The sequence below is a fragment of the Diceros bicornis genome, chromosome 26 (assembly GCF_020826845.1).
Source record: "Diceros bicornis minor isolate mBicDic1 chromosome 26, mDicBic1.mat.cur, whole genome shotgun sequence".
Taxonomy (NCBI): Eukaryota; Metazoa; Chordata; class Mammalia; order Perissodactyla; family Rhinocerotidae; genus Diceros; species Diceros bicornis.
Genome location: NC_080765.1, coordinates 3,793,301 through 4,365,221, shown reverse-complemented (window position 1 = coordinate 4,365,221; position 571,921 = coordinate 3,793,301). Strand labels below are relative to the sequence as shown.

The 571,921-nt window shown below is 50.6% G+C and overlaps 3 protein-coding genes across 15 annotated transcripts; 2 read left to right on the top strand and 1 right to left on the bottom strand.

The window, feature by feature from the left end:
- Nucleotides 1-4,605: 4,605 nt before the first annotated feature.
- MYL10 (myosin light chain 10) lies at nt 4,606-23,340 on the bottom strand. The gene is given in 9 exon segments (XM_058570527.1): nt 4,606-4,817; nt 5,115-5,163; nt 7,376-7,454; nt 11,290-11,394; nt 12,305-12,431; nt 12,520-12,559; nt 12,630-12,655; nt 12,816-12,908; nt 23,095-23,340. Coding segments are annotated over 9 exon segments (864 nt in total). The 3' UTR covers nt 4,606-4,718.
- Nucleotides 23,341-156,127: 132,787 nt separating this feature from the next.
- CUX1 (cut like homeobox 1) lies at nt 156,128-531,844 on the top strand. Of its 11 annotated transcripts, none has more exons than XM_058569065.1 (24): nt 156,128-156,305; nt 233,514-233,624; nt 327,272-327,319; nt 356,074-356,152; nt 383,302-383,439; nt 387,448-387,571; nt 391,938-392,014; nt 393,409-393,475; nt 426,554-426,602; nt 436,583-436,687; nt 443,028-443,216; nt 452,460-452,518; nt 455,832-455,880; nt 456,926-457,022; nt 458,329-458,694; nt 459,829-459,894; nt 461,214-461,315; nt 463,490-464,319; nt 466,188-466,353; nt 466,898-466,954; nt 487,389-487,691; nt 491,179-491,367; nt 497,594-497,858; nt 503,517-504,242. In XM_058569065.1, the coding sequence occupies exons 1-24, from the start codon at nt 156,243-156,245 to the stop codon at nt 504,172-504,174; spliced, it is 4,257 nt and encodes a 1,418-aa protein (XP_058425048.1). In that variant the 5' UTR covers nt 156,128-156,242; the 3' UTR covers nt 504,175-504,242. The 11 variants fall into 11 exon arrangements, with proteins under 11 accessions (XP_058425048.1, XP_058425045.1, XP_058425052.1 ...); XM_058569062.1 differs by having other exon boundaries at nt 458,023-458,694; XM_058569064.1 differs by lacking the exon at nt 156,128-156,305 and adding an exon at nt 157,089-157,832 and having other exon boundaries at nt 443,034-443,216.
- Nucleotides 531,845-532,697: 853 nt separating this feature from the next.
- On the top strand, nt 532,698-557,308 carry SH2B2 (SH2B adaptor protein 2). Of its 3 annotated transcripts, none has more exons than XM_058569071.1 (9): nt 532,698-532,902; nt 544,588-545,321; nt 548,589-548,690; nt 550,731-550,822; nt 552,212-552,303; nt 552,414-552,575; nt 553,039-553,247; nt 556,130-556,301; nt 556,784-557,308. In XM_058569071.1, the coding sequence occupies exons 1-9, from the start codon at nt 532,860-532,862 to the stop codon at nt 557,128-557,130; spliced, it is 1,953 nt and encodes a 650-aa protein (XP_058425054.1). In that variant the 5' UTR covers nt 532,698-532,859; the 3' UTR covers nt 557,131-557,308. The 3 variants fall into 3 exon arrangements, with proteins under 3 accessions (XP_058425054.1, XP_058425053.1, XP_058425055.1); XM_058569070.1 differs by having other exon boundaries at nt 532,699-532,902; nt 552,411-552,575; XM_058569072.1 differs by lacking the exon at nt 532,698-532,902 and adding an exon at nt 534,590-534,806 and having other exon boundaries at nt 552,411-552,575.
- Nucleotides 557,309-571,921: the final 14,613 nt, after the last annotated feature.

The window sequence follows — 571,921 nt, the reverse complement described above, 5'->3', positions numbered from 1 at the left end:
TTCAGGAGCTTCAGTCCCCACCCCTGGAAGGGGCAGCTCTGTAGACCACCCAACAGCCTGGACCAGAGGAGGACCCGGGGAACCCATATGAGGGTCGTGTGGAGCCAACTCAGGTGTCCCTTGAGAAGTGGAGGGAGAGTCATGGAGATTGAAGGTAGCTGGTGGTGGGCCTGGGTCAGGTGTAGCCAAGACCACCAGTGAACCACAGCTGGAGGAGAGGGGCCATGAGCAAGCAGTGCTGGGGAGACGCCAAGAGACGCAGAGGTCAGGGCCTAGGACCCACCAGCAGCCTCATAACTGGGCCACCACTCACCTCCCGCCTTCTTTTTCCCAGGTCACTGGAGCCAGGTCACTCTCGTGCCTGTGCTCCTCCCCCACAGCCCTCACCCAGAGCCCCTTGACGACCGAGGTGGCTGTTACTGGCGTTATTGATCGTCTCTGGGCCCTGGAACAAAGGAGGTGTAAGTAGATGGATGACTGAAGGACGAAGGAATGAATGAGCCAAGAAATGGTCCCAGTCTCCTCTCCTGAGCCACACGGAGCCCCTCTGGCCTTCCCCACTGGCCGCCGTGTCCTCATGGAGCCAGGCCACTGCAGGGCAGGCAGACCCGGGTGTCGTGGAGCAGGGCAGCCTGAAGCTGCCACGTAGCGAGCAGGTGCCTGTGGTGCCCACTCCCTCCAGTTTGGCTCTGACCTGGTTCCTGGGGACACAAACAGGTCTGACAAGTTCCTCGGCAGCTGAGTCCTTGATTTCCAGGAAGGCCAGACTCTTAAAGAGCAGAGAAAGCAGGGCCCGGCAGGCAGACGGAGGGCTCCTTCGGAATACTCTCCCCCTGCCACCACCCGGCCTCCGGCCTCCCCCAGCCCCTGCTCGCTGATCTTGCGCCCTGTGTCCTGAGCCAGGGCTCCAGGCTGAGGCGACACCTCTCTCCCCACCTCCCCCAAAGGGAGCAAGGAGCTCAGGAGCACAAGGGACAAGGAAAGGGAACTCCTTGTGATGACCCTAAACTCAGTGCCAGCCCCCAGGTCCCGCTGCACTGGGTGGCCGTGTGGGGTAGGGCTTACGGGTGCAGGCTCAGAGCCAGGCTGCCTGGATTCCACTCCCAGCTCCCCAGTGACCTTGGGCAAGCTCTGTGCCTCAGTCTCCTCTCTGTACTCACAGGGATGGGATGAATAAGAGCACACACAGCCCTAGCCTGGGCCTGGAGCTTGGGATGCCGTGTTGTCGACATTGCTCCACCTGATCTCCAGCCTCCTCACATCCTCCAGCCCTCATTTCCTACCTCCCGGCCTGGCGGCCCACCCATCTCTGCCTGCTACCCCTCCTCCAGTGCTCGGGGCTGGCTCACCGCCTCTTCTTGTCCCACTGCGTGCTCGCCCTGCGCAGGCTCACCCACGCCTGGCTCTCCATCCCGCAATGGCCGCTGCCCCCCAGAGCCATAGACACAGCATCCACTGCCTCCTGGACTGCGCCACCTCATGCTCAACAGACCCCAAACCAAACTCGGCCTCTCTCCCCAGAGGCTCTTCTCCGAGTTCTCCACCTCAGGGCGCTGTGCCATCAGTCACCAAAGCAGAGTCCCCACAACTCTCCTCCACACCCACCAATCTCCACCCTCCTACCTCCTGACTGTGCCATCTTTTCTCTATCTCTTTCCTTCTTTCTTTTTCTTCCTCCCTTCCTTTCTATTGGGCTATAACATAAATATAGTAAAGTGCATAAAGTGCATGAATCCTGATGGTGCAGCTCGATCATCTCTCATATACGTTCACACCTGAATACCACCACCCAGATCAAGACACAGGGCCTTTCCAGCTCCCATGTTTCTCTCATGGCCCTTCCCCACCCCAGAAGTAACCATTATTCTGCCTTCTAACTTCATAAATTAGTTTTGCCTGGTTTTGAACTCCACATAACTGGAATCAAAAAGCATGCACTCTTAGACATAGAGATCAATGGACTAGAAATGAAAGTCTGGAAATAAACCCATACATCTACAATCAATGGACTTTCAACAAAGATGCCAAGACCATCCAATGGGAGGAAAATAGTCTTATCAACAAATGGTACTGGGAGACCTGGATATCTACAGCAAAGAATGAAGTTCGATCCCTACCCCACACCATATACAGAAAAATAACTCAAGGTGGCTCAAAGTCCTAAGTGTGAAAGCTAAAACTATGAAACTCTCAGAAGAAAATGTAGGCATAAAAGAACACTATCAAGAAAGTGAAAAGAGAACCCACAGAATGGGAGAAAATATTTACAAATGATATAACTAAAAAGAGTCCAGTATCTAGATTATATAAAGAACTCTTATGACTCAACAACAAAAAGACAAAAAACCCAATTTAAAAATGGGCAAAGAACCTGAATAAACATTTCTCTGAAGAAGATATACAAATGGCCAATAATAACATGATAAGATGCTCAATATCGCTAATCCTTAGGGAAATGCAAATCATATCCAAAATGAGATACCACTTCACACCCACTAGGATGGCTATAATAAAGAAAAATAAAACCCAGAAAATAACCAGTGTTAGTGAGGATAGGAAGATATTAAACCCTTGAACATTGCTGGTGGAAATGTAAAAAGTTGCAGTCGCTTTGAAAAAATGCTTTGTGGGGGCCGGGCCCATACGTAGTTGTTAAGTTTGGTGCCTTCCACTTCAGCAGCCTGAGTTCACAGGTTTGGATCCCAGGCACAGATCTACTCAACTCATCAGCCATGCTGTGGCGGTGTCCCACAGACAACATAGAGGAAGACTGGCACAGATGTTAGTTCAGGGCGAATCTTCCTCAGCAAAAAATTAAAAAAGAAAGAAAGAAAAAATGCTTTGAAAAGCAGTTTGCTAATTCCTCAAAAAGTTCAACATAGAGTTACCGTATGACCCAGTAATTACACTCTTAGGTATATGCTCAAGAGAATCAAAAACATGTTCTCACAAAAACTTGTGCATGAATGTTCATAGCAGCATTATTCATAATAGCCAAAAAGGGGGAGCATCCCGAATGTCCATCAAGAGAGGAATGGATAAACAAAATGTGGCATAGCCATACAATGGAATATTATTCAGCTATAAAAAGAAATAAAGTACTATGACACAGACCAATGGTGAAACATTGTACTAGGAAGCCAGACACAAAAGGCCGTATATTGTATGATTCCATGTTTATGAAATGTCTGCAATACACAAATCCATAGGGATGGAAAGTAGATTAATGGTTGCCTAGGGCTGAGGAGAGAAGGGTGGGGACTGACTGCTGATGGATTTCTTTTTGGGTTGATAAAAATGTTCTGGATATAGATAGTGGTGATGGTTGCATAACTGTGAATGTACTAAAAGCCACTGAATTGTATTCTTTAAAATGGTGAATTTTATGGTCTGTGAATTATATCTCAATAAAAAGTTTTTTGAAAGTATGCTCTCTTGTGTGTCTGTCTTCCATGCAATGTAATATACGTGAGCGTCACCATGTGTGGTGTGTATCAGTAGTTTATTGTTATTGCTGTGTAGCGTCCCAGTGCAGGAGTGTATTATCCTCTATTTATCAATTCTCTTCTTGATGGACTTTTGTCTTGTTTCCAATTTGGGACTCATAAATCTGTCAATTCTTACACAAATCTTTGGAAGGATAGATGATGGACATCTCTGGTGGTGTATACCTAGGAGTGGAATGGCTGGGTCAACTTATTTTAACTTGATATTTAACTTAATATTTGAACAGGTATTTTAACTTTAGTAGATACTGCCAAACAGTTTTCCAAAGTGGATGACAAGTTTACACTCCTGCTACCAAAATCTAAGAGTTCTCTTTGTTCCACATCCTCGCTGACACTTGGTATTGTCAATCTTCTCTACTTTAGCCATCCTGGGGGCAGGTGTGCACCTTATGGCAGTTTCCGTTTGCATTTTCCTTATGAAGCATGAGGTTGGGCATCTTTTCAGGTCTTTATTGGCCACGTGGATATCCTTTTTGTCACTTACCTGATTTTTTTTTTTTTTGGTTGTTATCTTTCCTTTATTGATATGTAGGGTTTTTAAAAACTATATTCTGGATATAAAATCTTCATCAAGATCTAGTGTTGCCAATATCTTTTCCAGCCCTGCACATTGCCTTGATGAAGTCCAATTTATTCACTTTTTATGTTTGGTGCTATGTGTGTCCTGTTTGAGAAATCTTCACCTGCTCCTTAAACATCCCTTGAAGCCGCCCCTCCTCTCCACCTTCTTTGCCTCTGCCCAGCTCCTAGCTGCCAGGTGTCTCCTGGCTGCTCCTCCCTCCTCCCCAGGTCTTGTCCTTCTCACTGCATGATCTTCCCACCCAGGGGCCAGGCTGGCTCGTCTCCGTGTCCCTGGGCCTGGCACCAGGTCTGGCACGCATTAGATGCTCAATAAAACCTTAATAAATGAAGGCCGTGTCCTGGGGCCCAGCTGGGGATCATTAAAACTGTCAATTAGTTCTAAACACCAGCTCATCAGGAACATTTGAGCAAAGCCAGGGAAGTAAAAAGTTTCGGAAAAACCAACAACATAGGAATGTTTAGCTTTCTCCCCAGCCAGAGCATTCATCACCAAGACTCAGACCTCGTTAGCATTATTTATTCTTGTTTCGCCCCCAACACACAGGGCGAGGGGAGCAGAGCTCCCCGACAGTTGCCCCCACCCCCTTGTTTGCTGGCTCTGAATGTGGGGGGATCTGTGGTCTCCTCCTAGTCCTTCTCTTCGCCATGTGTGATGACGTAGCACAGGTTCCTGTAGTCCAGGTTGCCACTCACATCTGGCGGGAAAGCAGCAAACATCTGCTTGACCTGGGGAAGGAGCAGGGAGTCAGCCCGGACCTGGGCCGAGTGGAGGCCGGAGCAGGGGTCACCCAAGGCTGTCAGGCAGAACGTTTTCCCCCTCTTTGCAGATGAAGGCATCAGGAGGGAGGGCACAGAGGCCAGGCCAGCAGGCCAGGGTCCCACAGCCACTCCCCATCCATGTTCCCATCCAAGGAGTCAAGGTGGACGTCATCTAAAGAAGAGTGATGGGGGCTGAGAAGGGCAGGCCTGCGCCTCCCGGGAGGACTGTCAGCGCTGGCCATACCCCGAAAAGCCGGCCCTCACCTCCTCCTCGCTGAACCGGTCAGCCTGCGTCATGAGCTTCTCTTTGATGCTGCGCAAGGGAGAGAAACGGTCGTGTTCAGGGGAAGGGCTACCCCATGTGGACACGCAGATCCTAGGGGTGATGAGCGCAGGTGGAGGTTGAGGGCCTGGCCCAGGAGAACAGCACCTGGAGACTGGCCCTCCGGCCCCGGGAGGCCGCTTCAGCACTCAGCCTCAGTTTCCTCCTTTGTGACATGGACTCTCCTCCCAGCATCAGGCGGGGTCCAAATGAAACGACCTTGGGGGACTCTGATTTCCCAGCATGCACTAATAATCGGCCTCCTGGTCAGTGAGGGGAGGTCACTGCCTCAGTTCTAGAAGCACTGCTGTCTTAGCTTGTGGTTTTCTGACGTCTGCACAGTGCTTTACAGGGAGCAAGCTGCTTGCACTCAGCCACAGGACGGGAAGTCCCCTACTCAGGTCCGTGTCCTCCTGGGCCTGCAGGTCTTACTGGCTCTCCACGGCCCCGGGAAGTGAGTACTATTACCCTCTTTACAGAGAGGGAAACTGAGGTTCAGGAAGGGTAATGATTTGCAGTGGCAGGGTGGGGTCTGCCCCCTGGGTGGTCCAGGAGAGCAGATGCCCACAGGGGCCAGAGCTGCCTGGGACCGGAGAAGCGGCCAGAGGTGGGGCGTGGATGCTGCATTCGAGACTTCGTGGGAGGGACCAACACCCCCAGGAGCTCCGAGGGCCCCGAAGGGCTCTCAGGGGGCGCAGTGGGCCGGGATGGGATCTGAGGGCTGAGCAGGGCCCTGAGCACCCAGAGTGTCCCGTGGCGCCAGCAGCAGCTGGCCCCGCTGAGGACCGACGCGTATTTTCCATTATTTACGTTACTGCAGGACAGTCACAGTTTCCAACTCTCCAAGCTGGGGACTTTTCACAAGACTCTGTTTCAACCAGAGCCTGCTCTGTGGCCTGCCTGGCGGGCAGCCGTGTCTTCCAGGTCCCACATCCCGGGAGCGGCACCCTCGGTTCCCAAACTGGGTCCCCAAAGAGTTCCTCCCAGCCGTTGCCTTACACTAGTGGGCGAGAAGGTGGGTGGCAGAAGAGGGCTTGGTTCAGGCCATTCCAGGGGGTGCCCCCCGGGTCCCCAAGATAGAGGTGGGAGCCATGGACCCCGAGGGAGGGGTGAAGTGGGAGAGGGCTGCAGCCAGGAGAAACTCTCAGCAGCCCCTCCCTACCCCTGGGGAGAGTGTGACTGACAACTTTGAGGGTGGGAGACGGTGAGGACATCGGAGAGACAAGACAGACCCTCCCCACTCCCCCTGCCTGCCGGCCCTCTTGCGCCCACCTCCACTGCACCATGATTTTAACAGGCAGCAAAAGCTGGCCTCAAAGCCGAGGCCTGAAGCATCAGAGTTACTGGGTCCGGGCCCCTGGGCAGGCTGCCACCGCCCTGCCCATCCCTGCCTGCACCCCGTGGCCCTCTGCCCAGTGCTCTCGCTGGGCCAAGACTCTCAGGCATAGCAGGCCTAGGTGGCCATAGTGCCAGCCCAGCGGCCTGCCAGACAGCTGCCCACAGCCACCTCACTCTCTATGCATCCCCAGCTGAGCCGCTCACTTCCCGGGGCCCCGCCTCCATCCCGGTATCCACTCAGGCTCTGGCTAACATCTGGCCCATCTCTCTCCCCCAAACCCTGGATCCACGGGCGCTGGCCCCTGGGGTTTCACGTATCCATCCACTCCCCTCCATCCTGATGGTCATCCCCTCATGGAGGCTGCAAGCCTCTCTTCTCCTCCTCCTTCAGCCTTCGTGCTGCCCCTGCCTAACTCTTTCTCGGGTTCTCCCATGCCCCCAGGGCACACCCTGCCTACTCTCTGTGCTCACCCCACCCATATCCGCCCACACCCTCCAGCCAAAGCCCACTCCTCCTCACCAACACCACGCACTCCAAGCCCTGGCCCTTCACTCGCTAAGTTCCTGAATCTAGAATGTTCCCTGCCCCAGCCCAGGCAACACTTAGTCATCCTTCAAGGCCCACCTTTACCTCACCCCACCCCCACCACTGGGAAGCCCGGCCCTGGTGACCGCACTCTCCTGGTACACTTCCACACAGAGACGGGGACTCCGAGGTCCAGAGAGGGGAAGGGATGTCAAGCGATGGCTGAGTTCTGGGTGGGAGAGGAGGCTGGGCTGCCACCCAGCCTGACCCCACCCCCACTCGTTATTCCCTGAGACTTTGTGGAAAGAAAAACCAAAATGAGGGGCAGGGGGCACTTACAAATCAGCCTTGACGAAACCTTTCCCTTCAGTGTCAAACACCTTGAAGGCATGGAGAATGGTCTCCTCCGGGTCTGTGCCTAGAAGCAGCACACAGGGCAGGGAGAGTGCCAGGATGAAGAGGACAGACAGGAGCGGGTCCCAGGGCCCTGCGGAGGGCAATGGCTTGGGGAGCTTCCTCCTCAACTTCCACTCCACGGTGAGGGCCGAACCCACTTGGAGGTTTCAGAGAAACAAGGAAGAGCAGTGATAGCCAAGGGTGCTGTGTATAGTTATGAACAACCTGCACAACTGTCCATGGAGACCCCGACTAAGCACTTACTATGTGCTTAAGCCTCCTGATGATCGGCTCGAGTTTACAGACAAAGAAACTGAGGCTCAGAGAGGTTGACTTGTCCAAGTTCTTGCAGCTGCTGCTGCTGTATGATTAGTGAGGTTGGGGGGCAACTCTGGGGCTCTTGTCACCCAAGATGTGCATGAGAGGCTGTGGGTGGAGGACAAAGAGCGTCGCACACAGGGGCTGAAGACCGGGGCTCGGGTAGTGGCGTTGGAGGGGTGTGCAAGGTTGTCCAGGCCAGAGGCAGGGCAGGTGGGCCAACAGGCTGCGGGGTGGGGGCAGTGGTGGGGGCAGCGCAGCCAGAGCCTTTCTGGTTTTATCACTTTCATAGCGTGAGCTGTGGGAAAGCTGTCATGAGAAGAAATGGTTCTACTCCCACAACAGGGTTGAATACCCAGCCCCCAGGTTGTACAGACGGGGAAAATGAGGCCCAGAGAGAGGAAAGGTCTCACCCACGGCTGCACAGACTGTGCGAATGACAGCAGGTGACCTGGTGCTCTTGCCCCTCTGTCACACTGCCCCTGCTCACTGTGGACCAGGGTGTCCCCTTCCTGCTTCAGGGCCAGCGGTGTCATCGGTGAAATGGAGACAACGGTGCTGATGGCTGCCCGCCTCCCGGATCAGTAAAGATAGCAGGTCGTTAATGGTGAGGGTCTCAATCAACGTTAATCCGTCACAGCCGCAAACACAGCTGCATGATCTGTGCGAGGCTCCAGCCTGCAGCTTCACTGTTGTATCCCATGGAACCCCCAGAACATCCCATGTGTGGATACTGATGTCCCCAGTTTGTCAAAGAGGAAACTGAGGCTCAGAGAGGCTCTCCACTAATAAGGGGAGGAAGGATTTGAAGCCAACTCTTTGGACCTCCAGAGTCCCCTGCTTGTTCTGTTACTCTGTGCTCCTGCCCATCAGACTGGGTCAGGGCCAGCTGTGTCTCCCCCATCAGACTGGGTCAGGGCCAGCTGTGTCTGCCCCATCAGACTGGGTCAGGGCCAGCTGTGTCTCCCCCATCAGACTGGGTCAGGGCCAGCTGTGTCTCCCCCATCAGACTGGGTCAGGGCCAGCTGTGTCTCCCCCATCAGACTGGGTCAGGGCCAGCTGTGTCTCCCCCATCAGACTGGGTCAAGGCCAGCTGTGTCTCCCTCATCAGACTGAGTCAAGGCCACCTGTGTCTCCCCCATCAGACTGGGAGCTCATCCAGACAGGATAGTGTCTGAGTCACCCGGCATCTCTGAGGCCCAGAGTGACCAAGCCTGGCACAGTACTGGCCCCACCGGCCTGGGAGCTGGAGGGCAGAGCCATGGGCTTCCTCTGGGCAGAGCACCAGGGAGCCCAGAGGCTCAGCCCAGGGTCCAGCCGGGGCAGAGCTCTGGCCCTCACAGCTGGCCTTGCAGGCAGAGAAGATGGCCAAGGGATTATGGTGGGGAGGCTGGTGCGTGGTCTCAGCCTCCCAGGGTCTTTGAAGAGGCCTCACTGCTGGGGCAGGCTGGCTCCAGCCACCTTCCTGAGGACCGGCTGCACGTGGACCAGCAGCCCTGGGCTCAGGCCCAGGGTAGGACATTCACCACAGCCCAGCCCTCCCCTCCCTCCTCCCAGAGAGTGCCTCTGCTCTGCGGGCAGCGAACCTCATCACGTGGGCTACTGAGCGGCTGCTCCTCCACACCCCCATTGGGAATCTCATGACAAAGTGTCCTCATCCCAATAGAGGGTGAGGCGGTGCCTGCCCCAGCCCTGGGTCCTATCCCCACCGCAGGCCGAGCATACAGGCTCAACCAAGTTCTCATGACAGGCTCAGCTGGAGACCCAGTCCCCGAAAAAATGAGAAAAAGCTGCAGCCCTGTGGGCCTCGCCTGGTCCTGGGTCATGCACTTAGCTCAGCCACAGACTTGGGCCTCCCCTTAAAGTCACTGGCTGAAGCACACGTGTCTGTCCCCGGGGGTGCACCCCCTGAGCTTCTGAGCTCTTTGAGGAGGTGGCCAGGGTCCCGGGAAGAACCCCTAACAGCTGCCCGGAGGGGGCCCAATGGCACTGCTGAGTCAGCCTGACAGCCTCCGGCTGCCAGCCTGCCCCCTCTCAGGCCCTCGGTTTCCTCCTCTCTAATGCGGAGGGCGGGGCTATTTGGTCATAGGTCAGTCATTGGCCTCCCTCTGGCTCTGGGATCGGCCAGGACAGTGTACGTGAGGCTATTGTACTTTCCAGCAGGTCACGACCCATGAGAGGATTATGATTTCTCACCAAATAAACTCTGTAACGTCAGGTAGGATCATGCTTGTCGTAGGTGGAATGGTGGCCCCCTAAAGATAGGCCCATGTCCTCATCCCCAGAACCTGGAAATGCCACCTCAGTCGGAGAAAGGCCTTTGTAGATGTAAGGAAAGGATCTGGAGACAGGGAGAGCCTCCTGACTATCCAAGTAGCCCCTAAATCCAATGACAAGTGTCCTCATACGAGTGAGGCGGGGGAGAGAGACAGACAGAAGGGGGGCCAGTGGACCACAGTGGTGGAGACAGGAGCGACGCGGCACCAGAAGCTGGAAGAGGCAGAGAACAGGTTCTCCTTCGGAGCCTCTGAGAGAGCACGACCTGCCAAATTTGGGACTTCTAGACTCCAGAACTGAGAGAACACATTGCTGGTTGTTTGAGCCAAGTCTGTGGTCATTTGTTACAGTAGCCTTGGGAAACTAACACAACCCTCCTTTGACAGATGAAAAAGCTGAGGTGTAGGGAGCAGGCAAGCCTCGCCCAAGGTCACCCTGGGGGTCAGTGGGAGGCCAAGCCTTGAACCCAGATCTAGCCGAGGCCAAGGGAGGGCATCAGGCCGGGGCAGCTTCAGGGCAGGGTGACAAGGAGGCCCACCTCCCAGGGCAGTCGCAGCCCAGGCTGGCCCTTCCCTCTGACCATGGAAACCTCGAGCCCAGGGGGAGGGGAGAGCTCCTCAGGGCTCAGAGAGAACTGGACAGAGTTACCCTAAGCCCCGCCCACTCCCGTGCCCAGGCCTGATGCTGGGTCTCAGGAGGCACAATGGTTAGAGCCAGGAGTCTGGGTTAGGGTTCCATCCCTGTCACTTTGTTGATGGGGCACCTGGGGCAGGTGTGGGGATCCCTCTGAGCCCAAGTCTCCTCACTCATGAACGAGGCCCCTCCATGCTTTCCCTGGAGGCTGTGTGAGTAAGCCGGCCTGCACTGGGGCCAGCCACAGTAGCTTCTAGAACCCCCTTCCCGGTACCACCTCCTCCCATCAGCAGTGGGCAGTAAGGCAGAGCAGGGAAGATAAGCCAAGAGGCAGGAAGGTGGGGCTGGGGCATCATCCTGATGGTGCACAAAGGGCTTTCACACAAATCGTCCCACCGGGCCCCTCACAGCCCTGCAAGGAGGAAGTTCTCACAGTTACTCCCCCTCTGTGGTGTAGAGGGAAACTAAAGCAAGGCCCGGGAAGGTGTGTGCACCTGGGGGCTGGTGTCTGGGGGAGAAGCCACACTCCCAGCTGTGGTGTGCATCGGTGGGGGGCACGTCTGCACATGGGGCGCAGCCTGCGCACTCGCACTCCCGCTCGCCCATCTGCTCCCCAGGGCCTCACTCACCCTTCAGCTTCTCCCCAAACATGGTCAGGAAGACGGTGAAGTTGATGGGCCCGGGGGCCTCCTTCACCATGGCCTCCAGCTCCTCGTTCTTCACATTGATGCGGCCTGGGGGAGGAGAGAGGCGGGGACACCAGGGATCGAGATGAGGGTCAGAGGGGACCCTGCCGCCAGGGCCCAGGAGAGCAGAGCTCGGACCACAAAGCGTCCTGCCATGGCCCAGCTCCACTGCTGCACCTGCCCTCACGTGGCCCTGAGGCCCTGCCCACCTGCTGGGGACCTCGGGAGAGGCAAATGCAGTCAGCATGGGGCTACCCCAGCCTCCCCGCCCCAGCCACCACCTCCGCCTCCCTGGGAGGGAGAGCAAGTTGGTTGTTGTCCTAGTTCTACAGATGAGGAAATGGGCTCAAAGAATAGCAGCTGAGGTGCAGAGCCTGGAGGACCTGGGCCTTGGGGCTCACACGCCCCAGGAGGGGTCAGCTGGCTGCCTGGAGGGGGCACTCCGGGACTCCGCATGGTCCCAGTGGACAACAGGTTTCCAGAGGCTCAAAGCTCAGTCCAGACATGACTTGCTTATGCCCCCTTCCCCCGACCTCACCCCTACCCCTACCCCGTGCCTTAAGGCCCCTCCCTGGGCCTTAGAGAACGCACAAGCCTCCCCCTGCAGCCAAAGCCTTCTACCCTCGAGACATCTCCAGCCTCCTCCCCTCACCAAACCCGGCATCGCCCCCCGCTCTCTCGACCCCTCACCCCAGCCTGGCCCTCCACACCTTTGCAAAGGCCATTCCTGCTCCTAAAATGCCCTCTCGCCTTCCCTGGTGAGTCCTCCTCTAACACCCAGGAGCCTTCCCCTGATCTTCCTGGCAGTGGCCGCCCCTTTCCTGCCCCCCACAGCACACAAGCCCCTCACAGCCACTGCGTCTACTGCCCTGGCCTGCCCCAACCGCCTGCTCTGTCTGGATGGCCTGGGCTCGACTCTGCCCCAAGCCCCAAGCCTCCCCAGCTGCTCGTCACCCACCCAGGGCAGCAAAGGTGTCCCTCAGGTCCTCCTTGTCGATGAAGCCATCTCGATTCTGGTCCATGATGGTGAAGGCCTGGCAGAGACACAGGCTCTGAGCGGCCACCCACCTGCTCAAGCCCAGCCCCTGTCCCAAGGGGCTGTCCTCCTGCGAACCGCTGCCTGCACAACAGTGCAGGCCCCTCTGGCCACCCGGGTACTCCACCCAGCATGACAGCAGCATGAGAGTGATGGCTGACCCTCCCTGAGCGCCTACTGTGCACCAGTACACTGCTGGGGCTTCACAGTTGTCCCCCATTTCATGCTCACAGCAGCCCCATTTTACAGAGAGGGTCACACAGCTAGCAAAGTCTCCGGTAGAGAGGGGTGGGGCTGCCCAGGCAGGTCCTGAGGAGCACGGGTGACAGCACCGCCCCCCGGGGCTGAGGGCTGACCCCACGCCTTGCGGGCTCCTGAGTGCTTTCCGTGCATGACATTAATCCCCCCAGGGGTCCCGGGGACACTGACGAACCTCTTTAAACTCCTGGATCTGGGACTGATCGAACATGGAGAAGACGTTGGAGCTGGCTCCACCTTCTGCTCTTTTCCGGGCTCTTCTCGGCGCCTGTGAGGGGCCAGGTGAGGCCTTGCAGAAGCCCTGTCCTCGGGAGGTCAGCCATCCCACCGCCCCAACCCTCATGCCTCACCTCCCACAGCGTCACCGTCCTGAGTGACACTGCCCTCCCTCAGTGCCCGCAGCAGACAGACAGGCTCCTAACGAAGCCTTGCAGATAAGCAGAGGGGTTTCCCAGCCCACCCCACAGGGCCAGACAGCTGCTTCCTGACCTGGGCCCCGGGGCTCCGGAAGGCGGGTGGTCTGCGCCCAGGCTGTGGAGCAGAGAGGGGCATCTTTTCTAGCATCAGACCCCGCGTGGGGCCCCTTCCTCTCCTACCACCCTCCCCAGTGTTCTCAGGATAACTTCTGGGCCCCTCAGCCTGCGAGCTCTGTCCTTTGTCCCTCTCCCAGAGCTCCCACCCCCACCCGCCTGGGTCCCCCACTCTGCCCCAAACCTGAGCTTCCTTCTCTCCCAACATCTGCTCCTGCCCTTCCCACTACCTGGAATGCCTTCCCTGCCTTCCTTCTGGAAGAATCCTCATCCTTCAGGCTCAACTCCTCTGCCACCTCCTCTGAGAAGCCTTCCCTGACCCCCAGGCCAGCTTAGGGCTCCTCCCCACTCCCCCCTCCCCACCGGTCTTGGGCAGCCACACCCCCTAGCACTCCCTGTACTGCCCTCCATATCTCCCTGTGTCCGTCCCACCCTTGGGCTCCCCTGCCCGACCTCCCTGCCCCCCGACCTGGGCCTGGCTCAGACTGGGGGTCAGTCTGAACATAGCTGCCCAGAGCTCGGGGCACTCCTCAGCAGGTGAAGCAGGCGACCACCCACGGGGACTGACTCTGGGGCCTCTGGCCAGCCTGCCTGCCTCACAAGTTTCTTTGACGATGTCATGGTGCCCAGGAGTCCACTGTTGGGCCTTCGCTGAAAGCTCTGGGTCCCCGAGACCCCCCAAGGGATCTTTTCCTCAGTGGCCATCACTAGGGACCCCATGTGCAGGGAGTCCCAGAATTGGCTGAGAGAGGTGGAGGGGTGGAACAGACGCGGACAGGCTCCTCACTGCCGAACCCCCACCCCAGCTCCGCCTCCATTTCTGCCTGCACCACCCTCTTTGCCAAGCCCCCGTCTACCCCACCCCAGAGAATGGGCTTCCCCTGCCCCCCACACAGTGCCTGTGTGGTCTCCCCTCCCCGCAGCTCACCTCTGTCCCCCACCCCAGCTTCCCCCACCCCCGCACTCGCCCCACTGCCCTCCGGCTCCGGCTCATTTCAGGAGCAACAGCACCCGGCCAACTTATGATTAGCTTTTCCTGAGTGCTTTGTCTCCACTAACCCTTTGAAAGGGGCTGGCAGGGCAGCCGGGACGCTATGATGCTGTAAAACCTCTGTAATATTTATAAATCCCTCCAGACATCATAAAGAAAAGAACCTCCCCGCAGAGTTCATCTCACATAATGACATACGCATTTCCCTCCGATTAGCAAAAACAATCGCTTCTGTCTGTGGGATATTCTGCCCTTTCTCTCCTCAGACCTGCCCTCGGCCTCGGTGTCCCTATCCCTGCCTCGACCCAGCCTTTCACGTCCATCTGGTGAATCATCGCCTACGGTGTGCCGGGCCCTGTTCCAGAAACCTGCAAGGGAGGAAAGACTGTTTTCTCTGACTACGCAGGGGACCCTGATGCCCAGGGTCCTGGCCAGGCGTCTGATCTCCCAGTCAGTACTCTTTCCAGCCCAGCTGTCTTGGAAATTCCCTTTTATAACGTGCCCCTAAAAAATAAAAATCCCCCAAAAAGAACACCTCAGGGCAGAAGGGGGTGACCCAGACCCGAGCGCTCACGGCCTCTGTGATGTTAAGAAAATCAGTTGCCTGCTCTGAGCCTCAGTTTCCCCATTTATAAACCAAGAGAATGCCTACCTCAAAGCATCAGGACATTTATTAGGGACCTGCTGACCTCCAGCCAGGCCCTATGCCCAGTCCCGGGGACCCAGGGCTGAATCAAGCCCCATCCTTGTCGCCAAGGAGCTCACGGTCCAGCTGGGAGACAGACAGTCAGTAGAGAGTGATGGGGGAGGGATGGGCGCTGAGAACACAGAGAAGCCCCTCTGCCATTGGGGCACTCAGGGCAGACCTCCCGGAGGAGGCGGCTTCTGAGCTGAGGCTTGACACTGAGTCCGGGCTCTCAGGCCAGGAGGCACTGGCGAGGGCGTGTGAGACAGGCATAAACTAGCAGCGCAGCGCCGCCGCCATTGAGAGCCTGCAGGGAGAGCCACGGAGCCCAGGCGCAAGGGGAGGGAGCAGGGCAGGCCCCAAGCCCGGTGCCACAGGAACACGCTGCCCTGGAATACCGACCCCACCCCCGCCCCGCTCAGCAGCCTCCACCGAGTCCAGGAAAGCAGAGACCCAAATCAGGACCCACACGGACGGACTGGCCACCCATAAGGTTAGCCCAGGGGGCCCAGGTGCAGGGACGACACCAAGGGGGAAGAAAAGATCGGGACCAGAAGATCGGGACCAGGGACATCAGGTCAAGGTCAAGGATGTCAGTGAGAGGAGCGAGGTCAAGGTCAGGGTGAGTTCAGGCAATGAGGTGAAGGTCAGAGTCACAAACGAAGTCAAGGCCGCGGGATGAGGTCAGGGGCAGGAGGCAGGGCAGCCCCAGCCTACCATGGTCTGGATGCTCCCTCGCGCTGCAGCAGGGCTGAGGGAGCTGAGGGACAGCTCTTTAAATAGTGCTCCAGGTCCGGACAAGAGTTCGGAAGGTGTCAAAGGACGGGATGGAGGCATCCCTGCCAGGCACCTGTCTGGGGCCCTTCAGCGTGGGTGGGGTTGTGGGATTCAGATCCTGTCTGAGCCACAAGCATCTCCCCCGGTCCCGGGCCAACCGGATCTCTGTAGCCAAGGGACCGCGGCACAGGCTGGGGCTCCTGGCTGAGGATGCAGCAAGTTGAGGCCTGGAACCAGCTGGGAAGACTTGGCCTTGGGCCATGCAAGGTCAGAAAAGCTCCCAAGGCAGGGCCACCCCGCCAATTAGGGAAACTCAGGGCGGCAACGTGGCCCGACCCCTCGAGTTGGGTGACTCTGGGTGGGACACCATCCTCCAGAAGGCTCAGTCCTCTCCTATAAAAATGGGGAGCACGTGATACCCCCGGTCAGCTCGTGGACAGGGTTTCTGCACCAGCCTGGGCCCCCAGGGCCCCTCAACCAATACTTCTACTGCTCTGTGGTTATCAACACCACCATTACCCACCCAGCCTGGGGCCCGCAGGCCGTTGGAAATGCCCAGGGAGTTGAAAAAGCAAAGAGACAAACAAGAGAACGATGGAGGTGACTCTGCTGAGGGAGAACTGAAGACTCAGAGCCCCATCCCACTCCGGCCACACACACACCCGGACGTGGCCCGTCCCCACCAGGCCCAGCCTAGCCCCAGAATTCTCCAGGACATGTGCCAAGCCGGGCCCGCACCTGCCCCTGGCAGGCCTCTCGTGTGTCCAGTGCAGCCCGGCTGCCCTGTCCATCCAGCCAAGTCGCCCCCGCCCGGGGCCCACCACGTCTGATCGGCTGCCAGGGCCGGCAGTGCTGGGCTCAGGCAGTGAGTCCACCCGTCCCCAGGCGCAGGACAGCTTAACTGTCCCCGGAGCTGGCCTCAGGCCTCCGGGCCCCGGAACGGCTGATCCCTGCCTGGGGGAGGGAATGTGATGATGATAACAAGAAGAAGAGTAGCTAACATTTGTAAAACGTAGAAAGTCAGGCTGTGTTCTAAGACGTGTGTCCTCACGGTCAATCCTGACCCCATTTTCCAGGTAGGGAAACTAAGGCACATGTGGGTTAAGTCACTCGCTCAAGGCTGATAAGTGATGGTGCCAGGATGAGAGCCCCTCTTGCTAGTGATTCAAGAAGGAAGCTTCCAGAAGGTTCTGCCAATCCAAATGCTCCCCTCCCGTAGTACTCCGCGCCCCCACCGCCCAGCCATCACTGACTAGCTGACTCCCACCCCTCTGAGACCTGTGATAGAACCCTCCGCCCTGAGGTGGGGCCAGGCCCTACCATGCTGTAGCCCCAGCAGGGACCAGCCACATGCTCCGTAGGTCTTCAGCAGGCCAGGGTGAAGGGGAACTGGCTTGGGGGGCAGGAGCCCTGGGTTCCAGTCCCAGCACCCCCTCGACTTGCTGCGGGAGACAGGCTGTGCGGGTGTGGCAGGTACCTGCCCCTTTCTGGGCCCGTGTGGAAGGGCAGGTGGCCACTGTGCACCAGCCCCGGGGAGCAGGCTTTCCTGGCCCAGTCCACGAGCCTGGCCCTGGGGCCTCCTGGCTCTGGGCTTGCTGAGCAGGGAGACGTATACCATCTGGGACTTTAGCACCTCCTTCCTGCTGGCCGGGGGCCTCCTCCTGCAAGGACTGGGTGGCCCTAAGCTTCTGCCTTGGGGGATCACCGCCCAGGACCACGGAAGGGCTCCTGAGGGCCAGGAGAGCCTCCCAGCCTGCCCGGAGGAGGGGGGTGTGAGGGGGATTCGGGGAGAGAGCCGGGTGAGTCACAACAGAGCTTACAAGGGCTTAGCAAATGAGTCCCGCCGGTTTCCTTCCCTGGCTCCTTCTCCTTGGGATGACGAAGGCAGGAAGGGCTAGTCAGAAATCTGGTGGAGACCATGGAAACCCCCAGGAAAGAGGGTTGGGAAAGCTTTGTTTCCCTGGGGGGCAGGCTGTGCGGGTGTGGGGAGGCTGCAATGGCCCTGAGCGGGGGAAGCTCTGAGTTCTGCCCTTGCTGTGGGACCCTCGCTCAGCAACGCACAGACTCGCAGTTTCCCCTCTGAGACGTGGTGCCAGCAGCCCAGCCCCCTGGAAGCTGCCATCGAGCAGCCCAGTGCCGTGGGAAAGAGCCGTGGTGGTCACCAGCCTGGGTTTGGAGGGCAGACGCCCAACGTGGATGGGGTCCTTAACAAAACTCACAGCCTCTATAAGCTACGATCCCTTATCAGCCAGAAGGGGCTGCTGTGAGTCTGGGTCAACTGACCACAGGCGAGGCCAGTCCTTAGGGTCAGAGAGAGCCCTGAGGGGTCTGTGCTCCCAGTCAGGGGTCCTGGGAGCAAGTAGCCTCAGAACTGGAATTCCAGGTCAGCCAGGGTGATTCAGAGGAGTACCTAGCCCCTTGTGAACAGCACCCACTGTCCAGAGGGCAACCTGAGGTCTCGGGGTGACCAAGCCAGGAAGGGAGCTTGAAAGAGACCAATTGCCTTAGGACGTGGCCACACTCCCCAGCCTCACCCCTAACCTCGGCCTCTAACCCCTCATGGTCAGCAGGTAGTCACCTGCCTCCCAGACCCACAGCCCACCGGCCTCCACCTTGACCACCACTGTTGTCCACTGTCCTTCCTCCAAGCCTTTGCCCACATCACATGCTCCCTCCCTCCTCACGCCCCATCCGCCCACCTTCCGTCACCTCTCACCTCCTCCCAGAAGCCTTCCCTGGCGTCCCTCTCCCACTGGAATCGCCACCTCCCTCCGACCTCCACTCTGCAGAGCAAAGACCACGTGCCTTTCTCTTGGCCTTGGGGTCTCACCACCTTTGCCCCTCGGCCTCCACCCATCTGGCCTCCGGGACCACAGAGGGGCCTCAGAAATGCAGGCTCCCAGGGACTTGTTCATACACGCCCTCCATATGCGGAATCGTTGTTGCAGACTTTCTGGCCAGAGGGATCTCAGAAGCCCAGTGGAATCCATCAGCCCTCTGAGTCCAGCCCTGCTAGATGCTGAGTGTCCTTTTCAGCCTCTCCATCAAGTGGCCCTGGCTTACATACCACCTGTGATGGGGAGCTCATCCCTTCTCCAGCAAAGGCAACTCACATTGGCAAATGTTCATTGATTGTCTGCTGTGGCCCTGCACTGGGTGTTCTGGGGACTAAGAATTCGTCTTGACAATGCCTGGGTTTGGACCATTTTAGAAATTTAGACAACATGTGCTGAGTTCGTTCACTCGTCAGATGTTTATGGAGTCCTGCTGAGCCCTGGGCACTGCAGACACAGTGGTGTGCAAAACAAGTGTGGCTGCAAGAGGGAGGGGACCCACACGGAAAGCGCCACCACCTGCTCAGAGGGGGCCTTGTGGGCTGCGTCCAACAGACCCGGCCTTGAAGGAGGAAGAAGATGTCCCGGGGCACCCGCAGAGCGGCTCAGATACGAAGTCACACAGTGTGAGGGACCAGGGTCAGGCAGGAGAGGGGAGCAGAAGGGACAGGATGCGGCATCCGAACCATCGAGAGGTGACCTTGAAGACCTCAAAGGTGACCAAGCGGAACCCAGCACAGAGTTCCCAGACCCGGCTTGGGGGCTCCCTCTTCTCCTGGTTCAGGGCTACTCTTGGCCCGCTGAGCAGACGAATCCTGCCCTTTGTCCTCCTCCAGCCGTCAAACCCGCAGCTATTTTTATAGCAGGATGCTGCGGCCACAGGCCCCTTGAACAGGCGTGTCTCTCGTGCTCCTGCAGAGCGAGCACGTCCGCCAGCTCTGTCGGCAGCGCAGCTATAAAACAGGCAGGAGACATTCTTCTCAGCTTTAAAGGTTTCCTCTTCTTTTCTAAGTGGCTCCAAATTAGAGGAAGTCTCCAGACAGGGCGGGCTTGTGGAGGAGGGGACACTGGGGAGTTTGGGAAAAGACAGACCTCCCGTAATTGTCCTCAAAATCTCGGTCGTCCCATCTGGTGCTTAGAGACTTGGACGCAAAAGGCAATTTCCTTTGGGGTAAGAGGGAGAAAAAGGCTAGCTGGGTCTAGTCTGGGCTCTGCCTGATATTAACCGCAGGGTGGGGGCTGCTCTGGCTGACCCGCACTCTGGACCCTGGTCCCTTGGGAGTGGGGGACCTCTCACCACGAGCACGGGGGACACTGTGCCAGTGGCACACATTGGATGTCCCTCGGCTCAATGCCAGATTTATTGGTCTGCATTCTGAGTGGGCAGGGTGGTCCTCAGGGAGCAGGCATCTCCCTGGTATTAGGGCCCCGTCTCCCAGGGCTTATTTGGGGAGCCTCCTGGGGGAGGGGACCTGCCCCTTGGCCCAGTCTCTGATCTCATTACTGAGAAAGCAATGGGGAGTTGGGGGATGGTGAGAACCAGCATCAGAACCCAGACTTCCTGACCCCTGGCTTAACTTCCCTCTCCAGACCCCCGGGGAGAGCCTTCCCACATGTTCACATCACCCTCCTCAGAGCCTAGTGGCTGCAGAGGTGGACAGGGCTGGCTTGGTGACCAGGCCACAGCCAGGAGGGTCCAGGGGTCTGGGGGTGGAAGTGGGGGTGGGGGCGTCACAGTGCAGCATCACTCCCCAGAGAGTGATGGTGACTTGTCTTCCCAGCCACAGTAGCCACAAGCCAGATAGGACCCAGCACCAGCTTGTGCTGAGGACTTGCAAGGGCTCAGCAGCACAGGAGCAGCCAGGGATTGACCTCAACTCAGACACGTAGTTGCAAAAGTGAATGTATTCTTGGGTTACATTAATAGAGGTCTAGGTCCTCAATCCAGGGAGGTGACAAGTCTATCTTCTGCTGACCTACACAAACAACAGAAGACTTATGCTTGGTCCTAGTACTGTGCTCTGTGCAGAAGGCGTTTTGGAGGATAGCAGCATTTAGTCCCATGAATTGTGGCTAAGGGGTTGGAAGCTGTCAGCTAGAGAGGAGCAGCCTTGTTGGGGAGCATAATTGTGGCAGCTGTGGCAGCTGGGCCAGGGCCTGTATCTCTACCCAACTGGGACCAGCACTGAGCTCTGTAGCCACCATCTTCCTTTCTCTTGGTGTTGGCAGCCAGGCTCACGGCCCCTCTCCAAGCTCGGCCCCTTGGGAAAAGCTTTCCCTCTGTTGCCCCATTTAAATCCCACTGTTTGGGTTATTAGCGTTGTTTTGTAAAGAATCACCCCAAACGTCGCAGTGCGCTGGCGAGTTCTATGGTCAGCAATCCCGGAAGGGCACATCAAGGATGGCTCGTCTCCACTCAGTAACGTCTGGGACCTCAGCTGGGAAGACTGGACGCTGGGGGTCGCTGGACAGCTGGTGCCGGAGTCACCGGAAGGCTCGACCACCCGCGTGTTTGGGGTCCCGGCTGGGAAGACTCACAGTCGAGGACGGCTGACCAGACGCCCACACGCGGCCTCTCCCTGTGACCCGGGCTCCTCCCAGCACGGCGGTGCCATGGCAGTCAGGCCTCTACCGTGGCGGCTCGCAGCCCCGGCGCAAACGGCCCAGCACGTAAGGTGGGAGCTCCACGGCTTCTCGTGACCAGGCTCAGGAGTCACGTAGGAACACTTCTACCCCACTCTCCTGGTCAGAAGTGTCACCGAGGCCTGCCCGGTGGCCAGGAGAGATGACACAGACCCTGCCTCTCGACAGGGTGTGGCAAAGAATTCACTGACACATCTTACAGCCGCCACTCCCACCCAGCCTGCGCTCTGGGAGCTCGGAAAGTGGCCTCAGGTCACAGACCTGGTGGGTAGAGGAGCCAGAATTCAGATCCAGGCCCGAGGGACTCTGTCCCACAGGCAGGTGCGTGAGCCCAGGAGGCCGGGAAGCTCCCCTGGGGCCGGGCAGCGTGGCAGGTGGTCACTCTCTCTCCGCAGCCAGGGAGGCCTGAGTTGGGAAAGGGGCCAGAGCAGAGACGGAGGTCAGGCCCCTTCGGGGTGGGCCCAGCCTTCATCCTCTGCCAGCCCCCCACTCGGCCTGGACCTGGACTTCACTCTCTGCATCTTGGTGTCCCCATCTGCCCTTCCCCGAGCACCTGGATGCTGCCTCCTCTCACCCCACTGTCCTCGACGGTTGGGAAACTGAGCTCAGAGAGGTTAAGGAGTGTTGGGCTGGCAGTGCACCAACCTCCAGCTGCCCCCAGCCCCTTGCTCTTTCTGTGTGTCAGACCCCTGCTGCCCACAAACAGGGCGACGGGAGAGGAATGTGGAGCTCAGGTACACGCAGCCCCCCAGGCCTCAGGGAGCGTTTCAGTGGGGCCCTGGAGCAGAAGAGAAGCCTGCAGTGGGAAGAGTCCAGGAGGTCAGCCTGACGGAGGCGACAGGGAACAAGCAGGGCCATGGTGGATGGTGGGGGCCATGCTCCCTAGCTCACAAAGCACATCCCTTTCTTTCCCCCAAGAGACAGGCAACCCTCATCCCACTGGACAGATGTGGAAACTGAGGCCCAGAGTCGGGAAGGGCTGGCTCCAGGTGCCACTGTAAGAGTTACACCCCTTCCCAAAGGGACACCTGGGAGCCGAGCAGCAGGGAGGTCCCGACGGGCCTCCCCAGAGACGCGGGGCGTCCTGGCAGCAGAGGGTGGCTAAGGCAGCCTCTAGACTCGGGGCGCCCAGGGGCCTGGAGGATGCTGAACAAGCTCAATTTGCTGTGCTATTGGGCGCTTTCTGCGCCCGGAGCTGCCTCACCCTCCCCTCGTGAGCCGGGCCAGCGGTGACAGAACAAGCCGTAATTACGTCAAGCCACACCCTGCCACCCTGGCTTAGCAATTAGCCAGGTTGCTCAGCATCCAGCAGCTTCCACCCCAGCCTGGCTAGGGGTCGGGTCAATCAGAAGCTGGGATGGGGGGGGACACTTTTTAAACCCGCCACAACCCTTCCCCCTGAAATGAGCCTGCCGACGGGGCTTCTTCCCCAGCTAGTCGCCCCGGGCCCCAGCCGAACCTCAACCACGCTCGGAGGGAGATCTCGGAGCCAGAACCCCACCCGCCCCACAGGCCAGGGCACCCGCAGCGGAGGGGACAAAGGACGGCCCTCCCTGGAAGGCATCCCTCCCTGGTGCCCAGATCCGTGGGCTTATCTGCAGCGAGGCCACAGTCTGCGTCCCACAGCTCTGGGGCTGTGGAAAGACTAGAGAAGGAACTCGGAATCGGACAGACCTGGGTTCGAGTCCCACAGGCCTGCCTGCTCCGTGACCTTGCAAATCCCCTGTTCTCCCCAAGGTCTCTGATTCTCCACCCGTACCACGGAGCTGGTCGTGTCGCCTTCAAACATTTGTTATGAGGATCAGAGGCTAGTGCCTGGAAAGCGATTGGTGCTTATAATTGTGGCTACAAACCCTGTCTGGTCATTGGCAGGGGACATGGCTGTCAGCGACAAGGTCGCTCCCAGTTTCCAGACCGCATGACCCAACCATCCCAGCGGGGGGTGCCCAGCGCCCATACGGGCCACGTCGCTGCACTTCCAGATGGGGCGTTACGGGAACGCTGACTGGGCCTGCTTCCCCCCAGGACGGCCCCCTCCCGAGCACAGCACGGAACAGCAGCCGCTCCACCACCGACCTGTGTGGACTGTGTTTCCAGTTGCTTCCTTCCACAAGCACCGGCTCACCCGCAGAGGCCAGGCCCACGCGGCCTCTGTTCAAGAATCCGATGAGCTCCAGCTCGACGCAGTTGTGGGAAGCTGTTCGTTGATGCCTGCTGGTGAGATGAGGCAGTGCCGCCATCTTCGACTGAACGGAGCGCGGGGACATCGGGGGATGGCGGGCGGGAAATGCAGGTCGGGGCGCGTGGGGGCTCAAGGCCACCCCCGTCGTGGGAAATCCACGGAAAACGCCGGCACGGAGAGGCCGACTAACAGCAGTGCCAGCCTGTTATGTAGTGCTATGGAGGGAGCCACGGAAAGGACCGGCGAGAACCGAGTCGTTGCCTCTGAGGCAGGGGAGAAATGGGGCGGGAGGAGGGACAAGCCCTGTGTCACTGTAACCACGCAGCTCTCACTACAGACTCGAACCGCGGTGCGTGCTGAAGTCTGACAAATTCAAGTTAAACAAGAAGTATGTACTGTTGAGTCTGCCTCCGTCTCCCTTCTCTCGGGGGCCCTGCGGGGGATGGGGGCAGGCCGCCCTCGGCCTGCGACAGCCCTGGTTGGGAAGGGCAGCAGGGCCCGGCCTCACTCCGGGGCCTGTCCACTCACCCGTCTGAGCACCGAAGGCTGGACCTTTGGCCCGCCTGGCCCCAAGGGCTGTTCCGGGGGCCAGGGGCCACCGCAGCCCTCCAAACCCTCCGCTCCGCGGCTCCACAGGGGAGACCGGGCCTCACGCCTCGCTCTCCCACACGGCAGTCCACACGGCTCCTGGGTAGATGGGGCCCGCAGTGCCAGGGGGCCCCTGAAAGCTGGGGGCTCTGCTTGATGTCCCCAGAAAGGCCCCCACCGCACCCCCCACTACTGGGCCAGCCTGGGGCGAAGCCCAGCTTAGGGAGTTGGGCCGCCTGGCTCCCCTCAGTGGGGCCTCCAGTCCAGCGAGGAGCTGCTTCTTTACGCCTGATTCTCTCCCTCTCTGTCCCTACCACTTTCAAGGGATGAGGGGTGTTGCGTTTGTGCAGAGCTCCAGCTGTGGGAAGGGGGCAGGAGAGGAGGCCAAGGGGCTTGTCGGGCCTTGTTTCTGCCAGGCTCCGGCCCTTTACCTCTCTCCTCCCTCCTGTCTTGGCTGGAGCCCTGGCTTCCCCTCTTGGCCTCTGTCTGGCTCCATGCCTCCGTCTGGCCAGTCCTCTTGATCTAGACTCCCAGGTGTCCAGTGATTCTGAATGTTGCCTTGCTGCAGGAGACTGGGGTTCCTCAGACACGGCCCACAGGGACCCTCATGTTTCAGTTTTGAATCCCACAACTCCAGAGCCGGTCACTGAGGCAGGGCCGCCAGGCATAGCTCCAGGGGGGCCACTCACAAACACTGTGATGACCTAGAGCCTGGCCAAAATGGAAATGGTAGCCTCATCACTGCAGTTGAGCAGTGCACAACCTGAATAGCTGTCCCTGGCAACCCTTCTCCAAGGCACAGATTCTCAATTTCTTCCCTCAACTAAATATGATACATGTCCTGGAGCACAAGACCAGGCACCCAGCTGCCCTCTCCTGTGAGACTATAATCCCGGAAGGAAGATGTGCTCTGTAAAGCAGGGGAGGACCCCCTCTTCTCCTCTCTTCTGGCTGGGTGCTATCCTCGAGTTGTGAGTACAGTTCTGGGCCTGCTTGGAGAGGAACAGATACGCTGAAGGAGAGATTCCAGGAACTCGGGAGATGGTGAGGACCCAGACCCACACTGTCCAGGTCTGGCTGCGGCCTGTGGTCAGCAGATGGCCCAGCAGAACTGCTTGGACCTCAAGTTTAGAGAATTGGATTAATCGTGAACTTTGGTTGACTGGATCCCCTCATCTCTGGCCCATGCTTGGCCTTTTCCTTTTCTCCATTTGCTTGATTGGCTGGTACAATGAACACCCGTGAACACACCCTACAACCAATAACTAGACCATCACCAATAACTCACATCACTTCTACCTTGCTATACCCCGTCCTCCTCCAAGCCAGGAAACAACCAGCCTGAATTTGGTGTTTATCATTCTCTTGTTTATTTTTATTGTATTACACGTTCATGTGTGCTTAGATAATATTTTGTTTGGCTTTGCTTATTTTTAAACTTTAATACAAAGGGGCAGCCAAGGTCTCTGAGCCTGCCTTTCTCACTCGACATTATGTTAGTAAGCACAGGAAACAGAATGACCGGCTCCAGTCCTTCCCGCCCCCAGGACGGCACCCTCGCCACGGCCTCGTCACAGGCAGACTGGGCCCCTTCCCCAGACTTGGAGCTTGGCGATGTCATTGTAAGGCCTAAAAATCCAAGTATCTCCTGATGTCTTGGAGCAGAGCAGCTGAGGCAGGGGCACCGGCCAAGCGCAGTCTGGATCAGTCGAGCCACAGCCAGGCTGAAGATCCCTGAGAATTAACATTGTTGCTTTCCCCACAGGAGACCTGGGGTAATTCGTTCTGCCCCATCACCGCGCAATAGCTAACGGTTACACCCAAGTTCACCTATGTTGACACACAAGGCTATGCGTGGTTTATTCTCGACCGTGCGACTACAGCATCACTCACGTGTCAGGTTCTCTGTTGATGGGTGCCCTTTTGCTTTCAGGAGCAGTGCTGCCTTGCACACTCTTATAAATGTCTCTTAGAACGTGTGTGCAAGAATACCTGCTGGGAACATAACTTGAAGTAGAAATGCACGTATTCAACCTCACAAGATAGTGTCAAGTTGCTTTTCCAAGTGGCTGGATGAATTTTCCCTCTCAGCTGTATACGAGACCCCGTTGATCACATCTTCTCCGACACCCGCCCTCAGACTCGTCCATTCTTGCCCATTCAGGGGTTCTAACTGGTATCTCATGGTGTGTGGGGGAATTGTGTTCCTCCCAGAAAGGTATGTTGGAGTCCCAACCCCCAGGACCTCAGACTGTGGCCTTAAGTGGAGATGGGTCTTCACAGAGGTGAGCAAGTTAACAGGAGGTCATTAGGGTGGACTCTAATCTGATATGACTGATGTCCTTATGAAAGGGGGAATTTGGCACAGAGACGTGCACAGAGGGAGGACAGGTGAAGACACAGAGAGAATGCCATCTACAAGCCGAGGGACGCCCGCGGCTACCAGGAGTTGGGAGAAACGTCTGGAACAGATTCTCCCTCACGGCCTCAGAAGGAACCAGCCCTGCCCACACCTTGATCTCGGACTTCCAGCCTCCAGAACCGTGAGTCCACCAATTCCAGTTGTTGAAGACCCCCAGTGCTGGCGCTGGTACGGCAGCCCCTGGGAACCAGCACACACAAGGGTCTTGATTCGCACTTCCCTGATTATGTAGTGAGGTCCAACTTATGCTCTTAGGTGTATTGGTCTTCTTTTTTCTTCTTGTGTGAAATGCCTGTTCTGGTGTTTGGCTGTTTTTCTATCGGATTTTTTCTCATTGACTTAGAGGAATTCCTTATTTATTCTTGATTCTGAGCCTTTGTTGGCATTATCTCCCAGTTTGTACCTTGTCTTTTTATTGTCTTTAGTATGTCTTTTGATTGGTAAATTTCTCAATTTTAATGTAGCCAAATTTCTCCATCTTTTCTTTGAGGTTTGGTGTTTCTTGGGGCTTCTTTATTAATAGCAAATGACACCAATACCAACTGAGTACTAAATGTTCTATAACAGGGAGAAGTTGAATATGTCAAATTCCCACGATGAAACGCTATACTGCAGTTAAAAACCGTATTTCAGGTGGATACGATGATATAAAAAGATATTCACATTATAATAAGTAAAAATAGCAAGTGGCAAAATATTCTGCATGGTTCTATTTTTGTACGTATTGGATGAACTGAAACCTCCCTACCTTTTATTAGGCCCAGACTTGGAATAAAAATTAAGTAATTCAAGCTGGGTCCATTCCTTGCCAGGAAAAGAAGACAGCCCTTGACTGCTAGAGCAGGTTCTATTGTGATCAAGCCGGGCTCTCACCTGCAGATTCGCCCTTCGTAAGGGAGCCAGGCCAAGGGCGTACTGCCAAGAGAAGTATTTCACCTTGATGTGAAATTGGCCTGTGTTACTCTGAGAAAGAAATCATGAAAACAGTGCTCACCTTGGTGAGATGTGCGGAGCTCTTGTCTTATGAGGGTGGTCCCCTAGGCCTCTCTGGGAGGGTCTTGAGCTGGGTCTGGGCGCCCATCTTCATTCCGAGCAAGGCACCAGAACAGGGTGGGGGTGGGGGGCAAATGAAGAGGGTTGGAATTTCTCTATCAGAGAAGCTTAGGAGCAACGATCTAGTGGAAGGAAGGACTTGGGGATTTGCACTGAAGTTACAGCCGTATAAAAAATGCCCTGATTTATTTGTACTGTCTCTTTCAGGTGGTTGAGGTGGGGCCAGGAGGGAAGGCACCTGTAGAGATTGGTGGGGGAGCTAAGGACCCTCTAGGCCATCACTTGCTCCATGTCAGGTCTAGAATCAAGAGGATGGGCATTTCTTTCTCCAGAGGGGCGAAGAGGAGTGTCCAAGACAGGGAGGCAGGGGCCAGGATGTATGAGACACCCCGATGAGGGGGTAGGGAGGCTGCCGAGGACAGGGGAGCAGGGCCCTCCCCACGGAGGAAACGTCTCTACCTATGACAAACCGTGCAGGGTTTCCTGTGTTTTCTGTTTCTTCCCTCCACACTGCCCTGCATCCAGAGTCCGTGGCCTCAGCGGGGGTCTCTGGCCTGCTTGTCCCCATCTCGCCAGCCACCTGCCTGGGGACTGTGATAGTTAATTCTATGTGTCAACTTGGCTAGACCTGCCCAGATATTTGGTGAAACATTATTCTAGATGTTTCTGTGAATGTGTATTTTGGATGAGATTAACATTTAAATCAGTAGACTTTGAGTAAAGCAGATCGCTCTCCATAAGTTGGGTGGGCCTCATCCAATCAGTTGAAGGCCTTCATAGAACAAAGCCTGACCTCCCTCCAGCAAGAGGAAATTCTGCCAGCAGATGGCCTTTGGACCTGGGCTGCAGCCCTTCCCTGGGTCTCCAGCTGCTGGCCTGCCCTGCAGATTTTGGACTTGTACCTCCACAATCGCGTGAGTCAGTTCTTTAAAATCTCTCTCTCTCCCTGGAGAACCTTGACCAATACAGGGACTGACGGGGGAGCTGGCCAGGCATTGTAGGAGGAAAAATTACAGGAATCAGGTGAGCCTGGGCTGGCCTGGGGCAGAGGGAGCAGTCAGACTTCCATCCCACCTAGGAAGGAATGCAAGATAGTGAGCTCCCCATCGCTTCCACAAGCACCCAGTAAGTGCTCAATAAATATCATCAGATGAATGGTGAGTGAATGAGGGTTGCAGAGGGGTCTCCAGCTCTGCGGGAGGAACAAGAACTGAACTCTCCAAGGACAGAGAGGAGAAAAGGGTCTCCCTCCCTCTGCCCCACCTCAGACACCCCCGCAGTGCTGAGCAGAGTGGGATTCTCAGGGAAGCTCCTGAGGTCACGCTCCTGCTCCCACCTGATCCTGGGGTGCAGAGGTGCAGCAGATGCCCTGAGCTGACCTCAGGGTGCTCACACTGTGGGGAGCCTGCAAGGCGCCCCAGTGGACCGGGGCCCTGTTTGAAGTCCCAGCACCTTCTAAGGATTCCGTTTAACAAGCTGGGTGCTGCGGGCAACTGGATGAAAGACGCGATATAAAGACATGAGATAATTACCAATTAAAGCCATTTTCTTAGAAACAGGAAGGTCTCATCTGCCAAGAGTAAACTGTGGGGGCAGGCCCTGGCCTGGCGCAGGACCCGACGGTTGGGAAGTCGTTCTGGGTGGGCTCAGAAGCTGGTGTGAGTCAGGAGCACAGGGTCAAGCGGGGCCACAGCTTCCCTCCCCAAAGCCCAACGGTGAGAAGTCGGCAGAGATCCAGAGGCACGGCCCCCCAGGGGGCAGGAGGGGCCCCGCCCCACAGCCCTCCACCCTGCCTGGCAAGAATGGAGGGATTACTGGACTGGCCCAGACGAGGGAGCCACTCCCTCTAACTCAGGGGCACCCCAACATCCTCTGCAGGATGTAACCTCAATGGAGAGACAGGGGAAGCTGGCCTGTGGCTCCCTTTTCGTTAACTTCACAAATATCTGTTGAGCGCCTCCTAGGGCACGCTGGGTGCTTGGGGTGCGGCAGTGGACAAGAGACAAGCACACCCCCTCCCAGGCCTTACCTTCTGGTGGCCCAGCCTCACCGGGGCTTGGGATGGACCGGGCACTGTGTTGAGTGCTTTCCCGGGGCTGGGTCCCTTCACCTCCCCCCCGACCCTAGGAAGTGGTCTATTGGGGTCCTGATTTACAGAGGCGGCTAAGTGACTTCCTGAGGTCACCCAGCCGGTAAGGGAGACGCTCCAGGCCCTGGGCAAGTGACCACTGCGCTGCACTGCTGCTCCCCCAGCTCCGTGGCGTCTGCCCTGCCTGCAGCTTGGAGGTTGGTAAACGAGGCCCTCAGAGGCCTCCCCGGCATCCATCCCTTGAGGGGCAGCCTCACCTTGCAGACTCTCCGCCTCCAGATGGACCCCAGACCACTCCCCAGCCCACACCTCTCTCCTGGAAGCCCTCAAAGCCAGACTGGGGAGTCAGGGGCTCCCACCTCATCTTCAACACTGAGAACCGTCTTTCCAACCTTCCGAGCCAGCGAGCTGGGACCAGCCCCAACTCCTCCCGCTCCCCGCTCTCCACATTCCATCAGCACATGGAGCATAGAGGCCCCTATCTCCAGTGGGCCAGTTGGAACCTGCAGCCAGGACCCAGCAGCCCAGAGCAGGTCCAAGAGGAGGCTCATCTCTGTTCACCACCTGCCCTGTCCCCTGGCTACCACCAGTCACTGGTCAATTCCTGCTCCCCTGTCCACTGGGAAAGTTCCTGGTAAACCATAAGGTCGCTAATAGTGGAAGCAAGTCTTATAACACTCAAGTCAAATGTACGGGCAGAGCCCGGTTTCTCAAAACCACCTGGAGCTTGGAGATCACTGTGTTCGACATTTTAGAGAGGAAGTGACCTACTGTGTGCCAGCTGCCACGCTGAGCAGATCTCAGGTCCTGGCTGCCCCAGGGTAGCTCCGATAACTCTCTCCTTACAGATGAGGAACTTGACCTTCAAGGAACATAAGTACTGTCAGAGGTGAGGGACTGCCACATCAGAAGTCAGTTCTTCCCCGATGCCTCCTGAATTAGTTTTCTATTGCTGCGTAAAACGTAACCATAGATTTACTCACTTAAAGCAACATGCACATTTCTTATCTGACAGTTTCCGTGGGACAGGGACCTGGGCAGAGCTGTTGAGTCACCTGCTCAGAGTCTCGCAATGAAGCTGTTGGCTGGGCTGTGTTCTCATCTGGGGACTCGACTGGGGAAGAATCCACTCCCAGGCTTATCCAGGTGGCTGCAGAATCCACTCCGTTTCTTTGTGCCTGTATGACTGAGGGCTTTCTGCTGGCTGTCAGCAGGAGGCTGCTTCAGGTCCTACACACGACCTTCTCCATCATAACTATTTACTTTGTCAAGCCAGCAGTGAGGGTCTCTCTTCAGTCTGCTAAGTCAGTCTTACGTAACGTAACATAACCATGGGAGTGACACGCCATCACTTTTGCCATATTTTTTTGGTTAGAAGCAAGTCACAGGTCCCACCCACACTCAAGGGGAAGGGGTTACACAAAAGCATGAATAGGTGGTGGAAATCACTTAGGGTCTGAGTCCTATATGGCCCAGGAAGGATGAGGGGCACTCCTGAGCCCAGTGGGGTCATCAGAGGTCAGAAGCGCACACACACTCACACACACACACACCATGCATCCTTCTGCTGGGAGTTTCACACCAAAGGCCTGACGACAGGCTCTCACTTTCTTGGATTCTCGTCTCAGGAGCTGCCTCTGAGTCAAGGGGCCAAGCTTCAGGCTGAATCCTGCGCCACAGCGAGAGCTAGAAGGGCCTCGGTGACTCTGACCCACCCCAGAGGCCCGAGGAGGGAAGGACTTGCCTGTGGTCACAAGGAGGGCAGGGGTAGAGCCTTCCACAACTGACTCTCCAGCTCCTACCCACCCCCCTGCCCTCCTGGCTGCCTCCACAGGTCCCCTCGCTGCCTTCAGCCCTGTCACAACCAAGTGCCACCTGGCCTCAGACCTGTGTCTCTCCCCAGCCCTCTCCAGCGGGTGGTCTCATCGGGGCCTCTCGGGGCTAGCCATCACCAGAACTAAGGGCCACGTCCTGCTCAGACTCCAGGAGACGGGGCTGAGGGCCTCCAAACACCGTCACACTGGGGGCCGGGATCTCTACAGACGAATCTGGGGGAGACACAGTTTAGTCACTAACAGGTCCCCAGCCTGCCATGAACCCCTCTCGAGGAAAGACACACCCTCTCCTGGCCACTCCAGTTGAGGTCTCAGAGACATCTGCTCCACCTTCTCCCTCCCCTCCTGCGCCCGATCCCCACAGCACCCACACCCACACCACCCCCACAACCCCCCTCTGGCCCCCGCGTGCCATCTCAGGGCCCCTGCCCAGGTCCAGTAAGTGCCCAGACAGCCCCCTGGTCTGCAGCCACCCCAGGAAACCCAGTCGACCTCTCAAGTCACTTTGCCCCAATGCACTTCAACCATCCCCACCTCCAGACATACAGGCGCCTCCCTCTCCAAGCCCTCCCCGTCTTCCAGGACCCACACACTCCCCCAGGAAGCCCTCTATGATTGTAGTGCCCTATGCTGACATAATCAGAGTAGCCACTTGGGACTGAGGACCTGCCGTACGTCAGGACTTGCAGAAGTATCACTGAGAACAAAAGTCAAGGAAGGGGTTACTTTTCCTGTTTTGCAGGTGGGGCAACTGAGGCTCAGAGAAGCTAAGTAATTTGTCCAAGTCTGCACACTCAGTAAGTGAGGGACCCAGTATGTGGACTCAGGTCTGTCCTAACTTGGAATGAATGAGTGAGTGAGTGAATGAACAAATGAGAAAAGACAAATCTGTGCAACAAATTCCAAATAGTTTATGTAGCTACTCCATCCTTAAAGAGCGGGAGCATAACCCGACTCCTTAAGTAGGGGCTGCACATAGGGACTTCTTTCGAGAGGACAGAGGATAAAGAGTAGCTTTACAGCAGAGAAACTGGACAAACACCACCTCGGCTGGGCGTCAAGGTCAACATCGACGGTCGTGTTGATGCTATGTGCCCTTGATGCGGTGAGATGAGAAGGGTGCTTACCTGTGGTCTTCTCCCCAAACCCATAAGCCCATCTCATCATGAGAAGAATATCAGAGAAACTCCAGTGGTGGGACAGCCTACAATACACTTGGCCCGTATTCCTCAAAACCGTCAAGGTCACCCAAAACAGGGTGGGTCTGAGAAACTGTCACAGCCACGAGTTGTCTAAGGAGACAGGATGACTGAACGTAACGTGGTGTCCTGGATCCTGGAACAGACAGGGATATTGGGTGGAAACTAAGGAAATATGAATAAAGTACGGACTTTAGTTAATAATCATGTACCAATATTGGTTCATTAATTGTGACAAATTTACGATATTAATGTAAGATGTTAATAATAGGGGGAAGTAGGCATGTGGCATATGGGAAACTTCTGTACTATCTTTGCACCTTTTCTGTAAATTTAAAACTATTCTAAAATTAAGAGTTCATTTTAAAAAACAGTGCATATTGTATAATTCCATTTATGTAAAATTCTAGAAACTACAAACTAATCTATAGTGACAGAAAGCACATCAGAGGTGGCCTGGGACTGGGGGAAGGGGCAGGGCAGGAAGGAGGGATCCCCAAGGAGCAAGAGGAAAATCTGGGGGTGATGGATGTGTTCATTATGTAGGATCTACATTCTAGATTGGGTTGATGCTTTTAACGGATATATACGCCTGTCAAACTTATCAAATTGTGTGCTTTAAATATATGTACTTTATTAGATGTCAATTATAAAAACAAATCCTAGCGGAGGAAGAGTGGTCTCCCCTGCGTTGGGCCCGCAGGGGCCGGGCCTGAAGACTTGCCCAGGTATCCGGATTCCCTCTCCCGCTGCCTTGCTGGCGTCTCCCGGTCAGCGAGACCGGGCGTGGCTCCCCGAGCCGCAGGGGAGCCAGCAGAGGAGAGTGTGGGGAGGGTGACCAGCTCCAGCTCCCCCAGACTCAGGGGTTTCCGAGAGACGTGGGAGTTGAGGGGCTGGTCGCCGATGGGGCCGCGGCCTGGCGGATGGGAGCAGCCGGCGGAGGCTGCAGGGCAGGCACGGGGCGGCGGCTGGAGTCCGCCGGCCGCCGCAGCCGCAGGGGCCCGGGGCTCAGGGAGTGGCCTTCCCGTGGGGGAGGGCAGAGTCCCCACCGAGGTTGTCCCCTGAGCCCCGTACCAGGTCACCCCTTGGAGAGGCTCCCTCTCATCCCAACCCTCTCCCTCCTCATGCTGCCCAACGGGGCCAGAGCCATGGGAACCGGCTGAGAAATGGCGGGGCCGGGATTCAGACCCAGGCAGCCCGGCTCTGCGCGCACAGTGCCGAGCGCCGCGCCCTCCGCCTCTGTCCTACTGTGACGGAGACTAGGAAGTGGGCAGCTCCCCCTCCCTCCCTCATCACCTGCCGCCCCGTTAGGGACCAGGTTTTGCTGGGCATTCCAGGGGAACCAGACGCAGCTCCCACCCCAGGGAGCCCCACGCCAAAGGGCAAGAACTCAGCCCTCCCAGCAGCTGTGAGAGGCCAGCCCAGGGGGCCCTGGCCCAATGTAGGCTTAGTGGGGGTGGGCTGGACACTGTGGGTGGCCCACCCAATACCCATTCTCCTCTCTTTCCTTCCTAACAGAACCCTGACGCTGTCAGGGGCATTGACGTACCCAGTCAAGACACGACATTTCTCACTCTTCCTTGAAAACAAAGGTAACCATGTGACTAAATTCTTGCCCATGACATGCGAAAGGTGTTGACAAGTGCTGTTTCAAGTGCCTCAGAGGGAGGCACAGACTTAGAGGTCTTGCACCCTTTTCACTTCCTCTTCCCTCTTTGTGCTGCGAGGACATGGATGTGATGGCTGGAGCTGTAACAGCTACCTCAAGGTCAAGAGGGCACTCTGAAGATGGAAGGCACGTGCTAAGGGCTGATTAAGAGGAGAAAAGGAACCAGGGACATTGAGAACATCATGGCGTTCCAGCAGCAGCCACGAACCTCCTGTTCATTGCACGCGAACCCCTAGTTTGTTTGAGCCTCCTCTGGGGGAGAAGGTCTGTAACTCGCAGCAAAATACAGTCCCTGAGTGACACAAAATACTTTTTGGAAGAGGTGATGCCTGAGCTTCCGACAAGGACAAGGAGTTCATTGGCAGACTGGGCAGCAGGGAACACCAGCATCTTTCTTGCCAGAAAGCGGCTTCTCACTTAGTGCCCCTGGACGTCCTCACCCGGTCCCCGGAGCGGAAGCAGGACAGGGGTTACCCTCCCTTCTTGAGCAGGAGGAACCAAGGCTCCCGGGCGTCTGTGACCACGCCCTCCCCGGCCTCCTGCCGGCCACCCCAGGGCTCCAGGCCAGCATGCACCCTCCGCGCAGGCGCTGAGGCTGTGCCACCTCTCCCCCTAGGAGACCCCCCCAGTGTCTGCGCAGCCTCAAGCCGCCCTCTCTGAGCCCGGAGGAGCCGGCGCCGCACCCCGGCAAGCGTGTTTCCTTGTTTACTGTTGTTGAACTATTTTCGTCAAATTAATTAAATACATGCCAAATCCTCTCCAATTTGTTGTGCGATAAACTAAAGATGCTAAGATTGTGCAACGCACAACAAAACCTGTCTGTTCTGATAAAGCCCGCATGACAGCCCCGAGCCGGGCACCAGCCAGTCCAGAAGCTGCTTCCACCGGCCAGCCTCATCAGCGCAGGGCCGCAAAGCCCCTCGGTGGCTGGGGTCCCAGTGAGTGCTCAGGGCTCCCCAAAATGGTGACTCGAGGCTCAGAGGGAGGGGACAGGCCCTGCGTCACCAGGGAAGACGATGCACGGAGGCCAGGGCTGCAGAACGCAGAGTCCTTCCCAGAATCTCCTGCAGGGCTTCCTGCCGCCCCCAGGTCAGCAGCCTGTAGGACTAACAACAGCTATTATTAATAATGATAGCACGGATCTGGTGTTGTAGTACAGAAACACAAGCAATCCTCGTGCAACTCTGAGGGAGGTACTGCTATTGCCCCACTGTGCAGAGGAGTGAGTAGAGGCACAGCAAGTCACTGGCCAAGTGCACCCAGCCACGACGCAGAGCAGCCTGGGTGGGGCCGAGCCGTCCAGCTGCAGAGTCTGTGCTGGTCACCACTATGCACACGGGATCCTCCACCACCTCTGGCCGCCTGTCCCAGGCACCCCAGGCCAGGCCACACCCCGAGAATCCCACTGGGCTCCAGGACACATACCACCACCACCACCCACCCCACAGTGTGCCTGCCTCACTCCATTCCTTCTCTGGGCGAAGTGTGCCCCATGGGCCCACAGGAGCACGGCGGTCACCTGCGGGAGCCCCCTCCACCCTACAGGGACCTCCCACAGCTGCCTGGGAGGAAGAGGCACGGGCATTCCAGCCAGAGAAGCTGAGACACAGAGAGGCCTGCATCGTCAGCCCGGGGCCCAAACCCCCTTCTCTGAGCACGTCCATATAAAGATTCAAAGCAGTCCCCAGCCATCGCCCATGTGGGCCCCTCAGCAAACCCCAGAGCTGTGTTTTGTTACTCCCACTTTGTGGATGAGGAGACTGAGGCCCAGAGAAGAGAAGTGACCTGCCCAGCTCCCATAGAAAGGCGGTGGGAGAAGTTGGCTCAGACCCGGACAACCCAATGCCCAGCTCCCCACTCCAGCGCACCCCGGTCATCGCCGTCTCTCTGCCCCCACAGCCTCAGCAGGCGCTCTGGGCATCCGGGGGCTCAGAGCACACGAACAGAGGTCCAGGTGCAGGCCTCGCTCTGCCCCGAGCCAGCTTCCGCCCGGGTGTGGGCGCTGCAGGCCCCCCTCGCTGAGCCCCTGAGCCCTCAGAGCCCCAGGGACTCAGAGCAGCCTGTGAGCGCCGGATCCCAGAAGGGTAGGTCACTGTTGGGGTGCTGCTGCTGCTCCTGCTGATGGTGGCAAAGAGGGTGAGGACACAGTGAGGGAGCTCCAGGCCGGGCCTCCTGCTGAGGCGGGCACCCCCAACAGGCCTCGGCCCTGTGCGTCCACCCAGGTGGGCAGCGGATAACACTGCCCAGAGCCCGGCCTGCCCACGCGCTTCCTGGGAAGGGAGGCAGGGCGCGCACCCTCGGTGATCTCTCCCAGAGCCCTCTTGCCCCTTCAGTGTCCCCAAGTGTGGCCTCGGCTCCCTCACAGGCTCCTCGATGACGGGTTGACTGCGTGGCTCCCGCCACAAGATTCCACTCTGCTCCTCAGCGGTTTCCTCCCATTACCCTGGCACACAGCAGGTCCCCAAGGCTTTCCGGGCACCTCCTCCTGGCCTGTGCCGGGCCACACCGGGATAGGAGGGGATCAGACCCAGTGCCTGCTGCCTGGTCCTCATAGGCAGAGGGAGACAGAGAGCAAAGAGGCCACTGCCATCCAGTGGGACAGGGCTGTGACATGGGGAAGCTCAAGGAACCGTAGGAGAACCAAAAAGAAGTGGGGCTGGTGGGGAGGGTATGGCCAAGGGAACGAGTGAGTGGAGATGGACACTGAAGCTGAGGTTTTGAAGGATGAGTAGAAGTTTTCCAGACAGAGATGGGAGGCTGGGGGTGGAGTAGGGAGTGGGATTCAGACAGCCTGTCTGCAGGTCACTGCCGTTCTCTCTTGTTTTTCCCAGGATGATAACTGGAGACACTGATTCAGTGTGGGGGCATTTGGAGTGGCTGACACGGGGCACAGGATGAGAAAATGGTGGGACTTGTTTGTGAAAGTGGCAAGTGCCAGGCCCCGCAGGGTGCCCTGAATCCCTGGTAGGGCGCTTGGTCCTTGTGCAGGACTGGGAGCCCCTGAGAGGTTTAGAGCAGAGAGAAATATGAAGCAATCACGGCCACAGACACAGAGCTGGACCAGAGCTAGAAAACCAGAAAAGACTGACGAAATAGTGCAGGGAAGAGGAGAGAGGGGCCTGGCTGGGGGGAGTCTGAGGGGGCAAGGTGTCGATTAGAGGGACACTAAAGGGCTAGAGCTGACAGGCGGTGGGGAACGATCCACTGTGAGCTGAGGAGGACAGAGCCTGCCCCACTGCTCCGATGTGGGTGGGGCAGGGGTATCGTCAGGCTCATGCAGGGGAGCAGACCACGAGCATGGCAGCGTGGGAGTTAGCCTACCCCCTGGGGAGGGTCTGGGAAGCACAGGTCCAAAGGAGGGAGCTCTCCAGGGACCAGGGGAGATTCACCGCCAGCCCTCTCAAGGCGGGGGTGCGAGTGGATCTCTCAGAGAAATCTGGAAGCCAGGCAGGTCCAGCTGCTGGACGGGGAGGCCGGGCCGCTGCAGACGCCGAGGGGAGTCTAGGGAGGGCCTCCTCTGCGAGATCACAGCTGAGTGTCGAGATCTCGCACTCACCGTGAGCCAGCGGGGCCCGCGGTCTGGACGAGGAGCCAGCCGGGGCCGAAGGAGGACACGCAGAGGGAAGAGCGAGCACAACCCGGAGCCTGCCGGCCCCTCGGCGTCTGTCTCTCCCACCTCTAGCCATGACAGCCCTCCCAGCACAAATTTCTCTTTAGACCAGCTCTGACTCAGACCGATAGAAGGGGGCTTCTAGGAGACACGGTTCCAGCCAACTCCACCCAGCACGGACCCCCACAAGGGGAAGATGGAGCCATTTGCTAAGACCAGGCACCCGGAGAGGGGGCGGTGCAGGGCCACCTGGTATGGTCGTGTATGTCGTTCACTGCTCAAGGGCACTTGGCTAAGGAATCAGTGGGGGCTGAACCCCTGACCCTGGCATAAAGCTGCATCCAGCTGGGGGTGGGGGGTGTCTTTTTCTAACTTATATAAGTCACCCTTTGAGCTTGGGCAGGGTCGGGGGAAAGAGGATGTGCTCCAGCTGGGACGGGCCTACCTGGGTGTCTGTGGGGCTGAGCTTCTCCAGGGTCTGTCTTCCCCATCTGTGGCCAACACTGAGGAAGGACCATCCCCTCTGAAGAACCGGGCACACAGCTTCCCTGTTAACAGCCAGACTAACCAATGACAGGCTCGGGGCATATGGGGATGGTCCCACAACCCCCAGAGGGCAGAGCTAGACCCAAGGGAGGGGTGCAAAGGGGACAGTGGCCCTAGGCAAAGCTCTTTCAGATACAAGCTGCCTTTGGAGGTGATGAGCTTCCCGTCACTGGAGGTGTGCAAGCAGGGCTGGACAGATGCTTGGAGGGTTTGGTGCAGCGGATGTTACGAAGCATCAGGTGGCAGTTCAGCTACCTGCCCTTCTCGGGCTGTGAGTCAAACACGAGAAAAACCTCTGAGGATGGGAGGGAGGGGCTCCCCCAAGCCCTCCCCCACCCTCTCTCCTGCTCTCTTCTTTCTGGAACCAGCTTGGGTATTTAGAAGATTAATTTCATGTTTGTGCAAAGCAGGGGATTAGGAGGGGAGGGGACTGAAGTTCTCTCTAGGTTGTTAAGAAAACATCATCTAAAAAAAGACTCCGGCAAAATCACTCTAGATACAAGTTATGGCTGAATGCACGCTTACCGCCAACAACCCAGGGCTTTCAGCCTGTAATTTGCTTTCATTCTCGGCTGTCTTAGAACCCAAACCCTGGGGCTTGGGGATGCTAGAAGACAGAGCATGGCGGGGTTGGCTCCATCCCTCAGAGCAGGGGGTGGGGACATCCTACCCACCCGCATCCTGCTGGAGTCCAGGCTACAGACCTCAGATAGATTCTGCCATGGGAACCACTGGCTCCTCTGTCCTCTCTCATTACTTCTCATACTCCCAGGGGAGAATGAGGCTCAGAGAGGGCGCAGGCTCACCCCAGCACACACAGCGAGTTGCTGACTCCAGTTCAGAGCTCGTCCTCCGAGCTGTCACTTGTACTGGCAGGTGCAGGCAGTGGGAACCGCCGGACCACAGCAGACCGTTCTGAGGGCCTCAGGAGAGAGAGCGCACATCGTCCAGTGTCCTACCCTTTTTTTTTTTGTAACAGCTTTATTGAGATATAATTCATATACCACACAATTCACCCATTTAAAAAGCACAATCCAAGGGCTTTTAGTGTATTCACAGAGTTGTATAACCATTGCCACAATCGATTCTAGAACATTCCCATCACCCCAAAAAGAACCCTTAGCAGCCACCCTCCAACCTCTCCTCCTCCCAGCCCCCAGCAACTGTTAATCTACTTTCTGTCTCTGTGGATTTGCTTATTCTGGACATTTCATGTAAGTGAAATCATACAGTACATCGTCCTTTGTGTCTGGCTTCTTTCACTTAGCATAATTTTCGAGGTTCGTCCATGTCATGGCATGTGTCAATACTTCATTCCTTTTTATGGCTGAGTCATACCCCATGGTATGGGTACAGCACATTTTGTTTATCCGTGCATCCATCGATGGGCGTTGCGGTGTCTCTACTTGTTGGCTATTGTGGACACTGTTGCTGTGAACGTGTATGTACAGGTTTTTGTGTGGACGTACGTTTCCATTTCTCTTGGGTGCTTCCATCCATTTGAAGAGAAGAAATGAGCAGACTGGAAGTGTTCGAAACAAACCCAAGGGTGGGTGATAAGAAGGGCAGGCAGGAAAGATGACGGGGGTGGGCGGGTGGCATTGGTAGGCTTCCTTGAGGAGGGAGCACCGTACTGGAGCCTGAAGGACAGACACGAATTAGAGAGACCATGGGCTGGGAAAGGCATTCCTGGTGGGAGAACCGGCCTGAGCAAAGACCTGAAGAGGAGGTGTGAGGGCCCCATCCTGGAATCTCGAGGTCCTCTGCGTCTCTGCGTGGACCATGGACCCAGAACTGTGGGAGGTGTGGGGCCCTACCCGCTCTGTAGAGCAGCGGGTCTCAAAGTGTGGACCCTGGACCAGCAGCATCCACATTACCTGGGAAGTTGTTAGAAATGCAGATTCTTGGGCCCAGCCCGCCCTGTTGAATCAGAAACGCTGGGGAGTGGGCCCAGCAACCCATGTTTTAACAAGCCCTCCAGCGGACTGATGTTCTCTCAGTGTGAGACCCCCTGCTGTAGAGGCTTCAGGCTAAGGCCACCGCCCAGGTGTGAACCGCGTGAAAGGAGAGAGGAGAAGGAGAACCAAGAACCCGTCGCTCAGGCTCGGCCACTGTCCGGGCACCCCTCAGCCGCCCCTGCCCACCCCCCCTCCCCGAATCGCATTGCAGGTCCCGAGCCCTATCTTTGCCCATGTGGCTCCCTCCCCTGGGGACTGTGTCCCATGTTGTAGGACCAGGCCTAAGGCTCACCTCCTCCCAGTCCTGTACACACCTGCCAGCTGACCACTAGCTCTTTCCCTGCGTTCTAACCCCCACCACACGCCTTCTTTAGACCCTCTTCAGGGGCCGTCACGGGCGGTGCATGCAGCGGGTGCATCATACAGACTGGAGAGCAGAGAACAGTCAGTGAATGAATGACCCCTGGAGGCACCCGTGATGCTCCCTCCGTCTGCATCTGGGTGCTGGGGCCTTGGCTGTTCAAGCTGGCTGAGAACTCCCTGTATGTCCAGACTCGAGAGTACCACCAGCAATTCCCACAAGGACACGACAGATCTCACAGTCATCACCGTGACCAGAAGGAGCCAGCACCAAAGGTGCGTACTGCGGGATTCGTTTACCCGAAGTTCAAAAGCAGCACAACCAATCTTAGGTGAGAGAAGTCAGACCCGTGGCTGCCGGAGGGAGGAAGGGACTGGCTGCAGACAGCACCGGGAACCTTCTAGGGTGAAGGAAATGTTCTATATCTTGACTGTGGTGGTGGTCACTCCAATATGCATTTGTCAAAACCATTTCACTGTACACTTAAAATGGGTGCATTTTATTGTATGTAAATTATACCTTAACAAAATGATTTCGCTTTTTAAAAAGTATCCCCCAAGGGGGGCCGGCCCCATGGTATAGTGGTTAAGTCCGTGCGCTCCACTGCTGGCGGCCCGGATTCAGATCCTGGGCGCGCACCGACTCACTGCTTGTCAGGCCGTGCTGTGGCGGCGTCCCATATAACGTGGAGGAAGATGGGCATGGACGTTAGCTCAGGGCCAGTCTTCCTCAGCGAAAAGAGGAGGATTGGCATGGACGTTAGCTCGGGGCTGATCTTCCTCACCAAAAAAAGAAAAATATCCCCCAAGATGGGAGGCTCCTCTCTTGGGAAGGGCAGAGACCTCAAAGATCCTCCAGGGTAAGTGCCTCCTGCAGCCTCCCATGGCCTGCTGTGAGGGCCAAGCCCTCCCCCAGGCCCTGCCAAGCTGCTGTTTCTACCTGAAGCTCCTAGGTCCCTAAAGTGCCCTTTTTGCCATATTGTCAGATCCAGAGAACAGCTAATTGACAATAAACTGGGTTCTGGGCCAGCCCTGCCCCACCTAGGACCTCTTCTGTCTCCCCAGGCACTGGGCTACCCCCTCCCGACCCTCAGGCAGCACCCTAGCAGGTCAGATCCAGGTCTGAGCAGAAGCCAGGCAGAGGGGTGAAGAGGCAGGGAAACCTCTAGAAGGAAGTGACTGGATGACTTGGTGATCTCCATACAAGCAGGAACAAGGGATGCTTCAGGCTGCCGTCCCCTCCCGCAGCACCTTCAGCATCCTCGGCGCCCAGGCAGCCAGCCTTCCCCTCTCTCCCTTTGGCTCCTGCACGCACTGTCCCAGCTCTCAGACCCTGCAGCTTGACTTGGGAATTGTGTTCCTTCATTCACTCAACAAACCTCCACTGGGCAACCGGCTGGTGCTGGGCACAGCACAGTACAAGCCCAGGCTCCAGCGTGAGCACAGCCACAGGTCATCGTCCCGCATGAGCACGACATGCTGGTGGACATGCAGGAGGGGCAACCGCCCATCTTATGGGGTTGGGGTGGGGGACCCCCTGCAGGAAGAAATGCCTCCTCAGAGGACAGAAGGACAAGCAGAACTTGACCAAGCAAAGGAGGAGGAAGAGAATTCTTGGTCCAAGGATGAAAACCCCTGGCATATTCTGCATGGGCACATGGCTCGTTATTGCTGGAAGAGCGTGCACAAAGGGTGGGGAGGTGGCCCCGGGGTTGGAGGGCCTGAGCTGCGGAGCCCTGGGGACAGACCATGGCAAGGAAAACAGTCATTGTCCTGGAGGTGGTGAGAGGCCACAGCGGTCTTCAAGCTGGAGCCGATGTGGCTCCATTTGCACTTGTAAAAACTCACGCTGGCTGCAGCGTGGGGAAGGAGTAGGGGGTGGGGGGAGAAGGCTGCAGGCAGGGAGCGAGGACGGTGCTCGGGCGGGGCGGGAACAGTGGACATCGCCAAGATTGCTAGTTGTTCACCGAAACCACTTCCTCTTCCTCCTGCGTGCACAGCTAAACTCGGTTTCCCAGCTTCCTTCAATTAGGAGTGGTCTTGTGCCTGAGTTCTGGCAAACACATGTGGCAGGAGGCGATACGCACGCTTCAAGGCTTGGTCCATAAACTCGCCCATTTTCAGGTCTCTGTGCTCTTTCTCTTTCTGCCAGCCAAAGGTTGACACCCAGGCTGACCTGGGAAGCCTCCAGTGGAAGATGGCGGAGCTGCCAGGAACCCGGGAACGAGGCTTCGGGCGTGGGGCACGTGGAAGGAATGACAGCTTGGCGCAGACGCCCACACAGACATATATGGGAAAACTCGCACTGACTGTGCACGAAGGAACAATAAACGTCTATGGGATTAAGCCATTTCAGGGGTTTGCTAGTTCCGCAGCAGGCATCACACCAACTAGTACAGAAAAGAAATGGAGAAGTACTGTGATAAAAACTGAAAACATGCAACGGTGGCTTAGAGATCGGGTGGCAGATGGCCAGGAAACAGACTTATCTGCTTGTAAGGCTGGGGACCTCTGTGAAACCATGGCAAAACTTTGGGTAATCCTGCAAAGGTTTGGGCTGCAATAACTCAGAAGGCAGGGCTGTGCCCACGGCACCAGTAGCTTTGGGGAAAGTGGCTGGAAGGAGGCAGTGGGCTGTGTGTGCCACTAAGGCTGGCTTCAGTCAGCTGCTCCAGGAAGAGACGAGCTCAGGAAGGTCTGGGCCGGTTCGTAACACAAATAGAAGGGAATAGAGAGAGTCCAGAAACGTGAGGCTTCTCCAGGTTTGAAGAGTCAACTCTTCCTGGCTTCTAACTTTATGTGTGTTATTGTCAATAAAATTTACCCTGAAAAAATTGCCCTCCAAGGGAAGAAACTCGATTCAGAAGTTAAAGGATCATTTCAACAAAGACCCCAGTGGACATCCCCAGAGGGAGTCAATAAGTAAATGAAAAAGAACTACAGGAAATTTTAAATATGTTTGCTAGAATTTTTAAAATATCATAAAACAGTTAATGATCCAAGTGGAGGAGGAATCTCCCAGAAAGTAGAAAAAAAAGAGAAAGATGGAAGATAAAAGACAAAATGAAGTGAAGAGGATCAAGTAAGGAAATCCGGTGTCTAACATTGGGAGCTGCAGAAAAAGAGAACAGAGAACAGAGAAGGAATAAATTATCAAAGACACTTGGAGGAGAAGTTTCCAGAACAGAAAGACCGTGAGGCTATAGGTCGGACCTGGCTAAGCAGCCAGCGGAGTGAATGAAACTAAGGGAAAGATGCCTGGAAACGCCACAGGGAGCCTCAATCAGTGGACAGAAGCAGTAGGACGGTCCTAAGCATTTCTGGCGGGCAGAGGGGGAAACGAGTGACCTACAAGGAGCTGCAGACCAGCTGGCCACAGCACTCTCACCACAGCGCCGGCTGCCAGCAGATAACGGAGCAATGCCCTCCACAGTCTGAGGGGCAAGTATTTCCAACCTCAAATTCTAGACCCGTTCAAACTGGCAATCAAACTGGAGGACCGGATGACTTTTAGACCTGCAAAATCTCGGCAAGGGTATCACCTATCCACCCTACCCCTACTCATGAGGGAAAACGTAAACCGAGAAAGAGGTCGAATGGGCTGCAGACAACCGCGGCTCCAGCCCAGAAGAATGACGACGGAAAGACGAGGATGGCAGGGTCCCCATCAGCAGAGAGGACAGGTGAGCAGCAAGCAGCAGATAGAAGGGGCCCAGGAGAAACGGGAGACTCTGGAGATTTGATAGCATCCCTGCCCCAGAGCATCAAAAGAACAGCACTGAGAAACTTCCAGAGAAGTAAAAGCTGGACTCCAAAGAAGACACACGCAGAGCCCGCCTGAGTTTTGGGGAACACTGTTTACATGATCATAACAATGGAAGCCCTTCAGTGATTTTCAACTGTCATTATCAGCCTGTAGACAAGACAGAAAAGACTGAATTAAGGTTCAAGAAAGCGAATATTTTTAACCACGACAATGGAGAAGGACAAATGAGGGCTGTAAGGAGGGCAGAGTGAAGAAGAGAGTTGACATAAGTGGGAGAGGCATCGATGGCCTTATCCTCTGTGGCAGGTTGTCAATAATTGATGAAACAAAGTTCTGAAGATAAATAATAGAGCAACTAAAAATGAGGGGGGTAACCATGTTGGGAGGAGAGGTGGGGCTGGAGGGGGCATAAATCAGTTACGTCTTCAGGTCTCAGAGCAAGAAGTCATCAGGTATCTAAAATTGATGAATCAAGAAATGCCAACACAGTAGATATATGTCATCCTTATTGGCCACTCCGAGTCTGGGTTCCTTTACATTGTTTGGGAAATCCTCCTCCCCCATCGAAGGGGAAAATGCCAAGCACTCTTTCCCAGCCTCCCTCGCAGCCAGAGTCAGGTTCACACCCGGCTCAGCCAATCAGATGCACTCGCTCAGACTGCGATCCAGAGGCCGGGAGACGGAGGAGCAGACGCTGCGCAGATTCCGTTCTGGCGAGGCTGCAGGCTGCGAGGCGCAGCCACGTTCAGCTTCCAGAAGTGGGAGGGACCACAGAGCAGTGTCCAGCATCGGGGTGCTGGACCACCAGCTACAGCATCTTAGGGGTCTTCACCAGGCCAGTCCTGGGACGTGAACTAGGGTGTCGTTCCCATGGGATCTCCAGCCTCCCACTGATCTGGTGACTCTCCTGATACACTTCTAATAAATGGCCTTTCTACATCAGTTACCCAGAGTTGGTTTTATTGCCTCCAACTCAAAATGCTGACAGATCCAAGCAATATGAGCATGTTGGGTTCCTTTCCATTGTTTGGGAAATCCTCCTCCCCCCATGGAAGGGGAAAATGCCAAGCACCTTAGAGACAGGAAGGTGATCTCCAGGAAGAAGTGGAAACAAATAGTTGCGAGTGGTTGTCGCTGAAGAAGGGGACATGAGCCTCTCTGTTTGATCTTTTTTTAACCCATGTGTATTTATTAATTAGATTAACATTTAATTTATATAATTTTTTTTTAATTTCAGAGGTCAAGTTCTAGTTGATGACAAGGCCAAGGTGTGACAGTCAGGGGAAGTGGCTGAGTGGCATGGAGAGGAAGTCACTGGCCACAAGGCACAGACGCCAGCGGGGTGGTGATGTGAGGGGAAGCCTGTGAGAGGGGGCTAACGTCTTCCCTGAATGAGGGGCAATGGGGGTAGATGAATCGGGCCTCCACGGCCTCCACGGATCCTCAGAGCAGTTTCTGCTGTAAGCCAGGCTGGGGCGCTGCAGCCCCGGGAGACCAGGCTCTACACTTGGTCCATTGCCCCCAGCTACCTCCAGGCCCCCAGGCTCATCTTCCTGCCCACTCACTGGCCCCTCCCACCCAGCGTCCTAGCCCACCCAAATTCCGACAAAAGCCTGTAGGAAACATTCCCCAGGCCCTCATAAAGTTTCGCACTGCTATGTGCACAGGAGGGAGTGGATTAGGTTTTCAGACTGGTCAGCAGGGAACGATGTGGGGAACGAACAGAGACACTAAAGAAGCTTTCCCAGAAGGAGAAGATGGGGGTGGAGGGAAGGGAGGACCGAGCTGCTGTCGAACGTCTGCAGAATATCCAAGAAAAAGAGGTGCAATGACTGTGGTCTGGGATCTCAGATTGCTGAGCCATCAGCAGTGAGTAGATGCTACAGGCAGTTAGAGTTGGGTTCAATTAGGGAAGCCCAGGTGGAGGAGTGAGTTCCCTGTCAGGGGGGGTGTGTAAGCAGAGGCTGCCACCTCCACCCAGCTGGGATGGTGTTGGCAGGATTGGCGCACAGGATGAGAATCTGCTCCAGCCCTGAAACTCTAAGGAAAGGAGATGAAGAAGAAGGACAGGGGGAGGGAGGGTAGAGCAAAAGGGGGCCCAAGGCAAGAAAGTAGATGCCACAATAGCAGCTGCTGAAACAGCAGCTCAAGATGGAAACCTGCCCTTATGTGTGGGGAATTTGTTTCAGCAAATGAGAGACAGTGATGATGCTCAGGCTGTCTCCTGAAATGAATACCATCTGGAAAAAAATACCACATTCAACAGGACCAATTTTTTTTCCCCACTAGTGAACTAAGCCAAGTTTTGTGCCCGTCCTGATTTATCTGTTTAGAAAGAAGCTCTTTATTCCCAAGAGCTGGGTCGCCCTTCTGGCCAGATGAGGGTTCGTGACCACAGAGAAGTTCCATGTCTGAGCTTTTGGGTAAAACAGTGTTTACTATGAAATATATCAGCTATATACCAAGTGGATTAAATGTATAGGTACAGTTTATATGATAATCATTAACACCCTAGTACCGGTATCCTGGTTTAAGAACTAGAATACATTTAGAAGTCCCCTGTGTACCTCTGAAAGTAACTACTGTTCCAAATTTCAGGTTAATCATGCTCTTGTTTTTCTTTGAGACCACCCACATACCTACCCCTAAATAATACATTGTTTCATTTCACGTGTTTGTGACCTTAAGATAAACGGACTCATACTGCATACATTAGTCTATGACATGGTTCTTTTGCTACATATTGTTTAGAGATTCATTTACATTGATGTGTATAGCTGTATTTACTTTGTTTTTATTCTGTATTCCACTCAGTGAATATGGATTTTTTTCCACCAACTTGTGAATTGAGAAATTTTTCTTTTTTAATTTCCAAATTTATACTGTTTTTCTAGTTACCTATTTATCATTGATTTCTGAGTTAATTTCATTGTGGTCCTATATAGTCCTATGTTATACATCCTTTGAAATTTGTTGAAGTTAGCTTTCTGAACTAACATGGTCATTTTTCATAAATGTTCATGTGCCCTTGAAAAAAATAACTATTCTCCTATTGTTGGGTTTTCTGTATATGCACTTGATCAAGTTTGTGATATGCACTACTAAATCTTTTTTGTGTGTGTGAGGAAGATCAGCTCTCAGCTAACATCCAACACCAATCCTCCTCTTTTTGCTGAGGAAGACTGGCCCTGGGCTAACATCCGTGCCCATCTTCCTCCACTTTGTATGGGATGCCACCACAGCATGGCTTGATAAGCCATGCGTCGGTGCCTGCCCGGGATCCGAACCTGCGAACCCTGGGCCACAGAAGCGGAGCACGCGCCCTTAACCGCTGCACCAGTGGGCCGGCCCCACTGCTGAATCTTTTAAGTACTTTCTTATTTTTATCTACTTGACTTGTAAGTTATTGGAAGCAGTAAATTTAACTGTCTCATTATAATTTTGGACTTCCGTATTTCCTTTTTTGTCAGTCAAGTCTTACTTTAAATATTTTAGGCTATGTTATTAATCTATAAAAGATTAGAATTTTTCTATTTTCCTGGTGAATTAACTCTTGTTTATTCCTCATTGACCCTTTTCTCTCTAGTAACGCTTTTGGCCTTAAAGTCTATTTTTTCTGACATTAATAGAGCCATCCCATTTTTCTTTTTCTTTTTTATTTGCGTAGAACATATTTTTTCATCCTTTGGTTTTCAATCTTTCTGTGTCCTTATGTTTTTTGTGTGTCCCTTGTAAACAGCACATGGTTAAATTTTATTTTAATGTGGTTTGACAGTCTTTGTCTTTTAACTAGAGAGTTTAGTCCATTTATATTTTAGTGATTGGTGATCAATTTGGGTTTGTTTCTACCCACTTATTATTTTTTCTTATTTGACCTGCATTTTCTGCTTCTCTTCTCCCCCTCTTTTCTTGTCCTCTTTGGATCTGTGTATTAATTAGATATTACTGCAATGCTACTGTAGAATAGACAATTCAAAATCTCAGTGACCTACAACAACAAAAATATATTTCTCACTCTTGGGTCTGAGGTTGGCTACAGCTCAGTTGGCCTAGTCTTCTTATTACGTATCGTGAGTCTGCTCCAAGAATATTCTCACAGGGACCAGGCTGAAGCAGCAGAGGCTATCAGGGGCAGGTGGCAGTGGCAGAAGCACATGGCACAAAGCCAAATCACACGAGGACATTTAAAGCCCCTGAGCTATTTCTATTCCCTTTCCATTGGCTAACGCAAGTCACGTGGTCAAGTTCAGCCTCAATGGAGTGGGGAAATATACTCCTGTACGGAGAGGTCAGTAGGCAGAGGGAATATTTAATGAACAATAATAAATCCCAACATGAGTGACTGAGGTTTTTAGATGTTTTTTCCTCTCTTGTTTTAAATTTCATTTTCCTCCCTTGCCCTCGCTTGTTTGTGTTATACATTATATGTCTATTCTTTTAGCTATTATGCTAGCTATTTTAACATGCATACTTAATGAACTCTAAAGTTAATTTATTTCCTCCTCCTGACAACTATGAGAACCCTAGAACTCCTTAACTTAAATCATTCTCCTTCCCAGTTACATGCTATTTTTGACCAGCATTTTTGTATTAAACGGTGTCCCCACACACGTCAGACAGTATTATTTTATACAATCAGTGTTTATTCGTTTCCCTTACATTTACCCTAAGTTTTCTTCCTCATTCCTTTTGCATATCACTCTTTGCACTGGAGATCATATTCATTCCTCAAGTACAACCAAATTTCATCTTATAAAGGTCTGGCTGAATTTTTGTTTGTCTGAAATGTCTTTATTTCCCACTCATGCTGAGTATAGAATTGATCCATTCATTCATTATGTATATATGTGGGGACCGACTACGTGCCAGGACACATTCTGGACACTTGGGACGCCTCAGTGAACAAAACTCAAAAACTTCCTGTCTATGTGGATCTTACATTCTAGAAGAGAGGGCAGAAAGAATAACCAAAGTCAAGGATCTTGGGTACGCTACAAAGTGAAAACACACATCAAAAGAGAAAGTAGAGGATAAGGGAGATCGGAAATGCCTGCGAGAGAGGGCATATGACAGCATTAAATACGGGGGTCAGAGTAGACTCTGAGAAGGTGACACGTGGGCAAACACCTGTGACTGTCTGAGGAGTGAGTATTCTAGGTGGAGCAAAGAGCTGGTGCAAAAGCCCTAACATGAGAGTGTGCTTGGCACGTTCAAGGAACAGCAAGGAGGCCAGAGTGGATGGAACAGAGTGTGCAAGGGAGAGTGTATGCCAGGTCAGAGATAACAGAGGAACCAAATCTCATGGGGCTTGTAGCCATTGTAAAGACTTTGAGCAAAATGAGGAGCTACTGCAAAGTTTCAAGCAGAAGGACATTTATCTGGGTTTTTGTAATGATCATCTGGCTGCTGTGTAGGTAGTTGAAAGTTATTTTATTTCAGCACATTGAAAATATTGTAGTATCCACCGTCTTCTGGCTTCCACTGTTGCCTCTGCGAAGTCAGCTGTCAACCTAGTTGCCATTCTTTCTAGATGATCTGACTTTGCTCTTTTTCTTTGGAGTTCTGCAGTTTCCCAGTGATGTGTCTGAATTCATATTTCCTTGTATTTTTCTTCCTTACAATTCATTGGAATTTCTGTATCTACAGATTAGTCTTTCAACAATTCTAGAAAATTCCTAGCCACTATCATTTGAAATGTTGACTTTCCCCATTCTCCCTATTACGTCCTTCTAGAACTCTGATTAGATACATAATTAGACCTTCTCACACTATCCTTTATGTATCTTCACTTCTCATATATTTTTCATCTCTTTTTAACCCTTTGCATTATGTTTTGAATAATTTCTTTAGATCTCTCTTCCAGTTTATTGATTTTTCTCTTCAGCTGTGTCTGATTTTCCTCTTCATTTGTAAACACAGATTTATTTTATTTTCAATTATTGTAATTTCTGTTGGCAGAAATCCTACTTGGTTCTTTGGTTCTTTTTTCAAATGTGTTTATTTCGAGTTCATATTGTCAAGCTTATCTCACTTTTCTTTAAACATATAAACATAGTTATTTTACATTCTGTTTAATAATTTCGGTATTAATATCTTTGTGGATCCATTTTTGATATCTTTTTTTCCTGTTCTCACTCATGGTGATTTTATCCTCTACAATTTTGGTGATTTTTTTTTTTTTTTTGGTGAGGAAGATTAGCCCTAAGCTAACATCTGTTGCCAATCCTCCTCTTTTGCTGAGGAAGCTTGGCCCTGGGCTAAAATCTGTGCCCATCTTCCTCTATTTCATGTGTGGGACATCTGCCACAGCATGACTTGATAAGTGGTGTGTAGATCCACACCTGGGATCCGAAACTGCAGCAAACCCCAGGCTGCCAAAGCAGAGTGCACGAACTTAACCACTATGCCACCAGGCCCACCCCCTGATTTTTGTGATTTTTGCCTATGAGCTGCTCATTTTCCTTGGAAATTTGTGAGGATTGTTCAAGGATAAAAGTTGTTAATCTGAGATTCTCTAGTGGCACAAGCCAACAATGCTCTACTGGCCTCCTAGCTCCAACCTGCTCTTGCTCTCCATCTCTTAGTATCTCTTTCAAAATTCCTTTGTCTTCTTTCTTGCATAAAAATGAGAATAGTACAGTCAATTTTCATTTTTCACAGTTCTTAAGTTCTATAAAGTTGCGACAAACACTGAGTGAATACTGAAACATTGCTCCTAGAAAAAATATGTATGAGCCCATGCTCATACACACACACATCTCTCGCATAGATTATAACCTTAAATCCTAAAAACAACTCATCCTGGTAGATTCCATTTTCTTTCTTTTAAAAAAGATAAAATAAAGTTCAGAAGTGTTAAGTGACTTTCCTGGGGCCTCCCCTCTAACAGGTGCCAGAATTGGGATTCAAACCCCGTCCACTTGGTCCCAGAGCTAGAGCTTCTTGACTGCACTGCACCTGCCATCTCCATCTTCTGGGCACCTCTGGATGAGAGCTGAAACAAGAGGGCAGAGCAGGGCCTTGTCCAACCTCAGCTGGGACCATGTCCATCAGGCAAATAAGATTTGTCACTAGTCAACAAATGTCCATGAATGACAGCAAAAGCATCATGAGTATTGACTTTGGGATTACAAGTAAATTTTAGTGAGCAGGTGAATTTGTAAATATGGAATCGCAAATAATGAGGATTGACTGTGTCTAATTTTCTTTATCCTCTGCCACAAATATCCACTCAATAATTATATTTCTGGTTCTTTAAGTACATTTCTGGGTGAGGTGGTGCTTGAGCAAAATGGTCTATGTCTCTTTCCTTCAGAGTCTTCATCTACAAAATAGATGAATAATACCAGTTCAGAGGGCCAAATGGAATAATGTAAAAGTGCTTAGCAAACAATAGCACATGTGAAAGTGCTTAGCAAACAATAGCACATGTGAAAGTGCTTAGCAAACAACAGCACATGTGAAAGCGCTTAGCAAACAACAGCACATGTGAAAGCGCTTAGCAAACAACAGCACATGTGAAAGTGCTTAGCAAACAATAGCACATGTGAAAGTGCTTAGCAAACAATAGCACATGTGAAAGTGCTTAGCAAACAGTGTTACTGCTGCTCGTGTTCTTGTAACAGTGCTGAACCACGACGCACTGACAGCCCGGCTCCAGGCACTGGCTCCAGTTGCTCCCGCGGAACTGGAGTTTGTGTAGCCAGTACATGTCCTCGGAGCGGTCTGACCCCACTCCACTTCTCCTGTTAGTTATTTAACAAACTTGTATTAAACATTGATTAGAAGTCCAACCCAGAGAGCGGCTTGATGGCAGGCATGTCAAAGCTGAACCAAAGAGACAATAAGTACCATATCCAGCCTCAGAGGACTGGCCAAAGGAAAGATCCATCCACAGTTGAGAAACTAAGAGAATGATCTGTCCCCACAGACTGCCCAGGAAGAGCTGAAGGAACAGTCTGCCCCCTCAGACCACACCCTCCAGGAAAGCCTGTGCGTCCTGCCCACACAGGAGCCGCTGAGGAGTGGCCAGTGGAGAGGAGAAGAGGGCAGGGACACAGGGACACAGAGGCCGAGTGCAGAACACGCTTCCAGGAGAGAGCTCAGTGGTGTCACGTGCTGCTGAGAAGTCCAGCGAGGCAGACCGGGAATGGCCCCCTGGATTTGGCCCATCATCTCCTCTCATCCCCAGGCATCCCTCCAGAGGTGGGCTCTGGGATGGGTCAAGTGTCTTGCTGCAGGCCACATGGGTGGGAGGTGCCAGAGGCAGGATTTAGATGCCTCCAGCTGGGGAATCCTCTCCTGACCCCGCGCAGCCCCTGGGCAAGAGCCACATGTGCTCTGTCAAATGACAATGAGCTGGTCTGTCCTAGGAGGACACCCTACCTCCTGGGCAGTCACAGGGAACATTTCCCGACCACTTACCACCCAACAAGCCTGGTTCTAAAGCCTTGGCCCATGTGGACTCTTGCTCTTCACAGGAGTTCCAGAACATTCTATAAGGTGACAGACTGGGTGGGGTGTTGACATTGCCTTTTGAGGAGAGTTCTCAGAGTCCTGTCTCACACCCTTTTCACAGCTGAGGAAACTGAGGCATGCAAAGAGTAACCTGCCGGGCATCACCCAGCAAGTCCACGGCAGAGCTGGGACCTGGATGTGGGCAGTCTGGCTCCGAAGCCCACCCTCCTTACCCCGAGTGTCAGCCAGGAAACTCTTTTCAGTCTGTCCTTCCTGGGTTAAAATCTTGAATAGCAGAAATTCCTGCCTTGTCCAGTGCAGTCCTGAAGGCCTCGAGCCACCATCTGAACCGCCCAGACACTGGATGGAAGAGAGGAAGGTGCCGGAGATGGGAAGAAATTGCACTTGTCTGACCTAATCTTAGAGGCTGTTAGCTGCCCTGGGTTCAGACCCCCCACCTTGGCCTGGACGGAGTTCTCTGGTGTTGATCTGTTGGGTTAATTTACCTTCCTGGTGAGATTTCATTTGAAGCAAGAGTTGCCAAGGCAAGAAAAGAAAAAAAAAAAGGTTTGAAAACAAACGGCCTCGGGGCCGGCCCCGTGGCATAGTGGTTAAGTGCACACACTTCACTGCTGGCGGCCTGGGTTCGCATCCCAGGCGCGCACTGACGCACCACTTATCAGGCCATGCTGTGGCGGCGTCCCACATAAAGTGGGGGCACAGATGTTAGCTCGGGGCCAGTCTTCCTCACAAAAAAACAAAAACAAACCAATGGCCTCAAATTCAATGGTTTTGAAACTTGAACATGATCAGGGTGTTCCTTACCTCACACACGGTATGGGATCTGTTGTACAACAAGAGGCCCCGGGAGATTCTGGGGGGCTGCTGGGAGACCCAAGCAGGTGGCACAGCCTCCTTCCCAATGGGCCTTGTAGCAGGGTCCCTGGGCTCTGCTGGGCTCCCCTGGCCCTGCCTGCAAACACCCATATCTGAGCCAGTCATCTCCCTAGGGTGCAGGGTGCACTCTAGGAGCACACACGGCCCTCCACTCCAGCCAGCCTGGCCCTGAGCATTAGCAACTGGAAAGCTGGCCCCACCACCTCCCTGGGCCTAGCAGGGGCTGAGAGAGGCTGAAATGACAGCCCAGCCTGACCGCCTTCCAGCAATCCGCCATTATCCCTTCCCTCGCCCATCCCACCACCAGGTCATTTCACTGTTAATTGAAATCCTGCAGCCTTTAATAACACAGCTCGTGATTGCTGTTTTCGCCAGCCCTGGGTTGGCTATGTGGCCTTGGGGGACCCAGGGTATTGTTTCCCAGGCTTGGCTTTGACAAAGCTCTCGGGCTGTATATCCACCCGCTTGCCCTCAGCCAAGAGTCCTCCATGGGCTTCCACAGTGGGGTGACGGGGACCAGTGTCCTCCACCCTGGGAGCCACCCCAGCGCCCCCTCGACCTCTCCAAGGAAGGAGGCAGGCTCTCCACCCCCCCGAGACAGGGCTCCAAGGTGCAACCTCCAGCAACACAGCCTGGGCAAAGGCTGGCTCCCGCACCCGCACGGTGGGGAGACCCGCAGAGGCCTCCCGCCGGCCTTGTCCACACGTGGCCAGGTTCTTTCGCCTCCACGTCTCCTCTGACGATCCCTACAGCCCCAAGCCCCTATTCTCACTCAATCACTCAGTCACTCATTCTCTCACTCACTCATTCACTCACTCACTCATTCACTCACTCACTCATTCACTCAATTACTCACTTATTCACTCACTCATTCACTCACTCATTCACTCACTCATTCTCTCACTCATTCAATCACTCAGTCTCTCACTCAGTCACTCATTCACTCAGTCACTCACTCATCCTCTCACTCAATCACTCACTCACTCATTCTCTCACTCAGTCATTCACTCATTCACTCACTCACTCATTCACTCACACTCACTCATTCACTCACACTCACTCACTCACTCACTCATTCACTCACTCACTCACTCATTCGTTCTCTCACTCATTCATTCTCTCAGTCACTCAACAAGTATGTTTTCACCACCCACCTTGTACTGGGCACTGTGTTTGGCACTGGGGACACCTCAGTGAAGATGGACAAAGTCTGTCCTCATGGGGCTTATATTCTCTGGAGGGAGACACACAATAAACAAGACAAGTAAATAAATAGGTTAGATGGTGGCAGGTGCTAACAAGAAAACGGAACATGGGATGTCCAGGGTGGGACAAGGGTGAACGTCAGGACAGGGTGGCCAGGGAAGGCCCCACTGGGAAGGTGACCTTTGACTAAAGGGTCCAGGGTCCTGCCTGAATGACAGGGCACCTGGAGCCTTTTTCCCGGCCCTCGGTGGGGTGGGGAAGCCCCTCATGCTGAGTCTGAGCAGATGAGCAGAGTGGACGGCCGCTGTGCCGGCCTGCTTCCCTGCCTGGTGTCCTGGCAGCCAGCAGCGTGCACAGCCCCACCAGGGGAAGCAGCCGTGAGCAGGCAGAGGCCCCCTTGACCCTGGGCTCCAGTCAGGGCACCGAGCTCTGAAGCCTGCCCAGACCCAGCTCACCTCTCTGGGTGGCCTTCCTAACACCCAGGACCTCGGGTGCATCCTCGTACAGAAACGCCTGCAGGCTAAAAGATTACTGCATGTTGGCAGGGCACCCGAGATCCCGATGAAGGGGATCACTTACCCAGAGGTGTCGTATGTTCCCCGAGCAGATTCCAGTGGGCCCCAACTACTCAGCTTCAACCAGGGCCCCAGCCCCTGTGGGGAGTTTACCTGGCACTGCCCTCCTGGGCATGGTTCCTGGGAGCCCCCGAGCACGTCAGCACACTTGCAGATCTCATTAGCCAGCGCCCATGTCTCCATCTCAGTCAGTGACAAGGCCCAGTCCTGGGCTAGAGCCCTGTGGCATGCCACCAGAGACCTTTAGTGAACCTGTGCCCGCCGCCCTCTGTGCCTGCTCACAAACCTTCTTTCTCAGGGATCAGGGACAATCCCCAAGCCCTCCCCACAGTGGGAGCAGAATGTCTCTCTGTGGCTCTCATGTGTGGAGGAAAGGATGGAAAGTCACGTGTCAGTGCGAAAGCAGGACAAACACAAGACAAACTGCTCAGGGTCCTCTGGGACTATCCTGGCCCTGGGAGGTGTCCGAAGATACAAGAAAGAGTCAGTGGGAGTTAAGAAGAAGTACTCTGCTCAAGACTGGAGGGCAGCTGGGCTGAGGGTAAGTAGCAATGGGTGACAGCTCCAAATTCACAAGAAGCGGAACCGCCGTGGGCCAGGCGGCCGGGCGCCCGCGTCAGGGTCACGATGGGACGTGGGCGTCGTCACCCAGTTTATTCATGGGGAAGCTGAGCTCAGAGGTCAGCTCCTGTCCCGGGGTGCCGCACAGATTCACACCGCACCTCTCCGCCTCTCTAGAGGCATCTTCTCTCCAAGAGACAACTGCCCCCGGACGCACACCCCGCCGCGGGTGGGCCCCAGGTCTCTGACCTGGCCCTGCAGCACGCCTTCCTGGTGCGGCGTCAGGGGTGAGCTGCCTGAAGACCAGAGGAAGCGCTCTGTTCAGAGCAATGGCCGGGACAGAAGCGCCACCTATGGCTGAGAGGGTCACAGCTTCCTCTCCACTCCATCTGTGTTTCTCGGCTCCAGTCCTGGGCGCCCAGGGCCCCAGAGGTTGCCCTTCTCCCACCCCTCACAGCAGCCCACCTAGAGTGCCCGCAGGAGGCAGTGTGGAGCAGAGGGCAAGAGCAGGGGCGCTGAAACCAAACTGACCTGGGACGGGATCTCAACGGTGCGTCATCTGGGGCCAGTTACTAAACCTCTCTGAACCATTGTATTAGTTTCCTCTCGCTGCTGTAACAAGTTTCCACACATTTAGTGGCTTAAAACAACACAAATTTACCATCTTATAGTTGTGGAGTCAGAAGTCTGAAATGGGTTTCGTTAAAATCAAGGTGTCAGCAGGACTGCATTCCTTTCTAGAGGTCCTGGGGAGAACCCGTTTATTTACCTTCTCCTCCTTCCACAGATCACCCACATGCCTTGCCCCATGGCCCCTCCATCTGCAAAGCCACCAGGGTAGCATCTTCACGTCTCTCTCCTGCTCTGACCTCCTCTTCTGCCTTCCTCTTCTGCTTTAAAGGGCCCTGTGATTACAAGGGGGCCACTTGGTAACGCAGGAGAATCTCTTGTCTTAATGTCAGCTGGTTAGCGACCTTAATTCTCCCTCGCCACATAAGGTGACATGGTGACCGGCTCTGGGGATTAGGATGTAAACATCTCTGCGGGGATGGGGGTGGGGGGCATTATTCTGCCCACCTCACCCACCCTCCCTACTGAGTGGTTATGGAATTGTGTAAGAGACCCAAACACGGAAGCTATCACAAGGAGATGTTTAATACTTGGTCCCTATGAGGATGTATTTTTATACTAAGTTAGGTAAAAAACAGTTTAGAAAGCGATTTCCTCACCAAAGGATCAAGAGCCTTGAAGGAGCCATGAGAAGGTCCTCCCTGCGGCCCCCAAAGGCCCCCGGGGTCAGCGGCAGGCCTGCCAGCTGACCTCCTCCCAGGGGGAGGGCTCCCCTAGCTGAAGACCCGCGCCCTGGCTGTTAGGATGCCCTCCCGGAGGTGGGCTGGCCAGAGTTGTGTCAGGACTTCATGGACCCTCGTGCAACCACGTCTCCAAGACCACCCTCTGGAGCTGCCGAGAATGACCCACTCAGACCTGGCATCCCCCAGACAAGCCCAGATGCAACGGGCTGGGGGCCACCCCCAGTCAGCCAAAGCCAGCAGCCTCCAGGCCTCTGAGGCGCTAGGACTTGGGGTCCACTGAGCTTTCTGACTCTTCCTCAGATAGTTCAAAAAACTGTGGCCTAAGTGAATTTGTTCCTTGAGGTCTCATGCATTTAAGTGAAATTCAAGCCATTGATTCTGGAGTCTGATGTCACTGGCTTGTTTTACAAAAAGACATGCAAAGTCCTAGTATCCTTTAGCTCTTTTCCTTAAGGGACAGGAAGTCAGATTTCCCTTGTGAGGCAAGCCCTGAACTTCCAAAGGTCTAGCTCCGGGGAGGAAGGATAGATTTAGGCTGCTTAAGTACTGACTGCTGGGACAAGCATCCACCCACAGATATCATGGACAGTTGTGCAGTCTGTGCGCTGCACAAATGTACCCAGCTGGGGTGTGGGGAGAGTGAGCATGGGGGCTGAGATCCAGCCCACACCACACTGACCAATGGCATGTGTGCCCCAGGGTTGGCTCCTCCCAGAGGGGATACACAAAGGCACAGGACAGGCTTAAACTCTGCTCCTCAAACTAGATGTCCCTCATGGACGATATGTGGTCCCTCTGCACACGCTCAGGATGCTGCTCAGGTCAAATGTGACACTCCACACAAGCTGACAATACTCAAACTGTCCATTCCCTTGTCAAGGAGACTGGTCACGGGTCAAAGCTTAGCTGACGTGGCAATGTCCCACCTCTCTCCATGCTCGGTTTCTGTGCTCATCTTGTCTCTGCCGGTTGACTGCTTGCATGCCCGGGGCCATGCATCCTTGTGCCTTCCCACCGTGGAGCCCCCAGGGACATCTGGGACCCCCTGCACTCACTTTTTGGGAGATGGGCAGAAACCACAGGCAGGGGTGAAGTCTGAGAGTGACCTACGGGGAGGGAGGTCTGTCCAGAGGGAAGGGCAGCGAGGCCCTCCTTCCACAAGGCCCCGGCCTTCCACTCTGCCTGCACGTGCTCCCCTCGGCCACTCTGCTGAGCAGACAGGCCATCTCAGGGGACACGCTGACTCTCTGGGCTCCGAGAGGCTGCCTGGCTTGTGTCCTGTCTGTGAGAAGGCTGGCGTTGAGACCTCTACATCACCCTGGAGTCCTGGGCCAGGCCCGGGTGACGTCAGCAGCACAAAGTGTTCTGGTTATCTATTGACACATAACAAGCGACCCCAAAACATAAAGGCTTTGAAAGTGTTTATTATTATCCCTCTCGTGGTTCTACAGAGCTGACCAGGTGTGGCTGGGGGTGTGGTTCCGGCCTAGAGTTGCTCACGTGGTTGGAGTTAGGTGGTGGCTGGAGTCATCTGAAGGCTCAGCTGGGCTGGAAGTCCAGGAAGGTGTCTTCCCTCACATGTCTGGTGCCTCCACTGGAACGGCTAGACTAGCCGGGGCCTGGCCAGGTCTCTCTCTCCCACCAGGCTTCTCTATGAGCTAACATGGGCTTCCCCACAACATGGCGGTCTCAGAGTGATCCGACTTCTGACACGGTGATTGGCTTCACCCAGAGAGCCAGCTGGGAGATGCAAAGGTTTCTTCTTGGCCTTGGAAGTCACGTGGTCACGTCCACTACATTCCATCAGTGCACACAGGGCCAGTCCACGTTCAAGGAGAGCGGGGTATACGAGGGCACGAATACCAGGAGGCACAGCTCACAGTGAGGGCCGTCTCTGGCGACTCTACCACAAGGGCGGCTTCCTACGGTGTGGCTGGGGGGGCGGGCCAGCCCGACTGTTCCTTCCAGCTCATGATTGAGCTGACTTTCTCAGAAACGTTGTCATGCGCTGGTTTCCCAATCTCTGTCGCCTGCCAGCGATGACTCAGAGCCAGCTCTGCCCTCAGGGGGCCCAGAGTCATCAACTGTTGGGAACACAGTGCCTCTTCCTACAGGAAACCGTCCTTCCAGGTGGAGAAGTATGAGATAGTTCTGTCCTCACTAGGCAATCCGAATCACGATTAAATACCTATATTTTATTAACCACAGCCCACTCCATGGTCCAGCTGGGTTAGAAATGCGCAGGAATTTTTTCCTCAAGCACAGTCTCAAAATTATTTAACTCACTAGTGGATTGACAGGCGGATGAGGGAAGTACACAGCTCTATACCCATCCACCCCTGAGATTCTGGTCAAGCTCCTCCCTTCCCAGTCTCAGTTTTCTCCTGCAAGAAATGGGGTTATGGGAGGGAGATGAGGTTGACCAGATGATGGATGCAAAGAGATACCACCATGACCAATGGGCTCCAGCTACCTCTGTGGCCTTGGGAAAGTTCCTACACCTGTCAGGCTCTAATCTCCCACCTGTAACATGGGAAGTCGGAGAAGATGACTCTAGGGTCCTTCCAGTACCATCATTTTTCAAGTCAGACTCCCATCTGCAATACAAGAATGCATCCATCATGTTAGGACTGGGACTCAAGCCCGGCTGCTCAACCCAGATGGTTATTCCCAGATCCAAGCCCCCCAGTAGTTCAGACCACAGCAGACAGGTGGACGCTGCCAGCAACACTGATCTGGAATCCACTCACTGGCCCCCAGCTACAGGTGAGTGATGGGCCAGGCTAGAAGAGATTACGATGAGGGGTCAGCCAGGCTGGGTAAAAATCCAGGCTCCTACTTGGTCATGGCGTGACCTTGAGAAATTCCTTAACCTTTCTGAGCCTCAGTTTCCCCACCTTTAAAATGAGGGTTGTAATGCACACCACCCAGGAAAGGCCCCAGGATTAAAGATCGTATCCGAGAAAGCCTGCTGCAGTGTCTGTTATTACACCGCACGCTGGAAAGCAGCGTCTGTTTCGAAGGCAGTGGTGCTAAGTCTTGTCACTGGTGCTGAGCCTTCCCCGAGAAAATGGAGGCGTTCTGGGCTGGGAGCGCTCCCTGGGCAGAGCAGCCATCTCCCCTGTGGGCCGCCCGCAGGATGGATAGGCCCGCAGCCAGGCAGGAAGGGCTGTCCGCGCTGCCGCCTCGCAAGATGCTCCGGGCTGTCACGCTCTCGGGCAGGGCGTGCTAAAAAATGACTCCAAAGAAAAGTAAGCAGACACTCCAGGCCATAAATATTTCAGAGCAGAATGAACGTCCTCTCTCCAGCACCGACTTACCATATATATTATTTATAAAACCATAACTTGAGTTGAAAGGTAGTCATCAAAAGAACAGAGTCTCACTCAGATTCACTCCGTGATGGGAAAAACAATCTAGAAGGGGAGAAAATAGGATCTGGGTGAGATGAGATCACGGCACGTCACCTGGCCCCGCCCCTGGCCCCAACTAGGCCCAGAGGGAGTCTGCCCAGAGTGACAGGAGCTATAGCTGGGAGCTTGTCAGGAGAGAAGAGGCTGAGAAACGCAGCTGGAGGCGACTGAGTGAGACGGAGCCCTGGACCAGGGACTGGGAGAGCTGGGCTCTGTCCTGGTCCTGCTCGTCCACGGCGTGACGGCCGGCAGCTCCCTGTGCCTTCCTGGACTCAGTTTCCCCTCTGTGAAACGGAGGGCTCGGTGGTCCTCAGTCCACCAGACCCAGCATCCCCGACCCATAACAAATACTCCACAGCATCTCCTTTTCTCTCCAGAAATAAGGTTCATCAATAACACAATCTACCACATACATAATTTAAAAATCACCATAGTCACACCTCAACCTGTGATATAAAGGAGAAAAAAAAGGAAAGTGATTTATAATCAAATAATATTTTGACATTAAATGTTGGGTCTGTCTACACTAAGGACAGAATGAAGCACTTCATACATACTCACCTGCCGCGGCCTCTCCAGACGCAGGCCAACGTCGTGCTGCTGCGTCGGCCACTCAAGTACCATGAGCAGCCTTGCATTCGAGATGCGACTGTCTGACGCGGTGAACGCTCTTGGTAAAATCCTGTGACAAAATCAAGGACAATCTGCCTTCAATTTTCATTGCAGTTGCGTGTCTTGGAGCCCCGTGTATGGTAAAACGGTGCAAAACAAGGCCACGTGTTAATATGTAAAGCAGAGTTCCGTTCTAGGTGCAAATCATTTTCAAGAGGTTTTTCATCCAGAGGAGCGTCTTTTGGGACATTTGCAATTTGCATGGCACCCAGTAGCCATTCTTCACGGAGCAGGGCCCCTGGGCATGTTACAGGGTCCCAGGCAACCCTGCCTGCCAGGTGCCAGTCCGCCCCCCAGCATGGTGATGACTGTCAAATGCCCCCACACACGGCCAAAACCCCACCAGGGTGGAATGAGCCCACAGAGAGCCGCCAGACAAGCTGTGCCCGAGGCCCTTCTGCACTGCTCTGACCCCCTGACCCACCTACCACCATCGAACGGCTCGATGACAAAGACGAACCTACAGGCCACAACGGCCATGTGGTGACGCTTCAGCGCCTGCCCTGCTGTCACGCCTTGGTTGCAGCGGTGGCCGGACTTTCCAGACACAGGCAACACTGCTTGAATGGAGCCTGGCCCCAGGGTACGAGGGAGGGATTCCTGATCATCCCCTGCCCCCACTCGCCCACTCGGGAAGTCTGACAGCACAGAGGGGTAGCACCCCACAAGCCGGGACTCCAAGCCGTCCCAAGAGCAGGGCCCACGAGCACCCCGGAGGAGGTAAGCAGCCCAGCCAGCCTCCTGGGTCTGTGACACCCACACCGCCCACCCCTCATCACCTCCGACTGTCAGCATCCAGCCAGCGGGAAAGGAGCAGAAACACGGCAGCTGCCACTGAGGAGCGACAGAGGGAGCGTGGGTTTCCCCTGAGCTGGCAATGGGGCCGGCTTGTTGCCCGACTGAATATACACACGGGAATCCTAACTCTTGCACCCCGGCTGGGGCGCCACGGGGAGGTAGACGATGAGCTGCAGTTAAGTCTAAGAGTCAAGGGGTCGTGAAGACAACAGTAGACACACTCCAGAAGGTCCAGGAAGCTCCTGGGTCCTTCCTGTGAGTAAACATCTCCCCCACAACCCCCACATCCCGTCCACAGCCCCCAGCCACCCACCCTCCTCCAGACCGGACCAGATACGCAGAGCCCTAGGGGCCCGTTGTCCAAGCCCAAGAGAGGCTTCCATCACAACTGCCTCAGATGGTCGGTGAGCTGGGTTTGTTTCTAATTTTTCTATTATGTGCTCATGATAGGAAATTTAGAAAGTGCAAAAAAGCATAAAGATAGAAATAAAAGTCACAGGTAATTCCAATTACCCAGAGGTAATTCCATAACATTTGGTGTGTGTGCGCGCGCACGCATACATATGTGTTACATACATATACATACGTATGCAAATACGCATATATACATATACACATGCATACATATATATACATACACGTAGATATGCCTACAGGATAGTAAGAATGAACTTCAATTAATCTAAACTGCTCCCTAATTTTGTTCCCACCTAAGGGGTAGGATTTCCAGCTCCTAGCCATGGAGAGACGGTCACCCAGGGCAGCCCCGTGGAGCCAGTGAGATCAGCGGGTCGCAGCAGAAGTGAGGGCCTCCTGGAGGAAGGAAGAGGGCTCAGGAGACCCAGAAGACACTCCTGGCATCAATGACCCCCCAGCTGCCCCATGGCTGCGGTACCTGGGGGTGACCCAGGAAGGACTGCGCTCCCGTGCAGCTCCTCCCTGGTGGGTCCCGTTAAAGTGAACACGGCACCATTCCCAGCTTCCCGGCCAGAGAGGCCACCCCGTCTCCTGCCCTCTGCCACGATCAGTGAGCATCTGGGGACACAGGCACCCCATCAGAGAAGATCCGGGGCTCCACGAGCCACTTTGGAGCGGCCTGGCCTGTGCCAGGCACCACGAGGGTCCCAGAGCTCTGAGGGGCGTGCCCAGCCCCGGGGCTCACAGCTGCACTAGGGAGGGAAACCCACCCACGAAACCACAATGACAACGCATGGCCATGTGCCACCACGCAGCAGCCTGTGCAGGGCCTAAGGGCAGCCTGCTGTCACACTGCTCCACCACACACCAGTTGCCTTCTAAGTCTCAGTTTGTTCAACTTTAAAATGGGCATAAAACCTGTACCCACATTATAAGTTTATTGGGAGGACCAATGAGATAATGCACATAAATGGTCAATAAATGGTCCCCCTTATAATCAGTATATCCAGAATTTCCCCAGGCCTCATCAGCCAGTTTCTTGTACTATTTCTCTGACTCTCGCCTCCCTCCCAAATCCTCACCCAGCAGCTGGAAGTGCTTGGGGATCTCATGGGAGCTCACGGACCAATATGTTGCTTCCTCCCTCCTGACGGAGACCACCGCCTGTATAGAAGCCCCTTCCTCCCTGCCAGAAAGAAGGCTCTGCCTCCCAGGGGACACTGTGGTCTTGTGGGCTCCCAGGGCCCCCCCACCTGCAGTCCTCGGCCAAGGTTGGGTGGCGGTGCCTCCCCCTTCTGAGCTGGGACCCTCTGTCCTCCAGGCTCTGGGCAGAGGGCCTGGTACCTCGGGATCCCACAGCTGCTCAGGCCCCGTGTCCCCGCTCTTGCCTGCAGGCACCTCCCCAGGGACCAGACCCGGGCCAGGTGCCAGGCGGGGGCAGCCTTCACCTCCACCCCCCGCTCAGATTGACGACTCCAGGAGGTGGCCTCCCTACATGCCACGCACACTGGCACGTTTCTCCACTCCCACAGTCCCACAGTGGACACAAATCTGGCGCCCAAGGCCAGCACATCACGGTACAGAGCAGTGGGCAATGGGAGGTCAGAGAAGGGTGGGGGAGGGTACGTGGGCTGGGAACAGTCTGGAAGGCTTCAGGGAGAAAGCAGAACCTGAGCTGGGAAGGCCTGCGCAATGATGGGGCCTGACGCTGAGAGAGGGGTGGACCTCCCAGCAGAGGAAGGATGTGCACCCAGGCCCCATCCAGAGACAGATGTCACCCGGCCGGCTGGGAGCCCACAAGACCACAGCGTCCCCAGGGAGACCCCCAGAGTCTGGACCGTCGGGCGCACTCAGGCACTTTAAGATCAAATACCTTCTGTATCCTCCAAGAGTGAAGGGAAGGAGCACGTGCCTGCTGAGAGGTGAGGGAGCAGGGTCTGGAGTCGCTGTGTCACTTCTCGGAGGGCAAAGTCTCCTCACCTGTGGAACAGGGTTTGCGATCCCTGCCTCAGGGGTACACGTGAGAATGAATGGCAAGAGTGACCTCGAAAAGACTAGAACTGCAGCCTGGGCCTCATTGAGCCTGTGCAAGTGACCAAACTGTGACCATTCACACACAAGCAGGCCTAGTGGAATCTTCCAGCATGGTGTCTTCAGCTATAAGACAATATGTCCCAGGAGGCCTGCTCAGGCCCCAGGAACCCTCCCCCGCTTGCTCACAGCAGGGCTATTACGTTCTTCTAGTCAGTGGACTCAGAAAAAAGTGTCCAGGAAACGTGCATTGTGGGCAGCGAAGTTCTTCCTCAAATGTGCGTTTCCACCCCCAGGTCCCAGCAGGCCCCAAGGCCACACTGGCATCCTGCAGCTTCAGCCCAAGCCCGCCTTCTCTCAAAGTCTGTTCCCAGCGCTGCCTCGGCTCCAGCTCAGCCTGCACCAACCTCCCCCCATCCGCACCCACCCACCCCCCAAATTAAAAAAATAGAAATAAAAGACTGGACAAGTTAATTTGCTAAGATGGAATGGAGTGCAATAACTGATGATATTTTTCCCCAAAGGAAACTTGAGTTAATTTGGCCGGTGACTCATATGCCAGGCTGCCAGTTACAACACAGCACCCCAGACCAGCTCCTCACAGGGCCCAGCTGGCAGCGCCCGCCCCGCTCAGCGCTGCAGGCCCTGCTTTCCCTCCTCCCAGGGGGGCCGGGGGAGCAGAGGCCCGCTGGATAGAGAGCTGTTTGTGGCACTTCTGAAAGCGCGGGGCACACACACGTGTGTGCACAGAAGCATGTGAGTCCACACTGACACCAGGCACACACGGGCACACGAGTGCCCACACACACGGACGGGCATGCACGCACGCACACTTGGGACACCACAGCAAGACTCTGGCATGTGCCACTCAAAAATCATTCAGTGATAGCCTCTCCATACCAATATGGGGGAAACCGCATTAAAGGAACGCATCACTAAGTCGGCTCTATTTTCTCAGCCTCTTAAAGCTCCCAGAGAGAGAAGGGAAGGAAGGCACGTGCTAACGTGAGCTCTGGTGAGCTCTGGCGAGCTCTGGCTGGAAATCCTGGCCCAGCACCCCGTGGGTGGAGGTCCCAGATGGGCTTCTCCATCTGCTCCGGTGAAGGGGACATCGGCACCCCACCTCCCCCTCCAGTACTCCTCACATGGCCACGTTTCCAATGAAAGCAGCACCTAGCGCAGGCAGATCCCCGAAAGGCAAGCCCTAGAGTCAGAAGATCCACGAGGCCCAATCTTGTCACTCACACGCTGTGTGGTGTTGAGCAACACACTTACTCTCTCTGAGCCTCCACTTTTTCTATAAAATATCTTCAGCATCTGGTCACACAACAATATGAATATACTTAATAGCACTGAAATTAAGATGGTAAATTTTATGTTATGTATGTTTTAACACAATTTTAAAAATTGAAAAAAAAAGTCATAAGATTTTCCCTTTCTCTTTCTCCCTTGCCACGTGGCTGGAATATAGAAATGGTGGCAGGAGCTGGGGGAGCCTTTTTGAACTCAAAGATGGAAGTCAACTGTTGAGCAAGGCGGAACAGCAAGATAAAAGGACAATGGTTCCTGTGACATTGTGGAACTGCCATATAACCCTGGATTGCTTGTGCTCGGACTGTTATATGAGAGGGAAGTAAACTTCTACGTTGTTTTAAATACATGTATGCTCATACATGGAGAAAGCTGAAACCATTTGTAGGAGTTCACCGGGACAAGGACAAGAGAACTTCCTAGGACCCCTCACCCAGTTATCCCCAGCAAGGGAACATGGCCCAGGGTTCTAGGTTCTGGCCCAACTTCTGTGCAACCTCAGGCAAATCATTTTCCTCCCTAAGCCTCAGTTTCCCTATCTGTCTTTTGACACTAATGCCATCAGCCTCAATTTTTCAAATCTGGTTAATGAGAGGCCCAAGCAGGGAAACTGCAAAGAGCAGGGAGGAGCAAGATCAGGTCTGAGGGGATCAGATGGAGGCCGGAGCAGAGAGAGCTGAGGCGGCAGCAGGACCAGCACTTGGTCCTCTGACTGCACTCGTCTTACAGGAGAGGAGGCTGAGAGAGAGCAAGGAGGCTGAGGGGCCGGCCAGGAAGAGCAAAAGGCCGGAGCTCCGCAACCCAAGCCCTACCACACAGGTACAGACGGTCAGAGCACAGGTACAGGCGGTCAGAGCACAGGTACAGGCGGTCAGAGCACAGGTACAGGGGGTCAGAGCACAGGTACAGGCGGTCAGAGCACAGGTACAGGGGGTCAGAGCACAGGTACAGGGGGTCAGAGCACAGGTACAGGGGGTCAGAGCACAAGTACAGAGGGTCAGACCTTTCCAGAGCCGACGGCCCTCACTCCCAGAGCAGAAAATGGAGGCCAAGTGCACCCCTGAGTTCAGGGCTCCGTGTGGCCTCCTGGCCCCTACTGTGCCCCGGGGTCGCTCCATGAGCACTCACTCTGTGCGTCTCCCGGGGGCCCTGCAGAGGGGCTGGCCAAGCTCGTGGAGGAAGACAGCAAGGACCAAGGACCCTAGCGGCCAGTCCCAGCACTTGGAGCGGGGGAGGGGGAGGAGGTGGAGAGAGAGGGCGTGCGGGGAACGGGGAGAGGCGGGGAAAACGTCTGCTGGTTGCCAGGAGGGCCCCTTGCCACCCTGGGAAACCTGGGAGGTGTTCTGAGGAATGAAGGACAGAGACCCCTGTCCTGGGATAAACTCGGAGAACACGCCTGCCAGGGGCCTGACACGGGGCCAGCGCCCTGCCCCCGACTCCTGCCTGAACTCGCCGAGCGCAGAATCACCGTCCGCCCGTGACATCACAGCCCGGCAGCAGGCACCAGCTGAGCCCACTCTCAGGCCCCACCGGGCCTTGACGTTGGTCGTGCTCCACCTTTAGGCCTCTGCACGGCCTTGGGGTTGGAGCCCAGCTCAAATCCTCCCTCTGTCCCTTACAGAGGACCTCAGGCGGGGAGGTTTACAACCTGCCTCTGTGAAGGGGATACCAGACCTGAGGCTGCGTGAGCTGCGCCCTCAGCCAACGGGAGCCCCTCGCCCTCTGCTGTGGACACGGGGCTGACGGCTCCCGGGAAGGGCGTTACGAAAGGACAAACAACGCTGGTCAAATCTGTGCTCCGCATCCTCCAATTTCCACAACCATTGTCGTCTCAAGATATAAAACACGTGCTGACGTGTCCCTTCCTCTGCCAAAAACTAAACAGGCACGTAACCGCCGGGGTCTGAGAGCCCCCGCTGAGCATCCTCGCTCTGGGCCCAGAGCAGCCGGTTCTGGACTTTTCCAGGTCCCAGACACAGCACAAGAAACTCACGTCCTCGTGCACCTGGCTTGGTAAAGCATTGAGCAAATGACTGCTGAATGTCCTCGTGTTTCCACCTGAATATCCTCAGATAGGACCCTCGGACTCCCGCCGCACAGCTGGGTGGCCCCGACGTCCAGCTCTAAGGACAAATTTGCCTAGGGCCATGGCCCCAGTGAGCATCTGCTGCGAGCGGACTGTGGGCGGGGGCGGGGGCATGGGGATGGGGATGGGCGGGGAGCGCAGGGGCCCCACCTGGGAGGACGGAGGTGGGCCCCCAGGTGCCCCAGGAAGGGGCGCAGGGCATGGAGGGCAGGTTGTCCCAGAATGCACAACTCCCAGCTGTGCCAGGGCTCTACTCACACACAGAGGTGCACTGACACACACATAAATGTGCATTCACACACAGATACACCCTCACACACACAGACGCCACCACCACACCAATGCCCACAACGTCATAGAGCAGGTGTGTATGGCCCCACCTTCCACTGAGGTTCCGGTCATGATGGGTTCCCGCCCCCCCAGGCCCATGGACCACGGACACCCCCAGCTTCACCAGCGGAATCACCCATCGCCACAGGGACTGCTGGTGAGGAAACGGTGGCCCCAGATCGCTAGCAAATTCGGGGCAGAGCCAGAACTACTCCCCCAAGCTCTGGAGACAGAGCACACGGCTCCCCCCACAACCCCCAGTATCCGGCTGCTCAGGAAAGAGGTGTCCCTTGTACTTGACTTAACACCAGGTGTTCCTTGCCCAGGAGAGAGGAGGAGCCAACGCCGGGCAGGAGGGTCCAGAGAGGGGACGTGTTCGGGGGGGGGGCTTCTGTGGGAGGGGAAGCCCTTCAGCCACACACACACACACACACACAGCCTCTAGCAGCCCCAGGCAGGTCCTTGACGTTCCCACCTCAGGGATCCTCTGCCTCAGCCCCCACCCCGCAGCCTGCCCCTCCCTCTCAACTCCCAACCCACTCCGAGCCCCAGGCTTGTACCCAGACCCCCCACCCCTGCTGAACCCTCGGGGCCTTTCTTCCTCCCCGCCCTGTCCGGACATCTCCTCCTTCCTCTTGTCTGCTCCTTCTGCCCAAAGGCTGGAGCCGAGAAGGGGCCAACTACAGGCACTGGGGTCAAGGTCAGAGCCTGGTGTGCCCGCCTGCCTCCCTCCATTCAGCCTCTTAGGTGTCAGGTGTCACCTCCCGCTCCTCTGGGCGAGGTCGGGGACAGCCCCTCCCTCCTCGTCTCCCCATCTCTGCCTCTGTCCCCGGGGGCGCATAGGCCGGAGGAAGCGGACCCGCCAGCCGGCAGGGACGAGGTCTCGCCGCCGCTTCTCCCGGGCGCCGCTAGGTGGCGCCGCGCTAACGAGGATCGGGACGGAAGGGCCGGGCGCGCGGCGACGGCCAGAGCCCCGCCGACCCCTCCCACGCGGCGGCAACCGCCTGGGTCCTCCTGCCCCCGGCCCCCATGCCCCGACCCCGGCCCCAGCTCCCCTCCAGGCCCCAGGCTCAGCTCTGGGGCTCCGGGCACGCACTCGGGGCCCCCTCCAGCACCCCTGCACTTGGTCCCGGGACAGCTGCCTTGGCCCTGTGGGCCTGGCCAGCTGCCCCAGCGCCAGGCCTGGATGCCGACCCTCTCTGCGCCGCCCCCACGAGGCGGCCCTGCTTCTGGGGCGCAGTGCAGAGGAAGTTAACCAGGAAACTCGCTGAGGGAGGGAGGAGAGCCTGGGAGACTGGGTTGGGGGGGGCACCCCCAGGAGGCTCCTTTCCTCTCTCTGAGCCTTAGTTTCTTTATCCATAAAATGGGATTCATCTGGGTCCGCAGAGTAGACGAAGACAGCATGCATGGCTCCTGGCACAAGGCATGGCACAGACTGGGGGCTCCATCAGCGACTGCGCTTCAGTTTCCCCTTTACGGTATCTCACCTCTGCCTTCGCCCCTCGGTTTCGGGGTGCTGGTGCCCCCAGGCATCCTCACCGCAGCACGGGCTGCAGCTCAGAAGCAGCTAATGGACAGCCACCTGCACCCCACCCCTGCACCCCCAGCACAGGAAAACCGCCGTCCCCTCCTTGGCAAAACTGGGCCAATCCCACCCCTTTCAGAATCCAGAGAGACAGAGGAGGGCTTTAAGACACCCCCAAACTCCTCCTGGCCTCTGAGTCTGTCCTGTGGGCCCACCCCACCCCCATTGCCAGGCCATGGGCCCCTGGGACCCAGCTATCCTGTCTGCTCAGGGTGGCCTGGCCCAGGGAGGGGGACACGGTAAATGCTGGTTAACTGGACTCACGTGAGAAAGAGACAGGGCACTAACAACACATAGTGACCCTACTCTGGGCCAGGCCCTCGCAAGGGCTTCTTTAATATCTTCCCCCCAAGAATCCCACGAGTGGCTTCCCGACAAGGAAGCTGGGGCTCAGAGAGCCCAAGGTCACACAGGGGTCGCTGACAGCCGGGTTGGAGCCCAGGTCCGCTGACCTCAATTCCTCCCTGCCGTGCTCTGAGAAGTACCCCCTTCCCAGCCCGAGACTAAGCCTGAGGTGTGGCGACTGGCCACTCTCCGACTTCCCGACTCTGCGTCCACCTCTGTCTCTCTGGGGCTCCTGCTGTCTTCACAGCCACCTCCCGGCCTTTGCAGGGGCTCACCAACCTGCCAGGAAAGGTATCTTCCTAGCCTTACCCCTTAGCGGCCACCCCAGCATCACCTCCTGCAGGAAGCCTTCCATCATTAGCCCTAAGTGGAGGCTCCAGTGGACCCTCCAGGGCAGGGGTCCCTGGCTCAGACACATTGTGGACTCAACCAGCTGTCAGGGACCAGCTGAAAACACAGCACCACCATGACGCTGTTCCATGGGGAGCCTGCAGCACCCCCAAACCCAGTTTACAGAGAGAAGCTCTTAGAAGGGCATTTAGGGAACATTATAGACAGAATGTTTGTGCCCCACCCCAAGTTCATATGCTGAAGCCCTAACCCCCACTGTGATGGTATTAGGAGGTGGGGCCTTTGGGAGGTGATTAGGTTTAGATGAGGTCATGAGAGTGGGGCCCCAGTGATGAGATTAGTGCCCTTAGAAGAAGGGAGAAGACAAAGCTCTCTCTCTGTGTGCAAACAAGAAGAGGTCGTGTGAGGACCCAGCCAGCAGATGGGCATCTGCAAGCAGGCGTGCTCTCGCCAAGAACTGACCTGCTGGCACCTCGATCTTGGATTTCTCAGCCTCCAGAACCATGAGAAATAAATGTCTGTTGTTTAAGCCCCCCAGTCTATGGCATTTTGTTACAGCAGCCCACACTGACTAAGACAGGGTAGATGCTGAAACCAGGGCCCCGAGGGGCTGAGTGACCAGTGGCACAGTCACACAGCACACCAGAGCAGAGACTAGACACAAACCAAGTTCTGTCACTACATTTAGTGAAAGAAAAAGTAAAAAAGGTTGAATTTGAAACACACGCACTCACAAGGAGGGTGCAAAGGGAAGCTGTAGAATGCACCTCAGCCATGGCGGGAGAATTTACACCACCACACGCAGCAAACACTCCTGCTTCCTCTTGCCTCTCTTGCTTTCCTTCTTGCTCTCTCTCTCTGTCTCCGTCTCTCTTTTTTTAGAGCCAGTGGTTAATCATTTACCTTCAGAGGGCAGCACGTTCCTCCTCCCCCGACAGGACAGGCCAGCCCAGGGAGCAAGCGAGCCCTTCCCGGCAGTGGGCCCGGCCCCTCCGGTGCCCCTGCTGCCCGCTCGGCTGTGCAGAGGGAGGCTGCAACATCTGGTCTTCCACTTGCTCCATTTTTTCCTTCCCTTGCAGGAGCACGGGAAACCGTGCTGATCTGCCTCGAGAGTGTCTGGTCCCGGAGTGTCCCTGGAGGAGATAATATTTTAACAGTCACCTCTGGGCCTCACGGGGACCATCAATAACAAAGGGGGATGTTTTCTGAGGTTCAGTGCAGAGGGACGCCGCAGCCAACCCAAGCCACAGAGAATCCGTTCACAACGCCCGGGTGATTGCAAAGCTGATCAATCAGTGAGGTTGGCAGGCAGGGCCGCCGTGAATTCGGGCAGCACTGGCAGAGAGCTGGCCTAATTTGGACATGGGCTCAGCTAAAGCTGGCCTTCGAACACTCTAAGGAAATAAAGGCTTTGCTAAACTGTAAGCAGGACCGAAACGGAGAAGCTTAACCTACTTAAAGAAAGCGATCACTTTCAAACACTTTTTTTTTTTAAACAGGTTTATTTTATTTATTTATTTTTTGTGAGGAAGATCAGCCCTGAGCTAACATCCGTGCTAATCCTCCTCTTTTTGCTGAGGAAGACCAGCTCTGAGCTAACATCTATTGCCAATCCTCCTCCTTTTTTTTTCCCCCCAAAGCCCCAGTAGATAGTTGTATGTCATAGTTGCACATCCTTCTAGTTGCTGTGTGTGGGACGCGGCCTCAGCATGGCCAGAGAAGCGGTGCATCAGTGTGCGCCCAGGATCCAAACCTGGGGCACCGGTAGCGGAGCGCCTGCACTTAGCCGCTAAGCCACGGGGCCAGCCCCTCAAACACTTTTAATGCATGCATCTGTAAGCACACCAAAACTGACACCCTGATTATGGTCTGCCCCTTGCTTCTAGAGGTTAACACCCTCCTTAGCACGACCCAGAAGTCACCGCACTAGCACGGACGCTGGGGCTGGCGGCCTGCCCGGCCTGACTGCACCGTGTCGCGGCTCGGTCAGTGTTCCCCTGATGAACGCTGACCAGACCTGCTCACACCCCAGCAAGTGGCTGGCGGGGAGGCTAGGGGAAGAAAGCCAGAAACTGCCTGCTCTGGACTAGATCAGCGGCTTCTCGCGAGGTTCCAGCCGTCGAACTCGCTGCACAAGTGGAATCAGAGGCAGAGCCCCAGGGGGCCAGACAGACAAGAACAGAGTCGCTCCAGCAGAAGCGCATCCGGCCCGCCACCGCCTCCTCTTGGACCTTCCCTGGACCCTCCGGCTCTGGTGTCCATGGAGGCCTGATCTTCCCTTCATCTGGGAACCCAGTTTAGAGGTCACGCCAACCTGGGGAAGTAAAAAAAATACAAGAAACAAAAACTGGACGTGACAATCACAATCCCAAAACACTGCTTCCTAGGTCCCACCCTCATCTGCTTCCCCCTTATTTACTCCACGGATATGCTGGCTCCTGGGAACCCCAGACAGAAGAATCCTCTTATTTCCCTCCCAATGGAGGCCCTCTCCCCTCTACTGCTCCAGTTGTTCATTCATTCAACAAAACCTCTATGCCAGGCCCTGCGCTGGGCACCAGGGACACAGTGGGGCCCAGGTGAAGCAAAGCTACTGCCCTCAAGGAATTTGAAACGGGTGCTGGAAGGGATGCAGGCAATTCCAGCCTGGAGCCATATGTGCACCTCTGAGGGCAGGAGGGAGCTTTGGGACACATGGGAGGAGCCTGACTCAATCTGGGGGTCAGGGAAAGCTTCCTAGAGGAAGTAGCCTCTGAGATGATACCTGGAGAGTTAGCCAGATGAAGAGAGTGCGAGTGAAATGGGTTTTGCCAAAGAGAAGAGCATGTGCAAAGGCCCAGGGGCAAGCAAGAGTTGGAGAAACCTTGGGAGGAGTGTGGGAGCTGGAGTTTTGTGTGGCCTGGAGTGAGAGGGCAGAACAAAGGGCCAAGCCAGGTATGGCTAGAGACGGCCTGCAGGCAGCATGGGCACATGGCCTGGGGAGGGCGGCAGCCAGCCCTGACGGCGCCAGCCTTGCAGTCAAGGTTGCCCTCTCAGGGCTCAAGCCAGGGTGGCTGTGGGGCAGCCAACGGCTGCGCTGGTCCAGGTGCCTCGAGGAAGGACAAAGAAAGGCAGCTGGGGATCTGCAGGGGGTGCTTGGTGCTCACCCTTTGTGCTCCGGCATCCCAGAGCCCTCGGGAAACGGGTCTCAGAGCTCTACTGCTCTCCCCCACAGCCCTCCCCGGGCCTGGGGCACTGGTTCCTGGGCTGGGCTCCTGGGCCTGCACGCCCACAAACAAGGCGGGCCCTCTGCTGCTCCAGGACTCCAGACACGCTGGCCCGAGGGACTGGGGACCAGGGCCGTGGGTTTGGGCCCTCACAGAATGCCTTCTCCCAGGCTGCCCTGGGCAGTGGGCTGCCGACGTGAATGGGGATATTGTCCGCAATGCTGCCCTCCACCTGCCCCGGTGCCGGCCTATAGAAGTGCATGGGAGGCCTGTCCCCCAGGCCTCAGCCCTGGAAAGATCATCCCTCTCTCTGCAGCCGTTGGGTCCCTGTGGATCTGTGGATGTGATAACTGGTCCAGTTTCCCTCTTTGCTTGGCCTCCTCGAACCTTAGGAGTCCAATCGTCAGGCCCAGCCAGGGGCCCCCGGGCATGCGGCAATCATCACAACAGTATTGATTCACGATTGATTGGTGATAGGTTATGTATCGAGTCTCCATATCAAATCGCTGTGTTGACAGCTTTGTGGGTCTCCTCTCACTTCCTCCTCAAAGCAGCCTGAGGCTCTGTGTCGCCCTTTCCGGAGGGGAGGAGACGGGAGCCCAAACTTTGTAGACCTGCGATTCCAGCCAGACCCTCCACCCTCTGCCTCTCGCTTCCTTCCCCACTGCGGGACCCTCTCATTTCCCCTTTGTGTTCATTTTCTTCTTTGTTTTTATCCTGTTGTCTACATGCATCTCGCTACGCCTCGTGAAATCCTTTTCCGGACAAGGTAGATACAAGCAGCCAAAAACACCAAGTAAATTTAAAATAACCCCACCCAGCTCTGAGCCATCGTCCGCCACCCGAAGGTGCATCTCGAGGCTCAGGTGACTATTCCGAGGAATTTCCAGACTTCTCATGCAAACAAACCCGGGGCAGTCCTGTCCTCCGGTTCTCCCCGAGACCCAACATCTCAGGGGGATTAGGCCTGGGATCAAGCGAGGACCTCCCGCCCTGAGTCAGTCATTCATCGTGCAGCACGTGGTTGGTCCGAGGCTCCACTGGGATCACTGCTCGGGCTAACGTGTGTCCGGGGGAGCTGGGTCTCAGAGGTTGGCTGATGGGGCCAGTGAGGGCGACACTGCAGTCAGAGACGAGAAGAGCTGCCGCGTGATCCAGGGCCAGGGTCTGTCCAGGCTGCACCCTGGAGCAGAGCAGGCCCCCAGGCCAGGCCCCAGCATCGCTAGCCCTGCTCGTTGCATGAACCTCCCTCACCTGCTCAGGTAGCCCCGGGCCTCCCTGCAGACAGAGCACCAACCTCCCTGAGCACCACACCAAGGTTCCCTGAAGAATGGCTGCCACCCCAGCGGGCACCCTGCCCCTTCCTCTTCAAAGCTGCCCCAGGCGCACCGCGACCTCGAACCCAGGCACTGGGTCTTGGAGAGGATTTGAGACACCCCACCTTGCCCCCTCCTCCTACCTCAGCCTGGCCCTCCCTCGCCAGGATGAGAGGCAGGGGAGAAGGGAAGCTGCCATTTCTCCTTTGTGCCGACAGACAGACAGACTGGCTTGTTGGCACTGCGGGCCTCCCAGCCTGGCAGGGACTCGGACAAAACAGGGTGGTGGGTTTCCTGGGACCCCCTCGACTGTGGTGATGAGGGATGGGGGAGCGGCCTCTGGAGGTGCAGAACTAGGCAGGACGAGGGGCTGCCCGGTTCCCACCCTGGGCCAGCAGGCATCACCCCACAGACTCTGCTAGCCTGTGAACTCTCCATGGCTCCCCGAGGCCCTCATCTTCCAGAAGGACGCCTTGCGGGGCCGAGTGGTGGGGAGAGAGTGGTGCAGTATTGTGCACTTTTTCTGAAGTCTGTGATAAGCTCCTTCTATTAGACTATAGATCTCGTCACATAAAATAGATTTGTGGACTCACAGCCAGGGAGAGCCACGTTCCTGAGCCGCGGAAATGGCTCATTTTTCCCCCTCTTCCTTGAGTAACTGATGGTCATGAATTTTTCACCCAAATGTCGCCACTAAAGATGTCACCAGCCTCCCACCGCTGGAGATTTTATGATCTGGCTCTAATGGGGTGGGGGTGGGGGGCATGGGGAGAAGGGATGGCTGTGTCCTGGAGCCAGAAAGAGAACTCTGAATGGAGGGGAGGGGCACGGGGGCAGAGGCTGGGGTTTCAGTTCTGACGACAGCAGAGCCCTGTTTACTGAGCGGTTACTGTGTGGCAGACCCGGAGCCAAGGGCTTGACTCCCACTGTCTCGTTTCATCTTCGCAACAACCTGGTGAGGGAGGTGGCAGATGGGCTGGGACTCAGAGAGGCTGAGTAACTTGCCCAAGGTCACAAAGCTTATTAAAGCAGCAGACTCACAGGCAAACCCAGCTCTGAAGACTTCCGAAGCCTGGCCATTGATCGCAGTGTTTCACTGCCTCGTCGCAGACTCAGGACCTGGGGCAGGTCGTGTCTCCTCGCTCTGGCTCAGGATCTCAATGAGTGAACAAGACAACCTAGGGAACAGCAGGGCCAAGAGGTAAGACACACGCTTGCCTTCTCGCCTCAGTGGAGGGATGCACTCTGCAAGGATCAGAGTCAGAGTCATGTTCAATGGAGAAATAGCCTTTTCCCCTCAGGGCTAAACTCTGAGAAATTGAGATGCTCCTGTGGCAAGGTGTGTTTCCTTTTACGTAACTAGTTGGGGTGCCATCCATAGCTGTTGTGGGAGAGGGGACAGGATCGCGACTGGAAACACCTACTGTCTCCCGGCTTGGGGGGAAACGGGCAGACTCCCTCTCGCCAGGGGGCCCTTCATGGCTCCTGGCCAATGCCCACAGCGCCAGGAAGGGATGGGACCATGACCCTCACCCTCTGGGGAGGGCTAGTTGCTAGATCGATAGAGGATTCTGGGAAGTAGAAGGGGGAGAGAGCCAGATGTGTGTGGGAGAATGTCCTTAGGGTACAGCCCCTCAAGGGTCCCAGAGCATCCTCGTGTCCACTGTCTACTCGATACACAATCCTTTGAGGTAGGAAGCGCAGGCCAGGGTCACTGTCCCGATTTCTCAAATGAGGACATTGGGGCCACATGTGGAGGAGGTGGAGGAGGGGGCCAGAAGAGCAGGGCTCTGTCCTCTCCACTGGGTAGCCTCGCCCAGTTCCTGCCACTTCTTCTCTCCCCGGTTTCATGGGACCTGCTCAGAACCAGCTCCAGCTGGTCTCTGGCCCTGCTGTGGGTCCAGCCCTGATGTGCTGAGCCCTCTGGTCATTCTCTCCCGGGCCCCAGACCACTGGCTGGGAAATCAGGGTCCCCCAAGGAGGCCCCCAAATCCCTCCACAGCCTGCCCAGCCTGAAAAGCAGGAGGCCTGGCTCTAGTCCCCTCTGTCCCTCTCCAGCTCACCTCAGCTTCCTCTTCTGAAAGATGAAGGAAGGGGCTTCTCCAACGAGGAGACCCCTCACCTGCACCCTCTCTGTCTCAGGAGCAGCCAGGGAAGCAGCCCTTTGTGGCCTGTTGCCCTTGAAGCTGCCAGGGCTTGGGGCTGGGGGATGGCCATGTGTCAGCTGGGCCCACCGAATCTGGGGTGGACCTAGTGAGCCACAGCCAGGCGTCCAGGAAGGAAAGATGCTGGCCCCTCAGCTCTCTGGAACAAGTGGAGGTCCGGGCCCACAGCCACTTTGCCAAGCCCTCTCCCCACGGGTGAGCAGGCCCATCTGGGGATCTGCATGGAGCCTGGGGGAGGGGGCAGCAAGGCAGAGGGGTGGGGGCAATGGGAAGAGGAGACAAATCCAGCACCGAGCCCCTAGAAGGAATTAGAAAATGTCCACAGATTGACCGACACCTTACAAGAATCAAACACGTTGCACGTGGCACTCAGGCTGCAGCCAGGTTATTGACCTATAAATGAGTACAGGGCATGCTGACTGACTCATGACCAGGAGGAATCGAGCCCGAGACGAGTAAACAGGTGATCACAATGCTGCCCAATAACTCTAGGCGCTGCGAGAGGAGGCAGCCCAGGGTGCTCACTGAGCGCGTTGCTAACTCTGCCCAGGGGCAAGGAGAGGGCCAGGGAAACTTCCTGAAAGAAGGGGCGACTCAGCCAGTAACCATTAGGGACACTGGGGCTGCACTTCCCCTGGTGGCAGAGAGCGATTCACACCCTGAGGTGGGCAGGTTGTGGGCAGGAGGGAGGGGCTGGGCCAGTAGGGAAGGGAGGGGGCCGGGGCAAGCTCAGAACTGCTTTGAAGCTTACAGTTTTATCTTGAAAATACAGGCAAATTTTACTTTCTGCTCCATAGTACAGGCTTAGTTTTCATAGCAAAACAAATTTTCCAATTACTTACCACACATGAGTAGACAGACGGACAGGACAGAAAGAAAGCCCAGAAACACACCCCAAACTCACTGGAATTTAGTGGACAGTCCAGGTGGCCTCTGACATCAGGGAGGCAAAGACGAGAGTTTGAATAAATGGTGTCGGCACCCCGGGAACATCTGGAGACAAATACAGCTGGATCTATTCCTCCCCAGGACAAACTCCAAGTGGATCCAAGATTCAGGTGAAGAAATGAAAACCAGAAGAGAACCAGAGGAAAACACGAGCAAATCACTTTATAACTGCAGCAACAATGACTCGAAATCCAAAAGCCAGAAAAGAAATGATGAATTAAATTAATAACAACAAACTGCTACATGATAAAGAGCACCATAAGCAAAGTCAAAAGACAAACAGGGAGAAAAGATCTGCAACTCACATCATAGCCAAGGGGCTAATCTCCTTAATATGTAAAGAGTTCCTAGAAAACAAAAAGAAAAAGACCAACGACTCAATAGAAAAGAAGCCCAAAGATTTGAACAGAGCATTCAAAGGAAAAGAAATATAAGTGGCCCTTAAACCTATGAAAAGATACTGCACCTCATTCATGTTAAGAGAAATATGAATTAAAACTCCACCAGGATGCCATTTCTTACCTATCAGATAGGCAAAAATCCAGAAGTATGACAACACAGCCTGTTGGCAAGGCTGTTGTGCTGGGAAACAGAGGCTCATATGCTGCTTGTGGGAATGCAAAATGGTCCAACCCCGATGAAAGATGATTTAGTCATTGCCTATCACAGTTACAGATGCATTTACCCAGTGACCCAAGAATCCCACTTCTGGGAATTTACTCCAGAGGTACACCTTGGACACCTGAGAAATGATGTATGTACAGGCTTATTCATCACAGCTTTGCGTGATAGTAACAACCTGGCAACACCTCATCCAAAAGGACTCGTGAAATAACGCAATGGTATGTCCCCACAGTGGAGGACTATGCAGCTGTTGGAGGAGGAGGGCGAGGAGGTGGAGGATGGAGAGGAAGAGAAGGGGCACGGGGAAGAGGAAGGAGAATGAGGCAGCTCTCCATGTGCTGATATGCAAAAGTCTCCTGTACATATTATTAGATAAAAACACAAGGAGAGGAACAGCATACACATATGCAAATTCATATCGCTTTATGCATTTACATGAAGAAATACTGGAAAGACACACAAGAAACTAATTAAGTGTTTCTCTCAGGAGCAGGGGGCTGGGACGGCGGGACACACGTGGAAATGGGACTTCTGATGGATCTTTTTATAGCAATTTGGATTTTGAAGCATGTGAATGCACTGCACGGTCAAACTTTGATAGTGATATTAAAATAAATAACCTGCCAGGTAAGTAAAAATCAGTGTTCACCAGGTATTTGTCTGGTGGTGTGCTTATCCCTAAATACCAGGTCCTAGACCCATAGGAATCTGCCCCCAGTTTGGGGAAAAGGGCTGTAGGCAGTGGGCAGCCACTGAAGGGTTCTGAGCAGGGTGGGCAAGGGCGGGCAAGAAATCTCACAGACCTGCGGCCAGGGTCAAGCCAACAGACACCAAGGAGACCTATGGCTGGAGCGAGGGCAGCCCTGGTCAGGGCGGGACCTCCCCAGGCCCTAGGCCCCACACCCCCCATGTCCAAGGTCCACACTCCCCGCAAGCAGAGCGGCATCCAGCTCCTGGCTTCTCTGCAGGCTGCTTTCTGCTAAAGAGGAGGAGTCTCTGATTTGGGGAGAGAGAGGCCACCTCAGTGGGCTCAAGTAAGCCCACGAGAGCCAGTTTCTAAGCCCAGGGTCCAGGTGCTGGGCTGGCTGGACCTGGGCCCGTCAGCCCATAAGACAGCAGGTGGCCAGGAAAGCAGCTCTGGCGCTCCATGGGGACCTAGTGGGTGTCCCTCGCCTCCCTTTCAAAGTCAAGACTTCCTTCCAGCTGCAGACGAGGGGTAGGTGGGGAAGAAGGGAGTCCAGTCGGCTCTCCACGTCCCATCTCCTTCAGGAAGCCTTCCTGGGTCCATTGGGATGGCGGGACGTCTCTTTGGGCCCCCTCTGCTGGGCCGCAGGCTGTCCAGGGCTGGGACCCTCAGTCCTGATGGCACGCCATCCCACAATGCTGTCCCTCAGTGCAGCATGTGGGTCCCCTGACTGGGAGCACCCAGCTCCCCACCGTCCCGGCCCGTGTGGGTGGGGCTCTGTCCATGTAAACACACCAGCAGGAGCACTTTGCAAACTCTAAAGGGCTGTGCACCAACAATGTCTCCCTGGGGTGGGGACGGAGGGCGGGGAGGAGGCCGTCTGGCGGCGGGTCCACCGCAGGCCTGGGTTTCACTGCCCGCCTTACATGCCATGCTCGCTCGCACCCGCCCGACAGCTTGTACGCGCCTGTACTCGGAGGCTGTAATTTTCCTGCATGAATCACAGGTAGGATCACACCCTAATTACTGGCACCCCGTTCCTTAGCATGGGCTGGCCAGGCAGTCGCCTTTGTCTTCCAATTATGCTGTTTTTTATTGCTCTTTTAACTATAACAGAAACACCCAAAGAGGCAGGGTCGGGAGAGCAATTAATGACATACAGAAAAGCCATGCACGGCACCAGATTTGGGGCCCTGAGAGGCTCTGCGTCTCGTCTGGATCAGCACTGGCCCTCCAGTTGGGTGTGGGGCAGGGGCTAGTGCGTGCCCTCTGGCATCCGCAGGCCCAGGTTCAGATCTTGGCTCTGGTACTATCCAGCTGTGTGACCTCGGACGAGTCACTTCACTTCTCTGAGTCTCCATTTCCTGTCCTACAGAATGGCATTGCTGGGGGATAACTGAGGTGATGTGTGCAGCGCCTGCTTCTTAGCAGACATTCCACCAAAGCTGAGTCCTCCGCAGGCCCTCCCACAGTTAGCACTCTGTTTTACAGGCGTATTTCTTCCCCTCCACCTTCCATCATTTTCTACAGTCCTCACGCACTGCTGCACACACAGTGGGTGCCCGGCTTGGCAGAAAGAGAAAGAATGGGCTTTGGAGTCCGTTTTTCATCCATTCCATAAGTATTAACCAAATACCTCAATGCGCCCAGTGCTGGGAATTCGGAGACCCAGTCCCTGCCCCCGAGGGCCTCACAGTCCCTGCCAGAGAGGAGACCAGAGCAGTAACAGGCGGGACAAGGCAGGTGGCAAGTACCACCAGCGAGGGAAGCCCAAGGGATGTCCCCCCACTCCCGAGCAGACCTCAACGGGCCTGAGGGTGCGGGAAGGCATCCCCAGGGTGATGCGGGCCTGACTCCGCACCCTGGAGGGAGAACCGGAGCGAACCAGGGCAGGAGGAGAGCGGAGTCTCAGGCAGAACATGTGCAAAGTTCCAGAGGCGAGACACAGCTGGTGGAGGTCTGGGAACAGCTGGAGTGTGGAAGGGAGGACGGGGAGAGATGAGGCCCGAGGAGTCGCCCCAGGTGAGATCCAAAAGGGCCTTTTCACCCAGGCTAAGGAGTTTGAGCTCCACCTAGAGACCTTGAGGAGCCCCTGGAAGGATTTCAAGAGTGATGCTCTGAGGTTGAGGGTGGGGAGAAATGTGAAGGACGAGGCCGAGGGGGGAGGCAGGGCCAATTCAGAGGCCGCGGCAGGGATCCAGGCAAAAGATGGATGGGGACTGAATCTGGGGTAACTTTGAGTCCCTCCTCAGCCGCTTACCAGCCGGGAGAACTTAGGCGAGTGATTGTCATCCTCCTGGCCACAGTTCCTGGTTCCTAAATCGCAACAGTGATGCCTAGTTCCCAAGGGAGCAGGATTTACTAGGCCTTAAAAGAGGGTCTATACCATGCTGACATAAATAAGAAATTGGGTAAATAGACAAACAGAGGAGAAAGGACAGCTCTTCCGTACACTAAAATGCCAATTAGTACCGTGGAAGGAAAGAAGGCACGGGAAAAGCTGTCATTAGACACACAGCACGGTGATAATCGTTGCAAGTGATAATCCTCCGATGGATGCTAACATTAATGGACAAAGTTTAAAGAGAAACGAGATGTGCCTAGTGTCGAAGTATCACTCCCCAGATACTTATTAACTAATAAGAGAACTTTACAGGGAGAAACCTGGCCAACACACTGTAGCCAGTGAACAGGCTAATGCAGTAAGATGTGTCCTTACGATGCACCGAGAAGGACACAATGCCGTACACAACACTGTTTTTGTGATATTCTCCCTCAAAACGCATAACCCCACTCCAATCGAGGGAAAACAGTGGACAAATCCAACTGAGGGAAATTCCACAAAATAACTGACCAGTACTCTTCCGAAGTGTCAAGGTTAGGAAAGGAAGAAAGACCGAGGAACTGTCAGCTCCTGGAGAAGAGCGAGGAAAACCAACAGCTGCAGGCAGCGTGGGGTCCTGGACCGGATCCTGGACCGGAAGACGACGGTAGGGAAAATCAAGTGAAATTCGAGCAAGATCTGTAGTTTACTTAATAGTATTGTAGCAAGTGCGTTTCCTGCTTTTGATAATTGTGCCGTGGTTATATATGATGCCAACTTTAGGGGATGCTAGGTGAGGGATAGGCAGGAACTCCACAACTATTTTTACAAATTTTCAGGAAGTCTAAAATTAGCTTAAAATAAAAAGTTTTAGTTTAAAATAAAAAGTTTGGTTTTTTCTTTTTTAAATCAGTGGTTCTTAAGCTTGGAGACACATTTGAATCACCTAGAGATTTTTAATGCCGATGCCCAGGGTCCTTTTAGACCAACTGGATCAGCATCTCCAGGGGAGGGGCCAGGCAGGGGCCTTTAAAAGTCCCCAGGCGATGCCAATGGTAGCCCTGGGTGAAGGGTAATCTATCTGTAAATCGCTTGGCCCATGGTAGGCCTTTAATAAATCATCATTTCCCCACCTAAATGTGTTGGTTCATCAGTTGACACCCTCATGCATTCAACAAATATTATTAAGTACCTACTATGTGTAAGACACAACAGAGATGCAGCAGTGGGCAGGAAAGACAAGATCCTTATATTCTAGTCAGGGAGAGAAACAATGAGTGAGATTATTATACATGCACAGGGACTTTAAAGGAAAGAAGTGCATATGACAGAGAGTAACTGGAAGGGTGGGGCTCCAGCCCTGAGGAGGTGACATTTAAGCTGACATTTACACTGGAATGATGAGCAGCATGGAGCCTGGAGAAAAGATGGGGATGAGGGAGCACTTGATACAAAGAGAACAGCATGTGCCAGAGTCCTGAGGCAGCCCTGCAGCCACAGGAAGGGACGGAGCATGGGAGAGGGGTCACGATGAGGAGTTTGGATTTCATTTTATGTGCAATGGAAAGACTTCCATAAGAGTTTAAGCAGGGTGGGGTTGGGGGGATGTTCCTTCATCTGATTTAGGATTTTTAAATATCTCTGGAAAACAAAAAGACCACTCTGGTTGCCAGGTGGAGATTGACTAGTGGGGGACTCGTCAGGAGGCTCCCAGCTCTGTCCGGAGAGAGATGATGGTGGCCTGCACCAGGAAGGGGACGACAGAGGAGGTGAGATGCCAACCCATGGAAACCGGCCGCTGTGTTGAGCCGAGGTTTGAGGTAAGCAGCCCCCTGGCTACCCAGCTCTCCCCACCAGCTGCCTTGCTGGGCAGCAGAGCCGAATGTCCCTTTCGGATTCAGCCAGCACGTACTGTTAGAGACCTACTGTCCCCCAGCCCAGCTGTCATGGCCACGAGACCCCCTCCTACAGAGGCACCAACATGCCTTAACACATCCTGCATCAACCTGCTAAGTCGCATGCCCGCAAGTCCCTAATACTGACGGGGAAACTGAAGCTCAGAGAGGTGAAGGCATTCACTCAGCATCACACAGCAAGTGAGACCCAGGACAGACTGTCCAACTGCCCCAGGCGGGGCCCTGATTGGGGCCCACCTCTTCTTCTGAGCTAGGAGGATGATGGGAGGTATTGGCAGAAAGCTACCTGGGAGCTCTTGACAAACAGGGGCGGGACTGACAGCCCGAGCCAGGCTGGGTCCACGCGGCCTGAAGATGGCAGCACCATCATCTCCAGGGGCCAGGGCCTCAGCCCAGAGAGATGGCTCCAGCCTGGTCCCTGGATTCCTTGACACCCCAACACAGAGAGGCCAGGCTCCCAGGAAAGTTATTCTCACTAAACTGTGAATGACTGATAGCTAGTCCTATCCTGAAAGGAGAGAGCGCATGGGAGCATGCACTGGGTTCCAGAAGCAAGAGGAAGAGGAAAGCACTAAAGATAAAAACTTTGTCCCCTTCCAGTTGCACCCTTTTGGCAGCTGTAGCCCCTTGGGGCTCAGTTATTAGCTGCAAACTCCTCCATGTAATTCCCCAAATGAACCCCAGATGTGGGAACTCAGCCTCGAGTCCACCTCCACTAACGCTGCAGTCCCTCCGCAGCTGGTGGCTGTCCCTCCCCTGGGTCTATTAATTTCCCTTTTACAGATGAGGAAACTGAGGCAGGGGGAGGTGAAGGATTGCCCCGCGTCACACAGGAAAGAATGGAGCTGGGATGCAAACCCCGGCCAGGAGCCTAATTCTGGAAACCTCTGTAGCAGGCGGCCAAAGGGGTCCAGCCTGGCCCGCCTGCCCCACCATCAGCAGCCCCTTTGGCTGCAGTATGGTCTCCTAAAGGCCGTTGCAGGGCAGGGGCGTAGGAGGCGGCATGGTGGGGGCTCGTGGTCATGGGCCAGATTCAAGACGAGGCTTCGTCCTTTCCTGACCAGAGTAGGGGGTGCTCAGGAAGTCCCTTCGCCTGTCTGAGCCACACTCTGAGCAAAGTAGGGCGCATGTGCCCGGCTCCCCGTGGGCCCTGAAGGAGATCCCCTCCCCAAACCGTCCCAGCGTGCAGAGCACACACAGGCTTCTCCCGCAGTGACTGTGGGACTCGGATGCAGGGACAATGCAGGCAGCCTCTCCCCCTCTAGGAGGCCCGACACCCCCTCTGCCTGTTCCCACCTTCCTCCCAGGCTGACCTACCCCCTGCCCTGTTCTCCCCAGGACTCCAGGCCCCCGGCCACATGCTCCCACCCAGGCCTCGCCGCCCCCATCCAGGCCCCCTCCCTCCCGGCAAAGGCTGCGAACGCTTCTGAGGGCTGGAACATCTGGCTAATGACGGGGAAAGTGCTGAGACGACAGGTTATTTCAACACTGTCATCATCCGTTGGGTATTTCAACACTGTGCTTGTGCAAGAGACATAATGGGACCTGTCATAAACTCACGCCGGCTCAGAGCTCGGCACGTCGCGGCGCGGCTGGCGGGAGCTGTTGGGGTTTAGCAATAGGCGCTGTCTTGGGGCCTGCAGCCTCCTTAGGGTTATTTTGGTTCCACCGCGGAAGGCCCCGGAGAGAAATCTCAAGGTGTCAGAGAAAACCCAGAGCAATTACCTCTCGGGGTAATTAGATGGTGGTGGAGATAGATAGACCGCCTTCCTGCCTTCCCACCTTCCCTACCGCCTGCCAGGGAGAGGGGAGGGGAGGATCAGCCCACCCCATCCCACCAGGCCTGCCCCCACCTAGCTCAGCCCGTGCGATGACCTCATGGAAGCAGCAGCTGTGAATCACGGTCCTGACCACGTTCCCACTTCCCTGGGGGTGGGCGAGCGTGTAGGTCCTCAGAGGCACAGCTCAACACCCACAGCTGGCCACCCTCCCATCATGGCGGCGTCTCCACAGAGCCATGGGGGAGGCTCCCGGAGCCCACCAGGCTCCCTCTCCCAGAGTCAGGACTTGGACTAGAAATCCTCGATCCAGCTCCGCCTTGATCCCAGATTGTCTGAACCCCGACCACCCCTTTGGAAGGCCAAGTGGGGGTGGAGGTAGTGTAGCATCAGCTGCAGCCGTGAGGTCCAGAGGAGGGTGGTTGTCCCCAGACGGGGACAGCTATGGTTGGGAGCCATGCTGAGCTCCCCACCACTAGCTCTCACGGGGCAAGTCAGAGCCACTGCCCCGAGCTGGTGAAGCCAGGGGGATGAGTGATCAGAGACCCCAAAGCCAGCTGGAGCCCATGCTGAGCCCATCCAGGCCAAGAACCAGCCCTCGCCCTGGTGCTGGCCCTCCACGCCCAACACACACCACTCCAAAGTGTTCTCGGAGACAGTTCTGGCTGCGGATCCTCGAGAGATTGGAGAAGGCGAGCTGGAAGGGAGATGAGGATTCCGCCCCCTGGAGAGGAGGGGCAGGAGGCACGGGAAGAGGATGCCCAGAGAGAGGGAAGACTGCGGGACTGGGGTCCAGGACAACTTGACACAGGCCGTGTGGGTGACACACAGACCGGCCGCGGGGGGCCTGAGGCTGGGGGGCCTGGGAGTGTGGATTCCTTTGAGTAGGCACTGGGGACCCACAGACGGTCTTTGACCCTGGGAGTTCCAAGCGCACCACGGCGCCCTGAGCCCCATCTTAGGCTTCGTCCGGCAGCAAAAGCAGGTGAAGTGTTCTGGGGTGGCGAGGGCAGGAGGCACAGAGCGCAACCAGGAGGCCGAGCAACAGCCCGATGAGGACGTCAGCCGGGACGCCTGAGGACATTTGGGAGCAGACTCCCCGGGATTGGGTTCCACACTGGGAGGACTGGGAGGAGGAGGGACACTTCTCAGAAATGGGCTGCACAGGAGGGAAGGGTTCACGTGGGACCTCGGGGGCTTTGTGGAAATCGGCCCCCACAGGACCCCAGCTGGTCCTCTGCCCCTCCACCAGCAGGGACGCTGATCCTCTGCTTGATCAGACCTTTCAGAGCCAGCCTCTCAACCCCCTTCTCCCAAGGGAACACATCATTCAAGAAAATAGTTTCATGCACTTACTGGTTCCTGCTCCAGGACTCGACTCCTCCTCCCACGAAGTCTTCTCTCCCCCACTCCCGCCTCCCGGCCATCTCCTCCTGCTCTGGATTCGTCTCCCTTGGCCTCTCCTGGGCTTCATTCGAGGTCCCCCATAGGGTCACCAGGGAAGCCTCCCCAGCCTGCCAGGCCTCTCCACTGGCCCCACTGAGTCCGCAACACAGCCCACACCTGTCGCTCCACTTTCTGACCACAGCTTAGCCCCCACACCAGGCCCCACCCCCTACCTGGGCTCGGGCTGCAGCCTCCCCTTTGGCCCACCTGCCAGGGCTGCAGCCAAATCCCCTCCCTCCAGGCTCCAAGCCTCTGGCCCCACCCAGCTCCCCCGCAGGAAGTGTAGCCTCCTGTCCTCCCACAGGCATCCATTGCCTGTCCTGGGGCAGGGACCTGTCAGCAGGACGGTCACATCCCCTCTGCCAGAGGCCATTTTCCAAGTACTGTTTTTACAGGAAAGCTCACCACCTCCTGACATACAAAGGCTGAGAGGGGGACCGTTTCCTCTGACTGGTGCCTGGGTCTCACACCTGTCCTAGGTGGCAGGCACTGTCATTGCCCCATTTTACAGGGGAGGGGACACGCCTCTCCCACATGGCAGGGCCCGGTCCAGCTGTCCCTGCATTCACCCAGCCCCTGCCCTCCCCAACGCCTCAGCCTGGCTTCCTCTCATGCACCTGCCTCCCCTCCGATGCCCAGGACCACCCTTGCCCGCGTCATGCAACCACGATGAAGAGGCAGTGAGGTGACCGGGACCCTGGGCTTGGGGTTGGCAGACGTGGAGGCGGTCCCAGCTCTGCCCTTCATTTCTGCTCCATCATCTTGGGGAAGTTATTAACCATCACCAGGTTTCTGTTTCCTGCCTGCAAAAGGAGGCAGTGGCCTCTCAGCTTCTCCGGTCAGGTGACAATGTCGTGGCATGGCCGAGAGACCCCTCTGAGCAGAGTGTGGCCACTGGGGTGGGGTTTTAGCTCTGCCACTTGGAGTGGGCCCCTCACTGCTCTGGGTCTTGTTTTTCATCTGTAAATGGGCTATAATAACATCTTTCTCATACTTAGCCCAGGGCAGGTGCAACAGGGCTTCTGCGTGTTTTAAGTGTGATGGTCAAGGTTCCACCCGGCTCTAGAACCATCTATTGTGCCTTGCCAGACCATCTCCCTGGGGACATCTCAGCAGCTCTGAGGCCGGACCACCAACCCCTCACCAAAAACAGGTCTGTGGTCTCAGTAAAGCCACAGCTGCAAACCCAGAAAAGAGCCCATTTCCCAGAAGCCCTCAGAGACCTGCCAGAGCCAAGCCAAAGGGGTTTCTGTGGAGGCTTGACACCCCTGGGACTGGGCAATGATTCAAGAGGCCCCACAGCCCCTGCCCACCCGGCGAGGGCAGTCCAGCTGGAGCACGCTCTCTCACTTGCTCGAGCTCTCTCCTGCTCATCCCGTCTGGCTCCCGCGCCCACCATGGACGCCCTGCCCAGGCAGGAAGCCTTCTTTGCACTTGACCATCCCTCCCGATGTAAGGCACATTCAGGGATTTGAGGTTCATTCACACGACAGGGTAACCAAATGCACAGCGAGGTAATGCACGAGGAACTCAGGATGGCGAGCAGAGAAGGGGGTCCCAGGCCCCACACCAGGGCTGGGACGGCAGGACAGGGATGCCCAAATCCCCTCACACCTCGATGCCAGGCCACACACCAGGCCCTGGGGCCAGAGGTCCCGCTCCCCTGACTCTAGGAGACACTCTCAGCCACAGGGGGCTGCACACAGCATGAGGCTCCCAAGCCCCATCAGAACGGGGCCTGCAGGGTGGCCGTGGTGCCCTGGGAGGGCGCCCAAGGAGGGCGTCCAGCCTGACCTGATTCCCTGGGCATCCAAGTGGCCTCGCTGCCCAGCCTCCTGCCTGGCAAGTGGCAGTCCAGGCTGCGGGCCTCACGTTGTGGCCTCCCCCACTGCCGGATGGCACCGACTCCTAATGCATCTGCCTGTTTACATTCCCCCAACGAAAAGCAGCTTTGTTTATGGAAAAGAGCTATTTTGGTTCCACGTTTTCTCTCTCAACTCCTCCGACTCACAGGCTGAATGGCTGCTGCTCTCTTGGGGAGCTGAGAGGAGCGAGTGAGCCCATCTCCCCCTCCTTGGGGAGGGTGCCTCTGGGATCCCACAGGTGGAGACCCAGGACAGGGCACCAGGGCACAGTGCCATCTCCTCCCACAAAGGCTCTAGGAAGAGGACCCATGTGAGAGCCAACGTTCCACACAGGTCGGCAAGTCTCACCCAAGGGCAGAAGGATGGAGGTCCTCAGAGCTGGTCACTCAGGACATGGCCCCCTCAGGGCACCCCACCCACCTGGGCTCATCAACCCAGCCCTTCTCCTGCCCTGCTGGGTGAGTAATATCATTCCCATTACACAGATGAGAAACTGAGGCTACCAGAGAGGAAAGGGCCCCTCCGAAGTCACAAAGCTGGTGAGACCCAGGGCTTTTACTTAGATCTCATGCCTGTCCCCACCAGGCCGCCCTGGGATGGAAGGACGTATGCATATGTAATGGGGGGAGTTGAGTGGGAGTCCATGGTTATAGCTATTTCTATAAACAGCCATGCCAAACATTTCATTCCAGTCTCAGGAAACAGAGGACAAGTCGTGAGCAGGAATAGCCAAGTTCCACAACAGGGGCGCTTCTCCAAAGGGAAGCTGCCATTTTCCAGATGGAAACCCCAAAGCTCGAGGGGTAGGAGGAAACAAGCCATGACATCCCTCTGAGAAAACACAAGAGGCAGTTCCCTCTGCCCAGTGTACCTGCCTCCCCGGGCGGGAGAAGGTGTGGGGTAAGCAGCAGAGGGGTCTACGGAATGCTCAGGTGGCTTCCTGTGGAGCACCTCTCTCACCCCCTTCCTCCGTGGAATTTGTGATTTCTGGTGCACGCAAGTTACCTGGACTGCGAGACAGGTCAACAGCTGTCACCATGACAACAAAGAAAAAGAAAAGAAAGGCTGACGGAGGTGGAACACCTCCTAGAGAGACCACAAGACATCTTCCCCAGCCCTAATTGCCCTGCCCCACTATGGGGAACACTCATGCGGGCAGGGCCAGCCCACTGGGGCCCCCACACTGGGGATGCCAATAAGAGCATGATTAGAGAAGAGCTTAAAAGTTCTCAAACAAGAAGCTGGCCGTGCTCGTAGCTGTGCGCTGGGCTTCCCCTGGTCCGCGGATGGACGCAGCCTGCGGCCCCTGGTGTCTGGGCCCTCCCGCATGGCCAGAGCAGCGAGGAGGGCCTGGGGCCATCGGCTCTAAGCCTTGGGGAGACTCTGCTTCCCTCGGGGCCTCTCACCATAGGCTCCTCTCCCCGCTTTCGCCTGCCCTGCCAAGTTCACAACCCCAAAGGAAACTTTCAGACCCCAGGGGAGGGACGTGCCAGGTGGCCTTGTTCCTTGGGCGGATAGGTGTCCCCGTCACAAAAGTGCCTGGAAGCCGTCCTGGCACCAAAGCATCACTGCCTGGATGCTTTCTCTCCGTCTCTTGGTTTAATCCCTGGAGAGAGAGGAGTCCCAGAACGAGGCCAACCCTAGACAGGCGTGAAGGGGAAGCACCGTGCTGTCCGCTCGGCCTGGCCCGAGGGTCGGCGGGCGGGGCTTTTCCGGCCGGAGCTCTGGAGGCCACTGTGACGGAGTCAGCACCCAGGGCCCTTCTTGGAGTGTTTCCCGTCCAGCTGTCCCCAGAAGAGGGAAATGTGGCTGCTTGGCCTCGTGGCCTCCTGCCCCCTGCCCCCAGCGTGCTCCCCGACAGCGATGTCTTCAGTCTATTAATAGGAGCGGCGACTGGAGGCAGCCTCTCTTGCTCCCGGGAAGAGCCGTGGTTGGCTGACGGCAGGAGTTTATAAAATACAGTCACAGGCTCAGCCCACCCCTCCCACGTCACCACGAGAGGAGGGACTGCCGTGACCTGGGAGGTGCCGGGGCTCACTGGGCCCAGCCACATCCCGTGGGCCCAGGGCCCAGATTCCAAGGACCCCTCACACACGAGCGCAGCCCTTCCCGGTTTACAGGGGGCTTTCCCCTGCCTCGATCCGAGTCACCCTTTAAGGTAGAAAAGGAAACAGAGAGGGAACCCCAAACACCCAGAAAGCATGGTGCCCAGACCGAGCCCCGCTCTTCCTCCACCTCAGCTCACAAGCGCTGCCCCAGCGCCCACTCTGGGCCCAGCGGTGGGTGGCAGAGGCCTGGGGGGTGGGCCTGGCTCTGCCATCCAGCCCCGCTTGCAGCAGCGGATCTTGCCCAGATCGAATCCCACCCCTGGGTGGCCCAGACCCTGCGATGGCTCCCGCTGGCCAGACAATCAACTGATTCCTCGGCCTGGATTTGAGGTCCAACACGAGATCCCTATCTGCCCCCTCCTGATTCCCTCTTCATCACTGCACACTCTCTTTGCTGTGGCCAGATAGACCCAATTCTTCCTTACTAAGAACTGTTGACATATGGAAAGCACACCCTATTTCCTGTCCACCAGGACTGTATTAAGCTGCCAGAATGTTCCACATACACATGCAGTGTGCCCCCCTTCCAGGCCTTTGCCCACACCGTTCCTGCTGCCTGGAGTTTCATGTTCCCCCATCCATCCATTCATCTCTCCATCCATCCATCCATCTGTCCACCTTTAAATCCCACCACGCTTCAATGCCCAGTTCAAATTTCACCCTCCACAAGGTCCCCCGTATCACAGCTGAAGCGCATCACTGTCCACCTGGCATCAGATTTGCAGGCCCACCTCTTGTTCCTCCCACCAGTGAGCTCCTGGAGGCGTGGGTGGGGTAGGGTATGCAATGAAGGATATGGCTCATCTCAGGGACCCCAATACCTGGCACAGGGCCCCCCAGAATACAAGATCCATCATTGGTGCTTGGCTGAATGCATGAATGAGCACAAGGACAAGTGAAAGAAGAGGAAGCAGAGAGGCCTGTGGCAGGCCTGCGGAGTGCCCATAAGGGCAGTGCTCAGACCATGCTGGACAGCGGGGCTCCCTCTCCAGGTAGAGCCCTCACTCTCTTCTTCATGGAGCGCCCACACGTCATTCTTTTGCCTGCCCAACGCCCCGGATGCTCCTCCTGCGTCTGGAGAATTCCCCACCATATCTCCATCTCCCCTCAGAAAGCCAGCCAGCCACCCTTCAGCCTCCCTTGCAGCTAGCGTTTAATCATGTGACCTGGGCTCCACCAGTCACACAGCCAGCAGACTCAGGACGGGAAGGGGCGGCCCGTGAAGCAGATGCTCTGTGGAATCCATTCTGGCTGGTGAGAGGTCAGCTCCCATATCCAGTTTCTGCAGGCTGGTGTGGGAGCCCAGGGGGCCAGCCCGGGCGGCCCGCCACAGCAGTCCTGCAGCGGGATTCGTGGCCCGCTCCTGGTTCTGGTACTCCAGATTCCCCGGAGATTCTGTGCTACGGAGTATCCTCATCTGCCTAACCCGGCCAGAGTTGGCTTTTGAGTCTGAGATCCTCGAGCCTGAGGGCTTCACCTCCCAGTGATACAAGTGCCCTGGGAGCCTCGGCTGAGCCGGCCACAGAGGCATTGTGCGTGAGCAAGATGTCAGGGGGGGAGGGAACCGAGGTGCCCGCGTGGGGCCCTCTCTGGCCTGTGACATGCCCATCTACCAAAGTGGGACCAGGACAGGGGTCTGAGCAGGGGCTGCCTTCAGTTCCTGAGGTCTGCCCCACGGCTACAGAGCGTGGCTCTCCCCTCCGTGCCTTCGGCCCTGCTGTGCCTCTGCCTATCGACACCCCTCAACCTCCCCTAACTCCTCATCATCTTTGAAGTCTCAGCTTCTCATCCTCTGTTTCAAGAAGTTTCCAGCCCCACCCCTTCTGGGCTAGATGCCTCCTCTGTGCTCCCAGAGCCACATCTGCCAACACCCTTCCACGCTGTATGGTAACTGTCCATTGCCACATCCATCTGTCTCCCCGGATGGCTACTCCCTGAGGACAGGCAGGGGTCATATCTGGTCCACTCTGAGCAGTCTGTGCCGAGCGCAGTCCTGGCACACAGGAGAGGCTCAGGGAACATTTGCTGAGTGACTGAGTGAGTGAGTGAACATGCTGACCCATGAGAGAGCTCGGTGATGCTGGGAGAGAGAAGGGCAGTTGCCGCATGGCCCTGGGGCTTGCTGGGCATGCCCACCCCTATCTGAGCCCCCAAGGCCAGCGAAAACCTGCTCAGCTTGTGTCTGTGTGAAGGGAATGTGTCGGGTGGTCGATACTTGCCGCTCTGGCTATGGTGGGTTTCCTAGCAAAGCCAACAGAAAAATATTCCCCAGGAAACAAATCTGAAGCTACTGACTGGCTTCAAGGCCCCCTTCCCCCACACTGACTTGTATCTCGGAGATCTCAACCTCTCCCCTCATTGGCCAGGGACACACATGGAGTGGACGTCAAGGCCCGAGGCAGACGCGGCGGCTTCCTGGGCAGCACTGAGTAGAAGCCAGGCCCAGCCCTCTGGACTCACTCCCTCCCCCGACATGGGCAGGCAGGGGAGGTTTCTGAGCTGCTCCTTGGAGGGAGCTGGGCCACCCCACCCCACCAGCCCCGCTGCCATGGGCAGCACAAGAGGAAGTTCCACATGTCTCTGCTCCTCCAGGCCACGGCCACCGGAGACTCATGCTCTGGTGTTGAAAGCCCGGGTCGGCAGGGTCGTGCTGGCCTTGCAAGGCTGCACCAGGGTGATTCACAGCCCACCCCAGCCCATGGATGGTAGAAGAATGTGAACTCCTTTCCCAAGATGTCTGCAGAGTCCTGTGGTGGGGGCAAGGCTGGCCACATCCCATGGTTGCTGTGACCCGGAGCCCTGTGTCCATGAAATTTCAGTTTGAGGATGGTCTCATCTTCTTGCCCAAGATGCCTCAGCCCCCACCACAGCCACGCAGATGCCAAAATCCTCCTCCTTAGTTTCCATCCCCAAACCCACTCACACCAGGAATTTGTGTGGGCAGAAGGTTTACTGACGGTTGGAGAGGCAGAGGGATCTGCTTTGCAATTATAGGAACCTATTAAAATCCTTCTCCCTAGGTGTCTTTCTGCCATCTCTGCCCTGGCATACCCCCTTCTCCTTCCTCCTCCCGCCCCTCGAATCCTGCCTGCTGTCAAAGCAGAACAGCCCTGCCCCCATGGGCCTGCTTCCTCCCTAGAGAGTCCAATCAATTTTCCTGAACAAAGACGATTTGCCTCTAAGGGGAATTTGGTGCCAGTTCTTAAAACGATGGATTTTTATCCTACTACACCGGGACCGGATCACCCTCACAGCAGACACAGCTCCCAGCACTTGTTTGCATTCCGGGGACCCAGAACTGAATGGATCGCAGATCCAGACCTCATGGAGTCCGGGGGCGGTGGGGGGTGGCAAGCCCTAAGGAGACCACAGAGCAGGCGGGAGATGCTGGGAGGAGGGAACACAACACAGACCCAGTGAGGACAGAGGAGAGGCAGCTCCCTGTACTTGGAGGAGCCGGAAAGGGCTTCACTAAAGAGATGTGGGGAGAGACGGCCTTGAGAGGGCTTCCGTGAAGGGAAGGAGCAGCTGGAACAGAATCCGCCATCAATGTCTCTCCAGGATGCACCACTCACACTGGGCTGTAATTGTTGGTTTTTGTGTCTGCCTCCCCCACCAGACTGGGAGCTCTGGAAGGTGATCTTCCTTCAAGGGCCAAGTTCAATCACTCTCAGCCCAGGGAGGAAAGCGAGTAGGGGTGGGAGCTGCGGCAGCAGCAGAGTCCCTGGGCACCCGGAAGCCACGGGACCCCTGACGCTGCAGCGGAAACAAGAGGCAGAACGGCTGGATTTGCATCCCACACGAGGCAGTGGACACGACTTCAGGCTGAGGGTGGACGGGATGGGGGGCTGCAGGCCCTCAGGCTGCTCCTGTGGAAAGGTTTTTCCAGCCAGCATTTGTGACCCACCCACAAGCCCATCACCAGCTCTCTGCTCTGACAAGGGCCATGAGCCCACCTCTGTGCGGCACGCTACAGTTACGAAGCTGTTTTAATGCCCACGAGCTCAGTGGAATCAAGGTGTGGGCCCTACACTCCACCCAGGACCCCACAGGATCGAGTGAGAGGGTGGGCAGGACTCGCACTGGAGCCCTGGGTCTGTGCACTGTGCGGGGTCATCAGTCAGTAGGCTCTCCCGTCCACTCGGTCTCCCTGTTCCAGGAACTTCCAGAGCAGCAAAAGGGCCGCACGCAGTGTCGCAGTTAACGACCGGCTGCCTTGCATTGTTCTCTAATGACTCTTTCAGGCTTGGGAGGCTCTTCACTTGCACTGGATCCTCCAGCGCAGAGGATGTGCCTTCCGCCTCTTCCCTGTGGCCTCCCGCCCCCTGCAGTGCCAACCCCAACCACGCCCACAGCACACACGCCCCCAAAACCAGCAGGGTCAGCTGAGTCCTCTGCACACTGGCTACACGTCAGCATCATCTGGGAGCTTTGATAAAATACTGATGCCCAGGCCCCACCTCCAAGGAGACTGATTTAACTGGTCGCAGGTGGGGCGCGGGGCATCAGTATTTTATTAAACTAAAGTGATCATTCTCATATGCAGGGAGGGCTGAGTACCTCTGCTGTAGCATCTCCTGCAGCAAATGCAGCAAATGCTCCTGGGAAATGTGCACCTGGAGGACTGGCTCTTTGTTCTAAGTGTTGTCCCTTTTCAGCTCTTGCCCACCTCAGTAGCTTCAATGCCTCAGTGCATCAGCCTACTCCTAAGTCTCAACGTCCAGCCCAGAGAGACTTTAGGGTCCAAAACATAACCACAACGGGACAGATGCATACTGCATGGAGCGCCGTCTGTACCAGGACCTCAGTGAATGGTGCCATCATTGTGGGGAACAGCTGTATTAGTCATAGGCTTTAGGCTCTCAGTGACGGAAAACCAGCTTGAACTAGCCTAGGCAACGGAAGGATTTGGAGTATCATCTGTAGCTATGTGGGCAGAGTATAGGTGGGCCCAAGGGGCATTCAACTCTGAGGCTTACTAACATCACCAAGAACCACATCTCTTCACGCCGCAATCTCCTAGGGAAAGACTCTGACTGGCCTGGTCAAGCGCCCATCCTACACCAATCAGCTGGGGCCAGGGGCATGGGGTCGCGTAGCACAGACAGGGCTGCAAGGCCCAGTCTAGGAGAGACAGCAAGTCCATTTAAGACAGTGGAGTAAAGCCACGTCTCAACCATCTCTCTCCCCCAAAGGCTAACCATTCACAGTGTTAGAAGACTGACAACAATAACGCCAAGATTCCGACGAGGTGTTGTTAACTGGCTGTGTTAGTTAGGGACCTGGTAAGAAACAGATTTCACATCAAAGGGGTAATTGGAGAATTTAATAGGGAGACTAATTATGAAGGTGAGAGCTAAGAGAGTCAACAAGGGATGGTGAGGCACCAAGGATGAACTGTTCCACCCCCTTCTCCAGGCACGAAAGGGCACGGAGAGGCCAGCAAGAGCAGGGGCACAGGAGAAGGTTGCCCAACTGGTGGCTGACTTAGTTGGAGGAGTGCAGCCACTGCCCAACCTCCTCTCTGCCCATCCTCTAGTCTCCTGTTGGTGTCTCATTGGTTGGTCATAACTAGAAGTCAGAGAAAGCCCAAGTGATGCAATCCATAGCAGTCAGCCTTTCAGGCGCAGAGCAGGTGGGGAAGCACGGAGAATACATCAGAAGGAACAAATGTGAAACACTCTGCGCGTCAGGCAGCCACCCAAATGGAATCTACTTTTTCAGCTTCAGTTACCCAGTGGCAGTAACTTTAAAGTCACCCTTGCTTCCCCCAGTTGTTCTTCCCCCAAATTCCATCACCAAGTCCTACTAATGTCACCTCCCAAACATTTCCGGAGTCTGTCCCCTCCTGTCTTCATTATCTCTCCCTTGGACTGTTGCAAATTATTTCTCAACTGGCATCTCTAGGTCTAATCAGATCTGACCACCAAGATGCAGTTGACTTGACCATGACCCTTCCCAGCTGACACCCTTCCAGGGCCCCCCACTGCCTTCAGGATAACAGGCAGCCTCACCCTGCATGCTCCAGAGCCACAGACCTGCTTCAGGTAGGTTGAAGCAAGATCATCAAGGTTGGTGACGGTCTGGCTAGGGAATTAGGCCTCCTTCCTTTGGCAATGGGAAACTAAAGGAGCTTTGAAAGCAAGATTTTGTTGTTCTCGTTAATTTTTCATTTTAAAATAATTTCAGACTTTCCAAAAAGTTGCAAAAATAGTACAAAGAATCCCCATAAACTCTTTATCCAGATTCTCCAAATGTTAATCTCTTACACAGTGCAATTATCAACATTAGGAAATACTACTACCTAACCTACAAACCTTATCTGAATTTCCCCAGTGGTCCCACTAATGTCCTTTTTTGGTCCAGGATTCAATCTAGGATCACCTCACTTTTAGCTGTCCTGAGTCTTTTGTCTCCTTTGATCTGGAACAGTTCCTAGTCTTTGTCTTTCACGACCTTAACACTTTGAACAGTACTGGTCAGTTGTTTTCCAGAACGCCCTTCCCTCTGGCTTTGTCTGATGTTTCTCACCATTAAATTCAGGGTATGCATTTTTGGTAAGCATGCCACAAAAGTGAAGTTGTATCTTTCTCAGTGCATTGTGCCAGGAAGCACGTGTTGTCAATTTTTCCCAATATCGTTGATAGTAATTTTGACTACTTGAGATGTTGTCTGCCAAGTTTCTCTAGTGTAAAATTGCTATTTTCCCCTTTGTTATTAATAAGTATCCTGTGGAGAGAATACTTTAAGACCATAAATATCCTGTTTCTCACATACTTTTTGCCCACTAACTTTAACATCCATTAGTGATTCTTGCCTGAAACAATTCTTCCTATGGTATTCGCCAAATGGTGATTTTCAAGTCCATCATTGCTTCTACAGTTATTAGTTGGAATTCCACTGTAAGGAAAAGAAAAGAAGAATATCAACCTAGCCAGAAGATGATCTGCCAAACAGCCTGCAAATCATCTACCTGATAAGGGACTTGTATCTAGCATATATAAAGAACACTTACAACTCAATAATAAAAAGACAACCCAATGTAAAAACAGGCAAAAGATCTGAATAGACATTTCTCCAAAAAACTATTTACAAATGTCCAATAAGCACATGAAAAGATGTCAAACATCATTAATCATTAGGGAAATACAAATCAGAGCCACAGTGAGGTGTCGCTGCATACCCACTTGGATGGCTATACTGAAAAAAACAAAAAAAGAACAAGTATTGGCGAGGATATGGAGAAATTGGAACCCTCACGTGCTGTTGGTGGGAATGTAAAATGGTGCAGCTGCTTTGGAAAACTGTGTAGCCTTTCCTCAAAAGACTAAACTGTAACCATATGACTAAGCAATTCCACTCCTAGGTATATACCCAAGAGAAATAAAGGCACATGTCCACACAGACACCTGTACACTAATGTTCATAGGAGCATTCTTCACGCCAAAAAGTGAACAAATCCAATGCCATCAAGTGATAAATGGATAAAGAAGATGTGGTCCCTCCATACAGTGGAATATGATTCAGCCATGAAAGGAACGAAGCACTGACACACACTACACCATGGGTGAACCTTAAAAACATGACGCTAAGTGAAAGAAGCCAGTCACAAAGAACCACATACCGTATAATTCCATTGATGAAATGTCCAGAATAAGCAAATTTATGGAGACAGAAAGTAGATTAGTGGTTTCCAGGAGCTGGGGCAGGGAGTGACTGCTAATAGATACAAGGTTTCTTTTGGGGGTGATGGACATGTTCTAAAATTGTGGTGATGGTTGCACAACTCTGTGAATATACTAAAAATTATTAAATTGTACACCTTAAATGGGTGGATTGTATGGTGAATTATATCTCAATAAAGCTGCTATTTTTAAAAGCACACACAACAGCAACAAGCCTCCCAGAGCCTCGCGGGAGTTGGAGGCCTCCACCTGCCTGCCCAGCCCGGCCAGCCTGAGCTCCTGCCTTCAGCTGCTCTTGGCACGCAAAGGTGTTTGCACCCAACAAGCCAGGCAGAAAAACAGCACCCTCTCAAGCCAGGAAAACCTCGTGCCAACTTGACCGAGTTTCCCGTGATTAAGACCGGGAAGAATCCCGGCTGCATTTTTGACCAGCTATGCCTTTATTCCCCAGTGAAGTATCCGGAGCCAGACTGTGGTTTTGTGACTTGAAGTCCAAGGCCGTGAATCAACATAGTCTATTTATCAAGACCAAAGGCTGCCGTCCCTGTGCGTGTAGAAGGAACAACTCACATTTCTTGGCGCCTTCCTGCCAGAGGGCTGGGCCGCACCCTGGAGCCCACTGGGGGCCGTGCCCAGGGATCCCGCTGGACTCACCACACACCGCACAGGCCATACTTTTCCCACAGCCGTCACGGCTCTGCCGCTCAGAGCCCGGCAGTCTGATGCCCCACTTGCCGGTCAGTGACTCCTGGTGGGTCACCAGGCCCGGCCGGGCCCACGCTGGCTTCTCTCTCTTCGCTCTCTTGCTTTCATTCACATTATGTTGTAAAACACAACTCCATGGGGGGTGGGCAAAGTGGGAGAAGGGGGTTAAAAAGTACAGACTTCTAGCTATAAAACAAAAAGTACTGGGATGTAATGCACAGCATGGGGACTAGAGTTAATAATATGCACGGTCACGAGTCGCATAACAACAACAGCGGTGCCATAAGACCAGTGCTGTGTAGGCCAGGTGTGTGGTAGGCTGTACCACCTATGTCTGTGTAAGTGCACGCTGTGATGTTCGCACAACGACACATTTCTCAGAATGCAACCCCACTCTTAAGCGGCACACGACTGTATTGTATACCTGAAATTAATATAATGTTATAGGTCAATTATCTCTAAAAAAAAACCCCCCAAAACCCCACAACTCCAATCAGGGCCCCTTCCTTTGGTTGCAAGCCCTTCGATGCCTTCCCAGGATGAGGACGGAGCTCCTGAGCCTGGCCTGGTGTGGCTTCTGGGAGTCCCGCCCCCTGGGGCCTCAGCAGCTCATGGCACCTCACCAGCTCAGGCCCCAGGACAGCCCTCCCGCCCTGCTGTACTCTTAAACCTCACCAGTTAGTCCACTTTGTCTTGAGAGCTCTGCTGAAACCCATCCCCCAGGGAAGCCTCCCCTGGTACTCCAGCACTCGCCATCTCTCCCCAGCACTGTTCAACCTGTCGATGTCAGTGAGATTATTGAATTAACGTCTGTCTCCCCCTCCAGGCCGAGCACTCTCTGAGGGCAGGAGCCTGTCTGCTCCACTCAAGCTGACATCCCCCCATAGCTGGCCCAGAGCCTGGCACAGAGCAGACATTCAAAAAGCCTTGTAGATAGAACCAAAGAAAGTCATTCTGAAGTCTCACCAGAGCCTGTTCCTGTGTTCAGCCTCCTGAATTATCCTATTCTTCCCAAACATAAACCAGATCACACCCCTCCCTGCCTAGAACACTCAAAGAGCTTCTCACTGTGATTCTAATAAAGTACAAACTCCTCGCCTCAGTCGACAAGGTCCTGCAGGGCTTGTCCCTGTGTCTCTCTCTTACATCCTCAGGGGGAAGCCCCGAGGAGGTTATACGCAGAGAAAGGCCCCTTTGTGCCCCTTGACCTCTCCAAGTTCATTTCTGTCTCAACCTTGTGTGAGGCCAAACCAACCAGAAGGGAGGCCCAGCACCGAGCGCTGAGCACATGCAGAAGAATCACCTGCCAGCTGCCCAGAGGCCTTCACCCCCTGGCACAGCAAGAGCAGGGATGGTGTGCGCCCACTGCCCCGGTGCGGAGCAGGGGTTTATCACCGACATTGTGGAGAACTGCCAGCACACGGTGATGATAACGAGCGGCCAACTCTGAGTCAATTTTATTATTGTTATTAACTTCTCTACAGACGAGGCACCTCCTACACCCAGGAAGGACCACTCACACACCACCCCCCACTTGGCACGACACGGCTCTGTGGGACGATGTGCAGCATCCTTCCCCTCATGGTCAGGTGTAGGAAGAGGAAGGATACAACCTCACCTTCACCCCTTAGGGGTTACCTGAGAGGGCCTGCGACAGGCTCAGGTGTGAACTTTGTGTCACCCCACACCGCTGGGCAGGACAGTTGTTTCCCGCCAGGGAGGGGAGTGGGGACTCACATGGTCACACTGCAGGAATTCAAGTAGTCTTCACGTGACAGGCTTTCTGGATGGGGGCTTGGGAAGGGTTATGCGTCCACATCCACCCTCTGATAAGCCTGGGCATTCTCGAAGTCAGTGGGCCTCTGGGACCCATCCTCAGAGCCCTTGTGGAGGCTGGGCTGCTGGGGGTGGGGGGACACGGGAGACGCTGCTGACAGTGGGGGTGGGGCAAACAGGAAAAACCTCTGAACAGTCTTCCTGGCTGTCCCCTCACTCCCGACCTACACACATCTCACCCACCGTGTCAGGGAGGCCAAGGTCTCGCCGTTATTTTGGATAAGAAAACTGAGGCCAAGCCAGCCCTGGTGGTCTATGGTTACGATTCTGCGCTCTCACCACTGCGGCCTGGGCTCCTGTCCTGGTCAGGGAACACACCACCTGTCTGTCGGTTGTCATCTGTGGCGGCTGCGTGTGGCTGTGATGCTGGAAGCTGTGCCACTGGGATTTCACATACCAGCAGGGTCACCCGTGGTGGACAGGTTTCAGCGCAGCTTCCAGACTCAGATAGACCAGGAAGAAGGACCTGGCCACCCAATGCTGAAAAAATTGGCCCCGAAAACCCTGTGAACAGTGGCGGAGCATGGTCTGATACCGCCGTGGAAGGTGAGAGGATGAAACAAAAAGACGGGGCAGGGTTCCACTCTGCTGTCCACAGGGGCGCTAGGAGTCAGAATTGCCTCGATGGCACTAACAATAAAAAACTGGGGCAAAGTTATAGCCAATGGGAAGCCAGCTGGTCAGACTCCAGTGGGGGTCTGTACAGTTTGCCTTGCTCCTCCAATGGGCCCTTCCTATGCCTCTGCCCCCAACAGCAGAGAGGGAATAAATGACCACGGGGACAAGGGGCAGGATGGGGGCCCTGTTCTCACGAAGGATCAGACAAGGTCCTGCTTAACGACTGGTCGGGCAGTGGAAACCCTTGTGAGTTGTAACATTTCAACAGAATCACCAGGGAAGGAAACACTGGCCAAGTGGGCACAGAAACCTTGGCCAGGAAAACAGCCTCCTGTTCCAGTTTCCAGAGGGGGATTCAAGACAGATTCAGCCACTCACATCCAGCCCTTGTTGGGGGCCCGCCACTGAGCCAGGCATCAGCACTCGCATTATGATTCATCTCGTCCTCACCACCCTTGGGGGAGGACGGACTATGCCCATTTTATAGGTGACGGAACTGAGTCTTGGATAAAGGCAGTAACTGGTGTAAGGAAGCCAGGCTCTCTGCCTTCTAGCCCAGGGCTATTTTCAGGAAAACGGGAACCCTGACCTCCCTAGCCCACCCCCATCCCCACCCTGGCTCCCGCACAGGCCTGTGGGCTTCCATGTCTCACCCACCTGCTTTGCAGGTCTGTGGCTGGCTGCTGCCAGAGGCATTCCAGGCACCCCCTAGCTACCATCCCTGAATATTTTGTAACAAGGGAGTGGTCCGGGACTTTGGGACCAACATCAAGGACTTTAGTAGGTGTTAGAAAAAACAGTCAAGTGTGAAATGGATTCCTGCAACCTCCCAGGCAGGCCAGGATCCTTTGTTTCACCGTCTGACAGTCCCACAGCTAATAAATCAAAGATGACGGCCAGGGCTGGAAGGACCAAAACAGAGCTGCGGCCCAAAGGGACTGTGCTGGCTGCCGGCCTCTCCTCTGTATCTCCAGCTTCCTGAGGCTTCTGAGTTGGAGGCCTTGACCTCCCAGGTAAACCTAGAATTTGGGAGGGCCCCAGGAAGGGACAGCCCACAGTCAGGGCTGGGGGCCCCCACCATGGTAGGGCGCCAGGGCTTCTGGACAGACAGGCCAGCTTAAGGTCTGAGACCTCAGCTCCCCTGAATCGCATTCCAGCTGACCAAGCCCACCCCGTCCCTTCTCACTCTAAGCCCCTCTAAGTCCACGAGGCAGAGATTTTGGCCCAGGGAGAAGGGCTCAGAGCCTACCTTGAGTTCTCTCCCTCTCGGAGTCCCAGCGTGCTGGGTCTGTTCCTCAATGGTACATTTACAATCTGACTTCCGTCCTACTGGCCCACCCAGAATCCAGGCTCTGGGAAGGCAAGGCCTGGGTCTGGCCTAATTTCTGCAGGCTCGAATGCTGGCTCCGGGCCAGACTGCAGAAGGAAAGGACAGGTGGGAAAGGGAGGAGAGGCAGGAGAGGAAACAAGGCAGGCACATCCTTCAGGCCCTGGGATTTTACTCCCATAGGGCCACTGTAACAATGGGAACCTTCCATTCAGCAAATATTCACTGAGCACTCCTGCAAGCCCAGTATTGTAGACGCTGAAGTGACAGCAGGGGACAAAGCGAAGGCCCCTTCCCATGGCACTTACATTCCAGTAGAACTTCCCAAGGGGCAGCAGTTAGGACTCTTTGGATCCAAGTGAGAAAAACCTAAGTGGAATAAGCTTAAGCAAAAATGGGGAATGTGTTGACTCCAGTGGCCCACATGTAAGTCAGGCGGGGAGGTGCTGGTCTCCAGGGCTGGTGGAGGCAGGGCCCTGCGGGCCTCAGGCCCTGCCTCTTGTTTCTGCATCTCTCGGTGGGCCAGCCTCGTTCACTGCCACTGCAGACCCCTCTCGCCATGATGCAGGGGATGTGACTGCTGGCAGCTTCAGACTTACTTCTGCAAGCTCCATGACCAGGACACAAGAGGGGTTTTGCTCTCCTCACTCCAGATTCTAAAGTCTCAGGGAAGGACTGTGATAGGCCCAGACAGTGCCATGTGACCACTCCTTGGACCAATCAGAAGGCCAGAGAATTGGGTCTGTTAGAAGAAGGAAGGAAGCAGCAAAGGGCAGACAGACTAACAGATGTCCTCTACCCATGGATATGATTTAGTTTGCTCCTCATATCAGAAAGGAGCATATCTTAGTCCATTCAGGTGCTATAACAAAAATACAAAGATTGAACAGCTTATAAAGAACACACATTTATTTCTCATAGTCTGGAGGCTGGAAGTCCAAGATCAAGGCGCCAGCAGATTTGGTGTCTGGTGAGGGCCTGCTTCCTGGTGCATAGACGGCCCTCTTCTCACTGTGTGTACTCCCAGGGCAGAAGGGACAAGGGAGCTCTCTGGGGTCCTTTTATAAGGGCACTAATCCCATTCATGAGGGCTCCACCCTCACAACCTAATCACCTCCCAAAGGCCCCGCCTCCTAACACCATCACACTGGGAGTTAGGATGCACCATATGAATTTAGCGGGCATGCAAACATTCAGACCACAGCAGAGGGCAAGAAGAAAGGGTAAGTACCGGGGACCCCATTTTCTGGCTGAGAAACTGTGGTCTTGAGAGCTTTTTCCCATCATAACACTGCTAAGTGGAGCCTGGGCCTGCCTCAAACTCAGCCCCTGAAGACCAGGCCACACTGCCCCCACACCAAAGGGAAACTCAGTTGGGACTTAATTCCTGCTGCAATTGAAGTAAGAAAAGAGAAAATAGATTTTGAATATGTTTTGAGAAATTTCACCAAGATCAAAAAGGCATTTTCTAGCACATATCTCAGCGCAAATCCATGCAGAGAGAGGGAGGAGGCCTCGTTCACATCAGCATCTCAGAGCCATGCATGTTAGAATCGGAGGGGGTTTTTGGAGTAATATCATCCACCCAGTGATCAGAGTCCATGCGAAGCTGGAAATAGGATAATAACGGCCAGTATTTATTGAGTGTTGGACACTCTGCACATATTGGGGGAGTACTTGTTCCCCATTCCTGAAGTTTCCATTGAGGGTGGGGGCCCCCCTTCACTTCCTGCTCCCCGTCCCACTTCCTTCTCCCCAGAGAGAAGGACGGACTCATCGGATTGGCGGATTTGGGAGAAGGAAGTGACCAGGCCCAGCTTAGTCCTTTCTGGGCACACTCCCTTCCAATCTGCTGCCCACAGAGAGGGTCCAACTCCTGCAAGTCTCTCTGTAAATTGGGTTCTGAACTTGGGAAGAGAGGAAGTTGTATTTATTGGCCCCCCTACAAAGTCCCCAACAACATGTACTGTTATAATGACCCAACAACACAGTAGGGGGTTATCATTATTATTCGCATTTTAAGGACAGGGACACTGAGGCTAAGTGACCTAAGACCACCCCACTGGTCAGGGATGGAGCCAGGCCCCAGAAGCGGGTGTGTCAGGCCTACTAGAGCCTCGCTCCGCGCCTCTCCAGAACTCAGCCTTCGGTTCTCTCTCCGTGGCACCTGGTCGTCTCCTCTCACAGGAGACCTTGGGGAAGGCCGTGGGACGTCGTCACCGCCTTCCAGAAACACACAATGGAAAACAGACACACCAGAGGTATCATCAGAAAAGACCACATGAGATGCTGTGTTCAACCTTGTATAAAGCAGGTGCCAGCTAACCACTGAGAGAACACTCCTTACCTCCCAGGGCTGGTATGTGAGCATTCAGGGCACAAGTGCACGATGGGTGATTAGAACAAGGCACGCCACATAGTAGACGCTTGCCACCGTCTGGCTTCTGCCGTTATTACCTGTGTGACCTTGGACAAGTAACCTGCCCCCTCTGAACCTCAGCTTCTTCACCGGCATGATGAGTGCAATGATAGCACCCAGTGAGCGGTCATATGAGGGTCCTATGGGAAAAGGTATGGAGAAGCTCTTTGCAATGTGTCCCGCTCAGGTCAACGGCAAGTGGTTGGGATTCTTTTCTACGCCTGACAGGAGCCCCAGTGAGCTCTCCAGGATTCCTGACCCCAAACCAGTACTGATCTGCCTCACAGAGAGCCAGACGGCCACAGCCTGGCAGGAAAGGGCCACTCTGGCAGGCAGAGCGCTGTCATTGGGCTGGGTGCTCTGTGTCACTCTCCTCTCCAGCCTGGGAACACCCACAAGACAAGGATGGCCCTCTGATTCACCTCGGTTTTCCCAAACCAGTGCAGGACGAGGCCTCGAGGAGGGGCTGGGGGACTAGCTGGCGGGTGAGCGAGAGCACCAGTAGGCGGGTCAGTAACTGAGTCAGATATGTACTGACCGCCTGCTGCGTGCCAGACGTGACACAGTGAGACGTGAGTGACAGCGGCCCTATCCTTGCTCTCATGAAGCTTACAGTCTGCTGGGGAAACAACACAAATAGACATCAGGGAGGGACTCGTTGGCTGTGGTGAGGAATTTGGATTTTATCTTAAGTCTAATTGAAAGCCATTAAGAAGTTCTAAGCAGGCACAAATGTGAGCTGATGAGCCCCATTTTGAATTCCTCTGGCTGCCGTGTGAAGAATGGACGGAAGGCGGAGCCAATGCGGAGGCCACTCCGGGGGTCCAGACTGCAGGCGATGGCAGCAGAGACCAGGAAGGCGGCCCTGGGGCTGGAGTGGCAGTTGGACGGGGGTGTATTTTGGAGCTGTCATCTACACAGTGCGATGTGGAATTGGGAGAGGGAGAGAGGGAGGGGAGGGGACAAGGATTCCCAGGTCTCCAGCCTGAGCAAATGGCTGAAGGGTGGTGACGTTTCCCAAGAGGAGAAAGTACGAGTTGAGTGGGGCCGTGGGAGTGGGTGTGCCCTGGGGACAGCCAGGTGGACGTGCTGGGGCAGCAGGAGCAGGTGTCCGGTGCTCAGGGGAGAGAGGACGGCTGAATGACGGGAGGAACTGAATGAGGGGACAGATGGGTGAGTGGATCTGCCGCTAGAGCCCGAGGAGGGGCCTGCTGTCCTTGGAGGCGGCTCTTCAGGGGACCTAGGACTCTCCTCTAGGGAGACCTGGATGGCCCGACCCCTCCTCCCACCTCCCCCCTCTCACAGGCCTAGGAGAACTCGGGGCGCTGAGGACTTCTGCTAACATCGCCGCTGACATCCTGCAGTTTCAGGGAGAGAAGAAGCCTAGGCAGAAGGATGAAGGCAGCGTGGGGCAGACCCCAGGGAGGGAGGGGGAGAGAGGGGCACGGAGGCATGGCCTGGAAGCCCCTGTTTGCACAGCCCAGGCTGAGCTGGGCAGACTGAGTCACAGGCTGGCACTTCACCTCCTCCACCTCCAGGGGAGGGCAACTTGGTGACCCCCGCCCTGGGAACCCCCTCCTCTCTCCCTCCTCCCCTGCCTCTCTCAGCCCTCATCCTGTGCCCCTGTGTCCTCTCCTCCCTGCTCCCTCCCGGCCACCTCCCAAGGCCTAGACCTGTCTCCCCTGGTTCCCCTCCTCTCTTTCACTTTCCCCCTGGATGCACGGCCCTCTTCTCTTCTCCATGCCCCATCCCAGCTCTGCTAGAGTCACTCGTTTCCAGTCCCCCCACCAGAGGGTGAGCAGGTGAGGACACACCCTGGGCAGCTCTGGACACATCTTTTCAACTTCTCATCCCGCACACACTCGGTGCTTAGTTAATATTCAGTGCATTGAATTAAAAGTGCTTGATTCATATTTCTCAAGTTAGGATTAAGATAGATCTCACTCTCTCTCTGATGTGATGGTGTTCTCACCATCACAAGAGGCTGGGGGCCTCTTCTCTGGGAGGCCTGCCCCAGCTCTGGATGATCAGGAAGTTTTTTCTCACCAGGTATCTGTTCTGCAAAATGGCCCAGCCGGCCTGTCTCCAGCCCCCAGCCTCACTGGGCCATGGCCGAAAAGGCGAGCAGCCACACTTTCGGGGCGCTCACCATACGGTGGGCGCTGTGCTGCCCTTCCCCTGCATTATCTCGGTGGACCCTCTCGGCACCCGCAGGACGTGGGCTCCCTTATCCCCGTGGCGTGTGGTTCAGGAGGTACATTCCGAAGAGTCAGGGGGCTCCGGAAGGTCGGCTGCCTTCCCAAGGGCACTCAGTGGCTTCACAGTGGCCTGTCGGACCTCAGACCCCAGGGTCTCTGCTCCTGCTCACCTCGCCTCCTGACTGCCTGCCCCTCAGGAGGCCCCGCAGGTGTGGCCACGTAGAGGGACCTCTACCAGGGCATCGCCACGACTCGTCACTCCGCCCCCAGCCCCTCCCCAGGTGCACAGGGGTCTCCCCTCTGTGTCTCCCGCTGTGCCAGACGGGGGGGCGCAAGGCAGGCTCTCCTGCCTGGGAAAGAGAGACCAGCCCTCACATGAGTGCAGTAACGGTTTACCCACTCGGCTTCCTGTTAGGCTTTTTCTTCCTTCTCTGCGGGGGAATCTCTAATCTTAAGCTTCTTAGGGGGTTTCTGCTGGGCTGTTTACCATTTGGTGACAGTTGCTGCCAGAACCAGCCTCTTGGGAAAAGTGAGGTGGCAAAAAGCAAGACCAGCGGGCCTCAGTCATCTGCACGGCCACAGCGTCCAGATGGGAGGGGACAAGCAGGCCCCACGCACTCAAGGCCAAAGCCGTGTCCAGCTGTCCCACCAGCATCAGAGGCCGGCTTCCACGGGGGCTGACTCAGGCAGGGGGAAGTGTGGTGGCTCGCCACCGGTAGCTCCCTCTGACGGTGGGGAAGAGGCAGGGAACTGTGAATAATCCACCCCGCAGAAAACCGAGGGCCGGCTGGCTCTGCTGGGCGAAGGGGCTGGCTTTGGTCCTTGAATTAGGAGCTCCGGGTTATTCACGACTAATGCAAAGAGATCAAATCTGCTATAGAAACTGGCCCTTCCTCACCTCCCCCTCCTAGTGCTCCTCAGGTGAAGACCTCCTGATGCCCCTCAGTGTGAGCGCTGTCTGACCCCGTGGCCCAGGTCTAATCAGTGTCCTGCATCCCCCTGGGGTCTGTACAGTATAGCCCAGCCCCCGGCCCTGGACTCCAATCACTCTGGGCCACACCTTGCTCTTGTCAGTCTGCCCAGAACCCTTGGCAGTCTGGGGTGCCGTGTGCACCTGGTCATGCCCCCCAACCCCAGACACCAGAGCCCCAACCTCAGCTTCACTCAGTGTTGTCAGGCTGCTTGTCCCTCCTCCTCGCTGCTCCTGCCCCCAGATGCCCACCCACCTGAGGGACCACCTCCTGACCAAGTATTACTCTCACCCTGGGAGGGCTAAGGTCTGGTCACCAATCACCTGTAGGCCAGCCAGCTCTCAAGCCCCCAGGCCTGTCCAGGGTCCAAGTTCAAGGCTGACCCAGATCTGACGCAGATCTGCAGTGTCTGGGCCACGTAAGGAACGGATGCAATGAATGAACAGAGAGGCATACAGCTGACTTGGGTTCAATCCGGAGAAATTCTCCTACAGCAACCATGGATGGAGGCATGGGAGGGCTGGGTTGGCCAAACTCTGACCAGAGATGAAAAAAGAGATTCTCTTGCCTGTTACCCAGAAACAGAGTCCCACAGCCAGGTGGGGCTCAGAGAGCCAGACCCTTGGATCCCCATCTTGAGTCGAGGTGTAACAAAACCCAGGAGAATGGCCCTTACGGAGCCCCACTGGCTGGCTCTCCAGGATCTCAGAAAGAAGGCACTGCAGAGAGTCGCAGAATCCCTCAGACGCTGCCTCAGATCACGGTCACGTAGAAGACGAGGAGTACGTGAAAAAGCAACATTTGAAGGGGTGGCCGTGCCCAGTGCCTCAGCTGTCTGGCTGCCTCCACCCACAACCACGCAGGGCAGCGCTGGCCAGGAGGTGCCAGAGGACGCCAACGGAAAGGGAGATACAGCTGAAAATGCAGAGACTGGTGTTCACACCACCACTGTGGAGACACCCATGGGGACCACAGGCGCCCAGAGCTGTGGGTAAGATGGGACACCCGGGTGCCAGGGAGTGGAAGCAGACTGACGTGTGTGAAGGCCTCTGAAGTCACTCATTCATTTTCCCATTCATTTCTTCAACAACTATTTATTGAGCCTCTTCTGGGTCTACAGTATAGTGCAGAGATGAGAGCACAGACTCTGGAGCCAAAAGGCCTGAGTTCAAACCCTTGCTCTGGTTTTTGTTTTTTTTTAATTGTGGTAAAATACGCATAACATAAAACTTACCATCTTAACCATTTTTAAGTGAGCACTTGACTCTGGTCTGTGCAAAGGGACAGTCTGTGCTTCTGGCTCCACCTAACAATATCTTTCCAGTGCTTTCTGTCTCCTGGCGGGCAAAGACTAGGAGGGCTGTATTATGGGTAGAAATCCGGGCCTTGGAGTGGCTTCAGCTGTGCCTCTCCTGGGCAAAGCAGGGTAGTGCGTGTGTGTGTGCGCGCGCGTGTGTGTGCATGTGTGCGCGTATGTATGCGTGTGTGTGCGTGCACATGTGTGTGTGCGTGTGTGTGTGTGTGTGTGTGTAGAGGGGTCCAAGGGGAGAGGGTCCTGCAGTCCACTCCTGCATCTCTGCAGTCCCCTCAGCCCGCCTCCCCTCTCTAACTTGAGAGCGCCCTATGGAAGCCAGCAATCTGCTTTAGCCCTGGAGGCAGGACCGGCCCCTGGGACGTGAGGGTGTAGAAACTTGGGCCACCTTCAAAGTGACTGGGGGAGGGGGATGAGCAGGGCTGGACCACACACTGACCACCCTGGGAAGGAAATCCCCAGGGGGCAGGTGGACAGTGGTGGGTACCAAGGCAAAGGGGCTTGAGGGGAGACAGGGATGTTTGGGGCCTGAGGGAGGGAGGGACGTGTTGAAGACCTGAGAGGTGAGCTTGAATAGAAATGAGACGGTTGGAAGGGCACCTCTTCCCCTGAGAAGTGAGGGCCCCTTGCACTCCTCCGCATGGACTGAGCAGAGACTGTCCAGGAAGGTGGACTTGACTCACTCAGGAGACACACGCTCACCCGGAAGACGTCATTGGCTCTGGAATGTAGAGAGAGGGCTGGGAATGCAATGACGGGCCTGGCAACCGGCAGGACATGAGGAGGGCTCCTCCCGTTCCCCACCCAAAGGCTGGTCCCTCTCCTTCCATCAGAGGCACATAAGAATCACAAGCGACAAGAAGGGACTCTTAAAATGTCCCCACTGGAAGGACCCTCAAAATCCAGCCACCTCATTGGACAGACTGGGAAACTGAGGCTCAGAGAGGCGGCCCCCACCCCAGCCCGGAGGGGCCCCGCTGCGCCCGCGCCCCGCAGGGGGCGCCCTTCCCCGCTGCCGGGCCGCGCCGCCCGCGCCCGGCAGGTCCCCGAAGGAAAGCCCTCTTAAAGAGTTTTTCCTTTCGCGCGAACTCAGCGCCTGCATCCAGCCGCGCGGTCTCAAAGGTGAACATCACATAAATGCGTTACAGATGTGCTTCCTTCCATTTTTGGCTACCGCGGCGCGGCGCGCCCGGAGCGGCGGCGGCCTCGGCGCGATCCAGGCCGCGTTTTCCGTCCCGCCCGCCAACTTTTTCAAGCTGTAGTTATTTGATAATGATTTTTTTTTTTAAACCTCTCCCAATAATTGTTATCCTCCCCGCCCAGTGCAGCTCAGGTGATGGGCACAGACTGCAAACGCCTCCTCCGAGTGTACGGCTGCTGCCCGGGGATGAGAAGCCACAGCCCAGGCTCCTGCTGCAAAGCCGAGGTTGAGGGTCACTCTCTGGGACAGCCCAGCCCGGCAGGATTACCCCCCAGCTGACCCCCCTGAGGCCTCTGCACGACCCCCGCGCGCGCACACACACGCACACATACACACACACCAGGCCACCTCCCCAAAGCCCCTCTCCAGGGGCCATGGGCTGTCTGATGGATAACTGAACAGAGAGGGTGTGCTGGGCATAGAGTTCCACACTGCAGACATTTATTGGGCACCTACTGTATTCCTGGGCCCTGAGCAAAGCACTGGCCTCAAAAACAAGGGAGATCAGCCCCTGTCCTCAGTGTTCCCAGTCGGGAGGAGACTGGGGCCACGCCCCTTATCTGGGAAGAGGAGAGGGGCTTCCAGGGTAGAATTCCTGACAGAAGCTGCTCCAAGTGGCAGGGCTGGACGAGGAGGGCTTGGCCCACGACAGAACAGTCCCTCACTCCCATAACCTTCATCTCGTTGTCTGGCCCCTGTGAAGGCCCCTTGGAGCCTCTTCTAAGAACCTACAGGGCTCAGAAAATTGAGTCCTACAGGTGAGAGTAGATAGGGCCGGAGCCCAGGCTGCTGGGGTCCCTGAAGCTAAGAGGCAAGCCCAGGACAGAAGGCCCAAATCCCTTTACAGTTCACACCCCGCCAGGGGAGGGCAGGCTGAGGCGCAGCCAGGAGCAGCCAGGTGATCTCCTGCTTCCCCACCTGATGGTCTCATGTGTTTATTTTGTTTTGTTTTGCTTTTTGGTGAGGAAGACTAGCCCTGAGCTAACATAGATGCCACTCTTCCTCTATTTTGTATGTGGGTCACCGCCACAACATGGCTGACAAGGGGTGTAGGACCATGCCTGGGATCCAAACCCGAGAACCCCAAGAGTGCAGGGAACTTAACCGCTACACCAGGGGGCTGGCTCCAGGTCTCATGTGTTTTGATGTTCAAACGCCAGTGGTTTGAGAGTTGCGCTTTGCTAGGAGCAGTAAGTCCAGCCTCAGCATGGTCACACCCCAGCAAGCCCAAGTTCTTCAGTTCCACCTGAATTAATTTCAAGTTTTTAGATTAATACATTCGAGGTAGCATTTGGGCAGCCAGCAGCAGAGGATGAAGGAGAAGTGAAAGGTTAAGAAGGCAGGGGGCAGGGTTGGGGTGCTGGGAAGAAAGGGGCACTGGCTGGGGGGCTGCCCTCTCCAGAAAGGAGCATCCTCGGGCAAAATTAGATTGTTCTGCTCCTCCACTCCCTTCACCCCTGGCCCTTGCGAACCCCCCCAACCTCTCGAAGCACGCACCCACCTCTTCCCCCGCCCGATGGACCAGCTCAGAGACACAATGTGCTCAAGAGATACCAGCCAGTCGCAGCGAATCCAAGGATAGGCGAGGAGCAGGGCGGGAGGTGAGGCTGCAGACCCAGTGGTCAAGGAGGATTTCCAGGAAGGTCTGGGAGGACCTGACTTGCTAACTGATGGTGGCTCCTCATCCTTCTCTAGATGAAACCAGACCTCCAAGTGTGGCCTCATGGGCCCCTCTTCCGTCTGTCCCTTAGACCTGTCCCAGCTCCTGCCTCGGCCCAGTCAGTGCAGTAAAATGAATACATTCCCTGCCCATTGGTTGGGGGAAAGCCATACAATTACAAGAGTCGGTTACCGCCCGAGGGGCCCCTCCTGCCTGGGTGCACCTCCACCACCACCCGCCTCCAGGCACCCAGAACTCCAGCCACACGGAGCCATTGCCAGCCCTAACAGCCCCTGCATTGCATTCTCTCAGACCATCTGTGGGATGCCCCCATACACGCGCACACACACACGCACATACCCATTCTTGTCCGCCCGGAGTCTCCACTCAGCCAGTGCTGGACAATACTCAAGCGTTTGCATGTGGCACCAGCAGATCCAAAGAAACTAGTATAGAAAGGTTCATTGATGAGCGAATCCAAATTTCCAGTCAGAACATCCAGAGAGAGCTTTTATTTTGGGTATATGTATAAGTTTTATGATTTAAGGTTTAGTATCCTTTTCTATTTTTAATTGTCTATGCACGGGGCACATCATCTGTGCAGTGTGGAGCCTGCACAAGGCCTAGATCAGGGCTGCCTCCTCCAGGAAGCCTTCCACGCTCCCCAGGCAGGGTCAGGTCCTCTCTGCCATGCTCTCATAGCTCCCAGGCTTCTACCATTGCCACCCCAGCACACAGTATTTCTGTCGTCTGTTGCCCATCCTTCTCCCTTACTGTGAGCCCCTGGGAGCGGAAGTAAGTCCCATTCATCCCTGTGTCCCCAGCGGTGCAAGGAAGCTGTCAGGGGCTGTTCGTGGCACTGATCCTGATGAACAGGCTACTCTGAGTGGTTTCCCTCCTGCTGCAGCTTGGACCCCAGAGTCTTGCTGGGATAAGGCATGCCCAGCTGGCCCTTTCACAAGCCTGCCGACTCCCCCCACCGAGTGGCAGGACTCTCTTCGGAGCCTTGGAGAAATCCCTCTCTTCCTGTCTCCCTGGGTCCAGCGGGGCCCTCACAGCCCTCCAGGAGGGGGCTCCCAGAGACACCTCCCGTCCCAGTGCAGGGGGAGGGGAGGATCAGACGCAGGGCTGGAGGCCCCTTGTCTGTGCAGAGACAGGATTTATCTCAGTTTGGGGAGGTCCAGGGCCCCGGAGCCCTAGATCATCATTAGTTCCATCAAAGAGGCGGCTATGATCTGAAGGGGCGAGATGCATGGCGTCCAAATTGGAAACAGCCTGGTGGGCTACAGGGCAGGAGCCGGGCAGGGAGAGGGCTCAGGCGGCCCCGGGGGAGCCCGGGACACTGGAGGAGTCCCACAGACAGTGCACAGGAAGAGGAGGAGGAGGAGGAGAGAAGGGAAAACATTCCACTGGGGCTCCAGGGAAGAGAGCCATGCGAGATGGAGCATAGCCAAGTCTGCGAGTCAGTGCATCTCCCCAAGGAGTCCGGAGAGAGAAGGTGGCAAATCCTGCTCTCGACACAAAGTGCCTACCGTGTGTCACCTTGTGCGGCACACCTGCGTGTGCCCTATCTCATTGTCCATGGAAATAGAAATCAGTGCTTTTGCTTTACTGATGGGGAAACTGAGGCCGAGGGGAGCAAACTGATGTGCCCGAGGTCACCAAGGGCACCTGGCAGAGCTGGGGTTCCAGCCAAGATGACTTGGTCTCCAGAGCATCACCACCTTCCTGAAAAGGCAGAGCAGAAGGAGTATTGGGCCCATAGGTTCTCCATCCTGGTATCTCCCTGTTAGCGCCCAGCATGGAGGAAGTGGTCCGATTTAACACAGAGGTAGAGAAATAAGACAGAAATATCTTGTCAATACTGGGAAGCGGCGATACTTGCAGAGAGAAGTGGAGTGTAAATGACACATTCAACTATAAAAACAAGTTTAAAAGATTTCTCCCGTCCTACTGCTCATTGCTGATGACCACACTCTTTCTAGACTGCCCCCTACTCCAGAGGATGTCCTCCAAGCCCTGCAGGCCCACGGGCCCAGACATCTGACCCCCACACTCCCCAACAAGCCCCTCTTTCAGGGGATGGGGAGAACCTCGAGCCACAGTCCCTGACGCTAACCAGCTGTGGGCTTCCTGGGTCCAGTCCTGCCCCTCCCTGGGCTTCAGTGCCCCGCTTGGGAGGGAGGGGCTCTGTTAGTGAGCATGGCCTCTAGCCCCAAAGGGGCCCCAAGAGGTAGCCCAGAAAGGGCATTAAAATGTCTGTAATGGGAGACAGAGCCAGAGAAATGCTCAGGCTAGGAAGTCATCCTGAGGGAAGGGGGACAGGGATGAGCGACAAGACATCTGCCCAAGAATGTTCTAGAGGCTTTATTCATAATGGTGGAAAATGGGAAACAATCTGAACTTCCAATAATAGCTAAATAATTCCATGTAATGGAATATCATGTAGCCATTACAAACGAGGCTCGTGGACTCAGGTCATTGACACAGGAAATCCTGTCACTACAACGTGAGGATTAAATAGGGTACCTTTCATAAAGGACCCATTGCAGCACCTGCACATCATAAGCAGGAATGGAAAAAATATATACAGAGTGATCCAGATTTTATAAAACAACAACAAATGCATAGAAAAAGCAGAAAGGAAATACCACAGAATATTGCTGAGTTGTGAAATTGAAGATTTGGAAGTTTTCTGTATTTTCCAATTTTTCTATAATGAGTGGATTTTTTAAATTCATTTTAATGAGTTAAATTTTTTCCAACATTTTAGTATGAAAAGTGGCAAACATACAACAAAGTGGCGATGATGTCACCGTGGACATGCATGCACCCCTTCCCAGGTTCCGGCTCTAACATTTGGTTATGCTTTCTCACATGTCCCTCCATCTCTCTCCATCCGTAACTCCTCCTCACTCTTTTTCCCTATGCATTTTAAAGTAGATTGCAGACAACAGCACACTTCCCTCTAAATGCTTCAGCATGCACGTCAGGAAGAGCTGTGTCTAATAGTTGTCCAGAGGACAGGGGACTCTGGGAACAGAGCCCAGCCCACCTCCTTACAGCAGGCCGGCCAGGAGGGGCTGGGGCTGGGGTGGGCCAGGGCCCAGTCCTCCTGCCTTCCTCTCTGGGCCACCCGGCCAATCACTGCAGCCCTGTGGTTTCTCCTCCACTGAGGCAGGGGTAATAAATCTCTCCTCTCCCAGTCACCGGAGGGAGTGGCAAAGGTGACCTCAGATAAGGCCTCACTCACTCTGGGCCTCTTGCTGGGATGGAGTTGTTCAGATTTAGCAAATAAAAATACAGGACACCCAGTTACTTTTGAATTTCAGATCAACAACGTGTTTTTAGGATAAGTATGTCTCGGGCAACATTTGGGACATACTTAGGCTAAAAAATTATCCAGTCTGTATTTTATCTGGCAACCTGATGCAAGACAGGGAAACAGGCCAGCCCCGTGGCCTAGGGGTTAAGTTTGGTGCACTCTGCTTCAGCGGCCTGGGTTCGGTTCCCAGGTGCAGACCTACACCACTCATCAGTGGCCATGCTATGGCAGTGACCCACATATGAAACTGAGGAAAAGAGACAGATGTTTGCTCAGGGTGAATCTTCCTCAGCAAAAAAAAAAAAAAAAAAAAGACAGGAAAATGGAAGCCCTAGGAAGGGAGGCAGGCCAGGAGTTAAGAACCAGGCTGGGATCTTTGGTAGTGAAGTCTCACATTTGTCCACATAGTGTTTTTCTGTCTGTCATCTCACGTGATGCTCATTGTCATCCTCCAGGAGAGGATTATTTTATTCCCATTTTAGAGTTGGGGAAACTGAGGCTCAGGGAAGTCCAGGGTCCCCACCCAGCTGACACAGGGCAGAGTTAGAGCTCCGCCTCAGCACCTGGTCTTCAGGGGAGCCTCTGCCTGCCACAGTCCCTCTCTTTGAGACCTCAGAAGACCACACAGTACGCCCTGAAACCGGCCCGTGGGGCTCCAGAACGGGGCCTGCAGCCCGCAGCTCAGCGCTCAGGGCCCACCGCTCTGTGATGGTGAATCTTATGTGTCCATGTGACCAGCACATGGGCTGCCCGGACATTTGGCTGAACGTTATTTCTGGGTGTGCCTGAGAGGGTGTTTCTGGATGAGAGTAGCGTTTGAATCGGTGGGCTGAGGAAAGCAGATGGCCCTCCCAATGTAAGTGGGCACCATCCGATCTGGGAGGGCTTGAATGGAATTAAAAGGCGGGGGAGGAGGAATGGGCTCTCCCCTGATTACTTGAGCTGGGACGTTGCTCTTCTCTTGCACTCAGATTGGGACTTAGCCTCCTGGTTCTCAGGGCTTCAGGCTTGAACTAGAATTTACACCATTGGTTCTCCTGGTTCTTGGCCCTTTGGACTCAGACTGAAACTACATCACCAGCTTTCCTGGGCCTCCAGCTTGTGGATCATGGGACTTCTCAGCCTCTATAATCACATGAGCCAATTCCTTATAATAAATCCCTTTGTCTCTCTATGTATCCTATTGGTTCTGTTTCTCTGGAGAGCCCTGACTAATACAGTCTCCCTCCGAGGGTCATGTAGGTCTCTGGGGGCCAGCTGCTGGCTCATCCTGGGGAGCTGGGAGGAACAGATCTGAGTTGACACCATCCAGCAGAGGCCTTGGCAGGTCACATGTCACATGGTGGGGCTGAGGCTCCCAGAGGTCACGAGGCAAGGCTACAGCAGGACAGAGGGAACATCGAGGCTTCCCACCTCAACCGTTTCCTCGGGGCATCTTCAGGCCCAACATGTGGATTCTGGAGGCAGACACAACTGGATGGTGGCAGTGTGGAGTGACAGGAGCTCCATGCCAAGTCATGCAAGTGGGCACTGCAAACAGAAAAGTAGACGTCCCTGAGATGGTAGACCCGCCCGGTCGTCCTTTGGACTCCCCAAACCTGCTCTGTCCCATCAAGGGGCAGCTGCTACCTGGAGCTTGGTGCAGCATCCCTGAAGGAGTCAGACCCGAAACTTTGAGTCCGTGGAAAGGAGGCTGGGCCAGTCCCTCCTGCCACCCTGACTCTCCTCCTGGGCCCAGACTCTTTGGTCTCCAGCTCACCAGCCCTTCCTGCCTGCATGAAGCCAGACTAGAGGCTCGCCCATTCACTCATTCATTCATTCATTTAGCAGAATTTGATCCACATGTTTGACAGGTGGAGGATGATCATTTACTTGCACACAGTGATAACTACCCTCTCCACCAGTGGACTTCAGCAAGAAGTCGACAAGATGTCTCCAGTTAACTATTTTCCGAAGGCTTATTTATTTTTTAATAACCTGTGGACGTTTTCACAAAATAACATGGTAATTTCTATTATGTCATTCCCACAACCACACCTCATTCAGCTGAAACTGTGGCAGCCAGTGGGACCTGTGAGTTAAGATTTGGAGGGTAGCATACAGAAACTGGGCCCAGCCAGGGCCAGCTTCTTAGAGGTGAGATCGAATTTGTAAAGCCCACCTACCTCTCAGACAGGGCTATAGCGTTCTCTGAGGCACCACCCAGCTCCTTCATTTCCCTTGTTTTGGTACCAGCCCCTGCCCAGCTGTTCTCAATGTCAGCCACCAAGTTATGTCATGTCAGCCACACAGCATCAAAAATGGGCCTCCTCACCTGCCACAGGGCTTGGCCACACTGCAGCCAAGTGCAGAGCCAAGATGTAGGCACTAACTGGGTGGCAGTGTTGATCCCCAGCCCAGACCAGCCGCCACGGCAAAGGCTGAGCTCCGTACAGCTCTGGTGAGACTCCAGTTCTCGGGGCTTTCTTACATCAGGTCTGCAAATCTATCCCATATGTCTGCCCATCGCGTCACATATCGGTTCGTTGCATTCAAACAGTTATTTAAAAATATAATTTGTTTTGCTGTAATCATTTGCTGAAAAGCGTGCGTTTAAATTTAATAATACAGTAACCAAACCTTTAAGGGTTGAATGTTGTTGGACGCTGTTCTGACAAAGTAGAGAAAAATTCAGTGTCTGAACTTAGATGATCCCCCACCCCTACACACACCCACCCTGCCCTTGCCAGAATTGGTCTTCTCTAAGGGAAGGTTTTCTTGTTTTGTTTTGTTTTTATTTTGAACCCCTGAGATGAATGTCTGGCAAGTTTCTTTCGCTCTCTACCAAATGGTTTGAAATAGTCATCATTTCTCTGAGATGACAAACAGTGAAAGGTGGCTTTGACTTCGGAAGGCAAGGAAAACATGTCTGTGGGTTCCCTTTGAAGCTCATCAGGAAGAAAGTCCTCTAACATTTCGCACGTGTAAAGGAATGCTCAATTCATGGGCCACCTGTGTGTCTGATCATCGTTTAATGCCGCTTCCCGAGTTCCCATAATCCCTAGAAGCCGCTCCATCAAGTAAAGCCTGGCGGTGGACGACCCAGTGTGACTTCAGGACACCACCCGGCGTCCTGCGTGCTGCCTCGTCACTCCTGTGACATGTGTTTTGGGTAATCGCCAATCTTTTCACGGATGAATGGAGAGCGTAGAACAAAGAATCGAACGCAGTGAAAGCATGTTGCAGCTTTTTCATTTTACTGTAAAGGCCTCAGCATCGCCAAGTCCGACCGATGGGTGCGACAATGTGCATGGACAGCTTCGTTTCTTCCTCCTCACGCCAGACATCAGTGCGGCCAAATTGTCCTCACGTTTGTCCAGCCTTCCATTGTGCATTTGACCACCTGTGTTATGAATCCCACTTTGATTTGCCGCAGAGAAGTCTTTATGACCGTATATGTGTTGATCTTACTCATCTTTTCAATACTAGCAAAATCCACGTGTCTCTCTAATTGAGATAGTGATGGAGATTTTTCTTACATAAACTACTTTCACTGCCCAACCAGTGGCCTTATCACATACATTACTGAATGAGGAAACATCGATTTCATCTGCCATGCCCAGTAATGTTTCAGGTTTTATTTTTCTGGTGATTTCATTTTGAATTTGCTAACTTCTGTCGGCGTCAACGGATTCATGTTAGAATACCTTGCTTTATCTCTTCCAGCAACTCCCTCCAAATTGCCTTTATTCACAGATGAAATATACTTGTCATGACTTCTTAATGATAAACACTGTTTTCCAAGGAATAAAATATGTTTAACTCTGAATATCAGGTAGGTTCTAGTTTCCTCAAGCTGTTCTGAGTGAGCAGATAATAATTTGTGTGTGACAGTTTCACCAGGAAATCAATATCCTCTCCCCCGAAATTGCAATGATTTCAGGTGCATTTTATGTCTCTGTGTTTCCAGAATTTTTACAGAGATTTTTTTTCCCCAAAACAAAAACTCCTCATTCGATGTGAATGAGTCCCCTTTGCAGGTGTATTTTGTTGGCAAAACATTGGCACAAGTAATGAGGGAGCACGCTTTATCATCGTTTCCTACCCCTGCACATCTGAAGACCAGGAGTCCCACCATTCCCAGATCAGCCTTAAATTCCTCTTCTGTTAAAAATCAATTTGAGCTTATCCATCACAAATTTCAAACTATGTGTAGTATCCGGGCTTGAAGGCATATTATTTTCTATATCTATATTGGCATCATTTGTACACAGATTAATTATTGGTGATTAAAAAATACTTCAAGCACTGGATCCCGCCATTTTGACTCCATCATTAAAGAATAAGAAACTAATAATACGTTGCTGGTCTTCCTAAGCATGGAGTCAATACCCTCAGTGTCCGATTGTCCTGTACTGGGAATACTCACTGGAGCCACATTGTGACCATGCACATGATTTCTTAGATTGGCCGAGCTGAAATTCTTGGAAACATGAACACAGACTTCGATTTTCACATCTTTTTCCGATAATCGCACTCACCAAGAAAGAAACCATAGCTGACCGTGACCAATATATCCAATAATTGAAGGAGAGTAAGAGATTTGTCTTCCTGGCTACACAAGGCTATGCAGTTGTCAACATGAACATGGGGTTTGGTTGGGCGAGCGGCAGAGTGTTTGTGGAGAGAGAGGGCATCATTGATGGATTCTGCTGCTGGGCATGCGGTAGTGGTAGCTTTCATCCTCTCTCGATGAGAAGATGACTGTTTTTTGATACTACCAAAGCAGAAAGAGGAGTATGAATTGTGTTTCACATGTACGTAGCTAATTCCACGTCTTTTTGACTCTTCTCTGTCACGTTTCTGACAGTTCAAGCGGTTGTTTTCTTCTCTCTCTTTGGGAAGTCGGGGGCCTCCGTTCATCCTCTTTCTCCTTGGGCTTTCATGAAGCACCTCCAGGCCAGGTCCACAGCTGGGCCCTGGGCACACAGACAAACCACCCGTCTCATGTCCTGCGAAGCTCACAGGGCAAGGCACATGTTGATGATTCTAAGCTCTTTTTACCCACAACCCTTTTGATATCAAATGTGGGGGGGTTTTCTCACACCAACCAATTTTCCCACTTTCTAGACACCAGCTGGGTGTCTGCAATTGAATTCAATTCTGTCACTAACCAGCTGGAGTCAGTGCAGACCCCACAGGATAAGGGCTCAGCCCCACAACACTGCCCCCACCTCAGATGCCACCTGCAAGTATTGGGGGCCTGAGGTACCCACACTTCTGTCCGACTTGACTACAAAGTCAGGGGTTCCCATGACCCCCTCCTCAGGTTCGAAAACTTGTTAGAACGGCTCACAGACTCGGGAAAACTCTTTACTCACTGTTAGCACTTTCTTATAAAGGATGTTAAAAGGGCACAAATGCACGGCCAGATGAAGAGGTATACAGGGCGAGGCATCGGGTGGAGCGTCCATCCCTCTCCAGGTGCACCACCTCCCAGCACCTGGACGTGGTCCCCAACTCGGAAGCCGCAGTTAGTGGGGTTCATGGAGGTTCTACTACAGAGGCGTGGTTGATTAAATCATTGGCCATTACTGATTAACTCAGTCTCCAGCCCCTCTCCCTTCCCGGTCAGGGGATGGGGCTCAAAGTTCTAGCCCTGTAATCACCTGGTTGGTCCTCCCGTGACCAGCCGCCATCCTGAAGCCTGGGGGGCCCACTAAGCATCACCTCATCAGCATAAACTCAGGTGTGGTTGAAAGGGGCTTGTGATGAATAACAAAAGATGTTCCTATCTGCCTTCCCACTCTGGAAATCCCAAAGGTTTTAGAAGCCTTGCGTCAGGAACTGGGGACAGAGACCGAATATGTATTTCTTACTGCATCACACGATACAATGCCATAACTGCAGAAGACAGGTGCGTCGTGTCTTCCCCGGCTGGGGTGAGGGGGGAGGGAGGAGAAGGTTTCACAGAAGAAGTGACTGGCAGTGGCAGGGATGAGGGGTGCCTGTGGCCACCATAATCCCCACCAACACCCCCAAAAATATACAACCTAAGTAAAAGGAGCGTGCAATTCAGCTTCAAGACAAATTCCCGGTCCCTTACCCAGCCTGATTTTGGCCCTCAAAAATTCTCCCAAACAGAAATGGGTGGGGGCTTTCTCAAGATTGTCTTCCCACCTTTGAGGAGAGACAAGCCCCTCTGCTGGTACTAGGAGGATGTGGGGTCAGCTAACTCCATCCTCCACATCCAGAGACGACCGCCCGACCAGCGCTCAAGAGAGGCCTTGTTTGAGCTGTGATGGGTACGTGCAGCAAACACCGGCCTGGGCCCCGGCTGAAGACACTGCAGCAGGGTCTCTGGACCGGGAGCTCAGTGTCTGAGCTGTGAACAACTGCCCACTTACAGGTTGTCCAGACCACAGTGTTGGAACCACCGCACCATCAATTGTCTTGAAAAGAGGGGTGGGGCTCCTGGGAAGCCACATCCCCTGGACTGCCATTGGGATCTGTGTTGCCCCTTTGAGGGATGGTGGCTGCTCTGGAATGGAGAAGCCTGCCTGGCTGTTACCTTGGGCTCTGTCCAGTGGCCTCACCAGGGAGCATGTCCTCCGTCAGGTCAGCCTGACTCCCACCCAAGTCGATCCGCAGGGAGGGAGGAAACAAAACACCGTGTCTGGATCTGGCTGGCGGCTGGGCCCTGGAGAATCGCACTCACTCACTGATCCGTTCACTGTGCTCCCAGCCGCCCCCTTCCCGTCCCCCTCACGGTGCCTGGGATCAGGCCTCAGAGTCCCCTCGGCCCCTGTCTCTCTAGCCTCTGCCCCTCCCACCCATAGCCATGCCGCTGCCTGGGCAATCATCCATAATGCAAAGTGATCTCATTTCTGCCCCATCTACATCCTTAAATGGCTCCCCGTCGTCTACAGGGAGATGCCCAAACCCATCAGCCCAGCATTCGAGAACTTTCAGGATTCTGACAGGCCTTCCTGGTCTCCGAATAACCCCGTTTATGCCCCGCCCCCACCCCTAGCTCCCTCGACGTGGCGTGTTTGGGCATCATCCGTGTAACAGCGCAGGACAGGGCTCAGGAATTCAGCTCTGAAGCCAGACCGCTGGGGCCAGGTCCTGGCAATGCCGCGGACAAGGTTTGGGGCACGAGGATTTGAGCAAGTCGCTTAAACTCAGTCTGCCTCAGTTGCCACGTCTGTACAATGAGGATCAGATCCCCACCTCCTGGGCTGCAGTGAGAACCAAGAGATATAACGCTTGTACAGCCTCAGGAGTGCCCAGCACCAGGCGAGCCTCTCACACGTCCTTGCTGTTCTCCTGGTGTCTTTGCTCACACCGCTCCTTCCACTTGCGTGCCCAGCCACTCTCACTTTGTGAACTCCTATTCATCCTTCAAAACAAAACATGAAGTCCAGCTGTGGAGCCCTCTGTGACCCTTCTGGGATATCTATTCCCTCCTCTGTGTTCCCTCCATCTCCTGGGCTCCCCTCCGTTCTAGCATATATCACCTTGAACCTTACATCCACTTGCTTATCCGCCTCCTCAGTTAGACTGTGTCCTATTTGCCCTTCCCCAATGCCCACAGGGCCAGTTTGGTGAATAAATAAAAATTTCAGAAATAGCGAGAGTAGGAGATTTTTACCTAGTATCATCTTTGAGAATAAACACTAAAGACCACGTAAAGGAGAAAACTGATTTCTATTTATGCAATCTTTCTTAAAGCCATGAAAGACTATTAATGCTTCCCAAAAGAAGAAAAATGTGAACAACTGAATAAAAGGTTGGACTTTTCTTTTTTATATATCAGAGAGATAATAAAATAGAAAACCTTTTTTAATTTGTCATTATGATCAGGTATCTATGGAAACAACTGGATGTTCACGCTCAAAATAGACAGTCATCTATTCGTTGAACAATGCATAATCAACACAAAAGTTGGAGCCTCGAGCATCAACATTTGTTCCTCCAGCCAGTGCTTCTTGGCCGTGAACGATATGATGAGAAAACGAAGCCCAATTCCTGCCTTCAGAGGCATCGCCAGTCAACAGGCAACTTCAGCCCACCCTGTTCTGATGGGAAAGTGTGTCGGGGCAAGGGAGGGGGGCCAGGGTGTGTTTGCACACCGAGGGAAAGACCTAGCAGCAAAGGAGAGGAGGTGGAAGATACAGGAGAGAAAGGTAAAGTCCTTGAGAAGGTTGGCTGGGGGTAGGGGAGATCAGTAGCAAAACGGCAAGAGGGAATTTTTGGGGGTCATGGAAAGTTCTAGAACTTGATGGGGAAAGTTCTAGAACTTCATGGGGGTGATGGTTACATGAGTGGATACAATTGTCAAAATGCACTTTAAATGGGTATATTTTTATTGTATATAAATTATACCTCAATAAAGTTGATTTTCTTGGAAAAGTCCTTGAGAGGAAGAGAATGGTGGGGAATATAGAATAAGGGCAGGAGCGGGTATGGAAAGGAAGATACTGAACTCCATTTCTACCATGTTGAGTTTCAGGTGTCCATGGTCTTCTGCTAAAAGAGTGGTCCCTGGACCCGCAGCATCAGTGTCGCCTGGTGACAAAGATTCTCTCCTGGACCAAGGTCTACACAGGCTCCCCTGAACTCTTTCTCAACCAGGCCCTGACTCTTGACTTCCAAGCCCATTTCTGCATTGTCCGGTTTTAGCAAGAATCCTGCTGGGTGAGTTGAACCAGAATCTCCCATCCTCCATATCTGATCACCCTCCATATCTAACCAAATTCCTCGTCCTCCACCATCCCTCAGTGATGTCCGATCACCTGGCCTGCCTTCAGCAAGAATCCTGTTAGGTTGGTTTAGCCAGAACCCTCTTCCCTCTGATGTTTCCTCTTAGCAATTTTCCATCCACTGACCCCCGCCCTGCTCCTTGGCTAGAAATTCCAACTTTTCCTTGTTGTATTTGGAATTGAGCCCAATCTCTCTCCCTGGCTGCAAATCCCATTGCAGTGATCCCTCACCCGGCCTGAGAGACCCCACTTGAATGGAGTCTTCCTTAGCACTTTAACAAGCGTGGTTGAATAGTTTTCTTCTTTAGTATCGGGAGCTTGCTAGAAATGGCTAGATCTCAGGTGCCACCCCAGGCCTATGGAACCAGAGTGCTCACATCAGTAAGATCCCCAGGTAATGCATGCACGTGTTCAAGTTCAAGAAGCTCTGATTTAAGGGGCCCGGAATGGCTCCCTGCAGCGAAACGCACACAGCTGCGAAAACTTAAGGCCGCAAGAAAAGCGAAAGGGACAGACGGGGTGCAGGCCTGCACAGGATGCCCCTGCCCCGAGGTGGCAGCCTGGTCAAACGGAGAGGGCAGAGTGGGGAGGCTGGGGCCCTGATCTGGGTCCTGGTCATTTTCGCAGTGGAAACCAATCGGATCATAGGACCATCACATTCACTGAGGGCTTGCACATGCCTGGCGTCATTTCAGTCTGGCTTAACCCGACAGGAGTGAGCCTTTTTTCAGCCTTACAGATGAAGACGCTTCAGCTGGGAGACAGGGGGACTTCCTCAAGGGTGGCCTGGCACTTCGCTGCACAAGCTGAGAGGCGGGGCCGGTGGTCTTCATTGGCAGCTGCAAGTGCACCCTGGGAGGAGGGCCCAGCCCGGCATCCCCGGGACAAGTTCTTGCTGGCCCCAGGGCCTTGCTCCCGGCTGGCTGGATTTCCAGGAAGACCGGGCAGCTCTCTGCAGCACCCACACAGACTAAAGAGGCTTTCAGGCATCAGGCCTGATCCGAGCATACTGCACAGATGGCCATGCCTGTCACCTGGACGTGCAGGGGGACCCGGGGGAGCTTCACCTCAGCCACCAGTGCCTGCCTGGATGCTTGTTCCTGCAGCAGCTGAAACCAGGGAGAGTGAGGGGCCGGAGTCGGGCCGGCCCAGGGGCATCACTCTGCTGCTCCTGAACAGCGAGAGTTCATTTCTGTCCTCCACGAGGGCTGCTTCCCACCCTCCATTCCACGCCTCCCCACACCACAGGCCTGTTTGCTGGTCTCCAGATATCAAGCTTACACATGTTAGAGCCCACCCTTAGAGCTTAGGCCAATCTTTCAATGTGCAGAGAGAGAACTAGAGCCCAGAGGGGGAAAAGAAGCTGTCTTTGTCACACAGTGAGCCAGTGGCAGAGCCAGCCCAGCACTCAAGCTTTCCCTTTCCAGGGCTTCAGTCTGTGTGTGCGCCCCAACCCAGGCACAGCCAGAGCCTGGCTCACAGGAAACACTTCATGAGTGGCCTCAGTGACAGCAATGCTAGCCCTAAACACCTGCCTCAGGGCCTTTGCACCTGCTGTTCCCTCTGTCTGGGAGACTCTTCTTCTCAACATCCCAGGGGCTTATTTTCTCAGGACACACAGGTCTCTGCTCATCAGTCAGCTGATCTGAGAGGCCCTCCCTGAACCCCCTTTGTAGAACAGCCCCCCTCACTCTGCTTTGTTGTTTTTGCACCTCTGAACATGCCCTGATGTTATGTCCTATATTAGTTGTTTTATTTTGTTTACTTTCTGTCTTCCCTGACCTGCATAGAAAAGCCAGAGTGGCAGGCATTTTGTGTGTTAATTGCTATATTCCAAGTGCTGAAAGAGTATTTGACATTTAAAAGGTGCTTACTAAGTGTTTGTCGAATGAATGAATGAACTCAACCCACGCTGTCGGGTCTGAGGGGAGCGAGGCATTCCCCCACCATGTGGCTGGAGATCTGTGAACACATCTCTGTTCCCACCATCCCTCTCCTCCGTGGTTTGTAGATTCAGCCTCTCACACCTTGCTGTTCCCCAGGAATTGCATGAGGGAGACGGAGCCTCATTTTCACCTTGCCCTTGGATGGCTGGTCTTGCCCTTCCCCATGCAGCCCTGACCACGACACTACCACCAACACCTGGGTCCTTCTAATTACTCATCTGAAGTGGCAGACAGCTTGTCATTCTGTCTCATTGCCTGTGGAAACCTCACAACCACTCTTGGAGGCAGAGAGTTACACTCAGAATCCGAGGCTCAGAAAGGTTAAGTAACTTCCCTGAGGCCACACAGCTAGAAAAGGAGCAGAGTAGAGACTCAAACCTAAGCCCCTCAATGCAGAGTTCTGTTGTCTGTGCTCATCTGTGCCAGCTCTGGGGTCTGGCATCAGAGGGAAGAATGCTAACCCTGAATCACCACTGGGGTGATCAACATGAAGTGCTTAGCAAGTATTCGGCGCTCGGCGAGAGGCTGAGAACCCAGACAGGGCTCTGCTGCTGGAGTCTGTTCTCTTGGAATGTTGTCTGACAGGTTGGGCAACCCTCTTTGGCCCCTTCTTTTAGAACACCCACCAGGAGAGTGTGGGTCACAGGGAAGCCCTCCGCGGGAGGCGGGGGGTTCATACCACTCAGGGTGCTGCTCTCCTGGTCCGGTAGCTGATTCCACCTGTCAGGAGCAGAGGGGGGTGGGTCACGCTGCCGTCCTCAACATCCTACCTCCCTGGTCCTGATGCTGTGACGAGGAGGTCCTGCCATACCTCCATGACCAGCAGGCCCTCGGCCTCACGCCGAGCAGTGACAGACGACTCAGCACCTCATCACATTTCCCAACAGCTCCAGTGAAAAAAAATGTTCTTCCTCATGTTGAACTGAAGTCCTCCCTCCTGGAAGCTGTGACCGTGGGCCCTGTGTGGCCTCACACAACAATCTTTCTTCAGGGAAGGGAGGGTCTCCTGCCGCACCAGTAAAATGACTATTCCACACATGACAGAGTTCCCTCGTCACCCCGCTCCTTCTCTAAAAACTCTGAAATATTTCAGAGAACAAGACTCTCACCTTCCTTTTTATGGATACTAGGCCTCTAGTAATGCAGCTTAAAGTCACATTTGCCCTTTAGGCAGCCATCTCCTGGACCATGAAAGGTGTGAGCTGAGCCTTGGGGAATGACAGGGTCTTCATCCAGCATCCAACATGGTGGCGAGCAGGTAGTTGGCCTCAAAAGTCACGGAAAATAGGCAGAGAGGAGAACGGTATGGCCAATGCCGTGCCGTTGGGGATGACCAGGGCCTGTCTGGAGGAGCAGTAGGCCTGGCCAAGCCAACGGCTCATGTTGGGAGCTGATCAGAGGAGTTGGGACAGGTCACGCAAAGCCTTGAATGACGGGTTCAGGGGTTTGGACTCCTGGCAGGCCTAGGGAAGTGACTGAAGATTTGTTAGCACAGTGACACACTGGCCCTGATTCAGAGAGTTTATGATAGACCGCGGGGGTAGGTAGAGGAGGAGGGGAGCCTACGTCAAGAGGGTGCCCTGTCATGCAAGGGGGAGGTGAGGAATTACAGAGCGTCACCCTGGGAGGATAATGAATGACAATCCAAGTCTCCCTTCATGCATAGCTGAGACAATCAGGGCCAGAGAGGGAAAGTGACTTGCCCGACTCTACACAGCTATAAAGTAACGGAACCTGGACCAGAAATGATTTCTTTTTTTTAATTTGTAGCCCCGATGTCTTCGCGTTACATTGGCCCTTCGAGGGGGTTACTCAGACCTTGGCACCCAGCAGGTGTTGAAAAAATAAATGTGGGCTTGGTTCAGTGTGTCGCCTGGCCTGCGTTGGTGGCGATAGGGAGGCATTACAGGATGGGTAGCAATGAGAAGAGGTCGCGCAGGGTTCTCCTCGTCCGATATAAGGGTGAACTCATTCCAGAGGGTCTCCTCCAGGGATCAAGCTGCTCGGAGCCCCTACGGATCCAAACTGCTTCAGAGACCTCTCTGGTCCATGAGGCCAGGGTGTGGGCCCACCGGGGACATCCACTTGAGCTCTGGAGGGAGGCAATGCACACAAATCCCTAGGGGGTCTGCAGAGGGACACCCCGGGGCCCTTGCAATCCTCCCTCCAGGGTGGGGGACCCAGCCTCGGAGAAGAGACTCCACGGCGTCCTGACAGCTGAACCAGTGGGCTCTCCATGTGACCTGGAGCTAATCAGTTACCATCGTTGTGTCTTGGCTTTCTCATCCGTAAAATGGGGATGATGATACTGACCTACCTCATCGCGGAATTATGAGAATTAATTAATGTTTATAAAGGACTTGGAGATCCACAGATGAAAGGCGCTCTGGAACTACAAAGTATCATTACCATAATTACATTACACCATTATATCTCAGGCCAAGGGCTTTCTGTAGCTTCACTTATTACTGAGAATGGGTGATGGGGTGCAGATAAGACCCAATCTCCCCCAACCATCACTCCAAACTCCAACCAAACTCCATCCAGATGTAAACTCCTGAGATTCCATCAGGTTTGGAAGACATGACAAGCGTCTCCAGCCCCAGAACTCCCCCAGGGGCAGAGATGGAACGAGAAAGGCTGTTTTCTGAGTCTCCCCCAAAAGCAATAGTTCTGGGGAGGTCTTAGGAGATCAGGGGCTTTTCTGAATTCATCCAGAGGCTGCGCCCCACAGGCTGGCCTGACCCTGGGTCATCTGGCCAGGCTCGCTTGTTTTGGAGGCCTCTCTTTGTGTTAAACTGGGGCTCTTGGGGGGTCCCTTCTTACAGTTTCCCTGGCCCCAGTTCAGACCCTACTTCCAGACCAAGAAGAAGAAGGCCGCTTGGCCTCAGATGTCAAGCTCCCCCGCATTTATTGAACTGAACCGCCAACAATTCCTGCTCTCGCCCATCATCCCTCATTGCACAATATCCCAACCCGACTGGGTAGGCGAGAGCTGGATCAGAGAGAAATATAATTACCTTTTTACAAGCTTATGACATGGTTGCATCCTCCTTGCCTGCCAGCTTGTCCAGTCACTCACAAATGATGATATACATACTGTAAATTATATCATTATCAACCCGTAATTACAGGCAACATATATCTGAATCCCCCTGAAGGAGACTGAGACTCCCAGATTACGGACCCTCGGCCCTCAGTCCCTCGGGAAAGAGCCCGCCGCTGGGAGAGGTTACCTATTTCCAAGTATCACAGATGCGCAGCTAAAGAAACAGGGAGGCCCCCTCCCACCTTCGTGCACACACCTCCGGCCCCCAGAAGGTAACAGCTCTCCCCACAGCAGGCACAGAGCCTGGGACATCGGCATGAACAGATCAGGACGTGTGAGGGCAAACTCAGCGGCGGACCGGGAGCCCTGGGGGGGAAGGGCTGGTGTCCAGACAGCAGGCGACCCTAGGACACCCCAGCTGGTGGCCGGCAGCCCGGTGGCTCCCTTTGGGCCTTGGAGGACACTGTCAAGTACACTTGTCTCTCCCAGGACTAGCTGAGTGTTGGTGCCCTCACAGTGTTCTCACTCCACTGGGGCAGTTCCCAGGGCCTGGCAGTGGTCTGGACACACTCATGCCCCGCACCATCCCACAGGATGGCCTGGGGGGCTGGACCTGGCTGAGGGGGGCTGTGGACCCTCCCAGCCCCTCAGTTCCTCACAGGACTCCTGGGCAGGAGGGAGATGGTAAGCAGGGTGTGAGAACAGGACAAGGACTGCTCCTCTAGGCCGCACCCCCAGCTACCCACCGGGCGCAGAAGCCAGCCACAGCCACCCACTCCCCTTTTCCTTCCCTCCTTCTGTGGGCCTCCTCGCAGCTCTGGCCAGGCTCTGGGGGCAGACATGAAAAGGGCACAGGCTCATCGATAGGGAGCTCAGAGGGCCTCAGAGGGAGAGGCCCACGGCCAGAGGAGCACCACACTGAGGTAAAGGTGACCCCAGAGTGCCGGACAGCACTCAGGGAGGTGGAGTCAGGCAAGGCAGAAGCTGGGATCTGAGAGCAGATCAGCAGGCATTTTCCAGGTGGGCGAATGGGGAAGGAGATTTTGAACAGAGAGAATACCCGCAACAAAGCCTGGAGGGAGGAAGAAGGGTGTGATATGTTTAGGCAGCGGGGAGCCAGCCTTCCTGCAGCACGCAGAGGGTGAGCAGGAGAGTGGTGCAGGGGGTGGCCGGAGCCCCGGGGGGCTGGGCCCCTTCCTATACTGCCTGATCTTCCTCATGCAAAGCCCCACTCAACCCCCCAGCCCCTTGGCATCCGTCCCCTCAGTTCCCCTTGCACTCCATGGTTGTTCTTCCTTCCTCCTCCTGCCAACCCAGTCTTGGCCCCTTCGGGCCCCAGCTCAAGGACCCCTCCTCTGTGACATCCCCTCCTCCAGGTCCCACCAGCACGTCTGGTCACACTTGGTGTGTGTGGGCCTGGATGGTTCTCTACCCTGAGCCCCAAATGGCCTGGTCCCGATCAGTTCCTAGAACCAGCCCCCGGCCCTGCACCCCACAGCAAGGAGCCAGAGACAGCAGGGCCTTGCCCGCAGTCACAAGTGGCAGGCTCAGAGCAACCAAGAGCCTCTTCCATCTGGATGGCAGGCGACCCCAACTGTGGTTCATCCTTGAATCACATCTTGTAAAAAATCATTTGCACATTTAAATTCAAAGCCCCTCAAAACAGTATAAACACCACCATTCCAAGTACCATAAAAACCACGTTGAGCATTTATAGAAACTAAAACATGTGTATTAACATATGGCAAAAATTTCACTTACTGCATCTTTTTAGCATTGGACTGATGCACGAGGCATCTGTGCTGAAAGCGTTTGAATGGAAGCTTCAGAAAAGAGCAGAACGAGAAAAAGGCTGTCGCAAAGGCTGGGCTGGTTGGCAGGGCTGCAGGGAAGCCCGAGGATTGGTTCCCGGCGAGGGCGGGGGGCCTTGGCAGGGAGCAGAGGGGTGCTCACCAAGGGGCAGGACTGGGGGACACATGCAGCACGACTCATTCACCCCAAACCCCCCGAGGCAGGCTCCCTCTCTCCTGCCCACCCCCCGCCTCTCTCATCTCTTATTCTCCTCTCCTCTCCCCTCGGGAGCGGATGGCTTTCAGGGGAGAGGGTGGTCAGAGGTGGGAACAGGAGAAGGAAGCTCTTCCGGTTCTTCTCTCCCACCTCAGGTCCCAGCAGGAGAGAGCTGAGTCTTCTTCCAGAGCCCCACAGCCCACGGATCCACCTCTGCTGGGGGTCCCCGAGCAGGACTCTCATCGGCTTCTCCCCGGAGCCCGCAGTCCCCGTGGCTCTTCCAGGTCGCTGCAGCCTCTCTGGTTACCCTGTCTAAAAGGCCAGTCAGGGGCATGCCTTTTGTTGCTTCAAGGAGTGTTCAGGGCTCCAGGACACTTGGTGTCCATAGACCAGGCCCAACTCCTCATGCCTGGCTTTCTTTCCAGGGATGGCGGGTCCAGGCTGGAGTGCCAAGGCCCTTACAAAACCCAACACTCTGTTGGCCAGTGGGTCCTTGAGCACCCCTCAACACCAGCCTCAGCCCCAACCTGGCAACCGAAGGGCACCACCAGGCCTACACGTGGAGCTCTGACCTGATTCCCGGGTCAGCACGCGGGCAGGGACGCTGTGGTCGGGGATGTGCTGGTCCCTCTGAACTGCTTTGGAGGAAGAAGACAGCCTTGTAACTTGCTACTGGCCCAGGGTGTGTTTTGGCTTCGATAAGACAATAAAATTTACTTTGATTTCTTTTGTTACTATGTGTCTTTGAGAAGAGTGGGCTTCCCACATCCCTCTAAGGGAGAGCCCCCCCAAAGGGAGATGCAAAGAGCGTTACTGTGCGGCTGTGGATCGTGTGGGCTGAGGGCTTTGCAGCAAATTCATTCTTCTAATGACATGGACATCAAGCACAGTGGTATTGGAACCTGGACACCTCAGTACCTTGCAGGTTTAGGCTTGGGCTAGTCCTCTGCCGTCTGATTGGGGTCTCCCCTAATTGGGGGGAGGGGCGGGGAATGAGTGAAAAGCCGTGTTCCTGGTAGCAAGATGGATCTCCATCACCATTTCACAGTCACGCTAGCCGCCAAGAAAGGCCCCTCCGAGGCGGATGCCGATGGGCCCTTGGGTTTTCCTGTCAGGACTGAGCAAATCTGTCTCTCTCAGGCAGCAAGATCACAGCCTAAGACCGGCAGCGTGGGGTAACCAAGCCAGCCTGGAACTGGGAGCCTCCGTTGATTCTTCCTGATGGCTGCTTTCCAGGTCCTCCCTGACGATGTGCTCTGCCCCGTGTCCTGTTTGTCAGATGATGGTGGGGCTAGACTGAAGCCTGCTGGCGAGGTCCCCACGGTGCCTGTCAGACACCATGGAGGCCCAGCTGCACAGGGAAAGGAGAAAGTTAATCCTCCACTCTCCTCCCCTGAGAAAGCTCCTAGCTGCGCCTAGACACACAGTTTGCAAAGTGCTTTCCTACACGTTGTCCCAGTCGGGATGTGCACCCACCCTACGAGGGACACGTCGTGATGCTCATCTCTTTCTTACAGATGAGGAAACTAAGAATCGGAGAACTGAGCGAGCAGCCTGAGGCCACATGGCAGGTGGTAGGGGTAGCACCCAGCACTGGGGACATCATGACCCGAACCCCGGCCACTGAGCCCCTCCTTCCCCAGATGACCCCCATTTGGGAAATCTTGACTCTCATATTGCAAGTCTGTTTCCAGAGAGTGGATCCCAACTCCTTCCTTGCACGGGGGGTGCTAGCTGGGTGCTGGCTAACTCCCCACCAGAAAGTGGCCTCTTATAGTCAACCTAATTGCCTGGCACTCTGTCATTTTAACCATCAGAACCTGACATTGAGACAAAATAATATCTAGTTTTCCTTCCGTGCTTTGATAAAGACCAAAGCCCCAAAGGTAATGTCAAAGATCACCAACCCTTGCCCCAAGCCAGCATCCTGATTTAGGGTTTATCCCAGCCCTACGCAGTCTCTGGCCAAATAGACACAGGGCTTTCCAGCTCACTTTCTCTTTCTTTCCTGTTCCTCTAAAAAAAAAACAGAGAGCGAGCCCGGGGCACAAACAAGCTGTAAGGAGATAAGATGATAGCCTCTTGTCACCCTCCTGGTATTTAGACGTCCAGAGATGGCAGCCCAGTGCTTGTATTGGCAAAGAACGTGGGGTAATTGATCTTCCTTACAACATCTTTCAGAATGTGCTCCTCCCTGCTTTAATTTCAGCCTCAAGGTGTGGAGAAGCAGGCTGCTCTCTGAAAAACAAGAAAAACACATCCTCCCGTTAACCGGTGTGCAAAATGGCTGCTGGCCGTTCTCACGCCTGCAATCCAGGAGGGCCCCGGAGGCTCCCTGGGCTGTCCAGTAGCCTTTTCAACTGGATCTGTCCCAGCTTCTTCCTGCTGGGTGACCTTCCAGAGTGTTCTGTCCTGAGAGGCCATGGGAAGCCATGCTGTGGCCTCTGGAACGAAAGTCCAGGGACAAACGCTTGGAAAGGGAAGGACAATGGTGGGATGGGGCGAGGTGGGGGGTTGCTGTGTCTCTGGCATTCAATGCTCCCTCTGATGGGAGGAACAAGTCCCTCCTGACTTCCAAGGGGAACTCGGGTGGCCTCATTGGAAGCAGGCAGGCAGGTGTCCAATGGGTGTTTGCCAAGAGAACTGCATGGGGCAGAGGCTGGAGTTGGGTACAGGAGTGCTTCCTGGGACATTCGTGCTGGAAAGGGACACTTTGCAGTGGCTAGGAGGGCCGGAGCATCTACTAGAACATCTAGCCCACACTGTCCCACTCCATGGACATAATGTGGTGGGGAAAAGACCACATTGAGATCCTGACCACGCTGGGTGACCTCGTGCCATCAGTTCAGGTCTCCTGTCTCCGTGTCGCATGCTCTGTAATGAGAGTCCCTAGAAGGCCGAGTGTGGTGACAGACACGCAGGAGACTTGCACAATGTAAAGCCCTCTTCAAAAGTCAGCAGGCAGCCCAGCAAGTGGACGTTGGTCTAGCCTGGAGTGACATTTCTGCAGGTGCCCTGAGAATCCTCCACCATCAGCTTTCCTTTGGGAAGAGCTTGTGTCTTAGAACAGCCATTGAGAAGTGGACGGGAGTGGGCACATTGATAATTTTCAGAGAAAGAAGGAGGCAGCGTCTGCACTGGCTGGCTGGCGGTCACACAAAATTTCTGGGTCCTTCCCAAGCAGGCAACGACATCTGGTAACCCCATTGTCTGCTATCTGCAGGGAAGAAAGTGTTAGACACGAGGGGCAGATGGAGTTTGCCTAACGTGTCTGTTCTCTTCTTTGCTGCCTTTTCAACTCTTCTTGGGAATGCAGCAAAATAGCAGCTGTTTATAATTTCATGAATAAAGAACTATGTAAATTTCAACTATGAAAATGTGTTGCATCTCTGGTGGGCAAAGTGTGGTATATGCTCCTGTTCCGTCTCTATTTCTATCCCGTGTGCATCTTGGAGTTTATCTAAACTACATTCTCTGGGCAACTGCTCAGTTTCAGAATCAGTCTTGGCTGACCGATGACAAAGGATCACCACCTATTCCTACCGGCCAGAGCGAGAGGCTTGCAGGCCAGTCTCCCAGACTCCAATTCAAGCTCCGTCGCCTCTGAGGAGGGTGTCAGTCTCTATGTGTTTCTTTTTACTGATCTGTAAAATGGGTGTAATGACATTTCTCTCTTTCACAGAACACTTGCATGATAATTATATATTTGTGAACTAACTTCCAGCAGCATTTGGATGGGGAGGCCAAGTGTGCTTACAGTTTCTTCTAAACATCTGCATGAGACCAAACTTGCCGGCAAAGGATTCCACCTTGACTGGGTCTAAACAGGTACATGCAGCTCTGCCGCTGTCTCCCACCCCACTTCCTCTACTCCTGGAGGCTTCCAGGCGGCCTCCAGACGCTGTGTTGATGCTATGTTTCTCAGAAGCACGCTGTACTCTTCAGTAACAATCTTACCAGCTCAGCTCAAAAAAGGCAGGAGGGTCCCGCCCTGTTTGATGGGTGTCATATGGGAGAGACATCTAGCCTGTTGTGAATGGATCCAAGGAAGTGGGAGTGAATCCAGTTTTAGCTCCTTAGACAGGGCAGTTCTCTGGCAGTGCCCTAAGAGAGGGCCCAGGCTACTCTGCAGGGCTGAGGGCTGTGGCCTGGCAGCAGCTGGTCAGGGGGCTGCAGGGAAGCACTGCTCATCCTTCCGTGCTCACACGAATTACCCAGGGATCTTGTTCAAATGCAGATTTGGCTCAGCAGGTCCAAGGTGGGGCCTGAGACTCTGCATTTCTACCCAGCTCCCAGGTGATGCCCATGCTGCTTGTCCCAGGACAACTCTTAGGACTAGCTGATCTGTGACATCTCTTCCTGCCCCAAGTTCCTATATTTCTGTGATTCTATGATCAGGTGACCACTGAGTTAATTCCCCGGGGAGTCCTGGTCGGCTTGGGCAAGGGAAGGCAGAAACAGGAGTTGGAGAGCCACCCTCCACAGGGTGTTCCTCCCGGCACCTCCCACTGCATCCTCTTAGACAAGTGGCTTTCTGTTTGGTGATTAACAGAGGGACACCTGTTGCTTCTGACCCTCCTCGCTGGGGCCCTTTGGGAACTCTTGGAGTCAGGCCACTTTGGAAGCTCAGCCCCAAAAGGCTTCCACCGAGGCTGGGGCTGGTGTGGCCAGTCGGCTTCAGGGAACACAGACAAAGATCCTTTCCACAGTCAAGGTGAACAAAAGAGCAAGTTACAAGAATGTCTTTGTGCCCACGGGTCACTGGCTGATCGGGCCAGGAGAATTTGTGAACAAGACCTTGTTTCTGCCCCGCTGTCCTCTGTTGCCTGAGGCTCCCTCCCATTCTCCAAGCCCTGCGTGTTCCTGCCCACTCCCTGTCACATTGAATCAAGCTAGCATTTTTCAAAAGTTTCCCTTCTCTTCCCAGGTACCAGGTCTTGTGCAGGGAGCACAGAGGTAGGCCCAGTACAGGCTCTTCTCATCTTGTACCACAAAGACAAAGCAACCAGTACACGGAGACAGGGAGGACTGGGATGATCAGGAAGGACTTCCTAGAGGAAGTGAGATTTCAGGTGGGCCCCAAGGATAGTAAAGAAAAAGATCATTGGAAATGGGTCAGAGGTGAGTATGGGGAGGGGGTGAAGAAGTCACATCCCAGAAAGATCCCCACAGGAAAAGCCTATTCAAGAAGCATGAGGATTACACTGCTGGTAGGAGCATCAAATGGTGCAGCCACTTTGGAAAACAGTCTGCAGTTCCTCAAAAGTTTGAACACAGAGTTACCCTATGACCCAGCAATTCCACTCCTAGGTGTGTACCCAAGAGAAAAGAAAACATATGGTCTCACAGAAACCTGTACACAAATGTTCATAGCAGCATTATCCACAATAGCCAAACAGTGGAAAGAACCCAATTGTCCATCACCTAACGAATGGATAAACAAAAGGTGGTATCCATACAATGGAATATTATTCAGCCATAAAAAGGAATGAAGTACTGATACACGCTACAACATGGGTGACATTGAAAACATTATGCCAAGTGAAAGAAGACAGTCACAAGGGACTAGGTATTGTATGATGCCATTTATACGAAATGTCCAAAAGAGGCAACTCCATAGAGACGGAAAGTAGGTTAGTGGTTGCCAGGGACTGAGGCAAGGGACTGGGTTGGCGAGGAACAGCGAGTGACTGCTAATTGGTACGGGGTTTCTTTTTGGGGTGATGAAAATGTTCTAAAACCAATGGAGGTAATGGTTGTACAATTCAGTGAGTATGCCAAACACTGCTGAATAGTACAGTCTAAATGGGTAGATTGTATGGCATGCAAATTGTATCTCAATAAAGCTGTGAAAAAAGAAAAGAAGCATAAGGGGAATTCTTGGCCCAAGATCCATCAGTCGTGTGCTTAGAGCTTAGAAACGAGAACCCCTGGTCCCTTCAGCAGCCCATTCCCAGCCCCATCCCCTCTCACCTCCCCGCTTGTCTGAGGTCAGGGTCCCCAGGAAGCAGACTCTGAGGCAGACTCATGTGCAGGAGGTCTATTGGGAACAGATGAATACTTCTGGATCAATATTTGTAAGGGAAGCAGGCTTGAGCAGGGGGAAGGGTTGAGCTGTGATGGAGTCACAAAAAGGCCTCAGCCAATCCCACAGGGTCCTCTGGAACTGGGATGACCCATCGGAGTTGTCCCCCCTTGAGGCAAGAAGGCTGGGCATTGACCAGGCATGGGGTGGGGTTGCCCCCAGGGAAGGGGTATGACCTGAGCAAGGTGGCTGTTGTTGAGGAGGGGCAGTCCCTCGGACAGGAGTCAGGTGAGCCCTGTCAGCACTCCCAGCAGCAGGGTACGGAGGGCGCCAGCGCTGGAGGGAAGACCCGGGCAGCGTCCGCAGCATTCGCTATGGTTCTCTTCCTACAGGCTGGCAGATCCACTCTCCACCTGCTTAGAGCGAGAGCCTCACCTCCAGGGAGCAAACCCGGCCCCTTGGCCTCACAGCACAGATGAAACAAAAGAAGGCAAACTTGTTTTGAAAGGACCATAATAGGAATATTCTTGAAAATAGCTGCATTATAAGACATTTCTGGAACCCAATCCTTGAATTCTCTCCCGTTTCTTCCTTGTTTTATTTTTTTCAGTTTTTTAAAATGAGATAAAATCCACATAATGTAAAATTCATTCCTCCTTGTTTTTAAATGTTTTTTTCTCCCCTTCTGCTATTCAAAGGCATTTCTGCACAAGGCGCTCACCCTTGAAACAGCAGTAACTCTGACAGCAGAGAAACAAAGGTCAATGGCGAGTTTTTAAATGGCCATAACGATGACAGTAACAAGTGGTCTTGCTGCTTATTGGAGAATTGGTGAAGTCACTCTCTAGTCAAAGAGGCGGGGTTCTCAGCAAAGTTACAATATGTCCCTTATCGGTTATACAGATAAGCCACTGGAAAACATCAACGTAAAATAAAAAGAGACGAGCTATTCCTTTGAATATGTTTTCAGCAGAAAAGAGGGAAACTGACTTTAGGGTATTGCTGTAGCTTTTTTTTTTTTAAATAATACATGATGTTCTGTCCAGCAAATGAAAGCAAATTGGATCATCAAATTGCCTGAGTCACCTGAGAAGCCACAATTTAATGCCACCTTCCAATAGACAGAGTTCCTATCTCCAAATCAAATTAAGTAGAAAAACAAGTAAAAAAAAATCTTAAATAATTATGGAAGTGGACAGAGGTTTTTTTTGTGATCAAAATGGTTGATAACGCTTGCATAAGGAGCAAAAAACATCTCATATAAAAATTTAATCTGAGTGTTTTTGTTGTTAAAAATCTCATGTGAATCATGAATTATGAAAAACATGACTGGGAAAAGTTGTGAACAAGTTGATTCAAGCATCTCAGGCATCTGATGATCTCACGCCCAGTCCAGCGCGGCTTCTGGGACGTGAGGGTTTTATCAGGTTCAGAGCTCGAGGATGGCCTGACGCTGGCTCCAGGCCTCACCCGTCCCTTTCACAGGCGCCGACGCTTGCAAAGCGCTGAGGAAATGGTGGAGAACCGGGGCTCGGGCTGCTCGCCAGTGGGCAGTGGCTGGTGTTGCCCTCCCAATCTTCAAGACAAAGAAAAAAAGACTCTGAAAATGAAGGGCACAGTGAGATGGATTAGACCTCATGACCCTTGACCTTTGACTCTTAACTGAAGAGTGCCCCTGGTTCCTTCTTTCCTTCCTCCCTTCCTTCATCAAACATTTATGCAGCACCTACTATGTGCCAGGCCTGTAGGTGATGGGAATGCAAAGAGGAAGAGACAAGGTCCCTATCCTCAAACAGCTCAGCCCAGTGGGAGAAACCGAAAAATAACTGAAATATGATTTGATTCTGGGATGGAATCTGTGTGACATGCATGGGGGGCGGGGGCCAAAAGATGGCCTTGACCTGGAGAGTCAGGGCCGCCCGCTTGCCCCAGAGAGTGGCTGGCTGAAGTGCCTTGTGAGGGGGTGGGAAGACTTGCCTGGCTCTTGCATGAAGTGGTTAAACTCCAGCAAAGACAGAGGGCAGTGACAAATCTTGTGCCTGGTGTTAGAAAACTCTAGCAACTAGCCAATCAGAATAGATGGGTCTTGACCAACCAGAGTGGACGCTGGCCATTATGGGACCATCGGGGATATACTGGTGTGTATGTTCGGGAAGCAAGGAAGAGTCTGGTGTGGCTGGAGCGTTGACTACAGGACAGGGAGAGGCAGGACAGAGGCTGAGATGGCAGGTGGGGGCTGAGAGAAAACTCTGGAGAAAATGTGGGAGAGCCTGCCAGAGCAGCAGGAGAGAGGCCGGATGACAGCACTTTGGGGTGCTCACCCAGGTGGCCCTGTAGAGTGTCAAGTGGATGATTTGGCCCCTATGTCTTGTGTACTTGAGAATACAGAAGCCGAGATTGAGGGAATGAAGGCATGTGAAAAGCAGAGGGGCCTGGGGCCACTGGTCCCCATCTTCCTCTCTTTCTGAACGCAAAGCCAGCGTCCAGTCGCTTGATGTCCACTTCCATCTTGTTGCTCTTGCCAAAAGTATGAACTAGGCCATGCAGACTTGATTTCTTAATCACCTTCTAATTTTCTTTTTTCCAGCCCCACCTCAGACCTGGTGCAGCGCAGCCCAGCCTGGAGAAGTTCACACTCACCATGCTCTCTACAGGGTGCTGCTTTTACCAAGGCGTGGGCCCATGGAGCCCGGCGTCCTTTAAGAGTTTGGCCAGAAGGCTTGAGATGTCCCCAGCACACCAGGGGCAGACTAAGGACATCAAAGTGGGACTGCAATGAGAAGTCCCAGCTCCTGAGAATTTGAACTTCTACTACGGCACCAAACAGAGTACCAAGCACTTTACATGTATACTACTTAATTTATCCCCCACCACACATTTTAAGTATTCCCTCTTTCAAATCACAAAGTCACAAAATATACTGTAGCGTAGGTCTACCCCTAAAAATGGGTACACAGTGGTGAGTGGAACCCCATAAGGAAGCTGGACCATATGCTAGATAACTCTGGCAAAATGACCAGCTCCTGTGCCCTTACCTACTGGCAGCAGGTAAAACTGCAAATTTGCACAGATCCCAGACCTTCAGGGTTGGTCCCAAATCCTGAAAGCCACAAACATTTAGTCCACCAGTGCTGAGGGTCTACGGAATTATCACCACTTATGGATGAGGATGCTACAGCCTTATTTGCAGAAGAATCGTTCCCAGTGGCCACCCAGGCTCAGAAACCACAAGTCTCCCTGGAGAGCAGAAGTCTCCTGTAAGACTTCCCAGGGTACCTTGTGAGCCGTTTGCAAGGGAGTGTATAATCCTTAACTGCCCTTTTCTTGTCTCTGTGCTGCAGGAAACAGGGGTCAAACTGTCCTGTCATTTGAGTGCATTGCCTTAGTGGCTTCTCCCTCAATCCTCCAAGCTCAATGCCCTCAGATCAGGACTGCAAAGGACCATTGCCTCAGCCCTAGCAAGAGATGCTCTTGTTGAATAAGACTGGCCGTTGATGCCTTCATTCATTCAATACATCATTGTTGACAGAGCCAGGCCCTGGAGACAAAACAACGAGAAGGAGGAAGACAGACCTGGTCCCCGCCTCACCACTCTTAGTGGTTAGCAGGAAAGGTAAGCAACCCAGGGATGCTTTCAAAGCTTAGTATGATGCATCCTGACAACAGGGAAAAAACCAAACTGAATTCCAATTTGCTGAGTTGCATATGTGTTTTCTTTATTCATTTTAATTCACTTACATATAAATTAAATACATATTTTGAAATTCCTGCTGTATCAGTCAGGGGCCCAGGAGGAAACAGAATCTAATGTAGATGATTCAAGAGAAGTTAAGAAGAGACTAGGTACAAGGTGTGGGCAAAATTGAGGGAGCCAACACGGGGTGATGAGGCCCCCCAAGATTAGCAACAGCAGGAAGCTGTTACCTCCTGTTGGCTGGAAGCGACAGGAGAGGTTAGAGACAGAGGAGAGATGGAGCCACAGTGCAGGGAGGGACGGCTTGGTGAAGGGATAGCCTGGGGGAAGCCACAGCTGCAGGACGATACAGTTACTGCCCAAGCTCCAGAGGCAAAGCAGGAGGGAGTGGGGAAGCAGAGTCCCATCCTCACCCCCCTCCTACCCTACAATCTCCCACAAAGCAGGGAACTCCATCAGCCAAACCCAGGGGGAAACCAGAGAGCAAGGAAACCTGGCAATGTGGCCTTCGTGGGGCACAAGGCAGGGGATTAAAGGGCAGAGAGTGGCAGTAGGTGTCTGGGAGGTAAATGAGAATAACTGTGCGCTGTGTAAGGGGTGGGGGAGAGATTCCTGGGGCAAGTAGGCTCAGGTGTCCAGGTGCTAATGTGCCCAGGTGAAGTCATTCCTCCGAGGTGAATGCTGCTGAGAAGGTGGAGCTGTTGAAGAAGGACGAGTCTTAGCACCGAAGAAAAAGGCAAGTTAGGATAGTTGCTTTATCCGTGTTGTTTAGGTAGTCAGAGTGCATAATTCAGTCTCAAAGTGGGACAGATGGGAGGGCCGGGGCAGTGATGGTGGTGGTTTCTCCGTATTCTGTCTATACCGATCAACTAAACCGATACCCGCCAGCTGTCCCTTCCTCAGTGCTGTGAATCCACAACCATAATGTGTGTGCATCTGGCCCATAACGGGAGTTCATGGGGGCTGAGAAACGTTTGGACGGAGAAAAAAATGATTGCATTCAGCAATATGATCTTCAGCGATCGACAGCTGGTGACAGAGGAGCTTTCAATCTTCTATTTTGTCTCAGGCTGAGCTGCTAAGTCTGGTGTTTCGCTGTATTTTGTATTGATTTCCAAAATGACAAAGAAAATTTCCAAAGCTGTCAAAAACACGAATCATTTACGAAATGAAGTTATGTTTCGTTGCAATTTATGCTTTCTTCCTCATTTCTTATGGATATTTCATTAGCGATTCATCAGAAACTTTTGAAGACAGCTCTGGAGTTTGTCATGTAGAGCTTTCATATCAATTTCCTCAAAACACAAGAAATAACGTCCCTATAAATAAAGCAGAAGGCTAAGTATGTAGATAGATAATGCAGTGCAGAAAGGAAAACATAATTTCCAAACATATGCAATTATGAAAAATAGAATAACAAAGAAGGCAATGTTTCAAATTAATTTCCTAAATGTACATTTCATTTAAGCTTAATAAAATATCACTTATATTGCAATAATACCATTTAATTATTAAAAATCCTATCCAACCAGATTAATAACTATGTAAAAGATGCCTGTCTAAATTCTAAATTTTTCTTCCACTCAGCAGTCCCTCATCATGAAGACGATCCCTCATTTGAGAAAGAATTTTCTTCTGTCCCTCAAAGACCTGCTGTTAACTCATTTCTAACACTGTAAATTATTCACATTAGGAGCTTGGAAATGCAAAACAAAACAGATACGTTGTCACTGATGCATCATTTTATGCTTATTTTTCACCTACTAGATCTATTTGGGCTCACGCAAATTTTAAAGAAACATCATTTATAAAGATTTACAGTTATGTTTTAAGGAAGAAAACCAGCCTGTGCTGGCACACGTGCTGGGTCCCTCCCAGATATCAGGCGCGTTTTATCTTAAATACTCTTTGCAACAAGTGCGGGAGGCCAGTCTTGTTGCCCCTATTTTACAGATGAGAAAGCAGAGGCTTGAGGAAGTCACACAGCCAGTAAGCAGCAGGGCCTGATCCGATTTCTTGTGTTCTGCTTCCCCATTTTGTGCTTTCTCTGCTAAATCACGCTGCTAAAGCAACTTTTAATAATTACCTACTATAATTCCCAACATTGCTGTTCACATCAAATTCCACCGCCTTATGATTTGGCTTTTGATGGATCATTAGCAACCTTAACGCCTAACAGCAATGGGCAACCCTCTTCCGTGACACACCTTGTGACGGTATCCACACTGGTGGTTTTATTCATCAGTGACGTGCCATGGAAATGCAGTCTCACAGGATAGAAGTTCGGGAACTTGGCAGCCAAATAGGATGTGCTGGGGAAGTTTCCGTCTGTGTTTAAAACAGGTTTTTGAAGTTTCTGCTGTCCTTTTGTGGTTGCTTTTCGCTCCTTGGTTATTGTGATCTTTGCCTCGGGACACTAAACAATCAGACCTCAGTTGCCCCAGTGGGATTGGCACTGGGTGGGAAGGCTGTTTTTCTTTCGTGGAATCCATTGCTTCTTTCCTTGAGTTGGGCTTTGGAGCCTTTGGACTCAGAGAGAAGCTTCAGGGATTCACTCGACCACTGCATCATGTCTTACAAGGCAGAATGATGAGGCCAGTGGCTCAAGGGTAGAGGCTCAGGGTCTGGGAAAGACAAGTCCATCACCATGGTTACGGCAGAGCCCAGGACTCAAAAGGGTGTATTTGTGTGTATGGTGGGGATGGGAAATGGTAGTTGGTCCCTCCTGCTCTGTGAACTTGGGGACACAAAGGTAAGGGCCATCCACTCCCAACAGTATTTACTCTAGAACCTATGAGACATTGAGGGGACCTTGATCCAGAGACCCCCTGGCCAGGCCTGAGAATGCCCCCTGTCTGTTTCACTATGTCCAGGGACAAAGCTGGCTCACTGTGGGCCATTAGCATATGCCCCCGGGACAGGATGACCGTTATTCATTTCAGGTCACCCATGAAGGGATGCTGTCACTTCCCGCCTGCTGGTCATTATTTGTGAGTGTGTTAGGAGGGGCAGAGGCGTGCTAGAGCACCTGCTTTACCTGTTGTTGTTTTTTTAATTAATATGCTTTATTTTTTAGAACAGTTTTAGAGGTGCAGAAAAATTGAGCAGATAGTACAGAGAACTCCTCCCCTCCCTATACACAGTTTCCCCCTCATGAACATCTCTCATGAGTATGGTACATTGTTTACAATTAATGACCCAATTAATGATGCGTTATTATTAACCGAAGTCCACAGTTTACATTAGAGTTCACTCTCTGTGTTGTGTTTTCTGTGGATTTGGAGAAGCACCTCATGTCATGGACTACCACTGCAGTGTCATACAGAACAGTTTCCCGCCCTAAAACTGCTGGCTGTGGATCCCTTCCTTAGGTATTTTCAACATCCTGAAGTTAAGCAAAAACCATACTCCTGGAACAAGAAAGTAGGAACAAATATTACACTTTGATTGGCTATGAACATTCTATGACACGGATCTGGGCTGGGGAACAAGAACTGTGACAGCTGTGAAAAGAGTTCGAGACGGAAGAGTGTAGAACAGTCATCGAGGAAGAGTGGGGCCAAAGGTCCCTTCTGGCACGAGGCTAGGAGGAGGAAGAAGAAAATCTGCCCTGAGTGATGTCCGAGCCCAAATCTAATGCTTTCTGTGTATTAACACTTTACTCCTACAGGTAGGTGCGATCATTATTCTATTTTACAGACAAAGCAGTGCAGGCACAGAGTTGAAACAATTTAAATCCAAGGACACAGAGAAAGAACATGTTGGAGCTAGGGTTTGAATCCAGGCAGCCTGGCTCCAAGGAACGTGCCCTGCACTTCCGTCGTTGGGCAGGAGTTTGCTATATCAGTTCTTCTCATTTCACTACAGTCCTATGGGACAGGTTAGTTGTGGTTCAGATATTACAGGTGAGGACAGAGAGGCTCAGAGAGGTTAAGTAACCAGCTCAAAGTCGCCCACATACGTAGCTGCAGAGCCTAGAGTTTGCACACGGGACGGTCCCGTCTGACATCCATGCCTGTGACCTTCTCTGCCCAGTGGGCCTGTCTTCTCGGAGACGAAGGGCACGTGAGTATTTAGCTCTTTTCTTCATCTGTAGAGTGGCCACTACGATTGTTCCAGGGGGCGCAAGGGAGGCGGTTTTTAAGAGAAGCGGGGACAGGAAATTTGGTCTATTGTTTGAAACAAGAGGTGCTAACAAGTCTCCACTTTGAAGCGCTGAATAACAAATTCCGCTGGGAATGGAAAGGCGAGAAGCTACAAGATTCTTGAGCTGGTGTCAACTGAGCGCGGAGCGCGGCAGAGGGCTGGAGGGAAAGAGGCTGCCCCGGGAGAAACTGGGACAAGATTTGTTTGAAGAGAACGTGTCTTAAATAGATCAGGCTACAGACGACAGGAGGGCGGCCCGGGGGTCAGTCCTTTTTCTTTCCCTAGGGGAGCTCGAATTTGAAGGAAAACATCGCATCCGAAGATGGGGGCAGGAAGCAACCGGCTCAGCAGTAAAACACAGAGCCTTCCAGAAGAAAAAACCAAACCCCACCACCTGGTCCAACTCGGTAATAAAATGCTATCGGATAAACAGAGCTTGTGTAAACCAATCCCACCTCCCACTCACAAGTCAGCATTACATTTAGGAATGAAAGAGGGTAAGATACCGAACTCGGAGTTCCTTGCAATTGCTTTCCTAAGCTGCCGCCTCAGACTCTGATAGCGTATCCATGACCCCACCCTCCCGGGCAGACTTGTAGCCAGAATGGGATTGTTAATCAGATACTTCCCCAGACAGTCCATTAGACCAGACTCCCCTAATGTGAAGAAGCAAGAACCTTGGGCAATTAGCAAGGCGATTCCCAATGACGCCTAGAAAAACTCAGCCTTCTCCAGCTGCTTAGATTGCAAACCTCTCGTCTTCCTGTCCTTAAGGGCGACTTTTGACTCTCCCCATTGTCTCTCAATTGCAATCGATGTCTCATTCCAGACCAAGATCAGGTTGTCAATCTTTACCATAGATGCCCCGGACCAGAGTGTCTGGAGCCTCCACCGCTGCAGAGAAATGTCTGGAGATAACAGCTGCCCCGGGAAGGAGTGCTGGCGAGCAGGCTGCTGCAAGGTAAGCGGAGGGAGCCCTCCTGGGCGGGCAATACCCAGGGCTTCCTGAAGGGGTGAAAGAGAGGCTACCCGTCCAGCATCCCAGGTAGCTTCTGACCAGCTTGGAGCCCAGGTGGGATGGAGCAGCTGCAGGTAGTTCTAGGGTGGGGCAGACAGCCCAGACTTGGGCTCCCCAGTGAGCACGTCACATTGGAGAAGTCTCTACCCCTCTGGGCCTCAGTTTTCTTATATGTAAAAGGGCAATAATGCTTCCTGCCTTGCAGACCTGCCACGAGGATGAGAGATCAAGCTGTATAAAGTGCAGGCCAGATGGCAGGTGCTCAATGGATAACAATTGTTGTTATTAGGTGGTTTTACAGACAAGGTGACTCTTCCAGGCTTATGACTTTCAATCTGGCCTTTCGACCCTCAGGATGTCAGGAGATAATAGGGTGTCCTGCATGGCTCCCAATCCCCTTCTAAGAGTTGCCACGGATGTGTTGTATCTGGGGGAAGCCTGACCTCAAAAGTCCCCAGAGGGGAAAGAAGTCTAAGGGAGGCGCATGGCTGACTCAGAATGGGGCTGAGTGCCTCGGACCCTGACTCTCAAGAGCATGATCTACGAGCTGCAGCAGTGGACCTGCGTGCAGTTATGGGGTGCGGGGTCCTACCTCCATCAGGTATATTTTCTTGTGCGCATCAAATAACCTATAGGATGGAACCAATGACGCGCTCCCAATGTCACCTCAGCCAGATTTTAAACTCACTCCAGGGCAGGAGCTGCTGCATTTTATTTGGCTCTATATACACCCCCACCTGCCTTCTCGCCTGCCCCCAGTGCGCACGCATACACACGCCCAACACCAGCCTGACACTGGGAGCAGTTGTAGATTTGAGTTGACTTTATTTCACACCACTTTCGAGAAAGCAGGAAACTTTGCTTCTCTGTCTGTGGTTGTGGTCTTAGCCCTGATTTCTGAAATAAAAGGTCCAGGGTGACCAGGCCTTGAAGCTGAATGTGAAAATAGCCCCGGCCAAGGTCAGACCTACCAGAGACTTCATTCTAGTACTAAGTGCTTACGTTGCCAAAGCAAAGAGGCTGAAGGATTACAACGCTCTGCAGCACGGAGAGAGTGTGTCGGGGAAGGGAAAGGCATTTAATAGCCAGCGACGACATGGCACGGGATGAGATGGCTGTGCAGGGTGATGTTCTCTCATTCTGGGAAATCTTCCCACAGTGCTCAGCCCTCCAATGGAGGAGGAGCAGAGAACTCCCTCAGGCTCCAAACCTGGAGCACGGTAGGCCTTCAACAAATATATGTTGGAGGAATAAATAAATAAAAGCATCAATTGTTTTGGAAAGGCATTTGTGAGGGGGCAGCTGAGATCAGGTCATTAAAAGGTAGTCAGAAAATTGAGCAGGTGCTTGGCAGCTTGGTTGAGAAATCCAATCTCTCTTTCAAACAACAACTTTCTGGGGCTCTGAACCTCAGTCTGCTTGTCTATAAAATGGTATTAAAATATCAGTGGGAATGCAGGGAAGCAAAGTTAGGGTGTGTGGATGTAATGCAGTTGAATGAGATTAAATAATAACAGCTGACTTTTATTGGGCACTTACTGTATGCGGGTAGAGCTCGAAGCATTGTACGTGGATTTTCTCGTTTATTCCTCACTGCATTCAATGAGGTGTGCAGCTCTGCTGTGGAAACAGATTCGGTGAGGTTAGATGACATGGTCAAGGTCAAATCATTCTTCAGCAGCATTTGAACCCCCCTCTGACCCCAGGGATGTGTGATTCAATGCGAACCACCTCTCCTCAGCTCTGCTGTTTAAATGCTGACTGGGGGCCGGCCCTGTGGCGTAGCGGTGAAGTGCGCGCGCTCTGCTGCTGGCGGCTCAGGGTTCGGATCCCTGGCACGCACCGACCTGCTTGTCAGGCCATGCTGTGGCGGTGTCCCATAGAAAGTCAAGGAAGATGGGCACAGATGTTAGCCCAGGGCCAGTCCTCCTCAGCAAAAAGAGGAGGGTTGGCAGATGTTAGCTCAGGGCTGATCTTCCTCACAAAAAATAAAATAAAATAGAAAAATGCTGATTGGACTGTTAAGACAAGGGTCCTTTTTGACACAGTGAATTGGAAAAAGACGCTCATGTGGGAATGGGTCATTCGCAGGAATGGCATGTCACTTGCTGTGGGACATTGTCAAAAATGGCAGTCCCCCACTTTCGCCTTCAGACATGCCACCAGCATCTTGCCATCTAGCTGGCCTTTAAGATGCCAGCCTGCTCTCTGCCTCCTGGGCTCCCAGCTGAACAGCCCACTCACCATATCCCTTCTTCATATGGGTTTATTCTGCGCTGTGCTATGCATGCTTTCCTGACCCAAATACCCTCCACCTTTCTTTCCACCCCTTATATCCTGCCCTGTTGGAGACCCCATCATTTCTGGAATCTTTTGCTCGTCTAAACTGAAAATGAATCTCAGTTAATTGCTCGGATCCATGCTCCCGCTACGGCGCGTGTTAACATTTCACCAGCTCCTTTCCTGGCTGCGGTGCTCAGGTTGCAGCATTAGGCTTCCTCCCGTTATTGCCCTGTCCCTCACGAAAGCTTCTAAGGGCGGGGGCGTTGCCACTGCTTCTGGGTTTCTTTATAGTGTGTGACACAGCGCTTTGCTCAACAGATAGCACTTGTGATTGGACAGTGGACATTCCAGCGTTATTGGTGATATCTTATCTGCCCCAAAAAACCTTTTGAAAGAACACAAGGATCCCGCGAAGCCACAGCTTGGCCTTTGGTGTCGTGTCTGTTGTATTTTCCTCCACTGAACCGTAATGACTTCAGTTTCTCTCAAATGCCTTTGTATTTTATATTTACTTCAATTAGCATTAATAGAACTATACTTTGCACCTTTATAGGATCTTTCATTGGAGAGCTCAAAAGCGTTTTATAAGACAGCATTAATTATTTCCATTTTACAGGCGAGAAACCTGAGGCAAAGTCAAATAGTGACGCAGTGGCAAAATTAGGATATGATTTTCCCTTTCTGTTTTCAATTGTCTATTATAATCATCAGATCACATGATCCCTTCTAGGTTAGAGTTAAGTTACTATTTAAAGAAATGACACATCAGGCTTTTTCATCATCCTTATTTTAAATAATACCTGCTATTTTTCTGCATCATAAAGGTAGCATATGCTCATGTAGAAATTATACAAAATACAGAAATATTAAAGAAGATAAACCTTGTGCTTAAATTCATTGTCAAGAGACACCCACTGTTAACATTATAATGTGTTTTCTTTTGGCATTCTATACATATATAAAATGTGCTATTCTTTATAGTTGAGCTCATAATACATATTTCATTAGTTATTGAGTAATTTCTGTATTGTTGGACATTTGGATCATTCCATTTTGTTGTTTTTTGGTTTGTTTTGTTACCAGAAATACCTCTGTGATGAAAATGTTTGCATTTTATTCTTTTATTTAACACGTGGTTTTCAGATTATACTTTGTGTGTGAATATTTTAATAAGGAAAAATAGTTGCTAGATTCCAGGCCCACTTTCCTGGCTTCTTCCTTCTATCTCACACACAAACAAAATTTCCAGATCGTATGAGATTCTGCTAGCTACTTAAACCTCTAAAGATATCATAATACAGATCCTCAAAAACTGACACTAAATCAAATATTTAATGTAAATGAAGCTTGAGGGAATGAAATAAGTTTCTACTCATTGCTAGAAATATCAGGTTCCCTATTTACGGCTGGAACAAGCTTTCAAAATCCTACAAACCACACTTACCCAGGAAAAAAATAGTATACAGTCTGACAGTGCTTATGACAAAAGAAAATCTAATTACACTCCATGAAAACAAATCTTCATTCAACTCCTACTGTACAACTGCAGAGATGTGTCAGAAAAGATCTTGAGGAGAAACACAACAATACTTTGCTTCATGTTATGAATACAATTTTTAAAACACAATGCCTCCACCCTATATGTGCTGGCACCAGGGACGTAGTTGTGTGGTTAAAATATTGGATGGCAAACTGATATTGTAAGAGCAATATTAATAAGGAAAGGTCAATATAAATAGAATGCATATGGCTCAGAGCTCCCAGGAGGAAAGAAAAGGAATTAATATCAGATCTTAGCACAGAACTTGAACTTTACATTAAGCAACATAATAATAATAATATTTATATAGTACTTTACATATTTCAAGCCCCTTCAAGCTACTGATGATGTACACTATTATTTCTAGTGATTCAGTGATGACATCAGTAAGAGTCATATCAGATGGCATTTATTTCAATAGTGTACAGGAAATATGTCATGTGACATTTACATGGGCATCTTATGATGAGGAAGGAGTAAAAAGGGGAAAATGAGATGGGATATTCTAACAAACTCTAAATTTCAAGAAAATTTATGTTAGAATATAGGTTTGGTTAAAGAAACTGGGGTAGGGGTGTGTGGCTGGTGAGGTGGGGTTTGGAAATTGGTGGGGTGATGAGAAGGCCTAGGTCTCTCTTAGGGGCTTGGAAGTCCCAGAGCAGTCTGCCGTTGAGTCTATTCAGCTAGATGTCTTTTCTAAGCATAAGCCACCTCCATCTGCAAGAGTGAGCTGCAAGCTTTCTTGTTTAAGACAAGCAGAGGAGAACAGAACATAATCATTAGAGGTGGAGAAAGATACCTAGAGCTAGTGACATTGACATATGTTGTCCAGAAGTGGAAGGCGGAGTTAAATGGTGGGCCAGAAATTAGCCTTTGAAGATTCCATACAGGGTCTTGGAGACTGAGAGATGCTGTCACCAGAAAGAGGCTGAGAGGGTGGTGAATAGGAGAGTCTACTGTTTAGAAATCATTATGGTTTGTTCTTACAAGTTTGGCAGGTTCTTGGTACAATTATATAACTACACGTACATTTGGCGTATAGAGATGAATTATGTACAATGCATGTAATTACATGTAGCAAAAAGTGTACTTTTATTTGGTGGGTATTTACATAGCACAGTGAATAGTGTACTTAGAAATAATTAACATAAAGTATTATTTAAAAAACAAAACAATTAAAAGTAGTTTGGCTTTCTTGAGCTCCAAAAAAAAAGAATCTGGAATCTTTTATTTATTCCAGTAGTCTATGCCAAATCGTTCTGGAAGGCAGTCACCAAAGACAAAAGGAAGACAGCGTAATTTCTCTCTGTTATTCATAATCTTTTGATTTAAGGAAAAGACCTTTTCAAACTTAAAGTATCTCAAAATTTCTGAATGGCCTTAGATATTCCTAAATTTAAAACATTTACAAATTCAGTCAACTTGAACGATTTCCTTGATATAATTTTCAGCTTCTCTATTTGTGAAATTGAGATTCCCATATGACTTTTTAGGATTATAATTTGTTTTACCATGCATCAAAAAGTAGCCAGGTCTTCATGTTTATTTGTGAATAAATTATGATGTAAACATTTAGCATTACGTATTGTCTCTGGTTAGCTGACATATTTCTTGTCAAAAACTATTCAAAATCAGTTCTAATTTGGATGCAAAAATATTCAGAAAGTGAATTAAGATTTTAGAATGAATCTCTTGAGTTTTCTTTTGAAGCATATCACGTAGAACAGAAGATCAGAAGATTTCTGAATTTTTTCATTATTCTTGAAGCTAGGTTAAAAAACTCTAGATTATTCTCCAACTGTTTCTGGAGATAGAGTTTCTAGGTGAAACTTAATTTTATGAGTCCATTATAAATAAGATCTCAGAACATAAAGACTCTTTTGTACGAGATAAAGAGGATGGTTTTTTTTTTTTTTTTAATTTTTCTATAATGCCCTATATTGTAAGACATTTTTCAGTCTGGAAGAAATTCCTGATGGTTAATTCCTTCAAGGAATTAGGTTAAGTGCATCAGAACAATTACTAAATTAGAATCTTTAGAAAACAATGTAATGTATTTTCATTTCTTGGGGCTACCAAAGGAGGACCAATTAGGTAATAATCAACCCATATGGTATTTTAGAGAATTTGCAAAATTTTACCTCAGTGTCTTCAATCAACTATATGTAGATATCGGGAGAGGGGAGGGTCCACCAATGCCGGGAGGGTAGGAAAGTGTGTTTTACAATTTTCTCCAAGTAACATTAATTAGCATTATCACATCCCCAGTATGGCCACCGAATTTTTCTCAGGCAAAATAAAATGGGTCAGAAAAGAAATTTAGGAATTCTAGGCTCATATATTAGTCATTTAGTTGCCTTATTTGGTGCTAAACTGTATTTCATTTAAACATGTCAGGAACAAACATCATTCTGGTCAGACTCCTCCCCCCCCCCATCTGATTACTTGGGGCTTGATTTTTGAAAGCTTGGGATGGCAAGTTAGTCATCTACTTGGGAATTGTGAGCTTTCCTTCCTTAAAGGGAGAGCCTGAACGTCAAAAAGCGAAAATAATGCCTCTGGACTGTTTTTCTTGTGCTTCATTCTAAGTAACATCATTTTTGAGTCAAGGTGCTTTTGGTGCTGGGCCAGTTACCTTGCTAACCTGCCTCTTCCTCACGCTTTGTTCTGGGGGTTATAGCCATTATTCTATTGTCTTCCTACGTGCTAATGGAGATCTAGGTCCTTGCGCCTTTCCTTTTATGGATATTTTATACAGGACACAGCTTTGTAGATCCACTGCATTTGGATGTCCGTGGGTCCTCCTGACCTTCTACTGTGGCGAAGGTGAAAGTCAATCTGAAAAAGAAAAAGAAAATAGCCTTTAGAAATAGACATAATTTGTTTTCATTCTATGTCTATACTCAAGAAAAATAAAATATACTTGAAAAAGTTTTTTAGGTCCCTGTTGATTACTTCACTCAGCTAGGACAATTTTTGATCAGTGGTTTATCTTGAATGCTTTTCCTTTTCAAATGCTAACATTTTGTGGTGTTGGCAAAGTTATTCTAAACTTTCTTTGTCCCCTGACGAGAGCAAGAAGCCTTGTATAACCCAAAACTTTGGTAGAAGAAATCTAAATTTTATTTAAATAGAGCTTAACCTCTGGGCCATTCAATATAGTATTTCTCTACTAAGTCAAGTTAGCATGTAAATAATGTAAATATAACTAGAAACGTAACAAGGGTATTTAATACTCATCAAATTTACTTCTAAAATATTGCGGTGGATTCAGAACCCTGAATTCCAACCAGATGTACTTCTAGAGTATTACACAGGTCGTATATATTTCACTTTTTTGGTTCAAACCCAGGGGATCAACACGATAATTAGATTGAGAACATCTGCACCAAATCCAAACCATTTCCCCTGATCCTTCCTTGAGTCTTCCCCACGGGAGGGATTTTTTTTTAAGCTTCTGCACATTTTATTTGTCTAGTCACCTTTAGGGTCTCGCCGGCCTGCCACCGCACTAATAGGAGGGGAGGGCAGACGGACCCCCAAGTGTGGGATAGGGGAGGAATCGTTAGATGTGGCATTTCGTCGGGACAGGAATCGCCAGAGGTGGCAATGCCATTTCCCGCCAGGGGCCTGGCTCTGGGACAGGGCGTGGCCAGGCGCGGGGCGCGCGGGTGGGCACGTGCGCTGGGACCTGGGGACGCGAGTGTCGGGGCGCCGCTGCCCTCTACCGGGCGGCGCGGTCGAAGCTGCAGTGAGGCCACCGGCCGACTCCGCGCGCGCGGGCTCTGGCGCCCCACACCCAGGCGGCTCTCGGCGTCCCGAAGTCGGGAGTGCCCTGCCGAGCGCAGCGTCACAGCATCTGGGGCCGAGGTCCCCGACGCGCTCCCACCCACCTGCTTCCTGCCCCTCCTGCTAGTCAAAAGCCTCGATGAGGACACCGAGGGAACCCCCTTCCAGACTCAGGAGCAGCGCGTTGACGAAACTGAGGCTCCTGGTCGGCAGTGCGAGACCTGGGGGCACGCGTGTTCTCTAAATCTTGGGGACTTTCATTTCCAGTCCTTTCCTTCAAAAGTGCTGAATTCACTACAACGATCAGCGCTAAACGCTCCAACTCAGTTGAAAAGCAATTATATTCCACTTACATGTTTTATTTTGTATTCCATACAGATTTTATTTACATATAATTTTCAAGATTAAGGAATTTGGGGATTTATTTTAACTAATTACATGTGAAATGAAGTGCGAGAGAGTAAAAGTACAGTATTCCTACTGGAAACAAACTCACACGTGTGTATAATCAATTAAAGATGATGATCATAAAGCCTGTGCTTTTGCCAGGTTTCTGCGGAGAAACAAATCAAAAGAGAATTGAGTTTTTCATTGAAATTTTAGTATTTCTATAAACTAGGGACCTTGCTTTCTGTTTGAAGTGCACCCACACTTTCCAAGTTTCTGCACCCAAAGGAGTGAAAACTGAGGTGTCTGAACTACAGGAAGTTTCTAGGGCTGTTCCGTTGAAGCGGTGCGGGGGGATACAGAACTGGGCTCCAAGACTTTTCCTGTCGTGGCCTAAGTTGGCGCGGCTTGGGCGCATAGGGGCCGCTTAGACCCCTGGCCACCGGGGTTGCGGTGCGGGGACTGAGCGGCCGCCGTGTGCGGCATTAACGTGCGCAGCGACACGAGGGTCGGGGCTGGCTTCCCCCACCTCCACTCCCTCCAACGTGAAACGACGTTCCTCTGGCTCGGTCTCTAAGTCCCGCTGGGGCGCAGGGGGTGGGCGCGCGGCAGCCCACGGCCAGCGCGCCTCGCACACGCGCGGCTGCCGGGGCTCCGGTCCGCGCGGGGTCGGGGCTCGGGCAGGTGGTCGCGGCGGCTCCGAGGGCTCGGCGCCCCGCAGGAGGGCGAGCGACAGCGGCGCTGCGCCCGCGCCCGCTCAACCGCGGCCACGGCCCCCCACCACAGGCCCTGCGGGCGCCGCGCTCGGCCACCGCCGGCGATCGCGACCCCCGGGGACCCGAAACCCGCCCCAGGTGAGCTGGGCCCGGGGCCTCCAGCGGGGGCCCGGGGCGCCCCTCCAGCCGCCCTCCAGCGCCCCCTCGGGGCCGGGCCGGCGGCCGCCGCCCGCTGGGGCTGGGGGCCCGGGCGGGGCGGGGGTCGCGGGCCGGGCGCCGGGCGCCGCGGGGAGGGGGCAGGGGCCGCGCGCGCGAGGCCCGGCGGCGGCCGCCGGCCCTCGGGCTCCGACTCCGGCTCCGGCTCGGGCTCGCCGTGGCTGCGGCGGCGCCGTGAGGAGGAGTCCGCGTCCTCCGTGGCGGCGGCGGCGGCCGGCTCCAGGCCGGGTTTTGGCGCCGCCCGCCTGCTGCCTCCTGGCGGCTCCTGAACTCCAGCCCCCTCTCTATCAGCCTCTCACTCCGTCTCAATATGTCTCAAGATGGCGGCCAATGTGGGATCGATGTTTCAATATTGGAAGCGCTTTGATTTACAGCAGCTGCAGGTCAGGCTTCTCCTCGCTCGGCTTCTCGCCCGGGGGTGGGGGCTGCGGGCGGTCGCGGCCTCCCCCGGGGCCCCGGGCTGCCCGGCCGCCGGGGGGCCGCGGCGGCGGGGAGGAGGGGGGTGCCGGGGAAAGCGGGGCCGAGTCGGGGACAAGTCCCTCGCGCTCCCCGGCCCCCATTGATAACTCGCTTGATCAGAAATTGATCCTCTTTGTTCAATTCATCGATCAGCCCAAGATGGCGCCGGGAGCCGCCGCCGCCACCGCTGCCCCCGGTGTCGGCCCCCACCCCGGGCGCCCCCCCGGCCCTGCGCCGCCGCCACCGCCGCCGCCGCCGCGGGACCGGGGAGGGGGCGGCCCCGGCGGCCGCGGGGTGCGCGCGCGAGCGGGGCGCGGGCGGCGGCGGCGGCGGCGGGCGCTGCGCCGGGAGGGGGCTGCGGCCCGGCGGCGGCGCCCGGCCGCGCGCCCCGCGCCCCTGGCTCGCCGTATTCCCGGGGAAAGTTTGTGGGGAGTTACTGTGGGGGGTGAAGCGCCTGCCTCTCCAGGAGGAGCCGCCGCCGCCACTGCCGCCGGCGCGGCGGAGCTGGGGCTGGTGGCGCTGTGGTGCCGCCGGCTCGGGGGAGGGTCAGAGCGGCCACCGGCGGCGGCGGCGGCGGCGGCGCGCCCGGCTCCGGCCAGGCGGGCGGGTGGCCGGGCGTCCGCGCTCCCCGGCCCCGGCCGGCCCGGGTCCCGGCCGCCGCCCCCGGCTGTCAGCCGGCCGGGGCCGCGCCGCCGCTCCCGCCCCCGGCGCCGGGTTCCCCGCGCGGACCCCGGGGTTTGTTTACGTCCGGGCGGGCGCCCCGGGGCCCCCCGCAGACCCGCAGTCGCCCGGCTCTTTTGTGTGCCTGCACGCGTGTCGTGGACCGGCCCCTCCGCAGCCGGGGACCCCGGTAGGGGCGCTTTGGGGAAACTTGCAAGGGGTGGCGGGGGTGCCCCGCGCGCGCGGAGCCCGTGGTTCTGGCGCCCCGCGGGCGCGGGTGCGGGCGCAGGGCTGCAACTTTCCCCGAGCGCAGGCCGGCGCTGCGCCCCGGCGCGCTGTCTGCCCCTGCGGGGGGCGCTTCTTCCCGCGCCCAGGGCCTCCCGCGGGCCCCAGTGACCCGCCCGCTCCACGCAGGCCCTCTCTTCGGGGGCCCTGCCCTCCCCGCACGGTCTGCGAGCGCCATGGAGCGCGCGGCGTGTCCGTTCCGAAATGCCTTCTCGGATCGGGTTCTCGAAAGCAAAGCCCCGGGGGCCCCGCTGAACTGCGGCCTGCTGAACTGTGGTCCACGCGCCGATCCCCGGGCGCCGCGGGGGGATCCCGCCGGGGCTCCCCATCGGGCTCCCGAGCCGCTGCCGCGCCCAGGGGCCCCGTTCCTGCCTGCCAGCCCGCACTCAGAGGAACGGCGCACCCTCGGGGTCCGCCCTGAACCTGCCAGCTCCGCGCTCGCGGCACCTGGACAGCCCCGGGACTCTGCCAGGTGGATGTTGTGTGTAGCCGGAGCCAAGCTGAAGGTGAGCGGCCTGTGGGCCAGAAGCTCGGTGAGCGCTCGGGGGCCGGGGGCGGTGGTGGGGGGGGTGTCGGCAGCTTAGAAGAGCCAGGGCGTCCTGGCGCTTCGGGGTGGGGGGTGGTCCCTCAGCGTCCACGGGGTCGGCTACTGCTCCCAGCTCTAAGGTGTGCGTGAAGGTGAACTTGGCTGAACTTTCCCAACCGGGAGGACTGGTGATAGTGACCTGCAGTACTTTTAGAAGGAAAAGCAAATGAACTCCAGATGCAGACTTGTATAAAACGCAGCGGATTGGATTAAAACGTATATAAATGGAGTCTGACAACTTTAATTGTATATGCTTGTTTTCTGCTCTTGCCTGCGTAAGAACGATAAAGCAGACTCATAGTCGTTATGAAATTTCTTCACATTTCTCGCTTAACTAGGAAGAAGACTATGTGAAGTATTTCCGATAAGATTAAAACTTAAAGGAGTTTGAGTATTTATTGACTAAAATAGATTACTCCAAAGTGTCTATTGTGTAAATTAGATTTCTGAATGTAATGAACACAGCCGAATGGCATTTTTGATAAATTGGTCTACCCCGTTTTAGTAAAAATAGCTCCCTTTTATCATAATTTAATTCCTGTGCTTACTGTAAAACCCGTTGTGGAGTTTTAAGAGACAAACCTTAATTTTTTCCCCTTGTCTTGCTAAATGTGACATTCTAGCTTAATATCAATGAGGTTTCTTTTTTAAGCATGCTGGCAAAACTGTTTGGGAGATGGATTTGGTTTCTAGAGAGTTATTAGTTTTATGAACTACCCCCCCCCCCCCCCCAGTGATTAGCTGCTTCTTCGGGGTGTCATGAGGACGTTTAACTGTGTAACTCCAGGATTCGACGAAAAGTTTTCGGTCAGTTTCTGTGAATGAACGTTCAGATGTTGAATAAAACAGCCCTTTATGTGAGCACCCTTCTCTTTGCTGAGCACCCTCTGGCTTTGGACGGTGGGTGATGATTGGGCCTTAGACGCTGCTTCATCGCATGTTTGAAAACTTCAGTTAACTGTGGAACACCAGTGTTCAAGTATAAGGCTAAACTGGTTCTTTCCCTGGGCCCTGAAGAGGCCTTTTGAGTTGATATCTAGTTGAGCGTCATCTCTGTTCCCACAGTCAGTGAGCCAATGAGACTGCAGTTTGAGAAGAGAGAATTCGTTCGTTTCAGACCCATCTCATCTTTCCGGAACCCCTTACACAGAGACCGGGTTACCTGAAAGCCCAGAGCGGGTTTTGGCATTGCCACCTGAGGGTAACAGGCGGCTCTCAGCTAGACGGTGATCCAGTTAGAGACTTCACAGGTCCAGGCGAGATGAGGCTGTGGCGGGCCTCTGCCTCGACCCACCCAGCAGGGGCTGTGTGCTTGTCTCCCCTCTGGATGGTGTGTCTTGAAGCTTGCCTTGGGACGTGGAGCGAGTGCCCAGGAAGAGAGTTTCTGAAGACTGAGGTCTATTTTATTTCCTTTTTAGTCCCAAAGGCTGTGGTATGGAAGTTTCAGTGCTCTGGTGTTGCTAAGACTAGTTGGACAAGTTTTTATCCTATCCCAGACTTGTAAAAACCAGGCTTTTTTTTTTTTTTAAATAAGAAAAACACCATTGTATAAATTTTCCTTTTAAATACACGTTTGAAAAGAGGACACTTTGTAAAACAAGCTCATGTAACTGGATGTTAGTGAAGCTTTTGGGGATGGGGCCTGCCAGTGACTGGCGTCCCTGGGAGGCATTATTCCTACACGGTGCCTATTCCCTTTAAGGAGCCTCTGCAAAAGGAAACTTTAAACATTTTCCTCTTTTTCAAAATAAGAAAATAATTTCAGTTTTGCTGAAAAGTCCATTTTCTGGTTGCTTTTATTTTGCTTTCTCCTGCTATGGATGTGTGTATGTTACCGGCTCTCCAGGACTGTTCCCCTTGAGAAGTAGATTATTTTGATTAAAATATGTGTCCCATCTAGTACCCTTTTCAAGATAGTGAGTAAACAGATCGAAGGCTCCTCCACAGCTGCTGTCTTTGTTTCCTTGGTTCTTTTAATATCAGTGTCTTTGAGATTGGGTTTGGGAAGGGGTCATTACCAGTTGATGCAAGTTTTTTTTTCTGTGTGAAACTATGTAGGGTTTTTTGTTTTGAAGGTGCAAGTCAGTGAAGGGATGGAGTTATGCAACAACTCTTGATACAGTCAGGTCCATAAAGACCCTCTTCACCTGTTTCCTCAATTCCACACATCTCCTGCCAGGAGTTAGCTACATGAGAATGTTGGAAAGGAAAAGGTGACACATGGCCGATCCCCTCAGAAAGTATTCTCTCCTCTCCACTGAGCTAACCTTAAAAATGCTGTCTGGGGAGCTGATTGGTCCCAGGACTTTTAGTGGCTGTTGAAAAAGTCCTCTGCCCTGTTGCATACAATTAAAACACACCCACCAGGTTTATGCATGAGCTGTGCAGAAGCGAGAGTCTGTGCTCCGAGGCCCCCTCTGGGTCTGCCTGTAGCAGTCAGCAGTCAAGACTGCTCCTGGGGCTGCGCTCACATTCTGAGTCTTAGAGAAAACAAGGCTCAGAGTAGAAAATCCATACTCGTTTCAGCTCATTTATAAAGCCCAAGGAACATCTGCAGTGAAATGAAAGAAGGACAAATTTGTTAGAGGAAAACTTGTACGTTTTTAAAAAGAGAAATTCATCATGTGAAAAATCCTGCAGAGCTGGGTTGGATTCCTCCTGTGCTTCCGTTTCGTGTGGTCCACACATTTGGCCTCGTGTAAATGTCACATGTTTAAAAGACTGGTGTGTCTGATGAACTGTAACACGAATGCTGCCTAAAAGTTACTGTAAAAGTTATTCTAATATATAGGATCAGACATTATTTTAGGATTCATTAAAAAACCTATTTATAATTATTTAATGTATAACTTTTTAAAAAGCTTATACTTACTGTCCCTATGAAAGGTCTGATTTTTACAGTTGTCAAAGATAGAAATTCCTGTATCTCGTCCTATTGTTTTGTCTGAAGTTCTGCATTATGGCTACAGATAGAGTTTTGGTTTCCACTGAAATTCCCCTGCCTCTGATTGTTTAAACCAGACCCTTAATCTTATTTTAACATACTTAAAATGTTCAAAAAACCCGGAAGAATTGTTTTGTATAAGTAGCAAGTGAATGTAGTTTAAACACTCAAGCAATTCTGGTATCTAATTGGAAACAGGTGGAATTCTTGGAATCCTGTGTTTGAATCTTATTCTAGCAAAGCATAGAGACACTTTTTACTTATGGCCGTTCATTTTGTTGAAGCTGTTTGAAGAGGGGCCCCATGACCTCTCGTTGTGGCCCACTACTGTTTACCTGGACGTTCCAGTCATGCTGGGCATTTTAGGGACGAGATGCCTCCGTATGCTTGGATACCCGGGAGAACTGTGCATGCGGATCATGGGGTGAAAAAGGAACTTTCCTGGCATAATTAGGCAAGCGATTTAATATCTGTATTATGTAACTTTTATAGCAAAGAAGTTGTGAGTTCATTTGTAATTTCTGATTTAATAAACATGTATTGTCATGTACATTTGGAGTCCATTTTATTATACCCTGATAATGACTAGAATTCAGAGAGAAACAGCTTTTCCTAAAAGTTCTGCATTTAGAGATTTAAGCTTAAACAGCAACCACAAAAATAGGAGACTATTTGAATCAGATATTGGCGATGGGGCCCTCTAATTGATTGTCTAAATCGTTTTTCCTATTCTATTTTTCAAAGCCACGACAGCCCTGGTTTTGCTGTATGTTTAAGAACCAACTTTTAGTTGGTGTTTAGGTTTAGATTTGTTGGAGAGGACTGCTGAGGTTTGTAGTGAGCTGTTGGTCCCGGCACAGTTCTGGATTTGCTGAGCTGTAACAAGCCCTACTTTTCAGCTGTCTTCTGAGGACGTTGGTAGAGGAGAGTGGTCTTTGGCCGGGCAGGAGGTGTCCCTGCAGGAAGTTACCTGGGGTTGAGGGGGACCTGTGGCGTGCCCTCATTTGCACCACCCCTGAAGCAGCTTTGAAGCACCTGGGCTAATGCACCTGGGCTGTGACTTAAAGAGTTTTACGAAGTGCGTGTGCTCCCCTATTCATGTAATGTGACAGTTAAAAAACATAACGAGGGCAAACAACTCTTTCTGAAAGACAGCTAATTTGTAGCAAAACCCGTCAATAACCTCTCCTTTGAAAAATAGGCCACTCTCTAATAAAAATAATTCTAATTCTTGCTGCAATTAAATTCCGATAGGATGATGTTAGTGCACAAAATAAATGTCAATTTCTTCATTTGAATCTGAAGGCTTTTCTTTACTGCGGGAGGCCCAGGGCAGTCGGCAGAATTTTTGTGTGTGTTAGAGCCCTGGGCTATGGGCAGCCCAGGGAGTTCCTCAAACCCATGGTACGGATTCCTACTCAGAGGACAACCCACCCCCCATCCCTGAAGTTGTTCCTCAGGAACACCATCAGACAGGTGGCTGGAAAGGAATGGAGCTAGGAGTGTTCGTTCCTCCCGCGGATTTACCAAACACTGCAAAGCAACTGGGAAAACAGCTGGGTAGGATCCACATGAAACTGACTAGATTCTGCTTCCTTTCATTAAAGCGTTTGTGAAAATGAGTTGGGAATAGCGACCAAGTGGCCCACACCTTTAGAAAACATGGGAGGCGACCGGGCCTTGCTTGTGGCTGACTCAGTCAGCTGACAGTGGAAATTCTGGGTACTTTTGACTCTGTGATTTACCATGTTAATTTCGGAAGAAATTAGCAGAGCTCACTCTGAAGCTTGTTCTTGGTGCTACTCTGAGTGTACCAGCATGCGGCCGGTTTTCTTAAAGACATCTTTCTATTTGGCTGTGTTTATTCAATAAGTAAAAGCAGTTAACGTTTTTTAAAAAGTTTTATATGGTCTGAGTTGTTCTGAGTTTGGTTAAGGGAAAAACAAATTGACAAATTAGCTCTTTCTTAAGTGAACATTGCGAAATTGTGAAAAATAGAATGCCATTCTTGCTGTCATTAAAATGTATTTGGGTGTTGACAGCTTTTTGCTAAATGTGAGATGTTCAGATCCTGTCCACCTAACTGAAAAAAAAAAAACCCCAAAACAACAACCCTCTCAAAAGCTTCTTCCCAATTTACCCCTAAAAGCAAGATAATCTTTCTTATATTGGATCTTCGCCACTTATAAGTTAATATTTTATTTTCTAACGTAGTTTTATGTTTTTAAGACCAAAAAGAATCTGAGCTCATTTTAGGCATGTTGATTCAGTTGTTACTTTGGACCTGTGAGGGTCTTTGGTTTATTGCCATCTTCCCTCCTGTTTTTAGGGAAGAAATAGCTATTTAGATCAAAATAATTTGATTGAAGCTAGTAAGTGACACTGAAGGTAAATCCTTTCCTTGAAGAGCCTGAAGCTGCAAACCTGATCAGGGCCAGTGGGCTGCTGGTACAGGAAGGGCCGCTCCGGAGCCCCCCTCAGCCAGGGCGCCGCCAGCCCGGAGCTCCTGCTGTCCCCACTGCCTGGCATTTGTTGCCCCTCTTCTGAGCTCCTGCCCTGCCAAGCCTGTCCCCTCCTTTGTTGTGACAACTGTTTTTTCTTTTAAAGTATTTGTGGAGCTCCATTATTTTGAGATTCTTGGACGAAAGATGCTATGTAAATGAAAATTAAAAATAAAATTCTTGCTGGAGGGAATTGTACATTTAATTTTTTGATTAGGTTGGGAAAAGACTTTTTTTTGTTACCCTGAAAATAGGAACATTCTGTTGCTCCTATCACCATTTTTGCCTCATTCTGAAAGATGTGGCAGATAATGGTGAAACACGTTCTTTATTTTCTGTTTTTCACCATGGTGGTTGACCTAGAACTTAAACCCATGCAGTCCCCTGTACCGTGAATTATTTCTGTTTCACATTGTTCTCGTCTGCCCTCACTGAGCGTGTAGATAGCGGCTGCCCATAGAACACAAACCTTTTAAAGGGCAAAGATTTTGAGTCACCAGCATACAGAAGTTACAACTAAAATTATAAGTAGACCTGCAGTTCAAATTCCATCTTCCCTTCCTGGTCACACAGCAGAGATGTTATAAGTCTTATGATTTTGAAACAGAAAACTGTGAGCACAGGAATGTTTGTGTAAACCACTGTAGGAACATTAATTTACTGGAATTGCTTCATTTCAGCTGTACCTCAACTCCTCACTTACATAACATCGTGTGTTGTCACAGCATTCGGCCAAGTAGGGGACAAGGTCAGGTTGGGAGTCTTACTTTGCTCCATCGGCATGTGAGGGACCCGGGAGCCAGACCGGAAGCCCAGGCTGCCTCAAGGCGCCCATCCAGGTGACTTGGTTCCCCACGGACCTCACAGTGGCCGGCAAGTGCAGAGGACCAGCGGGGTGGCCGGAGCCTGGGGGGCGCTCACCCTGGAGGGGCCTCACCTGGAGCAGGCCATCCCAGGGGCAGCGCTCAGTCGTCTCTCTTCTCCCTTGGCCGCTCCTCAGCCCCGGCATGCTGATTTGTCAGCATGGACGTGGGATTGGGAGAGGAAGGGTTGCCAGTTCTGGTTGAATGTCATTGTGAGGCGCGTACGAAGTGGTTTGCGATAGTTTTACGTTGCTCTGTCTTGGTATGTAATTACGCTATCATTGTAAAATGCACTGATACTTGATTAAATCTTTCGTGTGTGTGTGTGCAGTTAGTTTTGGGGGCTGCTATTGTGAGTAAGAGCCAAATCTTTCTAACACACAAGAGCTGCTTTGTAGCCTTTACTTGTTTCAAAATTGCCTGTTCGAAACAGGTCGCAAGCCATTGTAGATGTGGCTGCCAGATTAATCTTCCCAAACCATTGATTTCAAAACGTCATTCCTGTCCTCGAACACCCACAGTGGCTCCATTTGGCACAGAATGGAGAGCACATTCCTTAGGCCGGCAGACAGAGTTCCTGACGGTGTGTCTACCTCACCTGAACCTTTTGCCCTACTTAGAAGGATCTGAGATTCAGGCCCTCCTCCTCCCTCTGCATGTCTGAGTGTCGAGCCTTACTTCATGCACTCCTCTGTCGTGTCACCAACGCCCTGGGAGCCCCTGTGTGCCAGGCACCTGCACGCAGGGTAGGGGAGAGCAGTTCCCACCCTGGAGGAGCCGGCAGCCCTCTCTGGGAAGAGCTGGACGGGGTGGCTGGGATTCGGCTGTGACGGAGCTGTGTGCATGAGATGCCGCAGGGCTGGAGAGGAATGGCTTCGAAATCGGGGTGGAGTGGGCAGGGAAGCCCCCCAGAGGGGAGGGAAAGCTTGAGCTAGTTCTTTGTGCCTGGGGAAGCATGGAAGAGAGTGTGTTCCAGCAGAACATTTGCGTGGTGGCCGGTGATCTTGGAGGCCTCCCCTCTGAGCTCTGGCTTCCCTCCGTGGTGTTTCTGATAGACCCCACTGAGCACCTACTGTACTCTGGCCGGCCTTAGCACTCACGCTCCTGTTCTGCACCGCATGTTGTTATGCACCTGTAGTTTCTCCCCACCCTCTGCGGTAGCACCCACCACCATTCTTGGCACCCAGTGAGTCCTGCTGCAGGAGAACTGTGGGCCTTTTTTTGGGGGGCGGCCCGGTGTATTCTGATTTAGGACTCATTCAGCTAGTTAACTGAAGAATGCAAAGGGAATTCTTTTTAGGATTATGAGAGGTAGGTAGGTTATCTTAAAATGGCTGTATTTTGAAAGCTACTGATAGGTATCCACCAGCAGAACGTGTATTTCTTCTTTATTCCCATTTATTAAATTCCTTCTTTGCAAAGTGACATATACATTGGTTAAAATATGCATAATTGTATTTGTGGCACATAAAACATTCCCACTTTTAAAAATAGAATGAGGCAGAACAAGTCTTTGACAGAGATTTCTTCTCTGACCCTGCTCACAGCCCGAATGGGAAGAAACTTCCCCATAGGAACGGGGAAAGTGCCTATTGTAACGATCAGAACCGAACTAGTGCAGGAGAAAGCGAGTTACCAGGTCTGGGTGTCAGCCCTGGAGAAATGTCCCACGCGTGCTCAGCCCCCAGCAGCTGCCCCATGGGTCTGATGTGCCTCTGGGCCAAGGCTCCCGGCCAGTCCCCTTTTGGAGCAGTGGCCTTCACAGCCTGTGAGCTTTCTCTGCTTCTTCATTTACAAAGAAAGTACCTAGGATAATTTTGTAGAGATGACGTCACTGTCTGGCTGCAGAAGCATTTGCATGGATTTGGGGAAGTGAGGGTAGCCGGGACTGCACCCACAGCGGCGCTGAGAGGAGCCACAGACTCTATGTCCAGCGTGGGTGGCTGATCAGGGGGTGGGGCCTGGCGTCCAAAGGGACGGGGAGGAGGGAGAGGAGCCACCCCAGGTTGGGGAAGAGCATGCTCCTTGTGGGATATGTCGGATGTGGGGGACCGGTGGGAGTTCAGGGGCTGAGCCCTGGGGGAAAGGAGGGGTGGAGCTCAATAGAGAGGTGGGTGCTGAAGTTCAGACGATGCGCTGAAGCCTGGCGTTGGAAGCCTGTGGAGGATTCGTTTGTGTTTTGGTGGGTGCTTGAGTGTGGCATCCTTTGAGGTGGGGAGGGCTGAAGAGCTCATCTTAGCTGGGGACCTCACCCCCTCGAGTCTGAACCTTCCCAGTCACGGAGCTAGGAGTGCTGATGCTCGGTACGAGGAGGAGGAGAGAAGGGAAGCAGTGCTCGTAGTATTGGATTCCACATATTGTAGCTGGTTTTATGTCCACTGGTGACAAGACAGAAACTTAGAAAAAACTCTTTATATACACTACAGCTATCATTTCCTGAGTATTAACCCTGGGCGGGTGGTGGTTGCGGCTCTTGATTTCTTTCCCATCACCCACACAACAGCCCCACAGAGGAGATAGGGTCTGGCTGGTGGGTGAGAGGCTGGCGAGTGGAAAGGTGGATTCCTAGGTCTGCTGCGCGCAGGTCCAGTCCATGCTTTTCCTGCTGACCCCTGCTGTCCTGAGACCCACCCTCAGTGGAAACTGTTTGGGCATCATGACAAGGCTGTGGGGGGATTCGGAAGGGGGCCCCCCATGCACAGGCCACCCTAGCTGAGCTTGGGAGTGGGTGAGTCACTTACTGTGAGTAGCTGGAGAGTGAAATAAAGCCTGTGAGGTGGACGTGAAGGTGCCTGTGAAGGTGACCGGTGGGTGGACCCCTGGATGAGCCCTTGCTGGGTCTGAGGAGTTTTCTAGAGCCTCCCCTGGCCCGAGGCTTCAGAGTCAGCTCGTAGTGGTAGAGCTCTGACAGATAACCCTCCCGTGGGGGATGAGCATTCCTGTTGGCAAACTTTGTCTGATGGTTGGGGTGCAGTTATGGCATCCAGCTGAATGCAGCCCTCATGGTGTCCCCTGCTGTCCTCGATCCCCCATCTGTGCATACACAAATCTGTTGGAAGAGTTTTGGGGAAATGTTAGGCAGGTTGTGGTACCTGGGCCTGAGGGAGGAAGGGACCTGGCAGAGGAGAAGGCGTGCACTGCCCAGCGGGCAGTTCTGCTGCAAGCACAGGCCTGGGGAGCGTGAGTGTCCGTCAGGACTCCTTTCTGAGACGTGGGGCCTGACGCTGGTGCTGGCAGCGAATGGCTGCTAGATACTAGTATTTGGATTTAACCCGAGGCGGCCAAGACATCCTCACTCTCTCATCCCCTGGGAGTCTAGCTGATGTGGTCACTGCAGGGACACTGGATCCAGATCCGTTCAGACCCGTGCCCCCGACAGCACCGCCTGCACGGGGCCTGTTCTCAGTTCCACGCGAAGGTGGTGCTGTGGTGTGCTCAGTGGGAGACCAGCTTTATAAGTGTCTGCGGGTGGACATGTGTCCAAGAGAAGCCTGGTCAGAGGACACTCCTTAGATCTTAGCTTATTTTCCTCCAGGAGTTATCGTGGAGAAACAGTGTTTGGGCTGCTCTGGATTCAGGTGATTGTTTTGCATGCCTGATTTTTTGCGATGGTGCAGCTTGTCTTGTAATGAAGTTGTTAATTTAATAAGAAAACGTTGGTCAAGGTGCGCTGGTCTTGGAAATATAATGCAGCACGTTTGAGAGAAGTTGTTTGCAGTTTTGTTTGTTTTTGGAACGAGTCATTTTTTTCAGACTGCGGGGTCCATTTATTCATTCATCTATTGAGCGTGTCTGTGGTGCCTGATGTCTGCACTGGATCCTATTGAAGCCCCTGGGTGCCAAGAGGAATGAGCCCCCGGCCCTGCTGGTCAGAGAACTGCAGGACATGCAGAGTGTCCCCCCGCATCAGGTTATACGGGCTGGGGATCAGGTTATGTGTGGGCAGGGCAGGGGTCTGGAAAGACGGGCCTGGGCCATCTTGCTCCATTGACTTATTTCATCTCCTGTGGGCCAGGGACTCCTCTACACAGCGTCCTGATGATCGGAGCAGCAGGAAATCCCTGCCCTCAAAGAGCTTACATTCTAGCGGGGGGACAGGAATTAAACGTAGGAATAAGTAAGGCATAGAGTGCAGGTGCCCACGGCCTGGAAACAGAATGGGACCTCTGCAAAACCCCACCGAGTCATTTCTGTTCTGAGGGCCTGAGAAAGGACTGCTTTTTAAATGGAAGAGGGACAACTCAGCACTCAGATTTGTGTTTAGGAGAATCCTTCCGGAAGCCCCATATGAAAGGCTGGCCAGAGTGTGGACGGGGGGGGTGGTAGAGAATGGAGCCAGAAGACTGTGGGAGTCATAGTCCAGTAAGAGATGGACAGGGCTGGAGCCGGGAGAGAAGATGCCAGACTGAGTGCTTGAGGGCGAGGGTGGCACCTAGTCGTGGTGGCTGTGGCAGAGATGGGGCCAGGTGAGTGGCGTTTAGACAGGCCACCTGTGGGGGAGGCGTCAGTGGAGGAAGTGGGGTGGGGAAAGCTGCCTTGGAAGGGCTAGGGAGCAGTGCACGGAGGGAGCGTCTTCAGGGTCCAGTTGATGCTGAGCGTCCAGCAGGCCAGTGTCACCTGGTGCCTGGTGCTGCCCTGCCAGAGGCAGCCCATGCACACAGCCGCCTGGCTGGGCTCCACAGGTTTATTAAAAGCAGGTGGGGTGACAGGCCTCGTACTTGAGCATTGGGTGTGACTCAGATGTTCGTGGAGTCAGCCTAGAGTTGCTTTATTCATCCCTATTTGCTCTTTGTCGGTAATCCTTTGTAATTCCCCCCTTCATGATGTAATTTTAATAGAATTAAACTTGAACACTTCAAAATTATGTAATTAATTACGTTCGGCTTCAATTACAATGACTAATTATAGTGCGATACCTGGTGGCAAGTCAGGTACGTACTGGTGGGGGGTTCATGCCTGCCGGCTATTAGGACAGCCACTTTCTGCTTGGCATCGGAGTTCCTGCACCCCGGGTCAGGCCGGCTGCCTTTTGGGCTACCCAGGGTGCCTTCTCCTCGTCACGAGGAGCAGCTCCCTGGGACCTGCCAAGGTGTGAGACGAGTGGGAAGTGCAGGGAGGGAGGAGGGGCGGGTGATGGTGTGTAGTGAAGGGTTGTTTTAGGATGTGAAGGCTCGAACTTGTTTGCAGGTTGAAGAGAAGGACTCAGGCTAGGAACGTGAGTTGGGGGTGGCTGGAGGGAAGCTGAGGGCACTGTTCCGTGATTATTTACTGGGGAATATGGGAGGGAGGTTGTATTCAAGTGAATGTGAAGGCTTCTAGAACAGGAGAGACGGTTCATGGAGAAAGGAAAAGGTGGGTAGGTCTTTCACCTTGGGGTGAAAGGGAAAGGTGGAAGCCAGGTTTAAAAACGTTACTGGGCAGTGTGAATTCTAGGAGGCCTGGGGTGCAGGGCTTCTGGACCAGTAAACTGAGCCTCAGATCCCGAGACCGAGCTTTGTGTTCGTGGACTTCCTCCTTGCAAATATGGTCTTATTTTGGGTTAGGAGGAGGGTGTCTTGCTAAGAAATCTTTATCCCAGTTGACCGTTGCCCCTAAAGCTGGGCACTCCCATCTTCCTCTGATGGGGGACACACAGCGCATCCCAGAATGGAGTGCAGTGTTGGCACAAGGGTAGAGTGGTCAGGCCCTCCTGTCCTGTCCCTGCACAGCCGCCTGCTTGCCCTTCCTTATTCCCCAGACACACCTGCCATCAGCTGTTCTCCCAGGGAAGCTTCTTGGAATGGACCTTAAACAGTGGTGTGCACATGTGGCATTCAGTGGCCGACGTCCTGTTTCCGAGAGATACCTGCTATTCATTTGAGAGGCTCAGGGCATCTTTTCAAAAGCTGATCCTTACGTTTCAAACTAGAGAGGTTTTCTGAATGCCGTGTGTGAGTTTTCCAGTGTGTTTCCCAGTGGATGTGCAGAGCGAACTGCACTGGGGAGGGAGCCCCGTGTTCAGAAGCGTGCGCTGAAGCAGGTATTTGGGGCAGGGCCGTGAGGATGCCTCAGACTCTTACAGATTTCTCTTTTATAAGGGGGAGCGGGCCTTGAAAACATTTGAGTATACAGCTAGTTGTACATTTTGGGGGGACACGATGGCGCAGAGCACTCTTGGAAAAAGTTTTTTCTGTTGAACATGCTGCCTGTTGTCGGTGCAAAGAGCAGCTCCCTTGACACAATGCCTGATACCTCTGTTCTGTTACTTTTTATTTTTTAAGGTAAAATTCATATAAAATTCACCATTTTAACCTTTTGGGACATTCACAGTGTTGTGCAACCATCACCACAATCTAATTCCAGAACATTTCCAACCCCCCAGCAAGAAACCCCAGACCCGTTAGCAGTCACCCCCACCCCTCTCCTCCCCACCATGTAAACATTAATCTGCTGTTTCTATAGATTTGCCTATTCTGGATCTTTCACATAAAAATGGAATCATACAATATGTGGCCTTTCACATCTGGCTTCTTTCACTCAGTGTAATGTTTTCCAAGCTCATCCATGTTGTAGCACATATCAGTACTTCATTCCTTTCTTTTTTTTTTCGTGAGGAAGATTGGCCCTCAGCTAACATCCCTTGCCAATCTTCCTCTTTGCTGAGGAAGATTAGCCCTGAGCTAACATCCATGCCCATCTTCCTCTATTTTGTACATGGGACGCTGCCACGGCATGACTTGATGATCGGTACGTAGGTCTGCATCTGGGATTCGAACCTGTGAACCCTGGGCCGCCAAAGTGGAGTGTGAGAACTTAACCACTATGCCGCTGGGCCGGCCCCTTCATTCCTTTTTATGGCTGAATAATATCCCATGGTATGAGTAGACCACATTTTGTTTATCCTTTCATAAATCGATGGGCATTTGGGTTGTTTCTGCTTTGGGGACCAACAATGCTATTATGAACATCTGTGTACAATTTTTTGTGTGAATGTATGTTTTCACTTTTCCTAGGTATGTACTTGGGAGTGGGATTGCTGGGTCATATTTAGTAACTCTGCGGTTAACTTTTCCAGTCTGTTCCTTTTTTTTTGTGAGGAAGACTGGCCCTGAGCTAACATCTGTTGCCAATCCTCCTCTTTTTGCTGAGGAAGACTGGCCCTGGGCTAACATCTGTGCCCATCTTCCTCTACTTTATATGTGGGACGCTGCCACAGCATGGCTTGATGATCGCTGTGTAGGTCCACGCCTGGGATCCAAACCTGCGAACTCTGGGCTGCTGAAGTGGAGCGTGTGAACTTAACCACTATGCCACTGGGCTGGCCCCCAGTCTGTTACTTTTTGATCTCTTCTTATGTGTAACTCCTCTTCACTTTTCAGAGTGCTCCTTGTTCCAGGGTATTCTCTTTGCTCTGGTCTTCCTCCGACTCCTCGGATTGTGGTGGGGTTCCCCCCTTTGGAACCACTGTTCTGTACATATGGGTCTGTGGAAAGGCTGCGGAGTGGTGTGAATGAGAGTAGACCCTGCTGGTGCCCACCCAGGCTCTCGCCCTTTCCGGCCTGCCTGCCTTGTCCACCAGCAAGGGGCCTTTCCCTTGCTGGGGAGGAAACTTGACTAATCCTGCTAGTGCTTCCTCCTGGCCAGCTGTGGTGGGCATTTAGCTTTGTTTTGCCCAGAGAGACAGGGAGTGCCAGGTGGAGTTGCGTAGGAGAACGTGTGTCTTCTCTGATAAAAGGAGATGAGCCAGGGCCAACTGCCATTTTCTGCCTGTGAGCATGCCTGTGCAAGAAGAGGCTGCCCAGGCCTGCTCCCACCATCTTAGCCCTCTGTGGGGAGCCCTAGACAAAGGGCAGCTGCAGAGGACGGCAGAGCAGGAAGGTGGAAGGAACCTGGGCCCTCACTCCTGCAGCCGCCCTGACTCCAGCTTTCTGTGACGTGAAACAAGAATATTACGATGAAAATCCAGACCATAGACAGTTACTCTTGACTGCTTTGGCTGGGTGTGGACCTACCAGTCATGTTGTTGAGACACCCTGGTCCTGGGTGAAGGTCGACTTCAGAGTGGGAGAAGCAGACGGGTGCTCTAAGCTCCCTTTGCTAAGAGCAAGCAGAATTCCATTTGCTAAGCCAGATGTCCCTCAGTTCTTTAGATCCAGCCAGTAAAGCATTAAGCAATTAGAATGGTTAATATTCATTTAATTATAATTAGAAGCTGGTGTAAATTGTGAATGAAATTGACAGGTTCCGTAAGTTACAGCAAAATACCAGATCTTTTTCAGTTGTGTATGTGTGTCTGTGTGGGTCTGTCAATTCAGATAAGTCTATCATCTTACCTCCTCAGTGGAACAGAAATGAGGGGCTGTTAGTGACTCAGTCCACTGTAATTTTGAAAGTTTAGGAACATCTTGCCAGTTCTTTTATTATGTTAGAGGTCGAAATCCTTAAGTCAAATTGTACGAGTTTTCACACACTCATTTCTGCACCATGGGTAAGAAAAACTAAATCCCTATTTTCTGCTTGCCTTTGGGTATGTGTGTGTGTTGTGTGCATGCGTGTATGCACACACACGTGTGTCTCACCCTACATGAATCACTCCTGTGTTCACAGCACATCCTGATTCAGCTTATTAAATTTTTTTCTCCTTTACGCTCCATCCCCATTTCTAGTCCCCTCCCTTCCTCATTCTACTGTGTTTAATATGCCTTTATATGGATGTATCCTGGTAAAGTATGTGGCGTGTTTTATGTGTATAAGTAATTGTAATTCATAAGTATTGTGCTGTGTCTTTCTCTCCTTCCTTTTCCCTCATCACTGTTTTTGAGATCTAACTGTATTCCTCCCTATGAATTTCATTCGTCATGATAAATTCACGATAACTGCATTGGATTCCATCTTAAGAATCCACTTGTGTTAGCTCAGGCTGCTATAACAAAGTACCATAGACCGGGTGGCTTAAACAACGGACATTTATTGCTCACGGTTCTAGAGGCTGAGAAGCCCAAGGTCAAGGTGCTGGCAGATTGGGTTCCTGGTGAGGACCTTCTTCCCAGCTTGCAGATGGCCTGCAGACAGCTGTATCGTCACAGGACAAGGGGATTGAGAAAGAGAGAGGGAGCTCTCTGGTGTCTCTTCTTCTAAGGGCACTAATCCCATCACTGGGACCCCACCCTCATGACCTCATCTAAACCTAATCACCTCCCAAAGGCCCCACCTCCAAATACCATCACATTGAGGGCTCAGGCTTCAACAAATGAATTTGGGGGGCACACACTTCAGTCCATAGCACCACCTTTGCTCACGTGTCCATTTCCCTGGGGATAGCTCCCCCCCCCCCCCCCCCCCCCCGCCCCGCTGGCCTCTAACACCCCAATGCCTCGGGCATCCTTATGCATGTCTCTTGATGGATGTCCAGGAGTGGATTGTTGAGTCCCAGGGTGAAAAGAGTTCTTCATTGCACTCCGCACTGCCAGATTGCTCCCCGGAATGGCTGCACCCCTCTACTCTCCCCACATTCTCATCAGCACTTCCTGGAGGCTGATTGTTGTTTTGATGATTTTAAAGTGGTACTTCAGCATCTGGTGAGTTTTCTCTGATCACCAGTAAGGTTCATACTTGTTATAAACGTCGTTTTATACTTGTTAGATTTTCCCATTTCCGCTTTTGTAAATTGGTCATATATTTTGTCCTTTTTTTTTGAGTGGTTTCCTATCTTTTTATTGATTTGCAAGGGTTCCATTTATGTTTTACATGCTAATCCTGTGTTGGTTTTCACTGTGGCAAATATCTTTTCCCAGTCTCTCGTTTGTTGAGTGTAGTGTCCTTCAAGAAACAGAAAAACTTAATTTAGATAAAGTCAAGTCAATCAGTTTTTTACCCTGTTTTGTGTCATTTCAGTCTTGTTTGAGAAAATCTTTCTGCGCTCAAGATCACAAAGATATTCATATCTTGATAGTCATATAGATTTGTCTTCTGCGGTTAGGTCTTCAGGTTGGAGATGATTTTTGTACAGTATGCAAGGTAGTCTGTTTTTCCAGCATTACCTGTTGAGCAGTCCATCTCCTGCTGCTAATTTGGGAAGTGGCCTCTGTCGTACTGCACGGGCCCATGTGTATGTGATATGTTTCTGGGGTCATTCTCTTGTTCCGCTGCCCTATTTATTTCTTCTTGCGCTGGTACTGTACCGTTTTAATTACTGTGGCTTTATGCTGTGTCTTAGTTTCTGATTGGGTGAATTTCTCCTCTTTGCTCTTCTTATTCAAAATATCTTGGCTACTCAAGGCCCATTGTCTTTTCATGCACATTTCTGTCAGGTTCCCCGTAAGTTCTGCTGGAGTTTTTATTGGATTTGGATTAAATATACAGATTAATTTGGGGAAGAATTAAGAACTTTAAGTTGTTCCATCCTTGAACAAGGATATTTCTCCATTTATTTATGTCTTCCTTCTCCATAAAGGTTTGTGCATTCTTTGTTAGATTAATTCCTAGTTCTGTATAGTTTTTGTAATATTGTGAACAGTGTCATTGATTTTTTTAAAAAAATTTTCTAATTGATTATTGTGGTATAGAAGACAGCAACTGGTTTTTGTTTACTGATTTTGAAACTGGCACGCTGGCTGAATGTCATTAGTTTTACTGGTTAACTTGATTCTGTTGATTCTCAGGAGACAATCTCATATGCAAAAACGTGACACTTTGTCCCTTTCCTTCCACTCCTTGTACTCGAGTGCCTTGTTCTGTCGTCGAGAACCTCAAGGTCTCTGTTGCATAGTGGTGGGTGGTGATGGCCTGCCTTTTCTTCTGGTCTTATAAGGAGTGTGCAAGGGAGATTTTTTGTAGCAGCTTTAATCAGGTTAAGGAAGTACCTTAACTCCATTTTCCCTAGTTTTCTGAGAGTTTTTATCATAAACAGGTGCTAACCCTTAGCAAATACTTTTCCTTAACATTTATTCCTGTCTATGCAGTTTTTATGCCTTGTCCGTGAATGTGGTAAATTACACTGATTGATGCTCTGATGCTGAATCATCCTTTCATTCTGGGATAAACTCTTCATTATCTTGTATTTTAAAAATATTGTTGGATTTGATGTACAGTTTTCACATCTGTGTTATTAAATGAAATTGGCCTATAATTTTCTTATCCTTATCCAGTTGGAATTGAGGTTATAATATAAAATGGGTTAAAATTGTTTTGGAATCATTTGTGTAAGATGAGGATTATCTGTATCTTCATTTTGATTGGGCTCACCTATAAGACCGCCCGGCCTAAGGCCTTTACCATTTCACTTGCCTTATTATTGGTCTCTCCAGGTTTTCTATTCTTAGACCAATTTTGGCATTTTATAATTTTCTGGAAATGTATCCATTTTGTCTAGGTTTTAAAACTTACCGTTGTATGATTGTTCATAATGTTTTTGTTATTTTTTAAAATCTGTTTTTAGCTCTAGCCATTTCCAATTTTCTTTCTGCATTTTGTATTTCTGAATTTGTCTAGAACTTTTCTTTTTTATTATCCATCTCACGTAGAATTTTGTTTATCTTGTTAATCTTTTTAAAAAACCAAGCTTTCACTCTTTTTAATCTCCTTGTCTTTTTTTGTTTATGTGGCTGATTTCTCACCTTTATTTCACTCTGCCTCTTTGAGGTCACTCTCTTTTCCTAACTTCTTTTTTTGAATGCTCAGCTTTTTAATTTGAATTCTTTCCTGTTTCTGATAAATGTATTCAAAGCCATAACATTTCTTTTAAGTATTACTTTAGCCGTGTTCCACAAATTTTCACATGTAGCGCTTTCATTTTTATTCAGTTTGTAATTTTGTTTTCAGTTTGTAATTTTCCTGATAATTTCCTCTTTAACCCAAGGGTTGTATAATAGTATATTTTTTAGATTTTTGACATTTTCCTTTAAAGGTTTTCTTATGTTATTGCGGTCTGTTTTTATTGCATATGGTCAGAGAACATAGTTAACATGATGCTGATTCTTTGGAATGAATGTAAGAGACCTTTTTGGTGCATTTGCACATGGTGGATTTGTGTAGATGTTCCATATGTGCTCAAAAAGAATGTGGTTTTTGTTTGGGTATATTTTTTCTCTATACATATTATTCTGAGCTTATTCATGTTGCATAATTCTGTGTCTTTGCTAATTTTCTTCCTGTGGTTTGACGGTTGTTACATTATATTATGTTAAGGCTGTCGTGTTAGATGCATATATGATCATGGTCTTTTTATCTTCCTGATTTCTTGTTCCTTTTTCTGGTGTATATGTAGACTCTTCATCCGCTATGATGGTTTTCATCTTAAATTCTATTTGCTTTGATGTTAAAATTATTCTTTTTTTTCTTTTGTTTTTTGTTTCTATTTGCCTGATAAAGCTTTTTCTCTTCCATTATTTCCAACCTTTCCATTCCTTTTGCTTTAAATGTGTCTATTATAGATGTATACAATGCAGGATTTTATTTTTTAAACCCAATTTGAGAGTCTTTGATCAGTAGATTTAACTGGTATACATTGATGGTAATTGTGATTATGTTAGGACTTCTGCAATTTTATTTTTTCTTTTCCATTATTTTTTCGGAGGTATCTTTTCTTGTATTATTGGGTTGAATTTTCCTCTACTGGATTTTAAAATTGTGCAATTTATTTTATTCTTCTAGAATTCAGAATCTGGATCATTCCTGAAATTATTAAAACCCATTCATATGTTTATTTTTTCCTGTCAGTTTCTGAAGTTTGTCGCTCTCTCCGTCTGATTTCCTGTCCCCCAGCCTCTCTCTCCTCTGCTGGTTTGGACTGTGCTTCTTTGAGCCCTTGTTCAGTGGCTCCATTAGCTCTGCGTTCTCTGTGCAGGTCGCTGGGCTGGTTGGACTCTCTCTTCTAGTGTTTGTTCTCCTTGCAGCTCTTTTTCCCTGGACCTAGCTGATCCTTTGCCCCTGAGGGGAAGAGTTAAGGCCACAGCTTATCAGCCCAGGAGTTTGGTGGAGAGGGATGTGCCTTAGGGTAGAGGGCTTATGGGGTGTGTGTGTATGTATATGTGTGTGCGTATATGTATGTGTGTGTATGTATATGTGTGTATCTATATGCATATGTGTATGTGTATGTATATGCATATGTGTATGTGTGTATACGTGTACGTGTGTGTATGTGTATATGTGTGTATATGTATATGTGTGTGTGTGTGTATATGTATGTGTGTGTGGTGTGTGTGCAGTTAGCCCACTCAGGAACCTCCTGGTGCCCTGCTGCGGTCACACCTGTCTTCCTAGGGGTGCCTCCTTCTGATGTTGTTTCAGGATCACCTCGGGTGGTGGGGGTGGTTCACACTCAGAGATTCTGATTCTGTTAGTCTGGGGTGGGCAATGGTATCTTTTAAAGTGTTCTCATGACAGGAGTAGGGTACAGTATAGACTGGCCATGAATTGATAATTATTGAAGCTGGAAGATAGGTACTTAGGGGTTCATTATACTGTTTGTTTATGTCTGTGGTACTATCTGTATACAGCTAAAATTCTGACTACCTCCTGGCTAAGACCCACTGGCCCTAGCCCGTGGTGTGGGGATAGTGGTGGGCAGGGAATAGAGGAGGCTAGCTAGCTAGACCTGGGGCTGGCTGCCAGAACATTTAAAATGACTTATCTGGCACATATTCTATTTCTTTTGGACAGCGCTGTTCTAATCTAGACCCTTGCGACTCAAAGTGGTCCATGAACCAGCAGCATCAGCGTCACCTGGGAGCTTGTTAGAAATGCAGAATCTCAGGCCCCAGCCCAGACCAGCTGAGTCAGAATCTGCATTTTTATGAGCTCCCGGGTGATTCACATGCACATTAAAGTTTGAGAAGCACTGGTCTAGATCCTTTTAAAAGGGAGGGGTGGTTTTATTTAATTCATATTTTAATAGAGTGACTCCTCCCTTATCTTCCCAGTTGAGCTTTCCAGAACAGAGGTAGCGACCAGTGGCTGAGCTGCTATGGCCTGGCACAGCCTGTGCGGTTATGCAAGGGTGGCCCCATGCCCTCTCCCAACCCTGTTTGAAACCTACCTCCTTTTTTGCACACAGTTCTGATAGTACCGATGATCCGCTTTGCAAGGTCCTAACACATTAAAACAGCAAATTGGAAGAAGGCAAGGAAAGTTCTTGTCAGCTTGAGAGCTGGAGGAGAGCAGAAAGACACAAGAATTGCGGGCAGGGGCTGTGTGGTTATCCTGCACGTGGTCTGTTGAGGAACGTGGGGATTCTCTGCAGGTTTCAGCACGGACCCTCATTATGATTAGAAATGACTACGTGATGTTCTGAGTATGCACCTACTACAGCCGTCCTGTGGGGACGGTATTATTTTCACCAATGCCTAGCGAATGTCGGGGCCAAGCCTGAAGACACACATTTCTTTGGAAAATGAACTTTGGGGAGCCTCTCCTCTGCTCGTTGGGCTGGGTCCACAATATACTGTCGCCTGGAAATGGCAGCTCTCAGTGTGTGAGATCCTGGGGTTTTCTAGCTGGCCTGCCTTCAGGTGTGCCCAGAACCAACAGCTGTCTGCCCGCTGGCTGAGGGCACTCTAGCCTGGGGAGCAAATGACCCGTCAGACGTGAATCTCTGCTCTTCTGCTTATTAGCTGTGTGACTCTGGGCACTTAACCTGCCCCTCTGTAAAATGGTGATGGTAAAACTCCTTGCTTTATAGGGGATTTGCTGAGACTCCGCTTAGGACAGTGCCTGATGGACTTGACTAAATTTTTTTTAGCCTCAAAATGAAAAAGTCAAGGAGACCGTTGTGGTGGTGGCCGCTCACCAATGGAGACCTCTTATGTTAAATAAAGAATAATGGCAGTGGTGACCCAGCCTGGGGTGTCGTGTGTTGTAGTGTCAGCGCTGATGCCTGGGTCATCTGGGTCACTGGGTACAGCTCGATGCTATGTTGTTTACTATTTTTACTTCTTTTATGCTTTTCCCGGAGATTTTTTTTCCCCTTACATGATTAAAAATATCTGCTTACACGTTAAACCCAATTCATTTTGAATAATGTATTTTTAAGGCAGAAGCCTGCCTCTGGGTGTGAGTAACTTCCACGTCAAATGCTCAGTGGGCAAATGAGAAATATGAGTCATGCAATACTGGCACCTTTGGCTTTCATATTTGGTGGCAAACCTCCTTTAGAGAGGAGGAGTTTCAAAGGGGAAGTCCTTTCCCATCCAGATGGCAGAAGGATTCTTCAGACGAAGCAACCTGATTCTTGATGTTAATCAGGAGGAGTAATTGTTTGAATTTTCTCCTCCGATTTTCTCAGCCTGCTAGGCCTCCAGGGGGGCCAAATCTAGTTCAGGACTTAGCATTTCTCTGCAGAGTGAGGCTCTGTGCTTGTGGGCTCTGCTTAACTCTAAGGATAAGAACAATTTCTAGTAGCTTCTTAAATGCACGGCACATAGAAGACGAAGTGTGCGTAGACCAACAGAATCCTGGCAAGGTATCTTTCTGCCTGTCTTAGGTTTGCTCTCTCTAGTGATGCTGACAGCGACGAGCAGGACACAGTGAGTGTGCCCTGTGACTTACATGTTGGGCTCTGAGTTTTGTTTTTTTGGCCACGAGCTTGAAGACTGTTTCCAAGTAGGTGCTTCTTCCGTGGCAGCAGATTTGGGCCCTTATGTAGTCAGACCTGTCATTTTCTGAAGGGGAGTTGAGTTGGGGGTATGGGAGAGGGGGCAGAGTGGCTAATCTTAGTGTTCCCTCCTATGTCACGTCATTTTGAGTGGAGTGGCACAATTGCCTGAATTTCAAATGTAGAAATTCGTATAAAACACACTTTGATCTGATTTTTAGATATATAATAGAAATATGAAATTTGGAGAAATAGTAAAAGAGTTGTACCGCATATGCATCAGCAAGGATTTCAGAAGTAAAGTCAGAAAGTTCCTTGGTAAAAAATCTTGGATGACAAGGGAAAAAGAACTCCATGCCTGGTAGGGGCTCCACGGTTCCCGGCAGCACACGTGCTCCCAGGTGCCGGCTGGGCCCAGGACTCCAGGAAGGGCCCCTGGGCTGCACTTTCAGTCCTGGCAGCTGCAGGCAGCCTCTGGGGGGGCCAGAGCCAGCAGCCGCCTCCCTCTGACATTTTGAACCCAGGTTGCAGCAAAACTCCCAGGTTCAGCCATTACAGAAGAGGTCATGGATGAGAGAGGCTTGGAAGTAAAAGCAGTGATAAGGCAGAATTAACAGTTTTCCCTGTGGGCCTCATGGTTATCATGGTTTAGAATTGTTCAAGGAACAAAAAAGGAGAAAAAGAACATTCTACATCTTGAATGCATTTCATTTTAAAATAAAATAAAAATAATTTATTTTTAGATTTTAATTTTAATTTTAAAATAAAAATTGTCTAAAGGTAGTCATTGTTTTTGCATGTTTTCTTTCTTTCTAAACATTTTATTTTCATTTATCAAAATTCTTTAAGACTTAGTATTCAAAAAGAACACCCGCTGTCCACGTCTGCCACTCTCCGTTCCTGCACCCAGGGCCTCTCTGTCAAGTAGCTGGCGGCAGCTCCCCGCCTAGGGCTTTTCAGTGCTGGCTGTGTGCTCACTGATGTGGCACTCGGAGACATGCCTGGGGATGCAGGCCTCACCAGGCCCGCCTCCTCTCTCCCCTTCTGCTCAGAGTTGTCATATTTCTCTTTTTGGCTCAATCGATTTTCAAATATTCAGCGTGTGGATAGCTACGACTGTGTAAATATTAGTTGTCCGTGTATGATACCTAATTTATTCCTAAACTCTCCTCCAGCAATATGAATCTCTTACAACATGGGAACCTATCAGGTGGGTCGAGTTTCATCTTTCCTTGGCGACACCCCTCCTGGTTCCTTGTTCCTCTCCAGCTGGGACTGGCTGCTGCCAGGCCCAGGGCCCCGCTGTCCTCCTGGCCCCCTTCCCCTCCCCTCTCCGGGGTCCCTGTCTCCTGAATTCTGTGGTTTTGTCTTTCTTGGTTAATCTCTGGTTTGGGGGGGTCTTCTCCAGTAGCTTCATGATAAAGGGTGTCCATATCCACGGGTCCTCCAGGGTCTTCCTTCTGTTCCTCCCACAGTTGTTGCCCAGTGTAGAATTCTAGGCTGGAAAGCACTGCCCTCGGGACTAGAAAGACAGCCCCGTGTTCTTCTAGCTTCCAGGGCTCCCCTTGTGGAGGGCGTTCTGATTGCCCGTCCTTTGCTGTTTCTCTCCAACGCCTTTTAGAGTCGTCATGGTCTCCTCAGGTATCATGAAAATGTGCCTCAATGTGGGTCTTGTTTTCTGTCCTCTGGAACTCGTTATTCAGACGTTGGGTCCCGCTAATTGCTCTCACCTTTCATTTTTCATGTCTTGGTCTTTTTTGATCTATTTTCTGAGAGAATTTGTCAACTTGCCAGTCTTTCTGAATTTTTATGTCGTATCTTTAGCTTGCTTTCTTTCTTGTGCTCTGAATGTTCCATTCCTATGACCTGTTCGTGTTCATAGATGCAGTGTCTTCTTTATCTCACTGGCCATACTCGCCACAGTCTTTTAAAAAAAGTTTTCTTCTGTTGCCTGCGTTGACTTTTCTTCGTTTTTACTTCTTAAAATCTTTAAGAAAACACACTATTTAATGCATGTCAACAATTGTATGTAACACAGCTTGGTTGCAAAGTGTAGTAATGTAATTAACAGCCATGAATCAGAACATTACCAATAGTTTGCATCCTTCTGTATACTCCTCCCCCTCCAATTTCCGTGCCTCCCTATCCAGGACAAGTGACTGCTGTCCTAAGTTTTGTATTTATTATGTCATAGCCTTCAAATAATGTCATTTTGTCTCACAAACGCATGTATGCTTAAATACTGTATTTATTGAGCTCTATAAAAATGGTATCATCATTCTCATGTAGACTTCCAGAACTTGCTTTTTTGTACTTGTTATGTTATGGAGATTCATCTGTGTTGTAGTAAATGTGGTCTCTGTTTTCTCTGATGTTTATACTCAGTTGTTTGACTAGACCCAAATTTATTATCCTTTCTCCTGGTGATTCGTCTCTGCTCCTTTTTTCTGTTTTGGTGCCAGTTAGAGGTTTCCTCAAGTGTCTGGTGATATCTCATTGTCTGTCCATATTTAAGAGCAAGGCACTAGTGTGTCCATGTGGAAGCTCTGTGTGCACGTGTGTGTGTTGGGTGGTTTTTGGGGGCAGTCGATTGGTGGCCTTGACTGGAATCGATCAGCTCTGTGTTCTGTTGGGGGAGTCCCCGCCGCTGTCAGTGTCTGTGGCTCTTTTGTCTTGGGCTGACAGTTTCTCCAGTGGGAAGCCCTCGGTTTCCCTGCTGGGTGGGGAGGTTGAGGGCTATGTGTCTGACCACCTGTCTTCTAGGAGCCAGGCTGGGGAAGGGCTCGGGATGGTCACTCAGTGCCCCTGCATGTGGCCTAGAGAAACCCTGTCTTCTGCCAACAGTGGCAGAAGGGGGTCCCTAGGCTGCATGAGGTGGGGGAGGGGTCAGCCTGCCCCTGTTAATGGCATTTTGCCCACCTTGCACGCCCACCTTCAGAAGTTGCTGCTGCTCCTGCTTCCCGAGCCTTGCCAAGTCCTGCAGCACCAATGAGCCTCAAGACCAATTATCCCGTCTCGAGGCCGAGCTGTGAGCTTCCTCTGGTCGCTTGAGGCCGCTGTGGCTGGTCCAGCAGCTCTCCAGCGTCTAGGTGTTGGTGGACTTCTCCTCTGCTCCACCCTTTCTTCTTCTCTTTGTCCTTTGAGTTTGGACCTTCCTGTCCCGGAGGGAGCATGGATAGCTTGGGTGTCAATCTTCTGTATTAAACTGGAAGTCTCGCTTCCAGAATGCCTAAATTCTTGTAGGGAGTAAGGCTGTATGTGATGACCCTGGTTTTATAGGAAACATCAGTTTTGTCTTTCACAGCAGTCTTTGGGGAGCTCCTTCCAACCAGGCTGCCAGTGAGTGACACATGATGAACATGTGTTGGGGACCATCTTCAGAGCGACTTAGTGAACCACCAGGAACACCGGTCTTGCTGGCATAGGAGCCTTGGTTGTGATGGGAAGAAGGAAGCAGTGTGGGCTTTGAAACCTGAGGCCTTGGTTCACATCCTGCCTCCCTCATTTAGTGGTGGCATGTCTCCACTCCCTCATCTGCAAGAGGCGAGACCTTCCTAACTGGGTTGTTATACAAACAAGATGGGAGAGCAGACGTGAGGTGCCTGTGGGTAGCTGCTGTGTAAATGGGAGCTATTCTTAACCGTAACATCCTTACTGGACTAAGAAACGACACCCCCCCTCACATTTACCTGGCACCTCATTCTCAAAAGTGGTGCTCCCACCTGTTTTATTCATATACACGCACTCACACTAGGACACAAAAGGACTGAAAACGGGCTCAGCTTTGATCACGATGCTCAGCTGCAGTTGTTGCATACCTCCCTCTCTGGTATTTCGTCTCCTTCCCTCTTGCTTGTCATCTTCCCCAACACGAGGACATCTTACTTCCTGCCTCAGAACTCACGCTTCTCCCCTCATGCAGGGGGTGCACTTCATCCCTTGGAGCCCCTAGCTTAGGCCCTGCGTCCTGGTGAAGCCCTTTCTGCCTGCCCAGCCTCAGGAGCTCCGCCTCCCCTGAAGCCCCACGGCCCTTCGCAGCCTGCCTCGTGCCTCTCTGTGCTTACTGAGTCCCTTGATCCGGCCTGGGCATCTTGGCTGCCGGGGGCATCCTCAGGTGAGGGACCATGCCCTGGTGTGTGGCCTCTTTCTCCATAGTGCCCGGTCATTTCTCATCAATTGACAGAGAAAAAGAGGCTTAGGGAAAGGTCGGATTTTACCTGAGTTCATAGGTGGCACAATAGAAAAGTCATTGGTGGGTTTGCAAGTATTTTTAAGTCATAACATTCAGTCTGGTACTTTCTCTGTGTCCTCCTCCTGTGTTAAGAAACAGCTTAGGTCAGCTGGAAGTGGACAAGCAAGGCAGAAATTTTAAGTTGTCAACGATACATAATGACCAGACTGTTATTCCACAGTTGCGATTTGTTTACTTCATTAGAGTTGTGTCTTCATCCATTCCCCTCCCTAACCTTAACTGTTTATCCCAGCCAGTGTTTTCCGTTCTCTAATTGAAGGCTCTAAAACTGGGCCCATCAAGAAGTCGGGTGGAGCTGACAGATGAAGTGGGCGTCACAGAAGATGGCCCGAGCAGACGGAGGTTATTCCCTCTGGATGGAAACCCCTCGGAGGGCTGTGCCTCTCCACCGGGACAGACACAGCCGCGAAATCTGCTTCCTGCAGGCCGAAGGGAATGCTTCCTCCTTGTGGTTAGTGACTTCAAAAGCTGCCCCACTTAGATGAAGTTCAACCATCTCTCCAATTTTGACGACTTTGGGGCAGCTGGTCGTGCCGCTGTGCCACTGTTTCTCGTGCACTCGAGGAAGAGCCTCCTCCTGACCCCTGTGAGCATTTCAGAGGGTTTCCTCTTCTCTTGTTCCCTCTTCATCATTAAACTGAAACTGCTTTCTTGAAGCCAAAATAGTTCTGTGGTCCCTCCTCGGGCCTCATCCTCTGTGACCTTCCCATGTGCCCTTGCTCTGTTGCCTGCTGCCACCTTCTTGACTCCCACGCGTGCCAGCTGGACCAGGCCCCGGTGTTTGGAGCCCACCCTCCTGGGTTGTGCCCACGCCTTTGCGCATGCCGGCCTTCTGCCCGGAGCAACCTCCCTCTCCCATCCCTCTCCCTCCCCTCTCCCTCAGCCTCGGATGTCCTGCCCGGCTCCAGTTCCTGTTTCTGTTTGAAAGGAGCCCTTCCGACCCCTCCAGCAGGTGCAGTCTGTCCTCTGAACCCCCAGGGCACTTTGGGCCTGCCCTGTATTTCTGCCCTCCCTGCACCTCGTATCACAGTCATCTGGGTCCTGGTTTTGTTCCTCTTCCCGACGGTCAGCTTATCCACGCAGGGCCCTGCTCGACTCGGAAACGCCAGCACCTCCCACAGTGCCTTGCATATACTAGGCGTAGCATTCAATAAATGTCATATTTTTGAAATATCTGTAGAAATAAAAAGACATGCTTTTTTTTTCAGGAGTCAAAATGCATGGCTTTCATCCACTTTCAACACGTAAAAGATGTTTTCAACACAGAAAGGCCTTTCACCGCTCTTACTTAATAGTCGGCTTTTGGAATGATGTGGACTAGAATGAAAAATGAGGATGAACGTCTCTGAAATCAGCTGTTTTGAATTAAGTAAAGCTGACTGAGGTTGGAATCAGGTGAAGCGAGAGGACGGGCTTTAACCAGTTGAGGATTAAGATGCTGCGCTCCTCTAAGCTCGGAGGAACTGTCTTCCCAGAAACGAGGCAGGAAGGGGAGGACGGGGCATGCCTGGCTTCCCCTCCTGCCCTCACCAGGCTGTCCCCCCCTTAGGTGACTTAGTTCAGAATGGTTTTGCCCCTCATGTGGCTTTGCATAATTGCAAGGAGGTTGCTTTTTTTTTGTGGGGAGTTTTTTCCTTAGCTGTTCTTCCTGGTGATTTTCGGAGATCAGCTTCATCAGGTTTACTTAATAACGACCATGAGGGGCAGGCTCTCCGAATGGTGAGGTCGCTTGAGCCCGCCAGGAGGCCCTCGCTGCCCGGTGCAGGTCTGCAGGCACGTTGGGCGGACTGCACGTCCCTGGCTTGTGCTCTCCGTGGGCCTGCCTGCTGCGCATCGAGCTTGGTGGCTTGGATGTTCTCTATCCAGCAGCCCCCAGCCACTGTGCAGTAGCCAACTTTGCACAGAAACTGTATGTTCAGGGGCTGGCCCAGTGGCGTAGTGGTTAAGTTCACGTGCTACACTTCGGTGGCCTGGGGTTCACAGGTTCGGATCCTGGGTGCGGACCTACACACCGCTCATCAAGCTATGCTGAGGCACGTGTCCCATATGAGTAGAGGAAGACTGGCACGGATGTTAGCCCAGGGCCAATCTTCCTCACCAAAAAAAAAAAAAAAAAGAGAGAGAAAGAAACTGTATGTTCAGCCAGCCATATGAAAACTGATTAAAGAAACTAAATATGAAGCAAACCCGACTAAGTCTTTACACAACATGCTGAGCTGACCTCTGTCTCAGGGGGCCGTGCAGGCCCCTAGTCTGACTGTGAAGATGGTGGAGGTGATTTACCCCTGCTGAGGCAAGCTGTTTGATAAACTTCCCCAACACATAAGGGGGTCTCTTCTCCATGCTGGCTGGAGATGAGACTAGGCTCCGCCACTGGCCCGCTTATAGAACCCCAGGAAATTCTGGGGCCTCCAGGTCGGCCTGCTTGTAATGAATCATCTTGACAGTGGTGCATCTGAATTTGTCTGCTTCCATGTGTTTCTTCTGGTCAGGCTTGTCCCCTGTGGGCAGGTGGGCACTTGGTGCTGGCAGTTCTTGCAGGAGCTGGCTGCCGCCCTTAGAGCCAGCCCTTCCCAGGTGCTGTCTGGATGGTCACTCGGGGCCCTTCCAGACTGTGCAGTCCAGTACGGATCAGGGCACGCGTCACCAACCCCAGGCTGACGTTTTAACTGAATGCAGAGAGCAGACACCCCAGGTACAGCTCAGTACAGTGCTGATGCCAGAACAAAGAGAAATTTGAAAACCGGACCCTGGATTTCAGTTGTCCAAGGGGCAGGACTCATTACCAGGGAGGTTGATTAAAAAAAAAATGTGGTATCTAGATTCCTCAAGGTTATGACAAAGCTAAGGCAGCCTGTAACCAAGCAACTGGACGACAGTCTCACCAGGAGTGTTTCAGTTTCTGTTTGGGGGTGGTGGCGGGGGTTCCACTTTGGAGCTGACTTTGATTTGCGTTGGTGGGTTTTACTTCGTTCAGGTCTCAGCCCAGACATCCCCTCCCCAGCCTGTATCAAGTGGTACCCCCTCCCGGCCCCTCGAGCCCCTCTCCTGAACTTTTTCTTCTTCAGTGACTTGTCATCACGTGAGCCACTGTTTATAACAGCTGTCCCTCCCTCCCCCTCCACCATGTGGACTGGGGGGCGCGTTAATGAAGGCACACTTTGGCCCTTAGAATGAGAATGACTTTTTAATTGCAAGAACGTCTTCCTGTGTGTTCATGGATCAGGAAAACCAGCACGCTTCTACTTTTTTTCCTTGAAGAAATCCGGTAACATTAGGCTTTCTAGATTCAAAGTAGGTCAGATGGCTAATGATTGAAAATGGGCTGGCATCAAGAGTGTCTTTGGAAATGTAAAGCTGGACTCGAGGCTGTGTTTTGTTTATCCTCTTGTCATGAAAGCGGCTCAGGTGGACACTGAGTCTACAGGAGCTGCTGAACCAGGGGCTAAGGGCAAAGCTGCAGAGAAACGAAGTTAAGGCGTCCCTCCCTCCACCTGAGAGAGTCGGGTTTATGATTAACTCAGTGATGTCTTAAACGCAATTTCTGGGGGCTGAAAACATTAACTTTTAAAAAATGATTTAAAATTACCAATTGACCATATCCGGGGCTGAACCTGCATGATTCAGCTCCTTTTAAAAATATCTTTTCTCAACAAATTGCTTCCTTAACATTTTAATTTGTTGATCATAAAGGAAGCTTGCCAAATATTAGCTGTTCTTTTCCATTTCCTACAGCTTCGAGCTTTCCTTATTTGGCGTATTTCAGTGGAACTGTAAGGTCACTCCCTATTTTTCTTCCCAAATAACTATATTTATTACTGTCAAGTATTGGCGGGTTTGATCCAGCTGTCATCAGAATGTTTGGAAATATTGTTTTTTGCCAGAATGTTGATTTAATGATCTAATACTGACACAGCTTGTTTTCTCTGCTGACTTGATAACTTGTTCAATAAACTCCCCTCTTCTTAGTGAAGTTGCGCTGCTCTTTTTTTTTTTCCTGCCATCAACTTTGTGGGCAGTGTGCTCGAGACAGTAGTAGAAGGGTATCTTTCTTTTTCTCTCCTCTCCTCCTCCTTACTCGCTCTCCTGTCTCTCTTTCTCTATCTCTTCTCTCTCTCTCTGTTTTTCTCTCTTTTTCTTTTTCCGTCTCTCCCCCTCCCTTCCTCATCTTTTTTCTTTTTTGGGGGGTGGGGTGGGAGGAAGACCTAGATGATAACAAAGACTCTCTTTGAAGAAGCTAGCATTGCTGCTGCTCCGTATTTTGAAGAGCACGTAAGAAAAATTTTTCCTTGTGGACAATTTCAAAGACAGACCAAAATAGAGACACCTGTTCTGAAGCCCCCTGTGCCATCATTAGTTTTGCCAGTTATCGGCTCACAGCCAGTCTAGTGTCATCTCTACACCCACCTGCTTCTGGAATTCTGAAAAAGACATCATATTATTTTATCCATAAATATTTCAGTATGTATCTCTAAAAGATAATGTCTCTTAAAAAAAACACCATAATACCATTATCTCATCCGAAAAACTGAGTGAACGGTATGAAGCAGCCGTTTTTTCTGCGTGGCACGGATGTGAGACAGCCGTGGCTGTGCCCAGGGAGGGGGGCTTGACACAGAACTCCGTGCCAGGTCCAGTGCTGCTTCTGCCCTCGCCTGCCCCAGGGCCTGGGGCCGGGGCCTGCTCTTGCTGAGCCTCAGTTTCTTCACGTGCAAACCTGGGGAGTTGCAGTGGTTCTTCTGACTCTGCAAGTTGCGAGTCTCAGAACTTGTGAGGTGCTGACTTGTTTTAGACTTGGCTTGTCCCTCGGCCGCTTGAAGGAGGAGCTGGGCGGGCGTGTTCTGCCTCGTTCCTGCCAGTCGTGGAGTTTGAGTGTTCTGCCTCAGCTGCACCCGCCTGGCAGTTGAACGTGCGCCCCGGCCGTCTTTTTTGTCCTGGCTGATGGCTTCATGTGCCGGGGATTCTCCTGCGTTGCCTGTGCTGATCCTCTGAAACTGTGTGTAATAGCTGATTCTCCAAGTGGAAGGTCTGTTTCCACACTTAGTAGTTAGCTGTTAGGGGTCAGTCACAGGTGTCACATTTGCAACCCATTTTCACCCCCGTTTTTTGGAACTGAAACGTTTCGGTCGTTTGAATTGAACCAGCTGTCCGGCCCTGCACGAGGTAGATGCGCTCCAGAGCTTGTTCAGGTACTGGCTTTCCCTCCAGGAGCCCTATCTAGCGGGGAGAGGGCACATGCCCAGCACCCCAGTGCAGCAGGCCGAGCTGGGGGTGGGGGTGGGGCTGGGGGCTTGGGGCTGGGGCGGGATGGACGACAGGTCCTGATTTGGTGGTAGTGGGACTGCTGGGCCTTGAAGCGCGAGTGGGATTTCCACATGTCCAGCCTGGTGGGGTTGCTGGGCAGTCATGTGCCAGTCACCTGTGATCCCACTGCTGGGGTTAGAATCACCGTTGACATTGGGTTCATTTCCTTTGGATATTTTTCTATGGACTTATGGATTTCTGGTATCTACTCATGTGGTCAGTACCTCAAGAAACGTGTATTGCGCATCTGGCCATGTGCCAGGCAGGTGCTCTTCTTGGTTCTGGGGTTGGCGGGGAGCGGTCGAGATCATTCTTGCCCTCAAGTTGCCTACATTCTGATAGGTTTATGTAGTAAATCGTGTCAGACAGTACATGATGTTTGTGTTCTGTTTAGTTCACTTTACAAATGACACCAGGCCGCCGGTGGACTATTCTCCTGCCCTTCCAGCCTGCAATTGCCCTTCAGCTTGACAGAGAACAGCTGCCCGTGACATGTGACCCTCCTCCTGCCAGCCCCTCACGCAGGCTCAGAAGGTGCTCACAGGGCCGGGTGGGCTCAGGACCTGCCGCCTTTCCCTCTGAGTTGCCTCTGAAAGGGTGGGTTTTTCCTCTTTTTGAGTAATTATACTGACCTGATTTGCATTGAGGCAGATATTTAAAATCCTGGTATAATTTGCAACCCAAGTATTTCCTTAAATTGTTGCATCACCAGGGTTGGTGTAGGGGAAATTGTGTTGATTTTCTTCCAGTTTTTAAGTGCTGGTGAGTGTGTGTTTGGAAATGTCAGACCTGAAGTTTAAGGCTCAGACAGGATAAAGACCTTTTATTGATCAGTGTATCAGAAAAATTTAGCACCAAATTAAATATATACCCAAATAGAAGAGCAGTGAATGCTTTTGTACCCATTACCCAGCTTCAATGATTGTGTGTCCCTGGCCAACCTTGTTTTAGCTGTGCTGTCTCTCCTTGCCCATCCCAGCTTCACTTTGAAACAAACCCCAGAGAGCATATCTTATTTCATCCGTAAATATTGCAGTATCTCTAAAAGATAAGGGCTTGTTTTGTTTTTAAACAGAACCACAATACCATTATCAGATTCCCCCCAAAATGGCAAAAAATCATTACTATCAACTATCCAGTCAGTACTCAAATTTCCATTTTCCCATAAATGTCATAATTGGAAAAAATTTATTTGAATCAGAATCCAGGTAAGATCCTCACGTTGTGATTGGTTTGTGCGTCTTTTACTCTTTTAAGTCTGTTAATTGACCAGTTCCCCCACTTCGTGATCTGTTTCTGAATCTGAAGATCAGATTTGGGTCTTTTGTTTTTTTTTGGTTGGATTCCTTCTTAGGTGAGGGTATGTGTTTCCATCAGGAGACACGTAATGTATGTGTGATGTCAGGGGTTTTTTCCCCCAATTTTTTAAATTGTAAAATACATATCAAATTTACTGTCATAACTGTTTTTAAGTGTGCAGTTCAGTGGTATTAAGTACATTCATGTTGTTGTGTAACCATCAACACCGTCCATCCATAGCACTCTTTTCATCTTCCCAAACTGAAACTCTGCACCCGTTAAACACTAACTCCCCATTTCCCCACTCCCCCAACCCCTGGCACCCACCCTTCTACGTTCTGTCTCTATGAATGACCGCTCTGAGTACCTCATATGAGTGGAATCATATTTGTCTTTTTGTGACTGGCTTATTTCGCTCAGCATAATGTCCTCAAGGTTCATCTTTGTAGCATGTGTCAGAATGTCCTTCCTTTTTAAGGCTGAATAATATTCCATTTTATGGATACACCGCATTTTGTTTATTCATCCGTGGATGGACACTTGGGTTGCTTCCACGTTTTAGCTATTGTGAATGATGCTGCTATGAACATGGCTGTACAAATAACTCTTTGAGACTCTGCTTTCAATTCTTTTGAGTATATACCCAGAAGTGGAATTGCTGGATCATACGGTAGTTCTATTTTTAATATTTTGAGGAACCTCCATACTGTTTTCCACAGCGGCTGTACCATTTTACATTCCCACCAACAGTGCATGAGGATTCCAATTCCTCCACATCCTCGCCAACACTTGTTTTCTTTTTTTTTTGGTAGAAGCCATCCTAATGGGTATGAGATAGTATTTCATTTTGGTTTTGATTTGCGTTTCCTTAATGATGGCACTTATGTTTAATAACTTACTTAAACTTTATATTTCATCTGGGGTGCTTCAAGATGGGCAATATATTTAGTGAGCCACCTTAATTCTAAAAAATGGGAAATGTGATTTCCCATACAGTATTCACAGTGTATATCATTTGTTTGGAATATTTTGTAGAATCACCAAAATTAGACCAATCCTCTGAATCATGAAGAAGCTGAAACCCAGAGAGGTCGAGTCCTTGCCGTGGCCTCAGCCCTCTGAGACGGAAGAGGAGGCTGGCATCCGCGGTCGGAGTCTCCTCCTGGCCGTGGCTGGCTTGTCCTTTCACCCATTTCCAGGCCCCCCTGTGGTCCTTGAGGGGAGGGCCAGGTGCACAAAGGCCCATCTGTTGGCTACACAGGCCCACCCGCAGCTGCTCTTATTATAGACTGATTATTCTTTTGTCAAGAAACCCAGAACAACTGTTTTTATTCTTCACGGTGGATGCTTATGCACATGACCTTTTGAGAACATATTTCTGGATGCTGTAGAGGCACTCATGTTCATGCAGATTAGCTAAAGTTAAATTTTTGTTTGTTTCAGCTGAAATTGCTTCTCTGTTCCTTTAAGAATTTCACTAGGGGTGGGCCGGCCCGGTGGCGTAGCGGTTAAGTGCGCGCGCTCCGCTGCTGGCAGCCCGGGTTCGGATCCCGGGCGCGCCCGGATGCATCGCTTGTCAGGCCATGCTGTGGCAGCGTCCCATATAAAGTGGAGGAAGATCGGCCCGGATGTTAGGGCCGATCTTCCTCACAAAAAGAAAAAAAAAGAACTTCACTTGGGGGCCGGCCCGGTGGCGCAGTGGTTAAGTGCACGCGATCCGCTCCCGCGGCCGGGGGGTCACAGGTTCAGATCCCGGCCGTGCACCCACGCACTGCTTGTCAAGCCATGCTGTGGCAGGATCCCATGTAAAGTAGAGGAAGATGAGCACGGATGTTAGCCCAGGGCCAATCTTCCTCAGCAAAAAGAGGAGGATTGGCATCAGATGTTAGCTCAAGGCTGATCTTCTTCATCAAAAAAAAAACCAATTTCACTTCATAGAGTTACTGTGCTTCTCATGCTAAGTGTTTATTAGTAATCCTGTTTAATTTAGTATATTATTTTCAGATGACAGAAGAGCCCCTAGCAGAGATTGGTGTTCAAGTCTGGCATGAGTTAAACCTCACCCTCCTCGTTGCAGTCGGTGATGCCCAGTGCAGGATGTGAACGCATACGGGTAGGGCGGGACGGAGGGGGCGTCAGACAGTCCAGTTGCAAGCAGCCATGTAGCATGTGTCGTGTGCGTGTCCTCCTGAGGACAGCTGGCATCCGCTTACACACTTGTGTGTAGTGTATAAACACGGATATTTATGAACGTAGGAATTGTGTGCATACACCTTGCAAGTGCCAAGATGTTGAGCACTGTTTACGATGGCCATGATGGAGAGTTCGTTCACTCATTCATTAAGCTAATCTTTATTTTTTGTTTAGTAAAGGCCGGGCACAATGCTGGGTACTGGGGATTATGACAGCCCTTACCCTCATGGGATTTATAGTTTAATGGTTTCAGGGGTAAGCAACACTTGTTTTTGAGAGACCTTGGCAAAGCAGACGACCTTGAAATCTACCAAAAGAAGAGAGGCTCAGAATGCTTATTTTACGGTGTCCAGACAAAAGAATCATACCAGACGCTCTATTGCAGACGTGAACATTTATTTTAAGGACTCAAGTTAAACTAGAATTGAAAAATGAGCAGGCCTAGTTGTTTGCTGATCATTCATAGTTGATACAATAAACCACTCATTATACTCTTGGTGACAAATGAAATCATGAGAATTTCAACCCTGAGACACTAAACAACACAAGCCACTAACCGTTGAGTGAAAGGTGATCCTACTTTGTCCTCTAAGCATTTGATTGACTTCAGAGCTTCTAGAGAAGCCACCACTGGGGCCTTTGGGGAAATTTCCATATAAGAAGGTTCAAAAAGTTTCATAAAAGTTACATTTGAGGGGCCGGCCCGGTGGCGCAAGCAGTTGGGTGCGCGCGCTCAGCTTCGGCGGCCTGGGGTTCACAGGTTTGGATCCCAGGCGCACACCGATGCACCACTTGTTAAGCCGTGCTGTGGCGGCATCCCATATAAAGCAGAGGAAGATGGGCACGGATGTTAGCTCAGGGCACTCTTCCTCAAGAACAAAGGGGAGGATTGGCATCAGATGTTAGCTCAGGTCTAGTCCTCCTCACCAAAAAAAAAAAGTTACATTTGAAGTTTCAGAGTGATTTGATTTTCCATGGTGATACTGTGCCCTGCATAACTGCAGGCATTTTACGTCTCTTTTCTTCTGTATGCTTAATTATACAAAGTAGAGAAGAGTCAACAACAGTGGATGAAACGATGGTGATTTCTTATACAGAGAAGACCTTCCGGAACGTGTTTGTTGGAGTCAGCTTGGCGGCAGCATCCTGGTTGTTCAGGGGGCTCTCTGGATGCTCAGTTTTAATAGCAGACTGTTTATTAAGTCTGGCCATCAAGCAGTGAGTCCCATAGCCAGAGCCATATAGAAGCCCTGCTCGTCCTAGGGGGCCAGCAGCGACCAGGATGAAGTCACACCCGGTGTGCTGAGGGCGTGGCCATGGCAGACCTGAGGCTCTGTCGTGGGGGAGAAAGAGGGAGGCGGGGGTGAGGACAGGCAGGTAGGGCACTGGCGAAGTTCTGAGCCACACACCGTGGACAGCCTCTCCTGATACCTGGGATGGGGGGCACATCACGGGAGCCAGCGAGGGCGTCAGCTGACCGACGCTTAACCTGCTGTTCTTGTTCTTCTGGACCTTTGTCTCTGGGTGTCTCAAGAAGCTTAGACTTAAGATAATTTGCTGTGTCTTTTTAGCCAGCTTCTTTATAGAGTCATTCACTTGTGGCTTTAACTGTCACCTCAATGTTGAGGTGGCAGAAGTCCAGTCCTGTCAGGCTTGGTCACTTGGTGGCCCAGGTCCCTTTCAGTTGAGCTGAGACCCGTCTCCTCTGTTCTCATTCCCCTGCAGAGCTGGCTTGTGCTGTGCGGAGCTGGGCGTGTCCTCCTGCTTGCCCACTCAGCCTTGGCCTGTGTCCCGGCGCCTCCTCTGGCCTGCAGAGGGTCTTGAATTTGCCCCTCTCTGGTCTCGCTCTTCCCCTCCAGTCCGGCGGCTCTCCCAGTTGCCGGTGGTGTCTTTGTGTCGGCAGACCCGTGTCCTCAGGCGGTCCATCTTGACTGCGGGTGTGTGAGCTGTTGGTGCTCCTGGATGGAGTGCTTGCTGGACCCACACCGCTGTGGTCCATGACCACTGCGACCCTGTCTCGCCCACAGGGAGCCCCTCACTTACCTGGGCGATGGGACGTTGATGGGAAGAGTTGGCCATGTAGAACTTGGTCCAAGTTAACTGTGCAGACATGTCATGAGCAGCACAGAACTCAGAACGGACAGATAGTGAGTGCTTTAGGAACCGACAGGAGAAGGGGCACTGGCACAGGAGTCATCAAGAAGGCTTTGAGGAGGAGCTGTGGTCTGAAGTGGGAGATGAAGGATGAAGACCATTGGCACGCGGGGAAGGGAGCAGTGTCTTGGGAAGGGGGTATGAGCTTACACCGTGAGCAGGGGTCCTGTGCACTTTAAGATCCATGGCTAGATCTGCAAGGCAGTTGGGGAGAGAATGCCAGGCACAGCCATGTGGGTCTGACCCTCTGGGAGGTGCCATTGGAGACTTTTCTGCAGGAACGTGGTATGGCCCTAGTCGTGTGTCAGAGGGACCTCCCAGCTTCGGAGAGCTGAGCGGGTGAAGGGCCTGGAGCCTGGATGGCAGGGTTATGAGGGCCCGTGGTGAGTGTCAGAGGTGAGAAGGAGTCAGAGGAACTCCACCCAGGATTCGGAAACTGTTGTCTGGGCTGGGGAGGAATGGGAGCCGGATGACTGGGAGGCAAATAGAGGTCTCAGTCAAAAACCCAGATGGCGAGAGGAGGTAGGGTGCTGGGGAGGTCGTGCTGCCGTCAGACATCCTGAATAGACATAGACAGCAGTGTGCAGGAGACAGGGCGGAGCTATCCTGACTGTGCCAGATTCTTAGTGCCGGCACCTAGTAGGTGCTTAGTGAACACAGGGCCTGAGCTCAGGAGGGGGAGGGGCAGTCAGACTGGCTGCGGTCTTGCTAGGGCCTGGCAGCCTCCGTTGACTCCATGTAAGTGAATGAGTTCCCTGAGGATCGAATTTAACGGAAAAGGGCCAAGGGCTGGGTGCAGGGGAGCACTGCAGTTAGGGGTGCGGCGTGGGGAGGGGAGTCAGCCAAGGAGGTGAGAGGGAATGGGCACAAGGTCAGCCAAGGTCAAGAGGCTCCTGGGAGGCGGTGGTTGCTGTGGGCGCGGGAAGCCTGGGGTTCTGGCCAAGGCTTTGGTGTCCTTACCATGGAGAAGGTGGGCAAGTGAGCGGGCCAAGGCGGGTAGGGGGAGAGCTCGTGGGACAGCAGCATGACCACAGCGCCGTACCTTGTTCGGGTTTCTGATGGCTCCCCTCCGTCCCCCTGCCAACTCGTCAAACAAATCTAAACGCTGTTGCTAAGACCTCGTGTAGTCCTTCTCCCCCCATAGCCTCATTTCCCACTTTAGGGCCGCCTCCCATGTGCACCCACCATCCCCATGCTCCCCCGAAGGACCACCACCGCCTGGGAAGCCGGGTCTTCATCCCTTCTCGCCTGACCCACCCTCCCAAATGCCCCCTCTGAGCCTCTCCCGAGATAGCCATGCTGCCCGAAGGCCGTATGCCTGGCCCTCCTTTGCCCTGTGGGCCACTTGAGCACCTTGTGGTTTGGTCCCTGTGTCCTCATCTGCGTAGAGCGCCTTCCAGGGTCACGTGGGCACGGAGCAGCTGCTCAGTCCTGATATTGAGTCGTGTCGTCCGCTCAGCTCCCGGCCCAAAGTGGGTCCAGTGACCGAAGGAAAGTGTGCTAACTCAGTCAAAGTTGTTTCTTTACTGCCTTTCCTAACACTCTGTCTAGGAATGGGAGAGAATCTAGGGAATCTTGTCAGGTTATTTCTTGAGGAAACCTCGAGAATATGAACTTAAAGGGCAATATCACTGCTGTCTTAAGACTGTAGGATGGTAAATACCTTAACCTTAAGTGGCAGAGCTGGTTTAACAAGATTTTTCCAACTCTTGATGGTGTTTTTGTTTTTCCCCTTTTAAAGTTGTTCAGATAAAGCTGGAGGATAGTATAGGGTTTTCCTTTTTTAAGTCAGTAATGAGTAATTTTGGGATAGATGCTTATGAAGTCTGTAAATGATGTTTAAAAAAATCCTTGCTTAGCACCTTGCATACGTCAGGTTTATAAATATTTATGTAGCTGGACTCACCTGTCTGTGCTTTGGAGGGACGCAGACCCCTGGGGTGTGGGTGTTGCTCAGAGCAGGGTGGACGCCCATGTTCTCGCTCTGACGTTTTCTTCTTGTGAACCTGTGGCACATCATTGCTGAGATGCTCTCTGAGTCTCCCTTTCTGGTTGATTATAGTATCTGATCCCAGCATCCAAGGTTGGGGAGGTGGTGGGGTTAGCCCTCCTGCGTTCTCCTGCCTCGCTGGCACTGGCAGGGAATACCCGCGTATCAGCAGAATATAGGCTGGGGCTCAGCTTAATTGGGCTGCATAGTGAGGACTAAGAGGAGATGTGCTCTGTTACATGACGGCTTTCAAAAGTAAAAGCCCAGGTTTTCTTTTCACATCCATCAGAAGGCAAGATTTTTTTTTTTTTTTTTTTAATTTTATTTATTTTTTCCCCCAAAGACCCAGTAGATAGTTGTATGTCATAGCTGCACGTCCTTCCAGCCGCTTCATGTGGGACGCAGCCCCAGCATGGCCGGAGAAGCAGCGAGTCGGTACGCGCCCGGGATCTGAACCCGGGCCGCCAGCAGCGGAGTGCGCGCACCCAACCGCCAAGCCATGGGGCCGGCCCAGAAGGCAAGATTTTAAGTCTAACTATATCAAGGGTTTGCAATGTGAAGTCTGTGTCCTGTCGGTGGACATGCAAGCCGGAATGGCCACTTCTGAGAGCGATTATTGAAGGTGCCTATAGGAGATGGCACAGTCTCTCCTAGATGGAATAAATATGATCTTAGAGACGTCCTTGGGCATGTGCACAGGGAGACATGTATGGGAACATTCATTGCATGTAGTCTATGGGAGTAAACAGCTGGAGAGCGTGCGGGTCGGGGAGCGTGGCTGTCGTGCAGTGGAGGTCCAGGCGAAGGCAGGACCACGCCACATGCACGATGACCTCCCAGACACAGCGCAGAGCGGAAGAGGTCAGCTGGAGGGTGTGTGCAGGGGCATCCTAACTACGTGGAGTTACATATGCAAAACCATGCCTTAGGTTGTTAATAGCACCATAAAGAGCTAGTAAATATAGGAAGATTTTTTTGAGAAAGGTAAATGCCAAATTCTGGAAAATGATTATTTTTGGGAAGGAGGGGAGAATATGGGGCTGAAGAGGGTATAATGGGGGCTCCAACCATAATATTTTATTCCTTTAAAAATAGCAAATATGGCAGAATGTTAAAATTTGATGAAGCTGGATGGTAGGTACATAGGATTTTATACTTTTATGTATACTTGAAATATAAATTAAGTAGTATGTACTATCTATGTGTATGTATATGAATAGGCTTTAGTAATCTGTTGTACTTATAGCCTAAATTTTTCTGGATTGGGGTGTTTTATGTGGGACCCTGTAGATCTCTCTTTTTCCTGCTCATTTATAGAATACTAAAGTTATGGTGGCTTTACGGGCCGGCCCGGTGGCGTAGCGGTTAAGTGCGTGCGCTCCGCTTGGCTGGCCCAGGGTTCTCAGGTTCGGATCCGGGCACGGACCGATGCACAGCTTGTCAGGCCATGCTGTGGCGGCATCCCATATAAAGTGGAGGAAGATGGGCACAGATGTCAGCCCAGGGCCGGTCTTCCTCAGCAAAAAGAGGAGGATTGGCATTGATGTTAGCTCAGGGCTAATCTTCCTCACAAAAAAAAAAAGTTATGGTGGCTTTAATTGTATTTGTTGAAGAACTTTTATATTCTCTTTTCTTATTTTAAATATTAGAAGGTAGGTGAAGCTTTCTAGATTTCTCTACATCTTAGGAAGACAGTTTTAAGGTGTATTTCTCCTTTGGATTATGCCCTTTTAAATGGACCTTTAAAATAGGTCCTTGCCTCTGTTTCTGTTCAGTACCAGTGAATTTTCTACGGAAAAATGAGGACAGAACTGCTGAAGTGAAGAGACCTATAGTGCCTGCATTTCCTGATGTAGTCCTTAGAATATTCCGGATGCCTCGACAGAAGCAAACCATAAATTATACTTAATGTTATCCAGGCCATAAGTCTGGAATAGTTTCCTATTGTCCCTGAAACAAGAGATGCTTCTCAGAATGAGGTTTCTGGCTTAACTGAATTAGGATTACTGCAGTCAGGATGGGAGTGAAATGGTACATTCCTTTCGTGCCAGTCGTGGGATGCTCCTAAAGCAGGCCGTTGATAGAATAATATCCTGTGCTTACTCCATGTCTCTCGCTGAGGAAATAAGAGCTTAATATGCCCCATTCAGTTAATCCTGACAACATCCTTAAAGGTGAATAGAAGGCAGGTAGTGTTATCTGCATTTTATTTAAGAAGCAGCTGGAACTTGACGAGTCTGAGCTCCCCGGGGGCCCTCGGACTTTTCTGTGAGTACGAGTCAGGAACACGTCATCTCGGCTGGTAGCTGAGAGGAACAAGACACACGAAGGAGGAAGGAAGTACTTATGACGTGTTGCCTCGGTGCCAGGCTCTGTTGGGAACTCTCAGGATTGTGATCTCTCTTGATCCTGAGCACAGTTCTGGGAGGTGGTAGGTGGAGCCGTCCTGGGTTCTCCGGGGCGTCCAGGCATCGGTGCAAGTCCCCAGGTTGGTCAGGACAGGCCAGGCTCTGCCCGGCAGACTCCAAGTTCACGCCTTTTCCACCAGGCCGTGCGTCCAGCCTAATAGTGTGGAAGAGAAACTGTTGGGCTCTCCTGTTGTAGATGACAAAGTTTCCGTGTATTTGAAGCAGAATCCACAGATTCAGTTGTGGTGGATGCCACATGTTAAGACCATTGAAAACAATCTTACCTAAATGGCATAATCTGGGGTCATCCAGTAGCGCTCCAGGACGTTTGAACTCACACTTCTTGCCACCAGGCAGGGCTGCCAGCCCCAGAGCTTCAAGAGCAGGTGTGACTCTCATGGCATCTGTTGAGAGACTTTATTTCACCACTTTAATGGCGTCGCACCGTGTGCCAGGGGCTAGACGATGTTAATTTCTAACAATTCTGGTTAGAAATTGTTAGGGAAAGGTCGAGGAGGAGGAATAAGGCTAACTGGGGCCTGTTGTCTCTGCTGCTTGTCCTGCTGTCTTGCACAGGGTGTTACAGATGTTCTGCTTTGCAGGTAAGGAAAGGGAGGGACAGTTAGAAGATGAACTTTTCCAGGGCCACTTTGTGTTAAGCGGTAGAGCTGGGATCCAAACCCAGACCTCTTTGATTACAAACTTCACAGTCTTTCAGGTGCACTAAACTGTGTGCCATGCTGTTGGTGGGGTGATGTTTTTTTAAAAATATTCCTAATCACTCACGAGAAATAAGGGTGAGGGCTTAGATTGCTTTGAATGAGACAGTGATTTCTCTTATTATAAGCAGAGCTCTTTATTAACCGAAAACACTTGGCTGTTAGACGTGGTGTTTAATTGCTGTTAGAATATATTTTTGTCACACTGCCCTATAATAAGCCAAAGAACTGTTTGTGCCAAACGTAGAAGGAAAGAAAAGGGAGAATGCAAACCCTTCTGCTCCTCCAACTCCCCATTTGAGCCCGTGGTGTTCTGTTTGCTATTTTGGTTCTAGTTTCTGTTTACCACTTCTACCTTTTACAGAAAGAACACCTGGTCTGAAGGCTGGTCGGGACCTGCGAGGGGGAGACCCCTCCCCCCGATGATGCTCAGGTGTGCCCATCTCTGTGCTTTAGCCGAGTGCTCTTGTTTTCTGGCCTAAGAGGTTTGTTTCATTCTCTATTGTGTAGGCCTTAACGTTTTGCCTAATAGAGGAAGAACAGCTATTTATTTGACTTTTCTTTTGCAAAATGGAAGTGACTTTATCTCTGACTTTAAAAAGTAAGAAATGCTAGTAAAAATTAAGAAACTACAAAAAAGTATGATGAAGGAAATAAAAATCCCCACGAATCCTATTACCATTAACATTTTCTATATGTCCTTCCAGACCTTTCCCCTGCTGTGGGCTTTTGTAAACATGAAACTACATGCGTAGAATAACACTTTGGATACTGTGTGGTAACAATCTTTCCCGTAGGGAGCATTTACTGTGCTATTAAAAGTATCTTTCAGTGTTAGTTAAAAAAATTAATATGCTGTTTGTTGCAGTGACATGTTACATAGTATTCCGCTGTCTGATTTCCTGTATTTCATTAAATTGATCCTCTCTTTTCCAGCTTTTCACTATTCTAGACTGCAGTGGGATGGGCATCCTTGGATGTCTATGCATGTTTTTTATGATTGTTGAATGTCTGATTATTTCCTTAGGTTAAATTTCTAAAAGTAGAAGTGCTGACTAAACGGTGTATCTATATTTTTGAGACTTTGGGTACGTATTTCCCAAACTTTCCAGAAAAGATGGACCAATTTATAGCAGCAATTGCACTAAATTCCTTGTATTACTTATTTCTGAGTAACATAATCTCATGGTCCCCCCACCCCAAACAAAAGGTATAAAGAGAAGTCTGTCTGCCTGCACCCCCCCACCCATTGCTGACATCTTTGTGTATCCCTCCAGGGTTTCTTTAAACACAGAAACAAATACAAATATATGTTATTTTCCCCTTATATACACAGTCTGGCATGCTTTGCATACTCTTATGCACCTTGCTTTTTCATTTTTTTAAATTAACAGTGTTTCTTAGACTTCCCAAATCAGTACGTGAAAGCTTACAATTCTGTCTCTTTGTATTTCCCTCTCTCTCTCAAAGCTGCCTGCCTTCCCATGATCTAGATATCCATACTTGATGTACCCAGTTCCCCAGTGACAGATATTTGAGCTGCTTCCAGCCCTTGCTTGTAAAACGACGCCGCCTTGAAGAACTTGGTACGGGCACCATTTGACACTGGCCCCGTTTACCTGCAGGGCCCCTGCCTGCAAGGAGAGCTGTGGATCCGTGGATGTACATTCGTGAACGTGATGGCTGCTGCCAGTGTCCCTCACGTGTCCGTTTAGATTTTCCCCAGCACCACTGGAGAGAACCTTGTTCTCCACAGCCCTACCACGGAGTCCACTTTCAGTACTAATTCTTTCATGATCACTCTAGTTGTGCAAATAGTGTGCACATAAGGAATGCGAAAAACACTGCAAAACAAACCACCCTCTCCTGTAGGCGAGTGTGTTAAGTGCCCCTTGAAGTAAGGAGACAGAAGGGAGAATAAAGTTGGTTACCATGGGACGCCACCCCCAACACTCCTGAGTGGCCTCCCTCCCTCCCCTCCTCTCCCTCCTCCTTCTGCTCCCCTCCCTCCTCTCTCGCCTCCTCTCCAACCTGAAATAACGCCACTTCCTTTTATGAAACGGGCAGTGACTTGCAGTGTGTGCGACCAGAAGAGCAATGAGTCCTTTTAGAGACTGACCTCACAACTAGCAGCCAGCAGGCTACAGCTTAGCTAAATGGTGTTTGAAGTAAACATCCTGACAAGGAAAAGCTTGAGGAACCGAAATGTTTGCATCTAAGACTGACAAGGTGTAGGCGGGCTGAGTGAAGAGTGGCTCGTCCCTGTTGACGTTAGCCCCGCGGTTAACCAGCAGCTTGCAGCCAGCCCAGCAGCAGGGAGCGACCTGGAGAGTCAGTGGTGCAGCTCTAGCCAGGATTTGGGTGGACCAGACAAGCCCACCTGCATGCAGTTTTGTTCAAAACGGTGGTTTCCAAACCACAAAAACAAACCTATACTTTTTAATACAATGTGATTTTTGAAATTCTCTTACTAAAGAGAAAAAAGCTGGTGGCTTACAAGTTTTTTAAGTAGGAGAAACTATTTTCTTAAAAATCCTGATAGGGTAAGAAGCCTGTTTGCACGGTGATAGGGGATCCTGGCCTTATCTGTTCTTTGTAAGACAAAGCTACATGCTGAAGTATCTGGAATTGTTGCATTTTGGGGCTTTTCCAAACTCCTGTAGGAGACAGTGTCCCCAGGGCTGACTTGTCAGTTGAGCTGAGCCCAGGAGGAGTTTGTGGGGCTGCCTGTGGGAGTGCAGGCCTCCACCTGGTAGCTTTGGTTGACCTGACTCCCTCCCTGCCCCTCCCTGTGTCCCTCTGATGGCTTTAAGATACAAATATTTATAGGTCATCTACCCTGTACAAGAGTGGTCTCCTCTAAAACACACTTTTAAATTAGGGTGGATCTCTCCCTCGCCTCTCCCTATTTTATTTCTAGTTTTGAGTCCTTTAAAATAATGTAACTTTCTACTTGATTCTTCTAGATAAGTGCATTCTAACCATTGGCGATTCTTTCTCAGGGGCTATTTGCTAGTGTTAGCCCTTCCTGGGTGAGGCTGGTCTTCTTGGGCTTGCTGCCTTCTGTTCTGCAGGCCCAGCCAGCCAGGGGTCTCTCAGGCAGTGATACCCTCCACAGTGGGCTCTGGCCCACCTGAGGGCTGATTTGCTTTCTTCTGAGACCAGTGTGGTCCCCTTCTTCCGTGGCCTAGCCTTGCTGAGAGATAAAAGTGGTCTTGTTGGGTGCTTAGGCAGCCTGCAGGGTCCCTGGGGAGTTCCAAATGTGGCATCGATTCGCCTGTAGGGTCTGCTGCTGCCCAGAGTCAGCACGGTGGCTCTGTGGAAGGCGTCCAGCTGGGTGAGCTATGGTCACTCACGATCACTAAGCACAGGGCAGCCTGCTTCCGCATTGGGGCACGTGTGTTTGCGTTTGTGGGACTGTAGCATCATGCTGTTGTCTTCTCCCACATGGGGACCTCCGTGGTGGGTGCTGACAGACAGGAGTCAGCTGGGATTGGAAGGGAAAGGTGAGTTTGCTGGGGAGAGAAGAGGATGTGTTTGTGGACCGCAGTGCACACCTTGTCCAGAGTTGCATAAACACCTGCAGAAAGAGGCTTGCTTTAAAAAACAGCTAAAGGCACACAAGACTCAATGCACAAGAATATCAAAACGTATTATGTAATGTGCTCCACTGAAAGGGACAGTTTGAACAAACTTAGGAAAAGGATTTTTTTAAATGGCTTTCATAAAAATACGTCTAGGAATGGGTCATAGAATTTGGAGAACTTGCCTTCAGAAAATTCTATTCCGGCATGTTTATTGTTGATGGAAGCTTGCTGTGTGGAACCTTCAGAAGTCCATGTTCCTTAGAAACAGACACATTAGGAATGACTGTGCACAGCAAGTTTGGAGGAGGGTGGGTCTCCCCTGAAAGGATGGGCTTTGGGGCCTCTCTCCTTATCAGACATCCCCAGACCCCTCTCGCTGGCCTCGTAAAGAAACAGACGGCTCACCAGGAATAGCTCAGAAATCACATTGGCTCCTGGCTGTATAAAGAGAAAGGACTGGGACCGGAAAAATTTGAAATCTCCCAGGAAAGGAAATTATTCCCTCAATGAAATATCGATGTAGGGGGAGCATTTAAAAAGACAAAAATTATGAACCCAGATTCAAGTTGAATCAGATCCTGTACTTTAACCTTTTTGAGAATTGTTAATTTAAAAGCAAATAGAATGAAATATAGACCATAAAAGAAAATTAAATCATTTTTATGCTTCCTGGGTTTTTTGTGTCACGTGAGTCAAAGAGCTAATAGAAGAGCGGGTTTGGGAACGAGGACCGTGGGCTCGTGCCACAGCGGGCACAAGCTGTGGCTCTCAGGAGCAGGAGAGAAGCGAGCTGGGCCAGGGCCTAGGGTTGGGAGCTCTGCAGATCCAAAGAGGCCTCCAGAACGGAATCCGCTGTGAAGAGCGTTTTCTTGAGCAGGAATTGCCTGTCCTGTGTCCGACCAGAGGGAGCAGATGTTTGAGAAAGGTATCTTTGTCTGATTGATTTTGGAGGAGCTCCCCAGCGGTTGATGTTTTACATGCAGTGGGGGAAGCGGGGCCGGGTTACATGTATCTACCTGCAGGAATAAACAATTCTTTTGAAACATCACTAGGAAAAAAAAAAAGCAGCTTAAGATTTATCTGAAAAGGAAGTGGGAAGGTAAACTTGCTGGAGATCTCATTACTGTCTGTCTCGCTAACCGTAATTAAAAAATGCCTGAATGATCTTAATAACACATGATTCAGCTGACAAGCACTAATTGCCCTGTATCAGGCCAAGAGAAGATGAATGTTGTCAAGAAAACCACAAGTCAGACAAGCTGATTCTCTCTGAGTCTGACACCGTGTTCCCATGTACAGACCAGTTTTTACTGGAGCCTCTCCAGCATCAAAAGCTCTTTACCTTCCTATTAATTTCCATCGCTGGCAGGCCCGAGTTGTTTGTGAGGCGCTGTTCTCATTACTCCTGCTCGCCTGCTTGAGAGCCCGGGTCTGCAGACAAAATGTAAATATGTTTCTTGCTCTTATCTTGGTCCTTTTTAAGAAAAGAAATCCGTTCCCATTCAATACTAATGCCCCGGTGGGCTTGTCAGTGAATTACATGGCATTTGGGAATTGATTTTCTGACGCTGCCAATTTGTCAAGAATTTCTTCTGCCTTTTCAGCGATTTGACAGAACCTGTTGGGCCACCAGATCATGTGATTGGGTATTCTGCCTGCAAAGAAAAGATCCAACAGCTCCCTGTTGCTTGGGCATCCAGAAGCCTCCTTGAACGGGGTGATTTTTGAGAAGAGGGAAGAATAATGATATTGGCTCCTTCCTACGCGTTTGCAGGATGGCAAGTCGTTCTGTCAGCTAGAGGCAAATCATAGTCTGAATCCAATACTGAAACTCAGTTTCAAAACAAAGAGGCCGAGCACCTCCATGCCTGGGCGGTGCGCTTGTGGGAGAAGGGGTTGCAGCCATAGTGACGCCCTTGCCAGCCCTGACTGTCCACCGCGTACCTTTGCCCCTGCACGTATCGGTTAACCCGTGGCACCCGGCCCTGTACTGGGGGAGGCTCCCTACACTGGGGAGGGAGATGGACACAGCAGCTGCCCTCACCAGGGCTGGGCAGACCTCTGCAGGAACACAGTGGCAGAGCATGCTAAGTCCAGACCAGCATCCTCTGAGACAGCCCTGTCCCTGCCCTCCAGAGAGACGGGCCAACTGGGAATGGAGAGGTTGGCTCTTTTTTTTTTTTTTTGTGAGGAAGATCAGCCCTGTGCTAACATCTGCCAATCCTCCTCTTTTTTTGCTGAGGAAGACTGGCCCTGGGCTAACATCCATGCCCATCTTCCTCTACTTTATATGGGACGCCACCACAGCATGGCCTGACAAGCGGTGCGTTGGTGCGCACCCGGGATCCAAACCGGCCAACCCCGGACCGCCGCAGCGGAGCACGCACACTTAACTGCTTGCGCCACCGGGCCAGCCCCGAGAGGTTGGCTCTGAAACCTGGCGGAGCTGGGCTCTGGCTGTGGGGCCAAGGGCATGGTTCTCGACGTCTGAGCCAGTGTCCTTGTCTGAGAAAGGGCAGTGACCTCCCCGGGCCGGGGTGAGGTCCTAATGAGGGGACGCTCATTGTAAGGCCGCTTAGCACAATGCTTGGTCCGTAACGGGCCAGTCGCTGTTTGTCTATTGTTATCATCTCCGAGGCCGGGGAATTAGGTGGTAAGGCTCATGTTGCCTAGTGCGGTGAGGTGTAGATGTTCGGAACACAGTAAACTGCTGAAAAAGAAACTTATCTTCTCGTAGAAAGGCTGATGAGGCTGGTAAATAAATAAGCATAACATGATCAGTCAGTCTGTCCACCAGCTTGGTGAAGTGACTCGACTAGTCGTCGAGTGCTCCCTGCTGGCGCTGTGATGACCATCTGCCAGGAGCGCTGCGGAGCCTCCCCCAACCCAGGGCTCTGGGGTTAGCCTAGTTAGCAGAAGTGTCTCTTTTCAAAGACCTATTTTCCTGAAATTAAAGTGAAAATTTGTGATGATTATCAAGTACTGTCAACGTGACTTAGTTGTGGAAAAAACAGAATCATAAAGGAAGTTGTGCATGGAAATAACGCGGGCTGCCCTTCTCTGTCTCCCTTTCAGAACCCGTGTTTGGTGCCGTCTCTCGTTACCTTTGACTTGAGTCTTGGGGCCTTGTGCAGTGCCCCACATGCAGGCTTGCTCAGGGTGTGATGGCACGAGTTCCAGGGGGAAGCAGCAAAGGGGTGTGTGTGTGGGTCCCTACTCTGAGCCCGGTTCCTCCATTGGAGTCTTCTTTCTTGATGACCTCTTGACCTCTGGAGTCCTGGGAGGCCTGGACTTCCCAGTGGCAGTGGACAGGCTGTCCCTGTCTACCCCCTCTGGTTGTCCTGGAATTTGAAAATCAGGGGTAAAGTCTTTGCAGACTTCGAGGCCCTGCTGGTTCTGCATATTCTAAGTAACAATACCTCTGTGTGGTGGCATGTCACCTTTGTCATGTAATTTATGTGTAACCCTGAGTCACTGGAAACGGGGACTAGAGAACACAGATCAGTGACTGACTCCAAGCGTCAGCTCGCTGGCTCAGTTTTCACATTTAGGCTGTGAGGGGGGTGGTTGTTCATTTAATCTTCAGATGTCACCGAGTTTTCACATGTAGGAGTGGTGCTCATCACACTGATTTTTTTTTTTTAATCAAGTTATTTATATGATGGGACGAGTCTGTCACACAGTCTGAATGCGGAATGTTGCCACCCTTTTAATCAGAATCCTGCCAATAATTTCTGTTTACAATAGAGCTATTGAAAATTATGTTGGGATGAAACTAGCATAATATAGAAGTTGTTGGCTTGCATGAGATCTTTATAATATGTACATGCAGACAAAGTTGGCTTTAGTTCAGAAAGCTATTTCTATTTATTGTTATGCTTTTCTTAGCTAATGATATAGAGCCCCCACAGCGTGCCAGAGGCACAGATTGAGAAACACAGGGAATGGAGTCTCTGGCTGAGACCTTGCGATCTCTCGTCTTATCTGTAGGGTCCTTCTGATGGACTTCCAGAAATATCTGATTCCAGAACTCCCTTCTCCTCTCCCATCATTTGATACGTGCCTTTCTGTCCAGTAATTGCTGCAGTACTAGTTTGTGGATGGGCAGGAAGGCAGTGTGCCCCATGGGGGCCTCATCCTAGAGCCCTGGGGCTGTTTTGGACAGGTAATCATTTAAGCCCCCTGCAAGGCAGATGAGTGTTAATAAGCTCCCCATCTCCAGTGTCCCAGCCCACCCTGCACGTTGGATCCGCAGAGTGCCTGGGAAAACTGGCTTCTCCAAGAGAGCAGAATAGCTCTAATAGGCGGGGCTTTGAGACAAAACACATGAGATTGTCAATTTCATGGATTACAGTTAATTCTGTTTAATGTCCTCTTTTTTTTCTTTTTGCAAAGTCCTGTGCATGATAGAACATTGACTTTAGCATGGGGCGCTTAATACTTGATTTGGCGCTTTAATGGATATTTACACAGTGACACCACAAATGTTGGATAAACAGGGGATTTGTCCTAATGAGATCTTCAGCGACTTGAAGCCGTTTTCCCCCTTGCCTTCTGGAATCCTGGGCTCCACTTGTGCCTCGTTTCGGTGGAGCCGCAGCAGCCGCATGCTCTTCTCTGGAGCACTCCCTGCACTCGGTCTCCTCGCTGGGTTCCAGGCTCTTTGAAGCACCCGCTTCCTCCCCTCTCCCCCTCGTGTCCTCTGCAGCGCCTAGTTCTGTGATTTGCATGTAGCGGAAGTATTTGTTGAACTGAATTATTTTTATACACGAGCCTTTCATGTGGCCAACGTTTTGAGGTCTGCTTCCTTTGGCTGGAGGCTGGGAGAAATCTTCCAGTTCACCGAGGAGCGTCGATAGCTCCAGGTACAGGGGTGCCATGCTCAGGGCTGGATGCACCGGTCTCGCTGGGAGGATTTCTAGCCAGGAGGGGGATGAGGCCAGTGCACATCCCCCCACACCCCCCCTGCAGTGTTTAGGCGGAGCTGAGCCGACTTTTCAATGGTGACAGTCAGTAGGGAGGTCCAGAAGGCCTCTGGATTGATGCTGTTGGAGATGCTGGTTCCCCCTGTGGACCAGAGAGGATGGAGGGAAGACAGAAGGAATCTGAGTCGGAGAAATCTGCCCAGGGAACCCCAGGCCTCAGAGGCCCCTTGTCCTTAAAGGCCCAGCTCAGCGCTATCAAGATTTCCTCATTGTATCTGGTGTGTTAGTCAAAGAGTATCCGTGTTTTCCAAGGATATTTTGCCTGGCTTTTTCTGATGAGGCTGTTGGCTTCAAGAAATAATAGCGATAGCTTGTACTGACGGAGTGCTTACCCTGTGCCCGGGACTGTTCTGAGCTCTTCTCATCCTCTAACTCGGTCAGTCCTCACAAGCTTCGTCACGGAGGAGGGAAGTGAGGTAGGAGGCTGGTGTGGCACTGGCCCCCGGGGAGCAGGTGGCAGGTCCGGGCCCAGGGTCCCCGCGCCCCTATGGGAAGACCCTCTGGGAGTGGCAGGTGACAAGTTTTCCCTAGCCTCATGCGTGTTCTGCTGGCCCCGACTGTCCGGGCCATTGTGTGGCCCACTGGGCAGTTACCTCCCTAGGTGTCAGCCCGGCCTTGGGGAGCTGCAGGGCTCGCCTGGCGTGGGGCGCTGGGCTTTTGTGCTGACTTTGCCATCGACGCGGCCACACGCAGTCCTTATGGCACCACGGGAAGCTTACAGTCCAGTGCAAGGACCCACGTGTCCAGCAGATGTTTGGGAAGTCCTGTCCTTGGAAGTCTCCACACCCCCCTAGCTGAAGTTGGATTTTGTCCCCAAGTGTGCCGCCACGCCGTGGCGGTCAGGCGGGCCCTGGCCTTCGGAGGAGGCCCCGCCCGGCCGCTCTTGTCCATCTCTCCTCCCCCTGGCTCTGGGTCACGCTGGCCTGGTTGGGACTTGGAGGCGGCTTGACGGCTCACAGTTCTCTGGTCTGCCAGAGAATGCTGCTCCACAGTTACGAGAGGAGCCCTTGGGACTCAGCCACCGTGTAGCCCCCACCCCATCCCAGGCACAGATCAGGGATAGCACAGACCAGGAACATGTATTCTTGTGAACGGGGTCGATGACTAACGCCATTGGGTGTCCCCTCTGGGCTGGTGGACACTGGAAGGGAAGCTATAAAGGGGCTCTGCCGCTGGGAAGGTTTCTGGGAGGGGAGCCCCTACCAGAGGGGCGGAGGTCTGGTGTCATTTCCTCCCCGCTTCCCGGCGTGGGCAGAGTCCTACCCCTCTTTTTAACCACTCACTCCTCTGTCCTCTCTTTCTGAATTGTGCATTCACAGAGAGGTTGAGGGCTACCCAGGACCCCGGCATCAGCGTTAGGACCACCTGCGTAACCCAAGGCAGCAGATGCCCCCTGACCCTGATGGGGCCTGGGGGGGAGCCAGCGGGCAGGGGGGAATCCACACTGCTGTGTGGTACAAGCCAGCAGAACAGTGTCCTCCTCTGGGATTTGTTCTCATCCGGCATTTCATGCTCTTAGTACCAGAGATTGAAAAACCAAATCCCAAACTATAGCTTATGAGGAGAATGACCTTCGTTTTGCCTAGAAGCTGACAGCTCTTACTGTCTCTTGGTTTAAGTGCAGCTCAGTGATCATGGAGACCTTTGTGTGCTTGTTCCAGGAGGACACATCCAACACCAGGAAACTGTGATGGGTAAAGTCAAACTTAGGGCTTCCAGGATAAAGCTCATCGAGGGTCAATAAGTTCAATAAACATTTTCCTTGTGCCTGGTACAGTGCTTTATCTCACTGAATTCCATTGGATAATAAATTCCTGTTTGTTTCTAGACTTATATACATCTGTATACTCATGTTTACTTGTACATAAGTTTACTTAAGCCAGACCTGGTTAAGATTCGGCGCTCTCACTACCAAGGCCTGGGTTCGTTTCCAGGTCAGGGAACCACGCCACCATCTGTCAGTTGTCATCCTGTGGTGGCTGCATGTTGCTGTGATGCTGAAAGCTATGCCACCATTATTTCAAATACCAGCAGGGTCACTCATGGTGGACAGGTTTCAGCAGAGCTTCCAGACTACACAGACTAGGAAGAAGGACCTGGCCACCCACTTCTGAAAAATTGGCCATGAATAGCAGCAGAGCATTGTCTGATGCAGCACCAGAAGGTGAGAGGATGGCACAAAAAGATCGGGCAGGGTTCCGCTCTGCTGTACACAGGGTCGCTAGGAGTTGGAATCAACTTGATGGCACCACCACCAACAAATTTACTTAACACATTGGTTTATTGTCTTTCTCCCTATTTATACTGACAGCTTGAATATCTTGTTTACTGTGATAATTTCAATTCCTAAACTGCAAGCATGAATGAATGAATGAATGAGCGAATGAATGAATCAGGCCCATCCTTTCCTTTCTCCCCAGGATCTGGCACATAGGAGATGGTCATTCAAGTTTGCTGAATGTAATCAGTCCTCACAAAACCCTACGCTCTTATTTTGCAGGTTAGAAAATTGATGCTGAGAGAGAGAGAATTTTCCCCTGAGGATGGTTTGTGGAGGAACCATCTCCTTCCTCCAGTCCAGTGCCTTCTTCCCCTTTGCCACAACTTTGTTTCCAGGTGCACGTTAGCCTTTGGGGTTTTTTTTCCTCCTTTAGTTTTTTACTTACTTTAAACTTGAAAGGATTCATAAAATAGACTTGAGAAGAGTAAACTAATTTTTTCTCCTTCCACAACATCCAGTGCATGTGAAGTGTTGGGGAAATAATTTCTCAGAAGAAACCCCTCTGCAATTGCAAATGCAGTATTTTGGCTGGTTGCGTGCAGGATACTGAAACTCTCTTTTAATCCAAATGATTGGAGATGTTCTGCTTTCTGGAAATCCAGACTTTTCCACACTCGCTTAGCTTAGATGGGGTTCCAGGGTCTTTGTAGCAGAAACACAGCTGTTTTGAAAGTAGAGCCATTTCTGCTGGCATGTGGTGGGGTATCCCCAAGGATTTTGTCAGAGGGGAAGCCAGTGGTAGGAACCCACTGGAAGAAGAGAGTGTTGGGAAAAACTGGGGTTTTAATGTCAGGGAGGCCTAATATGGAACAGCAGACAGCTGTGATGAGTGTTCAGCGATCCAAAGAGTGGGGATGATGAGGGTCTGTCAGCTCAGAGCAGGAACCCACCCAGGCACAGTGAGGTGAGAGGGCAAGGTCAGACAAAGGCAGGGGTCAGTTCCAGGGGCACTGAAATCCCAGAGGGTAACCAAAATGGGGACATGAGAGCTTGGGAGTCAGAGCAGACCAGCAGGAGGGCTCCTCCTGTCCCCCTCTCTCCCTCTCCCCTGCTCTCCCTCCTGCCTTGGGTCAAAACTGGCTGGACAGCCGACCTGTCCTGGGCAGGAGTCAGGGCTGGAGGGTGCACAGTGCCTGGCAGAGCCCTGCACTAGATTTATTCTTGGGATCAGAGTGAAACACGCACCTTAGGTTTTTAAGCTGCTGCTTTTAGGGGCAAAATGGTGGGTCTCTTTTAGAAAATGTGTGTAGAGGTCGGTTGGAAAAACAGCAGCTCGATTCTCCTTTGTGTATTTTCGCACACTGCTAGAACACAAATCCACTTGCCTACTTTCTGGGTCGTCTGTATTGGAACCATCATTTAATCATGATCTACTTAATGAACTGGACAGGTTAACCTTGAGCCTTTTCGTGTCCGCAGTTATTACCGTCCACCCCTCCTCACCTCACACGCTGGCAGGAGAGTGTTTGTATTTCTGGAGTGTGGCTTGACGTTGTTCAAGCTGTTGCTGGCTTCTTATTTTTGATTCTTCTTTTGTCCTTTAAGTAGGATGTCTTCATTCTTATTTAGTGTTAGATCACTTAGCAGAATTTTTTCGCTTGTTTTTTCCTTTTTTGATATGTTTTTGTATTGCGTTTTGAACACTTGCCTATGGAGATATCTCTTAGCATTACTATAGATCCTGTAATTCTGCTCTCAAAGATGTTTAACTATTAGATGTAGATACCAAAAACACTTTCTTCAGTCGTGTCATTTAGAACTGCCATCCAGGGAAGCTGGCTGTTGGGAACGAGCTCCAGAGTCTGGGACTAGATCTTAGAGAAAGCAGAGTGGGCGTTCAGACTTAATGATTGGGGTGCACTTCTAACCTGCATTCGGGGCTGGGGGGAATCCCAGGATAAGTAAGACAGCCCCTGTCTTCCAGGAGCTGTGTTGAGTGGAGTCGAGAAGACCTGCTAACAACCAGAAACCACTCGGAATGTGACATATGCTGCAGAGAGTGCGAGGGGTGGGGGGTGAGGGGGGTGGGAGTGGGCTGGCGGCGTGGAGGGATTCACAGAGAAATTGTGACATTTTGGTTTTTAAACCACTTGGGGTAGGTGTTGAGTTTCTGTATGGAGGCTGTCTGCTCATTTTTTTTTTGTTGTCTCCTCCGTTGCACAGTGTCAATAAATATGAAATTGAATTACTTTTAAGCCTTTGTTGTTGGTGGTGTTCATTGTCTTCCTCTGGGTTGCCATATGTTGTTCCACATAGACTGTAGACTGGAAGCCTGGTGTGGGTAGGGGCGCTGCCCATGTTAGCTTTTTGTCCCCACAAATCAACTTGTCGGAGGCGAGGGGCTCAGCTCACTAAATGCTCCTTGAATGAGGCAGATCCTGGAGCACCTGTTTTGTTTAAACAGAGAGCTTGCCCACATTCTATACCTCTGCCTGCTCTGAGCTGACCGTCGGACTTCTTAAGAAACTACATCTAGAAACAACTTGTTGGTCAGATTCTTTTAATTTTAGGTTCGGTATTGCTCCTTTTTCTCCCGTTTGGTGAAGTGGTGTAATGCTTTAGCACATTTTAAATAAGATTACACAAGCTGCCGTTTGTCGGCATCAAGTGTCTTTTAATCCGGAGAGAAAATGTTACCTCCTTCATTTGCAAAACAAAGTGTTTCTGGCACCAAGTCCCCAAGTGTCTTCTGGTTGTTCCGTTTTTCAGAACTTATTGTGGGCTTCTAATTACCCTCATTTAGACGTCCAGGGCAGAAATTGCCACTTCAACAAGAAAATTTTGTAATGAGCCGGAGGAAATGGGCTCGTCATTACTCTGTTATATGCAGCCTAAAAATCTATGTGGATTTTTATTTTGTGAGACTGTGACTGTTTAATTGAAAAATGTTGTTAAAATGTGCTTTTCCTTCCCGTCAGTCTATTGTTAATGCTTATATATCCAAACTCGAGTCATTTAAAATTGATGCTCCTTTGCCAAAATACTTCTTTTCATTTTTTTGTGCAGAATTTTGTGATGCTAGATCTATTTTTGTTTAATTAGGCCCTGCAAGGAAGTGAAAGAGAGCTGTATTTAAATTTTTAGACCATTAAAGGGCCCAAAACTACCCTAGATGAAAGGCACAAAAAATTAACTTTCATATTTATTATATGAATAAAACCAATAGGGACAGGATCTCCAGAACCCCTTTCTCTTTTTCCTTCTTCAGATGGCTGGCTGGCTAAGATTAACAGCAGGCCTGAAAGCGGGCATGTTTGCTAGTTTTTCTTGTCCTATCACTAGAAAATAACTTTAAGAGGAAATAGAAACTCTCAGTCTCCTAGTTTTTGGGGGGCAGTTTGTAAACTTTATAACTCACTAATATAATAAAATGTTTGTTGATAACATTATCCTATTTTGCTCTCTGATAGAACCGTCCTAATTTCTACTTTTATTGGGATTCCTATTAAAATTTTAATCTCAGAAACAAAACCACATGTGACATATTTGCCTCGTGCACGAAAAGTTCCTGAAGCACCAGTTGCAGGGCTGTGGAGCCAAGCTGGCTGGCTGTGGCCAAGAGAAGCTTGGGTGGAAGCACGTCCAGGGCACGGCCTGTGAACGTTCCTTTCAGTGCTCGAGCAGCCATGCCCCATCTGGGCCGTAGGTTACCAAAGACTCCTGCAGAAAAATGGACAGACCCGATGGCATCAGACGAAGATGATGGGCAGAAAGAAGGACGGGGAGATGACCTAGCTTGACGCTTGTATTTCTCCCATAACGTTCGATTTCCCAGATTGGATTGCCTGTTGTGATGGAAAAGATTGTCAGCACTATGTAAATGAGGAGGAGAAGGGAAAGTGCATCTCATGCAGATAATTTCTATGTAGATAATTTGCCATAAAAATTTATATTGCAGTCCTTAAAATCTTCGGAGATTTAGTCTGTCTAGGGAAAGGTGATTTATATGGTATTAAAACAGTTTTTATGTTCCAGTCCTTTAGATTTAATGTTTATTGCCTATAAAAATGAAATCTTCTTGTGGATATTTAAAAGTTTTGGTACTGTGTGAAATATATATTCGAGTTAGACTTTGAAATGCTTTGGAGATGTTGTAAATAAGTGGCACATTCTTTGCTCCAAAGTCCGTGCTGCTGTTTGGGCCCATGTCTCTGCCTTGCACACTTCCGAAGTTGCACAGGTACGGGATCTCATCACCATGGTGAGGTTGCCAGGTAAAAGAATGTCTTATGTGGAGGTTGTGTTGGTTTTTTAAAAAAATTTACATTAGCTAATAAGTCTAGAAGTATTAGAGTTTCTCAGAAAGTTATGCAAGGTGTGACCAGAATTTCATTCAGATCTGGAGAACTACATGAATTACAGCCCAGGTTTTAAAGCAGGGAAGTGCTTTGGCAATGCAGTGTCAGGTGCAGAGTAGTTTTTGGACTTTTGCAGCCCCTCAGATTCATAAATAATGGTGTGCTTTAATGCCAGTCTTAAATAAAACTCTTATGGAGTAAATCATACAGTAGGAGGTGACGCTGCTGGGAAGGGGAACCATTCAAGCATTTTGGGGGCTCCTGAAGGATGTCTTTGAACTGAAAGCCCTGGAGACGAGGACCTGGTTTGATTGTGAACTAAAGCGCAGTTTCTGTAGCCCTGCAGTGTGCTTCGATGGACTTTCCTTTCTGGATGCTGTCTGTGCTTGGGGAGTGGCTGGCCACTAGAGCACTTATGCGCCAAGACTGAGCCCTGCTCAGCTGTCCAGCCTCTTAGATGCTGGCATTTTAGAAATTACATGGGAAATGCTTTTCCTTGAGATTTGCAGGAAAAGGTGGAGCTAATCAGCAAGGCCACCCCATTACAGCCACAGTGGGAATCCCAGTGGCAGGGCCATTGGAAAACAGCCTGTTAGTTGGGGTGAGCCTGGCCTGGGGTACCGTACGGCTGCTTTCTGAGGATTGGAGGGGCAGGGAGAAGGGAGGGTTTGGAGACTTTGCTCGGGTTGCTGGGTTTGGATACTGGGAATAAAATTTCAAAGTAATAATATTTGGATAATGTTGGGAATCAAATTGGAGACTGAAATTGCTGTGATGGGGGTGTTCTCACCTGTCCAGTGGAGAATGTTCATCCATGGGGGGGGGGGTGTCAGTAAGCTTCCCTGTGTGGCTGCCCCGTAAAGGCTCAACCTCCAAGCAGCAAGAGTAACCTGCATTCTTAAAAGAATTCTGGGGGAAGGAAGACTGAGAGAGCCACTGAAATTCTGAACCCCTCAAGATGGAACTCATGTGGCTTCCTGCAGTCATCTGCTAGTCAAAGCCTGCCCTCTAAAAGATGTCGAAGCAATTGAGTTTTTTTTTTTTTTTAATTTTTTGTTTATTGCAGTAACATTGGTTTATAACATTGTAAAAGTTTCAGGTGTACATCATTGTACTTCTATTTCTGCATAGATTACATCATGTTCACCACCAAAATACTAATTACAACCCATCACCACACACATGTACCGAATTATCCCTTTCACCCTCCTCCCTCCCCCCTTCCCCTCTGGTAACCAATTGAGTTTTAAGGCAGAATCAGTGAAAAGGTGGTGACTGTTGCCTGACTCTTGTGGTGGTAAAAGTGGTGGCAGTAGGCAAGAGGATGGATTACTGGTGGTTCAGGGGCCACATTTTCTTGTATCACCAATAACATGAAGCCAGATAGGTGCCTCAGAGGAGCAGACCACAGTCAGCAGCCTCCCAGCTCTCGGCTTGCCTTAACCCACACAGGTGGCTTTCCAGGTCAGGCATAGTTGTTTGTGATGGGTGAAGTTTGAGAAGGGGGTCAGCGAGGGAGCAGGTATCAGGAAAGAGAAGCACTGGGCACTGTGGGGACAGTCCCTGCCCACAGTACGTGTGGAATCAATATGTATTTGTTGCAAGGTAAGTGGGTGTGTGTAGTGACAGTTCCCTCCCTGAATGGGGAGGGGACAAAGTACCGCCACAGTCAGCTTTGTGCGAAAAAGGCCAATGAACAGATTGTAGCATTGCTGCTCCTCAGGAAGGAATCGTGAGCTCACCAACTTGAGAAGGCTCCTTTGTCAGTGTAAACTAGACTATCTGAAAGGAATGCGAACATGCAGACTTGCCAGTGACAGTGTGTGAAGTGAGGCCAGTTACACAGCTACAGCTACTAATATTTTTGGTATAAAGCAGTTGCTAAAATTAATTCCAGTCTGAAACTTGATGAATTCTCAGTCATGGAATTAACAGGTTTCAAATGAAAAAAAAAAATTAGCTCGATTAAAAATAAATGTTTATGCCGGAAATTTGGAGCCTGTCCCTAACAAACTGAATACGAAGGTTTTTGTTTTAGAGGATTTGTTTGCCTTTTTGTATTTATGGGGAAAGTACATATTCACATTCAGAAATGTATAGGCCATTAGCCATTTCCCACCCCCAGCTGTCTCCGTCTCTTGTGAGCAGTCAGTATTGCCCTGTATGCATAAGACCTGCAGTCATTCCATATGAAGAATAGGATGCATGCTGGCTCCCCGTGCCCTCGGCTGACTTGGAGAGGCAGTCAAGCCATGTACGTGCTGCTGCGTGTGATGCTTGTGCTCCGCAGGAGGGGCAGCCTCCTTGCAGCTAGCACACCCAGTTTGCCTCTAGTCTCCTTAGGCTTTCCTCTGATTTTATATCCAGTAAACTATTTAGGACACCTGTATGTGTTTCATTTTATTTTTAATGAGGTTTCAAACTACCTCTGCCCTTCTCTATCCTCTTAGTGGCAGCACAGAGTTTTACATCAGGCGATGTGAGATAGCTGTGGTTTGACACCCTTGCAGGCTCGGCCGCTCCTGGGTGTGTTGGGTTAACACGGCAAGAAAAGAACAAGGGGCTCTTTGTTAGGAATTTGGAGATTCTGCACTTACTTAATTAGAAGATTTCTAACAGTGGAGAATGAGTTAGGCATCCTTATTTTTGCTGGATTGAGGATCACACGTGGGTCAGTTAATTATTCTTTTGTGCCCAGCTTCAGTGTTGACTAACACCCAGGATGTAGCATGACCAGCCCATTCTCATCCCTAAATCTCCATATGCTTAGCTGTAGGAATCGAAAATTGAGTAACCAAATTTATTGCCAGTATGTATGTATTTCAAGAGAAACTTGTGTTCCTGGATTCATTTAGGTAGCAACAGTAATGCAAAAAGCTGGATTTTATCAATAGTTTTGTGAAAAAAGAAAAAATCCTTACCCAGGTGCCGCTGTAGTACCAGTTCTGTGAAATAAGCCGCCCTCCTCCATCAGCTTGCTGTGAGACCCAGTAGCACACTCCAGTCTGCTCGGTCAGGCCTGTCTGGCAGCCGGCCGGGTGAGGGATCCAGCCGAGTGAGGTCACCCCGGGAAGGGCAGATGTACTGGGCGGGGGAAGCCCATTCCCCGGCTTTAAACCACAAATGTCTTTTGATAACTAGTAAAATTGGCAAGCAGAATGATTGAAAACATGTGAGAGGTAACTGGATCTAAGTTTCAAGTAGTACATATTTGAAAAGTTTTCCCCAATGTAAAAAGTTACTCTTTAAGAGCCTTAAACTAATAAAAACAAGGAAATTCCATGTTACGGCTGCCACTCGGCCTTTCCATTTTTATTCCAGCAGTCAGATTTGACAGGTCTGATGCTGATTGGCTCCGGGACCCCCTCCAGCATTTACAGCAGGGGGACTCGAGCAAAAGCTGGCAACAGCTGGGGTGGAGAGAGTCTCCGCCGGGCCTCGGTGCCAGGCTCCTAATTCCATCGTGCTCTATCCTGTTTTCTCTTCTTGCGGTTGCTTCCTGGATTTACTTTATTCACTGAAGCTGATTCAGGATTCTTTTAGAGACAATTCTTGTTTCTCTCCTTTCCTTTTTCTTGATCTCACTGCAGATTTTACTGGGTAGCTGCCTCCTCTTCAGGCGTTAAGCTGGACCTCTCTTGCCCTTGGCGAGCCTGTCCCTTGTCCCGTGGCTTCTTTGCTGAACTGCTGAGCAGCGTGGCCCCCTGTTAGCCTCTCCTCCCTCCAATCCATTCTTCCCGTTGCCACCAGAATGATCTTTCTAAATAACTGCAGTGGCGGTCCATAGCCTGGAGAGGCAACTACACGTTGACTCAACACAGAGTCAAGTGCACATTCAGGGCTCCCATTAGGGTCCCCCCACCCGTCTGCTCCATGATCCACCTCCTGCCTTTCTTAGTGACCTCCAAAATAATAGTAACTTTGGTGCTTGAGATCCCGCTGTCTTGCCTTTTTTCAAAGCAGACCTGGCACCAGCAACCTGAGGGAAGTGCTCCTACCCCAGGGAGCGCGGGCAGGGGAGGGGACTATAGAAAAGGAAAGCTGGAGGGTATGCAGACCAGCTTCACCCCCCGCCCCACAGTGAAGACATAATCACAGGACTTCAGAGAGGAAAGAACCTAGAGTTCTTTCCCCCTTGTGCCCCTGGAGCCCACTGTCCCCATGTCTACCCCAAGCCTGTTGCACTTTTGAGAGCGTTCTGCCAGAGTGGAGGGAGCAGATTGAGGTCCAGGAGGGATTGCCTTTAAAATCTTGCTCCACAGCCATGTGGGCTTGGTCGAGTCACTTTTACCTTTGAACCTGTGTCCTCTCCCAGTGGAGGAGTGTGAATAGTGACCGTGTTGTAGGATGGAGTGGGAGTTAAAACCGGTAAGGGATGTAAAGCAGCAGTCAGTAAACTGTAGCTGCAGCCATTTTTATTACCTCTGCCCCTTCCAGGCCTTCCGGAATCCTTCCTCCCCCCCATGTGAAGTCTCACCCATCCTCTAAGTCCGTCCCTGTGAAGTCTTCCTGATCCTCCCAACAGAAGGTCCGCTCTCTTCCTCTCACCTCCCAGGCAGTCTGGCCGCCTCTCTTGTAACATTCTGCCTCACCGCCATCTGTTACTTTACTAAGTTGTAAGCTTTTTGAGCACCTCGGCCCTTTTATGCCCTGCCTGCCACAGTGAGCCCAGGGAGAGCTCCGGAACGCCTCTCATGAGTGGACAAGGTGGTGACCAAGGGGCTGGGTGGGAGGGGGGCAGTTTCCTGGAGCATTTGGGCTGTATAGCTGTCCCCCGGGAGTGAAGCCTTGGATTTCCTTTGGCCCTTGTGTCACATAGGTGAGCAAACTTGATCCAACCGTCTCTGAAACCTTCATATCCTTTCTTCTGAGTCTTTGGGATGCGGATGGAGTCTTCATGATCCCAGCGAACCTTTCGCATTCAGCTGTTCCCACTGCAGCCACGCAGGCTGAGTCTTTGCTCTTAGTGATTATGTGCAGTTTCTTAAGTATAATACAGGTGTGTAGAAATCCAGTGACACCCGTTAAGCCAACACTTAGGGATGGGGGGATAGCTAGGAGTGAAGCAGGAAGTCCTCTTTTGTCTCAGCTCTTGTTGAAAATCTTGATAGGGCTGGCCCCGTGGCTTAGCGGTTAAGTGCGCGTGCTCCGCTGCTGGCGGCCCGGGTTCGGATCCCGGGCGCGCACCGACGCACCGCTTCTCCGGCCATGCTGAGGCCGGGTCCCACATGCAGCAACTAGAAGGATGTGCAGCTGTGACATACAACTATCTACTGGGGCTTTGGGGGGAAAATAAATAAATAAATAAAATCTTTAAAAAAAAAAAGAAAATCTTGATAAAATAAATATATTGGTGTGTTTTCCAGAATTAGTAAGTAGAGTGTCCTGTTGTTTTTGTTTTTGATGATGGAAGATCTTGACTATCATTTTGGATCTATGGCAATATTTCCTTTATGTTTATGTTGGCTTGGCAGAATCAGATACTTGCTGGCATGGAACACAGTAGCTGCTGCTCGCGCGTCACTGCCCGTGGCCGCCTGCTTGTGATGGAGCGCCGTGGGCAGAGACACAGGTGAGAGTGTCACGGAGGCTGCTTGGCCAGCGCTGCCTCCTGATGCTCACTGGCAGCGTCCCGGCGTCCGGGCCTCTGGCCGGTATTGCCGAGAGGGTGATGAGGTGGGAGCGGTGTCCTTTTGTAGATCACACTCTACTGGGAGCTGCCTTTGCGCCCCAAACCAGATCAGAACCCTGTCCTCCCCGTTGCCCCTCAAGAAGTCACAAGAGGCGCAACACACAAAGAACCAAGAATATGGGGCGTAGAGAAATGTCATTCCTGGGCCGAATCAAAACACCGTTATTTCGCAGAGTTTGATAGAGAAAAATCTCCTTGATGTCTGTGTAATTAAGAAATGACATCTAGAGTTAGAGAAAAACAGGTGATGAGAAGCTAAACTTGGAGAAGTCACAGAGAGAGTGGGAATGCTTTGTAATTGGCATTAATTTCCTGCCTCAAGAACTTGCCCCCTTCTCCCCAACCCCTGCCCTGCCGCTGTGGGGGCACGAGGGGACCATGGAGTCGAGACCCGGGATGAGGAAGGGGCTGTCCACACCAGGTCAGCGCTTGGAGGATGTGGGGAGCTGCGCTGGCTGAGGGCGGTGAATGTGGATTAGCATCAGACGCCCGTTTTATTGTTAGCGGTGGTTTGCTGTAATTGTGCTTGTCAACTGTGTGTCCTCATCCTTTCGTGTGAGTTTAGGTAGCTGGCAATGGCTCTTGAGCTAGCTTTATAAAGTCTGCATTAAAGCGCCCCTCTAAATGTTTTTTAGAAAGCTCCCTGGACAGGATGAGCAGGATGGTGTGCAGCTGATAACTGGAGTCATCATTCTGGTGCCCAGAGTGGGCAGACCGGCAGCAGCACTTGCTGGGCAGCTCGTAGACAGTCCTTTGCCTCCCTGGGTGTCCCTCACACCATAGCTAGAGGGATATAAATGGCCCCTTTAAAATCACATTTCTGCTCTTGGCACCAGGAGCCCTCATGTAGCGTCACCTGTTGGTGCCCAGCACCCAGGTTTCCTGATGGCGGCCAGCAACACTGGTGCCAGGAAAGAGTGAAGGAATCACACACGGCATTCACATTCTCTGCCATATGAGTTTCATTCTGCCGGGCCATCTGGCTGGCTGCAGCTCTCAGCCAATGGCAGGATGTTGTAAACCTTGCTTGCTGAACATGGCACCAAAAATCTTGAAAATTAACTGCAAAAATAAAATCAAAGCTGGCTCAGAGGTGGCATCTCCTGGCTTGCCCTCAGCCGTTTGGATGAGCCTGCTCTGTGTTACTGGTCCTTGTCTCTACTGATTTGGATTTCCTGGGAGCCATTGGCGTCTTACCACTGTTACTTAAAAGATTCCAGGCAAACACATTCTGAGAGCTTTTCGGAGTTTTTATTTGCTAATTAAAATGTGAGAAGGGAGTGCAGCTACAGGTAGGGTTCTAGTGCAAGCCACAGCTGTGATTTAAAAAAAACCAAACCTGACAGTTTCAAAATGAAGTTATTAGCACCTCACCTGTAACTGTGATAGCTTTTGACTTTCATGATCTGGCTCTTAGGCACCCCCACCCCCATAGTAGACAAAACGGGAGCTGAGTGAGGAAACTGGAGGGTACTTCATCCTTGTGGAATAAGAACTACCATTTCTATGGAACTTTTTTGACTTACAAGAGTTTTTCTTATTCTTTATGTCATGCAGTTTCCAACAGCCCTGTGAGCCAGGGTAGGTAGTATATTTTGCAGATGAGAAAACCAAGACTCAGAGTATCTTGGTGACTTGTCCAAATTCCTGTAGCCAGGATGGAGCTAGGTCTTCCCGAAAGTCTCCTGCTTCTTGCTTCCTGCACTTCACTAATGCCATAAGAGACAGGGCTGTGTGCAAGTCACCTAATATTGGGTCACAAGTCTTCTACTACTTGCAAAATAGTTAAATAAAATATACTCTGATTCTGAAAATTGCTTTCAGCTGATTGCCCACCAAGCCCAATTACATATTCCTAATAACCCCGAAAGTGTATCTGTCCCAGCACATGCCCTGGGTGGTTGGTTTGATTCACAGCTGGTGTCTGTGCCGGCAGATGTTTGTGGCTGGGATAGCCCAGAGAGAGAGGGAGAGAGCGAGAGCACACGAGAGAGCCAGCGAGCACTGCAGGGCGGTGGATAGTTTTGCTTCTGAGCGTTTTCCCAGAGAAGTGGAAGGGAACCTTTGCCAGAGTGGCTGGTGCCCTAACAAATTGATTCCTGCCAAACAATAGAAATAAATATTTTCAACAGACAGAAATTTTGGCTCCTAGAGTATTCAAATTGAAGGCTTATTTCTGAAAGAAATAGTTTAGGAGGAAAACATTTACCAGCATAGATGAGATCAGAGTTATTCTTTTCGGCAGTGGCATAATTATTTTTGAGATTAAAACACGTTTTTTCCTGCCCCTGCCTCATTTTTAGCCCGTGGCCTTGCCTCCTGTTTCCTGGAGGAAATCGAGTACGTTAAGCTGGGGCACAGGAAAGAGGTGTCCTTGGGGTTCCTGCAAGGAGCCCCAGCTTCCTTGGAGGTGGTTCCCAGATCTGGATTCGAATCTCGGCTCTACCCCTTCGTGATGTGGTTTGGGCAAAGCCCGTCATGTAATCATCGTTTGTTCGGTCTATGAGGTGGGGCAGCAATGTCTGCTAAACAGTTAATAACGTCACCCTCAGAACGTGGAGAGTCATTCTAGACAGTGTTGTCCGATGGAACCTCCTGTGTCGATGGACTGGTCTTTGTCTGCGCCATAAGGGATAGTTGCCACTGGCCCTCGAAATGTGGCTACTGTAATGGAGGAACTGAATTTTTAATTTAATTTCAATTTATGTAGCCACGAGTGGCTAGTGGCTACCGTTTTGGATAGTGCAGTTCTTGTTCATCCCCCTCATTCAATTAATTGGTCTCTGCGTCCAGTTAATTGGTTGATAGGCCAGCCCATTAAAGATCTCTCAAGTCTCGCTCTTGCTCTGTGCTGAATGTAGGGGTTTAGGTGTGTCTGTTCTCCCTGACATCTATTTCCTGTATTGCAGCCAGAGCAGTGGGGCAGCTTCATCGAGCTGGGCAGGGGAATGAATGTTTGAACCACAGACGCCCCAGATGAACTTTCATGGACATTTTAAAATTGTATAACATGTTCCTATTTGGTTTTAAAATTCGTCTCATAATGTATATATACTAGGTATAAAAAGAATAAAAGCCATGGAATCAAGGGACCTCTTCCCTCGGCGTTTGTTAGCAAGAGCAAGTCACATACGTGCTCAGCCTGGTCTCCTCATCTGTGGCGTGGGATTAGCACAGCTCCCAGGTTCATCCCGAGGCCCACGGGATGGGGAGTGCCAACAGGTCAGACCTCGGCAGCCCCTCCCTGGCCCCAGTGTGGGTCCTGCAGGGGAAGATGGAGGCTGTGGCCTGGGGGAACGCAGTGGAAGCAGAAGACAAGGAACCCACCCAAGGGGCCCCTGCCTCATCCCGGGAATAAGACGGGGAGAAAGTGATAGAGAGTTCAGGTAAATGAGATACCAGACCGCAAGGACCAACCCCGATGGCCCAGTGGGGGTGCTTATGAGATGAGGAAGGTTCTTTTGGGCTCCTCGGCAAAGTCCAAGGAAGAGTGAAGCACTCCTGCCATTTGGATCCGTGAGTGTCTGAAAGGCTGAGGCTGGCAGGCAGAATTTGGTTTTGTTTTGCGATACAGCCAAAGAGAGCAATAAAGAATGCTACTTGTGAAATAGATATTTTTGTAGCTCAAAACTGGTCAGAGAACAGCAATTTCATATGGTTCGATTCGTATATAAGGCAGAATGCTCTTCATTGGGGTGAAAAGACGTCCTTTGCTCTCCCCGCAGCAGCCTTGGGCCGCGCGTGTGCCTGCCGTCAGCGACATGGTCTCCTGGTGCGCCTGTAGTTCATTATGCGTCACCGAGACACTGTCTCTCACGTCTCGCTGTTTAAATGAGAGTCTGGCAAGTGTTCTGTGTGGTGCGTGCTTGTTGGATACATCTGGCATTTTTGTCTTTGCATGGTGGGTTTTCGATAGGGTGCAAAACAACGAAAAACAGAATCTTGGTTCTCTATTGAAATTTCTCAATCCCGAGGAATTCACAAAAAGGCTTGTATGAAAACCTTGCACTCATAGCTTTTGTTAGGCCAGTTTACTTATTTTTATTCAATTTTATTTTCTGAATAGGTAACATTCACTTGATCCAAAATCAAAATTATATTTAAAAATATACACTGAAAAGCCTGCCCCCACCTCTTTCCCCTCCCGCACCATCCCCAGTGGGGTAGCCTTTAGAGAGAAAGGCCACAGGTAGTAAGTGCGTGCTGAGTAAATTGTTTCACTTGAATTTCCTAGATTGGGAATTAATATCAAGTCATCTCCCAGAATCAAGAAATAGTGAGTACATACTAGATGTCTAACACCGTTTTAAGAGTTAAAGGAGCATGAGAAAATAATCTTTATCCGAGGTGGGGTCAAGTTGAATAGCGAAAGAAATAGGGAAACTAACGTTATCAGTCATTGTACCGGGCATTTTATCTTATTTAACCCTCAGGGCAGCTCTACAAGGTATGTGTCAGTGTGCCCATTTTAGGTTAGAGCTGGCGGGGTCACAGAGCTAACAGGTGGTGGGAGTCCCTGTGCAAACTGGTCTCCCTCGACACTGCCCTGCAGACACCTCCCCCAATTCCTGGTCCCAGACTTCCTCTCTTCTTTCTCTGGGGCCCTAGGGAGAAGACCCACCCTCGTGGGAACCCACGCGTGTCAGTGCAGCCACGGTGCTCTGTGAGATCTGGCCGAGGTTGCCTTCTGTTCATTTGACTCTGATCTCCAAGATGGGAGACGATGGCTAACCACGCTGTGCAGATTTCAGCAAGGGTTGAGACACGCAGCGTTGCTGATCAAGCCCCAGATAACTGGAAACTGGAACTCTAGGCAGCCCCTTGCTTGGCCACACGCCCACTCTTTTGTTCCCTGAGTCAAAGAACCACAGGGTCTGCTTCACCCAGACAGCTCACTTCTTGTCCATCCAGTTCAGCCAGCGTTTACTGAACACCTGCTGGGTGCGGGGCTCTGCTGGGCCCCCAGTAACCGCACCTTCCCTCCCCATTACCCTCTCCTGGGATCTCAGTGGGGGGCGGGCACGGGACGCAGAGATGAAGCAGACTCGGCCCTTCTGACAGGCAGGGGAAGGACCTCGACAGTGAACCCCAAGTCTGCTTTGCTGCTCCTCGTTTCCCAAAGCACGGTGGGAATGGACCCTTCCGGTCCCTGTTTTCCTCGTCCCCACTCTCCTGGGGGAGCGGTGATGACAGTTATCCTAGGCTGCTAGGAGAGCTTGCCCGGGCTCCAGCAGGGAGGAGCCCCTCTTAGCTGTATGGTCCTAATTCTTATGAAAATGGTGCCAGTCTAGGGCTTGGCCCAGGATCCCGTGAGGCTGAGCGAGAGGAGGGTATGGGTCTCCTCCAGGCGCCCTTGCCCTCCCTCCCTGCTGGGCTTTCCTTGCCTTCAAGAAGCTGGCTCTGTCCGCCTGTCCCCTTCCTCCTGCTCAGCCCTCACAGTCTCCTGACCTGTTCCGGACTGTTCTCAGCCATCCACGGCCTCAGTGCTTGGCTGGCATTTTTCTTGCAGCCGTCTCTCTCTCTTTCCCACTAGAAGCCTTGCCGCCTGCAGAGTTCTTAAATTTGTCCTCCCCTCCTTGCGTCTGTCCCTCTGTCTGGAGTGCGTCCCTCCGGCCCCCAGGCTCCTCAAGGTGCTGTGATTTCATGGAGCTGTTTCTGATTTTATCCCAAGCAGAAGTAATCTCCTCTTTTGAACCTTTTTATGCTTTTTTCTGGACTTCTGTTGTAGCATTTAGTTTATTTTGTCCTTCCTTCCTTCCTCCCTCCCTCCCTCCCCTCCTTCCCTTCGTTTTTTTTTTAGCTTATTCTTTGATTTAGCAAATTCTGAGCACCTGCTTGTGATGTGGCTCCACACTGCGTGATGTGCTGGGGGTCCCATAGGGAGCAAAAGGCAGGCCCTGCCGGAGCTTACAACCTGCGGTGACTGCACACGCAAATCCGGAATTGCGAACTAGCATTGCTGCCGTGAGGCAGAGTTCAGGGAGTGGGGTGCACGCCTTACTGCCTCTTTGGGACGGGACGAAGGGGACCTGCGGGGTCGGGGAGGTGGTGTTTGAGTGGAGATCCGACAGTTTCATGGGAGAGAAAGAAAGGCTTCCAAACAGAGAGAAACAGCCTGTGCTGAGGCTCCGAGGGAAAGCAGGGGACCCAGCCCTCTGGGGACACTAGAGGAAGGCCAACATGCCAGTGCTGGGGCCTGGTGGGCCCTTGGTGGTCTTATCCCAGGCCCCTGGGAAGCCACTGAAGGCTTTTGAACAGGGACTGACAGGCTGATTCAGGCTGTGCCACGGCACGTCCCCTTTCCTGTAGGCTGTGTGTGTCCTGGTCATTGTTACAGCTGTGCGGTCGTCAGTGCCTGTGAGGGAATGCGGAGTGCCTTGACCTCGGATCACACTGAACTCCTGTAGCCCGCTGTAGGCTCCACACTCCAGCACCTCCGAAGGCTTCCGGCCTTCGGTCGGTCGGGCTCTTGTCCGTTCAGTTCACTTTTCCCTCGTTGCTTTCTGTTGAGATTCTCCGGGCTGCGTGCAGGGTGGGTGGGAGCTCAGGGTTTGGGGCGGGGCGGGCCGGGTCTCCCTCCCACCGTCCCATCGTAGCCACTCGTCTGCTGGCCCCAGGGTCCCTGTCGGACGTCCATCTAATTCTGTGGAAACCACGGCTTCCTGGGTGGGAATGCCCACGCCGGCGCATGTGGCTGACCTCACGTGACAGAATACCGTGGCCTAGTTCAGATTTTTGTATTTTGTGAGTAGGAAAGTGATGGGTAAGGATTAAGTGTCTGAAAAAAACCCTTGGGAAATCTGGGTCAGACTTGGGTCTCTAGTTAAATATATAAAGTGAGTGAAAGCATTACCGTTTACTGTGGGGATTTTGCAAGGTTCTGCTTTAAATGGAGACTGCTGCCAGTCCACACACTCAGGAACAGAGCAAAGCGTGCTTTGTGCCGGGCCGCGTAGGAGCACCTTTCTGAGAACGGGGCATCGTGGGTCCTGATCAGTCGTCCTTCAAAGCCTACGTCTCATTATATGGAAAAAATGAGATTTGAGAAGATAAATGTTTACTTTTTAGGAATAGTCATTACACTTACGTGCTCAAAATTCAGAAGCTGTGAAGGGTAGAAAGGGAAAGGACCTCCCGACCCCAGAGCCCCTCCTGGTTACTCTGCTCCCCGGGGTCAGGAGTGGCAGCAGAATCATGTGCCCGTGGAGCCTTCCAGAGAGATGTGTACGTATAAGCACATTATATGCATGCGTGTGTGTCTGTGCCCTTACAGTGGGTGTCTTGGTCACTGTTTGGGGACATGTTTGGGGATGTGGCATTTACATTTCTAATTGAACACAATTATTTCTGTGTTGGCCTCAGCCTGCCTCTCGGAGGCCCTTTTCACCACTTCATCCCAAGCCAGGCTGGCCTGTGCTCCCCGATGGCACTTTCCTGTCCTGTCGCCACCCCTACCCAGCCCCTCCCCCCCAGGGGACATCACCAGGCTTCTGGTTCCTCTGAGCCCCATTCTTGGTCTCTCACAGCATCTACCCCGCGTGCCGTGCGGGTACCAGTGAGCCTGGATGAGGAGGATAGGGAGGAGAGTGATGGGGACTGAGCCCATCCCACCCCAGCGAAGATGGGCGTCTTTCACAAGAATGTGGAGACCTTTCTTGCGGGCAGTATTTCTCCCTTTTCTAACTTCTGGCTGTTTCATTCCACTGGCCCATTCCCTTCTGTCTTGTCGCTCTCCCATGCCTGCCTAGTTTCCTCAGCTGGACTGTGGGCAGCTGGAAGTCAGGGTCAGCTTCCAATTCATCTGTGCATCCCTGGAGCCCCTGACTTAGTTGGGGGTACTGGTGGCAGAGTGAATTCAGGCCTGAGGTCAAGTGTGTGGCTCTGATAGTACAGAAAAATTCACCTTGATGGAGCATTTGCCGTGCCACGCACTTAACATGCGTTATCTTAATGATCTCCAGATGGGGCAGGTCATTTGACCAAAACCACACAGGTTACAGCAGGAATGGGGCCTGGATTCCAAGCCAGGGTTCTCTGAGGCCACTGTCTGCAGGGTCTTCAGATGTTCTGTGCAGGGGGCTGTGAGGGGGGTGGGGTGATGGAAGGAGGCTGGTAAGTGGGCTTGGGCCTTCACCCTTTTCTAGCCAGAGCAGCTTCCGTTTGTCCAAATGATTCTGCTGCTGGAAGCGAAACAGAAAACGCCCGAGGGCTTGGCCTCACGGAGACCTCGGCCAGCCTTTCGCTTTTTGCACGTGTTCTTTGATGTCACCCATGAAGCCATTGTAAATTCTTAGATGGGATTCACTGTTTGATTAGTTTAACAGATTAGCTCCGAAGAAACATGAGATGAACGAACTCTTTGGAGTAAAGTTAGCGATGATAAAAAGATGTTTCTTGACTTGCGTTTGGCCCAGCTGCGTTTTCTCCCTGTCCCACATGTGCTGGGGGAGAGGGGTCCCCTTCGTCTGCTGAGAGCACTGGCAGGCCTGGCCTGGGGGCGGAAGGAGAGAGGTTCACAGAGGTGGCCGTGGCACTGCAGGTGCCCCCCAGAGTGAAACAAACAACTGACATACACACTTGAAGGGGTAGCAATTCCAAACTGATCACTGACATCCTTAAAAGACTTGTTTTATTTGGGAAGATTTTTCTCCCACCATTTCTTTTAAATAGGCAGCTACGTGGTCCCTTTTTATTTTTTGTGTTTAATAAATCTTTAACACTTGGCTGAGGGGCTGGAGTTCAGGCGCGGAGTAACTTAAAATGTTAGGAGCTTTGCTCTTTGAGGATCTGTCAGGAGTGGAGAAAAAGCATCCCGGAAGTTATCCTCAGTGAGGAACCCAGGAGTGCAGCCAGCCACAGCTCTTCAGCAGGACACCAGGTTCACAGAAAGAGGTATGGCTCTTACACGGAGCCCTTGGTTCCAAAGCCAGAGGGTTTTCCCTGCATCTCTCGCCTCCTGCCGGCGGTCGCCCCATGATCACTTTGAAAGAAAACCCCACAGTTTCTGCAAGGAGCCTGTCCTCGCAAGACCATTTCTCAGTGCGGTCTCCAGCTCTCTCGGCCTGCTGGGAAGTGTGCGCGTGTTCAGGGCCCGTGGGTTTGCCGCCAGCACGCCAGCTTCCCATCCCCTCGGATCTGGGGCTGTCGCGTGTTTCCAGCAGGAGAACAGTTCTAAATAGTTCTCAGGGGACGCCCTCCTCTGCCCTTCCCCGGGAAAGTTCTGGCCTGGCCGAGCGGTGTTCTCTGTGTCCGGCCACCTCCTCCTCGTTCATGAGCCCTGAGACTGGCCACTGCACAATGTGTTGTGCAAGAACCAGCTGTTGTTTTGACAAAGGACACGCTTGCCTCACTTTTTGAATCACCAGAGTGAGTCAAGAGGTCATCCATCTCTTCCAGGACTCTGCCCCTGGGCAGGTGGACCTGCAGACCATGAACACTCATATATGGGACACATTATGGAAAATACATTTCTATAACTATATGTGTATTTTTTCACATGAGCAGGATTTTTACAATTATGTATCGCAGCGTTTCCAGTTAGATAATGCGTGCACATGGCAAAACCATCAACAGATGTACACTGAAGAGTACACCTCCTGCCTGGTGCCACTGCAGAGCCACGCAGTTACAACTGTCTGCTGTATCTTTCTAGAGACAATCAAAGCTTATGCGAGTGTATATATAGATGCTCTTTTAAACAATGGTAGCATTGTTTTGCACTTGGCTTTTTTGCTTAAATATAGCTTGAAAATCATTCCATTCATATAGTGCATGTAGGACTGTATACTTTTTTTCTTAACCATTGCAGAATAATCCTTGAGAGGGTATGCCAGTACGCTATTGCTAGACATTTAGGTTGGTTCCCTTTTTTTTTTTTTTTTCTCTTTGCAAGTTTTTAGTGCCTTTCAGATGTGGGGACTCTCTATGCTCCTTTTTACGTGTGACCAGTGACTTAGGGGCTGAGGGTTCTGTATTTTAGGACCCCACTGCCACCTCTTCTAACCACATTAAATTCCCTTGTTAATGTGTCATTGTATTTGACACTTTGAGGAAAGGCAGGCTGGGTAGATAATAAAACAGTATTTGGCTTATGTTTAATAGCGTCTCCTCCCTTTGCATTGTCCCCGCAGTCTTAGGAAGCCTTGGTGTCCTTCAAAGGGATTTGGTGGTGTCTTTTTTAAGGGACTCGGTCAAAGATTGTGAGCCTTCAATGTGACCCTCCCCAAACCAGGGTTGGGGGAGCTCGGTCTGTCCTGGCTGTGCCGATCTGGCTCCATGGTGGCGGGCGGTGGCACGGTATTAAATTTGGAGATCCCTGTTGGTTTCTCATGTGGACCTGCGTATGTCTGCACACGTGGAGAGGGGAGCCTTGCTGGCCCCTGGAGGGTCCCTGACTGACAGCAGCAAGTTGCCTCAGATGCGCTAGCCCTGCAGCCCTGTGATAGAGGTGGATTTGCTGCTTTCTGTCAAGTGACCTGTTCCAGGCGCAGTTCTCCCCATTCGGGCTCCTTGGCGCTGGGCTGGGGCGGACCTTCGAGTGAGAGGGACATGTGGGGAGCCGAGGGCAACAGGGGGTCCCACAGACTGTGTGCTCTTCGCCGTCTCCTGCAGCGTCCCCCCACTGTCCCTGAGCTCTTTCCCCTGGATGAGAAGGCAGGGGCCGGGACCTCACAGTCAGCCGTGTGCCCCCAGCATCCAGCGCCTGGCGGCAGAAGTCACCCGACGCCACTCATTGGGTGACACCCCTCCCGGGAAGTAGGGTCCTTGTTGACAGCAGTCAGTGCTCTTTGCTTTTCTCGAAGTTTTCTGCATCTGTGTGTGATTGGAACGAAACATCAACTTTACTTTTTTTTGTCATGTTTCAATATTGGCTTTTCCCCATCTTGAAGTCTCCTTTTATAACTTCTGCTGCTGCTGCTTAAATATAGATGTCTAAGTCCTCCTCCTTACCAGACTGTTGGTATTTTGAGAAGCCTCCCGCACGCTGCGACTGCTCTCTTCTCTCGCTCCCCGCGTCGCCACACTGCTACGGTTGCTCTTTTTTCCTCCTTCGCTTGCCTGGGGTGCGTTTCAAATGTGGTCTATCAAAACGTGCGGTGTTTCCCTCTTCTATGCAGTAGCTCTGACATCTGTTCTTGAATGCTAGCCCATGGTATTCTTTTGGGCTTGTTTGCCCAAGGTTTGCTGTCATGCCAGAAACACTAAAGGCGAGAGTGTGGAGTGGTGGTACTCCTTCCATCCCGTGTCTCTCCCCTCCCCCTCGTAAAACTCTGCGATTTCCATGCTGACGGCGCTGGCTGTTAGTTCCAGCACCGTCGTCTCGCCTGGCAGTGGCCCACCTGGACTGCTACAAATGCAGTGTTCACCAGGAGGCTTCCAGACTGCTTTGGTTATTTCCACTCGAAAGGAAAGCAGGTGGAACTTCATGAGGTGGGTGGAGGGTGGCTGGAGAAAGACTCACGTGCTTCCTGGATGTCTGTGGCTGGATCTTCATCTGTGATTGTCCTCGTCGTTCAGCCTTCGATAGGGTCCTTGCTCTGCTGGGCCTCGGGATGGTCCATACTGTTGAGAAGCCACCTGGAGCAGCCACCTCTCATCCTGAGCAGAATGTGCCAGTGTGTGTCTTCAGTGAGCGAAGCCACTCAGCAAGAAAACAGGCCTTTTCGTGGCTGCAGGAACGTGTCCTTGTGTTCCTGCTGTCAGCCTGGGACACCATTCTGGGCCCATCTGCTGCAGGCTTGTTTGAAACACATCCTCTGGCAGCTCCTCTTAGAATTTCCGAGGCCAGGGCACAGGTTCTCTGATGCTTTGAGGGTCGTTTTGTCATGTGCCACAGAGGTGTTCTCACAGGAGACCTACTCGCCTGGTGGTTCTCAGAGTTTTAGTGCCAGTACAATAGTTTGAGGAGAACTGCTGTTGCTAGGGCCCTCGTTTCTGAAGTTTATAAGATACTGGAAATCATTCTTTTTGGAATTTGCCTTTTAAAGGTCCCTCTTGAAAACAAGTAACAGGTTAACTTTAATGGTCCCAGACATGATGTCTGGCCTATAGTAAACCCACAGTAAGTATCGTTGCATGAAAGCAAATGAAGTATCATGACAGAAGATTGCAGGCCCCCACTGTTGAAGGACAGACAGACAGAATGAGCTGTTGAGAGGGCCCGAGTAAAGCAGGATGACTGGAGCGCAGAGACATGGCGAGAAGAGACACTTGTTCAGAACAGAAATGAGCGACTCCAGGGAGGGATGGCAACTGGGCACTGGCCTGACTCTGGTTTAACAAAGAAAAACATTTCTGCGTGTTCTGTTGTAGAAACAGTCAGTCATGAGGCGCGTGTCAGTACATAACACATCAAGCCGAGCAAGTTTGTTGTCTCGAACCAGCATAGGGGGCTGGACGGGAACCCCATGATTGCCGCCGGCCGCAGCCCCTCCTCTGCTGATGAGTTGATAACCCTGGATCCACGGGGGCTCTGACCAGTTTTCTGGTCAGGGGCAAATATGGTCTCCCCTGGTACAAAGTGCAGTTACAATCTTGTCTTTCCTTTTTGTTTCTCCCAACAGAGGGAACTCGATGCCACCGCAACAGTATTGGCGAACCGGCAAGATGAAAGTGAGCAGTCTAGGAAGCGGCTCATCGAGCAGAGCCGAGAGTTCAAAAAGAACACTCCAGAGGTGAGGCGGCGTGGCTGTCAAGGTCTTTCTGAAGGGGTCTTCCTGTTCTAGTTTATTCAGAAGACATGTTGTAAGCATTTCATGTCTATCAGACCAGCAGTCTGCTGCCTTCTTTTGACTGTCCTCAGCCCTGTGCGAGCAGACGCGGCCTCTACGCAGGCTGGGCAGCACGGGCCTTGATAGGTTGTCTATCGCATGCAAGCAGGAGCTGACGTCCGCATGCAGGTACCAAACAAGCTGGGTATGTGAGAGCGTCAGCCAGGTGTGTGGTCAGCTCAGACCTTCAAGCTCACCTTCGCCTCTGGTCCCTGTGCTCCATGCCACATCTGTTAGCATGGCACCTCAACTTAAAGGACATAGCTGGGCGGAGGGGCCTCAGAGGGTGCCCTTCCCTGGTGCCGGGGCAGGCGGGGGTGTCTGAGAGCTGCACAAATCTGAGGATACAGTGTGCCAATACTTCTTGTAGAACAGACATTTAGTCTGGTAGGCCTTTTAAACGCCTCTGTGTTTCCTAAAATACGCTTTAAAGGGCACTGGAAATGTGCTCTTCATGCGCTCCTATCTTTTTCTTGTAAGAACGTGTTCAGAGGACAGTGTTTAGAGTGGCTGGGGCAACACTTTCCTGGTCTGTTTTCTAGGTCCCTTGTCCTCTCAGTCCCTAGCAAAGGCTTCATAAGAAATAAAAAGCAAGGCGAGTTTTACAGACGGTTGAGCAGACATAGGAACTGCTTTGTGGGGAGCTACTGCCAGGTAGGCCCACGATGGTTCTCCTGCACCAGCCTCGTGCAGCTTCCACTCAGGCGTCAGTAGATTGCAGCATTGGCCCCGGCTCCCAGGCCTCCAGATTCTTCCATGGAGGACGAAGGAACAAGCCTGGAAGAAAAGCTGCTTTCTGGGAGGATGCCTCTAACTTTTATAATATTCCTGAAAAATGACGTGTAAATTGAATTTTTAGAAGTGGACTCATTTTAAGTGCTCCAGAGGAGCTTGCTATTTAAGGGAGTGCTGTCACAAATAATTGTGGAAAACAAATAATTAACCCTCTCTAGATTCAGGATAAATATTTTGGGAGAAAAGATGATAGTCCAGTGGAAAGAAAGAGGGCTCTGGGGGCAGACCCACCTAAGAGTTTTAAATTTTAGACCCACTACTTCCCTCTCCACCCCACCCTGCCCTTAAACATAGGTCTGCCAAGTTCTGTCAGGTCAGAAATGCAGATCAGTGTAGTTCATGCCTGGGAGTTCGCCAGCCTCCATGCAGCCGTGGAGGGAACTGCTGTGCTCCACGTTCCGTCTTGTCGTGAAAAGAAAGCAGCCCAGCGACAGGCCTTCCTCACGCTACTTGCTTTCCTCCTCTCGGTCCCCAGGCCAACCCCGTCATGGCTTTCTCTCGATCCACTCTCAGCACTGTTCCAGGAACTAGCTGTCATCTGCTGTCCTCTCTTCTTACTGCCCTCCTCTTGGTGACCATGTGTCCAAGGGTATCCACAGAAAATCTAATAAGAAGGGCAAGGTCATCCTAATGAGGCGACAGAAACAGTAAGTAAATATAACCTGTCGTGCAGTAAGTGCAGTGAAGAGGACAGAGCAGAGACCTGGATTCCTGGATGTCCCTCTGGCGTCCAAGACTCCTGTCAGCCGCTAAGGCAGGTGCCGACCGAGGAAGGGCATGTTCCCCTCCAGCCCCCTCAGGTCCAGTGCTCGGTTAACGAATGTTGATGGGACTGAACTAGGCCCAGTCCTTCCATTGACATCTAAACAGGCTTTGTGCTGCGGGAACTGGGGACCAGCTCACACGGCTTGTGTTGAATCCACGCCAGTTTCTTGAAGAAACTCAGCCTTCAACTTTGCATTTTATCTCCTAATCCCAATAAATAGAAGAGACTTGGAGAGGAAGCAGCCTGGTTGGTAAATGCCATTTGGGGCATTTCTTTTCAGGGCACATTTTTAGACATTGTCTTCCATGGAGAAGGGGACCCAGAACCCCAGCTGGAAGGGACGGAAGGTTGCCGTCCTGCTCGCCCCTGGCCTCCGCCCACCCGTTGAGGCTGGTGCCACTCAGACTTCTTCCACTGCAGTAAGGAGCATCTTCTGCAGCACGAATCTCCAGGAAGTGTGGAAGGGTTGAGCTGCTTGCAGGCTTCTTCCCTGCTCCTCCCCTTGCATTTTCCTGGCCCAGGTTCATCCTTGAAATCTGTGTGGGGTCCCTGTGGGAACCCCGAGGCAAGACCTGGTAGAGAAGACAGGTCCACTTACTCCGCCAACCAGAATCTTCTGTAAATTTTGAAGCCACTTAAGGCCAAAGTGGAGGTGGGGGCTGGTAGCTGCAGCCAAGGTCCTCTGGGGTACACGGAGGAGGTACGTGGGGGGATCCTGATGGCACATGTCAGGGGCTCTGGCCAATGCAGGGCCTGGGATCCAGAGGGGATATTTTGTCACTTTGTTTGGGGTTTCAGTCCAGGGGAGCCCAACATCTCCCTGACATCAGTCACTTCTGACTTTACCACTGGACAGGTTATTAAACAGCCAGGGACAGATTAGCACTTAGGGTCGAGGGAACACTTCTAAAATTTGGACGTGTAGAAATGAAGATTGTTGAGAACTTTGTTCTCAGGGGTAAAAAAAGAGATTGGCTAATTGGCCGGAAAGGCATCTTCCTCATGTGGGCACAGCAGGATCCTCACGCCCTACACGGTCGGCTGAGTGAGGACCCAGGCGCTCCTTCCAGGGCAGCCAGTGAGGCAGAGCCGGGGCCAGTGGTGTTCGTGCTGGGGTCGCACCAAATTCGTGGATTCCTGGTGGAGACACTGAAGTCCCTGTTTGTTCTGGGAAAGAAGGAAATGTCCTCCCAGTGTGTGGTGCGTGTCTAGTGAGTCTAATGTGCAGAATTAGGCACCAGGGAGAAGTCAGAGGTGGGTGAGGGTGTCCCTGATAGGGAGTATGTGTTTTCCTAGGGGCCCTGCCCAGGGACAACCGGAAAAGCTTGAGTCCAGGGGGACCAGTGGCCTCTGACGGGAGGCCTCGGCAGGGGCCGGTGCAGGCGGCTAGCCCAGCTGCAACAGGCAGGGTCATTCACATGGGACAGGCCATGGAGCACAGAGAGGCAGGCTTCAAGGTGGGCAGAGCCTTGAATTCTTTGTTTAGAATGAATTTTTTTAAGTTTCTGTTTTATGTAATTAGATTAATACATTCATAATCGGTTGATATTATTCCTTATGTCTTTTCAACCCAAAAAATTGGAGTTAATTTGAAGGAGATGGCAATTACTCCACAAATAAAGTTTTATGCTTTGCTTTGATTCAAAAAAAGAGTCCCTTTTGAAGAAAAACAGTTTTTAATTTTAATTTTGTAACTAAACATCGATTCCCTATTGAATTAATAATCGATAGTTGAACATCAAAGCCTCTGGGGTATTTCTAGGTTCTGTCACTTTCCATGTGCATTGCCTCAGGTGACTGACTGGCTGCTGTCACTGGGCAAATTACTTAACCTCCCAAAGTCTCAGTTTTGTCGCCTATAAAAAGTGTAATGACAGGGCCCAGCACACAGGGTTGCCGTACATGTTTGTATGTGATGTGTAGTGTGTGTGTATGTGGTGTGTAGTGTGTGTGTATGTGGTGTGTAGTGTGTGTGTGAAGGGCTCCACACAAGCCTGGCTCCTGGAGTCCAATACTCATTTGTTACTGGTATTAACTTGGAACACACACTATAGAACGCTTTGATACAGTTGATTTCTACTTCTCAAAGCGCAGGGAACTTGGAAAAAATAAAACACAAATACAGGTACTTTCAGCTTAAAGTGTTCCAAAAGTTGGTTTATAGTAACAGTTAATCATTTTACAACTATTTTTTGAACACCCTCCATGTGCCAGACAGTATAGCCCTGGGGTTAAAATCCTATCCCTATTCTTAAAATGTTTCTTATCTGGGGCTGGCCCTGAGGCCTAGTGGTTAAGTTTGGCGCTCTCCACTTTGGCGGCCCGGGTTCGCAGGTTCAGATCCTGGGCGTGGACCTATATCACTTGTCAGCCATGCTGTGGAGGTGACCCACATATAAAATAGAGGAAGATTGGCACAGAGGTAAGTTCAGGGCTAATCTTCCTCAAGCAAAAAAAGGGAAGATTGGCAATAGATGCTAGCTCAGGGAAAATCTTCCTCAGCAAAAAAATAAAAAGTTTCTTGTCTTTCTTACCAAGCAAGTAGAATATCCTGAGATGGTGTATTAAGTGCTAGGATGGTATAGCTGGTGTCTTCTGAGTGCAGACTTACCCCCAGAAACACTCTCATGTCAGTGGTGGTAAAGTTCTAAGCCATGTATGACTCAGTGACCCTTCTAGGTAAACAGGTCTGCTCTGTGAGTCTTGGTTCTCAACCTTTGAAATACTGGTGAATGTTGAGGACCTGCTCCCCTGAGAAATGCACATATTTGCACACGGTTTCTCCTGGACTCACTGACACTTACCGGGCACCCCGGCTTAGAGCACGGCTCCCAGGCACACATTGGCAGTCTCAGTGTGCCATGCCAGGAGCACTGTATATGTCTCCTCCTTCACCCTCCCCCTGGTTGTGCCCAGGGTAGGGGGGATGAAAGAGGGGGCAGGGGCTGTGTGGGAGATGGGTGCCAAAAGGCCCTGACCGCTGGGCAGAGGCCACTGTGCTCTGGCCTCCAGGCTGGGCGCTGGGGAGTGGGAGATGTGTGGAGGAACTGGGCCACCCCTGGTGTCATGGGGGCCCCGCAGGCTGGCGGCCAGGGTGGGCACCTCTGTACTGGGTAACACTTTCTTTCTGCCCGAGGCTGGTCAGGAGCAAGCCTGGTGGTGGTAGAACTGTGTGCAGCAGAGGCCATAAGGCGTTTGCCTTCTGCTCTTCTGTTGCTTTGATTTGAGATCTGAGGCACCAGCCAGGCTCACCTTTGATGACCCAAATGGCATCTGTATTGATAAAGCTGACTGCAGATTGGGTCACCAGGGACGTGGAAGCATGTGGGCGCTGCCCAGAACTAGCCTGAGGCGCCAGGCTAACTCTGCACTCCTGAAAACTCACTTATTTCCCATTGGGGACCGTGAAAGGGACAACGCTAGAGTTTCATGATTCTGCCTGGGAATTGCTTTTTTTCTTGCTTTTCCATTCAGTGAAGTTTTAAATTTGCTCTTCGGACCAAAGTTAGACGTGAGGATCTCACGGCTACTACTCAGCCGAGCTGGGACTCGAGCCCAGGCAGTCTGGCCTCTGAGTGAGTGCTTTCTTAACCACCCGGCTGTGCTGCCTCCCAGGCAGGCCGAGCATCTGAGCAACACAGATGCGGCTTAGTGCAGTGCCAGCCTCGGGACGCTTGCGGGGGAATGCAGGTCCCGCTCACCTGCCTGTGCTCTCTGAGTGTGATGCTCAGCTATCAGAAGAAAGGTCTTCACTGTTGGACTTGTTTACAGAAAGAGCACAGGGATGTTTTTTTGTTTTGTTCCAGTTCTTTTCAGTAAGGGAAGAACCATCCTTTATGAAGAGAAGAGACGAGGAGAACCACAGACCTGAGATGCAGCAGTTTCGTCCTAAAATTATCCTTGGCTTCGTTTTTGTCCTGTCGGTGTGTTCAGCTCCTACCCCAGAATGTGTCTTAGGTGTCCGTCTGTCAGACTTTGCTAGGTCAATTTATGTTTCCTATAAAAGGGGTCACATCTCTCCTGTGAGCTTTAAAACTGAGCTGCAATTTGGGAGCTCTCGTTAGTCATTTTTTCCCTGGATGTTTTTTTGCCTAAACATTTCTTGCCCTCTGGAACGTTAATCCTCATGACACCTGGTCTACCATGTTCACATTCTGGGTCTGTTATTTTCTGCGTCTTTCCTACCTGAATGCGTGCGGCTTCTTTCTCATGTCACCATCTCTTGCCCCTGTCATCAGCGGCAGAGCTTGGCTCTGGCCCTGACCGTTTGGGGCACAGCTCCCTGGGGTCAGCACTGGGACTGACCACCCCTTCCTCACTCGCTGTCCCCACCGGCGAAGGTGGCCCTGGGCCTGACGCCAGCCACAGCCTCACAGCCCTGCTTCCTGGATCAGCATGCCAGGTCCGTGACAGAGAACATTCTCTTTACTGCTGACATAACTGCCTGTTCACTGGTGTTCATTTCCTGTGTGCCAGAATCTTAACTTGCCCTTTCTGTCTCAGGCTAGAGTGTTTTTCTGATTTTTACATTCTTGGGAAACTGTTATAAAAAATTGGGAGTCATCTTGAGTTACGACTTGGAAAGGAATCCTGTGCCGTCGTTGAACTAGATTTGTGGATTCCTTCCCAACCCAGGCAGGTGGGGGGTGGGGAGGGTGTCTTCTTCAGGAAAGCCATAGTTATCTTATTGATCAGGATGGACTCTTTCTGAGTAAGATAGGAAATAACATGCCCCAACACCATCTCCTTCACATGTAAATCACCTACTCCCCTTTTGCAGAGGTGAGGAAGGCAACAGGATGAGAAGACACTGCAAACTTTGTGACTGCTTTTTCACTCCGTGTGAGAAAAGGAGTCGGCAGGCTGGGGGGCGGGGTGGGGGAGTAATATATAGTTGTGGCCCAGGCCCAAATGCATTTAGTCACTGCCTCTACAGCCTTTATATAGACACTGCAGGCAGTGACTCAGCCTGGAAAAAGAGAGTCACTTAAAAATAAAGTTGCGACTCAGATGGACACGTCCTGCACGGGCCGCCTGGAGACAGCATGGCTGGGGCTTGGTGAGAAGCCTGGGGGCGTCTTCGCCCTGCATGGCCCCACAGGGGTCCCAGGAGAGTCACGTAATGAAGGTGAGGACGATCACTAGCATCATGGAATTGGTGTGAGGATTAAATGAGCGCACATATGACTCCCCGTGCTTTTTAAACTGTAAAACACTGTTCAGACATTATTAGCTACAGCTGGACGCATCTGTGTGTTGAGTGGTGACCCAACTCTCAATTCTTCTCTTGTTTTTAACAAATTGACAGACTGTGGAGACCTGTCTGGCTCTTCAGTTTAACCACTCAGATTTTGTTTTGGCTTCCGTCCTTATGAGAATAAAATCGGTGCACATGAAAGACTAGCGGCACCAGCAGCATTTTCCTTGTGTCCCCTTGGACACGTCAGTGGGTTAATTGAAGCCCCACAGCACTGATTTGACAAATTGTGACTTTTAAAGAGGAGGGCAGACCAGACATGCCCCTAGGGACAGAACCCTTTCAGGAAGGGCAGTGATGGGGGAGGAGGTCTGCAAGCTTGGAAGACCAGCGGGTGCAGGATGGACACCAGCCGGGAATACGAACACCCCACCATGCAACAAACTGCCCGTTCTGGGCATCTGAGAATCTGCCAAATCCACGGCTCTGGTCCAGTTACTGTCTCCCACTTCTGGAGGGTAAGGACCTCAGGCAGAAGTGGTGCCTCCATCGTGTTTTTATTTGGCATTCACCTTGACTCCCGTGGTCCCTGGATGGTGACTGTAGTGTGAAAGGTCCTATCATATTTATAGCATTCATTTAGGAATCTTTTCTTTAGAAAACAGAATTGTAAAAAATGTTAATTATGTTACTCTGCAAGGTTAATTTCTCAGACAGGCAGATGATAAAATTTTATTTGACACTTCAATTTTATTTTTTGTATAGAATTAAAAAAAAAAGAATTCAAGAAATGCCTTTCTTTGGCAGTTCTTTAAAATGTTAAACGTAAAATTACCCTGTGACTGAGCATTTCCACTCCTAGGTATGTATCCAAAAGAATTGAAAACATATCTACACAAAAACTTGTACATGACTGTTTATAGCACCATTATTCAAAATAGCAAAAAGTAGAAGTAACCCCAATGTCCATCAATGGATGAATCAATACAATGGAATATGACTCAGCTAATAAAAAAGAATAGAGTATTGATACATGCTACAACATGGATGAACTTTGAAAACTTTATGCTAAGTAAAAGAAGCCAGACACAAAATGCCACATGATTCCATTTATATGAAATGTCCAGAACAGGCAACTCTGTAGAGACAGAAAGTGGAATAGAGGAGGCCGGGGTTGGGGAGTGATTGCTAATGCTTACGGGGTTTCTCTGTGGGATGATGAAAACGTTCTGGAATTAGATATCTGTGGTGATGTTGCACAACTTTGTGAATATGCCAAACGCCACTAAATTGTACACTTTAAAAGGGTAAACATTATGGTATGTGAATTATCTCAGTTAAACTGTTATTTTTTTTAACTACCTCTCTGTGTGGGGTGTGGGAAATCCCTGCTTAGGTGTTCTATTCGGTTCTCTCTTAACACTCGGAAGGAATCTCCCAAGTAAAAGCAGCTCATGACTTTTCATTTTGGCAGTAGCAACTCAGTTTTAAAAAGGCCACTCTAGTGTTTGGCAAAATTATAAAGCCCAAATAATCAACTTGGATGTTTAATCATTCTAGAATCACCCACCGTTAAGGTATAATAAGACTTTAACTAGAAACAGTTTAAAGATTAAAAGTGAACTTTTAACTGTTACCAATTAAACTCTTTAAGCCAATTTGTCAAGCCAAGAGGTTATTTCTTGTTCCTTTTGGGTCCCTAGGAGGGAAAACCTGTGATGGGGCAATGAATGCACCTCAAACCTAGTTCAGCCCCACATTGGTAAATGGCTGCTGGCCACATTATTCCCCCACGCTCCAGAAGGAGCCTGCAGCCTGCTCCAAAGGCACCAAGAAGGCCCGTAGAGCAGAGAAAATAGCCCGGTCCTGGGCGCATCGAGCGAGAGTCCAGTCCTAGCTCCATTGCTCAGTAGCCGTGTGACCTCAATAGCTTTGGGACAGACACTTAACATCGGTTCCCTCATCTGCCTACTTTGAGGGGTCATGGTCAGAAGTATGTGAGATTCCTGGAAGATGAATGTCCAACCCTAGGCCGGGAGTGGAGAGGATAGTTAGTAAGTGGTGATGTGGATGTTCCGCCCTAGTGACCTTCACCAAGGTCGCTAAGCATTCTGAGACTCGGACCTCATATATCTAAGCGGAAGTGATAATGTCCCAGTGGCTGGCAGGGGAAAGGAATTCAAATATACAGAGCATATAGTCAGTGCTCACTAAATACTTCTTTCTGTATTCTTTCCTCTCTCCCTTCCTTTTACAGGTAGTTCTGAGCCCTGTCCAGGGGCCGGGGGCAGTCTGAGGTTCTGAGATAGAGCAGGCAGTGAGAGAGGGTTCTAGCTCTCACGGAGGGGCAGGCACGGTGACAAGTAAACAGATGGCATGCAGGATAATTTCAGGAGGTGATAAGAACTAAAACAGAACAGTATGGCAGTGAATGTGGATGGGTGAAGCTTCTTCAGGAAGTTAGGGAAAGTTTTTTGAACCTTCCCACCCCCTCCCCCCACTGATGAATCTGGGCAGGGTGTTAGCAGTGGGGTCCCTGAAATTTCTTTCAGCTAAAGGCCTGATCATCTGTGTTTGCTCTTACCACCCGGTGCCTTTGTGGCATCAGATTTATCCTTCCACTTGCTAAGACTAGGGATGCTATTTAATTTGAACATTAGAAAGTTCAGTCAAGGAGCATTAGAGTTGGAGGGAGACCTTATTTTGTTTGATTGCCTTTGGCCCAGGAAAGTGAATTCTTAGGTAATCAATGAAGAGTTAAATCTCTCCATTTCTGTGTTCGTGACACAGGAAGCAGTCAGAACTGTGCGTGGAGCCTTGACGGGGGCAGCAGGGTGGTGTCTGAAGAGCCCTGGGCCCCACTTTGTTTCTGTGACACCACAGGGTGGACTGTCCAGACTCACTGAATGCCGACAGACCGGCGTTCCCTTCCTTCCTGAGCCCATGTGTTGCTTCCTTCGTGTGTCTAGCAGTTTCTAAATGGCTATTTTAAGTGTAACAGACAAATTATCTGAGAGTTTAATAACTGTCAAAAGGAAAAGACTGTAATGAGCTTCATGTGGCATGGAAGTTTCGTGGAGACCATGCTGAGTTGTGTAACCTCTCTGAGCCTCCATTTTCTCATCCCAAAATGGGAATGATGACAACTATCTTGGAATTACTGTGAGTCAGACAAAATGTTGTAGAATATCTAGAATAACCTTGGCAAATAGTAGACACTCAATAAATGGCACGTTGTATGTTATTAAAATCTAATCTTTTGAAAGGAGAAATGTGTTCATGAGTGGATTTTAAAGCTATAAATGAACACTAAAATTTAAAAAAGTACTCTTAAAGCATTGATGGACCTACAGGTCTATAAACTATAGACCTAGTTTCTACCACAGACCTGAATAGATCCAGTGAAATTAATATGTGCTCCTTCCATATGTGTCTAGAAGGTCATTTTCTCCCCTTTTGCGTTAGCCTCACTGTTCATAGAGTGGTAATATTTGCTGCTGGACTCTCTCTTTGGAAGCTGTTCTTGGAGAATAGCCCGTTAACTTGTCTTTCTGGTCAATAATCTCAACTGAAAGACATTTTGAATGGAGAATGTCATTCTGTGTAGGATGTAATAACAACTTGGGTGTAGAAAGGAGCTCACAGCCTCTTCTCAATAAATACCCTTGTTGTGAACAATTTGTGAGGTATAATGGCTAAAGGTGAAAGCCATACAATTTGGTTGAAATTGTGGTGAACTTTTATTTATTAATATTTATTGAGTACTTACTGAGAGCCAAGTGTATTATGCTAAGTGCATTACAAACATTTCACTGGCCCTCGAGGTCACCCTCGGAGGTGGGTGTCATTAGTGCCACTTTACAGGTGTGAGCCACCTGCCTACCAGGTGGACAGACTCCCAAGCACCAGGCCATAACCACTGTGCAGGACTGTCTCCTTTTAGCTTCTGGAAGTCAACTTTAGTCACTAATTGTAAGCAGTTTCTCTTCTATTAGTTAAAAAAAAAAAAATTTAAGTATTGGTTTGAAGTGTCGTGCTCATTTAAAGAGTTTTGTGAGTTGGGTAGAGGGTTTTGTGGGAGTATGCCCAGGGGAGAGCAGTTAGGCTAAAATCGGACATTACCTTGAGAACACTGGTTAACTTAAGGGAATTATTATCAACCGAAGCACAGGAAAATCTCCCCTTCCATCAGTCGAGAAAGAGACACTCAGATGACAGGTCCCACTGACCCCGAGACCTGTTGTCTTTTCTTCCCTTGGCTCCGGGGCTGGGAGCTGGGGATGGTGGCGGCTAATCCTTTGACATTGATTATTGACTAGTGTTGGCTCTTGGTTTTAACCTGCAAATGAGAGTTGCGTACAAAGTAAGTTTGCAAGGAGCATTACAGCCTGCCATGCAGAGTATATAATGATTTTGTCTGTGGCCTGGTATTTGAACGGGAAGACATGGTACAGTTGATGTAGTTAAAGGAGTGTTGTATTGGGAATCAGGACACCTAGATCGTGATTCTGACTCTGCCCCTGACTGGATGTGAGATCCGAGCAAGCCAGGGCACCTCCGTTGTTTGGTTTGAGAAAGGAGGTGAGGGTGCCATGCCTTGTGGCCGAGCATCGAGGGCTCTGGAGCTTGGCCCCCTCGCTGCTCCTCACTCCTGTTCGTCTTCCCTGTGGGCCCAGAACTTAAGTGCTGCCCTTGCTTCTTAGCAGGTCTCACCTACTCTGCCTCGTGGGGTTTCTCTTAGCAGTTGTTTGTGTGAGCAGTAGTCACGGGGAGCCCACTGTGTGTGGGAGAGCTGTACGCAACAACTCTGTTTTGAGGGGTCTGGTCACTGCGGAGACGCAGCAGTAACAGCTGATGAGAACAGCTGACAGGGTGCCGAGCACGGGTCTAAACGCTCCATGTGTGCTGGCGGGTTTCACACTCACAGGATGCCTAGGAGATAGGTACAATATTTATCTCCATTTCAAAGAGAGGGAAACTGAGGCCCAGAGAGGAGGTGGAAGTCCCCCAGGGAGTCACAGCTAACAAGTGGCGAAGCTAGCTGGAGGTTTCGAGTCCAGGCCGACTGGCTGCAGGCCTGTGCCAGAGCAGGTCCTTGGGGAGCATGTCCTGAGGTCTGGCGGCTGCCGCGCAGGCACGCAGAGCCCCACTGCTGTGTGTGATGGGTCCCCAGGGCCACCTCTCCTGCCCAGAGGGGCCCTGCCCCTGCTGTCGCCCTCCCCTGCCCCCATCTCCCTAGCAGATGGACTTTCAGTGCATTTAGGGGAGAGAGCAGAGGTTGGACTACTACTCAGGTGGGTGACTTGCATCCTGAGGCAGCTTCCAGCTGCCGTTGCGCCCTCTTGGTGGTTCCCTACTTAACGTTTGAACGGTCACCGTTTTAGTTCAGAAGCCCCATTGGGGCCCCAGTTTGACCTTGTATTTATTCATTTTATTCATCTGTTCACTGACTGTGCACTTGGGAAGCCGTAAAGAGGACCAGCTACGGAGAGCATCTGCCATCAAGTATCCTGCGAGTGGACACTTGGGGAGAGTTCAGCTCCTCCCCAGAGGACTCCAGCCTTGGGAGGGGGTCCGACCTCAGCTCCTGACACCGCCCCCTCCATTTCAATGCTGTGCCGTAGAATGTTGCATTTGTAAGAATGCGTTTCAATCCTAAAAAAGATCTGTGTCGAACAGACTCTGCCACATGTTTCTTCCGAGAACGTCTTGTCTCAAGGAGAGGCTGCTCAGGTAGAAAGACCCAGATGGTACAGCCACCTCTGCCGCCCCTGAGCCTCACTCACCGCCCTCACGCAGGGTTTTATCTGCAGTGACCTAGTTCTTTTGCACGTGAAGCTGTGCAACCGAGTTTAATTAAATTTCCTTTTTTTTTTTTTTGCTGGGAAAGATTCACCCCGAGCCAATATCAGTTGCCAATCTTCCTCTCTCTTTTTTTTGCCCCCTCCCCAAAGCCCGGGTGCATAGTTGTATATTCTAGTTGTAAGTCCTTCTAGTTCTTCTATGTGAGCCACTGCCACAGCATGGCTACCGACAGACTGGGTGGTGTGGTTCCGCACCTGGGAACCAAACCCAGGCCGCCGAAGAGGAGCGTGCTGAACTTTAACCACTAGGCCATCAGGGCTGGCTGTAATTAATTTTTTTTATATGAAATATTTCTAGCATACCAAAAAGTATAGAAAACAAAACAAACATTTCTGCGTCCTTCGTAAAGACTGGGTAGATGTTAACATTTTGTCCATTTGCTTCTGATGCCTCTTTTTTCAAATAGAAATAAAGCGTTACATATACAAATAAAATCCCACTTCCGTGCCTTCTCACTTGCTCCTTCCTCAAATGTCAACCCCATCCTAAAACTGATGTTTCATTTCCACTTGCTTTTTGCATTCATAGCAATGTTTATGCATTCATAAACAGTAGATTTTTTTATATACACATGTATTTTACAATTTATACAAATGGTATGATGCAAATGGCATCTTGCTCTGTATGTATATATCCTTTGGCACCTTGCCTTTTTCACCCAGCGTCACCTTGTAGACATGTAGCTGTGTGTGCAGCTCATGCCTCTGGTTCATTCATTTAAGCAGCGACACAGTGTTGCACGGTATGCGTGAACCACAGCAGCTATACCCGTGCCCAACTGAGATGGCAAGTGGATTTTGGGTCATTGTTGGCCCCCTTTCTTTACTGTTACGTGCATCCTGGGGAGTGGGTTCGGGGGTTTCCTGGGATGGACACCCAGAAGTGCAGTCGTTGGTCACAGTTTGACCAGGTAGTTGTTGCCAGTCAGTTGCTCTCCAGGGTCGTAGGATGCTGTTACCCCACTGGTGAGTTCCCAGGACCTGTTCCGGCCATGGCCTGGCTGATTTTTGCTGAATTTCCTTATTTCTGATGTGGGTGAACATCCTTTTGTGCAATGACTGGCCTATACAGATTCCTCTTGTGTGTCTTGACTGCTCATATCCTTTGCCCATTTTCCTACTGGGCTGTGTGCTGTTTTCTTACCCACTTGTAGAAATGTTAATATTCTGAATCTGGATCTGTTTTTTTTTGCTGAGGAAGATGCACCCTCAGCTAACATCTGTTGCCAGTCTTCCTCCTTTTGTATGTGAGTGGCTGCCACAGTATGGCCACTGACAGATGAGTGGTGTAGGTCTGCGCCTAGGAACCGAACCTGGGCCCTTGAACGTAACCCCTAGGCCACCGGGGCTGGCCTTGAATCTGGATCTTTTGCTGCATGTGTACATTGCTGATTTCTCCTCCCAGACCGGGGCCTGTCTTTTCACTGTGTTCATGGTATCATTTGTCACATGGAAGATTTTAATTTTAATGCCGGTGAATGTTTTCTGGTTTTTAATGCAAAGTTTATGTTTCTTGATATCATATTTCAGAAATCTTCCCTATGCTGGTGTCGTAACAACAGTATCCCATGCTTGCTTCCAGCAGTTTTTCGGTCTTGCTTTTCACATTAGGCCTCTAATGCATTTGTGTGGCTGGCGCTGGGTGAGCCCCTGATTTATCCTTGTCCATTAAGAGCCTCTCATCCCAGAACCATTTACTGTGGAGACCACCTTGCCCTGGCGAGTTAACTTCAGTGCCTCTGTCAGGTACCTTGCCCCGGGTCGAGGCTCCTGGTCTGTCCCCGTCATCTGCTTGTTTCTTCCGGCACCAACCCCACACTGTTTTCATGATGATTACTATATTGTTACTGTAATTATTTCCATATTATTTACTAAGTCTTGATATCTAGTAGGAGAAAGGCCCGTCTTATTGCCCCACATAGTTATCTAGACTGTGCTTCCGTATGACTTTTAGAATCATTTTTTCAGTTCCATTTTTTAAATTCTGTTGGGATTTTTATTGGAATTTCACTGAATTTGTAGATTAATTTAGAGAGACTATATAAGGTGTTTAGAGTTTTGATGTAGGTACTTTAGATCTTACTCTTAGGTGAATTTCATTCCATGTATGACTCGAGGGATCCATGAAAACTACACACACTTAACTTACTCTAGTTCATTGTGTGGGTACAAAATGGTCAAAATTGAAGGACTGATCATTGTAGTCTGGAGCCAGGCATAAAAATAAACCCACTCTGTTATCATAGGTGGCTGTGATTAAGATCAGGGCAAGGGCGGCTGTGGGCCTCCTAACATTGACAGTTTCCTTCAGAAGATTAAGTGGTTCTTCATTTTTGGCCCAGGTCATCAGTAGCTTAAAGCCATTACTGTCTATTGGCTGTTTGGTTTGTCTGAAATATGGGGCTGGTCTCAGCCTGTTTCCCTGGGGTCAGGTGTGTTCACATAATCAAAGTGCCAGGAACCCATATCGTGTGCGCCAGCACGTGTGTGTGTGTGTGTGTGTGTGTGTGTGTGTGTGTGTGTGTGTGTACACAAATTAGCCTCCTCTGGGGAGGAACGCACAATGCCAGGATCCAGAGATGTTCTTTTGTACTTTGCATTTTAAAATGTGCGTTCTTTATTAGTAGAGAGTTTTCAAGCTTATTTTTGAGATAGGCTTGTTCAGCCACAGCCACATGGGCTTTTGAAAATGACCATTTGTGAAGCTGTCAACCGTTGGCAAATTGAAGAAAAATGAAGATTCCTTTTCTGTTGATGTGTGTTCAGCGATTTTCATCAGCCCAATGCAGTTCCCATGACCTATTCAGAGAAGGGTGATAGCTTTTGTTTCCTTTAATTAAAAGTTGATGACAAGGATATTTTTATTTATTTTGTTTACATGTAAACAGCCCATGAAAAGTATTTCGTATATATTTAAATGACTACTTTGCCACAGTAAAGAAAAAATGCTAGTTCCAGCAGTGATATGCGGGGGAAAAAAAACGACCTGTGAATAGGGATGAAGAAATTAAAGTAAAAAATATGATCAGGGCAGGTTGGGCTAATAATGCAAAGAAGAGAACTTGTGGTTTAACTCTTTGCTTCTATAAGATAAGGGAATATTTGTTTCTTTTTTTCTTTTTCTTTCTCATCTATTTGTACTTGAAACTAGATAAAATGTTTGTATTAATTTTCTTGATTATAAGTGTGGGAAATGAGTTCCATGGTAACCCTTTTAAAGTAAATGAACTGATATGTTAGAAGCAGTGGAGTTGAGAGTAATTTTTATTTTAAAATTCTTTGTGCATTAACACATCTGCAGTGTTGAGGAATATATGGAAAATTGAAATAGTGCTTCTATCCTGCCGAGTCTCCAGCACGTCAATAAATCACTTTTTTTTTCCTTTTAAAATGTCTGGCCTTGTAATTTATGTTTGCATAACCCATTACTAAATTCATAGTAGGTGTTTTAGTTGGCAGGCATTATTCCAGGGATTCTGAGGATCTTTAAAAAAAAATACAGAGCCTTTGTTAGTATTTATATTTAAGTGGACATTTTCCTTTTTTTAAAAAAAATAATGAATTGGATTTTTAAAAAATAATTTAGAGCTAGCCATTTGCCTTTTTCTTTTTCTCTTTTTTTTGTGAGGAAGATCAGCCCTGAGCTAACATCAGTGCCAATCCTCCTCTTTTTGCTGAGGAAGACCGGCCCTGAGCTAACATCTATTGCCAATCCTCCTCCTCTTTTTTTTTTCCCTTTTTCTCCCCAAAGCCCCAGTAGATAGTTGTATGTCACAATTGCACATCCTTCTTAGTTTCTGTATGTGGGATGCTGCCTCAGCATGGCCGGACAAGTGGTACATTGGTGCTCGCCCGGGATCCAAACCCGGGCCACCAGTAGTGGAGCGCGAGCACCTAACTGCTAAGCCACGGGGCTGGCCCCCATTTGCCTTTTTCTTAAGCAAACAATATTAAGTCCATATTCCCACATCATCAATTGTCATGGATTTCTTAATAGACTTTATGGTTTTTCTTTTTTTATGAAACTGGCAGAAGAAAATGGTTCTGATATTAAGATCGTGCTAATTTCTGTGTCACTTTCAGTAGGTTTCATGTTGCATAGGAAATAAAAATTTCTGTTTTAGTAATTTTTAAGTTCCCTAAATGCAGTTGACTGTTTTAGTTATAAAGTGAAGATGAATGTATTCATTCATTTACAACACTATTTGGTGCTTGAACAGAAATAGAAATGTTCAGGGTTAGTTCACATACTTGTGGCTTACCTTTGAGACTTTCTAATTTTTAACCAGACATTTAAAAATAATCATTATGTCTTCTATCCCTAAGTTAGGAAAGCTTTTTGAGCTCTACTTTGATATGATAAAAATAAATTTTTTTCTATTATAAAATTTTTAACAGTGATTTTTATGGTAGTTTAAAAGCCGGAAAGGCCACTTATGGTTTTCTGAAGAATTTGTTTTATTTAATCATCCCTCCCTCCTCTTTTCCCGACCCCCATCAGCTGGTTAATAATGTTTTCAATACAAAATACGTATCTCAGCCCATTGAAATCACTGTGGCCAATCAGAAGAGGAACTGTTTCTCCCCTCAGGAGCCTGAATATATTTCTCAGGAAGTCCGTAGCCTCCTCAGTCTCCTTGTGAAATAGAACGTATATTACTGTTCAAAGGACAGTAGTATGTTTAAAAATTCAGAATTTAACATGTTCAAACTATGATCTAAAAAGTCTAGTTGTGCTGTAGAAGTTTGAAAATCTCTCTCTGACTTCCTGCTACTTAAGTTAGGGATTAAAAGAAATGACAGTTTTCCTGTGTTTTTGTTTATTTTAAAGACATAGCTAATCTGACATTTTTCAAGTGCCTTATTTTCATTATAATAATATTTCATTTTCAGAGATGTTTATTCTGCTTGAATTGCTCTGACAACCTTGTACGCTTATCAAATAATTTCCAGTGGGTTCGAAAGGAGCCTCTTCTATTTCTGCATTTATTTCTGGAAACTTGGGGGGTATTTTTCACTCTTCTGGTGAGGTGCAGGGTTTCAAGAATCTGTCTGACTTTCAAAAACTCAGCTCTCAGAGCAGAGCCTCTCCTGACCCTTCCAAGAACGATAGAAGTAGATTGCAGAAAGGGTATTGCAACTTTGAGTAGACGAGAAGCACAGGCGATGGCTTCTTGTGAACTTTTCTTCCCCTGCTCCATCCTCCCTGGAGTTGGTGGCCCCGGAATCCTGAGCTTTGCGGTTGTGTCCCAGAAAGCGTTTCCACCAGGGGGAGGTCCTGTGCCAGAAGCTGAAAGAAAGAAAAAGGAGGTGTTTATCGCCCCAAGATGCCTTCCAGCTTTTATTATTAACTCCTTTCCAAAGTAAACTTTCGGGTTTGTTTCAAGTCACTTCTGGCCAAAGTACAGTTGGGTTTGCTGTGTTCTCTAGGAGTAGAGGCGAAAACAGCATCACCCTGGGCAGGGTAATGGGAAGGAATTGTTGACTTAGTGACACGGAGGAGATCTGAATGACGGCTGCCGGGCCAGTTTGGACTTGAGAATCGGGTGTTCGAATGACCAAGGCCCACCTCAGTTAGCGTTCACCTTTCCCAGTGCTGTGCTGTGCGGTCTGCTGGGGGGCACGGGGGAGAGCCTCAGGCTGCTGCTGGAGAGGCTCGAGGGCCAGGCGGGGGAGCTTGGACTTCACTCTGCCTGAGGCCCTGCCAAGGGAGCATGGGGTACACGGCCTGGTTTACACCCGTAGTTGGTACTGCACGTCGTGGTGTGGAGCACGGATGTCCCGGGAAGGAAGCAGGGCCGGGACCCTGTCCAGTGGACTAGGAGAGAAACGGCTGCTCTCTGCAGAAGCAATGGTGGTGATGTTGTATTCGTTCAACAGATACCCCTTGTGCGCCCTCCATGGGCCAGGCACTAGTCTGGTCCCTGAGGATGCAGCAGTGAACAGAATAGTGACGTCCCTGCGCTCTTAGTGCTTTCATTCGAGTGGAGGAGGCAGACAACAAACCGGAACACAGGCATGAGCTCCAGGGGAGGTGGGCGTGGATTCTGAGCGTGGATTCTGGGAAGTAGAGGTGTGCACTTTGAAGATGCTTGGCTGAGAAGGATAGGAAAGAGACAGGGCAGGAGCTAGAAAGGATGAGGTTTAAGAGGGCGGTTTCCCCACCCTGAGGGGGACCTGAGCTTGTTTCTGGGGGTGGGCCGTAATTTTGGTGGAAGGTCAAGGTCAGGGGTGGTGGGAGGAGAGGGGATCAGGCGCCTAGCTGGAGGGCAGGACTGGGCTCAGATGGATAATAGGGGTGGGCCAGAGGTGAAGGGAGGTGCCAGGTAGTGGCATCAGCTTTCCTGGAGAAGTAGGAAAAGAATTGTCCTTGAAGGGTGAGCAGGGTGAGTGGGGAAAGAGAGTTTACAACAAGGACAAGGCTTACAATGGTTGTGAGGGCAGTGGGACAGGGATCTGACAGAGCACAGTGGAAGGACAGGGCAATGGTCATGCCCTGCTGCACTGGGAGGTCTTGGATGCATGGTGGCACCGCCCACAAGGTGTGCAGAAGAGACAGTGGGTGTCCTGTTGAGGGTGGCGGAGGACTGGTGAGATAGTTGCCCAGGTGACCAGCCCTGCTGTCCCTAGTGTCCTCCTTGCTGGCTTTGCTGCATTTGGGTCTCCTGTGGCTTCACCTGCTTGCACTGGGCCTGGATGTGTTTGAAATCACACAGGACCAGTTACTTATGTGTTCTGAAGTCAAGGCTCTCGTCACTCCAGATTTTAATGGTTAAGAAATCGGCTTCACTTCCAGTCAAGCCGGAGCCACCCTATGTCAGTATTTCCCTAACTTGGCTAATCATACAAATCTCCTGGGTGTGTGCTTGTTAAAAATTCTGTCCCTGGGCCCCACCCTAGACGTAGTGAGACATGATCTCCCCAGAAGGGCCTGGGGACCTGCATTTAGAACCAGTACCTCGAATTCTTACTCAGAGGCTGGTTGGGACACCCAGCCTCCCATGGTCTCCCCAGATGGGATGATTTCTTCCTCCACCAAGATGTAGGTGTTTCCCCGGCTGGGCTACGAGGAAGCCAAGGCTGTAGTTTGCATTTTACTATCTCCCTACAACGTCAGTGCTCGGGGAGTGTGTGTCAGGGCCACCTGAGCTCTGGGTGGTGACGACCGCACCCTGCGGGTGCACAGGGCAGGCGGGAGGGCTCAGCCTCAGTCGTGAGCACACAGAAAAGCACCCTGTGAAAGGTGTCAACGCTGTCCCTCATGGAGAGCGGCTGGGAACATTCGTGGGGTTTCTGGAAGGCCTCGTGGAAATGAATATTGCCGTACCTATGTAGACCTGGAAGGGCTCTCTGGGGTTATCTAGTCCAGTCTCCTTATTTTGTCCGTGAGGATGTTGAGGTCCGTGACTGGCCTCAGCCTCAGCATTGGACAGAGATGGTGCTGGGTGTCTGTAGGACTGTTTTTGACTTGAGACCCTCACAAACTTTGGCTTAGGCCAGGGTTATTAGGTGCCCGAGCCCTCGGTAGTGGGGTGCGAGGGTGTTGTGGGGTGCCCTGGAGGGAGCTGGCGCTGCAGGCCAGAACTCCTCCTCCCTCAGCGGGACTGTGGGCGGTTGTCCAGTAGGGATGACAGCTGCCTTCAGAGTATGGGGAAGGTGAGGACCCGTGTTGGAAGGCCCCGCCCAGAGCGGGATGGAGTGGTGCTGGGCTCTGCAGTGCTCTTTGCACAGCACCTCGAAGTACCGGCGTGCTTGTGTGCGTGGGTACATGTTTGTTCTTTGGGTGACTTAAAGCAGTTTTACAGGCAGCAAGTCTGACCATGATAACAGTGATAGACACTGGCGCTCACAGCTCACGGTGTGCCTGGCATTGTGCACATGCGTTCTGTGTACTTCTCACAACAAACCTCTGGGGCCTGCTGTCACTGCCCCCACCCTGCAGAGGAGGAGACTGAGCCCCACACTCTGCTCCACCACCCTCTGCGACACCCAACACTACACCCCTCGCCCTCAGGCCCGCAAGTCTCCTGTGTTTTCCATTAATGATATTAGCCGCTTTCTAGTTAGTCATTTGACCATCATGAGTACTTTCTGGGAGATTTGAGTTTAGCAGGTGCCAAAGATTTTTATAAATAATGGGAGACAATCTTAGGTTGAGAACATTCTTTCTTCTACCCACACTCTTACCGCCTACTGCCCCCCCCCCCCAAAAAAATAAAGCTGGGAGAGGGTGAATAATTGAGTCACAGTAGTGAGTCTCCTGGTCTAGCTGCTTGTGGATGGTAATGATGTCAGTCGAGGAAAGGTTTTGGCCTTTTTGGTGACACTCACTCCTTTTCTAGTACTGGCATGGAGATATTAGTGTAAAATCAATCCTTCACTTGGGAGAGACTTTCTTTTTAAATCAGGTTTGTACTAAGTAAAATTCACCCTTTTTAGGTGTCCACTTCTGTGAATTTTGGCAAATGTGTACCATCGTGAACCACCACAACAGTTAAGATATAGGGCAGCTCCCTTATCCCCAGATTCTTGTGTACCTCTTACAGTCAGCCCTTTCCCTCACCCCCAGCCCAGGGCGACCACTGGTCTGTTTTTCTATTCCCATAGTTTTGCATTTTCCAGAATGTTATGCAAATAGATCCTACAGCCTTCGAGTCTGGCTTCTTTCCTCTACCGTAATGTATTTGAAATTCAACCATGCTGTTGCCTGTATCATAGTTCCTCCCTTTTTAGTGTCGAGTAGAATTCCCTTGTATGGATGTACCACAGTGGGGAGACATTTGTTAAACTGGTCGACTTGCACTTACCTCAGGATCCCCAATATCCAGTCCCTGAGACGTTTAAAGCTGCACACAGCCTCGTACCTACTCCTGCCTGATACTCTGATTGGCTTAATAGGGGTACCAGCATCCTTACCAAGAATGATCACGTGCAGTGCTCTGCCATTTCTCTGTCTGTGTCACCTACGCACCTTCCTGAATGTGAGTGGTCTTCCTTGCAGAAGGAGGGGTTAGCGTTGGTAAAGTTGACCGATTCTGGTCCTGTGTCCTAAAGGAAGAAAGGATTTGAGAGTTGTTGGAAACATGCTCATGCAGAGACATGCTGCCTGAAGAGGCCAGCCCCCCTGATGATGGAGGTGATGAGTAAGGCTGGGAGGCTGTGCCTGCGCTGAGCACACAGGTGTGGTGAGATGGAGGGCTGCAGTCTGTTAGTTTCTGGGAGGAGGAGCACTTTATTCTCTGAATTGTAGATGCTCTTCTGGTATTTCCTTAAATTGTTATTTAATTCCTCTCGCCTTTAACTCACGTGATGTGCTTTCTCCTCCTTAGATTGTAAGCTCTGGGGAAGGTAACTACAAGACCTCGGATCCTCCTTCATCCTCGGTCAGATTTGTTGATTGGTCGATTGATTAAATGTACACTGAGTGATCCAGACCCCTGCCTGGTCCAAGGATGCTGTCATCACAGCTTGTGGGGTGGAGGTGCTTAGCAATCAATAGCCCACCCTGTCACCTTCTTTAGGAGAAAACTAAGGCCCAGAGAGGGACACCCACTTGCCCCGAGTCACACGGCAATCCGTGGGAGGGGCCGGGACACATCGGAAGGGTCTGCTTCCCCCGCAGTCAGCAGCTCTGCACATCTCATCTTTGTGCTGTAAATTTGAACAGTCAGAAGGAAAGGGCAGTGTGCTGGGCTTCCTTGAGGCAGGTGGCTCTTTTAAAGCTGGGGCTTGTTGCCAATCTGACCTTGTTTCCATGGAAGCAGCCAGCGGGGGCAGCTTGTTCCTGTCAACCTGAGGCCTGGTGGAGCCTCAGCCCTGACAGGCTGCGGGAGCTCGCCAGCTCGCTTGGAGGAGGGGGGACCTAGGAGCCCTGCTGGAGTCTCTCTCCGGCTTACTTTTTGCTACAGGAGTTTGGTTTGACGGGAAGGTTGGCGAATTGCTAGTCCCAGCCTGCCCTTTCCCCAGAACTGGTACAGGGGTAGCCTTCATCACTGCACTGGGGAGACCTCCTTTGGGAGCCCTGCTTAGTGGTGGGGTACCCCTGTAGACTCTGTGGCTTTCCTCACTGTTCCTGGAGAACCTTAAAGATGAAAATAGAAGAAATATCTAGCATCTTATTTTGTACTGCAAGTGGACTCTTCAAAAAACTAACTCTCTGTGGACTCTGTTTCTTGAAATTAATTTCATCAAGTGCCTGGCTTTTCTTTCTTGCTGAGATCGCAGGTCGCCAGTTGCGGTTTGATAACCCGGGTGTGAGTGTGGGTTTGTCTCCTCTCTTGTCCGGGCGTTTTAATGTCTTGGCATTCCTAAGCTTGGTCTGCTTCATTTCATGCTGGGATCACAGCTCAGTAATGAAGCCTTTATTATATTAACTAGTCAACAGATACATTCTTTGAAGAATTCTGAGTTTTTAATTACCCCTCTTAAGCCTTTGGACACATTGGTTCCAAGGGGCGTTTTGCATTGCTCAATTCCAGAGTTGACTGCAGACCTTAAAAGACTAGAAAATGCTCAGAACAACTTGTTAAATCACAGAGCAGGGAGAGGCCCCTCCCCCCTCCTGTTGTTCGGTCTTTGTTGGTGGTGGTGTAAGTGTGGTTTTATCAAACGGGCCGGCACACATTGTTTCCCAGGGCTGTTTCTGCATTAGTTTGGGTAGAAACGTACCCGACTCTGTTCCAGTAGGTGGAGAGAGATGCTAAATCCTAGAAGCACGGCTCACCTACCTTTTTAGGGTATTACAGGTTTAGCTCAAGGGCTGGAGGACTTCCAAAAAAGTATGACTAAGGGAGAAAAGGACTACTCCCAAAGCTAACAGGGTGGGGTATATCACGGCCGGACAGGAAAATTCCCAGAAGGGGAACTGCCCGTCTGTAACGCAGACGAATTGGGTCATAGATTTGCTTTCACAGAATAAGTGAAACGGAACAAAAGTTCTTTGCATTCTCATTCCGAAAGGCCCAGTTTCTGCAGGTGCGTCTTTTGGTCTCAACTTGTATTCAGTGTTATTTCAAATGATTTTCACTTTAGGCAGTGTCTCCTCCAAACCAAAGAGCTGGCTGAAGAGGGGAGACAGTCTGTTGCCCTGTCCCTCTGCCAACCACTTGTCTTAGGCAGAAAGTGAGCAGCATCTTTCCTTAAAGGTCCTGGCCACCTTGCTTTTCCTTCCTCTGCTGTTGTTTCTCCTTTGCCTCTGAGAGTCAGCATGTGGTGTGTGGTGTGTATTGTGTGTGTGTGTGTCTGTGTGTTGTGTGTAGCTTTGGAGCAACACAGACCTGAGTTCAAATCTTGCCTCCACTGGCTGCTGGTGGATCACTTAACTTCTCTGTGGCTCAGTTCAGCCGGGATAGGAATCTGTCCTTAGAAGGGCTGTGATTAAATAATCGAGGCCACATGCCTGCTTTTTGTGGCTTAGCACCCTGCACACAGGTCTGGTGAACATTGCTTTCTTTCCCAACCAGGAATGCTCATGTACTGAGTTGTATAAAAATGAACAATTCCTCTAACTCTGAGCAAGTAGATGGATGCTTTCCCACATGCGAACTCAGCCTTCCTTGGGCATCTTTTGGTCCAGTTTTAGTGTTTCCTCTCAAGTGGGCTCTTTGTAGTATTATGCATCGTAGGCAGGATGCCAAGTGAGGAGCCAGGCTGAGAGAGATTGCGAGTGAGAGGAGCGGCAGGGCCAGAAGCAGGGTAGGGGCTTAATAGTATGAATTTTTGTTGAGGAGAAAGAGGCAGAGATTAGGTTCATGGGCACTTTTTGGCTTTTGGAGGTTCAGAATGTAATTTTGGTCACTGCCATATACACAGCACAATGCCTACCGTGTCAGCATTCAGTAGATATGGGTAATAAATGAATAAGTAACTGATGAAAATATCGTTAATGCTCTTGCATTTGCACAAAGGCAGACCTAATTGCAACTCTTCCTTAATTATATCTTTGTCACACTTAGATGTTCTTGTGCTGTCCTGCAATGTTGTAGGAAGTCTGTCTGTACGGAGCGCCACGTGTAGAGCACAGCTTTGCTTTTCCAGAATGGGAAAAAAAAAAAAGCTTTGTTTTTTCTCATTATTAGGATAATATAGACTCGATATAAAACATTCAATTAATGAAGAAACAAAAAGTCACCCCAAATTTTGCCATCCCGAGATAACCACCGTGAACATTTTGCAAACAGCGTTTCCAATATCTCTCTTAGGCTTAAATGCACCTATGGGCTCAGTTCTGATCACTAATATTGAAAAGCACCTACTATGTGCCAGGGCTTTGGGGGTCATACCACATACATGCCCTTTTGTGAGCTTGTGTGAGCTCTGTCCAGTTGGTCTGTGCTGGCCTGTGCTTTTCGTGGCTGTGTAGTATGCCTATGCTTGGCTCACCGTGATGCGTTTAGCCAGTCTCCTCTTGATGGAAGTTCAAGTTGCTTGTTATTTTAAGTATACCATGTCTAATCAAGCAACATGACGACATGAGCCACGCACAGGTTCTTCTTTTTTTTTTTTAATTTTTTGTTTATTGCAGTAACATTGGTTTATGACATTGTATAAATTTCAGGTGTACATCATTATACTTCTGTTTCTGCATAGATTACATCATGTTCACCACCCAAATACTAATTACAACCCATCACCACACACGTACCGAATTATCCCTTTCGCCCTCCTCCCTCCCCCCTTCCCCTCTGGTAACCACCAATCCAATCTCTGTCCCTATGTGTTTGTTTATTGTTGTTATTATCTACTACTTAATGAAGGAAATCATACGGTATTTGACCTTCTCCCTCTGACTTATTTCACTTTGCATAATACCCTCAATGTCCATCCGTGTTGTCACAAATGGCTAGATTTCACTGTTTCTTATGGCTGAGTAGTATTCCATTGTGTATATATACCACGTCTTCTTTATCCATTCGTCCCTTGATGGACACTTAGGTTGCTTCCAAGTCTTGGCTATTGTGAATAACGCTGCAATGAACACAGGGGTGCATGTACCTTTACAAATTGGTGTTTTCAAGTTCTTTGGATAAATACCCAGCAGTGGAATAGCTGGATCATATGGTAGTTCTATCCTTGATTTTTTGAGGAATCTCCATACTGTTTTCCATAGTGGCTGCACGCACAGGTTCTTGCCAAACCCTCCATTAGTGCCATGACTCAGGAAAGAAAAATTGTTTTTTTCTTCAGTTCCTGTGCTCAGCCATACCCAGGTGTGAGTGACCCAGGCTTTGAGGGCAGGTAATTGACTTGTCAGAGGCATGTGAGGGAGCCCTGTCCCTGCGGAGAGGGACTGCCACAGCCCTTCCCAGTGGCTCTTTCCAGAAGGGGTGAGCGGCTGTAGGCAGCGGGGACGGGGGCCGTGTCAGAGAGTCCTCCGCGATAGAGTGGAGGGGCTGCACAGCCTGCCGGTCTGCGGCTCCGGCACAATGGAAGCAAAGCTCCTGCTTGTCCCAAGGAGGACGTTGCTAAGTCGACAGCGCGGCCTTGACCATAAGTGATGTGTGCTGGCAGTCTCAATGGTGTTGGTTACCTAAGCCCACCTGCTGGGGGGCGGGGAGCCAGCTGGGGAGACTCGAGGTGTCACGGTCCCTGCTCACTCGCCAGAGGCCCCAGGGAGTGGGTGGTCTGGGCAGATGGACCCGTGGGAGCTGAGCAGAGGGACTGCCTGTTGCTAAGAGCTCCCTGCTCTGCCCAGACTCACTTCTGCTTTCCAGTGGCAGCCAGTGAACCTCCAGTTGAGACCAATGATCTGGTCCTCCCCCTCCACAATGAGGGAAATAGGGACCTGCTCCTGGTTGCACTTCAGGGAGTTATCAAATCGAGTCTCGTAGCTGGGCCCTGAGTCTTTTCACCAAGCTCCCGCTAAGAGGACAGTGTTTCCACATCTCCTCTGCTTTGTCATCGTCATTTGCCACGCTGTGTCTGTCGGTGATTCTGTTTTTGTCTTTAATAAAACCCTGTGCCTCGTGGTTGGTGCTCTGACTCCTCGAGGGTCCCACTGGCCTCTAGCAGACACCTTGGCCTAACCTGAGAGCAGGTGCGGGTTGCACCAGGAGAGCCAGAGCCCCTGCAGTTGCCACGTCAGTGTAGGCTGTGCCACACTCCTGCCTGCCAGGTGTGAGGTAACAGGGCCTCTCTCCTGGAGCGAGGTGCTGCAGTTTGGCCTGGGGAAGAGCACGTGGGTCAAGGTCAGCCGTGCTTCTTCTGTTACCCAGAGTTAAGACCAAATCCCACGAGAGTGAGAAAACGTGGGAGCATTGCCCTTTCCAAAGGGCACCAAAGCCAAGGGCTGTGCTGGGCCCATTACGTATGTTCCCCTGGATCATCCGAGGTAGGTCTTAACTTTACAGATGAAGAAAACCGAGAGACCTTGCCCGGGGACCCTCAGCTGGAATCCAGACTTGGTTCATGTGACCCCAACGTTGGTGCCCACCCCATGCTGCCACTGGGGAGGGCCAGGGGCAAGTGAGACCAAAGAGGCAGCGCCCTGGCCAGTGAACAGAAGAAGATGCAGAGCAAAGGGAAGCACAGAAAGAGTTGGGACGTGTTGTCCCATTTTCAGCCGGGGGGACGGTGCTGGTGGCGAGGAAGATGGAAGCAGGTCTGAAGAACAAGAGAGCAGTGACCAGCCTTTATTTCAGATGCTTTGGTGGCAGATTTTAAAACTTGACTAACTTCACTCCAAAATAACCTCACTATCCCAGGAATGACCCCAAGCTTGAATATTTTCCCTGTAAATCCATAGGTTAGTGCTGGGCACAAATCCGCCAGTTTCGTAAAGAAAGGAGCTGCTCAGTATGGGACACGTGGTCTATCAGCTAGGCAGTGACTTAAACGCGGGCTGGAAAGCATTCAGTCTTAAATTTGAAAGTACACAATAAAATCTCTAAAATTGAAGAAAAGATCTATTTTTTAAAAAGGCTACGGTGAAATAATTATCTCAGTCTGTGGATAGAGCTAATATGGGGAAGAATTACATATTTTGATTTCTGGATTTTTTTTAAAAGAAAACTTTTCAAGCAGTAAATTAAATATTTTTGAATGTAGACTTAGCCATTACATTGACAACATGGAAAGTACAAAGACCAATTTTGGGTTACCAAGGACACCTTCAGAATGTTTGGCTTCTGTGGATTGGTGACCCCTAGCAATAAAATGTCTGTATTTTCTTAAGAAATTAATTGAGAATAATGTCTGTTGTCCTGGATCTCTAGCCAAAAGATTCCCATTTTGCCTCATCTCCAGAGAGACCTGAGCTGAGTTTTATCTCTGTGTCTTTTTGCTAAGTGCTCCAGCTCTGTTAACAGAGCTATAATTAACTCACAGGACGCCGGGCAGCCAGATTCGGCCAGGCGCCAAGAAATCAGCCCAATTACTATATTCGCATTGTCAGTAATGCCCACTTCACAGCTTCTGCTAATTTGAAATGGCAAGTTCCAACTTTCCATAGTAAAATTACCATTTTTGTCCTATTCTATTACATGGTGATATTTGTCCATTTTGGCTATGTAAACTTGGTATTATAATGACAATTAGTTGTTGAGCATTTTCTAAAATGATTTGTAATTACATCTCTTAACTGGAAAACTCATGTCTGCTCTGATGCAGTGGGCAGTGCAGTCCCTCTGTGTGCTAGATATACTTCAGGAAGCAGCTTCTCACGGGAGAACGAAGTGCCATGGGATTTTATAATAAAGGGGAGTGTTTAAAATAAGAGAGAGACTTCAAATGTTGCCTGTTTTGTGGGTTTTCAGCGTTCGAGTTGTCCCTCTCTTTGTAATGATGGAGGACTGTCCCACCCTCTGTCTCCTGAGATCCCTGGGGGCTGGTGCTCTGGTTGCTTCGCTGGGCCCGTGCATCCCCGCTGCACTGTAGCAACCCAGCCACCAAGGGTCTGATCTGTGCCATAGACGAGCAGCGGGAAGGTTCCCAGTTTTCCAGAGAGGCTTGTCCCTGGGGCATCGCCCGCCCGAGTCCCACTCAGCTTGGGCCCTGGCTGTCCTGAGGGAGTTGTACATGTTGCTCTGTTCTCCACAGAGAAACCTCAGGGGGCATCATCTAGGCCAGGGTGCTGCTCAAAGTGTGTCTGAGTGCCGCCTGAGGAATAGTAAACTGGTCGTTACTGGCCTGCAACTAGCCAAGCACGGACGTTTAGAGCAGGCATTTGAAAATGTTTATAGCATTGTGACATTACAGGGACATCCAAGTGGCATTTTTATTGCATTTTATAAAAATACCAGTCCACAGCAGACTGGAAATTTAAATATCCATGGCGTGTTCTTCCCTACAGATTATCTGAGAGGCACTGCTCATTATGTAACCCCTAATCCCTGATTGAATTTCATAGTAATCATTTATTTTGGAGAAGGCAGAATACTTTCTTTTTCTGCTGGGCAGTGGTCTGCAGGGCACAGTCACTGAGGGAGGGGCTTCTGGAAGGAGAAGGCAGGAGTCCCCAGTGGCTGGCGGCGTGAAGTGTGGGGTTCTCTGGGGTGCTGGTGTCTTCTGAGTGTGTCCGTCAGCACCTGACAGTTCAGTCCAGGCGTCCCTCTTGACCCCAAACCTTTCGTGTCACAGGCCCGTTGCCCTAGTGCAGGGATCAGCCAACCACGTACAGCCCACCATCTGTGTTTGCGTGCTGCGCGAGCCTAGAATGGGGTTTACGTTTTTAAATGGTTAAAAGAATAAAAAGAAGAATATTGTGTGATACATAAATTATGAAATTCAAATTTCAGTGTTCATAAAGTATTTTTTTATTGTAGTAAAATATACCTAACATAAAATTTACCATCGTAACCCTTTTTGAGTGTACAGTTTGGTGGTGTTAAGGACATTCACATTGTTGTGCAGCTGTCAGCACCATCCACCATCGTATACCGAAACTGTCAGTAAAGTTTTATTGGAACATGGCCCTGCTCAGTGGTTACCTACTGTCTGTGCCTGCTTGTGTGCTGCCAGGGCAGAGGTGAGTAGTTGCAACAGACGCTGTATGGCCTGCAAAGCCAAAAATACTTACTCTCTGGCCCTTTCCAGAAGAAATCAGCTGACCCTGGGCCCACTGTATATTCTTGTCGCAGCCTGTGAGTTACCGTAGCAACATCTAACTGGTATCCTTCACTCCAGTCCCGTTCCCTTCCAGTCTCTCTACTCTTGGAGTCATTTTCCTAAGATACGATTCTAGCGTGAACCTCCTAGGTTAAAATCCTTTAGTGGCATCCCTTCGAGTAATGTTGTGTTCCTGAGGACACCAGTCCCAGAATAACAACACTATTATTAAAGGCTCTGAAAAGTCCTGCATGAAAGAAACCTACTGAACATTGATTCATCTAGTAACTTCCAGAATTAATTGACTGTCAAATTATTATTTTTTCTAATCGCCTATGAACTTCCTATAGCAGGTCTTAGCCAACTTTTACTGTAACGGGCCAGATGGTAAAATACTGTAGGCTTTGTGGGCCATACGGTCTCTTTTGCAGCTGCTCACCTTTGCTATAATATAGCCATAGACAATACATGCATGGTGGCATGTTCCAATAAAATTTTATTTAGAAAAATAAAACAGGCCATGGGCCAGATTTGGTATGCCGACCCCTGTTTTGTAGGACAGTGGTTCTCAAAGTGTGGCTCCAGACCAGCAACCTCACGTCCCCTGGGTCCACCCCAGACCTACTGAGTCAGAAACTGAGGGCGGCCCAAGCAGTCTTTCTTAACCAGCCCTCCCTCCCGGCTGAGGTGTGAGAACCCTGCTATAGGACACAGAACACACCACAGGGAATGTCGGCCGCGGGAATAAAGGCCCACATTAGCAGGGACTTCTAGAAGGCCCTTCGAGATCTGGTCTCTGACCAATTTCCCTCCCTCCCTCAGCAGATACTGTGCTCAGGCTGAACTACCTGCAGGTTCCAGAACATGCCATCTTTTTCCCCACCCATGCATTTGCCCAGGAGTCCTTCTGTTTAGAATTCTTCTGCCGCCACCTGCCCCTTCCCTAACTTCTGCTGGTCATTTATGACCCCAGCTCAGGGTTACCTGTCTTGGAAGTATTTTTGGAGCCTCCCAGTCCCACCCCTACCCCCACCTGTTGGGTTTTCCTCGTCTGTACATCTGTGGCTGCTGGCGCGTCCGTCCCTGAGCAGGCACTGCTCACGTGTCATACTGCACTTGGGGGACTTCTTGTCTGCCTTTCCCACGTGGATGTGGGCTCCTCAAACAGGGCCATTTTACTCGTCTCTTCACACAGTGGGCACCCCAAGAGTGTTTGTTGGGTAGCTCAGTGAATAAGCACAGGCACCCTATAGTGGAGCGTGATGCCCAGTTTCTGGTTGCGGTGCCTGGTCTTGTGTGTGAGGAGATGGGGAGAGTCGGGGCGGCACCTTGGGGTGCCTGACTTTCTGTGGTTCTGGGTTCTGGTTGTGGTGCCTGGTCTTGGGTGTGAGGAGATGGGGAGAGTCGGGGCGGCACCTCGGGGTGCCTGGCTTTCTGTGGTTCTGGGTTCTGGTTGTGGTGCCTGGTCTTGGGTGTGAGGAGATGGGGAGAGTCGGGGCGGCACCTCGGGGTGCCTGGCTTTCTGTGGTTCTGGGTTCTGGTTGTGGTGCCTGGTCTTGGGTGTGAGGAGATGGGGAGAGTCGGGGCGGCACCTCGGGGTGCCTGGCTTTCTGTGGTTCTGGGAGGCACTCAAGGTGGAGGCTCCCCAGTCATTTCCTCTTCTCCCCCTCTGACTCACCGATTGATTGATGTTTGGAAATTGTGACTCATCTTGTTAGAGAAGGAAAAGGAAATTTTATTCTCCTTGTTCTCCCTCCCTTTCAAATAAGTAATAAATAAAAGCGGCTGGCATTCCACTTGGTGCAACAAGAAGCATTTAGGTGCATTTCTGGTTTTCATAATTGGTAGCTTCTTGTAGAAAGGTGCTTATTAGAAGAAAAAACTTTTCTTGTGTATTTGTTTTCAGCCTTCTTGTCAGTAAAATCATAAAGTGAGTGGATGTGGGAATTGGCCCTCCCTGTTTTTAAAGATATTTGTGGCAGTTCGTGTTTTACCAGTGGAGAATGAAGCTACTTCTCTTTTAGTAAGAAATGTGAGGTGTACCCTCTCCGCCTTCAGAGTTTCAAAATGAGTTCACCGGGGTGGTGAGTAATATGTCTTAAGCTGGTTTATTAAATGTGAAAGAATAAGATGTTCTAGATCGACATCACATACCAAATATAGATAAGGCCTGGATCAGCTGGACTCGAGGCCCGGGGCTCACACGGGGGCAAAACCCAGTTGAATCTGGTGATGTCTGTTTTGTCTCATGACATTGACGATGGAAGTGGATGCTCTGCCTTGCCTTTTAAGAGTCTTCTCCTGGGAAATCCAAAAAAAGGTGTCAGTTTACTTGCCAGTGTAATACTGGAATGAGAGCATGGTGGTTCACATTTGCCTCTTAGTCTCTTCATGTTCAGCATGTCCTAAACGTCTTAGGCTCTTGATTCTGGAAAACTTACCAATGAAGTCAACACCTTTACAAATCATAACTCAAAGTAAGGCCTCACTACACGCTAGCCGTTGTAATTAGTTTGTTATCAGCCATCCTTATTATTTGCCAGGCATAATGCCTGGCATCTCAGGTACCCTAATGTATTATGTGATCTGATGTGCATAACAGCCTTACGATGCATGTGCCATGCTGTCCCCACTGTAGAGAGACAATGCTGCAACCTAGGGGGACTTCCGGAATCACATGCTTCCGATCACACAGCCGTTAGCAGGTGAAGCCAGGATGCACACCTGGGTCGTCCTCTGCCATGCTCACTGCTGAGCAGTAACCAGCTCCACGGCACTCGGGTCCCCAGGTGCAGATGCCTGGAGTCTCACCAAGTAAGAAGTGGAGCACACATGAGTATTGCAACTGGGAGGCTGCTTAAACGCAGGTTCCAGGAAGGGAGGAGAAAATCTGGGATCCGCTCTACACCTTCTCCCTGTGGGTCCACTTCTTCCAGCTGTGTTGCCACAGTGAAGCTGGGTGTGCTGGTACCGTGAAGCCGTGAGCACAGCAGAGCCTCTCGCTTCTCAGTAATGACATCAGCACACCCTGCTGCCTGCCTTCACTGTGCCTCTCGCTTCTCAGTAATGACATCAGCACACTCTGTTGCCTGCCTTCACTGTGCCTCTCGCTTCTCAGTAATGACATCAGCACACTCTGTTGCCTGCCTTCACTGTGCCTCTCGCTTCTCAGTAATGACATCAGCACACTCTGTTGCCTGCCTTCACTGTGCCTCTCGCTTCTCAGTAATGACATCAGCACATCCTGCTGCCTGCCTTCACTGTGCTTCTCTTATTTACAGCTCCCTGTGAGGGAAACATAAAGTCATGCCTATTTTTTAGACAAGGAAACTGAGAAGCTTGCCCAAGCCACTCAGCTGGTAACTGACAGGGCTGGGGTTCTGCCTGGGTCTGTCTGCTCTGACAGTGGCTGTGCTTAACCCTTGTGCCACCCACCTCCACAGCCTGGCTTGTCTCAGGGAACAGACGGCTGGGCCCCTCTCCTGGGCCAGCTCAGGAGTCCAAGACTGTGCCCTTACTGCTGGCCAGTCACCAGGCCCCTCTGGCCACGGGGCTAAGAGCTGGGTTGGCCTGGGGAAGAGGCCGAGGAGCTGTTCCCACTAAGGGGAAATCAAATGAGGGAACTTACCAGAGTGCAGGGCCAAGGCTCTGACGTGGGCATTTGTAGCTGCCCACGTGAGGACAATGTGGGACAGCTAAGAGGCAGGACTTACCCTCTACCCAAGCCTTGTTTCTAAAGTGGAAAAGGAAAGAGTGCAGCTTGGGAGGAGAGAGAATCGGCACGACTGTCTGTCCACATGGTACAGAAGGGATGACGTGCACACAGCCACCTTGACACGAGAATTTCAGTGCCTCCATCACGCTGTGCCCTCAGCCGTGCCAGGCTTAGGTCATTTCCATTTCTGTGTTGGGAATGGCCTTTTGCAGATACTGGTTATATTTATCACCAGCTAACTTATCAGCATATGACACCAGATACGCAAAATTGTAACCTGACTCATGAAAAAATAGATAGTTCGTGACTCGATGGTCAAGTAGGTCAGTTTTTAAAAATCAGATGGATTATGGAACTTTCCCTTAGAAATCAACTTTCCCTTAGAAAACTCTGTGTGATGGTCTAATAGGACTGTTAGTTCCTACCGTTCTGAAAACAGTTACCTTAACAATGGTTAAACTCCATTGACCCAACTATCCCATTTTTAAGAATCCATCCTTAGGGAAAAAATTAGAAATGTAGTCAAAGCTTTATGAGCAAGAATGTTCACTGTAGAGTTATTAATAATACTAAAAATATGGGAGCAGCCTAATGTCCAATATAGGGGAATAGTTAATTGATGTTAAATTCACTCATTGAAATGATTATGTAACTGATATGGTTTTCCAAGAATATTTAATAACATGGAAAATGATCATGATAGAACCTAAATAAGAATTATAGATGCTGTATCACCCTAGTTTTATTTATGAAGGAAAAATATACAAAAATATAGACACAATCTGAATACATGCACATATAGCATAATACATGCAAATACCTACTACGTATTCACAAGGCCTGTTGCACGTAAGTACACAGAAAAAAGATTAGAAGAAAATAATTCAATCTTAGCAGGGATTATTTCTGGATGGTGTGAGATTGTTTGATTTTTTAAAATTTCATTGTCGTGCTTTTCTATATTTTCCAAATTTTCTGTAGCGAGAACGTTATTACTCTTTAATTTGAAAACAATAACTAAGAAAATGTTCAACTTTGCAAAAGAGAAAAGAGTCTTTCTGAAAGACTCTGGTATTTATTAATCCCTTTGCCAGACATTTTTAAGTGAGAAAGAGAGGTTAAGTGTAACAGGCCGGAATCTCAGCCTGCGGTTACTGGCTGTGGTCCCTGGGCAGGGAGTTCAGCCTTGCTAAATCTCAGTGTCCCCACCCGTAAAATGGGAGACTTCTAGCACCTGTCTCTTAGAGTTTTTGATTGATTAAATGAGACAAGGTACGTAAGCCCCTGGCTGGAACATGTGTCTGGAACATCTGCTATTATTACTCTGCTATTGTCATTGTGATAAAGTCCCAGCTGTGTGCCAGACTCCATGTGAAGTGTGGGGAGTGTTACCATGGGTAAAAATAGTCCTGCTTCTCCAGGAGCGCCCAACCTGGAGGTAAGAAGGGGTGCTGAAGTCTAGTCTGGCAGGTGTTATGTAAGTAAGGATGTACATTCTGGACCCTGGGGGGCTCAGGGAGGATGGAAGCGATGGTGTCATGTGAACTGGGCCAGAACTGAGGGGTGGGAGCTTACCTGAGAGCCAGCTGAGGGCCCCATCTGAGGCCACAGCAAAATTCGAGAGCATTTAGGAGATGGAAGAATCTAGAGAACTTAGTTTGATGGGAGGGGTGACCTAAGGGAAGTTTGGGGTGGCACTGAGGTTTTAACTGGGATCTCTATCCATGAAAGAGTTCTTTTTACATCGTAAGAAGATGATGCCTTTGTTTTAAGGAAAAGCAGACTCTTTTTCAGAGTGTCCACCTCACTTGAGCTGTGCGTGCGTGCGTGTGTGTGTGTGTAACAGGCAGGAGCGTGGCGACGACAGGGATTCACCTGGCATCACCATTTCTGAGTTGCCAAGACTCTGGCTCCCTCCTTCCTTTTAGCTCACCACCTGGACTGTTGGATGCTCCTTTGCACCCCGTCCTGTCTGAGAAGACCCTTCCTCCCTTCTCGCGAGCGCGTCCTGTCCCGTTGTTCGTTACGGGACAGACCAGAGGGCGCTCCCGCCCTGAGCCGGGCCTCCATGTGTTTGTGCGCAGAGGTGGGGGGCTCTGCCTCCTCTCTCTGCTGGTTAGAGCAGTGTGAAGAAACCATGGAAGCCCAAGTGAGATCTCTAATTATTTCTGTTAAAACTGATTATATTGAGGGTGTAGTGCGTTGCCTTTAATTTCTTTGTGTGTGTGTATTTTTTTCCTCACAAGGAGCATATTCTTTTCTTTCCTGTTTGTTCCTGCTGGATTCAGGGAGGCTGCTGTTTTCATTGCCTAATTAATGGGGAAATGTTCTGTTGAGGATTTCACGGTGTACGTGTTCTCTGTTTGAACATGGTACAACCTGTGGCCCCTTTAAAACATAGTTACACGCTTGACTCTTTATAGGGCAATAACTAGGTTAATTTTGCAATGCTTTTCAGAATACCATTGTTCTTTTTAAAAGAATAAGTTTGCTGTTTTTATAAGACTTGAATGCCATCAAGATGCCTTCACTTGGCACGATTGTTTTATAATAGCATAGTCCCTTAAAATGAATTTTTGAGAACATTTTATGGCTGTCTGGGTGTTTAGGGCTGCCTCAGTGAGAGCTTCTTCCGCCCTAGACCACAATTACTAACCTCATTCACCCTCACGTTCTTTTTCAGTTGCGTAGTTCGCTATCTTTTGGCTTATAGCGAGGTTCATTTTGTTCGTCTTACCCCATTCCGGGTTTCACTAATGAGATTCATTTTGTAAAGGAGAATTGAAAATTAATGGGATGATTAATTATGAGATTCTTTTTGAGATTGTTTTTCCTTCCAAGGAAAGCTATAGAAGTCATGGTTTCAGATAAAATTTGTAATGAGCCCTTAATATACGTTTTTTATTTGTTATTTTTAAGAACCTGATCATGTAAAGGGAAGTAAGATGGAAGATTTTTTTCTGTGGATTTGCCACAACTTGAATTCCATTAAAGGCAGTGTATTGTCGTAACAGAGTACAGTGTATGCAGTCAGAGGAGCCCTCCCTCCCTCCTGATGTCCATTAAAAGTCTCTGCTTTGCCAGTCGCTGTGTCCTGTGATTGAAGGTGAGCTCAGCCAAGGCCTTTCCGTGTAATGGGGGCTGAGTCTTAGGCATGGTTGGATGTAGGGGTGAGGGAGGAGGGAGCAGCAGAGGGAAGAGGAGGGAACTTTCTGGCTTGGGCTGTTGTGGGTGGTGCCATTAATGAGAATCCAAAAGATTAGTTTGGGGATATGGTGAGGAATGAGTTGGAAATAGTAGGATACTAGATATAGATATAGACATACAGATCAGGTCTAGGTCTATAGAGCTATATATATGGAGAGATACGGGTAAGATATTTCCGAGATACCTCCAAGCAGAGCTGCCCAATAGATAGGCTGGCCCTCAGGAGAGTGGTGTTGACATGGGAGCCGTTGACCTGGAGACAGTTACCACCTATGAGTCCCGCCACTTCTGGCAGTGTGATCGTGGGAAAATCTCTTAGCCTCTAGTCCTTGGTTTTCTCTGTCTGTAAAGTAGACATAAAGAGAACTCCTGTACAAGGTTGCTGAGAGGATTGAATGAGCTTGATGCACATGAAAATGCTGTGTAAACTCTAAGCTAGCTATAAACGTTAGTTATTATTGTTATTATCATTCTTATGTTAAAATCTAATTTGCCCAAACCATCTGGGAAACATCGTGCACTATAGCTCCACATGGAGATTTGCAGGGTGTATTACTCTCTATTCAGTCAGTCACAATATTGATTAGTATTAGAACATAAAGCAGTATATTTTAAAAAGCAACCAGAAGTACCCATTGTTTGAAGTGTTATACAACCATTAAAAATTATGTTTGCAGCGAGAGAGTTTGTAGTGTCTGGGCAGGCTTAAACAAAACAAGAAGGTTAGGAAGTATATAGAGAATATGATTATAATTATAAAAGAAATACACAGAAAAAATATGGAAGAAACTACGCCAAAATAGTGAGTACCTTAGAGGGTGGGCCTTGGAGTAATTTTTCTTCTTTTTTACACTTTTCTATGCTTTAAGCATACATTACTATGGCATATATGACTTCTGTAATCAGAAAAATAAATTAATTGACAATAACAACAGCAGCCCCCACCCCCCCCCACCCCCAAAATACAGGTGGGAATTAGACGTGTGAAGAACTAAAAGGATAAATGTACTGATTTCCTCTTTTTAATATTTTCCTGTTTCGTCTTGCCTTAAACTCCATTTTCATCTGGCAGTGAAAACATGAATCTGACTGCACAGAAGCTGGAGAAGCAAACCCAAAATGTTCCTGAGCAGAATCTCGAATTGCTCTGCCCTTTTGGGATCCTCCTGTTTAGATTTTTTGGCAATGAAATTTGATCTTGGTTTCGGTTGAAGCTGTTGTGTATTAATCTAACAGTTCAATGTAGTACAGGCCGCTGAATGTTTTCAGCGGCCTGTAAGACCAGAGATAACAAACTGTTATTTATCTTCTGTTTTGCCTGTGAGTGCTGTGGATTCTGGTTTGCAGGCACACATAAATGGATCTATTTATGTGTGCCCTATCATGCAGACGAGGGTGGTGGAAGTGTGCGGAATATTCTTTCTGGGACAAGTGGACTTCTCCAGTGCTTTCATGATTCTTGACTGCTCCCTTTCGTTACAAGGAATCGTCATCTTACTATATTCATCAGTCTCAGATTTCTAACCTGGCCCGAGGCACTGACTATTAAGCTGTAATTTGTGCCTCTCTGCTGCGTTTGGGGTCTCCTTGTTCCCCACTCTAGTACTCTTGTGCCCACCTTGGCTGTTGCCACCTACGTCTTCTGGTTCTCGCTGCCGATGCCTGCTCTGTGCCACACGCCACCTTCTCCAAAACCATCCCCTTCTCTGAGCTCGCAGGGAAATTCCCTGGATAGCTGACCCCTGCCCCCAGTTTAGTGTCAGAAAACGTGCCGTCCTTACGTATTTGGACAGCCAGTCCTCCTTTTAACTGATGTTTTGCTGCGTGTTGGGTGAGGGAGGAACCATGTTGGTGAACTGCTCGTCTATCCATTCATTTCTCCATCTATTCAGTGCATATCCATGATGGGCTCCCATGCTGGCGCGGGGGTGTGTGGTGAACCGGGCAGATGCAGCTCCGGCCCCTGTGTTGGACCCGGTAATTCATCCCTGGATCCGGGATCGGCCTTCGTTCCTTCCCCTCACCTCTTCTCACTCTTCAGAGGTTACTGCCGCTGCTCATGGGGTGGAAAGCCGAGGCGGGAGGACAGTCTATGGGAGAAAGGAGAAGCAGAGGACCCGGGTTGGAGTGGCGGACCTGAGTCTAGTCCCGAATCCATCACTCACTGGCCGCTTTCTCCATCTGAAGTGGAATAATAACCACAGTAGGGCTGCTAGTTATTTGTTACCAATGAGCGTGGGCCCTTCACCTACATAATTCTCTTTACCCTCTCAGCACCCCTATGATGTAGGTTGGCGATTTTTGTTCCTGTTTCACGTACGAAAGAACCTAAAGCTCAGAGACTTATCACGAAATGGTCGAGCAGGTGTTTGGTGCCAGGTCTGGTGCCCGAGGCCTGCACTCCTTTCATTGCATTAAACAGCAGATTGGCCGAACGATCATTTCCCAGTGTGTTCCAAAGAGCACAAGTTGCAAAAGGCCTTCCTCGGAAAAAAGAGTTAGTGACCAGTTGACTAGGAAACGCTAGGCTCCAAGTTCCCGGTCCACAATGGTGTTCCTACCTTCCCGTGGTGCTTTGTCCGTCCACTCAGCACATATTCCCTAGACACTCGGGAGGCAGTGTGTACTTGTGGTTAAAGGGTGCACACTGGGGAGCCAGACGAGCTAGGCATGGATTCTGGCCCCACTGCCTACTGTGTGACCTTGGGCAATCCACTTAACCTCTCTGTGTCTCAGCGGTCTCAGCTCTAAAGAACCTACCTCATCCGATTGTTATGACAATTTGATGAGTTTATGCAAATGAAGTACTCAGAACAGTAGCTGGCACATGATAAGTGCCTTGTGTGTGCTAGTATTATTATTGCTGTCATTGTTATTGCTGGTATTGGCTCAGGGCATAGAACAGTGTGTAGGGCACATCCAGGTTCTAAGAGTCAAAAAGAGGGAAAGCTGGCTTTGTGTTATCCAGAGTTTCCCGTTCTTGTTCGCCATCATACTCTTTTGATCATAGAAACGCCCACCTGCCTCCTAGAAACCACAGCTCCATGGGACACACTGGAAATACTGGTTCAGATGGTTTTGATGGCTTTGCACAGATTCAGAATCCAGCAGGCAGACCTCGGTACCTTCAGACCACCTCCAGTCAGTGGCATGTTGTCGTGTCAGAGATGGAAGGGGCCTCAGCAGTCCACCAGTCCATCCTGTCTGGTCGCAGGCCTCCCTTGGAGGACAGTTTTATTTGGACCAGAGCAGAGAAGGACATCTCTTTGCTATATGCCTATTAATGAAATAGAAGGGCTGTGATGCAGGCTTCTTATCTAATCTCCATCAAATTGCAGGAAGAGAGGGGGCCTTTCCCTTCCCAACATGTGTGTGCACGCACGCTTGTGTGTGTAGGGTTTAATGGCATTGGGTGTGTGTAGAGTTTGATGGGGATGGGGTGTGTGTGTATGTGTGTAGAGTTTGATGGGGATGGGGTGTGTGTAGGATTTAATGGTATTGGGGTGTGTGTGTAGATTTTGATGGGGATGGGCTGTGTGTGTAGGGTTTAATGGTATTGGGGTGTGTGTGTGTGTGTGTGTGTAGGGTTTAATGGCACTGGGTGTGTGTGTGTAGGGTTTAATGGCATTGGGTGTGTGTAGAGTTTGATGGGAATGGGGTGTGTGTGTAGGGTTTAATTGGGGTGTGTGTATGTGTGTGTGTAGGGTTTAATGGCGTTGTGTGTGTGTAGGGTTTAATGGCATTGGGTGTGGGTGTGTGCAGGGTTTAACAGTGGCGGTGGGTTTCGGCAGAGCCCTCACCACCTTTGCTTTTTAGGCCTTTGTTCTATATCAAGCCTGGCTGGAAGAGCACCCGACAGCAATGAACCTACCTCCACCAAACAGAAAAGTCATTTCTGTGCTTCTGTGACTGCGCATCCTCAGAAACAGTGAGGAATTGTATCTTCCTCAAACAGCAACGTGTGGTGGGCTTGCTTTCCTGACTCAGCTTTGTGGATCTCACCAAAAAATATCACAAGGCTCAGAGCTGCAGCATCCACCAAACTTGCACAGTAGCCTGAAATCATCAACTCATGTTCCAGGTTCGTGAAAATGGGCATCAGTGTTGTGTCTGCAGTGCTTACACGCTGGGCCCTGATTGAGCTGTCAGTTATAAATGCAGTCCATGAAGAATACAACTTTAATGCATCACCATTGTGATCTGTCTAAAACAGATCTGTTGGGACATAATAAAAATTAGATATTTAATCATGTTAGAAGCTTAGAGTTTTTAAGTATTAGCAGTCTTAAATCTCTGGGAAGCGAATGCCTCTATATTCTTTAAGCAATGCATATACTAGATGATTCTTCTAGTTTTTAACGTGTTCACAAAATTGGGATCATTCTTTTCAACAGTGTCCTTCGGAGGCCGTGAATGAGGACCTGCCCATGACCTTCCCTGTGGAGTTCAGGGAGGAAGGGTGTGAGCGCCTGGTCTTATTGGGACCTTCTGGGCGCTGAGGAGGGCACAGACCAGCGCTCCGCGGTCGTCTGGGGCTGCTCCGTTGTGGCATGAGGAGCCCGCTCGCTGGGTTTGCTCCCGCTCGAGCACTTTCACTGCACTGCCAGTTGGGCGAGTTGCTGTGCCTCAGTGTCCTCAACTGAGAAATGGGGGCGACTAGGATGTTGCTGTGCCCTTTTAATGAGTCAGTGCAGGTAAAGCATGAGCACAGACCATGGCACGGAGTCAGGGCCTGTAAGCATGGGTTACTAATGTGCTGGAGGCTTGACATAACATCCCCATAACTCCCGGGTAACCAGAGGAAGCTGTGACGATGTGCAGGGAAGACACACCACTTACCATTCAGGGTTAGGGAGAAGCCACGGACCCAGGCAGCACCTCTGTGCAGGCTCTCTCTCGTGGACACTGGTGGTTGTCCGTGTCAGACACCAGGCACTCTGGGTCCAGAATCAGGCCCTGCTCTCAAGGCACCTGCAGTGCTGGGCAGGGGCAGGCCTGAAAACAGACATGTGGTTTTTATATATAGTAGAGTACAGTGCAAATATATGCCATTATAATGTAACGAGTGGCAGAATGGTATTGAAACCCCCAAAATGAGAGAGTAAGATCACGTAGGGACCTGAGACGATCATATTTGAGTTACATCCTCCAGGGTGAGCTGCCCCAGTGGGCGGTGCTCCAGTTAGGGGGTGACAGTGGGGGCATTATCTGGAGATACTGACCAGGAAGCATGGTTTTCTCCCACCAGTCTGGAGTTCCTAGGTCCCTCGAGAGTGTCTTCGGGCCATCCAGACTCAGATGAGAGCCTCAGTCGCAGCCCATTCACTCAGCGCCATTGTCAGTGGCCGGCTCTTCCCCTGCCTCCTCCAGTCTAGCTTTCCCTCTTCACAGGTGGATCTCTGAGGAAAATCGGCATGGGCCAGCAGGCCAGGTGGGGGTCCGAGGACCTGGCTGGCTGGGGGCCTGAGGCTGCGACCATTGGAGGCAAGATCACCTCCTCGCCCTTGCCCGCCACCCTGGCCAGGACCGGAGAACCACGGCACCTTCCGTGCGCTGGCACCTGGGTGTTCAACTCAGTTCCTGTCATGCCCAAGAGGCTCTGCCCAGGTCACCTCGGCTGGACTTTTCGGGTGCCTCTGAAGTTTCTCAGTTCCCCACTCTCAGGTCATGGCCTAAGGGAGAGTCCCTTTAATGGGTGGCTAATCTCACTCATATTTTTCCTACAGTTTTATTCTTAGAGAGTGAACTTACCTTCTGTGGTTGAGACTATCTTGCCCTTGTCCCCTTTGATAACTGGTTAGTAGTGTTTAAAGTGGGAACATTCTAGAGAAAGGGAAATAGCCTTTAGGGAATGGTGAGCCGTCCTGTATTGCTGGATTACTGGGCATGGGGAAAACGTGAAGTAATGTATGTTACATTATGAAAAACTCTTTATTACTTATAGTGTGAGGGAAGGAGGAGGAGAGAGAGAGAGAAGGCAAGCAGGAGTGAGTGTGTGCAGGGTTGTTGAGGGAGGGGAGGCTTTTATGGGATGATTGTGCAGATGAATGCAGCCCACCCTGCTCCACCGTCCTGCATGTCAGGGCCCCTGCCCCGGTGGCACATGCTGTCAGGCAGGGTTTGCATCCTCAGAAGAAAGTGGAGTGGGAGAAGTAATGAAAGGGAGGACCCGTGCGTGGGTTTTGGATGATTCCCCTCTAGGGGCTGCCCTGACAGTCAATGTCATGATTGTCCTGTGTCCGTGACGTGTCTGATCTTTGCTCAGACGTGCCTTTCTGTGCACCCTGTGTCCTGAGCATGCAGTGACCAGAGACGGTGCTAGGTGACGAGGGCCTCAATCAGGACCTGATTTCACCCTCATGCATGATGGCGGCATGGTTTGTGCTCCAGAAAGGCCACCCTGGCCGCAGTGGAGATGAGGAGCAGTGAAGGACACAGCTGGAAACTGGTAGGGCCTGGCTGGCCGACTCCCCAGTCCCGCCCTTGCCCTTCCTCTGGGCCCCCTCGGCTCTGCCACGTGCCCCGGCTCGGTACTTCGTGGCTGCCCCGTTACCTGTACTCTCCGAGGGCTCATTGCTCTCTACCTGTTTTTTTGTTTTGTTTTGTTTTGTTTTGTTCTTAACTTTTTGTTTATTGCAGTAACATTGGTTTATGACACTGTAAAAATTTCAGGTGTACATCGTTGTACTTCTATTTCTGCATAGATTACATCGTGTTCACCACCAAAATACTAATTACAACCCATCACCACACACATGTACCGAATTATCCCTTTCACCCTCCTCCCTCCCCCCTTCCCCTCTGGTAACCACCAATTCAATCTCTGTCCCTATGTGTTTGTTTATTGTTGTTATTATCTACTACTTAATGAAGGAAATCATACGGTATTTGACCTTCTCCCTCTGACTTATTTCACTTTGCATTATACCCTCAGTGTCCATCCATGTTGTCACAAATGGCTGGATTTCATCGTTTCTTATGGCTGAGTAGTATTCCATTGTGTATATATACCACAGTTTCTTTATCCATTCGTCCCTTGATGGGCACTTAGGTTGCTTCCAAGTCTTGGCTATTGTGAATAACGCTGCAATGAACACAGGGGTGCATGTACCTTTAAAAATTGGTGTTTTCAAGTTCTTTGGATAAATACCCAACAGTGGAATAGCTGGATCATATGGTAGTTCTATCCTTGATTTTTTGAGGAATCTCCATACTGTTTTCCATAGTGGCTGCACCAGTTTGCACTCCCACCAGCAGTGTATGAGAGTTCCCTTCTCTCCACATCCTCTCCAACACATGTTGTTTCCTGTCTTGTTAATTATGGCCATTCTGACGGGCGTGAGGTGATATCTCATTGTAGTTTTGATTTGCATTTCCCTGATAGTTAATGATTTTGAACATCTTTTCATGTGTCTCTTGGCCATCTGTATATCTTCTTTGGAGAAATGTCTGTTCAGGTCTTTTGCCCATTTTTTAATTGGGTTGGTAGTTTTTTTGTTGTTGAGATGCATGAGTTCTTTATATATTTTGGATCTTAAGCCCTTATCAGAAGTATGGTTTGCAAATATCTTCTCCCAATTGTTAGGTTGTCTTTTCGTTTTGTTGATGGTTTCCTTTGCTGTGCAGAAGCTTTTTAGTTTGATGTAGTCCCATTTGTTTGTTTTTTCTCTTGTTTCTCTTGCCCGGTCAGACGTGGTGTTTGAAAAGATGTTGCTAAGACCGATGTCGAAGAGCGTACTGCCTATGTTTTCTTCTAGAAGTTTCACAGTTTCAGGTCTTACATTCAAGTCTTTAATCCATTGGAGTTAATTTTTGTGTATGGTGTAAGGTAAGGGTCTACTTTCATTTTTTTGCATGTGGCTATCCAGTTTTCCCAACACCATTTGTTGAAGAGACTTTCTTTTCCCCATTGTATGTTCTTGGCTCCTTTGTCAAAGATGAGCTGTCCATAGATGTGTGGGTTTATTTCTGGGCTTTCGATTCTATTCCATTGATCTGTGGCTCTCTACCTGTTTTAATCCATCACCTGTACGGGGTCCCCTCTGAACGGATCACACAGCCTGTCAGATCCTCTGGGCTGAGCAGATCTGCCAGGATGAAACCCGAGGATGGGCTGGATGGACGAGCAGAGGGACTTCTTCCCAGAAGGGTAAGGACATGGACCATTTCTTGAGCATCTGCTCCCTGCTGGCCTCGTGCCGGGATGTCCTCCGACCCGGGAGGGACTTGATTCCATCCCAGCACTGACATCCAGCCCATGGCTTGGGTCCCAGCTGTCTTCGGAAAGGGACTGTTGGGCATCTTTTTCCGTTTAACACATTTGCAACTTAGCTAAGTGTCTTTTTCAAAGACTAATAAAGCCTTAACAGCTTCTGAAACACCACACTAGACCTGAGAGTAGCTGACAATTTGGATTCTGTCTCCAGTGGGAAAGATTCAAAACTGCAGGTTTTAGAAGCTTTTAAAGGCTTTTTGTTTATATTCATTGAACACAAATTCTTTTCTAAATAATGGTCTGCAACTACTTTAAAGAAATAAACTCTACTTGCTTAGCCAGGGCATGTATCTGTCAATGGTAAAACCATAAAACACACATTCTATTAGCTGAATTGTTTAATTAAACCACATCCTTGAAATGATCCGTACCATGTGAAGGGACGATATGTATACCACGCTTTCTGAAAAGATATGTAAAGGGTCCCCAGAAACAAATAATCAGAATTTATCCTAGACAAGTCATTTCCTCTCTCCAGACCTGTTTCCTCATCTGTAAAATGAGGTAGTAGGTCTAGGACACCCGCAAAATCCTTGGGGTAATGCAGTTTGAAGATTCTCCGTTACTTGTGGTAATCATAACGCCTTAGGGTTTTATCCATTTTTTCACCTCTATCTTCACATAAAAATTAAATGGCAAGAGCTCCCCCTATGAAATGCGTATTCAAAATATGAGAATCAAGAGACCAAGACTATGGCCCAACGGCAGACCTGTCCAGGGTCGCCATTGCTTTGAAGGTGGCTCAGAACCCTGGGCATGTGGATGGCAAGGGCACAGGAGACTTGTTAAGTCCCTAGAATCCTTCAGAACTTTCCAGGATGTCCCTCCGGCCCAAATGGGAGGCAGAGCTGATGAGGAGCAGATCCGGAGGCTGACCCTGGCTCTGCAGGCCCTCAGGTGTGTGGCCTTGGGCTAGACACTTGGCTCTGGTCAAGAGGATGGCCAGGCCACCCAATGGGTTAGTGGTGAGAATTCACAGAGGTGGAGCCTGGGGTGTCACAGTGAGCTCTCAACAGCTGGTGTCCCTTCACCCTAAGGTGTTAGATCACTTGGTTGGGTTAAATGAATAGGCACCCAGGTTTCCCTGGGCCTTAGAGAGAGAAAGCTCAAGTCTAGATTAGGAGGGCCTCTGTTACAGACAAAAGTGACCAAATCATACTTTTTGAAATTTCACCCCTTTTTTTAGGAAACTTGAATCCTCACGATGGAGAAAACCCTGACGTCAAGTTAGTGCTAAATTTTCAGCTTTTCCAGCATGCGGGTTCATAGAATCATACGCTTTCAGTGGTTGAAAGGGACTTAAGATGTACCAGTTATTTCAGAGCGTGAAGCAGAGACTAAAATAGTTGGAAGCTAAATTTTCAGCCTCTTTTGGCCGGATCAAAGAAACCCAAACTTCTAAAAATACCACATTAGCTTTTGAAGCATAGTTTCTATCTTTAGTTGAAAAAATGTGTGCAGTGTGTGCTCCTGGAGCCTACTTAAATGTAACCACTGAAATTAGCATTTACCTTGAACAATGGGGAGTTGGGCCTCTGCTAATAATTAAGTCACTTTCTCTGCCCTTGACCTTCCTCTGCCCCCACCCCGTGTCAAGATGCCACCAGTATAGATCGGGCCCCTCCCTTTTCCTTCCTTAGTCCATCCCTGTCTTCTCACTGGAGTTAGTTGTGGTAGAAGTTATACTTTTGAAAACCAAGATAAACAGACATGGGGTAGAACTTTCAGTTTCCGTGTCATAAATTAGAATGGCTATTCCTACACAGGGCCTAATCTGAAATATTTTATCTGGGTTTCAAATGTGTGCTACGTTACGCGCTGCAGCAGATTGCCTTTCTAATTGCTGCGCTTGTTAAGATTCAAATTGGTCCTTACTTTCCTAGCAAACGTTGACTGACAGTCGCAGAAGGTGGCCCAGAATCCTGTTGAGTGATGGGGGGCTGGCGGCCTGGGGAGAAAACCTGGGACAGGCCGTTCACAGAGACGTAGCCTTGACTTCAGTTCTTCCATTACAGGTGTGTTAGTGGCAGAGCTTCTTGCCACACCTGGCTGGCCGTGGGGATGCTGCTCTCCTGCTGTCATTGAGGGAAAAACTGCTTCATGTGGGCAGGCCAGACCTCTCTCAAGTGGGGTTTGGGGTGTGAGAGGTCGGCAACACTCCCAGGATTGCAGAGTCTAGTCTCCGAGACTAGGTCTCCCCAGGCCTCTGCTGAATATCTCGGCCCTTCACATTTCTGGTCGGGACTGACCCTCGGAATGCCCTCCTTGGGGTGGAGAGGAGCCTGGGGCTGTCTGGGCCCTTTGGGTTGGGTCTCTGCCAGTTTTGCCTTGTTGAGGAGCAGGGCCAAGGGAAGTGGTGCAGTGGAAAGAACGGGAGGTGACTTTTCTTAAGCACCTACTTTATGCCAGGACCAAGCTGAGCATATTCACACATGTCAGCCAATTAAATCCTCAAAACAACCCTGAGAAGATACTTGCCCCATTTCGCATCTGAGGAGACTGAGACTCAGCGAGGCCCCTGACCTGCTCGAGGTGGGGCTGCCAGGAGGTAGTGGAGCTAATATCGCATCCAGGCTTGTCTGACCCCAAAACCATGCTCTTGCCACTATGCCATTCCTTCCCTCTTGTCTGGTTGTGTTCTGCCCACTTCCAAAAAGATTTCAGATGGCTTGCGAAGGTGTACAAGCAAGGTTGTGAGGTTGGAGCTAGCGGGAAGGAAGAAGAAATAAAGGGAGGGAAAAAGGGTGATGAGACCCAGAGGTGGGCAACTATCCAAAGTCATGTTCCCAGACCCTGTACGCTTCATAACGGTGAGACACAGACTTCATTGTGAGCTTCCCAGCATCCCATGCGTAGAGGGCAACCAGATAAGTCATGTGGCTCACACACACAAGAAACAAAGCATTTATGTAGGAAAAACACAGCTCCTGTGGTGTTGGAAAAAATTTCTCCCCAGGATCCTCATAAAGAGGGCTCACTTGGTTTTATTGCTGGTTACGAGTTTCTGGCAGTCATGTGCCATTGGCCTGTGTCTCCTAGGTTAATAGAGGCAGCATGACGTTTATCTGAAAGAAGAGGAAAAAAGGATTTCAGGCCCAGTGTTGGGAGTGTACACCTGTTTCTAAAGGTCGAGGAACTTCCATCTAGATTTATGAGGTCTGGGTGACACGTTTTGATTTCAGATACAGGACAAATGTGGCATGTAGAATACTGATCATCAGAAGAACCCCTCTCCCCTCTTAAATATGCCTGGTTCCCTCTTTTCGGGTACAGACTATTTGGAGACAAAGAGGTCTATAAGAATTTTCTTGGCTACAGGTAACAGCATCTGATGCTGGCGGGTTGAGGGGGTCTGTTGGAGGGAGGGGGTCTCATGGAGCCCACCTGCAGACAGCCTGGAAGAGGGCCGAGTGCCGAGGAGCCCCGGGAGGCCTCTGACCGTGGGCTCTTCTGCCCTGACTCCCCCTTGGCGTTTGCTCTGCCAGCAGCCTGTCCTGCTGCGTTCACGTGGTAAACGTGCCCTCAGCGTGTCCTGCATATTCGTGTGCTTGGGGTCAGCCGCTGAGAGGGAGAGAGGGTCTTCCTTCCTCACAACCCTTAGTTCCATGTCCAGAGCTTCAGAGAAGGACCCTGGCCCAGTGCAGGTCCAGTGTCTCCTTTAGACCAGCGGGCTGCGGCTGGTAGGGAGTCACGTTGTGCTGCTGTGGTGGGAAGGAGGAGAGGCGACCCAGGTGACCCAGGACCCCCAGGCGCTGTCCGTAGAGGCGTCTGTGGTGTCAGGAGCCTGTTGTGTGGTGACCGACAGACACTGTCCCTTCACGTTCAGAGCTGCGACCTGATGCCTCAAGGGGTCGGGACGTGCTGTCACCACTGACCCGGACAGGGTTCTGATCAGTGACCTTAAGGTGGAAAACCCCAGATCTTACCACTGACCAGTCCAGCCAGCTGCTGTCTTCCTTTACTGATTCTATAAGCGATGCTGGCTTTTAGAGGATTCCTTTGCAGACGGTGGCGTCACTGCTTGCACGTTCTGATACGTTTCAGGAGAGGAGAATCAGGTTGCTTCATTTGGTCCTTGTCCAGACGTTCAGATCCATCGGGTGCCTTTTGGGTTTCAGCAGAGCTGGCCCTGCTTCTTCCGGCAGAGGCTGGGCACCTCTGGATTCTTCTTGTGTCCTGAACTCACCGCCCAGCCCTTCCCTGCTCGACACACATGGCCCCCTCCCTGTGGCTCTGTGGCCTCAGCTGGACTCATGTCACAGCCCCTAGAAGGCACGTGTTTTCCAGAAGAGGCTCCTCTCAACCCTTCCCTGACAAGCCAGTGCCAGGATGCAGTCTGCTGGTAGGGGCACTGGGGACTGGAGGGAATGAGTGCTCCTTTTTTTTTCCTTTGAACATTTGAATTGTTTGATGGAACTACGGAAAAATGCCCATTTCATTAATGTACACTCAGTTAGTTTTCCCAAACTGAATGCATCCATGTCACCAACACCCAAATCAAGAACATTCCAGCACCCTCTAGAAGCCCCTCGCAGGGCCCCCTGAATTGGAAAGAGTTTTAAAGAAAGAGGGAAAGGGAAACAGTATTAATAATTAGCTCTTATGGGACAGGCGCTTTCCATACTTTTCACCTTGCCTTAAATCCTCATCTTTAGGATTAGGAATCAGACCCAAAAAGGGTGAGAGACTTGACTGAAGCCAAGGGTCTCCTAAATCTTGATTCAGTGCTCGTCCGTCTAAGCCACTCTGTTGAATCTCAGTCTCTCTAATCTCTTATAGATTGTTAGGAAATGAAATACCATGTTAATATTTTCAAAACTTCTTATGAAATTCGAAGTGCTGTATAATGATTAAGACAGAAACTAGAAACTAGGAAACGAGAGCTTTTAATCCTGGCTTACAGGAAATTCTAACTAGTAGGAAATCTAATTCAGGCAGTCCTGGGAAACATCACACGCTCTGAGATGAAAGTCAGCTAAATTGGGATCTAATTCTATAATCTAAATATAGATGTAGATATGTTACAGGTTGGCCTTTTCGGCTTGGGAGAGGATCATTCACTCTAAAAAGTGCCTTTTGTGTCACACAGAAGAGCGGCTGCCCGTGGTGACAGCTCAGGAAGGCAAGGAGGGGCTTTTCCTTTTGTATTCCTTAGTCCTTGTTTTCTCAGATTTTATAAGGAGAAGGTGCTTGTGTGTTACGTCTGTGATAGACAAGTTGGAAGGACAAGAGAGAAGACATCTCACCAGAGTGTTTTCGGTGTGGCCTGAGGAGGGGAGGTTTGCAAGTGGTGTTTACCTTTCCTGCAACAGTGTCCCTGGTGAAAAGAGATAGTCAGCTGCTGTCCCCCGTCTGTGGGACACAGAGACCCTCCTGGGTTGACTAGCTCATTGGCCTTTGTGTTCAAGGGCTCATTTATTTAAAAAATGTTTTATTACAAAATTAATATGTTCATAAATATTAAACCGTGACAAATGTACGTAACATAAAAAAATTTAAAGTCCCCCCTCTCCCCACATTTCAGAGGTCACCACTGTTAATTACCTAGGTTGTAATTATTTATTTTGATTATTGTTTTTTCCCTATTAGAATCTAAGGGCAGGGACCTCCTGATGTATCTCAAGCACCGAGAACGGTGTTTTACGTGCAGTAGGTGGTGTCTTAATGTCTGTGGAATGAGTGAGAGCTGCAGTAGATGCTTTCTACACGAGTCCCTGACACTGGTGCCAGGTGTTCCTGTAGGATGGATTCTCGGGGTGAAACATGTTTTCCTTTTGCTGGTTCTGCCAATTTGGCATCAAAACACCAGCCTCAGTTGTCACTCCTCGCCAGGTGACAAAAAGGACAACAGGAGTACCCTTTTCCTCACAGCCTCACTAGCACTGGATAAGCGAGTTGTTAAATCCTCCGCTGGTAAAAAAAAGAAAAAAAATATATGTATATATACACACACACACACATATTGGTTTAAGTTCACATTTCCTCGGTCACCAGGGACGTTGGCCATCCTTCAGCGAGCTTATTAGCCAGCTGTATCTCTTGTGTAAATTGTCCTATCATATGCTTTGCCCATTTTGCTAGTGGATTGCTTGCCTCGTCTTCTTGGTCCTTACTGGTTTTAGGGAGCGTGGTATTAATTCTTTCTCTCTTAGGTATTGCAGATAATTTCCCCAAACCTGTCATTTGTCTTGTAAATATAAACATGTTTTTCTACATCCTCTTATAGTAATTGAGGAGTTGTGGTTTTTCGTTTGAGTTTTTTCATCTGACGGCAGTTTTGTATATGCCCTGGGAGGTGTGGGGATCTAACTGTTTTTTCCCAAGTGGATAGCTGATTTTCCCAGTGTAATATTCTTTTAAATACTCTGAATCAAAGAGAATAAAAGTTTGTCTTTGAGAGATGGGGACTGTGAACCAAAAATATGCATAGCAATCTGTATTTAAAAACCCATCCGGGAGCAGGAGTTGGGTATGTCCCCTAAAAGCCAAAACTTGTAGAAGTGGTAGCCCGAGGCCTTTCCAGGGAGCTATAATTGAATGTTTCTACCATCACCTTTCTCCTCTTTCCCATACTTTCTTGAGCAGCCATTAAAGATCTAATCACTGGTGTGAATGTGGCAGCATTTTGGCATTTAGGATGGTGGCATAGTCTCACATATTGAAAAACTTGAAATTTGCATCGGTTGGTCTGCTGTGTCTCATTATACTGAGGTGTGAAAAGTCCACGTGCTTGTTTGTACAGTTGTCCTTCTGTATCACGGTTCAGGGGAAACAAAAATAACTCTGAACTCACATTACAGAGAATTATTTAAATAAGACTTTATTCTGTTTAGTTGATTCCGAAACTAGAATTTGAATAGCCTTTTCCTTTTCTTCTTTCACTTCCCCTTAACTCATGCGGTTTAAATCTCAGAACTGCCCAGCCTGGACCCTCTGATGCCGCCCCGCCTGACCCGCCCTGGCTGTGGGGCTCCTCAAGACTCACTGTACCACGGCCATGCCAGCCCGGTCCGCAAGTGAACTTGCCTTACTCTGTTGCCATGTGGTTTCTTGTCCCTGGTGCTCACATCCCAATCTGAGGTCATTATCCTGTGATGGTCACACACTGTCCCACGTGCCATTCTCCTTTTCTGCCTGTCTGCCCTACTAGAACATCAGTCCCATGAGAGCAGGGCCCCTTCTTGTCATTTCACGGCTATACCTCCAGCCCCTGGCACAGAGCCTGGGACATAATAGGTACTCATTAAATATCTGTTGACTGGCTGGCCGGCTAGTCTTGTGGGTGGAATAATGACCAGCGATCACACATTACAGAGGGGCTGCCCGCCCTGTCCCATAAAGCCTGGAGTACCCAGTTAATTGGCAAGGACCATGACTCCTGGACAAGCTGTATAGATGTAAGCTCTCAGAGGAACATTTTTACTGCTCAGAAAATGTCCCAGGAGGCGACTAGGAAGACACTGACCTGCCCCAGCCTGTGAGGCTGGGAAATGGGTTCTGGGCTGGAGAGCAGGCTCCCTGTGGAGCAGGCTGGTGCGCAGGCTGCCCAGCAGAGGAGGGGCTTCAGTGGGGAGGTCCCTGTGGCTCTTGCCCCGGAGCAGGTCATCACACACACAGGCAGAGCCAAATTTGAATTCTTGGCAAAAGCCCAAGTTAATGAAATAGCGTGGAAATTGAATTGCGATGAGATAAACCGTGTAATTAATTATCAGTGTACTATTATAAACCAAATATTGGGTTTAAAGGATCACTTCTAGGGTCTTACCCATATAATAGTAACTCCGAAAGATCCTGAAATAAGAGAGACCTTGGGATTGACTCCCAGTGGCCCTCACTGGGCTCCAGTTTCTCGTGTCTTCATTTGTTCTTTCAGGAACCATGTTTTGAGCACTTGTGGCTGCCAGGCCCAGCGGTAGGTTCTGGAGTGGGCAGGGCCTCACTGGTGAGCTGTTGATGGAGGGGCTTCTGCCCAGCACTAAGCTAATGAAGCAGGGACCAGCAGGGTCACTCCGGGCGGGGAGGATGTGATGAATATTATAATGAAGAGGGTTGCCAGGGCAGTGATGCTGCCTCTCAAGAACAAGAGCTTACAGAGTAAGAACTTTGATGTTAACAGACCTGGCCAGTTCTCTACCTGGCACTGGAGTGGAAAGTGACAACACAAAGGCAGTGGCAGGTTGGTCCCAGGCCAGCCCTGAGACTTGGGCTTTTCCCCTCTTCTGACCCAAGGGACAGCTGCTGGGATGTGGCAGCCTCCTCCTGCTCATAGTCAGCTCTTTACTGTTTATGGTCCCCAGCTGGCCAGTCCTCAGAGTAACGCTGTCATCCTTGAGGTCCCAGAAGCATGGCTCCCTGCGCCAGACAGGGCTTTCTTCCCAAGACGGGCACGTGCACCCTTTCTCTCCTCTCTCTGAATCCAGCCTTTGCATCCAGTTTCATAGGTGCTTAACTCCAGACGTTTTTTTTTTTTTAGCCACCAAGTTACATGCTATATCTTTTGGAGTTTTGAAAATAAACGGAACATTGAGTGACTACAGGCTTGTCCTAAGGAGTGCTATACGCGCCCTGCACAGGAGCTGAGAGGGCTGGGCCTGTGACATGTCAGCCCTTCTTTTCCTGAATCCTGACGCCACACTGTCCCCCACCCCCCCACACACACACATCCATCCCCTTGACCGTGCTCTGTTTTCTCCATTGCGCTCACTGTCTCCTGACACATTATCTATCTGTTTGTCACCTGTCTTTCCCTTTTGGGATGTAAGTTCCATGAGTATAAAAACTTGTTTCATTTCCGTATCCACAACAGTGGCCGGCATAGAGTAGGCACTGAAATATTTTGTAGTGAATGATGAATATCAGGTCAGAGCACGGAAAGCTAGTCTGGCCTGGGCTCCGTGGAACCACCGGTTAGTGGCTGAACAAGGGTGGAGAGCCATTCCCAGGAGGGACCCTCAGTCACTCTCTCTGACAGTGTGTGTTTCTTAAAATTACATCTGAAGGGTTCCGAGTAGTGTTGAAACTGTGAGTGCAAATGTCAGGACTCTGAAGTTTCAAGTCTTACTCTAATGAAACCAGGGAGGTTTCACTGGGACACGTATGCAGGAGGGAAAAACGACTGTTGTTTTCTGTATTCACCAGGATGACCTGAAATAAGAAAATAGCAAAGGAAAGAAACCAAACCTTGTGAGGTTGTGCAAGTATATCTTTGCAGGTATCTTCTTGCCTGTTGATTGCCGGGTTTTCTCTTTACCAGCTGAGTATGACTCAGCTGTGGCCAATAATACACCAATAAAAAATCGTTTACCCTTAGAGCCTTCTCTCTTCGTAGTTGGGAGCGCTGACAGCATCCACAGTGAGCGAGAGGCTGGGTTTGCTCTTGCTGCCACCTTTGTCTTGCTGAGGTGTGGGCTGGGGAGGGGAGACCGGGAGCTGGTGCCTGGCTGTGGTGGTGCCTGCCCTTGGCTTGCTCTGTGCTCGTGGGTGCAAGGGCCCGCGCCCGGTAGCTGTCGGCCGCCTTCTTCTCCGCCGTCACCACCCCCACCCCCACCCCCGGCCCTGCAGTCCCTGAAAATCTCCCGTCTCGTAGTGCGGGAGGGAAGCAGCCCGGGAGTTAGTGTCAGGAGAAGGCAGGAAGAGTCACACGACCTCTGGAGTTTCCTCATCTGCAAAACAGGAACGGTGTCAGTCCCCTCCCTGGGCAGTGACAGGCCACCTTGTGATGGCAGTGTGCTGTACCCAAGAACCGCCTATCAATGAGTCGATTCATTCATTCAACCGGTAGCTACTGACAGCCCACTTAACAGGAAGGAATAGTACACAGCCACTAAAAACTAAAACCACGAATACCGTTCAGAAACCTGGAGACGTTTATGTCAGAGCACTAACGAGGTGAGGCCCCTGTGTCGGCAGGAGGTCAAGGCATGTGGCCAAAAGGATGGAGCTCTACTCGGGATGCGGGATGGATTATATGGAACCTTTCTTTAGGGCTGTTATATGTGTTCTCCTTAAAATAATTATGCTTAGGGTGGCAACTTCTGCTTTAGAAAGTAAACCTTAAAAATAGGGAAAAGTAAATAGTTGCATCAAACTCAGCCCAGGTGCAGTCTCCTCTCCCAGGAGCCCTCCCTGCCACCCCCATCACCAGTTATTTCTCGTGCTGTGGGATGAGGGGTTAAGTCCTTTTCCTCTGTGCCCTCTGGTGCTCTGGGTCTCCTGCTGCTGATTACACTCAGCAGGTACTTACGAGTCAGTCGGACTGTAAGGTGTTGGGTATGGCTGTGTGTCTTATTTTTCTTTCCTTGTTGGTTAACACATAGGTGTACCTCCTAGGGATGGGATGAGAAGGTGATTCACCTTTCTAAACGTGTTTGCTAATCTGTAAAATGTACCCACCCTGCGGGATTCCTGCAAAACAATGCACATGAAAACCTCGGTGCAGGTCTTGGTACACAGGACGCGCTCAGTAATATTCTCTTCCACCTTTGTGGCTTTCATTTTCAAATGCTCAGATCATTCTCTAAAAAATATTGCTTGCAACAGGAACCTGCCCTGCGCTCGACCAGGCTATTTTTACTTAACTGCTCTGTGAGTGTCCCCTGGGACTGGGTTTGAAGGCCGCGCAGTCCCTGAGCGGGACTCTCGGGATGGCACCCCGCAGGGCCCGGGCCCAGCAGCGGGAGGGGGCTTCAGCCTGGGAAAACTAGATGTTGGTGAAAAACGGTGGAGGTGGTTGGCATCCGCAAAACCTGGTCATAAAACCAGCATGCTCTCAGTACAGAATGAGCCATGGTAAAAATAAAATGTACCAGAAGAGAGACATTTGAATATGAGGGCACTGCAGACAGTTTCGCAAGGTATTAAGATCACATTAATCTTAATTTTATTACGTATTAAAGTTTCTAACTTTTCAAATAATGCAGTTTTCGTTGTTTTAAAACATCTGAGAATTATAGAGCTATTTGGTGTGGCTGTCAGGAAGGACTCCTGCCATTTATTGGGGCCCTGGTTTTATTTAATAGCCAGATGAATGGAACAGTTAATAAAAGAAATATTGCTTTATTCCCTGACATTTATGTCCTTGGTTTCCAATAAAGAATTGAAATTATGAATAGTTGATGGTTTAAATTGATGTTTTATGTTGAACGCTAGCTATAATTTGCCCTCTGAGGATTGTAATACCGAGAAACAGATGGTTTTTCACAGTAACAAATTGCTGTGTGTATACAGTCTATAGTCTTGGCTTTCAGATACTTTCACCTTCGGTTCTGAGCTGCCCTGCTGCTGGCAGACCTAGGGAGACACGGTGTCTCTGGGGAGCGGCTTCTAGGGGAGACCTAGCCCAGCCCCTGGGGTTCAGCTGCTGTTCAGATCAGAATGTGGGGAAGTGCTGTGCCCCAGACACAGCTGGTATCCGCGGTTCAGGCCTGGCGCTGGGAGCCAGAGCCAAGGGGAGCAGCCTGCCTTTGGAAGTGGCTCATCTCAGGTCACGGCAGAGGCTCTGAGGCCGTGTCCACAGCACTGCTGTGTGTGACAGTCCGAGACTGTGCACACCGCAGACTTCACAGCCCTAGAGCAGGCAGGGAAATGCAGTGGAGACAAGTTGTTGTGTTTTGCGGGTGCCCTGCAGTGGATAAAGTGGGAGCTAGTTTGGGCCCGGAGCCAGGTGACCTGAGTCCCTGGCTGGACTGCCGCTGGCCGGTCAGGCGACCTTGGTGGAGTTTCCTGAGACCCCCAATCTCAGTGTCCTCATCTGTAAAGTGTCAATGACAGCAGAAGCTGCCTCCTTGTCATGGGGATTGAATGAGATGATCCCATAAGACAACAGTTAGCACAGTGCGGGGTTCCAAGTACGGTACCCAGTAAATGGTGGTGGTGGTGCTGAGTGCAGGAAACAAAAATTACAAAGCAGATTGATGTGGTGTGATTCTTAGCATTGCAGAAGCTTCCTTGTTCATCCGGGCAAGTTCCCACAGGGGTTCTTTAATGGCAGTGCATTAGGGCTGCAGAAATGTACTTTCCAGAATGTTTAAAGGAATATGGCTTCTATGGAGCAAGACACCTGAACAGTAACTCTCCACAGTGTCTGTTGTGTGGCCTCTGAGGTGCTCTCCTAGGGAAGGAGCTGGGCTGCCTCTGGCTGCTGGCCGCTGAGGCTGATGCATCTCCCACGGAAGCTGGGAGCTTGTTCGACTGTTGCCGTGTGAACCAGAGCCCCTGGTCGACAGTTCAGGAACACTTATAGGTGGAAACTGGCGCCTGGTTTTATATGTAATTTTGCACAAGTGATGACAACACTTGGTAATTGGAATTGGTAATGAAGCACTTGGGGTTAGATCTTAATGTTTTTGTAAAATGTCCTCAGTTGAGATCGGTGGTTCTGTCTTCTCCAAGAAGAATGTTGAATTTAGTGTTTTTCCTTGTTTAGGTTGCGATCCAAGAGCTGTTTTCAAGGCATTTATTTATTACTTATAATGCAGTGCTGTTTTCCACAAGGAAAGAAGATATTATAAAAATGTTTGAGCTCTTGGTTGATTGAATAAAAAACCGATTCATCTCCTGACTTACCTGGGAGAGAGAGAGCTGCGTTTCCTGAACACCTCTGATGTGCTGCACTTGGTCCTTTAACTTCATCCTCCCGAGGAGCGCAGGAGGCAGGGCCCTTCCCGAGGCTCCGCCACTGTGCTGGTGAGTGACAGAGCCTGGAGCAGAGCCGCTCTCTGCCGCCAGAGCCCCTGCTCTCCCTCTGCCTCGTCTGCCTCCATAAAAGACCCCGGGGGGACCAGCCCTCGTGGGCACCATCCCCTGGGATCGTGCCTCCAGCTCAGGTTCCTGCTCTAGCACAGAACTGAGCAAGTGGCCATTATTCTCCAAATTTGTGTGAACTGGGTGGTGGTCTGGAGATAAGAGGTACTGGGTTGGCATAAGGAGACCAGGGGCCGACTCTGGACCCTACTACTCTAGAGCAGATGTCTTTCTGGACCTCTTCCCCATCTGTAACATGAGGTTATTAATCTAGAATGCTCTTTCTCCAGCGCTGAGCTGATCCTCTCAGGGCCCTGCTTCACATCCTTCAGCATCTCCCTGCAGGCTTAAAGAACAAGTCAGCTCCTTCCCTGGGAGCCGTGGTGACACAGCCCTGGCCTGTCTCCAGCCTTGCTGACCTCTGTGGAATCCCAGGTCCATCTCTCTGGGCTCTTCTTGCGCCCAGTCCATCCCTTCCCATCCCCCCCACCCCCACCCCACTTTGCTTCTTTATTCCCATGCTTCACTCACGGCTCAGCTCAGACACGGCCACCCCAGGAGCTCTGACTCCTTCCTGGCTGGGCCAGATGCCTCTGAGCAATGCCAGCGTCTTGCCATCCTCTGTTGCTTTCAGATTAACTCCACCTTGTCCTGATACAGCGCTCAGCAGACGGCAGGCATCATACGTGGAGGACAGATGTACTTGTGTGGGCCGTTGTGCTGGGCTGAGAGGTGCTTCTGCTATCCTAATTGTGAGATTCTTTGTAGGGAGGGGGTGCATATGGCCCACTGTACCCTTACGGCTCAGATCATGAGCACAGTAATTTACTGGCAATAGTTACTAATAGATTTTCGTATCTTCAAGTGGAAGAAATGGTGAATCCAGGACCACTGCTTGTTTTGAAGTCTGTTACAGATTAGAGTCATATTTCAAAGCTTTTGAAATTTTTTTTTTTTTAATTAAAGAGAAATTTGTTTCATGAGTTGAGTGATCAGGAGCCGTGTTTCGTGAGTAGCCAGGGGCCGTTGTCCTGGTTACTCCACGTGGCAGTGGAGACCTTCAGGCTCCCCTACAAGAAGTAAGGTTAGGAACAGTGTCTTTCTTGGTCAGGGTGGCATCCTGGCCGCCTCAGGGACCTGGGAGCGCTGGTCTGACGGGAAAGGGCAAATGAACAGAATCAGTCTGGCTCCATTTATTCCTTACATGAATTGAAAACACATAAACAATGTATCTTACGCTGGAAATAGATCTAAATTAACTATTGACAAGAAAAGCCAAGGTCAGAAAAGGTGAAGGTCTGGTGGCAGAAGCTGTTCCCCGTGAGTCAGCCCTCGTGTCTGCTGAGTGTCCCCAGCTCATTCCTCACAGCTGGTGTCATCCCACCTGGGGGGCTGGGGTGGGAGGTGAGAAAGCAGGCTGAGCCCTGAAGTTCTCGGTGAGCTGCGAAGAAAGTGTCACCTCTCCGTGGCTGTGAGAGCTCGAAGCCCTATTTGTGGTGCCCGCGCCACGGTGTGGCTCAACTTTTTTGAAAACTCTTTTTCATCAGCGCAATCCTCAGATGCGTCAGCGCCAACTTTTCCTCCTCTTCACCTCCTGCCTCAGATCTCTCCCCAAAGGCTCATGTCTCTATGCTGCTGTTTTCCACAGCCCTGCTCAGGCCTCCCAACCCTGCAGCCATCTGACAGTCCCCGGTCTCCCGGTCGTCTCCGGGTCGTGGCCCGGCCAACCCCCTCGAGGGCGTCGCCCTCAGGATCTTCTGGCTTCCACACCCTGGCGCGCACTCCAAGGCTCTTTAGATGGGTCCTGCACGCCGGTACCAGGCAGACACGGCCTCTGCCCGAGCGCTTCGGGCATCTTGTGCTCAGGACGCTGGGGTCCCACGTTCTGGGGCCTGGGGCTTGCTCGTCCTTCTCTGTCTTCTGTCAGTATCCTGCCCATCTTCCAAGGCCTGGCTTGGATGCCCGCCCCTCTGTGAACCTTCCCAGGCCCTCTCCCCTCCCACAGCACCTTCCTCACTCTGTCCTGCCTCCCTGCGTGGCACGGGCCCCCCTCCTCCACCCACTGCGGAACCAGAGACCCTGGATGGGGTCTGATCCCACACGTTGTCCCCAGTGGCACCTCACCTAGGACTCGGCATGCCCTGAGCAGTGGTAACGATGACAGTAATGGCAGGAATGGCTGGCTTTGTGGTGAGGCGCGGTGCTCAGCACTCGCAGCCATTACTTCATTTAACTTCACAGCAGCCCAGTGGGGTGGGTAATCATGTCTTGATTTCACCAGGGGGGAAAACACAGGCTGAGAGGCATTAGCAAGTTTCCAGGCTCTCACAGAAGGTCACAGAGCTGCCAAGGGGCAGAGCCCAAACCCAAACCTAAACCCGTGCTTTCTACCGTTGGCCATGCTCGGCGTTAGTTTCAGTATAAGATCCTGGTGTTTAAGAGTTTGAAGGCATTTTGGGAGTGACGAGCCCCAGTGCCATCGTCTGAGGGAAGCCAAGACAGATGTGGTGGTTGCCCGGGTTCTCGCAGTGAGTCGGGGCACAGCTGGAGGGCAGGTGCGATGTCCTAACCCCCAGCACGGTTTCCTCCAACTGTTCCACATTCTCAGTTCCTGCCCCGATCCTCTGCCACCCCTTCCACACAGACTCCAGGTGCGCGGAGGGCAGGAGGGCAGCTGCGTGGGTAGACTGGGGTAGGAACGTGATCCACCCTCCCAGAAGACACTCGAAATGTAGTGTCTCTCCACACACACTTTCTGTGGCTGTAATTTATGTGTGGGTTCTTATGCTTTGGGGAGTAACTTGAAATGAAATGACAGCTTCACCACAGTGCAGACAAGACGTGACTGGGGAGATACTGAAAGGTGGTAGGCAGCCATCCACAGCGTGGATTCCTACAGCCTCAGCCTTGCCAGGAAGAGCAGGTACAAAGAGGAATTATGTAAATTCCACTGTCCACGCCTTCCTGCTGATCTTTCCCAGAAGTTCTCCAAGTACATGTGGTTATGTCCTTTCAACAGACGAGGAATCCTAAGACTTTGTGGGTTCCAGGTCCATATAGTTAGTTAGAGAGAAAGCCTGTTTGGCCCCATGGCTCTTGTTCTTCCCTTTCATAGATGCTTCTGCGTGCATCTGTAGGAGATAAATGTTTCAGTCAAAGGTTGTGTTAGAATAGCGTCCGCATGCAAATAAGAGTCAAGGCAGTAAATGGAGAAAATGCACTTGAAACAAGGACAGATAAGTAAAGTAGCTGCTAGGCGTGAGTGACGGGATTTCCCTGGGTGTGGTCGGGGCACCACTTGGCTGTATTTCTTCTCTCTTTATCCCCAGCTCTTAGCCTTTGCACTGGATAACGCTGCTGATGTTCCTGGTGGAAAACGCTGGGGAGAAGGTGGCCGGCTGTCAAAGGATGAAGGCCACAGGAGGATTTCGAAATTCCTTTTCCTTTCACCTTGTACTTTTACTGAGCCTAGTCAAGGCTTTTTAAACCTCCCACAGGATGTGAACCAGTGCATGAAGGCGCAGGTGGCTCATCAGGCTGTCCAGGTGCTACTGGGGCAGCTTCCCCCCACCCCCTGCCACCCCCCGGCTCAGAAGGGACTCTCGTCCCCGGCTGGCTCCTGAGATCCAGTGCTTCTAGTTTCACTTCATTAAAAACACAAAACATAAGAAAAAGGCTGTTGAAATACAAGCAACATTTGAAACAAACACCGGGTTCCCCACCACCACCGTGGGCAGAAGGGTTTCAGTGCTCCAGAATGCCAGCTAAAATGTTCTACCCAAGAGAAGCCGGGCGCCTGGGCCAAGGGGCTGAGGTCACACAGTTGTGGTCTGTGTCCAGGAAAGTGCGGCTGCAGTCACAGGGTCAGAAGGGAGAGGGGCCTGGGGGGCCAGCCTCTCCAGTCCAGGGGCTTCCCGCTGGGTTCCTTGAAGCTCCAGGGGAAGTGGGAAGAGGGCAGGCCTAAACCCAGCCCTCACTTGTGTTCATCTGTCCTCCAGTATTGTGCATCCATGTAAAGCTTTGTTTGAAAATAGTCTTCTCTAACTGAAAATACCAAAAAGTTTGAAAATCACCAACTTAGACTCCAACCTCTTTGTTTTTGATTTGGGAAACTCAGGCCCACAGAAGGGAGGTGGCAACCTAGTGAGCTGGGTCCAGGCTGTCGCCTCACCTCAGAGGCCGCCCGTGGCTGTGGGTCCCCAGGGCCAGGCAGCGTCCTGACTGTGTGCCCAGTGCCCGGCAAGTACGTGTTTGTAAAATGAAATAAATAGATGTTTCCCGAGTGGCCATCTGGCCCATAGGATTGATTCAGGTCTGCCTATGTCAGCTTGGCCAGAGAGGTCAAGTCAGATGTGAATGAGCAGAAGTCACCATCGTGGCTGCATCTGGAGGATGATGCGATAAACTGTTAGCAGGTTAAACCTGGGGTGGGGAGCTGCCAGGACTTGGATCTTTTCTTGTGTTACTTGAGGGTTTTTTGTTTATGGCAGTTGTATACTATTAGAAAATAATATAGTTCCATTTCAATAGAGAATAATACAACATGTATAAGTGTGTAATACCACCAGTCCTCAGATCTAGGGAGCCTCTAACACCCCGAGGATGGCGCGGGCCTGCTGTACCGACTATGTCCAGCTCAGCGTTTCATCTCCCTGGGCTTCTGCTTTTCCTGTTATGAAGAGAAGGGCTTGGCCCCAAGTCCTTACCTTTTCTGACGTTCTCCGACTTCTGTGCGTGGTGAGAGATCGTAAGAAAGCAGTTACGATCCAGAGAATCCAATTGGCTGGTCCAGGGCAGAAATCGAGGAACGCTGAAGATGAGGTCACAGGCCGGAGGCAGCCGCGCTAGCGGGAGATGGGAGCTGAAGGCTGCAGCTGCTCTGACGGAGGGTGGGGGTGCTCAGGATCCTCTGGGGGTAGCCCCCAGGGGAGCCCTTACCTTCTCATTTCATAGTATGTCGGAGAACCGCTGATGCAAGAAAGAAGCAAATTGCCACTCAGCCAGACTCTGCCGTGTGTACATTAATTAATGTATTCATCCCTTCTGCACATCCGTGGAGGTGAGAAGGAGCACTTCTAGCTGTGTGGCCTACACAGGCTTCTGAACCTCTCTGAGCAGTGCAGACAGGGTTAGTCTTCCTGGCTGTCATCCTCTCCTCACCGCCCACTCCTTGCCCAGTCCCTTCCATCTGGCCTCAGCTGCTGTCGCCCAACTGTGTCTCCAAGTGTTAGGCCTCCATGTTCTCGGGCCTCGTGTTAACCATCGCCTCGTCTGAAAATGCACGGGACCGCCCTGCCTGGTTTTCCTCCCACCTCATCAGAGCCTCTCCAGCTTTCTGGGTCCCCCTCTCCATCACCACGGTGCTCCTGGGAGCACTGCAGTGGCCCTTTAAACCTTCATTCACTGTCCAGAAGGCCAGGCTCTTCCCAGAGCTCCAGTGATTCTCTGTCCTTTCAGCTCCAAATGTGACCAGCTCGGGATCCACTTACCAGCTGCCTGCCAAACACAGCATGTCCAGAGCCGACCTGGCAATCTCCGCTTTCTCAGGCCCCATTACCCGCAGAGCTGCTCCAGCCTGAAACCTGGGAGTGACCACATGATGACCCCTTCCCTTTCTCTCCCCTCCCTATCAACACATTACCCAGACTGGCCAGTTTTATCTCCTAAGGACCGCAGGCTCATTCATTTTCTCTCCTTCATACCTTAGTAGTTGCCATTCTCTCCTGGATCTCTGCCAATATTATCTTGGCAGTAGCCTCCCTGGGACACCTTAGCTAGCCTTGCAAACCCTTCATCGGCTTTCTCAGATACTTGCATTTGGGTCTTGGCTGACGGCTTCAGCCTTCTCTGTTGTCACCTTCAGGAACCCACTTGTTCCCTGCCGTCAAGAATGTTACAGAAGGTCTTGGTTTAGTCTTTGGAGGGCGTTGGAGTTAGCGAGTTGTCTCGTTTGTCTAGAACGGAAACATTAGAAAGGCAGGTGGCTTTGGTGCCTGGCTCTGGACCATTGCTGGGCACTGTTGGGGATTGGGGTCTCCAGGCTCCCCCCCGCCCCCAGCTCCCACCGTTTTGCCTGAATTGCTTAGGACTCGGCCTCACATTCTTCCAAGAAGGCCCCTAAAAGCCACCCGGGCTTACTCATTCCTGCCACATGGACTCCAGACAACATCCTTTCCATAAACCACAGAAACCACGCACGGTGCAGGGTGTGTGCTCACCTCATCAGGCCCTTCCTGCCCTTTCTGCCGTTCCTTTAAAAATTAACTCGCCTGCATCCCTCCTCCTCACGCGACACCACTGTCTGAACCTGCTGGGCTCACGTCATGGCCTTGTGCCTTTTGATCAAATGACCTTAATCAAATGTTGCTAAGGTAAGGGACGCTTATGATAAATGTTGTCAGAACTTCAGTTAGCAGTTCACTCGGGAAGTCATTTTCATCACAAAATAGAAAAACAAGTGCAAAAAATAACTCTGCAGATGATTATAAAATGTCTTAGACAGCAACCGTCAAAGATGAGATTTGCGTGTCCAAAACTCTCGTTGATGCTTGAACAGCACGTTGGCCTGGCCCTGGGCCCGTAGGCAAGATGGCAGGCACCCTGGTAAACACAGAGCGATTTGTGTTTATGGGACTTAGCAGATTGGGGGGTAGTTTGCAGTACGCTTGGCAGTGCTTATTCGTATTTATCCGAGAGCTAGAGGGCCATCTGCCTATTTTCCATTTTGGTGGAGACATCTGACCTTACGGAGGAGAACCCCCAGGGAGGCCGCACACGTGAGGATGGCTGGAAGGTGACTGCAGGCCCTTCCTGAGTCTCTGGCCTCTGCTCCAGGTCGGTACTGGGTCAGGGGGCAGGAGGAAGGCTGCGCAGAATCAGGGCCCATGCTCTCGAGCCTGGCTGACCCTCTTGGCTTCGCCCCTCCGGGCCTTTGGAGTGGACGGCAGCCCGTTCCTCTGGGCAGCCAGGCCCAGCTGCTCAGGCATATTGTAGCAATTTGTTTTTTTTCTGGTGTGTCTCTGCCCAGCCTGGCGTGACCAAGCCTGGAGGGGCCCTGGGCAGATCTGGAGGTGGCCATACCAAGGCAAACGCAGGAGCTGTGTGGTTTCCAAGGGGGAAAATGAAATGGTGGTCCCCAAATCAAGGCTTTAATTATGACTTCCCGCTGTCCTTTTTTCCTTCTTTCTTTCTGTGCCTTGTCGATACCACTGCCTTGCTGTCTTCTCTTTCTCCCCTGCGATGCCCCTGTCCTTACCTTGCCGTCGGTGTCCACCCATGAAATCTTGCACTCCCTTCAGTGTTCCTGCCCAAAGCAGCCTCCTGTAGGAACTTCTCAGGCACGTTCGCCTAGATGGGGCCACCCCGCCAGGACCTCTCCTCACCGTCCGTGTGTGCGTCAGCCCTGCCTTGGGTGCTTGCCTTATTTCCTCCCCATTTTACAGACTCGCCACCCAGCCAGTGAGTGGAGGAGGCCCGCCCAGCAGCTAGAGCCCATGCTTGGGGGTGAGGCTTTCTCACAGTCCTTGGCTTCTCCCTTCCCAGCATGAGGATCTCAGGAAGGGTTCACTGTGGGTCAGAGTGTCCGGTCATAAGGCTGACCCCAGGCTCCTACCCGTGACCCCACCCAGCGCCACTGAGCCCTGCCAGCACCCGCAGAGCAGTTCTCACTGGCCTCAGGGATTACCAGGCCACAGGAGCACGCGCTGCCCAAGTGTCAGTCCTTCATCTTAAATCAGGCACCTGTAGCAGGACCTCCAACTCAGGGCTCTGTGCCCTCTGCCCCCACCCCATGACAGCGCAACCAGGTACTGTGCCATCGTGCACCTCATAAAGATCGCCCTCCACTCTACCACACGTGTCCTGGCATCTGCGCTGCCCACTGCAGAGCTGAGCCTGGGGTGCAGGGATGAGGCCTCCAGTTCCTGCCCTGTGTGTGGGGGTTAACGACCACAGCCCTGAGTGTCTGTCCCAGCACAGGACATGCCCCTGGCTGAAGGGGCATCTGTCATCTTAAGCAGGCTGGTGCCGCCTGTTGTGGGCGAAGCACTTTTCCCACACCCCTCTCAAGCCTGTGAGGTGTCAGGAAGGAGAGAAAGGGAAAGGGTTGGCTTCCCCACCTCAGTCTTCCTGAAGGTGAACCCATCACTGGGAAGAAAATTGGCCTTTTGGAACCAAGAGAGCAGCCTCGGCATCTGGTCCCCGAGCAGGCCCTGGCAGGGAGGAGGGCCCACCTCCCATGATGCTCTGCGGCACACGTGGGCAGGGAGCCACTTCCTTGTCTAAATGTCAGTGTCCAGCTCTTTCTTCCTCCTGTTCTTAAGTTGAGGGGAGTTGTTCTGTCAAGGGCGTGGTAGATAAAGGCCCCTGGCCTCTTAGTTTATGGCCTGGCTTCGAAGTGTGTTTCTTCCTGGCCCTCGGACCACACCTTTGGGGGTGCCTCCTGTGGTGCTCCCCTTCTCCAGGGCCTGGCACATCTGCGGAGAGCAGCCAGCTTCCTCCCGGTTCTGCAGACAGGAAGGAAAGACACGTTGCCCTCTGCTACGCCACCAAACCCTGTCTCGGAGCATCTACCGACCCCATGCCAGCCCGAGGCGGGGGGTTTGGTTGTTGGGATGCAGGAAGGGGCCAGTCCCGGGGTCTCCATCCATTACCTGGGTGTGCTTCCGTGAGAAGCTGCTCCTACCTCCTCTCCGTGAGGATTTTCATCTTTCCTCCTGCTGGCTGCACCTATACATGGCCCTTTGAACTTTATTGACGACGAACGTTAGAAGATTACTTTGAAATCGAATTCTTTAGCAAATACACCAGTTTGGGGGCTGACTTGTCTTTGATTAATATGGGCTACATCCAGACGGCAGGATTGCCACCACTCCCAGAGAACACCCCACAATTAGAGTGTTGGAGTGTGGTTTCTGCTCTGCCGAGGCCAGTGACAAATTGCCTGAGAAGACCCCCTGACGGAGGATGATGTGTTCCTCTGCAGCAGGGCCACTGTGGCCCAATCGCTTCCAAGATTAAACTTCCCTGAGCGTCTGCGCTGCCCTGTGAGTGGTCTGGCTACTTGGTTTAAGATTACTGACAAATGTATTGAATTGGATCTAGTTCAAAGCTATATAGGTTTTGAAGGTTTTAGGTTTAGTAAGAAAATGAAATCCTTTGTCCCAAACCAGGGCCTGTTGGTTTTGTCAGTGTCATGTGTGCGTGTTTTAAAGAGTCTCCATTTTGAGCTGTTTGGAAAAGCAGCTGCCCTGACTTGAGACACATGTGTCTTAAGTTTGCTTCCCGATGTTGGCACTAAAATAGAAATCAGACTCTGTCTGCAGTCAATGAAACTGCTCCCAAATGTTTTCTCAAGTGCACGGTTTGACCCAGCTTCTTTCTCATCTGCCTTGTGTTGGAAAAGAACATTTTTAGTTCTAAAGATTTTTAAACAGCTTCATACCTGGAGCGCAACATATATTCCATCCACATCGAAATTTGAAAATGTTCCTGTATAAGCAGCCCCCGTCGCCCTGCATCAGACTCCTCCAGAAGCAACCAGACTGTGGGACGTGGAGCCAAGCAGCCTCACCTTATAGGCACCTGACTTCCTCCTTCAGACCTTCGCCTGCACTTCTGCAAGCTGTCCCTTTGGTTGGCTCTGTGCAGTTCCCCATCATGCTAATGGGTTGGGTGTTAGTCATATTTAGGGGAAGATAGTTTTAAACGTTATTTACTTTTGACCAGTGTCTTGCAGCCTTCACCGGGAGAGCGCACAGGGTAGCTTGGGGTCTTTTACAGATGGCTGAGCCCGTCCGCCCGCCAGACTTGGGCTGGAAGGGCCCGCGTGCGCCTTGTCTCAGCTGCTCCCGGGAGCTCCGGGTGCCCTCTCCCTCTGGAACAGAATTCTGCTCCATGTCTGTGTTCCTTGTCTTTTCACTGAAACGGTCTTGTTTATTTAGCTGTGAGTAGGGGTGGGGGGAGTGGAAATGCTCTTTCTCCACCTTTAAGTTCTGTAATAAACGTTCATATTAAATGCGTCCTATTTGCCCGGCTGTGTGCTGGGAATAGAAACATCAGTAAGGCTTGGCCCACCTGCAGGAGGCTCTCGGGGAGGGGTCTCAGACCTGTCAACAGGGTGTCATGGGCGTTGGGGACACAGGGCCAGCACTCAGTCCTCTCTGGGGGATTGGAGGGCTTCATGCAAGAGGTGACCTGGCAGGTGAAGGTCTGGAGCGGCCCAGGAGTAGTTAAGGCCCCTCCTCCTCTAAACTCGGTGTGTATCTCGGAGATGCCCCTGTTTTGCCTTTTTCATGCTGTGTTGCCATTATTTGCGTGTTTCTCCTCCTTGTGGAACTCTATCTTTAGCGGCCAGGACGATCTTCCTGGCCACGCAGGCGCAGGCGCACAGCAGGCACTCAGTGTGTGCTGAGCAGCAACCATGCCTGCCTTCTGGAGAGAGTCAGCACAGGTTTGCCTGAGGAGCCAGCCCTCGCTCTGCTCGGAAGCGCTGACTGACTAATTAACTGCTTTTGCTGCGTGTGCTGAATTTTGAGACATCACATTCATTCTTTAGTTACACCAATGAAAAATGTGATTCATTTACAAAAATCTGACTAAAAAGATGGTCAGAGAACTGTTGTATAAAATGAGGTAAAATGGTGTGTGGTTGAAGCTTTTGCATGTCACTTTGAGTTCTGGGCAGAGGGGAGAAGTTTGGTGTGGTCCCTTCCCTCTTGCGCCTAAGGCCGTGGGATTTGGGTTGGTTCTCTTGCTCTGTGGCACATTCCACCTCGTGTTTTCTCGCAGGTTTTGCCCCATTGGGCCTCTCAGTTCTTGTCCGGCTCTTAGTAGCAGGAGCGCAATTCCAGGTGGTGGCCTCCCCGGGACTCCTCGCGTTAGGCCACAGTCCTCCAGGAGCTCAGCTCCTCTCTTTGCTGGAGGCTGACTTGAGGTCACTCCGGTGTTTGGGGAGGGCTCCTTGTCAGAGAATCACAATGTGTTTGCGGGCCCCTAGGGAAGTGGGCGCTCTCTGTGGATTGGAGAACTGGGGCGGGGGGGGGGGCGTCGGGGGGGGGGGGCGCCGTCCCAGCCTCCTCCTCCAGTAGCATCCGCATTATTAAAAGGCCTGCCCCTTGGGCAGTTTTTTCACTCCTTGGAAGGGAAATCTTAGCTGCTGCTGCCTATTGAGAGACTCTAGAGAAGGTTCTTGGATCCTTCCAGGGAGGGTCTCTGTCCCACCCCAGGGTCCCCCAGACCAGAGAGGCTGCCACACATCTCCCTGCTGCTCAGGCATGCTTGCTCCACCTTCGGGTGACTGGGGAAAGCTATCATGATAAAGGAGGTTACTTCTCAGCTGTCCAGAAAGTAACCAGAGAGGGGCTGACCACCAGCCTTGTGTCTGCAGATATTAACAGCCCATCTGCCGTACTGAAGGGTGCTTGGGGTTGGAGGGAAGGGGCTGTGGTGTAGTGGACAGAGCCGGGCCCTCCCGGGGTCAAAGGCCTGCATTCTGTGCCAGCCCTGCCACTCCATCAGGTTGCCCTAGGGTTTTTAAGCCTCAGATTTCTCATTCTCAGAGTGGCTACATGCCCTCCTTATAGGCCATTACATTAAATGACTGGGATTCGGGTCACCATGGTGTCACTTAAACTAAACTTCAATCGCGACCCCAGTTTTAGAGTGCCCTCGGATGTGACAATCAACCTTCTCCCGGAATTACTGAGTGCTTTGTGTTATAAGATGTTTAGATGGTTTGGGTTTCCTGAAAAATATGGCTTAATCCTCTGTCTCCCTTCACATGTGTCTGGGTGCAGAGTCAGAAAGATTTTCCGAACAGCAGAATGGGCTGGATGAGCCGTCTCCAGCGGGTGGGGCAGCTCTCCCCGGGCAGATGGCTTTAGCGAGGTAGGAACAGGGAGGTTAGCCTGACCTGGCGATGGAGCTGGATTGCGGGAACGCGGGTGAGACTGCTCAGATCATCTGTTTGGCAAGTTCCCCCACACATTCTATATTTGTGTGGACTGGGAGAGAATGTTTACAAGAAAAGAAAAGAAATTTTGGTTTTAAATCAACTCATAAATAACCACAAATGACAATAAACTTTCATCCCCAACGTGTTCTAAGCTTTTAAAAAATACATGCATATCCCACATCTCATTTGATGTTCATAGCAACCTTTTAGCTAGAGTCATTCCCAGGTGGGGAAACTGAGGCTTGAGGGCGATGCCTGCCTGGGTTACACAGGTCGAGAGTTATGGGGCTGATGTGGCCTCTGATCTCCTGGCTCCTTCCACTTGGCCGGACTTCCCGGATGTGAAGCAATGCTCATCCTTCTCAGAGGCACACACACCTGTGACGGGAGTGTCGCAGTGACTAAAAAGGAGAAGAATGAAGCAATAGATCAGGGGACCCCAAACCTTCTCTTAAAGGGCCAGATAACTAAATATTTTAGGCCTGGCTGGCCAAGAGGCAAAATCAGGATATTTTGTAGGTAATTATGTAACCATTTTAAATGTAACCATTTGAAAGTGTAAAAGCCATTTCTGGCTCGCCGGCCATAAAAACACCGGCGGCCAGTTTGGCTTCGATGGGCCGGCCGTGGCTTGTGACCCCTGGGGTCGATGGTCTGCTGCTTGTCACGGGTGGGATTCCGCAGGTTGGTGCCCTCACACCTGTCGTTTGCCTCCTGCAGAAGCCTTCTAATCAGAAGTCACTGGCAGTCGTGGAAGAAAAGAACTTGGCCTTTGATAGAGTCAGAAAGGCCCCATGGAAAACTCCTGTGGACGCATCAGAGTATCTCCTTGTCCTGCTCTTTGCTAAGGTCACTGTTCTCCCCTCGCCACCCTGACTGCTCTGCCTGGTGCTGGGCCCCAGGTCCTTGTTGTGTACCGTTTGCGTGTTCCTTCTAGAAAGAGGGGTGCTTTTGACCATTTGCAGCACCTGCCTGCGCCAGCTTGATTGTCTTCTAAGCTCAGTGCTGCCCATCTGCGGGCTGAGAAGCAGGGACTGACCAGGCCTGGCCCCAGAGCCCCTCCCTTTCCCGTGGAGCCACCTTTGCACCCAGCTGGAGCTCATTTAAGGCCCAAGTCTGACTGTTGGCCTCTTTCCTCTTGAGGCCAGTTTTCCTGCCTGCGGGATTCCCAGGGCTCTGCCCCATCTCCTCTCTACTCAGTCCACCGTGGGTCCCCGGCCCACCTCCTGGCCGAGGCTGTTGGCTCTCAAGAAGATAGTCAACAGCACAGCCTAAGGGAAGCACATAGATGATTTTGCCTTCTGGAAAGATCACATCCCTTCTGGAACCTGCTCTGGAGGCATAGGTGGTGCAGCTTGTATTAGGTCCTTTCCCTGAAGAAAGAGCAGCTCCCCACGGTCCCAGAGAGAAAAATAGTGAGGAATGGGCAGGAACGAGGGTGGGCATGTAGGCGAGTTCAGCTAGAGCAGTGTTTTCTCGGGGGGAGGTGATGGAAGATTAGCTCGGAGAGATAAGGCCAAGGAGTCTGAGTCTGGCTCTTAGTTGCTGACCTCAGGAACCAGTGGGTGCGAGGTTCCGGGGGAGCTGCAGCCTTTCAGAAGGAAGGCCACCGAGGTTTCGTTTCAGCGTCTTCCTCCTTTTAACCTGGGAATGGAGAAGAACACGATGGGCAGGGGCTGACTGGCATGTGGTCCACTCCGTTGGTTTGGACCTGCTCTGGAGGTTCCAGCTGGTAATCTGTTTTTAACCACCCGGCCAGTTGTCTGGTTACTGATTAAACAGGGCAGGCTTACGAGACTCTTGCGGTTGCTCAACACACCGCGCTCTCCCCTTAAAGGAGACGCTGGAATGCCAGGACGTACTAGAATCCAGGTAGAATGGGGTTTTTTTCAGAGAAAATAAGGTTCTCTGTGAATGAGTTTGGCCTTCATCTTCAGAAACTGACTTAATCTAGAACAAGACGCGTGTGGCAGGAGTGGAATAGAACTGTTTGATGCCGCCGATTAAATGTCATTGCAGCTTCCATGGCAAGAGACCGTGCGTGCTGGCGTCACAGGAGCAATGAGAAGCAGCTCCACACACATACATTGCAGGCAAGTCTGCAGTGGAAAGCCTTTGCTTCTCCAGATTTTCCCTGTGGAAATGTCTTTCCTTCTGATATCATTGTCATCATCATCCCCATCACCATAGCTCTTCATGAGCTGCCTTGGGGTCACTCTCTCCTTATCTCTGCTACTAACTTTTCAGGAAAATCGAGTACTCGTGAGCCTAGTTGCTCGCTCAGTCTGAACTAATTTAAATCTGGTCAGTTTGACCTCTGACTTTAACCCCTCTGCCCTCTCTAAGGTCATACCACTCACCAAGGCCTGTGGCTTTTTCATAGGCCTCATCCTGTTGTCCCTTTTATTTATTTATTTATTTATTTTTTTGGTGAGGAAGATCAGCCCTGAGCTAACATCTGCTGCCAATCCTCCTCTTTTTGCTGAGGAAGATTGGCCCTGGGCTAACATCTGTACCGTCTTCCTCCACTTTATATGGGACGCCGCCACAGCATGGCTTGACAGGCGGTGCATTGGTGTGCGCCCAGGATCTGAACCTGCGAACCCGGGCCGGTAAAGCGTAGCGCGCGAGCTTAACCGCTACGCCACTGGGCCAGCCCCCCTGTTGTCCCTTTTAGTATCTGTAACTTTCTGTCCTCTGCGTCCTTTCCCTCCCCCAGTATGGGGATGTTCCCCAAGGGCTCTGGCCGTAGGCCCTCCTCACCCTCCTCGGTCCCAGACCCCAGGCCCCAGGGCCTCATTCTCCAGATCACGATTTCCTCCCGGGAAATCCTACTGGTTCCTCGTACATCCGGAAGCAGGTTTCTCGTGGTCTTCACCTTTCGTGGGTCTGTTCCCATCCTGTGCTCCTTATACCTGGCTGGAGGGCCACCGGCCGCCTCCCCCGGCCTGAACCTTCACACTGACTCATCTCCACCATCTCTCTCTCTTCACGTCACCTCCCTCACCAGGCCATGTTCGTTTTGGTTCTGGAGAACACTGTGCTCCTTCTCCCTCTCCGTGGCCACCGCCCCAGTTGTGGTTTTACCACCTTTGCTAGAATTTCTTCCCAATCGGTGTTCTCATCTCTATGCTTTCCCACTCTGGCTTGTCTTATAAACTACTCTCAGGTTAACCTTCCTAAAGCGAGCCCTGATCTGAGCCCTGCGTTCCTTTGCCGTCGCCGATGGCTCGCCTCACCTCTTTGGCCGTGTCTGGGTCCCCTGAGTGGCCCAGATGGCCCTTGGGGGCCTGGCTCGCTGGCCTCGTCTCCCACACGCCCACCTGTGTTGGTTTTTCCTTGAATGTACCTTTGGCTCTTTATTCTTTCTGCTTATGCAGTTGCCTCTTTCTAGACAGCCCTCCCTCCCCGCTCACTCCTCCCTGTCCAAGCTGTGTCCTGCTCATGTGCCCCTCCTCCTAGTGTCCTTCCTGGATCCAGCGAGAAGTGCTCTCTCTCCCTCAAGCCTCCATCATATTTTACCTTTTGTCCCCCCCGTGTCCTCTTGTGCACGCACGTCTTGATTCTCCCTTGCGACCTTCGCGGTGGAACAGCCGGCCCCGCGCACCTCTGCTCCTGGCGGTTGGAGTGCACGTGTTCAGTCCCATCTGCAGGAGCGCCTGAACACCGCTCCTCACCCTGTCCTGCTCTGCTGTGAACTTGCATGCTGGGGGACCAGGCCCCTTTCTTTACTTTGAATAGGACAAGACACGTGTAGGAACTTAACATTTAGCAAACATCAAAATGCACATTTAAGGTGAACAAAATATTCTTTCCAGAGGAGAGGTTAAGGGACAGTTATGTGAATCATGACTTTGCGCAGGCAAGCTGCCTCCCAGGATTTTTGTTCCTGGCAGGCATGGGTTGACGTGTAGCATTTCGGAGGTCTATTGGGTTCTTGATCACTCACCACGATTCAGCCTCACCAGAAGTGAGGGTTCCAGACAGCCAGGGAAGAAAGCAGGCGTGGGGAACCCTTGGCCACGCGTGCTTCGGCAGGTCCGAGCTATTAACCTGAACTGCAGCACACAAAGACTCACCTGCCACCTGTGGCAGCTTCAGATGAAGTATAGCTTAGGAGACAGCACCGCAAAGTAGCTTTGGCGCCAGCCGGCCCCTGAGTTTGCGTTATATAGCCAAATGGTATCGGATGAAACATCCTCTCCGAGCCCCAGGTTTCCTCCTTACACTGGAGGCTAATTCCACACACCCGGAGGGCTCTGCTGCACACGGGAGATCGCATAGTACAGAGCCTGCCACGACGCTGGCCACGGGAGTGATCCCCTCAGAACTCCTTGCAGAATGTGGCCAGGCGTCACCCATCACCCTAATGTACCTGCTACGGAAAGTCTGTGCAGGGAAAGCAGAGCAGCTCCGTTCTGAGAAGGCCAAGGAAACGGCTCAGTCAGACCAGGGAGCTAAGCCGCTTTCCACAAGTGAAAGGGTTCAAGTGAGTTAGGGCCCAGGCCGGGCCTTGAACTCCAGCTTTCTGCCCTTTGCCCTCCACCCTCCACCCCTGCTCTCCCACCGTAGGATCTTTCTGCCTCTCCACACCAAGAGTGGGGATAGTTGGCCAGCCTTCTTGAACTTCTTTATCTCTAGTGTGTGTTTCTGTTAAGTTAAACTTTCTCAGTTGGGTAAAAGCTTTAGAATTACTAAGATTCCTTTTGTATTGCATAATGTTCTTGCCATTTAAAAGATTAGCAGGCATGATTTCAGTGAGCCTTCATGAATGGCATGTCTCACTTAGCTTAATCTCTCTTTGGTACATGTTAAAACACATAGAGAGCGTCTCCTGCACTCATGGGGAGCTTGGAAAGGAAAGGTCACTCTGATCCCACCTCTCAGAACAGTGGTCTTCTTAAAAAAGACAAAATGCAGCGAGCAGCCTCCCTTGCTGTCAGCGCTGGATTCTCTGATGTAAAAATACCAGGTGCCTGCAGGACGGGCATAGGAAGTCATTCCCGCGTCATCTGGGAGAAGAGGGCAGGGCCCCGAGTTTGGGGTGACTCTGGAGGAAACCGGTGACATTAACGGACCTTCCCTGGCCACAAACTGGCAGGCAGAGATCAGCTTTGAGATTTCTGCTTGGGAAGAGCTCTCTGCCAAGCCCTGTGTAAGACGTCGTGAGCTGCGTTGGGCAGCAGCTGAGGGTGGAGTAGCGCAGGGCTTGAGAGGACAGGGGGGCCGAGGCTGTGCTGGCTGGCCTGAAGTCAGCAGCCTGGAGCGAACACCCAGTAGATGCCGGGGCCCGGGAAGAAGCCAGTCAAGTTAGACTACCTGAGTGCTTACCTGTCACAGAGGAACACTTCACAGACCACGTCGGCACAAGACGTTAGAGGTTTAGGGGCTCTGAGTAGTGCACCTGTGGACGGGATAATATCGTGAGCATCGTCGTCATCGTCACGGTAACAGCTACATTGAGGACCTACTGTGTTCATTCTTTCAGAAATATTTACCAGATGCCTACTTTGTGCTGGATATTATTATTATAGTAACATCATTCCTACCTAACAGAAGAGAAAACTGAGGTCAGAAAGGAGAAAGTTAGTAAGCAGCCTAATTCACACAGCTATTAAATGGCGGAGCTGGGACTCCAACCCAGGTCAGTTTGAATTTTTCTGTAAGGATGATTCTGCAGATGTGCTTACATAAGGAAGGGAGATCCATGGAGTGACTGAACCGTGCACAGCATTTCTTGAGTCACATCTCTATTCGGGTAGTATGTGTATTGGGCGTCTGTTATTTGTGAGGCCACACCCGGGGAGCTTCTTGTCTGGAAAGGGAAGGAGACAAGTAGAGATGGAGTTGTTTGTTGACTTGTGTGTGTCTTTTTGCATGCATGTCTGCATGATTCAGAGTGTCCCGGAGGGGCTCAGGCAGAGTTCTCATGGAGCTCTGAGGGGGTCATGCGTGTGTACACCAGTGACTTGCTAACCTGAGGACTATTCAGAAGATGCCAGATGCTGTCCGTTTACGTTGCTTGGTCCGAGACATGTATTTTATTCTAATGTATTAAACCTTATTTCTACAACCCCTCGAAAGGATGTTTTGTTTGGAAGAACCCCTCTCTGAATGTATCATTTTATGGTGTATCCACGCTGCCGTCTGTTCTCCTAACATTCCTACCAAGCAGTGGGAATCAGATAAGAGCCTCTTGTTACAAAGAAAGAACCATAAGAAGCTGAGCCTTCACAGCACTGCAGGCCCGGGAGTGACGTGAGGGGACACTTGGAGGACACACTCTGATTCTGTGATCTTCTGCCTGACAGAAGTCACCCATTCCCCCGAACTCTTTCCCCAAGACCACCAAGAAAGGCCTTTCTGGAAAGGTGTGCCGCTCTCTTAGGATGCTGATGGCATTGGGGAGACAAAGATGGCCTCTTCTGCCTGTTTTTGTTAACTCCCTCTGTGTAAGAGAACTCCTGTGTGGAGTTGGTACCTAGCCAGGGCAGGAGACTGAGTTATACCCACTTCGTTCCTGGGGGGAGTTTTTATTATTTTGCGTAGACATTTGAATTTCAGATACATGTTTTGTTGCATTTAATGTTGGACTACAGATAAAGTGTATTTCAAAATAATTTCACCAAATTAAGTTTTAAGCATAGGTCACCATATTCTTGATTTTGAGTTATTTGTTTTTATATAAATAGACCTCCCAGTGGTCCTCCAAGTATATGAACAGTCCCAGCAGACACACTTCTGTCCACACAGAGTCTCCAGGAGCCGCCTGATGGAGTGGAGTTGTGTCTTGGGCTCCTGTGCACATCCGCAGGGGACTCGGGTTTTTCAGCCTCAGATTGGACAGCTGAAGTTTCAACCCCATGCTCTGCAGCCAGTTTTCTTCGCTTATCTTTTGTGGGCCTTCAGCATCTTTTAAAGGTTATGTATGAAGACTTTGTACTTGTCACAAGGGGGAATATGAAAATAAAAGGAGAAGATAGACTCATAACTGGCTGGACACCCTTAAGGTGCAGCCCGGGGTCGTGAAGAGGCCTTGCAGCCTCCAGCAGCCTGTGGACGCCCCCTGCCTGAAGGACCACCCGCCCGTGCTGTTCCTCTGGGCAGCTGCCTAACCTCGCCGTTCCCTTTCCACAGCCTTCCCTGCACCTGTGCCCCCTTTCCTCTCCATGGCCACCTCCATTTTTTCACTCAAAGCCCCACTAAACCCACCCCCTACCCACCCACAACCGTAGCTGTCTCTCTCTGAAACCTGGAGCACTCCTTCCTCCCCTCTCAGTGTGTCCTGCTCCCACTTTGTGTCCTAGGGGGTGGGGCAGGCTGCGGCCATTCATCTTCACACCTTTATAAGCTTGACTCTCAGTACACATATATTGAATGAATGAATGAACAAATGAGTGAGTGAATGCATGCAGTAAGCTTTCCCCAGAGATTTCTTAAACTGTCCTAGCCAGTCATGGAATTGCCCCACAGTCAGCTTTTGGAGGCCTGAAAATATTTCTGATGCTTATCTGTTTAAGGAGTATGTCCAAAAAAATCAGCACCAACCACTATTTTTCAGCTGATCTGAATGTGTGATAAGAAACACTATTTCTTGGGGGAGAAAACTTGTTCGGGTTAAACTCTTATGGAAATCCTCCTGGCCCTGTGTTGTTCAGCTAAGATGTAGCAAGAATGTAAATGGCTAGGTAGTTTAATCTACCTCAAATATTTACCGACGTAAAACATTCTGTCTTCATACCAAAAAAAAAGGAAAACCCAGCCCAGGGTTACGAATGTCAGTGCTGTCATTGGGTGTGCTGTCTTGTGTGGCGGAGCCGTAGATCAAGAGTAATTCTTAAGACAGGCAGTAAGGTAAGAAAAACACTAAAGCTAGAGTCGAGATGACTGGAGGTAAATAGATCTATATTTGCCATATATGGTCAGAAAAGACAAGTCTGTGCGAATGTGCTCGACATTTATGGACTTCTCTATGATTCATCTAGCAGGACCAGCAGCTCTGGCCAAGAGATATAGAATTTGTTAAACTGTATCTCTTTCCTGAATTGTTTCACTGCAAGGAAGCCATGCTGTGTATTCAAAAGAAAATTCCAGGACTCTGTAAAAGTTAGTATTTGGGAACAGGCCTGAGAAAGATTGCTAGAGGAATTCCAAAAGCATTTTAAAGCCATTTGTTTACCAAAACACATAATAATTCTCTAAGCGTTAGCAATTTTCTGTAGACCCATATCCACTGTGTTTCCTAGTTCCTCTGCCTCCCACGCCAGAAATAGAGGGGTCTGTGCTTTTTCGACTGAATTGCTCATGTACACGCTCTTCTCGCTTTAATCTGTTACAGAGTTAGGTGTAATTCATGGCTCCATTTCCAGGGACAGGATTAAAAATGAGTACCTCACCCTGTGTTTCCTCAAGTCCAGCGGTTTCCAAACTATGTCTGGTTCTCGCCACCCAGGTCCCTGGCACTCCTCTGGGCCACAGGCCCAGAAGAGACCGCTTTCTGTGGACTTCCAAGTGGGTTGCTGTTACAAGTGTTTTCACAGGCTACACTTATGGCAGCCAAAGAGCAAGCACAAGGGACACTCCATATGCCCTTTGCTCCCACCACACGGCCGCCCTTGCCCACCCAGGACTGCCCATGAAATGTGCTAATTTTGAAATGGCACGTGTGCTTAGAACTGCAAAGTTGGGTGTGCGTGTCACTACCAAGAAGACCTCTTCTCAGACGTTCTCCCTGAGCTGTGCAGACTAACAAGGGTGAAAAGTCGATAAAGGAAGGATTGTTTGGACCTTGAGGACGCAGCATAATCAGCGTGATGAGTCACTCACTTTTTCTCCCCGCCCTGGCTGGGCATCATAAACTTCCTCCCTGACCTCTGGCATCTCAGGGCTGGGACCTGCTGGGTGTGACTGGATGATGATGAGGGCACTTCCGAGGTGCCCTCAGACGGACTTCCTCTGGTGGGGTGAAGTGCGTCCCCTTCCCAGCAGCATGCTAGTCTGGGGTGCTGGAGCAGAGGAGGCCCAGGAGGCCCCCAGGAAGCCCTTCTTTGCCCTAGAAGCTTTTGTTTCTCCTTAATTGCTAGGTTGAGATAATCCACTAGGAAGCCTCTGGGCATCTTTAAACAGAAAATCTGATTCCAAAGTTTAAATTGTCTAGTTGCTCACTGAGTCACATATGTTTCTTAGACTTGGTTTCCAGCGTCTAATATAAATAATTCCATTAAGAAATTATGGTTGGCATTTCATATGCCCGTGGCACTGTAGTATTTTCCAAAAAAGAAAATGCACGTAAAAATCATAAGGTCCCTGTGTGGATCCCACGTCTGTGGGGCCTTCTGGTTGCGGGGTGGTCACGGGGCACCTTATTCTGCTGCTGAGGAGCCGGCCCTGCGGTTGAAGGACCTGCCTCTGTTTCCCTTTGTGTGTCTGAGAGAGTGTCTGAGAAAGCATTTACAGTGGCTCTGCGTCTGCGAGTAGATTTTCCCATAGTTTATTATTAATTATTCCTCTGAGCAGCTCTGTGAAGCAAGTAAATACTAATAAACAATATGTGCTGATTATTAAGCTAAGATGGAGCTGTATCTCCGTCATGCTGCTTAATTTTAGGTAAGCTAGTTGCACACAAATGATGAATAAACTTGAGGTAAGGCCTCCGGGTGAGGAAACAGAAAACTGAGACCAGACCTGGGAAGGAGTGTGTTTGAGATCTGACGTTACATCTTCTCTGTCTCCTTGGCAAAATCAGTCTTTGTTTTGTGAGCTGCCTGCTGAGTGCCAACACCTCCTGTCTGGGACCTGGGTGGGGACTGTCCCCGCCCCTTTGGTGCTGGTTTGAGATGATGTTGTAAGTCTCCCTAATGTCTGAAATCTGTGACTTCGTCCTCTCCTTATAAAAAGTAGGAATGTTCATTATAGAAATTTGCATATAGCATAAAGAAGATAATAATAAATCACCTGTAATCCTAGACATAAATGTTAGCGTGTTGCTTTAGATCTTTCTTGTTCATAAATATTACATATTTTGAAACAATAAAGATGATGCTGTACATACTGTTTTGTAGCAGTATTTTATATAGGTGGAAAAAAAATGTGAAACATCTGATGGACCAGTAGGTTTCCTGCTAACACTTATTGTACTTATAAAATAATTTTTCCTTGGAGAAATATGTATGGTTTAGCTATGCATTAGCAGGAACAGTATTTATTTCCTTTGTGGGTTGTGCACAGGCTAGTGCTGGCTGTCTGTCTGCCCTCGGTTGGCCACGTGGACGTCACTGTGTCTGGAGATTCTGTCATTGAGGAGCTGGCAGGGCGTAACCCAGTTTCTTTGTGAACTTTAAGAAGTCGTCTTACTTTTTTCAACTATCACTTGATCCCCATCCTCAATTTCAAAAGAATGTTTTCGATGTTAAAAGGATACAGTTTACTTAAAGACAGAGAAATGAAAAATAAGCCATAACTCCGTTCATCTACTTTTAACACTGATGTAGTTCTTGCCATTCTTTTCCAAACACATACGTATGTATGTTTATTCATTTTTACAACGTCGGGGTTGTACTGTAAACCCATTTTGTAGTTTGTGGCTTCTTTTTCCCTCTTTCTCCCCATTTAACCCCTACTCATCCTTCAGATACGGACTCAGGTGCCCTCTCCTCAGAGGAGCCCTCCCTGCTGTCCTGGGCCAGGTCTGCCTTGCAAGCGCACCCCCGGCACCATGCACTTCCTCTTCACAGCTCCAACCACTGTGGAGGTTCTCCTGTAGGCAGTGATGTGACTAGTGGCTCTCACCCCTCAAGACAGGAGGTGTAGGAACCCACTGCTTTTGCTCATGATCGAAGGAGCACCTGTAACAGTGTCCAAGGGTGTGTAATATCTACCCAACAAATACTTGTTGAATAAATGGCAGTCGTGCATTATTGCATGGTATTAGCTATCCTTTGAACAACAAGTTTACTGACTACCTAATATGTTGTTGTATTGCTTTACTAAAATTTGTTTAATAAGTAATCCCCTACTGTTGGAATCCACATTTTGTTTCTAATTTCTCCCTCTTCTAATCACATGCTAAACATTCTTGAGCAGAAATCTCTGCCTACATTTCTGATCATCCTTATGGATAAATTCCTAGAAGTAGAAGCACTAACTGAAGGAGTGAATTACATGGTGAAGTGTGGTGGAAGTAGGAGACACATTTCCTGGTTCCTTTCAGAGAGTCCCGGGGTAAAGTGGCATCTCTGGGTCATGTCCCCCGTCTAGCACACGAACCTCCTCTGTAGCAATTCCCATGAAGGGGCAGCTTGGTGATGAGTCTGAGAAGAGCGTCTGTCTGTCCCCTCATTCAGTCCACAAGTGCTCACTGGGCGTCTCTGGACTGAGCAGCATCAGTGGTCCCCTAAATGGAGTTGGAATGAGTATGACCCCTCAACAGCCTACTTGAAGTCTAGACCTGGTGGGTTCTTCGCACTAGGCCTTAAACTCCATGAGGACAGGGACACCGTGAGCTCATTCAGTGCACATGGTAAATGCTCCTGGTTGTGTAATAAATTACGTGTAGAATATGTGATTCCTCTCTTTGACAAACCCAAAACCTGTCGATGCACAGATATGTGAACAAACCACAGCAGTGTTTTCAAAGTTCTGAAATAAAACTAAAGGTTTTTAGACATGAGCATTTATTTAGAAAGTGACCTGGAAGACTGTTTTGGAATCAGACATATTTAGAGAATCTGTCAAAGAAACCTGAAGTTCCCTCCTCCCCTGCCCCACCACTGAATGCCTGGCTACCACGAGTCCTGCAGGAAGTCCCTCTGCCACCGGCAGGGGCGGCACCAGTCCAGGCTGCGAGGGCCAGTGCTTCTAAGCTCTCGGGCCGCAGACACAGCAGGAGGGCTCCTGTGTCCAGAGGCTGGCTGTCTCAGCCGCTTCGAGGACCGGCAGGACATCAGTGGACCGACAGCCTTGACATGCTGAGAGCAGTCGGATGCAGTTCTCTGCTCCAAGACCAGAAACCTTAGAGCTGCCATTTCTCAAACGTTTGGTCTCTTAAAACTGAGGACTCCAGAGGGCTTTTGTGTGTTTGTGTATCTATCAGCAGTGACTGTGTTTGAGCTTAAAACTGAGACTTTTTAAAGCACATGAGTCCACAGGCACATGTGCCATTACGTCAGAGTGATGACGCCATCACACATCACATCACATCACATCTGGAAAACTACGTTTGTGAGAGTGGAAAAGGCAAATAAAAACAGTTTTGACCTGGTGGACCCCTGGAAGGGTCTGAGGGAGCCAGGAGTCCCCAAACCCTACTCTGAGGACCACTGGCTTAGCGGCATTTGGGCTCTCCCGTACAGCTAAGCTGCCTCCACGTGCTTCCAGTTCTTCCTCCAAACCGGGGCCTCTGTGCGTCTGGAATCTGCCCTTCTTCCCTGTCCCGGGCCATCCTCAGCCATTGTCACCTTGGGTCCAAGTTCAGGCATTACCAGTCTGATGGACCTGCCACTTTGCATCATCATCTTCCGAAAGAACGCCACTCATTCTTGCCCAGGAGGCTGGGGGTCCTCCCCTCCGCCTGGCCCTCATGCACCACCAGCCTGCGTACTCTCCTCCTTGCTCCTGCTCCCCTCCGCCTCCGCAAAGCCAGGCCTTCACATTACGAGTTTTATTAGGCACAGTGCTAAAGGTACATCCATCAGTATTAGAGACTTTCTGCCAAGATCCAGAACATGTTTTAAATGGAGCAAAGAAATTTAAATGGGAAGGAATTATAGCATGAGTGAGTTTATCCCTTTCAAGATAATCTTATTTAATAACCAAAACCTCACAAAGATGTGCATTTTATCCAGCTACAGAGGCAGCAGGGCAGGTTATATATTGTGGTAATTACATGTTTGGGGTTTCATTCCTTCTTTAAACTAGATTTCTATTATTTCAGAAAATCAACCATTGTGGAAAAGGACTATTCATTTATTTCATTGCTGGGTGGCCCATCTGCTGTAAAAATAGGTCAAGAACGGTAATCTAAATTGACTGCTGATAAATAATTAAAGCTAATGGAATTTTTGCAAATCTGTGAACTTAAATCTTTGAGAAATTGCCAGGGCATACTGTCTGCCATTGTATAGAAGGATATTTTTTATTTAACACTTCAGTTTAAATGCCATTTAAAATTACCCTTTTCTATCACAAAGACTGGAAGGAGTATGTGTTCATCTGTAAAAGTAACTGCGAGTATGGTGCTCCATTGATGGCTGCGTGAGTCAGCTTCAGATGATGAGGTGGGAAGCGAAGGTTTCGGTATCCTGGAACAAAGAGAAACTTCCCTTTTCACTGAACTGTATTTTAAGTTGAGCTCTGCAATCTGTGCATCAGACAATATGTCTTGTCTTGTTTTAAGAAACTTTATACCTGGTCTGTGCTCCTGTGTACATGATAAGGGGGAATCCTGGTTATCTTAAATGACATCCAGGGAAATAAGTATCAACAACAATTTTTCTTTGGCAGATAATTATGATTCTCTCCTTGGTGCTTCCAGGACCTTATGAAAATACACCTGACAGATATGCATAGATGTTATTTTAAAAGAGATGGCTTAATCAATAAGAAAGCAGGTTGTTATGTTACAGTCAATAAAATTAGCCTTAGATATGGGTGCACTGTGTAGGTTTTTATTAATAAGGATGATTCAGCTGTTATCAGGATATTTTAGAATCCTAAAGACATCAGAATAAAGAATCCATAGCTAGATGCTTTTGAAGAACATGTCTTTAGTATTTTGGCTTTAAGTTGTAGAAAAGAGGTCATTTTCTCCTTTCAGTTTGATCAAATATCTTAGTTGAAAAAAATCACCAATTTGCTATTTATTAATTTTTAGAAAAAGTTGTAGTTTTGTTAAACTGCAGTACTTATATCTAATCTAATATTGTATTACTATGTTTTAATATATTTATAAATGGTGGACTCTGTTTCTGAACTTAAACTCATTTGCATTTTTCTTTAAGAAAATACTCTATATAGAAATTTCTTGATTTAAAAGGAAATTATTCCATTCTAATTGCTGCTGTCTAGCATCTGTATAATCTAGAATCTGAGTATTTATATTTTGTGTTTTTAAAGATCTTTAGAGTCCTTCATTTTGGGGTAGCCCAGATAGCTGTGTAGAGGTCGTGGGTATTAGTGGCCCATTAGAGTGCCATTCTTTCTTCTCTAGAACTTTGTTCCAGAATGACTAAGTGGCTCCTTGCACAATGAGAATTGTGGGAGTAGATGGCATTAGAGGCACTGACAGGGACTTAGAACAACTACATACGTTTCCGTCCAGAACGGGAGAGGGACACGAGACCCTGGAGCAGCCCATGAGCAAGAACCCCAGGCAGGAAGGCTTTGCTGAGGGTGTCACACAGGAACGGTTCAAGTGGCCTTTGGTCCAGAGAGAAGATAAGGGGTGGAGAGGAAGGTATGTGGAGGGAGACGAGCAGGTTCTCAGATCCTTGAAGGTCTGAAGGGAGAGTTGAGCTCTGCTCCCCAGGCATCATTGGAGGACAGCCATGGGCCTGGGACAGGAAAGTTCAGCCATTCGTGCTCCCATAGCAGACCAGGGGTGTGGGTAACTGCTTCTTACATCTCCCGCTCAAGAAAACGCATAATAAAGCAAGTCAGTGAGAGTGGAATCACCTCGAATCTACTCTAATTTCTTTTTTTTTTAAGTGAATTATTCGCCAACAGTCACTAGTGATACAGCATTATCTGCACCTGCCTCAGGACAGCTTTCCTCCAGCATTTGGTGAGCGTGCTGGTGGCATGGTATTTGAAACTCCTGATTCTGAGATGAGGCCCAGGCTGACAGCAGGCCTGTCCCAGGAAGGGCACAGTGGCCTTGGGAGGGTGAGCCCTGTGGTCAGGACACCGCAGAGAGGTCTCCTGCCTCAGGAAGGACACTGGACCAGATGACCCTTAGATTTCCAGGGTAACTTGATGAAGGTGACCGTTAACTAGCTGGTAGATTGTAATTTGAGAGAGACGGTCCCTCACCCTAATCTCATAATTCTTTCTTTTCCTGTTCTGTGCGATCCGTCAGCTGAAGGCTTAGTGTGTCTCAGAGTGAAGTTATAGTGTTTTAAAACCATTTTATATTTCAAACGTACGTGAGATACGGTGAAGAGTCCAATGAATCCCGTGTGCCATCATCCATCTGTAACAACTATCAACCCATCAACACTCTTGTTTCATCCTTATTCTCACCCATTACCCCTCCCCATTAAATTATTTTGAAGCAAAAATCGTATTTCATCCATAAATATTTTAGTATGTATCTCTAAAAGACAAGGACGCTTTTAAAAAACATAGCCGCAATACCTAAAATATAGGCCACTATAGTTTAAAAATAAAAACAACTTGGGACCTGTTTTAACTTTAGTTCATTTCATGGTGTGCCATATTTTGATCATAATGTGTACACTTTTCCACATTTTACCATCTTCAAAATCAGAGTGAATATTAAAATCAATGATATCACAGTTTAATAAGCAGCATTTTTCCTCAAAATGGTACATTTTATATTTGACGGTATCAAATTTAATGAAATACACTATATTACATAATGGTTTTCTTTGAACATATACCTAAAACATTTTCAAGTCAGAATTCTCTTGCTTTGAGGCGTGAGTAATGAGGGGAAACTAGGGCTTAAAAACCATTTTGGAGATCATTTTTTAGCCCTGGTGGGTGTGTAAGATGTAGCCTCCTTATGCAGGAACATTTCCTAGGAGTTTCAGTACAAGCCAGTCTTAGATTTTTGCCTGGCCCCTACCAAGGGTTCAAGCCCATCCCCATCCTTCACCCAAACACAGTGAAAGAAGGTGAACTAAGGCCAGGGGAGAGGGGAAAGCTGCAAGTCACTCTGGGCTGGGGCGGTTCTGAAACGGACGCTGAAGGGGTGAAGCCACTGCTGCCAGTGCCACGGGGCTGGGTCCCAGTGGTTCCGGTGCCTGCCTGCACCAGGGGTAGGGGTGTCAGCAACCCTGGGAGAGTCACAGAGTCGAGCCCTTCAGAGGTGACCTAGTCCAGCCCCTCCACTGCCTCCGGTGCTCTTGGGATGACCGTGTTATCCCCAAAGAAGACAAGACCCCACTCGTGGGCTGCTGCCATAGAGGACAAGGCGCCACCGAGAGACACAGCTGGTGAGTCGCGAGTCTGCAAGGCAGGCCTTGTTCCACAGGAAGGCATGTGAGCAACTGCGGAGCAGAAGTGAAGAGGGCGTTGCACAACATCCCGAAAAATCTGGATTATGAAATATTTTGAAGATAGAGATCATTTTATGACTTTGAAGATGCATTGTAATTCACAGCCTTCTTTTATTGATGCATAATGCCTGGGCTGTTCTCCTTCGTCTGCTTGTCCCTCCAAATCTGAACAGCCATGTCCTGGGCGCTACTGTTTTCTAGATACGGAGGGACCTCAGTGACCACCAGCTCTGAATTCATGGTACGAGGTTCTGTGATGCCCGGCCCTGGCATCGCCTTCCAGTGTGGACTGGGAGAAACATCATGGGGTATTGGGAGTCCCAGGCCCCAGAGTGGAACGGAGCCTGCCAGAGACCACCCAAGAGTAGCAGAAAGCCAGAGGTCACACTGTGGTCCAGGGACTCTGCGTTTGGGGACCTCTCCTACTGGTACCTCACAGGTGCAACTGAACACTGCGTGGTGATTTTGTGTTTTTGTTTTTTGCTTTTAAATCAGAGCGATTTTCTCCAACAATCGTCATTACACAGAAAATTCCTCAGTAGCATTTTGCTCTTCAATTTTCTGATCTAAAAGTGAGTTGTGAATCAGTGGTTTGGAGAATAATGAAAATCCCTTTCACATAGAAGCATCTCTCTATAAACATTGCTTAGTATTTGCAATGTACTCAGGGGAGAGAAGGTTGAAATGCACTATTTTGGCTCTGCCAGCAGACATCTGATATTAATAATCTCAAGGACATCACTTTCTACGTGTTAAGATGTTTGCTGCTTTTTGCTCCATAAATGGTACCGGATTGCAGCAAATTTAAAACACTGCTGAAAAACCTGTCCCTGAATTAAGTGTGTAACCGTAAATTATTAAGTTGTTTAACTTTGTGTGAAGTCCCTAATTATCATTGACACCAGTGTGGTTTCCATTGCCCAGGACCTCCCTTTCTTCAGTTTGTGATTGCAGGGAAGGGCGCGGACGCACACGATGACTGGGGAGGGGGCGTCTGCAGTCTGTGGTGCTGTCCAGACAGCAAAGGGCATTCTGCTCTGAAAGGACAGTAAATCCTGTCATGTCCTCACTAACCGACGATGGAGTGGCTTAGGGGTCAGAAGTGAGCATCCTTGGTCCTGTCTCCTTAGTTTAGTGTTAAGCCAGGTAATATTTGCAGGTAGCAGAACTGGATAAGGAATTTCTCAAAATGTCAAAAATAAAATTGGAGTGGGTGATTTTTAACTGGTGACTTGAGTACATGTATGTAAGTTTGTGTGTGTATGGGTGTGAATATTTAGTGCTTTTTTTCTCTTCAGCTGTCTTCAAATATATGTGCGTGTGTGAGTACAAACACACACCTCCACCTTTAATATCTAAAACGTTACTTTAGTAGGTCTATCATGAGACGTGAATATGCCCAAAGAAATGATTTTTAAAGTATAGTGGGTTGGTTATAGCGAGATGAGTTTACTTTGTTGATGATCACGAGGCAAGGTGTGGCTCTTCTGCCCTCCTGGAGTGCTTAATAGAATATAGAAGTACTTTTGTCATCTCCTGTACTTCTCAAAGCTGGTGTATTTGTGAGGCCAGGCTGGCGGGATTTGGGGTCAACCGGGGGCGAGCCTAGTAAGAGGCACTGTTTTGTGGGCTGAACTCCAGGGTGCCTGGGTCTCTCACCTGCACCCGAGGCCTCCCCCCAACAAGCTCTCCCTCCTCGTCTCTTCTCCACGGTGGTCTCAAATGCCTTGGGCCTGCCACCCTTCACATTCCGTGACCCCATTCAACTTCGCCGTTTCCCCTCTGAGTTTGGGCCCATTGTAAGACTTCCGAGTGATACATGTGTGTGCCTGCCCCGTGTTGCTGTCCATGTGGCCCCTGTATGTCATCCCTACACCAACACCTAGCCAACGTGATTGATTTCTTTACAAAATCTCGCTGTGACACAGGCCTTGGAGATCTGGGTTTACATGCTAACTCTTCTGGCTGTGTGACCTTGGACAAATTTTCTTCCCTTTCTGAGCCTCAGGTGTCCACATCTGTAAAATCTAGGTGTCAGTCCCTTACGTTGGCATACTACATGGTAACTATCATTAATTTCTGCCAGAGACGCTAATCCCCAAACCGTGTCTACCATCTTCCCTCTCCTGACTCTCACCGCAGCCTCTTCCCCAGAACTCTGTCACCTCAGCCCCTCCTAGGCCCATTTCCACCCCCGGCTCTACGCGAGATGCGAGATGCGATGTGAGATGCACTCAGGCTACCAGGAAGCCCCTGGCGCTAAAGCTGGTAATTTTCCCCGGCCTCAGGCCTGTGGCAACATTTGATGTAAGTACCTTTTCCTTCTTGAAACTGCCTTCTCTCCTCTCGGCTCTCCCCCGCTTCTCTTGATGCCTGTTCTTTCATCCCTCCCTCTGACTGTCTGAGAGGGCTCCCCAGCCTTGGCCCTCTCTCCCAGGAGAGCCTGGGTTCCTGAAGTAGCCCCGAGCTGCCCAGTATGGTGGCCACCAGCCACATGTGGCTATGGGGTGGGGGGAGGAGGGACTTGACGTGTGGCCCGTCCAAAGTGAGATGTGCTGAAGTGTAAAGTACACACCATATTTCAAAGACATAATCCCCAAAAAAGAATGTAAAATATCTCAATAAGTTTTATATTGATTACATGGGAAATGATAATATTTTTGATGTATTGAGTTAAATGAAATTAATTTCATCTCTTTTTTTTTTTTGCTTTTTTAATGCAGCTACAGAAAATTTTAGGTTGCATGGGTGGTTGGTACTGTATTTTTGTTGGACAGCACGGGCTTGGACTGGGGAGCCCAGCCTTGAGGGTGTGTGTCCAGTGGGCTCTCTCATCGCCCTGCCCTTGACGCGCTGTGAGAGATGGTTTGTTCTTCGTGCATTCGCTCGTGCAGCCGTTCCATGTCTCAGGCGTTCCCCTGCATGCCAGGCTCCGTTCTAGGCGTGGAGGACACAGGGATAAATGCCCCTGCAGGTGCAGCCTTGGATCACATTCGCTCCCTCGGCAGCAGTTCCATGTTGACAGCTCGAGTCGGTCTTTCTGCTGACCGGTCCTTGGGCCACAGAGGGTGCCTGTGCAGCAAGCCAGGGGCCACACCTGCAGCCTTCCTGGGTGTACAGTGTGGGGAGTGGGCTGCTGTGGGTGGGATTGGCCCCTCCAGGAAAAGGAACATCGGACCTGGCGTGGATTGTGACCACTTCGGTAGTCCAACCTTCTGGAGTTTTAGAACCTCTCATGCCTAGGTCTCCTCGGCAAATTATCGCCCAGCCCCACATTGGATGCTAAAGATGGGGGGGCGACTAAAACCCATTCCTGCTTTCAAGCAACCCCAGTCTGGAAGGAAGAGGATGCACTCCTACCTGTGGTCACAGCTGCCTTGACAGAAGCAATAGGAAACGTATCCCATTGCCCTGGGGCCTGGCTGCTTCCAGTTCTGCGAGATCCAGACCCAGGCATGTTGGAAGGCTTAGGCCCTCTCCAGAGCCCAAGGGCCACCAGGTGCTACTTGCTGTCAGATATGGGAGGGCAGTCCAGCAGCTCATCCCCGGGGCTCCCAGACTACCTGCGGGGGGCGGGGGGCAGTGCTCAGCCATAACTCCCTGAAAAGTGAAGGGCCTTCCAGAAGCCCAGGCCTGGGAGGGGCCACAGTTCCTGCTGACAGTTGAACGACAAGTGTCACGTTGAGGTTATCATCCTTGAATTGTTGACATCTTATTTTTAAAAACTAGATTAATACAGATTTGTGGCCTTTTGAGAAGAAGATTTGTTATGTATCTGTGCAAGCCAGGGTTGCACGCCGTGGATGTGTGTCAGTACTGGCTGGCTTCACGGAAGTTTGTTAGCTCTTCTTTACCCACTTGGGTGCGTACCCTAGCACCCCGCTGGTCGGCAAGAGCACTGGACAGTACAGTGACCTTTCATTAATGAATTGCCTTCATCAAGGTCAGCCTTTTCGGAAAACAAAGAGCAAACAAACTCCATCCCTCACCTCGTGTTAGCCGTTTATGACCAAAGTAGTTCCGTGAGATCATCCGCCTTTTGTCCTTGCCCAGGGAGGTGGGGAGGAAGGGGACCGGGCCACCTCACAGAGTCCTGAGGGCTCTTTCTGCCCTCACCTCCCCTCTGCAGAGACTCCAGGCTGTGTCACCCTCGCACACAAGGAACTTCTCATATTTGGACTTTCCAGGTCATTACTGTGGCTGCCAAGGAAGCATGACTGACAGAGAAGCATGGCTGATTCCTCGTGATTAAAACATAGGCTTTGGGGCCAGCCTGGTGGCGCAAGCGGTTAAGTGCGCGCGTTCCACTGCGGCGGCCAGGGTTCGCTGGTTCAGATCCCGGGTGCGCACCCGACGCACCACTTGTCAGGCCATGCTGTGGCAGCGTCCCATATAAAGTGGAGGAAGATGGGCACGGATGTTAGCCCAGGGCCAGTCTTCCTCAGCAAAAAAAGAGGAGGACTGGCAGATGTTAGCACAGGGCTGATCTTCCTCAAAAAAAAAAAAAAAAAAAGTAGGCTTTACCACTGACCCTGCCTGAGATCCAACAGTAATCTTTCTTCCACCATTCTTCGCCCTCTTCGTCCCCTTTTCCCCTCACTTTCTCTTTCGGTGTAGGCTAAGTGAGATAGTTTATTGTTTTCCCATTGCTGCTATATCAAACTACCAAAACTTGGTGCCTTAAAACAACAGAAGTTTATCATCTGAGAGCGCTGGAGGTCAGAAGTCCAAAATGGGTTTTACTGGGCTGGAATTAGGTGTCGGCAGGGCTCTGTTCTGGAAGCTCCAGGGGAGAATGGTTATCTTGCCTTTTCCAGGTTCTCGAGGCCACCTGCGTTCCTTGGCTTGTGGCCCTACATCCTTCTGAGCCCTGCTTCCATCATCACATCTTCTCTGACTCACACCTCCCTCTTCTAAGGACCATTGTGATTACATTGGGCCTGCTCGGATAATCCAGGATCATCTCCCCAACTCAAGATCCCTAAGTTAATCACATCGGCAAAGTCCCTTTTACCATGTAACCTCATGTGGTCACAGATTCCCGGGATCGGGACCTGGACATCTTTGGGGGCATTATGGTGCTTACCACAGAAAGCCTTATTTATTTAAGAAGAGACTAGTAAAGAGTTTGATTATTTTTTGTCGTTGAACTTGGTTTAAGAATATAGAAGATGATCCATTGGAGGAACAAAAGTATTGACTGCTCCAAGGAAATAATGGGATTACCTGTAGGAAAGCAACCTGTAGAAAAATGTACGATTAAAAGGAAAATTATAATACTTCTTGATCAAATACTTTTGCAGGGTTACAGTACAAAATAATGTGGGGTAGTTGTGTTTGGCAAAGAGCTATGTACAGCCCTGTCCAATGGATCACTCTGCAGCGAAGGAGATGCTCTGTTTCTGTGCCGTCCGGTGGGTAGCCAGCAGCCTCGTGTGGTTGCTGAGTACTTGAAATGTGGCTCATGCAACTAAGGAAGTGGATTTTAAAATTTAATTAAGTTACATTTAAATATAAATTGTTACATTTAAATATAAATAGCACAGGCTGGAACAGGGATCCTAAACTGGATTCTGTGGGCAGGCTTTAGGAAGGCGTCAGTGAAGTAATTTGCAGAGTTTTATCCCCTCAGGGAAGGGTCAGTAGCTTTCCTCAGATTCTCAGAAGGCTTCGTGACCCAAAAAAGTTAAGGGCCCAGGTCCAGAGGAAAGCCACAAAGAACACGGGGTCGCACACAGAATGCCTGGAGCCACTCTTCTTGACACTGCAGGAACGGGGCTGCGGTGGTCGCTCCCGGTGAAGGAGCGAGCTGGTGAGTGAGCGAACTGGTGTCAGAGGGTAGGACGTGGGGCCCTTTGATTTAGGGGCTTGGCTAAAGGAACACAGAGGGCTGTCAGTCAGTTACCAAAAGAGCCGGTGCAAACATGCCTGTGTGTCCAGACGGCTGACTAGGGCGGCTCACCTCAGGGGCTGAGCAGGCCCAGAGTTGGGGCTGCTTAGGGAATCACAGCATCTCAGAGGGGGCAGGCCAAGGGGTCATGGTCATCACCCCACCCCTCTGTGAGTTCTCTCTTTATCCACCCTTGTGTGATGCTAGAACATCCCGGTCCCAGAGAATGCTGCCTTCTGTGGCACCCAGATCCATTTAGGGTAACTTGAGCTTTGCTGGAAAGCTTTTCCTTAGATGATAACAGCAATGTTGTTACTCAAAATAATGTGGTTAACATTATTGAGCACTTCCTGTGTGCCACTGGTTACAGGTTTATTCCTTCTCCTACTAGGAAGACATAATTATCCTTAGGCACGTTGGAGCTGGGGAACTGAGCTCAGGAGGTGCTATGGCATCCGTGTTCCTGCAGTTAGTGAGCGGCCGAACGAGGATTTGGAATCAGGGCTGTCCAACTCTCCCCACTGCCTTTGTATTCTGAAACTCCCCCCCAGCTCCTGCTGCTCTGGTTCTGACCCAGGAGCTCTGGAGAGAAGTCCAGACTCTCGTTTGCCCAGTAGCATTCACGTATCTGACGGCGGCTCTTCTTGGCAGTTTGGAGGTGGGACGAGCCGACAGGCGTACTAAGAACTGACCTGTTTGGCCCTCTCCTGTTTTTACCCATAAAAACCCCGCCTACTTCCCAGCTCACATGCTGCTTCCTCTATGAAACTGCTCCTCACCTCCTTAATCTGCATTATCATGCCTCTTATGTTCTGCCCACAGCAAAGGGCTCTTTTCCTGAAATAACGTTGTATCTTCTCCCCGTGTTATTGTTTGATTGGTGTGTGTCCATCTTTACTGGCACGAGTCAGTTTCAGTTGGGCGTGTAGGTCAGCCTTGGAACTTGAAAAAGGTTGCTGCCTAGGCCGTGGCCCAGACTCACTGAATCTGATCTGGCACATAGATCATGCTCAGTGAATACCTTATGTGCCCCATCTCTCAGTAAAGAAGTCACCTTACTTGAGTCCTTTCAAAGTATTTGAAGTACTTTCTCAATTTCTTCGTTTTTTTCCCTGAGATATAATTGACGTGTAACACTGTGTAAGTTTGAGGTGTACAAAGTATTGGTTTGATACATGTGTATACTGCAGTGTGGTTGCTACAATAGCATTAGCTAACACCTTTATCACGTCACCTAATTATTTCTTTTTTGTGTTGAGAACAGTTAAGATCTAGTCTCTTAGCAACTTTGAATTTTATAATACAGTATTGTTGACTATTATCACTATGCTATACATTAGTCATTTGCTTCATTTTAAATAAAATATTCTTGAGGAGATCATATGGACTTTCCTTGGGGATGTCCTGTTGTCATGAAATGGGTACTGGTGGCTTGGGATAAAATTTGCAGTGACTCTTTCAGACATGGATTCAAAACAGGTGTATCTCCCACTAACGGTGCTCAAAAGTAACAGCTGAAATGCAGGATAGTGGCCCAAATCAATTTCAGATACAAACAAGTCAGACCTACATTATAATGTGCTATTTTATTCTAAGCAAATTATCTGAGACTAATAATTCAAAATGAGGTGTATGTAGAAATAAAATCTAGTGGTATTCTAAGTGAGTTCATTTGAACTGTGGAGCACCAGTTAGCATTATGTGTGTCGTACGAATGAAGGAACGGGACGGGAGAGGTGTGTCAGGATGGCTTTGTATAATGAGAATCATCGCTGAAGTCAAAGCTGTGCTTAGGAGGCCTTAACGGATGTTTCCCTTCTCTTTCCTTCCCCACTGGCTGCTTCCTGACCCACCGCTCTTGCTCCAGGATTTGCGCAAGCAGGTAGCACCACTGCTGAAGAGCTTCCAAGGGGAGGTAAGCGTTTATGTTTACTTTATGTCCCGAGCCACTCTTCATAGTTCATCGCACTTTCTTTTTATTCTCATTGAATAAATGCCATTGACAGAAGGTGCTTACCCAGATGGAGCCTTCCCAGCTGCCCCGACCCAACGTCGGTGCAGATTATATGCTTCTCAATGTGGTGTTTCCACTGGGTCTTCGTTAAAGCCCACATGAAGGCAAAGCCATGTTCAGAATGTAAGAAAGTGGTGGATTCAGGGGAGACGCGGCTGGCGCGGTTGCGCTTCTCGCAGTGGCCTGAGCTTGTTCAGACCGCGGCCTTTAGGAGCTCACGATCCTCCTCCAGCTCCCTGGCCCCTGAGCTGGTCTGGGGCTGCTGCCACCATGAGGCCTCCTGTGTGGAAGGATGGAGTGAGGCGGTTGGGTGCTTTCACGTACGGCTACTGGGGGAAGAGAAATTTCGCTTGGTTGAGGCTTAAAACAAAGAACAGGTAGACGCCGTGAGGAATAAGTTTGGGCTCAGTGTAAGGAAAAGTTGTCTAATAGGTCCTTCCAGAGAAGGACTCGGCAAGATGGCAGGCGGGCGGCCAGTCATCTGAGACGCATGCCCTGGCTACTGTTAACGGGAGTAGTGTCCACAAAGATGACGGGTGGGTGAGGGGTGACACTCCAGCTCCTTCCCAGCCCTTTGCACAGAGAATCTAAATTTTGGAAAAGCAGAAAGTTTGTTATTGTTGTGGAGTTACTCACTCCCGGCTCTTAGCTTCTCCCGTTGGAATGATGGAAGTCATAATAATACTGAGAAGAGGCAGCAAGGCTTTAAAATCTCTGTAAAGCACCCATATTGGTGGGATCTTAGGAATTTTATGTTCTTGCAACTACCCAGTTCACAGCACAGGGAAGGGGCAGGATTCGGGGAAGTGAGGTGGCAAGTTCAGGAGTGATGGGAGGTGGCAGGCTGAGTGGGGTCCCCTCTTGGCCACATTGCTGAGGAGGCTGGAATCCTGGGCCCAGAGCTCCAGAGCAAGAGGTCGAGGCTACGGTTTGGCACATTCTTCAGCATGCAGGTGACAGCAGAGGATGAGGGAAGGAAGGAGGTGAATCAGGGAGATGGCAGCAGGGGCGAGAGGAGGCGCCAGGGCAGTGAGGGACCATGCCAGAAGATGAAGGCAGCGGGGGCCACTGGTGATGGCTGAAGGTTGTAGACCGTGCAGCCGGGCTCTTCTCTCTGCTCATAATGTCCTGCGAGGACGCCCCTGTCCTTAGCTCCGTCAGGCACAGGAGGGTATCAGGGGCCCGGCTCTTGGAAGGACTTGAATTGCCCTTTCCCCAGAGTTACATCTCATTCTGTGAGTCAGACCGGCACCTTACACCTCCCCACGCTCCGTCTGATCTCTTCTTCAACCTGTTCAGCAGCTTTTGTGGGGCCCACTGGCTTCGGATTTCCCTAGCTGAATTAGCTCACTGCGCTTTTCTTCTTGTTTGCTTGTTTCTCCTTCTTTTTGAAGAATTTCAAATCTACGTAAAAGGAGAAACTCCGTATAACAAGTACCTGAGCCTCACCTTACCCGGCCTCTCCACTTGGTAACATTTTGCCACATTTGCTCCCCACCCGCCTTTTGCTGAACATTGGAAAGTAAGTCTCGGGTAGTGCACACCACACACTTCAACACCTGCATGTGTCTCCTAAAATGAAGGACGTTCCCAACATTTCCACAGTAACCCAAAGTATCACACCTGGGAAGATAACACTAATCCATGTTAGGTGATATGCAGTCAAAATCAAATCCCCCCAGTCACCCCCAACACGTCTTTTATAGCTGTCCTGCCCCCAACTGGGGCCTCATTGGGTGCATACATTGCATTTGGGGAGATATATATATAGATATTTGTCTTTATATTATGGAACACTCTCTCCATCCCCTCTCACTTTTGTTATTGTTTTTTATTACGTTGAGTTTTGTGGGTTTTTTTAAGAATCTAAGCCAGTTATCTTATAGACATTCTGGACGGGTACTGGGTTTGGTTCTGGATTTATTAAATTTGAAGTACCTGAGAGACATCTAGGCTTCCAATTTTCCCATTTTTTTAAAGGCTATTTGAAAAGTAAATATTTTTATAGCACCATTAATTAATATTTGCCAAGTCTCTGCTAATTGCTATATTTACATTAAATAATTTGTGCTTTCTAGTAAGCCAGTTTGAGTAGAAGAGACTAAATCCTCCTTGTTTCTGATTTTGAACTTTCATGGCAGAGGGCAACCGCAGATGGGGACCTCGCTGCCAGGGTCGGTTTTCTGATGAGAAAGGCCAGAAGGCGGCATGTCTTGGTGTTTAGATGGGGCAGGATCCATTCAGCTGCTTTTTCTAAAAAGCCGCCTTCTGTATCAAAGGCTTTTTCTTGGACCCTTCATTAGTGTCTGTGGAATGCGATTTTATTTCTCGGGTATATTCTTTGAGCTCATCCCAAGGTATCTGAGTCCCCCTTGGAAAAATGTACGGTGTCAGTGAAAACATGTTCTTTGCCTCAGAATCTGTATAGATTGCGTCCCTATTTGAGATCCCCAAAAGAAAAAACAAAACAAAACTAAGTTTTCAGACAACAAGAAATTCACAGAGGACTTTAGAGTTCCTGCAGGAATGTTATATGTGATGTTATAATGTCATGGGAAACGTTAACCTGGCCAGAGTACCACTTACCCCCCCATAGTGGTTCTCGGTGTCAATCCAGATGCCTTCCTTCCTGTGGTTTGTGAGACCCGCACGATTCCATGACTGCTTACCTTTCTAGACTCCTCTCACTGCTTGCGCCCCCTCACTGACACGCAGCCATTCTGAATGTGCCAGGCCCTTGTGCCTTGGGCATCCTCGCCAGCCTCCAGCCCTTCGCACAGGCTGGCCTGCTTCCTGAAACTCTCCTTCCTCCTTCCACCTTACCTGGTCACTTCAGCTTGGGTGTCACTTCCTCAAGGAAGGTCTCTAAACACCAAATGATAGGCCAGGTCCCCTCTACGATGTGCTTTCATTGCACCCCATGCTACTGGTGACAGCATTTGTCATTGTGCCTGAGAACCACCTGTCACTTTGTCTCTCTTCCCCATTAGTCCGTAAGTATGTGAAGGCAACCGCTGTCTTGTCCTGTTGGCCATCACATTCCCAGCACCCAACGCAGTAGCTGGAACTGAAAAGTATTGGGCTCTCAAAAATGGTCACTGAAGAGATGCTTGAGCAGTGGGGTTCCTCTGGAGGCGATTTTTAAAACATTTTTGCCCCTATCCTTTCTTTAGGTTGTGTTGCTGTTAATAAGGTGAAAGGGACCCCAGAAGATAGGCTCAGGAAATACTTTTAGAAGAAACTAGTAAATAATTGTATTTGTTGTCTTTGGTAGAAAAATTTGAAATGCTATAATGGTAATGATTACTCATAATTATTATAGCAAAGTCATCAAATTTAACTCACTCTGAAATCAGATTTATTTCTTTATTGCTATACCTAAGTCTGTGTGTTTCACAAGCCCAACCAACTGATTAGTAGAGGGAAGGGGAATAACCTAAACAGTCAATCCAATTTAAGGCTTATTTTAGTCCAGTAATTTAGACAATCCCTTCAGGAAAGTGACACCCACACTCTCTAAGTCTTTCAAATTGTCGCCCCCCCACCCCCACCCCCGCTTCTCTCTCTGAGAGGGGTCTTGGTGTAGAAGGTCGAGGGGGTAAGGCCTTGGCTTAGGCCATACCCCTCCTTGCTGTAGGGGAGCTGGTGCTTAAACCAACGGTCCTCAGGAAGGAAAATCCTCTTAAGAAATAACTTAGGTGCTTATGTTAGAGGGAAAATAAAAGACTGAAAATCCATGAGCTAAGCATCCAGCTTAAAAAGTTATAAAAGTACAACAGAATAAGCTCAAAGAAAATAGGAAGGAGGAAATAATAAGTATAATTAATAATAATAATGAAAAGTATAAGCATGAAAATGAATGAAAAAAACAAAAGACCCAGGAGAGAAACAGCCCAAAAGTTGGTTCTTTGAAAAGACTACTATAATAGACAAACCACCTTCCTAATCAAGAAAAAAAAGATTAGAAATGGAAACGAGGATAACTTTGTAGCTGCAGCAGAGATTAAAAAGATAATAAGGGAATATTGTAATCAATATTATGCCAGTAAATTTTAAAACCTAGACAAGATGGACAAATTTCTAGATTACTATAACATACCAAAGCTGATTAGAGAAGAAGTAGAAACCCTGAATAGCCTTATAACTATTGCAGAACTATTCCCGCAAGGTCTAGACAGTTTTATGGGAGAGTTTTATCAATCATTCATGAAACAGATAGTTCTAATCTTTTGCAAATTCCTTCAGAAAATAGAAAAAGAGAGAACACTTCCTAACTCGTATACTAGTCCCTAGTATAACCTTGATACCAAAACCAGACAAGAACAGTACAAGAAAGGAAAATTAAAATTCAGTCTTATTTATGAATAGATATGTAGAAGTCCTTAAAAAGGTATTAGTAAATTGAATCCATCAAGATTCATGTACCCAAGAATGCTCTTTGCTTTAACATCAGAAAAATTTATTAATTCAAATTAATATCATTAACAGATTAAAGAGGAAAAAATTATCTCAATGGTTATAGGAAGAGAATTTGATAAAATTCAACATTCATTCATGGTAAAAACTACCAGGAAACTAGGAATAGAGGAGAACTTCTTTTTTTGTGTGTGAGGACGATCAGCCCTGAGCTAACACCTACGCCAATCCTCCTCTTTTTCCTGAGGAAGACTGGCCCTGGGCTAACATCCGTGCCCATCTTCCTCCACTTTATATGGGACGCCGCCACAGCATGGCCTGACAAGCAGTGCATCGGTGTGCACCTGGAATCTGAACCCGGGCCGCCAGCAGCGGAGCGCGCACACTTAACCACTACGCCACGGGGCCGGCCCCTAGAGGGGAACTTCTTTAACCTGGGAAAAGATATTTCTCCAAAACCTACATCAATCATCATACTCTGTGATGTTAAAAACATTCCTTTTAAAATCAGGAACCAAACAAGAATGCCTACTGTTGCTACTTTTATTTAACACTGCAAGGCTTAGCTAGCGTGGAAGACAAGAAGAAGAAATAAAGTATAAGTCTTAGAACAGAAGAAATGAAACTGTCATTTTTCAAGTGAGCCTCAATTATGTAACAAGGTTGCTAGGTACAGAATCAATTTACAGAAGTAGTTACATACCTCTACATCAACAGCCAACTGGAAAAGGATACCATTGGAGATAGCAACCAAAAATAGAGGATACCTAGAAAAATATAACAATGCGTAGGAACTCTTTCTGCATAAAAACATAACATTTATATTGAAGGATACTAAAGAAGATTTAAATGGAAAGAGAGAAGGTATTCAAGGATAGGAATTCCCACTATTATTAAAGATACCAATTCCACTCAAATTGATTATAGAGTGAGTAATTGTAGTTCCAGTCAAAATTCCGACAGGATTTTTTATGAAACTTGAAAAGCTGATTCCAGAATTTATTTGCAAGAGCTAATGTCAATAAAGGTGAAGATAATAGTAAATAAGAAGAAAATGGAGGATTTGCCCTATCAGATTATTAGCTACGGTAATTGACACAGGGATAGAGACATACACCAATGGAACAGAATAAAGAAATCAGGAACTGACCGTGCATATATAGAAGCTAGATATACTGCAAAGATAGCATTGCACATCAGTGAGGAAAGGGTGAACTTTTTAATAAATGGTCCTCTGCAAATTGGTTGTCCTTATGGAATTAAATGAAATTGAATCCCTAACTCACACCATATACAAATGCAAATTACACATAAAGACTTAAGGCAAAACTTTAAACCTTTTAGAAGAAAATATAGAATATGATGACTTAGGGTTGCTTAGGATCTCTTAAACATGAAACCATAAAGGAAGAAAGGGTTACATTCAACTACATTAAAATTTAAAAGTGAAAGCTCCCCCGCCCCACCATGGAAAGAAAGTGAAAAGATAAGCCCCGGGCACTGCTAGCTCAGTTCTCCCTTTGTGTGAACTAGAAAAAGGCTCCACCTTTCTCAAGACGCTTTACATTCTCTGTTGGAAACTTGTCATAAAGATTCAGACCCACCTGAATCCTTTTCATAACAAAGATCAAATGCCTCTGATGTGAATGGTGCCCCCTAGGGCCATACTGTCGGGTATCCTCGGCCACAAGTCACAAACCAAGAGGAGGTAGTTGCCACACACATACTTGACAAAGGATTTGTATTCAGAAAATATAAAAAAACTTTTACCTGATAATAAGAAAAAGACAAATATCCCAGTAGGAAAATGGGCAAAAACCATGAATGGCATTCTCAGAAGAGAAAATCAGAATGGTCAATAAATATATGAAAAGATGTTCAACCTCATAATCATGGAAATGCAAATTAAAATAATTTAAATGCAACTTATTCATATCTATCAAGTTGGCCAAAAGTCAGAAGTAAGGATAGGAGTGTAAATTGGAGTAATCTTTTCGAAAACCCGTCTGGCCTCAGATACCAAAGCTGAGGAAGCACAGACCCGGCACGGCAGTTCCTCTCCTGTGAGTGCCCTAAAGAACCTGCACATGGCCCGGAAGCCGGTTCAGGAGTGTGTGAAAGTGACCCAGGGGCCCATCAGCAGGAGGAAGAGTAGGCGGAGAGGGGTGTGTTCATATGGTGGAACACAGCAGAGCAAGGGAAAGGGAATGAAGTTCAGACATGTGCAACACTGCGCCAATGTTGTGTGGGGATACAGACATAATAAAACCATAAAGAAAAGGATAAAGAGGAAATTCGGAGTAGAGGTTATCATAGGTAGGTGCAAAAGAGGATTCAAAAGCCGTGGGAATTTTGTTGTTTATACTTTATATATTCTTTTGTAAGTATCAACTGTTTCTTTCAAAAAGAAGTACTTGTGCCTACAAGGCAATCAGCACACTGCTATTTTTGCGCGTCAGAAGCTGAAGTGTATCTTCTCCCTTCTCCTTGCATTTCATCTACCATAAATTTTAATCTCCAGATGAATGGATGCTTCCGGCGAGGCCATGCACTTGGGAAGGCTAGGGGGAAGCACACCTGTGATAATGTTCAAAATGGCATCTGTGGGACCCTTAGCGCGTCTGAGCACGGTGTAGGTGCCTCTCCAGCGTGTGCTGGCCCCGTCTTCACGGTACTGGAAGGCGAGGTACTGCTGCTTTGCCCCTCCTCCAGACTGTATCCGTCTACTCCGTTGGCTTTCACTGTGGGAGGAAGTGCCCCTTCCTCAAACACCACTCCCTCCACGTGGGGTCTGGGGCCCACCTTCTCTGGCTTTCTCAGGAACCACAGTCCTGCAGTCATCCCCTCTCCTGTGTCTTCAGTCTCTGCTAGTCTTGGGATTGTTGTCCTCAGCGTTCCTACAAGCGAGACACAGAGAGACAGAAAGAGAGAGAGCCCTCTCGGCTGAGCTTCTCCACGGAAGCTGTCTCCCTCCTGAGTGTGTACCCATTATTCTTCAACCTCCCACAGGCTGGTGGCCGCCCTTTGACTCTCTTATCCTCAGCTCTCTCACCTCGGTGACATTCAGCCCACCTGACAACTCCTCTCTGGATAGATTCTCTTTTCTTGACTTCCGTGATATTGTGCCCTCTGGGTTTTCCCTTTGAGTCTCCTTGGGCAGTTTCTGCTTTTCATTCAGACCTCTGAATAATGGCATTCTTTGCTGTATAATCTCTCAGTCTGTATATGCGGAAAACTCAGATTTTTCTCTCTTGGGTTCCAGGCTTATAGGAGACAGCCTGTTTGCTATTATCTCTCAGGTAGTAAACCAGAAAGAACTCTTAACCCACAACCACCTGCCCTTCTCCAGCTTCCACACCTGCTGAGATTTCCTCCTCTCCTTCCTTCCTTTCTCAGGAATAGGTCCCCAGTCCACCTAGCCACCTCAGCAGGAAATCTGGGATCTAGGACGGCCTCCTCTCTCTTCTCTATGCCCCCGTTCCTCCATCCAACCTCCACAGTGTACTCAGATCTGCCTGATTCTTTCCATCCCTACCACCCACACCCTTGTCCAAAGCCACTGTGTGTCACTGAGGCCATTGCAGGGGTTCCCTCACGGGTCTCTGTTCCAGCTTGTACCCACTCCACGGACCCTATCTTTCCTGCAAGCATCAGCTGGAATCAAGTCAATTCCTTGAGTACAGCCTTCCGGTGGCTCCCCAGTGCCCTGGAGGCAAATGCAGAACTCTGACATCAGCCTGCAGGGTACCCTGGCGTGGCTGTGGCCCACCTCCCAGCCCCACCCTGTCCCCCCGAGCCCCCTGTCCGTGTCCGGCCCTTTCCAGCTCATCCCTTAGGGCTCAACTCAGATGTCACGCCCTCAAAGAGGTCTCCTCCTACTGTCAGTCCAAACCAAGGTGTCGTGCTGTTTCTTCTGTGGCATCTTGTCCTCTTGTTCAGAGTGCTTTTCTCATTGCGTCTGTGACTGTGCCACATCCACCACTCTCTCTAGACTTTCTCTGTAAGTATCGGCCTCCCCTATGTACCCAGTCCCTGGCCCTGGGGAGCATGCAGTGGGTGTCAATGGATGGGTTGGGGGAAGCAGCATTCTCATTTTGTAGATGAGGACACTAAGCCCAGAGAGAGTAAGTAAACTACCCAAAGTCACACAGGTGATGGTGACAGGACTGGGGCTGTCTGGCACCCCAGCCGTGTTCTCCGAGGCCGGGGCACTCTGACACTGCTTGGGGAGTGGGGAGGCGACACCTCTGCCCCTCCGTCATCAGTCAGCCCGCTGGTCTTTGATAAGGACAAGTGATGTTCATCCGTGTATAGCGCTTTGCACATGCACCTTAGGCCCCCTTCCCCTTCTGACCAGTCCCTCCTGTGTGGATTCTGGTGACCCAGGCCTTGTCCCACATGTATGTAACTATCCATGACTGTGTGCAGACCCTGCTACAACCTGACCTGTGCCCCTTGGAAGAGTGGGGCCCAGGTTAACTGCAGACCGTGACTTCATCCCAGTTCACCTGCTGACACAGCCCACCTGAGAGACTAGATCTAGATAGTCATCAGAAACTTCCCTTTGTACTGAGTGGAGGTCCACTGTACACATAACACACCGGCAGTCTTCAGAGCCGCGGTCGGGCCGTGTGGAGCCCCATGCTGCCTCTGGTGCTAGGTTTTACTCTCTGGATTCCATTCGCTTCCTTGTTCAGTAAAACCCTCTTGAGAGCCAGCTGTGTACAGCTCTGGGCCAATAGGAGCCAAGGATCTAGCTGTGGATACAGGCGATAAGGCCCCTGCTACCCTGAAGCCTGTGTTCCAGTGGAGGGAAACAGAAAATAAACATAAGAAGTGATGTGAAATGGTGACAGGTGCTATGAGGGAGGGGAGGGGGGAGATGGAGTGGAGCAGAGGAGCAGGTGGCTCCTTCAGAGACAGGTGTCATGGAGGCCTCTCCCAGGGGGGGACTTTGAGATAACACCTGAGTGATGAGAAGAACCAACCAAGCCCAGAGCCGGGGAAAGAGTGTCAGGCAGAGCAGGGCAAGTGCCAAGGCTCTGAGGAGGGACCGCGTTCGGCATGGCGGGAGCCAGAAAGAAGGCCGAGGGGGCCAGGCGTGCCGGGTCTTGTAGGCAGGGGTGGTAAGCTGCTTTGAAGGGCTCCAGCCCAAAGGAGAGGTCTGAGTGTGGTGGAAAGAAAGGCCTTGTGCACACTTGCAGGGCCATTGGACAGATTTTAATCAAATAATAGATGGAATGGATTGAGTTGGGTAACTATTCCGTGGATTAGTTAAAAGCGACGAGGAGTTTCAGGGTGTCCTGTGGCCCATGTCTCTTGCGCTGTGACATGTTTAAGTGTTCAGATCTAAAGGCCACATCTAAATAAAGCCGCAGGGTCTGAGTGCTCTACTCCAAAGAACATTTCACAGGGAGCTAGAGGACCCGGGAGCTGGCCCAGGCGCTGCCCCTCACTCTCCCAAGACCTCGGGCCACTCCCGGGCCTCTTTCTGCCTGACTTTCCCCATCTGTAAAATGAGTGGGTGGGCAAGATAGTCGGCAAGGAGCCCCAGAGCTCTAACGTCCCCTGTGCCTCGATGCGCTGATACTTGGGTTGACTGTCTTCAGCAGAACAGAAGGGGATGTTTTCCAGCAGTTAGAGCTGTTCAAGAAGAACGAGTGAGTTTCCCGTCACTGGGAGTGTTCAAACAAAGGCCAGAGGACCACCTGTCAGGGACATGGTCAGCTCTTACCCATTCTTCATGGCCCAACCCAAATGCCAGAGCCTCTAGGTCATCCCAAAATAACGCCCCTGCCAAAACGCACTTCCCCATTGCTGGCAGGGCTTTGTTTGCATCTCCCTTTTGATTTTGAGCATGAAGACATTCTGCCTTTATATTTTAGCTATTGGAACACAGGTTAACTTGCCCTATACTAAGCCTTACGCTTCTGAAACCTAGAGGGTAGGAACTGTGTATGTGTGTATGTGCGCACACACATGCACACGTATTTATGTCCCCGTCGTGTCTGCACTTAGCAAGTGCTGCGTGAAGTGTTGTGGGCAGGGTGGTGTTAGAGAAGACTGGACCAGATGGATGGTTCCCAAAGCTGCTCCTCAGATGGACCAACTGGCTGCATGAGAATCACCCACATTTCCAGAAATTCAGCTGCCTGGACTCCTCCCCCTAGGAATCTGTAATTTTACAAAGTCCGCACCCGATTCTCGTGTGTAGCCAGTTGTAGGAAGCCCTGGGCGAGGTTCCCGCCAAGGGTACTTCCTCTAGGTCAAGTTCTGTGACTCTGCCAGCACAGGCACCTTAAACGCTGTGTAAGGAGCTCCATGGTCCAGCTTTAAAGTGTGTTTCCAGGCTTCGTGTCCTTGGCTTCTGCTCCCGCCAAACTGGTCTATTTACTGTCCCCTGAACTTGCCCAGTGGTTTCCTGCCTCTGACCTTCTCCTAAAGTCACACCTCTGTTTTTATGACCTTTTGCTCTTCCTCACCTATAAAAACCGTTTCCATCCTTTGAGACCTAACTGAAAGTTGGCCTCCTTCATTTCTTTTCCTGATCGTCTCAGCCTGTTTCTAACTTTGCTTTCAAGGGCCTGCGTCTTCTCCTAGACTTTGCATCACCTTCCTTGCCTTCCCTAGCTGGTTTAGTAAGGTGTTCTTAGCTGAATTTCTCTCTCCCTCTCGCCTTCTGCCCTGTCACACGTACTCATTGAGTGCTGCGGGTGAGGCTCTGCACGAGGTTCCTGGTACCCTACAAGGAAAATGAGGCTGCTTCTCCTTTCCAGGCACTAGTGCCATCTGTGAGTTGGGGCCCAGGGTCCCTGACAGGCAGGTACGGAGTGGACCAGGCCCCCTGAGGACACTGACTAGCTCTGGCTGGAGCACGGGCAGGCTTCACGAGGACCCCAACACAGCCTGCTGTCCTGACCCCTTTCCTGGGGGCACTTCCTTCTCACCCAACATGGCCATCTTCAGACTCTTGGGCCTTTTCAGCCATGTGGTAGTTGAGGTGATGGTGGTGGCCATTGTCATGGTCATGGTGGTGACAGGGACGGGGTGTGTTAATTACCTTCCAGTAAACTCTGAAGGCCTGGTGAATACATTGTCTTCCTGTAGGTTCGCTCCATGATGGCTCAATTAGGGGAGCAGTAGGACTGTGGTTCAGCATTCAGGCCAGCTTCCTAATTGAAAACACATTTTCTCCTCCAAAGCTGCAGCTGGTTTGCTTCTGCTCATGCAGAAAAGGATATAACCTTGCATAACATAGGAAATGAACGGTTGAGAGAGAAGCCAAATTCAATTTCAGTCAGATATGTTGAGGCTAAGCCCATGATCTATGAAAGCAGGGGAGCGAGCCGTGTGCATGTGGAAAGGGACCCACTCAGCAGTCTATTAATCACGGCCGCCCGCCCGGCGCTGCCGCCACCGCCATGTGCCACCGCGCCCGCGCCACTCCGACGGGGGCTGGAGAGCAGCCAAGCACTCCAGAAGTTAACCTCTTAAAGACTCGGAGCTGCTTTCTGTTGAATAAATGTAATTTTGTGGTCAGAAATAAATGCTTGTGATGTAGCAGGAGCTTGGAAAACAACAGCGAGCCAAAGCGATTACAAATTGCTCCGCGTTGTGGAAGTCAACAGCATGCATCAAAATTCCGAATGCACGGCAAATTGATTTCGGCCCAGAGCTCTGCAGCTATTCAATAAAAGTCCTATTAAGCCATTGTATGTAATGAACAATCCAGAGCAAATCTAATATTTTCCGTAGATAATTATTTTTAACATCCTCTCGGTAACCATCGGTAGAGTTCTTGGATGTTTCCAGGGCGGACTCACATGTGCTGGGCTCTCCTTGGCTTTCATTTGTCTCTCTCCAGAGGACCCGCCTCAGGCACCCATGAACTTGGGGCTCCTGGAGGGTTCAACAGCAGACCTTGCTCCCGAAGAAGGGCCTGGAAGGTTCTGGTCTCCCAGTGCCTAGCACACAGTAGGTACCTGGGAAATGTTTGTTAAGTTGAAATGGAGAAAAGGGAGCTCAAAGAGCTCTAGAATAAATTAGTACAATGATGTGTTGGCAGAGTTGACTCAGACCCTGAGGCTCTAGAGACCAGAGGGTCACAGGTAAGAAATTCGAGGTCCTCCGTGATGAAAGTGCCAGTGCTCAGAGGGAGCCCCAGGACTCACCCATTGCGTTCTGCTCCTTGGCAGCTCGGGAAACAGGTTCTGTATCAGGGAACCTGCCCTGATGGAGCCACCAAGGCGATCTTGTTGCCAGCTGAGTAGGGGACACCTCGGCATGGGCCCCCAAGCTCTCCTCAGCTGCTCTACCCTGTTCATGGCTGGGCTATGACCCTGGTAACACTGAATTATGTCACACTCTTTATGTCAGTCTCCCCTTCCAGACCATAAGCTTCTGGAGGACAGGGTTTACTCATTCATTCTTTCATTCAGTAAGTATTTACTGAACATCTACTGTGTACCAGGCTAGACCTGAGCTAGACCCTGGTATGTAGTGGTGAGTCATTAACACAGACGCTGCTTTCATGGAGCTTAACAGTTGAGCAGGATCTGTGCCCCTACACAGCATAGTGCCTGACACATAGTAGGCCCACAGTAAATGATGGATTGATGGATGGGTATGGATGGATGGATAGATGGATGGATGCATAGGGATGGATGGATGGATGGATGCATGGATGGATGAATGGGTGGGTGGGTGGACAGATGGATGAGTGGATGGATGGGTGGGTGGGTGGATGGATTGATGCATGCATGGATGGATGGTTGGATGGAGAGTTAACACTTGATAAAAAGGTTTTATTCTGTCTGTTTACATTCCCAGCCCCATTCAGGGAATCATGTGATATCAGGAGGCAATTGTGATATGAAGATAAGCACACTGGACCTAAGAGTTATAAGGCCTAGGTTTGAGACCTGACTTGCCACTGGCCTTCACCTTCACCAAGGCAGCTGCCCTCTCAGTGCCTCTGTTTCCTCATGTGATAAATGTGAGGGGTTGGTGGGAATAGATTTGAATGAGCATTAGAAGTAGCAGTTGTCTGTAAGAATAGACTGATTCTAATAGTTTTTTTTTTTCCCCTGGACTAAAATTATCCAACTTGTAATATTCAGTCATAGTATTTATTTGAATACTGTGGGATTTAAATTATTAGGGTATTTTATTTTCTGCAGATCTCTCTTCCTTTGGAAAAACTCAATCTGGATGTTAATTAGGTTTTACTGATGTTCCATCAATTTAATGCAGCAATTCCTTAAATGAAACTGACACCAAGGACCAGATGGTCAAAAGGAGGATGGTGAACGTGTGTGTGTGATCTGGGGAGGGAGCACCAGGACTGTTTGATAATAGCTGAGAGCCCAGAGTTTTGTTGCTTGAATGTAGAGTGTTCCACCTCTCCCAGAAGTATTCCAGACTGTGCCACTGCTCTCTTTGCTAATAATTATTTGCACAGCATTTTACATCTACAAATCACCGTTTCCATCATCCTCTGCAGCCTTCCCCACCATCCTGTGCTGGGGACATTATCGCCAACCAGAGTGACCAGGCAGGAGTGTAGTAGTGAGTCTGAGGAACAGAGTGGGTGCCTGCAGGTGAGGTGTGTGGCCCCCAGCTCCAGGCTCTTGGCACCCTCGAGCCTTGTTATGCCCAGCCAAAAGCCACCTCTTGTCGCTACACGCTCACCACCTCCAGCAAGTGTCCCAGACTGAAGGAGCCCAGCCCCCAGTGACTTTCAGTTACACGCTTGTTAGCCACCTACACAGACAAGCCTCACAACAGCCCTCAAGATGGGAAGTGGACTGAGCAGGGTCACAGGTTAGAACCCAGGTGTTTGGACTCTGTTGAACACTCATTCCATCACCCCCGTGGAAGGGGGCGTCGCCACGAGGACCCAGAGTGGCAGGACTGGGGGTGGGAGTCAGATAGGGCCCACCTTGGAGCAGGACGGTGTCTATGAGATCCTACCATGTGTGTTAAAAAAAAAAAAAAGGAAGACCATGTGTGTGTACAGATGCTTGTAAATGTGTATTTCTGAAAAGATGCACAAGAGAATCTTTGCCTGTAGGCCAGGCAGCTGGGTGACAGGTGGATGTGGATGGGAAGAAGACCTACTTTTCAGTGTATACTTATACTTTTTTGGGGGTTTTGTTTCTGTTTTCTTTTTACAGGTAAATAGTTTTCAGTATATTCACAAAGTTGTGCAACCATCACCACTCTCTAGTTCCAGACCATTTTCGTCACCTCAAAAAGAAACCTCATACCCATTAGCAGTCACTCCCTGTTCAGGCCACCTCCAGCCCCTGGCAGCCATGAATCTACTTTCTGTCTATAGAGTTGACTGTTGTCAACATTTCGTATAAATGGAATCACACAATATGTGGCCTTTGTGACTGGTTTCTTTCACTTAGCATAATGTTTTCAAGATTGATTTATGTTGTAGCATGGATTAGCCTGTCATTCCTTTCTATGGCTGAATAATGTTCCATTGTATGAATATATATTTTATATATCCACATTTTATATATCCATGGTCAGTTGATGGTCATTTGGGTTTTTCTCACTTTTTGGCTATTATGACTAATGCTGCTATGAACGTTCATATACACATTTTTGCATAAATATACATCTTCGTTTTTTTGGGGTATGAACCTAGGAGTGGAATTGCTGCGTTTTATTGTAACTGTTTAACATTTTGAGGAACTACCAAATTGTTTTCCAAAGTGACTGCATCATTTTGTGTTCCCATCAGCAATGTGTGAGGGTTCTAGTTTCTCTTCATCCTCTCTGACACTTATCATTATCTGTCTTTTTGATTATGGCCCTCCTAGTGGGTATGAAGTGGTGTCTCATTGTGGCTGTGATTTGCATTTCCCTGATGACTGTTGATGTTGAGCGTCTTTTCATGTGCTTGTTGGCCACTTTGTACATCTTCTTTGGAGAAATGTGTATTCAGATCCTTTGTCCATTTTTTAAAGATCTGAATTCAGTTATTTGTCTTTTTATTGTTCAGTTGTAAGAACAACTAACAATGGTTAGTGAGTTCTCTGGATGCTAATCCCTCATCAGATATATGATTTATAAAAATTTTCTTCCATTCTGTGTGTTGTCTTCATTTTCTTAGTAGTGTCCTTTGAAGCACAAAAGTTTTAAATTTGATGAAATTCAATTATCTTTTTTTATTTTGTTGTTTGTGCTTTTGGTGTCATAGCTAAGGTGACAAAGATTTACACCTGTGTTTCCTTTTAAGAGTTTTGTAGTTTTAGCTCTTTTTTTTGTTTGTTTGTGAGGAAGATTAGCCCTGAGCTAACATCTGATGCCAATCCTCCTCTTTTTGCCGAGGAAGATTGGTCCAGGGCTAACATCCGTGCCCATCCTCTTCTACTGTATATGGGACGCTGCCACAGCACGGCTTGACAAGTGGTGCATCGGTGCACGCCTGGGATCCGAACCCGCAAACGCCAGGCCACCGCAGCGGAGCGCACGCACTTAACCACTACACCACCAGGCCAGCCCCTGTAGTTTTAGCTCTTAAATTTTGGCCTTTAATTCATTTCTAGTTAATTTTTACATACAGTGTGAGGTAGAGGTCTAATTTTGTTCTTTGGTATGTGGATAACCAGTTGTCCCAGTGTTGTCTATTGAAAGACCATTGTTTCCCCCACTGAATTGCCTTTTCATCCTTGTTGAAAATGAGTTAACCATAAAGTGAGGGTTTATTTCTGGACTTTCAATTCTATTCCATTGATCTGTGTGTCCTTATGCCCGTGCCACACGGTCTTGGTTAATGTAGCTTTGTAGTAAGTTTTGAAATTGTTGAGTCCTCCAACTTTTTCAAGAGTCTTTTGGCTATTTTGGGTCCCTTGCATTTCTGTATGAATCTTAAGATCAACTTGTCAATTTCTGCAGTGAAGCCAGTTGGGATTTTGATAGGCATTGCATTGAATCTGTAGATCAATTTAGGACTTTTGCCATCTTAACAATATTAAGTCTTCCTCCATGAACATTTCTTAATTTCACCTTCCGATTGTTTTTGGCTAGTGTATAGAAAGACAGTTGATTTTTGTGTATTGATCTTGTATTGTGCAACCTTGCTGAATACTGTATATGTTTTTATACCTTTACATTTTTTTACTACATACATATATTATCTGCTCACAAAAATAATGTTTTAAAAATCTCAGGTAGGCATTCATCCTCTGGGAATCCTCTCCACGCCCCTACTGTGATTGACCTGTGGAGGGGTAGGGGGACGGCACCGCCCATCCTGAGCCCTCTGGGAGAAGTAGGAGACTCCAGCCCCAGAGGACAGGCTAGCACACCGCCTGGCACATTTTAGCCACTCCTTAAATGATTTTCTTGTCCAAGTGAAGGAATGAACGAACCAGGAAACAGGTAGACACGCAGCCAGCACGTTCCACCTCTGACGCGCTCTGCTGTCTGCAGAGGTTTTCTGGCTGGTAGGCTGTGATCTGCCTTCCTGCAGCTTCTACCTGTTGGTTCTGGTTTTGCACTCTGGGGAGAGAGAAGATAGCTGATCCTTCCTCCCCATCAAAGCCCTTCAGATAGGTGTTGACAGCCAGAATGTTGGACGTACATGACAGGCCTTTGTAAACTATAAAGGAAGATAGAAATGCGCATCGCTGTTTTATTGTCTTTACTATTATGTTCATACTGCCCTCTGCTACAAATCTCTTCTCTGTGGCCTCACATCCCTGCTTGTCCTTCATGGCACTGTCTTCTGGACTTCCCCAGTTTTCTTCTCTTAGAAACTTGGGGGATAGTTAAGGAAGACTTGTGTCGGTTTATACAAGACGCGATTTTGTGTCACTACCCAGCACTACAATGCGTTCCCTTGATAACTGAAACTGCCCTGTGGGATTTGCCCACCCTGCTTTGAGCAGTGTAGGGAATGCCAGTAAGTCCGTTCAGTTCTCTGCAGTGGGCAGTATCACAGACGGGATTCTTCCTCACTGAACTCCGTCTGCCTGTTGAAAGTCGTGAAGGAACATGACCTGGAGAAACAAAGCCGGTGGTGGTAGCTGGGCTCTCACACCCATTCCCAGTCTCTCTTCTCTCCACATTGCTCCAGAGGTGGCCGGTGTTCTGGGAGAGGGGCTCCCTCCACTCCAGGGCCCTCTCTTGTCCCCCCATAGAACTCTCACAGTAACAGCAGGACTGGGGCTTTGCCCAACAGTAAGTGAACGTGTACCTAGAGGAGAATTACTAGGCTTTCTGCTCCTGTGGCCTTCCTTGAGAAAACACGTCTGTTCCTTTTTCATGGCCGTGTTCAGTTAAAATTAGAGCTCCAAAGCTATTGCTGTGTTCACATCTGTTTTGAACAGGAACAGGACCTAGGTCATTGTCTGTTGACTTCTGGTATTCCACATGGCTCTTCAAATCATGTTTTGCTCTTGAAACAGTTCTGCAGCCAGACGTGGAATGAGACAAAACTCTTCTCTCGTACCCCTGCAGCTCTTGCAGACCCTTACTGGCCTACAGTCCAGCAGAGCACATCGACTTGAAAATTCTGTTAATGGTCTGTGTTCATTTCTAAATCATTAGTTTGTAAAGTCCCGGGGTATAGGCTAGTGGACTGTTTCTGAGTGTGCTCTTGCCACCGTGATGTTTTAAATGTTGTCTAAGTGACTCCATCCCCCAGGACTTGAAGTATTTTGGCTTTCTCCTTGGTTTGATAGCAGAGGGGACAGCCTGTGGTCCAGTGGAAAGAGAATGCTGGGTTTGGATTTATTGGGGAAGGTTCCTGATGTTTACTCGGTTTCTGTTCACTCCAGACCATGCCGGATGCTTGATGTGGGAGGTTCTCACATTTCATTTTCATGACAACTGAGCAAGGAGGGAGTTATTCACTAAACATATGAAGAGACCAAGGCTTAAATAGTTTAAGTAGCCTGCCTCCAAATCATCTAGAAAGTGTGTGCCAAGGCTGGATTCAAACCCAAGCGTGTGTTGCTTCAAAACACACATTCTTTCCACCGACTGTGTGGCCCCGGGCCCCACACCCAGCCGCAGGACGCTGTGCTGGGGTGTCATCATATCCTTGGAGTTCCTTAGGGGCATGATTGTGAGTGACTTGGTCAGTTTCTGCATCTGAGAAGCAGCGCTGCCAACATGGTGGCTCTTTCACCATTCGCCAAGTGCTGCCATGGCTTTCTCTTCAGAACACCAAGATTATTCTCCCCGCTATGCAGACAAAGAAACTAAGGCACAGAGAGGTTAATTCGGTGGCTTGATAGTGTACCTATGTTAGTGCTTGAGCTGGGACTCGGCCCTCCTCCAACGCCGTATCCAGGCTCTTGGCCCTCAGTGGCACTGCCCTGCCTACCACCTGTGCATAGCAAGGCCCGGGTGACACCCTGGAGAAACCAGCCTTTTCCATTTCAAAACACACAGCACTGGGCAGGCATCCAGACCAGTCTTTCTGCTGCATATTTTGTTGGTGATCCCTGGGCCCTTGTAAAAAGTTCATGCTGGAACTCAAGAAGACAGACCCATTTACAATTGCAACAAAAAGAATAAAATATCTAGGAGTAAATTTAACCAAGGAAGTGAAAGACCTATACAATGAAAACTATAAGACTTTATTGAGCAAAATCAATGATGACATAAAGCAATGGAAATATATTCCATGCACTTGGATTGGAAGAATAAACATAGTTAAAATGTCTATACTACCTAAAGCAATCTACAGATTCAGTGCAATCCCAATCAGAATCCCAAGGACATTCTTCAGAGAAATAGAACAAAGAATCCTAAAATTCATATGGGGCAACAAAAGACCCCATATAGCTAAAGCAATCCTGAAAAAGAAGAACAAGGCTGGAGGCATCACAATCCCTGACTTCAAAACATACTACAAAGTGATAGTAATTAAAACAGCATGGTACTGGTACAAAAACAGACACACAGATCAGTGGAACAGAATTGAAAGTCCAGAAATAAAACCTCATAGCTATGGGCAGCTAATCTTTGACAAAGGAGCCAAGGACATGAAAGGAAAGTCTCTTCAATAAATGGTGCTGGGAAAACTGGACAGCCACTTGCAAAAGAATGAAAGTAGACCATCTTCTTTCGCCATACACAAAAAATTAACTCAAAATGGATCAAAGACCTGAAGGTGAGACCTAAAACTAAAACTCCTGGAGGAAAGTATAGGTAGTACACTACTTGCCATCAGCCATAAAGGGATCTTCTTGAATTCCATGTCTACTCAGACAAGAGAAACAAAAGAAAAAATAAACAAGTGGGATTTCATCAGATTAAAGAGCTTCTACAAGGCAAAGGAAACCAGGATCAAAATGAATAGGGAACCCACCAGCTGGGAAAAAATATTTGCAAACTGTATATCTGACAAGAGATTAATCTCCATAATATATAAAGAACTCACACAACTGAATAACAAAAAAAAAAAACAACCCAATCAAAAAATGGGCAGAGGAAATGAACAGACACTTCTCCAGAGAAGATATACCAATGGCCAATAGGCATGTGAAAAGATGCTCAACATCACTAGTCATCAGGGAAATGCAAATCAAAACCACACTACGATATCACCTTACACCCATTAGAATGGCTATAATCACCAAGACAAAAAGCAACAAATGCTGGAGAGGCTGTGGAGAAATGGGAACCCTAATCCACTGCTGGTGGGAATGCAAACTGACGCAGCCTCTATGGAAAACAGTATGGAGATTCCTCAAAAAATTAAAAATAGAAATACCTTATGATCCAGCTATCCCACTACTGGGTATCTATCCAACAAACTTGAAATCAACAATCCAAAGAGGCTTGTGCACCCCTATGTTCATCGCAGCCTTATTCACTATAGCTGAGACATGGAAGCAACCCAAGTGTTCCTCGACTGATGATTGGATAAAGAAGATGTGGTGTATATATAGCATGGAATACTACCCAGCCATAAAAAAAGACAATATTGTCCCATTTGCAACAACACGGATGGACCTGGAGGGTATTTTGTTAAGTGAAATAAGCCAGAAAGAGAAAGACAAACGGCTTGATTTCACTCATATGTGGAAGATAAACCAACACACGCACAGATAGAACTGTTTGGTGGTTACCAGGGGCTAGGGGGTGGAGGGTGAGCACAAGTGGTGGAGGGATGCACTTATATGGTGACTGATAAACAATAATACACAACAAAAATTTCACAATAAAAAAAAAATTAGCCGTGGTTGTTGTTTTTTTTTTTTTTTTTTTACCATACTTTTAATGGCTGAATTGTATTTCATTATATGGATGTATTATTTGGTTTATCCAATCCCCCCGTGTGGGATCTTTGTGCTATCTATGATCTTTGGTTATTATAATAAATTTTGAGGAAAAAAAGAAAAAAGCCCATGCCGGTGTCAGTATCTGTGCCTCACAGCTGGTGTGACAGGGCACCTTTGTGGCCTGTAGTGGTGGCCCAGCTGGGCAGCACCGGGGCCCCTGCAGCAGCCCAGTCAGTGTACCCCAGTGTACAAATGAATAGCATCCTTTTCACTGTGAGCTGAGCGTGCAATGGTTGTGGCACACCCATGGAGGCCCCCTTGGAGAGGTTTTGGGGTCACCAGTGTACAAGTAGAGCGTTCCGCGTAATAACAGCTACAGAGTGTTCCGTGCCTACGGAGTGCTGGGCCCAATTGCAGGCACTGTGCACACATTCCTTTTTAATACTTACAAAAATTAATGAAGAGGTCTTACTTTCCCCATTTTAGAGACAACATCAGCTGGCTAGTTCGTCTCTTCTCCCCTTCTCCTTCCTCCACCTCTTCTCCTTCCTCCACCCCTCCCCAGGGTTCTCCTGCTCTGACAAGGGCAGGTTGCTCTTCCCTAAGCCAGATCAGAGCGTGGCTCTCACGCCTTCCCACTTTCTAGAGTAGACTAGACCGTGGTGGATGGTAAAAGCTTTCGTGAAGCTCTCAATTATAGGAAACTGCCTTCTCCACTCTGATCTTCCAAAGTAATCAATGCTGCAGAATTCAAGAATGAGTTTCAAGGACTCCCAGCGCCTGTGCAGCCATCTCCACCTGGAATCTACCCTCATTCATTCACACTTCCCAGGCAGGCTCCTGCGTTAGGACCCAGGCGCCGGGGGGGAAAGAGAGGAAGGCACCGCTGCCCCAGGCCCAGGCCAAGACCACAGGGTGGTGGAGAAGAAGCTCCCGACGTGAGTCGTCACGGTGTAGGAAGTAGGTAGAGGGGGATTTGCAGACCTCAGGTGGCACAGGACTAAATGAGCAGCAATGCCTGGGGACATCAGGATGGTGGACACCACGAAGGAGGCGTCACCTAGACCGACTCATGAAGGGAGAACTGAATTTCCCCGGGGTGCCCGGGATGAAGAGCATTCCAGGCAGACGACTGAGTGTGTAAAGACCCGGAGGCGTGAAGGGGCATGGCAAGATGGCCACACAGTTCTTTCTGGGCTCTGGGACGATGACGCAGGGCCAGTGTGGAGGACAAATCACGCTCTGTGGCAAGGAGAGGCTACAGTTACAGAGACCCACTGGATACTGGTCTACAGTTATGGCTGAAGCATCAACGGTGGGAAAGAGATTATGTTCTGAAATCAATTTCTGAGTCCAAATGAGCAGGACTTCTTGCCTGACTGGTGGTCAGGGCTGGAGGAGAAGGAGGATTTACACCTCTGTAGATACTACACTCTTTCATCCTGTTTTCAATTCTAAGCAAAGCCTCTTCCAGTTGAAATTCATGCTTGTGCTTGTTCTTGCACGTTTCCTTCCTCTGTACACTGGAGACTCCTCTAGAAACTTCGAATAACAACCCCCAAAGCCTCAAGCCCATTAGTGTCTTGCGTTATAGGCAGGTAAGGGGTTTTCTGCGAGGACTGTCATTTTCAGACATAAGCATACCCCTAAAAAGTTGTAGCAACCCATTGTAAATGCTGTTGAAGAGATAATCTTAAAGGTTAAAGGTTAATTCTTTTCCAAGTGGCGATTTCTTTTGTACAATAACTAATTCTGTGAGTGTGTGAATTCTTCTCTAATGGACCCTCTGAAATTTTGACAGTTAATTTAGATGATTTTGCATGATGTTTCTCCTTCTAAATACATCATGGGTCAATAATTATCACCAGCATCGAGAACTAGCTTGTGACTAGCTCCACACTGCTGTCACATCTTCCGTCTCCCTCAGTTCTCCCAGTGTTCTGACAAGGCAGGCCTTCGCGTCATTGCCTTTTCCGAGACACAGAAAATAAAATTCAAAGAGGCAGAGGGCACGTAGCTGGCTCGGTATTCCAAAATGCCTGATGGGGCTGTGTCTTTCCTCCAGCCTTCTGCTCTCAATCCTGTGCCCTTCCTGCCTCATCACACCGTCTTCCCCCCTGCCTTGCACCTGGCAAAAAGAAACACTCAAGCTTCAAAACAAATAAACAGAAATCCTTGGGCCCTCACGATATTGGTTGTTTATTCCTCATTTTTACTTTGTGCTCTCTTCTTAGAGATGCGACCACCTCTTAGGACTCATAATAGGCAGCTTTACTAGATCACGCGGCAGTCACCGGCAACCCCAAATCTCAGTGGCGTATGGCCCCAAAAGGTTGTTTCTTGATTGTATTCCATGTTGACTAGGTTGACTGTCACGCCTCTGGTGCCACGTGTTGTCTTCGTTCGAAGATGCCAATGGAAGAGGCAGCTCCTGTCAGGTCATGCTCTTCTCACAGTGCAACAGCCGAACTGTGCAGTGGCCCTTAAATCTTACACTCAGATGTGATGTACGGCACTGTCACTTACATTTCCATTGGCCAGAGCAGTTCATGTGGCCAAGCCTGACATCAGTGGGGTGGGGAAGCGCCCATGTGGAAGGTGCTGTGACACCACAAGCCATGTAGCCTTGGGCAGAGATGAGCAATGCCTCTTCCAGGGAGGGCAGGCAGTGATTGGAGCAATAACTCGATATACCACATGGCTCCCAAGACGCCACAGCGCAGCTCTGCGGGCACCCGGATGGTGGGGCACTTTCTCACCCCTTCCGAACCTCAGGGGTCTCGCAACTGATTTTCATTGGCTTGGTCTCCAAACTCATATACTACTGTGAGCAAATATTGATTGTTTGAGATTTAGAATAAAATACCTTTCTGTAGATTTTTATCTTTAAATTTAATTCTTCTTACAGTAGAACCAAACTCAGCATTATGAAAGTAATGCTGCTGAAGGGATAACTGTTGGATCCAGGAAACTCGGCAGGAGAAGCCGTGGGCATCTTGCTAGAGTGAGGACCATGGCTTGCGCAGGAGAGAGCGCGCGCCGCCCGGGTGTATGCAGTGGGAGGATGCTTCCAGGGCGATGGCTCCAGCCAAGTGGCCGTCGTCATATTAGCACACGGAGCAAATGCTTACTAAACAAAGAACTCTTTATATATTAAGCTTTTCATAAAGATTTAAAACTGGATACCTTAACCATTTGCTTACTTCTGCCGAGAAGACAGTTGACCAATTTCAGTAGATTTTCATTCACACGAGGAACTTGTAGTAAACACCTACCATATGCTGGTTGTTGGGCGGAAAAGCGGTTGAGACAACAGCATACTGTGGGCTTTCAAGGGATTCACCATCTCCCAAGGGAGGCTTATCTGCGGTCCTGGAACTTCGGCACAATCCCATATGGTGATGGGAGTGGCCGGCACAGGGAGATGGATCAGCTGAGCCTCAAGGATCAGAGGAACATTCCAAGGAGGCGCCTTCCAGGCTGTGGGGAAATTGCTCTTGTATTCAGGGAACAGGGAGTAACCGGGTGTGGCTGCAGTGTGAGGCGTGGCAGGAGGTGAGGCCGATTCCTGGAGCAGAACAGATTTTCCCTGGGGCCAGGGCCTGAGCACAATCAGAGTTTCTCCAGATCTCCCCAGTGCCGCCATCAGTGGAACTTCCGTCCTTGCCCTTCCTCAAAATGGCTTTAATGGGGTGGGAATGGTAGACAGAATCTCTGCTTTGGGCTATCTTGCACAGGAAGTAGCCAGAATGTCTAACCTAGGATCCTGCTGTCAACCATCTATGCCATAAGACCTCACCCCAAACCACTTCTCCTTCACAGATCTCTTCCTCTTGTGTGAGGGGCTGCCATCTCAGAGGCACGCAGAGCACCTTCAGCAGACAGGCGTGGAAGGTGGAGGGAGTGAGGATGACACTGTCTTTCCTGCCTCACTCACAGAATGATCAGGGGGACAGACGGGGCCCTGCTTCCCGGGCTGTAGCTGTGTGGACACCCGGAGGAACGCTCTAGCCCATGACAGAGTCACTGTCACATAGCTCTCCCTGTGCCAGGCACTGAGCACTTTACCTGCATGAGCTCATCTAACCGCCCAGCCGTGGGAGGCGGGTGCTGTTACCCCCTTGTACGGGTAAAGCCGGCCAGCCTGGCTCCAGGGTCTGCTTTCCTCCCTCCAAACTCAGAACCCTGCCAGCCAGAAGGAACCCCGCACGCACGGCCTGGGGGACGTGGAGCCTGCATGGGTCTTGAAGCGTGGATAGGTCTTCAGCAGGCAGAGATGCCGGTGAAGGGTGTTCAAGAAAGCGAACGCGTGGAGATAGGAAGTCGCAGGCAGCAGGGAAAGCCCACCACAGAAAAGGTGGAGCTGGCAGAGGGTAAACCAAAACTCGGACTCCAAGGGCTGGTCTTGGACGAGGGCAGTGGCCCTGGTGGGGGGAGTCAAAATGAACAAATTCTTCCAGTTTTGGAAATCTATTTCTAAGGGGACTGGGGAGACCTTATCAAGTGAAGCTCAGCCACACTGGGAGGACTTGTCACTCTCTTAAGAAACCTCATCGTCCAGTTGCTGAGTGAGTGAATTCAACTCACTGACCTGACGTTGTTCTCCCAGGACTGGGTTTTCGTTTTCTTGCGTTTGTGGAAAAGGGCCAGGAAGAGGCCTCAGAACCGTGGTCCCGGTATTTGCTAGAGCTTCTGTACTGTGCCACACACTGAGCAGCCACACACTGAGCAGCTTCGACAACAGACATTTATTTCTCACAGTTTGGAGACCAGAAGTCCGAGTTCAAAGTGTGAACAGAGTTGGTTCCTTCTGAGGGCTCTGAGGGAGAGTCTGTTCCAGGCCTCTCTCCTAGCTTCTAGTAGTTTGCTGGCAATCTTTAGTGTTCCTTGGCTTGTAGACACCTCACCCCAGTCTCTGCCTTCATGGTCACCTGGCAATCTCCCTGTGCGCATGACTGTCTCTGGGGCCAAATTTCCCCTTATTGTAAGGGCACAGTGATATTGAATTCGGGCCTACCTTAATGACCTCATTTTAACTTGATCACCTGCAAAGACCCTATTTCCAAATTAGGTCACATTCATAGGTATTGGGGGTTAGGACTTCAGCATCTTCAAGAGACACAGTTCAACCCATGACAGTCCCTAAGTGTGCTGTGTAGATTACCAGCCTCCACCCCCCCATCCCTATCAACAACCCAGACAGGAGAGAGAGGACAGCGTTTCAGGATCCTTTCAGATCCCGTCCTTTGCCCACTGCAGAGGCAGCCACCCTTTGTACACTCAGTCAGCAAAGGATGCTCCCTAGGCAGATCCTGAGCCGGGTAGGGAAGCCTCTGTGGGTGTTCAGAGGTAAGAGGGTAACTAGGGCATTTGTCCTGCTCTGTGGGCAGAGACTTGGCTCCCGTGGGCACAGCGCTCTCAGGAGGTGACAGAAAGGCCCAGAGTGCAGGGAGTGTTCCAGACATCTGGAGAGGCACCTCAAATCCATTTTTAATCAAAACATGGTTAGGTACAGTTGAAATAGTACTCAAAACGTGGTTAGATACAGCTGCAATAGTACTATTAAGACATTTTCCAAATTCTGTAAGAGATGAAAAGGATTTATGATATGTTAGTGAAAGAAAGCACAATACAAAATTTTACATACAGTTTGATTTCAAATGCACACACACGTTTTTAACAGCTTGATTGAAATATAATTCACATACCATATAACTCACCCCTTTAAGGTCTGCAGTTCATTGACTTTTACTGTATTTACAAAGTTGTGCAACCATCGCCACAATCAATTGTAGAATATTTCATCACCCAAAAAAGAAACCATGCACTCCTTAGTCATTGTCCTCCAAACCCCCCATCAACCTGTCCCTAGCCCTAGACAACCTCTCATCAACTGTCTGTATCTAGTTTGTGTACATTTTATTCAACTATATAGTTTTTTAAATTAGAAAAAAAAATGAAACACAGGCCAGACAAAGATGACTTCCACCAGTGAATGGCAGAGTTAGGATTTTAATTCTCTTCTCTATACTTTTGGTATTTTTCTAATTATACTATGGGCATGAATTGCTAATAATCAGAGGGAGAGAAAAAACATTTTATTTTAAAAATAGAGAACTGTCCTGTCGTATTTAAGTAATCCTTGCGGGTTATTCTGAAAACTTCTCCAACACCTAAATCACAACCTTATTTTATGGAGGAGAAAACGTGTTGGAGTTCCAAACAGCTGACTTCGAATAGGAACTTCAGGGCACGATTGTTAGAAGGTGGAGATGCTTGTGTGGCACTGGTATACTCGGCACTGGATCCCCAGGACCTGGCCCCGCCAGCCCTGTGTCCCACTCCCCAGGGCTTCCCATCCTTCATCAGGTGACCACTCTCAGCCCCTCACAGATTCAGGGTTGGCTCAGATGAGAGGCCTTGTAATTAAACCACATCCTTTTACCTCTTTAATAACATTGGAGATGGAGAGTATAATTCTGTGCGGGGACAGAAGGAATATATAATTTAGTGTCCTTTTCCGGAGCCAATGTGAACTTCGTTGCATGCAGCGTCTTGCACACTTCGAGTGTAAAACGTGATCTGTTGTCTCAGCAAGCGTGTTGTGTGAGCAGAATACATACTGAGTCCGTCCAGCAATCGGAGGCTCCTTGGATGTGTGTCCACCATACCTGGGAGTTTCACACATCACAGTCTTTGATGAATAGACTTTACATGGGAGGGAAACTAGCCCCACTAGGTTAGTTCACCAGACCAACATGTCCTGGCTGCCGTCACAGAAACCCGCCTGTCACCTGAGCTAGAAACCTGGGCGCTCACCTTGGCTCGCCTTCTCCTCTGTGCCCCACAGCAACTCAGATGGACCCTAACCTCTCTGATTGGCCTCTTCTCCTCCTCAGTCCCCACCGCCGCTGCCCCACACATTTCTCACCTGGGCGAGGGCAGCAGCCTCTGAACGGTCCCCTCCTTTCTGCCCCTTTCTGTCCCCCTTCCCTCTGACTTATGCCCAGATGATGAAAGTCATCCTCCTCCACAGGCTCAGTGGCCCTTCGTATCTGACCTCCTCAACTGTCCAGCCTCATCGTGCACCACTTCTCCCCACGTGTCTGTGTTCTCACCCCAGCAGACCCCCATATTCCCTGGTGTGTTACAGCCCCGTCCGTTGGTTCTTAATCCAGATTCCATGGACAGAACACAGGCGGATATATGAGTCTCCTAAAATAGAGTGCATGACCGTGTGTGTGTGTGTGTGTGTGTGTGTGTGTGTCTAGGAAGAGGGTCCTTGGCTTTCATAAAATTCTTAAAGAGGATCTGTGGACCCCCAGAGTTAAGAACTTTGCTCTGGTGTGTGAATGTGTTCTTCCCTTTTCGTGCAGTGTCTGACCTTTCCACCCTGGTGAACTGTTCTTGAGGACTCCCCTCAGACATCACCTCCTTTCCTCCTTGCTGTCCCTTTTCATGTCCTGGTGGTTCTGCTTACCTAGCACTTTCCCGGCTGGGCTTTCATCATTTGTTGATGAAACATACCAGTTCCCTCTCCCGGCCCACGAGTTCCTGGGGCTGGGAGCTGTCCCTCTCTGCCGCCACCTCCAGCCCAGTGTCCAGCATACGGTCAGCTCTTAGTAAATACTCACAGAAGAAGGAAAGAGACCAGGAAGGGTGCGCCGGGCCATCTCCATGTGGAAAATGTGGGAGAGCCCCCACTCGACAGGCGTGGGGACTGAGTGTTGCGAAGGCGTCATAATCTCAAGGTGCGCTCCCGCCTCATTAACCCTCGGAGCCAGGCCCGTGGGGACTGCCTCCCTTCCGCGGGTCTGCAGGTGTTGCTCCACGAGGTTGAAGGCCCAGTTGTCCGGCATCTGCAGGGAGAAATCAGACTTGTCTTTGCCGCGGGAACTCATTAGATATGTAACGATTTTTAAATGACCTCTTGACAAATTTTGAGCTCTTTGTTTTTCTTTTCTTTGCTCCATCCCCTTTCAGATTGATGCACTGAGTAAAAGAAGCAAAGAAGCTGAGGCAGCCTTCTTGAATGTCTACAAGAGATTGATTGATGTTCCAGGTAAGCCTGTGTGTGTACAGCCCACCGGCAGGCGTGGTGTCTGGTGAGGGGGAGGTTTCAGGGTCACGTGTCTCATCTTTCCTGGGGGAGTTACACCATCAGTGGTAACTGCCCTGGGAAGTCAGGGAGTTCGGGAATGGGAATTCTTCAAAACCCAGCCCTTGGGTGGGTGTAGAAATTAGATGCACGTTTGCTAAAGTAATCATGTAACCTCCAGTTGATGCCTTTGTAAATGCAGAAGGTCAGATCTGTGGGGCTACCTCTAGCTTTGGGATAAAATGCTGCACGATGCATAGAGAAGAAATAGAACCTGTGTGTGTGTCCCGTGCGGATGTCGTGGGTGTTTGCGGTTCTGGGCTGACCGATTCCACATTCAGGAGTAGCCCTAATAGGCCCCTAGAATGCCCCACTCACTCCCTCCCAGGTCATCCAGGCAATCAGTGACCTCTGGCCAAGTCTTTCACTTAAGAGTAATGGCCAAGGGCAAGTGGTAGCCCCATTAGCTACAGCCAAGTATGTGGGTTGTTTCTTCTTTGAAAGGAACTAGAGTTAAAATTTAACAGTGCTTGCTAGGCACTCAGAGAGATGATGGCTTCCCATTCCTTATCCTTAATTTAGAAAGTGAGACGGAATTTAGAGCACCTTGAGCCCACTGGTCCCATTGGTCCCTGTTCCCAGGTATTCCCCTCACCTAGAATCCATGGGGAGGTGATGGACATGATCACATGTCCCAGCTCCGTCCTAGAAAGACTCAGATCAGAAAATTAGGAAAGTCACTTGAATTTTTTCCTCTGCTGACCAAGGAAACCAAATTACTACCACCCCACCTTCCATTGGAGTTGCACGCTTGTCTTCATCAGTAATCCTCTGCACACCACTGACATTACTGGAACTACTTTCACAAAGCGTAGCAGAAACAGTCTCCCTTATGTCTGAGCTTGTGTTCTGATTCAGGTCCACTGTGGGCTTTGCTCTCCCCTCTGGGAGCTGGGGTTAACAGAGGTCACCCCAAGCAAGGGGCACTGGAAGGCCTCAAGGTGCCTTCCACCTTGGACAGGGAGCAGAGATATCCAGATTCTCTTGCCAGAGCCTTGTTACGAAGTCTCTTGGTCACATTCCTTTCCCTTTCTGGACCTCAGTCTTCTCCTCTGTAAAATGGAACAGCATGGGGGAACAGCCTAGTGATGGAGAATGGTTTTCTTTTGTTCTAAACATTCACTGTCATAGGAGCTTATCCAGCTCTTAGTTCCAAATTCTAGCCTTTTGATTCTCTGCAAGAGTTTGTAACCGACTAGGGGTTCCCTGCAGACTCTGACTTAGGCTCATGAGGAGGCTCCTTCACAGCAAATGGACCATTTGATGCCCGGGGTGCACCCTTACTCAGGCACAGGTAGCTTGGTGGGCCCACTGGCATTTTCTTGTGCAGATGCCAGTTCAGTGTTGGTGACTTAGTTGAAAGGGGGCCTGCTTATTTTCATCTTTACCAAAGACCTAGAGAGTCTTTAGCTGCTGTTTTCTAAATAACGTACACTCTTTTTTAAAAGTCCTATTTGTACCTGGGTTTACCCTTAGTGAGGTTTCTCAACTGGGCAGCCACATTAGTAAGTTGGTGAGTTTCTTTTTCTGCATTTATTTTCCATCACAATTTCCCATAGAAAAAGACGAGAGGGGCTGGCCCCGTGGCTTAGCAGTTAAGTGCGCTCGCTCCGCTACTGGCGGCCCGGGTTCTGATCCCGGGTGTGCACCAACGCACTGCTTCTCCGGCCATGCTGAGGCCGCATCCCACATACAGCAACTAGAAGGATGTGCAACTATGACATACAACTATCTACTGGGGCTTTGGGGGCGGGGGGGAAAAGAGGAGGATTGGCAGTAGTTGTTAGCTCAGAGCCTGTCTTCCTCAGCCAAAAGAGGAGGATTAGCACAGATGTTAGCTCAGGGCTGATCTTCCTCACAAAAAAAAAGAAAAAGACAAGACCATTTTTCTCATCAAGGTTCCTTTTTGCCTGAGCAGGCCTTATTCATGTACATATATCATTTTTAAAGAATTTTGATCATAACATGAAAATATATTTATATTCTGCTTTTTTCACTTAATGTTACACCATAAACATTTTTCCCATATTGTTGTTATCCTTTTTGCCTGGAGAATTAAAGTTTGCAGTTTCAATTTATGATGATGGGAGCAAATGATGTTTGATCTTTTCTGTAATGATAAAAGTCAATCAGAGTACATCTTCGTGCCACGTAGATCACTTTTACCCGCCTCCCAGATATGTCTTTCTTATAAATGCTGTGGTCTGCCAGATCTAGCAGGTTACTTGGAAAGCAGGAATGGGGCTTGGAGCGCTCTACCTGTGTTTGGAAGTGTGCTTATTGCTCAGATGAAGTAAGCCTGCGGCTGAGGCTTACAGGAAGGGCCTGGTCAATAGCGTTGCATTTACTGACGGTCAGTCACATTGTGGGGGCGTCAGGGGCCTTAACTGTCTGTGTGCTTCAGGCTTCAGTCTAGCCGAACCGAGAAACATTGGTGGGTGCATTAAGTTCTTCTAGTTGCAAGAAACAGCAACTCACACTATCTCAGAAAAATGGAGGAAGCTCTTGGGAATAATGGGACAGGTATTTGAACTATGTGCCACGTGGCCCAGCCCCAGGACCCTGGGAACAGGCAGCACCAGAGTCCCATCAGCCTCGGAAACTGGCACAGAGAGCTGACTGAACCACCCCCACCCACTGCCCCTTCCAGAAATTTTATTCGTGTGTTTTCTTGTGTCTTATCTGCTGGTCGTCCTAGAATGAAGGCCCCTTGAGAGCAGCTTTGCTTTATTGCTCTACACCCAGCACCTGGAACAGGGCCTGCCGTACCACAGGTGTGACATGTTGAATGACCCTGCAAGTCTGCTGACCCAGAGCCACTGCAGAGTCCTCCACAGCAGAATTCATGGAGAGTCACACTAGTAGCTCTGAAAGCTTCGTCTTGGCCCAGTTCTCACTCCTGAGTGTCAGCTTGCATATCCAGCGGCCTCCTGGACATTCCTCCTGGGGTGGCTGATGGGCACCCTGAAACCACCCAGTGTGGTTTCCCTGAGTTCCTTCTTTTAGTGAGTGGCACCACCTTCTACCCAGCTGCTCACATCAGAGCACTGGGTCTGGAGGTAGAATGTTCTCGATTCCCTCCCCTTCCCTCCATCCTAGCTTCTGACCTCCTCTGTCGTGTCTACAGTCTTGCGACACGTGTCTTCATGCTCACAGGGTTGCCTCCCTCTAACCCATTCTCCACACTGCCAGCAGGCCAGGCCCCTTCTCGGCTCCTCTCCTCCACCTCCTCCTCCACATTAGCTTGTTGAGACACTGCTTCCTGACCCCCAAGGTCCGGCTTCAGTGTGACCTTCTCACACCCACGCCTCACTCCCAGCACTCACATCTGACTCTGTTAGAACTACTTGGTCCTTGGCTGTTTTCCTTCCTGGCTGGGCAGGGAGACGGGCAGTGCAGTCCCATCCCCAATTATGTCCCTAGCGTCTGCCCTAGTGGCTGCCGTGTAGCAGAAACTCCATAAATATTTGTTGAATGAATGAATAAATTAATTCTTCAGAATGCTCTCTGAGGTTCTTTGGTCTCAGGCCTTAATTGTTCACGTTGAACCGTACTCCTGAGATTGACACTTCCCACTGAGGGAGAGTACTCTGGAGCATTCTAACAACCTAAATTGTAAGAGAACAGAATGTATCTTTCACTAAGTTGTAGCAGGTTAATAGCTTTCTGAACTCTCATTTTGCTTTGGTGTCACTCTGTGAAGATTTACCTGCCTGCATAGACATTTCTATGACACTTAGCACTCGGGGTTCATCAAACCGGCACATGCGCCTCAGAGGCCTTGGGTTTTGTGGCCAGTACTGACGTCCAGAAACTGGGTTTGGTTTAGCAGCTGTCCTGCTGGCGTCCCAAGCTTTACACACCTAGCACCGAGCGTGGGAGCCCCCCGCCCCAACCCGTTCCTCTCCTCCAGGGGTGTGACTCGGCCCTTCAAGGGAAAAAAAACATGGATGACACCGCAGCTCCTGCGTCTTGTCATCTTCCACATCCAACATCCCCAGTGATGTGATTTCTCCTTCTAGAAGCTCCTTCATTTTAAAGATACTGAATAAACATTTAAATACACAATCGTCCTGAGTCCTCTGAAGAGTTAAAATAGTTAAGACCCCATGTTTACATTCTTTCTCATTTGCCACCAGATTGCTCCTCATTCTCTAGTCAATTTTGAGAGTATTTTAAGACCCTTTTTATCGGAAATATCCTGCTTCCTTTAGCAGCGCACGCTCTCCTTCCACACTGCTGTGACTCTCGTCTCCCTGGGGTTACTCGTCAGCACCTTAGCACGTCCCCTTGCTGTGTCTCAGGAACTACGCTGAGCCCTAGGGACAGAGCAGATGGCTGCCTGTTCTCATGGACTTGAGAGTCTGGTGGGAATGTGGGCATTAAAAAGGAATTGCACAGATAATTACAGTTTTAGGTGTGATAAACTGCTTCAAAGGCAGAGCCCATTGGGCATGAGAGTGCAGATCGGGAAGGATTGGGCAGGGTCAGAGGCAGCTGCCTTGGGGCAGTGAGCTCGGGGAGCAAGAGGAGAGGGCAGTAACAAGAGTGGCCATGTCCTGTATCGTCCAAACCAAGACACTTTCAGTAGTCAAGGGGGCACTGGTAGTAGTTACGCCTGCCAAAGGGCACACATCAATGTGGTCACCCAGCTGCAAAGGGGCCTGTGGATTAGGTGAAGGATGCTGGACTTTATCTAACAGAGAAACCATTAAGGGGTGTTAAGCAGGGAAATGACATGACCAGATTTGTGTAATAAAAGAAGTCATCCTGATTGCAGTTTGGAGAACAGATTGGAAAGGAGTCCAGGGTGATGTGGGGAGGGAGAGAGGAGGCTGCTTGGTTTTGGGTGGCGGGAATGAAGTTAGAGAGAAATGGAAAATTTGAGCTGTATGTAGGCGGTCGAGTGGATGTTGAAGACGACGACTAGGACGGCTCTAGCCCAGGACTGTTACCGCGGTGTTGTTTCCTTCCTCTCTGGATAACAATCCTTTCTATGGTTCCATCTGGGTTACAAAATTAAAAGGAAGACCAACAAAAAGTCTGGAGAATTAGCCTCCTGTTCCTAATTCCATGATCCTCTCTAATTGTTGTTCTAGTTGACAGTGGCCTTTGCCTCTGTTGTCAGAGTCATAGCTGTGGGAGAGTAGTTTTACATTTAGATTCATAAGTAAGTGATAATTTTACATCATTAATTTACATGGCTTCCTCTGTCATCTTTATCATGGACAGATTTTATATCATAATGTGTGTGGTCAACATATAGGGATTATCTTAAACTTGCGAATATCTAAATTTTTTTATTCTACGTCTCTAATGGAGATTTGTATTTATTGATTTGCTAACAATTGGCTACGTGAGGGAAAGCATTGTAGCCGTGTGCCAGCAACATGACTTGACAAGGACGTGGGGACAAGGGCCCCCAGACATGGGGTTCCTCTGCAGCAAGCTCCCTAACTGGGAGACCAGCGTCCTTTTGCACTGGAACCTATATTCGTGGGTGAGAGCAGAGTTCCGTGACTCTCCGTCAGCAACAGCAACCCTGGGTGTGTAAGAAAAGGTTCAGGGTATACTCTTTAAGGAGTCATATTCCCCATTCCCTCGGCCAGCAATTCTGGCGATCCATTGTGTGCCAGGCCCTGGACCATGCACCTCAGGTACAAATGCAAGTGAGATGTGGCCCCTGCTCTCCCTTGGGTGGCTCCCACTTAGGTGGTGAGAGACTATACAGTACCTCCCAGAAAATATTCCGTAACTAAAGAGGCAAAATAGATGGCCTTCATCCCTTATTCTAATGAAACGAAAAATAAATGTCTCCGCTCTGAAAATGTGACCCGGATAGCTAGAAATATCCTGGAATGACCTCTTAGAGGCTTTTGTGTAGCTGGAATTTTAGTGTGTTCTGAGCAAAATTATAATGGTATGCATAATCTGCCAGGAATTAACCTTGCGTGGGTGACTTGCTCTTACTTCTTGATACTTTCTCAGATTTTTTTCTCTGAGCTTGTATTTATCTCTACAGTCAGGGAAAAAGCAAAAATCAGTAAAATACTCGACTTGCGATCTTAGTTTCTGAATAGCCCTTGTTCATGGATTACAGATAGGAACTTAAGCAGTAGTCAGTTGACATTTATCAGTTTGTGTAGAATATGACTGTGGCTCTTCTGTCCCAGAAATCTCTTGGTAATGGTATTTTTTTAAAGTTCCTAGAAAGGCGAAAAAGAGACAAAGTTGTGGCACCTGTGGTTGGTGTCACAGAACTTCTCTGCTTTGGCTGCAGAGTTCGTTGGAAGAACCTCTTTGCAAGTTCTCATTGCCTCCTAGCCTCTGTCTGTGGCCCCCTTAAAAGAATTGTCTTTCACTCCTTGCCAAGATGTGGTTTAGGTCTGACAGACACAAACTCTTCCAACACGAAAGCAGTGCCTGGAAGGGTTTATTTTAAGATTTAATCTTAGGAAGCACATTACCAGTGATATAAAATATTCATTGACTCATGAAACCCTGCTAGAACTCAGTGTTTCATGACTGACTTCTCTCTCTTTATTTCCATAGGATAACTTCTTCCCTATCAGTCCTCCACTCAAGAATCCCATAGCAAGACTCCTGAAAAAAAGTGACAAAATCTGATGATTTAGTTAGAAATACTCCTTTGCCTCTCATGGCAAAGTTTCAATCCATGTGCTACTTGGCATTTTTGAAGGCTGTGTAAGGGTGGCCGCTCCAGCCGGATCCTGTAACGCTACTCCAGTCCGTGTATTCTAGGTCTCCTAGTGTTGGGAGCGCAGCCGGTGCCCTTGGCCCCTCCAGAGAGAACTCTGCGACCTCAGGAGCCCAGGTCACAGGATCCCCTTACACATGTTCCGTTTACCTTCATAAAACGTTGTCTTTCACGCGGAGGAATCGGCCGCCAGCACCACGACGGGACAGAGAGGGGAAGTGGGGCTGCAGCCGCAGAGTGAAGCCGTGGGTGGCAGCTACCCTCCTGGCTCCCTCCTGGGCTGCGGGACCAGAGCTGGTCAAGCCTCCGGGGCAAGAGAACAAGGACAGTTATGCGCTGCCCAGCACGCATAGTGGACAAGGAAGCAGCTCCTCCACCCTCCTTGACCAGCTTAAAACAAACTTGGGGCGCGATGAGCCCCTCTGTTTCACGTCGCGAGTGTGCAGGCTGAGGAGCTAGCTATAAACGTGTTCAGGAAAGGCAGACTGACCAGACGGGCGTCCGAGTGGCTCGCCGCCCCTTTTGCACGCCTGCTCTCCTGTGCAGGGCTCTCCCGGGCCGGCTACACGGGGCTGGGGTGCGAGGTCTTGCTCGAAGTGACTTGGGGACTCCTTGGTTCACCGTGTGGGGAGGTGTGCCGCCTCCTGCCCCTTCGCCGTAACTGGGGTGGTCCTGGCACACTTGGTATCTAGACAGCTTTTCATCAGTTGCTCATCAGCATGCTAATTGCTGTATGACTAATTATGCCCTGAATTCCAGTTGATTTTCTTAATGAGACAGCTGGGTTAATTATGTAATCGTATGATTACATTAGCCTAGAGTGCCCTGGCGAAAAGTGGCGTCTGCCGCGCGGTGATGTCATCACAGGGATGGCACTCACAGGGGCACGTTCACACTCCGGCAGGGGGTGGGGGCGGCCCCGTTGCCCGCAGAGCTCTCGGGGCAAACGTGGGCTCAGACTGAGGTTGGTCGGTCTTTTCAGTCCTCACAACATATGGCAACACAGCTCACCACAGCCCGCCGCCACCCCTCCCGGCTTCCCGGGCACGCCATGGCCCGACCGAGTCGGAAGGCCTGCGTTGCAGCCCCTGCGGCTCTCATGCCGTTCGGCGCTGCCCTCTTCCGTCTTCCGAAACGCCCCTGCGCCGAGGCTGCGAGGCTTTGCCGGCCTGCCTGTGCTCCACTGCAGCGATCCGGGGTCGCAGCGCAGGACGTGCCCGAGTGCCTGGAGGGCCAGAGCAAGTTAGCGGACATGAGTCTAAACAGCAGAGGCCGGCCCCCGCCCTGCCCCCGCTCTTCCCCATACATGTCCTATTCCATGCCTTCTTTCTGCCCTGATCTCCACGCACCCCATGTTTTGCTGAGAAAATACGTGTGGTCAGAAGATGATGTCTTCCAGCCACTGGCCAGCTCTCTACTCCCCATCCCAGCAAAACTCCTCTGAGAGTCCATTCTGTCTGCTGAACCCACCTGTCATCTGGGGACACCCTTCCTTTGCAGACTCCCCTAACTTCTCTTCCCCTGCAGGACTCCGCATAAGAGTATCCCAGGGCCTACTTCTTAGCCTTTCTCTTTTCTCCAAGTACATTCTCTCCCTGGGAGACTTCCGATGTCTGTTAGGCTGTCAAACTCCATGCGAGCGCAGGAGAAGGGTTGAGTCCCCGAGTCCTGCCAGGAGGGTGAATGGCGTCACCATTCATGCCGTTTCTCAGGCCACAGATGCAGGGGTCAGCCTGACTGCCTTCCTTTCCCTCACGCCTTAGAGCCAGTCTGTCTGTGAGTCCTGTTTACCCAGCCTCCAGGGTATGTCCCGCATCCGACCACTCATCACGTCACCACCACCGCCCTCATCCGGGCCGCCATTACCCCTTGCCTCCGTGGGCTCACCACCGTCCCTTCACCCCTCCTGTCCATCCTGTGACAGCAGCTACACGAGTCTAAGTCGGTGGGCTCCAGACTACTTTTATCCATGTACCCTGACAGGAAAAAACCTTGAATTTGTACCCCTAATATATTCTTATTTATTTATTTATTTAAATAATGTACATGTGTAATTACAGTAGGGTATTAAATACATTGTAAATCATATACTAAACAGAATTAAAAGGATGTGATGAAGAGTAAAAAGGACTTAAAATTTATATTTTATTAGCAGTACAAAAACTTTTTGCTTTCACTGAAAAGTTATATTTTAAAATCAACTTGTTTGAGGCATAGTTTATATACAATACCATGCACCCATTTAAGTGTGCACTTGTGTGAGTAACCACCCTCACAATCAAGATATAGAACATTTCTGTCACCTGAAAATTTCCCTTATGATCCCAAACCCCAGCAACCACTGATGTGCTTTCTGTCAAGATAGGTTAGATTCGTCATTTCCGGATTCCACATACATGGCATCATGGGTGTGCGCTCTTATTCTTAGGTGTCTGGCTTCCTTCGGTCAGCATGGTGTTGGGTATTCCTGTTGCTGGTGTCGTAGTCTCAGTACCTCTCACTGCTGAGTGGTGTTGCATTGTGTGGGTATACAAGTCTGCTTACCCATCCACCTGGTAATGGACATTTGGATTGTTTCAGTTTGTGGCTGTTACGAGTAAACCTGCTATAAGCATTCATGGACAGTTGTCATGTGGACACACGTTTTCAGTTCTCTTAGGTGAATACCTAGGACTAGTATTGCTGGGGCGTAGGGAAGGTGCATGTTTAGCTTGATAAGAAACTGTCAAACTAATTTTCAAAGTATTTGTGTCATCTTACCCCCACACAAGGAACGTGTGAGAGTTCCTGTTGCTCCATGTCCTCTCCACCACTTGGTATGGTCGGTCTTTTCAATTTTAGACGTTCTTGTGAGTGTATAATGTATTTTGTTGTGATTTTAATTTGTATTTTCCTAATGACTAATGGTGCCAGATATTTTTTCATGTGTTTTTTGGTCATTCATAGATCTTCACTTATAAAGTGGCTGTTTAAATCATTTGCCCATTTTTTAATGGCTTGTTTGTGTTACTATTGTTGTAAATTTTTTAAGTATTCTAGATACAAGTCCTTTGTCAAATATATGCATTATAAATATTTTCTCCCAGTTTGTTATCATTTGAAGAGCAAAAGTTTATTTTATTTATTTATTTTTGTGAGGAAGATCTGCCCTGAGCTAACATCTGCCAGTCCTCCGCTTTGTATGGGACCCCGCCACAGCGTGGCTTGACAAGCGGTGCATCAGTGCACACCCGGGACCTGAACCGGCAATCCCTGGGCTGCCGCAGCAGAACACGAGCACTTAACCGCTTGTACCACCAGGCCGGCCCCAAAAGTTTATTTCAATGCAATCCAATATATTATTTTTTTTCTTTTTTTGGTTCTTGCTTTTTATGTTTTAAGAAATTCATTGCTTAGCCCAAGGTTGTAAATTTTTTATCCTTTGCTTTTTTAGTGAAGTGATATAGTTTTACTCTTACCTTTAGGCCTGTGATGCATTTTGAGTTAATTTTTATGTTTGGTATGAGATGAGGGTCAAGTTTCACTGAAAATTAGTGGATAGTATATGTGTGAGATTTTTTTCTGGACCCTCTGTTTTATTTCATTGATCTGTGTGTGTCCTTATGTTAATGTCACACCATCTTGATTACTGTAGCTTTATAGTCAGTCTTGAAATTAGGTAACATAAGTCTTTTATCTTTGGTCTTCTTCTCAAACTTGTTTTGGCCGGTTGAGTTTTTATACAAATTTTAGATTGAGCTTATCAGTTTTTATAAACAAGCCTTCCAAGATTTTAATCAGGATTCCACTGTATCTGTAGGTCAATTTGAGGAAAATTGACCACTTTAACACTATTAAGTCTTCCAATCCAAACATGATCTTCTGATCCAAACCCTAAGCAGGTCATGTTTTTGGATGCTATAGTAAATGGTATTTTCTTTGTAATTTTCTTTTCCAATTGTTTGTTGCTTTTATATAGAAATGCAACTAATTTCTATATAATAATATTTGTGACCTTTTTAAACTCACTTATTAGTTCTAGAAGGTTTTTTGTAGATTCCCTAGGATGTCCTATCTTGAATATTCCCTGTGCCCTTGAAGAGATTCTATACTTTATAGTTGTTGGAGGGAATGTTCTTTAAATATCAGTTAGGTCAAATTGGTTGATAGTGTTATTCAAGTTTTCTGTATCCATATTGATTTCCAATCTGTAATTGGAATCCAGTGGTGAAGTCCAGTCAGTCTTTTACCATTAAGCATGATGTTAGCTGTTCGTTTTTTTTATAGAAATTCTTTATAAGGTTGAGGAAATTCCTTTCTATTCTATCTGAGTTTGCTGAGAGTTTTTGTCATGAATTGGTATTGAATTTTGTCAGATTTTTTTTCAGCATCTATTGAGATGATCATATGATTTTTCTCTTAATATGGTGAAATAGTTTGATTTTTGACTGTTAAACCAATCTTCCATTCCCAGGATAAATCCTACTTGGTTATGATGTATTATACTTTTTAGAATTTGCTGGATTCAATTTGCTAATATTTTATTAAGGATTTTTGCCTTTTAAGTTCATAAGGAATTTAGGACTGTAGCTTTTTGCTTGCTTGTTTTTTGTTTTTGTTTTTTTCTCCTTTAATGTCTTTATTGGGTTTTGGTATTGGGTAGTGCTGGTCTTATAAAATGAGTTGAGAAGTGCTCCCTCTTCCTGTAATTGCTGAAAGAGTTTGTCTAAGATTGCTATTATTTCTTCCTTGAAACTTCTCTAGTTCACCAGTGAAGCCATCAAGACCTGGGATTTTTTTGTTGCAAGGTTTTTAATTACAAATTTAACTCCTTTAACAGATATAGGGCTGTGAAGATGTTTTATTTCTTCTTGAGGCAGTTTGGTAATTTTTCAAGGAATGATCCATTTCATAGAAATTATGAAATTTATTGCCATAATGTTGTCCATGGTATTTCATTATCTGTTAAATATCTGTAGGATGTGTAGTGATGTCCCTTTTTTCATTCTTGATTTTGGAATTTGTAAATTCTCTCTTTGTTTTCTTTTCTTGATCAGTTTGGTGAGAAGCTTATCAATTTTAAGGATTTTTTTTAAGAACTAGCTTTTATTTGCATTACTTTTTGTATTCTTATTATTTGCTAACTTCTACTTATTTGCGGTTTAATATGCTCTTCTTTTTCAAGTTTCTTAAAGTGGAGGCTTAAGTCATTGACTTATTCCATTGTGGTCAGAGAGCATGCTTTCTATGATTTCTCTTCTTTTAAATTTATCGAGACTTGTTTTATGGTCCAGTATATGTTCTGTCTTGATGAGTGTTCCTTGTCTGCTTGAAGAGAAGGTGTGTTCTGTAGTTGTTGAGTAGAGTGTTCTGTAAGTGTCAGTCAGGACAAGTTGGTTGATAGTGTTGTTCAAGACTTTTGTATCCATACTGATTTTATATCTAACTGTACTATCAATTAGTGAGAAGGGAGCTTTGAAATCTTCATTATTGTGGATTTTTCTTCTTCTCCTTTTCAGTTCTGTTAGGTTTTGATGCATGTGCTTTGAGCCTTGCTTTGGGGTATATATCTCTTTAGATTGTTGTATCTTCTCAGTGATTTGGTTGCTTTAAGTTTACACAATGATCTTTCTTCCTGATAGTATTCTTTGTCCTAAAGTTTCTTTTGTCTGATTTTAACATAGACTTTCCAGCTTACTTTTTTTTTTTAATTGATGTTTTAATAGTTTATAACATTGTGAAATTTTGGTTGTACATTTTTGTTTGTCCATCACCATATATGTATCTCCCTTCACCCCTTGTGCCCACCCCCTGCCCCCATTGCCCCTGGTAACCACAATACAGTTTTCTCTGTCCACGTGTTGGTTTATTTTCCACATATGAGTGAGATCATACAGTGTTTGTCTTTCTCTTTCTGGCGTATTTCCCTTAACATAATACCCTCCAGCCTCATCCATGTTGTTGCAAATGGGACGATGTTGTCTTTTTTTATGGCTGAGTAGTATTCCATTGTATATATATACCACATCTTCTTGATCCAATCATCAGTCAAGGGACACTTAGGTTGCTTCCACTTCTTGGCTATAGTGAATAATGCTGCAATGAACATAGGGGTGCATAAGCCTCTGTGGATTGTTAATTTCAGGTTCATTGGATAGATTCCCAGTAGTGGGATGGCTGGGTCATAGGGCATCTCTATTTTTAATTCTTTGAGGAATCTCCATACCGTTTTCCATAGAGGCTGCACCAGTTTGCATTCCCACCAGCTGTGTATGAGGGTTCCTGTTTCTCCACATCCTCTCCAACATTTGTTGTTTTTTGTCTTGGTGATTATAGCCATTCTAACGGGCGTGAGGTGATATCTTAGTGTTGTTTTGATTTGCATTTCCCTGATGATTAGTGATGTTGAGCATCTTTTCATGTGCCTATTGGCCATCTGTATATCTTCTTTGGAGAAGTGTCGGTTCATTTCCTCTGCCCATTTTTTGATCAGGTTGTTTGTTTTTTTTGTTGTTCAGTTGTGTGAGTTCTTTATATATTATGGAAATTAACCCCTTGTCAGATATATGTTTTGCAAATATTTTCTCCCAGCTGGTAGGTTGTCTGTTCATCTTGATTCTGGTTTTGTTTGTCTTGTAGAAGCTCTTTAATCTGATAAAGTCTCACCTGCTTATTTTTTCTTTAGTTTCCCTAGTCTGGGTAGGCGTGTTATCCAAAAAGATTCTTTTATTACCAATGTCAAATAATGTGTTCCCTATATTTTCTTCTGTGAGTTTTATAGTTTCAGGTCTCACCTTCAGATCTTTGATCCATTTTGAGTTAATTTTTGTGCATGGCAATAGCTGATGGTCCACTTTCATTCTTTTGCATGTGGCTGTCCAGTTTTCCCAACACCATTTATTGAAGAGACTTTCTTTTCTCCATTGTATGTTCTTAGTTCCTTTGTCGAAAATTAGCTGTTTGTATATGTGTGGTTTTATTTCTGGGCTTTCAATTCTATTCCATTGATCTGTGTGTCTGTTTTTGTACCAGTACCATGCTGTTTTGATTACTATTGCTTTGTAGTATGTTTTTTTTTTTTTTTTCATTTTTTTTTTTATTTATTCATCTTTTACCCCCAAAGCCCCAGTAGATAGTTGTATGTCATAGGTTCACATCCTTCTAGTTGCTGTACGTGGGACTCGGCCTCGGGTTGGTCGGAGAAGTGGTGCCTTGGGGCGCGCCCGGGATCCGAACCCCGGCCGCCAGCATCAGAGCGCGCACACTTAACCGCTAAGCCACGGAGCCGGCCCTGTAGTATGTTTTGAAGTCAGGGATTGTGATGCCTCCAGCTTTGTTCCTTTTTCTTAGGATTGCTTTAGCTATTCGGCATCTTTTGTTGCCCCATATGAATTTTAGTATTCTTTTTTCTATTTCTATGAAGAATGTCATTGGGATTCTGATTGGGATTGCATTGAATCTGTAGATTGCTTTAGGTAATATAGACATTTTAACTATGTTTATTCTTCCAATCCATGTGCATGGGATGTCTTTCCATTTCTTTATGTCATCATCGATTTCTTTCAATAATGTATTGCAGTTTTCATTGTATAGGTCTTTCACCTCCTTGGTAAGATTTATTCCTAGATATTTTATTCTTTTTGTTGCAATTGTAAATGGTATTAGCTTTTCGAGCTCTCTTTCTGTTAGTTCGTTATTAGCATACAGAAATGCAACTGATTTTTGCAGATCAATTTTGTACCCTGCAACTTTGCTGTAGTTGTTGATTATTTCTAATGGTTTTCCAATGGATTCTTTAGGGTTTTCTATATATAAAATCATGTCATCTGCAAATAGTGAGAGTTTCACTTAGTTGCCTATTTGGATTCCTTTTATTCCTTTTTCTTGCCTAATTGCTCTGGCCAAAACCTCCAGTACTGTGTTGAATAAGAGGGGTGAGAGTGGGCAGCCCCGCCTCGTTCCTGTTCTCAGAGGAATGGCTTTCAGTCTTTCCCCGTTGAGTATCATGTTGGCTGTGGGTTTGTCATAAATAGCCTTTATTATGTTGAGGTACTTTCCATCTATACCCATTTTGTTGAGAGTTTTTATCGTAAATGGATGTTGGATCTTGTCAAATGCCTTCTCTGCATCTATTGAAATGACCATGTGGTTTTTATTCTTTGTTTTGTTGATGTGGTGTGTCACGTTGATTGATTTGTGGATGTTGAACCATCCCTGCGTCCCTGGTATAAATCCCACTTGATCATGGTGTATGATGTTTTTAATGTATTACTTTATTTGGTTTGCCAATATTTTCTTGAGGATTTTTGCATCTATGTTTATCAGTGATATTGGCCTGTAATTTTCCTTCTTTGTATTGTCTCTGTCTGGCTTTGGTATCAGGGTGATGTTGGCCTCGTAGAATGAGTTGGGAAGTGTTCCATCTTCCTCTATTTTTTGGAATAGTTTGAGAAGGATGGGTATTAAATCTTCTTTGAATGTTTGGTAAAATTCACCGGAGAAGCCATCTGGTCCTGGACTTTTATTTTTTGGGAGGTTTTTTGATTACTATTTCAATCTCTTTACTCGTGATTGGTCTATTCAGATTCTCCATTTCTTCTTGGTTCAGTTTTGGGAGTCTAAAAGTTGATCCATTTCATCTAGATTGTCCAATTTGTTGGCATATAATTTCTCATAGTATTCTCTTATAATCCTTTGTATTTCCGTGGTATCTGTTGTAATTTCTCCTCTTTCATTTCTAATTTTATTTACTTGAGCCTTTTCTCTTTTTTTCTTAGTAAGCCTGGCTAAGGGTTTGTCAATTTTGTTTATCTTCTCAAAGAACCAACTCTTTGTTTCATTAATCCTTTCTACTGTTTTTTTGGTCTCAATTTCATTTCTTTCTGCTCTGATTTTTATTATTTCTCTCCTTCTGCTGACTTTGGGCTTGTTTTGCTCTTCTTTTTCTAGTTCTGTTAGGTGTAGTTTAAGGTTACTTATTTGGGCTTTTTCTTGTTTGTTAGGGTGGGCTTGTATCACTATGAGTTTCCCTCTCAGGACCGCTTTTGCTGCATCCCATATGATTTGGTACGGCATATTTTCATTTTCGTTTGTTTCCAGATATTTTTTGATTTCTGATTTAATTTCATCAATGATCCATTGGTTGTTCAGTAGCGTGTTGTTTAATCTCCACATTTTTGTCACTTTCCCAGTTTTTTTTTCATGGTTGATTTCCAGTTTCATAGCATTATGGTCTGAAAAGATGCTTGTTATGATTTCAATTTTCTTAAATTTATTGAGGCTTGCTTTGTTTCCCAACATATGGTCTATCCTTGAGAATGTTCCATGCGCGCTTGAGAAGAATGTGTAGTCAGCTGTTTTTGGATGGAGTGCTCTGTATATGTCTACTAGGTCCATCTCATCCAGTTTTTCATTTAAGTCCACTGTTTCTTTATTGACTTTTTGTCTGGATGATCTATCCATTCATGTAAGTGGGATATTAAGATCCCCTACTATTATTGTGTTGTCGTTAGTGTCTCCTTTTAGGTTTGTTAATAGTTGCTTTATGTACTTTGGTGCTCCTGTGTTGGGTGCATATATATTTATAAGTGATATGTCTTCTTGGTGGTGTGTCCCTTTTGTCATTATATATTTCCCTTCTTTGTCTCTCTTAACCTGTTTTGTCTTGATGTCTACTTTGTCTGATATGAGTACAGCAACACCTGCTTTCTTTTGTTTGCCATTAGCTTGGAGTATTGTCTTTCATCCTTTCACTCTGAGCCTGTGCTTGTCTTTAGAGCTGAGGTGTGTTTCCTGGAGGCAACATATTGTTGGGTCTTGCTTTTTAATCCATCCTACCACTCTGTATCTTTTGATTGGAGAGTTCAATCCATTTACATTCAGGGTAATTATTGATATATGAGGGCTTAATGTTGCTGTTTTGTCACTTATTTTCCGGTTCTTTCACATTTCCTTTGTTTTTGTCCCATTTGTTTTGGACTGCCAATTCAGTTTGGTTGTTCTGTCTTGTGACTCTTCTAGTTTTCTCTTTGTTTATCATATGTGATTTTGTTTTGATTATTTGTTTATTGGTTACCTTGAGGTTTGTATAAAAAATCTTGTGTATGAGATAGTCCATTATCTGGTGGCCTCTTATTTCCTCATACTAAGCCAATTCAATCTCTTTCCTCTTCCCCTTCTAAGTCCTTCTTGTAATACCTTATTCTATCTCGTGTTGTGTGTTTACAGTGATGAGGTTATATTTATTTTTGATGAATTCCTTCCTTTGATCTTTGATTTTGGTATTTAAGTAGTTGCTAACTTATTCTGGTAAAGATATACTATTTTTCTGATTTTGTCTCCCTATTTTTCTCCTTGCTCCAAGCTTTGTATTCCCTTTCTCTTCTTTTTTCAGGCCTGAGGGCCTTCTTGAGTATTTCTTGTAGTGGGGGTCTCGTGGCCAAGTACTCCCTTAGCTTTTGTTTATCTGGGAAAGTTACTTATTTCTCCATCATATTTGAAGGATATTTTTGCTGGATAGAGTATTCTTGGCTGAAAGTTTTTGTCTTTCAGTATTTTGAATATATCATTCCAGTCTCTCCTAGCCTGTAAAGTTTCTGTTGAAAAATCTGCTGAGAGCCTGATGGGAGTTCCTTTGTACGTTATTTTTTGTTTTTGTCTAGCTGCCCTTAATATTGTTTCTTTGTCATTGACTTTAGCCAGCCTTACCACTATGTGTCGTGGAGTGGGCCTTTGCCTGTTGACGTATTTAGACGATCTGTTGGCTTCACTTACTGGTATTTCCTGCTCCTTCCTGAGATTTGGGAAGTTCTCAGCTATTATTTCCTTGAATAGGCTCTCTGTTCCTCTTTCCCTCTCTTCTCTCTCAAGAATACCTATAATTCTTATGTTACATTTCCTAATAGAGTCAGATATTTCTTGGAGACTTTCTTCATTTCTTTTTAGTCTTAATTCTCTCTCCTCTTCCATCTGGAGCATATCTGTATTCCTATCCTCTATAATGCTAATTGTTTCCTCCATATTGTCAGCTCTGTTCTTTAAAGATTCCAGATTCTCCTTTATCCCTCCATTGTGTTCTTCATCTCCGTCAGTACTGATTGGTTTTTCTTTATGATTTCAATCTCTTTTGTGAAGAAACTCCTAATTGCATTGAATTGTTTGTCTGTGTTATTTCGTATTTCGTTGAGTTTTTTTATGATAGCTATTTTGAAATCTCTGTCATTTAGGTTATGGATTTCTGTGTCTTCAGGGTTGGTTTCTGGGTGCTTGTCATTTTCCTTCTGGTCTGGTGATTTCATGTACCTTTGCATTGTGGTTGCTGTATTGGCTTTGTTTTTCCTCATCCTGGAAATATCTGGTTGCAGTTTCCACCTGCCGCCACCATGTGGGGGTTAAGGGCTGTGTAATCTGAGCCCCTTGCGCTCTGCTCCAGCTGCTTGCTGCGATTGGCCAACTGCTTGGTCTGGTCTGATCGGCTGAGCTGCAGTGTCCGGCATGCGGGGGTGGGGGGCCTCTCTCTTTAGCCCGCTAGATCCCTGGCATGGGGGGCTTCTTGCTCGCCCCTCGTTATCTGCTCTCCTGGGGTGCTGAGATGTTGAGGATACCCCTGTAGCAGTTCTAAGTCCTCTGTGTGGGAGTTTCCCACTGGCTGAGAGAGCCCGAAGAGCTACGGTTTCCCTGCGGAGGGCCACCTCTCCCCTCTCTCTGGGAGATGTGAGGACTGGGATCGCTGATCTGATGGGGAGAGAGAGGAGTTCTCCTTACCTCTCCCCACTTTCTCCGGGGACCCCAGCACGTTCCACTCTCAGATGTGCAGCAGTGTGGATCTTTCCGATCTTCCTTTTCGCTGTCTAGGAGTCCGTTGCTGGTCTGTGACTGTTTCTTTTGTTGTATCTCATCGGGGGAAGAGTTTACGGGAAAGTTCACTCTCTGCCATGATGCTGACGTCACTCCCCTCCAGCTTACTTTTGATTAGTGTTTTCATGTTATATCTTTTTCTATCCTTTTACTATTATCCTATCTTTGTCATTATATTTAAGTTGCATTTCTTGTAAACAGCTGTGACTTGCTTTTTCATCCAGTCTGACAATCTGCCTTTTAAGAGGAATGTTAGATCCTTTACATTTGATGTAATTGTGGCTAAAATTGGGTGTAAGTCTACTATCTTACTGTTCGTTTTCTAGTTGTCTTACCTGTTTTTTGTTGTATTTTTTCCTGCTTTCTTTTGATTGAATTTCTTTTTTTTTTGTGAGGAAGATCAGCCCTGAGCTAACATCCATGCTAATCCTCCTCTTTTTGCTGAGGAAGACTGGCTCTGAGCTAACATCCACTGCCAATCCTCCTCCTTTTTTTCCCCAAAGCCCCAGTAGATAGTTCTATGTCATAGTTGCACACCCTTCTAGTTGCTGTATGTGGGACGTGTCCTCAGCATGGCCAGAGAAGTGGTGCGTCGGTGCGCGCCCGGGATCCGAACCCGGGCCGCCAGTAGCAGAGCACGCGCACTTAACCGCCAAGCCACGGGGCCGGCCCCTGATTGAATATTTTTTTATGATCTTATTTTACCTCCCCGATTGTCTTATTAGCTATAACTCTTTGTCTTATTTTCTTAATGATTACTTTAAGGTTTACAGTAAGCATCTTTATCTCACTATACCTTCAAATAATATTATACTACTTCACATATAATGTAAGAATCTTACAATACACTCTCATTTTCTACCTCCTGTTGTTATTCATTTTACTTCTACATATGTTATAACCCTATGGCACATCATTACTATTTTTGCTTTTAAATAGTCAGTTATCTGGGGCCAGCCCAGTGGCATAGTGGTTAAGTTCGAGCGTTCTGCTTCGGTGGCCCAGGGTTCACCAGTTTAGATCCTGGGCGTGGACCTACTCACCATGTATCAAGCTATGCTGAGGTGGCATCCCATATAGAAGGGCTACAACTCTACACCTATGATACACAACTATGTACTAGGGCTTTGGGGAGAAAAAAGAAATAGCGGAAGGTTGGCAACAGATGTTAGAACAGGGCCAATCTTCCTCAAAAAAGAAAAATAATAAGTGAATTATCTTTTAAAGAAATTTAAAATGAAAAAAATAGTATTTTATTTTTACCCATATATTTACCATTTCTGATGTTGTTTATTTTCTTGTGTAGATCCAGGTTTCCATCTGGCATTGTTGTCTTTCAGCCTATAGCATTTCCTTTAACATTTCTTATACTGTGCAAGCTCTGGCAATGAATTCTGCCAGCTTTTGTTCATCTGCGCCAAAAAAATCTCTACCTCGCCCTCTTTGTTGAAGGATATTTTTTGTTGGATATAACACTGTGTGTTAGCAATTTTTGTTTTTGTTTTTTCTCCCTCAGGATTGACTGACTTAATAATCTTTCTTCCCCTATAAATGACGAGTCTTCTCTTCCCTGGCTTTAAGATTTTTTTTTTATTCTTCTTTTCAGCAATTTCATTATGTTTATTAGTGTTCCTTGTGTTTATCCTGCTTGGAGTTTGTTGAGTTTCTTGGATTTTTAAGTTTATAGCTTTCATCAAATTTGGAAAATTTCACCACTGTTTCTTCAAATCCACGCCTTGCCCCTTTCTGGAATATGTATGTTAGATTGCTTGATACTGTTTCACGGGTTGCTGAAGTTTTAGTAACTTTTTTTCAGTCTCTTCTCTCTGCTTCTGTTTAGACAGTTTCAGTGACTGTGTCTTTGAATTCACTGATCTTCTCTCTTTTGCAGTGTCTAATCTGCTGTTAAGCCAATCTAGAATATTTTTTCATTTCAGTTATTGTATTTTAAGTTCTAGAATTCCATTTTCTTCCTTATCTCTTCTATTTCTCTCCTTATTGTCTTCATATTTTTCTTTAAATCCTTGAGCATGCTTGTAATAGCTGTTTTGGTCTTTGTTAATTAGTCCCATCATCCCTTGTCATTTCTAGTTCTGTCTTGATTAACTGATTTTTTTTCCTGATTGTCTTGCTTTTTTGCATGTCTAGTAATTTTTGATTGGATGGTGGACATAGTAGTTGTTAACTCTCTGGATTTTGTTGTCTTTCTTAAGAGTGCTGAAGTTTGTTTGGGCAGGCAGTTAAATTACTGGCAAATCGGCTGGGTCATTCTGAGGCTAGTTTTTAAGCTTTTGGGAGTGGGTCTGGAATAGCCTTTACTTTAGGATTAATTTAGCCCTCCACTCTTGTGTGGCTGTTCTCACATCTCTACTGAATGTCCTGGCTATTCAGGGAGTCTCTCCTCTCTGGCTGGTTGCAATTTGAAAGTCTCCCAACCCTCTGCGAACTCTGGGACTGGTTCACTTAGAGATTCCTTGTGGTTCTGTGCCCAGCCTTGTGGAATTTCACCCTGTGCGCATGCACCTTAGCTTTTATCAACAGACTCTACTCCTCTGCGGATCTCTCTAGCTCTTTCTCTGCATATCTCCCTCCTCTCCAGTGCTCTGGCCTATAAATTCCAGCTGCCTCCACCTCCCAATCTTCTGATCTCTCTCTTCTCAACCCGGGAAGACTGTCATGCTCTGCTTGGGTTCCCCCTTCCCTGTGCTGTGGTCCAGAAAGTGCTACCTGACAGAAAGTCAGGGTGATCATGGGTCTCATCTCGTTTGTTTCCCTTCTCTCAGGGATGAAGAGTCCTGCTCTGCTGGTTGTCCAACATCTGTAAATGGTTGTTTCATACAGTTTGCCTAATATTCTAGTTGTTTATGGCCAGAGGGCAAGTCCAGTACCAGTAAATCTGTCGTGGCCAGAAGTGAAAGCCTCCAAGTTTTGTTAATTTTGTTCTTTGTTTAATGGCTGTCATAAATGGCGGGAAAATATAACTCACAAAGATACATGGATCCAAAGCAAAGCAGTGCATTATTGACTATATTTATGAAAATATGATTCATTTTTTTGAAACCTGTGTACCAATTAGAAGAAAGTATTTGTTGAAATTCAACTAGTAAATTTTTATTTTCTCTGATATTCGATTTTTCTTGCTAACCACTCAGAGGATACTATATTTTTTATATTATTAACAAGTGGTTTTAAACCTGTTCTAGCAAATACGCAATCAGGTTTGAGTTGGTTAGTAATAGGTAACATTTATTGAGTGTCTGGCAGTTTTCTAAGAGTATGCACATATTATCTCAGTTAGTCCTCACAACAATCTCATGATATAGGCACAATTATTATGCCCAATTTATAGATGAAGAAACTAAGATACAGAGGTAATAAGTAACTTGTCCATGGTTGCACAACCAGTAAGTAGCAGAGCTGGGTTTCAAACACATGCGGTCTGGCCCACATTCTAAATCGTTTGGCTACACTCCTTTTCATGATACGAGCCATTGAGACATTTTCGTAGAGGATATTGTCTTTGCCCCTATGTTTATGTGATGATGGGAACATTTCCAAGTATCCACTTGTAGAATACTGTCTCTATAGCATAAGTTTCTTTCAAGAAGTCGTTTTTTTCCCACTAAGTGTTAAGATACCACGTTTACTACAAAGACATAGACTGTGTGTCTATTTTTTCAAAAATGTCTGCCAGGCAGCATATTACTGATAGCCATCTGCCATCACAGAACAGGGCGGCTAATTTGGAACACTTAGCTTTTTAAAAGAAAATTGTAAACTCTTATTTAACTCATGTCTTAAATACTTTGCCACTAGAAAATCAGCAAACCTTTTTGTGGCTGAAACTACTGTAGTTTTCTTCTAATGCCCTAGTGACTCATCTTGCGAAAGTCCTGTTCTCTGATGGTTCTTACCATCAGGAGTAACAGTGAATCCAAACTCAGTCCTCTGGCTCATTTCAGACTTTGGGTTTTTATGAGACTGATGCACTACCTGCTGCACTGAGGGGACACCTCAGACATTGTATTTTCAGCTGTAGAGTTAATTTGATTCTTCTTTGTATCTTCTGTTTCTCTCCTTAATTGTGTTCATATTTTTCTTTAAATCCTTGAGCACAGGCCTCCCTCTCTAACCACTTGCCACTTGCACTTCCCTTCATCGCAGCCTGGCTAGCTTCTCTCTGTCTTTTTTTTTTTTTTTTGTGAGGAAGATCAGCCCTGAGCTAACATCAATGTCAATCCTCCTCTTTTTTGCTGAGGAAGACTGGCCCTGAGCTAACACCCGTGCCCATCTTCCTCCACTTTGTGTGGGACGTTGCCACAGCATGGCCTGACAAGCGATGCATTGGTGCCAGCCTGGGATCCAAACCCGGGCTGCCAGCAGCAGAGCATGCACTTAACCACTACGCCACAGGGCCGGCCCCTTCTCTCTCTGTCCTGATATGCCAGTTCACACCCATGTCTGGACCCTTGCACTGTTGCTCCCTCTGCTGAGAGTGAGTCTTCACAGATCCGAATCCCAATGTCACTTCCTCCAAGAGGCCCTCTCTCCCCATCTGTGTCCAGGATCCATTCCCCACTCTCCACAGCCTGTTTCCTCTCTCCATGTTGGCAGTCCCTGAAAGTATTCTCTTTGGTTTGGTTTTGCTTTTTGTCTGTTGCCCTCACTTCACTACAACGTCAGGGCTTTGGGAGCAAGCGTTGTCTTGTTCACCACTGTGTCCTCCTGGTGCCTAAAGCAGTGCTGATGTCATAGAATGTGTGCATGGGCCCTGGCAGTCGGACTGAACTGTTCCTTGGGCCGTGCTTGGCGCTCCCCTGCTCCTTGCTCTTACACATGGACTAACTGCCCCTCTGGCTCCACAGGTCTAAACCCGGTCTCCTCTTTTTTTTTTTCTTAAATCTACTTTTCCCAGTTTCTCTATCTGGGAGTGATCTTCCACTCGTCTGCTCTTCAGGGTGGCCCTTCTTTACCTTTGTTATTTGTGAACATGGTTCATCCTTATTGTGAGGCTGGTCCCAGCCGACTTGGCTGAGCGTCCATCCCAGTGCCTCACCCAGGCCTTGCCTCGAGCAGATAGATGCTTAAGAAATACTTGTTAAATTAGTACTTGAAGAGACAGTATAATTTAGTTGGCTGCTGGTTCAGGAAGCAGATATCTTAATTAAAGTTTTGCGTACCTGCTTGCCTGGCTGACTTCTCTCCTCCCCCGTCCCTGGGAGAGATGCCAGCACCTGACACATTGCAGGGCCCCTCCCCCGATCTCTGACTGTGATGTCTGGAATTAATGCAGTAATGTGACCTGTGCTTGGGAGAAGGTGCTGAATGAATACAAGTGATGGTATTATTATTGTTTGTTATAATTATGTTCTTGGAGTCCTGAGTTGCATAATGAGCTATATAGTGCCTCAAAGAGTGTTTTAGGAATTAACTATTAGATGATTGTAAAACACTTGGCAAGTTTGTCACGTTGGCTGGATGGAGCCACAATAACGCGTGTTGACTGGAGGAGGCTGGGCGGACAGAGGTTGCGGGATTTCGTTCCTGTTCGAGTATGGGTGTGTTCGCTTGCCTCCCCCAGACAATTCCCTAATTGAGCTGCTGAGATCGGAGGCTTGTGACGTTCAGAATAAGACCTAACAATACTTGTGTGGGGTTTAAATGGCATTGGAAATCATTAACGAGACAAAAAGCTATGATTTCCCCTAGATTAACATTCAGGTTGGGGTTTGGCATGCCGAAATTCATTGTTTTGGTCTCCAGCCCAAACATGCTGGAGTCATTACACTGTCATGTGGTAATTAGCTGTTCCTTTAATACAAGTAATAAAAATTAAGCCTAAGAGGTACTTTAGCAATGCCTTTTACATAATCCAAAATAATATTCAAATGCTGTAGGTGTTTAGTCATTCAACTGTACTGTAGTAAAGTTTGAAGTTTAATGCATAGAGATGTTTGAACATTCAGTTCATTCTTTATTCTGTGACCAGTTTTGCTACTTAGCATTAACCTTTAATAGTGTTAAATTAAATATACATGCCGTAATGAATAATGATGAGATTGGCGGAATTTTCATTTACAATATAATACTTTGAAAATTTGTCTAAAGGTCTAGTTACCATTCACTTGATAATGTGCATGTTATTTTTATATGTCACTGAATTCCTTGCTGAATCGAACGAGGGAAGCTATTTTTTATTCAAAGCAGACATAGTAGGTCCTGGCCTTTTAAAAGGAATGGACTGGGAAAGTTGTCGGCAGAAATTTTAGGGGTGGACGGCAGTATGCTAGCTGAGCTCTTTAAAAATATAATTTCTACTGGCAATTGTGCCAGAAAGCCTACATGAGTGAACATTAATAGAATTTTATACAAGTGCAGCCTTCTCCTCCTCAATCCTTCCATGACCTCTGTTTCAAGTTCAAATTGTAGTTCTATATGAAGAGGGCCATGGGCATATTGTTTATTTCCTTCAGGCCATTTTCCCAGCATGAGGCTGTGAAAGGGGTGGGGGTTGGAAGGTACCCTGGAAAGATACTGAAATTTAAAAAAAAAAAAACTGTACCTGGAATGTTCTGAGGAATTCAGTCTTTAATGTTATTACTACTCCTACTTACAAGGAACCATCTCCCCAAAATAGCTTTTGAAATCTAATTTAATATAAATATTTTAACGCTGATTAAAATAATCATGAAAAGCCACAAGCGAGAAAGTGACGTAGTCATAAACTGTGTATACACACAGAATAAATGCCCGGCAGCCAAGGGTTTCACATGATGGACAGTGTTGGTGTTAAACCCCACGGGCAGGTCTGGTGCCGTGGGGCTGGACACATCCCAGTGCCTGCCTTTTATAAACTCTGCAGAGACGTTGGCATCTCAAAGAGTTCCTGGCTCCTGGTGGACTCGCCGACTGAGGCGTGGTGGATCTAGCCCTCGTTTCCAGGAACCAGGGGTGGTCTGAAAAATTAATGACTCTGGTATTTGAAAATTAAGTGAGCTCTTGAATATATACCCTTGTTGATCCACTGCGCTTGGTGTTTAGCATTCCTCAACCGGAGACTAAATCTTTGCAGCCATCTCACGAGTGATGCTGGCCGCCATGCCAGGAATATCTTCAATAATCTTTTCTAAGCCCAGTGGACTTGGGTATTCTTCTCCTCTCGCGGAGCTCGAGAATTGCAGAGGAAGCGCTCCACTCGTGCCCAGCAGGTGGATTATAAGTGCCTCGTAGGCAGCAGAAGAAAAAATAAAGATCAAATTGACGCCAGGAAAACATTTAATGTCTCTCCATTTTGTGCTGAATTAATGGTAAAGGCAAAGGCCAGGAGTTAGCACTGTAGATTCTGTTTCTGCAATTTCTAATTTTAGGTTAAAGTCCAGTTTTTTGTAAGTAAATCTGACGGCGGATTGTACATTGAATTGGCCGCAAGACGTCACGTAACTGGCCCAGATGCCCTCTCCTGCTCTTTGGACTGCAGTCGGGAGTGTGGTGGCCTCCTGGCTGGCTGGCCTGCTGGCCTAGGATGCGTCCCAGCAGGCTGGGTCACCAGCTGTGCCTCTGGGGAAGGGAAGGACTCCCCAGGGCAGAAACCTGGGGTCCTCCAGTCTTCAGGTCACCAGCTGCTGAGCCCTGGCTCTCTCCCATGAGCAGCCGTCATGAGTAAAGGAGGATTGTGATGGAAGGTGATCATTCCCAAATGGAGCGGCTTCTCAGAAAGCCATGTTTATTTCCTCTGCTCCATCAGCGGACCCTCCTTGTTGGAAGAATGGTCACGTGGATTAAGACTTGGGTTCGCATTCTCTCTGCCCACTAACTAGCCCAGAAACCTTGGGGAAGTCCCTCCACTTCCCTGAGCTTTAGTTTCTGCTTCGGTGAAAGGAACGTGATACATGTCTCACACTCTGTCCCAGGATTGTTGTGAGGCTCAAATGAGAGAATATCTGAAAAAGTGTTTTAGGACCGCGAGACACTCTCAGCGTATCAGGTGTTATTTCCCACATCACAGATTTATTGGAAACTGAGCTCATGGGCGCCTTCTGCACAGTCCAAGTAGGGCTCTGGGTTCCTGGTTGATTTTCTCGGGGCTCCTCTCCTTGCCCCTGCCGCCGCCGCCTGTGTCTCTCTTCCTAGCAGGTCAAAGATTCAGGTGTCACAGCAGGCCAGAGCAGTGGACAAGCCCAGTGAACTGCGGCCATTCCTACCCTGTTTTCACGCGTTCGAGACCCTGCAGCAGGTCTGCATGCCACATCCTTGCTGTCAGCTGTGTACACATCCTTTGTAGGCTGCAGAGAAGGCCCCAGCCAGCTGTGGAGCTCCTGGGGGCTCTGCGGGAGGCAGCGAGGCCACAGGTGCCCCAGCTTCTGGCAAGTGGTAGCAGCCGCAGGGGAGCCGCTGGAGACCGACTTCCGGGGCGCCCAAGAGACCTGCCCCAGGTCTCCATGTGACCCTGAAGGTGGCTCGTCCGTGTCCACAGTGGGGTGACATGTGCTTTCCTCTGCAGATCCTGTGCCAGCTCTGGATCTTGGGCAGCAGCTCCAGCTCAAAGTGCAGCGGCTGCACGACATTGAAACAGAGAACCAGAAACTTAGGGAAACTCTAGAAGAATACAACAAGGAATTTGCCGAAGTGAAAAATCAAGGTTGGTGGAAGATATGGTCGTTGCTTTTTTTCTTTTTCTTTCTTTCTTTTCTTTTTTTTTAATTGCCTTCCCCGTGCTGTTGGGACTAGCTCTAATTGTCATATACGTCATAAAGTCAGGGTGGGGCCAGACTCAGAGCCTTTAAAGAGAGGTAATAATAATGCTTAGCTGTTCAGAAGTAAAACTTTTCCTCTGCACATATAAGTACATATGATTTTATCGCCCTCCGACGGGACCGATCAGGATTCTTTTAAAATTCTTCCTGGATCATCATGAGATGGGATCTGCCTTTTAAAAGACTGATGTGTAGCCTGCAGGCGACACCTGTCAGAGAGCCAGCTTGTGATCAAAGGGCCACATTCAGTCAGTCATTTAATAATTGCTGCCGGTACATTAAGGCTGGAGACGCATCCTTCAGGTCTGCATGCTTAAGCAGCACTGTTTCCTTGTCAGCGTCACCTATTCATTACGAATTTAATGAAAGAAAACAACCTCTTGGTGTGGTGGCCCAGCCGCCAACACGGCAGGGAGGGCAGAGGTTGCCTGGCTTTTCCTGTCAGGGAAGAACGAAGAAACCTCTCCTACACCTAAAATCCAGATGTGTTCAGAATCCAAGAGCCTCGTGGCTTCCTTGTCTTGAGGAGAAATCATAACCCCATCTGACAGCAGCTGCAGGTTTTTCAGCCAACTCCAGGGAGAAATACACCCATTTGTTTTTGTTTGGGGGTGTCGGTGAGGAAGGAGCTGGAAAGGAGAGGCAAGCAGCTTGAGACTCCCTCCAAGTAGCCTTCTATTTCATATGCTCTGGGGGCTGCATAAAGAATTCACTGGTGAAGATTTTTTAAAGTGTCTTTGGGCTTTGAGACCACTGGGGACAGGCCTGCAAGGAGGGCTTGTCCTGGGAAAGGGTCCAGGAAGAGACTGACGAGAAGCTGGAAGGTGCAGGCCTGGGCAGTACTGAGGGCCCCTTCCTTGGGGGACCGGGGTCAGGGGCAGCTGAGACCCCCACCTTGATCTGGCACCGCAGGAAGCAGTGAGCCTTTGAGACTCGGAGGGATAGCCTTGTCCTTGCTTGAAAGTGAGGTGTTGGACTTCCGAGGTGAGGATCTGGGTGGGAGAAGGGGCTGCCTCCCCCAACAGGAGTTGTTTCTTGTCAGAATCCGCCAAGTGCTCCAGGGAAAGAGAACCATCAATACGCACATTTACGTGTCGCTGCAGCTCTATGTAGCCAAGAGGAGTGTCCTTTGGTTTTTCCTTCCAGTGACCTCTGGCATCTAATTTTGATAGCTCCATTCTGTGTTTTCTTCAGTTTGCTTTTGTTTTGTGGAAGGACGGTGCAGGCGGCCCAAGGGCTCTGTGTGGCCGCCCCCTCCCCAGGGCCACTTGCCTGACTGCTGGGTTACGCAGGGCTGGTGAGGAGCCACAGTGAGTGTGGGCATTCTCCTCCCCAAAGGCCTCATCTGATGGGCATTTTTAAATGAAATATATAGTCCAAGACTTAAGAACAAAGCTCCGGAGGCAGACAGACCTGGTTTGAGTCCCTTCGTTGCCACAGCTTAACTGGATGACCTTGAGCAAGTGATCTCACTGTGTCGCAAGCCTTATTTTCTTGGTGGGAGATTCCCATCCTAACCGCATGGGATTGTTGTAGGATTGAGTGAGAGTACGCGGGGAAGCATCTAACACTGTTCCCGACACTCAGTAAATATTAGCTGCTCTTATCAAGCCCTCTTGTTTTTTCCAGAAATTTCCTCCACTTTTCTTTATTTATTGATATCTTTACAGATTTTCCCAACCTCCAGAAAAATGTCAGTTTCCTCTCCTTTCTTCCCAATATAAGATGGTTATAATTTGGAAGGGTGGGGGTGCACGTCACTTGTTTTATCATCATGGCCATAGTGTAGGTTGATGAAAAGTTAGCGCAGGAAAGGAATTTGTTTATCATGTGCTATAATTCTCCCTCCGCCCCACGTGAAGATGAGGAAACGGGGGCCCCAGGCGCAGGTAATTAGAGCAGAGCACTTTGGTGTCCTTTCTGCCACAGTGTTCTTGCTCCTCTCCTGCTCGCGTGTGGAGGATAATGCTGGGACAGAGCTGCTGGACAGAGAAGGGCCAGAGGCTCCAGAATGAGCCTCTGGTGTTGGCTTGGCCGCTCAGTGAACAGCCCAGCCAGGGTGGGGGTGGCAAAGAGACCCCAGGAGGCAGCGTGTGAGCTCCCAGGTAGTACCCCTACTCCCCCGGAAGGAGCATAGATGTGTCACACTGAGAAACCCCACTGGAATGAGCACGGGGCCCCAGGGGCTCTACAGACATTTTCAACCATTGTTAAAGGCAAAAATGCTGGACGTTTACACAGTCACATAGACCACTGACTTAAAAGAATGCAAGCGTTTTCAGAGGTGACCTGTCTTGGTGTCCATTTTGGAAGTGTTCCACCCTGGCCCAACTTTGGCCTTGTCAGTATGGCGTGAGAGTAATGTGTGTCACTAACCATTATGCTCACAGAACGTTTCGTTCAGGCCCAAAACAACCAGCCCAAAAGGCAGAAAGCCCCCCATTCTTCTCTCAAATGCCCTGACGGGGTCATTGGTTTTAATTCCCTCTCTCCTCCAAGGAGAGCCCTCTGGGTTCCACTTAATGACAAGGGCCAATTTCTTCTCTTAACAAAAGAGCCTTCGGCTTTTACCGCTCAGCCCTGTGCATGCTAAATGCCCAGTTGTTGTGCTCCTGCCTTGCCCAGTGTGTCCGTGCAGCTCAGGGAGTAAAAGTGAACATGAGTTTCAACCTGAGGGAACAAGGGCCACCAAGTCCAAGCTCTTACTTGGGCAAAGACCTGGCAGGTGGCATTGTCCCGTGAGCCTGGAACCTTGTAACAAGTCCTGTCTGGGCCTCACTCTGGTCAGCCTGCCCTTGGCTCCTTCATTCATGCCCCGGCCACCTCCTGAGCACCCACCTGTGCCAGGTGCTGGACCACAGAGAACCTCAGCCTTGCCTTCTATGAGATGGGTTCTTGCACGGCAGGTGCAGTTCCCCAGAGCTCGGCTCTCCTTAGAGCTGGGACCACAGTGCTCTTCTAGGGACCGTCCAGCTCGCAGAGTGGCGTGGGGGTGTCTATGGGAGGGAGCATGTAGAGCAGTCCTGCCGTTAGGACCCTGCTCCATTCATTACATCTGCTTTGGTGTCCCCATTTTGGGTAATGGAAGCGACAGCTGTAAACGTGCACTCGGTGGTGCTGGGGTCTAGGCTCTCCAGGAACGGCCCTGCCCCCAAAGGGGCCCCGTGTCCTGAGCACTGGGCGCTGCAGGGCTCCTTCGTTGCACAGCACTGGGGCCCACGCCCCTGGCGCTCACCCTCCCTCAGATGCAGTTCCCCCAGGCCCTGCATCCTCTGCTCTCCACACACAGCCCCAGTCCCCCAGACTCTGGCCCCAGTGGAGGGCGCTCTCTACACCCAAGCTCCGGGTGGGGCCCTTCCAGCCGAGGAGGTGGTGCTGTATCCGCTTGGCACAGCACCTGTTTCATCTCTTGTGAAACAGCAGAGCTGCCACCCCTGGCCAGGGGCGTCTGGAGACCTACCTGACTTGGACTAAGACAGCTTCCTCCAAAATGTGCACACAATTTTGAGCTGTTTTCTTTGTAAGAAAGTACTTAAACCCACACTAAAACTTTATGAATCTTCCCTCAGTCGAGAACTAATTTAAGCCTCATCAATAAGATGATATTATATTTTACTATCGATTCTCCTCCCTCTTTTTCTTTAAGTTGTATTAGAGAAACCATAGCTCTCTTCCCAGCAAAATCCATTGATCCTCCTCAACCTAAACGTTTAAAGTTCAATTTAACATTTAGGGAGTAAAAGGTCTCCGAAGGGACTCGTAACCATTGATTTTGTGTCAGAGTTGAAGAGCAAAAGTTTAAAACACTCCGATCCTCCCAGGTTACGAAAGCCTTATATATAGAGCCACATGGAATTGTGCTTCTCTCACTGTAGTTTTTTTTCTTTATGCAGAGGTTACGATAAAAGCACTTAAAGAGAAAATCCGAGAATATGAACAGACTCTGAAGAACCAAGCTGAGACCATAGCTCTCGAAAAGGAACAAAAGTTACAAAATGATTTTGCAGAAAAGGAGAGGTGAGTGTGTGTTGAGGTCTGCACACACTGACATAATGTTTTACCTCTAAACTTTGCGTTACAAGACAATTTTAAAAATGTTTCTGTGAAATAAGCCCAGGTTGTAAACCAAAATCCTAGGGGCTCTAGGCAAAATTTTGTTTGAAAAACAAAGGTGTCCCACATTCTGTAATTTGTGAGATTACCGTGAGTGACATGTACCAGTCTTTCCCCATTGAGGGGTGGTGTCAGGTGGTCAGTAGGCCAGAGTGTGTCTGTCGGGAGCCGCACGAGTCCAGGGGTTGAGGATGAAGCATGTGTGGCTGGCATGGGGCAGTTGTACCTGAGATGGGGTGAGAGAGGGAAAGACCATGCCGTACTGTGTGTCCTCTCTGGACTCCTGCTACCAGAATTCTTAAATGAATTTTGATATTTAACATCACACACGCACACATAATATCTTGGGATTTTTTTTTGTTTTTTGCCTCTTCTCATCTTTTCCTTACCTCACAGTGCTTCGTATATCAAGGAGTTAATATCAGTAAAATATGTTCATGCACCATCCGGCTGCCGTGAGTTTTACATTTCTGACGACCTGCTCCACCCAAAACTTTTGCACAAATAATGAGTTGGTTTTTTGCTACTGTGACGATTTAATGAAAGTTAGATTTCTTGTAAAAACTGTAAGGACTGTTGAACTTAGCAATTCAAAAGGCATAAGTCAGGTTTTTTAGAACTCTGGTGAAATTAAGATTTTAAAGTTTAACCCTATCATGAAGAAATGTATGTGTCCTTTAACAAGAGGCACCACAGGTATGGTCACAAGTAGGAGGCCAGCCTGGTGATGGCACGGGGCTGTGTCCTGTTGTCTCCTGCTGACTTCAAACACAGCTGCTTGGACTTCTGCAAGGCGAGCCCGTGACACTCTCAGGTGTCACCAAGGCCTCTCTGGAGCGCCATTAAGCTGGCTTCATTTAGAAAAGAAGAAACCCGCTCCACTCTCTGAGTGCCCACGGCAGACCTGCAGAGTGGACGGCCTCATTTTACAGATGGGGAAACCGGGCCTCAGATTAGGGACCTGCCCGTGCTTTCCCAGCTGGTCAGCCAGAGGTGGGCCGGGGCCTGACCCACCACTGCGGCCCTGGCCTCCTTTGTGCTCAGATGTGCTCAGAAGTCCTCCCTGTGGGACCAGGGCCGAGCCCAGCTCTGAACAGGAACACCACACCTACACTTGGGGACATTGGTGCCGGGTGCAGCCCGCAGGAGAAAAGGGGGCCACAGAGAGTCGGGACTCTAGAAGATGAGTGGAGTCTTGACCCAGCAGATGTGGAGCTGGTCCTAAATATATGCCTCCTAGGAAAGCACCTTATGCCCAAAGAGATTTCTCACCATGTTATTGATAATGACAGGGTGGGGTGCAAGCAGTCAGAATGCCCTGCCAATGAGAAATGGGTGAGTAAAAGATGGGCCATCCCTAACTGGGGCATTAAAATAATAGTTACATAGAATTTGCAATATCACCAGAAATGTATAGGGCATAGTATGAAGTGAGAAATGCATGATACAAAATTATGTACAGTGTGACTACATCTGCATAGAGCAAACTCATGCATTATAGAGGTGTGGAAATAAATTTGTACAGAAAGTTAATATTATTAAGTTCACTGTTCAAATTAGGCAAAAGGATTAATTATATTAAAAGATGTGAATCACTGACTAACCACTGGGGGTGTGGGAGGGTAAAGCTAGATCTTTACCTCATTCTTTACACCAAAAATTGAAACGGATTTAGGATTTAAATATGAATAATTAAATCATGTACATACAAGAAGAAAACTTGGGCAAATGTTTTGTTTTTAATAGTTTTGGAGTCGGGAGATCTCTCTAAGCATAAAAGAGAAGTTGATATAACTATGACTACCTAAAATTTAATACAGTTTTTTGAAAACAAATAACAATAAACAACATTTTAAAAACATCAAAAAACTGGGAAGAGGGCCGGCCCCGTGGCTTAGCGGTTAAGCGTTCGCGCTCCGCTATTGGCGGCCCGGATTCAGATCCCGGGCGCGCACGACGCGCCGCTTCTCTGGCCATGCTGAGGCCGCGTCTCACATACAGCAACTAGAAGGATGTGCAACTATGACATACAACTATCTACTGGGGCTTTGGGGGAAAAAAAACGAGGAGGATTGGCAATAGATGTTAGCTCAGAGTCAGTCTTCCTCAGCAAAAACAGGAGGATTAGCACAGATGTTAGCTCAGGGCTGATCTTCCTCACAAAAAAAAAAAAAAACTGGGGAGAAATATTTTCACCACTTAATAAAAAGGGCTAGTTTTCTTTATATACAAAGAGCTCTTACAAATTAATAAGAAAAAGTCAGCACTACAAAAAATGGACAAAGGAGATAAGCAGACAGTTCATACAAAGAGAAATGCTCAGCTTTACTCAGCAGTAAAATTAAGTTTAATTTTATCCATTGTTGGCACAGGAAAAGACTCACATATTGTTGGCAAGAGTTTAGATTGGTGAGGTTTTGGGTCAGGAAGTTTCTCAATATCTATCAAAAAAAACCTGCAGATACCCTTTGGCCATTGTAATTGCTCTGTTAGAATTTTATCCAAGAGATTCACTCTCAAAATTAGGCAACAATATCTACATAATGATCATTGCAGAATTGTCTATTAGAAAGAAATGATAAACAATCCAAATGTCTGTAGAGGCTTGGTTAAGTTATGTAGTAAGAATGACAAACTATATATACTGGAGTAGAACATTTCCAAGTTATGGAGGTAAGTGAAAACGCAAGCTGCAGAATACTGTGGGTGCTCTGATCCCTTTTGTAGTAAAGGAAAGGGGCAGGGAGTGTATATTACACCAGAGTGTATTACATATGAATGTATATTACGCTACAGTGTGTTACATATGAGTGTATAACACACTACAGTATATTAAATATGGGTGTATATTACATATTGCACCATGGTATATTACATGAGTGTGTCTTACTCTACAGTATATTATATATGAGTGTATATTACACCACAGTATATTACATATGGGTGTATATTCCATGAATGTATATTACATTACAGTCTATTACATATGAGTATTACACTACAGTATGTTACATATGAATGTAATTTGCAGTATCACCAGAAATGTATCTGGATATTACAGATGACTGTATATTACATATGAGTTTATATTACACTATAGTATATTGCATATTGCATTGTGTTTCTGTACATATAGAAAATTGTTGGAAAGCTACAAAAGAACTCTATCTGAGGAGTAAATAGAGCCAAGGAAGGGAAAGGACATTTTACCTACACATGCTCTTGTAATATTTGTGTTTTTGTTTTTGTTTTTCGTAAGAAAGATTAACCCTGAGCTAACATCTGTTGCCAATCCTCCTCTTTTTGCTGAGGAAGATTGGCCCTGGGCTGACGTTCATGCCCATCTTCCTCTACTTTATATATGTGGGACGCCTGCCACAGCATGGCTTGATGAGCGGTGCGTAGGTCCGCACTGAGGATCCGAACCTGCAAATCCTGGCCTCCCTAAGCGGAGTGCGTGAACTTAACCACTGCACCACCAGGCCAGCCCCTGTGTTTTTTTTTTTTTATAATTCTGAGCATATATTAGTTTTATAATTGCTCACATGAAAATGTGAGCAATCCTTTTCCATAGGTGATGGAAATTTGGGTGCTTTTTTTTTAGCTGTGTAATTTCTACTTTTGTGTATTCCCAGGTTTATTATTATGAGAGCATGTGTTATACTCATGATGTAAAAATAATAAACTTATTTTTAGAGAGTTTCTGCAGATTAGGAGGAAGGAATGCTATTTATTGACCAGGGAATTCATTTGGAGATGATGGGAAATAGAAATATGTGGAATGTAGTTTAAAACATTCCGAATTTCCCCATTAGGTATTGGAGTTGCATTTGCATTCCATTACAACAGAAATGGAGCAGCTGTCACATCTATTTAGTACCTCCTTTCTTCCAACAAATTCCTTCATTGTGTCAGCAGAATGTAAATGTATCATTCTTCTTGGGCTGACTTCAGAAAACAATGAGTGCATGATGATGTTTTTTTTTTTAATATCTGGCATTTCAAGAACAAGTTACGTTTAGCATAACCTTCTACATCAGTTACCATCAAGTCCCACAGGATGCATGCTTCACGTTATGTAACGTGGGTACAGAGTTGGAGTGTCAGAGCTCAGTAAGTGGGCTCCCCAGTGCTCTTGGCATGACAAGTGACATCCGATGGTGCGCCTGTCGCCAAGGGTGTGTGTTACAGTGAAGAAACTCTAGTACACACAAGATGTGTAAGTGGGTAAGGAGGACGACCAATTTGGCTTTATTCTCGTCCTTTCCAGAAAGCTGCAAGAGACACAGATGTCAACCACCTCGAAGCTGGAGGAAGCGGAACATAAAGTTCAAACTCTGCAGACAGGTGGGATGTTCTTCCTCCTAGTCAAGTTGGTGCAGGGAAGACTGGTGTGGGGGAAGTTTGGTCGACCTCCTGTCCCTCCGGGTCCTCTCTGACACCTGTTACCCTGCCCACTTGTGTCGAGCTGGAGGAGTGAAGGGGGCCCGAGTGCCTCCAAGAGCCCGTGCTTCCCCACCTTGGCTTCATTAGTCATCCAGCCTGGGCTGTTAATGTCGAGGTGGGAGAACGGGAATTCCATTTGCGTCCCTCCCACTCGCCATCCTTTCTTCCTGCTCTTGTGGCAGCACCACGTCTAGATCACCAGACTGCCGAGCACTGGCGTTTCATTTGGAACAATAATAGGGGAAAAACCTCATTTCTCCCCTAAGTGAAGTTAAGGAGAACAGTAATAGCAGACCTTTAAAGTCTGAAAGATACCAAAAAAGTTTATGCTGAAGTTTTTATCGTTTCTTTAAACTTCTTTTTTCTTCTTTTTCTTTTTGTTCTGAAAGAGAAACAGCACTATATTTTTAATTTACATGTGGAAAAGCACATCAGAAGACATCATAATCCCAGTTAAAACACAGATAACACAGCAGGAGAAAACAATCACAACAAATTGAACAGACAAATGAATAATATCCAAAAAATGTAAAGACTTCCTGCAAATCAATAAAAATAGATAAACAGTCCCGTAGAACAATGGGCTAAGGATGGGAATAGGCAGTTTGCAGAAGAAGTGCACATGGCCGATACACATATGAAGAAGTGTTAACCATTTTTAACAGTGGGGGAGATGCTAATTAAATCAGTAAAAGATGGTTCTGCCTGTCAGACTGTCAGAAATTTTTCAATTGATAATATCTGGTGTTGATGAGAATATGGGAAATAGTATTGATGGCGATGTAAATTGCCTCTTGGGAGGCCAACCAGATGGTATTTCTCTGAAGCTGGAGATCTCGGCTCCTTACCCAACCACCTCCACTTCTAGGTGCCTGAGGTGCCCGGTACCTGCCAGGCTCTGTACAGAGCTGATTGTTCCTGTTATGGCCCGTGTCCTGACGTGGAGACGTTTGCATGCCATTCCGCTAAGGGAAAGGGCGAGTTCCGGGAATATTTAGATCATCCTATTTATCAGGGGGTGAAAAATGTATATGTATAGGCAATTATGCGTGGAAGTATTTTTAAAGTAATAAAATACATTTAAAAGTATGCAATCTACACACCCAACTGTTAGCAGTGCTCATCTCTGAGGAGGTGCTGGGGATGAGAGGAGGTGAAGGTGACAAGGGATTTTCTCTTCCCTTCTATGGACTCTGTCTTTGACTCCTTTGAAGTGAGATTACTTGTATGCTTTTTCTTTTTTAATTTGGTTTGAACAATTAGTATCTTATGATTTTATGTCCTTTGCCTTTTAGCCCTGGAAAAAACTCGAACAGAATTATTTGACCTGAAAACCAAATATGATGAAGAAATTACCGCCAAGTAAGTCTCTGCCTGGCTTCCTCAATCTGCATGCTTTGGGTCAGGTCCCCCCTGATTGGCTAATGCGTAGAAGATTTCCCCTGCTCCGCCCTCCTGTCTGTTGGCTTTGCAAAGCGATACCGGGTTTAGAAGGTGGTTGGCCTCCAGACTGCTGTGAGGAATATAGTCATTTCTGTGAGTTGCCTGTGTCAGTTTAATACCCAAGATGTGCAGGTGCTCTCAGAACAATCCTTCCAACTGAAACTTTTTTCCTTAATTATTGTGAAGCCTGATCAAACGGTGCCTTTTTTTTTTAAGAAAGTTGGGGAAGAGTCTGCTTATAGAAGATGTGATATGTGGAACGTTTTGTGGTGCTTGGTCTGTGCAAATGCGTCACCTTTTACCTGCGCCCGAGTCCTTCGTTCCCATACAGGTGTATTTGTTCAAACCTTACAGCGCCAGGCGTCCTTGTGCAGACACACACACAAAGGGAGCATGTGTATTTGGGCAGGTATAGCACACAAGACTCTTGTCAGAAGGAAATCAGTGATCCACCACAGGTACACTTGTTGCCAGCCCACCCTCCATGCAGAACACCAGAAAGGAAGAAATAATATTGATGTACTTCAAGAAAGATGAAGCAACAGAGATTGTTCCTAGCCACAGCATCCTCTGCTGAAGTCCAGGCAGTCAAGGCCAGGCTAGAGTTTGAACCACCTCTTCCTGTTCTGGGGGGCTGCTCCCATCTCCCGCAGAAACCCATGTGTCCCTTCCTTCCCCTTCCGTCCGTGTGTGTGTGTCCCCGACTCCACCCCGGCTGTGTCTCTCTGGCTGCTGTAGGCCAGGAGGAAAGGTCTCCTGCTGTGCTCACACAGGGCCTCAGTGGGCGTTGGTGAGTGGGGGGGCCTCTGAATAGTGCCACCCTCCTCCCAGGCTTCTGCTCTGTGCAGGGTGCTGGTATCTGGCATCCCTCTGTCCCATCACTCTCGCCCTTGGCCTTTGAGGTTGCTGCTGGGCCAGCTGCTCTTGGGCACGTGGAGGTGGGCTCCTGACCTTCGCTCTGGGTGGTTTAGTAGCTCGAGACTTTGAGAGCCCAGACACTCAGGCCTGGTGGTCAGGACTGATTTTGATCATGAGCACAGAACTGCACAATGGCTAAAGTGTCCCTGTTAGTCTCAACAACTATGGCTGACCTGTTGGCGTGTCTAGTCCCAGTGGAAACTGCCAGATGATTTTACCCTCTTCTCAGTGTGCTAAAATGTGACTCTAGGTGGTACAGAACGAGCTGGTTCTAAGGTATGGTAACTGTTAAAATTGCACTTTGAAAACTGGCTCTAGTATGAAGTCCTCCAGCCTAGGGCATCACTGTCGGCGGGATGGCAGGCATGTGTCTCCCCTCCCCCCCAAACTCACAGCCCGAGAGTTCCTCACCGCCAAGACATAAGCTCAGCAGAAACCTACCAGCTGCTGTCACCTTGACCCTCCCCAGTGTCCATGCCTGGGGTCCCTTTCTGCCAGCCTATTATCTTTTTTTTTCTATTATTACCGTCTGGACTTTATTCTACTAAGTAGGTTGTTTTCTTGGTAAATTCAATTTTTAAAAATTATAGTATAGTCAGCCCTCAGTCTCCACGGGTTCTGCATCCACAGATTCAACCAAGCCCAGCTCAAAAGACCTCTGATGGTACATCTGTACTGAACACGTACAGACTTTTTTTCCTTGTCATTATTCCCTAAACAAGACAGTATAACAACTACTTGCGTAGCATTTACGTTGTATTAGGTATTATGAGTAATCTAGAGATGATTTAACGTGTACAGGAGGATGTGCGTGGGTTATCTTCAAATACTATGCCATGTTATATAAGGGACTTGAGCATCTGTGGATTTTGGTATCCATGGGGTTCCTGCACCGTTCCTCCGTGGATGCTGAGGGACGACTGCGTGTTAATCTGATACATAGCTCTGTCCTCAGTTTGTAGCATTTCTTTTCTAAAATAGTTTGATCTGTAGACGATATGTTAATTCCTTGATCCATTCACTCTTATCCACATCATTTTACTAGTCAAAATTCATAGTGACTTTGGTGGTGATGTATTTGATTATTTCACTAGTTTTCATTAATTTATTTTACTTTTATTAAACCACATCTCCTTCTAAAAGACTTAGATACATTTCGTGTATCTGTAATTAACCAAAGTTTGCTTTATTACGCACTTAAAAAAACTTTTGTGCAACCAACCTTTAAGCCCCTCTAAGCCAACGTTGTTTTTCAAATTGTGGATCACAGTCATGAAATCAATTTAGTGAGTGGCAACCAGCTAGTTGGGTAGTAAAATAGAATATAAAACTAAATAATAGAATAGAAAGAACTTGTCATGGCACGTAATAAAGCTAGGTATTGTTGTGTGACACTTTCGTTTTAATTATATGTATAAAATCTAAAAATATAGACGTATAGTTATTGAGTCATGACCTAAGATGTAGTTCTTCCTGTGAGTCTCAACCAAAAGCCATTTTGAAGCCACTGCTCCCGGAGCATGATGAAAGCCCAGCTTCCAGCAGCGGGGCTCCGGCCACACTCTCCCTGTGCCTGCTGGTGAGGTGCTGTTAGCCGTGGACGTCCACTTGCCTGGGGAAAGGAAAACTCCTGATGACATAAGGCATCTACCAGAACCGTTCAGATTAGCAGCAAAGAATGCTCCTTGTCACATGATGGCTAAGGACTGGTCACTGGTTTAGATTCAAAATTTCTTATTGGGCTTCTGAAAAGCCCCAGGGAAAATTTGTGTCCATTTAATTGGTTTGTTTATGGGTTGAGGAAGCAACACAACAGAGAACTAGGAAGGGCTTAAATTTTCCTCCACTGACAGGTTTTCATCTTCTCTAGTTAGCCAATATGGCAGCCAGGGAAGTGACTGGGAGAGAGGACCAGAGAGGGGGGGATGTCTTATCCCCTGTGCCTACCCTCTTCTGGCCTTGCCACAGGTCAGGCTGATGCTGGGAGATGATTCACTTCTCTCAACCAGAGCCGCCAGTCAACAGAGGACAGCTCCCAGGTGATCCTGCTCCCTAGATAGGGTCAGAGGTGCCTCTTGAGATGACAGGGGTGGTTTTTAGTCTTAAGTATTTCTAGTTACTATTTATAGACACATTGACTCCCAGGCTGTTCCTAAGCAGCCACCTCTGTCATTTAAAGGTAAGGACATTAAATCTTGGGACAGTCACCTGAATCAGCAGGGTCACCCAGGGGAATACCAGAGGCTGGTCCTCCTGACCCTAGACCACTTCTAGAACCCTGACCCTGCTGGCATCTGATGAGAAGTGGTGGTCATGGGTGTGGGCTCAGTGAGAAACATTTCTAGTCTGACACTTCCCATCATATCAGTGTGTTTTAAGGCCCAAAAGATTTTTTCCCCCAAAATCCAAATAAATGACAATCTACATGTTACTTGCCCAGTTTCATCGAACTACAGTAAATGGAGTTTTCTCCCCTCTCTCAGGGGGAGAAAAGCCATTGCCATCCAGTGTGTTCACTGCCGTGATCAAGGGGACATGAGTGAGCACAGCACCTGTGCTGTCAGGGTCCCCACAGAAGACAGACAGACAGACACAGAAGACACTCCAGCTGGGATAATCAGAAGAGAGTTTCATGTTGGGACTCTTTGCCAAGGCGTGGGCTGGGAAGAGGGAAACCAGAGGGAGTGTGGCGTCTGAGGCTAGCACTGGCCGAGCTTTTCCACGCCTAGGTTAGAAGGGGCCCCCTTGAGGGGAGCTGTGGACCTGAGGAGGGGAGAGGGATCCAGGGCTGTACCAGCAACCTCTGACCTTACCCTTCTCCCTCCCGCTGCCCCGACTCCCCATGGCCAAAGTCAGAGAGCAGCCAGCAGAGGAAGAGGGGAGCCGGGGGGAGGGAGCTGGAGATGGGAATGGCAGATCTCCAGCACAGGACCCCACGCAGCTGGAACAAAAGGAAGAAATTGTCAAGGAAGTGTTCCTGAAGGTGGTGATGTGTGATCTGAAGTTAAAATGAGTCGAGGTGAGGGGTCCCTGGAGGCTAAAGGAGTGTAGTTTGTGAAAATACTGGGCCAAGCCAGGCTCGTCTTCTGGAGGACCAGCCAGAAGCTCCCAATAGCTGATCTATAGGGCCAAGGTGGGCATATCCGGAAGGGGCTGGACTGATGCTTAGACAGGGATCGGGCATTTCCCAAATCAGAAATGGACTGACTGCTAACAAAAGGCAGCCTGGGGCCACACACTTACTGTAAATGGTTCCCAGAGTAAGTAATCCACAAAAAATGTAGAGAATGGACTGAGATAATAATTGCTACTTTCTTTTAACTTTGGAGGCAATTGCTGCAGTCTTAGATCCCGTATGAAGCCTCCCCCTCCGCATTCCTCTCCCTTTTCATTTTCTGGGAAAGGTTTGTCGCTTTACCATCTGCTTCAGGCGCAACCTATGTATATCTTATTAGACTTGGCATTTTTTCGTTAATACATATGAATATAAGCCCGCCGGGGCAAATCTTTCACAAGTGGTCATAAAACATTTCGAAACAATTTATTTTCTCTCTTTGAAAGGAGGGATTCTTAAATATTGGTTGACAGAAAACATAGGAAAGGGATTGAGGAGGCCCCGTGGAGCATGGACTTTGGAGAAGACTGACCTGGGAGTGGATCGCTGGGTGGGGTCCACTGCTCACTCTGTGTGACCTTGGATGAGCTCAGTGACCTCTACATCCTACTCTTCCCGCCTGTACAATGGACGTAATGGTAGCTTTCACTAATAGCTATTAGCTATTCTGTCGTCAACACACAGAAGCTGTTCCTGACAAGCTCACAGTAGGGCTTGGTGTGCGTTTCCAAAATTAGCAGGCCTCGGAGAAGATTGACATTAATGGCATCATCTCCCCATGAGATCTGAAGAGCATGTGTTGCCTTTGCCTCCCTGTCGCTGGGAGATGTCACTGGGGTGACCGTCCGTCACTTTCATTTTGGAAAGAAGCCTGCAGGTCGAAGGCACCGAGGCTGTTCCGAGAGCCAGGTTTATTGTGTACAGTCATCGCCCTGCGTCAGCTGGGACAGCACGGGCTGCCTGTGACGGGGACGGCAGCAGTAAAGTTTTCCATGTGTAGGCTTGAAGCAAAATGTAATTAGCCTTTATGTGCAGAACAAGGACCCATTGATGAATACAGCTGGGCTCTGTTTTGTCCTGTCAGTGAGAGTGGGAGGTAAGAGTGTTCTTCTTCATGTTTATTAATGCAAGATTCCTTAGACAAATGGCGAGCACACTTTAATATCTGTTGGAACACAGGGGGGTTTGCCAAAACAGTTGTTGTGTAAGAGGTTTGCGGGGCTTCAGATTATAACCGTTTCTGGGTTAAATAAATGAATTATTTCTCTGCATTTTTTTTTTTGTAGTTAAATAAAATACCTTCTTCTCAGATGGTCACCCTGTGTACAGATCTTCCCACTTCTCTTAGCAAATGGAGATTTAGGACCCTAATTGACTTTAACGTGGAAAGTCTAGTAAAGCAGAGTGGCATGGATTTTAATATTTAAATGGTTCCCCAAGATGGCCTTGAGAGTAGGCAGACTTCTTGGGCGCGCAGCAGCCGGCCTGGAGAGCAGCCTGGACAGCTCTCCCTCGTCTCTGCCCCTGTCCCCTACAGCTGTTCGCTCGTGCTTAGATTTGGGTTGCTGTTAGGTTGTGGCCGACACTGCAGGAAGAATCTTGCCCTCCCAGCCAAGATACCAGCGTTCTGGGCAAAAGTGCACAAATTCCCGTTTTGCTCAAGTCCACGGCCACCTCTTTGGTCTGTCCCCCAGAATCCTGGTTGTAACACATGCAGTCAGCTCATTACATTCCTCTTGACTTGTGGGCTGAGGCTCTGAGCCTCTGATGAAAGAAAATATTGAATTGCACTGAAATACTCCATTTTTTATAGCTAATGTTAGTCTTAGGAGAATTTTCACCTCCCAAACCTTTCCTGCCAGTAAAATTCATATTTCTTAAGGTTACTCATGTTGTCTTCCTTGCCTATATGCTTTTTAAAAAGAACTACGTTGTATATACACATCCTCACAGTACATTACAAAAGAGACATTTATGAGGAACTTCACTTGGGTTAATTTTAGAGTATTTTCTTTATATCATGTATGTAACCAGTGTTTTATCACAAAATGTGATATGCTGTGAAAAAGCAGGAAACTTTCCTGAGTGAGCTGGGTTAGGGCTTTATTGAAATTGTTTAGAGGGGAGCTAGGGAATTCCGTGTTCCAGCGGCAGGGCACGAGAATCTAAGAGGCGATTGGAAAAAGTGAGGAGACCAGCAGCTGCAGACCCAACTCCCTGAGTGGGAAATGCAGCCAGTGTGATGCCAGTGAGCGCTGGTGAGATGACACCCTCCACGCACACAGGTGACTCCAGACTAGTTCACGGTGGTTTCTTGCATGGCATCTTGTTTACCGTTTCCAGCAATCATTGAGGAAGCTTTTATTGTGCTCGTTGCGTAGACAAGGAAACAGCTCTGGGAACACAGAGTCAGGCCCCAAATCCAGTCTTTTGGATTCAAAATCCAGTGCCTCACATGCTACCATGGTGGCCCCTGAAGTCCCTTTCTGGTGCTGCCTCCTTCAGTGAGCAGTGCTGCCTGCGTGAGGGCTGCCAGGTGACGGGCTTTCTTGAAAGGTTTCAGGTCTTCCTTCCCTCTCCCACAAGCCCATTGTCTTTACCCCAGCAGATGGATTTCGCTTTTAGTTATTTTTTCGTAGTTCGACATGAAAGACGCAGGAAACTTGGCCAGGTCGAGCCCAGTAATCACAATAACCACATTAGACAAATTTTGCTTCCCCCGATTGAATTTGAAAAGACCAGCTTCAGCGCCCTGAAATGGAGTCTCTCTGCTGTACCTTTAAGGATGTAAAATTTCCTATTTCCTGTCTTTTTGATGAGTCATCAATTTCCAGTACGAGCCCTGTAATTATCCTGGTTAGATTAATTTCCCTAAAAATAGAGAAGCAGCTACTTTGATGGTTTTGAGGGGATGGTCTTAAATAAAGAACCTACTGTCCCTTAAACCTTAAAGAGAACTAAATCAGACTTGGAGGGAACAACCAATCACTTCTGTTTCTATATCTTATCTCCAAAAGAACCTAACTGTGCCTTTTGTAGAATTCCTGGCATTTTCCATCTCTGTCCAGGTATTTTGCTTCACACCTAAAATTTGACGCCTGAGTGAGCCCTGAGGGCTTTCCTTGGCTTTTCCACTGACGGCAGCTCTTGTTTTCTGGAGGCAGTCGAGCCCTGATCTGGAGTTTTCTCCAGTCCAGGGGACCTCGCAGAAAGAAGCAGGGGCTTCATATTTTCAAATCCAGGTAGAAATTCCTCTACCATGGAGTCCATGGACTCTATCCAGGTCTAGAAATGACAGGGCTCCGTGAGAATCGCTACCTTGACTCCTCCCTTCAGCTGATCTTCCTAAGGCCGCATCCAGATGGCAGGCACTGTGTCAAGTGCTAGAACTACAGAGTGGGGGGGGGGGGGGCTTCAGATATACTACACACACAGGCTCACACGCTCTGTACACATACATGTACACACAGGTGTCTGTGTACTCTGTGCCTCTGTGCCTGTGTGCATATAAACATGTTTATAAACGTAGAGATAGCAGACCTCTTCCTCCAGCATCCTTGGAGGGGCTGTTGTAGAGAAAAGCGTTATTGATAGCCTCTCACCTGGTAAGGCATGCTTTTCTAAAAATTTCTCTTTTTTTAGAGATCCTAGAAGTTTTTCTGGTTCACTCTAAAGGTAAATTTTGGGGAACTCACAGTTTGAAGCTAACAGAAACGGATTGGGGACTGCTGGAGAAAACATCGATTCTGAAGATCATAGCGCATCGAGTGATCTGTAAAATGGGCATTACAGCATGCACCTTCCTGCTTCCTGGACTGGGCGGGGGTGAGGAAGATAAAGGGTGTGTTCCTGCAAACTGCAGTGTTGACACACGCTGACTGAACTGCCTGAGAGGAGGGCCTTTACTTCTCTGTACCACGTGCTTATTAGCATGGTTGCCGGTACTCCATCCCTGAGGGGCTGCTGTTGACTTAACAAATCAGCATGAGCCTTTGCTGTGAAGACAGGTGGATCCATCTCAGTAGTGTGCGACCTGGAGCCTGACCAGTGAGGCCCTTTGCTCTCTAGAAAGGCAAACTGAGGAAGCCGTTGGCTTCTCAGAAGAAAACAGGCTCCATCCAGACTTCTAAAGTGCTTCAAGAAGGAAGAATTACAGTGGAGGCCCAGCCTGGAACGATCATGCCACCTTCTGCCCCCAGTGAAATTCCTTCAAAAGCTGTGCGTTTCTGACTCGCCACGGGGAGTCCCTGGCTGCTGCTGAGAGGCCACAGCCACGCAGGTCCCCAAGATCCAGCATGTCTCTGTGCTTCTGAAGTGGCAGAGGAGAACACAATTTGACACACACTGACCAGTCAGAGGCCCTTTTGAAGGGAGGCAGGAAGGCTGGTGGAAGTGAGAAACTGTCCTTGCCATGGATTACCCCCAAATCAATGAAGACTAATTCCTTTTACATAACAATTTATTATTATTATTATTATTATTTATTTTGTGTGTGAGGAAGATTAGCCCTGAGCTAACATCCATTGCCAATCCTCTTCTTTTTGCTGAGGAAGACTGGCCCTGGGCTAACATCTGTGCCCACCTTCCTCTACTTTATGTGGGATGCCACCACAGCATGGCTTGACAAGCGGTGCATCGGTGCACGCCCGGGATCTAAACCTGCAAACCCCGGGCCACTGAAGCGGAGTGCACGCACTTAACTGCTACGCCACCAGGCCGGCCCCTAACATTTATTATTTTTAATTACAAAAATCATACATGTTTATTATATAAAATTTAGAAAATTCTAAAAGATTTTTAAAAAGCATCACCCTTATCCCACAACACAGAGATAACTGTTATTAACATTTTGGCATATTTCCTTCCAGTCTTTTTTCTATATAGTGCTTTATTTTTTCTTTTATCTTTCCCAAATGGCATTAGAATAATATGCAGTTTTCATATCTAGGCTTTTCTTACTTAACATGTTGTAAATATTTCTTTTGTGTCATTAACTGTTGTTCAGAAACGTAATGCGTACTGCACCCTCTTCCATCACATAGGGACCCCCAAAGCTGGCCACCCTTCAATTTCCCTGTTGTTTGGAGCCTAATTTCTTATACTACCGTCACCCCTTCCAGGTTTAAACAGGAAGCTTCCTGCTTGCTCTGTCTTTCTGTGTGTTTATGTTCTATCAGTGGCCCTGGCATCTTTAGGTGGCTTCCTTATGCCCTCATGCAATGAGAGAGTTTGGAACCCCAGAATTCTCCAGGGGGCCCATTACCAGACTGCTGTTCTGTGATGTTTATAGATGGCACAGCCTTCTCTGGTCAGTGGACAGTGGAAGGTGCGCTAGGTCAGGAGGCTCTGGCTCTGGTGCCAGCTCTGTCACCAGGTGTGGCCTAGCACAGTTCCCTCCCCTGGCAGCAGCAGTGTCCTTGTTCGTAAAACGAGAAGAGTGGACTGGATGACAGACAGGATTGAAGAGCCTGCCCGTTTCTTGGCCTCTTGAACTTCATCACCCAGTTGCTTCCCAAAAGCCAGGATCTCCGATCCTCAATCCCAGCAGGGCCTGTGCAGCCTGTTTGTGGAGTGGCCTGCAGGGTGGGTGCTGTCCCCAGGACATGGTGGGACTGTGAGCATTGTAGGGAGAGTCTGGGTCACCACAGGGTTTGATTCCTGACTCCAAGTGGAGTGACCCTGGGCAGGGCACTCGGTTTCCTTACTCAGGCCTTAGTTTCCTGATAAGTGAAATGGTTAATGCCACGTAAAGTGCCTGGCTCGGTATTTGCACACACACCCTCGATAAACAGGGCTGCCATTGCTGCTTCTGTCTTCAAGGTGCCTAGCATCCTGCCAGCCCCGTTTAAAAACTGTCGGTTTACTTCCCCTGGTGTAAGGTCTCTTCCAACCCTAACAAATCCCATCGTTTTCTGTGTTGTACTTGTGAACGTCAGTCCATCTGCAGCACCAGACCTGCTCTTTCTCTGTGCTAGCGTGCCGCCACTGTCGGAGTGAAGTGTGCTGGGTCGCATCACCTTCCTAAGGGACTGAGTTCTAAAATCTGAACTCGTTCCCATGTGGGTGCTGCTACTGCTGGGGGCACAAAGTTCCAAGTTCAAGCCCTTGCAGAGCTGCTTTTACCTTAACGTCGGGAGGTTAATAACCACGGAGCGAGTGTCTTCTGGGACACGTGTGTGCAGGACCCATCTTCTAGAGTGAAAGTTGTTTGGTGTGTGGTCCTCTCTAGCCGCACGTTGGGACAACTCTTAGAGTTCAGGGCAGAGCTGACTCCATCTGGCTTGGAGAATTTGGGGCTCTCTGGGCTGGTATAAAACAAATTAAGAGAGGTGCCAAACATCTGGGCACCAGCAAGGAGGGCTAGGGCTCTTGTTCTGGGATATCGTAAAACAACTTTTTGGAACTAGCCTTAAGAATGAAAAGTTTCCTATAGGAAAGTGAGAGAGAGCTTGATAATTGAACTCATGGATTTCCTGCATGGCTTGTTTGCCCTTTCATTCTCTTCCTGAGGTGCTGTTTGTTGAGGAATGTCTCCAACTGCCAGAAAGACAGTGGGGTGTCTCATATTTCCCCACCAGAGCCGAGTTCTGAGGCGAGCCTGCAGTGTGAATTTTTAATGCAGCGCTTGATGGCATCGCTCCTGCAGCCCGGCTGCATTGCTCTCCTGAGCTTTCAGATTTACTGCTCTGATGAACAGAGCAAAGACTCGGGGCGTTCAACATCAGTGAGAATTAACCCCCGGAGGACCGCGCGTGTGCCCTCTCATTTCCCTGAAGGTAGACCTACAGGAGTTGGGAGAGAAAATTAAAATTATGTCGTGTTTGCAATGTTATCAAAATAGCCTGGAGCACAAAAACAGAGCATGTTCTTGAAATTTTATTGGACAGCATATTTTTACCTTTTCATTTATCTTTTTACGTTTGACTGTTTTCACTTTGATAGATTTCTGTGATCTTTCTACCTTTAAAAAAGCTGTACTGTCTGTAGGATTTACAGAACATAAAGATTACTGGTTGCTTCCATTTTCCATGGAAAGCCCAAATGTAATTAGAAATCCAGAATTTGTCATTGATAGTCAAAAAAGGACCAGTTATGTGAAGTTAATTCTGTGTGGGCATATGGTTGACTGGTTTTTTTCTTCTGGTAGCTTTCTATATTTTCGAAGGTTTTGAAATTAAGAGGAAAAATTTTTAGAAAAAGTTGTCTCTAAAAATTGCTTGAGTTTAAATGAGTTAAAGAAGAATGGAGTCCTTGATCAGTGGTGCCAGAATAATTGACTAACTGTGTAGAAGATAACAGAGTCAAGAGCTGAGCCCTGTGCAAAATCAAGTCTAGGTGTTTTAAATATTTAAATGTAAAAAACAAAACCATAAAAACACCAGGAGAGATTTTAGATGGATAATTATATAATGTGGAGGTAGAAAAAGTCTTTCTAAGCGTGATGCCAAGGGTAGAAATCACAAAGGGAAATTCTCAGCTTTCAGGTAATTGATTGATTGATAGATGAACTCACAAAAATATTTTCATTGTATATGACAGAGAAAGAGTTTATATCTATATAAAGAGCCCTTGTAAAGCAATAAGAAAAAGTTTAATACCCCAATGGATAAAGCTCTGTATTTTCAACTCCTTGCTAGACAGTTCTACCGTAGGCATCTCACACTCAAGTGAAGTCATTAGCCTCCATCACTTCCCTCTTCCCTACACACAGCTTCCCTTCCATTTTTTCCCTCCCCCAGGCATATATGGTCCTCCTTTATTCCAGAGACAGAGGATCCTTCCTGACTCTTAGTACACTTAGTGCTATGTAATCCATATTAATTCTACCTCCTTGAGACGGTCTGCATTCCTCACTTGGTCTCCACTGCCACTACAATAATTTGGCTCTTTCATCTCTTGGCCTCGCTACTTCAATATCTTCCCAACAGATCTCCCTGCTGCCAGTTTCTCCCTGGACTGAGCCATCCTCCAAGTATCTGCTAAAAGTATCTTTGTAAAATATAAATCTGACCTGTTAAAATCTGTCCTCCTTAAAATCTTTCTGTGGCTCTCTCTTGCCTCCATTGAAAAATCGTAGCATAGTGCTCCAGAGGCTTCGTGATGCCACTCTGCCTTCACAGCCTCATTCATACCAAATCCAACTCCCCCAGAGAACTGGGGGCCTTTCCCAGGCTCATCACATCCCAGTACACACCTACCCACCTTTCTTCACAAATAGATCCCTGCCCCTCCACACCAGATTCCTATGCACCAGCCTCTGCGTGCATGTGAGGGGGGCTGTGGTCTCCCATTCCGTGGAGAGAATTCAGAGGGGTCATGAATTTGGACCTGTAAAACATACATCTTTATTTTTACTAACTTTTTTGTGTGTGTGTGAGGAAGATTGGCCCTGAGCTAACATCTGTTGCCAGTCTTCCTCTTTTTGCTTGAGGAAGATTGGCCCTAAGCTAATATCTGTGCCAGTCTTTCTCTAATTTGTATGTGGGACGCTGCCACAGCATGGCTTGATGAGCGGTGTGTAGATCTGCGCTGGGATCCGAACCTGTGAACCCCAGGCTGCCGAAGCAGAGCATGAACTTAACCACTATACCGCTGGGCTGGCCCCATCACTAACTTCTAACTGTGATGTAGCATTTCCTTCCATTGCAAATGAAGTCAGCAAATGAGAGCAGATCTGTGACTTTGTTACAGGTGGAAATCAGATATTTTCCCATCACAATACAATTGTTGCAGTTATCTGAAATACTGTTTATATTCATGGCTACTTAAAAATTTCAGTAGTTCTTGGAGCCACCACTAGATTCTTCATTAGTGCATCCATAAACAACATTTGTTGCTATATCACAAATTTGGGTATTTTTAAATACTGTAATAACTGCACTTCAAAATAATTGTTTTCTGTAGTAAATTTATGTATTTAAAACATTATTCTTGGAGGAGGTCCAGTCTACACCAGACTGCCTGAGGGGACCGTGGCACAGCACGGGTAAGCATCCACGTTATTGGCAGCATCTCAAGAACCGACTGGGCCCTCCTCTCTTTGTGCCCTTGCACGTTGCACAGTGCTTACCACATTACGTAGGCTTTTAATACTAGTCTGTTCGTGTGGTTTCATAAAACCCACCTCTTCTGGATGTGAAACAGTTGGGGTGGGGCTGAGGCAGGTACCGTCCATACCGCACACGCACTGAAGCAGCTGCTCACTGCCTGTTGTGCCCGTGTGAACCCTTCCTCCAAGGACAGAGGACGCCCGCCTGCCCCTTTGGGTCTGCGCCTCACACACCTAGACCCCTGTGTGGAGCCATGTAGGATGTTTAGGTTGCAGGAGGGCAAAGCCTTTTTGTGTTCAGCAGCCAACACCATCAGCATGACACGGGCATGAGCTGAAGTCAGCCATGGTGAAGAACCAGCATCAGAAAGTCTGTGGCTGATTTTGACGGTGAACGGAAGGCGTCAGTGTATTTTCAGTCTAGCTAAGGGACATTTCTCCTTTTGTACAGATGGAGGCAGTGCCTCCTATGTCAGGGGTTAATTTGAACATTCATTTATCCAGTAAGTATCTATTGAGTGCCTACTGTGTGCTTGGCTCTGGTGGTGCCCCAGGGCCTCGGGGCTCAGTCTTCACTCTTGCTCCCCAGAAGGGTCACGCACTACCGTAAGTTTAGATTCCATTGATACCTGGTGACCCCCACGTTGTTTTTCCAGCCCAGGCCTCTCCCCTCACCCCCAGGCTCAGCAGCTGTCCTTAACAGGCATCTCAGCCTCACCCGGACTACACCGGACGTCTGAGCTTTCCCACCGAACCTGGCGAAGCAGCAGCCACAGTGGCCCTCTCACGCTGCAAGCTTGTCGTGAGAGCCAGACGGGTCCCATCTCAGGAGCCACAGGCACAGTCCTTGCAGGGGCCTCCCCCTCGGTGCAGTCTGCCTTATCCTCCCCTGGCTGGCTGTCCTTTTTCCCCACTTGATCTTTCTCCTTAGCCTCACCCTGTATTTCCTGACCTACTGGCCTCTCTGCTCCCCAGAATATCAGCTCCGTGAGTCCCGTGACCTCATTCACCACTGTACCCCAGTGTCTAGAACAGGCCCACTGGGTGCTCCAAAATGTTCCTTGAATGAATGAAAACAAAGTCCCTGCCCTCCTGGAGGAGGTCTCTAAGCCAGTAAGCAGATTGCCACGTAATGAGAGTTTGGGTTGTGTCAAGCACTGGAAACTGAAGCAGGTTAAAGGAAGGGGCAATGAAGGTGAGAATCGGGGCGTCGAGGGTGGGCAGGGAAAGCCGTTGGTTGAAAAGTAAATGTAAGAGCCTGGAGCAGGGGCTCCATTCTGTATGGTTATTAAATGGAACCCATATGTGCTTACTCTGTGATTTCTCTTTTAATATGGGCATTTACTCATAGATTATTTTAAATGAGAGGGAACTTTGGACTTGGCCCCTCTCTGAAAAGGCTCATGCTGAAATGTAGAACTCCCTAATGCGCTTAAGTCAGAAAATGTAAGGTAGTTCCAGATGTCTTCTAGAAGGGCAAGGAGAGATGGTGGGAGAGGGAAGCAAGACACATCTGTGTGACATGGTCACTTCCCCTAGCTCTGTCGCCGACTCTGACACAGTGGACTTCAGTAAACTGCCCCTTGTCACACAGGTCAGTGGCTCCTGAACTTGAGTAGGACTCCTGAGAGCATCGTAAAAATGCAGATCCCTGGGCCGCACCCTGGAGCGTCTGACATGGGGGTCTAGGGTGGACCCGGGGCTGCAGCCTTCCACACCGTTGTCTGGTGACCAGACTTTGGAAGACTCTGAGCCAGTTATTCTTGTCAGATCGTTGATTTGTGGTATAAGCAAGAGTTGTCCAAATAAGGAGCAAAGGGCAGCGCTGTGATGGCTCTGCTGGAGCCCCTCTCTTTGTCCCAGTGCTCCAGCACTTACTTCTGGGCGCCCAGGTGTGTCACACTTGGGTGTCTCTGGTCATCCCATTTGCCACACCAGACGGGGAGCTCCCCATCTCTGGGTTCCAAGGGCCCACGACTGTGCCTGGCACACAGCCAGACGTTGGTCAGCGTGTGAATAATCCTCGAGTTAATATGCCGCGATGTGCCGACACCTCCACTACATCGTCTCGTGTCATTGCCTTCAGGACGCTCACAGCCACTACATCCCACCGCTTACTGAAAGCTCTGAAGAGCGAGGTTCTCAGAATAGTAGCAGGTCTTAATAGCCAATAAGGGTGAGGGCACAGGTGGAAGGTACAGGCTCAGGGCATGGGTGATGGCTGCAGCTGGCACCGCCATGGCGCATGCCCCCGCCCACTCTGCCCGTGTCAGGCAGCTCTGTGAGGCTCTGCTGTGCCATCCCTGGCACGCCTTTGAACTTCTCCCAGGGGAGTCGCAATGCCAAGTGTAAAAGCACCAAATGAGCGATGTTCTGATTCATAATTCTCAGGACATGCAGCCAGGTTGCTGGTTCAAGCCTGGCAGAGTTCACTCGGTGGCCTGTGCGAGTCCCAGGGTTTGAGTGGCTCCAGAGCAGTGTGAGGGGCTGGTCGGCGCAGGGCTGAGGAAAGACCACTGAATCTCTTCTGGTCTCCTAGAATTCATCTTCAATTCGATTGCTAAGTTAGTCTGTCTTCTTTTATTACTCTCAAAAAAATGAATGTGGAAGCTCCTTAGGTACTGGTATGGAAAGATCTTCAACATATGTAATTAAGTGAAAAAAGCAAGATTCAGAACCACGTGTTTAGTATACTGTGTTTGCTTGTAAATGCAAAAAACATCTTTGGACAAAGATCTGGGGGACAGGGAGAGAGGCGCCCTTTCACTGTATCCTTGTCTGAATTTTGAATATCAGATTAAATTAGAACTTGTCAGTCCTTCTGTAGCCTTCACGTTGATGAATCTGCAGTGGCCTTGGTAGCCATCAGGACCTGCCTCTTCAAAGGCAGTTACCCATCACGGCCTCTACGTAGATTTACTTGTGTTGTAGTTCCCGTCTCTTTGTAGCTCAGAATCACCAGGATTAAACGAAAAGCACTTTGAAGCATCTTCGTAAACGTGTGTATCTTTAAAGCAATTTGTACTTCTGTGCTGAATGTTTAGTTAAATACACCTCCCAACCCCGCGGAGAGAAGGAATAGTGTACAGGAGCCAAATCTGGGGGCTCACCTGGGTCGACCTTCCCTTGAACAGCAGACCCTTGAGCAAGTTGGTTAACCTCTCCTGACCTGGGTTTCCTGTCTGTAATCGTGTCCCCCTCCACGTGGGTTCCTAGGAGTTAATTGCCATAGAGTACTCAGTGGTGCTTTTGCCAGGGTTCAGGCAACGTTAGCCACCATCATCATTATTACTGTCTCTGACACCCTCTAGTCTGGCTCTTGTTTGAAAGCTAGCAGCTTCTAGGAATGCTAAGCGGACTTCCACTGGACCTGTCTCTGTTGTTTGCTATTAAATAATTAGCCATCTTTATAGTAAAAAATAAAATCTGAGATGTGTTTTGTCTCTACCTAACCAGTTCTGTTATCAAGAGCACTCACGTTTATACATGTTTCGGATGCACACAGCTAGCTGTGCATACATGTGCCCATGTTGTTCCCGCCGCCAGATGTGCTCAGGACATTCCACATGGGATACTAGACTTTGTTCTTTTGGCTTGATATTATCTCATACAATTTTTACAACACCTGCTTGTCTGCTGATTTGTCATTTTGATGGCAAAATCTTATTTTCCTCTCTTGATGAATTAGAGTTTACGTAACCATTCTTGATTTGTGAACTTTCTGGTTATTTCCATTTTTATAATGAATTTTTGTTTAGAAAAATAATTCCTTAAAGTATTTTTCAGAAAGAGAGATCATGAGGGCAAAAGAGATGTTGTTTCAAGGCTCGTACATGTTGCTTGCAGAGGGATGGACCCATTACCACAGCCGCAGAGCCGGCTGGGCTCTCTCTCCCAGCCCCTACCCCAGATTCTGGAGGTGTAAACCCAGCGTGTTTGGCCTGAGGAACAAACACTACTTGTCTCAGACCCTTTGTGCCAAATCCAGAAGATGAGGGGTGGGCTGCAGCCAACAGTGCTCTTCTCTCAGCCTTGCTGGGTGGAGCCGCATAGATGTTTATATCTGTTAGCATCCAAGTCAACATTTTCCCATCTGCTTATTTGCTCTCTGTGTGTTTCCTTATATCCTGTGAACATGGATACATGGGAGCTGAGTAGTAATTCTACATGTATTCTGGATTTTAACTACTTGCTCACACTTATTACTTTTACCTATCAACTGATTTTCTTTTCATTTGAGTTTTAGTGATTTCATTGTCTAGAAGTATTATATAAATGAGATAGATCCCATCAACCTATCACTAATCATTTTTATTTTTTTTTATTTATTTTTTTATTTATTTATTTTTTCCCCCAAAGCCCCAGTAGATAGTTGTATGTCATAGCTGCACACCCTTCTAGTTGCTGTACGTGGGACACGGCCTCAGCATGGCCGGACAAGCACTGCGTCGGTGCGCGCCCGGGATCCGAACCCGGGCCGCCAGCAGCGGAGCGTGCGCACTTAACCGCTAAGCCACGGGGCCGGCCCCACTAATCATTTTTAATATGGTATCAATAATAGAAAATGGTTTTTCCTCCCCAATCCATTTTCTTATTTTTTTTATGATTTGTTATATCTTTAACCTGTCTGGAATTTATTATAGCATATAGGTAAGATATGTCTGTTTATTATTCTTCATATTAATACCCAGTTTGCCCCATAGTATTGATAATTCCTTCCTCCAGTATTTAACATTTGACAAATCAGATATAAATAATTATATATATCAGGTGTTAATTATATATAATTATATATATCTCATATATATATGTCTAGAATTTCGTTCCATTAATCTAACTTTTCATTCTAATAAATAGCATACCATTTTGATAATGGGTCTCTGTTTTCTATCTTGATATCATGTACAACCAGTTTACTGTTACTGGGTTTTTTTGTTTTAAAAAAACAAAACCCTTTGGGGGGCTGGCCCGGTGGCATAGCGATTAAGTGTGCGCGCTCCGCTGCGGCGGCCTGGGGTTCAAATCCCAGGCACGCACCAGTACACCGCCTGTCAAGCCATGCTGTGGCGGCATCCCATATGAAGTAGAGGAAGATGGGCACGGATGTTAGCCCAGGGCCAGTCTTCCTCAGCAGAAAGAGAAGGATTGGTGACAGATGTTAGCTCAGGGCTGATCTTCCTCGCCAAAAAAAAAAAACACCAAAAAAAAAAAACCTTTGGTATTTTGGTCACCTAATTTTTCTACATGCATCTTGTCATTTTACCAAGTTTTATAAATCAACTTGGGAGATACATCTATATTTATTTATCTTCAGTGCAACTGCTAATAAGAAATGCCATCATGAGCTTTCTTTGCCACTAGCATTTTGTAATTCGATTTTCTGTAGATGGGATTTATACCATGTTATTTTAATTCACACGTGTTTAATATTGATATCTCTGTTGAAGATGAGATAGAGCTTCTGTTTTCTGGATATTTATTACTGGCATATGGGAGTTGATTGTCTTGTCTTTACCAAAAAAAACAAGAGGCGTTGCTGGACTCTGGAGCTCTCCGCTCATTCACCTGAGTGACTCCCTTGGATTTGGTGACATGTGACCGTATCACCTACAATGGTGAATTTGTGCCCTTTGACAGCCAGCACATCGGATGCTCTGTGTTCATTCCTGTTTGTAAAGGGAGCATCTCTCTCCTTTCTCCGTGGGGCGTCATGGAGGCTCTCGGCTCTGAGGCTCTGTGCTGCTCGTGCTCCCGGTGCTCGAGTGAGTCCCTCCATCTGAAGTCAGCCACGCCCCGGTGTTTGGATTCCATGTGACTGGAACCCTGAACTGTGTCCGATTCTCAAGCTGTATAGTACACTTTCTAGTAGGACTACACTTCTGTATACTGCATTTCTTTCCACTTTCATGTTGCATAGTTTATAGATTTTCTTGCCTTATGATTTAAGACAAGTTCAAGCTTGTTGTGTTTTTATTATTTATTGTGCCTTTTAATATGACTTATCTCTCCTTAATGTTATTTTGCTACATATAATATTGGCTAGTGTGGCTTAAAACCTTTCCTTTGCCTTTTAAAAAAATCTAGTCAATCTTGGCCTTTTTACTTGAAGTGTGTTTCTACTACATTTCGTTAGATTTGGGGTTTTCTTCAAATATGTATTTTACTTTTATAGGTGGATTTGGCCTGGTTACATTTACTGATATAACTCTTCTCTTAACTTACATTTTTCTTTCTTGTTGATACTCTCTTTTGTTTTCCCTAATTCAGAGGATCTCTGTCATAAACTTTCTGATCTATTTAAGGAAGATGGACCGAAAAGCTTAATTGACTCTGAAGGTCCTGAGTCTTCCAGTCCAAGCCTGCTCTGAGTCTCCGCTTATTACTGAAATGCGCTGTCACATGCAGAACCACTGAGCCCTTCTGAAACCTTTAAAAGAAACTGTATATTTATTGTAAGTTCTCTCACCCTGCTGTGCTGTTAGTACATTACAAGTCGAGCAGAGCGGTGAATCAGACTTCACTATGTTAACCTTGCCACTTCCCTCTGCACTGAGTCCCACCCTTTCACAGAATACTCTGAACCTGCAGATCCCTTCTGGTGAATTCTCTGAAGTTATTTGGATTTTCCAACAATTTCCTACTGCCTTCACAAAGCAGCTCCTGTCCAACAGGATTATCAACTAGTGATACGAATCCTTTATTCCCTGGCATGTGGTAAATATTTTTCACAAACTTGAGGTTGGCCAGGTAGATCCCAAGCAGTGGTAGACATAGGCAAATTCATCTTTATTATCACGTTGTTTAACTTTTACTAGACTGAGAAATGTATCACCTGGGTATCCAGGGTCCTTCTGTAAGGGTTAAACTGGGGAGTGCCCTACCCTGTCATTAGAAGAGTGACTGACTCCAAATTCCTGTCCAGAACTGCAATGACATTGTACATCGCTGATCACAAGTGTAGCTGAGCTATAAACGGCAGTGATCTGCTCTATGTGTCTTCCTCATGGAGGGGCCTGGAGATTATATCAACTGAAGTTTTCCAACCATGAACAGAGGGTTTGGTTTGTCCAATGAGAATTCCTTCCCAAATGAATTCTATAATAAAACCCGGAAGGTTATTGAAGTTAAGATTTTCATCACGCCTACCTCCAAAAAGTACTCGAGGAGGTGGCTTTAATACAAGACACAGAATCTAAGTCTCTTAGAGTGGAGCCTGGGAGTTCAAGGGTAGAGATCCGTGGGGAAAATGCTCCTAAGGCTTGGATTGGGACAAAAAGCTGAATTTCAATAACCTGATGTGACTAAGACATTCCCTACATGGGATTTTTAAAGAGCCCACTGTTAACCAGGCTGCTCTGTTTTCTTGGCTACAAGGGAAAACTTTATGTTGCAATTAACCTTTCTATTTTTTTCCCTATGTCTAAGCATTGTGAACTTCCTTTGTGGTATTTTAGTGATTAGACAGGATGGAGGGTGTTCTTAAAGATGGCCAAATCCGATGATGTCAGAATGAAGGGAAGGGACGGTCTTCATGGGGCCAGCAAGTCTGCCCCATCTGAATTGTTTGTCTAACGCTAACAAGTAGAAGAGGAACTGCTGAATTATTCATTTTCAAGTTGCCCTAAAAAAGGCACTTATGCTGCCGAAATGCAGACTTGCGGTGCCAGGGAGCGGAAGAGGAAGGCTGCTGTCTCCTCTGCGTGTGTGGCTGCCTTCGTTGCCTCGTTCTCCAGTTTCACGTCCAGCCCTGCAGGGTGAGGGAAACCACTAGCTGACTTACGTGCAGTCAGGGGAAGGGGATTGTGGACAAATACTAGGAGGGCTCAAGCCACAGGTGAGCCGAGCATTTAATGTGTTGGGGAAAGACCAGGTGGACAGGAAGTTTTGGAAGGAGCTTTAGGTTCAGGAGGAGCTGTGTAGTCAGAAGGCCCCTGGATGTGGGTGTGGCTGGAGGAGAACAGCCCGAGCCTGGGAGATGGGCCCCCGAAATCAACTTGGCCTTGGGCTTGGAGGTGAGGAGGGTAGGGAGCTGAGAGTAATAACTAGTATGCAATCAGAGATCTTTTTTTATTCTTAGTCTTAGCTTCTCTGCCACGAAACCTTTTCTTAACAGTTCCTACCAAGTAGTACTTAGAGGAGAAAGGGGGTAATTAGAATCCCTCACATTTGGGAATAAAAGCAGGGTTATTACCCTAGACCAGCTGCTTGAAGTGATCTTGACCTTGAGCTCCTTTATCACAGCCCCGCCCTGGGCCTCAGTTTCCCCACCTGTGAAATCCGAGCTCCTGTAAGACTGTGGTTCCTGTAAGACTGGCGGCGCATCCTCTGCATGATGCAGGAGAGCTAGAGAAGCAGGTCCAAGGCCAGGAGTCAGATGAATCCTCCCGAGCAGTCAAGAGTGTGGCCAGCGCCTGTTGGCTGTAGGCAGAACGTTTCCAGGTTAAGTAAACAAGGAGAGGGAAACAAAATCTGGAAGGCAGTCTGCAAAGAGCGAATGCTCAGATTGGGCCAGCAGTGCTCCAGCCGCTGGAGAGATGTGCTGACAAATTCGACACTAAATACGGGAAAGAGACTTTTAGAAAAAATATTCGTAGATGGCATAACAGCAGCCCTTCCAAACGTTTTTTAAAAATCTGAAAGTCGGGCCGGCCCCGTGGCTTAGCGATTGGGTGCGCGCGCTCCGCTACTGGCGGCCCGGGGTTCGGATCCCGGGCGCGCACCGACACACTGCTTATCCGGCCATGCTGAGGCCGCGTCCCACGTAGAGCAGCTGGAGGGATGTGCAGCTATGACATACAACTGTCTACTGGGGCTTTGGGGGAAGAAAAAAAAAAAAAAGAGTCATTTAAAAAAAAAAATCTGAAAGTAAAGAAGCAGCAACCTGTGTCCACAGTCCTGCTGGTGTTCTCTGCCCAAGAGTCCTGAATAGTCTGGCGAGCTCCCTGGGGACAGGGGTGCTCAGTGAGAGATGGGTGGGTGGGCCTCAGTTTCCTCCATGGGAGCCCCTTTCCTGTGGGATGAAGGATGGGACTCGGGTGTCCCCTCCAGAATTCATTTTCTTCCCGTTCTCTGTTCTCCGCAAAGGCTTTTCTATATCAAAGAAAAATATTCATATATAACTTTTCAATCTCCTTCTTCTTAGGGAGAGGTGCTTTCCGTGTACCTTTTTTCTCCCCTTTGATGACTAAGTTGACTTTCTAAGAGGTTAATTGTCTTGACAAAAGTTTGCAAAGTACTGCACTTCCAGCACAAGATGCTCCTCTCTGATCTGTGTTCTTCCCCAGGGGCCTGCTGTAGCCCCCTCCCCGCACACGCCTGCTCATCACCGCATTTCTATGCAAACGGAGCAGTCGAGGTCAACATCGGTACAGACTTTGTAGCTGCCAAGTGGTGATGGAGGGATACAAAGCTGCTGTGATGATGTTTGCTTTTTTATCACCTTAAACTTTTTTTTTTCCTTTTTTTTTAATATTAAATTTCCAACATACACTAGAGGACAGAACCCCGAGGTGCCTAATGCCGGCAGAACCCCCAGTTCCAGCCATCCCATTCATGGCCGATCTTGTCTCACCTGTCCCCACCCCACCCTCATTTTATCTTGAAGCTACAGGAGGCCCCCCTTTATCCGTAGTTTCACTTTACACAGTTTCAGTTACCCATGGTCAACTCCAGTCCGAAAATATTAAATGGAAAATTACAGAAATAAACAATTGATAAGTTTTAAATTGCAGGCCGTTCTGAGTAGCATAATGAAATCTCACACCATCCCGGTCCATCCCGCCCGGGACGTGAATCATCCCTTTGTCCAGTGGATCCACACTGTATGCATTCCCCGCCCGTTAGTCACTTAGGAGCCGTCTTGGTTATCAGATCGAGTGTCCTGGTATCTCGGTGCTTGTGTTCAAGTGACCTTATTTTACTTACTAATGGCCCAAAGTGCAAGAGTAGTGATGGTGGTAATTCAGCTATGCCAAAGAGAGGCCAAAAAGTGCTTCCTTTAAGTGAAAAGGTGAAAGTTCTTGACTTAGGAAAGAAAGTAAATCATATGCTGAGATTGCTAAGATGTATGGTAACTTGTACTACAGTATAAGTTGTGATTGTTCTATTTTATTGTTAGTCATGGTTGTTAATCTCTTACTGTGCCTAGTTTATTAAACTTTATCATAGGAAAAGACATAGTCTGCATAGGGTTCGGTACCATCCACGGTCTCAGGCATCCACTGGGGGTCTTGGAACGTATCCCCCGCGGTAGGGGGGACTGCTGTACTTCCAGAATCCTTTCCTTTCACCTCTAAATGTTTTAACATGTAGATCCTCACAATAAGGACTCTCTTTTTTAATACAGCTACAATACTATGATCACATCAAAAAGTGATTTCTTAATATCATCAATATACTTACATTTCTAGTTATCCCTAAACATCGTAAATGGTTTTATTTTTTTTTCAATTTGTTTGAATCAGGATCCAAATAAGATCTACACATTGCGATTGGTGGTATGCCCTTTAAGTCTCGTTTTATAGATCTTCCTCTTTTTCTTTTCCTTGCGATTTATTTGTGAAAGAAACCAGCTCATTTGTCCTGAAGAGTTTCCCACAGTCTGGATTTTGCCGACAGCGTCGCCAGATGGAGTTGAGCGTGTTCCTCTGTCCTCTGTAATTCCTGTGAGTTTGTATTTGAATCTAGAGGCTTGATCACATTCAGGCAGGAAATTTTTGGCAAAACCCAATTCGTGGATGGTTGTAATTATCTTCTAATGGTCTCAGGTATTGAAAATTAGCTCTCACCAGAAGAGAAAGATCGTGATTTTCATGTACAACAATAATAATCAATATGAGTATGGGTCTTTTCAGTTTATGAAGCCCTTTTCTGCTCCATCCATGTTCTTATTTTACCCTCGTGCCAGTTTCTTTGAGAAAGGCTGCATTATTCCTCCCATGCAGATGGCTGTCAAGCTCCAAGGTCAAATGACTCAAAGGCAGTGGGGAGGAATTCGGCCCCTTTGCTCTGCCAGCCATGCTCTTGCGGTTCTCTAGACCACAATTTCCCTCATTTCACCACCAGTAGCTCCATTCTACTTGTCACCCCATGGCACTTGATTTAAGGAAAGAAAAGAATTTTTACATCCAACCTGACCCCAGTTGCTTTTAGAGCAACAGTGTTAGGACTGTAGGGAAATGGCAGGAAGCATCCTAAGGTTAATCCAGACACTTACCCAAGAGGCCATGGACGGTCTTACTGGCAGGAGCACAATGAATTATGCAGTCTTGTAGCCCAGTTCTCTGGCCACCACTGTCCCTTGTCCCTGCCTAGAGATGACTGAAGCCTGAGTGACGGTCACAGGCCGTTTGTGATCACACTGAGGGCCACAGTCCAGTGAGTGACCAGCCCACTGGAGCTGCCCTGCTGGTTTGGCACAGGTGGAAAATTAACCCCGTGTGGGCTATAGAAGACCACTACGTTCATCAGCTAGACTCAGATTAAAAGGAGGATTTTATTTCAGTCATTTATTGTAAACAAGTCAACTAAAGAGTAGAGCAAAAAGGGAAATTTTCTTCCCATTTTGGTTAAAAAGATGAGGCTTAACTAAAATCGATTTTAGGGCCGGGTCCGTGGCTTAGTGGTTAAGTGCGCGCGCTCCGCTCCTGGTGGCCCGGGTTCGGATCCCGGGCACGCACCGACGCACCGCTTCTCCGGCCATGCTGAGGCTGCATCCCACGTACAGCAACTAGAAGGATGTGCATCTATGACATACAACTATCTACTGGGGCTTTGGGGGAAAAATTAAAAAATTAAACTAAATTAAAAAATTGATTTTAATTGTTACTGTTGTATTATTTAAATTTAATGGGATTGTCATAAAAATGAACAAATTGTGGTTAATCTCTGAGCAAGCAGAGTTGACATTCTGGCCATTTAACTGTCTCTCGGCAAGAATAAAAACCACTGTTTCCACAAGGTTATCCCCAGGGGTCAAGCTCTACAGCCTTCTCTCTGCCCGGACCTCTGACTTAATCAGGAGGGGTGGGTCCATGAGAGTGACATATTTGACTGGGGGCTTGGAAGGGTGCCACACAGCTTCACCTGTCCCTCCACTCCTGCCAAAGCAAAGGTGCCTTAACCCAGGTGGAAAATGAAAGTTGGGACTGGTCATACAGAGGAGGGTTGTCAAGAAAACTTTTCCCCAAAAACACTTTCTCCCCATCTCCTCCCTGCTTCCCCTCCTACTCGGAATTTGCTGAGTCTCGATTTGTGTCCAGCTCTGTGGTGGGCACAGGGACACACCGAGAGCCAGGCCAACCGTCCCTGCCCTCCAGGAGCTACAGTCCTGTAGACCTGGGTCCTTAAATACTTTTTTTCCAAGGAGATTGTTGCCTTGTTTTTCAAAGGCTGTGAAAAGTGGTAAGAAAAGTGAATTATTTTGCTTCTGCAAAAACAACTTAGAGACTCTTTCCTTACAAGTCATATTTACAATTTGGCAAAATAGTCCTACACTTTCTGCTCTTTAAAATACCAGCCAATGACTTGTCGCCTGTCAAGAGCAGAGTGGACTTCAGGTAGCATAGATGTTGTTTAGTTTGCATATTTCATCAACCGGTATTTAGTGAGCTCCTGCCGTGTTCCCTGGGGTTAAAGCAGTGAATTAGCAAGAAATCAATATATCAACAAGATACTTTGAGACAGCGATAAGTGCAGTAAAAATAATTTTTTTTTTCAACAACCGTGGGGAGTGGGGCTGCCAGGAGACCTTTCAGAGGACAGCCACTAGAGCTGAGACATGGTGACAGCAGCCACCCATGGAGACCTCAGCAGAGGGGACAGCCAGGGGGACAAGCATGGTGGTTTCAAGGAACAGAATGGGACTAATACCATGAGAGCGTTGACTGAGCTACAGAAGGAAATTTACACAGTATCCATGTTACTAATAGACTAAAAAACACATCTGTCAGAAACAGAAGAAACCAGCACAATGCCTCTGATGAGGAAGCAGTTCTGCACTTAGGCTCCTTTGTTTGGAGACTAAATGGTTTGAAATGTGGGAAATAAAGCTGGGAAAGGACCCGAGGTGTTTATGGGAGGTAGTGCTGTAATCAACTGTGGACCCTCTGCTCCCTTCCGGGTCTGGGCCCACAGGGGCATGAAGGGATCCTGGCCCAGAAAACACTTTGGGTCTAACTGGGAAGGAGGGGGCTGAAAAGAGACTCCTGGAATCCACCGTGCCATTTAAGGCAAGCTGGTGGCCAGCAGGCTGGATTTGAACACAACCCTCCGTGGTAATGCAGTGGAGGGAAGGGCTAGTCCAGGGAAAGAAGGGCCACGCCCTCACGGAGAGGAAGTGTGGAGGCAGCCCCCCAGAAAGATGGGGTGGCACCACCGGCCGGGAGTGAGGCCTGGGTACCGACACCGCTGGGCTCCCTGCCAGGCAACCACATTTAGACCGTACAAGTGGCATATGGTTTAGGTTTTTGAAGAGTAATGTCGTCAAATCTGTGATAGCCCACTTTGTCTACAGAGAGAAGGAAGTGCCTTAAAAGTAGTTCGTATGATTCACCTCACCAAGAGTAGACAGAAGAAACTAAAGGCCAATCTCATATGTAAATGTGAAAAAAACCTAAAACATTAGCAAATAAAATTTAGGAGCACAGTAACTGTGTAATACACCACAACCAAATGGGGGTAAATAACTGTCAGTGTAATTTACCATTTTAGCGAGTCAGAGGAGAAAAACCAGTTAATTAGCTTCATAAAGGCTTAAAAGGTACTTAATGAAATCAATATCTGTCTTTTATTTAAAAATCTTAATAAAATAGGAACAGTTGGATATTTCATTAACAAAATAAAAACATATTTAAAGTTCAAAATGAGCAACATGCTTAATGGTGAACCGTTTGCTACGTCGCCATTGAAATTGGGCACCAGGCAGGGATCCCCTCTGTCACCCTTGCTGTGTGACACAGTTCTGGAACCCCTGGTCGCCGCTTGTCATCCAATGAAACAGGAGGTGTAAAAGGGTCAGGGAGAAACTGGTGCAGATGAGGGCATGGGATGCCCTGAAAACGCAAGGGAGCACCTGGAAGCTGTCACAGAATTGAACGGGCCCCCACCACATTGTGATTTCTTTCTCCGTCTAGAACGTGGTACCTCCCTCTGCCCTACTCTTCTCTGCCCAGCAAACTTGTCTTCACCTCCAGGATGCAGACCAGATGTCCCCTCCTCTGTGAGACAGTCCCTCCTTCTGTTTGCAAAGCCCTTTGTCCCTCACTCTGACCTGTCACTGTACTGAAATTACTGGGGTCTCTTCACCTCCCTGCACCTACCCCCACGTAGACAGTAACAGGGTCCCATTCGGTGCATATTTATGAGCTGCTAGGACGTGCGGGGTACGTCCTGTGTGCTGAGGATAAGGCAGATACCAGTGCCACTATGACTGCCAACTTGGCACCTGGGACATTTGTTTCCCTCTCAGGTGTGGCATACAGTAGGTGCTCAGTAGGCATTGTTGAGCAGAGACTGCCACCCCGTCCCAGGCCTCAGGCCAGTGCCTGTGCTTGAGGAGGGCAGTGTGGCCTTCTCTGGGTAGAGTCTTGCCCTGGCTCTCACATGAGACTCTGCAGACCAGCCTCTCCTCTCCGTGAGCTTGGGCTTCTGGGCTGTGCCCAGCTTCTTGTCTGGGGGGTGGGGGGAGGTACATTTCCTGAGAAGCTCTCCCCCCAGTAGGGGGATTCTAGACGCATAGCCAAGAGACCTTCCTCAGCGCTGGCCCTCTGGCCACCTCCCTTTCCTTTTCCTGCCTGCTCTTTCTGAACCCGCTCCAGTGAGCCCTGCTTCTGTGTCCCTCTACCCGCTGTGCGGAGAGAGCCTGGCCGGGGCGTAGGTTGTCGTGAAAGTGATGACCTTCCTGACGGCTGAGGCCATCAAACCAGCAGCTGGTAAAGGGGAGCCGTTCACTTTATTAAACATACAGGAACTTTTTTTTTTTTAATTTTTTAAAGCAGAGAGAGTCAATCTTTAGATATTTCTTCTTTTGATGCCCCAGAACTTTACAATCTCATATTGAGACTATTGGCTTTTGACTTGGGTCCAAGGAGACACACTGATCTTAGAAGGCCGCACTGGACGGTGTTGTGATGGCCTTGTAGACGTCCTTCGTTGTAACAGCTCCTGATGTGGGTCTGATCGTTTGGGTACTGAAATATGCGCCGGCTTTGCCCTGGTGCCGTCCCTTAGCCTTGGGATGCTGGTGTCAAAGTAAATACAGTTTCTAGCGTGGATGTAATTTCCCTTCCATCGACCTTGACCATGTCCCTTTAAGTTCCTCATAAACATTGTGTGCTAGCCCAGAGAATACCCTGAAATGATCTGTAGGGAACTGACTGAGTGAAGTACATATTCTCAGCCGGGCTGAAATTATCCGCTGTTTGAAGCCGGAGCGGAGCATAATGCAGTGCAGGTTAATAGATCACTGAAAGCTGTTTTGTCAGCTCGTAAAAAGGTGAGAGAACTAAATTTTTATAATAAATAGTTTTGCTGAGCAAACGATATGTGTGGTTATCATGGACTTTGGAAAATAAATGGCTTTAGACTAATGTCAGCCTCCTGATCCTGATGTGGTAGTTGAGCCTTCAAAATGAAAAAGATGGACAACCTTTGGAATATTGTTGACACCCGCTATGAAAGCTCACGCGATTTAATTCATTACTGCACCTTCCAGATAGCATTTAGACTTGTAGTTTCAACCTCTAGGCATTTCTTTGTTACTTATTGAGGGCAGTGTGTCTGGTGGGATTAATTGTGTGGGGGGCAGGGGCAGCAGTTCGGAGAGGAGTGGATCATACAGACTCAGTGGCAGGTGTGTTCTGAGATGAGTTCAAAGGCCCCGCCATCTTGGTCTGCAAGTGCCAATGGCTGCACTTCACATCTTCAAAAGCCCCGATTGCATTGAAATAAATTCCCAGCTAGTTGTGTTTTCTTGGGCTTTTTAAAAGGCACGCCCCTTGGAAAAATGAATCACAAGCCTATAGACTTTTAAAGTAATAATCTGAACTTTTCCTTGGGCACTGCAGCCCTGGTTCCTTCCGTTGTCTCCTTCTGTGGTTTCTGGTCGTTCTGTGAACCGGCCCTGCAGCCCCTTTGGGCCCTCTGCTGTCAGGATACCAGATTGAATGGCCCTGCTGTCTCACAGCAGAGCGCAGTGTTGTCATTATCGTGTGAGAGCTCTGGAAATATGAGAGCCACTCTCCTAATGAAAGGTAAGTACAGAAGTTGTTATCACATTCAGTATTTTGGTCAGTTTAGCGGTTGCCTAGTAACCAAAGTTAAACTGACCAGAAGATGGAAAAACTTGAAATTCATTTCCAGGGATTGCCTCAGACTGCCAAGAAGGCACCTTCCTGTTTCAATGTGACTAATTTTGTATAAGTGACTTGAAATCTTTTGGACATGATGCATTGTTTGCTGGATATTAGGCATACTGATGAACATCCAAAACCATTCACTGTCTGAGGAGGCTTTCAAGCCCACCCAGGTCCCCTAAATCTGCCAGGATTTGGATGCCACTTCCCAGCCCCTGCTCCCAGCCTTGCCCATCCAGCCACTAGATGAAGCCGGGCCCCTGGGAACCCCTCTCTTGTCTAGCCCTGGCATGTGTCTGACCCTGTACTTGCCCCTTGGCCACTGGCAGTGGCCTGGCAAGGAGAATGGATGAGAACAGGTGAGGGTGGGCCAGCGACCCCCAGGCAGCCACCTCTCTACCCCTTATCTCCAGACCCCAAGGACTGAGGAATTGCACCCAGGGAGACCACCACCTCCTAATGCTGCTTCTCCCTGAGAAGAAAAGGCAAGCTCTGGCCAGAGGGTCCTCCTGGTGGAGGGCAGTTATCAGTGAGGACTCTGGGGGCCTGGGGTCATCCCTTCCCCTTCCTTCCTTCACTCAGCAAAAACCGCATTGAACCCCTGCTGTGCCTTTCTTCTTCAGTTCATCCTGAGACACCCAGCAGGGCCTGCCTCTCTATTCTCCCTGCATTTACATTGCCAGAAGGAGTAGCTGGTACCCCCAGGGAAAAACAGCCAGGCCCCCAGGAGAACACCCCCCTGGAAAACAGACCCCAAACCTAACAGTGTCTGTGACCTGAAGCAAGACAAGATGGGCCGGGAGTACAAAATAACTATGAGAAACACACTCAAGGAAACCAGGGAGGGTGCTAGCAACGTAAAGCAAAAATAAGGAATAACCAAAAAATGAATGAAGTGGAAACAACAGGTATGAAAAATGGAATAACTGAACTAAGGAACAAAAGAGAAAAGATAAACTACAGGATGGTCCAGCTACAGTGGGTCACACTGAAGAACCGTCCAGAAGGCAACAGGAAATAAAGAAACAGCAGATGTAGAAGAAGGGTTGAGTGACATGGGGGACGGAAGTAGATGTGCCAGCAGTATCCCGAGGACTCCTATGGGAGTCCCAAGCAGGGCAGAAGAAATATTTGAGTGACAAAGATAAACTAGCCAGAATTAAAGAGAATGGAAGGGCTCATCGGGGACCACACAGGAGAATCAGGAAGAACCCTCACCCGAGGCCTGTGCTCAGGTCTCTGCTCACTCAGCCCAGGCCATTCCCCATCGAGCTGCCGGATTCTGCAGCCGGCTCCCCTGATCTGCTCCAGAGAGAAGGGAGACGTTGTCATCACTCAGCAGCTCGCGTTTCCGTTCTTCTTTTGTAAATATGCGGCACCAGCAAGATCTGCAGGAGCTGTGTCTATACGTGCCCATCCTGGAGCCCCGCCCAGGGCTAGGAAGCGTTCACGGAAGGAGTGAGTGAATGAGTGAATGATGCCGGTAGCTGAGGAGGCTTGCTGTGGTGCCCGTCTGGGCTTGGTGGACCAATGATGAATAGCTGTCTGATTCAAGTTCAAGACTGTGTTTAACGTCTTATTCCGTCTTGTTCCCAGCAAAGTTCACACTGCATCAGCAGGTTGTCCAGATGGCAGCTTTCTGTCCTGACTGTCAGTTAACCTTTTCTGTCACGTTTAAGACCCTTAACACTTCTAATGATTTTTTTTTTAAACTTTGTAGTCATTAGACTGTCTTTTCTATGGCGCGGCAGTTTTTCTGTGAGATCATGGAAGTTTCCAAATGTGATGCTATGCTGAGGTGTTTCATAATTTAAGCTGCCCCCAGCCCACCCCCTTGCACCCAGCATTGCATTGCAGAGGCCTAATTTGGGTGTTTCTCTTAGAGACACTGCCTTCTTCATGAAGTCGTCCTAAAAATAGCTTTGTTTAACTAGGCCATTTTATGAGTGGTTTTGGACTTTTCTCAGACCGATCTGAAAGCAGGATACTATTTCAAACAGGTACGGTGAGCCTTGAACCTGAGCACAAGGCGTCTTGTTACTGCGTTGAGGCTGCTGGGAGTTGATAAGATTGCCGCAAATCGCAGTGTGCACTTAAAAGCCGGAAAAGCCTCAGGGCCGGTGGAGGCACAGGATGCAGCGAAAACAGACCAGCCAGGGCCTGGATACAGTTTGTCCAGCTCTCGGATTTAAGGGTGGGTGGTTAGGACTAGAGAAGCAGGTTTTGGGGACAGAAGAACCCTCTCTTGGGGCCTGTGTGGGTGCCCTGGGCCATCCCAGGGTGTAGACTGGCCCATTGCTGGCAGGACAGGTGCATTCGAGACTCTGGCCTCCAGCCTGACACCAAGCCCTGTGCAGGCACCAGAGATGAGGGGAAGGAGACACACAGGGTGGGGGTGCTGGCTGCTTCCGGAGATGGAGGCACTGGGAGGATTTGCAAAGGGCTGGGGGAGGGGCGGAAGTAGGAGATGAGGGTCCCAGGAGTGGAGGGCAATCAGGCAGACAGCACAGGTCGAGGCTATTTAGGGTCCCCCAAGTGGAGGGAGTTGTCGGAGCACTGGGCCCGGGGGGTGAGTGGTGGGCCAAGGCGGGAGGTGAGCAGGAGCCGTGGTGTAGGAGGGCCCAGTTTACAGCACCGAGGAGTGAGACTGAGTCCTGCAGGCAGCAGAGAGAGCTCAGGCCCACGAGGATGTGGAGGAGGCCCAGCAGGAGCGAGCCCTAAACCCCGCTGTGGGTCTGTGGCTGTAACATTCCGTTCCGTTTCCATGGGCGTGCCAAACCTGCCTCGGGTTACAGCCCTCCCGGCAGTGGCCTCCTGACAAGGGCCATCATCAGGACCCGTCTGGCAGAACTTGGGACAGTAACTTGCCCAGGTGTCCTGTTAGAACCTCCACAGACTTTTGGGATTGACCCTGCCCTTCTCAGCAGGACTCTCAGCGCCCTCTCTCTCTCTCTCGTGATGTATGTTGGAACCATATCTTTACCTTCACATTACTCAAGGAAATACTTTCAAAACAGGAAAAAAGAAAGAAACAAAAGCACCTGTGTGTGAGCAGGCTGGGTGATGACCGTGAACTCGGGTGGTTTATAGAGCAGACTACAGAGACTCGCGACCTGCAATCCCATCCTCCCCTTTACTTTCTCATGGATCTCTCAGTCCTGGCAAACTTCTACTCATCCTTCAAAACCCAATTCACACCTCCTCTGAAGCCTTCCTGAGTTCCCTCCCCCAAGGAGAATTCATCTCTCCCTCTGTTTTTCCAGAGCACTCTGTTCAGAGCTCTGTCTGATCTCTTGGCAGGACACACTGTATTTTCTCTTTTTATGGCTCTGTCTCCCCTACCAGATTGGGAGCCCCTCAAGGGCAGACCAGCCCTCTCTCTAGCACAAGCCCGCCTCCACTTGATGGACAGCAGTGTCCCCACACAGGTCTGCATGGCCCCCAACACTGAGGACTCTGCCTGGCCTGTGTGACTGCAGGTCCTTCTGCTGAGTTGGGAACCGTGAGCACCCCCAATCCTGCCTCGCTGCTGACTAACCGCTCTCTCCCTCTCGCCTTCCTAGGGCCGACGAAATTGAAATGATCATGACGGACCTTGAAAGAGCAAACCAGGTAGGATGTTTGCTGGCTTCAGGCATAAAATCATAATAGCGTAGCCATTTCTGTTATCTTGGAAGATGGCGCCTCTCTAAGTTAGAAGGCCAGTTTTTCTTGTACTTTTTACATACAACTATCAATGTTGACACTTTTTCTGAGGTCATGATAAATACATGAATATTCCCAGGCCTTATTTCTTTGGCAAAGCCTTTGATGTGGTCCCAGCATCCCAGGCCCCCCCTGGTGAACATCCACTGCAAAGTGGTTACTTTTTTTCTTTTTCCTAATCAGTCTCTTAAATATGCACCTCCGTTCCTACGGCTGGCATTGTGTTATAGAGTTTAGACCAACGAGTTATACTATAGAGAAGTCTCATCTCTGGCTTCTACTGGGTTGAAGCCGCTTGCTCTGGCAAGGGCTGCCAACTGACAGCCCCCTCTTAGCTCACACTTGGTTGTCACAGATGCCTTGCAGAAAGTCCCAGCACAGAAAGTGTCCGGCACAAAACAGGCACACGGTATTGGGTGGCTCCAAATACTCAGCTGCCTGGAAAATTCAGACACTCTGCAGAACCCCTTCCTGCCCCAAGGACTTTGAGAACAGTAAAACATTTTGCTTTCACAGATGGTACTGCTGCTTTGAAAAGAAAGAGGTCCCCCCATTCATTTTCTATATTTTTGGGGAGAAGCAGCCAAAGCTATGATGTGTTTCTCAGCCCCAGAAGGCCACAGGCTGTGGCCTCTCGAAACTCAGTTTTACAGCTGGGCGGCCACAGGCCCAGGAAAGCTTCACAATTTGCCTCAAGTGGCCCAGGCAAGCACAGCCCTCCGTGGGATGGAAATCCTTCTTGGCTCTGTGGTCTCTGCTTGTCACCTTGTGAGAGTTCCACAGGGCACCTGCACCCTGGCTGGTGTTGCTTACCTAGACCTTGGCAGTTGCTCATGAGAGAGCATCCTTGTCTGTTCTTTGGCCAATAAAACGATCCTGAAGTGAGATTGAAGTATAAAAGTCAGTTTATGCATGGGAATGACCATAGGACGTGTGGATTTCGTTTTAAGGAAAAATTTGTGGGTTCAGTGTTGCATACTCAGACTCATCCCTGAGGGTCTTGGCCTGGCCTGTGGAAGGTACTCGGTCGAGATGTGTGGAACGAATCCCCTGAAATGGCTTCATTAGGTATTAGATGTCCTAGTGATGGTAAGAAGAGCTGACAGTTCCTGGGTAATTTATTTGTGCCTGGCTCTGTTCTGAGCCCTTCAAAGGATCTAAGTCACTTAAGCCTCACCGCAGCCCACTGAGTCGGTGATGTTATGGTGCCCATTTTACAGATGAGGAAACTGAGGTCAGTGGCTGGTCAGTTGCAGAGCCAGGACTGGAGCCTGGACTCTTCCCCACGCTTGGAAACGGATGCAGAGCAGGGGCTCACTGTGCCTTTCTTTCCAACCGTCTTGTTTCCCAAATGCACCCATCCACCCAGCTCCTTGCCATGAAGCACTACTTCTGCTTCATCTCACGAAGGTGCTTAAGATGTATTTACCTTAGTCCTGCCCCATATAACGACGTTTAGGTTCGTAGGACGGAGGTCCCGTAAGATCAGTACCATACAGCCTAGGTGTGTGGTAGGCTGTACCATGAGGGTTTGTGTAAGTGCACTCTATGATGCTCGCACAACCACAACATCACCTAACGACACATTTTTCAGGATGCGTCCCCATCGTTAAGCTCCACGTGACTGTATTTGTTAAACTACTTTGCTTGGCCCCTTTGTTTTCAGTCAGCACTGTTCAGCTTTGCAGAGACCTTAACTCAGAAGTGGTTACTGGAAGGAGTTAACCTCTGCGGCAGGATTGTCATTTGCGTTTCTCAGATTTCCACTCAGGACCAACCGTGGGCGTGCCTCCCCTTTTGAAGGCACTTTGGAGTAAGCTCTGGTTTGTTAAATAGACAGCCTTATTCTGTGACAGTCAAGTGCATTGTCCCCGAGGCAGTCCTCAGGTACTAAAGACATTTGGCAGAGTCGATGCACTTCTCAAAGTGCATCGTCCACCTTGGGGGATCTCAGTCCTAGGACACACCAGGCAGGAGGGTGGAGGGCGGTACCATCTCTGAAGTGACACGTGGTTCAGGTCTCAACTTGGTTCTTCTTGGCTGTGTGGCCTTGGACAAATCTCTTAACCACTTATGTTTCTTTAAAAAAAGAAAGGTGAACTTTGTAGACATTGTGCTAAAGGGAAATAAGCCAGTCACAAGAAGACAGAGACTGATTCCACCTGTATGAAGGGCCTAGACTAGTCAGAGTCACAGAGACAGGAAGTAGCATGTGGGGGTGGGGGCGGGGAATGGGGAGTTGTCGTTCAATGGGGACAGAGTTTTGGTTTGGAAGATGAAAACGTTCTGGTGACTGGTTGCACGACAGTGTGAATGTACTTAACACTACTGAACTGTACGCTTAAAGATGGTTAAGATGGTATATTTTATGTTGTATGTATTTTAGCATCATTTAAAAATTTTTTGATTTTTTTTTTTAAATGAAAGAGAAAGAGATGGAGGAAATGATAACCAGTACTTCCTCTGCAAGATTGTTTTGAGGATTAGAGGTAAAATGCCTGGGTAAGAAGTAGGTGCTTAAGTCAGTGTTAGTTCTATAGTTGCTAAGGAAGCGCAGATTTGGTGGGAGAAGTATCAAGTCCCGCCCCAGGAAACCCAGCGTGGCAGGGTGGGGGTCTGGGAGAGTTCTACCCAACAACTCAGGCTGAGTTAATAACCTGATGTGGCTGCCGAAAGAAATTAATGCAACCTCGGGCTACCTTAATAGAAATAGAGTTTCTAGGGTGAAGGAGGTGGTGATTGTGTTCCAGTCTACAGCAGTTAGTCCACGCCCAGGGAGTTATGATTTATCAAGGAAACCACGCTGTCAGAAAAACGGAGATCTAGAGTGCATTCAGGGTCCCCTCGGCCAGGACAGGGAAGGCACCCTCACACAGTAGAAACCAGGAGGTTGGGGGACAGTCCTGATCTTTGGGGGGCAAGGAAAGAAAACAGAGGGACTTGACACCAAGCACCAGAGGAATAATTTCAGGAATTTGGGATGTTAAAAGATTAGAATGTGGAAGGCCTAGGGTGGGGACCTTGTGAATTCTGTCCTTGTAGCTCTCCAGGGCTGGCCAGGGGAAGGAGTCGGCCTTTTTCACGGTGGAGCTCTGAGGCTAGTGGGAGGGAACTTACGCCCAGCGTTGAGCAGCTGGTTCTTGGTTCCTGCTCTCCGGAGGTGCCCAGAGCAGCCTCCAAAGGGAGTGAGCTCCTGTCGCCAGAGCTGAGCAGGCAGATGGGGGTCAGCCCTCGTGAGGGTATGAGATGGGGATCAGGCACAGAGTGGACGGAAAGAGGGGTTGAACTCGATGACTCAGCAGGCCAACAAGGAGAAACGCTCCCCAGTGGACATGCGGAGGGTAGCATTCCAGGCAGGTGCAGAAGGGCATGGTGAGCTCTGGGTGTTCCAGGCCATTCTGTAAAGCTAGAATGCGGAGGTGCAGGGTAGGAGGGTGGGCCCATAGGAGGGGATCTAGCCAGGTTTGGGGACAGCCTCGAATGTGAGGCCCCTGTGTGGAGGACCTCATTCTGAGAACAGCGAAGAATCACAGGCGGGAATGAGGCATCAGACTTTTGTTCTAGAAGGATCACTCTGGCTAAACATTAGAGGATGGATGGGAGTGGGAAGACTGGAAGCCAGGAGAGCAGTAAGCAGCTGTTGTGATAGGTCAGGACTAGGATGAGGTGGTCCCCGTGGAGAGGAGCGGAGGTGGGCTGGGCAGAGGAGGGTGCGAGAGCCGCACACTGGTGCGGACGCAGCCAGACGTCTGGTTTACATGCCCTCCCCGTCAGGGAAAATCCCCAGGAGGAGCCATTTACCAGTTCATCGGCATGTAACATTGTTTTGCACTAGGTTTATAGTCTGAGTGTTCCACTGAGACCCGAAGCTCTGTGTTCTTGCTGAAGTGCTCGTGTTTCTGTTCTTGAGGAGGGGAAGAGCGGTCAGCGGCCGCCGCTTGGGTCCAGGTCCCAGTGACACCTGTGTGTTGAACTTCAAGGCACTCGCGTTAATACTCACTGTCTTAATTGGGGACAGTGAGGGTTCCGAACTTCTGAGACTTGATGGTAAATAAGAAGCCACAACTCGGCACTCTGCAGCCACAGGAAACCCTGGCTGTGGGCTGCTCTGGCTGCGCCATCGCCTGCCCCCCTGTCGGAGCAGCTCTGATTGGAGCTGCCAAAGCACAGCCACAGCAGGGGCGGGAGGAAGGCCTTTCGGTCAGTGGTCCTCCCCCTGCTAACCTGCCTGATTCTTAAGGAGGAGACTGCCTTAGCAGAAGATCCTTCAGGTTGATGTTAAGTTGGAAACCACAGTTTAACTTTAGCAAGGAGGAGAAGCCAAGCATAGAGAAAAATGCAAAGAGCAAAAGGAACTCATGGCAAGGTTTGGCATTTTCTTTGACCAGGGTTCCAGTGGGGCAGAAGGACTGCGTTTGAATCCCACATCTCCCATTTCCCACCCCTGTGGCCTTGAGCAAATCTCCAGTCTCCCAGCGCCTGTTTCCCCGTCTGTAGAGTGAGGGTGATAATCCACATCTGTGAGAGCACCCACTCATCAAAGCCCCCGTTCATTCAACAAATAGTTTTGAGCACCTACTCTGAGCAGGCTCTGCTGGTGTGCGGCCCATCCGTGCTGGCCCTTCATAGGTGCTGAGGAAGTCCTGGTTCCCCTGGCTGAGTCAAGGCGCCCTTTCTGCTGGGTGGGCCACATGCATGCTTCTGGTTCCTCCCCTGGGTCTCCTGGAAACCTTAGTTTCTCTATGCAATAAATTGGGCTCCCAGCCCAGGTCAGGTATGCCAGCAAGGCCTGGAGAGAGCCCCTGGGGCCCCCCATGGGAGGCCTGTGTGGCAGGAGAGGGAGAGATGATTGCTCTTCTGGCTTTCCTAAAATCGTGACTCAGGTTGTGACAAGCAGTGTTTACATGCGTGGGACGGGTGCAGTGCCAGCTTTCAGCCTGGCCAACCTGAGAAAAGAATTCCAAATCCATATGCATCAAGTCCCCAGAAACACAGGCAGCGGGTCTAAACAGGGACTTTGGTCGCCAGCACAGGGCCAGCTTGGGACACATGGCAGTAGATTTCTTGGCAGACCGTTCTGACCTCCCTCCTACAGAATCACTGAACGGGGTTCCCTCTGGGGTCTTCACTGCTCTCTGCAGTTGTGCGTGGGTATTGCTTTGGAAGGATGACCAGAGCCGGCTATGCGCTTTCCAAAGTGATGGAGGCTGTTCCTTTGGAACGCCTGTTTGTTGGTCTCTCTAGTCTTGCTCCTCTTTTCTCTCTCTGTCCAGAGTGCAGGGCCTTGAGGGAGCAGGTTGCCGAGTCATCCCCAAGGAGAGCTTCCCTTCTCCTTGAAGTGGTCCAAACATTGTGTTATTTGTCCTTGAGGAACGTGGTGACCAGAAGAATGACCCCCAAAGATGTCCACGTCCCAATGCCCACAACCTCTGAATATGTTCACTTACCTGGCAAAAAAGAATTCAGGCCGTTAATCAGCTGACCTTGAGATGGGGGATTTCCCAGGATTATGGGGTGGGCCCTGCGTCATCTCCAGGGTCCTCAGATGCAGAGAGGGAGGCAGAAGAGTCAGTGTCAGAGAGATGCGATATGAGAAAGATTTGACTGGCCACTGCTGGCTTTGAAGATGGAGGAAGGGGCCACGAGCCAAGGAATGTGGGAAGCCTTTAAAAGCTGGAAACAGCAAGAAAATAGATTCTCCCTTAGAGCCTCAGAAACGCAGTCCTGCTACACTTTGATCGTAGCCCAGTGAGACCCCTTGCGGACTTCTGGCCTCCAGAACTGTGAGTTAATCGATTTGTATTGTTTTAATTCACTCAATTGGTGGTGATTTTTTTAGCCTTAGGGAAGTCATACAAGGAAGGACTGACTGCCTGCTAACAGACTCGTGTTCCTAGCCTGTCCCACCCTTGGGAAGCTGTGGGTCTACCTGGGGGCACAGCCCACTGCCGGCTCACGTGGCTGCATTGTCACTGGAGGGACTTGTTCATCTCTGGTGTCCCCGAGCCTGGGTTTTCATGGCCTCACATACACAGGGGACAAGAGACAAGGCCTAGGACCAGGTTGGGCAGAAGGCTGGATCAGAGACCCTACCACCATGGTATGAAACCAGGAACGCCAAAGGCTACACCTTCAGTGGGTAAACTGGGGAGAAGCCTGCCCTCCAGGGGCCACGGGGAGGATTCCCTCACGTCGCAGCGTTGGTGCTGGACAGGAAGAAAACACAGCCACCTCTCCATGTATCTGGGCCCGCATTTCGCAGGGGGCTATGACTGGCCTCACCAGCCGCCCCTGGACCTTCCTCCACCCCAGTGACAGCTGCCCCGAGGCTCTGCCTTTGCCTCCTCTGTCTGCCCCACCCAGCCAGGCTTCTCCTCCACTTTGTGTGAACCTGATTTGTCAGACTTGAAGGTCTGGAGATAGCTGTCAGCATCCCGTAGGCACATTCTAATGTGTGCTCCTTGGGGTCTGACATGAGGGGAAAGCATTCCTTCCCTGCCCTTCCCAGGCCTCCCAGGAGTCCTTGAGGAACGCGAGGGTCCCCCTGTGGGCCTTCCTATAAGAGGAGGTGACACGGTGGGCCCACACTTTGGCTGCCCTTCCCGACATGCAAAGCTCACCTGTGACTGTTGTTGGGCCAGCCAGTGTCACATGGATGGGAATCGTCACTGCTGTTTGCTGGCTTGACTTTAACAGAAGAATTCTTGAAACAGTGTTACCAGCTGCTTCCTGCCCTCCAGGTGACTGCTGAGGGAGCTGGAGTTTAACCTGAAGACCAGCTATGGTCTCTAGTAATTTCCCCCGAAAAGTTTTCCATTTCAAGAGGAGGAAAGAGTAATGACCACCCGAGGTAGCACATGTCAGGACCCTTAATAATAATAGTTTACTGGACACCCGTCACCACGTGGTAGGCACCATTAGGCCCTTGGCCCACGTTGTCTGCTTGGTCCTTGTTCATTCTGCGAGGCAGCTGTTTGTATCCTTGTGCTCAGAGTTGCCGCCATAATGCAGGCAACAGCCTCGTCATTCACGTGCCGCCTTCTTTATATTCCCCGTGCTTCCGGCATTTCCTCACTTCTCAAAAAAGTAGAGAGGAAGCAACAGCCAGCAAGAGAAATCTCTCAGGAGAGCCGCTGGGCTTGGCAAGATGCTGTTCTCATCGTGGGGTGGCCGCTGAATCACACGTGGGGCTGCTGCCAGCTGCATGCAGAGCCCTGGCCTTGGTCCCCAGGCTCTGCCTCTGCAGGGACATGGGAGGAGGGAGGGAGCCTGTCAGTGGAAACAGGGCGTTAGGTGTCTCATGGCAGCCACAGGTCTGTCTGGGGGTCCAGATCAGAAAACAGTGCCAGAGCTTTCCACCTCCCATCATTGATTGCAGCGCTAGAAACACAGCTTCATCTGGTTGGCCTGTGGTTATCGGGAAGATGGGACACCCTGGAAATAAGTGATGCACGGCACCGACCCTGCACAGCATCCCTTGCTTTCTGCCTCAGCTGCCAACAGTGGGGCCAAATTTACAGCTACAGAAACTAATTCACCCCAGCTGCATACCAGCGTCCAGTTGCCTCCCTCCTGCAGCTGCTCTCAGGCCTGTTCTTATTTTTAATTATTATGCTTTGTGGAAGTTTAGTGGCGCAAACCACTCTAACTCATTTATTTTGGTTTTGTTTTTGAGGTACTCCGGGTATAAATCCTAGATAAATGATATAAATCCTAAACAATCAAAAAGTGGTGCTGAAGTAACCAAGTCAAGCCAAATGTAATAAAAGGCTGTGGCCACTACGGACAGGCCACAGGGTGACTGTACATGAACTTGGAAACTGAGTAAAGTGCAGAAGCTCTGGAGAAATTATGCAAACCGAGGATGCAGTCAGTAGCAGCTAGATCCCTTTTTCTGTGAGCCCGAGGCCCTTGACAAGACGGCGCTCGGCTCCAAGCGGCCCAAGGCCCGCGGGAGGTCCTGGTGGTGAACCCACTGCTGGGCCCGAGCTCCGGTAGTTCCAGAACACCTCAGAGCCAGTGTTCCCCGGGGGTGGTGACGCTGCCTTGGTGGCTGCTGCCAGAACAGCTGCTCCACCAGGCTACGAAATATTCTTCCTAGTCAAAGACTAGAAATATGTCAGAATACACCTTATTCCTGGCAGAGTCATGGAGATTTTATGCCCGAGGGTTTAGCTGACTAGAAAGAGAAGAGTAAACTTTTCTGAAATAGGACGTGATTATCAGAAAAACTTGGAGTGGCATGTCTGGAAAGAAACTGGGGGAAACCTTTTTCACTGAAGAGGAGACTTTCCTGCAGTTCACGTGAGCTGGAAGTCACCCTGTCAGCTTCGCCACGCCCGTCACATTGCTGCCTCTCCTGACGGGTGCTTCTAGATTCTGTTTGCAGCAGAGAGGGTGGGAGGCGGCTACTTGGGCACAGACAGGCCTGGCCAGGCACCGTGTGATTTAGGTTGAGCGCAATTCCAAGAGCCCCTGGAGAAGCAGTGCGGGCGGCCAGCAGCGCCACCCTGGGCAGGAGGAACTGCTGTCGGAAACATCCTTGTTGGTCTGCAGGCAGAGCAGACAGATTCGCACCGCCGTCATAGCATCACTCAGGCTGCCAAACCCTGCCTCCTACAAGTGGATTGATCAGCGAGAACTGGAGCAGGCTAACTTCTTGTTTCTCTTTTTCAGTTCTTTCTTAGCAATTAGTAGACACACACTGTCACACCACAAAATAAGAACACACCGGAATAGCCCTGCTCACCCGGGCTTTTCTCATTAATCTTTTCTATTAGCGAAATGTAAGTCTGGTGGAAAGAAAAAGCACATTACTTCTCAGTCTGCATGCCCAATGTCAATTAGCTTCGCACCCATCTTAGAGTTTCGTCTCAATCATAATTGTAACATCAGGACAAGCCCATTAATGAAACACTTCCAAATAGTTCTGTGTACAGTGCACCTGTGGGTGTTAGTCCTCGCAAGGTCCCTGAGAGGAAGACTGTTCCATTTTAGAGATGGGAAGGTGGAAGCTTGGTTAGGTCACTTGCCCTGGTCCCTCTGTTCCCAGATGCCCAAGTCCCGCCCACTGCACCACAGTGCCTCCTCGGGTGGCAGGCACTGGAGGGACCGATTCTTGCCATCCATGAGAAATCCTGATTTGCTATCCAGTGGTGTGGGTTTCCTTGTCCAGGAATCACATGCAAATAATGGAGACGTCCCCTGATTTATCTTGCAGCTTCTTCCTGCAGTTGGCCCCGTGCCTCCTCACCCCCCCGCAGGGGCCTGGGCCACCCTCCCACCTCTGGCCCCAGATTGGCCTGGCGGGCTGGAAGTGCCAGCATCAGCATTAGAAACGTTGTTGGGTGAAGAGTTAAATATGTTGAAATAAGCCCGGCCCTCGCAAAAGAAATGGCATTTACACCCTGTACATCTATGGAAATACTTGCTAGAGGAAAACAACCACAGCATTGTGCATGTTTTTAGGAAGAGAATGGCCGGAGTGTCTTTAATTCACTGTTTACCCGTGAGAATTACTCCCAGGAGTAATCCTGCAATAAAATCTTCTTGGTCTATGAGAATAGAAAGAAATTGAATCAAAAGACTCTATTTCCACTTGTATTTATTCAGTCTGGGAAATTCAGTGGGCCGGAGCATTAGTATCAGCAGGGGATTCCTTGCTCCTAGCGTTAAATTACTGTCATAATCGCTCAATTATTTCTTCCTTGTACTGTTTAAAATAAAAATCCATCACATTCTATGTTTTTTTCTAGCATTTATTAGGTTGAGTGTTTAGGAAAATCAATTATAGTCAGTCAGGCATGAATTGATGAATGTTCTTGTAATAATTGTCAGTTGTTAAACTGAATGTGCTTTCTCTTTTCGCCCCTTTTCATTTCCTTCAGAGGGCAGAGGTGGCTCAGAGAGAGGCGGAGACCTTAAGGGAGCAGCTCTCGTCAGCCAACCACTCTCTCCAGCTGGCCTCGCAGATCCAGAAGGCGCCGGACGTGGTGGGTAGCCCGGCCCTACAGGGACTGTCCGCCTCGTGTCTGTACCTCTGTTACAGCTGCTTTCTTCTCTTGCTTTATAGTGTCCCTTTTTGGAGTAATCTTTTAAAAAGTAGTGCTGTCTTGGTGGGGAATGCTTTTAACAATTTGGGGATGGAGCACGTTAGAGTCAAAGGAAGAGCTTTGCTGCTTAGATATCGATGCTCCGTGGTCAGAGTGACGCTCACCCAGTGTAGAGGTGGAGGCATGAGACCCCATCACAAGAGGGTGTCTTCCCGGCCAGGCCTCTGGGGTGGAGACCTGAAACTGGAGCACACGTCTCGGTCCTTTTGCCTTTTGATTTTTCTAAGATTAATAAAAATTGCTCGTGGCCAGGAGTTTCCCAGCTCGATCAAGGCGGCTTTGAACTGTTGGATTCCAGACTCTTTCCTTCATTGCTGTGCAGTGAGGAGCAGCATAGTAGTTAAGACTCTGGATATTGGAGCCAAACCCCTGGGTTCAGACCCCAGCTCTACAGTTTATCAGCTGTGTGACTTTGGGCAAGTGGCTTAACCTCCGTGAGTCTCAGTTTCCTCATCCGTAAAATGGGTTTTTGTGAGGGTTCAGGACATCATTATGAGCGTAGTGCTTAGAGCAAGGCCTGACACATAATCAGTCCTCGGTAAACCTTGGCAGTTACCCTTAGTGTGGTGGCATGATTATCTCTGATCCGGGAACCCCGGCTTTGAAGCTTGACTCCGTCACTAGTTCTCTTACAAACCCCAGGTGGTTAAACTTGCAAGCCCTCAGTTTCCCCATGTGCAGAGTAAGGAGTGACTGATCCTGAGGTCCTTCAGCTCTGACAGCCTGTGATGGGTGAACTGCACTCGTGAGTGTCCTTTTATTTAACGAGGAGTCACAGAGCCCTTGCTGTGTGCCAGGACCCAGAGTGGACCCCGGGAGAGCGAGCAGTCCAGTCGGGACCTGTGCTGTTGCCAGAAGCTCACGTGTCGGCCTGACTGTTGTTCCACCTGACCCCTGAAGTGGGGTATTGTTATTTCTTTATATAGATGAGGAAACAATGCCAGCCCCTCCCCCACAGCACCTGGCCCCAGGGGCCAAGCCAGGACTCAGCTGGGGCCTTCTGCCACCCCCGACCAGGACTTACAGGCTGTTCCCCAGGAATGAATCGAAAGCAAAGTTTTAGTGTTAGGACCCCTTTAAAGAATGGATTTTCTTTTTCTTTCTTTAAATTAACATTAAATAGAGGCCGGCCCGGTGGTGTAGTGGTTAAGTTCGCACGCTCTGCTTCAATGGCCCAGGGTTCACGGGTTCAGATCCCTGGTGTGGACCTACACACCGCTCATCAAGCCATGCTGTGGTGGTGACCCACATACAAAAATAGAGGAAGATTGGCATGGCTGTTAGCTCAGGGACAGTCTTCCTCACCAAAAAAATAATAACAACATTAAATAAAACATAATTTATGTGTTTCAGACTATAGAGAAAAGTTTTTTATTTAAAGAACCATCACAACCTTCATACTTGATGGACTCTGGTATTAATTTTACCTGGAATGTCCCCTTCGCTGTGTCATCGTCCCCTCCTCTGAGTTCACCTGGCCTGGACTCAGCCCTGGAGCAGGAGGAGGGCCTCGGGGATGGAGTCAGTATGGCTTCACCGGCCTCTTGGTTGTTCTTGGTCCTCCGGAGAAAGCCGTCCGTCCTAAAGTGTCTGCACGGGGCTCCTGAGCTCAGTGTTTTGATTGAAAGGGTTTCTGGCACCATCCTGGACTGGAGCAACCAAAACATTTCAGAAGGAAATGAATGTTTTTGCAGGTAGAGTAAGTTGTGGATCCTCGGGGTGCTTAAACACTTCATCATCGGCTAAGTGCAGTGTTTACATGGCACCGGTTCAGTCTTCCAAGAGCCGCCCTGCCTGGGCTCCCTCCGCGTGCATCCCCACATAGTCGGTCAGCTCCAACCCCAGCCCCAGCCCCAGCCAGTCAGGGAGCCACAGAGGAAACTGGGCCAGCAGGAAAACGTCTGTTGGGCTTGGCTGGCAGAACTTGGCAGAGAAACAGTACAGTCTACAGATCCAGCAAAGGCCAAAACCAGTCCGTTGAGTGTCTTAACAGAACCGCCAGTTCTGGAAGGTGAGCTGCCTCTCATCAAGCTCCCGCTCTGCATTAGGGGCCACACTGGGGCTTTATACGGTTATCCCATTTCTGCCTCCTGACACCACAGTCATTAGAGGTAGGTTTGAGCATCGTCATTTTACAGCTAAGGAAACAGGCTCAGAGGAGTTCAGTAATTTGCCTAAGGTCCCACACCTAGAAAATGATCAAGCTGAAATTTGCTCCTAAGTCTGTCCTGCTCCAACGTCCACTCTTTGTCGCCTACATCGAGCCACCCCTCCTTCATGTGCATTAAATGGGACAGGATGTATGCACGTCCTTCGTCACATCTGGCGCACCACACCAGGCCACCTTCTTGAACCTAAACACATCGTAATATCAGAAAATACCCCTCTCTATCTGTCTACCAGGTGAGTCTTTCAAGTGAATACTGGAGAGAACCCAGCCAACTTTGGCCACTTGGTGTTGGCAGGAATAGAGGGGCAAAAAGAAAGGGAAGTAAAACCGAGGCTCCCATTCCCTTGTCTTTCCCCCAGGGGGTAACTAAAAGGAGCACTAGCCCAGACTTGAGGTATGTGTCTCTCAGGCTGGGGTCCTAGGCACACCATCATTTCACAGTTAGGTTCCCTCGTATTGGGTAGCGCTCTTGCGTCTCATTCATATTTAATATGCAAAGGGCTGCAGGACAAGAGAGATCGCTATCTGGCTAACTTCAGCCTCGCCGACTAGTCTTGGTGGGAGGACTCGGTAGACAGTTATGCGATGCGTGATGTTTCACGCGAGCAGGTTGGGAGAGGGGGAGGGACAAAATGTAATGGGATACGGCATCAGTAACTTCTGTTTTTACCTGCATTTTCCCTTTGGAAACACATCCTTTCATTTTCTTACAATGTCTTTAGATGCACAAAGCATTCCCACATAGCCTCTTCTCTCCTCTCCTGAGCCGTGAGCGCCCCCCAGGACACTGCACCCGTGAGGAATGTGGGATGCCCTTAGAGGTCTTGGGAGCCTGGAGCCGTGGGAATGTCCCTGCTGGGACAGACTCTCGGGACCTTGTTCCGGTGCCCACAGGGGCCTCTTGTCAGATTTGGGGAAGTCAGTTTCTGTTCCTTCCTTCAGAGGCTTGTCTGAGCCAGGGTCCTGGCCCTGAACCCCATCAGAATCACCAGGGAGTCCCTGGGCCCTACCCCAGACCCCCTGAACCAGTCTCCAGGGTAGGGCTCAGAACCTGTATATTTCCTAAAGCCCCCAACGATTCAAGTGTGGCTGAGTTGAAGCCCGGACAGACACAGAGGAGCCAGTGGTCCTAGCCCCCCTTTAAATCACGTGTGCCTCCTCACATGCCGCTCTTCTCGCTAATGATCTCAACTGAGACAGAGTCGGCATCTGAACTGCCTGACCCCCAGCTCCTGCAGTTTCAAAGGCCACCCTCCTCTCGGCACATCTGCTTCGTCCACCCTGTTATGTGGCTTCCTTTCCATCTTGTGCCCACGGACCGAGAGGGGCTGCTGCATCACCCAGGCGCAGGCCTCGCCTCCACCTGCAGCCCCTTGATCCCTTCCTGGCCCTTGTCCGTTTCTTCCTTAGTTTCCCATCGTGTCTTCCTCTCGTGTTTGAGATGGGCATGAGCCACCTTTGGACTTGAAGGACAATGGTCTTTTCCCCCTTATTTCCAAGCTCTTGCTGCTTTTGGGTGTATTATCTCATCTCATCTAGTTTATGCAAGACATGAATGATTATTTTCTAACTCTAACCCTAACCCGGGTTCCTGAGGGTTAGCTGATGTGCCCAAGGTCACACGGTCAGCCTGTGGCCAGCCAGACTGGGCCCCAGGAGTGGAGCAGACACTCTCTGGGACGCCCACCCCTAGGTCCCATCATCTCAGCACTGAGAGCTGCTGCTTTCATATATGTTATCTGAACCACTTGTCCCTGACACAGTAACTCAGACTTGCCCATTTAAAACCGCAGCTCACTTTTTGGCTGGTTTTAGAGACTCTTTCCCTAAGAGCACTTTAAACAGTTTTTATGGCTGGCATCCCTCAGGTAGGAAGATTGATGAAATGAGTTAAATTAGATAACGTGGCTCAGTCTATACCCACCCTGAGACCAACCTCCAGGGTATCCTCTGCATCATGTTCCCTTCCCGCTCCCCCAGGCCTGCCGCCACAAGTCCAGGCCCCTCTGGGCGCCCTTCCGAGCGTTCACCGTCAGGTGCCAACGTGCCAGCTCCTTTTCGAGCTGGGCTCTCAGTGTCGGCCACTCCTTCGTCATGCCCTGCTCCCTGCCCCTTCCAACCTCTGTGCCCACCTGTCCTGTCCCCACCCCGATATGGAACCCCTCTTCCTTCTGACGAGATCCACCAGCCCTTTGCTGCTGTGTTGCTCTCTCCCTCCTCACGGCCCAGCCGCGCCTGCCTCTCTCACTGCCCTCTGGAGCCCCTGGGCACACTCGTCTCAGGTCCCCGTGACTCCTGACCTGGGTCCCGGCCAGTGTTGGGACCGAGGGCCGTGCTTCCCAAACTCTCTGTGATGAAGGACAATTTTGTTTTGATTTTTTAGTTTCTAATCTGTTGCAGACTGGTAGTTTTATAAAAGACAATAAAAAACGTCACAGCAGTGTTGAATTGCCATAAAAATTTCTAAACACTTACTCTCAACTTCTGTACTTGTCTCACTGTGTGCCAGCCACGGTTTGGGAATTGGCACCAGTCCGTGGAGCCCACTCTGAACAGAACAGTTGTGGACAGCATGTGCCTTTTACATAAGCCACCAGGAAGATGCTCACTGGGGCCGCAGGGCCACGTGCAGATCTGCCAGAAGTCAGGAGAAACGAAGAACTGATTTTACAATATTATACAAATCAAAGAAGCAGAAAGGAGTCTCTTCTTTGCACAGCAAAACTTTACATTCTTAAATGGCAAAGGCCTTAATTTCCCAGGAGGGAGATGTGAAAAGTTATTGCCCTGGGTGACTGGTCTCCCCAGTGTGAAAACCCCATGACAAGCACATCGTGCATGGAATGGCACGGCTGCACCTGCCAACTAGGGCTGCAGCTGGCATGCTTTCCCACCCCAGTATAGGCAAGATCCAGACGTGAAGCGGGGCAGTTCTGGGCTGGGGGATGACAGCAAGGAGGTGGCGTTCTGCACTGCAGCGTGAGCTGCCCCCAGGTCTCTGCTGTCACAGAGACCCGTACAGTCCTGTCCTCCCCATCCCCTTTGGTCATCCCCAGAAGAGCATCCGCCTGGCAGAAAAGCTTCCAGAATTGTTCAGGAGCCATAATTACTTTTAAAACTTGAAAAAAGTACTGCTTTAGTCCTTGGGAAGTAGAATTATGGATTTGACTTTTCCTTTTTTTTTTTTAAAACCTTTTCCCCTGTTTTGCATATTTTCCAAAATGAGCAAATGTGGTGGGTGGGAGTAAGTTTTTAAAAACATCAGCTATCGTAAGAGTTCCTAAGCAAAGGAGCCCCAAATATGCATCTTCACATTTTTTAACTCTTTTTTTAAAACGTTGACTCTGAGAATCAGTTTGTCAAACAACACCTCAGCGTCTAGATAACTTAGTCATGAATCAAAAGGACATAAATCTCATCTTGTGTTAGAAAATCCGAATGCTTCGGAACGTTCCAGGCGCCCTCCTCAGAGCCTTCCTGTCTAGCGTTCCCCTGGCTGGAGCACTGGTCTTCCAGCCATCAGCAGGGCCCTCTCTGTCACCTCCTTCAGATCTTTGCTCAAATGTCACTGTCTCAATAAGGCTTTTCCTGACCATCTTATTAAAAACCCTGACTACCCCTCCCGAGTCTGACCCTACGCCCCCTCCCTACCTCAGTTTTTCCGTGGCACTTACTACTGTCCAACACACTTCATCCTGCTAATGAAGGTGTTTAATGCGCCTCACCCACCCCGCCCCATCGCCCCACCTGGCAGCCCTGTGAAGACAGAGACTCTGCCCTTCTGTTCACTGCTGCGTGCCTGGTACAGGTGGGTACTCAGTAAATGCCAGTGGAATGGACAAATCCAGGTGGCAGCCCACCGTGCAGATAGGAAGGCAACGTGGGAAGGGCAGTCAGCAGTCCGGGCCCAGCAGAGGCAGGAGGTGATGTCTTCCCAGGGGCTCGCCGTCCGCATCCTCCCGTCTGCGTGCTTCGGCCTCCGTCGCCGGCACAGATGACCCTGCGCCTGCCCAAGGCCGGTGCCGTTTGTCATTCCTCTCTCCTCCGCAGGAGCAGGCCATAGAGGTGCTGACCCGCTCCAGCCTGGAAGTTGAGTTGGCCGCCAAAGAGCGGGAGATCGCGCAGCTGGTGGAGGACGTGCAGAGACTCCAGGCCAGCCTCAGCAAGCTGCGCGAGAACTCGGCCAGCCAGATCTCCCAGCTCGAGCAGCAGCTGAGTGCCAAGAACAGCACCCTCAAAGTAAGGGCGCCCAGGGGGCCTCCCGGCCGAGGGAGGGCTGGGCATGCACGCACACCTTCTGCCTTCCTCCGCACGTGGCCCTGGAGGGAGCCCGGGGTCGCCTGGCCTGGTGGTTCTGGCTCCCCACTAACACCCTGAGCTCTTCAGTGGGTCACGCCTGCCCTGTGACCATGGCAGGAGGCCTCATCTCGGAAGCGGCCTTATTTGCCCTGCCTCAGCCATTGCATAAGTGTATCTCATTTTTCTGGTCTGCAAAGGTAGTGGTTAAAATTCATTCTCCTTTAAAAGCCAATGTGACTTCTTGGGTTTTTCTCAGCCTGAGCTCCAGCCATCAACAAAAGTTTTTCCGTCCGGTGAGAGCAGTCTAAGGAGGCCTGGGGTTCCCCTGGACGCATCACCCAGAAGCGTGGTGTGTAAGCTCCCTCATAGCTCTTTCTTGGAGGGCGTCATGTCTGGAATTGACTACAAATAGGGCAACCTTGAACCTCTGTGGGGGAACTAGAAGCAGAGTCCTGGAGCCCAAGGCAGAGAGACGGACTTGAACACCAGGTCTGGCCTGGACGGCACTTTCCTCCCGATCAGCCATCCCTCACGTGCAGCACTGGGTAGAAACCCGCATCCTTGGTGCCCGCCCACCCACGGCCCTGTGTCACCACCTGAGAACTCAGAGCATGCCAGTGCTCGGCCTGGGGAGGCTGTGTGTTTCTTGTGTGTCAAGACATGCACTGAGGGCACGTCTGCCCCACGCCCCGTGGGCGGTGGTTGTCAAGGTCACAGGCCATCTCTATAGATGTACCTTCAGTCTAACTCTGCTGGCCTTGCCTGGATTTTGGAGGAGGCCTCCAGCAGGAGGACCCAGTGTGCTGAAACTGGGACTCTTCCTGTGCCCAAAGGAAATGAAAGTCAAGACATGCACTGAGGGCACGTCTGCCCCACGCCCCGTGGGCGGTGCTCCCTGGTTGCAGGGACATTTTTGTCCCTCGGGCCTGTGCTGCACACGAGCAGCCCAATGCATGGTGTTGCTTTCAGCATGGGGGCCCGCACCGTTAGCCTCTTACCTCCCGGACAGAGTCGTCGGCAGCCTTACCAAAAGATGATTCTTCTTGGGGTTTCTCATAAATTTGTATCACAAATTCAGAATCCAAACATTGTTCATTATTATTTTTAAAAAATTATACTTTATTTAAAGTATTCGCAAGTAGTCGAAGTTAGCATAATTTGAAGATAGTGCTGAGACCCTAGATTCATAGTATGTCAGAGCCAGATGGGACTGCTTGGAGGCATCTTATTTGATGATAAAGAGACAGGACCAGCGAGGGCATGGGGCCAGCTCCTAGGCCAGACTTGCCCCGGCTCTGCCGTCTCTCCCCAGCCCGAGCCATGTCCGCTCAGGCCACCTCCTGCCCCTGCTCAGTGTCCATTTGTGGAGCGTGTGAATGAGTGAGTGACTAACTGCCAAGCATATCACTGTATGCTAAATAAACTGGATCAAGGTTAGGTGTAAAAGTGTCAGGACAACTTTTTCTTATAAAAAGTAATCCTAGAATGTAGTTAGGCCCATTTTGATGAAAAACTGTAGAGATTTTTCTTCTCGCCACCTGACTGTGTTTCTGACCCAGAGTTGAGTTTCCAGGAGGTCCGTCCTCTTGGCAGCTCGCTGTCCTGACCTTGCTGGCGCCGGTGCACGCACAGCTCTCCCTCGCCATTTCTTCTCTGCCTCTTTGGGATGGATGGTGGATTTCGTCCGCCGTCTGAGAAACTGCCTGGTGCCTGGGCCCCTCTGAGGAGGCAGTCCTGCAGCTGGGGAGGTGGTTGAGACCTGGTCACATTTGTCATCAACCGTGGCATTTATTTCTCCAGTTTTGTAATCTCTCGTCAGCCTGCCCAGTGGGTACCAGTACTCATTTTATATTTCTAAATTAAATCTAATTTGCTCATGGGATAGCCATTTTTGACCCTACCCATGGCATTATTATTAGATAATTTGCCTCTCTCTCCTTCGTTACATTTAAAGGGTACAACTCAACTGCATTCTGCATCTGACTACTTGAGAGGGAGGTTGCAGACCTTCCATTTTTTATTATAGAGCAATTTCTTCTAAATCTGTTAAGGTTTTAATGTTTGCCTTCACAAAAAATGAAACGCAGTTGCACAAATTAATGTTCTTTATCCGTATCTGGGGGGAATTCTTTAATACTGTGCAGTTAATGAAACAATTCGGCAATACTTCTTCCGAAATTATTGCTCCCTTATCTTCATCTGATCTAATAATCAAAACATATCCTCTAGTAACAAGACTTCTCTGATTTTAATTATCTTAACCTCTTGTCGCCAGGAGTGAAGATCTCCCCAATATCAAACCCACAAGACATTAGCCTTCCCTAAGCGAGCCCATCTCCCTCCGTCACCCAAAGGAATAAGGTTAATTGAATGAGGTACTTTCCCAGGGCTTTTTTTTCCCTAATGTGTATAATTTGTAGTCTCAAATCTAAACTAAGCAGCAATGCAATTGTTAGGAAAATATTCTATGAATGAGACCTGTCACATTGGCAACCTGATGCTTTGATGACGGGGTCTCTGCCCCAGCGGTGCTGGCCACTCCCTTCTCCCACCTTTTCCCCCCTCAGGCTTTTCCTTCTTGGATCATCTTGTTTAGCTTTGGGGGACTCTGGGACACACTGTGTGGGACTTGAATTGGGATTGCTGTTTGAGGATGCTGCAGCTTCCTGCCCGTCTCTCAGCATCTAGGCATTGTGGGTAGTTTTTGCCCTGAACATTTGACAGTGGTCTTTGACAAATGCTAATGTGCTTGATGAGACTCCCTGATGGGGCGGGGGTGGGGGGTTGGTCTCACAAGGACAGAAGGCAAAATGGGCAGAACCTTCAGTCTTGAGCTCGTGGGGGTGTTCTCCACTCTGGTGGGACACTCTGTAATGGATTATATTTGGGGACCAATTGGTTTGCTTTCTCTAGCGCCTTGAAAGTCTCCATCTCTTTGCAACTAATATTTCTTCGCTCCGCTGAGACGTCTGATTTGTAATTCTGTGAGAATATATCGACAGCTAGATGTTCACCAGTCTTGCTCTCCCCATGGTCTAGTTTTTCAAGCCAAGTTCACCATAAACACGTCACTGTCCGCACACAGTGGTGCATCCTCTAACCTTTAAATAGACATCGAAACAGACTCAGAAGTGGGAGATGTTTCTTCCTGCCTAATCTGACAAGTGCTCAAGCACGGTGCCACTTGTAAAGGATAATTCTGTATTCCCAATGTATGAAGTAACCCAACTGCCATGACAAGGCTGCTCTTTCTGATAACCCGCTGTTCTGTGGTCTTCTGTTGGAACTCTTGAATACAGAGGCAGTATAATTAGGTGGTCACCTGCATAACGCTCACTATAGCACAGAAAATAATGCTACCAATAGCTGCAATTTAAAATGGTTATTTATAAGAAAAGCTAGCTAAAAGAATGCCAGTCTCCCATAGGGAGAAATTATATTTTCTAATGATATGCTTTAAAGATCAGTACTTCCCTCTGGGTGGGTGGGCAGGGGTTACAATCATCTGGGGGACTTTCTCCAAGCTGCCCATGCCTCTCCACCCTCTGCACCCCTCATCCCTCCTCCTGAGGTTCTGACAGGTCCTGTGAGCCACGCTGTGTCCCTCAGAGGGCTGGGACAGGAAAAAAGACTGATAACGGCTTCTCCAGACTCGTTCAGTGCCTTTCATTCTGGACTCTGCCTCTTTGGTTTCAGAAGTGCCCTTGGCCAGCAGTGGGTTTGCTCCACGCTGAGGCTGCCCTCCATCAGGTTTTAACGAGCATCTCATCAACGGCTCAGTGTGTACAGCTCTAACATCCGCCTCCCATTTGACTCCCCAGGCTGAGGTTGGGAGAGGCCAGGCCCCGCAGTGTCCAGCGTGTGGCTCTAGGGGGGAGGCCCCGTGCATGTCCCTCTACTGCACCCACCCTTCTGCCACGAAGGGAGACATACTCTGGATGGCACGAGGGAGTTCTAACATCAAACATCCCATTAACAGAGAGCCCGGGGGCTGAGCCTCCCAGAGCCTGGTCCTGGCTGAGTCCTGAAGGCCCTGTGAGCACAGACTTGAGGAGAGGGAGGGCGAAGGTGCCCCGGATACGGGAAACAGACAGATCTGCCCAGCAGGGGTGGAGAGACACTGGAGGCAGTCTCAGACAAACCGAGGCCTCGAGGTCCATATTGGGGTTGAGGTGGGAGCCTGGGGTCACAAGTGTGTTCCTATAAAATTGTTGCAAACCAGGGGGTATTACTGGAACTGCTTGGGGGCTAATTCTTTGTGGGAGTCTGTAAGGAATCCTCTTGGAAAGAAACATTTGATGAGTAAACCCAGATATCTCACCTGCAGACAGTCCCCAGCTTGCGGCACACTTAGCTGACCATGATGTGTGATGTCCAGGTGGCCTAAACACTGAGCCAGGACCCTCCCAGTCTGGGATGGCAGCATCCTGTGGGAAGGAGTTGGCTCCCATCCACCCGTGCTTGGGTCACACCTGGACCACAGCTCGGGGAAGTTGGAGGTGACCTATGATGGGGTGGCCATACAAGGGCTCCTCCTCTTCTGTCCAGAGCCACTTGTCTTCTGCCCTTCGATGTAACTGTCACTCCCCACCTGCCCCCATCTGGCCTCGGGGTTTTCCTCTTTTTGTCTCATGTTCTCAGCATTTCTATAGTGCGTGCACAGCACCCACCGGGCATCCTTGGGCTTCTTCCCCATGCCCAGCATCAGGAGATCCCAAATTTACATAATTGCTACGTCTCACCCAGGAACCGTGGAGACCGGAGGGGGTGCTCGTTCAGGTGGAAAGAAGGTACATGCTGCCTGGCCCGGACCCCAGAGATGCAGTGTCACCCTAGGGGGCTGTGCCTCCTGGACCAGGGAGCCCACTCACACTCAGTTATGACGAGAGGCCCCTCAGCCCAGGGGTCCACGTGAGGACAAGGAGTCACTCACTGACACTCCTAGCCTGAGCTGTCCATCTTCAGACAGACTAATGAAAGCCTGGCTCTGATCATCCTGGAGGAAAAAGACGGAGCCGTCTCCAGACTATAACACGGTTGCCTGTCTGGCCCACAGTCCATTTTGTGGCAAAGAGGTCTTGCTGCCTTGAACACGAGCTGTGAGACCTGGGAGACAAGGCCTCTCCAAGGGTCTTTGCAGTAGTCTCCTATACCAGAGGTCCCTTAAGCTGGTGGTCCTAGAGCACGGAGTGTCCTATGTTATAACTTGACTAAGATATAGTGCCTACCTCGCACACCAAAATACTTGCATTTTTAATTAAATTTCATTATTATGTGAGTGTTAGCCAGGATTTTAAGAACTTCATATAGATAATTCTTCCAGCAATTCAAGAAACATTTGATGGGCGCTACCAAGTTCCCAGAACCATGTGTGTGCTCTGTATTACTACATGTATGTGCCCTATATTATTATATGTATGTGCCCTATATCATAAAACAACAATGTTTGAGGGCACTTGGCAGCCTGCACTTGCTCATCCTACATCTCCTCACCCTTCTGCTTTGAAAACCCTTATTCTTAACTCTCCCCATTTTCCAGATGAGAAGCATGAGGCCCAACAGGCTAAGTCCATCTCCCAAGGTCACGCTCAGGCAGCCCATCTCTGACACTTGACCTTCTCTCACCTCTCTGTCTAAAGCCGTGTGTGTTCCTTGGACAAGGACCTTTTCAGGAAAATAACCCGGTTCCCAGATTTTGTATTCATGGCCCTGGGTGTGGGACTGCCTCTCCTGCCATCAGCACTTAGCAGCCAGAGCTGCTCCAGGCATCTGCGCTCCTTCCCCATGGATCTGCCACAGAGCAGCAGGGACACTGGGCAATGACAACTGGGATGTGGAATACTTCGTAACGGAGCCCCTGGATTCAGAAGCACAGAGTCTCTTCAGAAACAATTTCGTCATACTCGGTACCACCCACCAGGGATAAGTCATAATAACTACAGTAACAATAATAACCACCATTATGGAGTTCTGTACCGTGTGCCAGGCACCAGGCTAGGCATTTAATATCATTTCATTTAATCCTCATGAAAGCACTGTACCATATGTACCATTATCCCCATTTTATAGATGAAGAAACTGAGGCCTAGAGAAGTTAAATGTCTTATTCAAGGTCACCCTGCAGCTAAGAGGCAGAGCCAGGCCCTGGCCCCAGTCGGTCGGGCTCCAGAGCGCAACCTGGCCGCGGGCTCCTGGCTTGGCCTCAGCACACCAGTGTTTCACTTGCTCCCGGAATTGCTGCAGGCGTGGGGTTGGCCTCAGCTCTGACAGGGTCTGATTGTAGAACTCAGTAATTTTTTCCTTCTTTGGGCAGACATACAGATGCTCTGCAAAAGTGTTGTGGTAATTAAGTAAGGTAGTGTATGGGATGTAGAACCGAGGCCCGCCCATTGAGCGTTAGCGAAATCTGAGAGAAGAGTATTTATCCAGAAAGAACGACAGACCAGAACACCGTTGCCTTTTCTAGATGGAGAGTCTCTGAAAGGAGACTTTCTGGGGACCCAGCTGGGAGTTTCTGGTCACAGAACCGAGCAGAGGACGGTTGGTCTTTTTTCCATGGTGGGCATTTTCAGTATCAGAGGCCGGTGTTTGTTTGGCCCCACGCTGTGTGCTTCCTGCGCCTTGCCTGCCACCACAGTGTGGTTCTGAGACGTGGTGCTCCGTGAAGACCTTGGAGAAGACGGGAAATGGTGCTCACAGATCAGGACAAACTTTGTCAGGCAGCCCCTGCCAGGCCTCCGTCCAGCTGTCTGCCCAACGAGACAGAAACGTCGTCCGAGGTTTATAGAGTGGTGCTGGGTTCTTAATTAAGCTGCCTCAGGGAGGTGGCAGAAATTTCAGTGGAAGCTGTTCAGTTCTCCGTGAAAACTGTCTTATCCAACTAGATTCACAGACTCCAGTCCTCAAACCTGATCAGGGCCGGTCATAGGTCTGCAAAGAAGACCCGTTGCTGTGCCCTCAGGGAGACCATGCTGGGACTTGGCGGTGATAGTGGCCCCCCTCAAAGGCCCAGAGCTGCCAGCATCTGCACGGGGTCCTTGTCTTGTGGCCGTTAGCTCAAGCCTTAAAAGTCATTGCTGCTATTCCCGTTTTACAGATGAGAAGTGTATTAACGTGCCCAAAGGTACCCAGCTTGTAAGTGACAGAGCTGACTCCAGGTCCGGTGCCATGCCAGGGTCTGAGGGGCCCTGTGTGTCCCCTCACTGCCCTTCTGCCTGTCTTTCTCCTATTCTCTGAACACAGCCAAGTGTTATGCACATTCTGTGTCCAGCGTTAGTGAATTCCTCAATCTGAACGGTGCTCTGCGTCCCAGCAGCAGCGGATAATCTTTTGTTGGGACGACTGGCACAGTAGTGCCTCCTGCTATTCGACTATAGGGAGAAGAATGAAATAACGCATCTTCATGAGCACCTTCTGAGAATCTTTTGTCGGAAAACGAGCTCATGCCCTGTTTGGTTATGGTGAGAAACCATTATAATATAGAAAGTTGGCAAAAGGTCTTAAAAAGGAACTAAGGCAGAGCAGTTTTACGCAGTGGAAAAGACACAGACAGGAAACTGCCAGCTAAGGCAATAGGAAGCGATGGTCTAAATGAGTCTTGGTTACAGCACACCTGAATTCTTGCAACAGCGGGCGGGCTAGGGTTCAGGTGAGCCTCGAGGCTGATGGCCAGATGGGCGTCTCCTCCCCAAACTCTAGAATGTTCTCAGTTGACTTTAAACTGTGATCATAGTTGTGGCTGGTCAAGCAGAACCTAAAAAGGCAACCAGAAGCCCTGTAGATGGGAGGGTGCGTTGATCCAGGCGCTGGAATTTGTTCACTCCGGGCTCGGAAACGCACTAAATCATCAGGACCAAACCCTCCTCGACCCCTGCCTGGCTGGGTCTTTGTGTTTTATGTTCTGCTGCCTCATTTCTTCCTCTGGGGCGGTCAAAAGCAAAGCTAGTCCAAAACACCTTCCTGGAGGGAAGCACCCTCTGCTGACCACCCTACACCCAAGGCCCTTCCTGGCAGGAGAGCCCCGCAGAGCCCTGGGCAGAAATAGCCACATGAGCGCCGAGTGAGCTCACAGACTTGAACGGAGCACATCAGCGTATCACGCCTGAGGAATGGCTGGCACGCCCCTGGGCCTCTGGGCCCTGCCAGGGCTGCATGGGCCAGAGCCCCTCGCCCTCCCTCTTAAAAAGCCAACTGGCCCTGCTGTGGCCCTGCTGGCCAGGGCACCCTGGGAGGGCACTCGCCGTGGGACTCGGATGACTGCCTGCCGGGGAAGCCACTGACTATCAGCTGCTGGGCCTCCACTCCTGAAATCCCCACATCTAGGGGATCCGAAAGTGCCAGTGCTTTTTCCTGATGCCGACCTCAACAGCAGAGGGACTCGTAGCTCTTGTTGGCAGTGTCCCGCCGAGGTGCTGACAACCGACTACAGGCGTCAGCTAGCCTAACAGGTTTTGCGAAGCTTTAAAACACTGAGAGAGCTTCTCTTCATTCTGTTTGCCATTTCATGATATTTCATACAAAATGGCATTTTTTTCCTTGTTCTGTTTTCCACTTTTGTAAAGCTTTTTCCTTCTTTCCTAAGTTTTATGTTACAACCTTATGTTGCCGTGTGTGTGCACGAGAGTGTGCATGCGTGTGTGCATTCATGCCGTGCCAACTCACACACACACACTCACAACAGACCAGAAGAGTGAAGGACAACAGACAACACGTCACGTTGTCACCTTTCATTTGTACGTGTTTGCATTCCCTCTCGGGACGGCGGGATGTTTTACAGGGAGTGTAGTCAGTGAAGTCTGTCTTAGTCCTGTCATGACAGAATATCACAGACTTATAAAGAACAGACATTCGTTTCTCAGTTCTGGAGGCTGGGAAGCCCAAGATCAAGCCCTGGCAAATTTGGTGGCTGGTGAGGGCCTGCCTCCTGATTCACAGACAACCCTCTTCTCGCTGTGTCCTCACAGGGCAGAAGGGACAAGGGAGCTCCCTGGGGCCTCTTAGAAGGGCACTAATCCCATTCAGGAGGGCTCCACCTTTTTGACCTAATCACCTCCCAAGGGCCCACCTCCTGATACCATCACACTGGGGGTTAGAACCCCCACAGATGAATGTGGGGGACGCAGACATTCAGGCCGTTTACCTATTTCAGATGTGGCCACTAATGAAATTCCTCTCTGCTTTCAGCAACTGGAAGAAAAGCTCAAAGGACAGGCTGACTATGAGGAGGTGAAGAAAGAGCTCAAGTAAGTGTGGCGGTGCCGGCCCGGCCCTCACAGCCGGGGCTCATGGGGCATGTTTGCTGAGGGGACAGCGCAGGGCCTTGTGCTCGGCCCCAGGGGACGCTCCGCCACCAGGCCATGTCCTGAGCTGCCCAGTGCGTTGGGTGTGTGCACTCAGGCCTGTGCCGGAATTCTGTGGACTTTTTTATCCAATTTGGTACATTTGAAGTACGCCAATATGCACGAAATCGGGAGACATTGCCATTATGGAAATTATAAAACCTGAGCTTGTTTTTCAGCTGTAAATTCTCCAAAGGGAAGCAGAGCAGAGCATGGGACTGTTTTCCAATTGAAGGAGTGTGTGTGGCCTCTCTCTCCTCTGGCTGCCTGGACTCCAGGACTTTTTCTCCCAACTGCCAGTTCCCCATCCGAGAGACAGCCGCCGAGAGGTTGTTGTGCCTTCAGTGCTAATGCTCACATTCTCGGGCTTACAAGGTCCCTCCTCAGGCTCCACCGCCCAGCCTGGCCCTCCCGCCTAAAACTCCTTCCCCCAGCCTGCCCTGGGACCTCCTGGAGCTCCCAGACCCTGGTCCCTACCTGTCTCCAAGTCCAGCACTCTCTGAGCTCATGACCTCCTCCCCCCACCTGGAGCTCCTGGGCAGACCTCACAGTGCACAGGCCCCGTTATCCTCCTACCTCCTCTGGCGGGGTCTCACCCTGGGCTTCCCCCTCTTCCACAGCCAGGTTATGAAACAGTGCTCCCTGCAGGCCATGTTCTCCACTGCTACCTGCCGGCTCTGTGCTTCCTGCGGGCCCTTCTGCACCTGCAGTGTGCTTTTCTGCCCCTAGCTGAGTCCTAACCCCTCAGCAGATGCCCTGGTGCCCTGCCTTAGGGAGGAGACAGTCACGTCCCCTGGCTCCCCTTTGCCTGGAAATCGCTCCTCTGGTCGCGGCTTCTCTCTCCTGTCTCTCCAGGCCGACCCCCTCGCCTGGACCTTGAGTCCCTTCCTTCCTACTCCTCCCTGCTATTCCATCGGCTCCTTTCTTTCTTGCTGACATTTTTAATTTCTCCTTTTAAAATAAGCCTACACCCACTCGCCATGCTATCTTTATATTCTTAATTCCATTCCCTCGGGTTTGCTGAAAAAGCCCATCGGAAGGCCTCTTCGACCTTCTCCCTGCCACGTCCAGTAGCCATCCCTTGGTCGTCACCTTCTCCAGCCTCCCTGGCGAAGTGGCTCCCCTCAGTCCTGGGCCCACTGTGATCGCTCCCCAAGCATCTCACCCCCTCTGGCCACAGGCAGCCCTGCCAGGACCTCCTTGGATGACCCCTAAACCTCTCAGCAGGTCCAGCCTCCTCAAGCTCTGTACTCCCCCCATTTCCTACTTAGGGGTGTGTATCTGTGCCTGCTTGACCCTCAGTGCCTGCCCCCTGTGCTAGTCTGTCCTTCCTCTCCCTATTCTAACCCCCTCAAAAGAAAAAAAATGTGCACCTTCTGCTAGTGTTAAATCAGAGAAGCGTGAAGGCCTTCGCCCAGGCCCCCTCCCGTCCCAGGCTGAAGTCAGTCCCGTGCCTCCTCTGAGCTCACCTCCGGTCCCCCAGAACCAAGACTTCTTGACTTGGCCCTGCAACATGTGCCTCGTCTGTTCCCTCCTGCCCTCCTGCTGGCCCAGCTTCTTGCTGGCCCACGCCCTCCTCCCAGAACAGGGCCTTTCTGTTTCATCTGCACCGCAGCCCCCACCACAACGTAGTGTCTAAAAGCGCCACTTGGGTGGCTTTTCTGATAAAATGTGTCCCTGGCCTCCTCCTTCCTAGTGATCCAAGTGCCCCCTTGGACACACACCCACGCTGCCGTCCCATCTCTGCCGTCCCATCTCTGCCCTGGGGTCCCTGCCCCCCTCAGTGGTCCGTAAAGCATCCTGCTCCTTCAAGGCCCCTCTCAGACACTAACTCCTCATGACACAGGCCCCATCTCCAGCCCCACGAGGTCCCTCCTGCTGAGGGTCCCCACTAGGTTTCCTCTTTCACGTGCTATTTAGAGTTTCTCTTCTATGTGACAGCCCGTAGAGCTCGGGAGGGTGAGGCAGAGTGGTTCTCATCCTCCACAGTGCCTGGCGCTTAATAGGTCGTCAGTAAATATCTGTTGAAGCAATGAAGAGACCACGGGTGTTTTTAGTGTGACCTCATAGACTCAGTCTTTTCTTACATGATCCTAAAGAAGATCTCAGACAAGAATATACTTGCAAACCTGTGACAGCCACTAAGAAAGGACAAGTTCCAGGCTTGCCACTTCTCTCCTGCCTGATGCGATGGGGCCCAGAGGTCTTTTAGTATCTCCAATAGCTCACTAGAAAATAAAACTACATCGTTTACCTCCATTAGCTCCTCTTCATTCCTGTTTTGTTGTTTTACATGACAAGGGCCACAACAAAGATAGAACCACAGAGAAACTAAGAGCAGCCAGCTCCTTACTGAACCTTGTGGTGGCCGAGGCAGAGAGTGAGCTCCCGGGGCCCTGGGCATTTTTACACACTGTGATCTCTTGCTGGCACTTCTGTGGAGCCTGAAGAGGGCAGAGGCTAAGGTCACAGCTGCGAGAATGCTGGGAGAGCGCAGGTGCCCGCTCTCATTCTCCCCTTCCCTCCTCATGTGCAGGGAGCACCCCAGCCACTCCGGGCCACGGGGACTCACTGGCCCTTTCCTCCCGTTAGATTCACAGACAGAAGGAAGGTCCACGTGAAAGAAACGCTGGAAACAGCCGTTCTGGGCGCCTGAACTCACTCCACTTGGACTTGTTGAGACAGGCCATAGTCTGAACTGATTTCAGCGATAAGGAGAATAGAGGAGGAGCAGTCGTGCCCTCCCCTAGCTCGCCACGGCCCTCCTCCCCCTCCCCCCGTGGCTGCAGACAAGGCCTGCCCCTGGTGCCCAGGTGTCAGCTGTCACCTGAGCGAGTGGGCAGGCCCCCAGGAGGGTGATGAGGCTTCTCTCTCTGGCTTCCTTGTGGCAACTTTTTCATTCCCTCTAAGCTTCACAAATACATTCCACTTGCAACAATGTTATGTCTGTGTTAAACTTTAAAATTATACTCTGAACAGACCTGGTGTGATTCCATATGGAATGATTTACATGCTGGGCAAGAAACTTTTGCTGGCCAACTGCTAGTTGAATAGTTATTCTAGAGACTCGATCAGATTATGGTGCCGCCAGGGAAGTTGTTCAAGTTGTCAGTTCCTCAGTTCCTGGAGAGCAGGAAATTATGACGTTCATGCTCATTAGTGTGGCTGTTAATCAAAGCTAGAGTAGGGAATAACCACTCTGCCTTGCTCTTCACAGTATCCTGAAATCCATGGAGTTCACACCGTCCGAGGGAGCTGGGACACAGGTACACGGACTCACTTTGCTTTTAGTGTGTGTCAGCCTCAGCATCATTGCCATCACTGTTCATCCCTGGGCGAGCTTCACCATCTCCATATTTCTATGAGACCTCGCCTACAGCTGATGAGTAATTCCTCAAGAAGGTTTAACCAAGTTAAAGCAAATTATCTTTAATTAAAAAGATCTAGGGGGCCGGCCCGGTGGCGTAGCGGTTAAGTTCGTGCGCTCTGCTTCAGCGGCCCAGGGTTTGCAGGTTTGGATCCTGGGCACAGACCGACGCACTGCTTGTCAAACCATGCTGTGGGGGCGTCCCCTATAAAGTAGAGGAAGATGGGCACGGATGTTAGCCCAGGGCCAATCTTCCTCAGCAAAAAGAGGAGGATTGGCAACAGATGTTAACTCAGGGCTGATCTTCCTCACTAAAAAAAAAAAAAAAAAACAGGCAAGAAGAGAAAAGTCTGTGTTTTCCAAACTGTTAACTCAATTCAAGTGAAATTGAGGTTTAACTTGGCAGGTACTCAGAACATGGATAAAAACAATTCAGATTGTGTTAAGGATCAGCCCAAATGGACTGGCTTAGAAAATTTTATTATCTACTGCCTCACCTGAAGAAGGAACAGGGGCAAGATGACAGTGGCACCTGGTAACCTGGTGGCCAATTAAAATGTAAGTCATTAGATGGAATCCTGCTCCTGCTGCCCAGAAGGCAGCTGACTGTGGCTGGCACCAAAAGAAGGGTTCCACTTAAAATGACTTTCTGATGGGTTTGCAGCTCGACAGCCAGTCCTATTGCCACATGAGACATAGGTTTAGACTGCTTGAATTTGAGGACAGAGTAGAGAATAATTAGTTGTCTAGAAGCTGTGCAAGTCTAGAAGAAGAAAAACTACTTCAAATGAAATGAATTCTTTTGGAAAGGAACTTAAGTGTTTTCCACATGCACGCTGAGCGTTTTCGGGGGAAATCAGATTTCTGTAGCGTGCCCGAGAGCAGGGGTGGCGGGCTCTGGCAGCCCCGGGGCCCGGCAGTGAGCCCTGCTCTGCCCCGTCTAGGACACATCCCAGCCCCTGGCGGTGCTGCTGCTGGAGAGGAACCGCTCGCTGCAGTCCGAGAACGCCGCGCTGCGCAGCTCCAACAGCGACCTGAGCGGTAGGTTGACAGGGTCTCGGGCCGTGCTTGGTCCCTTCCGGGGGTTGAGGAAGCGGAAGGTGGACCGTGAGTCTGGGCCAGTGCATGAGGGGAGCATCACCAGCTGATGAGAGCCTTGGCTAATGAGTGTTTGGTGTCCTCCTCGTCCTCCTCACTGCTCCTCCCCTCCCCCTCCCCCACCCTCAAAGACGGTCAAGATGAGACGTGTGGCCGCAGGGCGTCTGCGGAGGTCAGTTAGGCCAGTGTTGCAGGCGATCCTAGGAGGGACGCGAGGGTGTCGGCTTCTCTGATCTTTTCCTAGTCGTGCGGCCTCTCTCGTGGTGTCTCGGGGGCTGCTGACAGGGCGGCCCTGCCCTTCCAGGCTCAGTGGAGCTCTTTTTCCTTTGTCAGGTTTTCCTTGGGAGCGCATCCCCCACCCTTAGCCTTTCTTTGCTCATCCCAAAATGGTGGCGTCACTGACTACTTCTGGGTTTGGCAGCTGGTAAACCGTTTAAAGTGTCTCGGGCTCCGATGATAATTCATTCTTAACATGTGCGTGCCTTCGATCGCGTGGACTCAGTGCCGTGCATTCGCCTCAGAGCAAGTGGTGTGAGCGAATCCGTTGGTCCCAAAATGTCAGTGTTTGCTGCTTCTCAGGTGGGGCCCTTCTGGTCGTAGCTCGAAGGCCAGAGGCCCAATAAAAGGCCCGCGACCTGTCAACTCTTTACTGTGTGTGGTACCGGCTCCTTGTCACTGTAGGAGTTTGAATCTATGTCAAGGGGACTCTCCAGGCTGCAACGTACAAGAAAGGCGCAAACATGAAATGCATGTTGCTCGTTTCGGGGGGCCTCGTTTGGCTGATTTAAAAATTCAATTGAAAAACAAACCAACACACTTCATTGGCCCTTGTAAAATCTGCACTTTTTTTTTCCCTTTTGTGGGGCAAACTTTGCATTTTGGTCTTGGTTTTTTTTTCCCTTTTGAATCCCCCATAATGCATTATGTTTGCCCTTCCTTGTAGGGTCAGCCAGGAGAAAAGGGAAAGACCAGCCTGAGAGTCGGCGTCCTGGACCTTTGCCGGCCTCCCCTCCTTCTCAGTTGCCCCGCAACACGGGGGAGCAGGCTTCCAATACTAATGGTACACACCAGTTCTCACCAGCGGGGTTAACTCAAGACTTTTTCAGCTCATCCCTGGCAAGCCCCAGCCTACCCCTGGCTTCTACGGGAAAATTTGCACTAAACTCTCTCCTCCAACGACAGCTAATGCAGTCCTTCTACTCCAAGGCCATGCAGGAAGCAGGAAGCACAAGCATGATTTTTTCAACAGGTCCATACAGCACAAACTCCATATCTTCCCCAAGTACATTACAACAAAGCCCAGATGTAAATGGCATGGCCCCGTCTCCCAGCCAGTCAGAAAGTGCTGGGAGCGTCTCCGAGGGCGAGGAGATAGACACTGCAGAAATCGCCCGGCAGGTGAAAGAGCAGTTGATCAAGCACAATATCGGACAGCGCATTTTCGGACATTATGTCTTGGGACTGTCTCAAGGGTCCGTGAGCGAGATTCTGGCCCGGCCCAAGCCATGGAATAAACTGACCGTTCGCGGCAAGGAGCCCTTTCACAAGATGAAGCAGTTCCTCTCGGACGAGCAGAATATCTTGGCCCTGCGCAGCATCCAAGGCAGACAGAGAGGTGAGAGACTTTCGTGGGTGGGTGCCAGTGTGTGAGCCCGTCACAGAGTGTGTGTGTGTGTATGTGTGTGTGATGAAACATTTGTGCATCACATAGGTAAAATGCTCTTCAGTTCTGCTGTTTCCAGAATTCAGGGGCCAACCGGCATGAGCTAAAGCTGTAGATTTGGGACATCTGGCCTCTGAACTCGCTCAGCACCTCGAGTAGTAAACCCAGTATTTCAATACTGTATATTGAATCGGAGGGAATTACATTACGTACAACGTCCCGACGTGTCTAGCGTCCAGTGGTCCGATTGCCCGTGGGTGCTGATCTCACGTGGGGAGGAGCCCTGGGTACCATCCCGCCCTAGAGCAACAGCCTCAGTGAGTCAGTCCTCACACAGAGCTGGTTCCCTGGGGAGAGCGTCCCGTCCACGCGTCCTCTCCTCTCCCCACTGCACAGGAGGGAGTGTGTCCTGCGGTCAGCTCCCTCCCAGTGTTGGTGTTCTGTTAGTGATTTGTTTAGAGTCTGGAGCAAAACACCCCTGCCTTGAGTAAAAGGCAAGAAAGTTTATTAAAACACCCTTCCTGCCCCACCCTCCATAAAAAGATAAAAAGTCAGTCACATCCCTAATTGAAAGGATTCCTTCCGTCTTTCGCAACAGGGGACCATTCTGCTACATCAACAGAGACAGAGAGAGGTAGTCTTATGAGACACATTTGAAATACCCTGAAATTTAGACTCAAATGGAAAAGGGAGACGTTGTGAACAGCATCAGTTTGCACAAAGCTCATCGAGCTTTTCATGGCGAGCCTCCCTGAAATGGACTGTCCTCGGGTGATTAATGTGAGCTTCCTTCCGGGGCTAGGGGGCGACTCGCTTGGCGGCTGTGCTCCCTGTCCCTCGTGGCATCGGTGCCCGAGGCCGCTCCTTGAGTCTATCTGATCTGGTTTTGCAGCAGAGTCATGGCCTCTGCAGGCCGGTCAGCCAGGGAAGGGCCTCTCAGAAGTTTCTAGTAGTTCCCAAGTTGCACAGGAAGCCCTGAGCCCTTTCTGTAGTGACAGGTGGCTCAGATTTCATGTCACGCAGCCCATATCGTCAACACCACCATCCCCTGATTGTTTTGTTCTTACCACACTTGTTTTTCAACAGAGAATCCAGGCCAGAGCCTGAACAGACTATTTCAGGAAGTACCGAAACGAAGAAATGGGTCTGAAGGTATGTCGCAGGCAGGGGGTTCTCTTTGCAGTTAGTCGCATAGGAAGCAGCATGTCCTTAGCTGTGTATTTGGGTTAAAACTGTGCAGTGTGATTCTGGCCTGGAACCTGATGGAAAAACAGAGCTAGTAAGTATAAAACAAAGCACGGGTTCAAGTTCGCACAGCCCCTTCCTCCTGAGCTGCCTGCGCTCTACTGAGTGAGCACAGAGGAAGTGAGAAGAGGGCGGCACCCTAAGAATGAGTCCCCAGTATGAATCCCAGCCCCTTCAGATTCAAATTCCGCCTCCCCCGTTTTCTCAGAAGCAGGTGAGAGGATAACAATTGTTGCTCTGAGAAAAATCAGGTGACCGAGTCCAGTGATGTCCTGCTGCTTCCTTGTACTTCCTTTTAACTCTGAAATCCGTTAAAGGTGCTACAGAGTGGACTGATCCCGAGTGCAGTGGGCCCTCCCGTGGGCCCCGGTGAGCCACCCCCGCTGCACTCCTTGGAGTCGCGTCTTTTGTGGGGCTTCCTCCTGGTGGTGTGCTTGTTTGTAAATGGTTTGGTGTGGTGGTTCCTATTTAGTAAGGTAGGGAAAAATGGAAATATGTGGATGGCTTCCAGAAAGAACTGGAGCCAGCCCCCAGGCGGTAGTAGCTTCAGTGCATCCGTACGTGTGGCTACTCTGCAAAGCGTCACCATGTGACCGAAAGACTGAATTCTCGTCCTTTAGGGATGTCTGCAGGCTTCTCTCTTCGTTCATAAATTTTTAAAAGACAGTATGTGATAATAGATCTGAAAATTTTAGGTTAAGCCTTCAGCCTGTTCCCCTGGAACATCCAAATGATTGATAGATAATGAGCTTCAACCCTTCACCCTCCTCTCCTGCTTTTCCTTTTTGGGGACACCAGCCTGAAATACACATACAGAATGTTGAACATAGTCCCAAGCCAAAGCAGCTGTTGGAGTTGCTTTTAAATGACTCACGAAAAGCATTGCCTTTTAATCCTTCGTCTCCTCTTACACTGGATTAAATGGTTTGCTCTCCCTGGTCCCAACCCATGGGTGATGTCCAGCCTGGGTAACATGAGAGCTTGTCCCACTGGCCAAATAACATTTAACGCCAGGTAGCTTCCGCAGGAAGCCCTTCCTGCCCGGGGTCACGGTACCTGCTGTCAAGTTGCCCGCAGGCAGGTGCAGGTAGATGGGAGGCCATGCCTGCCTGCTTACCGTCACCGGCCTCACCTCAGGAGCTATTTATCAGAGTGACGTCTTTGTGCAGCATTGATTTTCGTTCCAGCTGTGGGTTTGATGTTGTTGCTGTGGCTTCTCCCTGCAGGTAACATCACCACCCGGATCCGAGCCTCAGAGACCGGGTCCGATGAAGCAATCAAGTCCATCCTGGAACAAGCCAAGAGGGAGCTGCAGGTGCAGAAAACCGGTAGGGGTTCCATTCTCTGACCACCATCTTCCAGACCTAATTAGGACAATTGTCATGAGCGTTCTGGTCAGCAGTAATTAACTTTTTTTTAACGATAGAATGTCTGTTTTCAAGCATTTAGGCGAGTGCAGAGGGGAGCAGGTCTGTGTGATTTTGCTGATAGTCACCACTCTTTTTATGATGTCATTCCCTAGCATTGACCCAAGAATGTACCTCTGGCCTAGAATCTCCTTGACTTAACATCAGCAAAGAGTTTGTATCAGATTCCTTTTTTTAGAGACAATACAGGCTTTTGTTATTTGGATAGGTACTTGACCAAACACAACTGAAAAAGAAGGGATGAAAAATAAATTCTGACCAGCTGCTTCATGGAATGCACGTTGCTGGGGAGGAGCAGGAAGTTTTAGTGGATGGATGTCCCGTCTGAGTCAGTCTGCCTCAGGAGTGGCCCTCGGAGTCCCTGAGAGCTGCCTTGTCACAGAGGAGAGAACGCCCACATTTCAGCTTCTCTGTGGTTGCGCTGTGATGAGAGGTGCACCGTGCAGCAGTTTCAGCTCAGACCTTCTGCTGGAGAGGAGCCTGGTGCCCGAGTTCTCCTCCTGTGGCAGCTGAGGATGGGCCACCACCTGGTCACAGCGTTCTCTCCCCAGGCCACCCCACTCCCACATGGCCCAGTCAGTGAGTGACCAGGCATGGGCTGGGCATTTCCCTACCTTATCCTGCCTGGAAGATAGGTTTTGTCATCCTCTTATTCCTGATTATCAAACACAGGCTCAAAGTTAGAATGATTTGCCCAAACTCATTACATGGTGGACCCTGGACAGAACCCCTGATCTCTCATTTCTCGTCCCAGCACCCTGCCCTCTGCTGCTGTCTGCCTTCTGCCAGAGATCCCAGAGCCGTGGGAACTGTCCTTGTGGGATCTCAGGCCTGACAACGGGTGCAGCTTTCCGTTTGGCATGGTTCTTGCTCTCAAGGCCAGAGTTGAAATTTAGGCCAGCCCCTCCTCTGGGTGGCTGGTCGACCAGAGGGCTTGGCAGGGCACCCCCAGCAGGAGAAACCCCCAAATTGAGAGTAAAAAGGCCCAGTTCAAGGTGTGGCTTCAGTTGTCACCTGTCCCCTCCCCAAGCCGCAGTTTCTCCCTCTGCACAGTGGCGGTGGTGCTGCCTGCACCCTGAGGGTGCTGTGAGGATGTGAGTTGGGGAGGACAGGGCCTTCTGTTAACCAGCAAGATGATGTCCTCAAGAGGCATTAGAGGTTGTCACTGTTGTTTGAGGCATTTTTCAGCCTCATTTAAAGCAAGTGAAAGGCCAGTTTATCTGATTTCCTCCGCCAGACTTGAAGGTGTATTACAGAGCGGGAGCAACCTGAGGGAACATTCAGCTCAGCGCTTCTCAACTAGGCTGCACCGGCAGGGACCCAGGAGCTGGTTAAAAATGCAGATGCTGGTCCAGCCCCACACCTGCTACTCCCTTGGACTCTCCAGGGCTTGGGCCTGAGCATGTGCATTTTAACAAAGCCAGCAGGTGATTCTGGCGCACAGCCCTAGTTAAGAATCCTTGATCTAGTCCGTTACCCATCCCAGGTTTGCAGAGGAATCCTGAAGTCACAGCCCCGGGTTCCTGGGCCAAGGCCTGCCCGCTGCCCCTCATCATGGGGGCCTGCTGTTGTGGCCACACCACGGCCACCCACCCAGAAGAGAATCTGAGCTAACCCAAACGCAGTCATTTAATTTGTTGCTAGAGACTCTGGTCTCACATTGCAACTGCTAACAGAAATTATGTTTCTAAAATATCACAAAACCACTAGATTTTTGGAACCTAGCACTCGAGAATATTGTCTAAAATTCACCAGGGAAAGGAAGTCCGGGATGGCATGTCACTGAGCGTTTGCACACTTCCCCCTCCTACCACGCTCTGTGATAATACACCCTTCTAGTCGGCGTGTAGTAGAGGCCCTGGGTCACAGAGCAGCAGCATTAGTCCTTTTATCACTGCTCAGACCAGTCGCACTAGTGTTTCACAGACAGAGGAAATGTTGGACAAATAGTGTGGTTCTTCCAATAATCCACATTTTGTGGTAGGTCAAATTAGAATGAAGTGGAGTGAAAGAAGCATGCTCCCAACCGAAGAGGGCGGTCCGCCACCATTTCACCTCTGTCTTTGCTCCTGCAGCAGAGCCGGCCCAGCCCTCCTCTGCCTCCAGCAGCGGGAGCTCGGACGACGCCATCCGCTCCATCCTGCAGCAAGCCCGCCGAGAGATGGAGGCCCAGCAGGCCGCCCTCGACCCCGCCTTAAAGCAGACGCCGCTGTCCCAGACGGACATTGCCATCCTGACCCCCAAGTTAATCTCCACCTCACCCATGTCGTCAGCGTCTGGTTACTCTCCGCTAGCCATCTCCCTGAAGAAGCCCCCCTCAGCCCCTGAGTCCAGCGCCTCCGCTCTGCCCAATCCCCCAGCCCTCAAAAAGGAGGCCCAGGACACGCCCGGGCTGGACCTCCAGGGAGCAGCCGACTCTGCACAGGGGGTCCTGAGACACGTGAAAAACGAGCTGGGCCGCAGTGGCGTGTGGAAGGACCACTGGTGGAGCACCGTGCAGCCGGAGAGAAAGAGTAGCATTCCTTCCGAAGACACCAAGGTCGAAGAAACCAGCAGCGGGAAGGAAAAAGGCAGCAGCAACCAAACGCGGGCTGAGCGCAGCCAGCTCCAGGGACCCTCCTCGTCCGAGTACTGGAAGGAGTGGCCCAGCGCCGAGTCGCCGTATTCCCAGAGCTCCGAGCTGAGCTTGACGGGAGCCAGCCGCAGCGAGACACCCCAGAACAGCCCTCTGCCCTCCTCCCCTATCGTGCCGCTGTCCAAGCCCACCAAGCCCTCGGTCCCTCCACTGACCCCCGAGCAGTACGAGATCTACATGTACCAGGAGGTGGACACCATCGAGCTCACCCGGCAGGTGAAAGAGAAGCTCGCCAAGAACGGCATTTGTCAGAGGATCTTCGGGGAGAAGGTGAGGGATTCAATTTGGGGGCGTGGGTTTTTCCCATCTCTTTTCCTTGCTTAAGACTAAGTATGTATCTGAAGGATGTGGCCATCACCCACTTAACTAACCAAAGAGCATAGTATGTCGTCCACTCCTGAACTTCCGGAGAGGCTGGCCAGTGGGTGTTCCGTTTGCTGCGTCCCCGTGAGGAGCCAGGTTCCCTGCTTGGGCCCTCTCACCCACGACACCCCTGTAGACCTCTCAGTCACACCGTGAGGGGATGGTCAAGTCACCATTTGACAGATAAGGAGACCGAGGCTCGAGGAAGTTAACTGCATGCCCCAAGCTGGCAAGTGACTGAATTCAAGTCCTGCCTCCACTGCCAAGTGGAGCCCAGAGGCTCCTCTGCAGGCTGTTTTGATGAAAAAGATCTGATCTGATCATGTAGACGACCAGCGTGCATAGAGCCAGAAGGCACTCATTGTAAAAGCTACGTAAGGCATAATTGTCTTGTCCACCAGAGGGGTGAAGTGACTTGCCCAGGAAGGCACAGCTACAGGTGGCACAGGCAGAACTGCCCAGGGCCCTGAAAGCCCTTGTTTCCACATCATCCTTCCCTGGCTCACGAAAGTACACTGGTTTGTGGATGAGCTCCCACATCCTGTCTGTTCTTGGTACTTCCTGGTAACTGAGATTCTGGATAATGGGGATTTACCAGCCCTTTAAACTATAAGATAAACATAATACCCTAGGATCGTTTTAGATTAAGTAATGAATGCCGAGTGTAATGAGAAGTGTGCCACTCCCCTAGAAGGCCGCCTCCCTGAGGGGCATGTGGCTAGGTCAGTGGTGGCCTCTGAGGGGCCCCCACATGGGGCCACACACCCCTACCCCCATTCAGTTCAATGTTTGCAACGTACCATGCTCTGAATCCTTACAATATCTGATTGTGATCTCTTTGTCCTGATTTTGCAAAAGGTGATGGGTGACTAGAAATGAGGATGAGAATTTAAAGTCCTTTTGAAATTTCTAGTTCAGTGTTGTAAAAATATCATTTGGGAACATTTAAATAGACATTTGTGCTCATGCCTTAAATTTAGCAGAGACTTAATAGCATTGAACTTGTTTGGCCCATGAGCCGTTTATTCTGGAACTTGAGAACTTTTCAAAGAGAGATCGGATGCAGCTCCTGAATATCTCTGGGCTGCATCTGTGTCCTGTGGGGGGTGTCTGTGCCCATACATATGTATGGCCATATGGGAGCATAGGCAAGCTCGGGTATGTATGTGCCACTAGTCGATCGTCTGCAATGAGTTTTACTCCCACACTGGCTTCCCCATCCCCACCAGCTCACCTCTGGGCCCCCACCATAGAGCAGAATGTGATGAGAGAGAGCAAACCTTTAAATGCCAACCTGGCCCAGCGCCAGCAAAGGAGACTAGCTTCCTGCGTCCCACCAGCGTCCGCTGCTCCTGCCTCTAAAGGGGTCTGTGGCCCCAGCACCTCAGCCTTTCCTGGCGCCACCAGACAAAGAGCAAGATGCTTTCAATGCCTCCTTCTCGGGTTGTCAGGATGACAACCCTACAGCCTTGGCAGGATGGAAACCCTGGGGTGAGAGCCCTTCCTCTCCCCTTCCCACCGGCCTCTCCCTGGGAGCTGAAAGCTGTGACTATAACAGTGGTTCCCCGTGCCAGGGCGTCAGCCCATCGGTGACCTTGAACAGCTTATTCCCCCACCCGAGGCTGTGGGCATCCACCTGGCGGTAGTTCTGCACTCCCTGTGCGTCGTCCATCTCGGCCATGCCGCCACACACCTGTGTGTGCTTCGCTAAAGCACTTTACAACCTCTCGCTAAACCCTGGGGACTGATGCCATGTGTCTTTGGTGCCACTCCAGGTGCTGGGCCTGTCCCAGGGCAGTGTCAGCGACATGCTGTCCCGGCCGAAGCCGTGGGGCAAGCTGACCCAGAAAGGCCGAGAACCCTTCATCCGGATGCAGCTCTGGCTGAGCGGCGAACTGGGCCAGGGTGTCCTGCCCGTCCAAGGGCAGCAGCAAGGGCCAGGTAAGGGTGGCCCCACCCCAGCGCCTGCAGGTGGGGAACGGGGGAGTCTCTGCAGGGAAGCGGCCGGCCATGCTCTTGGTTCTTGGCTGGCGCTTGGAGGCAGAAAAGGGCCCCCCTCCCTCCACCACCTGTTGCCATGGGACTGATGGCAGTTTTTAGGAGAGAGAAGATTGTGCCTAGCTAATTTTATAAGCAGCAGAAAATGAGTTACCAATTAAGAAAATGCTATTTATACATAAATATAGGTAAAAGTCAAGTAGTTAAATCAGGGAATCAGGAAAGAAGATCAGCCAAAGGCGCAGAGGTGAGACACATCACAGGCAACCGCTTCCGCCTGCTCCCCGACCAGGGTCCTGGCCTCCTACCAGCAGCACTCTGCCTGCCTGTGTGGACCCCCAATCTGGCCCTCCCTATGAGGAGTGGGACCCTCCCTTGGGCCTCTGGAGCCATTACGTTGTCCCCCCTCTCCTGGGCTCAGTGCAACAGGAAGCTTGAAGCCCCTAGGCTGTTTCCTCATTTAATTGTGACCCTTTCTCTCCCTTAGTCCTCCATTCTGTGACGTCACTACAGGACCCCCTGCAGCAGGGCTGTGTGAGCTCAGGTAACTAGCCAATTTCTGTTGTTTTGTATGAAATATTTCCCTGCCTTTTCTGTTTTCCTGTCCTCTGGTCTGTATTGGGGAGACTCAAAGGATCCTTCATTGTGGATCCAAGGAGGTGAAGACAGGTATCCTGTTGGCCAACTGCATTCCTCGTGGTGTAGTTTCTAATGGAGAGTGGGAGAGCCCACAGCTGAGTGAGGAGTTCATCCAGGGTTTTCTCGCTCTTCACCGCTTTCTTTCGGCTGTCTGTCGGCCCTGTGTTCAGGGCTGAGGACTAGGGCCCAAGTCAGGGCCAGATTCTGTTTCAAGGGGCTTCATTCTAATAGGAGGGGATGAGGGACAGGCACACATGGCTCTCCCAGTGGAGTCATGGTAGGGGGAAGTCGAGTCCATCTGGAAGACCTCGGGGCCCCCTTCGAGCAAGAAGGCAGCGGAGGCAGGAGGGATCACAGTTCAGGGTGTGACTGGATGTGGAGCTGGTGACACTCGGAGGAATGGGACTGAGATTGGGAATCCAGCCTAGGGGCAGCTGAGGGAGGGCTGGGGGTGCACGCTGAGAGGCTTGGCATCCTGTTGGCATCTGAGAGCCCCGAGGTCTTCAAGGTCACACTTCTGCCATGCCGACTCCTTGCCGCCACACCTGGATGCAGCCGGCCGGCCGGCCAGGCTGGCCCATGCCCGTGCTCCTGGACCCCCGTCCGTGTCCTTCCTGCGCTCCACTTGCACAGAGCTGCTCCCACCCAGCTCCCAGGAGGCGCCAGCATTGTGAGCTGTCCTCTGCTTTCCTTTCTTTGTTTTTCTAAACATGTTGATTAGTCTCTATATCCCACTGATTCATTGAAAACACAAACAAAGCTAAGTGAGGAGCGTGAAGCCCGCCAGCCTGCTGGAAGATTTAGAGGGAAAATATGTGTAGGGAGGAGAACAGCTGGGCGGCAGCGGCCGCTAGCACCGCGAGATACCAAGCCCACGCTCAGACGCAGCCAGAGCGCATTGGTTGCAGCTCTGCTCCTGGCTGAGGCTTTTTTCAGCTTTCGGTATTTCGTCTTAATTTTGGCCAAAATCGGGAACATAGGGCTGCATCTTACCTGAGCTGTTGGTTTTCTTGGCTGGACATCTAAATGGAGTGGTTGTCCATGTGAAGGAGGACCAGGTGTACTTCCTTCTCACTTCATTTCTGGGTTGGCCAATTTAATTAGCGAGTACTGGAGAACTTAGGCAGCGCTGGCTCGCATTCAAAATACATTAGGGAAAATAATGGACGTAGTTGTTTGTGCTAGTTTTGCAGACGTTTGCATGGAAAATTAGCCTTGCCTCTTGCTCTAACGGAAAGTTGGCCTCCCCTTAAACTCTCCGAGAGCATTTGCTGCCCCCTCGGAGTCAGGACTGAACTTGGCAGAATGTGGCTAACGTTTTTTAGATCAAGACCCCCCGTTCCTAAATAAAACAGGAAATCTCCTGCAGTTCCAGCTCGGTTGTGATTGATGCCAAAACCTTCTCCATGTCCGAACAAATCTTTGAAGAATAGCTTTTACTTTTTATTGTAGCAGGTATTCGCCACTGTGCTGGAACATTCGTATGGCAGTCACACTTCCAACCTAGGAAAAACACGCAGCGTTCCTAAGAGGAATATAAATGTAAATTTGTAAGATATCAGATTACTTTATAAAGTAAAGTGATGTAAAACTCTTGGGAATTGGAGATTGGAGGAGGGAGGGAGAGGGGGCAGTGGGCCTCTGGGTAACAGTGAACGCGCAGAACTTCCCAGTGGTTTCTGTAAAGAAGGGCAGGTGGGCCTCTCCCTGTGTCGTCCCCGCAGGACGGGAGATGGATGGCAGATCTCCCACCCAGTGTACCTGCTGTCGGTCAGCAGTAGGGAGCCATGAGTAGAAACAATAGTTATGGTGACTGGAGAAAAATGGAAAAATATTTCTCATATTCTAGAAAAAGATAAAATTTTAAATATCATGATGGTAGCTAAGCAAAAATGTTTCTCTGGATCAGGAAAGACTAGAAGGTGCTTGTCAAAATGAAAAGAAAGATTATCATATGGTGGCAAGGTTGTGGGTGGGAGTTTTCCTTGTTTGAAATTTCTTTACTGTCAGTATTACCCTTTCAAGAGTGTTTCTAGATATACAGTAGCTGTGCTTTTCAGGGTGTGGAATTTAGGTTAGAAAAATAGAGTTATCGTATAATGATGAGTGTTGGTAAATCATTGGAACAAATGACTATAGGAGACTCCAGAATCTTCCTTGACAGCTTGAAAAATCAGTGTTTCTGAGGAAGGACTCAGTATTGCTCCCCCAAAGGCAGGGGAGTAAAGCCTCTGTCCTGGGATTTCCCCAGGATTCTGATTCCCTGTTCTCACCGTGGCTACCTCGGAATCCTTCCAAGAGGCTCCCAGACCCAGAAAGATGCTCTGTCCTTGGTGGTGGCTCCGGGAGGCCTCCTCGAGGCAGCTCAGCATGGTGGAACCAGGTAGCTGCAGAAAGGTAATTGTCACCCTGGATTGGATGGTTCCTGAATATTGGTGAGAAACACTCAGTGTCTGAGAATCCAGCCCTCTGAACTGGCCTGGTGGTTGGTTTCCCACCCAGGTCTGGAAGGACTTTGGAAGACTTGTCTTCTGTCTACAGCCCTTCAGTAAAAGCTGCAGGCTCAAGCAGAGATTGTCTGGGCCTAACACATGGCTCTGTGCTTAGTTACCATGGCGATAAGGTGCCTCAGGAGTGAAGTGGCCTCACTCATCAAAACAGCAAACTGCTGACACAGGAATCTGTTTTCCTCACTAAAGAATTCCTGTCTGCTCTTTCTGCCCAGCTCTATTGCCCCTCAGCGTCTCCATTTTCCTCAATGATTTGTATGTCAAACATGCTGATCAGCTTTACGATAAGGAAAGAGAAACTAAAGTTTCGATTGCGTAATCATTTTTTCCTCTGGGTGGATATCACCATTTCTGAATGTTCCTGTGATGATCTGAGCCTTGGTGGGATGGCCTTGGGCATTAAGGAAAGTTGATGCCATTTTCAGCTAGTGACCTGCGCTTTTTCTTGGAAGATGAAGAGTAAGAACAGAGGGTTCCATGCGAATCATATGAATAACTTTTAAAAAGGGGGAGGGTTTAAAAGACACTTTCAGATCAATTACCTGGTCATCTATTTCCTGGTAGTCTAGTTTTCTACGAATGTTTTTGTGTTGGCCTCTTTCAAAGTGCCCAGTGTCATGGGGGAGGGCTGTGGTAGTTATACCGAAGGTCGTCTGTGATCAGATATGCAAACCTATTTGAAGGTAGGGTTGCAGGTAGTGCTTTGGGGATTGGTTCTCTGAGTCTCCCTTTTGTCTGTCTTCCATCCCAGATAGCCTCCATCAGCTGCCCTCGCACTCCTTAGCAATAGCAGTGCTGGGGGAAGTGAAGGAAGCATTTCTAGAAGAAGGGAGGGGCTGGGAAGGCCTGTTTTCTCTGAGTGTGACCTGCAGTCATTGCTTACTAGTTAGCAGCTTTCTTAAAGGGAAGAGAACCTTGAGATACAGCGAAGGTGTGTGTGTGTTTATGGCTGGGTAGGTAGGTAGGTACAGAGGTAGATATGATCTAGTAAACCACTGGATTTTTTTTCTTTTTCATATCTTAAAGCTCATTTCGTATTCACAGTCCCTTGGTGTGATTAATCTTTTTGCTCCAAGGGAAGGAAGGAGACAAGAGACGACTCTAAAAGGGGGAGGAAAAAGGGAAAGAAACAGATTTTCCTGGATGCGACTGTCATTACACACAGAGAACTGGTAGAGAAGAGCTGCCCGCTATGGGTATGCTCAGCTCTGTACCTTTAGCATGGGAGTGTTTCATTACTGTAGCGAACAAGCTTCCACACAGCTTCAGATGGATTATTGCAAGCTGTACGAGCAAAAGGATGGCCCAGTCTCCTGGGATTAATCATAAAATACCCAGCTTTTTCCCAGCATGCAGTAAGGAACTGCGGGTTCCAAGTCTTCTCCACCCGTGGAGAATTCCATGGCTCCGTGTCATTGTTCCCAGTCAGCAGAGTATCAGTTGCTCTTGAGAAGACAGCTGCTGCCGTCTCACACGTGGGTGGTCTGGGGGGTGCACCTCCCTGACGTGGTGACCACGGGTGTCGTGCTATTCATGGCCTGACACAGCCAGGAGAGGCTGGTGGCCACAGCCTCCACATAGGGACAGGCCAGCATTCCTCTTCAATATGCATGCTGGCTCTTGCTTGGTGCCCTTGAGACGACCAGGAAAATGTCCAGGGTTTTAGGGCTTTGAACTCAGCGGTAGAGAGGACTCGGATGCAGCTTCCCTAAATAAGCAATCAGGGAAGGACTTTAAGGACTTAGTCAGGGTGGGGCATTCAAATGCATGTTAATAGGAAAAGGAAAGGCTAATGGCACTTCCAGAAAATTCCATGGCACTGTCTAAAGCAGACACAACTCTTCCTTCAATGCTTTAGGTTAGATTTGATTTGATTTGATTTTTTTCTCTTCTCTTTCATCGAAATAAATTTGGATCTCTCCAAAAAGAATTATTCTAACCCTTGTTTATTTTGAATAGCTGAGAAGATTTGTATATAACTGATTTCTACATAGCCACAGACAACAGATCAAAAACAAAAGAGAATTCTGGAAAACCACGTGTGAGCCAGACAGTACCCCTTCCTAAGCAGGTGGCCGCTGCTCCTCATTTGGGCTGGGGCTCCGCCTTCCACACCGACTGAATACCGTGGCCAGGAGAACAAGTGCCCATTCATTGCTTGCTTTCTTGGTTGTGGCCTGTGTTCGGACATTTGTATTTTATCAAGAGTGCCATAACAGAGGATTTCTCTACTCTGAGGTCTGAAAAGACAGGCTTCTGGATTCAGAAACCCACCTTCCTGTTGTGTGTCAGCTGGTACGTGTGGGTGCCGGCCTGCAGGGAGGCCCACTGGCGCTGAGGGAGCCTTGAGGAAGGGGCTGGGCCGTGAAGGGTGGAGGGGTCAGGGAGGAGAACATTCCAGGTGGAGAGCTCTGCAGGTACAAAGGTTCATTGACAAGGAAGAACATGGCATGTGTGGAACCTTTGAAAAAGGTGAAAACATTAGAAGCCCCTAATTCAGAGACCTTTTATTTTTCTTTTAAAGTAGGAAAGTGGATGATGGATGAATTTTGTCTTTTCTTTATGTAGAATTCTGTTGCTATTGCTGCCTTAAGGCTTGTATAGTAAGAAGAAAAGTGCGTGGGCAGGACAGAAGTGGGGGTCCTGGCTCCTTCGAGGTGACCGGCTCCAATGGTGGCATTGGGCCCCAGGATGCTCAGCCGCATCTCACCCCACAGCACTCCTTCCCCTGTGGGCAGCTCCTTCTTGAGAGGAGGTGGGCCACAGCCCATGGTTGGTGGCACAGCCACCGGGGTTCTCACCATTCCCAATTTGAGGAGATCAGAGGCCGGAGGCAGGAGAGGGTATTTGGAGTTCAGGGAGAACCCCTTCCTAAGAACTCAGCAGGTGGACCCCAGAGCCAGATTTGTGACCAGGGAAAGAGTTTTCTCTGCTTGAGCACGGAGGGGTGAGGGTCTCAAGACTCGGCGAGCAGCGTGGCCTTCAGTGCATGGACACTGAAATGTCATCAGTAGCCACTGAACGTGCCCCAGGCAAGCTGGGCAGTTCAAGAGGAAATGGCCTTGGGGCCGGCCCAGTGGTGCAAGCGGTTAAGTGCGCGCGCTCTGCTGCGGCGGCCCGGGGTTCACCGGTTTGGATGCTGGGCGCGCACCGTCACACTGCTTGGCAGGCCATGCTATGGCGGCGTCCCATATAAAGTGGAGGAAGATGGGCACGGATGTTAGCCCAGGGCCAGTCTTCCTCAGCAAAAACAGAGGAGGATTGGCAGATGTTAGCACAGGGCTGATCTCCTCACACAAAAAAAATAAAGTAAAAAATAAAATAAAATAAAAAAGAGGAAATGGCCTAGGGCCACAGGGTGGGGCTTGTGAGGCTCAGAAAACCTTCCTAGAAAAGCAGAGACGTCTTGGAGAAGGATCGTTGGCGTTAGTCTGGGCTATGATGGCCCAAAGCCCAAAGAGCGGGTTTTGGCCCCATGTGGAGCCAGCAGGAGCTGGGGGCGGGGGTAGGGGGGAGGCAGGGAACATCCTCGCCTTGGGTGCGGTGCCCTATCTTGCTCGTGGGTAAGGTGTCTCCCAGGCCTGCCACAATGGTCTAGGAAACTGCTCTGTGAACTCATTCCTAATCAACGTCTTTCAAAACTTTTCAGCCTTATCTCAGCTGAGCTAAAGTAAAAAGGGGGTTGGTTGTGCTGCAGCCAAGCCTTCAAGAGCCATGAGAGGCAAGCTGAGGCCCAGCACGCCCAAGAGCAGCCTCAGTGGATGGTGAGGCGGTATATTGGGTGGCCACCACCCAGCCTGCAAGCTGCAGGAAAGGAAGATGCGCTTCGCTCAAGTTCCCCTGAAAAGTGACTTGTCAGGACCGCCTCCATGTTACCTCTGTGCTGCGCTGCTTTTCAGCTCTCCCAGCCATCCCGAACATCTGTGGGATTCATGATGGAGACTGGCCTCATGATCCTGAAACAGACCCCTGCAGCATCAACACAGAGGGCAGAGGGAGCGTGGAGACCCTGTCACTCCTGTGACGCGGGGGTGGGACAAGCAAGCCCAGCCTGTCTTCCCCTAGAGCACACTGCACCTGCAGACCCTGCACAGGCATCCCTGGGCGGCCAGCCGTGACAGCACAGCCCACTCGATGTTTTGTCTCAGAGCAACAAATGCCATCATCACAATCCCTGAGAGAGGCTGCTCCAGCACAAGGCAGCCCCGGCACAAGGCAGCCCCCAAAGGGCTCTATTCCTTGAGTGGGTTTCGTCACTGTACCTCCAAAAAAATAGGAGAGAATTAGAGTCGCTCAGAGTAAGAGATTTATTTGACGTTTTGTAAATTATGATTTGTGGGGTTTTCTCAAGTAAGCAAAGTGCACCGTGGTTATAAAATGCAAGATTTAAAACGGCTTACACCCTTTTAAAGCGTAAGTCGCCCTCCCTCCCTCATGGCCCAGCCCAGTCGCCCTCCCAGAGACGATCTGTTCCCAGTTTCCCGCAGACAGTCTTCGCATCTGGCTATTTGTCCCACACGCAAGGGAGCAGGCAGGCCTCCGGGCGCCGTGCCTGCTTCCCTCACCGTGGGGAGGAGACCCCGTGGAGACTGCCAGGCCAGGATGTGAAGAAGGCACTCCTCTTTTCTCAGCTGTAGAGAATTCTTGTATCCGGATAGACCAGCTTTTATGTGACCAGTCACTAGCGAGAGCTATTTAGATTGATTCTGACAGCTAAACACACAGTGACCAGCCTCGAGCAGGTATGACCAGCAGTGTGACACAGCGGGTCGGAGCAGACTGAGCAGGCTGCCGAGGGCTCATCCCACCTCTGCTGCTGAGTGACTGTGGCCTTGGGCAAGTGACTCGACCTCTCTGTGTCTCAGTTTCTTCTGTAAACTAGGAAAAATAAAGTACCTATCTCCTGGACTGTTGGGAGGTTCAGGTGAGTTCATATATAAAGCTTCCGCAGCAGCAGCCACCACAGAGGAAGCACTATTTGAATGTTCGTTTGTCTGCTGCTGCCCATACAACCTCTACCACTATATGTCATTGCATGTGTGCACGAGAGCTGTAGAATAATGTATGTGCACACACAAGATGTCAGGCCTCTGCACTTCTCCAAAGAAGATATACAGATGGCCAATAGGCACATGAAAAGATGTTCAGCATCACTAATCATCAGGGAAATGCAAATCAAAACAACACTAAGATATCACCTCATGTCCATTAGAATGGCTATAATCATCAAGACAAAAAACAACAAATGTTGGAGAGGATGTGGAGAAACAGGAACCCTCATACACAGCTGGTGGGAATACAAACTGGTGCAGCCTCTATGGAAAACGGTATGGAGATTCCTCAAAGAATTAAAAATAGAGATGCCCTATGATCCAGCTATCCCGCTACTGGGAATCTATCCAACGAACCTGAAATCAATAATCCAAAGAGGCTTATGCACCCCTATGTTCACTGCAGCATTATTCACCATAGCCAAGAAGTGGAAGCAACCCAAGTGTCCCTCGACTGACGACTGGATCAAGAAAATGTGGTATACATATACAATGGAATACTACTCAGCCGTAAAGAAAGACAAAATAGTCCCATTTACAACAACATGGATGGGCCTGGAGGGTATTATGTTAAGTGAAGTAAGCCAGAAGGAGGAAGACAAACACCGTATGATCTCACTCATATGTGGAATATAAACCAACACGTGGACAGAGAAAACTGTATTATCATTACCAGGGGCAATGGGGGTCGGGGGGGCACAAGAGGTGAAGGGAGTCATATATATGGTGATGGACAAACAAAAATGTACAACCCAAAATTTCACAATGTTAAAAACTATTAAAACATCAATAAATTAAAAAAAAAAAAAAAGGCAGGCCTCTGGCTTTTAAATAGCAGAGAAGTCCTGCCGTTCACTCCTGGAGTAGAGACTGTCAAGTGGGAGCGTCGCTGGGTGTGGCCGGCGTATAGGGTCAGCTGAAGGAGGACCTGCATGCAGCTCCCCCACTCTTGGCTTCTCTGAAATGGCCATCTGTCTTTGCAAGTTGCCCGTCCATCTGCCATTCCTTAAAGTTCACCCCAAATCCTGACCTTTGAGAGTAAGACTGCAGGTCAGGCCATTGGGGGCAAACATGTGCATAACCAGGCCATCCTCTCTGGATACGGGGGTGACTGTTGGCCCCATCTCCCTCAGGTTCTCAGTGGCTTTGCCTGGACCCTCGTGCTGGCACGCCCTAATTCCGCTTTTGGAGGAAGCCCCGGAAGGCCCTAGTCACAGGCCTCTGGACACGCCTCCTTTCTCTCCTCTTTAGATTTTCTTTGGAAAACAGAATTTACAGTACATTGGGCATTCAGTACAAGAGGCAGAGTAGGTCACAGAAGCAAGTGAGGACTTCAGTTTTCAGTGGTTTGGTTGTGGGGGAAGAATGAAGACACTTAAATGCCTAAAAGTCCTCAGGTAGTTTGTTTTGATTTTTGGTTTTGGGGTTTTTTTTTAAATAAGGGGATAGTTCTGTTACCTTTTTTTTTTCTTTTTTTTGAGGAAGATTGCTCCTGAGCTAACATCCGTTGCCAATCTTCCTCCTTTTTTCCTTGTTTCTCCCCAAGGCCCCAGTAGATAGTTGTATGTCATAGTTGCCATCTTTCCAGTTGCTCTATGTGGGACGCCGCCTCAGCTTGGCCTGGTGAGCAGTGAGTAGGTCCGCACCCAGGATCCGAACCGACGAACCCAGGGCCGCTGAAGCGGAGCTTGCAAACTTAACCGCTACGCCGCTGGACTGGCCCCTCAGGAGGTTTTTTAAATGTGGTGAGGAAACTCACATATTGTAACTTTTTTCTGCAACACACAGTGCTAGTACCTTTAATTCTTCATCAGTAAGTGGAAATGATTTCCCCATTTTACGAATTGAGAAAACCACGGCTCAGAAGTGAGAGGCGATGTCTCCCGTCGAGAAGCAGGTGGAAGAAGCCCGTGTGTCCTGAGACCAGAGGTCTCGCTGCCACGGAGGTGTCCACCGGATGCCTGGGTGCCGGCCAGCCATCCCCAGCCCTGAGGACTGGGTCCCTGCAACTACACTTGAAACAAGGAACAAAACTGGGTTCAAATTATAAATGGACAAATATCAGATATCAGACCCAAGACAATTAATAGAAAATCAGATGCATCCCACGTGTTTCAGCCAGGAGCTGAGCAGGAGAAGGGGCGAGAACCCAGCGAAAAGCAGTAACAGAGTCGGACCCAAGTTTATGAAGTTTTGCAGCAGAAAGTGTATGACCCACCTGGCCTGTGATGCAGGTCCATGCTCCTTCGAAACCCTTCCATGCTAAATCCAAGGAAAATCACAGTGGCCCGGAGTCCTTTTGCTTCCTAAAGGACAGCCTTGCCCTGCAGCTGTCATGCTCTCTCCCTGCCAGTGACCCTGAGCCAGCCCGGGAGCCCGGCCCCCTGCAGACCGGCGCTTGGGCCACACTCAGGCTGCCCACGAGGGGTGAAGAGGGGTCCCAGATGGAAGGGAGTGAGCCAGGAGGCTCCGTCACCGGCTTCATCTCCATTCTGTGTTTTGTTTTTCCCTTTAGAACCGGATTCCTAAATAGAACCTGAGTCTGAATTGGCAGATGCTGGGTTTGTCCTTTAGGAGAAGGCCAAAATTAGTCTGTCATTGGGCACCTAAATAAAGCAGCCCGACCGCCTTTGTACCAACTTTGCAGCGAGGAGGGCCTGAAGTTGCCGCATTCCGTTTGACAAGGAAACTTTCTCAGAAGCCAGAGCAGCACCTCTGAAGTCAGAAGGCTGAGGAGAGAGGACAGGGACTCCAGAGGGACATGCCTGCCTCCTGGCTAGACCCTCTCATCCCTGAGTTACCCTCAGTCTTGTTCCACATGATTTAAATAAATACCTCATGACACTGGAAGAGAGGATCAGTACTCCCCAGAAATAGCACTCAGAGAACAGCTGCGGTTACTGTGATTTTTGGAGGAAAAGAACAGTCTGTCCAGAGTGCCTGGAGCTGGGTTGGCCGAGGGGCTCCCCAGGGGCAGCAGAAAGATGTTATAATCAATTACCACATCATAACACTGATGTATGATAATTACCGCGTGTTTCTCCTGAGATAGTGCAGCATTTGGCTGGGATGCAGTTCTTTCACGGTCCACTGCCTGATTAATATGCAAATAATAGGCTGATTGCATGATGAATGCAGAAAATGAGTTTGCTGATAACGTGAGCACTGAAGCGGGAAGATGATAAATTACTTTTACTGACTGTCCTACATTAAGTACCCTTTCTCAACAATTTCATCACAAATTAAGTAAAGCAGTATGGAGAGATTAGGAGGATGTGTGAAATAATGTACCTTAATAGCTTTTCCAATACCACCGCGTTCAACAAAAATGTCGATCTGTCCTGTTCCGCACGGCCTGGGGCCCATGTAGGGCCAGATCCGTTCACTCACCTGCCTGTTGTTGGGAAACTGGGTACAGCCCCCCCACCAGTGTGTTTGATGGCTGCAGTCAGCCATGGATTCTCTAAGGAACATTCCATCACAGCCCAACATCATTGCCTGCATGCCAGGCTGCCTGGCAGTGTCACTGGGAGGGGACAGGCTGCTCTCAGGGCAAATGGTGCTACAGCCTCTGCACAGATGGACACCTCAAAGCCTGCCGTCAGCAGGTGCCTGGAGGAAAGGAGAGTTTCTGAGCTGCAGGCCTAGAAGGCTCAGAAAGAAAACAATATTCAAAACCACCGCTTAGCTCCTCCAACTCTTAGAAACCTGGGAAAATTAATTCCGCTCTCAGAATGGCGGTGTGAGCTGCCTGCCAGAGTGTGACTATTGGTGAAGGATGGGCAGGTTTGCCCAAAGCCAGAAATGAACCCTGGAGAAAAAGAGAGGACGCACACACACACACTCACACAGTGATTAATCTTTGATTACAGCAAAGCAATTTAACCAGAGGGTTTGTTTTTTCCCATCTCAGTAATATATATTTAGACTGTTTATATGACATACATTTTGTCTTAATGTACAGGGACGCATTGATAAGTGTTCATACACACAGCTGGGTTGGTAATAAGGTTATTGAAGGTAATTGGAAAGTATTATTTCTCAGTCAGTATGGATCTACGGAAAAGCTGGGAAGAGGGCAAGCATTGTGCTCCTGAAGCAGGGCCAACTGTGTCGCCCACTATCGCCCCTGCAACCTCGCCAGACTGACTTCACTGCAAAAGTTGAATTGTAATTTAAGGAGCATTTTTAATTTTTAATATTCTCAAACTCTGCTTTTGACGTGCATATTTCCTTAAGAGGTTATAAAACGTATGTAAGAAAAATGATGAAGTCTGGCACGGGGACAGATTTACATCCCGAATCCCCTGCAGTGCCCACCCCACAGTGAGCTCTCAGCTGAGGCCACATCACCTCGGCAGCTTCTCCTGGGTGCATCTCAAGTCAGTGTGGGATTGCTGACATCTGTTGTCCCCGATGTCCTTCCCAGTCTGAGGAGAAAAGAAGGGAGCAGAAAACAGTCCCAAGGGTGAAGGAAGCCCCCGCTGGCACAGGGTGGTGTCTGATGGAGGAGCCAGGCATCTGCAGACCTCAGTGATGCCACAGCAGCAATTGGAATGGCAAGCATCTCCTGCACCCTGTGCTGCATGCCAGGTGATAAGCCAAGGATGGTCCTGCCTCCTCCGTTGGTGTGCCAACCTCCATCAACAGACATCCCTCCAGACCCCTGTATCAGCCCCTTCACTAGGGCTCAAGTCCCACCTTCTTAGTGTGTGACCCAGTCCCTCCATCTCTTCCTCTCTCCTTCTCTCCAGGCCTGGGCACACCCCAGTCTCTCCCCCACGCTCACCCCCAACTTCTATGTCAGTGCTGTGAGCTCCCTCCGCCCCCTGGACATCCCCATCCTAGCCCTCGTCGCAGGATCTTTGTGTCAGTGACTTGCTTGATGAGATCTGCCTGGCACTCAGAGGGGCCCCTTACTGAATGGAAGGCCCAGGCCCCGTCTTCAGGTGGCTCAGAAGTCAAGTTGGGGGAGAGAAGCTATAAATGACACAAGTTTTCTTTGTTAACAACGGAAGTATTTTGGGTTCTATGTCAGTATGAGTTCCTTAGGCAGACTTAAAAAGATGTATTGTTGCGCACACACCAGGACTACTATGTGTCAGGGCTGCCATCTCATCTCATCCTGGCCCACTACAGTCCCAGCAGGGCTGGGGCGAGTGAGAGGATCGTTGCTCTTCCGTTTCAGGGAAGAAACTAGAGCCGACAGAGGGTGGCATCTGCCTTCCTGGGACAGCAGAGGGGCCCACCCAGCCCCTCTGGCTCCTCAGCAGGTCTTCACGCCTCCCCCATGCCCTCCTCCATCCCGCCCCCAACCTTTCCCAGGTTACTCTTTTCTGCTATTGGAAAAAAGAGTGATTCGGTAGATTTGCTGAGATTTTCAGTGATTTAAGGCAATGCCAGGATTGGCTGAGGGCCAAAGAGTATTGCTAGCCCAACCAATGAGGAGGGCAGGTAGGGCCTGGGGTGGGGAGGGTGTCCTGATGCTCGACCCAGCCGCCTGTTTGGGAATGGACTTTTCCTGGAGTGGGAGAGCCCCAGCCTGGGCCCTTAGGAATGGGGCCTGTGGCAGTGAGGCCCCATCAGCACTGGCATCAGGTGCCGGCCCTTGGAGAGAAGGCTGTTGTGTAGTGTGGCCACTTCCGCTGCTTCTGATACACCTTTAGTGTCTTGTTAGATCACCTCTCTTTCTTTCTCCGTGGAAAATGTCCAGTGGCATGGTAGGAGGTGTGTGGAAGTCTCCTGCGTGGCTCTGTGACATCTATTGAAGTGTCCATGCATTTTGTTTCAAGCCCCCGCTAATCAGTCAAAACACCACTTATACTCAAAGGAAAACAGCTCCCTGTTTTATCTTGGCTGTGTCTAATGGAGATGCGTGGCTGAAGGGATAGGACGGTGGTCCTCAAGGGGCCGAGAGCCTCTGCCGTTAGACTCAGAGGCAGGGTTCAGGACCAGAGGAGCCACAACTCTGCCGCCTCCGAGCAAAGGTCTGGTGTTGGGAGATGTAGGAACTTGTCAGGGAGAAGATGTCACATTTCTGGGTGGCACAGGACTGGCCAACTGATGACTGAAATACAGGAGGGCAATTAGGTTGCTGTTCACCTTCGATGCAGAGAAGCTCATTATTTCTGGAGACCGTTCGGCCATAACCCTCAGGTGGTGGGTCTCTCTGGAGATGGACTGTGTGAGCAGGCGAGCGAGTCCCCATGTTTCGGCTCGGTTTAGTGTCCGCATCACGATCTCTACATCTAAATTCAGCTGGGAAGCATTCCAGGCGAGTGGTCACCCTGTCGCAGCTTTTGAAGCTGTCAGCAGCACTGTCAGCTGGAAAGGCCTCAAGCAGGGCAGGGTCCTTCCAGGCCGCCAGGGCTCCTGCTGAACTGAGGACGCCAGCACTGGGCACTCCAGAACCTTCTACACGTCCTTGCAGCACCATGCAACTGCATCTCCGAGGCTCCTGCCCCCTCTGGCTCCATCTTCCCCTCTCTGCCTCTCCTGCACTCGCTTTACACCTTCTCTCTGCTTCCCTCCCTCCTCGTTCACATCTAATGTGCCAGGCCTAGACCATGCTGCTCCCTGGCTCCGTTGGGCAACCCTTCCTGCCCCCGCCCCAGTCTCCTCCCTCCTCTCTCCCATCTTTCCATCCCTGTCTGTCTCTATAGTCACTTGGAATTTCCTGGCTTGGCACAGGTTCACAGCCTAAACTATGGACATAATGAAAAGTGGTGCATCAGACCAGCCGCCAGTTAAATAATGTTTGGGTTCTTGTCAGAATGTCACAGAGTACCCTGTCATTTTGTTTCAGCAACTTGTCCTTCTGAATGCACAGTTCGCCTTATGGCATGCCAGCAGTAAAAATGTCACTTACAATAATTACTTTTTGGTGAAAATGCTTGCTGACTTCCTACCTTCAAGCTGTTTTTTACACAGTGGGGAGATAATAAGAAATGACTTTATCCTGACTGCTCAAATGAACACTAAATGGAATTTGGGTTATTATTACTGCAGATAGAGGGCTGGGTATGGAAATTTAAACAGCGGATCGGATAAACTGCAGAGAGATTTGTCTCTGAAAATTATGGCGGGTGTGCATTTTCAGTTGGCTTCTATTGAAAATTTAAGGCAGCTGTTGTTTGCCTGCTGTTTTTGGAATATAATATTTTTCATAATCCTTTTATAGTTCCTGAATGCCTCGTGTATTTCAGAGGGCGTTGAGTCAGTCTTTCTGCTTTCTGTGTCTTACTAACCAAGCTACTCTTTATGCCAGATTCGAAGCCTTGCAAAAATATTAATCCACACAGATCACTTCTTAAATGTAACGCCTCACTATTGCTGTCAAAATTGGATAGATGGATGTGTAGCTGGGCTTTTAAAGTATGCAAATTACCTGTTTTCAATTGTCCCAGTCCTGCAGACTACAGACTCCTTGAAAGCAAGGTTTGTGTCTAATTTCTCTTATCTCCAATGCCTAGCAGAGTGCATGACACAAAGTAGTAGGTGCTTTAAAACGTTTGAGGGAGTGAACGAATGAAGGAGTGAATGAGTGAAGGCAGGCAGGCTGTCATGATGCCACAGTAATTGGCAGACGGAGGCTTTCCACTCCTGATCTGCTTCAGATCCTTGCTGCATCCGTGGGACCTGGGGGTCTTGTGGCCTGTCTGAGCCTCAGTTTCCCCGCCTGGATTTCGGGGTTTACACTTCCGCCAAAGGCCTGTTTTGGAATTGAATAAAGCAGTGTGGAACCTCCCTCGGCACACTGCCACCCTCGCGTGTGGTACTAGACGCACTTGGGTCCCCTTCCCTCATCCCAGTAGTGGATTGGTTTTTTGTGGCTCACTATCGTGTTTTTGAGGCTCCTGCACGTTGATATGTGGAAGGACTGTGTCCTTGAAGGCAGGCCCACTCACTCCACCACTAATGGCCACGCAGGTGCAGGGGGGCGGGCACCACCCAGCTGTACAGGTCGGCTGTTTAGAATACGGAACATCTGGCTGGTTCCCGGCTGTGTGACTCTGGGCACGATATTTCATCTCTGTCAGATGAGGGAAATGGATATGCCGAGCTCACATTGTGAGGTCATTGTGAGCACGGAAGTGGTTCATTCCTGTGCCTTAGCATAGTACCCGGCACAGTGAGCACACAAGAATGTGAGCTGAAGTAGTGGCTGCTGTTACGAATGACAATAGGGTTATTCATATCGCCTTTCCCCCATCCCACGATGCTCCTGCTGCAGTGTACCCCCACACACCCCATTGCCCAGGCCACAGCATGGGAAGCGCCCCGTTTCCTCCCTGCTCCTCGGCCCCCTGCCCACATCCACTAAGCCCCAAGTCCTGTTGAAGCTATCTCCTAAATCTCTCTTGAACCTATAGATGTCTCCCCACCCGCTGCCTGCCCTCTTCCAGGCCACCCTCAGTTCTCCCTGGATGACACTACAGCCTCCTCAGGACCTCCGGCCCCAGCCTTGCTGTTGGCAAGTTCATTCTCTGTGCTGAAGCGACAGTGAGCTTATTTACTTTCTTACTTTTTGATGTTACATCTATGATATTTCAAATATCAAGAAACTTACAGAATAACACAGTGAACACCCATGTTCCCATTACTCAACTTTAACCTTAACTTTTGGTCATAATTCAGCCTTATATTTTTGAAAGAAATAAAACATTAAAGATAGAGTTGAAGCCCCCTCTCTGGCCTCATTCCTGCTAGAAGTCAACGCTGCACATCCTGAATTAGCTCTTTATCGTTCCTGCGCATGACTTGACACCCTCGCTGCGGACCTAGCAGCCACACACAACATACAGCGAGTGCCGGCTTTTAGCCTGTGCACAGACGTTCACTCTGTTCCGTTCTGCACCTGCTTTGTGGGCTTGCCATTATGCTCTGGACGCTGGTCCACGAGGCTCCAGTCCTAGCATCCTCGCTGCTGTTTACAGCATATGAACGTGCCACAGTCAGAGACCTACTCTCCTGGAGATGCACACTGTTTCCAGTTTTTTGCTCTTTCAGGCAAGGGCTCAGTACACACTCTAGTGCCCACTTAAGTCCCCAGAAGAGAAGCGTTGCTGAGGGGAAGGGTAGGCCCCTCTTCGAATAGACCTTTACCTGACTCCCAACTACACAAGGATTAAAGCAGACGTCTTAGCCGCTTCAAAGGCCTTGCACCACCCAGCCCCTGGGGGTCTCTCTGTGCCTCATGTTCTTGCCACACTAAATTTCATTCATGCCTCAAACCCACCAGATTTCTGGAACAGTCTTCCTCCGGCCCTGCCACTCCTACTCCTCCTGACTTAGCTGGCTAATTCCTGTTCCTGCCCAAAGTCCACCTGGAATGTCACCCTTCCAGGAGGCACCTGACCCCTGGCCCCTGCTGTGTGCTCCCATCCCCTCCCCTGTCTCTCCTCGGGACATTCACTACCCTTCAGGTACTTCGGCTTAGTGGCTATCTTCCCAACGAGGTGCGAGCCCCAAGACGGCAGGGCCGTCTGACCCCCCGACCCGTTCGCTGCCCTGTTCCCGGTGGCCTGACCCAGCAGACTGAGGGAAGGAGAGAAAGAGTGAATGGAATGATGGAATCTCCATTCATCCTCTCTGCTAGCACTTCCTTCCTAAGTTTATACGGAAGTGTAATTTACATACGGTGAAATTCACGCTTCACTCATAGAGGTGTTCTGTGAGTTTTGGCAATCAAGGTATAGAGTAATTCCATCATCCCCAATTCTCTCATGCCCCTTGGTAGTCACTTCCTGCCCTCACCCCTGGCAGCCACTGATCTGTTTTCTGTCCCTGTGGTTTCACCTTTTTCAGAACGTCCTCTGAACAGTTTCATGTAGGATATAGCCGTTGAGTCTGTCACCAGTGTCTCAGTCTTGTGCCAGACGCTGTGGAAGAAACAGCAGTAAATCACGCGGAGGTTTATGTTGAATGGAGGGTACCTTTAAACTGCTTGTTTTCTTAACATCAAATTCAGATTGTGTAGCTAAGCACCAACCAGTGGCAGGTTTCTTCCTCACCTCATCCCTGTCTACATTTTTCAGATGAGGAAACCAGGATTTCCCAAGAAGTAAAGAGTCATATTCAAGTTAATGCAGCGGGCTGGCAGAGGTCACCCCCCCAGTTCAGCACCTTAATGCCAAGCGCAGGACTCCTCTTTTTTCTCTTGGTCTAATTATGTTTAATTACCTGGAGTGAAGTAAAGTCTTGTTCTTTCAAAAAGTGTTGTTTTAATCAGAGGGCTCCGTTTGCTAATTTGAGGATAAGAAAAAAAAGTAATCTTTCCTCTTCTCTGTTGACCACGTTTCTTATTCTGCCAAGATGGTGAGTCATACAGGCTACCCCCAATCCTCCCTGCACCCTGGGCCCGGCCACCTCACTGGGGGGCCGCGGGAGATGTTGATGGGTTTGGTTTTGTCATGCGGTCCTGCCACTGGAGCTGTGGTGCTGACTGGAAATAGCTTTCTCAAGAGTGTTCCTTTCCAAAGTGATGTTCTGAGCGTGTGGATTCGTGGTGTCTCCAGCGGGTCCGTTTGCTGTTGCATCTGTCCATGCCGTTCCAGAAACGTGGGACCAATTCTGCTTTCTGTGCCCTGAGACACGGTGGCATCCTGTGCACGTGTCTGTCAGGGAACAGCTGTCCCCCAGGAAGCACACTCAGCTTCCAGTTGTCTGTTCCAGTTTAGACACAGGCTCAGAGAGTGAGGTGCAGGTACCGGCCGGCCCAGCAGCCCTCGCGGTGCGTCTCAAGGCCACGCGGCCCTTGTTGTAGTCAGAGTCGGGAGCACACAGAGACCCAGTAACGTGTGGCGAGCACCTCTGTTTAGTTCTCTCGGGTTCTTCACGGCAAAAAACCCATGCGAGTGGCTCGCTGAGAATGCCCGGAAGAAAGAAATGTATCGCCTCTCGAGTGATTTGGGGAGATCTGCCTCGGCCGGCACCCCAGGCAAAACAGGGAACGCGCTAGGGCAGCAACACCAGGCGGCTTCTCAGACTGCCAGCCATGATTTTGACCTTGCTGTGGGTTAAAGGACGCAAACCTGAGAAGAAATCTGTTTATCGTGTGGGGAGTTCATGCATCCTTGACAGTGTACAGTGAGCAAGATGGGTGATCTGCCAGGCTGGTCCCTCCCGTGGGTGAATCAGGGCAAATCTACAGTGCAATTCCTTTGCTGCTTCAGGTACAGAAATAACATTTGCTGGGTTTTATATCCAGTTGTACGATGACCTGGAGGTGAGCAGAGAGAAGAAATCCGATTTGTAGGATTCAGTTTGCCTTAAAGATTTATATGGACCATTTCTGCTGTTTACATCTGTCTCTTTTACATCTTTCACAAACCAGTGTTGTTGTTTTTTTAACCTGATTTTCCAGGTTGAGGACACAGGTTTGTGTGATGGTGGAGCTCTGTACCGGTTTAGGATAATAAACGGGTTTATAGGTTGAATTACATTTCCCTTATTTGGGATTTTTATCTTTCTAGGTATTTATACAAAATATCCCTTATATTTCTAATACATTTTCCATCCTCTTGAGTTCAGAATAGGTTGTTACTCTGGATATAATATGTCCAGCAAAGGACTCCAGTTATATGGCTAATTGAAATTCATTTATTACTCAGGGTTTCATTTTGTTTAAACAGGTAGCAAGTATTTGGGGGCCACCCATGTGTGTTGACGTTCAGTGAGTGGCCTGCCCCCTGCAACTTGTCATCTCTCTGGGGCCATAGAGCCCACATGACAATGCCTGGCCTGGGCCAAACACATGGGACTGTGGGGTCTGACCATGTGCTGTTCTCGGTGGGGGTGGGGAGAGATTGCGCCAAGACACCAAGCCAAAGGCAGATTTTACCTCGTAGGTAGGACCGCGATGCTAAGTCACTTTGCATTTCCTCCCGGATACAGTCTTTTTCTGTATCTGGAAATTAGGAGATGGCCGAAGCCTTTATTCCAGACATCCCAAAACTAGGATGGATGTCGGTTTTGTGGGTGATGCTGACAGAGAGGCCGGAAGGGACCACTCACCAACAGAGTACGGGTCAGCACTCCCAAGCCTGGGGACCTGACTGCCCACGCTGACCCCATCCGTCCGTTGCTGGTGACAGCATGGTGTGGACGAGCTAAGAGCTCAGCTGTCAGAAGCACATCCTGGGCTGTGACAGGGAGCAGGGCAAGCACTCCTCTCTGTCACTTCCCTGCAGGCTAGGTACTGTGGGGCCCTCTGGGAGTCACAGTGAGACCAGCCTGGGGTCCCAAGACTCAGCTGGTGACCGCAGGGGGGCCAGCAGCAGAGGCCTCAGGTCTGCTCTTCAGGGGTCTTCATCACTGTGGTGACCACACATCATGGGCAGCCCTCATTGAAAATGATATGTCCATTCCTTTTTTTCTGGGAATTATGGACAAAATAAGTATGCAAATTATAATCTAGCCAAGGTACTTCTGAATTACAGAATTATAGGGCTCCATTAGAAGAAATCATGACAGCGCTAGCACATTATTATAATATGACATATTTTTTAACAGAATGCCCTTTTATTGAGCCTTCAGAAACTTTTTATTTAAACCGCTAGTTTTCCTTCTGTTGCTGTTATTTTTTATTTTTTAATGCAGAAAGTGAGAGGCTACTCTCAGTCAAAACACTATGAAACAATTCATTTAGCTCCACAGACTGCCATACTGTACCCCTCTCATTCAGGCGTTTCCTGAGTGTTTCCTAGACAAGGAAAGTAGATGGACCTGGTGAAATTCAGCTGTTTCAGCCTCGGTTTTCCTTGTGCTTGAATTGCAGAAAGCACTCCAAAGACCTCTGCCAGCTGCAGCCCTGCACCCGAATCTCCCATGAGCTCCAGCGAATCGGTGAAGAGCTTGACTGAACTGGTCCAGCAGCCCTGTCCCCCCATCGAAACCAGTAAGGATGGCAAACCACCAGAACCCAGCGACCCGCCCGCCTCAGACTCCCAGCCCAGCACCCCGCTGCCACTCTCCGGACACTCGGCCCTCAGCATCCAGGAGCTGGTGGCCATGTCTCCAGAGCTGGACACCTACGGCATAACCAAGAGAGTCAAGGAGGTGCTGACTGACAACAACCTCGGTAGGTGCCCACTGCTGAGTTGGGAGGCGGCAGGTTGGTTCCTGTTGGGGTTCTGGGGAAGAACAGGTGGAGGGGCCCCAGGCTGAGCCAGCCAAAGGGTTTTAAGGTTTACACAGGCTACCTGTAAGAACACAGAATGTCCTACACTCGTGAACACTGAGGGCTCATGAGGGGGCTGGAGTCTGCAGGTCAGTCCCAGCCCGCTCCTCCTCCCGCCTCTGTGCCCCCGCCCCAGGCAGAGACCTCTTGGAAGGTATGTGTGTGGGCAGGAGCCCACTCAGGCCATCCACTCAGACCGCCCTGATTGGAACGTGCCCAGGAGAGCTCCAGATCCTTATGGGCACCAGAGCTGAGCAGGAGCAGCAGTGTCTGGATGGCATAATGGAAGAGGCCAACAGACTAGTTCAGACCCTAACTCTCCTGCTTCATGTGCCTGTGATGCTGAGCCAGCTCCTCTCTGAGCCGCTCAGTAAATCTGGAATAACAATGCGGACTTGGGGTTGTGAGCAGCAGCAGTTCCCAGCGCCCTGCCTGGCAGCTCAGGATCTCTTCCTATCGTCCTGCTGCCCCATAAAGCAGCCCCACTCCCCAGGCTCCACAGGGATAAGGCAGCCCCTGGAGAACTGAGTTCCCCACCCCTCCCACTGGGTTTCAAACCCAGGCCATCTGCCTCGCGTGTGCCCGGCACATGCCTGAGGCAGCTCTCTCTGAGGGCTCTGTGGCACCACAGTCAGTGGCTGCGGCTATAAGAATATTAGGGCGTTTCGTTGTTTTAAGCCATTGTGCTCCTGTATTGTGGACCAGACGGGGTTCCCCTGGTCTGGGCATCCAGAGGATGGAAACAGCCACTCCCTATCACTTCTGTCCTTCTTGTTTCCAGGTGTGAAAGTCAGTTAAAGGAGAACCGTTCTGTGTGGTGCATGTTAGACAACCCTGAGGAGTAGTTGGCATTGGCCCAGTACCTTCAGCCGGGGCCTTCTCTGTCTGTTTTTCCTAGGGGACGGGAAAAGAAGGGAGTAGCAGCAAAGGGAGAGCCAGTAAAGTTTGCACAGTGACCTCACAGCCTGGGGGTCAGGCCAGCTTGTCTGGATAAGGCCCTCTACCCTGCTGCTTGTGCAAAACAGAACCAGAGAAAACATTTTTAATTAAGTTAATTTGTAAAAATTAATTCATAAAAATAAAAATTTAGCTGTTGATTCTTTTTTCTTTCTTTTTTTTTATTTTTGGTGAGGAAGATAAGCCCTGAGCTAACATCCATGCCAATCCTCCTCTTTTTGCTGAGGAAGATTGGCCCTGTAGCTGTTGATTTTTAAATGGCTGTGAAGTCCCGCATGTTCATCAAGTATTAAAATATGCGAGGATTTCTAGACTTGGGTCATCCCCTACCTTACAATCTTGTCACGAGTCCAAGGAAGCAGGCCTGATGCATTATTGCCGCCCACTTCCTCATAGGAAGTGTCATTTCACGTAAACGATGAAAATCAGCTGAAGAAAACCCTCATTTTCAAACTGATAAGTTGTGAGATCACGATCGTGAGATTGTGAACGTTAAAATCTCATGCTTGGCCTTCCCCTTTGTGTCTCCATCACTGCTGGAGTTGGAGCTGACATAGTTCATGTGCAGCCACAGCAGAACCCTGCTGGCCTGTGGAACTCTGTTCTCAGAAGCTGTGGAGCAGGGATCAGTGACCTGAGGGCTGAAAACCTTCAGACAGATGACTTCCTGCTCTTCGAGCAGGAACTTCCAGAAAAGCTCCCTCTCAGTGTCCCCCTGGCCTTAGAGAGGAGCAGCAGTCTTCATGGTTGCTCGAACTGATCTTAGCTTCTCCGGGAAAGAAACTGCCTCCCCTACTGGGGTCTCAGTGGAGTAATGGACATGGAGGGGGCCAAATGACAGCTGAATTAGGCAGCAAAGATGACCCTTGGTCCAGACCCAGACATCCTCTTAACCTTGACCTGGGATCTTGGGGTGCTCATATGCAGAATGTGTGTGTTTACATTTTATTGGGTGAGGGTCTCTAGCTTCTTCAGGTTCTCAAATGGGTCTGTGACCCAAAAATAGGAGTTCCACTGCCGTGAAACCTCTAGGAGTAATACAAATAATTTCCAAAACTAATCACTTGATTTTCCCCCCGTACAGCTGGGCGGGCCAAGCACCTGGTAACTGGCTGTTCATATATATCCCTTTCCTGAACACAGGAAGCTCCACGGAATGAAATGAGGTTCATTTGTCATATTAGAATTAGGTAAAGTTTATTGAAAACAACCATAACAAAAAACCAGTAAGGACTTGGGACGTTACAGGCTAAAGTAAGAGTCTGAAAAGCAGAGAAACCAGGAGTTTACAAATCAGTAAATGTATCTCTAAGTTAAAAATTAATTCCTCAAATCTAGAGCTTTCCATGCAGTAAACTTTTACTTGGAGTCCTGCTTTTTACAAGGCGCCGCTCCGCCATTTTCTCACAACTACCGGGTGAGCACAGGCAGCAGTGTTTCCTGCTCACAGATGGAGGACATGAGCCGAGAGGGAATAGCCGGCCATCCACGGGCACCCTGCTACCGAGGGGAGAGCCGCTCTGCCCCGGTGTCGTGCTTCCTACGCTTTATGGTACCAGACACTGCCCCTCTGATCCCAACCTCCACTGCCACCTAATAAGTCCTGTTCATTTAAGTTCTCCCATCAGGTCGTTCAGGTCAGGCCTGATTCTCATTTGTACCTTTAAAAGTGGTGGCCCCCGTTAACCCACAGCTGAATGGCTCTCAGAGAAGAGGAATGTTCTTTTTAAGCCTCTGACAAACATTGCAGACTTAATGCCACTGCGCTCTCCAGAGCAAAATGCCCTCTGATCAGCCTGGGGAGCAGGCTGCTCACCACGGACTTGGAGAAAAGGCCTCGAAGAAGGGGTTTTGATCCACTTTGAGCTCCAGTCAGCATGCAGCTTAGACTGCGGGAACAGACTTTAGAATTGCCAATGGCCTGCTTTTCAGAAAAACAGAGCCGAGGAGCTCTTTCTCCTTCTTTTTCCTGCTGTGACCTTGGGTCAAGTGGTCTGTTTTCTCAGCAAGACCTGATAACCTTGCTAGTCGTGAAAGGAGCCGGCACAGGCGGCCCTGTGGTTTGAGCTTGTACGAGAGAGGTCTCCTCCCTGTGTGCTACTTAACCTCCTGAGCTCAGGTTTGGGATTAACCACCTCTGATAAATGCTGCAGGTCTTATCCAGGCCTCAGTTCATCCAAAGCCCAAAGGCTTTTTTGAGAGAAACATGGTGTATAAGCAGAATGCAGGAGTAATACTGACTCCGTCACCAGTGGAGTTTGCCACAAGTCTGGTTGAAGAAACGCTTCTACAAAGTGCAGGCTCCCAGCCAGGACCCAGCTGACCAGACTCGGCGCCTTTAAACCCCACCTCTGAGTTCAGCCTTGACACACACTTGTCCTTCCGGATCCCTGGGTCTCAGTAAGGACATCTCTCTCTGTTTTCTTTCTAGGTCAGCGCTTATTCGGGGAGACCATCTTAGGGCTCACTCAAGGCTCTGTCTCCGACCTCCTTGCTCGCCCGAAACCCTGGCACAAGCTCAGTCTGAAGGGACGGGAGCCGTTTGTCCGGATGCAGCTGTGGCTGAATGACCCCAACAACGTGGAGAAGCTGATGGACATGAAACGGATGGAAAAGAAAGGTAACCGCCCGCCACCTGCCCCAGCCAATTGCTTTCCATTCATAAACTCGCTGTTTCTTCTAAAGCTTCACCCAAAGCTGAGGAGGGACACTGACCCGTGACCAAGGGACTGTAAGGCAGGGCAAAGGATTTTTTGACAGTCATCAGCAGATGAGTACCGAAGAAGACTGGGAAGATTTTGGCTTTTTCTACCCAGCAGCCTGAACCCAAAGACGTTTTAGCACTGGGGGACCGCTGTAACAATTCCTGTTAGTTGCCCTGGCGGTCAGTGTACCCTTTGTCTTCTTTAAGGAGAGTAAGGCCACCAAGAAGGGAACACCACAGCGCTTGGTGACGGCTCATTTGTTTGTTGACTTTTGTTGGGTGGGTGGGGTAGGACATTTAGTGCACGTGTACCCTGTGCGGGGGCTTCTGTATATTACCTTATTGGAGAAATCGTTAATAAATGCATTTGTAGATTAGGAGTCTCAGGTTCAGAGAAGTTAGTTGGCTCCATTAAGGTCCCCCAGCCTGGAAAATGGCAGAGCAAACTCCTGCCAGAATAGCCTTCTCTCTCTTGCTGTAACTTTATAGTCCATGGGCTGTAGAGGATACGGCCTCCTGGAAGGCTAAGCACATCTCTTTTCTCTGAATGCTTCTGGAGCCCTCTCGAACATTGATCAGCATTCTTCTTGCCCCCTGGAGGCTACAACGCAGGAGAAATCCTAAAGGATTTCCTTGGTGGTGGGAAGTAACACCTACTCTGTCTCGTGGTCTGCACTCCTATGTGCTGCTCCTCGTTAGCAAGTCCTCCCCTCAGAGGGGACAGTCCTGGGTCACCTACAGTGCTGTGAGCTCCCTCAGTGGCTGAATCTGAATCCCTTAGACGTGGAGACTGGGCACCAGCTACTAGTCTGGCCTTGAGAGGCTGTGACGCCCTCTTTAATCAGCTTCTGCAGAGGCCCTCGGCTAAGAGCAGCCATCCCAACCGTCCATGTGGCTGAGCCTGGCCTCATCCCCGCGTCCCAGCCAGGGTGGGATGGAGCCCAGGCTCATAGCCTCCAAATTCATCAGGAGCCAGCCGAGCATCACTTCTCACCCAACCAGGGAAAGGACTAGAGCTCTGAGAAGGAGCGAGAGTCTCTGATGCCTCCTCCAGGAGCTCTGTGGGGCTGGCCCTTGTATAACAAGAGGGACTTCCCGTTCCCGAGTGCCTCCTACATGCTAGATGCTCTGCTGAGACTTCACTCAATCCACACAGCTCCATCCAGTATATATGTCATTATCCGGGAAAGATAAGGCTCTGGCGTTATACAACTTACCTGATTTCAACAGTTGGCATAAGTAGGGAGCAGGAATCCACACTCGGGGCTGCCAGACTCCAAAGCTGGTGCACTCAGGTGTGTGTTCTGCCTGTGCTGAGCGCCTGCTGTACTGGGACCATGTGCCCCTCCAGCGGGCTCCTGCCTGCCCTCAGCTGTGCAGACCAAGGCTCTGACACAAGCCACAGTGCTGCAAGCTCCAGAGGCCTGGTGCCACATCACCCCCGAAAATTTTTAAACTTTTTAGTATGGGAAATTTCAAACATAGAAGTAGAGAGAATGGTATCATGAACCCAATATATCCATTACTGAGTTTCAACAATTATCAGTGCTCACCCAGCAGGCAATTTTAAAGTTGTCTGCACTCTGTCAAAAGGTGCTGCCCTCCCTTCTTGAGCTTGCGGGGGCTGCTGCTCCCGGCGCTGGGGAGCTCCCTGCTGGCAGCAGCTCTGAACAGCCAGGCCAGCCCTCCCAAAGGCCACCTCCTGAGCAGCCTCCCTGGCTCGCCCGCTCCCTGCTGTGTTTCTCCTCCTGGGCCAGTAGAAAAGACCTCAGCGCCCACAAATAGATCTTTGGGGGCTTCCTAGGCCTCCATTCCTCTTTCCTCACGGGCTCTGGGCGCCATCTTGTGTTACAAAAGAGTTATTGTCAGCAGGGCCCAGGCCCATCCTCACACCCCAAGGTCCCTAAGTGGCTGTGGCCCCACTGTCTTCTCTCCCTAGTAAGGATGCTCACTAGGGACGCTCACTAGAGGAGACTTCACCAGCCTCAGCGGGAGACCAAGGCCCCTGACCCGTCAGACACAGCAGCGGTGACCCGGAGCACAGCACTTCCTGTGGTTTCCGTAGACTGCTGGTCATTCGCCCAGTGGGAGGGGGCTGGCTGGGCAGACCAGGCTCATTTCTTTCTGGCCTCTGACTCGATCATATTAATTTTGGAGGGAGAAGATTTGCCTTCTCAATTGTTTCCTAGTTCTAATCATAAAATGGCAAGTTAAGTCACTCCTTAGCCTAAGTTTCTGCATCTGTAGCATGAGGATAATAATGCTAACTTTTTCAGATTGTGAGGATTAGAAAGAATGTACCTAGTGTAACACTCGGCATATGAGTGCTCAGTAAATGATAGTTATTAAAGAATTTATATTCCTTTAAAATAGATGAAAATAAGTTGTGCTCCAGTCTGACTTAGATTAAAAATTCTGTACCAGGTAGTCCAGGCCGCAGGACTGGTATGCTGTGCTTCCTTCTCTTCCAGAAAGCTTTTGCTGCTTCTCCCTTTAGTGTGAATCTTTCATTGCTCTCCTTCCTTGTAAACCTTCTTTCTCCACACTAGTCGGCCTTCTGCTTTCTGTTCCCTTCATGAGACGGCCCTTGACCCAACCCGTTCACACAGTTACAAGCACCTGGACACGCACGCAGGCACGCATGCAGCCTTGGCTAGCTCATGGTCTCCTGGAGGCTACAGGTGGACCCTGACGATCCATAGTCTTCTCCTGTGACGTTGGAGACCCGCACGTCAGTGCTGCTGAAGTGCAGCTCCCTGCTTGCCGTGGCTCCACAGACACAGCCTCGGGCCCTGCGGCCATGCTGCGGCCAGGCGGGCGAGCGGCCCCCATGTGGCAGGGCAGGGCAGGCAGCACTGCCCAGAACATACTTAGGTGAGGCCTCAGTTCTGTCACTTACATGTGTGACCTGTGAATCACAGGCTGTGTGACCTCAGGTGAATCATTTAACCTCTCTAAGCCTCAGTTTCTTCACCTGTAAACGGGGGCAATCATGGCCTCTCTCCCACAGCATAACTGTCAGGATGAAAGGAGAAATGCCCGATACTGCTGCTGACGATGATGATACCACACTCTGGTGCGACATGCTGTTTGAATTGAATAGTATTATTTCTAGTCTTCTATCAGTTTTAAGAAGCTTTAAAGAATTTTCAGACCACATTCCAAACTAGTCCGCTCGGAAGATCACTCTGGATGATTCACTTGCTCAAGAAGTCCGAGTGGTTTTAACGTGAAGCGTAGTTGGGGAATAATGACACGTAACAACCGAGAGGGCCAGATGAAGCACAGAAAGCGCAGATGGAGCAGAGAGAACTTGAAATCCAGGAGTTACCTCCCGTGTCCTTCGTAGTCCACTCAGCACATCCCCAAGCGACAGTCGCACGAGTCCCTGAGCGTTGTTGCCTGCCCACTCCCTGCCGCTGCCCCAACCCGTATTCCACAGTAGAAAGACACACTCACAGCACAGGTGCCCCATCCCAGCCTCTGTGCCGTCTGCTGTCTGCTGCCGCCCCTCCCAGGGCGGGCCTCGTGTCCCCGGGCCCTGAGCCTGCTCCAGCCACTGCTCCTCCTCTCCTGGGTTGAGTACCTGCCTCCTCATCACAGCGCCTTCACGTTCAGTCCCCTTCTCATCTCCGTCATCTGCCAGCCTCCTGCTCACTCTCTACCTTGTCTCAAGACCGTGGCCGCTGGATCACTGCCTTCCTCCATGCCCACGTCGTGCCTCCTTCAAGGGGTTTTAAGACCCCTCTGAGCTGTCCAGCACCCCAGCCTCAAGTTCTTTGACCTCCTTAACTCTTGACTGTTCCCCAAATCTTGTTATCACCCACAACTACTCTACCTCTCAAAGCCTGCATTCAGGTGCCCCACTCACTGATCCCATCCTGCCATCCTTCCATCTTTCCGTGCCTCCCCGTTCCCTCTGCCTTACCCAGGGGGCCTCCAGCCCCTCGGTATCCCCTCCCATGCTTTCTTCCATCAGTTTGCCCTCTGCTGCCCTTGGTTCCTTCCCCAGACATCCCAGACTCCATGCTCCGTCACTTCAATGCGCTTTGGCCATGATACTGTCTCTCACACATCTCTCCATTCCTCGTCCCCCTGCAGTGCCAACCTTGAAGAGAGCCCTGCCCGTTTTCTCCACCCATCCTGCTTGGCGTCTGGGACCTGCTGCAGAACATCCCAGACATACATGGGCTGGTGCCGCTTCAGCTTCAGTGGGGTCCTCGGTGCTCCTCGCCACCCCTCGCCTCCATCTGCCACCACCTGTTTCCCATCACTTCAGACCCCCTTTCTCTGCCTGCCTGCTTCATAAAGAAAACAAAAGCCGTCAGCTCCCCCCAGCCTCAGCCCCTATAAACTTGTCTGTATGTCACCCACCTTCCCTCCTTCTCTGCCCTCTCCTCCCCGTGTTCAGGACCCATTCTCCTGCATCTCCAGTGATCACCCTCTCACCTGTATCATCAGCTCCGTCATCTCTCTCCCCTAAGCTTAGAAAGCTCGTCAGCTGTCTCTCATCTTTAAAGACCTGCCCTCAACCCTGGATTTCCCTTCTCGAAGCCTTTTGCTCTCTCACTTGTCTTTTACAGCTAGTCTTCTTAAATAGTAATTCATGCTCACCACCTTGACATCCTCACCTCCCATTCACTGTTAAACCTGCTGCCGTCTGGCTTCTGCTCCCACAGCTCCACTGTGGCTCTTCACCAAGGTCTCCAGTTGTCTCCTAATCACTAAATCCAAAGGCTGTTCTGGGTCCTTGCATACCTTCCCTCTGCAGCCCTGACGCCGTTGACCGTCGCTCCTCACTCATCCCTCTGTTACGCCATTGTCTCCTGGTTTTCCTCCCGTCTCTCTGTGTCCTTCCAGGCTGCTGCTTCCTGGGAGTGTCCTCTGCCCCTGGCTCTTTTCCAGGATTCCGTTCTCGGCCCTCTCTTTCTCATCAACGTCATTGACTTCAACTACGATTTCTGTTCCAGTGGTTCCAAATTCCTCTCTTTAGCCCAGACCATTCTTCTGAGCTTAATACCTGTCTATCCAGCTGCCTACAGAACTCTCAATGTGGATGACCCAGAGACCCCTCAAACTCCACATTTCCAAGATGAACCATCATCTTCTCCCTTTAATCTGCTCCTTCTGTGATGCCCAACCCACAGACGCCACCACCCACCTCATCCCCCAGTCCTCAGACCAGGGAACCATCCTCAGCCCCCCTCTCCTAAGTCCCTCATTTCATCAGTCCCCAGGTCCTGCCAATTCCACCCCTTAACATCTCCACAATCCAGCTGCTCTTTTCCAATGCCATCACTACTGCCCTAGTTCAGATCCTTGTCATTCTTACCTCCTAACTGAATGCCTTCCTTCCAGTCCTCCTCCTCCACTCCATCCTCTAAACTGTAGCCAGAGCAGCCTTTCAGAAACATAAAGCTGATAGATCATGCCCTTGATTCAGATCTTTTCATTTCTATCCCACAAGATAAAGTCCAAACTGTGGCCCACCCTGGCTCTGCCCCCTCTCCAGCTTTACGTCTGACACCTCCTCCTACAGCCACTGCCCCTCTGCGTGCCGCACGTACATATACGCAATATGCTTGAACCTTGCTGTTTCGTGCCTCTGTGTCTTTGCACATGCTGTTCCCACTTTCTGGAGTAGCCTCCTACCATCTTCTGCCTGTTTTTCCTGGTTAATCCCTCCTTGTCCTTCAAGGTTTGGTTTAAACATCACAATTCCTGGGAAGCTTCCCCCGCCCCCTCCCCGGGCTGAGCTGAGTCATCTCCCTCGGTGCCCCACTCCATGGTACCCTGCACTTGCCTCCCTTATCGCACTCTACTGGGGTCTACTGGGGACGCAGAGAAGTGTCTCTCTGTACGCTTCTCTGTGTCCCCCACTAAACCGTTAGTCGTGCAGGGACAGACTAGGACCTCACATCACCACAGAGCAGCTCCTTGATGAGTGTGTGTTGGGTTTCAGAATGGTTCTAGTCCAAGTGTTTTGAGATGCTCTTGGAAGAGCAGGTCAGAACAGCCAGCTGCCATGATCTACTTAGAAGTCATTGCAAGCTGATAGTATACCGTGTACGTGGAGGTCAGGGGCTCGGCCGGATCTCCCAGCTGGGCCCGCCCCTCAGTCTGACTTCTCTCCCTCCCTCAGCCTACATGAAGCGCCGGCACAGCTCAGTCAGCGACAGCCAGCCCTGCGAGCCCCCCTCTGTTGGCATTGACTACAGCCAGGGCGCCAGCCCCCAGCCCCAGCACCAGCTGAAGAAGCCCCGAGTGGTGCTGGCTCCTGAAGAGAAAGAAGCTCTGAAAAGAGCATATCAGCAAAAGCCATACCCGTCACCAAAAACCATCGAAGAACTCGCCACCCAGCTCAACTTGAAAACCAGCACTGTCATCAACTGGTTCCACAATTACAGGTACGATCCTGCCCTCATCCGGGGTGTCACGGCTGCAGAGAACACACGTTCAGCCCTCGGGAAGAGGCCGCTCTGTGCTGCAGAGTGTGGCCGTTAACAGTGCAAAGGAGTGAAATCCTGGAGACTTGGCCCTGGCACACTGGGGACGGAGAATGTGGTCAGTTCTCAGTGGTTTGATCAATTAGGTGTTTTTTTATGTTGTTTTATTGGAGTTTTTAACTCCAAAGATGTAGGGTCACATAGTTAGAGACAATCCGCATCTGCTGTGACCAGAAAAAAAAAAAATCTCCTTTCCGTTACGTCATTAATAAGGGAGAGTGTGGGGCCAGCTGGTGGTGTAGTGGTTAAGTTCACGCGCTTCACTTCGGCAGCCTAGGGTTCACAGGTTTGAATCCCGGGCGCGGACCAGACCTACACATCGCTTATCAAGCCATGCTGAGGTGGCATCCCACATACAAAATAGAGGACGATTGGCATGGATGTTAGCTCAGGGACAATCTTCCTTAAGCACAAAGAGGAAGATCAGCAACAGATGTTAGCTCAGCACCAATCTTCCTTACCAAAACAAAAAATAAGGGAGAATGTAGGCATTCCTGGTTCCTTGGGAGTGGATGTTTCTTAGTGATTTTTGGATGCTTTCTCAGGGTCTTTCACAGTATTGTTTTCCAGATTAGTTTGATTAGTTTTGTAATTAAATAAATTAAATAGTCTAAGACCTTTCTTTCGGGAAAGTTCATGAATTAATGAAGATTTATTGAGCACCTACTAGATCTCCAGAGACTGAGCTAATGTTTTAACCAACGCTGCATCACTTAATCCTCACACTATATAGGGATGTAGTATTATCTGCATTTTATAGATGAAAAACATAAAACCCTGAGGGGCTGAGTCACTTAGTCACCTAAGCAGGGGGGCCCTGTGCTCTCCTACAGAACAGAGTAGACTGAGGGGACTGGATTAGATCATGGAAATCCACTGAAAGATAATGAATGTTGATCGCAGCACTAACCAGGACTCCCTCCTGCTAGCAACCAGGAATGCCCAGGGGCCTGATGGAGATTCCAGCCTAATTCCTTGTAAGGGGCCATTGCGATTGCAGTTTCTCCTCAGAACATCATTTTCTCTAGGGCTCAATAAAAATGGGGTCGGTGCTCCTGGTTCTACCAAGTTGACAAGTACGCATGTGTAGCCAGGGGAGTGGGGGTGCTCGCAGTTACTCACCTGAAACAAGGGGCAGGCAATAGAAGATCATAGACAGTCCTAGGGGCCAGAGGGAAGAGTTGTGTTTCTCACTGGGCCCTGCGTCATCTGGTAGGTTCTGCTGGAGTTTCTGAAGGGGCCCAATAAACCTCCTAGGTTCTGAAAAAATTGGGAAATTTTAAAATATTAGATGGGAGCCAAAATGACACCTTTATTGCTGATAAAGACTAAGTTAGTAGATGCAGCTTAGCTTGAGAGCCAAACAGACCTGCTACTTGACCCCTGGAACCAGGCAAATTTACCCATCAAGGCAGCACTGGCCCCAGGCAGGACTCCCCATGTGTGCGCTGGCTCCCACAAGGACAGAGAAGGTACGAGCTGAGCACAACCAGCTTACCCATCCTAAATTTACCGATCAGATGAAGACAGAGGCAGAGCGGGGCCAGCAGTAAAAATGATGGAGCTCCCTCTACCTGGAAGGGAACTTCTGGAGTCATAGACCAGTGAACTGAAGGAGAATGACTGGAAATGTGGGCGGAGGCTCACTGCAGGTGAGGTGCAGGTGTTATGCAACCCCGCTTTCACTTTCTAGACACAAAGGTGCATTTGAGTATGTTCTTTTGAGTCTTCTGCAAGTTATGTCCATTTTAATGCAGGTTTCTAACTATGGACAGGAGCACACGATGCTGTAGATTACTGAGTACCTGGGTAACGGTGCTATTGGTTACACAAAACGTCTCTAAAGGCATTTCCCCTGGCCCTGCTGGGGCCACCTTTTTTCCCAGCTCCCGCCTCAGGCCTCAGTTGAGTGGCAGTCACTGCCTCCTGGCCAGGCATGCTCTCTCCAGGTTTCTCAGCTGCTGTCACTCATCTTGCTGGCCTCCTGACAACCATGGTAATGCCCGTCACATGGGGGTCAGCTAGTCATCGTGGAGATGCCTCATTTGTGCATTTAACATGCACAAATTCAACTATACATCCTTAGCAAAAATAGAGAGAGGAGAGGAGAGAGGAAGAATAGCAGTAGGACCTCAAAACTTAGTAAATGAGCTCAGGTCTGGATCTAGAGTAGATGCTCAATAAATACTATCTTTCAAAAACAACTCCACAACAGAGAGGCCGGGCTAGTAAGTCAAATGAGAGAGCCAAGGGCAGAGATCAGTTTCAGCTGCAGAAATCCGGAAAAATATCCTGGAAGAAGTATGAGATGCACAGGGTCTTAAAAGAAGAACTGAGCTAGAGAAGAATTTTCTAAGCCACAAGGTAGGACAGATGGGAAGTGAGCACCAGGTCATTCAGATTTAGCATAAAGCCCAAAGAACTAAAGTCACTTGCCTAAGATCACCCAGGAGGTAAAGTGCAGAGCAGAGATTCAAACTGAGGGAGCGCTGTTCTCCTTGGCTGTAGCTCTTCACTGAATGCTCAGCACAGGCCACCGTACCCTGGCATACCCCACAGAGCTTCATACAAGGACTGCCACACAGTGGCACTCACACACATGCACTGGGTGTGTTTAATTCCTAAGCAAGAAGGCAGTTTCTTGCATTCTCTCTGCAGGAGTTAAATGGGAGAAGTTGATTGTATTTTCTCCTGTCCCACTGGAACCCTCAGGGAATAATGCTTGGGTCAGTTTTTGCCCCCATCAAAAACATAAAACTTCACTTCCTTGTATGCTTTCACCCTAAGGAAATTAGAAGTATCTTAGAGTGACCATTCACCTAGGAATGGGGCCAGGAATGCCAGGAGAACATACCACAGGACACCCGCTCTCCTCCTGGAAGGACAAGTCCACCCAGTAGAAACTGTTCCGGGCCCTAAAAGCCATGGTGTCCTGTGAACCTTGTGTGACTTGTCTGAAAACCAGATCTGCTCCTGGGACCTGGTCTTTCTAGACCAGATGACAGTATTCCTCATGGACATGGAGACAAATCTAGACTAAGAAAGATGATGTCTCGTATCAGTTGAGCGATAATGTATGCCAGGCACTGAGCCAAGAGCTTCACAGAAGTATGATCTCATTAGATCCTCTGATCAGTGGTCGAGTGCAGTGCTGCCAGCCCCATTCTACAGGGAAAGGTTATGCTCGTTAACCGAGCTGCTGAGTGTGGCAGCCCAGACACCAAGCCCCAGGCAGGAAGCTGTCCCTTCCCTGAGCTCTTCTACCTCAGCCTTAGTGCTTACAACAGGGATCTATCATTCAAAAGGCAGCTGGCTGGTAAGAATCGTTCCCTTCTGGGGGGTCTACTTTGTGTCCTATATTATACATTAATGTTTTATTTAATCTTAACATGTCTGCAAGGAAGATACTGTTCACCACATTTTTCAGATAAGAAAACTGAAACTCAAAAAGGTTAAGGAACTTACTCAAGTTTCACAGCTAGTAAGTGACAAAGCCAGATTTGCCTGGTTCCAAAAAGCCTGTGCTCTGTTCTGGGCCAGTCTGCCCCTGAGACTCAGAGTTAGTACTTGGGGGGCCTGTGGCCTGGCTAGGACTAAACACTTAGCTGCCCGTCTAGCCTCCCACCTCCCCAACCAGGGTGGGATGGGAGTGGATGTTCACCCCACTGGCATTCTCGGCTGCCAAGGGGCTTGAAAGCCAGTAAAGAGCACGTTGGCCCTCCCAGCTTAGTGCCCAGGAACCTGTTGACAGGAGCTGCCATTTCACAGGCTCCCAGGGATGCCTCAGGGAAGGAGGAAAGTCTTCTGTGATCCCTGGAAACTTCTGGGGGGCTTCAGGACCTCACCCTGCAACTCTGGGTCAGGAATCATCTTCAGGACAAGGATCAGAGCTCACCCTATGCAGGGAGCAAATAACTGTGTAGCAGATCACCACCACCAGAGTTCTGAGACACTGACCTAAACTACAGCCAGGTTCTCCCTGGCTCCAGCACTCCCTGCGTCCAGCACAGGCCCTGGCTTGTAGTAGGCTCTCAAAAAACATTACCTTTATTGTGTTATATGTACTGCAGAAAATATTTCCATGCATGCCCAACCCAAGGGCTTTCAGCAGGCCCTGTTTCTGCAAGACACTGGGCTTGGTGCTAATTCACCTGAAGATGCTTGTCCACTAACAGTTTGCACATTATCAGAGGTTTTCTCAGCTCTTTGGAAGAAACACTTAGAGTGACTTCTGATTGAGCCTAGTACTGTGAGCATGATGGGAGGAGAAACTTTGGAGCACAAACAGACTTAACAAGAGCCCTTGCTCTTGACGTCAACAGGGCTCCAGAACAGGGACGGCCAGGGCCCTCTGTAGCTGTTTGCTCCAGACCCAACAAAGTTCTGGAGCACCTTTTCTGCTATAGGCTAACTCAGCTTAATTAAAACTTGATGTGATGGAGTACATATTTGTCCTCCTTGCTTGATCAAAAGTGACCCTTCCCATGTCTTCTCCTTTCAGAGGGAACTAGTTGAAAACATACAATTTGGTGGAATTCTGCCTCAGCCTTGACCAGAGCCCCGGGCCTGTGGCTCAGAGCTGGACGCGGAAGATTTTCAGTTTGGGCACTAATAATTGGTTCTCTCTCACAAAGTCCTGATGAGGAAGCAGTGGTTAGCATTCATCCTGCAGTTGCACTTATTAATTCAGTCAGCATTGATTAACGTATACCAAGCATCATGCTAGGCCTGAAGTGTGCAAAGAGTAAATGGGACGTCACTGTTCACAGCCTCGTTGGAGGTGGGGTGGGATGGAGATGGATGAGATGTGCCATTAAATAAGTAACACTGACTCTATTGCGGAGGGAGAAGATTCTCCCTTACTGTTCTTGAGTTCTTGTGGCTGCACGAATAATAAAATTAACACAAGACAGATTAACAGGAGAAAACCCAATTTAATATACATACTGGAGATCATAAAAATGATGCTCAGAGAAATGACCAAAGCAGGCAGGTTTTATACTTTTCACACAAATAAATTTGTGAGGATTTGACAGGACAAAGAAACTTAAGTTTGGGCACGTAATTAGTAATGAATCTAAGCACAGGTTGGTCTTGCGGTAGTAAATTAGTAAAAAAGTCAGGAGGTTTGAGGTTTGTTTATACAGGCTTCTCCCCCTGAATTCCCCATCTCTGGTGATAAGGATGTCTGTCTCCTGGTGCAGGGAGGGTACTTTTCACATGGGAAACTTATTTCCTGCTTTCCGGGGGAACAGAGAGGGTCCAAGTGCCCTTTTTGCATTGCTGCTTCTCAAGTAACTTTAATTCAAAATAATCAGTATGCCACTGTGGGATATTTGGGGCGGCCTGCCCTGGACCCTAGCCCGTGCGGTGGGCAGTGACTTGGGGGTGAGGGGCTCCGCTCCGTGGGCGGGGGGCCGCAGGGGGCTGTCGGGCTGGGGGGGGGGGGGGCGGTGAGACGCAGCGCGGAGGAGAGAGGGGTGGGCACCGGGAGGGCAGGAGGCCCCGGCTCCCGAGGACACAGCGGCCACCTCACGGCGCCCTGCTTTTGTCCCGCAGGTCTCGGATCCGCAGAGAACTGTTCATCGAGGAGATTCAGGCCGGGAGCCAGGGCCAGGCCGGGGCCAGCGACTCCCCGTCGGCCCGGAGCGGCCGCGCGGCGCCCAGCTCGGAGGGCGACAGCTGCGACGGCGTGGAGGCCGCCGAGGGCCCGGGCGTCGCGGACGCCGAGGAGTCGGGCGGCCCCGCGGCCGCCGCCAAGTCTCAGGGAGGGCCGGCCGAGGCGGCCGTGGCCCCGGAGGAGCAGGAGGAACCGCCGCAGCCGGCGGAGAGGGCGGAGCCGCCGCCCTCGGGGCCCCCGGCCCCGGACGACGCCGACAGCGAGGGCCCCGCGGCCGGCCCGGGGCCCGTGCCAAACCCCGCCGCCGCGCCCGCGGCCGGGGAGGACGCCGCTACCTCAGCCGCCCCGCCCGGGGAGGGCCCGTGCCGGGCCCGGGCCGGCGCCGACAGGAGTTCCGCTTTGCCAAGCACCAGCGCGCCCGCGGCCGCCCGCAGGGCCAGCTCGCTGCAGAGCCTCTTCGGCCTCCCGGAGGCGGCGGGCGCCAGGGACTCGCGAGACAACCCGCTGAGGAAGAAGAAGGCCGCGAACTTGAACAGCATCATCCACCGCCTGGAGAAGGCCGCCAGCCGCGAGGAGCCCATCGAATGGGAGTTCTGAGGCGCGCCTCCCGCCCGCCGCGCCGAGTCGGCCGAATCCCGCCGGGCCGGGCCGGGCCGGGCCTGACCCGGCCGAGCCGAGTCTGGCCGAATCTCGCCGGGCCGGGCCGGGTCGGGTCTGGCCGAATCTCGCCGGGCCGGGCCGAGTCTGGCCGAATCTCGCCGGGCCGGGCCGAGCCGAGCCGAGCCGAGCCGGGCGGGCAGAGGGGCGGGCGCCGACTCCGCGGCCTGGACCGTGTTGCGCACTTACCGCCCTGCGGGCCACAGGGCAAAATCGCCATAGGCCAAGGTGCATATAGAAAACAAAGGAGCATTAAGCCCAATCTATGTCGTGTTTTCAAGGAAGAAAACGGAAATGTGTAGTCGAGCTTTTTTGTACCCTGAAGTGTTTTTTTTATTGCCCTAAGTGATTTCCACAGGTTCTGGAATAACTCTTACAGCTTTGCCTTGTGCCCTCCTCTTTCGTGTGGGCTTTAAAAAAAAATCAAACCCACATATTAAAAGGGGGCTTTTTATCTGCCATCTAATGGCTTCAGAGCGATAATACACTATTATCTTCTTAAACCAGGAAAAAGGGGGGGGGGATTTTTCAGAAAAATTAAAAAAGAAAGTTTTTGTAGCTGTTCAGTTGCCACTAAGAGATTGCACAGTCAAACCGACTCTAAACACACTAGTTTGGATTCCTAAATATTTTCAAGTAAAGAATCTTCTCGTTTGAAACTTTGAATTAAAATAAAACACATTTACTCCACATATTTTTTAACAAAAAGAGAAGTCACATCAGGAAATTATCTGATTTTGTGGTAGCTGATGTAGTGTTTTCTTGTATGTGAATAGAATCCTGACATGTAGTGCACATTGATCCATAGCTTTAACTGACTCTGGGCTTTTGCTGACCAGGGTTTGTTTAATACACTCCATTCTAGGCCAAATCAGGACAAAAAGAAAAGATCCGAATCTAGGTATTTTATAATCTGCTTTTTAACCTCTAACCGCAGAGCACGCTGATCAGACCTCATATCTTGGAGGTTTAGGAGACAAGTTAGAACTGTAGCATGTACCCGTTCATTTTGTTTAATTTATGGTGTCCACGTCTGTGTTAGTGCGTCTGCACACATGCGAGCATTTAAAGAAAGGAGGAAAGAGTAGGCCGCTAAGGTGGCAGCAGGTGGTTCTGGGGCCGAACGGCGCCCGCCTCTCATAGACAGCAGTCTTTCCTTGGCACAGAAGGCACCACACCTCACACCACTCTCCTGGGCGCCTGATGGACTGAGCCCCACCAGGGGACGCCGCTCCCTGGGCCTGGGCAGGGCTGGCGCGCGCACTCTCTCTCACTCCCTTTCTTCCCACCACAAGCACTGATGACTGTTGACGTCGTGGGAAGCTTCCTTCCCTGTAGAAGAGAGAACGTGGCAGTCTGGGCTCTGCTCCCACCCCTGTAGAGATGGCCCAAACTCACACCAAAACATTGATGCTCTTTACTTCCAGACCAGACCATTGGCCCTTCCTTCTTTTTGCCTCTTGGAGCGTTCTTTTATGCACAGTTTAAGGCAGTCTAAGTACAAATCAGAAGTCTAACTTGTCTCTGATTCCTCCTGTTGTCTATGTGTATATGCGTGAGAATAGAGGCGGATGAGAGTGTGCGTGTGTGCGTGTGTGCAATTTTATACGTCTGTGTATTTTCTTAAGTACCTGTGCACACATAGAGTGCATTACTGCCACCTTTTTTCAATAAGCTGTTTTATCAGTTATGGCTTCTACAAGTTTGCTAATTTAGACTCCTTTATTGCCATATCTTTAAACTAACAATAGATGATTTCGGTATATATATATATTTTTTTTTGCTTATTTATAGGTGCTGTATTTTATTATCTGATTGTTAGGAAGGGATGAAAGGGGCAAATATTCTTTAGAGGGATAGACTGCCGGCAGTATTGGGTATAATTTACAAGATGTAGTTGTCAAACTGTATATTACTGATTGAAAACTTTTTGACCGTATTGTGTATCATTGAAACCTTTGTCTTAGGTCAACATCTTTGGATGACATTTTAATGGTGCATTCATTATTTCTTAAGTTTAATTAATATTACCTTTTTTGATTTTGGGGGGTGGGAGGGAGTTATAATTTTAAAGATATGCTCCCACTATTACACCTCAGTGTGCTTGTATTAATTAACTTGTAGGACTTGACTGTAAGATGTGAAACCACATTTCTTGCATGATGTTTTAGAAATTACGTATTTCATTTACAGTCTTTTAACCTGCAACTGCAACACTTAGATCAAGTTTTCACAAATTTAAGAGTCACTACACTAAAGACAATGCCTTTTCATGAATGAGAAGTTTTCAGAAGGCTCTAGGAGGCTGGGAGGCAGGCCGTTTGTCTCTTGATTGTTGCATCATCTCTGAACTTGAAATCTGGTTCAGTGAGAAGAGAATTCAAAATGGAGGAGCTTAAGGGGAAAGGGATGAACATCTGGCTCAATTCAGGTGCGTTAAGAAGAGCGAGTTTGCGTTAGTGACCCTTAGGACAGTGAGTAGCAGAGCCCCTGACAGTACTGTGGTGTCCTCTCCACAAAAACCTTGAGGGAATTTTGTCATCGCGTGTGATGAATCTCTAAATATCTGATTGTCATTAGAATGAAAAGCAGAGAATTAACAGGAAATATTAGGGTAGTGTTTTAGTTTTAAAGGCATGACTGTTATTTACAAAGGTGTTAAATCCGAGGAAATGGGAAAAATATAAATTTGTCCATCCTAGCGGCCAAATTGTAACAGTCTAAAACAGCCACTTTGGCTCTTCCAAGCAATTTAGTAGTTTTTGTGTTGTTTTCTTTTTTTAACTAGGTTATTGTTGATTTCCATTCTGTCTTTTTTGCCAGACTTACATCTGGGTGCTCGATAGAATCAGTTGGTTAAATTTCGCTTATAGTTCTGTGTTTGTATTTTTTCTCTATTTATTTTTTACTGCGATCCCAACCCTGTGATCTTTTGTGTTCAGCTTTCACTGTCTGTAATACTTCTAAGAGCTGCCACTAAATGACAGACACCCGTCGGGGCGGGGCGGAGTGGGGGAGCCCGGCTCCTCTTTGTGCGCCTCAGTCTGAGCCTAAGGGTTGATCTTCCATCTTGATAAGCAATATTCAAGTGCCTTGAACAGCATCCTCTCCGGGGGTTGATCTTCAGTCGGCTGGCCTTCCAAGCAGCAGCCCCCACGGGCAGCCGACCTCCTCCTGTTTCTGCTCTATCAGTTTAAAAAGCTGATTTGCACCTCTCCCCTGGGGAAAACGGTTCCGTATAAAACACTAACACTTAATTACAAGCTCCATTATACCATTTGAAATGGCTTCTTTTTGTTAATTGGAGGCAGTGCTGGTAACTTAAGATTTTTGGCCTTATGTGGCTAGCTGTGGAGGCTCAGCGTAAACTCAGTGTTCACGGTCAGCCTCTTGACCCTTGGGTCCTGCCCAGGCTCTCGGTGGCGTCTGAGGTGGCAGGTGAGTGGGTTCTGTCCTAGACCCGTGCCCGCTCGCTTCCACCGCCTGCCTCCCAGGTGACCTCCTTTGAACTTCTGGATCAGTCAGGATGTCTGTGATTTCCGTCCCCCAGACGGAGCGTCCAAAGACGCTCTTCTTCGGAAAGGATTACCACAGTCGTTTAGTTCAACTCAGTTATTGTCGGAGCCCACCTGCCTGAGGGATGTCGAGACGTGAGGTGGCTATGGTCACCGGACTGCCTGGGAGGTGTCTCCAGAAACTGCCAAGATCTTGACTCATGACTACTATCAAACCCTGGCCACTATGTCTGGGAAAGTGACTGAGGCAGAAAGATGGCAGTTCGTGGCCTCGCTGGGACGGCTCCTTGTACTTCCAAAGCACAAATGCTGCCCTGCCCACTCTCCTTCCTGGTGGCACCTTTGTTTTCTCCCATTTAAGAACGCACCTGTCCGATGTGGGCGTTCAGGTCTGCTGGCTGGTGGTCCAGACCCGAGTGCTGCAGAGCTTTGGCTGAAGTGCTCCTCCGTGCTCTCTCTGGCCCTGCGAGACCCACGCCACCCCAGGGCCCAGCCGGCCTCTAGGAGGAAGGAAACACCCCAGCTGCCTCCTTGGCCAGGGCCACATCTGTCGTGCAGCTCGCGAGCAAACCAAGCAGGAGGCAGGCTGTACTCTGATCTGAGGGAAAGCTCTGGTGTCAGACGACCCCCTGAGATCACGCAGCAGTCATGCCCTGAGAGATTGGGAGAAGAGTCACGAGACAGCTCAGTCCGCAGGCAGGTGCCTGCCTGGCTCAAGTTGGACTGGGTGTCTTTGTTCCCCCTGCACTCATGTCCTTCCACGTGGGGGTGATCAGTGAACTCTATTGACATTCTATGCAATGTTTCTCCTTCCTCTAATTTTAGAAAAACAGCCATCACTGAAAACAGCAGAGGAGCCAGGGGGAGTGTACGCACGCCTTTCTGGGATTAGCACAAAGTGAACCAGTGACAGTGACTTCCTGGATCTTGAGCTCGGGGACAACAGCCTTTGCCTTAAGTGCACTATGACAGGCGCCTCTCAACAGGCCTATGAAAACACGTCTGCCCTTAGCCATCCCAAGCCCCTACTTTCTGAGGCCAGTTAGCCAGCTGTGCAGGGAGACGTAGCAAGGCAGGGTTCTAGTGTGTGTGGTGAGCATGGTAGGCTGTTAGCCACGCCCTTCAGGCTGGAGGTTTTGCTCCCTCCCAGGGTGTCCTCCCTTGTCATCACACTCTTCATTTGTCCCCTTCTACCTCACTCACCCATGCTCCCACTTGATGTCACTCCTCACCCCACACCCCTCAGAACCGTGAGGCAAGTGGGCTCAGGAAAAGAAAAAGCTAGAAGCGTGACATCCGTGAGTAGATCTTGGCCTGGTGGGCAATCAGGCGCCTGCTCTCTCTTGTGAGTGCAACATGGACAGACAGCTGTGCTCCGCGAGGCAGATGGATTTTTCTCTTGACTTCCACCTGTTCCTGAAGCTCTGACAGCTGTTTCCTTTGCAGGCAGGGGCGGTCTCGGGCCTCAGAGGGCTTTGTGTCTGGCCTGCCTTTGCTTTCTGCCCATTCCCGCTCAGCTGTTAAGATCTGTCACAGCCATTTCCCTTGCCCTGGGCTGCTCCTCAATGGCCGGGTGAAGACACTTCCCCAGGATTCCTACCAGGCATCGGGGAACTCTGTCTTCATGGTCTCTGGCACTGGGAGGTGATGACTTCAGCTCCACTGTGAGCTCTCCTTTGAAGCATCTCAAGGACAGGAGAGGATATGGCCTTCTCCAGCTCACGCGCCCAGCCTTCAATCACAATGACCCTTTCTTCCCAAAAGAATGTGCTGGTTTCTGCCCAGTGCCAAGGAAAACCAGCTTCCAGGGCCCCTGGTTGGAATGTGGGAGAATCCCCTCTGGTGGTAGAGTCTCTGGATGAAAGAATTTGGAAGTGAGACCTTGAGGATTTGTGCCATCGTCGTGTGCTTGGGCATTTACCTGGAAAAGCTCGCATTTAGAAATCCCCCCCACTGCTTCTGCAGTTTTGGTTGGGCCTCAGTGGTGTTAGGGGAGCCTTCATGACCCCCAAGGCAGAGCTCCTGCCCTAAGTGGCAGATGGTGGCCTGGGACTCCAACATGATGTAGTTCCATTTCCGATGCGTCGAACGTCGGTCTGGCCAGCACGCTTGCTAAGAGAATAGTCCAATTTGACAATATTATTTCCATTCCTATCAGTTTCTGCCTTTTTGTTGATGAAAACTACTCGGAAAAGAAGGGAAAACAAGTTCCCAATAAAAGTTCCCAAATGATCCAGCCTGTGAAACCCTTAGAGATGTGCCGAAAGCTGAGGCCAAAGCCCTCCGGGTGAATCAAGACAGCAGAGGAAGGGGTGTGGAGTGCCAGGAGCTGGGCATAAGATGAGCCCCGCCCCAGAGCCTTCCCTGCCCCAGAGCCCCGGCTGCCTGTGAGCCTCATCCTCGGTCAGGGAAGAAGAAGGAAGTGTGATCCCCCTGTCTATCCCACCTGGAGGAATTGCCCCTCCTCCACCACCTTCCTCCAAAGATACCGTGTCCACAATGTCAGTGGCGGCATCCCCATTTTCATTTTTGGATGAAGTGACATTTAGCTTTAACAAGACATTTCCAAAGCGCCTAGTCTCCTCCAAAATGCTAACTTTAAAAGTTGGGCATTGTAGGCAAAGAATCCTGAAGAAGGCTAGTGAGAGAAAGACATTAGGCTATGCATAAATGTGCACTTCCCCACCCCTGTTATTACACTTTTAGAGCCCCTTGGAGTTGCTTTTCATGGATCGTTTTTGTTTATCCAATAATGTTAAGAGGCAGAGTCTGTGTTACTGTAATTTCTGTAGTGGTTAGGCTTTAATTTCTACCACAGAAAATGCTGTATGCTATGTATCAAGCTTTCTGTGATCAGAAAGGAAAGGTGCCTTAAATCCCAATGTCATGGCTACACCCCTATGGACAAGCATCAGAAGAAGCACAGTGTGAACGGAAGCCATGGGACTTCCGTTGGTGAAACCAGACACCGGTCAGCAGGACGCATTGAAGTGGCACGGGGCTGTTTTTGTTTCATAGTTCCTTTTTTCTCCTTTTTCATTTTCCTTTTTTCTTTCTCTCTCTTTTTTTTTGTAGTTTGCTTTAAACAGAAAGCACTTAAAATAGATGACTATGTGTAAAAGCTCTGTGCAATAGAAATCCTTTTGCTTCATTTTTAAGAGATAATGTATTGCACACCAAATGAACTCAAAGTAAGCTTTAGACCCGGGCGATTCAGGTTGTGGATGTTCACTGTAGTTCCGTTTGTTCATGAACTGAAAGGAAAACAGGCCTCCCCAGCCCGCACCCCCTACCCGTCTCAGCTGCCCACCGAGCTAGGGGTGCAGGGCCCACGGGCGCCAGCCCGACCCGCTGGCTGGGTGGTGGCAGGGCGGGTGTTTGTGACTCAGCAGCTGAGAACTCGCGTGTGAGACCACAGCCATCCCTTCCAGCACTTAGCCTTTTCTTGAGATGGATTGACTGCTACTGACCTGCCAGCGTGCATGAGGATAATTATAAAAGGATATTTCCTTGAGAAAAAAAAATTATTTCTATTCTCTTCTATTTATTATTAGGTTAATCATTTAAGTACTTATCAGGAGTGTATTGTTGTTTTGTATTATTGTTGTTGTTATAAATGCTTTTTGATATCACTCCAGTGGTTACTGTCTTCTGCCTCCTGCCCTCCCCTCCCCAAAAGACCTGAAGAGTCTTGGGGCTTGATGGGGGGCAGCGGGGGCTTCCCCAGCAGAATCAGCCATCTGTCTCCAGAGTAGCCACTCAAAAACTGGTGGTCTCCACATGTCTAACTTTCTAAATGAGAGAGTTGAACAAAAATCTCCCAGTGTAAGGAAGTGCCGAGTAGGAGAACACTCGAGTGAGGAGCTGCAGAGGAGACTTAGAAAAGCAGGGTTCAGTTCCCCAAAGCCTCCTAGAGCCTCTGGTAAGACTTCTGGGTTCATGACGCTTCAGCGAGCCCTGGTCCGAGAGGGCGTGGCGGCGTGGTCCAGACTGACTTGCGAGTGAGAGAGTGGTTTCTTGCAAGGCTCATGTGGGTTGACATGTTTTAGTTGGCTTTTGTTGTTGTTGTTGTTTTCCTTGCATACAAAGTTGGTCAAAACCATCTTGCGAAGCAACAGTGTTTCTTAGTCCGGCTGTGGCTTGAGGACCCACACCAGGGAGGTCATGGGGGAGCCCCGGTCCCCCTCAATGTGGTTTAGTGTGGAGGGAGGTGAGACATGGGGCAGAGCTCTGCAGCTAGAAGCACAGCCAACAGGACACCCAGTTGCTTGCTAATCAGGTCTGAGGGTGAGGTGGGGCTGTCCTGGGCAGGAGAAGGAGCCAGGTGGGGCCTGACGGCTGCTTGGGCTCCCTCGGGGCCCACCAACCCCGGACTCGCTTTCTGTGCCCTGGTTTCTCCCCTTCTCTGCAATTGTCAGGGGTCCTGATTTTGTTCTCGTCTCTTCAAAAGAAAGCCCTCCAATGAAACAGCTGCCCCCATCCCTCCAAAGGGTTTTTAGTTCTCTCTAATTAGTCTATGCATTTCTCTCTCTCGAGCCCTTTTCTGCCTCTTTCCTTGAGAAAACGGGCATCTCATGTCCCACTATCTGAGACCCTCAGAAAATGCTGTGCATTTTGGAGACGTGAGGATTCGTTCCAAATTCTTAAAGCGTTTGAGAATAGCTTGTTATAAAAGTGGGAAAAAAAGAGAAGATGGTTTTCCCCACGTCCCTTTCCACTGAGTAAGACCTAGCTCTTTGCGATTGTGCAATAACTACTTGCCGTGAGAGCGGGTAGCGCCACACCTGTCCAGACTACTAACAGCACAAGACGAGCGCGCACCAAGTGGCCGACTTCTTCCGGAAAACTCTTAATAAGCTCAGCTCCCCCGTCTATTGTGGTGTCTTACATTTTAGCAGTATTTTATATTTTCTGTAACGCACTAAGTCTTAGATGTTTTTAGAGCTGGTTTGTTAATACAATCACAGACTTCTTTTTTTTTTCTTTTAAATCTTCACTGAGACCCAATTGACCAAAAAAAAAAAAAAGCGTCATGTTTGTACAAACAGCTTTGAGAAGCCTCTGTGGTGTTGCTGTGACCCACCTCTGGTAACAGTTTCTTTCTTGCTATTTGTTTTCCATATTAAGAGTCAAAGTTGATCCGGCTGGCGCGGGGGTGGGGGAGGCACCCGTCGGCCCCTCGGCGTTGTCCCTTCTGTCTTTGGTTAGCCATACGATGTTTGTTCTCAGCACTGTACAACGGTCCCTATATGATATGGAGAAGCAATATCACTGTATGAAACTCACACCATGTATTATTATTATTCACTAGCACCCTAGGTGTGATAATTGAAGTAAATATCTTTTATACAAACACCAGCACGTGTGGGTTGTTTTTATTTAAAGGGCTCTGGCCTGAGGAGAAGCAGCAAACACTTGCATTCTGGGTCCAAAGGGCACCTCAAGAGTTGCCGCTCCGAGGCGGGCGCCCTTCACCTTCCTGCGCGTCCAGTGGCGTGTGGCGTCCGGGCAGGGGTCAGCAGAAACCTGGGCCGGGGTAGGATGCATGGGCATCTGGGCACCAGCAGGCCCCGCTGTCCTCAAGTTCTCCATCCGGGCACACGGTACATGCTCCATGAGGGCCTGCGTCCTTGCTTACTGTTGTCACCCTTACTGTTCGGGTACCCTTGAAGCGCCGACCCCCCCGCCATCCACTTCCTCGTCTGTGAACTGGAGACGCCCTCACCTGTCTCACAGGCTTGTGAGAATCAGGGATGGTGGCTGACAGTGCTGGGCGCTGTATTGGGCTGATGGCAGCAGCCCAATAAGAGGGGCTTGGGTGCCCAGGGCCACGGCCAGGAGCCTCTGCAGAGTGGCCTGCACCCGGCCAGTGGCCTGGCCTCAGCCTGCTCTGGGCAGGGAGGTCTCTCCTTTGTCCCTGTCTCCTGATGTGAAAGAGGACTGGCTGAGGACACCCGTTAAGGAGGGCAAGTGAGTGGGAAGAGGAAGGAGAAAATAGTGTCTTGTGGGTTTCTGGAATGATCGGGCTCCTGAGAAGGTGCCTCTCCAGCCAGCGCTCGGGGCTGGTGGTGGGAGAGCTCTGCCCAGTTGGCTACTCAGTGGTCCGCATGCTTGTGACCAAAGACGTTTCTCATCTCGAGATTTACAGAGTTGGAAAAGGGTTGCCATCCTCCCCGACGTGACTGGTGGGGAGTGGGGATGGTATTAGTTTGTTGTGCATTAATTTGTGGGTTTCTGAACGTGAAGCTCCCACGTGTGGTACACAAGCATGAGTGTCTCGGAGTTAAACTGAACTCCGTCCTCCAGTGGAGACCCCAGAGCCTGGGACAGTCTCCCACCAGTGCCAAGTGCTCCGGGCAGCCCCATGCCTCATCTGGTCACTCAGGGATGTGGGTGTGTCTAGAGCCGCCCGCAAATGCCTGCCCCTCAGTTGGGAGAAGTTAGCAGAGAACCAGCAGAGCTCTGCCCATGTGGTGTTTTGACAAACTTAAGTCTAACTCAGCTAACATTCTGCAACTTTTCTGTTTGCTAGTTTAAGTATGCCCCCACTTTTTAAAGATCTATTAACTAACTTATAAAATATAAAATGTAAAAAAAAAAAAATAACACCAATTAGCACATAGTCTTTTTACCCAGAAAGTCTCCTCAATTGCTTTTAAAGTGAGATTTAATTAGGCAAAAGTGCAGTTGCTCATGGTTTTGCAGGGCTGACTCTTTGTAAACTGCCAGTTCCAGAGGCAGAAAAGGGAGCAAAGTGTCATGCTCTGGCTGCAGTGGGGTGATGTCCCCACGCCAGGCAGGGTGCTCAGCCCCCTGTGGTGGCCTTTCTCCTTTCCCTCCAGTTAAGGAGGTCGGAACAACACACTTTGAGGAACACCATTGCTGTGTACGGGGTAAGGTGGCATGATGGGATCATTATTGGCGTGCCTGAGTCGGCCGCAGGGACCCTGAATGCTTGTGTTTAAGAGGGCATCCGTGTGGCTGCCTTGGGGTGTGTTGCTCCTTCCTCCACGGTCCTAGCATGCCGGCTTTGGGGGCATGCAGCTTGCTAGCGTCTGCTTCAGCTCGCCATTGGTTCCTGTAACGTGGCGGGGCCTACGTGTGGGGAGCTGAGCTGAGAACCCAGAGGGCTGGAGAAAGCGGTTGTGATGTTGGTGGGGGGCCCCTGGCCAGCCAGCCCTTGATCCGCGTCTGACCCTCCTGGTGTGGGGTGAGCTGTGTTCATGGCAGTGGGAGATGCAGCCCATGCCCAGTCTTAGGCAGGCATTCATTCTTAAGTTCCTGCCTCTTCTAAGAAGCTTTGACTCTCAGAATGTCAATAGGAAGGGCCTTTTTTTCAAGCTAAAGGCTTTGTGGACAAGTAACAGCAGAGCTGCTCTGTTCAGGGCAGGAGCCGGGGGAGGGCTCCAGGGGATGAGGTTTGAGGATCCCACTCACTTTACGGGGAGGCATCGGGGCCCTTCTCCATGGTCAGGTGTCGCTGCAATGCAGTCTCAGCATCTTCTCTTAGCAGCTTGTGACCTTGGGCAAGCCTTAGTCGATGCTCAGGAAATGCTTTCTGAGGGAACGAACTGAACTTCTTTGAGCTTCTGCTTCCGTCTCTGTAAAGGGGATGTAATAATGCCCAGCTCGCGGGCAGCCGGGAGGACGAAGTGATTAAACCTGCAAACCGCTCAGCACAGCACCAATGCCCCTGGTGGGCTCTCAGGACATGTTAGTTGTGGCCGTCAACGAGGGTGTTACTTCATCCAATGTGGTTGCTAGAGCAGCTCCCTCCAGTCAAAATTGTTTCCACCTGGTGCTGGAGCAGGAGGGGCCCCTGCACAGGCCCGGGCACTCCCGAGGGTTAGCCAGACCACCGGTGGCTGCCAGCCTGCTGTCACCGCCAGTGATGCCGTGAGGTACTGATGGGCATGCACATTCTCCACACTCAGCAGCTGTCCCTTCAGCCTCCTGCTGAAACTCAAGTCTCGGGTTCCTTGGGTGGCAGAGGCTGTCACCCCTGGACTCAGCCACAGATGGGAAGGAAGGACCCTCCCCGCTCCTCACTCTTGTGGAGAGGGGGCTGCGCCTTCCATGCAGGTAGTTTCCTCTTACAGACCCGTCTGATTTAAGCATCTGCCAAGGCCGATCCCTGCCGCATTACAGCCAAACACAGAAGCCCCCATGTTTGAGGAGACTAGATTCTCTGGAGCAGGGCTTCTCAGCTGGGGGTGACTTTGCCCCCAGGAAGACTTTTGGCTGTCTGGAGACATTTGGGGCCATCACAACCGGGCGGGGAAGTGCTCCTGGCATCTAGAGGGTGGAGGCCAGGGATGCTGCTAAACATCCTACAGTGCACAGGATAGCACCCCCCAACAAAGACTGACCTGGCCCCAAATGTCAGTGGTGCCAAGGCTGAGGGTGAGGGGCAGGCACAGGCTCGGCAGGGCCACTGGACTGGGCTAAGGCCACCTCCCTCTTGGAGCTCCGTCACTGATTTAGCAGATAGTTGCTGAGAACTGCTCTGTGCCAGGGCTGTGCTCCAGGCTAGGCGTCCGGTGGCCTCAAGTCGCTTGCAGCGCAGAGACGAGGTGGTCCGGGTACAGAAACGCGGTTCAGGCCTGGTCCTGTAATTGGTATTGAGGGGGCGTCTGGGCACCCACTTGGGAAAGGGCTGGAGTGGCCTTGAAATGGGAGGAGGCATTTTAGGCGGGCAGACACGGAGGGCGCATCCAACTGAGGGGCAGCATGTGCCCAGAGTGGGGGCAACAGTGTGGCAAACGTGTCGAGTCAGAGGACCAGACCAGCTGCTGTGCTGGGGAAGGTGGCCAGGGGGAGAGCATGACTACATTGCTGATGAGAACAAAGCTGAGTCTGGAGCGGGGTGGCAATAGGAAAGGCTTGTACTTTGCATCTGACTTCTAGAAGGACTCTGGTATAGCCGAGAGTGTCTGCAGCCATGCTTGGGGTGAGGGGGTCCCAGCCAAGGAGAAAGTGCCCCCACCCCCCACCCGTCCAGCAAGTATGTACTCACTGGCGCCGGTGCAGGGCCGCCCTGGGGCTTCTCACTGGCAGATCTGCAGTCCCAATGCCAGGCCACAGCCTGGAAGGTTCCAGGTGGGGCCTGAGGAGTTGTCAGGTGGTGGGACCAGCAGGGGCCAGCGGTCCCTGCCAGGCTCTTGCTGCCTGTGCCCAGCCGGCTCTGCCCCAACCTGGGAGACCCTACGGCCCCAGGAATCCCCGTGCAACCTTCCACCTCAAGAGGTGGGTGCTTCCCTGCTGGGTGGACGCAGTGAGGGCACACAGTGTCCCACTGCTCTGGGCGCTGGGGCTGTAGCAGGGGGCAAACAAGGGGCTGACTTCCAGGCCAGGGACAGACGGTAGACATAATAAATAAGTGAATTCCATGGTAGCTTAGACGGTGACAAGTGTTATGGGAGAAAGATAAGGTAACGGGACAGGAAGAGCAAGTGGACAGGTTCACGTTTTAAATCAGGTGACCAGGGCCTTGCTAAGAAAGTAACATGGGAACAGTCTTGACGGGATCAGGGAATGAGCCATGCAGATGCCGGAGGGAAGAGCATTCCAGGCGGAGAGAACAGCGAGTGCAAATGTTCTGTGGTGCAGAGGTGCCTGGAAGCCAGTACAGCTGGGGCAAAGGGAGCAAGGGGAAGAGTGGGCGGCGACCAGGTCAGAGAGACCAGCAGGGCAGAGCGGTGGGCCTTGTAGGCCGATGGAGGGCTTTGGCTGTTCCTCTGAGGGTTTGGACAGAGCGGTCTGATCTTACTGTTTAAAAGGCTTTCTCTGGGGCCGGCCCCGTGGCTTAGCGGTTAAGTGCGCACGCTCCACTACAGGCGGCCCGGGTTCGGATCCCAGGCGCGCACCGACGCACCCCTTCTCCGGCCATGCTGAGGCTGCGTCCCACATACAGCAACTAGAAGGATGTGCAACTGTGACATACAACTATCTACTGGGGCTTTGGGGGGAAAAAAAAAAGGAGGAGGATTGGCAATAGATGTTAGCTTAGAGCCGGTCTTCCTCAGCAAAAAGAGGAGGATTAGCATGGATGTTATCTCAGGGCTGATCTTCCTCACAAAACAAAAAAAAAAGGCTCTCTGGCTGCTGCTTCAGGACTAGATGAAAGGGGTGAGGGTGGCAGAAGGAAGGCCAATGAGGAGGCCACTGCCACAATCCAGATGAGAGGTTGTGACTCCGACCGGGGAGGGGGCAGTGGTGGAAAGTGATTGGATTCTGGATATATTCTGAAGGGAGAGCCAAAAGTAGGATTTGAGACAGATCAGATGTCAGGAGTGAGAGCGAGGAGTGAGGACGGCCCCAGGGTTTGGTGTGAGCCACTGAAGGATGGCTCGGCCTCTGCTCCTCTCATCCCTGAGGACGCCACCTCTGGGGCTGTGCCACAGGGGGCCTGCTGGGGGAGCAGGCCGGGGCGGGGCAGGTCAGGCTTCTGTTTGGACCTGTTAAGTGTGGACATCCACGTGACGAGCACAGGGAGAGCTGTGGACTGCAGATACACGCAGAGAGTCACTGGCTTGTCAGTGGCTCTCAAGGTGGCCAGAGTGACAGAGAAGAAGGCATGCCGGGCGGCGCCCCCAGGGGCGGCAGTGTCCACAGCTTCATGGGGAGGAGACCCAGCAAAGGAAACTGAGAAAGGGCTGCTCTCGGGGAAGGAGGCCCAGGAGGGTGCATCGACCTGGAAACCAGGTGCTGATGAGTCAGTCAGATGAGGGCTGAGGAGATAGCGATATGCAAGGTCATCAGTGACCTGGGAAAGGACAGTTGGCAGGGTGGGCATCCAAGTTTGACTGGAAGAGCTTAAGACGTGGACACTTGAGAAGAGACAACTTCTTCAGGGGGTTCTGCTGGAGGGCAGTGGAGTCAAGAGAGAGAGAGTGTGTGTGTGTGTGTGTGTGTGTGTGTGTGTGTGTGTGTGTGTGTGTCAGAGGGGAGAATAACGCGCTTGGATGCCCGTGGAAAGGAAGCAGGGCTGAGGCTGCAGGAGAGGGCGCCCTTGCACAGGAGCGAGGGGCTGGCCCCCGCAGGCACGGGGAGCACTCAGCACTTCCCTCTGGCTACCTGTGGGGACATATAGGTGCAGAGGCAAGGAGAGGTGGATGTGTGGGCAGCTCAGCTCCCCGCAGAGCCCTCCAAGCAGAGACCTGGCTTGCAGGTGGCTGATTGAATACCGAAGGGACCCCGCCTTCAGGAAAGCCGTGGGTCAGACACCCCCAGGCCTGGCCATCCGACGTCAATTGTGACATTTCCACATTTCACCAACCCGCAGTGGGAAATCATGCCTTGACCATACCTCATGGAGTCCAGTCTCCTTAGGTCTCAGCCTTGATAGTGCTTTGATTTCTTTCTCCCCTCTGTGAAATACACCCTCTCAGAGCCTTCCCAGATTCTCCCAGAAGGTGGAGGTCCCATAAACCTTCATAAGGCGGGGTCGGGGGGGCGCCGCTGACTTGAACCTTCTCACATGGGCCACCTTTCAGAGGCAAGGGGTTCTCTCTCCACGCGCTAGCGCTCATCCGGCCGTCGCCCCTTCCTCTCCTAGACAGCCTCTCTCTCTCCACCAGCTTTTCCCAGCTGCAGACGCTCCATTCCGCATGCTCTGTGCTCCTGGAGACCCTGTTTCTTGAGCACATCCCACACCAGGGCTGCCCATCGCTCTGCCCCATCTGGCATCTGTCCAGAGGGGTCCCCAGGTCCCTCCCCATACCCCTGCTGCTCCCTGCCCCTCCACTGCCCTGACCAAACTCTCACCAGTGGATTCGCTCTAGCCCGCACCTTGCTCAGCCTTCCTTGACCAGTGGCTCCTCCCTGCTCATCGATGGTTCCTATTCAACTTGGTGCCTTAACACACTTCCTCCTGATCTCCCCCTGCTTCCTGCAGGACACCCCTGAAAATGTCAGTGTTCCAGGAGGTTCTGGCCATTCTCACTGCAGTGCTGTCTGGGCTTCTGTGTCTGCTGCTGAGGGACTCAGCCACCCCAGGCCCCCGAGCTCTCCCCAGCCTATACCTCCAGCCTCAGGCCCGTGGGTGCATTCCTCCACACGCATGTCCTCTTAGCTGTTCCACTAGCCCTTCCTGCTCACCAGAGCAAACCACGCTGCTGCTCTCCCCTTTCCCGTTTAGGGGGCCAGTTCCAGGTGCAGGTCTCCCCTCCTGGGTTCTGTACAACAGTGGGTTCACAACTCTCTCCAGTACCTTCCACTGCCTTGCCCCAGGCCCCGAATTCAAGCTCAGTTCTGCCACACTCCAGCTTAGGGCACCAAGCGGCCACCGGAGACGTGACCTTAATTTCTTGGTCTGTGTGTTCCTTCCCCCAGCAGAGGAGGCAGAGGAAAGTAGGGGGTGGCAGCCAGGGTACCCTCACGTGGCAGATTTAAGTGGCTCTAGGACCATGTCTCAGAGCGGGGTTGGTAACTGAAGCCCCTCCCTTGGGGATGTCCACACTGTCGGTCTCCTGGCCTTCTCATCCCTCCAGCCTGGAGTGATGGTTCACCGCTGGGATCCAGCTGGGCTCCTGGGCAGCGTCCAGGCCTTGCCCCTGTCGCCTCAGGTTCCCCGCCCCTGCCCCAGGTCTTCCTTCAGCCTTACCCCATCCCCTCCACTGCCCCACCTTGCCCAGCCTCCTCCCTGTGCCTCAGGAGCAGCCATCCCCCATATCTGCTGCCAGTGCCCGCCAGCCAGCCCTCCATTTCACCCAGAGCCGCCACCTCTTCAGGGACGGCCACCCCCAAACTCAGCCTTGTACCCCCAGAGATCCCCTCAGCAGCTAACCCAGTGTCTGGGAGCATCTGCAGCAGTGGCAGTGGCAGGCCCTCCAGGCCAGCTTAACCAAGTGGCCCGGCACCAGCTGGCTGGGGCAGCCTAGGACGGAGGGTTTGCTGTCAGGGCCCATGTATGCACAGAGCGTCACGTGTGCTCGGGCAGGGACCTGTGTGCCACCCCCGCAGGCACAGGTAACCCGGGCTCGGCATCCTCCTGTCGCCCCTGTGTCCACAGATGGCTCCGGGAGCTACAAGTTGCTCCCACCTTAGGGGCTGGATCGCCACGGGCTGGTGGCAGATAAAACAAGCAGTCCAGGGAGTCATCTAGCTGGCATTTTATCCAGCCCTCTTGCCGTGTGTGGGTCCCTTCCTCACCAGGCTGCATGCACACCTCCAGGGACGAGGGCTCACTCTGGCTGGACAGCAGTCCCCCTCTCCATAGGTTCCCCACCTCCATCCTGTCCCATCCATCCTGGGGCCCTCATCCCTCGAGGTGGGATGCTACTCACCTGAGCTTTCTCTGGGCTCCGCACCCTCGCAGGGGTCTGTCTACCCACCCCCACAGGATCAGTCCCAGCACCATTTTTGGACGTGTTCCTGTTTGTGGGTGTCCCTATGGACACCCAGTGCCCAGAACTGAACTTGTCCCCTCCCAAGGTCCCTCTCCCCACATCTCACCACGACTTCCGTCCACCTCCCCTCCTAAGCCGGTGTGGTGCAGCAAGGTGATCCTGCTCTTCAGTCCCATCCCACAGGTCGGGGACCAAGGACCCCGCCCCCAGGCCAGTGGGTCATGGCATTTGGGGGCCCTCTGGGTCTCTCCCCCACAGGGTCTGCTTAAAGCCCTTGTAGGCCACCCAGGGCCTCCCAGCTGAAGGCCAGACCCCAACCCTGCCACCCATAGTTGTCCCTCCATGACCTGGCCCTGCCCTCAGGTCCAGCCCCTTCCCCCAGCCCCACCTCAGACCCCTCAGTTGCGTCAACACTGCCTGCCTGCCAGGTATAGAGGGGGCTCAGTGATGTGTGAAGGAAGAAATCCGTTCAGGGCCTGAACAAGTGGACACCCTGGTGTGAGGAAGGGCTTAGCCACGGCTAGGGAGGGACACCCTTGGGTTTGATCCCAGGCCGGGAAGCCCCAGTTCTTCATCTGTAAAATGAGGGTCATCTTTTCTGACTGATCAGACTGTTGTGAGGTGTGTAAAGAGACTGGCGTGCAGTGGGCACCCAGGGGATGGAGCATGTGGGGGTGAGGCCGGCTGCCCCACCCTGACCCAGGGCGCTAAGCCCAGCCAGGGCCAGGATGGCCACTGGCCAGCAGGCCGCACGGTGAGGGGCGAGTCCACCTGGGAGGGTACAGGGACCATTCCGCTGGCTCTGCCCACAGCTTGGGGTCTGGGCATTTCTGAGGCCACAGTGCCCCCTGGTGGCCATGCAGTCTACCCCAAAGAACAGCACCCAGAGCCTCAGGCCTTGGCCGCCCGTTCTGTGGCCCTGAGCAAGGTTTCTTGTCACCATTTTACAAATGAGGCCCAGGCAGGGCAAGTCGGCTGCCCAGAGTCACACAGCCCACCAGAGGTAGGGCCAGACCTCAAACTCGGGTTTGAGGGGCCTGGGCTGGGGAACTTCCCAACGTCTCCCACCCCCAAAGGGGCAGAAAAGTTTCCACACAGAATTATTTTGGATTTGCTTTGTTGTAAAGACGATACCTGGCACTTGGATGGGGGAGAGGACAGGGCTGTTGGTCAGGGGTTCCTGGGGGCCACCCCATCCCCACCACTGCCCTGGAGCCTGTTGGGGGAGGGGCCAAGCAAGGCTGGGGTCTGCTCCACAAGTGGGACCCCCACTCCCTCACCCTCTCTCTGCTGGGTCTGAAGGAGGCCTGCCCACCCCCCACTCCCCCCCCACACACACACCTCTCCGCCACTCCTACCCCGAGGCCTCTCTCTGGTTGTCTTCCCGGGGCATCAGCCCTGGAAGGAACTTGGGGCTCTTTGGGTTCAATCCCTTGCCCTGCTTGAGAGGGGCAAGGTGGAGCCTGGAGAGGGAAGGGGTCGGCCAGGCTCACCCAGCTGCTCATGGCAGAGCCAGGGTGTACCGATGTCTCCTAGATCCCTGACCTGGGCTCCGTCCCCTACCCAAGGAATTTCAGGAGCACAGTGAGTTCTTAGGGCCAGGAGTGCCCCTGCCCCTGCTGGCTGTTCTAACAGTGGCCCTTAGGCAGTGGCGCAGGCTGTGGGTTGGAGAGGCGGGGTGGGGAAGGCACCATGGGTTCCACCGGGCTCCCACTGATGGCCACATCTTCCTTTCGGCTCAGGGCGCTGTGCAGAGCTGCAGGTCCACGTCACCGAGGCCATGACCACGGCAACTGAGCAGAGGGACCTGATCGCCCGCCTGGAGCAGGACCTCAGCACCATCCAGTCCATCCAGCGGCCGGACGCCGAGGTGAGCCCACCCCCTTCCCCCTGCCCCCTCACCACCTGCCCAGGGCTCTTTCAGCCTCACAAAATGCCGACTTCCCAGGTAAACAACCCATTCCTCAGGCAACTGGTGTCCCGCCCCGCCCCGAGGCCCACAGGGGCTGTCACCCACACCTTCTGGGTTTGGCCTGCTCACTTCACCACGAAGGCCCAATTTGGGATGCCAGGCCACAGGGCAGAGGGGCAGGCTTCCTCGAGCTGGCACAAAGCTTCCAGGCCCCGGCTTGGACCCCTGCCCTGGGAGCTGAGGGCAGAAGCAAGGCCCGGATTCTCCACCATCTCACAGCTAGGGGACCTGAGGCCCTGAGATCGTAGAAGGCTGGAGCCAAAGGGGCCCTGAAGTCATCACATCACCCACCTCGTTATGCAGATGAAGAAATGGGGCTCCAGCAGAGAAGCTGGGCTGGCCCAGGTCACGTGGCAGGCTGGCTGCAGGGCTGGGGTCACCCCACCTCTGATGCCCGTCGGGGCCAAGTGACAGGTGGGAGCCCCTAGCTGAGCTCTGGCCTCAGGGTGACCTCGGGGCCCAGCCTTCTCCTTGATGACCTATGCGAGACATCCTCTCCAGGCCCTCCTGTGGCCACTGCTGTGCCCACTGCTGGCCCCTGCCACCAGACCAGCCCACCTGCTCCCAGGCCCCCATTTGCTTGGCACCCTGAAAGGGTGTGTTCAATGCTGCGTGTGGCGGCGCCATTCACTCTCCCTCTTCCTTGCAGGGTGCAGCTGAGCGCGGCCTGGAGAAGATCCCAGAGCCCATCAAGGAGGCCACCGCCCTATTCTATGGTGAGGAGGGGCCGACCTGACCACGATGGGCAGGGTGGGAGAGGGAAGAGGGAAGAGGTGGTGCGGCCCGAGCCCTGAGCCCTAAAGAGCACTCCCCTCCCTCAAAGAAGGTCAAGGTCCCTCCACCCCGGGAATGCAGCAGCAACCAAAAAGAGGGAGTGATCCCCCAACTTGCCCTTCTAGACCTTAGCCTGACACCCCCACCTAGGGACCCTGACTGCCTCGGCCCTGCCAGTGGCCTGTCAAAGGCTGGTGGGTGGTGGTCCACTCCTTGAGGAGGCCTCGACGCTGAGACGCAGCCAGGGAGCTCCCAGCGCTGGAGGGGAGGGGGCCTCCTTGGGTGTCGAGGCCGGAACTGGGGCTGCTGGGCCAAGACATGATGAGGGTGGGGTACCCATGGCCTCCCAGTGCCCTTTGCTTCCCCAGGAACTGGGGGCCCAGTCTGACAGATGCAGGGGTCTCAGATCCAAGTCTAGAGTAATGGGGAGGGGGCTTTGGGGCTGGCCCTCAGACAGTGCAGGCGGGGAGCCTGCCTGGGCCCTCCCCTCCCAGGGCCCCTGTTCTCATGTCACACCCCTCCCTGCTCCCTTGGCCGCCCCTCCCCCTTCCCCGACCTCACAGCACCTTGTGCTCAAACACCTTGTGCCTTCCACCCCATGGCACCCCAGAGCTCCCTTGGGGCTGGGCCACTCGACCTGAGGGCCCAGGGCTGGGCTCTGCCTCCTACCACCCCAAGCCACTCTCTCCTGCCTCCTAGGACCCTCAGCACCAGCCAGTGGCTCCCTCCCTGAGGGCCAGGTAGATTCGCTGCTCTCCATCATCTCCAGCCAGCGGGAGCGCTTCCGTACCCGGAACCAGGAGCTGGAGGCTGTGAGTCATGTCTTTCCCTACCCTACACTCCTTGGACCTGAGGACACAGTGGGGGACACACAGGCTTAGGGGAGAGATATGTGTCACAGACCATAAACTGCAGTGGGATTAGATTTGTTCTGTGCAGTCAAGGGGGGCTTCCTGGTGGAGGTCATGCCAAGCTGGCCTTTGAAAAAAATCATACACTCAAAGGAGACTCCGCGAGCAGAGACAGGGCACCGAAGGGAGTGTGGGTCGTTCCAGGCCTGCAGGAACAAAACCAGGCAAGCACCCTACTGCCAGGCTGGGGTGCTGCCAAAAGATTTAAGCAGGGGACGGACACTGCCAGGATGGAGAGTAATAAAGGTCAGTGGGGCAGCCAATTCAGGACAGAAGGCTGGCCCAGGAAGACAACTAGGGAGGGGTCACCATCGTCCAGGAAGAAACATCTAAATCAGGTGGGAATGGAGAAGCAGGAGCAGGTGGGAGAGAGGAGAGTCTTTAGCCCAAAAAGATGAACAGTCTAGAGATGTCCAGGAGCTCTGGGGGGTTGGAGCGAGCCCACTGGCTGCTGAGCCCCCGGCTGGTGGGCCTCCTGGAGGGGCACCGTGAGGAAGGGCAGTCTGCAAAGGTGACCCGTCCAGTTGCATCTGGGCCTTTAAGATGGGCCTCCACATGGGCGTTGTTGACACTCGGATGGTGACTGCAGCGCCAGCAGATGGCTGTGGTCCCCGGAAGAGAAGGGAACAGAAGACAAGAGGGGATCGGGGGGGAGGGAGCAAAGCAGGAGCATGGGGTGTCCAGGACACAAAGGCCGAGGCTGAGACCAGGGCGTCCCCATGGAGCAAGTGGACGCTGGATCCAGAGTACAGAGGGCCCGGTGACGACCAGGGCAGCAGCTAGAGGTGGCACCATCCTAGCCTTGGGGACTCAGCAGATCCCCCATCCCACAGAGCCAGCCCAGGTCCCCCTGAAGGTTCTCACAGTGGGAGCAGGAGCCAAGGAGATTCCCATCTTTCTCACAGTGTCACTGCTTGAGTGATAATGGAATTTCTAGGCCCTTCCTCTCCAAACCCACAGTTCCTCCTATGGAGTCTCCAGGCTCAGGCCAGGGTAGGTAGACATCTCCTGAGTGCCCACTGTGGGCCAGGCTCAGTGCTGGCCCAGTGACAAGAGTGGGACAGATTCAATGGGACCCTCTGTGATCTGGGCTCCGGAGCAAGAGGCTTCAAATGAGGGACCAGCAAGGCTGCTCCCCTCACAGCTGGCTGCACGAGCAGTGGAGTGGGAATGCCCACGTGCCCCTCGGGGACCAGGGACAACCACGCTGTGGCAGGCTACACAGCCCTTAAAAGAAGGCCTTCAAAATAGCTTAAGTGGAGGAGAAAAAGCAAGTGTTTATAGGTATATTCTACCTTTTGCTTTAAAAATCTAGACTTTTTACCATGTACTTTTTACAAATTGTGCTAAAACATGCATAACATAAAATTTACCATCTTAACCATTTTTAAGCATACAGTTCAGTGGCATTAAGTATATTCACATTGTTATGCAACCATCACAACCATCCATTTCCAGAACTTTTTCATCTTCCCAAATTGAAACTCTGTCCCCATTGAGCACTAACTCCCCATTCCCCCTCCCCCTCAACCCCTGGTAACCACCCTTCTACTTTCTGTCTCTGAATTTGACTACTCTAGGGACCTCATATAAGTAGAATCATGCAGTATTTATCTTTTTGTAACTAGCTTGTTTCACTCAGCATAATGTCCTCCAGGTTCATCCATGTTGTAGCATGTGTCAGAATTTTTTCCTTTTTAAGGCTGACTGGTACTCCACTGTGTGTATAGACCACATTTTGCTTCTCCGTTCATCCATCGATGGGCACTTGGGGTGCTTCCACCTTTTGGCTTCTGTGAATGACGCTGTTGTGAGCATGGGTGCAAATATCTCTTGGAGCCCCTGCTTTCCATTCTTCAGGGCGTATACCCAGGTGTGGAATTGCTGGGTCATTCGGTAATTCTATGCGTAAATTTTTGAGGAACCGCCGTAAGACCCTGTCCTTTTTTGTCCTGTTTGAATTTTTAGCAGTGTGAAGAAAACACCTCCTTAAACATTTGAATAAATTGAAAAACAAGATCTCACTTCACTTTGCCCCTAGATTGGCAAACATTCAGATCACATCGTGTAGGATTCCATTTATATGAAATGTCCAGAACAGGCAAATCCACAGAGACAGAAAGCAGATCCGTGGTCGCCAGGGGCTGGGGGAGGAGGGACAGGGGCGTGACTGCCAACAGGTTTGGGATTTCCTATTGGGGTGATAGAGATGTTCTGGAATTAGTGGCGATAGTTACATAACATTGTGAATATACTAAAGAAAACAAGTAAATTGTACACTTAAATATGGTGATGCTTATGTTCTATGAATTATATCTCAATAAGGACTTTTTCAAGGCTGATAATCCCATAAACAAACAAAACCTGAGGAAACCTGACCCAAGAACTGTGACTTCTGCCCGAGGTGGGGTCACAGGAGGAGAAGGGGTACTTCCCAGAGCTGGCAGCTTTGAGCAGAGTCTAGTAGGTCAAGGAGATGGCCACAGGCAAAGAAGGGGCTCCAGGTAGACAGAGCCCCTGACCTGTGCCAGCATGCAGGCCTCCCCCCACCCCGTGCACCCTAGCCCTGCCCACCTGCCTACCCGCTGCCTGCCCGCAGGAGAGCCGCCTGGCCCAGCACACCATCCAGGCCCTGCAGAACGAGCTGGACAGCCTGCGCGCCGACAACATCAAGCTGTTTGAGAAGATCAAGTTCCTGCAGAGCTATCCTGGCCGGGTGAGTGCCCTCCTCAACTTCGGCCCCAGGGGTGCCGGGCAGGGAGAGAGCTGGTCTGTGGACTCTGAGGCCGGAGGGGCAGGGGCAGTGCCCTGCTGGGCAGCACTGGGCCTGGGCGTCCCCAGAGGCCTTCTGGCCCCCCCTGCCTGCCACCTGTCCTCCCTAAGCTGGGGAGAGCCCCCCACAGTGGAGCCCTTGTGGAGGTTCATTCATCAGAACCAGCCAGGACATGAGGAGGTACTGCAAGAGGCAGGGGTCACAGACCCCAGGCCGACGGGTGACCCCTCTGTGAAATGGGGATAATCCACTAGCTGACCCAGGATCTGGAAATTTAACCCCAGCGGTTTTGAACATGCAGGACAGGCCCTGGGGAATCTGTATGTTTTAAAATTCTATTTTTTTTAAAAAGCCATACCAGAATTTGGTCCAACACCCCAAAACCAATCAAGAGAAAACCCATGTACTCCATTCTGGGCCAAGGAGGGCCCTGGCTTCTCTCAGTCCCCAGTCCTCACAGGGGACCACCTTGTGCAAGGAAACCCCTTCTGTGACTGTGGGCAGACAGATTGGACGGCAGGAGGCGGGAGCAGTGACATTCATGTGGGCACCTCCCTGGGACAAGACCCTCAGCCACTAGCCCCCATTCCACCAGTTGAAGCTATGCTCAGGCCACCAGAGGGCGCCCAGACTCTGTGCAAACTAGCACTACACACCAGGCGGCTGGCTGGGGGGGTCTCTCCTGTCTCAGGTGGCTGCCTGCGCCCCACAGCCACCCACACACTCCCAGAACCCCCCCCAAACCCACCGCCCTGCATGGACCCAGCCCTGTCCGTCTTGTACGTTCCAGCCCCTCTCTGGGCCTTAGTTCCCTACCTGCCCTGAGGCACCAAGGCCCTGACCTGGATGGGAGACCTCCGACGCAGGGCACTGCCCTGTACACGTGGCACCAGACACATTCACGTGGTCCCTCGGCCCCTCCCCCACCTCTGTTGTGCTGATGAGGAAACTGAGGCTCCCGGTGACCCTGCCAGCCTGTGGTCCCTCAGCCCTGGTCTTCCTATTGGGCCCCGTGACTGGGTGTCTCCTTCTTCCCCCATGCAGGGCGGCGGCAGCGACGACACAGAGCTGCGGTACTCGTCCCAGTATGAGGAGCGCCTGGACCCCTTCTCCTCCTTCAGCAAGCGGGTGCGTGCGACGGCCTCCAGGCGGGGCAGGGCAGGGGCATGCTCGGCTGGCCCACGGTGCGCAGGCCACAGGGAAGCCCGGAGAACCCACCCACTCACCTGGCCTCAGCTGTCCCTCGGTCCCCACCCCACCAGCCCTGGTGTGTTCGCTCAGGCACAGCCTCGGTCCTGCATGCCCACACTGCACCCCTACATGCACCAGACCACCAGGGCAGCCTCCACAGCCACTTTGGTGCCACGGAGGCTCAGAGTCCACCCCGGACAGGCCCAGAGTGCCAGGAACACCTGCTGATGGCTACGTGAGAGTGTGCGACCGTGAGTGGGTTAATCCCAGGTGCACGCTCTCAGGGGGCAGGCAGACAAGCAAAGAGCTCCCAGTGTCAGGTGACCTGCGGGGGGCACCACCCTCTAACTCTCCTCCACCTGTCAGACTGCAGAAGCCCTGCCCGTGAAGACTTTCCCAAAGGCAGAATGGGCCACCGCAGAGGGCAGGAGGCAGCTCTCATTGCGGGTGCTCACACAGATGTTGGGGGAGCCGAGGCTGTCACGCTGAGTGGGACCAGGCACCAGGGAGGCCCCTGGCAGCCCCTGGGGTTCTGTAGGGACAGCAGGGCAGGGTCCCTCTCTGCAGTGAGCTAGGGACTGTGGGGCCCTTTGGGGTCCTCTCCTCATCGTCTCTCTCCCTTCAGGAGCGGCAACGGAAGTACCTGAGCCTGAGCCCCTGGGACAAGGCCACGCTCAGCATGGTGAGTCCCCCACTCTGTGCCCACCTAGGATAGGCTGGAGCCTCTGTCTCCGAGCACCTCGTCCCCGGCCTTCCAGCCCAGTCTAGAGAAGCCCCAGGGACCCCACTGACCCCTCAGGCCCTGCCAAGAGTGGCCATGTGACCCTGAACAGGGTCCCTCCCTCTCCAGGACAGCTCCACAGGTAGCATCATTCATGGTAGGTTCTAGAATCGAGTGCCATTCCTTAGAAGTCCTGTGGCCCAAGCTCCCAACCTATAGAGTGGAGAGGGAGCCCAGCTGCCCGCCCTGCCTTCCCCTCCTGCCCTGGGGCTCTCTCTGCAGGAGCCCGGGGCAGCCTGGCAGGAGAGGGTGAGGCCTGCCCCATCCCCACTCCACACCTTGCTTGCTCCCCAGGGGCGTCTGGTTCTCTCCAACAAGATGGCGCGCACCATTGGCTTCTTCTACACACTGTTCCTGCATTGCCTGGTCTTCCTGGTGAGTGTCCAGGCGGGCGGCCAGGGATGCGTTCACCACGCTTCTCCGACATCCTGGAGCAGCAGGGACCCTGTCACTGTGGCCTGGCACCTGGGCCAACCCCAAGCCACACAGTCTGCTCTTGGCCACTTCTCTCCCCTTCAAGGGCCTCAGCCCACCCTGGGGACAACAAGCCCACTCCTGGTGCCCTCTGGCTGGGGCAGCAGCCCAGCCGCTCTGTGAAAGAGGCCTGGTCGACTCCATCCAGGGCCCCGTCCGGGAGGGTCTCGGTGGAGGGAAGGGCCACCGTGGGAGCCTGAGGCAGATGGAAGGCAGGTCGGACTAACCCTACTAAGGGACAGCCAGGTGGGCTGCACAGAGAAAGGACATCTTGAACTAAATAGGTGCAGAGTGGCATTCCAGTTAGTGGGCACAGCACACACAGAGGCCTGGTGATGCCTCCGTGTCCACTGAGTCGGAAGAGAGGAGAGGGTAGGGAGTACCTATGGAAGGCTCCAGCCTCAGGGACCCCCACCCCCAGCGAGGCCACAGTCAAGGTGACCCCTACATGGCTAGCCTGGGCTCCACCTCGGACCCCAGGGTCCAGAGATTCCTGGCCCTGCCAGTAGTATGCCCAGCAATGTTAGGGATGGTACCTCCGTGTCCAGGCCCGTCTGACCATGTGTGAAACAGGTGGGCACAGGAGCATCTCTAAGGCCCACCGCCCTGGGCCCTGGGCCGCGTGAACCTGCATGTACCGGGAGGCCAGAACCAAGGGCTGTAGGTGGACAACAGGAGTGGCTGTGACGCAGAACAGGCAGCTCACCGTGTCTCTGCCTGTTCAGGTGCTCTACAAGCTGGCATGGAGTGAGAGTGTGGAGAGGGACTGTGCCACCTTCTGCGCCAAGAAGTAAGGATGCGCACCCTAGCCCCACCACGGCCCTGCACTGAGCCCCTAGCACCATGTGCTCCTCTTCATGTTCCCGGCCCCCTGCCATGCCCACTGCCCCAGCACCAAGCCTGTCACATGGTACATGCCCCCCAACACACACTCATTTCTCTCCTTTTTATACTCAGCCTCAGCAAAGGTTTCTGTGCCCACAGGTTCGCCGATCACCTGCACAAGTTCCATGAAAATGACAATGGGGCGGCGGCCGGGGACTTGTGGCAGTGACATCCTGGGCCCCCCCACACGACAGTGATGGCTGCATCCCCACCCCTGCTTGTTCAGCTGCTTTTAATGACTTAGACATCCCTGGAGAATCCCCCAGGGGAACTGCCCTTGCCCTCTGCCCTGCAGTGCTGGAGGTCCCAGGTCCACTTGTGCCCCCTTAAAAGAGTGTCTCAGCCACAGCAGGCCTCCTAGGTCCAGGAGCCCCCAAGGCACAGGCAGGCTGAGCTGAAGGGGACCCTCAGCCTCATCTCAGGCTGCTGACCCCCACTGGGCCCCGCCCACAGCCTGACCTCTAGCCAAGGCAGCAGAGACCTCCCATCTGTGGTGCTGAGTGGGTTCCCCCTGAGTCTGGCCGTGGGGAATCTCCTAGGCATCCTCTGGACCTCTCTGGGCCAGGCTCTGGGACTCCCTAGGGGTCCCCTAGGACCCACCACCACCCCTAACAGATGGAGGGCCCTTCCTTGCAGGCCAGCAGGCTTTGAGTCCAGCCCTCTAGCCTGCCTTTGTCACCGCCACACCTACCCCAAGAAGAGGGGGAGCCCCAGAGGGCAGGATAGTTTCTGTTAGCCCCTCCCTGCCCCCAGACCAACTGTGATTTTTGCTTTCTTCTTTAGCGAGATATTTTAGCTTCTAGGCAAGGAGGAGCCACCGTGCCCCGGGCTCTTCAGACCCAATGACTAGTCTGAGGGGCCCAGGTGCTTCTCAGCCAAGCAGACCTAGCATGGCCACCTCGGGGCCACTGCAAATATTCCTAAGTTAGATTTGCATTTGCGTGCTCAGCTTTGCACAGCTTGAATAAACACATGGTTGCAGCCACACCGTTGTCCCTCACTGTGACTCTGGGGGTACGGGAAGCTGGTGGCTGCCTGCAGCAACACCCCTGGGAGCTGGCACTGAATCTTTCAGCTGCTCTGCTACGTGGGGCACGGCCCCCTGGCACAGGGGAGGTCTCTCCCCCTTTTCCCGTCCCCAAGAATTCCATGAGTGGGTCCAGAGCTTTGCTGAGACCCAAACCCACCATGTCTGAGTTCTCTTAAGCAGACAAGCAACCCAATCAAAAAGAGAAATCCATTCCCTTTTTTAAAAACTACCTGTCAGGCTGCGGTTGGATGTGTGATGTCAGCTCCTGGGGAATCCCGGCTTCCCTTTCTGTGTGCCCTGCAGTCATGCACTCTGCCCCTTTCCCTTGGGCCCCTGCATGCCAGGCATGGTGGAGCCTGTGCCCACCAAGCCCCCTGAGTGCCAGCCTTGCACGGGGACACCCCTGAGCCCCAAGTTCTGGGTCCCCTGGCCCTCAGCCCAGCCCCACTCATGTGGGTCCCCTCCTACCCAGACTGAGGGGCTCCTCTTGGTCTGTGGTGGTTGGCATTACCCCACTGGCCAGGTGGCCCCCGAGGCTGGCTCCACATCCAGCTCCCACCCTGCGGTCCACCAGGCCAGAGTGCCCTGTGCTATCCCTGTTCAGTTTTAGTCCTGAACGCTCTAGAGCTTGTGCATCCAGGGGCCCCCCTGTGGGGTCCCACCACCAGCACCCCTCACCATCTGCCCCATCAGAATTTCCTCCAAGGCCCCAGAGCCTCCTGCCATCAGGGAACCCAAATGGACCTGTCCTCCTTGACCCTCGCTCCCGTCCTCATGACAGAGCCGTTCTCGGCCAATCATGCTCCCCCATGCCCTACTACCCCACCCAGCCACTTCCACATCTCCCACCAGTTCCTCCTTGTGGGGCAGAGTCTCGAAGAAGCAGCTGGCTCCTCCTCACTTCCTCCTCCCTGGGGATCAGAGCCATTGTCCTGCCCAGGGCTCCACACGCCAGGACCCTCCCTGGCCAATGACAGCCCACCAGCAGAGCTCAGCCCACTGCTCAGCACCAGGTTAGTCCAGTGGGGGCCGGGCTCTTCCATCTCCCGGAAGGCTGGGGTCCACAGCCAGGCCACCCGGTGTGGAGCCTCCCTCTCTCCCACTCCCTAATCCCACACCCTCCCAGCCTCAGCCGTAGGTCTGGTTCCCAGCCAGATGTCCGGGCCTCCGCGCAGCTCCAGTCGATGGCTGGTCCACACCCAAGCTTTCAGTGAGTGTTCGCTGGCCAGGTCCTGCTATGTGTGGAAGGGAAGGGGCTAGGTACAAAGGCCGCAGACAAGGCGTGCCCCTGCGCAGGGCAGCCCAGGGCTGGCGGGCAGGCGGTGGGGGCTCCAGGCCCGTCTCCACCTTCACCAGCTCACAGCTTCTCTCTGGGCCCACCCTTTCCTCCACCAGAGGGGGATAAAAACCCTTCTTTGCCTGTCCTGCTTCCTGGGAAATTAGAGGCGTGAAATGGCTTTGGGAAAGGTTAAAGGGCTCTCTACAAGGGTCAGAGGTCACCGTGGGTGGTGGAGGGCAACAGATGGAGGCACTCCCAGCTAGCCAGGAGATGATGGTAGACCAGAGAACTGCCAGAGGGGGCTACAGAGGGTTTAGTGAGGGCAGGGAGAAGCTGATCTCACCGCCTTTGGGGGCTGAGGGCCTGGGAGAGGGGCAAGAAGGGAGAGGAGGAAAGAAGGAGCTCGCCTGCCCCCACCGCTCCCCAGGAGCAAGCACTAGGTTTGTCTCTGAGCCGCCATTGCACACTTCTGCTCACACTGATGTCCTCCTGCTTCTCTCCCACCCCTTCGAGGCCTGCTGGAGCCCCTCCACCTCTTCTGGGAAGCCTCCCAGAGGCCCCAGCTCACCAGGGGTCAGTCCACAAGTGCCCAGAAAGGCCAGTAGAAGTCTTTCTTGGCCAGACTGGTCTCTGCCCTAACGTATGCCCTGGGTTTTGGGGCTGCGGAACCGAGCAGGGGTGAGCAAGCCAGGGCTGTGTCCCCCCATCAGCCCCGAGTGAACTCTTAAGACCTCTCGGGATGGCGTCAGCCTCCTCATCACTATGAAGCGGGGAGGTGGGGACCGTGCTCAGGTCTTCCCAGCCTGTAACCCCGGGGCGATTTCCGGCACCGGGGGCGCTGGCGGGAGTGGGTGTGGTGCTTGCCCTCGGGATTTATGAGAACCAGACGTCGACTTCCCCCATTGCGACATCTGGGTCTCCACGAGGCTCTCATTGTCCCCGCGGCGGAGGGTCCGGGACAGCAGCGGTCTCCGCTGGGCGCCCGTCCCCAAGGGGCGCCCACGCCCCGTACAATCCACCACTCAGGCCACCCACCCCGCCCCACCCGCCCTGCTCCCGGGGCTACCACCCCGGGTACGGGGACGCCTCCGCGCAGGGGGGATTCCGGCGCCTGGCCTGGGGCTGGCTCCGCGAGACGCGGCGATCGCGGACTCTCGCCCCAAATGGGGCGGCTCGAGGCCAGTTATTAACCCCTCTGGGCCCCCAGGTTCGGCCGCCCAGCCGCCGCCGCCGGGAGGAAGCGAGCACCAGCCGCGGGCGCCGCTCGGGCTCGGAGGAGGAAAGGGGGCACGGAGGGGCGGGGCGAGGGGCGGGGCGGGGCCAGGAGGCGCGCGCCGCGCGGGCGGGGGGCGAGAGGGGGAGCGGGCAGGGCGCGCGCGGCGCGGGGCTGGGCTCGGAGCGCGCGGATCTCGGCCGCCGGGAGAGCCGCGCCGGGGCCGCGCCGGGCGGGCGAGGAGCGCACGAGCCTTCGAGGTTGTGGACCAGGGAGGGAGGAGCTGCCGCCAACGCCGACTCTCGCCCGCAGGGAGCCCGAACGCCCCGTGGGCCATGAGCCGCCGGACCCGGGGAGCCCGGCGGCGATCCGGGCAGCGCTTCGCCGGCGCCCTGGCCCGCCCGGCAGCAGCTGCGCGCCTGTAGGTACGGCCTGCTTGTCCTCAGTTCCCTCGTCCCCTCGTCCATCACTCCGGACCCCGTCCGCCCCTAAGGGCGCGCGTGTGTGTGCGCACGGCTGCCCCGGGGAGCGCGGCCGCACGCGCGCTGGTCCGCGCGTGTCGTCTTTGTGTGGGCGGGTGGAAAGGAGCGCGACGAGGAGATGCGCCCCGGCGGGGATCGGTTCCCCGACCCCCATCCCGGGCTGGGCGGGAGTGGCGGGAGGGGCCGAGCCGCCTCCGGAGCAGCTGCGCCCCCGCCCCCTCCTAGGTAGGGCATAGGCCCCGCGGTGGGGCGAGAGCAGCGAGCCCCCTGGAGGAGCGAGACCCCAGGAGGAGTCTCTGGCCAGGGGAGAGGGGGCGCCGAGGTCTCGTCCCTAGGCTGCGGTGGCGAGGGAAGGGCCAACCTGGAATGAGGGTGCGGGCCATGGGAGGAACCCCATCCAGACCACAGTTACCGAGCCGGCACGCCCTCCATTTGGCCCAGGCCTTCTTTCTCACGGTCACCATTCTTGACCCGCCCACCCCGGGAGCTCTCCGGCAGCCTCCGATAGAGAGGAGGACCGCCGAGGGTGCCCGAGAGGCCGGCCCCTTTAAGAATGGGCGGGTTCATGCCCTCCATTCAGGCCCTTCTGCCTCGGCCATTGATGAACCTGCCGGCAGCGCGGGGCCCGGGAGCCGCGCCAGCCCAGCGGGCGGAGGCCAGAGTGAGACAGAGACCCGTCCGGGCCCCCGGCAGCCAGGTCTTCAGGGGGGAGAAGTCTACAGTGACTGGGGCCTCTCGGGAGCCGCGCAGGGTGGACCGGGCAGCCTCAGGAGTGACCGTGAACATGGAAAGGCCAGAATCTATGCTCACACCAAGTTGGTGCAGGGGAGAGCCTCAGAGCCTAAGCTGGGGTGAACCCTACCTCTGCCTTTTGAGCCTCCATGGGGATGATGCTGCCCACCTCCCAGCTGGGGAACCAGCAAAGGTGTCCCCCGACACAGGGCACTGGGCACCTCTGGGAGAGCTGAAGGGCCAAGGGGGCGGTTTCCCGCAAGAGGCTTTGGCTCCCACTGTTGGGGGCATGATCTGAACCACCCCCACCCCACCCCCTACCCGGCTACTCTGCCCTCCACTTTGAACAAATCTCTTCCGTCCCGGCTCCATCCAGGAGGCCATGGGTTGGGGGAGTGACCTAGAACCTTCAGCCCCAGGAACTTTGGGAGGGGTCTGGCAGTGGGGGCAGTGCTGTTTGGCTGGCATCGGTCAGGGTGTTTATGGAGGTCTCTGAGGCAGAGTTTCCCACAAGCTGCTTCCTTCTTCTCCTCTCCCCCTCTAGAAGGCGTGAGTGATGGTGGGCAAGGGATTCTGATGCTGGGCAGTTGAGTGGTTCTAAGTAATTGAGGGTTATTGGATATGGTTTTTCTTACCTTTTCTTACCTTTCTTTTCTTTAGACAGATTGTGGGAAATCTGTCTAAAGTTTCTAAATCCCTCCTCCTTACTTAGTGAGTCTCCTGGGGAGAACCCCTGCACACACACCCAAGGGTGGGCCTCCCTAGGGGATGTTGGAGGTGGACCCCCACCCAGGTGGAGCCTGGGCCCCCCAGGGCTGAACGTTGGTTTCGAGCTGACTCGTGCCAGCCTAAAGGCGTCTGTGCTGCTTCTAATGTAGTCTTCACAGCAGCCCTGTGTGTTTGTTACTATCATTATCCCCATCTTGCAGAAAAGGAAACAGATTCAGGGAGGTGAAATGACTTGCCCAAAGTCACTCAACCAATAAGCCAGGCCTCCAAACCACTTCTCTCTGACAAGAGCCTGGTTCTTACTTCTTGTGCTGTCTACGCATCCTGGCATGCAGGTGCCTTGGGCCTCCTGGCTGCTGTCCCCATGGGGTTCTGGTCCAGTCTTGGAGCCCACCTCACTTCCTGCTCCTCACTGTCCACATGGGACCGGAGGGGTGGTGGCAGCTTTGAAGTCTAGGGAGGTTTCTCTTCCCCCCTCACCTGGTTGGATCTGTTTCTATGGCTGCGCTCTGTCTCAGGGGAGAGCAGGTGTCACTCCTCAACATAGAAGAGGCCCAGCCCGCACCTGTTGGGCAGAGCGAGGCAGGGCATCAGTATGTGGGAGGACAGCATCTTTTGGCCCCTTGGGCTGGTAGTGTTTGGGCTCCATTCTCCAGATACTTTCGACCCTCTGTGTGGGTATAACACTCAGCTGGGGGCTCACGGTTTGGTGAAGACAGGCCACAAGCCATGTGGTGTTGTGGAGGGGTCCAGGGTGGAGGTGGGGACAGGATAAAGTGGGCGTTGCCAAGGCCTCCATGGGCTATCAGGGCAGAGGAGTGGAGTAGGTGGGGCATGGCCAGGCTGGATGCTGACACTCCAAGCGGAGGACAAGCAGGGGTTGGAGGAAGAGGATGTGTTAGAACTTGGATGTGATGAGTTTGAGGTGCCTGGAGATCAGCCAGGCCGGGAGTTCAGCTGCTCGGAGAAAGGCCCAGGGAACTTTATAAACATCCGCAGTACCCAGAGTTCCAGGAGACTCAGAACTGAGGGGAGGCGCTGGAGGGCTCAGTTAGGAGTCACTGGCATGTGTGTCATGAAAAAGCCAGAAGGCAGACGGGTGGGCTGAGTGGTGGGGGTTGAGGGGGGCATCCTGCAGGTTTCAGGGTCTGGGCCAGGGGCCGGGGGTCTGAATCCGAGCCTAGGTGAGATCCGTGGCACCAGGAGAGAGGGAGAGGCTGTGAGGCTCAGGCCAAGGCTGAAGAAGGGGGTGCCTCTGCTCTGCAACCCCAGGAGGGCAGGGCCAGTGCGGCTGAAGCCATCCCTGTCTGCTCCTCACCCACAGAGCCTATCCAGGAACTGTCCAGCGCCAGGTGCTCCTGAAGGAGGATGGGCTTCCCTCCTAAGCCCCTAGGCCCTAGTAGCTTATTGTCCTGGGCCCCACTCCTTGCTCATCTGACATCTACTTCTTGCAGGGCCCAGCTTTGGGTTCCCCTGCTCTCCAGCCTGTCAGAATGCTTCCTCTTCTGAGGGTAGGCCTCTCCTTTCCTGAAGTAGGGCCTGAGTCCCCTCTCTGTGCCCTCAGAGTGAGAGCTCCCCAGGGACAGGCCCCTGTTGGGAGTAGCGTGTGCTACGGAAAGGGACAGATCTGAACTTGGCTCCATGCTCCCCTCTCACCCATTCTGTGGCCCTGGATCAACCCGCCTGGCTCCTGACACATAGTGGGAGCCCAGTACCAATCCGGTGAGCTGATGGGCCACTTGCCAGAACCCCATTCCCTCATCTGTACAGTGGGAGAATCCTCTCTTCCTGGCAGGGAAGATGTGAGGGGAGAAGGGTTTTAAACAGGGGCATAGCCCAATTGGATGTGGGTTCTAGAAACATGACTTTGGCCCCACTGTGGAGCCTGGATTTGTTGGGCGTTGGGGGTCAGTAGGAAACAGAGAGGCCGGGGAGGAGGCCTCTGCAGCCATCTGCCCACAGCAGAGGGAAGAAAAACGGGAAAGGATGCAAGACATTTAGGAAGTAGAAGTGGAGGAGCTTTGATTGTTAAACACATTACTTATTTCATCCTCATGACAGCCCTTTGAAGTTGGTGCTGTTATTACCCTCCATTTTAACAGATGAGGAAACTGAGGCTCCAGGAGGCTGAGTCACTTACCCAGGGTCACATAGCTAGGAAGCAGAGGAGGTGGGATTCAAACCCAGATGGTCTGGCTCCAGATCTCAGGCTTTTAACCATTCCCCTGTCCCAATGTGTCAAATGACTGGATGTGGAGGTAGGGAGACGCCCAGGCAGTGGGGCCTCTGTGATGGGAGCAGCTGCAGGTCCCAGAGCCAGCGGGACTTGTCAAGGTTGGGGGCATCCGTGAAAGCTAAGGGGCTCAGCAGAGGGGCTTCCACCCTCCCACAGTGGCGGAGGCTGGGGGTTGTATGAAAGGCATGAGGGTGTTCTGGGCACAGGGCAGCTGTACCATCTTTAATAGCTGCCTCCCAGCGATGCTGCTCAGCACAGGCAATCTGGGTGGGAGAGCAGGATGGTCCCACTTTACAGCTATGGAAACTGATGCTCAGAAAAGCCAGAACCACCTGAGTGCCCCCCAACCCCAATCATACAGGGGCAGAGTCCCAAGGGGTCTTGAGCTGCACCTGTCACTGGTCAGAGCTCCCTCCCATCCCCACTCTGCAGCAAAGTCCCAGCAGGTTCAAGGGTGTGAAGACCAGAAATCATGCCCACTTCTGTCTTCTGCCAAGGTCGTGGGGGGAGCACAGATATTCTGGATGGGAGTCGGGCCGGGGAATTCCAGCCACACCCCACTCTCGCAGGAACCTTGGTTCAGAGCCTGCCCCGCTGGGACGCTTTCTGGGGGTGGGGTGGGGAGTAGACTTGAGAACCAACGCCCAAGGACCCAACAGTGAAACAGAGAATGTGCCCTGTGTACTCCATCCGCAGGGGAGAAGACTCAGGCAGCCAGCAGGCAGCAGACATCCTGGCTGAAGGAACAGCCTGCCCAGAGGTTGTCTGTGCCCTGCAGGGGGAGGGGTGCAGAGAGAGGGCTGAAGGGAGCTGCCCCACAGAGGCCAGGAGAGCAGCTAGAGGAACAGCAGGATGGAGGATGGAAGGAGCCTTTGTTGTAAAGTGCAGGGGTGGGTGGGCCAGGCCAGGCCAGTGGTCCTGAGAAGCCCAGAGGAGAGGACCTCAGTGGGCGTGGTTGGGGCCAGCTTCCCGGAGGGCAGGGAAGAGTTGTGTCTGCTGCTGCTCTGAGCACCCAGCTGAGTGAGAGTGCAGAAGAAGGGTGGGGGATCTTGATGGTGGAGGATGCTGCCCAGGTCCTGCCCAGGGGCAGCCTAGCGGGGCAGCCTGTCAGGGTGCTAAGTGGCTAGTTTGCACTGCGGAGCCTCCTTCCCTTCCCGGGGAGTCAGTTGTCTCCTGTGGTGGGGAGGCTGGCTCAGCTGGGCTTCCCCAGAAACATGGATCGGTGGCCCCTGCCCCCCTCCCACGCCGCCGCCCACTGTGAGGTGGATCGATTGGTCTTCCCTGGCCCATTAGTGGGGGTGGCTGGGCCGCCTCATCAATATGTTAAGGAATGACCTGGCCGTGGGGTCCGGAACTGCGTGCCAGCGGAGGTGACAACTGGCTTTTTTTCTTTTCCAATTGTCAGCGCTATTTTTACCGCCGGAAGGCCAGCCGCCCCCTCTCCCCGGCATCTAACCCGGTGGGGGTGGGGGCTTCTCCCGTCTGGGTTCCTGGTTAGGGGTTAGGAGAGTCCATGGCTTGGAAAGGCAACAGGAAGGGACTCAATTAGGCTTCCCCTGCCCCCCTCCATCCCCTGCTCCACCTCCCTGAAGCCCTATTCCGTCCACTTGGGCCCTGGCTAGATGGGAGAAAAAAACATTTTTCCAGGAGGAGAAGCCAGACAGCCCAGCTGAGCCTCAAAAAACCCCAGGGTGATGAATTGGGGGAGGGTAGTCTGCCCACTCAGGGCCCTGGGGGGCTCCCTTTGTCTCCAGCCCCCATGGTCATAGAAAAAGCCTGTGAAGGCAAGAGGCAATCCCCTGCCTGCCCCTATCCCAGTGGGTTGACAGTGGGCCCCGGTCTTCAGTGTCCAAGGGCCATGACAGTCAGGGGCCACTAGAAGCCACCACTGCAGCACCGCATTTGTTTGATGGGAAGCCGGGGCAGTGCAGATCTCCCACTGCCCAGTCAGACGCTGTTCCGCACTGACTCAGCACGTCTTTTCTGGTTCCCTGGGGCCAGAGGAGGAGGAGCTGGGACCCTGTCCACAGAAGCAAGAGGGCCAAGGACCACAGGGACCATGGGAGCTCAGGGAGGCAGGGCTAGTGTAGGGGGAAGATTTCCTAGAAGAAGAGAGGGTTTTACACAGTCTCAAGGCCAAGTAAAATTTGAATACTGTCATGCGCTGCATAGCGACGTTTGGGTCAACAAGGACCGCATGTGCGACAGGGGTCCCATAAGATCAGTCCATGTAGCCCAGGTGTGTGGTGGGCTATACCACCTAGGTCTGTGTAAGTACACGCTGTGATGTTCGCACGACGAAATCGCCTAACGCTGCGTTTCTCAGGATGTATCCCATTGTTAAGTGATGTCCGACTGTAGTGGGCACAGTGAGGAAGGCAGTCCAAGCTGGAGAGGGACACAGGCAAAGACTGAGGTGGGAATTCCCAAGGAGCCCCTGGAGGAGGAAGAGCCCACGCCAGCTGGATTCAATTCATGAACCTTCCAGGCCAGTCCGGAGAGTGGGGGCCGGGCAAGTTCGTCCACCCTGCTTCTGGTGCCTCTGGGTTCCACTCCCCCTAAAGCCAAGCCCTGTTCCGTGTGGCTCGCAGCCTCCCCTTCACAGTGAGCCATGTCTGGGCTTCAGTCTCCCCATCTGTACTAGGTGTGGGGCTCCCTGCAGGCCCTGCTGCTTGTGACTTCTACCTCTGGCTGCTCAACCCTGCCACACAGAAGCCCCAGCTGGACCCAGGGGACACCGAGGACTGCTGTGCTGGGCATCAGGCCCATGGGCCCCTGGCCAGCCAGCAAGGGGGGGCGGTCAAGGCAGGCCCAACCTCCCAGTGCCTCCCGGGCCAGTCCCTGCCTGGGACATGGCCACAGCCACTGCACCCTTGACAGATTCCTCTCTGAGTTCCACCCGTACCTCCAGGGAGGGCTGGCTGGGACCCACCCTGCGAGAGCTTCTCTCCAGGGCCCTGTCCCTTCACTCTGCCCCTTCTCCCTGCCAAGGATATTACCAGCCAGCAAGAAGAGTGGAGAGGGACCGGGGTTGATGCCCAAGCATGCCACACGGGGACTGACTTCCTCCCTGTCCCCATCTGCCCCATCTGGGGGTGTAATTATGTCAAACAGGGGCATCCACATTTGATGCTGGCTCCCTGCTAGCCCTTTCCAGGCTGCCGTGTCACGTAGTCTGACCCTCCTGGTGGTCCCGGTGGTCCCAGTGGTCCAGGGGGAGCACTGCCTGCTGGGTAAATGGATGGGCTTGGAGCACAAGGACAGGGCCTCGTGGGCTTAGCTGCAGGGCTTCCTCCCCACTCCCACCCCCAGAATGCCCCCTCTCCGCAGGTCAGGCCAAGGCCTTGGCTCTCCACCTTCCCTGGAGGCCTCGGTGGTGGTGGCAGGTGCATTCCTGCCACCACTTCCATTCCTGGCATATGACTCAGGCCTGCCTTCTGCCCCTGAGGAGTGCCTGCCTGTGCCAGATGGGGACTCAGACGTGGAAACAGACACCTGGAGCACCCTGCAATTGGCCCCATGCTATAGGGACAGACAGGAGGGGACTGTGGGAGCCCAGAGGAGACACTTATGCCGCCTGGGCAGGGGATGCAGGGAGAGGTCAGGGAAGGCTTCCTGGAGGAAGTGGCCCGGGGATTAATTATTGAAGGATGAGTAGGAATTAGCCAGATGAAGAAAGGAGGAAGAGCAGGGCGGGAAAAAGGCCCAGCATGAGCCAAGCTTATGGGTGCCTCAGCCCCCATTCTCCTCCACCCCCTCCCCCCAAGTCCTAAGTCTGCCTCCAAGTTATTGCTCATGCCTGCAGTGAGGTCACTCTGCGTCCTCTCCCCGGCTTGAAGCCTGACCCAGGCCACGTGTCCTCCAGGAAACCTTCCTAACTCCCTGCTACCCTCTCCCCCAGCTCTGGGGCAAGAGTCTCTGAGGAGACCTGCTGGTTTGCAAAACTAGCCTCTGTGCTAAGTGGCCTCATCAAGTGGCCTGTTTCCTCCCTGGGGCTGTCCTGTGGTTATTGACTGCAGATCGATGGCCGAGGCTGTCCCAAGGTGAGAGGGAATTCCCACGGTGCCCTATGGCCCAGAGGCCCCAAAGATGATCTCACAGAAGTGGGGCAGCTATTTTTACCGGTGTTTAATTACAGATTTGGGATCCCAGAGGAGAGACGAGATGGTGCTCCCAGCAGCTGCGAGGGAAGGGCCATGCCGCGAAATGTGGGGATCCAGAGGGCCGGGGAGGGCATGACCCTCTGTCTCAGTTCCCTTAACACTGACCTGGCCCCCTCAGACAGGGACTCCCCAAGGCAGGGCAGGACCACATCACCCCACTTATTCTCCACGGGTAATTTTCACCCTGGTCTGGGAGTTGGGGGGAACGCATAAACACAGTGGGCTGGGCCTATGCCCCCAGGGGTGATGCCCCCTTGGGAAAGGAGGAAGCAAGGCCCCCAAATGACTGGACACACACCATGTAGTTTGGTGATCCAGAGTGATGAAGGACCGAGGGACCCGGGAATAGGAGGAGGAAGCTGGGGTGAGGAGATGGCTAGGATTCTGGATTGGCCTCTTCCAGAAGGTGGGATCTGGATGGGAGCTCTGGAGGGAGCAGGATTCCAGGAGTAGAGTGTAGAGCTTGCAGGCTGCTGTGATGGAAAGAAGTCTGAGGAGGCAGTGCCTTCAATGCCAGGAGGAAAAGTGGTCATCCTTGATCCACACTGGGAGATGACCCCCAGGTCCTGGAGCCAGGGTGAGAATCCCAGGCCTGTGGCTAATAAGCTGTGGGTTCTCAGGCCCCGAGTGGGGGCTTAGGCAGTGACAGCTGTGACATGCCTGGGGTGCCAAACACATTCATTTGTTCATTCAGTGTTTACTGAGTGCCTGCTGTGTGCCCAGCACTGGGGACACAGCCACTTAGAAGACTGTCAAAATCCCTGCCTTGTGGAGCCGGCATTTTCAAGGGAAGGGTGCGGTAGGGGGTTGGGGGAAGGACAACACAACCAAGCAAGTGAATAAATGGTATGTCAGGTGGGGCTAAGCACTACGGAGAAGAGGGAGCAGAGAAAGGGCATGGAGCTGGCCTCACTGGTGGAGCAGGAGCATTCCTTATTCTCAGTAGGGTAGTGGTCAGGGAAGGCTATTGGTATTAGAGCAGAAACCCGAAGGAGGTGAGGGAGTCTGGGGGAAAGAGCATTCCAGGCAAGTGCAAAAGAGAATCGCAAGTGCAAAGGCCCTTGGGTGGGACCCAGGGGTGGCCAGAGCACAATGGGCAAGAAGAGTGGCAGGAGATAAGCTCAGAGAGGCACAGGGAGGCAGACCAAGTGAGGCCTTGGGGGCCATGAGTAGGAGTCTGGCTCGTAATCTGAGTGGAATGGGAGCCATTTGCAGGATTTTGAGCAGAGGAGGGACCTGATCTGTCTTATGTTTTAAAAATGATAACTGGGTTCCTGGATGGAGGACCAACTATAGCAGGGTGAGGTCGGGTTCCTGGGGCCCAGTGAAGAAGCTGCTACAGGACTGACGGCAAGAGAAGGGGTCATGTGGGTCCCTGGACAGCAGCCTGGATGGGAGGAGTGGAGGAGGGGTTGGGCTCCTGGCATATTTCACAGACAAAGCCATGAGCATTGCACGTGACTTCCTCCTGTGCACCGGGCTTTGGGAGCCCTCAGAAGAGGTTACCTAGGGAAGCAGGGTTATTGGAGGCTCATGGGGACCCCACTTCAAGGCACCTGTCATCCCAGCCTCCTTGGCCGGCCCCAGGAAGGACCTTGGGGTTCCCTGAGGCTGCTGTTTGAAGAGAGAGTGAATGGGGGTCTCTCCTCCTGCAGAGGCCGCCACCCTCCTCGCTGGTGGTTCTTCCCTTCACACATTGGCGCTGCTCCAAACGACTGCATGTTGTAGCCACCCCCCAACACACAGCCCCAGGGAGCCCTAGGGGAGCGGGGCCACAGTGCGGGGGAGAGGAAGCGGGGCACGAGGGGATGGGGGCGCTCTGGTCACAGGACAGAAGGTCACTCCACTCCCTTGTCGCCCGCAGCCGCCGGGGGCTGCGATGGATCGGGAGCCATGAATGGTGCCGCCCCCGGCCCCGCCGCCGCCGCCCCGGTCCCGGACTGGCGGCAGTTCTGCGAGCTGCACGCGCAGGCAGCCGCCGTGGACTTCGCGCACAAGTTCTGCCGCTTCCTGCGCGACAACCCGGCCTACGACACGCCCGACGCCGGGGTCTCCTTCTCCCGCCACTTCGCCGCCAACTTCCTGGACGTCTTCGGCGAGGAGGTGCGCCGCGTGCTGGTGGCCGGGCCGGCGCCCCCCGACGCCATGGAGCCCGAGCCGGCGGGGCCCCCGGCGCTCAAGGCGGCAGCGTGCGGCCACTCGCGGAGCTCAGAGGACGTGTCGGCGCACGCGGCGGCCAAGGCCCGCGTCCGCAAGGGCTTCTCGCTGCGCAACATGAGCCTGTGCGTGGTGGACGGCGTGCGCGACATGTGGCACCGGCGCGCCTCGCCCGAGCCCGACGCCGGCGCCGCCCCGCGGACCGCCGAGCCCCCGGCCGAGCCGCGCGACAAGTGGATGCGGCGCCTGCGGCTGTCGCGGACGCTGGCGGCCAAGGTGGAGCTGGTGGACATCCAGCGCGAGGGCGCGCTGCGCTTCATGGTGGCTGACGACGCGGCCGCGGGCCCGGGGGGCGCCGCCCAGTGGCAGAAGTGCCGGTTGCTCCTGCGCAGGGCCGTGGCCGGCGAGCGCTTCCGCCTGGAGTTCTTCGTGCCGCCCAAGGTGAGTGCCAGCCCTCACCCCGGGGGACGGTGGAGGGGCGTGGGCAGCAGCTGGGGGGACCAGGGGCAGGCTCCGGGGACCGCACTGCCTGGTCTGGTTGGCAAGACGGAGTATGCAGTGGCAGGGGCCTGGGAGGTCGTCCCACTCTGCCTCTCGGACAAGTCACCCCTCAAGCTCTCTTTCTCTGCCTGTGAGGTGTCAAAAGGGCTCTCTGGCTGCAGGAGGTGTTCTGGGGTACTATTCTTGGTGGTGGTGGAGAGCCTGGCTGCCTGCCTCTCTCTCTTCTGCATCTGGGGCCCCTGGGTGGCTGGAGCCTCCCAGACAGGAGGCCTGGGGGCGTGAGGGCAGGGAGTGATGTGGTACACTCAGAGAGGGCCCCTGGGGAGGTCTGTGGCTGGTCTCCAGCTTGGCTGCCAGGCTGCAGCCAGGCGCCTGCCCCAGTGGCCCTTTTCTGGCCCAGGTTTCAAAAGCTAGGCTTTTTCTGGCTGTCACCAGCATTGCTGCTCCCCTGAGCATCCCATGCCCACCTTGGGGGCTTGCCATCAGAGCCCTGGGGGCAGCTTCGGGTCTCCTCCAGGGTGGCCAACCTGCCTTGCCTGGAAAGTGGAAGTAGCTGTAACAATAGTGCCTGCTTTCTAAGAGCCCACTGCGTGTGTGGCCCTAAGCCTGGTGGGCAGGCTCATCTTTTCAGTACCTGGCAAGGTGGGCATCGTGGTCCCAAGGTCACAGAAGAGAAAACAAATGAATACTCGGAGAGGGGGTATGGCCTGCCCAAAGTCACACAGCTGGTGGGTAGCAGAGCCAGGCTAATCATACCCACCCCCCTGGTGGTCCCAGAAATGAAAGGAGAGTGGAGGTGGAAGTTCCTTGTGCTCTGGGAGGCTGGGAAAGGTGGGAGATTGTGCTGGTGCAGCAGTCGGTGGCACCCCTGAGAACCACCCAGGGCCCCACCCACCTCTGGGCCCGCTCTGTCCCCGGGGGCCTTCAGCCTCCGTGAGTCTCAGCTCTTTCTCCATCTCCCAGGCTGTCAGGACTCTGGATGCCCCTCCTTGCTTATCTCCCCTGGAGGTGCAGGCTGTGGGCTCCCCAAGGCTGGGTGCCCATGAGCTGCATGAGAGGTGACTTCCTAGGGACACGTTTTACTCTCTGAAGAGCTTTCTCACCAAGTCCCAGGACCCGCAGACTTCCCAAGGCCAGAGAGTGCCCCCACCTTTAAGTCCCTGGGAAGAATCGTAGACTACTAAGCCCAGCTCCACTGCTTGTCAGACAGGGAGACCGAGGCCCAGGGAGGGCTGGGAAGCACGGTGGAGCTTGCCCAGGGTCACCCAAAGGGCAGAGGCAGAGGCCGGGGCTTCAACACTCTGCCTACGGGCCCTGAGTGGCAGTCACAGCTGCCCGGCTGTAAATAGTAGCAGCGGCTGCCCTCGGGGAGGGCATGCAGCAGCTGCTGCCTTCTCCCTTAGTCCTCCCAGGCCCAGCATTCCCCGCTGGCCGAGGGCAGGGTTCCTGAGGGGTCACTTTCCCAACCTCTGAGGAAGGCAGGTGGGTTCCCTCCCCCTGATCTGGCCTCAGACCCTCCTTTTGTCATGCAAGTGTCTGTGGATTCAGGAGTGAGCCTGGTGGGAAGGTGGATCTGACCATGGTAAGGACTCAGCTCAGGTTTCCCAAATGCGTTGGGTCCCAGGGTGAGTGAGCCCCACAGGGCCCCCCTGCTGACAGCCCCCACTGCCTTTTAGTCTTGTTCTCCCACCCACAGTACTGATCTCCTCTCGCCCCTGGAGGCCGAGCTGCATCCTTGGAGCAGACAGGAGCCTGGGGTCTGCAGGCTCAGGGGCTCTTCCCTGGATCCTCAGACTTCCCTCTCACACGGCCCCATGAGTCAGGTCTCCGGCCTCCTGCCCCCTCATCCTGCAGGAAGAGTCTCCTGGACCCCAGGTCCCCTCATAGCCCTATGCCAGGCCAGCCCTGGGGACCCCTGGCCATTGGGGAGCCACCAGGGAACCAGTATTTGCAGGACTGGATGGTAACCCTCAATGGGGTGCTCTGGGGGCCAAGGAGGGGAGGCCTAGGCTACATAAGTTCACCAGGCAGAGGAGCCCCAAGATGGGCATTTCTGGAGGCACAAGTTGAGTGACCAAAGACCTGGAGTCTGAAAGAGCCCGACGGCTCTGTCCAGGGAAGTGGGGTATGGCTGGAGCAGAGCGGAGGCAGCTGGCCGGGACACACAGGCCTCAAACGCCAGGCAGAGGAACCAGCACCTCCAGCCAGCAGGAGCCCAGCTGACGTCCCCAGTCCAGGCCTGCACTGCAGACCCCGTCTGCTCCAGCCACTCCAGGACTGGGGCCCCTGCCCCAGGGGCTAGTGGGATGGCCTGCCAGGGTCAGCTGAGCCCCTCAGTTACTGCCCAGCCCTGGGTCCGCTGGATGGCAGCCAGCGCTGCCAGGAGTTCCCATCCGCCTACCCGCCCAGCGTGTGGCCCTTCCTTTTCCTCCTGAGAAAGTCCCTGTCCCGGAGCCCAAGCCGTGCCGGGAATCTCAGTCTCAAGCCAACCCCAGGGGGACTTAGGGCTGTGGCCAGGAGCTCTGGGGCAGAACGGGGAGGGCCAGGCACACAGTGGCCCTCCCTGGAGCCCTGACAGCTCCCCCTGGTTGAACCCCATGCCGGGCCCTTGTCCTCCACCGGGAGACATGGCCCTGCCCGCTTCCAGGAGCCCTGTGCTGAGTTGGGGGCTCCAGAGCCGTGCTCTGGGAAGTCTAGTCTAAAGGGGGAGACCAGCATTTTTTTTTAAATGAACTAGAATAGACCAGAAAATACCACACTCCGTCACACACAGTCGGGGTAAATATTGTCTGGTGAAACATTTGTTTCAGAGATATTTTTACCTATGTGTGCACCGGGTCACAAGGTCAAATGTATTTCTTACTATGGGTCAAGGTCAGCAATGTGAAAACCAGAGATCTGGTGAGTGCCCTGGGCGGAAAGACAGCTGGGGCGGAGTTCACCCCTCAGGGCTCACAGGTGGGAGAGTCGGATGTTAGTGCCAGCTCTGTCGCTGACTTGCTGGGTGACTATATGGGGTGGTCCCTTTGTTTCCCAGAAACTCCCTCAACTTACCCATCTGTGAAATGGGGATTGAAACACCTCTAGGCTAGGGCTGCATGGCATTCTAGGCTGAGGGCTGCTCTGACCTCTGGGAGGAGGAGAGGGTAGAGGGTTTCAGGAGGCCCTGAGGCCTCTCTCTCACTACCCCTTCCTCTGGTCTCCCAGGCCTCCAGGCCCAAGGTCAGCATCCCCCTCTCAGCCATCATCGAGGTCCGCACCACCATGCCCCTGGAGATGCCGGAGAAGGACAACACGTTCGTGCTCAAGGTGAACCCCACCCCGGGCCCACAGATCCTCTGGCTGGCCCAGGCCACCTCGCTCCGGGGTGGCACAGCTTGAAGTCACTGTAGGGGGAGTGAGGTTAAGGGGCCAGCAGCAGGGCAGTGGGAAGGGAGCCCTGATGGGGGACCAGGACCCTCCACAGATGTCTAACACATAGCTACGTCTTAAGTCTGGACTTGGGTTCTAAAGCCAAGTGCCCCAGGTGCCCCACCACCTGGGCCCCTGTTCCCATTTCCTCCTGGGCCTGGGTGAAGGTCCTCTGGGTTTCACTTCCTCCCCTCCCTTCCCCGACCACAGCCAGCACACGCCCACTACCCACCCCATGGGTGGGAACGGTGGCCAGCCTGCAGCAGTTATGCAAATCCTCCTGTCCAGGGCACTGGAGTGTGGGAACCCGCCTGGTCCCACAGAGGGCACAAAGGCGCTGAGGGTGGGCTGGGAGGCACCCTGGTGGGTCTGGGGGCAGCTCGTCCTTTTCCCAGGCCCATGTCACTGGGGTGGCCTGCTGGGGTTGCTGAGGACACGGCTCCAGGCTGCCAGGGCTGTGGCCCTGTGCCTCCTCGAAGGATTAGAGGGTGTTTGTGAGCCAAGTCCCCAAGGAGGCCTGGCCTAGTCCCGGCCACCCAAAGCTGCATGGAGCCCCACCCTCCCCTCCAGGCTCCTGGTTGGGTTTATGTTTTCACTCGTCCCTATTTGTTTAGTGACGAACTCTCTTATTCATTTAGCAAACATCTGCCAACCCCATGCCCTGAGTCACCCCAGGCCCTCCCTGCCTGGCATTCTCACCTGCGGGGTGAGACAGGTCTGGAGCCTCGCTGCCCACCGCTGGTGGCCACTGTGCTGTTGCTGATGCTTAGGAGCCCTGAGGCAGAGGGGCTCACCTGCTGGCCCCACTCTGGGCCTCAGTCTCCCCATCTGTTCAGAGAGGGCTTAAAGGCAGTCCCTGCATTTTTTTTTTTTTTGAGGAAGATCAGCCCTGAGCTAACATCCATGCTAATCCTCCTCTTTTTGCTGAGGAAGACCGGCTCTGAGCTAACATCTATTGCCAATCCTCCTCCCCCCCCCCCCCCCAAAGTAGATAGTTGTATGTCATAGCTTCACATCCTTCTAGTTGCTGTATGTGGGACGCGGCCTCAGCATGGCCAGAGAAGTGGTGCGTTGGTGCACGCCTGGGATCTGAACCCGGGCCGCCAGTAGCGGAGCGCCGCACTTAACCGCTAAGCCATGGGGCCGGCCCAGTCCCTGCATTTTAACCGAGCCACAGACAGGAAGCTGGGAGCACAGGGCCTTAGCTTCACGGAGACCTGGGTCAGGTCCCAGCGCTGCCACTGAGTGCTACTGTGACTTTGAGCAAGTTACCTGACCTCTCTGACTCTCAGTCTTTTCATCTGTACAGTGGGGAAAACATACTGCCCCTCTTACAGGGCTGTTGGGAAGAATTCATCAGATAATGTTTGTGCAGGGTGGCACTCAGGCCTGGCCCACAGCAGGGGCTTCTTCCTCCTCTCTTCCCTTCTGGAGGCTGTTTATCCCTGGGGCGTGGCCACAGAGCTAGCGTGGCCAGGCACTAAGGCGTGGGAGCCCCTCAGCTCAGGGTGCTAGGCCAGCTGGCCCCTCAGTTGACTGGAGGGTTGTGGTGCCCTTTCACCCCATCTCCAGGCAGCCAGGTCATGGGTTGGGGATGCTGGGCCACCCGTCCCTTGCCCAGCCAGCATGGCCTCCTCCTCAGAGGCTGTGTCGGCAGGACCCGAGGACCTGAGGTCAGCAGGATTTGACATCATCCCCAGTGATCCCAGTGGTGGGCCCAGGAGGGAGGGGCTGCTGAGAAGATGGGCTGCCGCTCCCCCTCAGGACCCTGGCCTGGGTTTGGGGTGGTACTTGATGGTGACCCCACTGTCTTCAGGCTCTCACCCCAGTGAGCCCTCATGGGGGAGGGGTGGGCTGAGCCATTTGTCCTGGGGTCTGGAGCTCCCTGCTGAGGCTAGAAGTTAGGGTACTGGCTGTGATCTGGACTCCTGGCCCCAGGTAGAGAACGGAGCAGAGTACATCCTGGAGACCATCGACTCCCTGCAGAAGCACTCATGGGTGGCTGACATCCAGGGCTGCGTGGACCCCGGGTGAGTGCCCAAGCCGCCCTAGCATGGGTGGACAAGAAGGGGCCGGGCTGGGGTGTGACCTTGACCCCGCCTTCACAGGGAGCAGCTTTCTGGGGAGGGCGGGAGCTGAGCTCGAGAAATGGCATTGTCTCATGGCAGTCCTATCCAGGTTGGTGCTGGCAAGGATCATCTGAGCCCCACCCCCACCCCAGCAGGTTCTGCGAGGCCCGCTCTGCAGGGCCAGGGCCTGGGGACCTGGAAGGAAGTTGAACCAAGTCTTGTCCTCACCCCAGGGGAGCCTGAGACCACTAGGAGATAGTCAGTGATGGGGTGAGCCAGAAAGGCCAGGCATGGGAGACAGAGAAGAGACCCCTCGCCCAGGCCTGGGGCTCAGAGATGGTCTGCTGGTAGAAGTGGTCACCATCTCCGAGGCTTAAAGAAAAAGTGGGCCTGAGCCAGGCAGAGGGGCTGGGTGTGGGGGAGGGCAGAGAGAACAGCCCAGCAAAAGGTATGGAGGTGTGCGAGAACCTGGGACTAGCAGGGAGCGTCAAGGCCTTCAGGTAGCTAGAATTAGGGCTGGTGAGGAGGGGACTCCGATGAGAGCCCAGGAAGCTGGTAGGTTGGGGGCAGTGGGGAGCCATGGCTAGTAATAAGCAGAGGGCAGCTACGGTCAGCTGTGTAAGGAAGAGCAGCAGGGAGGCAGGGTGCACCGTCCAGGAGCATCCGAGGCCAGGAGGAGGAGGGGCAAGTGGGCCGGCACTGAGCATTTGGCAGCAGCTCTTTGGGCTAATGGGGTAAGTCAACCCCGGGGGGAGGGGCTGCTGCTCTCTAATTAACAGCTTCATTTAAGGAAGCACAATTAAAGTCCTGAGCGCTTCCCAGGCCCCCGATCCCCAAAGTGGTTGAAATCCCTCCCCTGCCACCCTCCCAGCCATCTGCTCTGCAAACTCTTGCCCCAGCCCCTGCGAAGGTGAACCACACTTTATAGTATTTCAGAGCTGGCAGGGACCCAGACACCACATGTCACAGATGGGAAGACAAAGGCACAGGGAAGGGGGCTGCCCAGGCCTCACCCACCACCGTGCCCTGCCACCATTTGAGGGACTCCATGGGATCCCAGGAGGAGGCCAGCCCCTTGTGAGTTAGTGGGCAGGGGCCATGTGGCCTCAAGGAGGACTGTGCCCACTTGGAGACCTAGATGTCTCCATATGGCCTGGTCACTCACATGGTGGCCACAGAGCAAGCTGAAGGTATGGCAGAGGGACAGGAGGCAGAGGGACCCCAGGGGAGTGGAGGGCAGGATGGGGCTGATGCTGCCATGGAACTGTCAGCCACAGCCTGGCTCCATGAGCAGCCCGTGGTCCAGGTCCGTGTCCCACAGGACATGGTTGTGCTTTCTTGCCTCCACAGGGACAGCGAGGAAGACACCGAGCTCTCCTGTGCCCGGGGAGGCTGTCTGGCCAGCCGCATGGCCTCCTGCAGTTGTGAGCTCCTGACAGACGGTAGGTGGGGGCAGAGCTGGCTGGAGTAATGGAGGGCAGGGCTAGAGGGGTGGTCACTCAGAGATGGCCAGACCGACAGACGTGCCTCTTACCTGCCACTTCTCCAGCAGTAGACCCGCCCCGGCCCCCAGAGACAACGGCAGCCGTGGTGACAGCCCCACACAGCCGAGCTCGAGATGCCGCCAGCGAGTCCTTGGTCCATGTCCCTCTAGAGGCCTTCCTGGAGACCCTGGAATCCCCGGGCGGCAGCGGCGGTGACAGCAATAACACCGGTGCGGTGGGGGCAGCCTGCTCTCCCTGCCCCTCCATCCTGCGCCCCTACCCCAGGCCACGGGCACCCGAGGGCTCCTGCCAAGGCCCTTCCTGAGCCTCAGAAGCTGTGACATTGCATCCCACGGGATCCTTTGCACAGAGACTCTGTACTTCTGGCTTTTGTAGGCCAGTCCCGGAATGTGACTCCTCCCACAGGCCCTAGTTCCAATAGAAAATGCTAGGGATGCGAAGGGTGGGAACCAGGTTTGGGGACAAGGAGCCTTGACCTGTTCCCAGGTTTGTTGCTGACTTAGAGAGTGACCTCAGGATAGTCCTTCTCTCTGTGCCTCAGTTTACCTCATATGCTTAACTGCCGTGTTCTAACAGCATTTTACATGCAAAAACCCAACAACATGTTGCATCCCTTCTCTCATTTATTTGCCCCCACTCCCCCCCGCCCCTCACACTGTCATCCCTCTGCAGGGGAGGAGGGAGCAGAGCCAGAGCCCGAGGCCGAGCCCGCGTTGGAGCTGTCCGACTACCCCTGGTTCCACGGGCCGCTGTCACGGGTCAGGGCAGCTCAGCTGGTGCTGGCGGGCGGGCCCCGGAGCCACGGCCTCTTCGTGATCCGCCAGAGTGAGACTCGGCCGGGGGAGTACGTGCTGACCTTCAACTTCCAGGGCAAAGCCAAGGTGAGTGTCTGGAGTGGGTGGCACAGGGGCAGAGTGGCCAGCCCTGGGGGAGGGGGCCGAGGTGGCCCTGGTCCCGAGGCTGCCTCGGCATCCTGGCGCAGGCTTCACAGGTGTAGGTGTGGCATGACTTCCCACAGGCCTGCTCTTTGAATCACCCGCATCCCTGCCACACCTCTCTGAGGGGTGCGGTCAGCCCCAGACGAGGCTTCTTCATTATCTGGATGGGGAAGTCGCCTGCTGGTGGCCGAGCCCGGAGGAGGCCGGGTCCTTCTGAGGGTTTAACTTGGACCCTGTGCAATGGGGATCATTTTGCACTGGGGCTTCTGAGGATCTCCTCCCAGAGCCACCTCAGCGCAGGGCTGGGGTCAACCAAGGCCCTCCTGCCCCGCCTACCCCCAGACAGCCCCTCTTCCTCCCTGCTCAGGTCAGTTTACCAACCCCTCCTGGGCCCCAGCTCTGGGCCAGGCCTGTGCTCAGGCCAAAGCATGTGGAAGGAAACCATGAACAGGGGGGCCCTAGAGGCCAGGTGGGAGAGGAGGAGCTGGGCCCAGCAGGAGGGCTGCGCAGGGTCTGGGGGGCCAGAGGAGGAGGGGACCTTGACCTGAGATGGGCCGTGGACGGAGAATCCTGGAGGTGAAGACAAGTGGAAGGGTGATCCTGACAGGGCACAGCACAGGAGTGACAGTGCACCCAGAGCGTGGGATCTCGAGGAGGGGCATTGTGTGCCGATAATGACCTAAGGTGCAAAGGAAAATATGACAGGAAAGTCAGATGATTGTGTGGGGGGGCGGGGTACAGTGTGGCCAGGAACCTCAAAAAATCCCCCATCCTGTGTTCCGATAAGGAAACAGAGCTGCCCCGGCTCCTCCCAGGACGGGGTTCCCGTCAGTCCCTGCTGGAGGAGGGGGCACCCCAGGACTCCTGCTCCAGGCCTGCACTGGTGGTCAGTGTCCCAGCTCCCAGCTGGCCTGGCACAGGCCCCTCCCCCTCCCCCCCAGCTCCCTGGGCCTCTCCCCTTGGCGGGATTGGCCCCACCGTGGAGGAGACAGCACCTCCCCAGGGACACCTCCTTGGAGGGCAGCCGCCCTTACCAGTTCCTCCAACAACCAGGCGCTTAATGCTGTTCTTGGCAGCCCGAAATTGGCTTCTTGGCCAGCACCACCCCAGGCAGCCTCCCTGGAGGGCCTGGATCTGACTCACGCCTAAGCCAGAGGCTAGGATGGTGCCCAGCCCACACTGGGGCATGGGGGGCAGGTAGTTTGGGGGAGAGGAGCAAGGCAGGAGGCTCCTCTCCTTCCCAAGGCAAGACCCAGCTTGAACTCGCCCCAGCTGCTGCCCTCTCAGAGCAGGGTGACTCGGCCCAGGGTGGGGTAAGTTAGTGATGGGGTACAGCAGGACCCCCAGCTTCCTGCTTGCACACCTCCTGGGAAGGAAAACCTCTGCCTTCCAAGGCAGCTCTTTTCACCTTCAGATAATAAATGTCTGGAAGGTTTTGCTGAAGATTGAGGTGTACGCACCCCCGGGGGCCCAGCTCTGCCCTGGGCCTCGGCCCCCAAAGGCCCTGGCCAGATCTGAGGCTGTGGTGGGACCTCACTATGCTGTTCTTCTCGGGCCAAGCCCCAGCTTTGGGCTGCCACTAATGCTGTCTGGGTTTTCTCCCACTGTTCTGGCAATTTCTGGCCCTGCTGAGTGACAGAACTCACTCCTGGGGCCACCCCCCCCAGGAGGGGGCATGGTGCTTCTCTATCCTTTATATAGGCAGCTAGGCTAGCTCCCTGTCCTGGGCTTGGGGCCATGTGCATACCCTGAAACCTTCCTATCACCGCCCCTCTTGCCACACACACCCCAGTGACAGCCATTCTTCCTCCTGTGGGATACATATTGAGCAAAATAGGGCTGAAGCCAGAGACCTGTGGCTCTCCACTAGAGACCACGGGCCTGTGGCTCCTCTCCCTGAGGTGCCCTGCCCCATGTGGGCTCTGGAGACCCAGGGAGGAACCAGCGGTGTTCCTCGTGCTCCAGGCACTCCCACGGCAGCCCAGTTGAAAAGCACTCACATCACTCCGTGGCCAGCCTTGAGCCACCCCTCTGGCCTTGGCTCTTTGGGCACAGCAGGTAGACCGCTAGCCTTCAGGGTGGGAAAATCACACAGCATGAGTTCTCCTCCTAGCTCTGTGCCCTGTGATTGTGGGTGAGGCACTCCCTCCCTGTGCCTCAGTTTCCCCATCTATAATATGGGGCTGTAATCTCTACCCTCTAGGGCCTTTGGAGGACTAGATTTCTTTCTTTTTTTTTTTTTTTTTGGTGAGGAAGATCAGCCCTGAGCTAACATCCATGCCAATCCTCCTCTTTTTCTTTGCTGAGGAAGACCGACTCTGAGCTAACATCTATTGCCAATGCTCCTCCTTTTTTTTTTTTTTCCCCAAAGCCCCAGTAGATAGTTGTATGTCATAGTTGCACATCCTTCCAGTTGCTGCATGTGGGACGCGGCCTCAGCATGGCCGGAGAAGCAGTGCGTCGGTGCGCACCCAGGATCCGAACCTGGGCCGCCAGTAGCGGAGCACGCACACTCAACCGCTAAGCCATGGGGCCGGCCCTGGAGGACTAGAGATGGGGGGTGAAGGGCATGATGTGGGTGTTCCTGGCATAGGGACAAATGCCTGCTCCCTTCAGTCCCAACCTGGCCGTTACCCCCATTCCCCACCCCCACCACAGAAGTGACCCCCCCCAAGATGGGGTTCACATGTGAGGGGGCCCCAGCTCTGACACAGCCCCATGTGGCCTCTATGAGACTTGGTCCTCCCAACCACCCCTAAAGTCACTTGCCCAGCAGGTGGCCAGTCCAGGACCCCACCAGTGATCCCGCCCACCTGTGCCCACAGCACCTGCGCCTGTCCTTGAACGGCCACGGGCAGTGCCACGTACAGCACCTGTGGTTCCAGTCTGTGCTGGACATGCTCCGCCACTTCCACAGCCACCCCATCCCGCTGGAGTCAGGGGGCTCTGCAGACATCACCCTGCGCAGCTACGTGCGGGCCCAGGGCCCCCCACCTGGTAAGACGCCCCACCCGGCCGTGTGGTGGGCAGTGGCGGAGGGAGGCACCCTTAGGCTGCCACCCTGCATTGCTAGCCCCCATGGGATGAACACCAGCGCAGTTGTGAGCAAGCCGGACCATCCGGCTGGGAGGGAGAGCGGCAGCCCCACAGGTCCGGGTCCTGAGTGGCTCCCGGCGGGGGGAAGTGGTCCCTCAGAGGCAGCAGGGAGGATTCCCTAGGCCCCTGCACAGTGGGGCTCAGCCCAGAGCTGCTGAAGGAGAGGCGAGGGCAGGCCCCGCGCAGGCGGGCTGACGCCCTCTGCGTGCACTGCCGCCCACACCCCTGACCTCCGTCCGCCAGGGAGCTGGGCTGGAACCAGAGGGGCTCATGCGGGGCCGGGCTCCTGTGTGACCCAGCCCCCACTCCTCCGCCTCTCTGGACCCGGGGAGTGGGGACGAGGGTGGCCGGGCTCGACCCTGACGGGCGGTCTCCCGTTGCAGACCCGGGGCCCGCGCCCCCCGCCTCGCCCGCGCCCCCCGCCGGCTGCAGCGAGCCGCCCGGCCAGCACTACTTCTCCAGCCTCGCCGCCGCTGCCGCCTGCCCTCCCGCCTCGCCCTCGGAGCCCGGCGGCGCCTCGTCCTCGTCCGCCTCGTCGTCCTCGGCCGCGTCCGGGCCCGCCGCCCCGCGCGCCCCTGCCGAGGGCCCGCTCCCCGCGCGCAGCCGCAGCAGCAGTGCCGAGCGCCTGCTGGAGGCGGCGGGGAGCGCCGACGAGCCCCCCGAGGCCGCGCCGGGCGACGGATCGCGGGGCCGCACGCGCGCCGTGGAGAACCAGTACTCCTTCTACTAGCCCCGCGCGGCGGCGCCAAGGCCCTGAGGCCACCCGGACCACCAGACCCGCCGTGCGACCGCCCACGTGGCGTCCACCGTCCGTCCAGCGGACATTGCCGGCCCCAGCCCGGCGCTCGGTGGGAAAAGCGAAGCTCTTCAGTGAAGACATAAATGTTATTAAAGAGCCTGTTTTAGGGACTGCACCCGGCTCTCCTGTTGTCCTTTCTCCTCTCCTGGCCTCGGGCACTGCTCCTTCTGGGACTGCGGGGGAAGGGGAAGCCACACACGGGACCCTCTTCGAGCCCACCCTAGCCTGGCGCCTGCCTGGCCCCCACCAGCTCTGTCTTAGGGGCCCCAGCTCCCCGTCGGGCGAGGAGACAAAGCACCTGAAGGAGGCGCAGAGATAAAGCGCAGCCGAGAGCGGGGCTCACCGAGTCCGCCCAGGGCGAGGGATTGGGGCGGGGGCTTCAGTGGAAATGTGCGAGAGAGAAGACTCGCTGTAGCGGCCTAGGGGCAAGAACGCGGGGGTGGCGGGGGGGGGGGGGGGGGGAAGAGGAGAGGGGCCGATCCGTGGACGCAGGCACATGATGAATGAAGGGTGGGGAGGAGGGACAAATCTTGGGGCCTCGAATGCCAGGATGAGGAGCTGGGCCTCCCAGGATAGAGTAACCGTGTCCTTGGGCAGGACAGTGGGGTGGTGGGCAGGACGCCTCCACAGTAGCCCATGGGAAGATTGGGCAGTGGGAGAGACTGGGTTTCCCATCTTTGACCTAGACTCAAACTCGAAAGCAGTCTAGAGGGCCCTCCCACCCCCACCCCCACCCCCACCCCCACCACCTCCCCATGCCTCCCTGTAGGCAGAGGTCCAGCTGTGCTACCCCCTGGAGACGTTTCAGACCCCTCCAGACAGCTAATCCTCCTGGGACTGCGATTGTGGCACCCAAGTGCCCTTCCCCGGAGGAGGGGAACTAGCACCCTCCGTGGGCTTCCAAGGCTCTGCTGCTCCAGCTGCCCAGTCCTGACTCACAAAATGACCAAGAAGTGACTGAGCAGCACTCCTGCTGCCAGCACGGAGAACAAGGAGTACAAGGCTGTTGCTCCAGAGGCAGCCTGTACCCTGGCTTCCAGCACCTCCACCTGGGTGGCTGGAGCCCCTCCGCGCTGTTGCCCCCGTGCCGTAGTGGTTTAAGATCTATGCCGGACCAAGTGCAAGCCCCATCCCACCCTGACAGGAGCAGAGGGGGTCTGGGGGGAGGCTCAGGCTGGGCAGAGGCCGGGGGCTGGTGAGAGCTCTCTGTGGCTGTCACCTTTGCTGAATTGGGGACCCAGAGTCTGAGAAAGCGAGAGAGGATCCGCGTCTGTCCTAAGGATGGCAGCCAGCACTGTTCCTGAGGTATCCCAGGTTACAGTGAGTTCAGGGAGAGTGGTGGGGAAGGTGAAGCCACCACCCCAGGCTCTCACCCACAGGCTCACCTTGCGCTGTGCAAGAAGGCACAGCATCAAGGAGGTCAAGTGAAAGGGGGGTCTCCCTCCGCAGTGTGGCCTCCAGGGCAAGACCCTGGGGCCTGTCACTCAAAGTGGTACTTCCAGAAAGCCCCGACATCGACATCGTGGGACTCTGGGGAAGCCACAGCTGTTACACAGATGGCACAGCAGCATTTTCAAGGTGATTTCCTTTGCTCCTCAGCCAGCATTTCAGGTGCCTGCTCTGTGCCAGGCTAGGCCTGTGGTGTAGTTGGGCAGGCGGCCAGGCAGGCACATCGCAGTGTGATGGGCAGCCAGAGGGCTGCCCATGCACTGGGGCCATATGGAGGATGTGCCCCGGCTGACTATGAGGTCATGGGGTGGGGGTGGGGGTCACAGGTGCAAGGGGCAGGGAGTGGGACATGAGACCAGCAAAGTTGAGAGGGCCTTGAATGCCAGGCCAGAAGTGGAGGGCGTTAGGGAGCCAAAGCTGGTTTGAAACGGCAGCTGAGATAGTCAGTTTTGCATTTTAGACAGATTACCCTAGGGGCCAAGGGTGGGGAAGAAGATGGATTGGAAGGGGCAAAAATGAGGCCAGGGGGCCAGGGAGGCTGCGGTAAGTCTGGGGAGGGGAGGGGCAATGAGCTGGGCCAGGGCAGAAGAGGAGGCAGACAGTGATGGAGGAAAGATTGTCAATAGACTAATGGGAACGGGCGTGGGGAAGGATGGTTGGGAGGCAGAGGATCCCTGGCTTGAGGCTTGGAGGAAATATGGGCCCTGCTGGACCCACTTGGATAACTCTACCTGAGAAGAGATTGCAATCCAATCCCCACCCCTAGGAGAGAAGGAAGAGACGTCTTGCTGTCTCCAGCAAGGAGCTCCCAGGGTCTGCCGGCCTCTCTCTAGCCAGGACCACAGCATCCAACCCTTTACTGTCAGATCTCCCAGCTCTCCCTTCAGGCAAGAGATGAGGTTAGATGTCCCCTGTATGAGCCACAGAAGGGTAATTTTGGCTACCCAAAGTCTCCAAGACTCTGTCAGAGCCGTGGAGAGGCAAGCCATTGCCATTGATACACTCTTCTGGGAGGGGCCCGCAACCTAGAGGCAGGTCCACGGTGAGGCTAGGTCTGGGCCCATGCATTTCACCACGGGTGACCTCAGAGGGTAAACCAAGGGTGCAGGGTCTCCCTAGGAGGGCACCCAGGCCCAACCACGTGAAGCGGGTTTTCCCTTCCTCATCCACCCATCAGCCAGACGAAGACGCGGAAAAATGATCTGTGTCTTGCCTCCAGACATGAGACTGAACTTCCTCCAAGGAGGTCACTGCCCTGGGAATCGAGGTATGTGTGCTGGGGTGGGGGGTGGGGGGCACACCTGTGCCTGCCCCATCAAGATGCAAAGCCAGGTATTTTGTGGCCCTGGAGGTGAAAATTCCTTCAGAAATGGAATTGGTGTACCAGCCATGATTCAAATCAACAGCTTCCTCTGGCAGATGCTCCTAACTCAGCCAAGTTTGAGCCCCTTTGGGGTAGAAGACATCAAATTCCTGGGACCGAGAGAGGTTCTTATGTTCTTAGTATCAAGAGATAGCAAACCAGTGCACTAATGCAAGTTCTGAGTATCGAATCTCAATCATTCTCCCAAAATCCTTTAAAAAGGGAAAAAGATGCATCTGGCCAAGACTGCCATCCTACAGGTAGGAAGTTTTCTGCCGTGGCCCCCACAAAAGGCCGGGGGTCCCTAATCCCTTCTGTGCCTCAGACTCCTTGGCAGTCTGATGAAGCATAGGGACTTCCACTCAGAATAATGTTTTAAAACTTATGAAGTGGGGCCGGCCCCAGGGTGTAGTGGTTAAGTTCGGCACATTCCGCTTCGGTGGCCCAGGTTCATGGGTTCAGATCCCAGGCACAGACCTACACCACTCGTCAGCCATGCTGTAGCGGTGACCCACATATAAAGTAGAGTGAGGTTGGCAAAGATGTTAGCTCAGGACTAATCTTCATCAGCAAAAAAAAAAAAAAAAAACTCATGAAGTAAAATATATAGGCTTGCCAAGGAAACCAATTATACTGAAATTCAGTCAGAAGATTAAATATAATCAAAAAGTCTAATGACTTTGTATTTTGACTAAAATACATTTTTTAAACTTGTGATGTGATAATATATGTGCTTCTTTATCAACACTTTAAATAGCAGCAGCTCTGTTAACTACGGTGATTTCAAAGTACAATGTGTGTGAAGGATACTTCAGAGTTTCTGCAACAACCAAGATGTGATAGAGGATCTCATTGATTTTTATTGGTGGCAAAGTGGCAGGTGCTGCTAATACTGTGGTGTCTCCTTAAATGAAAGAGATGTAGTTTTTAGTTAGAGGTTAATTAAAATAGAGATGTAATTTTATTCCCATTCAAGTTCGTGGACTTACTGAATGGTTTATCCATGAACCATCCCAGGACCTCAGGTTTCCAAACCTGCTCTGAAGAGTGAAGGCAAATCACATGTATTTGAAATAGAATATTCAGAAATTGCAGAGAGACAAAGGTGTGACGAGGAATCAGACGCCCGCCATGAAGAGAGCGCTCAGAGGCTCCCCAGTCTCACAGTTGTCTTGCAGCATAAATTAACCTCATGGTTTCTGCTTTAACATGATAAGAATCCTGATCTTGCCACACAAATTGGACAAGGGCCCAGTCCTTTGAGGTGAGAGAGGGCTTGTGTGGCTCTGGAAAACGGCCTCTCGCTGACCTCACTCTGCCCGTTTCAGACGGGATGGAGAGAGCTAATTAAAAGACAAAAATTAAAAGTTTTATGCCATGTAGACTGATGCATTATAATTTTCATATTGGAGCTTTTTAACTTGAGTAATTGTTTTGAAAACAAATTGGGATTAAAATTTGGTGCTTGGGAGCTTTAAAGGATATCATCAAATTCATAGAGACAGAAGGTAGATTAGAGGTTACCAGGGGCTGGGGGAGGGGGAGTGGGGAGTTATTACTTAATAGGTGCACAATTTCTATGTGGGGTGATGAAAAAGTTTTGGAAATAGATATGGTGATGGTTGCACAACATTGCAAACATAATTAATGCCACTGAATTGCACGCTTAAAATGGTTAAAATGGCAAATTTTATGGTATATATATCCACAATAAAATTAAATAAACTGTTTTAAAAAATGAACAGAGCACCAGTGAAATGTGGGACAACTTCATGCAGCTAAACATACGTGTAATTGGAGTCCCCAAAAGAAGGAAGAGGAGAGAGAGATAAAGGGATCAAAAAATCAAAGAAGTAATGGCTAAAATCTTTCAAAATGTGATGCAAACTGTAAACCTACAGATCCAAAAACTCAACAAATCCTAAGTGCAAGAAACATGAAGAAAATTCTATCAAGACACATCATAATCAAGTTGCTTAAAGTCAGTGATAAAGAGAAAATCTTAAAGGCAACCAGAGAAAAAGACACATAAGTATTAGGATGACAACAGTTACCTCGTCAGAAATAATGCAAACAAAAAGGCAGTAGATCAATATCTTTCAAACTGCCAACCTAGAATTCTACACGCAGCAAAAATATTTTGCAAAAACAGGGCAAAATATAGAGAAAAATCAATGAAACAAAAAGCTAGTTCTTTGAAAAGATCAACAAAATTGACAAACCTTGAGCCAGACTGGCAAAGAAAAAAGAGAGAGAAGATGCAAATAACTAAAATCAGAAATGAAAGTGGGGACGTTACTACCTACCTTACATCATACAAAAAGGTTATAAGAGAATACGATGAACAATTGTATGCCAACAAATTAGATAATCTAGGAGAAATGAACAAATTTACTGAAACATGCAAATTACCTAAAGTGACTCAAGAAGAAGTAGAAATATTCAACAGAGCTATGACAAGAGATTGAATCAGTAATCAAAAATCTCCCATCAAAGAAAAGTCCTACACCAGATGGCTTTATTGCTGAATTCTACCAAACACATAACAAAGAAATAACACCAATAATTCTCAAATTCTTCTAAAAAAATTAAAGACCTAGGAAATGTATGAGATGCCTAGAATAGGCAAATGCATAGAGACGGAAAGTAGAATACCGGGGGCTGGGGATGGAGGGAATGGAAAGTTATCATTTAGTGGAAACAGAAATAGGTTAAAAGTAAAAGAAAAAGAAAAAAAGATATGCTATGCTATCGCTAATCAAAGGAAGCTGAAGTAGCTATATTAATATCAGATAAAATAGATTTCAAAGCAAAGAATATTACCAAGGATCAAGGGCATTTCACAATAATAAAGGGGTCAGTTAATCCTAAACAATTATGTGCCTAATAATAGAGATTCAAAATACATAAAACAAAAATGGATAGAAGTACAAGGAGTGATAGAAAAATGCAGAAATTATAATCAGAGATTTCAGTACCACTCAATAATTGATAGAACAGTAGGCAGAAAATCGGCAAGGATATGGACTTGAACAACACTATCAACCAACTTGACCTGATTGACATTTATGGAATGCTCCATCAATAACAGAAGAATGTACAAATTTCTCAAGTGCACATTGAACATTTAGCAAGAGAGACCATATTCTGGGCCATAAAACAAGTCTCAATAAATTCAAAAGGATTCAGATCATACACAATGACCATATGGAATTAAATTAGAAATCGACAACAGAAAGATCCTTGGAAAATCCTCAAATATTTGGAAATTAAATAACACGCTCCTAAATAGATCAAAGAATAAGAAAAAAGGAAATTAGAAAGTATTTTCAACTGAATGAAAATGAAAACACAACATATCAGAAAATATGGGATGCTGCTAAAATAGTACAGTCATGTAACCTAGCTTAACAACAGGGATACATTCTGAGAAACGCACCATTAGGTGATTTTGCAAACAGCATAGAGTGTACTTACACAAACCTAAGTGGTATAGCCTACTGCACACCTAGGCTATACTGTACTAATCTTACGAGACCACCATCATATATGGGGTCCATTGTTGACCAAAATGTCGTTACGTGGCACATGACTGTACTTTGGGAGAAACTTATAGCACTAAATGTCTATATTAGAAAAGAAGAAAAGTCTCAAATCAATTATCTCAGCTTCAACTTTAAGAAACTAGGAAAAGAAGAGCAAATAAAACCCAAAGTAAGCAGAAGAATGGAAATAATATAGGTCAGAGGGGAACTCAATAGAGAAAATCAATGAAACCAAAAGCTGGTTCTTTGAAAAGATCAGTAACACTGATAAACCTATAGTCAGACTGATTAGGAAAAAAGAGAAAAGACACAAATTACCAATATCAGGAATGAAAGAGGTGACATCACTACAGACTCTACAGATAGTTAAAGGATAATAAGGGAATATTATGAACAACTTTATGCCAATAAATTCGACAACTTAGATGAAATGGACAAATTCCTTGAAAGATACAAATAACCAAAGCTCATTCAAGAAAAATAGTAGCCCTATATCTATCAAAGAATTTGAAAATATAGTTTAAAAACTTCCCACAATGACTCCAGGCCCAGATGGCTTCAATGGTGAATTCTACCAAACATTTAATGACACTTCACCAAAGAAGAGGTATGCAAATAAGCACATGAAAGGATGCTCAACATCACTAGTCATTAGGGAAGGCAGATTAAACCACCTATTATAATGTCTAAAATTAAAAAGATTGACCATATCAAGTGTTGGTGAGGATGTGGAACAACTGGAATTCTCATCCTCAGCTGGTGGGAATGTAAAATGTTTAAAACACTTTGGAAAACAGTTTGGCAGCTTCTTAAAAAATTACAAACATAAATACCATAGGACCCAGCCATTCCACTCCTAGGTATATAACCAAGATAAATGAAAGCATATGTCTACACAAAGACTTGCACATGAATGTTCATAGCACCTTTATTTGTAGTGAGCAAAAACTGGAAACAACTCAATGTATATCAACAGTTGAGTAGACAAATTATGCTATATCCTTACAATGGAATACTACTCATCAATAAAAGGGAATGAACTACTGATATACACAACAAATTGGATGACTCTCAAAATAATTATTCTGAGTGAAAGTAGACAGACAAAAAGAGAGTACTTGCTGTATGGCTCCATTTCTATGAAATTCTAGAAAATTCAATCTATGGTGACAGAAAGTATATCAGCAGTTCTCTGGAGATGGGGATGTGGAAAGGGGCAAAAAGGAGCTATCACAAAAGTGTATAAGCAAACTATTGGTGGTAATGCTCCCGTTCATTATCTATATTGTGCTAACGGTTTCACAATGTATACATATCACAAAACTTATCAAATTACACACTAAGAACATATAGTTTATTGCATATTAATTTTACCTCAATAAAGCTGTTTAAAAAATGAAATAGCAAAACAACTAAGGGATTTTGAGTATTCTTTTATAATATTCTTGGATAAGATCCAATTTTCTTTTAGAAAATTAAAGCTTCCAAAGCTTTAAATAACATTGTTATTTAAACACATGATTGGTATAATGCATTAAAGTACATAAAATTTAGTAAAAAGATGTTATGTTCTACAGAGAGGAGAAAAGATTCTATCTCAGAAAAGAGGAGAAAATAAATTAAAAGACTTTTGTATCACCACAAGAAAGGGCTTAGTTAATGAACTAACAGAAAGAGAGCTCAAAAAGATAATACCATTTACAATTGCATCAAAAAGAATAAAATACCTAGGAATAAATCTTACCAAGGAGGTGAAGGACCTATACAATGAGAACTACAAGACATTATTGAGGGAAATCCACGATGACATAAAGAAATGGAAAGATATCCCATGCACGTGGATTGGAAGAATAAACATAGTTAAAATGTCTATATTACCTAAAGCAATCTACAGATTCAATGCAATCCCAATCACAATCCCAATGACATTCTTCACAGAAATAGAAAAAAGAATACTAAAATTTATATGGGGCAACAAAAGACCCCGAATAGCTAAAGAAATCCTAAAGAAAAAGAACAAAGCAGGAGGCATCACAATTCCTGACTTCAAAACATACTACAAAGCAATAGTAATCAAAACAGCATGGTACTGGTACAAAAACAGACACACAGATCAATGGAACAGAATTGAAAGCCCAGAAATAAAACCACACATATACGGACAGCTAATTTTCGACAAAGGTGCTAAGAAATTGCAATGGAGAAAGGAAAGTCTCTTCAATAAATGGTGTTGGGAAAACTGGACAGCCACATGCAAAAGAATGAAAGTGGACCATGTGCTAGCGCCATTCACAAAAATTAACTCAAAATGGATCAAAGACCTGAAGGTGAGACCTGAAACTATAAAACTCATAGAAGAAAATATAGGCAACACACTATTTGACATTGGTTTTAAAGGAATCTTTTCGGATGACATGCCTACCCAGACTAGGGAAACTAAAGAAAAAATAAACAAGTGGGACTTTATCAGATTAAAGAGCTTTTATAAGACAAATGAAACCAGAATCAAGATGAACAAACAACCAACCAGCTGGGAGAGAATATTTGCAAAACATACATCTGACAAGGGGTTGATCTCCATAATATATAAAGAACTCACACAATTGAACAACAAAAAAACAAACAACCCGATCAAAAAATGGGCAGAGGAAATGAACAGACACTTCTCCAAGGAAGATATACAGATGGCCAATAGGCACATGAAAAGATGCTCAACATCACTGATCATCAGGGAAATGCAAATCAAAACAACACTAAGATACCACCTCACGCCCGTTAGAATGGCTATAATCACCAAGACAAAAAACAACAAATGTTGGAGAGGATGTGGAGAAACAGGAACCCTCATACACAGCTGGTGGGAATGCAAATTGGTGCAGCCTCTATGGAAAACGGTATGGAGATTCCTCAAAGAATTAAAAATAGAGATGCCCTATGATCCAGCCATCCCACTACTGGGAATCTATCCAACGCACCTGAAATCAACAATCCAAAGAGGCTTATGCACCCCTATGTTCATTGCAGCATTATTCACCATAGCCAAGAAGTGGAAGCAACCTAAGTGTCCCTCGACTGACGATTGGATTAAGAAAATGTGGTATATATATACAATGGAATACTACTCAGCCATAAAAAAAGACAAAATCGTCCCATTTGCAACAACATGGATGGGCCTGGAGCGTATTATGTTAAGTGAAATAAGCCAGAAAGAGAAAGACAAACACTGTATGATCTCACTCATATGTGGAATATAAACCAACACATGGACAGAGAAAACTGGACTGTGGTTACCCGGGCAGTGGGGGTGGGGGGTGGGCACAAGGGGTGAAGGGAGTCATATATGGGGTGATGGACAAACAAAAATGTACAACCCAAAATTTCACAATGTTAGAAACCATTAAAACATCAATAAAAAAAATAAAAAAAAAAAAAAGAAAGGGCTTAGTAAATTATAATTGTTTAAAATATCTACATAAATTCATGATCTTTTTTTTTTTAAATAGATAATTTTTCTGCTCTGTTGTCCTGCAGTGCCCCCAGTACTCATGTGAAACTGTAAAATTCTGCATGCCCGTGGCCTAAATTTTGGTCTCTAATACAGTGTTTGAGTATACAGGCCCAAGGCTCCTTGGAAAGAAGAGGTGATTCCATGTTTGAAGCAGAAAACCTCAAACTGGGCCTAAAACATCTTGCTGCCAGAAAGCAAGAATGCTTTCAAGGCTAAATGGGGATACGTCACTACAGAGAACAAAGCGCCAGCTTAAAGGGATAGCCTCTGGCCAAAGAGTGGCAATTGAGCATCTAAAACAAAAGTAAAATCAGGGTCAATGGAGTAAATTGAGTTTGCAAAAGACCATGAGTCTATGACACTCAAAAGGGGCAAGTATTTTAGGATGTGAGTAACATGAGATTAAAATTTTCCACTGAGACTCAAAATTGCAATAAGTGTGGGGCCAGCCCCATGGCCTAGTGGTTAAGTTCAGCACACTCTGATTAGGTGGCCTGGGATGGGTACCCAGGTGCAGACCTACACCACTCAGCAAGCCACATACAAAATAGAGGAAGATTGGTATAGATGTTAGCTCAGGGCAAATCTTCCTCAAGCAAAAAGAGGAAAATTAGTGACAGATATTAGCTCAGGGAGACTCTTCCTCAGCAAAAAAAAAAAAAAAAAAAAAAAAAAAAGGCAATAAATGTGAAATTCCAGAGGCAGGTCATCAAGTGCAAGATTTACAAAGGAATGGTCATGGGCCCATTCTGCGTCTGCTGAGTTCACTCCCCTATTTCAAGTACCTAGAGGAGTGAAAAGGAGAAGGTGAACGGGAGCTGTAGCTGTGCTGAGCTCCTCCCTACCTTCCGGGAGGCCATCATAAGGCAGTTTCCTATCACCTCCCGGGTTCTAATGAGGTATGAGGTTTTCTGCCTCTCTTGACTCAGGGTCCAGCTGTGGGCTAGGAAACTGCTTGGCTGTAGCATGGAATTGGCTCCTCAGCAACAAGGTGCCCCACCCCTCGTGTTGCATCGTCATCTTTTGGTGTCATCGTGTTGAACAAGGGACACAGGGAGCTGACGCCTTTATTGATGTTGCTTTCGGTCACCATGAAAATGATAAACTGTCTGAATCTAAAAAGGTTTTCTTGTTTCTTTACCAGCCCAATCTGTCAGCCGTTCTCGACACCCCTCAGTGAGTGTGAAGCTGAGTCATAACTCGGTCTGGATTGGGACTGCGTTTTGTGACTCAGAGTGATGAGAGGACCCTTTAGGAGCACGCTGAAGGACACTAGCACCTGCCTAACTTTTCATCCACGGCGTCGGGAAGCCTACCCACCAGAGAGGTTTGTATCATTCAGCTCTTTGCCATCAGACCTTCTAGATTTCCTCCTTGAAAAACGAAAATGATGTTAAATGTTTCAGAAAGCGTATTTTCTCACAGGAAGCACAGTAGTTTTGTTTTGTTTTGTCCTGTTTTGCACAGTAATTTTGAGTCAGAATTGTGTATAGACTGAGGCTGAATTCTCCTGCCTGCCTCGGAGAAACGTCATCTCTAGAGGTTGAGGTCCTGGGTGCGGGCACAGGGGAAGGCTGATCAAAATTGATTGGAGAGTGCTTCCTTTGTGAACTGAGAGTAAGAAGGCTCCTTCAGGAAGCACTCAAGGCCACCAATTTAAGTCTGTTTTCCATTTCCCTGTCAAGCCATGAAAAAGAAAAAACACCACAAAGTAATTCCTAAAGGTGGACAAAAAAATGAAACAAATTCCCCGACTCTGTGTCAAGTCAATGACATAATTAAGCACAGTTATCTGATAGCACATTCCTAGCGGACTGTATTCTAAGGCTAAAAGAACTACAAGGAAATCTTAAGCAGCACTCAGTAATCATATTGTTAGTAATAATATTGATAATACTATTTTGAATTTATTTTACATATAGTATGGAGAACAAATAAGTAATTGTGTTAACATTATTAGGAACGCAGATGAGGGAAAAGAGATACAAATACAAATATTAAGTCAAAGAAGTTACATTAAAACTTTATGAATTTAGACGGGAATGTGCTCATAATTTGTTTTTCACTTTTTAAAATACTTATTTTCCAGCTCTGTCCACTGAAGAGTTTCAGAAGCTGTGACAACAACCCAGTAGTAACAGCATCCCTACTAAATACCATTTCCCACTAGAAGAAGCCAGGGCCCTCTGGAGAAATGGCTGATTCCAGGTTTGTGGCAGGAAACATAGAAGATGAGCCTAGAAAATCATGTCATGTCGGAAAGCAAAGATGGAGTTAACGACTACCAGGGTCTTTGCAAAAGGACAGAAACCAGCTTGAAGGGGCTCCTGCTGGCCCAAAATGCAACAACCTGAGCCTCGAAGAAATAATGGCCACAATGAATGTACACACCAAATGTAACCCCAGTCTAATCATGATAGAAACATCAGACAAATCACAATAGAGGGACATTCCACAAGGACCAGGATTCCTCCAAACTGTCAAGGTCACCAAAAACAAAGTAAGTCTGAGAAACTGTCACAGCCAAGAGGAGCTTAAGGAGACATGACAATGAAACGTTAATATGGTGTCTTGAATGGGATGCTGGAATAAAAAAAGGACATTAGGTAAAAACTAAGGAAATCTGAATAGAGTATGGACTTTAGTTAATAATAATGTGTCGATATTGGTTCACAAATTATAACAAATATACCATGCTAATGTAAGATGTTAACAATAGGAGAAACTGTTCTATCTTTGGGAGTTTTTTGTAAATCTAAAACTGTTCTGAAAAATCAAGTTGATTTAAAACATAGGAAATGTATTAAAATCCATTAATTAATAATGACACTAAAGAAAAATAATTCACTGGTCACCTTTAGAGGTTGTGGAGCACCAGGTCATTATTTGAAAGTGGGTAAATAAAGAGAAGGAATAATGTGTGTATGCTGCCTTTTCTGTTCCAACTCTCTTTCAGAGTGTCTTAGTTTGGGTTCCAAAAGCAGATCCTTTAATAAGAACTTGAGTGGCAGGTAGTTCATTTGGGAGGTAATCCCAGGAAGCATAAGTGAATAGCTGGTAAAAGGGAGACAGAGAAAGGAGAGAAGCTGGTAAGGAGGGCATTAGAGACCAGATGGCTGTTGTGGTCAACTGGGGCTTAATCGTCATGGGGACACTCTGGGCTATTGGGTAGAATATGCCTTGATTTGGCTCCTGTGTTCTTCTAACATGATCTCACCAATTTATAAGGAAACTGGAGTATTTGGCCACCAATCCTGTCCTTTACTGGTTAAAAATGGTCCCTGGGAGTATTAAATCCCTAGTGCTTCTGGGCTGCCCTCCACCTGGGCTCCTGTGGTCCCAGAGAAAGTCTGTCAGACATAAAAGAAGGGTGCTTTAGGTGAGAAGCTTTCAGCACATACCTAACCTGTCACACCATGACGGCAAGTGAACTCAAAGTGGACTAAGGGGCTACGTGGCCGGGCATTAACAACATCAGCTACAGTCCACCCTTCCTTGCACCTCTCAAATGCAACCACATCATACTTTAAATCCACTCTTTTAAGATTCAAGATGGTGGCCAGCTACAATCTCTAAAGATGTGAAACAGGAAAATTAGTTACAGTCCCTACTGCTGCAGTAGGTCCCAGAGCCCCAGTTTGAATCATTTCCCTCCTCTACTATCCATTCTAGATTCCTCTCACATTCGTCCTGCACTTCCACTCGTCCAGGTGTGATGATACCAGACCTTCATCCCCGAGGAGTCTGACCCCTGGGTACCTTGCCTTTGTTAGATTTTGGTTACTGCACTTGCCTGTTGACTCTTATCACCTGGTACGGAAGCACCCACAAGCACGCCAATGAATCCACTAAATTCTAGACATATTCCTCCCTGTCCCATTATGTAGCAGCAACTATAGCTCCTCATGTTAATCAGAATCAATTACACACATCATGATAGTAATTCCACTCTTTTCTTCCTCCCTCTACAGGCACAAGGAATCCAAAATGACCAAATGTACCCTTAGATCCTATGGAACTCTTCAAGAAAGCATTTCCCATCCACCTGGAAACTAGAACCTTTAACCCAGCAAAGCCTAAAGATGCAGGGACAGGAAGCACAAATTTGCCAAACTGGTCACTGGTCACTAATGGTGGGAGGAGCTAATCTCACTTCCACCCATGGGTTCCAAGCCCTGTATATTGTAACTGCTGGATACAGCACTATATAATGGTCAATCACTTGAAGTATATCACATTCTATTAGGCTGGCAGCTTTGGGGCAATGTGGTATACGGAGGGAGTAGTCAGTCCCGTAGTTATTCACCCACGTTGCACCTTCTTCACTCTAAAATGTTCTCTTTGTTCCAAGAATTTTGTTCCCTAAATCACACATGTTGTAAGCTGGGAGAGGTACAATAGTTAGGGAATGTAAGCCCACGTCCAGAATAATTTTCAATCCTGGTAAGGATGAATTTCTGTCTCTTCTAGGGTGGAGGAAGTCAACTGTCACCAAATGGCGGCTTAGTCTCCTCAAGAGATAGTACCATATCAAGGGCTCAGAGTTGGTTTCTGCTACTGACAAATTTAACATTCAGCAGCTGCAGTAGCTAGATTGGCTTGGTGAGAGGGAGCCTGTGCCATTGGATCCATGCAGAACCTCCATCTCTGCTCTCATGGCTATCCCACTGTGCAAGCACTGGGGTGGCCAAGGACAGAAGCTGGCTGACATCTACCAATCAAGTCATCCTACTATCCTGTTGTTTGATGCTCTCTCTGGAGTAGATGTATTCTGATGGACATTGGCATGAGACATAAGAATCCACACATTTTTTTGTTCACTCCCATACATCATTCACATATCTCTTTCCCAGTCAA

Coding starts and splice junctions, on each gene's coding strand:
- SH2B2 (XM_058569070.1), top strand. CDS start 532,860: ATGACAGCCCACCAGCAGAGCTCAGCCCACTGCTCAGCACCAG. Junction 550,823..552,211: donor CAGGGCTGCGTGGACCCCGG/GTGAGTGCCCAA, acceptor TTGCCTCCACAG/GGACAGCGAGGAAGACACCG. Junction 553,248..556,129: donor ACTTCCAGGGCAAAGCCAAG/GTGAGTGTCTGG, acceptor CTGTGCCCACAG/CACCTGCGCCTGTCCTTGAA.
- CUX1 (XM_058569058.1), top strand. CDS start 157,503: ATGGAGCGCGCGGCGTGTCCGTTCCGAAATGCCTTCTCGGATCGGGTT. Junction 393,476..426,553: donor GATGAAGAAATTACCGCCAA/GTAAGTCTCTGC, acceptor TCGCCTTCCTAG/GGCCGACGAAATTGAAATGA. Junction 436,688..443,027: donor TCCAGAAGGCGCCGGACGTG/GTGGGTAGCCCG, acceptor TCTCCTCCGCAG/GAGCAGGCCATAGAGGTGCT.